General features: G+C 40.8%; 5 protein-coding genes and 1 long non-coding RNA gene across 23 annotated transcripts in view; 3 read left to right on the top strand and 3 right to left on the bottom strand.

Moving 5' to 3' along the window:
* EXTL3 (exostosin like glycosyltransferase 3) overlaps positions 1–77,875 on the top strand; it is a 154,020-nt gene extending 76,145 nt beyond the window's left edge. Inside the window, exons 1-6 of one of the 2 annotated variants that reach the window (XM_081943779.1) lie at positions 2,858–2,977; positions 37,668–40,230; positions 68,225–68,352; positions 70,757–70,901; positions 74,237–74,365; positions 74,455–77,875. In XM_081943779.1, the coding sequence (XP_081799905.1) occupies positions 38,083–40,230; positions 68,225–68,352; positions 70,757–70,901; positions 74,237–74,365; positions 74,455–74,664 (2,760 nt within the window). In that variant the 5' untranslated portion in view covers positions 2,858–2,977; positions 37,668–38,082 and the 3' untranslated portion in view covers positions 74,665–77,875. Of the gene's footprint in view, positions 1–2,857; positions 2,978–37,667; positions 40,231–68,224; positions 68,353–70,756; positions 70,902–74,236; positions 74,366–74,454 lie in introns of those variants that run through there. The other variant, XM_081943778.1, reaches the window with a different exon arrangement.
* A 15,707-nt stretch (positions 77,876–93,582) lies between these two features.
* INTS9 (integrator complex subunit 9) lies at positions 93,583–183,732 on the bottom strand. Its single transcript, XM_081943781.1, has 17 exons — positions 183,610–183,732; positions 178,628–178,755; positions 165,464–165,524; positions 163,411–163,473; positions 155,720–155,859; positions 152,962–153,048; positions 144,318–144,438; positions 142,365–142,499; positions 132,447–132,558; positions 120,258–120,438; positions 118,990–119,050; positions 114,534–114,705; positions 109,910–110,034; positions 107,247–107,414; positions 97,402–97,500; positions 95,294–95,431; positions 93,583–94,281 (listed from the first exon to the last, which is right to left on the bottom strand). Exons 1-17 carry the CDS (start codon positions 183,616–183,618, stop codon positions 94,105–94,107), a joined length of 1,977 nt encoding a protein of 658 aa, XP_081799907.1. The 5' UTR covers positions 183,619–183,732; the 3' UTR covers positions 93,583–94,104.
* Positions 183,733–183,803: 71 nt separating this feature from the next.
* On the top strand, positions 183,804–321,596 carry HMBOX1 (homeobox containing 1). Of its 13 annotated transcripts, none has more exons than XM_081943796.1 (13): positions 183,804–183,962; positions 184,159–184,264; positions 238,334–238,378; positions 250,727–250,811; positions 264,390–264,869; positions 267,840–267,925; positions 277,722–277,832; positions 288,755–288,908; positions 296,741–296,823; positions 298,467–298,562; positions 301,723–301,817; positions 302,057–302,158; positions 311,162–321,596. In XM_081943796.1, exons 4-13 carry the CDS (start codon positions 250,789–250,791, stop codon positions 311,297–311,299), a joined length of 1,368 nt encoding a protein of 455 aa, XP_081799922.1. In that variant the 5' UTR covers positions 183,804–183,962; positions 184,159–184,264; positions 238,334–238,378; positions 250,727–250,788; the 3' UTR covers positions 311,300–321,596. The 13 variants fall into 13 exon arrangements, with proteins under 13 accessions (XP_081799922.1, XP_081799921.1, XP_081799917.1 ...); XM_081943795.1 differs by lacking the exon at positions 238,334–238,378 and adding an exon at positions 202,009–202,072; XM_081943793.1 differs by lacking the exon at positions 183,804–183,962 and adding an exon at positions 232,768–232,860 and having other exon boundaries at positions 183,971–184,264.
* A 6,505-nt stretch (positions 321,597–328,101) lies between these two features.
* KIF13B (kinesin family member 13B) lies at positions 328,102–492,716 on the bottom strand. 5 transcript variants are annotated; one of them, XM_081943777.1, is made up of 41 exons: positions 492,612–492,716; positions 479,085–479,178; positions 445,324–445,336; positions 444,571–444,631; positions 443,331–443,423; positions 439,880–440,060; positions 438,240–438,327; positions 434,676–434,810; positions 432,698–432,810; positions 431,712–431,823; positions 418,702–418,914; positions 416,949–417,059; positions 411,803–411,937; positions 404,939–405,069; positions 403,350–403,436; positions 399,489–399,679; positions 395,698–395,908; positions 393,772–393,934; positions 391,612–391,758; positions 387,541–387,690; positions 385,502–385,627; positions 383,591–383,761; positions 379,653–379,810; positions 378,890–379,022; positions 377,082–377,228; positions 375,193–375,222; positions 373,472–373,571; positions 372,288–372,414; positions 367,663–367,718; positions 365,659–365,783; positions 363,464–363,640; positions 359,437–359,529; positions 357,807–357,959; positions 355,865–355,942; positions 355,554–355,607; positions 354,050–354,070; positions 349,967–350,069; positions 349,121–349,254; positions 338,555–338,617; positions 333,240–334,275; positions 328,102–331,293 (listed from the first exon to the last, which is right to left on the bottom strand). In XM_081943777.1, the coding sequence occupies exons 1-41, from the start codon at positions 492,664–492,666 to the stop codon at positions 330,995–330,997; spliced, it is 5,868 nt and encodes a 1,955-aa protein (XP_081799903.1). In that variant the 5' UTR covers positions 492,667–492,716; the 3' UTR covers positions 328,102–330,994. The 5 variants fall into 5 exon arrangements, with proteins under 5 accessions (XP_081799903.1, XP_081799899.1, XP_081799902.1 ...); XM_081943773.1 differs by lacking the exons at positions 445,324–445,336; positions 479,085–479,178; positions 492,612–492,716 and having other exon boundaries at positions 399,480–399,679; positions 444,571–444,627; XM_081943776.1 differs by lacking the exons at positions 445,324–445,336; positions 479,085–479,178; positions 492,612–492,716 and having other exon boundaries at positions 333,348–334,275; positions 399,480–399,679; positions 444,571–444,627.
* Positions 492,717–521,016: 28,300 nt separating this feature from the next.
* Positions 521,017–525,936, bottom strand: LOC309386888. Its single transcript, XR_014174513.1, has 3 exons — positions 525,781–525,936; positions 523,875–524,061; positions 521,017–523,446 (listed from the first exon to the last, which is right to left on the bottom strand). It is a non-coding gene; the product is annotated as an uncharacterized lncRNA (long non-coding RNA).
* Positions 525,937–567,271: 41,335 nt separating this feature from the next.
* MSRA (methionine sulfoxide reductase A) overlaps positions 567,272–576,716 on the top strand; it is a 224,203-nt gene continuing 214,758 nt past the window's right edge. Inside the window, exon 1 of the mRNA XM_081943808.1 lies at positions 567,272–567,833. Coding sequence (XP_081799934.1) covers positions 567,698–567,833 — 136 coding nt within the window. The 5' untranslated portion in view covers positions 567,272–567,697. The remainder of the gene's footprint in view (positions 567,834–576,716) is intronic.

The following is a 576,716-nucleotide window of genomic DNA, read 5'->3' as shown; positions in this document are numbered from 1 at the left end:
CGAAGCGTTCCGAGGGAGGAAGGGCCAGTTGGGAAAGGGGCTTTGCTCCTGCTCTGGGCTGTAATTGCGCCTATGTTTTCCACGGCGTGGAGCAGCGGCGCAATTACAGAGGCTAGCTGCAGAGTCCTGACTTTTGGGGCGGCTGCTCGAGAGGAGGGAGGGGAGCAGGCGCCCGGCACACAGAAGAGCCGCATTAAAGTGTGTAAAGAGCCGCATGAGGCTCGCGAGCCGTGGCTTGCCGACCACTGAGGTAGACCATAACCTACTACTAGATAAAGTAGAAGAATGTGGGTTAGACAGCATCACCACCAGATGGATTCGTAACTGGCCGACCAACCGCACTCAACGTGTAGTCCTCAATGGAACTGCATCTACATGGAGGGAAGTATGCAGTGGAGTACCCCAAGGGTCTGTTCTAGGCCCACCACTCTTCAACATCTTCATCAATGATTTGGATGAGGGAATAAATGGGGAACTCATCAAATTTGCAGATGACACCAAGCTGGCAGGAATAGCCAACACTCCAGAAGATAGGCTTAAGATACAGAAGGATCTTGACAAACTTGAACATTGGGCACTATCTAATAAAATGAAATTCAATGGTGAAAAGAGTAAGGTTCTACATTTAGGCAACAAAAATGGAATGCACAGATACAGTATAGGTGGTACCTTGCTCAGTAGTAGTAACTGTGAAAGGGATCTTGGAGTCCTAGTGGACAACCATTTAAATATGAGCCAGCAGTGTGCAGCAGCTGCCAAAAAAGCCAACACAGTTCTAGGCTGCATCAACAGAGGGATAGAATCAAGATCACATGAAGTGTTAATACCACTTTATAATGCCTTGGTAAGGCCACACTTGGAATACTGCATTCATTTCTGGTCGCCATGATGTAAAAAAGATGTGGAGACTCTAGAAAGAGTGCAGAGAAGAGCAACAAAGATGATTAGGGGACTGGAGACTAAAACATATGAAGAACGGTTGCAGGAACTGGGTATGTTTAGCTTAAGAGAAAGAAGGACTAGGGGAGACATGATAGCATTGTTCCAATATCTCAGGGGTTGCCACAAAGAAGAGGGAGTCAAACTATTCTCCAAGGCACCCAAGGGTAGAACAAGAAGCAATGGGTGGAAACTAATATATATATATATATATATATATATATATATATATATATATATATATATATTTATATATGTATGTATGTATGTATGTATGTATGTATGTATGTATGTATGTATGTATTTGTGTTACAACCCCTGGTATGCCCAAATATGGGAGGGGGCTCACTCCTCCCTCTTTCTGTCCTTCGGCTCATCACAGAAAACCATCCAGGCAGAAACCCATATTTTTATTTTTAATGTTGCCTTTTTATATTTGTGTTGTATTTGTGCTGATAAATAAATAAAGGGAGATTAGTATGGATCCATTTCAAGCTATTTAGCTCTCATCAGCTAGCCATACCCTTACTGGGATTTGAACCTGGGATGTGTTACATATTAGGCAGATTTGTTAGCCACTACACTACAGGCTCTCCTCCTTTTATCAGCTAAGCCAGGGAAATAGGTATGTATTTGTGTTACAACCCCTGGTATGCCCAAATATGGGAGGGAGCGCACTACTCCCCCTTTCTGGATTGTCCTCTGTAATGAGCCGAAGGACATAATGTGTGTATGTGTATATGTATATGTGTATATATGCAAATGCATATATGCTGGTCTTGTTGTATTCGTGTCTTTTCCCGTGTAAGATTGAGGTTGTCTTGGCAATGTTTCAGCGAGGTCTCACTCATCATCTTCAGGCTGGGTTTTGGGCTTAACGTTTAATATATATATATATATGAATTAGAAAAGGTACAAACAGAACATAGGGAAATGGCTTTAAGGAGTAGAGAGCCTCATAAAGGTAATTTAATTAGCAGACCACCTGATATATGTAAACATATTGAGAGGTAACTTGAAACTTGACTTTTGGTCCATCTGTCTCCAGCCAGCTAGTCACTAGCAGGGTCATTTATCACAGGTCATATTTCAAGGTTTGTACAATAGATGGTTCCATGTCAGGGATTGGAATCACTTTTCAGCTGTCCGACTGATTATTATTTGTCAGGCCCCCAAATGAAGAAATTTGCATTTGGAATTTAATTAGGCACTGTGTTTCCCTGAAAATAAGATAGTGTCTTATTTTCTTTTGACCCCCGAAATAAGCACTTGGCCTTATTTTCAGGGAAGTCTTATTATTTTTGAGGTGCAGGAGGTGGTGAGCGTGGTCACTTTATGACTGCTGCTCTGTTGCAATATTTTCGGGGAGGGCTTATTTTTGGGGGGAGGTTTATTTTAGTGCATGCGCTCAAAAGCCTGATTGGGCTTATTATCCAGGGAGATCTTATTTTCGGGGAAACAGGGTATTCATGTACTGTGCTGTACAGAAAGTAGTGTAGGTACATTATGACAGTTTAAAGAGAGTAAAGGGGAATGTTACAAAGCTGCTGTCCTTTGAGCAGCCTGTGAGTTTTTGTGGAATAGAGTAATTTTACTTGGGATGAAACACTAAACCTTGGCATTAGGACAGCATGAGAGATAGGCCTAAAAGAGGGAAAAGATAAAAATGCAGATGAAGTAAAATGTATTCATGAACAGGATGAATTGGAGGAAAGGGAAGCCTCTTTGTTTCTTTTTGTAATTCTCTCCAGAGTCTTGTACAATTTATTTGTTTATTTCCCCAGGATATCCCGTACTTTATCTCATAGGATTAATTTTTGATGACTTCAGAATAATGAGATTCATTTCAGATGGCTCAGGTTTTTGGAGGCCTTCCCACGCTTTTAAATCAACACTGGAATAGAGTTCTCGGTATATAGCACAACCTCTTCGTCAAAATGTTTGAATACTTTGTCCCCAGTTGAGAGTAGTTCTTGTATCATCTCTAGGCAGCGTACGGAACATGTAATACTGTATAACTGGAACGTTGATTTCAAAGGTAAGCTTTGAATCCCTTGGGGTCCATTTTGCTTAGTGATTTTTAAGATTTGCCTATTGTAACACGAACTGCATGTATTTGCTTTTGAATAGTATTCAGAATCTTCCAAGTAGTTGAAAATGTTGCTGCAAAAGTTTTGCTAGGAGTAGAAGGCTTCTCTTATGCTTGCACTATCAGTGCTAGCTCCCTTTCACCGGGAGCTGTGGTGGTGCAGTGGTTCGAATGCAGTATTGCAGTCTAACTCTGACCAGTGCCAGGAGTTTGATCCCAACCAGCTCAAGGTTGACTCAGTCTTCCATCCTTCCGAGGTCGGTAAAAATCAGGACCTAGATTGTTGAGGGCAATATGTTGACTCTGTAAACCGCTTAGAAAAAGCTGTAAAACACTATGAAGCAGTATATAAGTCTAAGTTAGTGGTTCCCAACATGGGGCCCACACACCACAGGGAGACAATGTAATTTTTAATGGGGGCAATTTGAACCTTGTTTAAACCAAGTTAATGTCCTTTTAGGCTTCTTCCCCGTGAGTAGAGTTCACTTTTTGAGTAAAGTAAGAATTATATGTCATGGGGGGGAAGGGCATCAGGATTTCAGAGATGCTCAGGTGGGGCATGGCCAAAAAAAGGTTGGAAACCACTGGTCTAAGTGCTATTGCTGTTACTGTGTCAAGGCAGGACTATCCCAGCTCAGTCTAAAGTGATGAGTTACCTGAGATGTGGGAACTTCTGTCTTTTCCACAATATCTGAGGGTTAATGCAAACTGATTTCAGTTTCCTAAAACTTACATTAGGACAGTGATATAATAAGAATGGATACTCAAAAGGATTCCATGAATTGTTTTCTTGGCCGATTAGTGAGAATGTTTCTTCCCTAATTTATACACTGAAGAGAGTGCTACTTTTGTTCCTACTTTTAATACGAAGGAGTTTGGGTCTTGTGAGCCTATAATCCCAGTCCCAAGTTGCAAAGATTCCACTAGCACACTTCGTTGTACCACTCCTGAAACCTATTTAACAAATTTTGAAGGTCTTAAACTACCAATTTTTATAACTGAATTTTTGTATGAAGGTTAAGAGAAAAAGTTAAGGCAGACATTTGGAATTGAGCATCAGAAGACAGAATTTGAAGTATGTGTAAATGATGAACAGGTTTAGCAATATACATTATCAAAATGTATAAATTTTCCTGTAGATACGACGGGAGGGGCTACAGCTGGGTTTAGTCACAGCCTGATTGGTCCAGAGACTGAGGGAATTTTCTTAAAGTAACCTTCCTTCCCTATTGGCTCCCAGTTTCCTCTCAGTCTCTTGGTCCAAGCACTAGCTTTGGCTCCTTTGAGGTATGCAATCCTCTCCTTTCCTCTGTGTGCCACGAGGCGCGGTGGCCGTTTCGGTGCGACCTCGTGGCGGTGGCCATTTTCTGGGGCTGAGGCCTATATCGCAGCCACAAATTGAGGCAGGTAGGAGGCAATCCAAGGACGCAAGGCCTACATCGCAGCCAGATATCGAGGCCGGTGGGCTCCAGTGCACTTATCGGCGAGACACGTGAGTGAGGCATGGCCTCTACAAATCCTGGGTCAGCGCAGGCCTCTGAGGGGACCCATGATGTGGTGGCAGAGGAAGGCCAGGGCAGGATGTGTACCAGGGCAGTGGCCCCCAGGCCATCTGCTGATCAGCGCCCTTCTAGAGGGGCTGTGAGAGATGAATTGAGAAGACAGAAGGCTCTGGAGAAGCAAGTGGAATGGAATATTTGGCCATGTGAGGTTAGACACACAAGGAATTTGTCTCTGATGCAAAAACTCTCAGTGTTCATGCAAAGCAACAGAGTAATCATGATCATAATCATCATCATATCAATAAATGGAAGTTATAAGGAAGACAAGAAGGATAATAATAATATTACAACCATACAACATGGGTAATGGGTACAACATAGACATTAGACAGTATTGTGAGAATTAGATATTCAGCAGAGTAATGGCATGAGGGAATTGTTTCTCACATGCAATACCCTATAGGGCATCCTGAGTGGAGGAGTTGAAACAGTTTATGTCCAGGATATGAGGGGTCTATAGATATTTTCTGAGCCTTCCTTCTAACCTGCATCATATGCAGGTCTTCTGTAGAAGGCAGGCTGGTTGAAATTGTTCTTTCTGCAGTCCTTACTATCCGGAGTCTGTACCTGTCCTGTTTAGTTGCTGTACCATACCAGACAGTTATAGAAGTACAAATCCAAGGAAGGCAAATAAAGCAAATAGGATTACCTCATTGACATTACTAAATCATTGCTGGATAATTATGTAAAATATACATAAAACATATGTATGCATGCATGCATGCATGTGGTATTGATAAAACATAGCATATCATCACCATACATTGACAGCTTATGATCATTTCCAACCATAGTTATAATTTAAAATAGGTCAGTGATTCCAATATCAATTAAGTTAAAACTAAAAGATGAGGGACACTCAGATATCATTATTTTAACAGGGGATATCTTAAGGGGAGATTCCATTTGTAATAAAGGTAGCACAAGGAATAGATTACCAATTTACTTCAGTTGATAAAAGCAGGAGGAAATCCGTATTTAGGAAAATGTGAAAATTCATTATAGCAAGAGAATGCGATAGTTCTTTTTTCCTTGAACGTTCTCTTCCAGGCAGTTTCTGCATTTATTATTGAATACTGAGATTTCTAGTTCTTATTAACTTTACATCAAAAACGCTGTCTTGGAGCTGTGGAGTTCAGTGTTGCTGTTCCAGATGGTGACTGCCAAGAGATCTAAGGGCTCTTGAAATCAGATATTGATGCTCAGAGCAGACTGGCTTTTCAAAATTAAAGAAACAACACTTTTTTAAAACCACCTGTTTTAGACTGTTTTATTCAAATGCTAACATTTTAAATACTTACATCATAGTAATATTAAAATCCTCAAAGGTAGTGGTGAGAATAGTAATAGTGCAAGGCAATTTTGGCTTATTCAATTTTAAGATTTTCCTTTTGGAGGTGTGGGTATGTGCTGGTGCTACTTTCCTAAATTGCTGTAGAATTTTGCTTTTATTATTATTTTTGTAAGCATGGAAAGTGAAAGAGAACAAAATTACATTAAGAATGTTGCTTGGCAGATGGGCAACGTATACATTTAATTAATAAACAAAAATATTTGTTTTTGCACTGTGCAGTGGTTTGCAAAGGGGTGTTTTGGAATGCCCTGTTGCATGAATGGAGCATCTTTTTTAAAATAGCCTCATCTTTTTCCAGACTTGCATGGCTGTTGCAGAAACTTCTCCCTAGGAATCCTATGTTCCGTGATATAGAGGTTCCTGCTTTAATGAGTCCCAGAGGTGCTGTGTTTCTGTTTTTTTCATGTATTATGGAATGCCTCTTTTTAATGCGCTCTGAACTGCAGCACAATCTTATGTATGGTTATAAGTCTGCTTCCAATAATTCTCATGCTGCATCAACCTTTAAATCTACCAAGATGGCCAGTTTAGATATTTTTTTTGCAAGCCTTTGGGCTTTTATTGTTGACATAATGAACAATAGCATCTTTCATATTTTTTAAAAAAATGTCTCTATGTATACACCCTTCATTTCAAATGTGCAGACTCATCATCCTCTGTTCACTTGGAAACCTGCCACATGGCTGAATTTGCCAAGAGATAAAATATGCAGGATCAAGTTAGAGAAAGTGTATGTTATTTGAATGAAAACTTGAAGGAACAATAAAGATAGCTCTTTTAAAAAAGAGCAATGTCTAAGAGCAGGGCTATATTTCCCCAGTATTGGGTTATCTATATCTGCATTTATTTCACTGCTAAACATACCTATGTAGAGCCTAATACTATAGGATGCTAACACTGCAGTTGTGTTAACCTAGTAAGAGAATATCAATAGCAATCACTTAGACTTATATACCGCTTCACAGTGCTTTACAGCCCCCTCTAAGCGGTTTACAGAGTCAGCTTATTGCCCCCAACAATCTGGATCCTCATTTTACCAACCTCAGAAGGGTGGAAGGTTTGAGCCTGGTGAGATTCAATCTGCCAAATTGCTGGCAGCCGGTGATCAGCCTGTAGTACTGCACTCTTAACCACTGCACCACCGTGGCTCAGAAGCAAGGATGAAGGACATAATAACAGCTTAAAAAGTAATACTTTGTGGAATGGAATTGGGTAGGATAATTTACATAAATACAAATGTGAGTTTCATTTCATTTTTTTCCCCTAGGTTAAACTTTTATTACAATTTCTAAGTAGAAAAGCAATGGCAGGAAGGCCTTCTGAACAATGAAAGAGATTCCTTTTGTTTTTCCAGTAGGAGGCAGAGGAGGATGACCCAGGAAAGGCAATTGTTAGCCATCAATAACTGGCAAAGAATTTACCCTTTCCTGGGACCTTAGAAAAACAATGCTAGGCACAAAGAGTGATATAACTGATGAGTGGTGGTTTGAAAAGTTGAGATCAATACAGAAGGAACAAGGACCAACAAGTGAGGAAACTCTTGGGGTAATAATGGTTGGGCCCCATGGCATCATGTTGTGATTAATACAGTTGTGGGAGCAGAGCAGTGTCAGGGGTGAAGAAATAAACTTATTACAACATGGTTTAAAGTCCTGTAGTAACAGTGAAAGAACAAAAAAACAGCCAAGCCCTTAGGAATGGATATTGAGAAAGCCATTACAAGTGTTATATGTGAATAACTGCTTTCTGTGTACACACAGGCATATGTTAAACATGGAATTCTGATGCCCACTCTCAAAAGAAAAAATAGATTCACTATAGACACATACATAACACACACACACACACACATATGCATAAATGGAAAAAAAGAGTCTTGAGAGACTTCTATTACTACTACTTGAGAGTTGAATTGAGCAACATTTTTCCTACTATGAATATTATCACAGTGAGGTGTATTCAGCAACACTTTCAGATTAGTTCTCTTCCTGAAGAGGCAATAGATTTGATTTCTTATGTACTTGGATAGGTGTAATTATAGAAGCTAGCAAGGAGAAATAGCAGTGCTCATGTCAGGGATGACTTGGCTACAACAGTCTTCTCTCTGGTAACCTCCTGGCAGGGGTGGGTTTCAGCTGGTACGTACTAGTACACATGTACCACTTCGGGAAATTTAGTGTGCCTTCCCGTACCTGAGCTTCCGGAGGCCCCGTACTGGAACACTCCCTCCCCTGGCCTGCCCCTCTCCCGCTCGCTCACTCTCCCTATCCACCCGCCAAGTGGCCGCTCATTCTCTTGCCCCGCCCACCCACTTCTTTTGCTGGAGTGGAGGATTGGGAAAGCCCACATGGCATGTACTCCCTTCTCTTTGACAGCTGCCAGGTTTCCAATGGGGGTGGGGAAGAAATCCATGCATTTTCCTCCCTCTGCATGGATTCCCCCCCCCATTGGAAACTAGATGGCTGTCAAAGAGAAGGGAGTAGTATGTACCACATGGGCTAGTCCAACAGCCGAAGAAGGAACAGGAGGTGAGGATTCGGCTGTTGTGAGAAGCCCACATGGCACACGCTCCCTTCTCTTTGACAGCCGCTAGGTTTCCAATGGGAATGGGGAAGAAATCCATGCATATTTTCTCCCTCTGCATGGATTCCCCCCCATTGGAAATGGGGTGGCTGTCAAAGAGAAGGGAGCAGTGTGAGCCCTGTAGTCTTGTCCAACAGCCAAGAAAAAGAAAGTGGGAGAGAGAGACGAAAGAAAGAAAGGAAGAAAGAAAGAAAAAGGGAGAGGGATGGAAGGAAGGAAAGAAGGAAAGAAAGAAAACGTATGACCACAATTGAGCCCAAAATTTTGGTTGCTAAGCAAGAGTGTTGTTAAGTGAGTTTCACCACATTTTCCAAGTTGGCCATGCCCACCCGGTCACACGACCACCAAGCCACACCCACCCGGTCACATGACCACCGAGCCACTCCCACAAAACAGGCCACACCTACAGAATAGGTTCTAAAATATTTTGAAACCCACCACTGCTTCCTAGGTAGAGTGTTGCACTGCTGTTTATCTTGGTCTGCCTTTAAGAATGACTTAGTGACTGCAGCTGTGCAGAATGCAGTAGCCAGCCTGCTGTCTGAAACATCCTTTATTGACCATGTCATACTGAGCCTATAGGCTACCAGTCTCACTTCAGCATTAATCAATACATGAGTTGTGCCTACATGCATTCAAGTCAATACTGAGTTGCTTACCAACCTGATTTTCACAGGTAAGATTAAAAAAAACACAGCAATGTACAATGTATGTGACAATGCCATCTGGCAACCTATTTTCTTTATAGATTTGCATTCCAACATGGGATGCAAATACATAAGTAGCAGCATTTACTTGATAATGTTACATCACTTGCTCTTCCACGTGCCCCTCTCATGGATGGCCCACCTTTTCTGGCATGGAGTTTCAGCTTTGGAAAGAGAAACGTACAGGCTCTTTCATGCAGTGGATTGAAGACCTGATTGCACTGGTCACCTATGAATACATTGCCGATACATGTAGATTTTGTACGGACAAGTAGAGTGAAAGATGGATCCCATTTGTAAAAAATAGAGTATGTTAAAAAATGATAGCTTGTATAAGTTATTCAAAATGTATACATACTTGAATTATATTTTCATTTTTCAAAAGCATTTTCTATACGCGTATTTCTCTCATAAGTATTTTTGTGGGTTTTTTTATTTTTGTTGTTTGTTATTATTTCAAAAACAATTAACAACATTTTTGGAATGCCTTTTCCTGGGGCCAAACTGACATCCATAACACCTTACTTTTTGGGAGAAGTATTAATTTGCATTTCAATTGAATGTTAAAAACTTTGTCCCACTAGCCTTTCCAAACATTTGTGCCTATCTAGTATTAAATCATAGTTTTTAACTATGTTAGAATTATGGAGTACTGTGTGTTCACCTCTTATTTTACAGTATATATATTTTACAAGCATACTCTGTCATGAGGTGCTGTTTAGTTTCACAAGAATTTTAAAATCTCAAGCTTTATGTGCTTGTTAAAAGCAGGGTGTGGCATTGGTGTTTTTCATTCTTTTATATGCCCTGCAGCAAACCAGGGGAGATGGTGTGTAATATAAAATGTACAGCTTGGATTAGTTTGACGGGTTTAAAGTGTTTGGTGAGTTTAACTTTGTTGCACTCAGGAGGATGGGAATAAATAGGGGAATGTCTCAAGGCCCTGGCATTTTCAGCTGTTGATAAGGACGAAGGAGATTGTTATCTGAAGCTACAAAGCTCTGAATTGCCTTCTTGCTAATTCAGGAGGTCTCCCTTTGGAGGAGGATATTTGGGCAACCCAAGTGAGGTGTCTGCTGATCGCTTGAAGTTTGTCTCCCGAACTTGGCAATTTGATGCAAGGATTTCTTTTTCTTCAGGCTTTTGATCCTTTTTGCTCAGTGATGTCTATTCTTTCTGGTAGCAATGACTCTTCCCCCCTCCCCTCCCTTAGGCAGGCCCTAAAATGGGAATTAATGTGGTTAAAAACTGATGTCCTCTACATTAAAAATAAGGACAGCAGCCCCCAAACTGTGAATCCTCCTCAGATGCTGGACGATCAAGAATGTGGAAAAATAGGTTGGAATAAGCTCTGTAGTGGAAATGTAGTAGGGTTGCCTACTATTGCCAGATAGGCAAAAGATACTACATTCATTCAGTAGTGATTAGCTATATATTTCTGGACCGAATTGAAGTGCTTGCTTTGGCCTTTAAATCTGATTCAGGGCCAGATTATCTGAAGAAGTCCTTATACAAGAAATGCTTGTATTTATCTGCATTTTTATTTTATTTATTTAATCAGATTCATATATCTGCCCATCCCACACATGTGACTCTGGCCAGGATACAATAAACAACCAGTTAAAATAATGAAAACAATAGTTGAAAATAATTAAAGACAAATATAGTAACATAAAAACAAAACCATGGGAGAACAAATCACCATCTTAATACTGGGGAGCCATCTCGTGCTGCCCATTTGGGTTTTTTTTTCAAAAATTTCCTAAATGCCAGTAAAATCAGGTCTAGACAATAGATTTCACTTCAGCAGTGATAGTAAAATCTACCGTTAGAAGACTTGAAGGAGTTAAAAGATTAATAGAAATATATTCTTGTTTGAATGCTGTCTATTGTTTCAGTCATGCTAACTGCCAATTAAAGATGTCTCTGAAAACAATACTGAGATTAACAGCAGTCTCCTTACTTATCTGCTTGCATTTGAGATTAGTTAGATTGGCAGAAACAAGGAACAGAATTTCAAGTATTGGCTATCTTGTCTTGTGGAATAGGTAATTAGTTTCCTCAGTTGCAATAGTCAGAAGTACAACCTTCTTCGTTTAAAATTCTTCTGAAGCTGCTTCCTGCAAATTCTGACAGTAGAAAGCTATAAAACCACATATCAGGTTATACATATTGTTTTTTCTATATTAAAGGTTTGTTAATATTATATGACACTGTTTTCAGTGCTTATGATGGAATTAGCTATCTAGGGGGTCCCAAATTGCAGCATTTAAATATGTGATCTACCAGTCCAGATGTTGGATCGGCAGTGGGGACCCCTATTCAACATTATCCTTAGCCTTGAACTCACAGGGTGAGTTTTGAGCAGTAATTCTCTTAACCCAGTCTATCTCACAGGGTTTTGCTATTGTGGGAGGGAAATTGGAGCCCTGTGTAGGCTGCCTTTTGTTCCTGGTAAAATGTGGGACATAAATTTTACGTTTTATATACATATACATGTATATGTATATGTGTGTGTGTGTATATATACATGTATGTATATATATATATGTATGTATGTATGTATTGTGTCCTGGTGTGCCCAAATATGTCGATTCCCAGTAAGGGTATGGCTAGCTGATGAGAGCTAAATAGCTTGAAATAGATCTATACTAGTCTCCCTTTATTTATTTATCAGCACAAATGCAACTTATATATATATATATTCGTAGGTTTTCACAGGTACAGGTATGCTGGTCTTGGTGTATTCGGGTCTTTTCCTGTGTAAGATTGTGAGTATCTTGGCGACCTTTCGACGAGATCTCACTCGTCATCCTCAGGCTGGTGCCTTCGGCTTCGTGCTTGAACTCTCAATCTTACACGGGGAAAGATCTGAATACACCAAAACCTGCATATATATGTATGTATGTATGTATGTATGTATGTATGTATGTGTGCGTGTGTGCGTGTATATATATATATATATATATGTGTGTGTGTGTGTGTGTGTTGTATTTGTGCTGATAAATAAATAAAGGGAGACTTTATACAACACAAATATAAAAAGGCAACATTAAAAATAAAAATATGGTTTTCTGCCTGGATGGTCCTCTGTAATGAGCCGAAGGACAGAAAGGGGGAGTAGTGAGCTCCCTCCCATATTTGGGCATACCAGGGGTTGTAACACAAATACATATATACATATATAGATATATACATATATGCTGGTTTTGTTGTATTTGGGTCTTTTCCCTTGTAAGATTGAGATTGTCTTTGCAACGTTTCGGCAAGATCTCACCTGCCGAAATATATATATTTATTCAGGGGTGTAGGTATGCTGGTCTTGTTGTATTCGGGTCTTTTCCCGTGTAAGATTGAGATTGTCTTGGCAACGTTTCAGTCAAAACATTATTATTGGCATGAATTGTATATTCTTATCTGGAGTTCTTTTTTCTAGAAGGTGATCTAACATCTCAGTATTGCCTAGTTTAATATGATGCTGCCTTTGAAACCGTCTTTGCTTTTTATAGGGACTTTATAGGACCCCAGTTAAGGCTACCAATATCTACACTTCCCAAATGCACAATTTCAACGGTGAATAAAGTGATATAAGAACTGGGAATAATGGATTCATCAGATATGTGTGTCATGTATCTGTGGGGAATTAGAAAGGAGGTGGGAGGAGGATGGCATGTCTACAATTCAGTTAAGTGACATGAGGTGTTACATTTTTATGGCCTTGCTGAACCAATGCATGAAAAGTAATAAAAGAGGGGAAGCAGCCGACATGCTTTGAATGCGGAAGGTTCTAGATTCAGTTCTTGGCACTTTAATTGATATTTGTTTGTTTAAAGTTACATTCTTTCCTTCTTGCCTGGAAGTGACTCTAGGCAGCCTGCAACCATAAAAACAAGACAGAACATTCAACCTTAAATCAATAAATATTAACACTAAAAGAAAGTTAAAATTGAGAAGATAGGAAGGAAGAGAGCAAAATGGACACAGGGAAGAAGTGGGGACTTATCTTAGTCCATTAATTATGAAGATTCTTAATCATCAAGGTCATAGTTGTCCCAAAGATACTTTCCAGAAGGCAACTGAATAAAATAAATACATTTTTATGAAAAAACCTACTTTTAAGAAATAAAAATAAGAGCGTTGTTTAACTTTTTGCAAGTATTTTCAGGGGTCTGCAAAAATAATTTTGATTTTTGCAGACCCCTGGTGGAGGGTCTTGATTCTCATTTTACCCTACTTGTTGCCCGGCACTCAAGTCGTTGCCTGTTTGTCTTCCTGGTTTCTGGCACGCATGCATGCGCGAAGATCAGCTGTCTTTTGCATGCGGCAGTGTCAAAAACCGGTTTGTGCATGCGCGCCAGCCAGCTGATTGTCGGGCACGCATGCGCTTTAAAACCTGGAGCGCAGTGCGACATTTCCGTGCAAACATTTTGGCACTCGGTGCCGAAAAGGTTCTCCATCACTGCTCTAGGACATGAATATCATAAAACTTCCTCCTGCCTGTTTCCCCTAGCCACCAGTCATCAGGAATATGCAGGACAGCATATAGACACAATTATTTTATCAATCAGTTCTTTCTAATGAATAGTATTCTGTGCTAGCTTTCTGTGTACAATTTTATATTGCAAGAGGATACATTTGGACATACCAATTCACAGACTGGCCATTTAAATTGGGTCAGACCGTGCAGCTGTGCTTTTAGATAATTGCAAAACTCCAAATATGGTTTGGAAAGATGTTCTTTTGCAGTGATGGATTCTGTCTGTGAGGTTTAGCCAATCTCTGTGCACTGAAATAAGTTCTCTGTGTCTCAGTCTGCTCAGTTTTTCCTCTAACCTCTTTCCTTGACAGAATGAATGTCAGGCTTGATTCCAACCAGCATGCTGAGACACAATCTTTCTCCAGTTGATATCTAAATAAGTATTACTTTGCTTGGCATTTCCTGCTGTGAATACATATCCCTGATGAAGTTGAAAAGATGCTATGGGATATACTGAGGTTTTGAGCCTCTTGTACTCTTTACCAGGGGTCCCCAATTCCCAGTCCATGGACCAGTACTGGTCCGAGGCATGCTAGAAATCCAGCCACGTAAACAAGCAAAGTCCCATCCGCAGGATGCAGGCAGCACATGAAACCACGTCTCCTCTGGTCCATGGAAAAACCTCTCTCTCCATGAAGCTGGTCCTTGGTACTCAAAAGGTTGTGGGCCGCTGCTCTATACAGCAATAGCCAATATTTCTGAGCACAGAGATAGAGATTAACATGGGAGTACAAATTACCCTGCATAGTGTTGCAAAGGATCCTTTGATCCCCTTATCTGCTGCATGGATAGGTAATGGATCACTGGTGATTGTTCAGACGGCTTTTGGTTTTGAAGGTTCTCACCCACAGGTAGGAACTTGAATCGGATAATACTTGTTTTATCCTGTGAAGCAAACATAGCAGCATAGCAACATTTCTGTTTGCATTGCCATATGCAGATCGCTTAACAGAATGATTCATCAGATCTTGGAGCTATATTTTTTGCAAGCCAGAGGAAAATAAACCTTTGGTCTGATTCACGCAACTATGTTCCTTTCCCGGAAGTTCCTGGTGCCGTTTCTATTCAAAAGATTTTGTAGCTTTGAGCCAGGTTGTAGTAGGCTCCAAAAGAACATAGTAAACTACTAAAGGTAAAGGTAAAGGTTCCCCTTGCATATACACTATATTGCCAAAAGTATTCGCTCACAACTGAGTCTGATTATGTGGATGGGTGAGCGAATACGTTTGGCAATATAGTGTACGTGTTAGTCATTCCTGACTCTAGAGGACGGTGCTTATCTCCGTTTCAAAGCCAAAGAGCCAGTGCTGTCCAACGACGTCTCCGTGGTCATGTGGCCGGCCTGACTAAACGCTGAAGGCGCACGGAACGCTGTTACCTTCCCACCAAAGGTGGTCGCTATTTTTCTACTTGCATTTTATACATGCTTTCGAACTGCTAGGTTGGCAGAAGCTGGGACAAGTAACGGGAGCTCACTCCATTATCTGGTGCTAGGGATTTGAACTGCTGAACTGCCGACCTTTCTGATCAACAAACTCAGGGTCTTAGTCACTGAGTCATCTCGTCCCTTATTAAACTACTAGAACACTGTAAAAAATTTAAAAAGAGAAAAAGACACCTCCTGGTGTCGATCTGGGCCCATAGGGCCTTGCCGCCACCGCAGAAGGGATGGCCACCCCAGGAAGGCAGGGATGAAAACGAGGCTCCATAGTAGCCTCTGCCCCAGCCCATGCGGCCCGCAGGAAATTGAGGCCCCAAAATGGCTGCCGTAATGGCGTCCTGCCTCTATAGCCCTAAGAAGCAACTTTTAAAGCCCTTACCGGCGGCCAGGAGCAAGCCATACCAAGGGGAGGCTTCTAGGTGTCAGATGGAGGCAAGGGGAAGAAGGCAGGGAGGAGGAAATTGCAGGATGGCACTGGATTGTTTTTGGAAGAATCAGGAACCAAAAGCAATTCGTCTTTCTTCGGCCAGACAGAGTTGAAACTGGGAACCAGAAGCAAGGAGCACAGAGGCGTGGCTTCAAATTTAACTCTGTCTCGAGGCCAATTGGACATCACAATACCCAATCCTGGCTAATCCTGCAAAATTCCTCCGGAAAAGAGGTGTGTTCAAAATTCTGGATCTGCTGCTGCACTCACTAGGTTTTATATTTAAATACTTGCTGTGTTTCTCTGGGAGGTGCAACATGGAGATAAATAAAGGCTGCTTCTCGCCTTTGAGCCTACATAGTCAGTTGGCTGGTTTCTGGCAGCTGATATGTCCTGAAGTAAACGTTTTATAATTTGTTTACATTGGGAAGAACAGGCATGCCATGGAAGAGGCATAGAGCAAAAATCGAGAGCATGCAGGATTTCTGCTGGATTTGCAACTTTGGGCCAGTCCTTTTCTATGCCTTTGAAATTTATCCTAACTACTCATAATGTGTACTTGCTGAAGAGTGAGAACTTTCTGAGGCTCTCTAAATAGTACTGAATCTGATCTACCTGCATTTTTCACTTCTCACTATGCTTGCTGGAGCTGTTTGGAGTTTTTCACCACATTCCTTGCGAATTGCCCATGAAGGAAAAAACAAAGAATGACTAAATCTCCAAATTGTCTAGAATTATTTTAAATCTGGAATATTTTCCACATGCTTCTCACAGTCAACATATACAATGGCATTCGTTATATCCTGCACATGTGTTATATAGTATGGAGCCTGGATTGACTGCATGTTCTCCAGGATAAGCTTTGCTACGGCTTTAAGTAAACACATAAGTGCAATTATTGTATTCAGCAGCTTGGATGGTCAGCTATTGGAGGGGCATCCCTGACTATAAATTATAGGAATCATGAATTCATTGAGGCAGAAGGAAAAGCAAGTCAAAGTCCACTTCAGAGGTGAGAGAGGATGCTAGGGAGAACACCACTAAATTGAACATTTTTGTTTTACGGCTTGTGGCAATTGTAGAAATATTTTTCAAAGTCTGAAGCCTGTTATTTTTCTACAGAAGGAATTTGTTTTCTAATTGCTGCCACATCTTGATCGTTAAAATAAGTGCATATACCTAGTGAGGTCAATGGCCACTGAAATTTGTATATTTCTGCTCTGTGCCTGGCCTTGCAGTACAGAATCCATACACTGTCTTACAATAAGCCTCATTTATTTGGATTGAAAATGCCTAATAATGAGTCTGGGTGATGCTGCATTGTCTGCTTTGAATGATAGTAGCTTCCAAGAATGTCAGGCAGATTCCCCCCTCCTACCCTGCTGCTCCTTCAGCTTCACTCTGATTAGAGAAAATCAAACCCGGGTCCTTTATGTGTGTATCAGAGATGGGTTGCTCCCAGTTTTACTACCGGTTTGCTTTACGCGCTGCGCATGTGCACAATTCATTGTAAATTGTTCTTCATGCATGCGCAGAACAATTTACAGTGAACTGTGCCCACGCGCTCACTATTAACAACATAACAGCAGCAGCAACAGGGAACTGGTTCGGGGGTGTGGCCAGCCTGCCTTGTTGCCGGTTCTATGACCCGGGCCAAAATACCACTACCAGTTTTGTCAAACTGGGAGCAATCCACCTCTGTTGTGTATGTGTATATGTATATCCTTGCTATACAAGTCTAGATACCCATGTAATTAAATGAGAGAAATGAAAAAAAAATGGAAGAAACATGGTTTAAATCTTTGGTCACTACAGATCCTTATGAAACCCTAGACTGTTAATTGCTGGGATTCTCAAACCAATGTATCTCATAGGTGTTGTATGTGAATTTGTCTCAAGTTCAGTCCCCAATATTTTCACTTCTGCATGCCAGAATAAAAATCATGGAGAACAATAGATGGATCAGTCATTTTAATACAAGGCAGGTTTATATACTTTGTGCAGTACGGTATATATTTGGAGGATAATTCACTGTAAGCAGCTCTATCTCAGTCTGGTAAACAGGACTGCAGGAAAGCTATGTTGAAATGCCAAGGACTTCAACAACGATAGCTCAAAACAAGAAGAAAGATTTCCAAAAATTCCTCTGAATCAGATCAATTCATAGGTTTAATTATTAACTTTCATATTTAGAGATACTCTTACAGGAGAAAGAGAGCCAGGCCTGTATATATATAAAAAAGAGGTAATCATGAATTATAACCATAGGGTTCTCTCACCATTCACTTAAACTGCTGCTTCTGTTTAATCCTCATCTCTAAGATTCTCGGAGTTTCGTAACTAGAGATTTGAGAAAGAAATTATTCAGGGAAAATTGGTGGTGAAAAGAGCTGGACCATATCCATGACCAGGTTTCTCTACAAGGACATAGAAGTAAAGGCCTGCCAAGAAATGCTCTATTCCCTGCGTCTGCTTAGATGCGCTATATGATGAGGCCTTTCAAAAACCCACTTTGAGTTCAAGGATAAAAAACCTTTCCAACAGCACTTGGCAGTGGCTTCAATGCATAATTTAATCCCTGCTCTCATGCAGTAGCACATTTGATAGCTCCCAGAGGGGCAAGAAACCTAGGTGTGCTGGCTGCTTTTTTTCTGCTGCATTTATATGTTACTTTAGCACTCTTTGGGGAAACTATTCTTATGGAACAGGTAGAGTAGGCTGTCTCTGAAGCTTCCAAGTAGTTTGTCTTAAAGAAGTGGGATTTAATGGCTTGGATGAGCTGTGAAATGGCGAGAGTTTGGGAGTAGGCAGGGCAACATAATAGTTCTACTATTAGAATCCACTATTCTACATAAGAGAAACATAAAATGATATGTTTCCTCTGTTGCCTGCTGATCACTTTGAGTCCTGGATATGCCTATTCTCCAAGAACCTATCCAATTCCCTTTTAAAGCCACACAGGATAGTGACTATCACCCCATCTTGGGGTAACTGCATGTCTGCCATTACATGCAGTGACCCCAAGATGGAAAAATAGTGAAGAGTTGAAAATCAAAATTCAAAGAATGATAATTGAAAACTGTTTAGGTTGTACTAGAAATGCCTGACAAATTGAAAATGGGCATTTTTTTGATGTCCCATAGCATTCAGCACAAGTCATAGAGATTCCATTGAACTGGTAGTAGCTAATAGTTTGACAGTGTTGAGGGAATTATTTATTCAGCAGAGTGATGGCGTTTCGGGGAAAAACTGTTCTTGTGTCTAGTTGTTCTGGTGTGCAGTGCTCTATAGTGTCATTTTGAGATGTGTGTTTTTTGAAAGAGATATAGGAGAGCTGTAATCAGCCAAATTTCATATTTCTGGCCTATATGAATCAGGGGTGGGTTCCTGTCAGTTCTAACCTCTTCTATAGAAGAGGTTCCACAAATCTACAGTGCCGTTTAGAACCGGTTCCAGCTCCCCCCCCCCTCCACACATCATCAAGATGAAGAGCGAGAGGAGGAATTCTGGGAGTTGAAGTCCACAAGTCTTAAAACTGTCAAGTTTGAACATCCCTGGTTTTTTTTTTTAAAGGGTTAGGGGTGTGAGGGCTTGTAACTTGACAGCTTTAAGACTTGCGTGCTTCAAATGCCAGAGTTTCTGAGCCAACATTTTGGTTGCTAAGCAAGAGCGTTGTTAAGTGGGTTTCACCACATTTTACAAGTTGGCCACGCCTACCCAGTCACATGGCTGGCAAGCCAATCTCATCCGGTCACATGGCCGGCAAGCCACTCCCACCCAATCACATGGCCGGCAAGCCACTCCCACAAAGCAGGCCACACCTACAGAAGAGGTTCTAAAAATGTTTGAAACCCACCACTGATATGAATGTATATTCGCATTTGGAATAGGCTTCAGATATCCTTTCCCTCTTTCTGCTGGAAGTACTTTAGTGGATTTCTTCTGCCTTTGAGCAACAGTTGTGGATTACATTTCACAAAAAAAAAGTTACTAGTTCTCATTCCCTCGCTTCTCCCTCCACTCACTTTCACCTTTTTCCCAAACCCACTCCTATTTGTATCTGCCACAAAAGACAAGCAGCTGAAAGATGGAAGTATATTTTATTCCACAGCTAAACTAAGCAATGTTACAGCAATGAAATAGATTCTTCAAGTAATTTTGTTCTGCCATATGCCAAGAATGAGGCTGAATATATGCCTTGTAAATTTTGGACACAAGCATTTGATGCTGAAAATAAAAAAAGGGCAATGCAGCTGTTTTGAGCCATTGTCAGCAGCTCAAAAGCTTAGCCAGAGTTTTTAATAATGATTTTTATTGTCCAGATCTGTACTCAATAGTCCCCATTTAAAGCTCTTCCCCACTTCTGTGTTTTTTTGGGGAAGGAAGAGTTTTAAGCAAGAATAATAGTAAAACATTGTTTTGGGAATAGGGAAGGTAAAAGAAAGAAAGAAAGTACTGGGAATGGTACTGGGTGAGATGGGGGAAATAAGTTTTATTAATTATATTTGGCTGAAGAAGGTTGAAATGAAAAGCTTTGTGAAGGAGAGTGAATTATTTTTGTCACTGAGGAACAATGTGACTTAAAACACAGGTGGATAGTGCTCTTTATTTTTCTATTTGGATTGGGAGTAATTTTGGCCTTCACCTTAAAGCTATCTTGCAGCCAAACAGAAGAAGGCATGCTGGAGAAAAAGCCAAGTACCTGCTGACTTGTTGAAATGTACACTTAGGAATCTGTGTGTAAAAAGCTGGTGCCAAAACCACCAATTTTCACCTTCCCTGGACACTAGAGCAAACAGCAAAGACTCCAGGAAGTAAACAGGTTGTGTAATGGGGCAATATACAAATTTTGTTCTATTTTTATCCTATTTGGTTTTCTTCCTGTTTTGTCTATAATGTGGTTACTTCCCTGATAATTGCCTCTCTTATCTTTTTTATCTTTTAGGATAGCCTCTGTCTTTCAATCATCCATCTCCCTATATTTTCCTTTTTAAGTCATTCAAAATGAAGTCAGCTTCTAGTTGCCTTTTCTTTATATTCCACAATCTTTTGTCATCTTTGATCTCCTTTTGTGGTTCCATTGCTCATCTGCCCTTATTTTTACTCTAAATATGTCTGCTACTTTCTCCAGATCTCTTCCATTAACTCTTATTCCACATACTGTCCAGCATATTGCAGGAGATCCATAGTTCAAAAAGACTCTGACATTGGGCCTCAATAATTCTATCTTGGATTGAGTCTACTCCAGTTGGCAAATCAATGAATTGCAAGGCATTTTTATGCTGGGGTTCCATAAAAGTTAATGTCTGAGGTCTGTGGCAAGAAGAACCATTTACTTGTTATTGGGCAGTAAAATATCCTAAAAATAACCACATTTTTCAATTTGCCTCCTTTAGGCTATGGGAGGCTGACATATGTTTTGCCTTATTAGAAGACTTTTTTGTCATTCAATTGTATCACAGGGAATTCTTCAACTGTGAAAGTCTTTTCATAAGGTAAAGTCTTAAAAGAAAACATTTGCATCTCAGGGTTAAATTGTGGGGGGTTTAGTGCTGTCTAAGCGTTGTGGTTTTTCCTGCTGATGTCTCATTACCAAACTAGGTAACATCAATACTAGAAGGGAGTGAGGTCTGTTCTTATTTTGATATACTGACTAGTGGCTTGCCCTGTCAGTCTTGGTGAAAGTGACTCACAAGAAGTGCCTGGGAATCAAGAAGCTTTTGTATTGAGGTTAGTGTCCATGTTTCACTGGCATATGTTACAGAAAGGAGTGCACACTGATTGAAAAAGATTTTTCTTCAGGCATAGGGAGAGGCGGCTCTTGAAAATTACACTTAACTTGCCGAATGGTTGCCAACCACATTTAACATGCCTTTCAATTTCCTTTATTGCAGGGGTGTCCAAACTTGGCAACTTTAAGACTTGTGGACTTCAACTCCCAGAATTCCCCAGCCAGCTCTGCTGGCTGGGGAATTCTGGGAGTTGAAGTCCACAAGTCTTAAAGTTGCCAAGTTTGGACACCCCTGCTTTATTGTATCCCTTTCCATTGAGATCCGTTGGCCAAGTTATATGTCTAATAAATTCATCAAAGAAAGAAAAAAAAATATCTGGAGAAGAACTAAACGTAATAGACCATACTACGTTTAGTTCTTCTCCAGATATATATTTTTTTTCTTTCCTTGATGAATTTATTGAACATAAACCTGGTTCTTTTTCAGGTTTATTTTTATCCAAATGGTTCTCCTGCTTTGTGCAGCTCTTGTAGGTGTGTTTGTAGTTCTTCTGGCTCTTGTGAGCAAATCTTAAGTTTATATATTTGAATAAACAGTCCCACCTTTGGCATGAAAACTAGCTGGGTGATTTTGGGCCTGTTACTTTCTCTCAGCCCAACCCACCTCACAGGATTGTTGTTGTGGGGAAAAGAGGAGGAGAACGGAGTATTAGATATGTTTGCTGCCTTGAATTATTCATCAAAATAATGAAAGTGGATAAAACTTAAAAAGAAGCATCAATAAAATAGCTTCCTTGACAGTGTTTTTCGGGTCACCGAGGTTCACTTCATTCTGCGGTCAGCATTGTCTGTTGACACTTAACCCATCATGGTTTGGCACAATTGCAGAGGTCACAGCAAGCTTTGTTAATGCGATATCTCACCTTCAGGGAAAGATTTTACAAAATATGTCACGATATTAGCAAAGTGAGGTGGTTTTAAACTCTACTTTTACTGGCCTTCATAATTGGAGTCTATTGATTTTTGTCCCCCTCCCCCCCCATCTGTGTTTCCCAGTATGCTGCAGTTGTTCAGGTGACTGCTCATTTGGAACAACTAAATTGCCTGTTGCAAGAACATTATGTGATTTAGATTGTTGTGCTGCGTAGCTTGTATAAAGTTAATAACCCACAATACTTCTCAGACACTGGAATATAGTAGTTATGTGAGCGTCACTGCCCTCTGCTGGGTGTAAGTTGCTTTGTGATTGATCATACTTACAAGAGATCACCTTTTGCCAAGGGCTTGGATATAGCTGCCATCTTTGTAAATGCATTGTGCTAAAGCAGAGTTCAGCAAGCTTTTAGCTTCCAGACTTACGTAAATAAAGGTCAATGTTACTAGTAATCATCTGTCACTACAGAAAATTATATCCAGTAGTCCTTCTATTTCCCTGGTGTGATTCTATTTCCTTTCTTGGCATATGATGGCACCTGGAATTCATAATGGGTTGGGTGAAGAATAACTGATTAAAACTCAGGCTACACAGAAAAGAGATGGCTGTTGTTGAATGATTTATCAGTCAACTGAAGTGGCATTTAATATTTCCTAGAGGCAGGGCAGACAGAAAGTAATATGTCCCTGGGTTCCCATTCCAGGAGGACTCACTGCTGACTACAAAAGAAGAGCAGGTATAATTGCTTTTGGATGCTACACGGAGCTTATCCTTTGGAGAACCAAGCCTGTGTCTGATGGATCTGGCACTTTACTTAGCATTCCATTGCAGCCTGTGACAGTGAAAGCAACTTTTCTCACTCCTCTAGGCCAGCCTGTATGATAGGGCTACTTAACAATCTAATCATTGCCGTTTCAGGCTATTGCCAATAGTCCAGTCAGGTAGCAAGTATAAATATAAGGCAATCAAGAATATCTTAGCGTTCACTATTGCTCTGTTGTCTGAATAGACAAATGTGGTTTGGGGATTGATGGAATCTCTGCTGCTGCTCCTTGCTCTGCTGTGTAGGCGCTGGTTAATAGTTTCCTTCATTAACTGCAGATTGAAAGTGGAGTGGTTGCTGCTGCTCTGTATTATCTAGCCAATGAGACAAGAAAGAAGCTAGGAACAGTGACTGTTTAGGAGAACAAGAGGAGCAGCTATAGAAAGGATCCTCTTTTCGCTCATCAAAGCTTGCCTTCTATTGCTGATCATTCAGCATGGGCAATTGCACAACTGCACAATGGGCAATCTAGCAAGCAATCTTACAGATTAACTGCTTGGGAAACTAAGGGAAGTGAGAGTGAACTGCTAGGTAGATAAAAGGGAGTGGGAGGAATAGCTTCAGCCTATAAAAAGGAAATCAAGCAGTTGGAAGTCACCTGTTTGTGTAACCAAGGCCATACATATCATGGGTGCCAAACTTGCAGTGTCACACTACCGCCATGTGGACGTATCACAATGTTTTTTTCCCCCTTCGTGGAGCTGAGGTGGGCGTAGCCTACTCATGACGCATCTGGCCAGTGGATCACCAGTTTGATATATACAGTAGAACTTGTCATTAATGAGGATAAGCTACAACAATTTAGCTGTTCCGTTCGCTCTTAGATAAGGAGAAGTGGTATGGAGACAACATCTGGTTGTGGTGTTCCTTTGAAATGTTTGTTTAGGTTCTTCCAAGTCTGGATCTGGTCCAGACTTTTAGCAAAGCCAGATGTTTTCCCATCCCATGTGCATCAGATTTTTGTTTAATAAATGAAAAAGTTTTCATTGGCCTTTTGGCACTTTTAGCCTATTTCACCCTTCTGTCAAGAACAGGTTGAATTTTCATTTCTGTCCTTTTGAGGTACTAGCTGTCTTATTATGTGCAGATTTGATGAACATTCTATCAACTCTTCATCCACATCATTAATGAACATATTGAAGAGTTGATAGAAACTTGTTATTTTTCTCTGCAGTTTGATAAGGAGCCATTGATGAAGACTCAGTGAATGCAATTCTTGTCAACTATATATCAATGTTTTTGTCATGTCATTTAGTACTTTATAAACTAGTTTCCTAATCAACATCTCATGGGTACTTCATTAGATGCTTTGATGAGGCTAATGTGTATTATTATTTGTACAACGTTCCCACGGTATATTAAGGAAGTTACTTTTTTTTTTAAAAAAGGAAGGATGACTGCAAGATCTGCTTCTGACTAACTTATTCTGTCTCTTAGTAATTACCACAAAAATAAATAATAAGCAAAACAAATTAAATGTATGAAATAAAAGGAAAGGAAGTATACCTACATTTGATTTATAACAGCAGCATTCAGTGTATTTTTCTATCATTGCAAACCATCATAGCTTCCTAAGATCTAATCAGCTCCTCAAATCCCAATGGCTGGGCTGCCCTGCTCACGCACACTTGCTCACAACGGAGTGTCTAGAGGTTTTTATTCAAAACACCCCCCCACCTACACATACCCACACCCCAATTGGTTCAATTACAAACCAAACAAGCTGGTCCAGTTCCCAAGTTAGACAAGACTTAATCTAAGACAGGGGTGTCCAAACTTGGGAACTTTAAGACTTGTGGACTTCAACTCCCAGAATTCCCCAGCCGGCTGGCTGGGGAATTCTGGGAGTTGAAGTCCACAAGTCTTAAAGTTCCCAAGTTTGGACACCCCTGATCTAAGAAGTGCAAACATAGCCCAAATACATTGTTCCAACAATGCCCCTTCCTTTGGATGGGATTAAATAGGCAACACCGGTACTGTTTCCTCAAGAGTAACCTGGCGACCGGTGTTGCACCTGTCTCCTCTCTGCTCTCCACATCCTTGGATCAGGAGGAGATGTGAACTTCACCTGCTGATCTTTGCTGAATGCTGGCAGACGCCTCTATCTTCCAGGCTAACTGTCCCAGCTGAGGCTGCTCTGTTTGGCTAGAGTGCCCCGCTCCCTTATCCACAGCTCTATGCACCTCCATGCTCTCTTCCCCCAAGATTCCAGGACCCAGCTCATCCTCCTCTTCCTCCTCTGAACTCGCTTCTGGAGAGAGGTTCAGAGGTGGGTCCATGACAATGGCTTTCAGCCTTCATTTTCTTCTCAGCCCATTTGTTCTTCATATATTTGTTTTGAGATTCATTCCTCTATATAACTAAACTACCACAAGTACTCATTTCATACTAGTAACTGAGTTTTGCATTCAATCCATGTTTATTCAGCACCAAATCATTCTTGGCCCTCTCTTTTCTTGTTTTACCACGCTCACTTCTTAAATAACCTATTCTCACACTATTCAACTTCTTTTTTTAACTCTCACTTTCATGTAATCTAGTGGGACAAGGGATACCCTTTTGCACAAGAACCCATGCTACTTTCAACAAACATTATCTCATAACAAATCATATACAAATCAACCGTGTTTCTGGCAGCATTTGCATGTCTTAAAGTTTCTCCATCCATTTTCCCATCTATGGTAAGACATTCTATTAAAGTACAAAAATCCATCTGCTTACTGCAGTTTCCCCCTCTATTATTTGTAGCCATTCACTTCATTTTCCCTGTCAAACAAAGCTACCTTGATTCTTAATTTATAAATTTTCAAATCCATATTCCCCATTCCTTATCATCTGGCCTAATACGGGATGCAATCATTTGTGTTCTCAGCCCAACAACTGGGAATTGTCTGAATGTATAATTATACAGATCTTCATACACACCCCAGTCAAACCTATTGTAATGTCACACAAATATTCCTTTTACATCTGAGGAAACATTACACACACACACACATGCACACACAAACACACACGCGCACGTGCGTGCACACACGCACACCCTGCTCATTGTTGGATGATTTATTAATCATTCCAGTTATTTTCACAGAGAAGCCATTAAGGATGATAGAAATCAGAATTAACCCAGTTCAGCTGCATGGCTATAATGGCCCACTGCGATTTGTATCGACTGCAGTTCATTGCAGCACCTTATAAAGCATACTGCAGGATCTATCCTGAAGGTGATAGTGGCATGACTTACTGTTGCCGGGGAGACATGATAGCAGTGTTCCAATATCTCAGGGGTTGCCACAAAGAAGAGGGAGTCAAACTATTTTCCAAGGCACCTGAGGGTAGAACAAGAAGCAATGGGTGGAAACTAATCAAGGAAAGAAGCAACTTAGAACTGAGGAGAAATTTCCTGACAGAACAATTAATCAGTGGAACAGCTTGCCTCCAGAAGTTGTGAATGCCCCAACACTGGAAGTCTTTAAGAAGATGTTGGATAGCCATTTGCCTGAAACGATATAGGGTTTCCTGCCTAGGCAGGGGGTTGGACTAGAAGGCCTCCAAGGTCCCTTCCAACTCTACTATTGTATTGTATTGTATTGCCAAAATATTGTAGAAGGCAAAGAGACTCATTTAGATCTGGATTCCTTCTAGAATGTTGCAAATTTCTCAGTTTGACCTTCCTGCAGTTCCCCAATAAAGAGCTATAGATTCATGATCTCTTTATATATCATTTATAGTGCTCATGCATAAAAAATGGTCATTCTTCTCTCTCAGATTCATGGATAGATCTAGAACAGGGGGAAGCAACTCACAGCTCTGGAGCAGCATGTGGGCTCTTTCATTCCTCCGCTGCGGGTCCCTGTCACTCAAAATATGTGTCACAACCCCCAATGTGTGACACCCGCCAGCACATGATTTATTGAGCTTTTCGACCCCCAGTAGGATAAATCCATGGATAAATACAAGAAAAGAAAAGTTTCAGAAGAAAACAGAACCTTTAATTCAAGTACATATGCTAGTTTTGTGGGTGCTCAGGAATTAGTCAGACTCCCATTTTTTTCTTTTCTGTGGGAAACGGGTCCAAATGACTCTTTGAGGGTTCAAAGTTGCCGACCCCTAGTCTAGAATTTCAGAATTTTAAAGCCTGAACACAACCCAGTGGTTTATATCTGTGTGCTTGAGTCATCTGACACATATCTTCTCCCCACACCCACTGTTGCTGTAAATGGAGAATATGTTGGTCTAATTTTTAAAGGCAAGAACATTTTTCTTAGCATTTATTGCATGCCTTTTGTGACTGGTTCTGAAGGCCATTATATAAAATTAGCTTGCTATTTAGAGGCAGCAAAGAGGACTGGTATGGAATTAGTGTTCTATTACAAGAGCTTTGTGAAAAACCCTTTAATAATTTGCTGATGGGCTTTTACTGAAATAATCTGAGGAACAAGGCAGAAAATGAAAGGGTAAAAGGCTGAGATCGCGTCTAGATGGAAATGGCAGAGTTTCCCATCCTTTTAGCAACTTTTGAGCTCTTCTGGCTTTCAAAGGAGAGTTTAAAAATCTCTCCTGATATTCAGTGGCGGGATTCAATTTTTTTTACTACCGGTTCTGTGGGCGCGGCTTGATAAGCATGGTGTGGCTTTGTGGACGTGGCAGGGCAATGATACTGTAAAATCTCCATTCCCTCTCCCACTCCAGGGGAAGGTTATTGCAAAATCCCTAATCCCTCCTGATCAGCTGGGACTCGGGAGGCAGAGAATAGATGGGGGCAGGGCCAGTCAGAGGTGGTATTTACCGGTTCTCCGAACTACTCAAAATGTCCGCTAACAGTTCTCCAGAACTGGTCAGAACCTGCTGAATACCATCTCTGCTGATATTTATTCTATAGTACTGCAGTTATGTACAACCTCCGCTCCCCCTGTTATGTTCTGAGAGCGTCCACCAGCAGGTGGCGCTCGGTAGCTCGACCAGCGGCTCACCCCTGATTGGCCCAACCAAGCAATCTCCGTGGCGGGACAATCCTAGAGTTCCTATTGGTTACCGGTCTGACAGCTGTGGGTATAAATAGCTGTCAGCCCGGTATGTTTAGCTCCCCCTGTCCTGGCCCAATACAACGAGGGTCTGCCATTGCTCCTAGCGTGTGACGCCTCCCCCTTCGGTGTTGGCGCTGTGCTAAGCCACGTTTACCCCGACGGCTCCGAAGCCCCCATAGCCTTCTACTCCCGCACCTTGTCCAAGCCTGAGCGAAATTACAGCCAGCTGGACAAGGAGGCGCTAGCCGCCGTCGCGGGAGTAAAACGCTTCCACCATTACCTTTATGGGCGCCCATTCACCCTCCTGACAGACCACAAACAACTATTAGGCATCCTCTCAGGAGACCGCCCCACCCCGCCCATCCTATCGCCCCGCATGTCATGTTGGGCAGAATTTCTCTCTGCTTACTCCTACACATTAACTCACAAGCCAGGCATCCACATGGGGAATGCAGATACCCTAAGCCGCTGCCCCTTGCCACTCCCTGTGTCTGACCCTGCTCCCACTGAAACAATTTGCCTCCTGGACGATCTCCACCTTCCTGTGTCCGCTTCGGACATAGCCCTGTCCTCCCGCTCCGACCCTACCTTGTCTAAGGTCATCGCTTTTGTTCGCAGCGCTGGCCAATTACCCCCATAGACCAACAAGTCCTTCCTTTTTATCACCGCCGCACCGAACTGTCCACAATCCAAGGCTGCTTACTATGGGGCCCTAGGGTGGTCATCCCTGCATCCTTGCGCCTTGCAGTGCTGACCCGCCTCCATGAGGGCCACCCAGGCATTGTCCGTATGAAATGCCTGGGTCGCAGTTACGTCTGGTGGCCCTCCATGGATGCGGACATCACTGCCTGGGTGCAGCGTTGTTCCCCTTGCCAACAAGTCCGCGCGGCGCCTCCCGCCGCTCCTTCCCGAGAGTGGGAACAACCAAGGGCTCCCTGGAGTCGCCTCCATGTGGATTTTTAGGCCCCATAGATGGCACCTCCTTTTTCCTCGTCATAGACGCTTGGTCAAAGTGGGTGGAACTTTTCCCCATGCACTCTACCACCTCCGCAGCCACCATTCGCATTTTGGACAACCTATTCACGACCCATGGCCTGCCCGACATCATAGTGTCGGACAATGGGCCCCAATTCACCTCCCAAGAATTCCAACATTACCTGCAACGTTTAGGCATCCGCCACGCCCCCGTAGCTCCCTTCCACCCAGCGGGAAATGGCATGGCAGAACGTGCTGTGCGTTCCGCTAAGGAATCCCTCTCCCGCATGTCAACCATGCCCCTGCATCTCCGCGTGGCGACCTTTCTACGTTACCAACACACCACCCCATGCCCGATTACGGGAAAAGCCCCCTCCGAACTCCTTATGGGTCGGAAACTCCGCACTACCCTAGACCGCTTGCACCCGTTCTATTCTGTCCCCTCTTTTCCTTCGTCCCCACCCCCTAGGACTTTTCTTGTGGGGGAGGGGGTGTTTGCGAGAAATTTCGCAGGTGACCCGAAGTGGGTACCCGGAGTCATTTCGGAGTTAACAGGGCCCTGTTCCTACAGGGTCCTCCTTGGCGATGGACGAGAATGGAGGCGGCATTTAGACCAGCTGCGGCGGCGCATCAATGGAAGAAACGGATCGTTCCCGTTCAGAATACACCAGGCCCTGACAACGCCGCCTGCCGGCCCGACCATCACAACCCAACTAGCTCCGGCTCCGTTCCAACCGCCCCGCTCACGCCGGACTCCTTACCTGCAAGTTTAAGTGGGACTCTAGGACTTAGGCCTACCAGGTCACTCCCCGGGAACACTCCTCCTGCAACAGCGGCCACACCTCCATTGAGAAGATCTCAGCGCGTGCGCAGACGCCCCATATATTTAAGCGACTACGCTTGCGCGAACAAGGGGGAAGGGGTGTTATGTTCTGAGAGCGTCCACCAGCAGGTGGCGCTCGGTAGCTCGACCAGCGGCTCACCCCTGATTGGCCCAACCAAGCAATCTCCGTGGCGGGACAATCCTAGAGTTCCTATTGGTTACCGGTCTGACAGCTGTGGGTATAAATAGCTGTCAGCCCGGTATGTTCTTGTTCTGTTGTACTGGAGTTAATAAACAGTTAACCGTTGCAGTTGCCGTTTCGTCATTTACCTCAGAACCTAACCCCCCCCCCCCCACCTTTCAAAGGGTGTACAGAAATGCAGACTTTAAGTTCTACTCTTAAATGCTTATTTTGTAACTTCAGTTATATGAAATAGATATATTAAACCACAGACTTAGAAGAAGAAAAAACAATATTAAAAACATAAAATAAATCCATCTTAAAAGCATGAATTTTCTGATGATGACCTCATCTAATTTTGCTAAAGTCAAAAGTTTTTTTGTTTTTTTTGTTTTTGCAGATAAACCGATCCATAGGCCATAGTTATAACAGTGGTACATTATTATCAGTGCTAAAATCAGTACCTTCTCGATACTGGCTGCTACGATTCATAAATGGGAGGATATCATGTTTTAGAAATAGAACTTTCACATCTAGGAAATTTTGCCATTTTTGTGCCTTGCAGATACTTAACCATCAGTTTGTTTCTTATGGGTGATGCTTACAGACAGACCCAGTTTGGTATAGTGGTTAAGCTACTGACCTAGAAAGCAGGAGACAGTGAGTTCTATGTCTGCCCTAGGTACCAGCTGGGTGACTTCGGGCCAGTCACTCTCTCTCATTCCAACCTACCTTCCGGGTTAATTGTTGTATGGAAATGAGGAAGCAGCAATACTAAGTACCGTATTTTTCGGAGTATAAGACACACCGGAGTATAAGAAGCACCAAGAGGCAATTTTTTTTAAAAAGTAGGTAGATAGATAGAGGGATAGACAAGGAGAGAAAGAGAGAGAAATACAGTAGGTAGGTAGGGAGAGAGAGAGAATGTGTAGGTAGGTTGGTAGGTAGAGGGATAGAGAGAGAGAAATAGAAAGAGAGAGAGAAATACAATAGATAGATAGGGAGAGAGAGAGACTGAGTGAGTAGGTAGGTTGGTAGGTAGGTAGAGAGATAGAGAGAGAAATAGAGAGAAATATAGTAGATAGGTAGGGAGAGAGAGTAGTTAGGTAGGTAGGTAGATAAAGGGGGAGAGAGAGAGAGAGAGAGATAAATAAAGCAGGTAGGTAGGTAGGGAGAGAGTGTGTGTGTAGGTAGATAGGGAGAGAAAGAGAGAGAGAGAGAGAGAGAGAGAGAGGGAGGGAGGGAGGGAGGGAGAGAAAAATACAGTAGATAGGTAGTTGTTTCAGCTGGCATAGCACTTGATCAATGTAATTCTCTTCAATCAGTTAAAGAGCTTTCCAAAAGGAAAAAAAAAGGTTTTGCACTATGCAAACCTCCCAAAAATTGCTCGTTTTTCACAAAAATGGGCCTGTTTTTTTTTAAAGGCATGAATAGCCTTGAGGGGGCTTGCAGAGTGCTTCTGTGGGGCCGGTGTGTGTGTGCAAAAACGAACAAAAAGTTTTTTGTCAAAAAAATTGCATGCATAGCCTTATGGAGGCTTATAGAGTGCTGCTGGGGGCTGGGGAGGCAAACAACGACCCATTCTCGCTCATTTCTGCCCTCCCCAGCCCCCAGGAGCCCTCTGAAAGCCTCCATAAGGCTATGCACAGCCATTTTTGGGAAGGGGCGGGGCTTCGGGAGGCAAAAAATGCTGTATTCAGTGTATAAGACGCACCCAGATTTTCGGCCTCTTTTTTGAGGAAAAAAGGTGCGTCTTATACTCCGGAAAATACGTTATGTTCTTCACCTTGAGTTGACCATAATATGTTCAGAAAGTGGAATGAAAGTATAATAATAATTTGATATACCTGTAGTTGGCTATGCCATTACAAATGCAACACATTTGTTTGAGTGGCAGAACAATCTCAAAATCTCATGTTTTAGTTCCTCTCTATAGGAGCAGCTTTGGAAGATCCCTCAGTCTGTGACATCCCCTGTTAAAAAGAAACTTGGTAGGAAATTTCCCTCTTTGCCTGAAATATTAGGGAATCACTGTGGCTTTCATTCAATAGTACTATGCTGAATATGGTAACTGATACTAGTTTCCCGAGTCCCATGTTACACAAAATTACGGTATATCTCTTTTTAAAAAATGGTTTATTTTGGTAGATCAGTTTTCCAAACCAGGTTCTTGAGTTAAGAAGTAAAAACTAATGTTGACAGATGAACATAATTTGGTCAGTTGAAGTATTTACAGGTCTTAGATCCAGTAAATTAATAGAGAAATTCATGGTCTGGCTACTTCCTGGTTAGATTATTTCAACATACACCATGCGGAGCTGCCTTTGAAGATCGCGTAGAAATTATAACTAGTCCAGCATACAGTGGCACACACAGTTTTGGGTATACCATCTTTTAAGCAAATGCACAAATTCAGGCAAAGATATCAAGGTGGAATTGTTCACAAAACCTTCGGATGATGAATTGATTGTGAGCAAATATATGACAGTTTTGTGTTACATATTGGATCCTCAGATTTTCATACCATTATATATTTTAGACAGAAAGATAATAGTGTGGACTCTATTTTTGGATGAAGCACTTAGTTCAATTTATTATTATTTGAATGCTGAGACAAGATAGCAGGGTGCGAAGTCCCCATATGAATGACAGCTAAACATTTTCAGTCATAATGATTACTGTAGAATCTGTAGTGTATTAACAGACACATGCTAGATAAATCCATGCAATAAATAAAATGTATTTTTGCTGAAACTCGGCATTTATAGATGTTGTTCATTTAAGGTGATATTAAAAGTAGAAATCTAAGCCGTTTTTCTTTCTTGATCATCATTATCCTTTTGTAGCTTCAAGAAAGCTTTTATAGCTGGCTAAGAATGAACCTCTTGAAAAGCAAGCAGTCACTTTTTTGGACTGTTGCTTCAAAGCCAGGTTGCATACAATATCTTGGCTCGTCTTTGTAACCCAAAACATGTGTCAGCATTATGAAATCTGGCATCTCACAATTGGAAAATTCTCCAAGGGTTCCTTTTAAATTTTTGCTTTGTGATTTTCTGCTCAAGATTAGTCACATAAAGCATTCTAAAATCCAAAAGCTGTTTTTGCCCACAGTAATGCAAGCAAAAAAATAGATCTTCTTTTAACTCAGTCTGGGATGTGGTAACAGCATAAAAAATAGAGATTTGATTGAGCAAAATATTCTAGCAGGAGTAGGGAAACATTGGAGCCCTTATTTCAAATACTTTTGTTCCACCTTTCAAATATAGGCTTTCCGGGTTGATTAATTGCTTTAAATTACAGTAGTACCTTGGTATTCAACTGCTTTGAAATTCATTGAATTTGGCACTGAAATTATTTTGTCCCTGTACTCATTGTTTGCTTGGTACTCAACGCACAAGCTAGAATTTAATCAGTGTTGATTTCATTGTGACTCACTATATTATCCCATATGGGAAAAAATTGTTTGGTACTCATCATTTTTGGTGCTCATTGTACTTCCAAGAACCAATTAATGATGAGTACTGAGGTACCACTGTATTATAGTTTTGAATTCGATTTTGGAATCTTCGAAGGCCAAATAACCGGGAGCTGCTAAGAATAAATCATAAATCCTTGAAAACCATTAGTTTCATTCTTGATGGTAGCTTTCCATGGTCCTCAAGTTAGTTACTACAAGAATGACAAAATAGTGGAGTACAGAAATTTTATGTCTTTATCTTAGAATAGGCATTCCCCTTATTGTAAGGAAGAAGGGCGGGAGGGAAATGTGTCATCCAAAAAGGTAGTTCCACCTGCAACTTTTAACAGCTGTAAAAGTTGTGCAGTAAGACAATACAAAATGAGGCACAAATCTAGGAAGTCTTATAAAGGCTGTTACTGACAACACTTCAGTGGTTGTGTCTTAATGCTGATATTCAGCATTATAATAGGTAGGTATAAAATAGGCAGGTATAAAAGTGCCTGCCTCCCAACTTTATGCCTAAATAAAAGTTGATGTAGTTTCCCAGGTTTTCTCCCATTGTTGTCTTCAAATTGATATTATAACATCCTTCATATTGAAAACAATATATCATCTTGTCCTCTGTGATTTTATCTAATTCCTTCTTGACCATTCACACTGATAGCTGTCACTAAATCTTATGATAATTAAGATGATAGAATTTGCTATCTGCTCTTGGATGTGCTCTCTTTTTCTTGTCTGGCCTGAATCACCCATGTTTAATATAACTGGATGTTCCATATTGTAGTATTATTCTTATACCTACCACAAAGCACATGAATTTTATTTCAATCACATTACCTCACTTTCTGGTCATGTAAATAATTTAAAACTGCCAGGTATGCTGCATAAAAATGCAAAAATAGAAACAAGATTATGATGCAATAGAGAAGATACATTAGATGTCTTCTTGAGACATGTTGACTTCAACTCCCAGAATTTTGAGCCAGCTGGAATGGAAAAACTCTACAGTATTAGGAAAAAAGAGAAAAAAGAGCAGTCCAACAAGGATAGTCAGGAGGACTTAGCAGCGTTTAAGTCCAGAGACAGAAATAGTAGAGAACAGGGAGAGGTATGTAAGAGAGTGAAGGCTGTCAGTGAAAAAGATTTGGACATAACCTTTTCTCCTGGAATCTCTTCCTTTCCATGCAGGAGCTCAGATGGTATAAAGTGTATACATTTTTACAAAGCATATTCTGTAATCTTTATTTTAGTTTAAGTGGCTAGTCCCTGCATACATTCTGCACCCAATAAACCCCATCTGTTTCATACAGCCTAGGGTTGACAGTAGGATCTAGGGGGCACAACAGTAACATGTTACTTTGAAGATTTAACAGTTGGACAGCATAATACCACCATGGTAGTACCTACTAATGCTTATATCGGTACAACAACACAGATCCATAAACAATGTAGCTTTTCAACACAGGTTTTTGTTTTCTTAAGAGCCAGTTTGGTGTAGTGGTTTGAGGCACCAAGCTTCAAACCAAAGAGACAGTGTCATTTCTAACGTTACCTTAGGCCCAAAGCCAGTTAATTTTATTTATTTATGTATTTGATATATATTTTTGCTACCTATCTCATTATGGGACTACACTAGGCGGCTTATAATAATAAAAAGGGAAAAATTAGAAGAGTGTAAACAGCACAGTAGTAAAATAATAGAACAATAAAATAAACACTTCTGAAAAATTGTGTCAAGAAAACTGCATGGATTTGTCCAGATTGTGACTAGGAGTCGAGACTGACTTGGAGACACTCCCCCCTTTCCCCCAATACCTGCATGCCTCTATTCCTATAATGTGCAATGTTAAAAATCCAGAGTTATTTCTTGTTGTTTTTGCAGGACTGTCTCACTTTTTCCTTGTGAAATGTGTGTGGATGCCCTTTATTGGCAGCATTGTGAATGAATGGGGGCAGTGTGTTTGCAAATGACTTCACTGGTATTTAATCCAATTCAGCTGAGCGTATTTTTATCTTGTTTTCACATTCTTGTATTATCCAAAGCAACAAGGCATTTTCTTTTGACTAAGAAGAATTGTAACTTTGGCACATGACCGTTTTTGTGATTTAAAAGCCAATCCCAAATAAAGATGTTATTATAATACTTCTGGCGGGTGTTCAGGCCTGAATGTTAGCGAACTACTATGGCGACCTTGCATCTCTCTGCATTTATTTAACTGCAGGTAGTCCTCGACTTACAACCACAATTGAACCCAAGATTACTGTTGTTAAGGGAGACATTCCTTAAGTGAGTTTTGCCCCACATTATGACTTTTCTTGCCACAATTGTTAAGTGAAGCACGATAAGTTAGTAACTCGATTGTTAAGTGAATTTGGCTTCCCCATTGACTTGGCTTGTCAGAAGGTCGCAAAAGGGATCACATGACCTTCGGACACAACAACGGTCATAAATATGAACCTGTTTCCAAGCATCTGAATTTTGAAAACATGATCATGGAGATTCCAGAAAGGTCGTAACTGAAAAACAGTCATAAGTCACTTTTTTCGGTGCCCTTGTAACTTTGAATGGTCACTGAATGAACTGTTGTAAGTCGAGGACTATAGGTACATTTAATAATTGGAAATACTGGCTGGGAATCCTAGAAGTTGTAGCCTGATTTATTTGGAGTGCTCTAAGGTGGGAGATTTCTAGCACTGAAGGGGGACCATCAAGAATAGATCACTTAATTATTCTTTCTGTTTAAATGTGAGTATATCATCAAACAGACATTTCATCGTCCCTTAGTCTATTCCTTTCTTTTAAAAAACTGTTTTATTTCATCGTGTCTTGCAGTAAATTCTGTAAGCCAATTATGAGATGTGAGGAAAATCCTCTTAAATCTGCTCCTTTCATTAGCTCAGTTGATTTTTTCCCCCCTCAAGTATTATTAATTCCTATCCTCATCCAGTTCCCTTTATGTCAATGATGGAAACCTGCATCAGAAAACCTAGAACCTTTCGCCTAGAAAGGTATAAGAACAGAGATACTTGGGAAAAAAGCTCTTTTTTAATTTGGTTCTTAAATTCTACTTCAAAAACTCAGAAACTTGTTCTTGCTCAATCATTGTCATAAAGTTTCTAATATTTTGCCAAAGATAACTGAAGTTGAGTAATTATCAAGGGCCACCTTGGTTTTATATTTCACTATAAAAAGCACATCTTTCTAGGTCAGGGGTGTCAAACTCAAGACCCGCAGGCTGGATCCTGACTGTGGGGTGCTTAGATCTGGCCTGCAGGGCTGTCCTGGAAACAGTGAAGGACTGGCCCATGGTGCCTCTGCCAGCAAAAACGGAGCTAGTGAGGGCTGTGCGCGGTCCTCCCAAGCTCTGTTTTCGCTGGCAGTGGGTTGCAGGAGGCCATCCCAGCCAAAAACGGAGCTTGCAAGGGCCGCAAGCGGCCCTCCTGAGATCTGTTTTCACTGGCAGAGGGTTGCAGGAGGCTGTCCCAGGCAAAAACTGAAACCAGGAGCCTGTTTTTGCTGGCAGAGCTGGCCATGCCCACCTTAGCCACGCCTACACCCCCACCCCCACCCCTGAGGTCAAACACAACCCTGATGCAGCCCTCAATGAATCAAGTTTGACACCCTGTTCTAGCTAGATCTAAGAATGGACAGATACCGTATTTATACTATTTGTAAGTTTTATATTGGAATGACAATCTCTGGTTTGCATCAAAGACACTAACATCAGATATACTTCTCAAATAATGTCTGATCAGCATAATTTTTGTAAAGGTAGTAGGTAGAGCAGCATGCTGTTATTTCTCCTTTATCTTTCAAATACATGTTCCCATAAAAGGTTATGCCATCGTTGAGGAATTGCTATTAAGTAAATTATGTTTTCTATCTCATTTTGATAAGAGGCAATATGCTTGCTATACTTAACCAATCAGAAATTCTAGACAATATGTGTATGTGTAAGAGGAAGATGGTTTTGGCAGGAAGCTCTGTATTGTATCAATTGTATTTTAAACTATTAGGCTAATGAAAACTTCACTATTTATATGATCTGATATATCATTGTTGTTTTTTAGGCTAGTGGACTACCGGCAGCTTGATGACAGCGAGGGATACTGATAGCATGGGATTCTTCATGGTTGCCTTGCTTACTGGATGCTAATTCAGAATGCCGACCACAACAGTAAATTTGAAGTGCTCCTTTTGTTTGTATTTGGCCCAGAGAAGACTTCTGATTGCCATGCCAATCCTCTTCTTTCTTGCCTTGCGACACCCAGTTAATTGAAGCTTGAGAGAAGTGTTACTGATTGTTGGTTCCCGTCAAATCAAAAGTTGTATCCTTCATCGCAAGAAGATGAAATTTCCATTCTATTGGCTTTTTGTCAAACAGACACAATAATATTTCTTTCTGGAAATCCTGGGATACAAACTGTTTTGGGTATGGCTACTGATCCCACGTGATAGAGGTGTGTGGCACCAACCTTGGGACTCATGACTGGGTATACAATGTTGCGGAATGGGGGAGTAGGGAATGGAGGCCAACCTTGGATGCTACGATGGTCCAGTCGGATTCGACTCACTTGGCTTAGCTTCACATTATTCATTATCCTGGTCTTCTTTCCACTCATTGCCCATTACTACTTAACCACCATAGATGATGTAGATGATGCTGGCAAGCGCATCTTTGGTCCCCGCATAGGTAACGAACTTTGTGAGGTGAAGCATGTTGAGGATTTATGTCGAATTCGAGAGTCAGTGAGTGAAGAGCTGCTCCAGTTGGAAGCTAAGCGGCAGGAGTTAAATAGTGAGATTGCCAAGCTGAATCTCAAGATTGAAGCCTGCAAGAAAAGCATTGAGAATGCGAAGCAGGATCTTCTGCAACTAAAGAATGTTATCAGTCAAACAGAGCATTCATATAAAGAGTTGATGGCTCAGAACCAGCCCAAGCTTTCACTGCCGATTCGGCTGCTACCAGACAAAGATGACTCTAGTTTTCCCATGCCAAAATCCAACAGAAACTGCCGGCTGCATAATTGCTTTGACTATTCACGTTGTCCACTAACCTCTGGTTTTCCAGTATACGTCTACAACAGTGACCAGTTTAGTTTTGGGAGCTCATTGGATCCTTTAATTAAGCAAGCCTTTGAATCCACTGTCAGAACTAACATATATGTTACTGAAAATGCAAACATTGCCTGTCTCTACATTGTCCTAGTAGGGGAAATGCAGGAACCTGTAATGTCTAAACCTACTGAATTAGAACAACAGTTGCACGCTCTGCCATATTGGAGGACAGATGGACGTAACCATCTCATTATTAATTTATCCAGGAAGTCAGAAACTCAAAACTTCCTTTATAATGTCAGTACTGGGAGGGCCATGATTGCCCAATCCACCTTTTATGATGTACAGTATCGTCCAGGTTTTGACATTGTAGTATCTCCTCTGGTCCATGCCATGTCTGAACCCAACTTCCTAGAGATCCCACCCCAGGTGCCAGTAAAGAGAAAATACTTATTCAGTTTCCAAGGGGAGAAGGTTGAATCTCTCCGATCCAGCTTACAAGAAGTACGATCATTTGAGGAAGAAATCGAAGGAAATGCACCAGCAGATTATGATGATAGGATCATTACCACATTAAAGGCTGTTCAAGACAGCAAATTGGACTTTGTCTTGGTGGAATTTACGTGTAAGAATCAGCCAAAGGCAAGTTTGCCCACTGAGTGGGCTCTTTGTGGAGAAAGGGAAGACAGACTACAGCTACTGAAATTATCTACTTTTGCACTGATAATCACCCCGGGTGATACCCATCTTATGATCTCTGCTGGCTGTGCAATGAGACTGTTTGAGGCTCTAGAAGTTGGGGCTATTCCAGTCATCCTTGGAGAGCAAGTCCAACTGCCTTATCATGATGTAATTCGGTGGAATGAGGCAGCCTTAATTATACCAAAGCCACGTATTACAGAAGTGCACTTCCTTCTGAGGAGCATTTCCGACAATGACCTCTTGGCCATGAGGAGGCAGGGCCGTTTCTTATGGGAAACCTACTTTTCCACTTCAGACACTGTTTTTAGCACGGTCTTGGCTGTCATAAGGACACGAATCCAAATTCCAGCTGTTCCCATTCGAGAGGAAATGGCGGTGGAGATCCCTCACCGTTCTGGCAAAGCTGCTGGCACAGATCCCAATATGGCGGACAATGGGGATTTAGATTTGGGGCCAGTAGAAACTGAACCACCTTACTCATCTCCTAAATATTTACGCAATTTTACTCTCACAGCAATGGATATTTACAGAAATTGGAACTCAGCTCCTGGTCCCTTCCACCTCTTTCCTCATACACCTTTTGATCCTGTGCTACCATCAGAAGCCAAGTTTTTAGGGTCAGGCACTGGATTTCGACCTATTGGTGGTGGAGCTGGTGGCTCTGGGAAGGAATTCCAAGCTTCATTGGGTGGCAATGTTCCCAGGGAGCAGTTTACAGTAGTCATGTTAACCTATGAGCGAGAGGAAGTCTTAATGAACTCCTTAGAGAGACTCAATGGTCTCCCTTACTTAAATAAAGTTGTAGTGGTCTGGAATTCCCCCAAACTTCCATCAGAAGATCTCCTTTGGCCAGACATTGGTGTTCCAATTGTGGTAAGTCAAATTCAGATATTTCCTTTTTTTATTCCTACGAGAAAACTCAAGTTACTATTTAAATAAAATGTTAGTCTTCAGTTGTGCCATAAGATGTTCTCAGTTTGCATGTATTTTTTTCCAGATTTTAGAGCAAAGAAAAACATGAGATCCAGAAATTGTCCAGGACATTCAGTAAAAAATATGAGATTTGTGTTTTATATATATATATGTAAATGTGGCATATATATATAAAATTGTATATGCTAAAATACAAAAAAGGAAAAAAAAAAAGGAAAACTCTAAAAACAACCCAAAATAAAAGCATCCCAATGTTTGCATAAAACACATAATATTATGAAGTGATACACCTTTTGAATAACCAAATGGTCATATAGCTCCTTGAGTTTCCCATTACATCTTTATCAGGCCTTATTATTAAAATTAAAATTAAAATTATCATACATCTGACATTTTTAAGAATAATGTATTTAAAGTTTGGTAAAATATTTCAACACTAGATTATAATTTCTTGTGCAGTATCACTGAGGTATTCATGATGTAAGTATGTTTTATGGATTCTTGGTTCAAGAAATCGAGACTGTAGATGAATCCAAGGTGCAAGGAATGGGAAAGAGCAGTAGCCGGTTTGCAGGAAAAAAATGAAGTCATGACCATATGCCCACAGGGCTTTGATTGGTCCTGAGCAGAGATTACTTGCTCTGTTCCTTTTAGCATGAGTTCACTCATTGGTTAGCTTTTTACCTTCGCCAAGTTCAAGATTGTTTCTCTTGGAATATCACAATCAAGGACGACAGTTTTCAATGCTGTACAACAATTGTGTTCCTATTATCCACTATAAAAATTAAAGATTGCAATAATATTAGAAGCAGTTTTCCCTAGTATGTTGCTTGCAGTAAGGCAATGCAAAAACAAATGGTTTTTTTTTTCCAATTACCAAACAGAAATATATGTTATTATATGGGTCTGCCAATTTAAGAGAATATATGTAGTTCAAGGTTGAAAGGAGGGGTCTTTGGTGCTCTCTGAGTTCCCCAAGCTCAGAGACCACCAGGAAACCCCCCCCCCCTCAGGTATGGGTATGTTTAACATTTCCAAAGGTGCAAAAGATGTAGAATCTAAACTCCCAGCATTTGAGATGTATTTTGGGTGTAGATCCAAGATGATCTGCTGCAGCAGTTAGAGCTGAATTGGGAATTCATACCATTAATGCACTATCCAAAATTAGAGCATACAACTACTGGTGCAAAGTCAATGAAATGGAGACTGATAAGACTCCCCAAGTTACGTCTACTAGAGCAAATAAAATTACGATCACAAGTCTCCTGGATCATCAAACCAACAAATTTTATAGGAAGCTATGGCCTTCCTGTCTCTTGCATAACAGGAGAACAATTCAAAGAAAGAGATGCCCTAAAGAATTAAGGATATAGAAGCACAAAATGATATAGCTATCCTTAGTAAGGTGGGTAACCTGAAATGGCTGAGCAAATATAAATGTACTTTTCAAGTAGACAGATATTTGAAGTTACAACTGCCAAAACTTCTTAGGGAGATATTTACGCGAGCGAGATTCGAACAGCTTGACACAATGATCAGAAATGGGGGATTCCATTCTGTACCCTACAATGAGAATCTCTGCATTTATGGAGCGGCAGAGGTAGAAGACTTGGCTCACATCCTATTTGATTGTTCCTTGTATAAGGGGGTGAGAGACCGGTACCTTGGCCCATATACCAAACAAATGTCCTATTGGGATCCCCATATAAAAACAACTTATTTTATGTGAGGCCAGAATCTGAAAATAACATTTAACACAGCACAGTACTTAAAATGGTTTGGTTGAGATCTGCATATGTTGGACTGATTGGGGTAGATTGTAAGGGTGACACCAAAATATAATTTTATGTCATTTTATTCTATTTTATATCTTTGTGTATTAAATTAGATTGTATACTATCCTATAACTATTGTATTTTACCTTACTCTTATTTTAAATTGCTTGTATAAGATGTTATTGGTGATATGTGTTTAAATCTTGTGCTTTGATATGGTGTATAGGCTAATCAATAAAGCTATCATATCTTAGAATCTAAACAAATAGGGGAAAAGATGTGTCAAAGTAAAAGTTGCAAACTTAATGGTAGATAGCCAATTTGAATTTTAGAGTTTACATTAAAGCAATGCTGCTTTTAAAGGCCTAGAATATTATTTTAAAATACAATTTTACGCGTGCTAGTGGGGAATGCTATTAGGCATTGCAAAACTAGGATATTCTGATTGTTTTTCCATCCATTGGAGCAGGATGGCCCCCTTTAAACTTCTCTGATATTGTGCTGAGGCCTGCAAATGTATTTCGCTCCATAATCTGAGCTTCCCTGTAGATGATGGGTCTTGTATTATGCTTGCTATTTCCTAACTAGCATCATTGTAGCATTGCATCTACTTGAATTGTGATAGAAATCATCAATTTTGGGTGTGAAGGAATGAATAGACTTTATGGAAGAGGCTCAGTAGAAGAAAGTTAATAATATTCTGTCTTTCTGGGATGATGGTATGTTTGTTGCTTTGAATTCAAACACACGCACAGTGTGTATGTGTGTGTGCATGAAAGAGAGAGTGTGTAAAAACCCAATGATAGAATAGCAATTTATTATGTTGTCATCTAGGACCTTGACATTGGGTTAAATGAAATTAATATTCCATCTTGCAGTTTCTAGCGAATGAATCATGCTGTTCAATTGTGACAGCAGTGAATGAAACACTTTTTTTCTGAGAGCAATAATATAAAACACTTATATCTCACTGCAAATGGGCATTTATATTAGGGTTGGCGAATATTTCCAGCAACACTAATATACAGTAAATGGTGACCATTAATTGGCTACTTAGTCAGAAGTGGACAATCTGTTGCCCGCATGCATAGCCGTTTCCCTCCCCCAGGCAAGCCTCAAGTATTTGATGACAAACTGATAATAATGCCTTGCTTTTTATGTGCTGCAAATGGCAATGTGTTACTGTATTAGCAGACCTATTTTGCAATTAACCCCAATAAAACCAAAAGGGTTAAGAAAAAGGGCTTAAAGGCTTTTCAGTGAAATCAACACATCATCAAAACTGCCTCCCAGTGGAATGTGGGTACAAAAAGAAGTGTAACCCCAGGCTAAAAAAAAAAGTTGTCTGAAGATCTATAATCTTCACTGATAGCAGCGCTGGTTAATCTAATAAAGGAAATGAGGCAGGTGCAAAAATTATTTGTATCTTGGACACTTACAGAATACATAAAGCCTTTTCCTTGCTTAATCTATGGCTGAATTCACCATTGCATCTTTAGATTAGAAGACACTTTTAAGGTGCTTTGTTTGTTGACCTGGAATCATGTACTTTGTATTTAGGGCTGTGAGTACATTGCAATCTAATGCTGTTTAGAATATAGTACTGGCTATAGGCTGGACGCGGTGGCTCAGTGGCTAAGACGCTAAACTTGTTGATCAGAAGGTGGGCAGTTCAAATCTCTAGCCTAACAGAGTGAGCTCCCGTTACTTGTCCCAGCTTCTGCCAACCTAGCAGTTCGAAACCATGTAAAAATGCAAGTAGAAAAATAGGGACCACCATTGGTGGGAAGGTAACAGCAGTCCTTGCGCCTTTGGCGTTTAATCATGCTGGCGATATAACCACGGAGACATCTTCGGATAGCGCTGGCTCTTCGGCTTTGAAACGGAGATGAGCACCGTCCCCTAGAGTCGGGAACGACTAGCACATATGTGCGAGGGGAGCCTTTACCTTTACCTATAGACTATATCCTGGAAACACATAAATGTGTGATAGAGATTAGTGAGACCTTGGCAATCAAACTTGTGTAATTGTGTTTGCAGGAGTTCTGATGATAAACTGCTTCATAGCCCAAGCTCACTTCATAGTTCAGTGCTCCCATAGTGTTGATCTACCTTATAAAAACATTTCTAAAATATACAATAATACAATACAATAGTAGAGTTGGAAGGGACCTTGGAGGTCTTCTAGTCCAACCCCCTGCCTAGGCAGGAAACCCTATACTGTTTCAGATAAATGGCTATCCAACATATTTCCAACAACAGAGTAGTTTTATTTGCATGACAAAATGAGAGAAAAATTAGCAAACCATGTTAATTTAGTGGGTAGTGGGTAGTCTGAACTCAGCCAGCGTGATTATTACATGGTTTGTTGTATCTGAAAATTGGATTGAAGAAATCATGCAACAGCGTGTTCTGCAAATACAGACCTGAAGTGGATCAGAAACTTTATTTGAAATGTAGCAAAATAAACCTGCATTCTTTAATATTCATCTCCCACCATTTTTCTTGGTTTCCTGGACCTTTTCCCAGCCAAATACTTTCCAATTAAAGCTTGTGGTGCCCCTCTGATACATCCATACTGTCCTTCAGTCAGGTAGGGAATTCTTGAGAGTTTAAATCCACACTTCTTAAAGTTGTCAAGGCTGAAAACACAGCTCTAGGCAGAATAGGAAATCTTTTGTATTCTTTTTTCTGAGTAGGGACTGTATTGGTAAATCTGAAATGGTTAGTGGTTGGGGTTTTTTGGAGGGTGGTATCCAAGAAGTTAACCCTAAATTAGCAATTTCGCAGTCAAAATAAATATTTGTTTGAATGCCCTCCATAGAGCCTATGTGACATAGTAGTTAAAGCATTGCATTAGGATTAAGCAGAGCCAGTTTCATATCTTCCTTAACCATGGGAGCTCACTGGGTGATTTTATTCCCATCCCTCTGTCTCAACCCAAATTACCGCCCCCTAGAGTCGGGAACGACTACCACATACATGCGAGGGGAACCTTTACCTTTACCTTACAATTTTAAAGGAGTGAAAGATAAGTTAACTTATAACAAGACATAAACCAATCAATCAATCCATCACATAAATAACAGAAATAAAAGATAATACATGCCAATATACATGAAAACAAACCAAATGCACTTTAAATAGAATAAATTATCTCGATATATCCGCCTTTCCTCACTGGGAACTGATGCCTTTTCTTTTATAAACCCTCTAGAAAAGAACTGATCTGCTATACTTTTGCCCCCCATCTATTTCCCACCCACTCCAAACTTTACACAAATTCCATCCACTCCCCCAAATTAATGGCATCTTTCTAAGGTGGGGAAAACAATTGTACCATATTATGGGTGAGTTTGCCGAGTGGATAGTGGTGAACTGAGGACCATCCATTGATTTCATTTAAAAGCTGAAATTTTGAGAATATACTGATTCACAACCCCAGCCTTTCTTAGGCAGCACAGTACAGATTACAAATTCTATATATGCTACAAGTGAATATAAACCACAGATTTGGCACAGATTTTCATTTTCAATTGTTTGAAACAGTTTATTTGTACTTGCAGCTCTGTTTATACTTGCAGTCATTGACTCCGAATGCTTTAGCAGGAAAGCATTCCAGGTGTCTGAATCCCCATGGGGTTTTAAAACCTGATAGCTGAAAGAAACCAAGGAATGGAACATTCCCCTTTCTCTAATAGGGGTTGTGATGTGTTTTTGTTTCTTTATTTGGCATGACTTTGTTGCAAGCTATTTAGCAAAAGGTGTGAGTTAAGAAAGCAAAGTTTTTCTCTAATTAAAAATGGAAGGGGTGGGGTGAACTGGCATCATTTAAAAATTGTTTTCCTATTAACGCTAAAATCATTTCAAGCATCATGAGCCTGCCAGGTGCAGAACAGTGATAATGCCACCATGACAAAGTGATTACCGATCAAAGCACCTAAAGCAAGTGGCTAATGAACTCCAACAAATTACAGGGTAGTGATATGGAATGCCTTCTGCATTTTGAAGTAGGAGCAACTGCTAAAGTCATAGCAACCAGTAGGCTGAAGCCACCAATTGGAGGAGAGCCAGTAGTAATGGAATGAATTGAATGCTAAGTTTGCATGCAGGAAATTCAGGATGGATTGAAATCCTTCCTATAATGCCTGAAGAGACAGGGGTGGAAAGTCTGGTTAATCAGCATAGCAAGTAGAATTTCGCTCTTTTGAACTTCTTCCAGTTGAATAAAAACAATTTTCTCCCTTGTTAGAGGAAGCCTGGATTAGTTTAGGATAATATAAATTGGGGAGAAAATTATTTTAGGAGATGGGCGGGACAGAATAGAATAGAATAGAATAACAGAGTTGGAAGGGGCCTTGGAGGTCTTCTAGTCCAACCCCCTGCTTAGGCAGGAAATCCTACACCACTTCAGACAAATGGTTATCCAACATCATCTTAAAAACTTCCATTGTTGGAGCAGTCACAACTTCTGGAGGCAAGTTGTTCCACTGATTTAATTGCTCTGTCTGGGAATTTCTCCTTAGTTCTAAGTTGCTTCTCTCCTTGATTCGTTTCCACCCGTTGCTTCTTGAAATGAAGAGTACCATGATGAAAAATGATTGAAGATTGGGAAAGGAGAAGAAGATGAGAGAAGTAAAGGCTATAGTTGAGATGGGAATCTGATTACAGTAGTCAAAAGAGTAGATGAATGGTTATGGAAGAAGGACTTGGTGGGAGTTGGCAATCTACATATTAAATCCTGTGAGGAATATAGCATCATTCATCATGTAGCATCACTCATCATGTAGCAACATTCATCATGATTATAGGCAAAAATGAGTGAGCATGACTGAGTTCAACATAATTTTGTTACAGGCTGCATAAAGAAGCTCATCTTTAGACAATCCTGCCTTGTACCCTACACAGTTTGAGGATGTAAAGGGGCATATTTCCTATTTTATTAACGTTCCCACCTGACCATGATACTGCTTTTTCTTTGCTCCAGTTTGATTCCAGTTATGAAAGCTTGGAAGAAATTTGCACATTGGACTTGTTAGATGAGAAGACCATATTTTCTGAAAAAATGTCTTCTTTTAAAAAGGAAAAAATAAAGAGCTACCTTATTCCCATTCTTGAAGTACATCTCCATGTAGAAAAACATACAGTACTTATTTTGGAAATAGCAGTGATGACACAGCTTTGAAGCAGATGATGAGAAATAGCTGCACAATCGTCATATTAGCAGTTAAATATTTCCTATGTGTATCAGGAAATCAGGGATAAATCTTCAGATATAATAAAATCTCCTTTGACAAATAGCTTTCCCTTGTTACAAAAATAAGAGTACATTGGATAAGGAGAATACCATCTTTCCACTATCAGTTCAGTCAATGGAAATTTAAGAAAGAGTTACCAAATTTTGTTTGATTGCAATCACTGTAAGTGGCTTTAACCTGTGAATGTATTTGCTAACGGGCGTTAGAATAATTTCTCTCTCTCTCTTTTTAGAATATATCATATTGCTTAATTTTGTTCTTTATTTCTGTTGGCTAGCCTGTAGCCTGGGAATTCATTTTTGATTTCCCATCCAAATATTAACTAGTTCTGACCATACTTACCGCATTGTTTGGAGTATAAGACGCACCAGAATATGAGATGCACCAAGATTTTGAAGAGGCAAATTAAAAAAAAACATTACACTCTGCAGACCTCCCAAAACCGGCTCATTTTTCATGAAAACGGGCCCATTTTTTTGTCAAAAAAAGGGCATGCGTAGCCTTTAGGAGGCTTAGAGTGCTCCTGGGGGCTGGGGGTGCCAAAATGAGCAACAAATGGCCTATTTTCTGCTCATTTCTGCCATCCCCAGTTCCCAGGAGCACTCTGGAAACTTTCTAAAGGCTATGCATGGCTATTTTGGTGAAGGGGCGGGTTTTCAGGAGGCCAAAAATGCTGTATTCAGTGTATAAGACGCACCCAGATTTTCACCATCTTTTTTGAGGGAAAAAGGTGTGTCTTATACCCTGAAAAATACGGTAGGTTTTTTTAAAAGATCCTGCAAGATGAGCTAGCTACTGCTACCTGATGTGTCTGTCTGTCTGTCTGTCTGTTTGTCTATCTAATCTATCTATCTATCTATCATCTACAATATGAAAGTAGTATTTGAGCTCTTGATGGCACATATATCAAAGTGTTCTGCCCAATTTTACCCTCACTAAAAAGGCTACCCATGATCTCAGTGGATGAGTCAGGAATTGGATATATGTCTCCCTGTTCCAAATTGATATTTTATCTACTGTGTGATACTGGTTTTGATATTAAATGCATTTCCCAACATTTCCAACTGGACAGATAAATTGGTCCAGCCAATAATACAAATTGAGGCTATACATAATCCAGTAGCCCTGGATTCTCTTTTTCTCTTGTTTTCTTCTCTATATGTCTAGTTATATGCATTGATGTATGTGTATTGAATGGTAGCAGCAATATGAAAGGCTGGTGAGTTGGGTCTGGTGGTAACAGCTTCACTGATAAGAATAAGCTGCTGAAAGCGAGTTTTAAAGAAAGGTGAGTGCTACTTATATACAATACAATACAATAGCAGAGTTGGAAGGGACCTTGGAGATCTTCTAGTCCAATCCCCTGCCTAGACAGGAAACTCTATACCATTCCAGACAAATGGCTATCCAACATCTTCTTAAAGACTTCTAGTGTTTGGGCATTCACAACTTCTGGAGGCAAGCTGTTTCACTGATTAATTGTTCTAATGGTCAGGAAGTTTCTCCTCAGTTCTAAGTTGCTTCTCTCCTTGATTAGTATTTTGATAATCTGAGTGAGAATTTTAAATGTATGGAAGTAGCAGAGGAGCATGGTCTGTCATTTAAAGCAAGGATTTAAAAAATGCATGTTACAAATTGCCTTTTGTTTTCAAAACATCCTTCTGCCAGTTAATGGGGTTTCCTTTCATTTAGTTCATTTAACTGAGCAGTAATGTAAAAAAATGCAAAAAGGAGTAATGTAAAAATGTTTTAAAAGTAAACAGTTGTTTTAATCTTGTTAAAAACGTTAAAAATAAAATATGTATTTATAATAATATTTTAATAATAAAAATAAAAGGTCAGTTAGTCATGCTTCATAAGTCCTCTTTAGAGTACTGCTTTGCAGTCCCACATAAAGTATTGACCCTGTGCTGTACCTGTAGGGAGCTCTAATAAGCACATGGTTCTGATATTTTCCACACTCCTCTCAGGGTTAAGGGTTAACGGTCATGAGGATCCAGGGCTATCTTTTTTGCCAAGAAATAGGGTTTTGTATTTAAGAAAACTTAGGACAGACTGGGATCAGAAATCATCTAGTACCCTGTTTCCCCAAAAATAAGACCTCCCCAGATAATAAGCCCAATTTGGTTTTTGAGCTCATGCGCTAAAATAAGCCCTCCCCCCAAAATAAGCCCCCCCCTAAAATATTTAATACACAGCCGGTCCCTGCCATTTCCTGGGGAGAGGGGGAACATGCCCCACATGGGCATGGACCTGCCATTCACGCAGAATGGCCTTGCAGAGGCTATTCCCGCAAACCCTAGCTACCGTGCCCCTTCTCTTAGTGGCAGCTGCAAAAAAAGCCTGACAAGAGTGTGCCAGAAACAGAGACAGAACTTCCAGCCCTCTCTGGATCAGATGATCCGTGGGCTGCGGGCCTCCTGCACTTCAAAAATAATAAGACCTCGAAAATAAGGCCAAGCGCTTATTTCGGGGGTCAAAAGAAAGTAAGATCCTGTCTTGTTTTCAGGGAAATACGGTAGTCACCTTTTCATTTGTTTTATTACATCATTCCTTCAAGTACCACATAGTTATTGAACAGTCTTGACCAATACTTTGAAGAGCATAGCCACGTCACGTGCACCTTCTTTAGAAAAGTTGCATGGATCTGCTATTATTATTATTATTATTATTATTATTATTATTATTATTATTATTATTATTATTATTATTATTTATTCACATTTCTAAACCGCCCCCTCTCCCAAAAAGGGACTCGGGGCTAGTAAAGCATATGGTTAAAGGTTTACCCCCACACTCATTAATAATACTTTGTGTGGGAAGTTAATAAAAATAATTTGCCCTTCACATTTTTGTGTAAAACTCAGCAAATGTTTGCAGTGAATTTATACATAAATACCTGCTTTATAGATATAACCTCCATTATTCCTTACCCAAGTTCCCACGGAAAAAGGACTTGTGCTTTTTAAAGACATAACTTTGAGGGTAGATGTTGCCCTTCCTAAAGGTTAACTCAGCCTTCCAAGGTCAGTAAAATGAGGACCCAGATTGTTGGGGGCAATATGCTGACTCTGCAAACTTTTTAGGGAATGCTGTAAAGCACTATGAAGTGGTATATAAGACTATTACTATTGCTATTCCCACTAGAGTTTTACCAAGTGCTACTTTTTATGTTGTAATTAATGGAGACTGTTAATTTCAGGAGAAAATTAGTATGTGTACACTACTAAGATGGAGCTAACATTGTCCCTGGAGGCATTAGGTTCTTGGTAGAAGCAGATTTTGTATTCTTGCAAACTAAAGCAGCTTACCAATACTACATAAACTGAGCGCATGAGTGCATCTCAGCCAGCAGTATCTAAGCTTGGATACTAAGCTGCATTGGATAGTATGTCTATGGAGATTAAGGTTTAAGGTTTATTAAATTTATAGACCGCCCCCTCTCCCCGTAGGGACACGGGGCGGTGTACAGACCGTTCATGTTCAGGACAACAAAACATAACATAAGACATCAAACAAAACAACGCATACATACCGTCTGTGTATAAAACCCAAAACCAATTTAAATAATTAAAAACAATTCTAAAACCAGTTTAAAACCCCAATTTAAAATTTAAAAAGCCATCCAGGAAGAGATGTTCCCTGTAAATACAATTACAATTTCAATTAGGCCAGGCCGGCTAATCGAAACAGGTGGGTCTTGAGTTTCTTGCGGAAGGAGCGGAGATCCGAGGTGGTTCTAATATCGGGGGGGAGGTCGTTCCAGAGGGTTGGGCCCATCACAGAGAAGGCCCTATTCCTAGGCACCGCCCGCCGGCACTGTTTAGCGGAAGGTACCCGGAGGAGACCCTCTCTGTGAGAGCGGATTGGTCGCAGGGATGTATGGGGTAGAATGCGATCCCGCAGGTAACTAGGTCCCGAGCCATGGAGCGCTTTGAAGATGACAATCAACACCTTGAAACGCACCCGAAAAGCCACAGGCAGCCAGTGCAGCTCACGCAGGAAAGGTGTTACATGGGAGTACCTAGTACTCCCCATAATAACCTGCGCGGCTGCATTCTGAACCAGCTGGAGCTTTCGGGTGCATCTCAAGGGGAGCCCCATGTAGAGAGCGTTACAGTAATCAAGATGGGAAGTCACCAGGGCATGAGTGACTGTGCAAAGGGCGTCCCGCTCTAGTAAGGGGCGCAATTGGCGCACCAGGCGAGCCTGGTGGAACGCCCCCCTAGCCACGGCCGTCACATGATCATCTAGCGACAGCCGGGAATCTAGGAGGATGCCCAAATTGCGTGCCCTATCCACCGGGGGCAGTTGTTCCCCCCCCGATGGCCAGAGATGGAACACATTGGCTAAAGCGAGGCGCCGGCAGCCACAGCCACTCCATCTTGGAAGGGTTGAGCTTGAGTCTGTTGTCACCCATCCAGACCCGCACGGCTTCCAGACACCGGGACCTCGACGCCTTCGTTGGGGTGGTTCGGGGTAGAGATGTACAACTGACTGTCATCTGCATACAGATGGCACTCAACCCCGAATCTTCGAATGATCTCGCCCAGCGGTTTCATGTATGTGTTGAACAGGAGAGGTGAGAGGACCGACCCCTGTGGCACTCCACACGTGAGCAGCCTCAGGGTGGACCTCTGCTCCCCCGCCAACACACATTGCGTCCGACCGGAGAGGAAGGAGGAGAACCACCGCAAAACGGTGCCCCTCACCCCCATCCCCTCCAGTCGACGGAATAGGATACCATGGTCGATGGTATCGAAAGCCACTGAGAGATCTAACAGGACTAGGATGGAGGAACAACCCCCATCCTTCGCCCTCCAGAGATCATCCACCAACGCGACCAAAGCTGTCTCCGTGCTGTGACCGGGTCGGAAACCGGACTGGCGCGGGTCTAGATAAGTAATTTCCTCCAGGTGTCGATGGAACTGCTGCGCCACCACACTCTCAACAACCTTCGCTAAAAAGGGAAGGTTGGAGACAGGACGATAATTGGCTAGCTCTACTGGGTCCAGGGAAGGCCTCTTAAGTAGGGGCCTCACCACCACCTCTTTCAAGGCGGTTGGTAGGAACCCCTCCCCCAGCGAGGCGTTCACCAGCCCCAGGAGCCAGTCTCGTGTAACCTCCCAGGCTGCCAGTACAAGCCAGGAGGGACACGGGTCCAATAAACATGTGGTGGCCCGCAGTCGCCCGCGTAGCCTGTCCATATCCTCGGCGGCAACAGAGTCAAACTCCTCCCAGAGTGGTACCTCAAGACTCGCCTCCGGTGTCTCCCCACGATCACTGAGGGGGACCCATTCGCTCCGGATCTGAGCGATTTTGTCCTGCAGATATTCCCCAAATTCCTCTGCCCTCCCCTGCAAAGGGGCTTCCCGCGACCTCTGTGAAAGGAGGGAGCGGGTCACCCGAAACAGGGCGGCAGGGCGGTTTTCTGCGGACGCAATAAGGGTGGCATAGTATCGACGTTTAGACACCCTTAGTGCCACAAGGTAGGTCCGTAAATGGGCTCTTACCTGTGTTCGGTCAGATTCGGCACAAGAGAATCTCCATCTGCTCTCTAGGCGTCTCTTGTGGCGCTTCATCACCCTCAGCTCCTCGGTCAACCAAGGGGCCAGGGTGGTTCGCTGCCACCGGAGAGGCCGCAAGGGCGCCACCCGGTCCAAGGCCCCGGCCACCGCACTGTTCCAGTTGGATGATTGTCAGTCATCCAAGTCATGGTGATCCCAAAGGGGCTTTTTTTCAAGAGGCAACTGGACTTCATTGTTTTTCTTTGAAGATGTTTCGCTTCTCATCCAAGAAGCTTCTTCAGCTCTGACTGGATGGTGGGGAATAGAAGGATTTACCATGTTTCCCTTATATTCTTATTTTCTTTTGATCCCTGAAATAAGCGCTTGGCCTTATTTTCGGGGAGGTCTTATTATTTTTGAGGTGCAGGAGGCGGCGAGCATGGTCACCTCATGGCTGCTGCCCTGTTGCAATATTTTTGGGGAGGGCTTATTTTTTTGGGGGGGGGACTTATTTTAGCGCATGTGCTCAAAAACCGGATTGGGTTTATTATCCGGGAAGGTCTTATTTTCAGGGTAACAGAGTATATTCCTTAAAAGACAGCTGGTCATTTGCATTCTTTTAGAGAGTCATAGAGGCCTCTTGGAAGTTTATCTGTGTCCTCAGGATCACTGGAGTAGCGCAAATGGATTGGAGCCTTCTTGGAACTGCTGAAAGGACTGTATTGTAGACTGGAGATAGATGATATTGTATCCCTCCCCCTCTGAACAGCCCTCTCTCAACACAGGGGAAGGGATACGACACCGTCTATCTCCAGTCTACAATACAGTCCTTTGAGCAGTTCCAAGAAGGCTCCACATCGGGGGTAAAATTCAGAAGGTTCAGCAGAACTTTGAGTAGTTCAGAGAACCAGCAAATGCCACCTCTGGCTGGGCTCATAGTGGGATGGGAATTGAGATTTTGCAGTATCCTTCCCCTGCCACGCCCACCAATCCACCCCCACAGAACCGGTAGTAAAAAAAATTTGAATTTCACCACTGCTCCACATCCATTTGCACTACTCAGGTCTTCAAAGGAAAACAAGAAAGCCCAGTTGCCTCTTGACAAAAGCATCAGATAGTATATCAATGGGAGACCATCAAAGAATGCAAGGGCTGCAAATGGTTTGAATATATGCCATGAAATAATTTTCAATTTCTAGTGACCACACATTTTTCTCCATGATGATGTCTTTAACCTGGTCTTTCAGCATCTCCAATCATGCACCCATCAACATCGTAACTCAGCCCATCCACTTTACTGCTGTACTCACCAGCTGCTTGCACGGCCCAGTTCCAAATAGACTGTGGCCCAGTACCAAGCCATGATCCTTGGGGTTGGGCACCCCTGAACTACAGTACTCCCATCTTCTCAACGTTTTGTTTTTGCTCTATAGAACTGGATGAGAGCTATTAAAAATAGAGTCACCTCCTGTATGCAAAGCAGACGTGCAGTTTATGAAATATCTAGATATTAGATATTTCATTGATATCACAGTACAATAAATTTGGGGGTTTTATGCAAAAATTGAATATATACAGATGAATGCATAAAATAATAAGTGTTCCTCTTGAATTGTTGTACGTGAAATTCAGATTAATTTTTTCTTTCTATGGAGACCTGCAGCTTGAACTCAAATAAAAATGTTGTCCCTATAAAAGAAAGTCAGTCTACCAGTTCTTATTAATCCCTGTGGCCATGAATATTCAATTTTCTTGCTGTGAGTCATGCATTTTAAAACATTTTAGAGTTTTGGATAGTCTGGTGCGAGTGCTCCAGGGCAATATGGAGCACAGCATTTCTTTCATTGTTGTGCTATAAATTACTTTTGTCATCTACCACTGGAATATATTATTGCTTTCCTTGTAGATCTCAGGGGCATACTTGTTTGTGTGGTGTGAATGCCTGTATGCAAATCTGCATCCTATTATGCAAATACTCTGAAGGTGGTGAGATGCCTTGTGGATATTAAGTAGTGAGATCTACAATTTATATGTGTTCAACCTTGCAGGTAAGTAGAAATATTCCTGAGTTGCTAAGAAACACCATTGAAAATATCATCAGTTATTTATCACAAGAGCAGTGGAGTGATGAAGTTACATCATCATTTTTTGTACTGGTGGAATTCATTGCCATATGAAGTTTTGGTAACCATAAACTGACACAAATGCGTTTTGTTTTATATTTATTGCTATTTTAATTTGTTATTCACTGCTCGGAGTTGATTTCTGATTGGGCAACCATTTAAAATGAGTTACGCAACAAATTAACAAAAGCTGTCTGATTTCTTGGTGCAGCTTTGAAACTTATCCTTCTCCCTGTTTGCCAGATAATGTCTATTATTTACAGTCCTCCTGTGCCCAAGGTGCTTTGCAAACACACTCTCTTCATGTCTGTTAGAAGTAAAGTACCTGGTCTGGAATGGCACAGTTGAGCATTTGGTTTAGGACAATTCTGGCATAAATAAAAATTCCTATTTATACAGCATATTTTTTGCTTGCTGAAGGACAAATGACCTATTACTCTGAAGCTTATATGTGCATATTTGTACGTGTGAAGTTGTACTTATAGCATACACAAACGTGGTCCCTAAAACTGTGGTTTGCTTCCACCACAGTTCTTTCCTAAATATACTACAAAGCTTTGGTGCCAAAACACTCAAAATAAATGGCTTAATTTTTTTTGCTGTTGTTCAGATTAATGTGATCAGCCTAAAACTGGATTCAAATTATCAAGGTAATGCTACTCTCTCCACAAATATAAAAACTGGGGGAAACCTTGAAAATTATGTCTTAGTAAAGTGCGTGTAAGTGTGTGGGTATGTGTGTGCAGTGTGTGAGAGGAGGAAATGTTCCCAGGTTGAAAGGTGGTCTGCTTATTTCATTATTGATCACTTTAGCTTTGAGAAAATGTTGAAAACAAAATTATTTTGAGCTTGTAATCTCAGTTGTTGGATGCAATTTTTGTGACATGTGGATGGGAACAGTCCACACTCCATTTACTCCTCTTGATCAGACATGATGCTCAAGACAGAGAGGAAAATAAAATTATTTACATGTTTTTTTCTGTTTTAAAATGCTCCATAATGGTGGCAAGATACAGTGCCTTTTTTACATAGGCTGTTTGTTAGGAGTGAAAATGGATGACTGGAGAAATTATCTGCCTTGTTTCTTTGAAGATGATGTTCAGCATAGCTTCATCTCTCATCCACCTATGTTATTTGAGGCAAAAGGAAATAGCTTCCTACACTTTCTTTTTCTTTTATGCCTCCCAAAAACACATATTAAACACTGATTTAAAGTATCTTGGTAAATACTGCTGCGTTTGCGTCATTTGAAATTTTTACTCTGCAGCTAACTCCATAATTTTTTCTGGGAAGATTGGAGTGCTGACAGAAGCTTTCTTCATCTTTTATTTTTTCAGGTCCATTTCAAAGAAATTTCTTTTATGGATGTGAAGTTTGTAGCATTTTAAATAGGAACAGATTCTGAAAGAGCTTTTCTGTTTGAGCAAGCTGGTTCCTCCTGTTGTTTGAAGGCTTTTAAACTGTTTGTTGCATTTACTGTAGGTGTTAACTATACTCAATCTGGGAATTCAGCAAACCTGAATTATTAACACTGTTGCTGAAATTTCTTAGACAAATAGCATAGCCTATCTGAAAGAAACACACTTTTTTTTCCTTCTTCAGTCTTCAGAATTTTTCATAGTATTTCCATTTGCAGAGAAGGAAGATTATGCTTTTACATAGTGTTCTATTAAAAATACAGAACAGGTGCAACTACACTTTCTTCATTGTGGTCTCTATAATTCACACATACAAGTTTTGCACCTGTGTAGATCCCATTTGAAATCTTGTAGCATTTGCAGAGTTCTTGGCAGGAGGCCTTCCACCACCAGCATTCAAAACTGCGGGGATGAACCGTTAGGAATTGGAGCATCAAGTTCACCACCAGTTGACAATGCAATTCCTGAGATGGCCCATGATATTATGATATTCACATACTACCTTTCCACTCCATGCTTCTTGCCTTCAACCACTTAACCACCATGGTTTCTCAACTAATTATGATCATCATTTTCAGTAATGATTCTCTAACAGATGGTTTTACATTTCATTGCTTTCATACTTCTAGGACATGTCTGTTCTTCAGGATGTCTCTCCAGGGCAGTCCTATTTGACCTTCCCCACTACTAGGAATTAAATAGGCATCTAAACATCTTTGAAATGCCCTAAATTCTGGAGAATCTCCATCATTTCCACTATCATAAGTTTTAGAATAATTTGTAAGAAAGGAATTACTGTGTCATTGATTCTGCCTTGGTTCTTTCAGCTTTTCTATTCTGTTGCCAAAGCTTGTTGACTAGGCACCTGGCTACCTCAAAAATGACTATTAGTTTAGTAAATAAATTTGCTAAATGGCACAATCAATGTGTTGGCCTAAAAGTTCAGCAGCCATCCCAATCCTTGGAGTAAAGAACTTTCATCTACCACCATGATGGCGAACCTATGGCATGTGTGCCACAGGTGGCATGCGAAGCCATTTTTCAGAGCACTTGAATCGTTGCCCTGTCAGCTCCAGCGTGCATGTGCATGCTGGCCAGCTGATATTCGACCGTTTTTCACCCTCTGGAGCAGTGGTGGGTTCCGGATCCCATGGCAACCAGTACGCTGCAACGGGGCAGGGTGTACACCACGTGCACGTGTGCAGCATGCACATACGTACTTACCACCTGTGACGCTCCAGTTGCTCGGCGGAGTGTTGCGCAGGTGCCATACGCTCCGTGCGCATGCGCGAAAACCTCGATCGGCTCAAATACAGGTAAGGAGGGCGGGCGGGCCCTCTGGAGCACCATACCAGAACGGTACCTGGTGCTCCCAGCAGGCACCGGTATGCCTGTACCCGGGCGTACCGGTCGTATCCCACCACTGCTCCGAAGGTTTCCCTGAAGCCTCCGGAGGAAGAAAACAGCCCAACTGGCAACCCGGAAGTCGGAAAACAGGCCATTTCTGGTCTCTGGAGGGCCTCCAGGGGGCCAGGGGAGGCCGTATTTGCCCTCCCTGGGCTCCAAGAAAGCCATGCGCAAGGGGCATGGCATGGGGGGCATTAACCTATGGGGTGGGCATCCAAGGCGAAAAAGATTCACCATCACTGATCTACTGGTTATGGCAGACATACCACTGTGGTCCAACTCTTGCAGAAGAAGAAAAGAGGGATGAAATCAGCTATTATATGGCAGTCTATTGCTACAAAGAGAATAGTTTTAGAGTAAAAAAGAAAGAGTGCCAAATCTTAGAAAAATATTCTGTCCCTAATTCTCTTTCAGTGGGGAAGGATGTCCGATCCTAACAAAAAGCAAGATTCTCAGGGGTGGATGGGTAAGGAGGTTGCACAGTGAGTGACAGCTTCTTCTGGGGCTCTTTTCCATAAAGCCCCTAATCAGGCATGCATGGTAAAATTCCCCATTCATTCAAAAAACATTTCAAATAATCACATTTGGGTTGGTTTTTTTAATCTTATAATTGGAATTTTATTTCTTTACTCATGGCTGTATATATATATACATGAATTCACATTGTGTATATGTACCTTTTGTTTGTTTTTACCACTTACCGTATTTTTCGGAATATAAGACGCAACTTTTTCTCTCAAAACAGAGGGTGAAAATCTGGGTGCGTCTTAATTGAATACAGCATTTTTAGCCTCCCAAAACCCCGCCCCTTCACCAAAATGCCGTGCATAGCCTTTAGGAAGCTTCCAGAGTGCTCCTGGGGGCTGGGGAGGGCAAAAATGAGTAAAAAACGGGCCGGTTTTTGCTCGTTTTTGCCCTCTCCCAGCCCCCAGGAGCACTGTATAAGCCTCCTAAAGGCTGTGCATTCCTTTTGTTTTGACAAAAACAGGCCCATTTTTGGAAGGTCTGCAGAGTGCAAAAACTTTTTTAAAAAATTTGCCTCTTCAAAATCTTGGTGCGTCTTATACTCCGGTGCATCTTATACTCCAAAAATATGGTAGTTTTAATCTTAAATCCTCAGCATTCAATCAGTATTGCCCTTTTATAGTATATACCTTAATGGTCTTGTTTTATTTTGGTGAGCTCTCTGAATTAGGTTACTCAGAACTATACATTTCCACCCAGATGCAAAAGGTTTTGGGCACAAAAGCTTAATATTCTAGTCCAAAACTACATGACATTTTTTGATTTGGAAGTGAAAAAAATATGGGGTTCCCAATTTTGCTATTTCTTAGAGCAAGTTTGAATTTTCTTTCTTTTGGCGCTGTTGAGCTATTGCACTAGATATATTTAAATCTGCTGGAAGTGGTACCTGTTTAATATGCCCAGCTGTAGTTTAACAAGATACACACATGCCAAAAGTTTTCTGTGAGAATTGTGTTTCATTAGCTATCCAGTAGAAATCCTGTTTGAAGTTGAATTATCAAAAGAGTGTAGATAATCATATATTCAATTGTACCCTCCAACCTGTCATATTATTCCCTTTTGGGATAGGCAAACATGATGATGATGATTTATTGATTATCCAAGAGTTCATATCAGGATACAAAACAGGTAGATAAAATTGGGCAAAGCATATTAAAAGAAAAAAATTAGTAAACCAATGCAATTAAAAAGGCAAGTGATAAAAAGAGGAAGAAATATAGCTAAAACCAGTTTCACCATAAATAGTGACTTTTGCAGTCCATTCTGTCTTGAGCTAATCGAAGCTTTCACGTGATACATGTTAATAGAACAGAGAAAGTATAGACTAATCTTAGTTACTTCTATGCTACATGCACATTCCCTACTAATAATAAATATTCTACTGGTTATTTTAGGCATATTTGGGCGAATAAGTCACAAGTATAACCAAAGCCCAGATTAACTCCAAGCATACTCATGATATTCTATGCAAAGTGAGATCTGTAATCTAGAGATTGTCCTGCAAGTTACTCTTGCCTGCTTCCCACTAATTAGGAGGTGTGTTCTTTGTAGCATCTTCTGTATCTTAGAACAGCTGAGTTTGAACAACTTTGAACATTGAAGTGTTGTGGAGTATAAGGATCAAACTGCTACGGTATTTTCATGAACAAATCTCAACCCAGTCTCCTTTCAAGAACCATTACATTACTATTACAGCTCTATTCTATTTCTAATGGACATTTTTAATTTAGGAGTTTTATTTTTAATATATAATGCTTCTTATGTGTTGCTACAATTTTGGAGTCGCTGGCATTGGCCAGAATCAGCTCATTGAAAGAAACTTGGCAGTGAGCAACAACAGATGGAGTTGCTGAATTGAAAATACTGTGTATAATTGATAAGATGCAACCAAATGAAATCGTCCTGAATTCTTTAAGTCATTTAATGAGAGGACTTTACTTTTTCAATGGGGCCTTAATAAGGAGGTGAAGAGGTGATAAGACACTTGAGCACAGATACCAGTTTTGACCTGATCCTGTTTTAACGATCTGTAAATGGTTATAAATATATAGCCACATATTTTCTGCCACCTTGCATCAAGAAGATTGAGGGAAGTGAGGGAAGAGTGATAAGAATGAGCTAGGTTCATTGATGATAAATACATATATTCAGAAGATTGGTTTCATTAAATGGAAGTAAGTGATGCACAGTGGGGTATGAGATTGAGAATATGACAGGTTTTTGAAATTGAAACCTCTTGACCTTGGAAGAACTATTTGATCTGTCCAAGTGACCAGAAGTGGGTCTGACCTTTAAAAAGGCCATTTTGAGGATAAAATGTTTTGATTTTGAAGCATGTTGCCTACTTTTATGAGAACTAAATTGATAAGTAAGTTGATGAATGTGAAAAGAATTAACCCATTTGACCCAGGGATAAAAAAAACCCCACTATATGACAAAATGAAGGAGTTAAAACAACTTTTACATGGAATTATATCTTATCTTCATGTGTGATGATTTATGATAGCCATGGATGGCCAACTAAGGCTCTTAAGTTATAGCCTGGCATGAATAAGACGTAACATGGTAGGGTCATTTTGTGTAAGAGAGGAGTTACAGGTGGTTATCACAGCAAATGATTGCATACTGAAGAAGGCATGAGGAAAGACAATGAGAAATAGCCATTGTTCTTTCTTCTTTGTTTTTCCATTTTGTTCCTGCCATAAGTGTTGTTGGTTATCTTGGCCTTGCTGCTTCCCTAAGCCATCACCTCTCCCATTTTTCCTCTTCCTGCTCTCCTCAGGAAAGTGTTCTAACCATCACACCATAAAGTAGAGTCCTATAGTACATCTATGAGCCCTTGTGCCCACTTTTCAGTTTCTTTTTAGTTGTCCATATGCCTTCAACAAAAGTGTGCATAATCAAAGCTATGGTTTTCCTAGTTGCAATGTATGGCTGTGAAAGTTGGACCATAAGAAAGGCTGACTGCCAAAGAATTGAGGCCTTTCAACTATGGTGCTGGAGAAGACTCCTGAGAGTCCTTGGACTGCAAGGCAATCCAACCGGTCAGTCCTAGAGGAGATCAATCCTGACTGCTCTTTAGAAGGCCAAATCCTGAAGATGAAACTCAAATACTTTGGCCACCTAAATGAGAAAGAAGGACTCACTGGAGAAGAGCTTAATACTGGGAAAGATTGAGGGCAAAAGAAGAGGATGACAGAGAATGAGGTGGCTGGCTGCAGTCACCAAAGCAGTAGGTGTGAGCTTAAACAGACTCCAGAGGATGGTAGAGGACAGGAAGGCCCGGAGGAATGTTGCCCATGGGGTCGCGATGGATCAGACATGACTTCGCAACTAACAACAACAACAACAACATGTGCCTTCAACAAGAGTATTGTCTTCTCTCCTTTCCCAGCCTCTGCTCCACGTAAGAGCCTCTAGAATCAATACTGTATGCAAAACTAGATAATAAGAAAAGTATGGAGTTGTGCTTGTCCTTGACCTTTCTGGACTTAAAACTCTTGTTAATGCAGACAACTTCCACCTTGTCACCCCATGTCTGTATATGAGAGTAGTGGGTGGGGGGTGGGGGTCCCAGAGCCTCTTCAGTAAAGCAGTTAAGTGATGAGCTGTAATGAGTGATTGTACGATTAACCTTGCTTTAAGTAACTGTCAAAACACCGTCCCAATATACTCTTTTCCATCTCTGCTGTAAACGCCCACAGAGGTGTTAACAAAAGCTTTCCTAATTTGGTAGAGCCTTTTACTCAAAGTTACTATGTTTGAATCTTTTGGCAACTCCTCTTTTCTTGTGAAATATTTAGAAGCTCTGCCAAGGGAAGCTTTTATTTGGCACATTTGCCCCTTGAACTTCGAATTTAAGAAGTGCTTCTCAAAATTTTGCAGAGACAGCTTTCCTTTAAAAATAAATATAAAGAAGCTCCTGAGTGGTAGCCACCTGTTATCACGGTCTGAATGATCATTTAGTTCCTCTCAGTACCCTCACTCAGTACCCTCAAGCTTCAAGGGGGCCTTTTAGCTGTTGGCAGCAGCACCTCAGTCCCCTGGCATCTTGTCCTTGCCAGTTGGTTGGTCCATCCTACGAGAAGACAGTGATGTGACTCCTACCATGCCTCTGAGTAATGAACTAGAGATGTTTCCTGCTTCAAAGAGGCCTAACGTGTGGATCTTGTTTTCGTAGCAGGCATTGTGGGAACTTACGTTTCTCTTCATTCTTTTGCTATTTTCTTAAAAGCAATTCTGGTATTGCAATGGCTATTGTGGAGCTACCGAGCGATCCACGTCAGCAGTTTGTTCTGATACAAAGAGGGGAGAAGGAAACTAAGGAGGCGCGCAGCCTGCTTTGATTTGTTAACAAGGACATTTTTCAGGTGCCTGTCATTTTCTGTGGAAGAGGGAGAGGCCTCCGTATCCCTTCCCATTTTTGGGGCAGTAGGGAGATGCTGAGTCAACGTGTCAGAACTCCTCCAAGGGAGCAGACATTTTCCTTGTTTTGGCAGGAAATTGTATTTGACATTTAATGTGAAACATAAGCACAAAAATCTCCCAGTGATAATATGATAATGGGACCAAGTGAAGCAGAGTTTTGAATTGGCAGGATTAAGTGCTGTTTTAATACTACCTTTGAATTTTCTTTTCGGGCTGACTGCCGGGCTACCCAGAATCTGGTACTGATTAATAGCAATAGCATTTAGGCGTATATACCACCCCTTGGTGTTTATAGCACTCTCTGGGCAGTTTAAAATGTCAGCATCATTTGCGTCTTGCCTCCAACAACCTGGGTCTTCATTTGACCAACCTTGGAAGGATGAAAGGCTGAGTCAAACTCCAGCTCTGTCAGGATCAAATTCCAGGCTGTGGGCAGAGTCCTTCGGGAGAGGGTGCGGCTAAGAAATAAATATTTATTATTATTATTATTATTATTATTATTATTATTATTATTATTATTATTATTATTATTATTATTATTATTATTTGCCTGTAATACTGCACTTTAACCACTGCGTCACCTGGGCTCTTAATAGACAAGGCTGGTTTGCTTAGTTTCTTAATTGAATAAAAATAGGGGGGGGGGAGTGCATTGATCAGCCATGTAAGCACACTGAATACTATTTTAGCTGGTAATATTAGTTTGTTAGAATTAGAATTAGAATTCTTTATTGGCAGGAAGGAAGGAGGGAAGGAAGAAAGAGGAGGCTGGAAGGGAGAGAAAGAGATGGAGAGAGGTAGGAAGAGGAAGAGTAGGAGTAGGGAAGAGGTAAGAGAAGAAGGAAAGGAAAGGAGAGGAGGAAGGAAGGAAGTAGAGAAGGGAGGGAGGGAGAAAAGAAAGGGAAAATAAGGTGGTGATAAAACAGGCGGATGGAATGGTAAATAAAGCAACCCAAACTTTATATTATAACCTTTTAAAAGGAATAACAAATGCATAAGAATGACAAATGCAAAGAAGAAGAATAACTATGTGAATATAAACCTATAATATGCAAGAGAATAAAAAAATAAAAAAAAACTTTAAAAGAAGAATTCTTTGTTGGCCAAGTGTGATTAGCCACACAAAAAAGTTGACTCCAGTGCATAAGCTCTCAGTGAACATACAACAATAGTGATACATCATTATCATAGTCATTGCAAAAATACATTTGGAAGTGATATTATTGAAAGTGATATTATTGTAACTCTGTCCAATTCATGCCTTCAAATTATTTTGAGGTTAGAAACTTGCTTTTCAAGAAAGAAGGTACTTGCCTACATCTTTCTAGCCTTGCTGTTTCTTTTAGACCAGGGGTGTCCAAACTTGGGAACTTTAAGACTTGTGGACTTCAACTCCCAGAATTCCCCAGCCAGCCATGCTGGCTGGGGAATTCTGGGAGTTGAAGTCCACAAGTCTTAAAGTTCCCAAGTTTGGACACCCCTGATTTAGACTGTTGGCTGCCATGGTTTTCTCAGTGTGCAACAGTTTGGATCCCATTATTACTCAAGCAGCCACATAGCAAATGTAATTATGTCACAGAACCCAACAAATTTGTTTCCATAATGGCACAGTATTGATAGTAATACCGCCTTTGCTCAGAGAGGAATTTAGATTTTAATGAGGGAATCGAAGCACAAATCGTCCTCTCTAAACTGGCAGGAACAGCCAACATTCCAGACGATGGACTCAAGGTCCCGATGGCTCTCAGTAGACTTGAACCCTGGGCCCTACCTAAGGAAATGAAATTCAGTTTAGCTTTCGCAATCTAGCTGACCTCCAGCAGTATAGACGACTTCCACAACCTACGACAATGGTCATATTGTCTTCAGAATTTGGGGAACTGTTTGCTTGTCTAGCACCAAATATGGATATTCATAAACACTTTTAACAAATTTGCTTATGAAATCCTGATTTCTGTAGACCGGATCTGATAAATTTCAATCATACACAACTTGATTTGGATATTCTTGCTTATAAAACAGAAGTGTACATCCTCATCTGCGTTTCTTTGAACTCTTTTATACATCGCTGTGACTGTAATTTCTAAAGTCACAGTGGGGGGAAATATTAAATGCAGTACCAAATAAATAAAATATTTAGTGTCACATCTGAATGAAATGAATTTAAGGTTAGGTGTGTTTTGATTCTGTCTTACTTTTTGGAGTTCGTCTATAGTACTCTACTCAAATATGGCCCTTCATCACTGATGAGTTTTGCTGATTCTTCTAATTAGCCTATATAATAGGTAATTGTTTTACTAGTGAAGAGAAGAAAGATCCTTATGCCACCTAGATATCAAGAGAAAAGATTTTCAGCTAACAAAATCCTCAGGTTTGGTTATGAACCAATTTTGTTGTATACATGATGTACAATGACAATAAAGGCTATATGTTGTTTTACTAATCTCTTACCGTACATTCACTGTATATTGTATGCAGTTTATATGGTATATTTGGCAGATTATTAAAGGTTGGCGGTTTGGCAGTTCAAATCCTTAGTGCCACATAATGGAGTGAGCTCCCATTACTTGTCCCAGCTTCTGCCAACCTAGCAGCTCGAAAGCACGTAAAAATGCAAGTAGAAAAATAGGAACCATCTTTGGTGGGAAGGTAACAGCGTTCCGTGCGCCTTCGGTGTTTAATCATGCCGGCCACATGACCACGGAGACGTCTTCGAACAGCGCAGGCTCTTCGGCTTTGAAACGGAGATGAGCACTGCCCCCTAGAGTCAGGAAAGACTAGCACATATGTGTGAGGGGAACCTTTACCTTTACCTTATTACTACAAAAAGTATCCAAATGAATATCTTAGATTTAAATCAAACTGTACTTTTAGTAAATGTATTCAGGATTACGAGTTCAATCTGTTTCCTAGTATCAAGCTGCTTATTTCAGATAGTCTTAAGAGGGGGAAATCATTTTCTTTTTTTCCTACGCAGTGTTTTCTGTATATGGTGCTCTTCACATGAAAGTAGCTGGAGAATTGATATAACTGGTTGAGATACTTTCCTAGAACATATTGATTCACAGGCTTTTTGCACCTTAAATATCTCCAAGTAAATATTCTTTCCTTCTCTAAAAATCAATATAGCTGTAAAGGTGCATGATTGTTAGTACAATAATGATTATTGATTGATACCCAAACTGCGTGGAACAAAAATATAAAATCTTTTTTTCTAATGTTTGGTCTCTTTTTATTGGTAGGTGATAGTTTAAGAAAAAGCCGTTTCAGCTAGCAATTCGCATCCTGCATTATGATTATTTGCTACGGCTTGGCTACACTCTTCCTATGGAGCTATTGATAGTTTTTTTTAATTTAATTAAAATATTTGTGTAAAATCTTTCTGAATGCATTCCATGGTGTAGACTATTTTATATTTAAGATCCAGGAAATATAAGGACTAATTTTGCTTTTTAATTATTTGTTTTCTCTTAGCCACCATAATTGTTGAGAAAAGAATTGCTGGATATTTTTATGCTTGTATGATATTACTAATTTCCTTATTTTTTAAAAAAATGATACATTCCATCAAGGCAAATATATGCATTGTGTATCTTTTGCACATAATCTAAAGCTTTGCAATCTTCATAGAGATGAGGCTGCAATGGATGTACGTAGAACTTTGAATAATGTCTTCTATTATTTTATCCATAATTTCCTGTGTTTGGAAGTATTTCGCTCTCATATCCTTCTTATTGAGAATAGATCATGTTATAACAGAAAAGACTTTTGGGAATACAGTGTAACATGTCTTTTATTTTTTTTAATGTCCAGAGGTCAGAAGAACCCAGAGTGGGAAGTTCTGTGCATTAAGGCATAATAATTGATTAACCATTCTGTTTTTACTGTGCTTTTCCTTCTAATTAATTACGTTTTAGCTTTGAATTAATATTTTCTAAAATGCTGCTTGCCTTCTCCCTTCTGTTAGCTGTTGACAGGGGAAAAGGCTAATGTTGACTTAATGTAGGATCTTAATCATATCAACTGTCACCCGGTTCTTTTTAACAAATATTTTCCACTGTTAACAGTTTCAGGGTAGGATTTCTTTTTATGACAAGGATCCAAGGGTACTCTTATTTAATGGCCTTTTATTGCCACAGTGCTCTATCTTTCTTCGTAAGCATTGCTCGCTTTAAAAAAAACTATACTCTGGTGATTGTGGGAAAGAGTTATTTATGTTTGTAGCAGTGGGAACAGGATATTTTAGAACAGCAGTTTATACTATGATTTTCCAAGGAGGCAAACAGTTGCTCTACAATGAACGTATTCCCATGCACAATGAACTCACAAAGAATACACTGAGTAGAGATCCGAGATTTTGCTTCTAGCCAAACCCTGGCTTTCCGTTCAGCCCTACTTGCTTCTTTGATTGTTTGTTTGCTTGTTGAACTATTTTTTCATTTTCTGATCTGCCCATCTCCCTGGGGGGGTGGGGTGTTCCTACCGGTATTGCTACCGGTTCGCTTCCCACACGCACACCAGTGCGCAGTTCACTATAAATTGTTCTGCGCATGCGCTAAGAATATGAAAAAATACTAAACAATATGCCGGCAATGGAAGTGGTGACTGTGGAACCGGTTCGGGGGCGTGGCCAGCCTGGGTTGCTGCCGGTTCTGTGACCAAGGCCAAATTACCACTACCAGTTCGGCCGAACTGGTGAGAACCAGTAAATACCCACCTTGCATCTCCCTCAAAGATGGAGTCTTATCCTAAAGAGACAGAAACAGGCAACAAAATCTTTGGCAACTTAGTGCCAAAATCTTTCTTTGAATAAGATATACCAATTCAAACCATGCACTGTCTGTTTGATACTTTCCCCATGAAAAGGTTTTATACAAATAAACACACACACACATACACACAAAAAACCCTAGCATAGTTAACCTGTCACAATAATCAGTAGACAACATGGGGGAAAGGCAGCATCCAAATGGGAATCTTTTCTCATAGTCTGTTGCAGAAAGTCCAAAAAGAGCACAAAGATAGACGATTGAGTGATCTTAAGCACTAAAATTTACAGAGGGAGCAGGGCCAGCAGACAAGAGAAGACTGCCCTAAGTTAAGGAGCAAACTGAAGTCAAGCACCTTCATAACTTCCCACCATTTTTCCAAAACTCTACCTTCTCCCCTAAGAGAAATGTAGTTTACTATTCTTCTGCTATGCTTATATACTGTGTTTCCCTGAAAATAAGGCCCAGCCCAGAAATAAGCCCTATCCTAACTTTTTTGGGTGGGCCTAATATAAGGCCTACCCCAAAAATAAGCCCGGGGGAAGGGTGTGGCCAGCACAAGAGGCGGCAAACTCTGATATATCGGATTTATATTTCTGATGTACTTTACGTCATATATCTGCTTATACAAATTCTGCTGTGATTATATCCATTATGGCCATTATTAGATATTACACCCTAAAGAAAAGACAAAAAACAAGTCTAAAGGTGTATATATTTTTAGGTTGTACGGACTGAGAAGAATAGTTTGAATAATCGGTTTCTGCCCTGGGATGAGATTGAAACAGAAGCCATTTTGTCCATTGATGATGATGCCCACCTTCGCCATGATGAGATCATGTTTGGATTCCGGTGAGTGAAATCTAATTTTTAATCATCAGCCATTAGGTCTGAATTAATTATCTGTTTCCATCAATATTTGCAGATACGGAGGATTACAATTCCTGTTATCCTTACTTGCTTTGGCCATTTCTGTGCTGACTGGGAATGATAGAATTTTGAAGCCAATGTACAACTTTCTTCATGTTTGCCATTATAACATTGTTCTTCATGCATTATTATTATTTCCTTTTCTCAATAATAAAAGGGATGTGCATATGTTCTGTTTATAATATTTTTGAAGCAGAAGAAGGAAAACAATTATCTTACGGCCTTGACTATCTTCTCTTCCCTCCCTTCCCTCCTTACAAGTGAAAATAATATGTTCTATTTATAATATTTTTAAAGCAGAAGAAGGAAAACAATTATCTTATGGCCTTGACTATCTTCTCTTCCCCCCCTTCCCTCCTTATAAGTGAAAATAATATTTCCCATCCTTATGGGATATTTTCTGAAAGATCAGTTATGTAATACAACAACAATAATAATACAATAATAATACAATAGTAGAGTTGGAAGGGACCTTGGAGGTCTTCTAGTCCAACCCCCTGCCTAGGCAGGAAACCCTATACCGTTTCAGACAGATGGTGATTCCATTTCTCTCTGTTCATAACTCCCACCATATGGAGACACTCATTTTTAGCATACTTCATTATTAGTAACAAATTGCTATTTATACCACTATTAAAAGAGCCTGTTGTTTGCTGGCATGCCATAAACAGCCATGGGAATATCACAGACAGGGACGTAAGCCAATATTGGAAGATAGAGAGCAGCAAGAAGAAGGCGGGATTTTTGGATAAAATTTCCTGTGCGAGAAAAGCAACTCTTTTCAAATTGTTAAAAGCAACCAAATTGGTTCCAAAGCTTTGACAACTGCTTCAGAAAGATAGAAAAATGTCATTGAAAATGATGCGGCTGCTTTAATGGTTTGAAAAGAGGTGCTTTATATTCATTCCTGCCATTAAGCTCTCTTAGTCTCAGAACATCTGAATATAGCCCTAATAGGAGATGGTCTCAGGTTTCACTGCCAAAATAAATAGAATTTTTATTGTTATTTGTGCTCAAGATCATACTGTCAGGTTTCCAAGTGATGAAGCTCATTCAAAAAAGAAATGTGCAAAGTCCATCTTCAAAAAGAAATTTCTTTTATTTAGGTAGGCATCAAATTGGCAAAGTCTGTTGTAATTCTGGATCTGACACTAACTGGAATTATACCACATAATATTGTAAGTTAGAAACATTCCCGGTGTCTTCAAACTCCACCTTCCGCTCTCAGGAGGAGGAGCCTCTGTTCCCATGGGAAAGGTCACTTAGCCAAAACAATCCTCACTATCTATTTGCTCCTCCCCCCACCTTAAGAATGTGGCGAAGCCAAAAAAAAAACCTTACATAATAAAGAGAAAGAAAGGGGAATAAATCAGTATAATAGAGAGCTAAATAAAATGGCTACGCATGTTTCAAATTTGGGCTCGACATAAGCAATGAAAAAGAGAGTCAAAGAATCAAGATCACGTGAAGTGTTGATGCCGCTTTATAATGCCTTGGTGAGGCCACACTTGGAATACTGCATTCAGTTTTGGTCACCACGATGTAGAAAAGATGTGGAGACTCTAGAAAGAGTGCAGAGAAGAGCAACAAAGATGATTAGGGGACTGGAGACTAAAACATATGAAGAACGGTTGCAGGAACTGGGTATGTTTAGCTTAAGAGAAAGAAGGACTAGGGGAGACATGATAGCAGTGTTCCAATATCTCAGGGATTGCCACAAAGAAGAGGGAGTCAAACTATTCTCCAAGGCACCTGAGGGTAGAACAAGAAGCAATGGGTGGAAACTAATCAAGGAGAGAAGCAACTTAGAACTGAGGAGAAATTTCCTGACAGTTAGAACAATTAATCAATGGAACAGCTTGCCTCCAGAAGTTGTGAATGCCCCAACACTGGAAGTCTTTAAGATGTTGGATAGCTATTTGTCTGAAACGGTATAGGGTTTCCTGCCTAGGCAGGGTTTGGACTAGAAGACCTCCAAGGTCCCTTCCAACTCTACTATTGTATTGTATTGTATTGTATTGTAATGTAATGTATTGTATTGTATTGTATTGTTATATCACTTCATCACTTTCTCTCACACAAAAAGGTTGAGAGCATTATTTTAGTAATATTTAATACATCTGAAATGGAGGGCCATTCATCCCAATTCTAGAAAGTGGGGGTGGAAGAACCCTTTAAATTAAAGTTTAAAATGTAAATGTATAATGTAGATAACTCAATAATAGCAATCATTGTGATCTGGGGGGATTTCTCTCTCTCCCTTTTCTCTCTGGCATGTTCCACCTCCTCTCTGCCTGCTTTAAGTTATTTTTTTTTGTATTTGTAGGGTCTGGAGAGAAGCTCGGGATCGCATTGTAGGATTCCCTGGAAGGTACCATGCATGGGACATCCCTCACCAGTCCTGGCTCTACAACTCCAATTACTCCTGCGAACTGTCCATGGTGCTGACGGGTGCTGCTTTTTTTCACAAAGTAAGAGACAAATCCTTAGAGAGAACATTATTTCTTATGATGACTTAGGCCAAACACTTGTTCTAATGAGGAAAACTGCAAGATTACTCATTGTGGAGAATGTAGGCGTTTCCTCAGTTTTCCAAAGCATGTGTAGTCGGGAAATAGTGATATCAATCTGTGACCAGGAGCAATTCTATGTGCTATGTGTTGCTGTGCAAGTATGTTTGCCTTTGTTGTACTATGTGTTGGAAGTAAAAGAGGACAGCTACTAATAATCTCTGTGTTGCTGCTCCCTATCAAGGGCCACATTTTATTGTATGGTCAAAATCCTGGGTTTGGACTGAATAGGGTTATTGAATTTGAGTCACAAATTACCTATTGAATCTCTGAAGCAACTTCTCTTGGGAGCATTACGTTCTTTTTTGAAACTTGATCTTAATCTCTCTCTCTCCCTCCCCTCTCTTTATAATTATTTGTCACCTTTAAAGCCCTACAGGGCCTGGGATGTGAATATTTGCAGAACTGTCTATCTCTAAAAATGTCTGTCTGTCCTACTAGATCAGATAGAGGAGGGGTGTCAAACTGGCGGCCCATGGGCCAGATGCGTCACACACAGGCCACGCCTACCCCAGCTCGGTAAAGGGGAAAAATATCATGAAACATCATGTGACAGCAACATGACACCACAAGTTTGGCACCCATGAAAAAGAGACACTCTAGGTCCTCTTTCTGAAATCTTGCCATCTAGTGGGACCTTAGAAGTGGAGAAATGGGACTTTCGTGTGGCTGCCCCTACCTTGTGCAACACCCTCCTGTTGGTGATTTGACGGGTTCCTTTCTCCCTTCTAGCTTTTGGGATGGTCATCAAAGCCTGACTTTTCAAGAAGATGCTGGGATTTTATGGGTGGAAGGCATAGAAGGAGGGCAGCTGTGCCTGCTGTCGGGCATTCCAAGGGCATTATAGCACAGAGTTTTTGTTTATTGTTTTTATGATTGTTTTATTTATTGATTGTAAAGCGACATGCAAATGTTTTAAATCAACAAATACCATATTTTTGGAGTAAAAGCTTTTTCCCTAAAAAATGAGGTTGAAAACCTGGGTGCGTCTTATACACTGAATACATTTTTTGCCTCCCTAAACTCCACCCCTTCACCAAAATGGCGATGCATACCCTTATGGAGGCTTTCAGAGAGCTCCTGGGGGCTGGGGAGGGCAGAAATGAGCGAACAACGGCCTGTTTTTTGCCCCCCATAAGCCCCCAACAGCACTCTATAAGCCTCCATAAGGCTATGCATGCAATTCTTTTGACAAAAAACGGCTCGTTTTTTTGCTCAATTTTGGGGGGGCCACCCCTCAGGAGCACTCTGCAAGCCCCCCCACCAAGGCTATTCATGCCTTTAAAAAAAAACAGGCCCTTTTCGTGAAAAACGGGCCATTTTTGGGAGGTTTGCAAAGTACAAAAACTCCCCCCCTCCTTTGGAAAGCTCTTTAACTGATTGATGAGAATTACATTGATCAAGTGCTGTGCCAGCAGAAACAAAGTCTTAGGTGCTGAGGATTGTTCCTTCTTCAGCACATGGATAAATACACCTGGGAACATCTACCTACCTAACTACTCTCTCTTCCTACCTACCTACTGTATCTCTCTCTCCCCCTTTATCTACCTATCTACTCTCTCTCTCTCCCTACCTATTGTATTTCTTTCTCTCCCCCCCTCTATCTACCTATGTACCTACCTACTCTCTCTCTCTCTCCCCCTACCTATCTACTGTATTTCTCTCTATCTCTTCCAATTTCACTCTATCCCTCTACCTACCAACCTACCTACTCTCTCTCTCGCTCTCTCTCCCTACCTATCTGCTATATTTCTCTCTCTATCCCTTTCTATTTCTCTCTCTATCCCTCTACCTACCTACTATATTTCTCTCTCTCTATATATATATATTATCTCTCTATCCCTTTATTTACCTACCTAACTACCTAACTACTCTCTCTCTCTCCCTACCTACCTACTGTATTTCTCTTTCTCTCCCTCTCTATCCCTCTATCTACCTACCTACTTTTTAAAAAAATTGCCTCTTCAAAACCTTGGTGCGTCTTATACGCCGGTGCATCTTATACTCTGAAAAATACGGTTCATAAAATACAGCCGTTCCTCTTCTGCTGCTCATGTGTCCCAGAGCTGAGAAATTTAAATAAAATTCAGCCCTATACAATTTCACAGTGTTTCAGTTTTAGCTTTGGTGTTCTGATCCTCCAACAGTAGAGTCTGTTACCTTACATCAGGTTGATTTTTTTGTCTATTAGGTGTGTACATCAGGGGGAATGGGCTTCTTCTACCCATCTACAATTGGCTGATGATGGAAAATCAAACAGGAGTCTCTCCTTTATTTCTGGATTGCCTTTTCCAACTTGTTTCTTGATAGAGTGGCATATAGTTTGAAATGATTAAGGATGCTCGGCCGTAAGCAGCTTTCACAAGTCTCATGAGACTGGGAAATGATGCAGTTGCTTTAATAACATTCAGAGAAGTGGTTTTTATCTACACTTCTGTGTACTGAAGCACTTCTTTTCAATGGACAGAGAAAAACAGTGAGATTTTCACAGGCCATTACCACATAGAAAACATCAAGTATGGACCGCCCCCCCCCTTCGGAACTCTTGATTACTCTAACATCCTTGGACTCTGTTTGTAAACTATAGTATGATATGATTATCTAATTTTTTAATCTGATAAAAGATTTCATATTTTATCTAGACAATGGTGGGTTGTTTAGAATGGTATCATCTTTCTTTGTCAAAAATCATTAATTTGAACTGTATTCTCTAATACTTAAAAGCAGTTCTCTTTTGTGAAAATAATTCATATGACAAGAAATAAGCTTATATGGGAGTGCAGGTGGGACTAGAACTCATCTTGTTTTTCCTGTTTAAAAATAACTTAAAGGAGGGCTAAGGAAGCAGTTGCCTTTCTGGCGATTTTGAACTGCAGTATTTATGATCCCTTGATATTAACCATGTTGCCTGGAGCTTATGGGTATTGAATTGCAGGACATCTGGAGGACACAAGTTGCCTATTTCTGCCTTATATCCAGATTCATTCAAGTTCTGTTGTTCCAGTGAGAAAATGTCTCTAGAGATAATAAATTCATATTTCCACTTTTGGTGATGTCACTTTGATTCTTACAGAGCACATATGTTAGCCGTCATGAAACTTTATTTATACGTGTGTATCTTGATTAAAGGGTAAAGCTAGCATGCTTATCTAACATCATCTGATAAAAGATTTTGCTTCTTCAGCAACATTTTCGTCCTTTTTTAAACGTGTGCTCATTTTCCCTTCTGCTTGTAGTACTACGCCTACCTGTATTCTTATGTGATGCCACAGGCCATCCGTGATATGGTAGATGAATATATCAACTGTGAGGATATTGCCATGAACTTCCTGGTTTCTCATATTACTAGGAAACCACCAATCAAGGTCAGTGCTTGCTGAAATATTGAGAAAGGCAGTTTCCCCCCAAGAACATGAGTAAAATGTGATCATGTTTCTTGCTCTCTTGTGCCCAGGTGACTTCCCGGTGGACTTTCCGTTGCCCTGGCTGTCCTCAGGCACTCTCTCATGATGACTCCCATTTTCACGAGCGGCACAAATGCATCAACTTCTTCGTCAAAGTCTATGGCTACATGCCCTTGCTGTATACACAGTTCCGTGTTGACTCAGTCCTCTTCAAGACCAGGTTACCACATGACAAGACTAAATGTTTCAAATTCATCTAAGCAGAAGACACGGCTGTGGATGTCTGGAACTGGCCTATGGACAAGGCAGAAAGGTCAATGAACTGGGGGACGGTTGCCCCTTTTTGTTTATACTGGGACACAAGCTCTGCCAGAACTATATGGCACAGGACTCCATTGAACGAGACAGCTTTGACTCACTTATTCAGAAAAAAAATAAAAGACTTTCTTTAGATCCCCAGTAAGTTGTTTCACCAAGGCTATAACTGGGGTTTTAAAAATATTAATTATTATTTAAAATGAAAGTGTTTTAGATATGCTTTTAAAGACCTTCTGGGAGGAGGGAGGAAGGGGGGGAGCATTACTTAATTTTCTTCCCAGCCCTAATGATGCTTGGAGGGAAGCAGAGACCTAAGAAATTCCTGTATTCCTCAGTGAGCAAGTTATGCAGTTGGGAAAGTTGGATTTGGTCACCAGAGGCTCATAACTGCTTGCTCTTTGGTCTAATGTGCTTCAGATCTGCTCGGGATTTCACAGAGGAGAGTACATTCTCTTCATCCGGAATCCCAGATCTCATCTGTTTCCCTTAGTAGTGCCAAGAAGCTCATTGCTATGGTCAAGCTTTTTCCTTCTTTTCTCTCTCACTGACCTCATTGTAAAGGAAGGTCCTCCCAGAACGCTGCCTGTCCTGTGTGCCTGCTGATGGATTATCTCAGAACACCACGGTGGCTTCCTGTCTGTGCTCCCAATGATTCACAGCTGCTGCTGTTGCCTCAGAAGAAAGATAGCTGGAACCCCCTTTCTACTTTTCCTTCCCAGATCCTAGATGCTGCTTTTTCTGCCATTAACAAAGCTCTGTTCCACTGTCTCCCTGGCCTTGGAAGATTTGGTTCAGCTCAGAGGTCTTGATTGACAGATTATTTATTAATTCTGTTTTCATGCCAAGTTTCCTTACGGTTAACTGGACCACGGTTTTATCCAATTGACCCAATTTTCTGGGTTTGCATGACATACTGAAAGACAGACTAACTGCGCAGGCTGAGTTTGGGCAGCATGGGAATCTAAACCTGGTGGATTGCTAGTTTGCATTTCGATGTGTCATGTGAATACAGCCATAAAATATGGACAACTATGTTACTTATGAGCATAGTGCCAACAGAACAGCAGTCTAAAAGAAGCAGAGGCTGATCTGGAGTGTAGAAGAGAGTGAGATCTTTGTTAAAACCCTTTGGATGAGGACTTGTAGTGAATCTGCCATAATTCTACATCTCCAGCACGTGCAGATATTTTCTGTCCCCTTCCTTCCTTTTATGTGCCGTGGGCCTGTTGCGTTCAAGACAGAGAGATAGTTCTGGCTTGCTAATGGAATTTATATCGATTCCGACCTCTGGGATCAATTCTGCAGACAAAGGCATGAATTCAACAGGCTTCTGTGGTCTGGTTTTTTAGCCCTTTTCCTCCTGGTATCCCCTTTTCACTTTAACTACATTCATAGCCGTTGTTAAAACATTCTGGAAATTTCTTGTTGGCGATGTATGTGTAGGTGAGTCTCAACTTATGTATAAGCTCCATTTCTTTCTACCTTTGTTTTTTTGTGCCTAGATTGCTAGGCACAATACCCAAAATTGCTAATTTTCAAAGAGGTCCATTCCAGTACACACTCTTTCCCAAAGTAGGCCACCAGTAAACAGTTTTGGAGCAACTGAGAAATGGGTGTAATAACTGCTGTCATTTCTAAACCCCTAACCTTAATTGAGTCTTCACTTCAGCTGTTTCTTTTCATTTGTGGACAGATAAATTCCCCAAATTCCTATAGCATCTATAAAACATTGGCACTCCTGTAACAAATGTTTCTGAGGGAATATAATTTCTATGTGCCTCTCCCCCACGGACCATTTGGTAATGCCAAAACCTCTGTAGAGTTGCACTGCTTATTTGTAGCTTAGCTGTATTGAATGTTACCATATTTGGGCAGTATTAACTACCCATTTCCTTATTTTCCCTTTTAACACTTGCTCTAAATTACAAATGCTCAGAGTTATCAGTCCTATCACAGTCTTAAGGAATGGCCAATCCTACCTAAATATATAGTCTCTCATTTGCATGAGAACAGCACAGATCTGTCCTTGATAAAGTAACAGAACACCTCTTTGTGCTGCTGATCATTCCTCACTGAAGTGGGTTCTTGTCCCACATTTAGACTGCAGTTATTTAGTGATGCTGCTGAACTCATAGGTGGTTGAATGTCCCCCAAAGAAAAGGCAAAAGGAAGGGCAAGTTGGAAGTATTTCATCAATCATGCTTGGTTTAAGTTGAGTTTGGCCTGTTGTGACCTCTCTTTTACACATTTAGGTTTGCATGCTCATGCAGACCTAAATGTATTCAGGACATTGTTCATTATACTCAATTTAAACTAAGTTTTTTGGGGGCAAATGTGTTGATGGTATTTTGTCTTATTCTGACTCTTGCTACTTGCTCAGAAAATTACTTCCTGATAAATATGTGAGTCATCCCATTTTTCAGGCTGAGCAATGCATTTGTTTACCCAGTTCTTTCAGGCATCAATTTTGAGTTGAAGTTGTATTTTTTTCTTAAGCTTGAAGTGTTTACATTGCAACGGGAGTCTTTTCATCTTTGTGCTAGAGCTTGCAATTAATCTAAGTTGTTCCCCTCAATAGGCAGGGCTGTCCTGATCGTCCGTAGTAAGTTGTGATGCTTCCAGACCTCTATCATATGTGAGGTCCTAATATGCTTCAATGACATCTGTTCATTTATAAACACACACATACCCTCTCTTGGGTTTTAAGAATCTACTGGTGATGGATAATCACTTTAAATACCACCCCAAGTATGAATTTGGCAATGCATAGAATGTGAAGAAGCTTAGATCGAATCGTACTCTACTGGATTTCATGCTTGATTTGTTGGGAGAATGAACTTGTTGTTTTAATGTATCATTCTTCCGGTGAAAATAAGAAGAAAACAAGCAATCATATGAATTGTCCTTTTATCAGGCCTTCAAATTAATCAGCAGATCTCACCATACCTTGCCCACGCATGATAAAAAATTTCCAACCGATAACTCTGCTGTAGTCGATATGCTTTTCTGTCAAAATGGTGGATTTCCTTTCCTTTGAGAAGATGAGCCAATAGGATGGTAAAACAGAGGGGAAACTTCCTGTTTAGTGGCATTCTGGAATGCCAACCACTGTAAATGGCCCTTCCTTTTTCCCTACTCTGCTACAGGGGATTTCTTTAAAAAAAAAAAGCTCAGTGAGCATCACATTTTAAATAATGGTTTAAAGGGGAAAAAAGTGAGTCTAAAGCCTTGGGGCTCTAAAACCTTGAGCACAATACTCATATGCTGAATTTTGTAAAAGAATAAAATAAACACCGAGTTTACCTTGAATGTGTCTAATTATCAGCCATTCAACAATGAAAGAAAGTTGATAATAGAAAACATGTGAGCCATGCAGATTGAAAAGCAATGGCCCCAAGTGCTTCATTGTCAACCACTGACCTTCCTGGCACAGAACTGGCCATGGTGCTGAATTGAAAATTAATGAAAAACATCCCTGAGCCATTGAACGTCTTAATTACATTTGCTTTGGTTTGTGCAACTCTTTTATTATTACTATTACAGTGGTTATGTTGGCTGTGGTGTTAGTGATAATGCTATTTGTGGAAATGCACAGATGTGAAAAATAAAATGTTAATTTTATACTTTAGGCAGAAGGATGAGAACTTGTATTGGATTTGGACTATTAAGGATTTGATCCTTAACTCACAGTTGTACGTATGTTGGCAGTCATAAATCCACATGTAAAAAGCCTTTATACTTTCAAATGGGAGGAGGGAAAACAGGGTTCAACATCTTCTTTGATCTTTACTTGTTTCCTACATGTTTCCACTGTTCACAGAAGTGGCAGCAGTATTCCTAAGAGGACAGGGCCTTCTGTTTTACCCATATCACAGCTGTTGGTTATTGGCAGGAACAGAGCTAGTAGAAGTGGTAAAAAAAAAAGTAACCCTGTGCAGATGATAAAAGAGTTTGGTGCTTTTCGAAAAACATCTGTATTGAGTAGATCAAATGCAAATGAGACTGTAAAGCAGGGGTGTCAAACTCAAGGCCCGGAGGCTGGATCTGGCCCGCAGGATGCTTAGATCTGGCTCGTGGGGCTGCCCCAGAAACAGCAAAGGACTGGCCTGTGTTGCCTCTGCCAGTGAAAACGGAGCTTGCGTGGGCTGCATGCGGTCCTCCCAAGCTCCGTTTTTGCTGGCCCAGGATTGTAGGACGCCGTCACAGCCAAAAACAGAGCTCAGGAGCCTGCTTTCACTGGTAGAGCACTCAGGTCACCACAGGCCCCTAACACAAGTGACATCAAGCCGGCCACGCCCACCCTGGTTACATCCACCCCAGCCCTCCAAGGTCAAGCACAGCCCTGATGTGGCCCTCAATAAAATTGAGTTTGACACCCATGCTGTAAAAGCACATATTCTATAGAAAGAATTGAGAAAAAATGCCTTGATTCAGGTTTTAAGGAAATACCCAAGGGAGCAACTAAAAAGATGTGCTTCGGCCAGTGGCTTTAATGATTTAGAAACAACACGATTGCTGTGTTCCACCTGGAACAGCCATCTTTAGACCTAGAGCTTACTACAAGCTGTAATTTCATCCTGGGAACTGTGATGAAGCTGAGGGGACAGGAGGAACAAGTAGTCCCTTAAGAGAACTCATCCCAGACTTTTGCTGCCTTGATATCAAGGGGCTCTCCATGGGATGGCTATGTCTAAAAGAGGGTGCAAAGCATTAGCCCTGGCTAGGAAAAAGCAGTGTGCACTCAAGATTAAAAAAAAATCTATCGTGACTACCAATTTGTGATTTTTTTAAAAAACCTCAACATTAACATGAAGCTGAACTGTGAAGATGGTTGGGTCTTGGAAAACTAATTTTAGAAGCCTTCATTTTTAATGTTATAGCTTTTTTACTGCATGTTACTTTTGTTTTTAGACAAAGTTTGTATCTTAAAATGACTCACATCAGTATTAAAAAATACATCTTGCCCTCTGGCTTAGAATCTAAAAAGGAAAAACAGACAAGGGAGTGGGAGTGGAAGGAAATGAGAAAGTTCCTCCAGGCTAGAAACAGGTGTTAAAAAAGATATACAAGCGTACCAGTGTTGTTCCTGCTGAATTGAGCTTCCCTTCCACCTCACTTGAATAGTGACTGTTTCAGATACGAATAATGCTTCCTTCCTTCCTTCCTTGTTATGGCTGAAGCTTGTGGTTATAACAGGGCTCTCTAACTTCTTTGAATCCTGAACACATTTAGAATGTTAAATGCATCTTCTCCTCCTCTTTCCAACTGGCTGGTGTGAAGGGAGGATGTGTCCATTCACAAAAACAACTACAATAGGTCAAACTAGTCACAAAGCATCAATGAACAATAATATTCACAATCATTTTTTTTTCCCTGCTGGGAAAGTTAATTAACTTCCAAACAAAGCACTGGATTGCCGTCACTTGCCCATTCTATTTTTTAAAAAAAATAAAACATTTGGATTCTGTTTGTACGCCAGATGCATTCATGGATATATTTTTTAATCGTCTTGAATTACCTTGGGACTTTTCAGATTCCAGCTTCTACTTTTTACAATGCTTATTTATATATGAATATTAACTTATGTGGCAAAGAGCTTGGGAGGTGCCAAGAGAGCCTGGTCCTGTTGACTTTCATAAGGATTATTGGAGATTATCAGTGTTCATATTATTTATTACACTTAAAGACATAGGGCTGAGTGTAAAGGCACTTACTCTGATTTTCAGTGAATCTTGTCCAGATGATTGGTCCTGTAGGTGGGTGAAAGAAATCCTGTAAACATATCTTCATATCTGGATCAGGGAGATAGCAGTTCTAGACTGCAACATAGCTAGTCTGGATTTCCATATAGATAACATGATCTTGTGACCTTAATCAGAGCTTATTCTGATAATGGAACTAGGTTTTGGTTTGAATCATTGTGTTGATTGCTGTTTTGACCGAGGCTTCCCAGGAGCATGAAGCTTACTCCTTGTCCCAACAAAAAACCCTTTTATTAATGTACTGTGAATCTTTCAGGATTTACAGTCACAGACCTTATCTGATTTGGAGAGCTGACAAGCCAATATCTGCAAAACTTGGCAAGGAGTCTCGGAGAGTCACGAACCAATTAAGCAAACTAATTGTCTCCTGCAAACTCCACTCCCTTTTCGCTGCTCCTTTATTTCCTCTGGGAAGGCCATTCATCATCCACCTGTGGCCTTACTTCCAAGTTGACTCCTGTCCCTTAGCTGTTCCCTTTGTCTGGCAACTCTGCGCATGTGCACACTGGGAACAGGCTCCAGTTGTTTGTCTGCCTCACTGATGTCTGACCCTGAAGGCAGCTGATAACTGTTGGACGGCTGTGGCCCCCTCTCTGCCTCTGATGCAGAGCCCTCATCAGAGCCTTCCCCAGACTCCAGGACTGGCTCATGTTCCTCCCCAACCTCCTCACTGTCCGAATCTGCAACCAGCTCTGCTGGCCACTGGCAGGCCACAACAATTGCATCTGTTAACTATAAAGGCATTTGCCAATCAAATTTGACTCCTGGTGATTAGTTTTGTATCAACAATTTTCCACTGGTGCTTTTGGGAAATTCTTAAAAATTCTCTGCCCTAGCCTACAACATTGGGCTTTCCAAGTATTAACTAGCTCTGGTTGATCTTGTTTTGTTTTTTAATTACTTTTTTAAATATTTTTTTATTTTATTCAGAGAGTTAAGGTAAAATACAAACTCCCACCCACCCAAAAAAGTCTTTTTTTACAAATATATTATCCTCCCTCAGTTGAATATTAAATGTATTGCAATAATATTGGTTCCCCCCCCACCGTCTTGCAAAGCAGGCCCAAAATGTATAAACTACTATATCTACTTGCTATCAGTTTGACCTGCAATCCCTCTCCTATAAAAATACAAAGTAGTTAACAGGTGAACCAACAACAAAGCTAAACTTCAAAGCCCTCAATACAATACAATACAATACAATACAATACAATACAATACAATAGTAGAGTTGGAAGGGACCTTGGAGGTCTTCTAGTCCAACCCCCTGCCTAGGCAGGAAACCCTATACCGTTCCAGACAAATGGCTATCCAACATCTTCTTAAAGACTTCCAGTGTTGGGGCATTCACAACTTCTGGATGCAAGCTGTTCCACTGATTAATTGTTTTAACTGTCAGGAAGTTAACAATCTGTTAACAATCTTTTATTGTATTGAACTTGAAGAAAGATTACAATAGCTTCTTATCTACCATAAATCACCACGATAATTATCTCTGATCAGTCCAGGATAAAATATTCTTGTTTGATTCTTAATAGAATAACTAGGATTTTGGTTGAGAATTTTCCTAACAATTGTATCTCATACCCCAGAATTGTAAATCTCTTTGTTGATCCATATCCCCCAAAAAGTCCAGTCCAAATTGTTTACTAGTTATAATAAGACTATTTTCCAGTCATCATTGCCTTTAAGTTGGTGCATTGTAGACATAAGCAGTTCCTTTCAAAGACAGGGGACTAGCCGCAGAAAATATTTCTCACAATAAAGATTAAAGAAAAAAAGGAAATTTCCATCAAAAAATGTAAAAAATTAATATGTGTATATGTGTTATGTTTTTTATGCACGTTTTAAAATGTCTTGTTTGTTTTGTACTTTTTTCTTTCTTTGTTTTTAAATTGGCCTTAACTTTTTTAGAATAAAAGAAAAATAGATTTAAAAAAATTAAGACCAGAGCTTTTTAAAAGTTAAGAAAATGAGAAATCCCTGCAGTGAAATTCCAATGTGAATGACCGTTGTCTTACCTGAACGGTCGTTCTCATGGCGCTGCGGAGAGTCCAAGGATGGGTTAACACAGCCTGTTTGCCCATGGACTGAGTAGATTTTTCCCCTCTGGCCACGCCTCCTTTGCCTCTTCTGGCTCAGTTTTAAAAACGAGGTCTTGTCCGACGACGACGTCCTCAGCTCACACCTGTGTAAAGATACAAACTCGGAGCTAAACCATTACCCTGGGTGGGTCTTGGACTCTCCGCAGCGCCATGAGAACGACCGTTCAGGTAAGACAACGGTCATTCTCCATAGCGCTGCTTGGAGAGTCCAAGGATGGGACATGCCCAAGCTATGGTGTCCCAGGGCGGGAAGAAGTGACATTGTCCGGAGCCTCAATAACCTTCTGTAATACTCTACGGCCAAAGGAGGCTTCGGCAGAGGCAAAGGAATCGATCTTGTAGTTTCTAATGAAAGCCGTGGGAGACGCCCACGTGGCCGCTCTGCAAATGTCCAGAATAGATGCTTGAGTCGCCCAGGCCGCAGTCGTAGCCGCACTTCTGGTGGAGTGTGCCGTTACACGAGGTGGAACCGGCTTGTCCTGAAGGTCATATGTCATCTTAATGCAAGCCCGCAGCCACCGACCTATGGTTGAGGATGACACCTTGCGACCCAGCGAGCCTGGTTGAAAGGACACAAAGAAGGCCTCGGAGTGCCTGATGTCTTTAGTTCGTTTTGGTAGAGAAGATTAAACCTTCGCACGTCCAATTTGTGCCACCTGCGCTCCTTGGAGTGTTGAGGGCTGGGACAGAAATTCGGGAGGATAATCTCCTGAGACCTGTGAAAATGAGAATTCACCTTCGGCATGAAGGCGGGGTCTAACCGCAGGATGACCCTGTCTGGGTGAATGATGCATAGTTCTTCCTTGGCCGAGAAGGCCGCAATCTCAGATACCCTTCTGGCTGAAGTAATGGCTATGAGGAAGGCAGTCTTAAGAGTCAGATGTCGAAGGGAGACCTTCCTCAAAGGTTCGAAGGGAGCCGCTGTCAATGCCTGCAGGACAAGGGGTAGGTTCCAGGTCGGGTACCTGTGCACCACCTGGGGTCGAATGTTGTAGGCCCCCTTCAAGAAGCTCTTGACCTGAGGATGGTGACTCAGGGATTGAAGTTGGTGTCTGGCTAAGATGGTGGATAATGCAGCAACCTGGCGCCTGAGTGTGGCTGGCGCCAGTCCTTTGTCCAAGCCCTCTTGTAGGAAGTCCAATAACTGAGGGATGGACGCTTCCACACTGTCAATGTCCCATTGACTGCACCAGGAAGAAAAGGCGGCCCAAGTCGCGTCATAAATGCGAGTAGTGGCCGGACGTCTAGAAGCTTGGATAGTTTTAATGACGTTGTCTGAGAGGCTCTGGTCTTTCAGAAGCTGCCCCTCAAGTGCCAGACGGCTAACTGCAACCATTGGGGCTCTGGATGGTTGATGGCCCCCTGACGCAAGGATACCTGGTCTGGAGGAATCTTCCACGGTTGTTCCACAGACAGATCGACCAAATCCGCGAACCAGGATCTCCTGGGCCAATGTGGAGCCACCAGAATGAGCTCCGCCCCCTCCTTCAGCAACTTGTAGATCACCTGCGGGATCAGAGGGAGGGGCGGAAACGCGTAAAGAAGACCTGGAGGCCAGCTGGACCTCAGGGCATCCGTCCCCTCCGCTTGTGCTGACTTGTAGCGGGAGAAGAACCGCTGGAGCTGTGTGTTTGCCGCCGTGGCAAACAGGTCGACCTGTGGGAGACCAAACCTCCTTACCACCTGTGCGAACAGGTCCGGATGAAGTTGCCACTCCGAGTTGTCGATGGTCTGACGGCTCAGCCAATCCACACTCACGTTGCTGGTTCCGGAGATGTGATCCGCCCTCAGCGACGCTAAGTGGATCTCTGCCCATCGTCCTATGGCCTCCGCCTCTGACATGAGTCTTTTGGAGTGGGTCCCTCCTTGCCGGTTCACGTGAGCCTTTGTGGCCACATTGTCGGTCAGTAGCAGAACGTGGTGACCCTTCAGCTGTTCTGCAAATCTCCTCAGCGCAAGCCGGGCTGCCCTGAGCTCTAGCCAATTGATGCTCCGGGCTGCCTCCGCGCTGGACCACCTGCCTTGCGCCAACTGACCTTGGCAATGCGCCCCCCAACCATAGAGACTGGCGTCGGTCGTTACCACGATCCTGTCGGGTTCTCTGAATAGGCAGCCCTTCTCCACTGCTCGAGACTGCCACCAACCCAGAGACCGTGTCACTCTTGGTGGGATGCGAACTTTCCTGGTGGAGTTGCTGATCTTTGCTCTTTGCATTGGAAGCAAGAACCATTGCAGCTCCCTTGCATGAAGACGTGCCCAGGGAACTATGTTGAGGCAAGAAATCATGATCCCTAACAGTTGGGATAGTTGCACTACCTGCCAGGACCTGTTCCTGCGACACAACCGGATTCTGCTCCTGAGGTTGCGGATTCTTTCCGGAGACAGGGACACCTGGCAAGATACAGAGTCTATTATGGCGCCCAGGTGTTGTATGCGTGTGGCAGGAGTCAAGTTGCTTTTTTCCATGTTTACGGAAAAACCGTGGTCCTGTAAGGTGTGAACTGTGATGTTTACATCTCTCACCGCTTGTTGATGAGTCCTTGAGTGGATGATGATGTCGTCCAGATAGCACTCCAGGCGGACTGGAAGCTTGCGCAGGTGGGCCGCCACGGCTGCAAGAAGCTTCGTGAACGTTCTGGGTGCAGAAGAAAGTCCGAACGGAAGCGCCCTGTATTGGAAGTGCTTTCCGTTGAAACACAAGCGCAGGAACTTCCTGTGTGCGGGATGGATGGGTACATGCAGATACGCCTCCTTGAGATCGATGGAGGTGAGCAGATCCCCTTGTCGCATGCAGCTTAGGATTGACTGAAGAGACTGCATTTTGAAGCGCTTGTAGGCCAGATGTCTGTTCAGGCGCTTCAGATCTAAAATGGCCCTCCACCCCCCTGAATTCTTGGGGACCAGGAAGAGAATGGAATAGAACCCCCTCCCTTCCTGTTCTGGGGGAACTGACCCTATTGCGTTGATCTGCAGAAGATGCTCTATTTCTGCCTGCATGAGGGCCCTCTTTATAGGATTCTTGGATAGTGGGCAGCGAACAAAGGTCCGCGGAGGGGAGGATAGGAACTCCAAGGTTAGACCCCTCCTGATGGTATTTAAGACCCACTTGTCCGAGGTTGTTTCCTCCCAACGGTCTGCATAGAATTGCAGGCGGCCCCCGATGGGAGGAGACCCCAGACGGTCACTTCCCACGTCTAAACTGACGGTTGTGGGAACCCCCACGAAAGGGCTTCCGAAAGGACCCTTGATTGGGTTGTCTGCCCCTGGAAGAAAAGTTGTTTCGTTCCTGGGACCTGTCAGAGGACTGGTTAAACTGTCTTTGGGAGGAATAGGAAGAGGAGGAGGCCTGGGCACCTTCCTGTGCCCGAAAGGCCTGTTTCCTGAACGAGCCCTGACCTTTCCTGTCATGCTTCCTGAAGGTGGAAGGAAGAACCTTCCTCTTATCCTTTGTCTCAATTAGGAATTTCTCTAGGGAATCCCCAAAGAGGTTGTCCCCTTTGAATGGAGCTGAAGCCAGCTTCCACTTCGCCTTCATGTCCGCCTGCCAGTGCCGGAGCCAAAGCAGGCGGCGAGAAGTGATGTTAGACGCTAGTGCCCTGGAGGCGAATTTCGCTGCATGCAGGGATGCATCAGAGGCATATTCCACAGCCGTAATGATCTTGTTAAGATCATGGCGCCAACGAGATGCTTCAGATGGGGGCTGAGATCTGAGTTGGCGCAGCCATAATAGGGATGCCCTCGTAAAGAACGAGGCAGAAGTGGAGGTTTTGATCGCCCAGGCAGCCGCCTGGTGCGTTTTGAGACAAGCCTTTTCTGCCCTCTTATCTTCTGCCTTTAACCCTTCTAATAACTCGGCCGGGAGATTAGAATTAGAGGTCAGAGAGACCACAGGGGCATCCACTTCTGGAGGTTTCAATACATCCTCCAGCCTAGGTTCTAAGGGATACAGTTATTTGTCTGCGCCACTGGGGTTGGCCAGGGTACCTGGCTGAGCCCATTGGCGCTGGATAACTTCCATGAACATGTCAGGGACTGGTATCAGTTCTGGGTCAGGGGTTGTTTCGCTGAACAGCCCTGCCATGAGGTCTTGGGAAGTAGAGGGGACTTCCTTGTCCTTAGGTTTGGCACCAAGCTCAGTAGAGGCTCTGGCCTTGTGTAAAATGGCCTTGAATAAGGATGGCTTAAAGAGACCAGTGAAGGAGGGCTTGTCTGGAGGCATATCCTCATCCTCCGAGAGAGCAAAATCCTCAGCAGTCTCCTCCTCCCACGTAGACACCTCTGTGGTGATAGAAGTGCCCGGGGAATCGAGGACTCTGGTCCTCTTTTCCCCCAGGGGGTGAGCAGGCCTGGAGGCCTTGCCACCCCTGCCTTCCTGTAGTCTCATGGCTTCTACCACACCCTGGGAAATAGCCTGCGTGATGAGATCCCTCATTTCTGCTGACATAGTTGAGCCCTTGTCCTCTACAGGCCTAGATTGGTCATAGGCCTGTCCCCTGGCACCCCTAGGAGGATCTCTCTGATCCTCTGCATGAAAACAACATTGAAAGAGGGGATATCCTCCCTGACTGAAGAGCTAGGAGAACCTGGGTAACCCAGAGAGGCTGCAGGGGATCCTGACATGGAATCCCTATCACAGAAGGATGGAGATCTATCCCCCATTTCCTCCCCCTGCTCTATCTCCCTCTGAATGGGTGGGGAAGGAACTGGCCCAGCCTCACTTGGTAAGGGTGCAGAGGGAACCTGGGGCCTAGCAGACTTGTCCTTTAGGGAGTCCTGCCCCTTGTCCCCTTGAATTTTGGGGGCCTTGCTCCCAGCTGAAGAGTGGGAAGCTTTCCCCCCAGCGCCCTTGTTTCCCTTTCTCCCTTGGCCTGAGGGATCTGGCCTACTGCGCTTTGCAGATGGCCCTGCCAGCTCCTCCCTTCGCTCCAAACCTTCATCAGCCATCCTTGGTTGATCTTGAGTCGAAGAGGTCGCTGCTGAGGGAAGGGCAGTGGACGCTGGCCCGAGGGCTCCAGAAGCGTCTGCAGACTCAGATGGGAGGCTGGATCAGGCACCAGGACACTCCTTGCCGCTTCCCCTTAGGTGGCTGGGGAACTTCAGGCTTGCTGGAGACCCAGGCAAGCCCTCGCAATCCTCCGCGGCTGTCTGTTTGAGGCGGAGAGGCTCTGCTGCTTGCTGCTGCTTTCCGGTGGGTAGAATGCTCCAAAAAAATGGCCGCCGGCTCTTCTGCGCGCCAAAAGCCTCACTTAAGGTCCAGGCGCTTCCTATTGGCTGCAGCCGAAAAGCGCGCCAAAGCAGCGCTTTTCAAAATGGCCGCCGCTCTCCCGATCGGCAAAAGACGCCGCTTGGAGAAGCAAGGGCTTTTTTAAAAGCCTCCTCTCCAAAGCGACCGGGGAAACACGGGGATTGCCGTCCTTCCCTGCGCTCGCCAGCAGACGCCGGACAAGCGGCCTTGCTTGTTCCCCCAGCTGCGACTAAGCAGCTGTGGAACCGATCGCTGCCTCAGCCTTACTTTTGGAAATCTTCTTCTTGGTAAAAAATAGAAAAAAGGAAAATAAAAAGTCAAAATAATAAAATCTGGGGAAAAATCCTAATAACAACTTAATATTAACACATAAAATACTCTAAAAATACTATTGGAGAGCCCAGTCTATTTGCTCAAAGCTGAGAGTTCCCCAAAACTCGTCCTATCGGGCGGACTGAGTTTTTAAAACTGAGCCAGAAGAGGCAAAGGAGGCGTGGCCAGAGGGGAAAAATCTACTCAGTCCATGGGCAAACAGGCTGTGTTAACCCATCCTTGGACTCTCCAAGCAGCGCTATGGAGAATGTACCATATTTTTCAGAGTATAAGACACACCAAGATTTTGACAAGGCTAATTAAAAAAAAGTTTTTGCACTCTGCAGACCTCCCGAAAACGGCCCTGTTTTTTGTCAACAAAATGGCATGCATAGCCTTTAAGAGGCTTATAGAGTGCTTCTGGGGGCTGGGGCTTGGCGCAAAACAAGCAAAAATGGCCCATTTTAGCTCATTTTTGCCCTCCCAGCCCCCAGGAGCACCCTGGAAGCCTCCTAAAGGCTATGCATCACCATTTTTGCAAAGGGGTGGGGTTTCAGGAGGCTAAAAATGCTGTATTCGGTGTATAAGACGCACCCAGATTTTCACCCTCTTTTTGTGGGGGAAAAGGTGTGTCTTATACTCCAAAAATATGGTAAATCCAAACAAGTCACTTTCACTACCCAGAAAATGCCCATCAACTTCCATACAGAGAAAGCTGAAGTCAATCACAATGGCAGAATAAGAGAGTTAAAAAACGGCAAGGGATTGGACTAAATCAGCATTCAGCCAGTCTGTTAACTTTTAAAAGAAAGCTTGAGATAAAAAATTCAAAATGTGCAGTTAAAACAAAGGCATGCTTAAAAAAAAAAAAACCCCAAACGGCTGAAAGGAAAGATGGAGATCCGATTTTCCAATGGCTCCTTCTGGGAATTGCTCAAGATTCCTCTTCCCAGGTGACTCTGCAGTCATCCATGTGTCGGTTAGTTCCTAACTGTTCCCATTCAGATCTAGGGAGCAGGCTACCAAAGAACCAATATTGGCAGCAAATTCAGCTGTTTGTTGGCAAGAGAAACAAATCTCTCTACCGCTCAGCATGCCAACTTGGGAGAAGTTTTATTTAGCTTTTTCAAAACATGCAAGGTTGTCTTAAGTGTTGCTACTTGGTATATTACTCAAATTAACTGTACGCTATTAAATCAGGTTTAAGGCCTCTTGCATTCAAAAGCATTGGGTAAATCCAGAAAATGAATTAATTCAGTAACCAGGTTAATTGCATTGGTCCATTAATAAAGAATATATGTAGCTCAAGACTAAGCAGTTGAGTTCTTGATTTTCTCTGAGCTTAGTCGGGGTAGGCTTGATTAGGCTGTTGATGTTACTGCAGGACAACAGCCCAATAAGAGAACACCAAGAACCCAATAATTGTATTGTCTCAACGCAGCCAAATAATGGCGTTATGGAAGACCCGGGTGCTCGGATGCAGTCTTAAGACCCTGTCTCTTAGGGGACATGCAGAAAGTGACTCGTTCAAAGCAGGTTTAAGCTTCTCTACCAAGCATGATAAGGAGTGCAGTGCTTTACATTTCCATTCAGAATGAAATGTCATCATTTGCCTGTTTGATAAAAAACAATAAGAGGTACACTCTGTCAAGGAAAACAAAAGGAGTCTTAAAAGCTACAAAAACTCAGCCCATCCTACTTCACAGGCCAATTAAGAGGGAACACTGGATGCCGTCTCGACCCTCTGCACAAAAGGGTGAGATATAAATCCAATACCAAATAAATTCCTTTTCTGGCTCAGGCACTAAAGATCTGCCTTGTCCTACCACATCATTGCTAAAAGTCAAGCCATCCCGGAGACTTCATGATGTGCTCCTGCCAGGTTTTCCCACTAAAACACTTTTAAGTCCACACTTCGGGCATATCTTGGTGGTCCCAAATCCAGAAAAAAAAAACCAACTTCAACGCTGTTGACTGCTGTGACATTTAAGTATAAAGGTAGTAGATGAAACGGCAAGAACAAGATAATGAAGAGGCTTCACAGCTAATGATTCAGAAACAGTCGTGCTACGTGAGGGATGCACTCTGGCACTTTCAGATGTTCAAAGCACTTTAATGACTGCTAGGCAGGTATTAGAGCATCTAATGCTCTAATCAAAGCTCTCACTGACTGCAGGGAACTGTTTCGAAGACGCAGAGCCTTAAAATCCTGTAATGGAAAGCGGCATCCTATAAATGTTGATCAGCAAGGGTTCCCAATTTTGAATTGAATCCTGTATCTTACTTTTTAAAATAGGTTGGTTGGTTGTTACTTTTTGAAGCTGGATATCCAACCTGATGTCTGGCTGTGGCAGAAATCTTATGTTCTGTATCCGTGATGGTGAACCTAGGATACCCGCACCACAGGTGGCACGCGGAGCCATATCTGCTGGCACACGAACCATCAGCTCTAGCGCGCATGCCCGCACCGGCCAGCTGGTTTTCGGCCTTCCCCAGGCTTCAGAAAAGCCCCCGGCGCCTGAGGAGGGCGCAAAACAGGCCCAATGGGCCTACTGGAAGTTTGTTTCCTTGTGCGCCCTTGCATTTTTGGCACCCAACAACAAAAAAATTAGCCATCAATTCTATATTATACTATAGGAGTAATTTTTTATTTTAAAAAATTCTCTCCTTTCCCCCCTCCCTTTCTCTCTGTCTCTCTCCCCCTCCCTCCCTCTCTGTTTGTAATTTTTTATTTATCACCTTTAAAGCTCTACAGAGCCTGGGATGTGAATATTTGCAGAACTGTCTGTCCCTAAGAATGTATGTCCTACTAGATCAGATAGAAAAAATTCTCTCTCTCTCTCTCTGCTGTATGCACATGCAGACATGCACCCATTTATACTTTTATCTAGTGCTTTATTAGAAATGGGAGAAGAGCAACCAATTTCATGTCCAAACATTACGTGCCTTATACAGAATCTTCCACCATGTTCTCCCCATCTGCGTTCACATAAGGGTGAGGTGGTTTTTTTTTTTAAAAAAGTTTATTCAGAAAACAATGATTGTCTGCCATACAGATGTTGTATATTTTCCGTTTTCTGTTTTCCCTTTTCTAGCCACTGAGTAAAATCCTGGGATCCTCATACTGCTGCCCATTGAATTTTCCTTTCATCTTTTTTTTTATTAACACAACTAAAAGCTAAAACCAGGTCTGCTTTCCCAAGATGAGAAAACAATTACCATTTAATGGAGAAAAAAAGAAAGAAGAAGAAAAGACCTCACCCCAATTTCGGGGAAGGCTGACATGCATCTGGCAAACTTGAAGGAATTTCCCACTGATGGAACGTAGTTTTTAAAGACAGAACACAATTTGGGAGGAAAATTGCAAAACCCAGCAAGATACAGTAAGAGGACAGGTGGGGTGGGCAACGGGGCTGGCGCTGTAGCCTTTTTATTTCATGCCTCTTGTTTATTCCATCTCCACTGTGTTTACTAAGTAATTGCAGACTTGCTGCGGTCCCCAGTGGGAAATACGCTCCTGATTTCAGACATCGGCTTTTGTGCATTGCTTCTCGGTAGGGGAGGCCTCTGGACCCTTGCTGTTCCAATTTGTTTGCATCTGTGTTATTTCAATTTAACATAAATGTGATGGGCACGTAACCTGCGTCACCAACTGTTATAAGCGATAATAGCTTTTCTTTCTCATGCTCTGTAAAGCAGTTGTCATGTCTCAGCCACAGGCAGTCAAACCTCTCTCTGTGGGCTTTACAGTACTTTGACATAAAGTGTGCCGAGGCTGCATTATAGCCTGGGGAGGGAGGGGGATAATGATGGGAAAAAAATCCCTCAAGCCTCTTTCATTTGAGGTCAATCGTAAAACTAGTGCTTGTTTTAGTAGTGTTAAGCCAAAATTTTCCCTTTCAAGAACCAAAGGAAGGAGAGGGGAAAAAAATATATTATGCAGGGTCTGTTCAGGAATGGAAAAGGAGAAGATTAGCAGGTTTTAAATAGCTATCCTGGGGCCAAATTGTGACAATGGGACCTCCACAAGCAGCAACTGCTCTATCCTTTGATCATTTAACTAAGCTTTTCAGTGTAGCTGACCAGATATTCATTTTCTGCATGGTTGGACCAGGAATAGAGGAAGTAATGCAGTTCACAACTCCTTCCCCAAGTGAATGTTAGAGGATTTCTTTCTCTTTTTCTCCAAAAGACAAAAAAAAAGCAATAGGAGAAAGTTGTGCATTACGACGACTAGTCTTGTATGATAGTAATATTTCTGCCTGACCAGCTGTGCCAGAAAAGGAAAGGATACTTAGAAGCACATGCTATTGTAAGCGGGGCACTACTTAAGGGTAAGACCGCTAACGTGTAAGTTCCAATGTAGTTTTCAATAGAAATCATGTTTATGTTCATGATTCATGAGCCAGGAGAGCTTGATGTGAGATTATTTTCATGGCTGTGGTGGCACAGTGGTTAGGATGCAGTATTGAAGGCTAATTCTGCCAACAGCCAGCAGTTTGATTCTCACTGGCTCAAGGTTGACTCAACCTTCCATTCCTTCCGAGGTGGGTAAAATGATGACTCGGATTGTTGGGGGCAAGAGGCTGACTTTGTAAACCGCTTAGAGAGAGAGCTGCTAAGCCCTGTGAAGCGGTATATAAGTCTCAGTGCTATTGCTTGATCTCTGAATCTAAAGAAGACAAAAGGGTTCCATAATCTGAACTGGTCAAAAAAGCTTCATGAGTTTATGGAAGCAATTACATGAGCGACATCAGTTTTGTAGAATACCAGGTAGAAAACTTCCCTCACAACTCTAATCCCCTGGGGAGGGGTGAACTCATACAAAATTCCATTGCTTCCAGATCTGATAGATCAGTGATGGCTAACCTTTTTGTTATCATGTGCCACAAGCACACAAGCAGCAGCATGACAGCACGCCCATGTGCCCGCACCCATAATGCAATGCCTGGAAAGCCTCCTGCACCAACCTGAAGCCAAAACGGGGTTCGGAGACACTGTGCGAGGCTCCAAAATGAAATGCGAATGTCCCCGCATGCATGCGTGTTTGTGTCCCACGCATGCGCTCCACCCCTGTGCATGTACGGAAGAGACCAGAAAAACAGCGGGCTGGCGGAAAGCACGTGTGCATGCGGGGTGGAGCTGGGGTGGGGCGACCACTGGCATGCCCGCAGAGAGAGCTCTGCATGCCATAGGTTTGCCATCACGGTGATAAGATGATTACCTTCTCTTCTCTTGTTTTAGTTCTTACAAACATTAGACAAATTAAGAGTAAGCTTTCCAATCTGAGGTGAGGTTAGGGGAAATTGGATATCTGTTCTATCGTTGATGCTACTTCCATATTTGTGAAAGCCCAATGCAGCTTCTGCATAACCTCCAGCTAAGAAATAATTTCTTAGCATTATGTTTATCATGTATTTAAAAATGAGCCATCAGTTAAAACAAAGCAGGTCTGTATTTTATTAGGGCCTGTATCAGGTCTGTATAAAGAAGTTCAGTATTACAAACTTTAAAAAATAAAATTAAGCTTGAAACTAAACACATCTGTAACATTTATTTCTCCTCCACATTTAGTAAAAAGAAAGAAAGAAAAGGACAGATGGCAGGAAAGGCTGCTCCATCAACTGTTCTGGATTCCGTCCCAGTTGTAATATCAGCTAAATCCCATTTTTTACACGGCAGTTAATAAACAGAAGGGCATTTTTATAGCAAGGTGCCTAGGTAGAATTAATCAGGTGTCCTTAACTTTGGCTCGTATAAACAGTGGTTCTTATCATCTTCCTTCCAGGAGAGAGACTAGCACGCCTACCTGTTGAGTCTCTCACAAATCAAAGGTGCGCAACTGCAGATGTGGTTTTCAAGCTCCCCCCCCCCCAATCTTGTAACCCCAAAGCCTTGGTTTAGGCTTCTCCCACTTCAGAAGGCTCAGGAGAGCAGGGCGTGTGAACAGGATAAAGTCTAGAATTTCTGCAGGAATTTGAGGACCAGGTCCTGCAGCTTCACCCTAAGCGACTCGTCATTCTCACACATGATGTGGGTTGAATCTTCTTCAATGCGGATTAGAGTTTCCACATCCTGGAATAGCACCAGATGTCCTTTTGGAGTATCTTCCACTTTGATGTCGCTGAAGCCGTGCTGTAGCCACCGTGGACAAGAAAAAAATAATAATCCTCCCTAAATAGGAGCTATTTAAAACCCTCCATCTGATGAGCATCTGGTTAATATTTGTCCGTGCCATATGTTGTTTAGGAATATGAATTATACCTTTACACATGTATTAAAAATAGACACATCACCACATTTCTTCTTCTTTTTCTAAATCCTACTGGCTGTAGTCCAACATTCAGTAGGCTCAATCCCAGCCATATCAATTTTGCATCCTTCAAGTGCGCTAGCAAAGAACTTCTATGTTTTTTTTTCCTGGTTGGCACATGGCTGGCTAGAGAATTTGGCACTTGCGGTCCAAATATCTGGAAGATGATATGGGTGGCACCAGGCTTGGGAAGGCTGCTCTTATTTCTTTTTAAAAGGAGCAGAACCCTGGGTAATGCTATGTCAACTGATGTAGTTTGATACTCAAGGGCTCCTGCTGAATTATGTGGGACAAGGTAAGCAACGAACAAGTTAAAACTGCCTCTTTCTTTTAGAAATGAGGCTCGGAAAAGATACGGTTAATAAACCATGACCTTCGTGGCACTGATGGAATTCTTAGGAGAACAGGGAAATAAATGCTTTAGAAATAAACACTGATCAACAGGACCAGCTTCTTAGCATTAGATGCTTAGCCAATCTACCAGTTTTTTTGTATTAAAGATAAAGGTTTCCCTTGCACATATGTGCTAGTCGTTTCCGACTCTAGGGGGCGGTGTTCATCTCCGTTTCAAAGCCGAAGAGCCAGTGCTGTCCAAAGACGTCGCCATGGTCATGTGGCTGGCATGACTAAACACTGAAGGTGTTACCTTCCCTCTTTTTCTACTTGCATTTTTACATGCTTTCGAACTGCTAGGTTGGCAGAAGCTGGGACAAGTAATGGGAGCTCACTCCATTATGTAGCGCTAGGGATTCGAACTGCCTAACTTTCTGATTGACAAGCTCAGCGTCTTAGCCACTGAATCCCTGTCGTTTCTGTATTCGTATTCCCTTTTACCTTTTCCAGAGTCTGTACCAGTTGGTCTACTGGGATAGAGCCACTTAGGAGAGGTTTGGTAGGCTTGAGTTCCGGCACGTCATCCGTTACTCTCTTCCTCTTTTTGCCAGGCTGAGGCTGGGGGAGTTTTGGTGGGAGCTACCAATAAAAGAAGAGTGGAGATGAAAAAGATAAAGAGCATGTACCTAGCTAAAGCTCTACCTGGAAGCCTTCTACTATTCTCCAATCTCAAGTGGCCAGGAAACGGATACCCTCAACTCTTCAGTCAATGTGGCTAACCAAGCATTGGGGAATCAACCTCTGTTGGATGATCAAGCCATGTCATCAAGATGATAGTGCCCATCATATAACATATAGACTTCTTAAGGCATAAATATTTGTGGGCCATATAAAAACAAGCAGTGGGCAAGATTTGGCCCATAGGCCATAGTTTGCCAACCCCTGATCTAGGATATAAAATCTGTCTAGAGCAGTGGTGTAAAACTTGATTTCCTTGAGGGCCGCATCAAGGTTGTGTTTGATCTCTGGGGGCCAGGAGTGGGCATGGCCAGGATGGGCATGGACAACTCAACGTCACTCATGTTGGGGGTGCCTGTGGCAGCCTGAGTGCTCTGCCAGCGAAATGGGCTCCCGAGCTCCATTTTCAGCTGCCACTCCCTCGTGCAGCCCTCTGCCAGTGAAAAGGGAGCTCAGGAGCCCGTTTTTGCTGGCAGAAGCACCGTGGGGCGGTCCTTCACAGTTTCCAGGGTGGCTCCATGGGCCAGATCTAAGTACCCCACAGGCTGGATCTGGCCTCCGGGCCTTGAATTTGACATCCCTGGTCTAGAGGTACATCAACAAAACTTCTGAATAGTCATTTGCAGAAGGGGGCTAGTGTTTTTTTTCTCTCTCCTTTTTCTTTCATACATTTAATTGTTTCCTTCTCCTTGCCTTCCTTTTTGTTTTTCCTTCTGTCCCGCTGCCTATTCTTTCTCTTAATCCTCCCCACACCTTTCTGTCCAATCTCTGTTATCTTTCTTTGAAAGAAGCATCCGGTTAATTATTGACTTTTTAAATTGAATATGAGCAAGCCACTGCTTCATTATACACTACCATTGTTTTTAAGTATTGTCTTATCTGTTTTGCCCAGACTTTTCCCCCCTTTTTCACCCAATAGCATTATAAGGCTTATATACATATCTAAAAGCCAGTATGTTTATCATATAATACAATACAATAGCAGAGTTGGAAGGGATCTTGGAGGTCTTCTAGTCCAACCCCCTGCCTAGGCAGGAAACCCTATACCGTTTCAGACAGATGGCTATCCAGCATCTTCTTAAAGACTTCCACTGTTGGGGCATTCACAACTTCTGGAGGCAAGCTGTTTCACTGATTCATTGTTCTAACTCTCAGGAAGTTTCTCCTCAGTTCTAAGTTGCTTCTCTCCTTGATTAGTTTCCACCCATTGCTTCTTGTTCTAGCCTCAGGTACCTTGGAGAATAGTTTGACTCCCTCTTCTTTGTGGCAACCCGTGAGATATTGGAACAATGCTATCATGTCTCCCCTAGTCCTATAAGCTGGAGACAGAGTTCCACAGCAAAAGAGTAGCTAAATAAATGGTTTGGATGATCAAAAATAAAAAAAGGAAAAGGGATCAGTCCTGCTTATGTTTCACTGGGAGACTTCCAAAAAGAATCCCAGGTGTTGGCTAGACTGGGAAACCAACGCATTTTCATGGGGAAAACGCCATCTTTTCTAGAAAAATGAGATGATGATCAATAAAAAAGGCTAACCCCCCCCAAAAAAGCTTTCCCTGTCCAGTCATGTCCGACTCTAGGGCTTGGTGCTCATCTCCATTTCTTGGTCAAGGGAGCCAGCACTGTCTGAAGACAATTTCCATGGACATTTGGCCAGCATGGCTGTAATGCCAAGACTGCAAGGAACATTGTTACCTTCCCACCAAAATGTTACCTATTAATCTACCTCCAGTGACAGTGGTCTTTATAACCACTGGGCCATCACGCCCTATGAACAAGGTCTACATCACTGGCAAATCTTTGGAATCCGCCACTTCCCCCCCAGCTTTCATGCATGCCCCCCCTCCCCCCCCAGCATTAGCCATATCATACCTGGAGTACATGCTTGTTGTCTTTAGTGTGCAAAACAGCACTAACAGTTGCCAAGGAAATACCTGGTTTCATCTCGGTGGGTACCAGTGAATCTGCAAGCTGAAGCAAAAGATGAGTTAAAAATAAGTTGGAACATTTTCCTTGATGGAGAAAAACTTTAGCACAGCTGCCCTGGTAGTTTAGAAAGAAAAATACTGAACATGAATACAATACAACCGTCTTTCCCAACACAATATCATTCAAATGTTTGACGTTACAATTCTCAACGTTCCTCCAGCTAGCACGGCCAATTGCATCAGGTTTCTAAAAATCACGCGTTGCATGGTGAAAGTGGTCAGAAGGAGTTTCTCTTTTCTTCCTCATTGCTTAGGAGTTGGACAATGGGTCAGTAGAACTACCGTATTTTTCGGAGCATAAGACGCATCAAGGTTTTGAAGAGGCAAATTTTTAAAAAAGTTTTTGCACTCTGCAGACCTCCCCAAAACAGCCTGTTTTTTGTGAAAACGGGCCCGTTTTTTTGTCAAAAAAAGGGCATGAATAGCCTTTAGGAGACTTGTAGAGTGCTCCTGGGGGCTGGGGGACAAAAAGCCCATTTTTTTCAGGACTCTGAAAGCCTCCTAAACGCTATGCACCGCCATTTTGCAAAGGAAGCGAGGTTTTGGGAGGCCAAAAATACTGTATTCAGTGTATAAGACGCACCCAGATTTTCACCCTCTTTTTTGAGGGGAAAAAAATATGTCTTATACTCCGAAAAATACGGTAATTAGCAGTTCTACGGTTCTATATAATCAATATAAGCAGCTGAAGAGAAAGAGACTCTCATATCTTTGAAACTAGTTAAAAGTACAGTGATGACCACTGGTTCAGTTGGCCTTAAATATAGACTTTAATAGACTATAGAGCTTCCTAATTGGGAATTTAGGCATCTCTGATGTAATAGAAGATCTTCAAGGTTGCAATAAATGGATATTACAGAATATATTAAATATATTTGCTATACTAAATTTAATTAATGTATTAAACCTCCATGGTCAGAAGCAATATATCTGAGAATATTCCAGTGGGGTACCTGTCTTCAGTCCAATGCGCTTCAACACTTTTATAAATACTTAGAGAAGTTAAATGAGATGCTCAGCAAATGTACAAATTACACAACGCTGTGTGTGTGGGGGTGGGGGTGGTGTATGATTGTTATACTTTCAAAGAGATACTTAAGATTCAAAAGGTGAACTTGAATGTTGGGCCATATCCCCAAAATTGCTCCAATGTAAGAAATGTTAGATTCTGTACTTTGGTAAGAAAAACTAGATCCACGAGTATGAAATACGTGAAGTTGGCTTGGTAGTAGTACTTGTGGAAAGGAACTGGCTATTCTGGCAGATCACAGATGAAGCATGATCCAGTCGTGTGCTGCAAACTGCTAAAGAGCCAAATATGGATTGCATCGAATGACTTATAATGTAGAGATCTAATCTATGATGTGTTGGTCAGGCTGTTGCTAGACTATTGTGTCTAGTTTTTGTTTGCACAATACAAGAAGGATGTTGAGGATCTGGAAAGATTCAGAGAAGGTCAACAAAAAACAGTGAAGGTCTTCAGAGCTAAATCTTATGAACTGGGTTAAAAGAACTGGGCATGTTTAGTGTGAAGAAGAGAAGGCTAAAGGGACACTTGATCGTTGTCTTCTAATATTTGAAGGGCTGCCATAGGGGAGAAGGTGTGAATTTATTTTTGGTAGTGTCCAAAGGTAGGAAAAAACCCCCAACGGTGGAAACTTTATAGGAAGAGATCCCTATCTACAATAAAGAAGAAAGTCTTAACTATCAGAGCTATGAAGCAGTGAAATAGTCTTTCCCCTGAGTTGTGGGTACTTCATTACTAGAGTCCCAAATGTGCTTTCTCAAGAGGCAACTGGACTTTCCTGTTTTTCTTTGGAGATGTTTCTCATCCAGTTGGCTCTTGAAAAAGCACCTTTGGGACAACCATGACCCAGATGACTGAGAATCTCATGTTCATTACTAGAGGTTTTTAAACAAAGTCTGGATAACATTTGGGGACTATTTGAGTATTCCTTCTCTGGGAAGGGAGTTAGATTGGAAGACTTTCCAATCTTTCCAACCCATGATTCTATGAAAAAACCTTCGCTAGGGAGATGTTGTTGGTTTCCTGCTCCATTTGTGGATTTCCCAAGAGAAGATGGTTGGCCAAAGTGGGCACAAAGACGTTGAATTGAGACAGCCCTTTTCGGACCAAATTACTGCAACAAGTACATTGTCGGAACACTTGAATGACTAGGTTGGGGACAGAGCTTTCTGGAGAAAATCTATATGGTCATTAAGAGGCAATTTCAACTTCATAGTACATCAATCAAGCAATTCAGCTTACTTTTCTAACCTTTTCGCTGAATCTATCTGAGTCTCCACTATTTAGAGATTCCTGCAGCTACGCCATGCATTACAAACCATATTAGTATTCAAACTATGTATCAGAAAAAATAAAAACACTTTCTTGACAGTATCATAAAAAAGGTGAAGATCCTAAACAGCTGCTGTGATGACTGTCTTCAATAAAAATGTGATGTGCCTCAGGGCCTCCAACGCACTTATACCCCAATAAATAAATCTATTAACAGCCAGGAAAAGTCCTCCCTAGAGCAAAAAGAGTAAAAGACAGTTAGCTTCTTGCTTTATTTTATTTATATGGGCTGAGTTTTATTTATATATTAGATCAACAAATAGAAATTTACCTTTGCTGCATGACTTTCTACTAATCTTCACTTTCGCCATTCCTACTACCTATCCAACATGATACAGGGAGAAAGAGAACATAGAGCAGTAAAATATGGAGCTTGACAATACTGACCTAGGGCAGTGATGGCAAACTTTTTCTTATGGCGTGCCAAAATTGTTCCCACACCAATTCAATCCTTCCCATCCACGACCCCTCTCCAGGTTCTTTCTTAAAGCCCGGGGAGGGCAAAAATGCCCCCCCAGCCCGCCGGAAACTTATCGTTTCCGAACTCCTGGTTCATCCATTGGGGCCATTTTTCGCTGGGGAGGGCAAAAAACGGCTCCAACGGGCCAACCGGAAGTTAGTTCCTGAACTTCCGGTTGGGCCGTTAGGCCTGCTTTTCTCCCTTTCAAGCCTCCTGAGGCTTTCGTGAAGCCTGGGGTGGGTGAAAACGGCCTTCCCCAGCCCTCCGTAAGGCCGAAAATCAACTGGCTGGTGCACGCATGCATGGTGGAGCTGACGGCTGGTGTGCCACCTTTGGCATTCATGCCATAGGTTCGCCATCATGGACCTAGGAGATTAGCGGCTTCAAGGCACTGCTTCCTTTTGTATGCCGCTATGGCAGGGGTGTCCAAACTTGGGAACTTTAAGACTTGTGGACTTCAACTCCCAGAATTCCCCAGCCAGCATGGCTGGCTGGGGAATTCTGGGAGTTGAAGTTCACAAGTCTTAAAGTTCCCAAGTTTGGACACCCCTGCACTATGGAGTATGTTCAAGGAGCTGGACTACAGGAAGGCCTAGGAGTTTTTCCTTGGCCACTGAAACTCACTGTGTGACTTTGGGCTGATAACTCTCTCCTGGTCCAGCTTACCTTTCACTGGTTGTTCTGGAGAAAACTGGGAAGATGAAGAATTATATATGTTGCCTTGAGTTCCTGAATATATATATCCAATCATAAATAAAAAATAAGTAAGTAACCAACATTATACGTGAGAATATGTCTAGCTCAAGGTTGAAATGAGGGGTCCTTGGGACGCTCTGACCTTGGTTGTTGCCTTGCAGATATTTCATTACCCATTCATCAGTTGTTACCTACTTTGGGTAATGAAACATCTGCAAGAAAACAACCAAGCTCAGAGAGCATCAAGGTTCCCCTCAATAACCAACTTTCGTCTGCCGGTAGCATTAGAAAGAAAGTTCCCATTTCCTCTTTTTAAGAATGAAAACAAAAACCCAAGTTGATTAGAGCTCTCACCAATCATCTACCAGGCCAATTAAGACCTGGGGCTACAAAATAACTGTTCTGACCTAGGCTTCCCAAGAGCATGCAACAAACTTCTTGTCCCAACAACAACAAAAAAACCTTTTATTAATTTATTGTGAATTCTGCTCATTCACATCCAGCAAAGTCTTTCAAGGGAGGATTTACAGTCACAGACCTTATCTGGCTTGGAGAGCTGCCAGGCTGAATTCTGCAAAACTTGTCAAGGAGTCTCGGAGAGTCACGAATCAATTAAGCAAGCTAATTGTCTCCTGCAAAGTCCACTCCCCTTTCGCTCCTCTTTTATTTCCTCTGGGAGGGGCCATTCATCATCCATCTGTGGCCTTACTCCCAAGTTGACCCTTGTTCTTTAGCTGTTCCCTTTGACTGGCAACTCTGTGCATGCACACACTGGGAACAGGCTCCAGCTGTTTGTCTGCCTTACTGATGTCTGCCTCTGAAGGCAACTGATAACTGGCATACGGCTCTGGCCTCTGACACAGAGCCCTCATTAGAGCCTTCCCCAACCTCCAGGACTGGCCCATGTTTCTCCCCAACCTCCTCACTGTCCGAATCTGCTGCCAGCTCTGCTGGCTGCTGGCAGACCACAACAATAACCTCTCCCCAGGTGCCAAGAGAATCGTCTTGAGATGACCCATTCTGCACCTTGGAAAAGCTTAGTGAACATGCCTCATTCCATGTTCCAGAGACTCAAAGTGAACTCTGGGTCTCCGGAGAGCAGTGGTGGGTGCCTGCCGGATCGCACCGGATCGCGCGCTCCCGTTCGGCGATGAACCCGGAAGTACGTTCTTGCCCCGCCCCTGGCGACGGGACGATGCTTGCCTGCACTCCACCAGCTCGGCTGGGACCGGAGACGTTTCTCTGCTCAGAAATGTCTTCAGTGGTGGCAGCCTGGCAGGCTGAGCCTGCGTCCCTTTCAGGAGCTCCGCTCCGCTGAGGAAACGTCTCCGGAGAGTTACGATTTCTTTTCCCAGGAGAGGACATGCTGTGTTGGTAGTGAATGTTAAAGAGAAATTTAGGGGGAGATGAGGAATGAAGAGGTCTTTCATTAAGGCAAATTGGCACCATTCAGTCCAATGGATTCAGTCAGAAACAGCTGGATCCAGTCTCAGGAAGTTTAGCAGGCATGATTAGGCGCTTTGCTTTTATTACTGAAGCAGGAAGTGTGGTGGTAAACCAAGTTTTTCATTTAACAGCTTTTCACCCTGGATGTCATTAAAGCCATTTTGGTCCTAGAGGTGCTGAAACGAACCTCGGTGGGTTTCTTAAAACATTGAAGTTGGGAGCCATCTTCACCTATCCATAGAATTCTCATAAACCCATAGAAGTTAATCTCCCAAGGACACACTTTAAAGGACTGATGTCAAAGAAGGCAGATCCAGAACTACCGACTGGGTTAGAAGGCAAAGTGATCACAACCTGCCTTTAAAGGACGGCCCACTCACCGGGGTTCTTCTTGGCGTAGTGCAGGGTTCAATGCTGCCGCACTGCCATGTGTGGCAAATCCGGCATTACAGCCGTAGCCAGAAGCCTTTATACTTGTTGTGAGCCATACTGCTTTTAATGCAAAGTGAGGGGGCATTATAGCCTCCAGAAATGAAAGTTATACTCCCTGGCCAGCTTTATTGGAAGACTGCATTAGGTCAACGGGAGCAAAGAGGCAAATAAAGAACTCCATGTCCTCCAGCCAGCACAGCCGATGGCTGGGACTGCAAAAGGAACATCGGGTGGTGATAACTCTAGAGAAGTAAGGCTGGCAATCCCAGCTGCTGATTGCTTTGATGTTTTGGGGTATTTTTTTAAGAAAAAGACCTACCATAGATGTATTAACAAATCATATGTCAGGGTTCCAAGTAACACCCCTAACGAAAGAAGACTCCGAGGCTTGAGTTTCCTCAAAGTTCCATTTTGTTAGAGATGTCATATTGGCACATCTGGGAAAACCAGGTTTTCCCCATCCAAAAGAAAGTTCAAGTCCCTGCCCAGCACCCACATGTCCACCACATGGTCCAATCAGGCACCATCGAAAACAGGAGATGCCTCCCAGTCACCTCAACACAGCTGCAGGGCCAGATGACCTTGACTTTCTCAGAAAGAATGTTATTATGGCTCTATATCACCCACACTCTGTATAATCCCCCCTCCCATTTTCCCACAGTAGAAAATGTGGCAGGCCTGAAGTCCCAAAGGTAAAAGATGGCTTCCAGGTCTGACATCAGGTACATTCAGCTTCTTTTTGGGGAGGGGGAGGGGGAATGCAAGGTTAGGGGGCATTATATCCTCCAGAAATGAGAGTTGTGCCCTCTGGTCAGCTCACAGGTCTGTGTAGTCCTACTGCTGAATATTTTGTCATCAGCACATATTTGGCTAGGTGGGAGAAGCTCCAGGGATCACAGAAATCACAAACAACGTAGTACCTGAGGAGAGATTTTAAGAAAGCTTGAGTAGAAAAAGGACAACATTTGTTGGGTAGTATTTGCTGTGCTTAAGATCTAAACCAGGGGTGTTCAACTCGCGGCCTGTGGGCCGGATATGTAACATGCTGGCCACGCCCACACCCGGTTAAACGAAGGGGGGGATAGGTTGTGATATGTCACATGACGACGTGAGTTTGACTCCCCTGATCTAAACAAATGAGAAATCATTCTTGGATTTAACGCCAGAGATATTAGTATCTTTCAAGCAACTTGAAATCAAGAGATTGAGAATTAAGTGCATGAACACTATGGGGCAACTTTATTCAACCCGTTGCTGCCGACAGCAATCCCAATGCCATAGCTTAGCAGAATAAATATTCCCACTTTTAAGAGCTCACTGAGATGCTGCAACTGGAGCAATCTTGTTGCCACTTAAAAGACACTCCTGGACTCCAGCTGCTGTTCAGGCTAATGGGCTCTTGGCATGCAAATCAGAGCTCCCTCTTCAATTGAATGGGGGTGTCGGGGGGGGGGGGGCAGAAGAAATGGGGAAAGTTAGTATTTGTTCGGGAAGCAGCTTAATTGTACACACCGGGGAGGCTTGTGGCTTTGTGCTGAGTTTTACATTCTGTACTAAATGGCGATGCTTTGAGCTGCACTAAACAGGGAGGTTCTTTATCACCTTAGGTGGTTTCTTTCTAAAATAAATAAAATAAACCTTTATCTTGCAATAAAGGTTTCCCGTATTTCAGAATAGAACGCATCCTTTTCTTTCAGGGGCACCTGTTGTATTTGAGGCTTTTCAACAAGGCTGGATGCATGACTTGACCCATCCACCCACCCCCTATCATCAATGCACACCCCCAATGTATTATTGTGCCCTGTGGCTTTGAAAAACAAATTATGGTAGAGGAAGAGCTCCCTCTTCAGGCTTTGATGCGCTCAACTGATGGGAAGAAATGGACGCTATTTGCCAGGCACCTGGGATACAAGGATGGGGACTAAAACTGGGTGTGACTGGCAGAAATGGGTACCAGAGGAATCAAAATTAGCACTTTGGGCTTTGGATCACAGTGAAACCACCTATGTTATAGCAAGTTTTATATTCTACCCTTGAAAAAAAAAACACACACAACCCAATAAATAGTAATCAAGTCTTTGCAATCCAGAACAAGGTATCAATTCCACAGCATACTAGTGTTGAAAATTTTCTTGCATGCTCTTCCATTATTCCTGCTCAACTGATAGTTGAAGAAAAGACCACAGGCTCATGGTTTCAGTCCTATATCGAACAAAAATGTACAAGGAAAATCCGATGGCCTGGACACAAAATCTAGGAAGGGCTTTATTGCATCAGACAAAAGCCACTTGAGTCCAGTAGCACCTTCTTTCCAGCAGCACAGACAGAAGTTGGTTAGGAGGATAATAACTCTCCTTTGTTTTGCCTCCCCAGTATCCAATATCTTGAAATGTAAGTTTCTAGGAGACTGACCGATTTAACCACGATGGAAAATGGGACCATTTCTGAGAAACAAGGCTAGCCCCAAAGACGTAAGAGTAGAAACATCCAATTTTCAATACTTGAATATATATCCCACAATATAGAAGTCCCACAATGTAGAAGTCTTGGTCGCTTTTTGCAAAACAAAACTGGATCAAATGAAAAAAAACACCCCTATGTATCTCAGATAGGGTAGTCAGATGCCAATTCAGAATGAAATATAAAAGCCCCCCCCCCCTTGTCTATCCTGCTTGTTATTTTTCATGGACTATTGTTTTTAGAATACACTGCCAAATGTTATGCCCATCACAGAATTTCAATTTTTCCAAAATACACGTCCTCTATTTATACCATTTAAGCATCAGTTTTCATTTATAAACTCCTATCTAATTCAAGTATCATTTGATAAAAGACATTGATCAATGTGGAACACTATATTATAGGACAAGTACAATTTCCCCCCAAAAATAAGGCCCACCCCAAAAATAAGCCCTAGCCTGATTTTTTTTAGCATGCTCCTAATATAAGCCTCCCCAATAAGCCCGTCAAAGTGGTCATCAGCTTGTGTGTGTGTTTGTGTGTGTTTAACACCAGAACTCTGATCACTGGAAGGGGGTGTAAATGGAAGAATGGAATAGCACAATTAGCACATCATCAAGCAAGACTTCAGTCATGGCAATCAACTAACAAAGAAATACAAGACGGATTCAAAAGAGCTTCAAACCAATTACTAGGAAAGGGAATAATTTATTTACCCCAATTAGTTCTCCAAAATAGAGTTCTCATGCACAATAGCAATAGGAACCTTAATCACAAAAACTGGAAGAAATTAAACAAAATATTGGTATTTTCTTCCGCCTCAATTAAAACTGGACAATGCGTTAAGTATTTCTGTATATAACCTGTAAGCACTAGCAATAGCAATAGCACTTAGATTTATATACCGCTTCATAGTGCTTTTACAGCCATCTCTAAGCGGTTTACGGAGTGAGCCTATTGCCCCCCAACAATCTGGGTCCTCATTTTACCCACCTCGGAAGGATGGAAGGCTAAGTCAACCTTGAGCCCAGTGGGATTTGAACTGCCAAATTGCAGGCAGCCAGCAATCCGCAGAAGTAGCCTGCAATACTGCACTCTAACCACTGTACCACTGAGGTCCATAGTTTTGTTTTATTTTTTGGCTAGTCGCTATGCTTGGAATGTTGACGTTGTGCCTAGGATATGTAGCTGCCATAAAAAATGGGCTAGGCCATTGGTGGAATAGCTAGCCACGATCATTTAGTTAGTCTCCAAACAAACCATCCAGGTGGGACTGGTCATTGCAAGGAGGAACATTGGTGCATGTAGCCAACACAATGGTAATCTCAAAGTGGAATTTGTTACAAAACTAAATCGGAGCAGTGATACAAGTAACCCAGAGGTGGTTTGCTAATTCTTTTACTACCGGTTCAGGCAAGCTCCCGTGCTTACTCCTGCATGGGTGAGACGCTTCCTTGCATGTGCAGATGTGTCCGGGTGGGTGGGTGGAGCCTCCCGCCGCCACTACTACCAGTTTGGCTGATCTGAACCGAACCGGCAGCAACACACCTCTGAAGTAACACAATTTTGCTTAATAGAATTGAAAGATTCTAGAAAGTTTGCTACAACAGACTTTTTCCCCTGAAAAATTTGACCTCATTTCAGCAACATCAATGGCAATAGCTATTGGTCTTTGTTCTCAAGAAAAACTGAACAAAACTTATATCTGTATCTTGCTGACACCACTTACAGTATGTCAATCAACAACATCTAGGTGCTTTATTCATGCACTTCACCCATTGGTTCAAGGCCTTTCACTCCCCCTCCCCAAACAATCCTGAAGCGATCTCTTATCAGTCCTCCTTCCTTCACGAGCCCCCCCCCTTTCATTCCTCACCTCTGGAGTGATTTCAATCTTCTCATAGCGGCGTTTGAATGGAAGAGTTAGCACCTCTGCTCTACGGTAGGACATGGGTGGAGGCAAGCAGTCAACCATCAAATCTGTGCGATGGGATTGGGTTGGAGGAGGCTGAGTATATTGCTCAGGACAAACCACATGGAGAGGCTGTTAAGAAAACAAGGAAAGCACTCGTGAGATTTTCAGTAAGTTACAGTGCAGTTTCAAATGTGGGGGAAAAAAGATTTTCACACACTTTTTTCAGGATAAATTAATTAAGAGTATATGCCAATGATGGCGAACCTTTTCGGCATCAGTGCCAAAAAGGTCACGCAGAAACGTCACACGCGCATGCGTGTGCTCATCAGGGCTGTGCTCTGGAAAAGCCAAACTTCTGAGTTCTAGTGCGCATGCGCATGCAACGATCAGCTGGCCGGCGTGCATGCGCAGGCTGGTTTTCAGCACTGCTACGGGTGTGACAAGATCGTGCTCTGGAAAAGCCAAACCTTCAGGTTCTGGCACGCCTGTGCACCCGACTATCAGCTGGCTGGCGCACATGCGCACACCAGTTTTCAGCGCTGCCTCACGCACGAAGGACAGCTGATCTGCTTGGAAAGGAATGAAATGAAATGAAATAATAAAATAGGACATATTTCCACCCTGCCCAGAGAACCCCAGTCTACAAATTCAAGGTACGTTCAACCATTACAGGACCATAAGATCATAAGAGCTCTGCTTTCACTGGCAGAGGCACTGCGGGCCAGTCCTTTGCTCTTTCCAGGGCAGATCTAAGCACCCCGCAGTCTGGATCTGGCCCCGGACCTTGAGTTAGACACCCCTGTTGTAAATTGTATCACTTATATTATGACAGTATTACACAAATGATACCAAAATTACATCATTTAGATAATGAAGTCATTACACAAATAACATGAATGGGCACCAATTATACCATTATGCAACTTCCAATTGAATTTTGTCTGTTGTATGCGGCCCCCTTTCAGTTGAGATGTGGAAAACTGAGGTTTTATTGTACTATTACAGCTTTGGTAAGACACTATGCTTCAAGGAATATAATATTTGAAAGGTGCAGCTGCCTCACAGTGACCTGCCTAAATTCCAGGGTGGGGCCTGAGGACTATACTTAAACAGGATGATGCAAAGTGGGTGAGAATAAGTCACAAAGACTTTCCTTTATGGTTGGGTTTTTTTTTCCTCAACTGCTGTTAAAATTATTTTAGAACTTAACCGTATTTTTCAGAGTATAAGACACATCTTTCCCCCCCCCCCCCCAAATAGAGGGTGAAAATCTGGGTGCATCTTATACACTGAATACAGCATTTTTGGCCTAGTGAAACCCCGCCCCCTTTGTAAAAATGGACGTGCAGAGGGTTTGGGAGGCTTGCAAAGGGCTCCTGGGGATTGGGGGGGACAAAAATGAGCAAAAAAGGGGCTGTTTTTGCTCGGTTTTGCCTTCTCTCCAGTCCCCAGGAACACTCTACAAGCCTCCCAAAGCCTCTGCATGCCCGCCCTTCTTTGTGCAAAAAACGGCCCGTTTTTACAAAAAATGAGCAATTTTTTCCTTGCTTTCGCCCCCCGTCCAGCCCCCAGGAGCACTCTACAAACCTCCCAAAGCTCTGCATGCCTTTTTTTTTTTTTTTTGCAAAAAATGAGGTGTACACAGGGTTTGGGAGGCTTGCAGAGTGCAAATTTGTTTTTTTTTAAATTAGCTCTTCAAAATCATGATGCGTCTTATACTCTGGTGCGTCTTATAGTCTGAAAAATACAGTACCATGTCCCATATGTTCCTCATCTCAAAATGGCAATCAGCCACATGGATGATTTTGGACAATTGCACTGACAAACATAAATGAAAAGGAGCCCCAGAGGGCTGGAAAAATGGGGTCAGGGCAACCTGGGTTGGAGGATGGAGTGTTTTCTGCTTTTGTAATACAAGTCTGTATTATAGGACAAATGTCAGTTACATGCTCAACAAAACTTCACACAATGCAGTCTGGCAACAATCCAGTTTCTAATCAGATGTTAGCCTCTTTGGAAGTCTTCAAATATAGTCAATGATAATATTCTGGATTTTCTTCACGGAGCAATACATTGGCATAAAGAATATTTCTAGGCACATCTGCAAAAGCAGAGGTTTTCATTAAAATGATGAAAGCAACACTGGATCATTGCAACACAAACTCTACCACAAGAACACATTTATAAAAGGGATGGAATTTGTGTCTTGGTGGTGTGGCACTGCTTTCATCATTTCTCCATGCTTGATTTCCCCCCCCCCCTTGCCCCCCACAGGTGCCTCCGTTTTATCATATATAGCAGAATATATTTTGGAGGCACCCATACTTGGGTAAAGTATAATTTGGACTTGCAGTAAGCAAATTAAGTGAGCCATCCAATGAGAAGGAAAGACTCACTGGAGAAGAGCCTAATGCTGGGAAAGACTGAGGGCAAAAGAAGAATGGGACGACAGAGAATGAGGGGGCTGGATGGAGTCACCGAAGCAGTAGGTGTGAGCTTGAAGGGTGGCAGAGGACAGGAAGGCCTGGAGGAACGTTGTCCATGGGGTCGCGATGAGTCGGACACGACTTCGCAACTAACAACAACAAAAAACAAAACAAATTAAGACAAGTAAAATTGATTACCTGTACTTCTTTGAGTAGTTTGGACACCTGGATAAAATTCAGCCTGGTGTCTATTGGACAATAGATGCACTTCATGGCCAGTGGCTGGTAGGGGGCCAGTGCATCCAGGTAAGAGAAATCAGGCTCTGTAAACAAGAAAGGGAAGAGGGGGAAAGGAAGAAACCCAATATTATGCCAAAACTTTGTCAAACCACACACTCCTCTACAGGATGAGGGACTTTGGTGTAAACCAGAAAGCAGGGACTATACAGCTTGGGGACATGTAATGATTTCAAGCCCTGGGACAAAGAGGATGCATAGAATTTTTAAAAAGGCAAGACAAATAAAGAGGAGTACAGGTGGTCCTTGATGTACGACCACAACTGAGCCCAAAATTTATTTTGCTAAGCGAGAAATTTGTGAAGTGAGTTTTGCCCCACTTCATGACTTTTCTTGCCACATTTATTAAGTGAATCATTGCAGTGACTGCTTGTTAGAGGATTTCAAAAGGGGATCATATGCAACTGTCACAAATGTGAACCAGGTGTCAAGCATCCAAATGTAAATCACATGACCATGGGGATGTTGTAATGGTCATAAGTATGAAAAGGTGGTCATAGGTCACTTTTTTCAGTGGCGTTGTAACTCTGAACGGTCACTAAATGAAGTGTTGCAAGTCAAAGACTATCTACATAAGAATCAGTTTTGCATAGTAGCTACGGGCACCGAGCTAGAGGCCAGGAGATAGTGAGTTTTAATTCCACTTTATGCCTGAAGCTAGTTGGGTGATTTAGGGCAAGTCAACCTGATTCAGCATGGGAAAAAGACAAGGGCAACCCTCTCCTGAAAATGTTGTTAAGAAAACTCAGTGTGCGTCACCAGGAATCAAGTTTGACTCAGAGATACCCAAAAGAAAAAGAGGGCTGGCGACCGGGTTTATGTGTTCATGGGAAGGGAGAAAGCGTTGGCTTATTACTCAACGCCTTTGTTCAGCTAAACAGTCCAAATTCTGACATTTGAATACGAATGCAAGAGTCCATTCTCTTTCTGGACTGGATGGTTGTGTCAGCTAGCATCAGCTTTTCTTTCCCACAATGTCTCAAAGCAATGCTATAACAGGATCGTTGAAGAAATTTATATTTAGAGATTCCTGCATATTTGCTCAAGGATCTTACTACCCTCTTCTTTATTATGAATCTATTGACTCTCCAATATATTATGTTAAGTAACCTAATTTTCCCTTCTTGCCCTACCCACCCATCACAGGCTCCTGATTTGAATGAAATCACTTTGACAGAGAAGTCAACAGGGGAAAGCTTTAGCCAATACACTTCTACTGTGTTTTCCCAAAAATAAGACCCAATTGGAATATAAGCTCTCGCATGATTTTTCAGGATGCTCATAATATAAACCCTACCCCAAAATAAGCCTGGGTTAAGATTGTTAGCCAGCCAGATGCATTTAGTACCGTCTTTCCCCGAAAATAAGACCTAACTGGAAAATCAGCTCTAATTTGGAGCAACAATTAATATATATATAAAGACCCGGTCTTATTTTCAGGGAAACATGGGTACCTCCCAACATTTTCAAAGACAGTCCATGAACCATTCCCATTAAGAATTAAAGAAGAAGAAAAATGTATAAATAAGCAATTAAAAAAAAAGAATTAAAGTTTCATGTCATCTGGCTTTTACAACAGCTTGCTTAATTGAAGTTGCCATCTGATCCATCATTCTTTTCCAACACGGTGCCTTCCATATACTTTGAATTACATTTCCCAACATCCATATGGGAAGGTGGGGAAAGTTATTGAATGCTCTGATTCTCAGGCAATTCTTACCAAATTTTATGGGACCTAATTCTGAGTAACCACAAATAGGATTGTCCCATAATAGTTGGGCCTGAAAACTGGATTATCATCAGATTTATATATTAGATTTTTTTAGACAAGATCACAGTGCTTGTCTAAAAAGTAACGAGCTGTATAACACTATAAAAAGGGCTTCTAATTTATCTTCAAATTTAACATAAATAAATAAAAATGTGCTCATATTCAAGGATTTCAAGGGAAGAGATACCATATTTTTTGGAGTATAAGATGCACTGGAGTATAAGAGGCACCAAGGTTTTGAAGAGGCAATTTTTTTTAAAAAAGTAGGTAGGTAGATAGAGAGAAAGAGAGAGAGAGAGAGAGAGAGAGAGAGAGAGAGAGAGAGAGAGAGAGAGAGAAATACAGTAGGTAGGTAGGTAGGGGGAGAGAGAGAGAGAGAGAGTAGGTAGGTAGAGGGATAGAGGGAGAGAAATAGAGATAGAGAGAGAGATAGAAATATAGGGGAGAGAGAGAGAAATACAGTAGATAGAGAGAGAGTCGGTAGGTACGTAGGTTGATAGATAGAGAGAAATACAGTAGGTAGTAAGGAGAGAGAGAGGGTAGGTAGGTAGGTAGAGGGCTAGAGAGAGAGAAAGAGAGAGAGAGAGAGAGAGAGAGAGAGAGAGAGAGAGAGAGAAATACAGTAGATAGGTAGGGAGAGAGAGAGTAGGTGGGTAGGTACATAGGTAGATAGAGGGAGAGAGAGAGAGAAATACAGTAGGTATGTAGGGAGAGAGAGAAAGTAGGTAGGTAAGTAGAGGGATACTGTGTGTGTGTGTGTGTGTGTGTGTGTGTGTGTGTGTGTGTATGAAAACAGCCCCATTTTTTAAAACAAAAGGTATGAATAGCCTTTAGGGGGCTTGCAGAGTGCTCCTGGGGAGTGGGGGCGAAAAATGAGCAAAAAATGGCTTGTTTTTCACGAAAACGGGCCCGTTTTTTGTCAAAATAATTGCATGCATAGCCTTTAGGAAGCTCATAGTGTGCTGCTGGGGGCTGGGGGGGGCAAAAAATGGGCCATTGTTTGCTCATTTCTGCCCTCCCCAGCCCCCAGAAGTTCTCTAAAAGGCTTCATAAGGCTAGGCACGGCCATTTTGGTGAAGGGGGCAGGGCTTCAGGAGGGAAAAATGCTGTATTCAGTGTATAAGACGCCCCCAGATTTTCAGCCTCTTTTTTGAGGCAAAAAACATGTGTCTTATACTCCAAAAAATACAGTATCTAGTTCAACTTATCCCTATCTGTTGACATCCTTCAACATGACATAATGAATCACAATTCCCATTACCAACACATCATAAGAAAGATACCACAGTGGGGAAGGCTAGTCAAGTTATTTTCAGATAATCAATAGAAAATTATATCAATTAGTCTCATGTAGAACGACAGTAGCAATTAATCTAGAATAATTATCACTTCTTTCCTATTGGAAATTCAATCAAGAGGCAATGGCAAGAGGTCGGTAGGGGGGATGAGGAAACTATGTCTTGCATTTAATTACATTTTCTATTAAACCAGAGTCAGGTTTGAAATAGTTCATTCTGCAACAAGGAAACTGAATTTAAAAGGAAGTACTCCTTAAACAGTTCCCAATCTTTGAAAGAAAATGTTGATATAATAGCAATATTTCTTCATAGCTTTCCAACATATAAATAGAAAGTTGTGGGCTTCAGCCCAAAATGTTTTTCTAAAGTTACTTGAGCAGCCCTGTTTCAATTTCTGTATTCAGTTACTTGAACTGAAGTAGCACATCTTTTCTCTGAGTTATAGCAAAAACCTAAAGTCCTGTGGGAAAATCCAGAATGGCCAGGCTGTCTGGGACAGTTCCTACATATCTAGACATACCATATTTTTCGGAGTATAAGACACACTGGAGTATAAGATGCACCAAGATTTTGAAGAGCCAATTTTTTTAAAAAAAGTGTTTGAACTCTGCAGACCTCCCAGAAATGGCCTGTTTTTTGTGAAAATGGGCCTGTTTTTTGTAAAAAAAAAAAAAAAAGGCATACATAGCCTCTAGGAGGCTAATAGAGTGCTCCTGGCGGCTGGGGAGGGGGGGGCAAAAACTAGCCAAAAATGGCTCGTTTGCATTCATTTTTGCCCTTCCCAGTCCCCAGGAGCACTTTGGAAGCCTCCTAAAGGCTATGCACGGCCATTTTGGTGAAGGGGATGGGGTTTTGGGAGGCCAAAAATGCTGTATTCAATGTATAAGATGCACCCAGATTTTCACCCTCTTTTTTGAGGGAAAAAGGTGCGTCTTATACTCCAAAAAATACGGTAACTACAGACAAGATGTTTTAAGTAAAGCAGAAAAAAAATTTCTGAGAACCTACATAGGGCGTTTAACTGGCTAATGTTGAGCTCCAAATACTGGAATGTTTTATTTCTGGTCTCATCCAACAAACCAGCGTTTTCTTGAATACGCTGTCACAAAACATGATTTGTGGGTCTGCCCTTGGAGATGGTTCTAAAGTGTCGCTTTTAACCAGCAGGATGCCAACCTTTTAATTAGTTATTCAAACTTGATCAATTTCAGAAGAACTTTATTAACTACTCCTTTCCCTTTCAGGCCCAATTAAAACTGCTGCTCTTTATTTTTAAGGCCCCTTTTACTTTCCAGAATGATAAAATGTCTGCGGAAAACCATATTGGCTTTTATTGGAAGTGAAATCTCTGTGGGCTTGGTAAAAAGATGATGCATACAGCCTGTCAATTACTTACCCAAGTCCACACGTTAGAAACGCAGCTCTATTTTGCTATTAATTACATTAGAAATCATACCTGTAAATATAATGGTGTTGAGACTGGATTTCCCCCACAGTTCCATGAAATGCACAACATCGCCAAACCGGAGCGAGGGATGACCAGTGAACACCACACAAGGCTGCTTGAAGTCGTTACTAAAATCTCCATGGATGCTGGGGTAATGCTTCAGTTTGTTGGACTGGATGAGCTGGTATTCAGAAGGAGGAAGGCGGTTATTTGTCTTTTTCTTTCATAATTATTTTGAAGACACATTTCAGTGACCGTTAAACTGGCCCTCCAGCCTCTGTTCCCAGAGGATTAAAAATGGAATTTGGTCTTGCTTCTCAGTTTTCTAGCTAAGATCATGTGGTTGTAATGTCTGTTCTTACAAGATTTAGTTTATAAATAAAGTAACACAGCAATATTGTAGGCCCATGATGGCAAACCTTTGGCACGCATGCTACAGGTGGCACGCAGAGCCCTCTCTGTAGGCACACCAGCCATCGGCCCAGACCAGCTCCACCATGCATGCGCGCGTGCCTCCCACCAGCCAGCAGGTCTTTGGGTCTCTGCTGTGCATGCGCAGGCTTCCCTGATCTCCACAGGTTCCCCCACCCCCAGCGCGCCCTACCTTTCTCCTCCATTTATGCCACCCGTGCCTTCCCCTATCTCCTCAGGTTCTTCCCTAGCACATCCCACCTTTCTACTCCATTTCTGCTGCCCGTGCCTTCCCCGTTCTCCAAGTTCCCCCCCCCCAGTGCACCCTACCTTTCTACTCCATTTCTGCCACCCGTGCCTTCCCTGTTCTCCACAGGTTCCCCCCCAGCGCACCCTACCTTTCTACTCCCATTTGTGTACCAACCTAGAAGCCGAAAAGGGGCATGGGGGCACCGCGCAAGGCCCCCCGCCCGTTTTGTGCCTGGAAAGCCTCCTGCATCAACCTAGAAGCCAAAATGGGGCATGGGGGTCTGAGGAGCATGCAGGCCGGGCTGCATGTAGGGGGGATGAGTGCACATGCGCAGGGGGGGTACTCGCATTGCATTTTGAGGGTTGGGGCACGTGCACATGCATTCTCTTTCTCATGCGCCCACGCTTTGGGCACTCGGCACCAAAAAGGTTAACTATCACTGTTGTAGGCTATACACTCCATGGCTCCCATATAGAGAAAGAAAGTACAGCTCCCAAGTCAAATACGGTTTTTGTCTTCGGAATATTTCTTCCAGCAATGAAACCTGGAAGGTCAGCAGGCAATTGTAGGGGATGAATTCCTTTGTAAGAATTTCCTCTCCAGAGAGCAGAGATAAAGGGCTCTGTAAGCAAGTCTTGCCACAGACGAAAAACGAGGGGCTTCGCCTTGGTGTTGCTAATGGATATTTTCCTTGACAAGAACGACTAATAAGAATCCATTAAATAAATGTGGGCAGACTTTTGAAAACATATTCAATGTCTTCTTGTTTCCCATTGATGGAAGGAAAAGAAGCTGCTTCAAGGATACCTTTTACACTATATTGACCAAAATCTCCAGGGAATGGAGATGGAAAAGCAAAAACTCAACACAAAAACCAAATACATTTTCTAAGCTTAAATTGCAGCATTCAAAACAAGGGCATCCTCCAACAGCTGGCTTTTTCTTTCATATGAAGCGGATGCAATTTGGAAGGTCAACAAGCACAGGTGTAAACTGCAGAAATCTATGAGGCCAATCTTTTATATACAGGTGAAACTCGAAAAATTAGAATACCGTGCAAAAGTTCATTTATTTCAGTAATGCAACTTAAAAGGTGAAACTAATATATGGGATAGACTCATTACATGCAAAGCAAGCTAGTTCAAGCCGTGATTTGTCATAATTGTGATGATTACAGCATACAGCTCATGAAAACCCCAAATCCACAATCTCAGAAAATTAGAATATTACATGCAATCAATAAAACAAGGATTGTACATAGAACAATATTGGACCTCTGAAAAGTATAAGCATGCATATATACTCAGTACTTGGTTTGGGCCCCTTTTGCAGCAATTACTGCCTCAATGTGGCATGGCATGGAAGCTATCAGCCTGTGGCACTGCTGAGGTGTTATGGAAGACCAGGATGCTTCAATAGCGGCCTTCAGCTCTTCTGCATTGTTCGGTCTCATGTCTCTCATCTTTCTCTTCACAATGCCCCATAGATTCTCTATGGGGTTCAGGTCAGGCAAGCTTGCTGGCCAATCAAGCACAGTAATCCCAGGGTCACTGAACCAGGTTTTGGTGCTTTTGGCAGTGTGGGCAGGTGCCAAGTCCTGCTGGAAAATGAAGTCAGCATCCCCATAAAGCTCATCTGCGGAAGGAAGCATGAAGTGCTCCAAAATCTCCTGGTAGATGGCTGCGTTGTCCCTGGACTTAATGAAGCACAGTGGATCAACACCAGCAGATGACATGGCTCCCCAAATCAACACAGACTGTGGAAACTTCACACTGGATTTCAAGCATCTTGCATTCTTCCTCCATACTCTGGATCTTTGGTTTCCAAATGAGATGCAAAAGTTGCTCTCATCAGAAAAGAGGACTTTGGACCACTGAGCAACAGACCAGGTCTGTTTTCCTTTAGCCCAGGTAAGATGCTTCTAACGTTGTTTGTTGTTCAGGAGCGGCTTGACAAGAGGAATACGACATTTGAAGCTCATGTCCAGGATCCGTCTGTGTGTGGTGGCTCTTGATGCGCTGACTCCAGCCTCAGTCCAATCCTTGTGAAAGTCCTCAACACTTTTGAATGGCCTTTTCCTGACAATCCTCTCCAGGCTGCGATCATCCCTGCTGCTTGTGCACCTTTTTCTTCCACACTTTTCCCTTCCACATAACTTTCTATTAATGTGCTTTGATACAGCACTTTGGAACATCTAACTTCTTTTGCAATTACCTTTTGACGCTTTCCCTCCTTATGGAGGGTGTCAATGGTGGTTTTCTGCACAACTGTCAGGTCAGCAGTCTTTCCCATGATTGTGATTCCTACTGAACCAGACTGAGAGGCCATTTAAAGGCTCGGGAACCCTTTGCAGGTGTTATGGCTTAATTAGCTGATTAGAGTGGGACACTTTGAGCCTAGAATACTGCAACTTTTCACACTATTCTAATTTTCTGAGATTGTGGATTTGGGGTTTTCATGAGCTGTAAGCCGTGATCATCACAATTATGACAAATCACGGCTTGAACTAGCTTGCTTTGCATGTAATGAGTCTATTTCATATGTTAGTTTCACCTTTTAAGTTGCATTACTGAAATAAATGAACTTTTGCATAATATTCTAATTTTTTGAGTTTCACCTGTATATTTATATACAATACAATACAATACAATACAATACAATACAATACAATAGCAGAGTTGGAAGGGACCTTGGAGGTCTTCTAGTCCAACCCCCTGCCTAGGCAGGAAACCAGCCAAATGGCTATCCAACATCTTCTTAAAGACTTCCAGTGTTGGGGCATTCACAACTTCTGGAGGCAAGCTGTTCCACTGATTAATTGTTCTAACTGTCAGGAAATTTCTCCTTAGTTCTAAGTTGCTTCTCTCCTTGATTAGTTTCCACCCATTGCTTTTTGTTCTACCCTCAGGTGCCTTGGAGAATAGTTTGACTCCCTCTTCTTTGTGGCAACCCCTGAGATATTGGAACACTGCAATCATCTTTGTTGCTCTTCTCTGCACTCTTTCTAGAGTCTCAACATCTTTTTTACATCGTGGCAACCAAAACTGAATGCAGTATTCCAAGTGTGGCCTTAACAAGGCATTATAAAGTGGTATTAACACTTCATGTGATCTTGATTCTATCCCTCTGTTGATGCAGCCTAGAACTGTGTTGGCTTTTTTGGCAGCTGCTGCACACTGCTGGCTCATATTTAAATGGTTGTCCACTAGGACTCCAAGATCCCTTTCACAGTTACTACTGTTGAGCAAGGTACCACCTATACTGTACCTACTGTATATAATAAAATAAGATAAAGTAAAGTAAATAAAATAAGAAAGATAAAAGCCACAGAATAGAAAAGGACCGGTCATCAAATCTCCTCTTCAGTGCAGAAATCCAAGCCCACAACACCTGGGCGGCTGCCTGAACTCATCCATAATTCCCAGAAAAAGTAGCCTCAGGAATTATTTGGGTCTGCAGACCATGAAGGATTACAGTCAGCCAATGGAAGCAAGACTAAGCTATATCTGGACTGCACTTGGTCTTTGAATGATATGCTAGGGATGCAGTCTAAGAAATAGGGGTGGCCAGGACAAAAATGAAACTTAATTAAAATTAAATTAAAACTAAATAGCTTAGCAAGCTTATGTATGCACTCCCTGTCTGTCATTCTAAGATCACAGCTAATCAATAATTTTGCAGTTGGTGGGGCGGATCACAGCCCTAGGATCCAATAGTCTTATTCAGCTAAAGAGAATATCTCCATCCTTTCTCGTTTTAAATGATTGAAATGGAAGCTTTGCACATTTAGGGAAACCAACTTACCTCTGCATGAGGAAAGGGAGGTTCTGGTAGGTATACTTTTGTCTGCTTGTTGTGACACAACCTAAAGTTGAAAGGAGAGAGCAAAACAATCCGGAATTATAAGCCTGTCTGGTCACACATAGCAAGTAACTGCTGCCACCTACTGCCCAGCTCTTCAGTCAAAGTTTGGTGGCAGCAACAGCAAAATGGTTAAATAAATCTGGAACCTTCTCTAGGATCCCACTGGAATAGAGGAACAACAAGACACCTGGGGGTGCTTTAAAAACTAACAATGTAATCACTGTATTTCCCTTCATGGGTATCAGTCCTGGACATTTATGTCACAATAAATCTCTATGTTTTGAAGGGATTAAAATGACTCTTAGGGTGTTTTTCCTGTAGCAGACTCAGATGCTTCCCCTTTTGTTGATTATTTACAGAGGGAGAGCATAATAAGAGGCATCAGCCACTACGGTTTGGGGAAATAATTTCTGGGAGCTATTTGGTGGGCTACCAGTTCACTATCCGCCTTTCTTTCAGGAATGTTCATGGATCAAAAATCAAGAGCATGATTGTTGAAATAGAATTGACATTGTCTGAATCCACCACATGGATTATATGTGAATCTATATGTATATATAAAACTGGCTCTGTGTGTGTGCATGTATGTTCCAACATAACTCTGGAACGCCTCGAGCAATTTCAACCAAACTTGGTACACAGATGACTTACTCTCTAGAAACAAATACTGTGGGCGTAAGACACCCCTAACACCCCTTGGGGGGGGGTGTCCCTGTGTGTGCGTGTGTTCCAACATAACTCTGGAACACCTGAAATGAAAAGGACTGAATTATATCTATAGTGTCAAGTCACAATAATTTTGACAGTGACAGTGTGCATTTTGGATTCAAGTTCTGTTAAGATGCAGCCTGTTGTGCCTTAAAATGGCTTCTACTGTACAGCACAGTGGAGTTGCCATGGTAACGGCTTCGCAGTACTCCACAAGGGGGCTCCCTCTAATACAGGATTAGGATAAATACATAGCCGAGCTACGCTGGGTTATCAGCTAGTAATAAATAAGACGCACAGCATTTTTCTACAACCAGTGGCTCAGAAAAATATGAAATACTTCTGAATATAACTCCATTTCACACACCAACCCCTCAAAAGAGCCCCGAATACCTTCTCCCCAGGCCAGAGTGATTTTCCCCATTTCTCAGAAACAAATGAAGTGACCAGCCAAAGTCTTGAATCTCTTGGGCTGATAAAGAGAAGCCGCTGTCACCTACCATTCAGCGAAGATCTGGGAAAACTCGAGAGAGCTGTTTGCCACAGGTGAAATGAAGTAGAAGAGGATGTTGGAGAGTCCGGCAGAGTCAATGTACTGGTAGAGACACTCCAAAAGATCATAGATCACTCCAGAGGGGTAGCAAGGGACCAGCACGTTCCCTCCATTTCGAACTGTAAGAGCTTAAGAAAGGCACAATTAAAAAAAAAAAAAGATCTACGGTTCCAATAGTGTCCAATTAAGGAAACTCACAAACATGGCATAATGGAGGCAGCTGCCCCTGTGGCTTCTCCCCAACATGAAGATACGGAAGTGTATTGTCTCTGAACACAGAGGTCTCATTAATTGGCAATAAAGCAAAGACGCCTTGGCAGACTGCTCTGAATTTAGAAAAAGGCAGTTATGTCCACAATTATTGAGTCCATACATTTTCCATGTCTTGGGCAGAAGTTCTCTCTTTTCTGAGAACAGAACCAGTGCTTCATGCTGGTCCATTTCATGAACAATACTAGAATTCCGTATTTATTCATTTTTTGGCTTTATGTATTAGTAATCCTGAAAAGTGGATTTTTTCTCAATTTTTTTCAGATGTTTTCAGAAGCCTTTCATACCTACACCCCACTTCTATATTCTATGCATGCAGACTCCTGAGATCTCAAGTCTGCATAAACTAAGCTTATCTCTTTGTTTATTAATTAATTAAAGCATCTAATTTTTCTCTTCGAAACAAGGATTTCTCTTGGAGAAGTCACAATAAAAACTGAGAATCTAACAATAAAAGTGACAAATTAAAAAAAAAACCTTTTTTTCCCCTGTAAAAGGTGCAGAAAATGGTCTAACTAATACAGCTGGTTAATAAAAACAAAGTTATAACTCAGAGGTTTCTGACTTTTAGGGCCATTGGGAACATAAAAGGATTTTGAGAGTATGTTATGGACATATTATTGCTGTCATGGGAAGCAGGATCAGACGTATACCCCCATGGCGGGTATATTTCCAGAGAAAGCAATAGGCAATTATTTCCCATTTTTCAGGATGGCTCCAATATAAATAAAAATTGTGCTTGACTTTGAGGGTCTTGCTTTGCAGCTTGCTAGTTTCTCATTTACTTTTTTTCTAACTAAAAAGATTTTTAAAAATAGAATCAATTGGGTTCATGGAGCCCAACATATGCCTATGGAAAGGCCTTTGATTATGGCAGCTCTTGTGGGCATAGGGGAGACATGATAGCAATGTTCCAATATCTCAGGGGTTGCCACAAAGAAGAGGGAGTCAAACTATTCTCCAAGGCACCTGAGGGTAGAACAAGAAGCAATGGGTGGAAACTAATCAAGGAGAGAAGCAATTTAGAACTGAGGAGGAATTTGTGATAGTTAGAACAATTAATTAGTGGAACAGCTTGCCTCCAGAAGTTGTGAATGCCCCAACACTGGAAGTCTTCAAGAAGATGTTGGATAGCTATTTGTCTGAAACGGTATAGGGTTTCCTGCCTAGGCAGGGGGTTGGACTAGACCTCCAAGGTCCCTTCCAACTCTACTATTGTATTGTATTGTATTGTATTGTATTGTATTATTGTATTCTACAGGTGTACTCAGGATTGTAAGTCAAAATATATAAAAGATCTGGGGAAAAATAGGGTTTTTTCCCAATGTTTTATTTGTTTCATTTATATTACTTTCCATTTCCATCAAACAGTGTGTGATCTGGGTACAATTATTATAACAGTCAGAATCCACATATTTGTTGTTATATTCATCACAATGATATTAATAACTATACAATAGTATAATAACAAGAACACAAGACATAATCATCTTTAAATTATCTCCACATTAACATTTCCTCTTTTTTATATCTCCTCCTTTCTAGCTTCTGTTTCCATTATCTAACCATTGGTAAAATATATCCCATGTCAAAAAATATTCAGTTTCTTCTTTATTCTTACTAGTAAGCGTTAGCCTGTCCATTTCTGCACATTCTAGTATTTTCTTAATTACATTCTCATCTGACGGAATCTCATCATTTTCCCATTGTTGTGCAAGTACAATTCTGGCTGCAGTTAGTATATGTCAAACCAGATATATAGTCTTTTTATCATATTTTTTCGGGTAGGGCACCCAATAAAAATGTCTCTGGTTTCAAGTCTATATGTTGCTTTATCATTTTTTGGGGAAAATAGTTTTTAACATGGGGCTATCTCTTTGCTTAGGGGATGCGGTGGCTCAGTGGTTAAGACACTGAGCTTGTCGATCAGAAAGGCCGGCGGTTTGGCAGTTTGAATCCCTGGTGCCGTGTAATGGAGTGAGCTCTCGTTACTTGTCCCAGCTTCTGCCAACCTAGCAGTTCGAAAGCACGGAAAAAATGCAAGTAGGAAAAGAGGGACCACCTTTGGTGGGAAGGTAACAGCACTCTGTGCGCCTTTGGGGTTTCGTCATGCCGGCCACATGACCACGGAGAAGTTTTTGAACACCACTGGCTCTTCGGCTTTGAAACAGAGATGAGCACCGACCCCTAGAGCCAGAAACGACTAGCACATATGTGCGAGGGGAACCTTTACCTTTATCTCTTTGCTTAGTGAAATTCTGAATTATAGGCAGCAGCCTTCTAAGTAAAGCATTTTTTGGCTTCAGTGACAGTGAAGCTATCCAAGATTCTCCAGGACAAGATAGGCATATAAGGGGACTTCCTATTCCAATTTAGACTTGCTGCAGTAATAATCCCTTTCTAAGTGTTGGTGCATTTTTGCTTCCACATTCGCTTGAACTTTTGGCTTCATCCTTGTCTGTCTCTGGTTTATATCTTAGATAAGACTTATTGTTTTGCCCTTTGATTTCTAGTTCCAACCTCCAGATTGACTGCAGGTTATTGCCATGTCCCACCCTGACATAGTTCACTATGAGGCATTTTTGCATACAACTTGATTTTTGGCAAAAATGACGTAAATCATGGCAATGTGACTGCAGGATGCTGCAAATGATAAATGTGGGCTGGTTACCGAGCACTTGAAATGTGGTTACATGACTGGGAGGGGGCTGCCTGGGCTTTGGAATGTTTTCTGGGGGGGAGAAGCATTGTAACTTCAAGCAGTTGCTAAGCAACTGGTTGTAAATTAAGGACTACTTGTATGTAGCATCATGTGTGACCATTCAATTAGCAATTCAAATCAGAGTTTTACGAATTACTGTATTTTTCAGAATATAAGACCCACCGGAGTATAAGACGCACCAAGGTTTTGAAGAGGCAAATTAAAAAAAAATAGGTAGGTAGATAAGAGGGGGAGAGAGGGAGAGAAAGAGAGAGAAATACAGTAGGTAGGTAGGGAAGGAGAGAGTAGTTAGGTAGGTAGGTAGATAAAGGGATAGAGAGAGAGAGAGAGAGAGAGAGAGAGAAAGAGAGAGCGATACAGAGATAGAGAAATACAGTAGGTAGGTAGGGGGAGAGAGTGTAGGTAGGTAGGTAGAGGGATATATAGAGAGAAATAGAAAGAGAGAGAGAGAGAAATACAGTAGATAGGTAGAGAGAGTAGGTAGGTAGGTAGAGATAGAGAGAAATAGAGAGAGAGAGAGAAATACAGTAGATAGTTAGGAAGAGAGAGAGAGTAGGTGGGTAGATAGAGGGATAGAGAGAAAGAGAGAAATACAGTAGGTAGGTGGGAGAGAGAGAGAGTAGGTAGGTAGGTAAATGTTTCCAGGTGTATTTATCCATGTGCTGGAGAAGGAAATCGCTGACAATCTGCAGCACCTAAGACTTTGTTTCTGCTGGCACAGCACTTGATCAATCTAATTCTCATCAATCAGTTAAGGAGCTTTCCAAAAGGAAAAAAAAAGGTTTTGCACTCTGCAAACCTCCCCAAAACAACCTGTTTTTCGCGAAAACGGGCCTTTTTTTTTCTTCAAAAAAAGGCATGAATAGCCTTGGGAGGGCTTGCAGAGTGCTCTTGGGGGGCGGGGAAAACGAGCAAATAACGGCGCTATTTTTCATCAAAAAATTGCATGCATAGCCTTATGGAGGCTTACAGAGTGCTGCTGGGGGCTGAGGGGGCAAAAAATGGGCGGTTTTTTGCTCATTTCTGCCCTCCCGAGCCCCCAGGAGCTCTCTGAAAGCCTCCATAAGGGTATGCACGGCCATTTTGGTGAAGGGCAGGGCTTCGGGAGGCAAAAAATGCTGTATTCGATGTCTAAGACGCATCCAGATTTTCAGCCTCTTTTTTGAGGAAAAAAGTGCGTCTTATACTCCGAAAAATACGGTACATGCCTGGGCTGCAAAAATCTAAATGACACTAGGTGGCAAATACATTATTTGGAGATGTTTGCTGTCTAGTTGTAAGTAAAGCAATTGTGTATGTGTATATGTGTACCAGCAATGCCATCACATAACTTAATGCAGGGATCTCAAATTTTTGGTTGGTGCACTGCACATTTGGAGGCCTCTAAATCTATTTCTATGGCTTCAAAAACACTTTGTAGGAACTAAGGAAATGTCCAACAACAGCAGGTGCAAAGCACTACATAGACAGAGGTTAAGCCATGAGAAGCACTCCAGGAGCTAGAATGAAATGTGATGGTGCCTCAACTCAACTCAATCCAACCCTAGAGATCTCCCGGTCAGCTGGGCCACATAGTCAGGGTCTAAAACCTCTTAAATTTAAAAATCCTTGCTTGATCCTGTGCTCCATGTCACAGGTCTTCAGATGGCCCTGGACTCTCTGGCCAATGGGAGTGAGGAATAATGTTGACCTTGGAAGACTTTTCGTCCAACCCTCTGCTCAAGCAGGAGATCCTATAACAGGAGTATCAAACTTGATTTCATTGAGGGCTGCATCAGGGTTGTGTTTGATCTGAGGGGGGCAGCGGCAGGAGGACATGGCCAGCTTCACGTCACTCGTGTTGGGAGCACCTGTGGTGGTCTGATACTCTGCCGGTGAAAATGTGCTCCTGAGCTCCGTTTTCAGCTGCGATGGTGTCCTGCAATCCTTTGCCAGCAAAATCGGAGCTGGGGAGGGGCTCTGTTTTCACTGGCAGAGGCACTATGGGCTAGTCCGTTGCTGTTTCCGGTGTGGCCCTGCAGGCCAGATCTAAGCACCCCGCGGGCTGAATCCAGCCCCCAGGCCTTGAGTTTGACACCCCTGCCCTATAGCATTCCAGACAAATGGTTGTCCAATCTGTTCTTGAAGGCCTCCATTGATGGAACAGCAACAACTTCTGGAGGTAAACAGTTTCAATGATTAATTGTTCTCACTATCAGGAAAGTTCTCCTTAGTTTTAGATTGGATCTCTTTTAGGTTGGATCTCTCTTTCCCCTTTACTTCTTGTCCTGCGCTCAGGTACTTTGGAGAATAGGTTGACCTCCCCTCTTCTCTGTGACAGGCCTCAAGTACTGGAAGACTGCTATCATATCACACTTAGTCCTTCTTTTCAATAGACTACACCAGTGATGGCTAACCTTTTTCTAAAGGGGTGCAAACATTGTGGGTGCACGCACTATCATGTATGCGCGCATGACCACCCACCTGCGCATGCATGCACAACCTCCCCTGTGCATGCACGTTCCCCCCCATGGAGGGGTGGAGAGTTTTCCTAGATGTTTTCCTAGAAGTTTGTTCCCAAACTTCCGGTTTGTCCATTGGGGTGTTTTCTGCCTCCCCAGGCTTCAGGAAAGCCTCCGGAGTCTGAGGAGGGCGAAAAATGGTCCAACCAGAAGTACGGGAATGGTGAAAACGGCCTCTCCCGGCCCACCGGAAGGCCAAAAATCAGCTGAGGGCTGCCATGCTGATAAATATGACTCTGCGTGCCACCTGTGGCACGTGTGCCATAGGTTTGTCACGGGACTAGACATACCTAAAGCTTGGACAGGGAAAATGAGACAAGATCCTGGGACAGCTTGAGAGATAAACAGGAAATAACTTAAAGAGTTGCTCTCTACTGGGAAAGACAGCAAGCGAGCAAAATCTCTATGCTAGGAAACAGGAGAGAGGGAAGGAATCAGCCAGGGAGAAAAGAGGAGGAAGCAAATAAGAATAAGACCGAAGCAAAGAAAGCTCCCGGCTCAGCAAAGAGAGAGAAGCCGAAGAAAAGCAGGGTTAGGACTGATCTTGCTGACATATTTTCTTAGATTCTATCATTCGACACATAATTTTTCAAGCTTATTGCATATTTGGTGTTTTCAAAAACTGCCAGTTAAGTGGCCAAAGCGAAATGTTTCCTTTGCACCTCTGTTTAACAGTCTAGCTTTTTTGAAAAGTACTAAGTGTTTAATGGCACTCTATTTTCTTCATTTGTGACTTGCTTGGTATGAAAAGACTTTAGCGTTGCATCCCTTTTAGGCTAATAAACTCATCCTTATGTAGCACTTGTGACAAGTCCCTGCCTTAAAACCCATAATAACACCTATCGCCAGGAGAGGGCAGCAGAGTTCCAGAAAGCTATTTTGATTTAAAAGAAACAAGTCAGGAAACAGGTGTTGGTACTGGAACAGATACATGAGTAGCAGTGGTGGGTTGCAGGTGGTACGCCCCAGTAGGGCGTACAGGATCCTGCCCGGAGCACCGGGTACCGTTCCGCTACAGTGCTCCGGAGGGCCCACCTGCCTGCCCGTGTTCCTCACCTGTGTTTTAAGCCTTTGGAGCTTCTGCGCACATGCATGGAGCATACGGTGCCTGCGCAATGCTCGACTGAGCAGCTGGAGCGTTGTGGAGGCTTGCGGAAGCGTTGCAGGCAAGTACGGCACATATGCGCGCCGCGTGCATCCATGTGGGTGACGCTGGGGCCATTCCAACCGTACCGGTTGGAACGGAATCCAGAACTCACCACTGATGAGTAGGCACATGTACACACACACGCATACATACATATCTTTCAAAGGACAACAACTGTAGGACAGATTAAACTTCGCAAGTATCATCACGCTGGCTTTCCAGCAACTGCAGCCCAAACATATAAAATAATTAATAACTCGTACAAGGGAAGGTTTGTGAGTTCCTGGAATGAAATAATTCTCATAGCTAGCAAGAAGGTAGAGCTAAGGGCTCCTTGGGACTGTCATCACCATTGCCCATGAGCTCAACTGAGAATATTGTTGGGTTTGATAGTGTAAAAGATCAGAAAGGGCTACGTTGGGACAAGTTGCTCCAAAAAATATAACTGTAAAGTAGTTGATAGATGATGTCAACATTCTATAGAAGACGGATAATAATAACAATTACAATTAATATAAAGGTCAACAGGCAAAGCTTAGCCAGATGAAAAGTGAACAGAATCACACCAGAACTAAGTAGGATTGGCAGCCTAAACAAAACCATTATTTTACAACTCTTCCCACTTAGACGATCTAATTATATTTGTTATTATTTTAGTAACTTTATATTCTTGCAAGTTGCTGTGACACCATTTGATAAAACAGGCTATAAAACTGGGCAATAAAATGCTTCTCCCCCCCCAATCACAGGGACTATTTCAGGCAAGCTGGGAAATTATACTGTTTGCACCCGTGACATTGTACAGCTCAACAATTATCAGTTTTGCCGACAGTGAAAATTAATTTGCTACCAATTTCTAAATTTGGAATCACAGCTGTGGTGATACCTATCTATAAACCAAAAGAGAGTGGGGGGGAAGGAAAGAAATGAAGTCAATACCAATTTTATAAATGGAAATTATAGGGATTTGTTGACAAGTTTGGTTGTCCTTGCCAAGGGTTGCTAACAATCAACAGAGAATACAATTACTTTATGTAAATGGAGACAAGGGTCCATAATAAAAACAATTACTCAAAAGCCATTGCTTAAATAAAAAATAAAATAAAAAAGGCAGACTGGACTATGTATGTGGTGCATAATAATTAATACCATTATGAGAAATATGGTATTAAATTTAATTATAATTAAAAAGGCATACCTTCATATGCACATACATATAATATCAGTCCCTTAAATAAAAATCCAAGGACAAACTCTAAAATAGTCTTAAGAAAGTTTTAATAGAATTGAAATGATGAGATTCACATATTTTCAATTCTGTTTCAATTCCCCACTGGAGAAGAACAGATTACTTTCTTTCACCAAAGCATTTTATCCTGGAGAGTCTCCTCTAGTGTACCCTGCCGCTTCCACCCAAATTTTACAGCTACTATCTATTTTTATCTCCTAAATCAGGAGTCTTCAAACTTGGCAGCTTTAAGACTTGTGGACTTCAACTCCCAGAATTCCCAGGGAATTCTGGGAGTTGAAGTCCACAAGTCTTAAAACTGCCAAGTTTGAAGACCACTGTCCTAAATCATAATGGGAGAGGGTGAGAATAATACCGTGTTTCCCCGAAAATAAGACAGGATCTTATTTTCTTTTGACCCCCGAAATAAGCACTTGGCCTTATTTTCGGGTTAGGGGAATTCTGGGAGTTGAAGTCCACAAGTCTTAAAGCTGCCAAGTTTGAAGACCCCTGTCCTAAGTCATAATGGGAGAGGGTGAGAATAATACCATGTTTTCCCGACAGGGTCGGGGACAGGGTCTTATTTTCTTTTGACCCCTGAAATAAGCGCTTGGCCTTATTTTCGGGGAGGTCTTATTATTTTTGAGGGGCAGGAGGCGCTGAGCGTGGTCACCTCACGGCTGCTGCTGTATTGTGTGTTGCTGGCCTGCCGCTTTCTGCCGTGGCCATTAGTGTGACAGAAGGGGAGCGGTGGCTAGGGTTGTAAGAGCGGCCATTAGGTAAGGGCGTGTGGGGTGCATTGGGCATGGTCCCTCTCCCTTCCCCCCCTCCGGCCTTGTCTCCTCACCTCATGTTGTTTGCGCGGCAAGCAACCAGAGGAAATGGCGGGGACCGGCTTCACGTGCATTTGCTAATGCATCCTGCCCCATACATCCCTACGACCAATCCGCTCTCACAGAGAGGGACTTCTCCGGGTGCCGTCCACTAAACAATGCCAGAGGGCGACACCCAGGAGTAGGGCCTTCTCTGTGATGGGCCCAGCCCTTTGGAACGACCTCCCCCTCGACATTAGGATTACCTCCGATCTCCGCTCCTTCCGTTCAAAACTCAAGACCCACCTTTTTCAATTATCTGGCCTGGCTCAACCATAGTTTCATCTTATTCCTCCTGACAGTCTCTTTTTTAAATCAGTAATTTTAAACTGGGGTATTTTAATTTCTAATTCCATTATTATTATCTTATGTATTGTAATGGTTGTTACCTCCTCCGTGTAATATATATATGTGCTTTTATTTATTGTACGCCGCCCCGAGTCCCTTGTGGAGAGGGAGTGGCTAACAAATCAAATAAAATAAATAAATAAATAAATTTAAATATTTTCAGGGAGGGCTTATTTTCGGGGGTAGCAGAAATAAAAACCAAATCCTATCTTGAAAAAGCTTCCTCCCTAAGGCTACTGAAGTCCCTCCGTTGTTGCCTGCTGAGGGTTCATAAAGAAATAAACAAGTGCAGCTATCAGATCTCTACCCATCAACAACCCTTCTCCTTCCTCTTCACCCCCTGCCCCTTCCCTTCCCCTCTCCCTTCCCTTCTCCTTCCTCTTCCCTGTGTAACACCCCTAATGAAAGAAGACTCCGAGGCTTCAGTTTCCTCAAAGTTCCATTTTATTAGAGATGTCATATTGGCACAAAACCCAAATCTGAAAGTTTCCAGGTTTTCCCCAACAAAAGGAAGTCCAAGTCCCTGCCCAGCACTCACATGTCCATCACATGGTCCAATCAGGCATCATCCAAAACTGGAGATGCCTCCCAGTCACCTCATCGAAGCTGCAGGGAAAGACAGCCTTGACTTTCTGAGAAGAATGTTATTTTGACTATATATCACCCATACTCCATATAATCCCCCCCTTCCCATTTTCCCACAGTGTAAAATGTGGCAGGCCTGAAGGCCCAAATGTAAAAATGGCTTCCAGGTATTACACCCTGTAGGTATCAAACGTAATGAGCTCCTCTGGAAAGTTTCTGGCAAGTGAAATTCCATCTCCTTCCCCAAAGCTTGAACTTTTCAAAAAGTTCAAGGATGGGAAATGACTTGGCTGAAGTGCTTTGGAAGCATTCTGAAGCGTAAAGTGCTGTCCTCAGCATATTCCTGGGAATAATAATAGTATAGTAGATTTGGAGCAACTGTGCCTTCTTGTGGTCACTCATGCCTTGTCCCCAGATTACCGTAATGTCCTCTACCTGGGGTTGCCCTTGAAGACCACTCAGAACATCCAACTGACCCAGAACAGCACCAGCGTGGGCAGTTAGAGTTGTGCCTTGGTACTGCTCTTTGAGTTTCTGGCTACAACTTTAGGTCCCCCAAAAACGTTTCATGGCACAAGGTCTGGATAGCTGAGAACTTGCCTTCTATCATTGTTTTTGACTCTCCCATAAGATCTGATAAAGTGGATTCACTTTGCGTTCCCTCAATCTAACAATGCCATCTGATGGAGCCTAAGTAGACCTTTTTCATGACATCTGCCCTCTGCAATAGCATCCACCTAGAACAGTGCTTTTCAATCTTCGCAACTGTAAGAAGGGTGGACTTCAACTCCCAGAATTCCTTAACCAGTAGGCTAGCAAAAAGATGGCAGGAGACCTGTGCTTTTGAATCAAAGACACCAAAATAGAGGATGATACTGTATTATCCTGCTTATCAGTTTCCCAGAGACATCTGTCTGGTTACTGCAGAAATATGAACTGCTCTGATTTTGCAGAGAGGATTTTTTAAAAAAAGGAGCACAGAATAATCAAAAACCACTAACCCTTCCTCCATCTTTTCCTACCCTACAGCAGAGAGACAAAAGACCGTGTAGCAATTAAAACCAGAAGATAAATCCACATGCAGGCTTACAAATCAAGATGCTGAATTTTTATAAAGCCAAATCCTTGATCCATCTAGCTTAGCACTCTCAACACTGGCGGTTTTCCCAATACAGTTTTAGATCATTGTCCTCAGTCTTAACTGAATCTGGGACATTTTCCATGCAAACTGTGAAGTCCACTATTAAATTACAACTCTCCCACATTTCTCGCTTTTAAGCCTGAAGCTGGAGAAGGGAACAGGAATTGATCCCATATCATGCAGAGCTGCTGCATGAAGTCCAGCCCCTAGAACTGTGGACACATGGCCAATGTTAATCAAAAGCATTTTGTTCTGACCTAGGCTTCCCAAGAGCATGAAGCAATCTGCTTGTCCCGACAAAAAAGCTTTTTATTAATTTACTGTGAATTCTGCTCATCCACATCCAGCAAAGTCTTTCAAGGGAGGAATTACAGTCACAGACCTTATCTGGCTTGGAGAGCTGACAGGCTGATATCTGCAAAACTTGGCAAGGAGTCTTGGAGAGACACAAACCAATTAAGCGAACGCATTGTCTCCTGCAAACTCCACTCCCCTTTCGCTCCTCTTTTATTTCCTCTGGGAGGGGCCATTCATCGTCCACCTGTGGCCTTACTCCCAAGTCGACCCCTGTTCTTTAGCTGTTCCCTTCGTCTGGCAACTCTGCGCATGTGCACACTGGCAACAGGCTCCAGCTGTTCGTCTGCCTCACTGATTTCTGACTCTGAAGGCAGCTGATAACTGGCATACAGCTCTGCCCCCCACTCTGCCTCCAACACAGAGCCCTCATCAGAGCCTCCCCCAGACTCCAGGACTGGCCCATGTTCCTCCCCAACCTCCTCACTGTCTGAATCTGCTGCCTGCTCTGCTGGTGGGCCACAACACATTTCTGAATTTTGGGTCATGTCCCCTTTTGCTCCTGCAGAGCATTCAGTGATCAAGTATAGGAAAGGGGATAAATCGCAAAGGGAAATGATGCTTCCAAAGAATGCAAATGGGTTCTAAGTTAGCCAAACAGAAGGAGGCGTAAGATTGGGAGATTCTCCTCGGAGCTCCATCAAAACGGAACTTATTTGGCAGCAATGTTGCTACTATTTAGCAGAGAGCAAACTGGAGCAAATAACTTAATCTCATTATGCCAGATCTGTTCCAAAATAGTTCTCCCCCCACCTAAAAGTACAATTTGCATTTCTCGCTAATTATATTTGTGTGTGAGAGAGAGAGAGACAAAGGCACCATCTGAACTGCTGATGTTATGCCGTAGAAGGAGAGAAGAAGCAGTTGCCTGGATTGATTAAATGAGCCTTAGCGTTACTTCCCATCTACTGCGTATATTTCCCAAGTCAGATTACGAAAAGCAGCAAAACCACTGCCTAGCCACCTACCAAGGTTACTGCAGAATTCGCCCACCATTCCATCCGGATTGGCGGTGGGAATCTGGGTGAGTCCAGTCAGGATGAGAACATCGCTGTTCTTAAGAGACGTCTGGTCCATGGGCTGAAAGGGAAATTTGAGAAAAATCATTTGTTTAATAAATGGATAGTGTTGTCCATCTTAAGCAGTGGAACTCTGGAAGGCAAAGAAATAAATAGAAACAGAATAAACAAATAGAAGTCATTAAAGAAAACTTAGCAAGGGCTCTTAAAATTGCTCGAATAACATATACATGCTATATACATACACCAGCTATACTAGCAAATAGGCCCCAATGATTGGGGTAAAGAGCTAGGTGTTCATAGCCTTTCAGAACGCTAATGGGGTCAAGATCATCCAAATCTCGGGGTGGGGGGGGGAGGGAGAGCACCATGACAGAGAAGGCATGTTTCTAGGTCTTATCAGGTTGTTTCAACAAAGTGATCCAAAGCATGCCCAACTTGCTATTGTCAAGATTCCAAGTAATACCCCCATAGCAAACAAAACTCCGAGGCAGGTGGGTACCTCAAAGAATAGTTTTATTGGACATATCATATTGACCCAGGCTGGTGAAAACCAGCTCTAAATGTTCCCGCCATTTTCACCTTAATTAAAAGAAGTTTTTTTCCCTTTCACAATCAGTCACATGGTCCAATCAAGGTGCCTGGTAACATCACTCCACCTGTGGGAATGTCCTTGGTTCTCAGGAGAAAGTATTTTGTTTTGGCTACAAGACTCCAGTTATTTCTATTCCCCCCTCCCTATCCCTCAGCTCCAGTGCAGCAACACTGAAGCTTAAAATGGCTCCGGTCAGGCCAGCTTCAGGGTTGACAGCCACATCTGTAGAACAAACAGAAACTATTGGGGATAGGCAATCCTACAAATATTTCATGAGGAAAATATATTTAGGTAAGTTCCTTTAAAATATGTGCCTTATTTGAGATGGCTTCAGGGAGTTTAAAAAAGATCACCCTTTAGTATAGTTTTACAACTTCATTAAGCAGGTTTGCACGCAGCCCCAGAGTTCCTCCAAAAGTATTGCTGAATTATATAGTGATTGAATTATAGAAAAAGGGAAATTATTAAAGGCAGCAAAGCAACCATATTCACTTTTCATTACATTTACATTGACAAATTGCCTGGCTCTATCCCCATTTTAGAGGACAGTTCCGCACTTGCTATTCAAATGCCAAGTACACCTTATAGTTATCCTAACAATGTTATAGACTCTGGATTTGCTAATTTTGAAGTTGACAATGAATTTCTGTCTTGCAAATATGTTGAGCTAGTTGACTACACACATGCAAAAACGTATTTCCAAATCCAAATAAAAAGCACATGAATAAGGAACCAGAGTCCAAGAAATACGTATGTGTCATACAGATGTGATGTTTAGTTACAATTCTTCTCACTCAAGAGTATATCTTAGGAGCTAAGATGTTTTTGGATTTTCTTGAATATACCTCTACCTTGTCTTAGCTTTCAGGAACAAACTGGAAGTAAGATACTGTTCTGATTGAGGCTTTCCAAGAGCATGAAACAAATTCCTTGTCCCAGCAAAAAACCCTTTTATTAATTTACTGTGAATTCTGCTCATTCACAGCCAGTAAAGTATTTCAAAGGAGGATTTATGGTCACACACCTTATCTGGCTTGGAGAGCTGCCAGGTCGATATCTGCAGAACTTGGCAAGGAGTCTCGGAGAGTCACTAACCAGTTAGCGAACTAATTGTCTCCTGCAAACTCCACTCCCCTTTCGCTCCTCTTTTTATTTCCTCTGGGAGGGGCCATTCATCATTTGGCCTTACTCCCAAATTGACCCCTGCTCTTTAGTTGTTCTCTTCATTGGGCAATTCTGTACATGCACACACTGGGAACAGGCTCCAGCTGTTTGTCTGCCTCACTGCTGTCTGACTCTGACAACAACTGATAATTGGCATACGGCTCTGGTCCTCTCTCTGCCTCCGACACAGAGCCTTCATCAGAGCCTTCCCTAGACTCCAGGACTGGCTGATGTTCCGACCCAACCTCCTCATGTCTGAATATGCTGCCAGCTCTGCTGGCAGGCCACAACAGATACCAGTTGTATATTGCAGCTGCCAGCAACAACTAGCCTCCTGCCTTTGTACAACTTTCCAGTATATGTGGTTCTTAAACGCTGACAAATGTCTCCTGGACAATTTTGTCTATACTGTTTCAAAAGGTATCTCTGTCCTAGTGATGGAAGGTTGGGCAAAGCCAACAAACAGTGTGACATAGTGGATGGACAAAAAAGTACTTAAGAACCACTTTCTAAAAACCAACACACAACAAAATGCAGTAGCCATGAGATGCTTGTCAAATAAAAATGCCAATAAACCAGTAAAAGTATCATTGAATTGGCTGTGGGAAATGCACATAATGGTCATGAAGGATTCAATAGTCATAATTTCATCTTCTATTGACCCAAGGTGCTACTATTGATTCCCCGAGTCAACCTTCAAAATAATATACTTTAAAAGACTTTTGACAAATCTTCTGGGCTGCCCTATCTCCTTCCCCTGCCATTATCAACTCCAATTTTGCTTTCTAAGTCAAGAGTCAATTTTCGTAAGTTATTGTTGCTGGGAGTTGTATTGAGGCAAAGTGTCCTTGTAGAAACTGTTCGTTTCAAATTTCAACCAGAAAACATCTTATGAGTTTCAGTCATTCGGAAACAAGATAAAACTTTCTGATAGGGAAGGCTCAAAATTAATCAGCCTATCAAAAAGTGCACATCTTGACTCTCCCAGAAAGATGAAGTCAACAGTCTTCTCAGGAATATATTTCCTTTGAAAATGGAAGTCCCATTTAGCTATAATTCCTGAGAAATTCAAGCTGTAAATGCCATTGTTTAGGGCACAGATGTCAAACTCGCAGTGTCACATGGCCATCATGTGATGTTTTGTGACATTTTTCCCATTTGCAGAGCTGAGGTGGGGTGTGGCCTATGTGTGACACATCTGACCAGCAGGCTGCCAGTTTGACACCCCTGGCTTAAAGGTAAAGGTTCCCCTCGCACATATGTGCTAGTCGTTCCTGACTCTAGGGAGCAGTGCTCATCTCTGTTTCAAAGCCGAAGAGCCAGCGCTGTCTGAAGACGTCTCTGTCGTCATGTGGCTGGCCTGACTAAACACTGAAGGCACACATTACGCTCTTACCTTCCCACCAAAGGTGGTCCCTATTTTTCTACCTGCATTTTTTACATGCTTTTGAACTGCTAGGTTGGCAGAAGCTGGGACAAGTAACCGGAGCTCACCCTGTTACATGGCACTAGGGATTCGAACCGCCGACCTTTCGATCGACAAGCTCAGCGTCTTAGCCACTGAGCCACCGCGACCCTTTAACTTAGGGTAACCTAGTTCCTTTGGATTAGGGTAGCCCAAAAAAATCCCCTCTCCTTTCAGCCCCATGTACAAGAGGTATGAGCACATTTCCAGAAACTCCAGAGTCCCATGACTGTGAGACGGGCCACATACAAATTTAAATAAAGAGTCTTGCGTTCAGAAGTTGTGGGTGCTCCATCACTGGAGGCTTTTAAGAAGAGACTGGAAAACCATTTGTCTGAAACGGTATAGGGTTTCCTGCTTGAGCAGAGGGTTGGACTAGAAGACCTCCAAGGTCTCCTCCGATTCTGTTATTCTGTTAAATTCCATATTTGGAGGATGTAGCAAGTTTCAGAAGGAAATCCTAGAACGCTAAACAGCCCAATGAGATCACGGGGTGCTGATAGGGTGCTTGGAGGGGGGGGAGGACCCCAATGGGAAGGAGTACTACTTTGCACTTTGTATTCTGCCACAATTTGACAGTTTGTCATAAGTTTGCTTTCTCGAAGGCAGTATAAGGTTAGAATCTTCTAACATTGCTTTGTTTCTCTTGAAAGTCACATAAGACAATGGCCATGGAGACAAATTATGGATCTTGTGAGAGTTAATGTACTAGAAACAGCATCTATAGCACAATGAAGACCTTAGATGAGGAGGGTGGGCAAACTTGGCTATCACTTTTTTAAAAAAAAGATATTTCCAAACAGTGATATCAAGGAAGCCTGGCCTTAGTCTGGTTGGAAAATACGTTGCATTCAATCCCTTTCTTCCTTTTATATTCGAGAAGAGGGAAATCTTTAACATTTAAACAGGGAAGAAAACAAGTACTGTAAGGAGGGGGCTTACAGTAAACTATGTTAGATTGTTACTGTATGGCTTATATATATATATAGCATCTAGCAATAAGCCTAAATACACATTGAAATTTTTAGCCTGCAGCAAGCATGGACAATCTGATGCCTGGAGGCATTTGGGTCTACAACTCCAGGTCAACCCTTGTCAGCACAGCTAGTGGTTTAAGAATATGGCAACTGTAATCCAAAACATCCAAAAGCAGCAGGCTTCTGAGTTTTGCTTTATTTCTTAGTCATTTGGGGTTGCTCTTTTCTGCATCTTTCCCACCTCTAAATATCCTTTCTCAAATGCAGTGATTAGAACTGTGAAAACTATTCTGTGATCACATACAGGGAAGTTGGCAGTAGCAGTTTTAGTTTTGATTCTGTTCCTAATCGTTCCCAACACAGATGCTTTTTTTTGCAGCAGATGTTTTATTGTTTTTTTCCTTCCACATCTTACAAACATTACATCAACATTGTTATGTCATCACACCTGTACATCTCAACCTTATTTTGCTTCTATATTTATATGCATTTATCTACAGTTCTATACATTTCTCTATTGTTTCTCGGCTGAATTAATTTTATTCCTGTTTTGCAACCATTTGTACCAATTATCCCACATTTCATAATATTCAGACTCTTCTTTGTCCTTTAATTTTAGTGTCAACTTGTCCATTTCTGCACAATCCAAAATTTTCTGAATCACAAATTCATAGATGCTTTTTTTGACGCAACAGGCACCAGACATGGGGTCAATTTGGTCACCGCAACCTTAAGAAATCCTCCAGTACAGTCGCTACCAGCTCATAAAACTTCCACAGCATGTAAAGTTGGGATATTTTCTTGTTTCAACCTCAAAGTGATGTTTATTTTAATACAGGTAGTCCTCAACTTACAACAGTTCATTTAGTGACCATTCAATATTACAACATCACTGAAACAAGTAGCATCTCCATGATCATGTGATTTATATTCGGATGCTTGACAACTGACTCACATTCATGACAGCTGCAATGCCCTGGAAACATGTGCTCTCCTTTTGCAATCTTCTGACAAGCAAAGTCAATGAGGAAATCAGATTAGTAACACCCATGTTACTAATTTAACAACTGCAGTGATTCACTTAATAAATGTGGCAAGAAAAGTCATAAAATGGGGCAAAACTCGCTTAACAAATTCCTCACTTAGCAACATAAATTTTGGGCTCCATTGCAGTCGTAAGTTGAGAACTACCTGTATATGCATTTGTTTCAATTCATGTCTCTGAATTCTTTTCATTTTACAAGTTGCCTTGAATGCTCAAACTGAACAGCACGGTCAGATATAACAAAGCTGCTTACATTACCAGCATTTCCCAATTGTAAGGTAAAGCTCAACCAATTCTCTGCTCAATGCAAGGCTCAAGAACAGAATTCCTGACAGACCACTACTTACCCTCTCTGTCCTTGCCTCCAAATGAAAGAAATCCTCTGCATATATTGGCTCTGGCCTAGGCTTCCCAAGAGCATGAAGCAACCTCCTGGTCCCAACAAAAACCCATTTTATTAATTTACTGTGAATTCTGCTCATTCACATCCAGCAAAGTCTTTCAAGGAACAATTTAGTCATAGACCTTATCTGGCGTAGAGAGCTGCCAGGCCGATATCTGCAAAACTTGGCAAGGAGTCTCAGAGAGTCACAAACCAATTAAGCAAACTAATTGTGTCCTGCAAACTCCACTCCCCTTTCGCTGCTCCTTTATTTCCTCTGGGAGGGCCATTCATCGTCCACCTGTGGCCTTACTTCCAATTTGACTCCTGTTCTTTAGCTGTTCCCTTTGTCTGGCAACTCTGTGCATGCACACACTGGCAACAGGCTCCAGCTGTTGGTCTGCCTCACTGATGTCTGACTCTGAAGGCAACTGATAACTGGCATACAGCTCTGGCCCCCACTCTGCCTCCGACACAGAGCCCTCATCAGAGCCTTCCCCCGATTCCAGGACTGGCCCATGTTCCTCCCCAATCTGTCCGAATCTGCTGCCAGCTCCACTGGCGGTCCACAACAATATTTTTCAAATGGTCTCTTCTGCTGCCAGACATATTTTTAGAGTTTTTCTAAAACGTTGAGTGAAAATTTGCCTGCCTGCAATTTATTTAGAATTGATAAGCTAACCTTGTAATTGCTTTGAGTTTAAAAAGACTTTAAAATCATTTCCCAAGGTTTCTTATTCAGATGCTAATATCAGGAAAATGTCATGTGTTCTTGTTGTAAAAGATCAGCCACTGTACATTTGAACTCTTGGATGGATGCTATTTTAGTTTGGTATGGCCTAGACCAGTGTTTTCAAACAAGGCAACTGTCAGGCCTGCAGTGGTTCCTTTCAGAATCTTTGGCCTGCCACACTCTCTCCTTCTTTTTATTTATTATGCTGTTTCATTAGTGGGAATTGGTAAAGGGAATAATAAACAGAATTGTAGAATGTGCTGTTGTCAAAATAGAACATTCCTTTCTAGAAGCCCAAGGTCATCTTTTGCCTCAGCACCTCAGCGGAACTAGATGGGTGGAGATGCCAGCGTGGCAGAGGAAGATTGGACCATGTGATGAACTTGTGGGTGTGGGGGCAAGATCTTGAACTTTCAACTGGGTGGAAACCCCAGGAAGTTCAGATTTGGGTTTGCAACAGATGTACCAACATGTCTCTATTAATAAATTGGAACTTTTTGAAGAGATTTGCCTTGAACTCTGATTTAGTTTTGGATGATATTTGGAATGCTGACAGCAACTTTAAGATGTATGGATTTCAGCTCCCAGAATTCTCCAATCAGATAGTGGGGAATTCTGGGAGTTGAAGTCTACACATCTTAAAGTTGTCAAGTTCGAAAAACACTGGTTTAGAATTTTATATACCTTATTCCTAAGTATTTGCTTTGCTTCTTCAGACACTCCTCCTAAGAATATTAGTTAAGACAGGTATATTTACTTTATATTTTTATTCTACAATGAAGACAGAAGCAAAGAATTAATTCACATTCTTTGCTAGCCTATTTTTCTTTTAAATACTACATCTTGCCAACTGCTTATTTGTGACATTCTGAAATAAATGTTTGCCAGTTGGTCTTAACATTATTAATATCACACTTCTCAACACCACACACCTGCCTCATTGTCTCACAGCATGTTTACATTCCTTTTAGTACTTCTTGTCTGGGAATAATTCTGTTTTCTGAACATTTTTTTCCCCCAAAAAACTTTCCTGAAACTACCTGTTAACTATACTTAATGTCTTTTCTGGCCTGCAGAACATTTTAAATTGAATTTATAGTGTCACAATTTTAAACAATTCTTAAGTAATCTAGGAGGACATGGTGGCTCAGTGGCTAAAACGCTAAGCTTGTCAATCAGAAAGGGCGGCAGTTTGGTGGTTCAAATCCCTAGTGCCATGTAATGGAGTGAGCTCCGGTTACTTGTCCCAGCTTCTGCCAACCTAGCAGTTCGAAAGCATGTAAAAATGCAAGTAGAACGATAGGAACCACCTTTGGTGGGAAGGTAACAGCGTTCCATGCGCCTTCGTCGTTTAGTCATGCCGGCCACATGACCAAGGAGATTACTTCCTAGTAATCTAGGAAGACTTTGCTTTCTTTTTCTTTCCCCGTTTTAGCAATCCATCTTTGCAGAAGTTCCTCTTTTGAAATAAAACAAGGCTATGTTGGACAGATTTTCTTTTTCATAACTTTAAATAAGGAGCATTCTCCATTAGAATGTGAAAGGAGAGTACTTATAATTGGATTTTCTTGATGTAAATGCATAAGGAGCAAATACATCTTATTGATGATTCCTTAAGTGGAATTTAGTGTATAGGTCATATTTGGCACATCCTGGCAAGGCATTCATTCTCCTTTGCCACAACTCTTGTTAAGCCTACTAGAGGGGTTATGATTTTAACATTTGATCCATCTGATATTTGAATGAGGTGTTTATATACAAAAAGAGAGGGGGCTCTCAATTTCTAGGAAAAAGCAAAGGCTTTATATATTGTATATATCAAAGCAGGTGCACCTGCTATATTGTACAGTACATAAAAACTTTCACACCTTATTCAGGCCATATGGCCCTTTCATAATCAATGGATTAGAAGGATACTTAAAATGATAGCAAGGAGTTGCTCCTTTCATTCTTTGTTCAACCAAAGAGCTTCCTTTGCTGAATAGATACATAACTTCACGATATGTGTGCAGGCTCGGATTGCAATTGGAGTTCCCTTTGTAGAGTAGGACTTCCTTGTCTTCCTTTTTTCCCCCTTCCTACTTCAGATCTCTACACTTCATTAGAAACTCATGCAGGTGATTGTGGATTCTTGGGAATTATGTGTTCAGGGTGCTGATGGCTGTAGTCCAAGAAAGAGGCAGCATAAATTCTGCATAAATCCATGCAGAAATAAAAATGGCTTAGGCTTCTGTAAAGTTTGGCACCCAAATGTACATATTCTCTCTCTCTCTCCCCCTCCCTCCTCCCATCTCTCTCTTTCTCTCTCTCTCTCTCTCTCTCTCACACACACACACACCTCCATCAACTGAACCCTGATTTAGGATGTTCAAAGGGTATCATGTGTGATAACCCTTATATAACAATCAAATAAGATAGGAGGGTGACATGATCCAAGGACAGCCAACAGGATTGGGTCAGTCTGGATCCAGGGTCCTCATATCTAACTCTTGCAACCACTTGTGTAGGCTCTTAGCCTGATTGAACAAAACAAGGGGCTACAGTGAGGGTTAAAAATGAAACTGATGGAATCCAGGGCTGAACCCATGAAAATAAGGATATGGAACCCACCACTCTCCTTTATAACAGCTTTCTCTGTAAAATAAAATAAAATACAGTAATTTTAAAAATACAATTATAAAAATCAGGTGGGGCAGGAAGGTGTCCATGAGCATGATGGAGCCTTGGCTGCTAAGCTGGGTTGGTGCCAAAAGTAAGTTTAGGTGATGACAGAACCAGGTATGTTTACAGACAGTAGAACTGTATTCAGGTAAGAACTCTGGAACACATGACTTATCTTCCTCCAATCTCCAGATAGGTATCCCCAATAATCAATGGTGAAATGGAAGGAATCAAAGAATGGGGTTAGATCCTTGCAGCAATGTCAACCCCAAGCATGATGAGCTTTTTCAATCCATGTAGACCAGGGGTGTCCAAACTTGGGAACTTTAAGACTTGTGGACTTCAACTCCCAGAATTCCCCAGCCAGCATGGCTGGCTGGGGAATTGGACACCCCTGATGTAGACTATTGCCCCATGGGTAGGAAAATAGGGAAACAATCAATACAACAAACAATGCAAACTCAAGATAAATCGCTCCAAACACGGTTGCAGAAAATACGACTTCAGCAACAGAGTGGTCAACGCCTGGAATGCTCTATCTGACTTCATTGTTACAGCCTCAAACCCCTACAGCTTCAACCTCAAACTGTCTACTGTGGACCTCCCTCCATTCCTAAGAGATCCCTAATGGGGGTGTGAGTAAGTGCACCAGCATGCCTACCATCCCAGTCCTAACAACCCCATATATTTGTATTCATTTCCTTTGTTCATGTCCATGTTCATACTTATACCCGTTATCTTTTACTTGTTTGACAAACTAATAAATAAATAAATATGCCTACTATTTAAATCCAATCAATGAAAAAGGGGGAATGTCACCACCAAACCCTGCAAAGATGTGCTACCTGTGGATGTGTTGTAAGGAGTGAGGATCCTGAGACATAGGAAACCTTCTCATAATGTGACTGGATGATCCAATTGGAGCTGCCCAGGGCATATCCAGAACTGAGAGGGGAGACTTGTACTGCACCAAAAAGCTCCTGTAGGAGGAAAGGACAAGAAAACAATTCAATTCTGAATGAAAGTATCCCAGAAAATAAATCTCCACACGTGCTGTTCTTATGGGGAGTTGTAGTCTTAGCTCATTGAGCTGATCTCCATGTTTGAAGGCAATACATCCACGGTAAACAAATGGTGAATAACCAAGAATTGGAGAATGCTTAGGAACTATGATCTGCTTCTGGTTTTCCCAGATAGTTTTGTTGGGGTGTAGTGAGAACAGGATTTTGGACTTAAATCTCCTTGCATCTATAATTGACTGTATTTAAAGCTGTTTTCTCCTTCTTTCTACAATTAATTCAATGTTCTGGTTTTTCTTTGAAAACATTTCTCTTCTCACCCAAGAAGCTTCTTCAGCTCAGAGAATGGAAGGATTTATACCCCTTGCAGACAGCTGGCCATTTGCATTCTTTTAGCGAGTCGCTGAGGCCACCTTGTCAGAATATTCATGACTAGCAGAGATAGGGTAACAAGGTCAGCCAATGAATAGGCATAGCAACCGATCAGCCAATGGGAGCTGAAACAAATTGGAGCCTGGGCGTGCTTTAGCCCTGCAGCTCTGTGTGCTGTGCTGAGAATTGAAACTGAAACTAGTCTGTGCTAAGAACGAAACTGGTCTGCTGCTCTGATCTGAAACTGAAGAACCACTCGTTGGTATTCTATATTTTTCATCTGTTATTATGCATATAAAGAAGTTAATGAATCCAGCTGAATCAGTTATCTCTGTGTGCTTTCTGGATTTGATTTTTCTGCAACAAACTCTGACACACCTGGAGTCCTTAAGAGTCACCCAAGTAGTGCAAATGGGTGTGGAGCCTTCTTGGAACTGTTAAAAGGACTGTGTTGTAGACTTCCATTCCCCACCATCCAGTCAGAGCTGAAGAAGCTTCTTGGAGGAGAAGTGAAATGTCTTCAAAGAAAAACCAGAAAGTCCAGTTGCCTCTTGAAAAAAGCATCTGTCAGGCCTGCAGAGGTTCCTTTAAGAATCTTTGGCCTGCCACACTTTCTTATAATTTCCTATGTGTTTTATTAGTGTAGTAGTTGGGAGGGGGGAATAACAAAGAGTAGGATTATGGAATGTATTGTTGTGATTTTTCCTAGAAGCTCAAGGTCATCTTTTGTCTCCGCACCTCAACACCTGACCGGAAGCAGAGGGATGTAGATGCCAGCATGGAAGATGATGATTGGAACATGTGATGAATTATGGGGTGTGGGGATAGATATGAACTTTCAACTGGGTGAACCCACAGGATGTACATTAGAATTGAAATTTCATAGCACAATGCCAACATGCCTGTATTATTAAATTGGAACTTGTTCTGGACTCTGATTAACTTTTGCATGGTATTTGGAACGCTGACAGCATCTTTGGGACAACCATGACCTGGATGACTGAGAATCTCCATAGACAATTCAATGTTCAGATTTAAGACAGTGACATGGCAATTATTTTTTTTGAAAGGAACACAGAAAAACAAACACAAACGTGAAAAGCATCAGCAAAAAATTATAACCAAAGTTCTTTTAAAAGACTATACAAATAGAACATCTATGGCTGGCATCCACAGGGACACACGAGAATGGATACACATACGCATAGCTGATGTGGAATTGCTTCCCAGATAAACCTGGAAGCTTTGGACAGGAAGAAGGAATCTATGGACGTGGCAGATTTTTATTTCATTCAGATTTTAATACAGACAATAGATAACTACCCTATGATAAAATGGATACAGAAGGAAAGAAGACAGCTACAGATTTCCTCCCCAAATCCTTTTTTTTTAAAAAGAGAAACTCACAATTTTCTGGGAATATCCCACCAGCTGGATCTTACTGAGTGCAGAGTTAACTTCCTGCATGTTGTAGCATCTTCTCCATGTTGCAACTTCGACAGCATCTTTCAGTGGTGCAGGAAGCATCCTGGAAGAGAGGCACATTTAGAGGACAAAGACCTACCAAATTCTGGACTCGTCTTCCAGAAAACGATATCACAAGGGGGGAAAAAGAACAGGATGAAGAAGAGCCCTTTAACAAGCCGCTTGTGCCATTTTACATCTAATGAAAGGAGGTGAGAGTCCAGCCCGGAGATGGTTAATCTTGTTGTCGTCACGTGCCGACAACATGTACCTGCGCGTGCAACCATAAGGCAATGCCTGTGCGCCCCACCTCCACGCATGCGTGCATGCCCATGTGTGCCCCACCCCCTGCATGTGTAGGTGCGACCCCATGCACTCACCCATCCCTTGCGCATGCTTGTGCCACCCCCCCATGCATGCACCCCACGCATGCAGATGTAATTCCCCCATGCGCCCTGCCCCCATGCAGAGGCCCAAAAACCAGCTGGCTGGCAGGTGGTGCACACGCATGTGCAGCTGAGCTGGGGCGAGGGCTCGTGTGCCTGCAGACAGGGCTCTGAGTGCCACCTGGGGCATGCGTGCCATAGGTTCGCCATCACGGGTCCAGCCTCTATTATCTCTCTAGCATGCTCTTATCTTTGAGGCATTCAAAGTTTAGCCAATGTTTTCGTCTCAATGCCCTGCAAGATGCAATTTCTTTATCACAGAGAGAAAGATTAGGGTTGATCCATGGTCCACAGCTGAAGTGGACTGGCACTGCCAAACCCCATCCTCCCCATACTATAAACCTCAAGTGATCATACTGAAACCAATCCAGTTTCTGTATCCTTCGTAACGTAGAGGACCCTCAATCTTGATTAGCCTACAGGTAATTTTTGTAATAAAATGGTTGGCTGCTGAGCTCTGTTCTTATGGCTATGTTTTTATTCTTTAAGCTTCCTGTCTGGCCTTTTGGAAATGGGGGTTCATGACTGGCCACGTGAATAGATAGATCGATCTGCTCTCTTTGACAGCTGCTCCACTCTCCAAAATCCTAATGGGCCCACCAGGAAGATTGGTGATTTCAGCGCTAACTGGCAGAAAAAACGTCAGTCACACCTAGTAGACATTTTACACAAAGAAACATGCCCCTGTTGGAGGTCTCGGTGCTTTCAACTGAGAATCTTTGAAACCTTTTACAGTAATTTTCTAGACAGACTAACTGGAATAGGATTTGGTGCGTTGCTTCCAGCCTTTCTCAAACCACGGCAGAAAATAGTGCTGGGAGACGTACAGTTCATTGCCTTGATCACTGGCTTGTTCTAAACTGTCCCCTTTGCTATGCCACATCTACCTGCCAGATGGTTTCTTTTTAGAGCATGGGTGTCAAACTCGATTTCATTGACGGCCGCATTAGGATTGTGTTTGACCATGGGGGGGGGAGCATGGCCAGCTCGACGTCACTTGTCTCGGGGGCACCTGTGGTAGCCAAGTGCTAAGGCAGGACTTCCCTCAGACACCCCTTCACTCTCATTATAATCTCCTTCCTTCTCTTCTTTTTCCTTCCCTCTTCCTTCTCCTTTCTTCTTCCTTCCCCTCTTTCCTTATTTTTCCTTCCTTGCTCTCTTCCCATCTTTTTCTTTTGTCTTTCCTCATTCTCTTTCTCCTTTCCCGTCCCTTGCTCAACTGCAAAAGGGGAAACATTTCTCCTTTTGTTTTGTTTTTAGTTTATTTTGCTAACCCTCTGCCAACGAAAACCAAGCCCTGGAGCGGCATGTGTGGTACCGCCGAGCTCAGTTTTCACTGGCAGAGGCACTGTGGGCCGGCCTTTTGCGGTTTCCACGGTGGCTCCACGGGCCAGATCAAAGAGCCCTGCGGGCCGGATTTGCGCCACGGGCCTTGAGTTTGACACCCCTGCTTTAGAGAAATAGAAAAGAGAGAATAGAGTAGTAGCATGCCCTTCTGTAACTGGGAGCCCTCCAACTTATCTGAGCCTGTAAACCCTCCAATTCCTGCCATTAGGAATTGTGGTCAAACTTATCTAGAAGGCAATGACATCCAGAAGACACCTGGAGGGGAACCATAGTTCTGTGAATTTTGTTATTATTATGACTATTTTGCTCCCTGGAAAAGCCAGTGCTTAAAAATACTGAGAAAGTGAGAGAGAAACATGCAAGAAACAGCAAATGACAGCATTTGTAGCCCATAAAAAGAATGGTTATCTCCTGGGACATAAATCTCTTGCCGTACTAGGAAACCAGGCAGGAATGCAGTGAAAGCTGCCAAAGAGTGGAAGAAGAATAGGGTCCTTATTTTGTATATTAAACAGATACTAAATCAAAAGCTCATTCCAGCTCATTTCCGGTGATTTATGGAAATTGGTCAAGTTTTGCCGATTTGCTTATTTAAAAGAACTTAATTTATTGGGTAAGCTGTTGGGTCAATGACCTTCTTCCTATAATTTAAGATACCAAAGGAAGCATTAATGATGGCTTATGCCTAGATTGCCTGTGCACATAGTATGCAAACTGCCATTCCTATATATCTCAACAGAAAGCAAGGAACATTTTGCTTTCTTCTGTTATTACCCTAATAACAGAAACTTAAGGAATAGAAAAACTTTTTCCAACACACAAAAAACATTATATCTAGCATTTTAAGTATAGCATTACAGATGGTTAGTGAAACACAGTAGCTCCTAAAGTCATCTGCTATTTACCGAGAAATCTGGATTATTTGTCATCTGGAGATTTGAATGAAGCTGTTTGCTGGTGGTGGGGTTATATAATTATAAATGCTGTGCTGATATCAACAGACTTAGCCACTTAATTCTTTCTTTCCTAATTCCAAAGGATTTATGAACAAGTTAAAAATGGAAGTCGCTGGGGGGATTCCAATGTTTATTTCCATCCACTGTGAAAATTGCTTCATGGACCTTATACTCCACTTTATGACTTTTGAATAACATTGATCCATAAGAGGCCGGTCATCTGGTTTGATGAAGGAGAGAACTGCTTTTGAAGTGACTTTCTAAGTTACTTCTTTGCCAGAGCACTGAGGGGATTTTAGTTTTAGTTTCATCTCAAGAAATAAGTGACATTGGATAATTGCATATGATTAAGTATTTTCACTGTACCCATTTTTAATGCCAATTTCAGTCATCTTTCAGGCAAGGATTTAAGATAGCGGCAGCTTTGGCCATGCTTTTAGTTGACCTGTGACAGAGTTGGGATGGTGGTAGGTATCAATCCTTGTGCTCCTTGAACTCTTGGCAGCTTTCGATACTGTCACTCACAGTATTGTTTTGAGCTGATTCTGTGGTTTGGGGGCATCGTTTTACAGTGGCGCTTTTCCTTTCTTTAGGGCTGACTCCAGTTAGTGTCGCTTGGAGAAAGAGATTTATTCTTTTCTTTGCCAGAAATACAGGATCTGAGAGCTCCATTTCTCTCTACACACTAGAGCAGTGATGGCTAACCTTTTCCAGACCGAGTGCTCAAAGCGTGCACCTGAACCCCCAAAATGCAATGCACGTTCCCTCCGTGCATGCGCTCCCTTGTGCATGCCTCTCCTGCCCATGCGCACCAGGGCCCCTGCCCCCGCCACATGCGCTTACGCCCCTCCCATACAGATAGCCTCCTGCATGTGTGACAGAGACCCAAAGACCAGCTGGCCATCAGGAGGCACGCGCGCATGCGTGGCAGAGCTAAACTGGGATGACAGCTCGCATGCCATTAGAGACGGCACACGTGCCATAGGTTCACCATCATCACGGCACTAGAGTAAAGTGAGAGAACTCCAAATGAGATGGTCCCTTCAAGATAGGTGGTGGCAATGAGATTTCTGCGCACCATAGGCAGATATTTGCTAGGGGATTAAGCAAGATCCAATGACTCAGTAAAAGATGCAGGGTAATCTGTGCCAAGATTCATGTCATAGACATTCAATAGCTTTGAAACTGAGAAGTATCTGCTCACTTTTGATATAAAAGTTTGTTCTTGCCTGGGAATTGCTGAGTCTTGCCTCACCAAGTACTCTGCTCTAATTTCGTCACCTCAACAGTATTCTTGGCTGAAATCTCACTGGAACTAGACTCCGGCATAGATTTGATGTGTTCTATTTGGTAAAATTAAGTCATATCCGGTTAAATGGAGGTTACACAGATCAAGACCTCGGACACCACATTGAAGGCTGCAGGATCTTTTCCTGAAGAGAGCTGGTGTTTCACCAAAGGATGATAACATCACAGAATAATATAATAAGGATTAATTATTTCTACTGACTCGGGTATTCTAATTTCTCAATTCCTGTTGGATATTGATTAGAATCTCCATGGTAATTTCTCAATTTTAGAATTATCTGAGGATAGAAACACATTGATGGGAGATCAACATCTTCAGTCCAGAAGGCACAGAAGATTATACTAAGAATTCTGTCTGAGTTATGGAAAGTCATTACTTGTTGTCATTCAGCTTTCTTTTTGTTGCTCTAGTTCAGATCCTAAGGAAATCTCTTTGGACACATCCAGTGTCCAGTATCCATTCCTTACTTTCCCTTTACTTGCCTTTCAAATGATCTAGGTGTCCCTTGCATGGAGGTAACAACAGCAATAGCACTTAGACTTATATACCACTCCATAGTGCACTCCACTGTTTACAGAGTCAGCATATTGCCCCCAGCAATCTGAGTCCTCGTTTTACCGACCTCGGAAGGATGGAAGGCTCAGTCAACTTTGAGCTGATAGGATTGAACTCCAGGCCATGGGCAAATTAGCCCGCAATACCGCATTCTAACCAGCGTGCCACCCGGGGTCTTCTTCCTGATGAACCTCTTTTTCCACTGATATAATTCCCCGTGTGAAGCTAGTCAAGTGGCCAATCCTGCACTTAGGTAAGATCCCAATGTGTCCCCTTTGGCTTTCCAACAAATCTCTCCAACATTTATAGAGAATGTGCCATTATTGAAGAAGGGGAATGGAAAGCATTACCTTTATTATAATCCATTATGACACCATTTGATTTACAAAGCCTCAGTGGGGTTTGATGTTGTCAGCAGTTGGCTCACGTTGCACAGAGTAATGGGGTGGAAACATAAACTATTCCGGTGCACTTAGTATATTTTTCTGCAAAGCATTTTCCCCCAAGAACTCCAAAGCTTATAGCTGTACCCAATAAAGATAGCAACTCAATTGTATGCAGCTTATTTAGGACTGAAGCAGCTAAACTGCACACCATCTTGCAATAATAAAGCAACACTCTTGACAGTTATGAGAGTCAGAGAGTGTGGCAGCCCAGCACAGTCACTACAGCTAACTGGGGGAAAAAAACAGTCATGTTAACGTTGTATTTTATAGACATCATTGCCCTCGGGAAAGAGGTTCTAGAATAGTCACAGACAGTAACACACTATAAGACTAAGCCTATTCATGGTTACCAGTGACGAAAACAGTTCTGAGAACAAGACTGCAGCGAAATTCCTATTGATTTATGGGCATTGCCATTGTTAAGTTTCTGAAGTCACTGGTGATATGTACAAGGTGCCATGTTCTCAGCAAAATGTTGAAGTCAATGTATACCAAGGGTACCAAACTCAAGGCCTGGGGGCTGAATCTGGCCATTGGGGTTCTTAGATCTGGCCCGCAAAGCCGCCCTGGAAATAGCAAACGACTGGCCCGCGGTGCCTCTGCCAGCGAAAATAGAGCCGGGGAGGGCTGCATGCGACCCTCCTGAGCTCTGTTTTCACTGGAAGAGGGTTGCAGGAGGCTGTCATAGCTGAAAACAAAGTTTGGGAGGGCTGCGGGCAGCTCCGTTTTTGCTGGCAGAGGGTTGCAGGAGGCCATAACAGCAGAAAACGGAGCTCCCACAGGCGCCCCGACACGAGTGACATTGAGCTGGCCACACCCACCCTGGCCACAACTATTCCAGCCCCCTGTGGTCAAATGCAAACCTGATGCGGCCCTCAATGAAATCAAGGTTGATATCCTTAATGTACGCCTAGTTCCACATGGCACCATTAAGCAGCACAGAACCAACACAAGGCATGCAAGAAAAGCTAAATGTGCCAATCAATCCTAATTCAAGGAATAACAATCTGATTCTGAGACGTTACACCAGTAGAAATCACACAAACAAAGGAATGTAGCTAGCAAGGCAGATTAGGCAGATTCAATTGATCTACCTGGCTGAAGAAGTGGAAAGGGTTGTTATAAGGTATATGAAGGGGGAGCTTCTGGTTTCAAACCCTCAATTTTTTCAGGGAGAAGGAAAGGGGAGGAGAGACATTTTAAAGACAGAATGCTGCTAATTCATATATATGTAAGCTACCGTTTAAACCATTTTTGGCCAAGCGTACACAGGATAAGTACACTTTTTGACGGAAAGCATTTTTTAAAAAAATTCAGAAAACAGCTTTTCTGAATAAGTGCTTGAGGAGGCGTCTAAAGAAAGTTATCTTTCAGCAGCCCAATCCCCAGCTGCACAGGGCTTTAGTTATCATTAGCTTTTTGAACAGCACTGAACTGGAATCTCATTAGGAATCAGTGGAACTGTTTTAACAAGGAACTTTCGTGCTACTTATAAAGAACCCTAATTAAGGTAGCTTGTAACATCCTTGACCGGATTAAAGTTTCTGAAGATAACCATACACAGTAATCCAAACATGAAGAAACTCAGTCACTAAGGCAGGGCAAAAATGACATGGCCAAGTACAGGTTGTCCTCAACCTTAGCCACGATTGAGCCCAAACTTTCTGTTGCTAAGTGAGAAATGTTTTGAGTGAACTTGGCCCCATTTTTACGACTTTTCAATACAATACAATACAATAATACAATACAATAGTAGAGTTGGAAGGGACCTTGGAGGTCTTCTAGTCCAACCCCCTGCCTAGGCAGGAAACCCTATACCGTTTCAGACAAATGGCTATCCAACATCTTCTTAAAGACTTCCAGTGTTGGGGCATTCACAACTTCTGGAGGCAAGCTCTTCCACTGATTAATTGTTCTAACTGTCAGGAAATTTCTCCTCAGTTCTAAGTTGCTTCTCTCCTTGATTAGTTTCCACCCATTGCTTCTTGTTCTACACTCAGGTGCCCTGGAGAATAGTTTGAGTCCCTCTTCTTTGTGGCAACCCCTGAGATATTGGATCACTGCTATCATGTCTCCCCTAGTCCTTCTTTCTCTTAAGCTAAACATACCCAGTTCCTGCAACCGTTCTTCATATGTTTTAGTCTCCAGTCCCCTAATCATCTTTGTTGCTCTTCTCTGCACTCTTTCTAGAGTCTCCACATCTTTTCTACATCGTGGTAACCAAAACTGGATGCAGTATTCCAAGTGTGGCCTTACCAAGACATTATAAAGTGGTATTAACTTTTCACGTGATCTTGATTCTATCCCTCTGTTGATGCAGCCTAGGACTGTGTTGGCTTTTTTGGCAGCTGCTGCACACTGCTGGCTCATATTTAAATGGTTGACCACTAGGACTCCAAGATCCCTTTCACAGTTACTACTGTTGAGCAAGATACCACCTATACTGTACCTGTGCATTCCGTTTTTGTTGCCTAAATTTTGTTGCCTTCCTACCACATTTGTTAAGCGAATCATTGCAATTGTTAAATGAGTAACACCAGTCAAGTGGAATCTGGCTTCGCCATTGACTTCGCTTGCCAGATGTTCGCAAAAGGGATCACATGACCCTGGGACACTGCAATGGTTATAAATGTGAGCCGGTTGCCAAGCATCCGAATGCAAATCATGTGACCCAAAGATTCCACCCTGAAAGGAACTCTAGAGACAATGGCGCTGAAGCTGACTGACAGCATATGAGGCATATGAGGGTCTTCTAACTAACCACATGACCCGAAACCCTTATTTTCTTGGCCCCAGCATATTGTTTTTTCGCTGAGGCAACATTTGAGGTAGCTTTCTTCAGCCCTTGCCTTTGCTGACCCTTCAGGCAACGGAGCAACGCCTTGTTTTATTCTAGATCTGCAGGGTAGCTGCTGATGTTCTGCACTTGTCAACTGCACTGGTAGAATCCGATCCCTTGCCTCAGTCACCTCAAACTGAAACACTCTCCCATAGCCTAATGGGACGCCGATGGCTCAGTGGCTAAGACGCTGAGCTTGTCGATCAGAAAGGTCAGCAGTCCAGCGTTTCGAATCCCTAGCGCCGCATAACGGAGTGAGCTCCCGTTACTTGTCCCAGCTTCTGCCAAAGTAGCAGTTCGAAAAAAATGCAAGTAGAAGAATAGGGACCATTTTGGTGGGAAGGTAACAGTGCTCCGTGCGCCTTTGGCGTTGAGTCATGCCAGTCACATGACAACCAAGACGTCTTTGGACACGCTGGCCCTTCGGCTTTGAAACAGAGATGAGCACCGCCCCCTAGAGCCAGAAACGACTAGCACACATGTGGGGGGAACCTTTACCTATAGCCTGGCAGAATTTCTTTGCTGTCTTGAGAAATCCTTTTTCAAATAAGCTTGCCTGATGATGGCCAAACCCACGAGGGCTGAGGATAGAATAAGGAAACGAACTATACATGAATTAATGAGCTCTCAGAGACACCTTTTTAAAAGATGAGGAAGAGGAAGATGTGAAAATGGCAGAGTGAACTTACCGTTGCACCTCCTTATTCTTCCACAAGGAGGCAGACTGAGCCTTTGGCACTCGCTCTATAAAGTTGACCAATTCCTCCATAAGAAGCCTGAAAACAGAAAAGGGAAGCTGAAGACCTCAAAATGAAAACACAGCCAGTTGAACTGACACACTAGAATAAGTTTCTGAGCATTTTTCCAAACAGCTGAATCGTACATGGTTTGATTTCTCAAATTGCACCAATTCTTCTTTGGAGAATGCTTCAAAGTGGATGAATATTTACCCTAATTCAAGGGTGTCCAAGCATGGCTGGCTGGGGAATTCTGGGAGTTGAAGTCCACAAGTCTTAAAGTTGCCAAGTTTGGACACCCCTGCCCTAATTGATGACCAAACACAAGACCAGCTGGGTGGTACTGCCGCAACAGAGGCAAATATGATTTCATGCTGCATGGCAATATTAATTCATTTAAAATAATTACGTTATCTCCCCCGGGTAAACTTTATCAGGTATTCCATTTCAGGTTTTCATAGCAGCTACACTGTGGCTTGTTTCATTAAACTTTGCTGCCATCACCCTGGCAGATTGGTTACAGAATTCGCGTCTTCTAGAAAAGGGAGCAGAGGCTGCCAGGAATAAGAGATCTCAGATGACCATTGAAGGGTCAGAGTCTAATTCTTTTACCTGTTTCCTCCATTGATTAAATTAAGTGGAATTACTCCCATGGAACCATTGATGGATGCCAAAGTTGATCTGACTGTCAAATCACTACCCAACCATCAACATTGTGACAGTACCAGTAAATTGCCCACTACAAAGCCCAGCTGTGAAAAATGATCCATCCTGAAACACTCTCTTAGAAGAGATGAACTGGTCAGAGTACCGTCAGAATACTAGCCATCAGCATTACTTATTATTGTTTTAATGTCGATTGGTTTTGTGCGTTGCAGCATGCTTGTTGCGCTATCCATTCAACTTTAATGCTTTAAAGTTAGCTCTTTGTTTTGCCATATCCCCAAATTCAAGTTTAGAATCAATAAGTTGTTGGTCTCTTTTTCTGAAGTGACTAGAAGTGACAGAGAACACAGGAAGCACCTGTTATTTTCTTCTCTTGAATCAACTAATTGCTGCATTTGCTCAATGATCAGATACGCATCTGGCTTGCACATATTCACTTTGTTACATGCAAAATTCTCTAACAGTAACAATACTAAAAGTTTGTAATTTACTATTGAAAGCAATTATCTCAGCTACAGTTCTTTGAGCTAAGAGAAGCAGTTACCCACTGAATCATGTGCCAGAGAGTATAGAATCATATACATCATTCTATGTATATACTATGTAAATATTGTGGTACTTAAAAAGTTCTATTCTTTATATTTTAATTTATTCCCATATATACAATTTGGCAGCAAATTTTGAAGAAGCTCGGGGTCACCCACAATTCTGATTGCCACATCTGCACTTCTTATAAAACATAATGTCTCTGATAATGTCCTAACTCAATTAGAACCGAAAGTAAAGAAGAAAGCATTTAGTAACCGCTTTAAAGCCCTTAATGATGGGTCCATTCTTGCAAAATCACAAGGCGTAACATTTCTACATCATTCTGTTTATGCCTGGCTTCATTTAGTGTCCTTTCTCTTGTACTAGATGTAGAGCTAAAAGGTGGGTGGTTTCAGAAGATGCCAAAGGTGGTGAACCACTTTGAAAATAAATCCTATGAAGAATGGCTGAAAGACTCTAGAATACTTAATATGCAGAAGTAAAATATCAGATTGGAAATACGACACAGATCCAATATCTAGAAGGCAGACTTCACAGGGCAAAACTAGCTTGAACAGTTAGATTAGAAGATACCAAAAGGTAGATTCTGGTTAAACATTACCAAAAAGGTGGGGGGGGGGGGAACCTGGTAAATATTCCCCCACTCTACTAGAGTTATTTGAGCATGGGGAAACTGAGCCTATGGATTTCGTATAAAGAATGGGACTCTAAGGCTTACAAGCCCATCTAAAGTTGTAAGATTTTATGATTCAAGCTCAGTGAGTGCTAGGCAGCCCTCCCTCTTGGACCCTTAAAGGTAAAGGTAAAGGTTCCTCTCACACATATGTGCTAGTCGTTCTCGAGTCTAGGGGAGGTGCTCATCTCTGTTTCAAAGCCGAAGACTTCTCGGTGGTCATGTGGTCAGCATGACTAAACGCCAAAGGCGCACGGAGCGCTGTTACCTTCCCACCAAAGGTGGTTCCTATTTTTCTAATTGCATTTTTACATGCTTTCAAACTGCTAGGTTAGCAGAAGCTGGGACAAGTAATGGGAGCTCACTCTGTTAAACAGCGCTAGGGATTCGAACCGCCGACTTTTCTGATCGACAAGCTCAGCATCTTAGCCACTGAGCCATCGCATCCCTAAATAATCCTTAGCGACTTGCAAAATTTTGGGACTGTCAAGTGATTTTTTATTCCTTCACAGTGGTAGGACCATAATCTTCATGGCTACCTTTCTTCAGTACTGCAACACTGATAGCACTCATAAAACTTTGCCAAATGTTCAAGTCCGGATTGATTTTCAACATTTGGGAAACAATGAGTTAAACACGTGCATATGCTTAAAAGTTTCAAAGACTTCTTTGGCTTATTTTCAACCCTGTTAAAAGTTCCTTAAGTTCATGAGAAGCAATCTTTCTCTGCTGTCCGTTAGCTTTTCTCTTCCCCTTTGCCACTTCTTTCAACCGTGGAAAAAAAGCAATTAGAGAACAAAGCATTGAGTGGAATTTTTTTACCTGCCAATCTGCACCGTTGGCTCAGTGGCATACACAGTTCCAGTGAACCCAGTGTGTTCTGTGATGTAAGGCAAGGCCATCATGCAGTGGTAATTGGAGATCAGGATCACATCCACTGTAGACAAGTCAATCAATTCCATCTGAAAATGTGACCCAGAAATCATTTGGAAAAATTGATTTTTAAACTTAGCCCTCTCCATGTTCCTTTCATGTATGTATATATTTATGTATGTTGTATTTGTACTGATAAATAAATAAAGGGAGACTAGTATAGATCTATTTCGAGCTAATTAGCTCTCATCAGCTAGCTATACCCTTACTGGGATTAGAACCCGGGCTGTATATATCTTAGGCAGGAGTCTTAGCCACTAAGCCACGGGTTCTCTTCCTTATCAGTTGAGCCAGGGAAATAGGTATGTATTTGTGTTACAACCCCTGGTATGACTAAATATGGGAGGATGGTCACACACACACACACAAAAAACAACAACAACACCTTGGATTAAAGAAATGTTGCCCACCATTCATCTGAGAATTCTAATACGGACAGAACATGTCTTCAGATTATTGTTAATTCCTGTTTATGTAACACACTTTTCTATATAAACAGTGACGAATTATCTGGTTCTTCACCTTAATTTTATTTATATATAGCTAAGATCTCCAATATGGTGTTTGAGGAGCCAGGGGGCCTCCATACTACCTCCCTTGTTGTCCAATGGGTTCTTGGCCCCACCTGACATTTTCATTAAAAAATATTAAAAACAGGAACTTGTCATTTTAGGAAGAAAACTGCTAATCTGCGTATCCTCTTTATTTCTACGAATGTCTCATAGCCACCAAAGAAAACAAAAGAAAAAAGGGATTTCTCTTATAGCAACTGAATAGCCACAAACGAAACATTGCCTTACTGAAGTCCATAGAACTAAAAAGCCTACATGTACAAATGTGTACAAAAGTAAAGACCTTGTAGTGCCATTTGGAAGATAAAGAAGGCATCAATTAGTGTCTCTTCAATGTCAAATTTCTAACTGAGGTAGCATAGGGACAGTGTTGAAAATGATTTTTTTTCCAGGGTGGTTATTAATTCCAACTTACCGGATGGTGGCGCTGATTGAAATACTCAGAAGAAATTACAACTTCTGTGTATCCTATTTTCCCTAAAATAAGACTCATAAAAAATAAGCCCTAGCATGATTTTTCAGGAGGCTCATAATATAAGCCCTACCCCAAAAATAAGACCCAGTTAAGATCTTCAACCAGACGGTTGCATTTAGTACTGTATGCCCTAGAAAACAAGACTTAACCAGAAAATAAGCCCCTTTTGGAACAAAAATTAGTACAAGACCCAGTCTTATTTTTGGGGAAACACGGTATTACCAGTGAAATTATTGGCTTTCTGAATAAGAATATGCTGAATAAAAGATATCCAGCCTACCTATCAATTGTTTAATTTTGTTAGCAGAAATTCTAATAGCATGGATAATCCATTTTCTGTAAAGTTTCAAAGTTGAATACTTTGAGTTTCCTTTGAGACCTTTGAAGGACATGCATGAATGGCCAAGGCAGAACAACCCAGGGCAAAAAGTAATTTTAATTTTAAAATTAGGTGGTAATTTACTTAAACATGGCACATGTTCATTTAATTAAGTACAGCAAATATGATAACTTCACGTACTTAGTAATTTCCACATTTATACGTGTATATATGTGTGTAAACATATATACCAGTCATTGTACACACGTTGTGCACTGGCAATAAAGGTTGAATTGAATTGAACAGTCACACACTTTTCTGAAGAGCACTGGAAATTTAGAGTCCATTCAGGTTTTATCTCAAAGTCTTAGAATTACCAAACATTAAAGCAGGGGTGTCCAAACTTGGGAACTTTAAGACTTGTGGACTTCAACTCCCAGAATTCCCCAGCCAGCCATGCTGGCTGGGGAATTCTGGGAGTTGAAGTCCACAAGTCTTAAAGTTCCCAAGTTTGGACACCCCTGCATTAGAGGTTTCACTCACATTAGAACTGGCCAGTGCTTTGGGATTCAAGGGGAAAAGGTGTTCTGGAGCAAGCTGGCTGGGGAATTCTGGGAGTTGAAGTCCGCCAGGCTTAAAGTTGCCATGGTTGGAGACCCCTGTTCTGGAGGGTATGGGGGTGGGTGGGAATGTAAGATCTCTCAGCAACTGCTTAAATCGAACACCCCTAAGATGAGTCTATTCAAGGAGTTCCTAACAGGTATAATAAGAATCCCCAAGCCACGTGTTCGGAAGAACCTTTTTGCCTAGAAATCTGAAATATTGTACCATCTTGGTATGCAGCAGACTTCCCCAAGCAGTGGCCTTCTACTTTGCCAGATTATAATTATTTTTTAAAAAAATATTCCACACTAAAGGAAAAGCAGGTCTACAGAAAATCCTCAGAAAACGAAGATGCAGCTGAAAGGCTGAACTTTCAGGCTCTAGTTATGTTCTATTCTCTGCAGCATCTGAAATTAATTCCTCTGTCTTCTTGTTGCTAGCTCTAAAACCTGTCCAATTTCAGCGTTGGAAATGAGCTTAATCGTTTTCAGACTATTCTGCAAGTACAGGAATAGAATCAGATAAAATGGATTTGCAAGGCTGAAGAAAAAGATTTTGCTTCCTGTAATAAGAAATATTTACAGGTATGGCTGGGACATTGGTGGACTCAATCTGGAGAATTTACCAGAAGCTTAACCTCTAACTCAGTTATTATGGAGCAACTAACAACATTCAATAGTCATCAAGCAGAAAAAAATCATCCGTACACAAATCTAAACTTATTGATTTGAAGTTAATGGTGGAGAAATCAATCAAATTGGCTGTTTAAAAACCAAATGTCTCCTAATAACTAATTACTGACCTGGGGGAGGGGGGGTTCCTTTTTGTGTTGAGATTAAAATTGCATCCATGGATGATTGTTAAAATTAATACAGTGCAGAATCATGAACTAGAATTGGAAAGATGTGCTAAAACAGGTATTAGAAAAGTTTCTCATAGAAAACAGTTGTTTGGTTCCCTTTAACTTAATGAGCTTGTGAAATCTGACACTATAATAAAACAATGGGCAGCAGTTTTAGCCTTGGGAAAAAATATTTAAGGTAAAGGTAAAGGTTCCCCTCGCACATATGTGCTAGTCATGCCCAACTCTAGGGAGTGGTGCTCATCTCCCTTTCAAAGCCGAAGAGCCAGTGCTGTCCGAAGACGTCTCCGTAGTCATGTGGCCGGCATGATTAAACGCCAAAGGTGAATGGAAAGCTGTTACCTTCCCACCAAAGGTGGCTCCTATTTTTTCTACCTGCATTTTTACATGCTTTCAAACTGCTAGGTTGGCAGAACTGGGATAAGTAACGGGAGCTCACTCTGGTACGCGGTGCTAGAGATTCGAACCGCCAAACTGCCGATCTTTCTGATCGACATGCTCAGCATCTTAGCCACTGAGCTACCATGTCTCTAGAAAAAATTTTTTAGATGCCATGATATGTCAATACTTACAAAGATTAGAACTGTGCAAGCTATAATATTCCCATGACATTCTATGCAAGCAAAAGTATGCAAGCAGGATAGGAAAACGCCTTTGAACTTTGATGTTGGAGAAGATTTCTGAGAATACCATGGCGTAACCAAGAAAACAAACTAATGGACCATCGGGAAAAAACCCCAATCTTTCTCACTTGAGGCACAAATAACCAGGTTCAAACTGTTCCGTTTCAGATACTTCATGTAAAGACTCAACTTTCTAGAAAAAGTTCTAATGCTTGGAAAGGTGAAAGAAAAGAGAAGAACAGAACCAGCAGCAAGAAGGGTGGACTCACTTATACTGGCAGTGAGTGCACAATTGGGGGGACTTGAAATAAAGCTTAGGGATAGATCGTCACAGAGAAAATCAATCTATCTGGTCACTAGGATTTGAAGAGGACTTGACGGCAAAATAATCAATCAAGCAATCAATCAAAAGGAAGGTCAAACAAGTTCATGAGCGAATAGCTTATTCCAATGGTTTTAGCTTATTACTTCAAAGGAATCTCCATACGCAGAATCACTATTTTAGAAGTGGGATAAACAGTAACAATAACAGTAATAATAATTTATTAAATCTATATACCTCCAGGTGACTCAGGGCAGCTTACAGTTATTAAATACCCATCTCTTTTCCTGCTTATGAATTTATGAAACACCCAGCAAGTTTCTAGGTGAAGATAAACCTGATCTTAACCTGATCCATCAAAGCAATTTCAACACTATTAATCACTGGGGTGCAGAGATATCTTCAGCTTGGAGGCAAAATATCTGCCAGGTGTCCCACTCTAAAAAATAACGGGGGAGGCTGGGACTATCATTAACTTTGTTTTTATTTCATTTACATTTTGATGTAATTAAAATAAATCTTTCTTACTAAATAAAGTTAACAAAAATAAACCAGATTGCTCTCCAGATATCTTCTATTAATTTAAAATTGTTAAAAACTACAGGTTTGGTAATAGCTTCCAGAGGTTTCTGATGGCTATACTCAAATCTTTTAACAGCTTCAATTTGCCACTGGGCTTTCTGATTGTGTAATCCTGCCATAAAAGGGATTGACAAATGGAATAGACTGAAACAAATTTATATTTAAGGGGGGTGGAGGGGGAAGAGTTGAAAAAGTTCATTAGAACAAAATCAATTTATTTTTTACTTCAAAACTTCCATCTGACATAGAGAGATTTCTTCCATTTGGTAATCTCACCCAAAACGACACGCATATCCTTAATCAGAGTCCCACTGAGTGCTCACTATCTTGCAGATTTTAACTCCTCCTTTCCTGGATACCCTGGTCATCCTTGATGCCCAGAAGAAGACATTAGCCAGAAATAAACAGAGGTCCATGAATTGCCCTATATCACTTAGGGGATATAGGGCAATTCATGGATACATATTGTAACTCATCAGACTTTGAAAGAAAATAATGTGGAAGAACAATCAAAAAGCAATTTCTATATCTATATGTATATAGCCCAAGTTTGAATCCCAGCAAGGGTATGGTTAGCTGATGAGAGCTAAATACCGTATTTTTCGCCCTATAAGACGCTCCGGAATATAAGACGCACCCAATTTTAAAGGAGGAAAATCTAGAAAAAAAAGATTCTGAACCAAATACTATAGTAAAATATTTTATATCAACTGTATAAAGTTAACAGCAGTTTAAGAACAATTTTATGTCAACCATGTAACACAGGGGTGTCCAAACTTTTTTCAAAGAGGGCCAGATTGGATGAAGTGAACATGCTGGAGGGCCGAACATTCTTTGAACAATAACAATTAAATGCAAATGAATTATTTTATGCCAAGTTAATTGCAAATGGCATACTTTTCATTTCATAACATTAAGATCAACTGACAGCTGAGTTTTCACAATGTATCCATCTTTTCCCTGAAGACTCGTGTTTAGTACATTCAGATGCTTTCTTTCCTCTTTCCCTCTTACTTGTCTATCCTTCCTTCCACCCTCCCTTCCAGTTCCCTCCTTCCTCTTTCCTCCTGCCTGCCTGCCTTCTTTCCCTCCTGCTTATCTATGCTTCCTTCCTTCCTTGCACCTCCCTCCCTTCTGCCTGCCTGCCTTCTTTCCCCTTTCCCTATCCTCCTATCTTTCCTTTCTCCCTCCCTCCTTCCCTGCATCCCTTCCAGTTCCATCCTTCCCTCCTTCCTTCTGCCTCCTTCCTGCCTGCTTGCCTTCTTTCCTCTTTCCCTCCAGCGTGTCTGCTTTTCTTTCCTTCCTTCCACCTCCCTTCTGCCCTCCTGCTTTCTTTCCTCTTTCCCTCTTACTTGTCTATCCTCACTCCCTCCTCCCCTCCTTCCCTGCCTTGCATGGCCCCAGCCCTTCAGCCGGTGGCTCATCTAAAACTTTTAACTTCCCAATCTAGCGTTCTCCACCCACCCACCCCCAATCCGCCCGGATCTGTCATGCAGCAAAGAGATACAGTATCTGGGCGCAATAGCAGCAATAGCAATAAGCAGATCCGGAGAGATTTGGGGTTGGGGGTGGAGAACGCTAGATGGGACACAATCAAACTTGATTCAAAGGCTTTGGCTCCTGAGATTGGTGCGCTGCCATCCAAAATGCTGGTACCACGATCGCTGCAGCGCCCGCTTTACCTGCCGCTTCTCGGGCGGTTCCAGGCAGCAGAGATCGTAGTAATAGCATTTTGGATGGCAGCGCACCGATCTCAGGAGCCAAAGCCTTGAGGCACCTTTCGTTTGCAGGAGGAGGGCAGCTTAAAGCAGCGCCCCAGCAATGTGAGGAGCCGCTGCCACCGCCACCACCGCCTAAGCCCTCTCGGGAGCCCAGCCGAGCAGGAGCTCTGAAAGCGAAACCTCTCTCCTTTCCAGCCATCACGATCTCTGCAGCCCCCTCTTTGCCTGCCCCATTTTCAGATGACCCAGTGGCTACATTCGGCTTACAAGACGCACTCAGATTTTTACCCTCTTTTTTGGAGTAAAAAAGTGCGTCTTATAAGGCGAAAAATACGGTAGCTTGAAATAGATCTATACTAGTCTCCCTTCATTTCTTTATCAGCAAAAATGAAACACATATACATCTATATACACATACATACCCAGTATATTACTACTTTTGGAGGCAAGCAACATTATACAAAGTGTGATACAAATGTTAATTAAGGAAAGGGTATTAACAATTCAATTAGGTGCATCTACCGTACTAGAGTATTACTAATTTCAGTGGGACTCACTCATAACTAATGAAGTTATAATTACAGCCTAGGCATATGAATTTACTCTATACTAAAGGAACCACTGGGGTGTTAAATAATGGCAGGAGTTCTCTAGGGTCTTAGAATGGAAAAAATATTTCCCTTAAAAAAATAACATGATAAAAAGGTAAACCTTTTTTATCAGGTAATACAAGAATTGAAACAGGGAGCTTTTGCAGAAAAAAGCAGGCATTTCTTTCTTTGAACTCTAACTCTTTGCTACTAGTTGAGTAGATAAAAACAACCATATGAACCTGAATTCCACAACTGAACTTTATAATACAGATTCTAATAAGTTCTAATAAGAATAATGAATTGGTCTGTCTCATAGGGCTGCTGAAAGACTTTGAGCTCTTTTGAAAATTAGGATATAAACATATTGGGACTAATTATTTTATTATATTAGAAACTGTATGGGCAGATCCATAAGCCGACTTCAAATGGGGAAAGAAGCAGAGTTAATATTTGGGATTCTGTTTTCCTTAAACTGAAACAGGAGTCACAAGTAATTTGACAAAAAGCCCTAAGTTAGGGTTTTTCAATCTTGGCAACATTAAGACACGTGGATTTCCCAGAATTCCTCAGCTAACCATGCTGGCGGAGGAATTCTGGGAGCTGAGGTCCACATGTCTTGAACGTTGCCCAACTTGGGAAATCCTGCCCTAAATGTTTGAAAGAAAAAAGGTAGCATTTCAGTAAGAGCTTATGATGTATTCTTCTAGAAATATTTTCTCTCATGCAAAGTGAATGTCCTGGGCTGCCCCTAACTCACAGGTGCCATTTTGACATGAATACAGAACTAGTAAGCGATCAGATTTCTCTGGAATTATACTACCGTTCTGGCTAGAACACCAATGCTTCCACTACTAACTACCAAAGCACTAAGAAAAATATTTTGAATTGTGTTCAATAAGGAGACCCACCTCTGGCAAACAAAATTCAGGAACAGAGTCCACAAAGACACGTCCAGAACAGTCTTTCAGCTCCTAGGGAATGGGGTAGGGAAAAAAATAGAAATTTAACTATAAGCAAACAGACCACAATGACATTCAACACTGTGTTAATGGATAGTTATAACATTTTAGAAGAAAATTGCAAAATAATTCACTAGTTAGTTAGATGAGGTAAATATATCCTAGGAGTTGCAGTTCCGCTGGGTGAATACCAATCCAATCTTCTTCCATGACCTGGCATTAGAGCTGAACAACACTGGACCTCAGCAAAGGCTTAAAATTCAACGTATGGTCCATTTTTAACTAATAAATCTGTCTGGGCACAGTTGGAAATTACCTCAGTATTCTTTTCGGTTTGTTTTATTTTTATTCCTTGCCTCTAGATTCTTTGGTTTCTCTACTAACTAAAGCCCCATTTTTCATTCACTTGGCTTTCAGGACTGAAGTTGTGCTTTTAATTCCTTAGCAAAGTATGACCACATAAATATTTGAGATTGTTTGCTTCAAGGCCAATTCAAGCAGTTTTGTGCCCCTTTCCTTAACATCTGGGTCACTGATTGAGGTATATGCAAATAGGTTTGAGATGAAATGGCTACAAATGGAAATGGCTGTAGTAATTTTATCCCTGTGGAAGTAGAGAAAAGTTGTGCTAAGCTTCTGTATAATTCTAAAGAGAAGGGGATATTTTGGAGGAGGGAATTTTCCATCTATAAAATCACAAATTTCCCAAACACAATATACTATCCTGCTTTCAAATATCCAGCATTAGGCTTTGGATTCAGTTCTTAAAAAATTCTCAACACCTTTGCCAAGTTATACACATCAGCATTTATATCTGACAGAAAGCCCTTAACCTTATCAAGAGAATTTAGAAGGTGAATAATGGGTAAGCAAGGGGAATTTCAATGCCCCAACACTGGATTTAAAACAACTGCATCCAAAATGCAGCAAAGACTAACATTCTACTTACAAAATAAAGTGTTCACCTTTAACCCCAACTCCATTCTCAGCAGAACTAGTAATTTGTCATTCTAAGCAAATTAGATCCCTAGAATGGACCCTATCTGGCCTAAATCAAATTGTTCTGAAAGTCTTAATGTTAAACTTGTTACTATGTGCCCTTTTGGATTCTCTCAAGGATCAAAGTCACTGGAGAGTCAGTCAGGTGTTGTGGTTAAGGTGATGAACTAGTGCTGGGAAGACCCAAGTTGAAGGTGAATTTCAGCCATGATAATTAAGGGGGTGACTTCCAGATCTTTAAGGGGCGTATCTGTAAAGCCCTTAGCAGTTACTGTACATTAAAAAGGTAGGAAAACAGGGGTTTGTATTACAGAAATCTTGCCTACTGGTTATGTTTACTTTAACAACCCTTGCATCTCTTAAGTTAATTAGGGCAAAGATTCCTTGACCCTTTTGTCTCTTCTTGATGCAACAGGAAATTAATTACCCATTATCCTGATAAAGGAGGAATATCCAAAGTGAAAATATTCTACAAAGCAACATCTTTCTCAAACTCTTGAAAGGTTCATTGCATGACAGAGGAGTCTTAAAAAGTGCCTTCAAAAGTTTCCAAAGACTATAAGGAATTTGCAGGGAAAAGTGGCTTGAAACAAATCTTCCAATACATGAGGTCTGGCCATAGAGGGAAGCTTGAGATGACTTCACTAGATCTTTCAAGGGCCATTTATGATCAGGTTTGAGCACTCCCTCTTAATGCAGGTACAATTTAAGCAATATCTTGGAAATAGACAAGGAACTCTAATTATTCCAATTGTCCTCGTTATAAGACCAGGGAATATTAATCAAACAAGGTACAATTTCCAAGAGAGGTAACTGAAAAAAGTAAAGGGAGGGATGATATTTTGTAACATTTGATTTCCTAGCTCAAAATTGGACTTTAAAATGATGCTCATTTTGATGACAGCTTTGTTTTCTTCACTGGGTAAATGGATTTTGCTTGGGCATGGTTTAATTGTCTAATTAGTTAAATTCACTGAGACTCCTAATCCCATTGGTACATTACCTTGTCCAAGAAAATGCTTCCATCTTTTAAGATCCATCCTGGGAGCTTGGATAGCCTTGGACTGTAGGAAAGTAAAAAACATTGTTTTAATCAGCACCCATTTTCCAAGATCTGCATATAAAACATTGATACTGTACACACTTCAAAATAATATTAAGTAAGCATTTAAGAAAGAAAATGCTGTAACAGCAGCTTGACTAAAAGCTAAAGATTTATTTCAATGTTTTTCAAACTTGGCAAGTTTAAGATATGTGGACTTCAACTTCTAGTATTCTGTTTTAAGAGGACAAAACTTCAGAAGAAAGTAAGGTCATAAGTTAACTTAGAACTCTAAATTATGATCATGAACTGTTCCAAGCCTATTAACAATATTCTTCCAGTGTGGATACAAGAAATAAATAAAATGACCCCACATTATCCTGGCATTTCACGCATGCTAAAAAAATGGGGAGAAAAGTGACAACAGAAACATAGTTCATGACAAAGGTGATTATCACTCTATTTATTACTAAACAACCCATGGTCCATTGGGTCATCCTTCCCGAAAGAGAGAAACAGAATGACCATGGGTGGATTGCTGTCTTATTTTTCTCATCATTTCATTGATGGGAACTTAGAGTTCTTTGAGAACAGTTTTGTTGTGTAGATGAAATCTATACATTCTTCCATAGTTCTTGCTGGCAAAACCATACCTTTAGGTAATTCTATTTTATCATTATGATTTTTTTCCTGAATGTTATCTACTTCCGCATTTAATAAAAACTCAGAATGTCTTCCTTCTCCCTCACTCAATTGCATGTTTTTCTTCCATTGAAACTCTATAGATAGAATATGTTGATGCATAACTTATCCACATCAGTATCATTTCCTCTTTTTATAGCTGGTAGAAGTTGACAGATACCGCCATAGCAAAAGGTTAAAATTCCTCACCTACCCCCAATGACTTCAAAGTTCTGCATCCTAATCATGGGGATTCTCATCCGAGACAATAAGCCTCACTTGTCAAAGCAAATGTGCAGCATTGGAGACTTTGTCAATGTTACAAAAAGCATTTTCATTCACTTCGAGGGATAGGAATCTTGAATGTACTATCCTACCACCAGGCATCGTTGTTGCCGCAATGTTGAGGGTACTATAGCAATAACAACATCTCCATCTCTCCTGAATTTAGTGAGGATCAAGTTAGTAACAAATGTCTTTCCTGTTCCTCCTGGTGCATCAATGAAAATGATTGAAGAAAGATTGATTTGCAAGCACTCGCGCACTGCCATATACTGCTCTTTGCTCGTTATTCAACAGAGGCTCGCTGTGTAGTATAAATTCCTGCTGTTTGTCTCTGTTGCATTGCAATTCATGCAATAATTCCTGATTGACACCATTTTGATTAATTGTACTATTTGTCGGTTTGGGCAAGTTACATTCTTCAAAGGTTCTTCTCAATTTCCTAAGTTTTTCTTGGAAATACAGAAGAATTTTTTCATGATGCTTCTTATTGATCATGATAGTAGTATCATTAATATTTCTCCTCTCAATTTGGAGGAAATCTTCAGACACTGCACTCTTGAACTGATTCCACATTGCTGCAAATTGTTGATTTTATTTTTTGATTGCAAGATGACAAACAAATCTCTCCTAGCTCTGTGGATTCTTGTTTTTTCAACCTCTTGCATAGTTTGTTGCCAATGACCATCAGCTTGCAACAATCCTCTCTGTCTGCAGACAACTCTGAATAATGGAAGGATATGTCCATTATGAATCTTCCATGATTTGAGAAATAGTAGACCCTTTATGTGATGAAGAAGCAACCTCAAGCAGTGGTCACCACTTGGTGGAGAAACAGTATACACTCAACCGAGAACATTGGTTACAAAAATTCCAGAGAACTTCACCAGTCTTTACCCCATCTTTCTTATTTCCCATCTTTAATTAAAAAGAATATCCATTTAGTTCAGCATTTTTGCAAATGGATCATGTTTGCAAAGATCCATGAATTCTGTTAATGTGGTTCTTGTCGAATCCCTATTAAGTGCACAGTGGTATTACCACGAAAGAATAGTCAATGTTTTTATGGAAGGTGCACTTGAAGGCAAACAATGGCCAGTTCCTGTGTATGAATCTGAAATCCAAATATTGATACAACAGCTTCAGAGGACCTAATGCATCTGCCTGTCAAGTGCTGTGTGATTTTTGTCTTCTCTGTTCAATGCGAAAACTGCCTGATTACTCCCCTTCCTGGTATACTTGATGTTGGATTAGATGGATTTGACAGATGAGCATATGAGCATAATGAAATGTCAATTGGACACCCGCAATAGTTGTGCATTCTGGAATACCACCCATTGAGGAGTTTTAGGTCAACTCTGTCGTCCTGCTTGATGTACTTCAAATCCTCTTGTAGACAGGATATGAATCATCACTACACCTTGGACGCCGATTGAATGGCTTTTGGTACTGCTTACTGAATGTATCATTTCCCCAACATCCTGAATAACTGCTGCAAAATGGACTATGGATCATGTGCTTTAATAGCAATTTATGCAGCTCTGGATGTTCATTTAGGTCTGGTATTTTGGCTTGCACAAAAGTATCATAGCTGTCTTGACTTGGATGCTTCATAAAGCTACAGCAAAGAGTGCAAATGAGAGAAATCCTGCTTTTGGTATCCATACTTAGCGCATAACCTATCTATCAAAAAGACCATGTGCTCCAGTGTGGTACTTCAGGAACAACTTTGTCTTCAAGCTGAATCCTCACAATTAAATCCAGCTAATCATTTGGCTGCTGATTTTAAAAAAATGCTGTGCATTTCTGGCCAGTTTGTACTGCATGTCACTGTAATGAAAAATGAAGTATTCCATACTTCCGTATAAACATCATGGCATCTTGACATCATTTCATCATCTATCTTGGTCCTCCCAACAAATGTTGCAGAGAGGATGATGCATCTTCTGATGTTTCATCATCATCATTCAATCATTCAATCAGATTGCTGTACATTGCTTGATTCATTTGGATGTAAGTCAGCCTCATGCTTTCAATCTCAGCAGTCATGTCAACCATGTCTTGTTGTAATAGACATCCTACTCTTAGGAGGTTATTAAACTCATTCTCATGGTTCATTATTCAATATGCATAGTAATGCACCACCGTTAGTTTCTTATTGTTTATCGTTTGAAGTTGATGATGCCAGCCATCCTCTCCAAGAGGAAACAAAAATATGTATTGAAAGCTGTCATGGGAGAGATGGGACTCTGACATTATTTACAAGCCACCTCCTTGTTCTTTCAACATAAATGTACAGGGCGGGATATGTCTCCCCAGAGGGCTATGGCAGGAGTAGTCTACAGTCTAACCGATCTCCAGGAGCTAATGGCAGGACTGGTCTCCCCAACAATTGTGGAGGGCTAGGATAGGATCACTCTACTGAAGCTCCAGGCAGGCAGCTTGGCAGTGCTGAAGTACCGAAGCAGCTACAAACCTGCCAAATTTCAATCCCATGGGAGTCATAATGCTAATGCTTCCTGACATATAGTCATTATTTTATTCATTTTAACTTTGTTGCATTTATTTTTGTACTACAGGCAAAATTCCATAGGGTAGGCAAAAATGTCATGGAAAATATAATAGGAATAGCAGCAAAGCTCTTTATTTTTGAAAAGCAGGCTATACATTTGGGATGAAAACGTGTGCTTCACATCATGAGTAAATGGATTACCCTGAGTTTAATGGTAAGAAGCGGTTGAAAAATGCAAGAAGATGGGCAGGGACTAAGGTGGCTGATGTCAACTTCAAACCAAACCTGGCAGAAGCCATTTTGTTGGTTCTTAGTTGCCACACATATTGGGGGGGGGGGAGACTGGAATGCACTGCCAGGCAAAACACTGCTCTATCTCCTGGGAACCAAGGTCATTTCCACAGGTGTCAGATGGAATGGAGAGGAGTGCCTAGGGAGCCTGCCAATGAACCTAATTGCACAATGTGACCTGTGATACTTGTAGAGGGGATCATTTACTATTTTAACTATACTGAAACCATGAGAAATATTCCGAGTTCGTTTTACATTTAATCATGCCGATATGATGTCCCCAATAAAGAAGTTCTTTGAGAGAGATTGGAGTCTCGAAGTTCGGATTTGCTTGGCTCGTTAGTCGGAACCCTGACACTTGACTGACACCAGAGAGACCCAGTTTCTACTCCATCTGCACCCACAGCAGCTCACTCGGTGATTTTTCAGTTCAACCTACATCACAGGGTAGTTGTGAAGAAATATAGCAAGATCCAGCATGATGTACCGTATTTTTCGGAGTATAAGACGCACCGGAGTATAAGACGCAGCAAGGTTTTGAAGAGGCAAATAAAAAAAAGTTTTTGCACTCTGCAAACCTCCCCAAAACGGATCCGTTTTTCATGAAAACGGGCCCGGTTTTTTTTTCAAAAAAAGGGAATGAATAGCCGTTAGGAGGCTTGTAGAGTGCTCCGGGAGTGCAAAACCGAGCAAAAAACGGCCCATTTTTAGTGAAAATGGGCTCATTTTTTGTCAAAAAGAGGGCATGGATAGCCTTTAGGAAGCTTATAGAGTGCTGCTGGGGGTTGGGGGGGGCAAAATGGGTCGTTTTTCACTCATTTCTGCTCTCTACAGACCCCAGGAACTCTCTGAAAGCCTTCTAAAAGCTATGCACGGCCATTTTGGTGAAGAGGCGCAGTTTCGGGAGGCAAAAATGCTATATTCAGTGTATAAGACGCACCCAGATTTTCAGCCTCTTTTTTGATGGAAAAAGGTCCGTCTTATAATCCAAAAAATACGGTATGTGCTTTGAGTTCCTCAACAAACATAGGACATAGATACATGCTAATGTTTGTGTGCCAGAAATGGAGCATACAAATGTCGCAATAAACATATCCAGCCCTTCCTTCCTTCCATCCTCTTTATCTTTATCTCTCTTTCTTTCAATATTTATATGTTTTCCTTAACATACATTAATATTTTATGTATAGCATATTGTCTGGGTGTATTTGTTTACCATACTAGTATATAATATAATAATATATTAAACAAACCGTACATAATAGTATTTTTCCAATTTCTAATTTATACTTCTATTATCCAACCATTGATAAAATAAATCCCATGTTTAAAAGTATTCTGTATCTTCTTTATCTTTTATCTTCAATGTTAACCTATCTATTTCTGCACAAATCTGTCTTCAGATTTAAGAGCTGTACGAAAAAGTGCCTGCCTGAATAGGCAGGAGGATGTCATACAAATTACTGGAGTGGGCTATTCTAAAATGATCAAGCCAAAACAAGCCCCACTACCACAACAAATACTGTATAATATGCATTGTTTCCTGACCCCTCCCCAATCTTACATGGGAAGGAGACCCTCAACATTCCTATTCAGGACATGTAGCCTGGATGGATAAGTTTTACGTGAAGGAGACAGTTCTAGATTTACAGCATTTGAATGTTGAGCCATGCAGATTTCATAGGTTAAAACCAGAGGTGGTATTCAGCATCTATTCTCTGCCTCCCGACTCCCAGCTGATTGGGAGGAAATGGAGATTTTACAGTATCCTTCCCCTGCCACGCCCACCAAGCCACACCGACAGAACCGGTAGCAAAAATGTTTGAATCCCACACTGGTTAAAACTGCACTTTTAAATGATATTCGGAAGCCTACACTGGTAGCCAGTGTAGAGCTATCAATCATGGAATGTAACATTAATATAATAAGATAATGGTAGATCTCATCCACCAATATGCGGGCTGCTACGTTTTGTATCAACTGCAGTTGTTGGGTAGCCTGCAGAAGGCACAGTAAATTAAAAAAAAGCCAATTGCAGTCCTGCATTGTGTTCTAGAGGTGATGGGGGAAGGATTCACTGCCACCGGGGCCTCTCCTTCCAGGAAGGGCCATAGCTAGCACATCAATCAAAGCTGGGTAACACTCCACTAGCCATGCCCTCCACCTCATCGTTTCTGTGAGTCTGGGAGAAAACCAATGTGCAGACCTGCTGTTTCAAGGGAGCACAACTTTTAACACGGCATAAAATAAGCCAGATGATTTCCGGAAAACAATGGCAAGTCTGCCTTAACAGGGTTCAACTACACCCAATTTCTTCCCATCCATCTCCTCGCAGCTTCCAAGAACCAGGTCAAGACTCCAACTGCATATTCAGCTCAGACCAGGTTGGATCTGGATACGACCTGTGTAACAAGATACCTCAGCACCTAATGACAGATGACTCTCCCCGTAGCTTCAGATATATGTTAAAGAAGAGAGGAGAGAGAATTGAACTCCATTATGCAACACAAGTAAGCAATAGAATCATTTCTCTTCTGCCACTATAAACCAGTAACCCTCCCGCTCCAAAGCAACGTAGAATGATATCACAACTGACGGTATTAAAAAAGGTCCAAAAGAAGCTGGAAGAGTTGAATCGATGGGGTTAATGCACTAAAAGATCTGAACGGAGCCTCTCTGTTGCTTGATCCTACTACAAAAAAGGCCTAGTCATAAAGCCCCCTGGACAACCCCCCCCTTCAGCCAGGCAGAGCACCACTAACCAACCTAGCGATATCCCAAAGGCGCAAAACCGCAGGAGCCGGGGGGATGGGGGACAAAGGCACTTGCATTGCTTGAGACGCCTTTGGGATACTGCTAGGTTGGTGGGTTGCGCTGTGCCCAGCTGGAGCGGGGGGTTGCCGGGCAGCTGCTTTCATGAGCAGCCGCCCGGCAACGCCGACCTAGTAATATCCCAAAGGCGCTAAGCTGTGTAGTGCTCTGCCCGGCTGGAAAGAGAGGTTGCGCGAGCACTTGTTCTGCCTCCAGCTCATGTGGCTCCCAGCCTCAACATGCCCAGCTCTCCCTGTAGGGCCGGGCCAGGGTGCTGCTGCCACTGTGGCCCCACCGCCGCCATGCTCTGAGCATAACAGGCTTCCAAACTCCGGAGATCCGCTGCCAACTCTTCCAGCAGCGGCCGCTCTGGGACTACGCTCTATGGTTGTGGGCTGGCTGTTGGAAGACTCTGGTGGGACAGAGAGTCTTCCCGCAGCCAGCCCACAACCATAGAGCGTAGTCCCAGAGCAGCCGCTGCCAGAAGACTCAGCAGCGGATCTCCGGAGTTTGGAAGTCGGTTATGCTTGGAGCATGGCAGCGGCAGTAGGGCTACGGCGGCGGCAGCGGAGCTGTGGCGGCAGCACCCTGGCCCAGCCTTGCAGGGAGAGCTGGGCATGGTGAGGCTGGGAGGCACGCGAGCTGGAGGCAGAACAAGTGTTTGCACAACCTCTCTTTCCAGCCAGGCAGAGCACCACGTGGCTTAGCGCCTTTGGGATATTACTGGGTCAGTGAGTGGAGCTCTGCCTGGCTAGAAAGGGGCATTGCCGGGTGGCTGCTCATGAGCGTGGTCACCTCATGGCGGCTTTGTTGCACTGCTGCGACAGCGCAACACAGCTCTTTGCCCCTGAGGCTGTGCCCGGCTCTTCGGGCACCCGCTCGCAAGAGAGCAGCCACCCGGCAACCCCAAACCAATAAGCCCCCCCCCCGATAATAAAGCCAAGCAAAAAAATTTTGGGGGGAGGATCAAAATAAAATAAGACCCTGTCTTATTTTCGGGGAAACACGGTATACCATATTTTTACAAAGAGGATATTTTTTTAAAGACAGAAGTATGTTTAAAGGCTTGGTTCAAGAATTTCATGTTCCATATTTATAAGTACAAGGTGTTCCCAACTGATATGGGTATGTAAATGAGCAGTGGAAAAGAGCCACATTTGCTATGATATTGAGGCTCTTTACCAGAAGCTATCAAAATAAAACAATTCTCACTGATGGACTGCTGACATTATAATGGAATGATTAATTCCAAATAGTTCAAAATATATCATAAATAAAACAAGTGGCTGTGTGATTGATTGACTGATTTTGTGCCATCAAGTCAATGTTGACTCTTAGTTACTAGCAGCTAAATTTTCTCCATGACGTTCTGTGCTTCAGGTCTTCTAAGTTGCTATGCAGCTTCTCTCAATCAAGAAAGGTTAACAGTCTCCCTGGAAAAACTGGGCTTCCACTTATTTGTATTTCAAGTAAGCTTGTGGGCCTAATTCAAAGTGGTCATTATCTTTAAAGTCCTTTAAACTGCAGCATTGGGATACATTAGAATTAAATCTTCCCATCTGGACCAGTTATTTAGGGAAGGCCTATTGAGAATACTACCCCTCATTAGAACCAAGGGAAGAGGTATTATGTCTTCTCCATGGCAACCTTTGGAATATTCTCCCCACAAAGATATGGGGAGCTCCTACCATTCTTGCATTTTATAAAAACTATGGTATATTCAGCTCTAGGTGAACTGAATTAAAAATATCTATTTTGATCATCGGAATGACATATATATATATATTTTGCTTTGCTTCTGTAATTACTGTAATCTCTGATTTTATTGGTGCTGTGTGCCATCAAGAGTTCTTCGGGAGTAAGAATGGGTACAAATATTGTTTGATTGACAAATAAATACAGTACATAAGAAAAATAAATCAAACACACAAGTCTAGGATGGGGATAGCTGGCATGATAATACCACAAAATATTGTGAAAGAGGTATTGTAGAAGAACACAAACTTCCTATGAGTTACCAGTGTATTTTGGCTGCAGAAACATAATGCTCTTTTAGAAAGCAGAAATAAAATTATAGTTTCCAAATCATGGGAAGTAACTGTTTCACCATATTCTACATATGTCAAACCCAGCCTTGAGTGTTGTGTCAAGCTTCAGGCACCACATTTTAAAGAACATATAGAAAACTGGAAGTGACATGGATAAGGGCAATGAGGATGATTTAGAGCAGTGTTTCTCAACCTTGGCAATTTGAAGATGTCTGGACTTCAACTCCCAGAATTCCCCAGCCAGCATTCCCTGGCTGGGGAATTCTGGGAGTTGAAGTCCAGACATCTTCAAGTTGCTAAGGTTGAGAAACACTGATTTAGAGAACTCAAAGTCTTACGTGGAGTGATTGATGACTAGGGAAAGATATGAGAACCAGTGTGAGACAAGGGTTAAGGGGTTGGACCAGATCTGAAGAAACCCAAGCTCATGTCCGTCTTCAGCCAAGGAAGCTCATTAGATGACTTTGTGGGGAATCAAATTGGAATAGGGAGTGCTGTGTAGGTGATCTTGGGGGAAAGTCAGAATTTAAATCCAACAGTAATAAAAATAAGAAATAAACATGACAGCCCTTTCTTAAATCCCTGAAAGAGTGTTACATAGAAGGTCAAGATGAAAGCTCGTACCAGAAGGCGGAACACCAGTGCTGAATGTTATTACATCCAGCTCAATATAAAAGCGCATAACTGCCAACGGTAAATTTTAATGTCTCGAGAATAAAAGCTATTTGACAGTGGAACCAGCAATGTACTCCTGCATACAGAGTGAGTCCTGAGGAACAGATGATGGTGACAGAGGAGCAAAGGAGCAGTTTCAAATGCTTTAAGTTTTAGACCTCAGAAAAAATTTGGGGACAAACCGGTAACATTCATAAGATAAGATATGGTAACTTTTTGATCAAGCTTCGTAAGCCTTTCAGCATAGTGCTGCATTCCTTTTTTTTTTGATAGGTAGCCAAGGAATTCAGTAATAGAGGCTATGATTCAAGGAGGTCAAATGGAATCTGGTGTATCTATTGGCTTGAGCTGGAAAGTATATTTGGAATTACAGATCACAAGCATTTTCATAAGAAGGCTGCCATGAAGGGATTCTACTCTTATAACCCTTATATGAGCAGACAATCAAGCGTTTTGCCTGTATTGTCTCCTCCAATCCTCTCTCCAGGCCACGATCCATTACTCCTGGCAGATGGGTGCATTTCCAAGCAAAGCACTGAACTGCAGTCACTCACCATGTTTATTTTTTTTACAATATCTGGTGAGCCCCGGAGGCATCCTTTAAAGAGCATCAGATAAAAAATTGGGTTGCATCCTTTAAAATAAAGAGGATGCTAGAAGTTTGAGTCTCAGCAATAAAAGAATATTTTCTTTAAAAAGTCAGAGGGGGAAAGACGGCTAGCTGAAGGCTGTAGATATTTGGGTGTCGATGGATAGTATAGCACGTTGCCTATTTATAAAAAAATGTATCTTGCTTCTTCTCTATTAGAGGCCACTTGTTGTGGTCCGCTGGCAGTCTGTGGGGCGGGCAGCAGAGTCGGACAGTGAGGAGGTTGGGGAGGAACATGGGCCAGTCCTGGAGCCTGGGGAAGGCTCTGATGAGGGCTCTGTGTCTGAGACGGAAGTAGGCAGAGAGGGGGCCAGGGCCATCTGTAAGTTATGTGCTGCCTCCGGAGCCTCTGACATCAGCAAGGCAGAGGAACAGGGGGCGCCTGTTCCCAGTGCGCACATACGCAGAGCTGCCAGGAGGCAAGAACAGTTAAGACAAAAGGAGTAACTCGGGAGTAAGGCTTGGTGATGATTGGCCCCTCCCATAAGATGAAAAAGAGGAGCAAATGGACTGGAGCCTTTGCAGGAAGCAACTTTTGTTCATCCTGGTTGGTTTAAACCAGGGGTTTCCAAACTTTTTGCGAGGAGGGCCAGATTTGGTGAGGTGAAAATGTGTGGAGCCAATCATTCAGCCTGACATTCTTTGAACCCTTAACATTAAATGCGAATTAACTACCGTATTTTTTGGAGTATAAGACGCACCAAGATTTTATAGAGGCAAATTTAAAAAAAAGTTTTTGCACTCTCCCACGGAAATGGGCCTTTTTTAAAAAGGGCATGAATAGCCTTTAAGAGGCTTCTAGAGTGCTCCTCGGGGCTAGGGGGGGCAAAGTTGAGCAAAAAATGGCCCGTTTTTTGCTCATTTATGCCCTCCACAGCCCCCAGGAGCACCCTGAAAACCTCCTAAAGGCTATGGACAGCCATTTTGGTGAAGGGGGCAGAGTTTTGGGAGGCAAAAAATGTTGTATTCAGTGTATAAGATGCACCCAGATTTTTAGCCTCTTTTTTGAGGGGAAAAAGATGCATCTTTATACTTCGAAAAATACGGTATTTTATGAAAGACTAAACAAATAACTTCAGTGGGGAGAAGATGCTGCGGGCCGCTTGAAATTTGAAAAAGGGCCACATTTGGCCCCCGGGCCGCACTTTGGACATGCCTGGTTTAAACCCTGAAGCTCTGTTTGGCCTTGCAAAACTAATTGGCAAGTAGGTCTTTGGTAGTGTTTCAAGGGAGATAAAGGTGGGTGCTTAAAACCCTTACCCTGAAAGACTGAGGGAGACTTCTTTTGGATTACAATACAATACAATAGCAGAGTTGGAAGGGACCTTGGAGGTCTTCTAGTCCAACCCCCTGCCTAGGCAGGAAACCCTATACCGTTTCAGACAAATGGCTATCCAACATCTTCTTAAAAACTTCCAGTGTTGGGGCATTCACAACTTCTGGAGGCAAGCTGTTCCACTGATTAATTGTTCTAACTGTCAGGAAATTTCTCCTCAGTTCTAAGTTGCTTCTCTCCTTGATTAGTTTCTACCCATTGCTTCTTGTTCTACCCTCAGGTGCTTTGGAGAATAGTTTGACTCCCCCTTCTTTGTGGCAACCCCTGAGATACTGGAACACTGCTATCATGTCTCCCCTAGTCCTTAATTTCATTAAACTAAACATACCCAGTTCCTGCAACCGTTCTTCATATGTTTTAATCTCCAGTCCCCTAATCATCTTTGTTGCTCTTCTCTGCACTCTTTCTAGAGTCTCCACATCTTTTTTACGTCGTGGTGACCAGAACTGAATGCAGTATTCCAAGTGTGGCCTTACCAAGGCATTATAAAGTGGTATTAACACTTCACGTGATCTTGATTCTATCCCTCTGTTGATGCAGCCTAGAACTGTGTTGGCTTTTTTGGCAGCTGCTGCACACTGCTGGCTCATATTTAAATGGTTGTCCATTAGGACTCCAAGATCCCTTTCACAGTTACTACTACTGAGCAAGGTACCACCTATACTGTACCTGTGCATTTCGTTTTTCTTGCCTAAATGTAGAACCTTACTCTTTACAAACTGTTTGTGACTCATTACTGGCTGTGAATGAACATAATTCACAGCCATTTAAATAAAAAAGGGGGGTTTTGGGACTAAGTGTGTGATTTTTACTGTCTCAGGAAGCCTAGGTCAGAACAATACTAGAGACTGGACAGCCATTTCTCCAGAATGTTATAGGGTTTCCGATTTGACCAAAGGGATGGATTAGAAGACCTCCAAGTTCCCTTCCTTACTCCGTTATTCTGTATTCTGTTAAGACAAAGATCCATTTAGATGATGTCTCCTTAATGAAAAAGTCTTCTAAGGCTGGGCAAAACTTTAGATTTAAAAGGAACACAAGGGGGCGCAAATATAACATCTGTCTGCAACTCCTGAAGCAGCTGCATCTCTTCCTGGAATCACGCCTTGCATAGATGCTGAGCTACTCCACCAGAAGATGTGTTGGCAGATAGATGCTGTATATGCCTCCACCCACTATTAAGCATGTTTTCGCCTTTAAATCCATAATTCTGCATAGATCTAGTGCCTTCTACCTGGCCTCTAGGACCAGAGTGACATGCATTTTTCTTGCTTTTTGTAATACATAGCAGCAAAAGATCCCCAGACTCGGAATTGTTGAGAAACTTTCCTTCTCCCACAACAAACAGCCAGCAACACAGCTGGTTAATGCCAGATGTATCTTTCTCCCTGGTTAACCAGGGAGAAATATACTTCTGGTATAAGTATATGCTTATACTTTACATTTACCTCTCTCATTTGTCTCCCCTTGCATGAAGAAACCAGAGAGAGGACAATTCTGTGACCTCACTTGTGCTGAGCTGCTGCTGCAATATTTTAGCGAAGCTTAGAATAAATTATCTGGAAACCAAATCAATAAAATCCATAAAATGCTTTCCATCTACTGAGCCAAATGATGTTATTTTGATAAAGGGAATGTTTAAGTGGACAAACTCTTTATGCCATCAGATGATACTGCATGTTCATTTCAAACTCCTTTCCTATAACACACCCCAGGCCTTCTGCAACAATGCTTCACTCCTGCATTAAATTAATCCCTTCTCCCCCTAAAAGTGTATCAAGTACAGAGTAAAACTGGAGTGTGGGAAAACACAAGAGCGACACATAAGAGCGCAGTGTACCTCTGGGCCAAAGGCAGCGGGAGAAAGTTGAGAGCTGAGGTCATATCGAGCCCACAGTCCAACATGATGGTGGTAGATTTGAACTTGAGTATGTTGCATGGTAAAGTCGGATGCCCAGACAGGCAGTACTAAAAAAAAAAAAATCAGATTAAATATCTAGCTTTAGGAAAAGATAACAGCACGCTCAGAAGACAGGAAGGAGACTTGATACTATCTAAGAATCCTTACCATGTTTAAATACCATTTGAATATTTTAATACTATTTAAAGATTACTAGTTGATAATAATTCTTAACCCATTCCTTTGGATACATACAAAAATAATTTTAATATTGTGCAGTATTTATCAGTATCTACTGACTTTGGTTCACTCCTGTTTGAGATGAGAGAAGCAACTTAGAACTAAGAAGAAATTTCCTGACAGTTAGAACAATTAATCAGTGGAACAACTTGCCTCTAGAAGTTGTGAAAACTCCAATACTGGAAGTTTTTAAGAAGATGTTGTATAACCATTTGTCTGAAGTGGTGTAGGGTTTCCTGCCTAAGCAGGGGGTTGGACTAAAACAGTGATGGCGAACCTATGGCACGCCTGCCACAGGTGGCACGCGAAGCCATTTGTCAGGGCACGCAAGGCGCTGCCCTGTCAGCTGACCAGCGTGCATGTGTGCGCTGGCCAGCTGAGTTCACCTGTTTTTAAAGCCAGGCTCCAGAGGCTTTATAGGAGCCTCGGGAGGGCGAAAACAGCCTCCCTGCCCCTCCGGAAGCCCTCCGGACAGTCCCTGAATCCTTCGGAGGGAGCCTCCGGACAGTCCCTGAATCCTTCGGAGCACTCAAAACGATACTCCGAGCAAACCGGAAGTGACGGAGGTGACTTCCGGTTTGCTCGGAGGGTCGTTTTGAGCGCTCCGAAGGCGTCAGGGAAGCCTCCGGACGGTCCCTGAAGCCTTCGTAGTGCTAAAAATGACCCTCCGATCAAACTGGAAGTCACTTCCGGTTTGCTCGGAGGATCGTTTTGAGCGCTCCGAAGGCTTCAGGGACCGTCCGGAGGCTTCGCTGACGCTTCCGGAGGGCGTCCGGGGGGGCGGGGGAGGATGTTTTCGCCCTCCCCAGGCTCCTATAAAGCCTCTGGAGCCTGGGGAGGGTGAAAAAAGCATGTAAAAATGGGAGGGGGAGCGCTTGTAGTGCGCGCATGTGCACTGGGGGTCACACATTACATTATGGGTGCGGCACACCCGCACACGACCCCCCTGCGCTCCCCCCACTTATGGCACGCGAGCCAAAAAAGGTTCGCCATCGCTGGACTAGAAGACCTCAAAGGTCCCTTTCAATTCTGTTATTCCTGTTCTGTTATTTCTCTTGGTTTATGGCTATTTATGCCTACCAGAGTATAAGTAAGATTTCCTCAATTAATATTCATCAAGCTGTGCTTTCACTGAACAGCAACAGAGGCCACTGAAATGTAGAATGCACTCTAACTACAATTGTATTTGTGGCAGCAAAATGCTGTGATAGTTTGAAATGAACATTTTACCATCCAGTTTCTGAATAGGAATGGAACTGAGTCCATTTTTATGGGATTACATGTTAAAATAGAGAAAGATCATTCGAAAAGATCCAGGGATATAGAGAAGCAGATTTGCCAGCTGCTATTAGCAGAAGCAGTGAAATCTGAGATATGTCGCCCCCAAAATTGAGCAGCTCCTATTGCTTAAACTTTCAGCTGGAGAAAAAGGTCAGGAAACAAGATCAAGAATCTTGATCTTTCATTGAATGTTTCCAATATCTGTGTGCGCTTGTACTTGGAGACATGGACAAGAAAGAGAAAAGGGCACAGAGCCATTAAGAGCTATTGATAAGTGTATACATGGTACATTGACATTAAGGAGAAAGCATTATCCAACTTCTGAGAAGAGGATGAGGAGGAAGAATGCTCAAGTCTTTCAGACTTTCAGACAAGTCTCAGGGATTCCCATATCAGCAACATATTCAATGGGCAGCAAATGTATGTATACTGGTATGTATGTGTGTGTGTGTGTGTGTGTGTGTATGTATGTATGTACGTACTGTGTGTATGTATGTATGCATGTGTGTGCGTGTGTGCAGGTGAGAAAACAGCCCAATTATAAAACCGAATGAAGTTAAAGTGGAACTGTATATGTTAAATCAATTTCACTGTATACATGATGTACAATGACAATAAAGGCTATACTATTGTTAAGAACTAAGCCAGTTTATAGGTTAAATCAGTTTCAGGTAGAAGGTAGTACCCAAACAATGAACAAGTTAATGAAAACAAAAACAAAACAAAACCTTTCACCCTTTTCTGATTTGTTATGGCTTGTGGAATTTTTGAACAATAAAAAAACAATAATACTATTTATTATCCCCATATTAAACAGATAGATAAACTAGTTACCATTTGATTTCTGGATAGGACTGATGGTGTGAAATATGATGTGTCTAGACTCATATGGCTTAAAGCCAATTACCTACAGATTTACATTATTATGGTATAGGTTACAGATACAATTAACATCTATTCTGTAGCTAACTCTGCTTTTTCTTTAGAAAAAAAACAACTCATTGTGGAGTTTAGACTGCTGCACTTAGAGGTCGGCTTCTAGCATCTTTCTACCAAGGTCTTTTAGTTTAGATATTGTTATGCTGGCAATATTTCAATGGTTTTAATCACTATATTGAATTTTAAATTGGATTTTAGATATTCATAAGCCACTAAGAACCACAAAATGGGAGCAGTCATATATTACATTTCAAATAAGTAACACATGGAAAGGCATAATATGTTTCCCCTCACAGGCTTAAAATGCAGCCACTAAAAGTGATGCAACATTTAGGCTGCAATCCTGGGCATATTCAGGATTGGGAGCAAGTGAGAAATAAATCAGAATGAACGAACAGTATACATTTCATGAACCAGTGCCTCCTTCTTCATTTTTTACCTTCCTCCTTCCTCTATCCTTTACTTGGTGCCTATAAGCTTCCCAAGAAGCTTTTCAACAAAAGAATTACAATAAATAAATACTATAAGACTATCAGGGGTGTCAAACTGGCAGCCCATGGGCCGGATGCGTCACTCGCAGGCCGTGCCCATCCCAGCTCCGTAAAGGGGAAAAACATTGTGAAACATCTGGTGACAGCAACGTGATGTGGCGAGTTTGACACCTGTGTCATAAGTGAACAGCCTATTCTTGAGGAAAAGTGTAATATGCTAGTTTCTTTATGTGTTGGTCTCAATTTTCCTAAAAGGTTTTAATTCCCTAAAAAGGAATAAAAATTATGCAATCAAGAAATATTTTTGTTAAAAATGTTTAAAAGTACTAAATTTTCCAAATAAGTAAACTGGAAATGTTAACTTCTTTATCATCTGATTTGACATTTCAAAACGTCTATTAAAGGAAAATAAAATAAATGAAAAAATAAAATAAAAGCAAAGCAAAACAAATACAGCACGAGATGCCAGTAACTGGCTAAAATTTTCTCCTCTTACTCCAGAAACCTTATATAACCAATTTACCTCACACTGATATCTTCAAATGTGGTACATCACTGCATCCTTGAGATAACACATATTGGATATTAATATTTCTAATCCAAGACATTTGCAGGGTACAAATTAGAGAAGGCTGTTTATACTGTAAGGATGTGCTTTTGTCTAGCTTTAAACAACATCATTTTACTATTACTAAAATGATAACTGTTTGATGCTGTTTAATTTCAAATGAAAAATCAAGGGCATGTTATGCCATGAGTTTTCACATAAGGCTTCCAGGGATTTGTAATCTTATTTGCATATTAGGTCTTTGCATTGTTTATACACTGCAGGCAACAAAGGAGATGTCCACAATGACCTCAGCATCAGGTTTTGTTTAAAGTAAGAAAGTATACTTGATTTCAAAATAATTCTAATATGCAATTAATAAAAAAGCTGTGACATCAAAACCAGAAAGTCAAGAGCCTTTGCAATCTTGCTGGCAAGGAAGCCAGTACAATATAGAACAGGGGTGTCCAAACTTGGGAACTTTAAGACCTGTGGACTTTAACTCCCAGAATTCCCCAGCCAGCTGGGGGATTCTGGGAGTTGAAGTCCACAAGTCTTAAAGTTCTCAAGTTTGGACACCCCTGGTATAGAAGCTAAGTGTAGACTTGAACCAGGCGCACCAAATTTCAAATCTCCATTCAACCACAGATCTCACTAGCTGATTTTGGATTATCACTCTCTTAGTGACTTTTTTTCCTCTTGAAAGCTCCAATTACGTAAGTTTCTCCAGCAAGAGAGAACACTACATAAACAACTCAGTGAAATGGGTTGGACTAAGACTTAGTTGTTTATGTAGTGTTCTCTCTTGCTGGAGAAACTTACGTAATTGGAGCTTTCAAGAGGAAAAAAATGTTATATAAATGCAACAATAAAGAATGACATTGGACATCCAACAGGTGAGAGCCAATGTATCTGGTATTTAAAAGTGCACTTTTATTTTGTGTGGCAGTTTATTTTAAAGTGTAGACAGCAATTCTTGCAGGGGAGATAAGAAGAGGCAGATACTCATGCAACTGCTGAATGCTGCACAACCTCTTTAAATCTTAGTATTTAATTCAATATGTCATAACATAAGGAAGAGTAATCAAAGAAAGATTTTTGCCTATCAGGCATCTGCCATTTATTTTTATTTCTATATCATTGTTTCTTCCAGAAATATCCAAAGCGGGATTCCATAGTGGGTGGGGGCAGAAGCTGCAAATAAAACTAACCAAACTAACAATACTTAAAAACAATACATTATAGTTGGCTGAAAAACAAACAACTGAAACTCATCAAATTAAAGCTTCCCCAACAAAATGGATCGTGAGAAACTGCAAAGCCTCCTCTCAAAGTTGCACTGCAAGAAGGAGAAATTAGGTGGCCTCTCGTCTCCGTCTTTATATCTCCTTCATCAAAACCCACCAATAGTACATCCAACTCACCAGCTTCATGCTTTACCCGGCTCTATATACGGCGGACCATGCTTCTCTTTCCTGGTCTAAACCTCTTGCACTGCATCCTGGGCAATGTAGTCCATTACTGGAGCACGCCCCTCTTATTCACTCCGCCCACCGCAAAATGATGTCACGAGCAGCCATATCTTCGCCGACCTGGAGAGCACGACGGGAATCGTAGTTTTTTCTCGCCCTGATCATCACTCTCCCGTTTACTGTTAGCCATTGGTGTGGCAGTTCTAGCGCAGGTCTCTGGGAGTCGTAGTCCTAGACGGCCCACTTTATCTTCTTCCCCTTGGGAAGAAGGAACTACAAGTCCCAGGGTCTCACAGCGGCAGCAGGTGGGAGCTTGGATGTTGATATCAACATGGCGCTTGTCAGACAGACAAAGGCAGTCAGTCTGGTCTGATTGAGCCCAAAAGGGAGCAGGAAGAAGTGGGAGGGGTTTTTTCCTTTCCTTGGGGGGTTCAAAGCAAGCAGAGCTTGGGAGTCTGAAGCAATCCCCCCCCTGGAGCTCCTCTCCATTTTATTTTGCAGGATCCCCTAAAAAAAAAGAAATCTCTTCGCTTTTCCTATTTGGGAGCCACCCCCAACTTCTGCCTCTAAATGGTCAAGTGGAGAAAAAAGTAGCCAGAACCAAAACGTGAGTATCCTTTTGACGGCGAAGGGCACGGTCAGGGCTGTTGGGGAGCCGAAGGGCGATCGTGGCAAAGGAAGAGGAGGAGGAGATGGTCTGCTTGTTCTTTTCCTTTTGTTTTGATCGGGCTAGTGGTCTTTTCTTTCTTTTTTTCCTCTTGTCCGTTTGGGACTGGAGGGATGAGTACAAGTGTTTCTTTTCGGAACGCATCCCGTGTGACTTTGTGAGAGCATTTTAGAGTGGAGAGAGAGGACGAGGGGGAGAAAAATGTAGGGGTTTTTTTCCATCTTCTTTTCTCTTCGCAGCTGGAGGAGGAGAGCCTGTTAAACAAGCTCTTTAAATAATTTTTATTTAGACGATCAGAAGTTTTGAAGGTACAGCAGCCAGTTCTTTCCCCCTGTTTGATCAGCAGCGTTATCATCACGGATTACTTATCTTTACCCCACTTTAGCCACTCTTTATGAACAGGCAGAGAGAGAGGATGGAGGCGTTTGCAATCTTTTTTTAAGTAATGGTGGTTTTGATCTGTGCTCCAGAGGGGATGTTTTTTTTTTTTGTTGGGAGTGGGGGAAGGAGACCTTTGCAAACAGCAATAATAGTTCTTCTGGTAGTTTTTATTTGGGGGGGGGAGTAGGGAGGGATAGTATCTCTGTGTTGTTTTATTTTGTTCCTCAAGCTTCTGGAAATCTTGGGCTACTGTTACAGCACCCAGATAACCTTGCAATACATTTATCTGGGCAGGGTTACTCTCACCTGATACAATATTTTTTCCCCAACAAATCTGTTTTTCAGTAGGTCAGGGTGAGGATTTTCCAAGGCATGTAAAAAGGTCAAAGAGGGATCCGCTAGATTTGTGAGTCTCCACATTCCATGCAAGTGATATGGACAAGAAATCATGGATTGTATGATATGTGGGATGATGGTGGTGAGGTTTGCTTCCTACTTTGCTATTCAGATTATATTAAAATCATATAAGAAATTATTGTCTGGGGATTAACAGGGGAAGGACAATGATTTTTAAAATGATCTTGGAGAGGAGTGTTTCTTTTTCTTTGGCTGGTTAAGTGGAATAGATATTAACAAAAGTGAAATAATTCTGAGCTAAATGAGAAACGTTTGGCTCCATTGTTAAGTTTTTCTGGAGAGTTGATTCTACTATGGTATGAAACGGGGCACTTGATGTTCAGATTATTTTAGACATCTGTAGTCCTAGCTTCATTAAGATTAAGTGCTTGCTTTTAATTAAACTTTAATAACATTGTTGACTCCAGGACACTAAAATTAGTTGAAGACTTCAGGTGTAGATTATGTGCGTAAAACACTATTTTTTGTACACCTTGCTTAGCCAAAGAAGCATTTGTTCATGGGTTTCTTGACAGGGTTTTAAATGAGAAAATATTGACAGTTTTAGTGTGCAAAATATGCACAGGTTGGAAAAGGAGACCTCTGTCTTCACTAAATGAGAGGCTAGTGTAGAGGGAGTAGTCGCTGGAGACACTGGGGTGTGCCAGCTATTGCAGGATGAGGAAGGGATGATCTTCTTGCAAACAGAAAAGCATGACAAGTCAAATGTTGTCAGCTGTTGCTGCATTCAGCTCTTTGCAGGTGTGGAATATGATGTGGGAATATTGATTCAAACTGGAGAGGTTAACATTTAAGTTACTTCGGTTCCCCCATGGTTTAAGTTAATACGTGCTGATTCAAATCCATTATGAGCATCACCAAAGGCTGTGTTTTATATACTTTCTCATTCTATGTTTGGAGGCAGTTTTAATAGCTTAAGTTTCCTCCCCCCCAAAAAAGTTTATGCAATTATTTGAGGCCTTCGGGAATCTTTTTCCCCCAACACCAATTCTTAGAAAATTAATAGTTATGAGCTATATTTTGAACCTTCTTTAAAGCATTATTCAAGAGTTCTATGCTATGCTCTAAGTACTGTGTTTGGACTTCAGATGTTTGATTTTAAACCTCAGATGCTGTGAATTCATTGTGCAAGTTAATGTGAGCTGATGCAGCATGGTGCTTAAGAAATTATACTGTGAAGTGAGAAGTCCTCTAGTTTCCATTCTATCTTAGCTGTGAAATCATTAACAGCACAGTCCTATTCAGCTGTATTCAAGTAATTCATATAGGATTACAGCATAAGTGGCTTCATGCAAACTACCTTTTCTCAGTCTCAGCGTTTGGCATATGAAATATAGTGATAAATTGATATTGCTCTTTTTCAAGGTTATTCATAAAGCTTTATGCATGTGGAATGCTATAAATATTCAGAAGCTCTGTATGAGTACTAATTTATCATATTGTTTTTTAGACTTTATGTGTAAGATGAAATTGATAGCGGAGTCTTGCTACTGGTTCTCATCTCTAATGGTAATCTAAATAAATAATATTTGTGAATCCTCTATCTGCCTGAAGAAATTTAAAAGTATAGAAGAATGCAAGACTATCTTGCAAGAATGATAGATGCAAGATGCAAGAACTTTCCTTCCTTCCTTCCTTCCTTCCTTCCTTCCTTCCTTCCTTCCTTCCTTCCTTCTTTTCTTCCTTCCTTCCTTCCTTCCTTCCTTCCTTCCTTCCTTCCTTCCTCATAATTAAAGAAGCATTTTGCAAAAGTGAAATAGACCTCTATGTAAGAAAACCAAAGATTAATTAAGAGGGATGTACAATAACTGAGTTGACATAATAGCGTAAGCGATATTGTGATTATATTGACTTAATAATGCATTTATCCAAATAACTGACTTATTCGGTAAACCACAATAAAGTAAAGCATGACAGTACAATTTACAAGTTTAGCCAGAGAATGTTATGAGCAAAGATTGTGCTTTAAATTGTCACAGAACAAGTAAGAAACTAGAGGGGTATCATTTTTGGTGGTGCCTGTGTGAAGCTGATTTGACATAATTTTGCTACATCAATATGCAGACTGGCTGATGCAAAGTTAGCCTGATGCTGTAGCGCCTGCTGATTAACAGATCAGGAATTGTGTTGATTGATTGCTGTCTGAGGTCTTTTAACTAGTGATTTGAGATATTGAACAGGTTACATCTGCAGGGAGACCCTTTACTCAGTCATAGGGAACATCATATAATGCTGTCTTCCTTGATCATTCATCCCTCTGTGGGGGGGAAATGTTAATATCTGTTATTTTTGTTGAGCATGGAGTGGTACTTAAAACACAGGTCTTCTGAACTGACCTGAAATGTTTTGCTAATGTTTTTGGAGAAAACATGGAATATTTTTGAAATGAATATCCAACCTCCAATGATTAAAGTTGATATTTCCAAATGGTCATAGTACAAATCTCTTTGCGTCTTCTGTTTTCTCCACTGCCACTCCTGGAATAAAAGCCTACTTTCGTTGAAAGTTGTACATTTTGTCATAGTGAAGTGTGCTTCATTTTTCACAAAGCCAAAGCATGGTGTTCAGCCAACAGTCTTTAGACCAAAGTAAAAATCTACAAATCAGACATAGTTAAGAATAAGTCGTGGGGAATGCTTCCATTCCTTTGAAACCTTTTGGGATTTTAAACACATGTTTACTACTGACAATGAATTAGCTTTACGTTTTATAAGATGAAATAGAGGTATACGTTTCTATCTCCTATATTTTGGATTGTAGCATTTATTTCTTTACTATTTTCTTGGAAGATCTTTTTTTAATACTTTCCTGTCTGATCCTTATCCCTTTGAAATGATGGGGCAAGATACTGTATTTAATTCTCTGTTTTTCTTCCCCTTTCTGTCTCATTTTTCTTGTATTCTATTGCTGTGTGATCATTTGGGGCCAAAGGTCTCGTCATTCTTGTTTCTTCAAAATTCCATGTATTTATACCCTGTATGAATAAATATGCACTAGTTAGAATACCGTGACTCTTTGTTGAAAAATGTACAAAGAATGCTGCTGGATCTGATGAAGCACCTTTTTTATTTCCAGTTTTCAGGTTACTTTTCAAGGTAATTAACTACTAGAGAAACAAAAAGTATAAACGTTCCTTCTGAAATGCAAGTCATAAATGCAAGGCTCGCTAGTGCAGTGTGCATTTTTCCGTAGAGCAACAAACATCCGTTTTCCTCAACATACTGATAGCTATTAAAAATTAGAGTAAGGAAGGATTAAAACCAGCTGTTTAGGAAGACTATGGAACATGCAATGTGGTGGGTTTTCAAGAAACAATGCAGAGCGAGAGTGCATTGATCAAACTTGTATTAGATATGAATTATCTTGTGCATCTGTACAGATGTCTTGAAGTCACTCTATTGGAATTAATATATTATGGAAAATATATTAATAATCTCCTAATATTCTTATGTAGAATTGAATTGAACAAACACAAATGAATTGAATTGAACAAATACAAATGCAAAGGAATTACATTGACTCTGTGTGTGCTTTATTTTGCTATAAGGTCCACTACAGAGAATGGTACTTGTTCCATAGTAAGTATCTCTAGGATTGTGACCATACAACACCATGACCTTTGGCAAGCTATAAAAATCACTCAGCTGCAGATTAGTTACTCTTTTAACACCCTTTATACCTTGTTTGTTTTGCACTTTCTAGCAGAAAGGTGGACTACCCCCGTCCACTACCTTTGCTTGCTTGTGGGGGATTTTAATCCATGTTTTATGACGGTGCGTATTGAACTAGATGATATCATCACTTCAGGTTAATTAGCACAGAATGTAAGGTTATGCTTTTTGTGGATGCAGCATTGGATCATGTGTTTCTGGACAATTTTTTAAATAGCTGCATTGCAAAAGAGGCTATTTAAAAAGTGGTGCATCCTCCACAAATTGGAAGAAGGAAGGAAGGGAATTTATTTTATTTTTTAAAACGTCCCACTTCTCTTTGAAAAGAAGTCTGTAAGAAAGGTTCCGGAGGATGTTTCACTGTGCATGAAAGATGTGGCATAAAATTAAACTTGCTTTTTTAAAAAAATCAGCACTTGTGAAAAAAAAAGAGGGAGAGAAAGTGCTGGCTCATAGGCTCTTATCACTGCGGAGGGCTTGGCTCAGTGTTCTGAATGCTGTTTCTTTCCTATGATGGTGGAGCCATCAGATGCTTTTCTCCATGCTATAAAGGCTGAGAGTGAGCAGTTTTATTTGAGGGGGGGGGCTGTTATAGTCAAGGAGTTTCATTCATTTAGCCATGGAATCTATTCAGTGTTCATATAGTAATATTAAACTGGTGAACGGAAGAGGCAGGATGCTGTGCTACAGATGAGGCTAGCTGATATGCATATGGAGTTGACATCTGTATATGTCATCCCTGAAGGGCCATCCAGGAGATGAAACTTGTTATACCCCACCCATTAACTATAGCACCTAGACTTATATACTGCTTCACAGTGCTTTACAGCCCTCTCTAAGCGGTTTACAGAGTCAGCATATTGCCCCCAACAATCTGGGTCCTCATTTTACCCACCTCGGAAGGATGGAAGGCTGAGTCAACTTTGAACCAGTCAGGATCAAACTCCTGGCTGTGGGCAGAGTCTGTCTGCAATTCATCATTTTAAACCACTGCACCATCATGGCTCCTCATTACTTATTCAACCTTTTATTTTGAAAAAAATCTTACTGACCTATTTCATAGCTTTCATAATTTGCAATCCTCATAACAGAAAAGGAGCTGAACTTAACATCCCCCCTGCCTCCCACACCTTTCTCTATCCCTTTTTGACACATTTTTATGGGATGGAGTGGGGACCAACAATGTGTGTGTTGTAGGTGCTTGTTTACATCCCACTTTGCAAACTCAAGGCAGTTACCAGCAATCCCCATGTTGGTGGAATTTAACTCCACCGGGTTGCTAATCATTGGTTTCTTTTAATCAAGAACTTCTGCGTAAGGAAAACAGGAATGTAGTCCCACACATTTGAAAGATGTGATTTAAATTGTTGCCTGCTTTAAATGTCTTTATATTTTACAGGGTGGATTGTTTTGTTGAATTAACAAACTTGTTAGTTACTTTGTGAAGTCCTAGCCTTTGAAATACAGGGTATAAATATCCTAATAACAAAGATCAATCCTTCATCAGCGTGAGTGATAGGTAAATGTTTCTTGTAAGGTTTCCTTTTCTACTGTATCTCTTTTTCTAGTTTTTACTTATTTTTATAAAGTATTAAATGATCAGTTAAAATAAGATAAGTAAACAACAGTATGATAAGACTTTAAAAGAACAAACTAATTATGGCTGATATTTGGGGCATAAAGTAACCCTTGGCTAGTGCAAAAAGCCATGAATATTTGCCAGGGTGCTACATTCTACAGATGGGCTTCATAATAAAAAGTTCTAGAAATTTTTATTTTCCTTAGGGACACTTAGATATGGCATCTGATACGTGTAGGACATAATTTTTAAAGTATGTGGTCCTCAAAATAGTTGTGTCAGCGCTCCAAATATCGTGCAGAATTAAATCAGAGTCCAAGGCAGAGCTATCCTTAAAGTTCCAATTTAATAAGACAGACATGTTGGCAACGAACTGTGGAATCCCAAATCTGAAAACTTCCTGGGATTCCACCCAGTTTAAAGTTCATGATCTTTTCCCCACACCCATCACAGGGTCCAATCTTCTTCGGCCACGCTGGCATCTCCACCCAGCCGGTTCCTGTCAGGTGCAGAGGTGCAGAGACAAAAGATGACCTTGGGCTTCTAGAAAAGAATAACAACAACACATTCCACAATTCTACTCCTTTCTATTCCCTCCTCCCAACTACTACACTAATAAAACAGCACAATGAAATAATATGGCAGGCCAAAGATTCTAAAAGGAACATAACTACAGGCCTGGCAAGTTGTCTCAAGGCAGCTGCCAGCACTCTAAAATTACAATTTAATTTTCTTAATCAAAACTATTATTAAAATATCCAGCGTATAACAATGAAAACATAAACAGCACACACAAACCAGCTGAAAGGCTCAGAATTTTAAGAATTCAAACACTAGGAATACAACAAGTTACTTTTATTTGGGTCAGGAAAGATTAAAAAATGGGTATGCTTGGGGGGAAGGCATTCTACAGCTTAGAAGACTGTTAGTACTGAGAACGTTGTTCCCTAGAAGCTACTTATTACACTTCCGTATGGGAGGGTGCCTGGAGCAGTGCTTCTAACGATGACCATATACGGGTGAGGACATGTGGGAAGAGACAATCCTTCAAATGCTGTGATCGAAGACACCTATAAAGCCCATTAAAAAGCACTAGAACTTTGCATCGTCCTCAGACATGGGTTGGCAGTTGGTAAAGTTATTACTGAACAGGCATGAGTTATTCATAAAGTTGTCTAAAAAACAGAATTTTCCAAAAAGTCTTCCAAGACAGCTGAATGTCTACACATTAAGTAATATAGTATAAGGACTACTGGAGATTAATTTGTTTGGATAGATTTTCAGGCATATAGATGAAACTGGCTGTATCCGTATGAGATATTGTCCTCTTCAGCAAAATGCTGTTACTCTGACTAGCAGAGCTCTCCAGAATGTCATGTGAAGGTCATTTCCATACCTGATAACTGAGATCTCTTAACTTGAGTGCCAGAGAGTCTTTTGTATGCAAAGTATATGCTGTACTGCCAAGCTGTTGTCTTAAAATACAGACGTGATGAGGTCCCTTTTGGAGGATTATTCATATGAGAGACAATTACAAACAACAGAATGCCTTTCTAGGGCCTGAAGGGAAGAATTCTGCAACCTACGGTAACCTATGTGAATATATAAATGTAGCTGTTCTATGGTGCTGTTCTATGGTGCTGTTCTTGGGTGCCTCCTGCTCCCAGGGCCACTCCGAAAGCTATTTGATATTCAAGCTGGACCATTAGAACTTCTCAACCACCCTCTTTCTCTAAACATTCATTAGGACATCGCCCATCCATCTTTGTAGCTTTGCAGTCCAGAAATGTAGCTTTCTTGAAATAAAAGCTGAAATTCTCAAAACAGTTGGGACTTACTTTCAGCTTTCATTGAAGAGAAGAGCAGCATAAAAATAAAATAAGCTGGATTCAATATCTGCCTAATTTAGTTCCATTGTACTGATGGCTGTTGTTTTATAATTAAAGTCATTCTGGTTTTTCAATTCTCTCCTGGAAATTTTAAATGGTAAGACATGTTTAAGGACTGAACATACGTTGACGTTCAGCTGACACTCTTGGGCAAAAAACCATCCTCAACCCCCCTCCCCCCCAAAGGAGCTCCCTGTAAATCAAAGGTAAAGGTTCTCCTCGCACATATGTGCTAGTTGTTCTCGACTCTAGGGGGCGGTGCTCATCTCCATTTCAAAGCCGAAGAGCCAGTGCTGTCCGAAGGCCTCTCCGTGGTCATGTGGCCAGCATGACTAAACACCGAAGGCGCACGGAACACTGTTACCTTCCCACCAAAGGTGGTCACTATTTTTCTAATTGCATTTTTACATGCTTTCGAACTGCTAGGTGGGCAGAAGCTGGCAAAAGTAACAGGAGCTCACTCCATTACACAGCCATAGGGATTCAATCCATCGAACTGCCGACTTTTCTGATTGACAAGCTCAGCGTCTTAGCCACTGAGCCACCGCATCTCTATGTACTGGTAGTACTGGTAGTATTTCTTTAAATTAGCTGGCATCGAATAGTTCTTTTGTGAGTCAGGTAATAATCTGCAAACATCAACAGCATCAACTAATCAAGATGTCACAACACAACCAACCAATCTGCTTGCAGCAACAGAGCCAGCACTCCACCCATCCCCACCAGTATATAGAGAGGGACGGCCACTCCGATCACGCTTTGCTCGCACAGGCACGAGGCCGAAGACACCAGCCTGAAGATGACAAGAGGGATCTCGTTGAAACATCGCCAAGATACTCTCAATCTTACACGGGAAAAGACCTGAATAAACCAAAACATGCATGCATGCACACACACACACACACACACACACACACACATATACATACATACATACATACATACATACATACACACACATATACATACATACATACATACATATATTTATACACACACACATATATACATACATATATACATACATACATACATACATACATACATACATACATATACATATATCTATAAATATACATATATAATATATATATAATTTCTACATATTTTAATTTATCTTGCATAGAAGTTCTCACACTTCGAAATACAATACTATCCACTGTGAGTTTGGACAGCAAATAAGGAACAAAGCCCAGAGTGAATTATGGCAGTTGTCCTATTTAATCTGTGCAAATCTGATCAATTTTTTTAAAAAAATTGTAATCCCCTAATCCACGTTATGAACTACTCCACCTTCTGCAATTATAGCAATTCTGCTTGTAGATGATATCTATCATTTTGGGGGTTTAAGGTTTGAGGGTAAACCTTACCATATTCTTTAAAATGCTGGGCTAGCATTAGCATTGTCCGCCATCAGAAATTATTTCCTGTCTTAAGGTATTAAATCAGGCATGGAGAATAAGACATCAACCTTTGCCACGGGGAAGTTTGATTCACAGTATTATACTATAGAACTCCCACTAGAACCTTGCCACCACTCCCAGCTAATGTATAAGGTACATCCACTAGTAAAATGATTACTAGACTTGGAGTTCCCAGCAAATATCAGCAGGGATATAACACTGTGTGATGAGGTCTCTTTATTCATTTATAAAGCTTACCTACCTGCAGTGCAATGAGTCCAAACTTAAATATATTTTTTGCATATTAGACTTTTTCTTCTGAAGCTCTGCAAAAATGTAGAGGGCAAATACTCAAGTAGATGCCGTTCTCACTGCAGTAGGTAAATTCTGGCAGTTTTAGAATAGGTAACAAATTACAAATACTTTTGTGGAAAAAGTAAATAACAAATCCAAAGGTCAATTCTTTGGGAAATTTGTCTTCCTCTTTCTTCCTTCCTCATTTCCTTATGTGTCATGTTAATCCTATTATCCTGAGCCAAAGGTCTTGGAAATGTGCTAAACCCCATGACACAAAATTGAATACTACTTCCCCTTTAAGAAACAGCCTTAACATATAAAGCTGCTTTTCACCATATCATCTAAGATTGGGTTACAGATCTTCTGGCTCAGACATCTTAATTTTCAAAGTTGCATATGATGATTCACGATACCTTTCTACACTGCAGAAGTCTGTAATCTTATAATTTTTTCAGACAAAAGGACATAAATCACCAATAAATGCATTCATTGGTAAATGTAGAAACATCTGATAACAATGGCAATATTTCCCGATTCTGCTGAGCCTGATTCTCATATACATGCAGTATGCACATCTCCTTCATTTACCTGCGGTGCAAAAGGATACCTGCAACTTATCCCCCTTCCACTGGCTCACTCACATTTAGCTTTCTCTTCTCGCTACCTACAGATTACTGGGATAGAGCACATCATTCAGAAGTAACCATCAAAATGTTCAAATGCTTCTTAGAAAATGATCATTCTGTTAGGCGCTACGACACAGCAGCAGAATAAGCTGGTGTTTCTTTATTTTTTATGTTATTTATTTATTATTTATTTATTTATTTTATTGAACTTATTAGTCGCCCCCTCTCCCCACAGGGACTCGGGGCGACGTACAGAGCAATAATCAAGATAGCACCATAAAATCGTGCAGAGGAGGTAAAAATAAGTCCATAAATAAGCATACTTACAAAGTTTAAAACCCCAAAAATATTAAAAACAAAATTTCCCATTGTAAAATGACCTGGGGTGGCAAGATAGTAACGTTATGCCAGGCCGGCTTGACAAAACAGGTAGGTCTTCAGCTTCATACGGAAGGAGCGAAGATCGGTTGTTGTCCGGATGTCTGGGGGGAGGTCATTCCAAAGGGTAGGGCCCACCACAGAGAAGGCCCTACTCCTGGGCACCATCCCCAGGCACTCTCTAGAGGACGGCACCCGGAGTAGCCCCTCCCTGTGTGAGCGAGTGGGTCGCAGGGATGTATGGGGCAGGACGCGATCCCGCAGGTAACTAGGCCCTGTGCCATGGAGCGCTTTGAAGATGGTAACCAGTACCTTGAAGCGCACCCGGTAGGCCACAGGAAGCCAGTGCAGCTCGCGCAGGATAGGTGTTATATGGGAGAATCTCGATCTCCCCATAATAACCCGCGCGGCTGCATTCTGGACCAACTGCAGTCTCCGGGCGCACCTCAAGGGGAGCCCCATGTAGAGAGCGTTACAGTAGTCCAGGCGGGACGTCACCAGCGCGTGAGTGACTGTGCGCAAGGCCTCCCGGTCCAAAAGGGGCCGCAACTGGCGCACGAGGCGAACCTGGAGGAACGCCCCCCTTGCCACGGTCGCCACGTGATCTTCTAAGGTCAGCCGATCGTCAAGGAGGACGCCCAAGTTGCGCGCCCCTTCCACCGGGGCTAATTGCTCATCCCCGATGGTCAGCGATGGAATATGCTGATTGAATCGGGAAGCCGGGAACCACAGCCACTCTGTCTTGGAGGGGTTGAGCCTGAGCCTGCTGTCATCCATCCAGACCCGTACGGCTTCCAGACATCGGGTCATCACTTCGACAGCCTCGTTGGGGTGGTTTGGGGTGGAAATGTACAACTGAGTATCATCAGCGTACAGATGGTAACTCACCCCAAAACCACGGATGATCTCGCCCAGCGGCTTCATATATATGTTGAACAAGAGAGGCGAGAGAATCGACCCCTGTGGGACCCCACAAATGAGGGGCCTTGCGGTCGACCTCTGCTCCCCCGTCAACACACATTGCGTCCGGCCAGAGAGGTAGGAGTGGAACCACCGTAGCACGGTGCCTCCAATCCCCAACCCCTCCAGCCGGCGCAATAGGATACCATGGTCGATGGTATCGAAGGCCGCCGAGAGATCTAATAGAACAAGGATGGAGGAACAACCCTCATCCTTTGCCCTCCAGAGATCATCCACCAACGCGACCAAGGCCGTCTCCGTGCTGTGACCGAGTCGGAAGCCGGACTGGCGCGGGTCTAGATAATCATCTTCCTCCAGGTGACGCGGAAACTGCTGAGCCACCACACTCTCAACAACCTTTGCTAAAAAAGGAAGGTTGGAGACAGGACGATAATTTGCTAGTTCCTTTGGGTCCAGAGAAGGCTTCTTGAGCAGGGGCCTGACCACCGCCTCTTTCAGGGCGGCCGGCATCCGGCCCTCCCCCAACGAAGCGTTCACTAGCCCCAGTAGCCAGCCTCGTGAGCCCTCCCAGGAGGCCAGCACCAACCAGGAGGGACACGGGTCCAGTAAACATGTGGTGGCCCGCAGTCGCCCGCGCAACCTGTCCAAATCTTTGATGACAACAGGGTCAAACTCCTCCCAGCATGGTCTCTCAAGACTAGTCTCGGACGTCCCCACTGGAGCACTGGAGTGGGTCCAACCTCTCCGGATATGATCGATTTTATCCTGCAGGAACTCTCCAAATTCCTCTGCCCTGCCCTGCAATGGGGGGTCCCGCTGCTCCTGTGACAGAAGGGAGCGGGTCACCCGAAACAGGGCAGCAGGGCGGTTCTCTGCGGACGCTATAAGAGTGGCACAATACTGACGTTTGGCCACTCTTATTGCCACAAGGTAGGTCCTTATGTAGGCTCTTACCTGTGTTCGGTCAGCTTCGGAGCGGGAGGATCTCCACTTACTCTCCAGGCGTCTCCTAAGGCGTTTCATCGCCCTTAGCTCCCCGTTAAACCAGGGGGCCCGGGTCGATTGTGGCCGTCGGAGAGGCCGCAAAGGCGCCACCCGGTCCAAGGCACCGGCAGCCGCACTATTCCATGCGGCTACCAGGTCCTCAGCCCGGGAGCGGGACAGGTCAGCAGGAAATGGCCCAAGCTCAGCCTGGAACCTATCCGGTTCCATCAGGCGCTTGGGGCGGAACCATCTGGGATAATCTGGTTCCGCCTCCCCGCGGTGGGGAGTAGCGCCAGGGAAGTCAAGCTGGAGAAGTGAGTGATCTGACCATGACAGGGGCGTGATGACTAAATGCCCTCTTCCCAGATCACTCGTCCACTGGTCGGAGACAAACACAAGATCCAGAATGTGGCCTCGCTCATGAGTGGGGTCCTGAATTACTTGAGTCAGACCCATGGCTGTCATGGAAGCCATGAATTCCCGGGCTACCTCGGATGCCTTTCCCGTTGACGGCAGGTTGAAATCCCCCATCACTAGTAGTTTGGGGGTCTCAACCGCCATCTCCGCGATCCGCTCGAGGAGCTCGGGCAGGGCCGTTGATGTATGGCGGGGAGCCAGGTATACTATCAACAGGCCCAACTGACTCCCTGGACCCCACTTTACGCCCAGAGACTCACAACCAGATGTCTGCGACACAGTGAATTCTCTCGGTGCCAGATCGTCCCGGATGATAATTGCTACCCCCCCACCCCTACCTTGGGCCCGTGGCTGGTGGAATACACGGTAACCTGGAGGGCACATTTCCCTGAGGGGCAACCCCCCCTCCGGGCCCAACCAGGTTTCCGCTATTCCTGTGAGGTCCGGCTCCCCCTCTGTGATCAAGTCACTGATGAGGGGGGCCTTGTTAACCACGGACCTCGCGTTACATAACATCAGCCTAAGGCCCAGGCTCTGCTGATCCTGTCCACCTAGTCTGCGGGGGTTGGTGCAAGCGACCGGGCGTATCCAGTGGCCCCGGTCTGCCAACCGACTATACGTTCTTCTGGTGTCCTCGCGCCTGCCCCTCCCTACGACCGTCGTGATTGGAATTCCCCTTATAGGGATGTTATTTCCTCCCACCCGCTCCGCTTCGCTACCTTCCGTCTTGACCCTCCCTTCCGTCTTGACCCTACATGTTGGCCTGGTTGTATCCATACCCCAGGGCCAAACCAACCCTCCCCGCTCCCTGGAACCCCTTAAAAGCTTTACAAAACATTTTACTAAAAAACCCCTAATCCCCCGCTTCCTCCACCTCTCTGGGTTAATAAACCCCTCATTGAGGTGGGCCTTCGTCAGGGCAGGGGGGCACGCCTGCGAGAGGGGGGAACCTCGCAGTCGAAGGATGTCAGACCTTGAATAAGTTGGGATGATGACCAATCTATGATTATGGCTATGGCAGGGTCTCTCTTTGTAGCAGGTCTAGGATGTAAGATTAACAAAGAATGAAGTAGAGAGATATTTAAAAGGCAAATAATAAGATGGGAGGGGACAGACCTCACAGTCCACAATAATCTACGTTCCACCAGTGAGGCCCAGGGCAGTTCTTTAGGCCCAGAGGCCTAGGGCAGTTCTTTAGGCAGTTCTTTAGGCCCAGAGGCCCGAAAGCAGTTCTTGGAGTATGAAGGAATCGCACCTCAGCGGGGGGGGGGGGGGGTAGACGAGGTGCCAAGGCCAGCTGCTCGACCTATTGCTCTTCAGGGGTCGCCCCGAGCCTCCGGCGACCCCCCCGGCTTCCCTCTTCGATCCCTGCAGCTTCTTTCCCGACCTCCAGCCCCCAATGGCCTCTCCACCTGGCAGTTGGAAAGAAATATGGCGCCCGATATTCCAGCGCCGTCTCAGCCGCTCCGTCGCCATCGCCGGTAAGATGAGGTCTCCCTGTACGTTGTTCTCTCTTTCTGGCTCGCTCCTTAGCTGTCGCGCTGTTCCGCCGCCTGGCAGCCGCCCAAAACGTCCAAAACGTCTCCTTTCTGCTCTGTCAGTTCTTTTATTCATTTTGCTGCCGCAGCTGCCGTAGCTGCCGCAGCTCGGCCTCTGTGTTCCTGTCCCTAAGCTGTCCTCCGTCTCCCGTTCTCCTGGTTAGCGGGTCCATCCGGATCCCAGCTGTACATCAAACAAACCAGGGTTGCCACTACATAATTCTAGGCCCCCAGGATGACCAACGGGGGCCAATAATGCCTGCTATCCCCGCCAGAGCGCCCCATCGTTTACGGAGCTCTGGGAAGGTCCGCCATTTCCCCCGGAAGCTCCTCCCCTAGTCCTATTGAATTGATTCATTTTTTAGAATCATATCCTGATTGATTCACTTTTTAGAATCATATCCTGTCTTTTCTCCAGGTCCTCAAGGAAAATTCACTGATGAGTTTGCTTGGAATTGCTAACAGTTTCTGTTCCTTCTGTTGTTGATATTTCATGCTGGGACAAAGTTTTGCAACAGCAAGTAGAAAGCCAATTGGTGACTCTTTTTGCCTTGGTCAAATATCTAAGTGTTGAAATCTGTCAAGGATATACTCAAGGAAGCTTAATCTAAAGTATATTTATACAGTGGGTTGATCAATTTCTGAATATTAAGATGTTTGTTTTTAATTTCTTGAGTACTTATTTGAGACTGAATATAAGGACAGATAAAGGAACATGGTGGCTCAGTGGCTAAGACACTGAGCTTGTCGATCAGAAAGGTTGGCAGTTCAAATCCCTAGTGCCGCGTAAGGGAGTGAGCTCCCGTTACTTGTCCCAGCTTCTGCCAACCTAGCAGTTTGAAAGCATGTAAAAATGCAATTAGAAAAATAGGGACCACCTTGGTGGTAAGGTAATGAGATTCTGTGCATTTTCGGTGTTTAGTCATGCCGGCCATATGACAATGGAGACGTCTTTGGGCAGCGCTGGCTCTTCGGCTTTGAAACGGAGATGAGCACCGCCCCCTAGAGTCGGGAACGACTAGCATATATGTGCGAGGGGAACCTTTACCTTTACTTTATAAGGACAGATATGATGAATTTGATGAATACAGTACCAAACGATAGACATCAAATGGTGATGCGAACTAGTTTTGATTTTTTAAAGCCCTTTTATAATGGGTGGCTTGGCAGAGAAACTAGTAAGAACTCTATGAGAAAGACATTGTAACAAATACATTATGACTAGCAGTTATTGGTAATCTAATCATCCATTAATTTCTCTAAGCTGTCTTTAACAGTAACTAAATGGCAGCTAATGCCATGGAAACAAACAGATATGGTTCAAAAGTGCAGTTCTATGGATCTAGTTTGAAGTTATTGATGGAAAAACTTTTTAAGTGATTCAATATCTTGTTGCCTTTCTGGAAGCTATAACCTGTGGGAACTGGAGGAGACAATACCATTTTCATCATCAAATAAGAAGTGTTGTAGATGAAAAGTCCTAGCTTAGCAATGTTGCTAGTAATAGCTAGGCAGATGTTCATGAAAAATAGACAGTGAGGACAGGAAGGTGACAGCTTTTTTTATTACATCTATTGACTGAGATGTTGAACTCTGAAGGTTTCCCAGAAAAATGAGAGGAACCATAGTTCAACCTATAGCAGTGTTCTCCAAAACTCTCAAATGCAATTTCAGGCAGTTCCAGTATAAAAGAGTTTATAGTAGCTCTGAGAATGTTTCAAGAATGGTTTGAAAGAAATGTTATGGAATGCATTAGAGCAGGGGTGTCAAACTCGATTTCAGTGAGGGTTGTTCTTTACCTTGGGGGAGGGCGGAGGCATGGCCAACTTGACATCACTCCTGTCAGGGGCGCCTGTGGGGGCCCGAGCGCTCTGCCAGTGAAAACAGGCTTCCAAGCTCTGTTTTCGGCTGCCACGGCCTCCTGTAACCCTCTGCCAGTGAAAACAGGCGCGGCCCTTGAGTATATCCTTGCCAAAACGAAGCACAGGAGCCTGTTTTCGCTGGCAGAAGCATCACAGGCCGGTCCTTCGCTGTTTCCAGGACGGCCCCACGGGCCTTGAGTTTGACACCCTTGCATTAGCATAAGCACCTCTTTAAAGCAGCTGTCTTTTTTTTTTTCAGAATAATCATTGGAAGCCTAACAAAAGAAACAACAACTAGAAATAGATGCTATGCTTGCACTATCATGTATTCAGAAACATTGGGATCATTTAGAAACATGCACAATCCTGATTGAGAGGAGCAAACGTTCTGTTCCTGAAATCCTAGATAATACCTGGACATGATACAGAAGCAGCTTAATATATTTCATAACGAACGTCTATTGTCAGTAGGTTTATCTAACCATTAAAAAGAAAGAGAAATTTAAGTTACATATAACCATTGCCTGCCATATTTTGTGATGTGTTCCCTCCTCCCTCAGTGATACAAGTCCTTGATTGGGTGCTGTTTCCCCCCCCCCCCCCTATTCCTTTCTCAGTTTTCTGTTATTCTACTGGATAAAGAGATGCTCTTCACTGACTGAAGCTTATTTGTATTTCTGGCAGCCTACTGTGATGTGAAATGGGCCCATGTGGAATGGATTTCATCATTGGTTCAAATACCATTCCATGGTGTGACTTAATTGGATTTGTCTTAGCATCTTTTGTGAATATAATCATTGTGATTTATAAATTGTACTTTCTGGCTTAAAATTCAGGGTCGGAAGCCAACTACTTTGGCTTATTCACAAAAATGATTATATAAAATTCGGCTTTGTGCGATATGTACAAATCTAGTTGCTATATATGATGTGAAGCTGTTTCCCTCTCTTTTCGTCTTTGGAAATACTGTCAGTAGCCTAGAGCTTATGGTAACGTTGTAATATATGAGCTGCAAAAATCCAGACAACCTCTAGATGGCCACAAAGAGACGTAGAACATTCTACTACTTCGCAGTCCTCTTCTGGTCATTTAGATCTTTGTAGCCCAAATATGAAGGCTCCACCTTGTAGGAATGCTTGAATATTGCTTGGTGTTCTTATATGCTGACATTTTTGTAATCATACACTTTGGGAGAGCTATCATCTGGCATTGTTTCAGTACTTATGATGCTAGGCGAACATGAAGGATATGTGCTTAAATATTTGAAACAATCTTTTGTGGATTTTAGTCCATGTAGCACGGTGCTGTTTTTCTCTCTCAGATCTCAACTGAAAATGGCAGATTGACGTGTCAGTGAGAAATGGCTGTACTCGTTCACACTGCAGGTAGGTGAGACATTTTAATGGGAAAAAAACCCCATTGCCTTATATGAACTCATTTCAATTAGAAAATAAGCATAGCAAAGAGCGAGGACATAGACCAGTTATGGCTAACTTTTTCGGCACCACATGCTGAAAGCGTGCGTACACACCCATAATACAATGCGTGCGTGACCTCCCCACACATGCATGCACAACCCTCTGTGCTCCCCTTGCCCCGGTGCATACACGCTTGTCCCCCACATACGCCCCCTGTGCATACACGCTTAATCCCCCACATGTCTGCCCCCATGCATATACGCGTGTCTCTTGCATACGCCCCTGCCTTACTACGCATACACGGCAGAGATCCGAAAACCAGCTGGCCAGCGTGAGGCATACGCACATGCACGTTGAGCTGGGCTGACGGCTCGCATGCCCACAGAGAGACCTCGGCCTGCCACAGGTTCGCCATCACGGACATAGTTTCTTCCTGATGTACTGCCTCTTTAGTTACAAAAAATGCTTCATTCCAAAGTAGTGTTTTAAAAATGACAATAGAATACCTGAAACGTTAGGAGCAGTTCTCTCCTACCACTTTCAGACTGGATCACCTTGTTCTATTTGATGGCACGATTAGGTCTTCGTGTACTACAAAATAAAATAATACCAGACCAGCAGAGTTTAGGCATATGCATATATCTGATCCACAAAACCTTTTAACTGTGATGTAGTGAGGAAAAAGAATCAGTCTCTATCTGATATAGCTTACACCACTTTCTTTGGACACTACCACTTTCTTATCACCTTTTAGCCAAGGGATAGTTACATTTATGGCTGGAACAATTAAGAAGTAGCCTTGCAAAAGAAGCTGACCATTTTCCCTCCTGGTGATATCTCAGCTTGTTTTTATGCCATCTTCTTTTGTTTGGAGCATGACTTCCTAAATTAATGCATCCCTAAATAGTTTCCTTGTGAGCAAGATGTTTTTTCTTTCTTTCTTTCTTTAGTAGTGTGAGAAGTTCTTTTGATTAAACACTGAAGGAAAGATTCGAGCATGTTCGCAAATAGATGCAATTTAAGTATAAGATTAGCACATACAAACATCAAATCGCTTTCTCACTGTAAAACAGCCTTCCAGCTTCAAGAGTGGGAAATCATTCTTCAAATAGTGGGTTGGCTGAAATTCTCACAGTGTAACTGTGAAATGCACACTTTATTTTTATCTTCTGTCTGCCTTTTTTAAACGCTCATGTGAAGTTCTGATATTTATATAAAATCTGTTTTCTGTCAGAATAGTTCTGTTCTACCTAGGCCCTACATAACACAAGCTGCAGAAGAATGTGGCATCCTGAAAATCTTTGAAAATAAAAACAGCAACAAAATAAAGGAAGTTGCCAATTTTTTATGGTGTGAAGAACAGCTTGGTTGCATGTGGGCAGACAATGGGTGAATACAAGGAATTGACTGTGTGATCAACTGTGGGCAGGTGGGAAATAATACTGGTATTTGGGAAGCATCTGGATCATCTAGCTTTTTACTAGGTGAGTACAGGGTCTAAAAAGATGCAAGTAAATCTGGAGAAATCATAGCACCTGTTCTGCAATACTGAAAGCTTAATACTTGGAAGTTAAATGGCATTCACCAGAAAAACAGAAGATTCACGTATTAATTCATATATTAATAATATTTTAAGAGTTAACATTTTAGGAAAACAGAGGCCAAAGTTCACATCGTTAAAAACAAAGAAATAGTCAACTGTTTTGTTGCCTATATAAATTTTTCAGAGCCTTGGAATCAGGGAAATATTTCTGCCCTCATTGCCCAAACAGACAGCTAAGGCAAGAGAGCAAGGCTCACAGGTAATTCGGTGAAGCAATAAGCCAACTTGAGGCGCAAGTGATGGCTTCATTCTCACAGTTAGATGGTGCCATGACCCAAGCTTTCCAAGATCCTAATTTTCAAGCTAACCCTTTGTATGGTTTGTTTTTGTTGTTCTTAGTTGCAAAGTTGTGTCTGACCCATCGCGACCCCATGGACAACGTTCTTTCAGGCCTTCCTTTTTTTTTTTTTGAAAAAAAGTTTTTTATTGGTTTTATAAAATTTTAAGGGAAGGGGTAATAGGTATGGGTACAAATTTTGACAGCTACATCGTGCAGGAAATGGTATTCCCCCCAAGTCTCATAACCTTTACAAAATGATAAACGATATTATTGCTTAACTAAATCTTGACAGCTTATTTTTACATTGTATCTTTCATTAATTTCAATCATTTACTTTGTATCTAACAAAAAGATTCATTGTATCAACAATTGCAATGTTTTTCTAGCTTACTTTTGTGATCTGAGTTTTCTCATTGTTGCCTCCTCCCCCCCCACCTGCCAGCAAAGCCTCGGCCCCTCCCTCCTTCATATCTTGTGTATTGTCTTCCACTTTGTCTAGGAGTGCTTTGTTTTTTTCCATGAAGGCCTCTGCCTCCATAATTGTATTAATTCTAACTCTGCTGCCCTCCCAGAAAATCAACATACCTTCTGGCAATAGCCACCGGAACCAGAATCCCTTATCAAATAATTTTTTTGCTAATGGTGAATATTTTTCCCTCTTATCTCTTACTTTCTTTGGGATCTGTTTCAGGATGGCTATCTCTTTGTCCTTGTATTTTAATGTTTGCCCCCTTTGTGCCCCCAGAATCTCATCTCTTGTAGCCTTTCTGAGAAATTTAATATGAACCTCTCTTGGAACATTGTGTGTTCTAGCATAAGCTGAATCAACTCTATAAACCAAGTCAATATCCCATCCTAACTGCTGTTTTTTTTTTAAAATATATTCAGCTAACATTGTTGTCATGATCTCCTTCAAGTCTTCATTCTCAGTCTCAATTACGTTTTGAAATCTAAGGAAAAAAGACATCCTTTCAAATTCCATTTTTATCATGTGGTTCTCAAGTTCTAAATTTCCTCTCTGGACCACCCTCACCTCCCCCCTCATCTCAGTTGCCCCCTCCTCCAGAACGTCTATTCTTTGTTTGTTTTGTGCAGTTTGATTTTGATTTTCTCTGAGTTGTTCATTCATTTCTCTCAATTGTTTTTTCAGTTCATCCTGCCCTTTTCAAATCTTTTGAAGCAGCTGATGAGTTACTGATTCCTCTTCAGAGGCTTTAGGTTGTAGAAACGAAGTTAGTGACTGTTGTACAATTGGGCTGGATGTTGACGATGTTGGAGCAGATCCTGGCTTCCCAGGTGGTGGTTTCTTCGGGGCCATCATAAAAAAAAACCTCAGAGATATCTATGTCCACACAAAGAAATGGCGACTGTGGTAAAGCACAACCAAGAGAGACCACGAGGCAGACAGTCCAGACAGGAATAAATACCTTCTATATAGTTCAAATCCAGTCAATTAAATCAGTTATTCCAGATCCATGATACTATGTGGCAAGAGATGTTTCTGAGAGTCACGGAGGCAAAAGTACAATGTCAGCAATTTTCATAGGAGGAGTCTAGTTTCAAGGAGCATAAAGATGGAGGAAGTGTGCCATCTTGCTTTGCCAGCACCGGAGATCAGAAAACAACAAGTCAAAAGTTTTCAAAGTTTTTAAAGGAGTCAGATCATCACTTTTCTTTCACAATTGCATTAAGAAAGTCATTTTGCCATTGCTTATAAAGAGTGTGATTCCTTTTAAAACTCTCTCTCTCTCTCCTCCGAGAGAGAGGAGATAAATCCAAAGCCGCTTTTCCAAGGGGGGGGGAATCCCCCTCCCTCCAATCACACTTCCCAGGAGAAGATTGAAAGTCTTTTAGAAAGCTGATGTTCTTTCATTTAAATATCAAAAGGAGCATTGGGGAGGATTCCCATCTCACCGCATTTCAGCTGTAGCCTTCAAATTGCTGATCATCCAGCTGCCTTGTAGCGAAAGCGCGCGGGAGCGTAAAAGCTCCGTCGCGCACCCCCTCTCGCCTCTCGGCTCCTGGAGCAATGCTGGAGCCCCCCCCCGCAGCTGTCGCCGATCCAGGGGACCCCCAGCCAGCAGCCCCTACGGCAGGGTGCCCCTTCAAGGCACCCTGTACCCCCCCGAAGCCAAGGGGAGCCCACCAAGAGAGCGCAGGGCGGACGAACACGTCCGTCGCTCTCAACAACCGGAAGCAGAATCGTTCTTCCAGGCCTTCCTGTCCTCTACCATCCTCTGGAGTCCATTTAAATTCACGCCTACTGCTTCAGTGACTCCATCCAGCCACCTCCTTCTCTGTTGTCCCCTTCTTCTTTTGCCCTCACTCTTTCCCAGCATTAGGCTCTTCTCCAGTGAGTGCTTCCTTCTCATTAGGTGACCAAAGTATTTGAGTTTCAGGATCTGGCCTTCTAAAGAGCACTTAGGGTTGATCTCCCCTAGGATTGACTTGGTTTGTTTAGATTTCTCTTAATATAACATCTGAATCTTTGTGGTTTTATAAACCATACTATGTAGTTTAGTGTGCTGTCCAAACTTGTACTTTATTCAATGAATCATTGCTAAATAAACCATAGCATAGCACAATGCATGAATCTATTCCCACTTTAAAATAATCTGATGTAAAGCAGTCGATAAGTGCATAATTTTGCTTTTGAGTGTATTGGGGGGGGGTGCAGAGGGAGAATAGATGTTTGCTCTGAACTTCAGCTTCCTCCCTGTCTTGTGATTATAGACCAGTTCCCCCTATCTTGGTGCTCTCTAGATGAACTGGGCTACAATTGAAAGGATTTCCCAGAGGCATAGAAGGAATAAAAACCTGGTAGATCTCCAATGCAGAACAATTTCAGAAGCTTGTTATTTAAAAATTAGCATTAAAAAAGTAACATAAATGAAAAGAGAAATCCGCAACTCCGAAGGGGTTATTTAGTAATTTTTGGTTGAACAAGGACTAAGAAGCTAATGAAAAGCTTAATTATCTGCAAGCTGAAAAATTATTTCAGAGGTAGTCAAATTCTTCTGGAATCCTACCTTAGCTGAACTGTTTTGCTATTTACCTTTTTATTTAAAACATTTGCCTCTGGTTATCAGATTTACAAGCTTTGTGGAACTTCTAGCTGTTGATTGCCATCTAGTTCCAGAACTAATTGGCTTCTTGAATTCATCCAATATGCCAACTATTATGCTCAATTAACTGAGAAGATGCCTGTGTCCACCCGAGCTTTGTCTATATCCCAGAGACGGAAGCTGTGCTCCTTTGTCTATTGAATAAGTCCAAGAATCTCAAATTTACAGAGCTATTGAGAGATAATTTAGTAACATCTGGATAGCCATACATTCCATGCCTCTGTAGAGAAAGGTAAAATGAGGAGTTGCATTATTTGAAATCAGACATTATGAACGTATTTATTTATTTATTGGCTATATACCATGCATTTCTGCCAATGAATGGCACTCAGTGTTTCTAAGAATAAGAATAAAAACAACTTTGAATAATTCAAGGACCATTAAGAACACAATAATAAACAAGTGTACCACCAACTCAACTCCGCAGCCAAAACCCACTTACACACCAAAGCACTACATAAGTAAAAACTTACTGTGTGCCAGTAGAAAGGTGATTGAAAGGCAAACAGTCTGATCTTTTTGGCAGAGAATTTAAATCCTGGGAGCAGCCATCAAGAGGGTCCCCTCTTGTGTTCATCAGACATCCCCGAGAACTCTTCCTTTGCATGTACCCTGTTTCCCTGAAAATAAGACCTCCCGGATAATAAGCCCAATCAGGCTTTTGAGCGCATGCGCTAAAATAAGCCCTCTCCCCAAAATAAGCCCTCCTCAAAAATATTGCAACATAGCCGCCATGAAGTGACCATGCTCTCTGCCTCCTGCACCTCAAAACTAATAAGACCTCCCCAAAAATAAGGCCAAGCGCTTATTTTGGGGGTCAAAAGAAAATAAGATCCTGTCTTATTTTTTAGGGAAACACGGTATGTACAGAGACAAGTGTAATTGTACTAGAAAAGTGCATATTTTTTTTCTCTGACTTGGAGTTTTGGAAGGAATTCAAGCTTCTGAAAGGAACAAGTCCTTCCCAAGAAGTAAGATTTTGCAATCATTCCAACAGAAACAAAAATCTCTATATGTACTTGGCCTACTTATCAAAGGATAGCTGATAAATGGCAAGGATAGCTGATAAAAAGCAGAAGGACTCCAGGAAGCCCAAATTGTTGATGGCTGATACCTGAGTGGCTGATGCTATTGGAGAATGGAGTGTATGGAAGAAAGAGGTGGCAAATTTGATCCTAGCAGACATCAATTTGTCTGAAGAAGACCAAAAAGAAAAGTCCCGGAAGAGAATGATGTGGGACAGCCAGGGAAAAAGCTGAATCATTGTAGGGCTAATACTGTAGAGAAAAAAAATCAGTCAACTGAGATCTGTGCACAAACAAAGGAGAAACAGTCTGCAGTCTGACATTAGTGTTGAAGTTCACTTATTCATCTGGAATCTCCAGGAGTGAGCGAGGCATGGATCTAAAATATGAGTGAATAGACTAAGAAAACACTGCATAAAGAGAAAATGAATGAAGTTCAGAGAGAAGGAAAAGAAACAGCCCTTGAGGAATATGCACGGTATTATTTGAACTCAAGCCTTTAAGAGGCAGCACATTAGAAACATTAAAGGGTTTGTTTTAAAATATAAGGTGAAAATAAATCAGGCATAAGTTTTGACTTACGTTGGAAAAAATCTAAGTGCTGTCTATGTATCCCTAAAGCAGTAGAATTCTTTAAGGGTGAGTCTTTTCCTACTTTCCTGAATCATTCAAAATGGACCAGGACAGTGGGATCATGGAAAAGTTGTTCCGCAAGATCAGAAAACTGATCTTTAGGCTGGAAGAATGCCCCCCAAAATGTCCAAAAATGTAATAAAATTCTTTCCCTCTTCTATCTCATTTTGCCATCTTCCCATGTAAACGAAGCTTTCTCCAAACCAAATATTGTTCCTGTTGTCACAGCTGTACATCTTGGTTAGATGAAGTATTCTGTTTACAGCAATGGGTCATCAGGTCCTTCAGAAAATCCACAAGGGAGCATGGAAAGAGTGGTCCCTTTGCAGTCGGTATCCTGGGGATGAGCATAGTTCTATGTTTTTGTTTTTAGGGGATGACAGAGAATACAACGGATTAAGCTGCAACTTATTGGCCATCGCCACATCTTGCAATATTGAATTCTGTTAATAATTTCTGTGTTTTGTGAAGAGATTCTTCTCTGGTCTCTGTCTCAAAGAATCATTTCATCCCTGTCCATCCATCCCCCGTTGCCAGAAATGGGTTGTTCATCCATCATGTTCGAAGAGGACCTTGACATCTAATAGGTTGTGGGCTGTTCACGATGTGTCCGCAGGTGGCTGGTGAGGCTTATATGGCCGCGAAATGTTCTGCCACATGTCGGGCAGACATGTGTGGGCACCATTGTTGCAGCATTTGCAGCTCTGGCTTTGTGGAGTGCTCGCTTCTCTTGTGCTTCAGTTGTTCTTCTGTCCTCAGATGTCTGGCAGCCTTGGTGCATCAGTGTGCGCCATGTCAACTGATCTTGGGTCAGGGTTTCCCAGGAGATGGTGTCGATATCCAGGGACTTGAAGGAGACTTTCAACGTATCTTTGTATCGCTTCATTTGTCCCCCATGCAATCGCTTTCCTTGAGACAGCTCACCATAGAGGAGCTGTTTGGGGATGTGATGGTCTGGCATCCTTGCAGCATGCCCCGCCCAATGTGTCTGGGCTTTTATCAGCAGGGTGTGAACTGATGGCAGGCTTGCACTGGAGTAGACTTCTGTCTCTGGCACAGGATCCTCAGAATTCAACGGAGGCAGGTCATGTGGAAGTGGTCCAATCAAGTGGTCCATCCATTCCCCCGTTACCAGAAATAGTGGAAAAAAGGAAGTATTTTTTTTACTGGTCGATTTCTAAAGACTTAGCATACTTGCTTCCCTCACTCTTGCTTTTTAGAAAGTGAAACCCTTCACTGAACTCTTATCAGTGATTACATCAGTTGTTGTTCTTGAAGTGCAGTGAGAAAGTCCCAACTTCATGCCTCTGAAGTTAGTGTAGAAGTCCTGCGAGCTTGAACAGTTTCAAGAAGAATTCTAGGAAGTAGCCAGATTTTTCCAAGGATCCTGAACAAAAATAATGTTGTACTAATGGTGCTGCTAACCATGGTTTGTTTCTTTAAAGGGATAAGCTTGTGAATGACCCATATAAGAGATAACACTTGTAAAAAACAAACAAAAATGAGCTGTGAAATTTTGCATAATGTAGACAAGGAGGAGGATGAAAGCATCCTTTTCCCAATGTTTTAAAATGACTAGAATAATATTTTACTTTAGTTCATACGTAACACAAAGTCATAATATGGTTTGGGGTTGGTTTTTTTTTTTTTTTATGGCAGTGCTGGACAGCTTTTGCACAATCAGTGGCTTCTTTGAAATTTGGAGGGAGTTTACAGCCTTAACAAGCTACTTATAGGATGAATAAATGCATGTCATGAATGTGGGAATAACTAAGTCCCGTCCCCGTCCCCCCAATTTTTCAAGGGGGTTTTAAAAAAAATCTGTTAAGCCTATTTTGGAGCTTATAGAATAGTTTTTGTGTGTTTTCTACATCAAGCTAGTGAGAAAGTGTGCTGTGAAATAGACCCACACGTAGTCCTGGAGCCACAAGTTTGTCAGTATCTCATTTAATGTGATAGGTAACCTACATTTTGGATTACCTTTATATTTGAACCATGCCATAATATCAGTACAATGATTAATATAAATTCTGATTAGGGATGAGTTCTTATAGCAACTATCTATTACAGGGGGTCCCCATCCCCTGGTTTGCAGCCTGGTACCAAGGTGTGACCCATTGGGAACTGGGCTGCGCAAACAGCGAAGCTCCATTTGTGCAAGTGGCAAGCACACACACAAAATCGTGCTCTGTTTGCCCTGCCACCACCAGTGCCAGTCCATAGAGCCAGAAAGGTTGGGGACTGCTTATCTATTAGATGTAGGCACCATCTTACTCCAAAACAACTTTCAGCAGCTTGTGAGAGATCTCACACAACAAAATAAAACCACACTGCTATGTCATATAAATAAATGGAATGGAATCAGACCACTCATCCAAAGACTCATCACAAAGACTCATCCAAAAGTGTGTGACCTCCATCTTAACTTTAACCTTAACTTTAACATCTTAACTTTAGCTAAGCTAAAATCTGGATCCCTATTTATAATATACTATCCTAGCCAGTATAGTTTATTAGTCATTGTTTTGGGTTATGTATGTTGTATGAAGCTAATCACTGGTAACTTATGCAACAAGCCATGATTAAGCAAACCAAGCTTACTTTTTGTGTAAATTCAGCCTCTGTTTGAATGAGGGACTGCTCTAATTAGGCTTTCTGAAGCAGTTGTCTTTGAATGTTGTAGGTCTTTAGCTTCCAAAATTCCTTACCAGCAGGAATCATTAGGGTCATTTGAAATGTAATCAAAGCTCTCTCCAGGACCTATTTCCTTAGTGCAATCAGTATTCAGCTCACAAATAGATTGGCACATCTGGCAGCTAATACATATACAAAATTCTGTGCATGTAGGATATTTTTGGTAATATGAGAGAATTATAATGACTCCAAGCATCAGCTCGGTATTGACTCTGTCTGAGAAGAGTCTAGCAGGAGACATTGTAATGGTGGCACAGAAAAATCTTTACAGATAGCTGCTGAGTTTGCTCATGAATTACCCTTCCTGAGTTCATTTCCTGGAGATAATTCTGACAAATTTCAGTGTCACTGTGGTCACACTTGACTATACTCAGTTTTATCCATAGCCATCCACCTTCTTAATTTCATCACACAATGAAGCTCCTGGAGGTTACTTGTTGTTGGCAGTTGTGGTGCAGCAGTGACCTGAAACAAAAGGAGAAGGGAAAAAAAAACTTTTCTTGCCTGGTTTATGTATTCTTCCCTTACATGGAAGAAATTGTTCTTTTGCTACGGGTGGCCAGACAGTGGGCCATTTAAGGGTATATGTAAAATCAAGCGGAGCATCAATTGAATATTCTGTGCAATATAATACCTCAGGTGGACTAAGTCTTGTTTACTGTTGATGACACAGCTGCTTTTTACGCAGTTAGGAAAAGCATCCTGGGACAAAGGATGGTACTCACACAGCACACTTTTTACCCACTCCAGTTTTACCCTTGTCCCCATATCACACACAATATTTCAAGCTGACCTTCAGTTTTCTTCCATTCAGCTCAACATGTAGGGATAGATAGCATTTTTCACAATCGCATTAACAATGTTGGTTGGTAGATTTGAAGATATATGTGTGGAAAAAATAAGTTGGTTCCTTAAGCTTGAGGCTGGGAATTAAGATGTGATGAGGATGTATACTGCTTAAATAATGAAAGAAAAATGAAACTTTTTTTTATAAGACTTGTGAAATAGACTGCAACGCATACGATCAGTTCTTTACACAGTTGCCTACATTATTCCTCAGCATAGGTAGGTTGCAGCAGATGTTGGGCAAGGATTTGCTTAGTCTCAGACCTTTAATGCAGGGTAAAGCAAGAGCCAAGCTTGTACAAAAACAAATTCTGTCCAAGTTAAGCAATGCCAACAAAAGAAAAGGGCATTGGTACTTACCTGATATGCCTCTTCTCATAGTGGGGGAGGAGTATCCAGGATGGGTTGACCTTGTCCTCTCATTGATTGGGCTGAGTCAGATAAGCTCTTTGGGCCACGCCCTGGTCACCAGGTACCACCCAGTTATCCGACTCGCTGTGTCATCCACTCCAGACTTCATCTTAGTTTTAACCTTTATTTATTTCTTCCACAGAACAGCTTAACCATCAAACATAACACTTATGTTATATAACCATATCAGGGAGGGGCTGGATACTTCTCCCCCACTATGAGAAGGGGCGTATCAGGTAAGTACCAATGCCCTTTCTCCATAGTGAGGGGAGGAGTATCCAGGATGGGACGTACCAAAGCTTACACGTCCCTAGGGAGGGTTACCCATGTTAAGAGCTCACACAAACCTTATGCCTGATGAGGCGTCACCTCCGCCCTGTGCACAGCCTGCAACACCCTACGCCCGAATGAAGCCTCTGCAGAGGCAAAGGAGTCCAGTTTGTAGTTCCTCACGAATGGTGAGGGGGAAGACCACGTAGCTGCCCTACAGATCTCAGTCAATGAGGCCTGGGTGGCCCAGGCCGTTGTGGCCGCGCTTCGTGTGGAATGCACTGTAATAGAGCTCGGTGTTTGCAGACCCCGTGCTTGGTAGGTGGTAACAATACAGCCTCGTAACCACCTGCCTATGGTGGTGGATGTCACCTTATTCCCCAGGGATCTAGGCTGGAAAGAGACAAACAGGGCTTCAGACTTCCTGGTCGGCCGGGTTCTTCTGAGGTAAATCCTCAGAGCCCTCCTTACATTTAGGGTGTGCCACTTCCTCTCTAACGGGTGAGAGGACCCCGGGCAGAAATTGGGCAATATCAATTCCTGCGGGTGATGGAAGCAGGAGCACACCTTAGGAATGAAGGAGGGGTCCAACTTTAATACCACCCTGTCCTGGTGGAACACGCAGAGATCCTCCCTGGCCGACAGAGCCTGTAGTTTGGATATCCGCCTGGCTGAGGTGATGGCCACCAGAAAGGCCACTTTAAGAGTCAAAAACTTAAGAGACACAGTTCGCAAGGGTTCGAAAGGAGGGCCTGTCAGAGCATCCAACACCTTATGCAAGTCCCAGGAGGGGTACCTGTGTACTGTAGGTGGCTTAAGATTGGATGCCCCCTTGAGGAATCACCTGACCATAGGGTGGTGACTCAAGGTCTGAGACCTACCGCATAGAAGTACTGATGAAATGGCCGAGATCTGTCTCCTAATCGTGTTGGGAGCTAACCCTCTGTCCAGGCCCGCCTGAAGGAAGTCTAGAACCTGCGGGATTGTGGCTCGAACAGGATTGTGCCTCCTGGAACTGCACCATGTTGAAAAGGCATGCCATGTAGCATTGTAAATGCGATCCGTGGAAGGTCTGCGAGCCGCCTGAATAGTCTGTATCACCCTGGGGGAGAAATGGCCTTCCCTCAGGAAGCTCCACTCAAGCGCCAAGCCGTCAACTGAAGACACTGAGGGTCCGGATACTCCAGCGATCCCTGGCTGAGGGACCTGCTTTCTCTTTGCCTTTGCCTTGCCTCCTCCTCTTTCCTTAGCAGCCTCTGTAGCAGTCTCTAACCTGGTTAGCTGCTCCTCTGCTCCTCCGGTGGGGCTGCTGGGCTGAAGGCGTGAGTCCTGCCGGCATCCTCTGTGCTGCTGAGCACTGCCATCTTGGATCACATGGTTCCAAAATGGCCCCCGGTTCCAAATTCAAAAAGTTCCTTTCCCTGAGAACATGTGGAAGTGGCTTGTGCCTTTGGGGCTGCCACGCGGCTTCCGCTGCTGCTGAAGAGCTCTCTCTCTCTCTCTTCCTCCACTCTCTTCCGAGCTTTGCGAGCTCCTGCGGGCCGCTATCTCTCTCTGGCACTCGCAGGCAGCGCGGGAACTCCGCTGCGTTTAAAAACGCCACGGTTCACCACTCGACCCCCTGGAGGGGAGCGGCGGAACGCTCCGGCGCCGGCTGAGCCTCTCCAACATGACTGCCTTCCCGGGGCTTCCAGGGCAGCGTCCCCTCGCCCGCAGTCTCGATTAGTGCCCTACGTCTCTCTTTATGACCTGGGCTGCGTGTTGCCCTGAAGGGCTTGCTGCGCATGCTCTCTCTCTCTCTTCCTGGCCATGGACTCGGCCAAGAGCCAGTTACTCACTCAGGCAGGGAGGCAGCGAATGCAGTCAAGTAAACAGTGAGTTCAATCCTTTCTTTAAAATTTTCCAGGAGTTTGGGATGATCACAGCCGCCCGTTGAAGGGCTGAGTCGATAACTGGGTGGTACCTGGTGACCAGGGCATGGCCCAAAGGGCTTATCTGACTCAGCCCAATCAATGAGAGGACAAAGTTAACCCCTTCCATCCTGGATACTCCTCCCCTCACTATGGAAAAAGAAATGCTACTTTGCTCCAAATTGAGCCAGAAGAACTCTAACGGAGTCCCTCAATTGAGCCAACTTAATGAAATGGGTGGATCCAGAGATGATGTGAGAGTGTTTATACAGTAAAGGGGCACAAAGAGTTTTAAAAAAATGACAGCATGGGTCCATCACCCAGGGCAGAGCACTTATTTTGCACGATAATGCTCCTGGTGCAACCCCAATCATCTCGTAATGAATATGGGGAAGTCACAGATCTCATTATGCCTTGCTAATTCTAGAGTGATTGTAAAGGGTAGAATATTAGTATTAGAAAATACATACATACATACATGCCTGAAATTCTCAAGGGCCAATTCCAGTCAGTGTGGATGCTACTGAGATAGCTGAACCAGTGATTTGATTTAGAGTAAAGCACTGTAGCTTCCTGTGTTTCCATACTTTTCGGTTTTGCTGACACCTGATAACCATGCATTATGTGGTTGCATTTTTCTCTGTTGCTGAACTTATTGTGCTGTGACCTTGGGATTCTGCTACTGCAGTGTAATGCCACAACTCACATCTTTACTCTGATGTAATGACCCTCTCAACCAGTCCTATTCATTGCTCATGTTACATTGTTACCAATGGGCTGTGAATAATAAATGTCATTGATTATCTATTTTCCTAAATAATGTAAGAGTCCTTCTAGCACACCCAGTGGTTGCCAGCCGGCTATCTCTGGGAAGGTCAACAGAGGATAAAGGCAGTATCCTTCAATGGCATCTGGTATGTTGAGCTGTGATGTCCTTAAAGATGGAGGTTCTATTTAGCTATTGTAAATCCTTTTTTCCCCCATAGGACAGTTGGCTTTTCTGTAACATTTGCAAAACTAGCATACATCCAAGAGTGTGTGGTAGTGATTTCTGTATCTTACTGGTGTATTGTACAAAAATATACCTTATTTCAGTCTCTGTATTGAGTAATTCATAACTCTGCCCTTTTGCCAGTGTGTCTTTTGATTAATCCTTAATCCTGACTTGTTTAAGTCAAGTTAATAAAATTCAGTCTCTCACCTCACTTTGCTGATTTGCTGTCATTGCCTCAGCAACCCAAGCAACCCAAGCTACCAAAATATCTTTCTGAGCAACTCTGAAAGGAGGTTGGCCAATTACTCTATAGCTGTTGGTTTGATACAGCTTGGCTTCCTGATTTTATCTCTCCTTTTTGGGCAAGACAATGCTATGTTTGTAGCATTGTATCTCCCTAGTTCAGTTTAGCTGCATGTGTTTCTTGCCAGCCCTTTTCTCTTTTGATTTGCTTCTTCTCATTTCCTTAAATCGCCTCAGACTTCGTGGCTTCCCAGTCATAAGGTCTAATCCCAGCAAAATGGAAAATTCTCGCGCACATAGGTACTGGGTCTGAAACATTCCAACAGCAGTCTGACTCCTGGGAACGATGGGTACATCAATGCAGTTTTCTTGGTAATTGCAGAAGTGGCTTGATACTGCCTTTTTGCAAGTTTTTATTTCCCAGGCTAGCTGCTTCTCTAAAATTCAGTAGCACTGATTGTGTCTGCTTTCCTCATGTGATTGCAATTGTGGATACTGTATGTGAATCGGATTTTCCATCATTTCAAGCACTGGCATTATTATTCCACATGACTGTTATAGGTTTAAAGAGTCTTAGGAAAAAGGTGATTTGCTGGGTAGAAAAGTGAACTCTGACCTCTTCTCGTAATATGGACTGTTAACTGCAGTCTGCTTGAACTGGTTAATCTCTGAAGTTCATGTTCAGATCTTTTATCAAAGTAATAACTTCTATACACAATACTGTACTGTTTTCCTGGTAGCAGTTTAAACTTTTTTTTTTGCAAATGTTCCCAGATATTTTTAACTTAATGTATAACTACAAATGCTTAGGTCGTAAAAGTTGACCTGTGAGATTTTGAACAGTTACTATATTTTTTACACATACTTTTGATTGAAGTCTGTTGTACTGCTACGGTCGTGTTCTCTAATATGTCTCCTTCAGTTTAATACTTTAGCCCTGTCTCTTCCAGATAGGGCAGATTACAACTTCCAAAATTCCCTACCAGCATGGTTAGAGAACTTGCATGTTCTTTTTGTGTGTGATAGGACTCACTTCCAGGATAGTAAAGAAGCAAGACATAAATTGTTTCAATTATAATTTGTCGGAAGATGCAGCGCTTTGGATTTAGTTTGGAGACAAACGGAGGATCCGGAACAGTGGTGGGATTCAGCCAGTTTGCACCTATTCGGGAAAACCGGTTGTTAACTTTCTAAGCAGTTCGGAGAACCAGTTGTTGGGTGAAATCTTATTTTGTTTTTTTCCACTTTACAGGGCTAATCCTGTAAGGAAGGCAGGAAGGAAACATTCTGGTGTTGTTTCTAGCCTAATCTTTATTTCCCTGCTTACAGAAACTGCCTCTCTGGTTAACCCTTATTACATTGTAACAGCTAAGGCGAAATGCCCATTGACCTGAGTGATGTTTAGTTGGACAGGCCCACATGGTCACATGACCATCGAGCCACGCCCACCCAGCTGGTCATCAGGGCAGAGAAATTATTTGTTAAATGAATCCCACCACTGGATCTGCTTCATCAAAGCAGGCATGTCTTGATTTCAGGATATTTCTTGTGCCTTCTAAATTCCCTTTCCAAGTCAATTCTGAAGGATTGAACAGCCTTAAAAATCTACATGAGAACTCAGCATAATCAATGATCATGCGGACATCTCACTCTCTACAGGATGTGATCCTTGGGCTATAATTTTTCTTAAGGATCAGCTTTGAAGTATTTTGAGGTGGTGAGCAGTGAGGAAGGAAGGAAGGCGATTTGTTATGAGAGCTATGGTTTTACTTCCATTTATCTGAAGGCAACCTTCATTAAATTCAGCAGGATTTCCAGATAGAAATGGGTGGGATTATACTGTCTGCATCACAATTACATACCTTAGTTGTTTTTCCAATTCCTTTTATGAGGGAGTTAACAAAAAGACCAAACTTAGAACTGGATGCAGAATATTGGATTCGGCTCCAAATATTTACAGTGTAAAGTGATCTTTCTCTCTTTCAGTCTCCAAAGAGCTATTGCCAGTCAAAAAAGTCAGTGTTGGGCATACATGAATCTGGTGTAAGCTGGCCTTTTTTTCCTGACAATAGGCCCCGTGTCCCAGCGGAAGTGTTCTTGGAAATGATTACCAATAGAGCTGGTAGTGACATCTGATTAAGCATGGAAATGTTTAACCTTTGTTGGTAACAATTCAGATATCACAGACAGTTCATTTCCAGCCTCTGTTTGCATTGTCCTGGTCTTTGCTGCAGAATTTTGTTTTCCTCCCAAAGGTTTTCTTTCTGACTACCAGTAAATCAGTTTCCATGTACTTGCCATATCAGTTTCCATGTACAGTTTCCATGTACTTGATTAATTAAAAGGGTACCCCTTTCCCTGTATGACTTCTCTAAAAAGGAAAAAAAAATGGTGCTCCTTGAACCATATCTGGCGCCCTTCACAAAATGTCCTCTATCTTTAGAAAATACTTTTAAGGATGGACAATACACAATACTTTCATTAGGTCTTTGGATCCTTGGTAACTAATATTTATTTATTAAATTTATTTTTATGCTGCTGTAATCTAATTGACCCTTGGTCATTCACATAGCAAAAATACAATATAAACCAAACGCATATTTTTAAGAAAAAACAATCAGAATAGAGCTGGAAGGTCTAAAACCATGATGGCGAACCTATAGCCCGCGTGCCCAAAGTGGCATGCAGAGCCATGTCGCCTGGCACATGTGGCGTCACCCGTTCCTCTACCTGATTTCTGGCGCGTATGCGCACACAATGATCATCCTGACCTTCGTGTGTGAGGCAGTGTCGGAAACTGGAAGAGCTGGTCTTCTGTTTTTCCAGTGTGAGCAGGCACGCCAGCCAGCTGATCATCGCGGGTGCATGTGTGCCAGTAATCGGAAGGGTAGCTGGCCGGCACGTATGCTTGCCAGAAACCAGAAGTTCATTTTCCGGTGCCCCCTGGGCAGCTCCTCTTCCGGGTTGTGGCCCAGATGAACACATGCGTGTGAAATGAGCGCCCATGCTCCCAAGAGCTTTAGAAAAATCAGGAAAGAGAGTCTTTTAAATATCAGTTCACCATTTAAAGAATTTGAATGTTTTCCTTTATGTGTGAAAAATATTTTTCTCAGTGTGAAAACACAGATCTATAATAGCAAGAATGTGTTTTCCATCTCTTTTGATAGGTTGCATTTTCCTAGACAAGTATGTACGTTTGAAAAAAACAGAGCTGGAAAAAAATGAAGAAGAAATAACCAAATTCAGTGTTTGCTCAAATATCTTCCCTCTAACAAAAAGTTAGACCAGGCCAAATGCTGGCACTCTGACAAATCAGCCATCAATAGACACGTAGACATTAACAACATCTATAGGCAATGCAAAAGAAATAAACAACCATCCCAAAAGAGAACAAAGAGACTCCAGTACTTCTCCACCAGTAATAAGCAACCACATCAACGTAGATTAACTCCAGGGTTAACTTCAGACCTACAATTAAGTAAACAATACCCCAATCAAGAAACTCCCAAAGAGCCGTCAGTGAACAGCCCAATGAAAGATTGTCTAAGTCGAAGACCATCACCCCATCCACAAAGACAAGCAAGACACCAGAATATAAACTGCCAGCAGACAGCATTCCTTACTAACACTGATGATGTTACCTAGTTAGGTTAATCAATGAAACGTCTGTAAGAAAACAAGCAAGCTCAGAGAGCAGCAAGGACCCTTCATTTCAACTCTGAGCTACAAATATTCTCCTTTAAAGGTGTGTAAAATCATGTGTGGCACGGAGAAGATGGGCAATGAGAAGTTTTTTCCCCTCTCAGACAAAACAGCAGGATCAGGATTCATCTAATTAAATTGATTGGAAGGGGGTTTAGAAGTCAGAGGAAAGTATTTTTGCATATAGTACATAATTAACCTGTAGAATACATTACACAAGATGAGGTGATTAAACCATCAACTTGGATGGTCTAAAAGGGAATTGGAGCACATATCTGTGGAAGGCTATTCGTCTTGAAGACTTATTGTTTCCCTTAGATTGAGGGCTTCTTCCAAATACCCATTGCAGAAAGAACTGATGGGAGAGGATCTGCCTCTTGCTTGAGAGCACTCTGGAAACATCTAGTGGTTGGCCAGTGGGAAAAACAATTTCTAGATTAAGATAGACCTTGACTTGATTTATCAACAATATTCTAATGTTCTTGCATTGTTAAAAGTAAATGAGTTGGATTGGTGTCTTCTCTTTATGTACCCTGCCACCCCCACCGCATGCATTCTGTCAATAGTATGAATGAACACTTCTCTGTCACACCTGCCACCTGGAACAGTATATCACCTGAGATTAAATTTCCACTCCCTTTTGGCTTTCCATAATGCCTGGAAAACCTGGCTTTTCCCCTGGACATTGGCCAGGGTGCTTAATGAGTCAGCTGCAATAGTTGGGAACTGATTATGGACTAGCTTCAAGTATTTTACTTTTTCATTTTTTTTTAAATTTTATCAATTTATGTTTTTTAATAGCATCCTGTGTGAGCCTTGCAGTTTGGGCAACCATACAAATTAATTAAATAAACAAATAAGGCATGGATTAGATTTCAGCACACACATATGTCAAGGTATATAGATTATTTATTTCCACTTCAGAAATATTTGTCTTTCTATGAAATTCCAACTTATAAATGATACATTCTTATGCAGAGGCAGTTCATAAGGTTCATAATATGATGTTTATATTGTGTTTAAAATGTCAGGAATTGGTGTAAGATTTGTGTATGTATGATTATATTATCTGAGGTTATTCTTTGGATTTCACAGGTTGAAGAATTTTTTGTTTCATCGTGCATGATTGCTTATGTGTTACTTGAACTGCCTTTATTATTTACATTGGCTCTAAAATTGTTTTCCTGGCATAGGCATAGGCTATACCATTGCCACTGTCCTTACATATTGCTTCTCAGAAATTTTAGAAGTCTAATGACTTGAAAAGCTTAACATCAAAAGGCAGTTTATGATGTTTGCTGTTGCTCAACTTGCCATTAATAAATTTCAGATATTAATAATATCAGATTTCAAGTTGAAGAAGTCCCAAGTATTAGCATGTTTAATTTCCATTCCCTTTTGTTGTTGTTTATTGATTATAATCTGTTATCTGCTACCTCAAACTGAAATTATTGTTTAAAAAAAGAAATACACAAACTCTATGTATGTTTTCCCACAGTCTTTCCAAACGTTATTAGCAGATTGCAATTCTCAATGTGCTAGAAAAGGAAAAATGGATAAATTTGGTAACAGTGTTGGTCTAAAATTAAATCAGATTAATTTCCCCCCTGGTTCTGCCTACTTCCTTTTGCTTAGTTTTTGATCCATGAACCTCAGATTTCTAAATGCATTCTGTGGTCTTAAACATTTAGGTAGCAATAACACTTAGACTTATATACCGCTTTACAGTGCTTTACAGTCCTTTCCAAGCAACAGAGCCTAACAGAGCCAGCATATTGCCCCCAACAATCTTGGTCCTCATTTTACCACCTCGGAAGGATGGAAGGCTGAGTCAACCTTGAGCTTAGTGAGATTTGAATTGCCTAATTGCAGGCAGGCAGCGGTCAGCAGAATAGCCTGCAGTACTGCACTCTAACCACTGCGTCACCATGGCTCATACGGTGTATCATAGATACTCCTAAATTTAGTTTAGTGTGATATGGTTAAGACACCAGGCTAGAAAGTGAGTGACTGTGAATTTTAGCCCTTAGTCATAAAAACCAGCTGGGTGACCTTGGGCCAGTCACTCGCTCTCAGCTCAACCCACCTCACGGAATTGAGGGCAAAATAGGAAGGTGTGTTGGATATGTTCACCGCCTTGAGTTATTTTATAAAAATAATAAAGAGAGAACATACATACATGCATGCATGCATACATACATACATACAATACTAAATGGCAAGTTTCTAGAATAAATTCCTATTTAGGAATATTTAGGTACCTCTTGCATTTCTTGGTTGCGCAGTTTTGTGCAAAAGAGAAAGTGTATTTTTTGCTAAAAGTTGGTAGAACTATTTGTGAAACACTGCAGTTGTTCATGATAAAGTGGAGGACTTTGCCCTGCATGTAGGCACAGTACCCCAATTCAGTCCTTAGCATCTTCAAGGGGAAAAATGAACACAATACTAGTGAGAAGGAGGGAGAATTTGACTATCATATTCCCAAAGGACAGTTAAAATGGAGCAAAAGTTCCTCACAAAACGATTTATACTAGTTGACCTTTGAAGGTTCCAGCAGAGAACTGTACAGTGTCCTTGTGGAAGAATGAAAAAGCTTCATATCTCTGTGTTTTTGTCTTTACAGCTCCTAGAACTTTGACCAACTGGGCAGATATTCAAGTTACTCATCTGTTAAATTGTTCTAATAACTGAGCCTCTCTTGAGGCCGAAAGGCTAAATCTTGCAGACAGTCCTTCACTTCTGGCTTCAGATTGAAAGCCACAATCTGGATGTGGAACAGGGAGTCAGAGGGTCCACCTGCATTTCAGTAGCATATATCTCCCTGAAATGTCTCTGTGTCCAGCTAACTGCCCACAATGTTTGTCTTTGATGAGTGCCTTTTGCCAGTTCTGTTGAGAATTGCAGACAAATGTGTTCAGATGCTACAGTATTTCCCCAGGATTGGAAAAGTTTGCCTCTTTGAGCAAAAACGGGAAGGGGAGATGACTGAGAACAAGCTTCTTAACTCAATATTCGTAGTGTTGTCAGAAAGCTTTCTTCTGAGTTGGCTCTATCATATATCATTGTGTAACACAGCCAAGAGTAGCCAGTGTGCTGCTTTCATATCCCTCAGTTAGTGGGATTTTCTAAATTGGTAGACCATAATTGGTTCCTTTTTTAGTGGTAATAAAACTGCAACGGGGAAAAATATTAATAGGAAAAAAGGTGGAAAAATAGGCGGGCATAAAAAGGTTTAAAATATCGTAACTTTTTCTCAAACTTCCTCTGCCAATTCAAACCACTGCAAGTCCCTCATAACAATTCGACTGAACTCAAACTTGGTTCAGAATTTTATCTTCTCTATATATAAATGCCAAATCCACTCACTCATCATGAAATCTCCAGAACTGTAAAGCCTAAAAACTTAAAGTTTGGCACGTATGTTCCTCTTGGCTTCTAGGTGCTCGCTAAGAAAGGATTTTTTGAAATGACCATCAGATCATTAGTATTTCTTATACAGCATTTATATATATAGATTAACATGGTCTGATGCTAAGGAGTTAGACGATCTACTCCCGCTCCCCATCTGAAAATAATTCTGTTCCAACTGCCATTGGGCAAGGGTGTGACCAGCGTGTGACTCATCCAGCCTGTGGGCTGGAAGTTTAGACAATGGGGCCAGCCTGAGGGAGAGAAGGGGATAGGAGAGGATCTATGGGGCCAGCCTGCGGGAGAGAAGGGGATAGGAGAGGATCTATGGGGCCAGCCTGAGGGAGAGAAGGGAATTGGAGAGGCCTCTGTGGGGCAAGCCTGAAGGAGAGAAGGGGATAGGAGAGGATCAATGGGGCCAGCCGGAGGGAGAGAAGGGGGATAGGAGAGGAGAGGCTTCTGTGGGGCAAACTGAGGGAGAGAAGGGGAGAGGAGAGGACGGTCATTAATTTTCAAGCTGTAAGTGTCAATTTATCAAGCCCAATCACATAGTTTCATAGCGGAGCACCGGTGCCCAGCTAGTTAAACTATAAAGCTTTCTTGATAACTTAGACTGAAATGAGGTACATAGCATGCAAGGCAATCTGTATATTTAGAAGAAATAATAAAGTAATTACTTTACTTTAAAAGAAGTAATAAAGATGTTGAAATTTTTTTTTAAAGACTTAGCTTTTAGGGCTGTAACAATAGGCTGCAGTCTTACCAGTGACTCTCAATTGCCAGGTGTAGAAATGGGTTATTTTGGGGGGTCCTTGTGCTACATCTTGCTATGCCCCATGATTACTAGAGGCTGAATGAATCATGTTAAATGAGTCAATATGCTCAATTTTGCTTGCTTTGCATGATTTCCACACAGGGTGCTGAATTCAGCTTTCCTTGGGAAATAGTTCAAGTGACCTTGATGTAGCAAGGATGTATTTATTTTATTTTTGAGAAGAGAATGCTCAGCTTTGCTGTCTCATCATAACCTTCTGCTGGATTAAGACGTCGGGTCTTCTAAAATGCTTGCTTCTCTCTGTAATCTGCTCCTCTGTGGCAGCAAAGGGAGAGTCTCCGTTTGCAGCGCACTGTATGTTCTCTTCGATACCAAGGAGCCCATTTTTGCAAAGTCCATATTGACATTGGCATTTTTCCCAGGGTACTTAAGATGTTTTTGAAAACAGGGCATGAAGCGATCTTAGGTTGCTTCTCAATTCTGTGTTTATCGCTTTTCAGAGCATCTTGCTTTTCACTATCTCCTGAGAGAAAAAGCAACACAAGTCCAGCTACTACTAATTACGCTGGACTTTCTGGGTCTTATCTCAAAATGCTCTTCAAGTTCCTGGAAAGGATCGTGTTAGTTTCTCAGTTCTGCTCGAGAGTGTAGAGAAGGGAAGCAGGAAGTGTTTGCTTGTTTTCCCTTTAAATGTGGCTCTGATACCCTTGTTGCCAGTGTTTATGCTGGCAAGGAGCTTAAAGGAAAGAAGGCAAGAGATGTGGTAGCTGCTTTATTATATACACATAGAATAACCAAGTGACTGCTGAGTATAACTATGAAGACATATATCCAATGGTATTTGGTTGGCTAGCTTAAACACAGAACAGCAGGTGAAGCTTAATCCCGGTTCAGACTTCCTAATAAATTGCAGCAGGGCAGATTTTGGTTTTGGTGAGCTGCAGCGACGCAGTGGTTAGAGTACAGTACTGCAGACTATTTCTGCTGCCTGCCAACTGCCTGCAATTTGACAGATCAAATCTCACCAGGCTCAAGGTTGACTCAGCCTTCCATCCTTCTGAGGTCAGTAAAATGAGGACCCAGATTGTTGGGGGCAATATGCTGACTCTGCAAACCGCTTAGAGAGGGCTGTAAAGCACCGCGAAGCGGTATATAAGTCTAAGTGCTATTGTTATTGCTATTAACTTTAGGAGAAATAATAAAAAAAAATGCTTTAAAAAGTAGAAAAAAAAGTTCCGATCAGCTGTGCAACAATCAGAACTTGTCAGAACTTTTTTTCTATTTTTCTAAAGCATTTTTTTTTACTACTGGTTCGAATGAACCAGTAGCATTTTTACCGCTGGTTTGGGCAAACCTGCCCAAACCGGTAGCATTTCACCCCTAGTCCTCACCAAATTGAACTTCTCACTGACTGCTTCCCTCCTGATATCTGACTCATCATCTTTCAGCTCATTACTGTGTCTAGGACCTATTTAAAGTTTTTTTTTCTTGATCCTGTTCTTCAGAATTCTACGACGCCTTTTTTCTGCTTTGTAGATAACATTTCCCTAAATATTTCTTTCCTTCCCATTCTTTCCTCCCCAGTGGGGGGGAAATAAATGATGTAAAATAAAGTGGATCCTGTACCTATAGATAATTTATGTAGGCCAGAGAATTTGATTGTACAATCTGACAAATAATTGTTAACCTGATATGGAAAATAAATTCTCTTTCTTTTTTAGTATGTTCAGCCTGTGTTATTTGGAGAGCCTAGCTGCCTAAGGTGCAAACTATTAAAATTGATTCAGTTTTTATATACCATTTCTAATGAGATGGATTGTAAAACGGGTGCAAAGAATGGACAAGCGACAAAAAGAAACATCTTAAAGATGAATCATAATTAACTGATGAATTATGCTGCTGCTGGCCCTTCTCCTGGCCGCTGAGTTTGCATTAAAAGCTAAAAGTAAGGCCGGCTCTGTTGCCCATTTGCAAATGGCTAGCAGGATAAGCACACCCAGTCGTAAAAGTCTCTTTTACCAGAATACAAAATTAGTGAGATTGTCCCTACTCTGTTTCTTTTAAATATCCACCTCACAATGGCATAGTATGTACCGAATTTTTCAGACTATAAGAGGCACCAGAATATAAAACGCACCAGAATATAAGACGCACCAGAATATAAGACACACCAAGATTTTGAGGACGTACATTTAAAAAAACATTTTTGCACACTGCAGGCCTCCCAAACCCACTGCATGCCTCGTTTTTTGTGAAAAACGGGACATGCAGAGAGTTTGAGAGGCCTGCAAAGTGCTCCTGGAGGCTGGGGAGGGCAGAAAAAAAAAGCTCGTTTTTGCAAAAACGGGCCCATTTGTTTACAAAAAACAGGACATGCATAGACTTTGGAGGCTTGTAGAGTGCTCCTGGGCACTGCGGGGGGCAACAACTTACAAAAAAATGGCCCGTTTTTCACTTGTTTTTGTCCTCCCCCAGCCCCCCAGGAACACTCTATAAGCTTCCCAAAGCCTATGCACGTCAATTTTTGCAAAGGGGGTGGGGTTTCAGGCCGAAAATCCTGTAGTCAGTGCATAAGACACACCCGGATTTTCACCCTCTTTTTTTGGGGAAAAAGGTGTATCTTATATTCTGAAAAATATGGTATATTTCCAAGCAAAGCAGTGAACTGTAGCCATCTACCATTTTTGTAGGATCCACGGCTGTTCTTGCAAGTAAAGATAGAGCCTTACATTATGCTTTACAATGTGCTTCCCCCCCCCCCAGCTTTTAAACATTAAACCCAGTCAATGGTGCAGAGGGTCAAGGAAAAGATCTCGACTCCCTCCTACCTTTGCTGTGCTATATTTAGTATTATTACTGTTGTGAAAAATATTTCAAGCCACAGTTCATACATTCAAATACTAGAATGATATACAATGAGTATAAAAATAATCATGCCAGAAGAAAATATGCGATAGAAATGATACAGCAGATAATTTTAACGGAATCCTTGGAATGTAAGGAAGATTGGTTCATTCCCCCCCTTTTATTTTTTTCTTTTGAGTTAATGCTGATCCTGCTTTTGATTTGTTATATTATTAAATGTGATTGTATTATTTTATTGCAACACTGAAGTTGACGTTATCCTGTTGTCCTATGTTTGTTCACGAATCGTATGTTATTAAATTACAATGTTCTGCAAGGTTTATGACATTGTTACTATGAGCTGCTTGGACCAGGGTAGAAAAATAGCATATAATCAAACTAAAAGGAATTTGATTTGTGGAAGAGAGGCTCATAAAGGGTTATGACAGTGATGGCTAACCTTTTTGTTGTCATGTGCCGAAAGCACATGCACCTGCGCCCATAATGCAATACGTGCACACACCCCGTGTGTCCCGCCTTCCCATGCATGCAAATGCAACGCCCCCATGTGTGCCCTGCACATGCACACATGACCCACGTGCATGTGTGTGTGAGACCACCCCCCAAATGTTCCCCCCCGCTCATGCACTCCACCCCCCGCTGCCCATTTTTGGCTTCCAGGTTGGTGCAGGAGGCTTTCCAGGCCCAAAATGGCATGCAGCAGGGTCTCGTGCGGCATCCCCGCATTCCATTTTGGCTCCCAGGTTGGTGCAGGATGCCTTCCAGGTACAAAACAGGGCGCAGTGGAGTGGGCTGGGGCAACGGCTGATATGCCCGCAGAGAGGGCTCTGCGTGTCACCTGTGGCACCCCGTGCCATAGGTTCGCCATCACGGGTTTATGAGCATCATATCAGGTAGATATTTTTTATATCTAAATAAAATAGAGAAAAGGGTGGGCTATTGGCTCCAGGGTCTCCTTGTAGACTTACAGCCAGTTGACTAGTTGTGAAGAATTATTTTTCTAAATGGCTTATTGAATTGTGTGGATTCAGCTTCACTAGAAATAAGAATTACACTTAAAGAATTGTGCACATATTTACTGTGCAGAAGAACACAGGATATATTTGTTTCAAACAGGTGCAGATGTCTAGGACCAGCTACTGGCAGCTTTTCATCTGGGGTTTTTTTTTTTTTTTTGCACCATTATGTAGCTGAGTTGGAATAAACTGGAGCAAATTGGGCCTGGTAATCAGGGCAAATAAAAATTGATTGAGTTTTTAATTTCAAATTGGGCCTTGATTTTTAATACCCAGCAGTTCCCCAAATTAAGGGTTAAATATAGCTGTTAAATCACCATTTTAAATGTAAAAATATACTGACTCAATTAGGAATCATCAGGCGTTAATGAGAGAGAAAGTCAGTTGGCTGCAACCTTTTAACATTTTATTTTAAATGAAACAGTAGCTTGTGGGAGGAAGGAAATGCATAGTTGGTCATTCTGCATCAAGTCTCAACTCTGAATCCATCTTGAGCTATCCTTCTGAAATGAAACCAAAACAGCTACTCTCTTATGGAGCAGATGTTCTTCAGAGAAACTCTTAAGGCTGGGAGGGCAGCCTCTAAATTCACCCATAATACTGCAATGTGCTTCGCCTTTAATTACAGGCGAGAACAGGTGGACATAGAATAAAGAAGCTTGATTACTGAGAATGCTTAAACAATATTTCTTTCAATCGTGGATTAAGATGCATTCAGCTTATCAATACCTGTATCAATATCTAAATGAAAACAAACAGCAGCTCTTTGTGGCATGGATCCCAGGGTATTTGAGGGGATCTGAGGAGTTGTCTCACCCCAATGGGACCAGCCTGCCCCACTGATTTGAGAGGAAAGAACCTACTTCATATTCCATTGGCCGAAGCATTTTGACTGGCAGGGTCCAGGAGAAGAATCTTTTCTACTGTGGACCCCTCCACCCTCTGGAATATTCTCCCACCAGAGGGTAAGGTCCTCCCCCAGACTCCTAGCCTTCCAGAAGAGCCTAAAAACTTAGCTCTGCCCCTAGATAGTAGAGAAGAGCTGTACCCTCAGAAGGCCCATCGACTCGCTTTTTAGCTTTCAAGTCATTTTTTTTTCTAATTTAACTAGTTTTGTAGTATTGTTTATCTTTTATTTTATTGTAGGTTGCCCAGAGTTGCTGTATCAACAAGACCGGCGGCATGGAAATTTAATAAATAAATATCTTTCATATTTTTTTTTAATTAACCAAGCCCCAAACAGTTATTTGACAAACTTGTTTGTTTGTTTGTTTGTTTATTTGGGTTTATATGCTGCCCTTCTCCAAAAGGACTCAGGGCGGCGTACAACATTAAAACATTCGGGGTGTACTTTTCCACCCCGAACCACCCCAACGAGGCCGTCAAAGTGATGTCCCAGTGTGTGGAAGCCGTACGGGTCTGGATGGATGACAACCGACTCAAGCTCAACCCCTCCAAGACGGAGTGGCTGTGGGTCCCGGCCCCCCGGTTTAGCCAGTTAATCCCATCCCTGGCCATCGGGGGCGTACAACTTGCTCCCGTGGAGCGGACGCGCAATTTGGGCGTCCTCCTAGATGCCCGGCTGTCCATGGATGACCATGTGACAGCCGTGGCAAGGGGGGCGTTCCACCAGGTTCGCCTGGTGCGCCAATTGCGCCCCCTACTGGACCGGGACGCCTTACGCACAGTCACTCATGCGCTGGTGACGTCTCGCCTGGACTACTGTAACGCTCTCTACATGGGGCTTCCCTTGAAATGCACTCGGAGACTACAGTTGGTCCAGAATGCGGCCGCGCGGGTAATTATGGGGAGTACAAGGTACTCCCATGTGACACCTTTCCTGCGCGAGCTGCACTGGCTTCCTGTGGTCTATCGGGTGCGTTTCAAGGTTTTGATAACGATCTTTAAAGCGCTCCATGGCTCAGGACCTAGCTACTTGCGGGATCGTATCCTGCCCCATACATCCCTGCGACCAATTCGCTCGCACAGAGAGGGACTTCTCCAGGTGCCGTCCACCAGACAGTGCCGAGGGGCGGCGCCTAGGAGCAGAGCCTTCTCTGTGGCGGGCCCAGCCCTGTGGAATGACCTCCCCCCGGATATTAGGATTACCTCTGACCTCCGCTCCTTCCGTGTAAAGCTCAAGACCCACCTATTCCAAGTAGCTGGCCTGGCTCAACCATAGTTTAATCATATCACTCCTGACGGGTTTTAATTTTGTAATTTATTTAAGGGATTTTAAATTGTGATTTTAATTGTTTATATTCATTTGTCTACCTCCTCTACGTGTACGTCTACATTTTTGTGTATGTATTGTCCATTTTGTACTTATGTGTTTTTATTGTACGCCGCCCCGAGTCCTTCGGGAGAGGGTGCGGCTAACAAATAAAATTTTATTATTATTATTATTTATTATTATTATAAAAAAACACATCACAAAAGTTAAAAAAAAATTAAATACATATCCAAAAAACCAAACCGAATTTAAAAGACAATACATTTAAAATAAGTTAAAATTAACAGGCCAGGCCGGCTTGCTGGAAAAGCCAACTTTTTAGGGCGCGTCGGAAAGACCGGAGGTCAGGGATTATGCGAAGCTCCGGGTGCAGCTCATTCCAGAGGGAAGGCGGTCCCAAAGAGAAGGCTCTCCCCCTGGGGGTCACTAGCCAACACTGTCTGGCCGACGGCACCCCGAGGAGACCAACTCTGTGGCCAAACTGGTGTTCAGTGTGTCTCCTTTGAATTTGTCATCAGAGTTTTCATCTCCTGAGGGGTGTTGCCAGTGATGGTGAACCTTTCGGCACCGAGTGCCAAAAAGGGAGTGCGTTCATGCGTGCTCGTCTGGGATGCAATCCGGAAGAGGAGCTGCCCAGGGGGTATGCGCATGCTCACACTGGAATACAGAGGACCAGCTCTTCCAGTTTCTCACACTGCTGCACGCACAAAGGCCAGCTGACCATTGCACATGCATGCTCACCAGAAATCCGGAAGAGGAATGGGCAATGCCATGCGCGTGCCAGGCAACATGGCTTCGCGTGCTACTTCGGGCACACGTGCCATAGGTTTCCCATCACAGGGTGTTGTCATTAAGGTTTGAGGCTGAAGTTCCCTTCCCATAAAGCTCAGTGATTTTGGGAGAGTTTGTGACTATCACACAGGCATGTTATGATAATAAAATGAAAAAAAAAAAAAACAACTCCACAAAGGTATGTGTATTCTCTTAACATTATGGAAATGTAAAGTACTAGGCTAGGGAATAGAACTCAGTGGGAACCGTCCCAATGATTTATACATTAACATAAATAATCCAAAGTGAAAATTGGGAAATTGTAAACACTTGACAATTTTTTTGTGTGATTTACAGTTCCAGCATAACTTCTCAGATGTTAAAATATTAAGAGTTTTGAATGCCGGTCCTAGTTTGTAAAGTTTAATGAGTGGCTATGAATTCAATTTTTCTTGGAAGATTTGTTGTAAAGAAAACAAATTAAAGAAAGAGAGGGTGAAAACAGACTACTTATAGCAGTGTTTTTCAACCTTGGTGACTTTAAGTCCTGTGGACTTCAACTCTAGAAGTCCACAGGACTTAAAGTCGCCAAGGTTGAGAAATACTGACTTATAGCTTTGGGATAATCAGTTGCTTCTCAGATACTACTTGAAATTACTAATGTAATAGGCAAATTAAACACAGGTTATGCATATGCAATTCAGGGTACAATGGTAATGGTTATGTGGTTAGAGTCTTGGCTGAGGACTAGGATATCTACATTTAAGAAGAATATTTGTACCTTAGGGTTGAAATGAAGGGACCTTGGTACTCTTTGAGCTTGGTTGTTTTTTTGCCGATGTTTCATTACCCAAACTAGATAATATCATCGGTGCTACTAAGGAGTGGGGTTTGCTCTCAGTTTATATTCTAATGGTTTACCCTCTCAGTGTAGGTACAGCTGCCTTGGAGGTTCTTTGGTTGGGCTGTTTATTGCTATCTTGTTTGGCAGCTTCTTGATTGGAGTATTGTTTACTTCTTGATTGTTGGTCTGATGTCAATCTTGGAGTTAATCTATGCTCATCTGGGTGCTGATTGCTGGTGAGTCTTTTTATTCCCTTTTTGGCTTGTTGATTGTCTCTTTTGCATAGTATGGAGATATTGTTTACGTCTATTGATGGACCTATTGATTTCCTAGTTTTTTTTATAGTTGGCTTGGATTAGGATGGTCACAGTTTCCCAGTTGAAACTATGGTTAGGTCTGTCCATATATTGTCAAATTAAAGAGTTTTCATCATGTTTTCTGACTGCAAGTTGGTATTTATGGTTGCTCTCTGCTGGTCCTCTTCCTGTTAGTACTGCTATAAAAATATTCTGATGAGGTTATTAACATTGTTATTGAAGTCCATTATATACATACATTTAATTACGCATAGTTCATTCCTCTTAAAATTAAAACACCATGTTAGAATGTTTATGGAGATTCTCAGTCATCCAAGTCATGGTTGCCCCAAAAGTGCTTTTTCAAAAGGCAACTGGACTTTGTTTTTCTTGAGGAAGTTTTGCTTCTCATCTGGAAAGCTCTTGGATAAAGAAGCTTCTTGGATAAGAAGTGAAATGTCCTTAAGCAAAAACAAAGTCCAGTTGCCATTTGAAAAAGCACTTTTGGGACCTCCATGTTACAATGTTCCCTTCCATAACTGTTTTTTCTACTTCCACTTTTTTGACTAAGTCTTTCTAGTTGGTTACGTTCTTGTTCTTTCCTCCAGCTTCTGAAGGGGAGAACTCTGAGCAACACAGATCAAGATTTTCCTGGAGGGATACAGCATGGCAGAGTTTATCTTCCATAGTAAATAATACACCTTTATTATTTCTTTAGACACAACTTTGTGGTTCCTCACTAGTCCAGATACAAAATGTGTGCATGAAGAAGATGAGTGAATGAATGACTATTGAAGATGAATATTGTGAAGTACAGTATATTTTGATTAACTTTTAATTTAAAAATCCAGATGAGACTGAATTATATTGCTTAGTGACAGGCTAATTTTCATTCTTCACAACAGTATAAAAGAATATCCTTTTTTAGATTATGTATTTATTTATTAGATTTTTACCCTGCCTTCATTACATTATAAATAATTGAAGATGGTGAACATACCTAATACTCTTTCTTCCTCCAATTTTCCCCAGAACAATCCTGGGATGTGGGTTAAGCTAAGAGAGAGTGACTGGCCCAGAGTCACCCAGCTGGCTTTCATGCCTAAGGCAGGACTAGAACTCTCATTCTCTAAGGTTTTCTTAGCCAGTACCTTAACCACTACAACGAATAGATTATGGCATCTTTTGGGAAACTATCTTTTAAAGCAAAATGAAATGCATACCTTTAAAAGATTTTTGCTTGGATTAAGGAGGGTGAAGGTATGTCAATATATGTTAATTTCATGTCATTGAAGTAGCTACTGTCAGCTAAGTTGATGTTGGACGAAACAAATCTGTACCAAAAGAATACATAGCAGGTTAGGTAAAAACATCAGAATACAAGTTTTAGGAAATAGTCTGTTGACATTTACTGTGATTTAGGCAGATGTAGTGAGAAACCTGACTCAGTTAAAAACATAATAAAACTTTGCTTAGCAGCAAAAGATAACCAGAAAAGATTAGATGGGCTTTCCTAGTTCCTCAGCTTGAAAAAAACTCCTGAACTCTCTTGAATTCTACCAAAATTATTTCAAACAATGACTGGCGGAAGGAAAATCTTCCTAAAGTATTTTAAAGTTGAGATAGGGAGTCTTTCCTTCACAGTACTCTCTGCTGTATTAAACAAAGGATGTGTATATCTACATACCACTGATATATATGTGTGTTTACATACACAGACATCTGTCATTTACATACAATCTCTTTGAACCCTCTGAGCAGTCTTTCCTAGTACAAAATTATACTTGTTATATACCTACACTCTTCTAGCTTTCACCAACAACACAGCACCAAATCTTTCATCTATAGCAAAGCTCCCGCTATCTCAATTTTTCCGGATCATTGACAGTGATACTCAATTGATGGAATTAAACCAGGCATTCAGTAAACTGAACTAGCTACCCAATGAGCTGAATAGACAAATCAATAGAGCCTAATTGATTCCCAAAGAGGATCTATTAAAATGAAGACCATCACCAAAAAAACCTCAATTGATTGTCATCTGCAGCTCAAGCCACTCAAACACCTTATTAATAAGTACAAACCATAGTGGACACAGATACCCCACTTTCTCAAGCACTGAGGGGCAGACCCATTCTTGAGTATAGACAGCTACCCAGCCTAAAACGGAGTCTCATAAGCAACAAGAAACTACAGTACAATGCTGCTAACTTTGGAATCAGATCTTGCAAGAAATCCAGAAGTATACTTTGCGCCCACATGTGTATCAACAGCACCATCATAGGCCCTTAAAATTTCATACACAAATAAGAGGGACCTTCAGATTCTCTTACCCCAATGTAATATATAGGCCATCATCTGCCAACAGTGTCCCTTTGGATTCTACATTAGACATACAGGCCAGACTTCATACAAAATAATTGCTGGACACAAATTGGACCTCAGAACTCAAAACAAGGACAAAATGAATATTTTTTAACATCCCAGTTTATTTAATTGTAGATCTCAAGTTAACTTTTTTGGACCAATGAAACCTCACCAGTACTATAGAGCACAAGACTGTGAAACTCATATCAAAAAGGTTCATGCTATGTCAGGAGGTCTTCATAAATTCAATAAGCTTTTAACATATTACAGCTGTTAATTGATGAGGAACTTGCAATCTGTTGTACATGTAACCTACATCTGCATAACTATTCTGTCTTCCTCTGCCCCTTCCCGTGTCTCATCCCAGTTAAATCTTATATCGGTTTTAACTATTTTTTTTGCAACTGATGAAATGAGATACAATTCACAGAAGCGTATATGTTAGCCTTAAAATATACTATCACTCTTCACCTGATTTTGGCTCCCATAGACTAACATGGCTTTTCTCCTGCAGTAGGTGTAATTGTGATAAGTGAAATGCACTGGGAGTAGCTCTTGTCTTTCAACCTTGCAGTTAGAACAGGAGATTTTCCTAGCTATAATTTACTAAACTTTATTATGTAAGCTTATCAGAAACCTTATTCGTTCATTAACCTTAGGGAGGGTGGGGTTTCCGGAACTTCACAGTAGAATCTGGCCTTTAGTCTCCACTAGTCTTAACAAATCAGATTTGTTCAGTTTCATTCATTCAGATCACTAGGTTGTTGGGCATCATGACAGAAAAGATTCTTTTCCTGGGTCCCACCAGATGACATTCCTTAGAACTCTGATGGCATCAGGGTTTCTCAAAATTAATGTGATGTTTTCTAGATCTGAATATGACTTCTACCATCATTCATATTTCCACCCTCACCCTTGTTTTTGTACAGTACCAGTATGTATAGCCCTTTTACAAAGCATTAGAAGTTAGGCGCATGCCCTGGGGAGATTCCAATCTAAATATCAAGTGATATATATATCTTAAAGATATTTTGGATGGCAGGGTTCACATTCAACCTGGTCTGCTCATAGCTCTAAACAAGGGGGAATGATTAGAGCCTCCTTGGTGATCTGTCCTTCAAATTAATCCAAAACTTCCTTTGGAATGAATAACAGCTAGTTATCAGTCCATCTCCCTGAGGCCATGCCCCCTAGGGAATTGGAGAGGAAGGATATGCCCAGGGTGAGCAGAATGGCAAGGGAAATTCTACCCAAGCATAAGAGCTCTGGATCCTAATGGAGTACTTAGTGCTAATTTATTACTATATCAGTAGCACTGACTGGAAATTGTGTTTATTTTTTTGCAGTAGAAAGCAACACTTAGAGCTGCCTCCTATTTATTTTCATTGCTAATCATACTTTTTTTTTAACATGATGTTAAAATCTTATGCTTTAAAAAAAACACCAGGAAATGCCCCTTTTCCCACTTACATAACAATAGACAAAATGGCTTCTGTGTGTCCCACTCCTATCACAGTGCAAGCTACGCATTTTGTAGAACAAGGAGAACAAAAGTGAATCTTCTATTAGTCTCATCAGATTGTAAGCAGGATAGTTGAGTGTCTTCCCTAGATCATGTCTCAAGAGAGACTTACCAATAATTAGGGTTCTCTGAAACTGTTCATGAGAGTATCTGGTGCTCCTCCCCTTTTTCTCCTTTGGCAGGGTGTCGCCACCCCATTAAGGACAGGGATCAATCCTTTTTTCAAAAAAAAATATACATGTAATAATACTAAGGTCTTCCTTGAAGTGAGATAATGGACATTTTTAAGGGCAAGTCTTTTTTACAACCTTATTTAATTTCACGGTGCTGAGATAGCATTTCAGGATATTGTGGGTACCATGTTATTGACTCTGGTATTACTTACACATAACTTTTTTATTTATTTATTCAGTTTATAGAGTCTGGGCAGCTCACAGGTTACAATAACCAAAAATAAAACTCATATAAACAATAATGATTTAAAAACAAGTGAAAAAATTTACAAAAACCATAACATGCAGGAGAGTGCTATCTAACAGCTTTGAAACAATGAACATATTGAGGCTCCATATCTCCACAGGATCCCCAGGCCCAAATGGCAGATGTTTATAGGGACTCCCAAAAGGCCCATCTGGCCTTAGGAGGGACGATGTTCCAAAGGGCAGAGGCCATGACAGAAGAGGCCCTCTTGAATCCCATCAGATGAAACTTCTGCTGCAACTGATGGGATAGGTAGATGTAACATGGGAGAGGTGAACCCTCAAATATCCCAAACCTCATGCCACATACGGCTTCATTGGTCAGAACCAGCACCTCGAATTGAATTCAGAAGCAAACTAGCACAGAAGCAACTAGCGCAGCTTACGGTGCTTTGATCTTGGAGTTCATATAGCTGCTCACACTGCTGCTTTTTGTACCAGCTGTAGCTGGTGCAGGAATTATGAATCCCAAAGGACCTTCAGATTGCTTCACCCCAATGGTAAATTTCTGGATCTTGAAGGCCCCCAAACTCAAAGCCACTCAGTCTTGCCAGGATTGAGTAAAAAGCCTGTGGTTGTCCATTCAAACTCCCACAGCCTCCAAACACCGAGACAGACAGGACATCAACAGCATTGTGTAATTTGCCAGGGGCAGAGATATGTAGCTGGGTATCATCAGCATACTGATGGTACCACACCACATAGCGACAGATGATTTCACCCAATGGCTTCTTATGGTGGTTATAAACATGGTTGAGAAAAATTACACAACATGATTTAAATGTATGGAAAAACAGATTGCTGCATTTTCAGACAGACAACTGAGCTGGATATTTTTACCTCCTCTTCCCTGCTGATTAGTTCCTAAGGTATTCCTTTTGAATACTCATATTTATATATTAGTTGCTTACATAATTTACATTTTCTTGTTAGAATGCATGTTAGTCCTAGTTCCTTTAATTGAGAAATGACTCATATGGAATAGGTAAATATTGGGTTTCTCCAAAATACTGCCAGTGCCTTTGTCTTTTCAGTTTGAATACATTCCCATTGGAATAATGGAACAATAATGTCTTCTCCCAAAGCATCTTGGCAATAATGTTGATTATTTACTTGTTAAGAATACATGAAACTTTTAATTGAAAATGCATTTTACTAAATTGCTAGTAGTAAGCTATTTGACAATTCCGTTTTTCTCCCCAAAATCCTTTTAATTATAAATTTACTCCTCACTGCAGAACTAAACTTACAAAATGATGCAGGTAGGCAGATAAATTTAATATGCACTTAATCATCTTCAAAGTTTTATTTTAATATAACTCACATATTTCAATAAATAAAACAATTTTAATATTCCCTAGCTAAGGATGTAAATAGCTTTCTATTCACAGGCACTTCTCAAAAGATCCATCAAATTCTTCAGAGGAGTAAAGTTGTTGCTAATTACTTTTGATCAAGGGCACAACAATATTACTATATCAATCTGTTGAAAGTCATCTGAGTAACCTTAGTTTCTCTCTCTCAGCCCAACCCATCTCACAGGGTCGTTGTTGTAGGGAAAATAGAAGGAGCAAGGAGGATTAAATGTGTTCACTGCCTTGAATTATTTGTAAAAATAATAAAGGTGGAATATAAATAAATAATGAGCTGTGGTGACGCAGTGGTTAGAATGCAGTATTGCAGGCTAATTCTGCTGACTGCCAATTGTTTGGCAGTTAGAGACACAACGGCTCAAGGTTGACTCAGCCTTCCAGCCTTCCGAGATGGATAAAATGAGGACCCAAATTGTTGGGGGTAATTTGCTGTTTCTGTAAACCGCTTAGAGAGGACTACAAAGCACTGTGAAGTGGTATATAAGTTTAAGTACCATAGCTACTACTTTTCTTTTCTTTTTTATGGCAATGCTACAATTGTAGCCAAAGTTCCTGTTCCCATGCAAAAATCTGCTGCTTCTATTATGGGTAAGTTTTTAATCTAAGCATTCTGATTAGGTATTTAGGTGTTAAACTATAGGTCTGTATTGTAGCCCTGTACACATTTATTTAAATATGTCCAGCAATAAGCAGTGGAGCTAACGTTATGAAAAATATTCTCAGATCTCAGTTGAACAAATTGGTAGACCAGGAAGAAGCACTGATGATGTTACCTAGTTTGGTAAACAAATTCAGAGGGTACCAAGAAGCTCACAAATTTGCAAGGATAGTAATTGTGAGGATTGGTTGCCAAGTTTTATTTATTTTAATTTATGACTCTGGGCGGCTAACAAACATAAACATTAAAAGATAATAATAAGAAGTTACCATCATCAGCGTCATACCTGCCGAATGGTCACTGTACAAGGCAGTCACTAAACGAGGATTGCCTGTAGCTCCTATCAATTTTGCCTTTCACAGGTAGGCAGATTATTTTAGATGCTACATCTTTTTTCTGAGTAAATGTCTGCCTTCTGTATATAGTTTTTTTATTCCTTCCCATTTATTTTTTTCCTACAGCAAAGCAAGAAGACAAACTGTGACTATCACCAGGAAAGTTAATGGGGAAAAAAACAACTAAAATTAAAAGTTAGCAGCCTTTAAAATTAACGTGAGCTCAATTGAATATTAAATATTACCACTTGCAACTGGTGAAAAAGGAAGGCAATCACCTTAACTTAATTTATGTTTTGAAGAAAAGCATGAAACATAGTGAAGAAATTACCTATTATAATTCTTTTTCCATATTCATCAGACAGTTTTTAAAATGACAATTGACTAGTAAAGTATTAACAAAAGTCAGTATATCATTGCTGCTCCAAAACAGCCAGATATAACCAACATAACCAGATATTCATAGCCAAGTGACAAATAAAAACCGTTTTTACAAAAAAAACCTCCCTATTGGTCAAATGGCAACAAAGGGGCATGATATATATTAAATATATGAATTCAGAATAATTAAAGTGCTTGAAAATCAGTGAATTGCAGGCCTTTGCAGGATGTCTATATGGCAGCTTGGAGTGGGTGCTTTGTTGATCGGGCTGCATAGAGAAGATGCATGATATTTGTAAAAAAATGTAATATGTTTTTGTCCAGGAGGACAGGAAGATTAACTCAGCTGTGCATTTTTATCATAGCGAAGAAAATGATTTAAGATACATTTCTTGAAACTGCATTTGTTTCAACAAAATGGCGTGACATGAGTGATGTAATGTGAAAAGATTATTGTTATTTCAGGAGACTTAGTGCTGCTTTCAACATGTCCAGAATTTTGAAGTTATTTTTAGCACAAATTCCTACTAGCATAAATTTATGGTAGGCTTATTAACATGCAAATTAAGAATAGCTCATTTACTGCTACATCTTTGGGGGCCTATACATTTAGCAGCAGAAATGGCTTCTGTTTGTCCTGGGATTAGTCTTTTCTCTCACTTGCTGGCGTTTTTCCCCCTGTACCAATGGGATGCCTTGTTGATTCCTGCAAGTGCACAAAAGAGGCTGACATCAACTAAAAATACCCTTTTTAAATGGAAATGTAATATACTAAAACATGCATTGCAAAACAGTGTGCTTGATACCAATGTGAAGAAAACAAACAATGTAGAAAAAATGTTATATCATTTTGTAATTCAGTATACTATATCTTTAATGCATGGTATATTAGAAATATGTTTCTACCTTAAGTTATTTATAAAAGTAATAAAGACAGAATATAAATATATAAATAAAGTAATCTAATTACACTATTTAAAGTAAAGGACTTTTAAATGACCTTATTTCACAGGAAGGCAAACTACCGGGTAGTCCTTGACTTACAACAGTTCATTTAGTGACTGTTCAAAGTTACAACTGCACTGAAAAAAGTGGCTTATGACTGTATTTCACAGTTATGACCTTTCTAGCATCCCCATGGTCATGTGATCAGAATTCAGATGCTTGGCTGCTAGTTCATATTTATGACCGTTGCTATGCCCCAGGGTCATGTGATCTCCTTTTGCGACCTTCTGACAAGCAAAGTCAATGGGGAAGCCAGATTCACTTAACAACTGGGTTACTGACTTATCAACTGTATTGATTTACTTAACAATTGAAGCAGGAAAGGTTGTAAAAGGGGATAAAACTCACTTAACAACAGAAATTTTTGTCTCAATTGTGGTCATACGTCAAGGACTACCTGCACAAGTCCATTTTGATAAAAACATGTTATCCTGTGTAGAAATCTAAAGTGGCTTTGTAAGGGAAAAAAAAGCTCTTGAGAAAGCTCGGTTTCCAGTTTGCTACTCTGGTTACACTGTAAACAGTTTTAAAATATTGATTTTTTTTTAAGGTAAAAAGTGAGCTATTTCATTAAGTAATTTAGCTATTTTCCAATATTGAACTCTAGTTATCTTTTCTCTGAATTCACTTTTCACAGCTTATTTTAAAAAGGCTTTACCATGTTTATATTTTGATTTGCTCATGAGAATGGAGGTAAACTTTTATTGTGTGGGAGATATCTCTTTTCTTTCTGCAGTCACCTCTACTGGCACTTGGCAAAACCTTTGTTTACCAGGCCCAAGTGTATGCATTCAATAACAATATTCGTACTGCCCCTATTAGCATTGACTTTTATAATCTTGGATCTGCTTAGTGTATTGGATTTCAGGTCTCATAATCCATTATGGACATGTTCTTGGAAGTTAACATCTGGAGGGCTTCTGATAGGGAAGACTGTCCATATGGATGTCCATTTCCACTAAAGTTTTAGAAAGGGGCAAAGAACATAAAAGCATATATAAGAATCAGAGTACGTTCTACATATAGATACTTGTAACTGATCCAAGGAAGTGTTTTAAAACAAAAAGCTACTATAGACATTTCTCCAACGTTTTTGAAAAGGACTTGGACAAACTAGGACAAGCCCAAAGATGATCAGGGAACTGCTGTAGGAAAAAAATGAATATAGTAAAATATCTCAACAGTGGAATCAATTATTAAGAGAGGTTCCATGCCTTAGTGTACTGCCAGTTTGTAAGGAACTCCATTCCACCGATTCATATAATGCCCCTTGTAGTATAAACAAGAAATAGGGCAGTAGAATTTCAGGTTACCTGTCCACTGCTGGTTCACAACTTGTACCCATTGACTTTGTTGCCACCATCTATAAAATTCCCACATCAGTATGCCAGAGGCTGCTTAAAGAAAGCTAGCTGCATTATTTTATTCTTTAAATAGGATTGCAACTTTTTATTCTGGCTAGTAGCAATTAAGCTATTAATATTAACCAGGCAGTTAAGAGCATATGCATTTAGTACAATTGATTATTCTTGATCCTTTTATGCTGAACACAGTGGTAAAGATTACTTGATATGAACATTCCAATTATAATGACCCTGTTTTTTTGTCCTCTCAACAATTCTGTAAATCTGTAAATATTTCCTGATCTATGAAAGGGGAAATGATGAAGACAGACTTTTTTTTACATTTTTTTTCATTGACTTTATTGGCTGTATTGGCATTTAACAATAAGCCAGAATTTTGACACCCTCCAAGTTACTGTGAAAAAGTGCTTTCTGCAAGCTGTCTTTTAATACCATTGGTCAAACAAACCAATATATTAGTGGATTACTGCAACAAAAGAGTTTGGCTTGCTGCTCTGAAATAAAACTAAATAAAATATAGGTATTGGCAACCCAAAGTAATTATCAGAAAACCATAACCTGTTTTAGTATACCAAGGCTGCATGTGCAATACCCATAATTTGAAAAGAGGCATTCAAGAGTGATTCAGCTGTTTGTTACTTAAACTGAAAAAATGAAGCTTAGCTTTGAGAATAAAATGTGCGATGGGAATAATGCAGTGTTCTCACATGAGGCTACATTTATCGTGTGTGTATTTGTGTGTGTGTGTGTGTGTGTGTGTGTGTGTGTAGTGCATTAAAGTTCATGTCAGAGGAGGATTTCAACCAATGTCTTCAAGATTTTTGGCTTCATCACTGAGCATCTTTTTGATCAGGCACTGAGAACCATTAATGTGTGGACATTTTGTGGTTCTCAGGTCCTCAGCCTTTTCCTAGACCCCATCCCTTCTTTTTAGGACAGGTATGGAAGCAACTCCCCCCCCCCCCCAGTCAGTAATAAGCTCTGCCGTTCTTTGCTTTAACAGAACAGTGGGACTCACTTTAAAGTCTAATGGTGAATTTTCTGGGGGGTGGGGGAAACATCTAGGAAGAGACGGTGCATGTCTCTTCCTAAGGTACATGACTTTCCAGCCTGTTTTGGACATGGTAGTTAATCTATCTAGGTTTATCCGCTTATATTCACTACACAGAGTATTTTTTAATTCTACATTCAGGCCCTTCCTGGTTTACAGGAAATCAACATTGTTTCTACGTTTACAACCGTCTTTCCTTTACACAGTTTCCTTCCTGTACCTGATATGAAGTCCCAAGCCCTTGCTGCCTTTGTACAGCCAACAGCCAACAGATATTTTTATTCTCTTTGGAGTCCTTTATAATGCAACAAGGTAAACAAAATGGCAAGCTGACCTTTTTCCTCCTCCCTTCACATTCCAAACTGTTTCCGCTCCCTGACATCACCTCCTTCCTCCTTGGCCAGTATCATTTAATCCATCTATTCCTATCCACCCACCCATCCACCCCCAATTCCATGATGGGTTTTTTTAATGACTTTGTAAATCAGCCTAAGGTACCAAAACAAATGCTTTCTTTCCAAAGACCCCAATAATGTATGTCTGCCATTTCATTCTCGTCTAATCTAATTATTTGGTCGTATAATAAAACCAGATTTCAAGCAGATTTGTCAGCCATGACCTTCGCTTTTTATGAATCCAGGCAGGCTGTCCTCTTGTTAAATTATGCATTTCGAAGTACTGCCATATTTGTGCTTTTATTAGCCTGCCCCTGTTGAAATGCTTTCTGCAGCTCCCTTCCAAAATAATCCAATGTTAAATTTTAGTTAGGATAAAGGACCCAGTTATGTAAAGGTTAGGAAGGAATTGTCTGTGCCTTAACTGTTTTTTTTTTTTTTGCATCTGGTTCTTTTTACAATAGGTCTGTGTGTTGTTTTTAGGGGACAGAGATATATGTTGGGTGACCCTTATGTAGCCTGCATTAGGAGTTGTTAAATGATTGCTCACAGACCAGACTGACTCCCAAAGCAATTTTCTATTGCTGCTGCTGGACTTGCCACATTTTAATTAAATTGCAAGAAAAAGATTTTCTTGTAAACACATAAGATAGGTTAACCTTTGTACTGTAGATTGGCCTGTTTGTAAATATGAGTACAGATAGTCCTCGTTTAGCAACGGCCAATTGGAACCAGCAACTCGTTCGTTAAGCAAAATAAGTCACTAAAATAAAATCATGTGGTCGTGTCTATGCTTATATTTTTCTTTTGTTTCTTGCTACTTTCTTTTGCTTTGGTTCTTTCTCTTTGAGGACATTCTTGATATGGGCTAAATAAGCAAGGAAAATAAGAAGAAGGAGATGCTGCAAAGGTCATAAATTCAATTATTGGTCAGCTGTTAGGTTTTTGTTTTAAAGTGCTATTACTTCAAACAGTTACCTTTAAGCAGTTGCTAAGTGAGGATTACCTGTACACTTATTTTCTTCCCTGGTCTCAGCAACTAAGAGCTTGCTACTTTACAAACAGTGCAGCATCTAGTATCTTTATGCAGCTGTCAGGCATCCCAGCAAAACCCACAATTTCTGCTGTTCCTCCTTTTTGGTCTGCCCACTTGATTTGGATTTACGGTGCCTGCCCTATTGATTTTCCCACCAAGCTCCAAAGAACTTGATTTAATGTTGCTATGAAGCACTGCAGGAGAATAAAGTGGTAGGTGATTTTCTAGAGTCAACTCTGGTAAGCCCTGCATTGGACAGCAAATGGATAACAAAACAGTACTGTTATTAGAAGGCCCCATCCAAAATGCTTTCTAAGCTGGAACATGATTAACTTGCTCTGCCTAAAAGTGAACCAGGGTTGAAGCCTGGGCTCTTAAGTTGTTAGATCTTGGTACCTTCAACCATAGGTGTCCCAAAGGTGCTTTTTCAGGAGGCAACTGGACTTTCTTGTTTTTTCTTTTGAAGATGTTTTGCTTCTCATCCAAGAAGTTTCTTCAGCTCTGGCAGGAAAATGGCGAATGGAAGGATTTATATTCCTTGCACATAATACTTCCATTCCCCACTATCCTATCAGAGCTGAAGAAGCTTCTTGGATGAGAAATGAAACATCTTCAAAAGAAAAAACTAGAAAGTCCAGTTGCCTCCTGAAAAAGCACCTTTGGGACAACCATGACCTGGATGGTTGAGAATCTCTACAGACCTTCAACCACAAGCTCTGTCCTGATTGTGTTAATCAATTATTTAAAAACAAAAGAAAGGATTCCAGTTGAGTTTGGTTATAATTTATGTATTTTATTGAATTTATATTACCCCCTGTTTGCCCATGGCGAATTATAATTATAATTATCTTAATTCTGAGCTGGCTTTGTCCATATCCATTTTATCTAGGAATAAATAAGAATGGTTGTAGGGGTTTTTCCTACAACATTACCTATCTTTCCAATAACCTCATATGCCAGGAATTGGCAATATTTTTCAGGAAGTAAGCACCCAAGAGGATTTTTTTTTTTAAAAAGAGCATTATTCAAATCTGATGTGGATATGGATCTTGCATGAGTTACATGGGATTCTGGCATGCTTGAAAATCTCATGTAATCTTTCATGAAAACACTGAGAACTTACATATTTTTTAAGAATTTTATTTTTTGACTAACATACATAGAACATGAATCATAGGGCTGGAAGGGACCTCAGAGGTTTTGTAGCTCAGTCTTCTGCTCAAGGCAGGACACATTATGCCATCCTGTACAAATGTTTGTCCAGCCTATTTTTGGAAACCTCCAGTGATGGAGCACCCATGATTCCAGGAGGCATGTTATTCCATTGATTAATTATTAATACATGTTGATTGATACATGCCACTGTAAAGGCAGCTGCCCTAGAAAAGGAGAGAGAGAGAAATTGGCCAAGAATTTCCTAAATAAACCATAACAGAGTCAAGGTTTAAACAGTTCATTTATTTCACTTTGGCGTATCAAAGCACTTCAGTGATCCTTGATGACTGTTAATTGCCTGATGGCCTTATTTCTTAACAATATTTGAGTTTTGAGGTGGTACCAGTTAACATTTGGCTCAGTTGAAGGGCAAACAGGGGTGAAATCCAGCAGGTTCTGACAGGTTCTGTAGAACCGGTAGCGGAAATTTTGAGTAGTTCAGAGAACCAGCAAATGCCACCTCTGGCTGGCCCCAGAATGGTGTGGGAATGGAGATTTTGTAGTATCATTCCCCTGTAGTAGTGTGAGAATGGAGATTTTGCCATATCCTTCCCCTGACACGCCCACCAAGCCACGCCCACCAAGCCACACCACACCCACCAAGCCACGCCCACAGAAACGGTAGTAAAAAAAAATGAATTTCATCACTGGGGGCAAACAGTTCCTAACAGGTAATAATCAACAAGTAGAAGAACTGGAAACTTATGCTGCAATGAAGCTTTCGATATTTTGTTACCTCACTTGAAAATGTGCCAGTGCTGTATCTAAACAGAGGAGGGAAAAGTCATGCATATGTCTTCTAAGTCCAAAACTAAGCAGAGAACCTGAAGGAGGAAGCCAAAGGAGATCAGTGCCTTCCAGCACTTAGTATAGCCATTTAGAGGCCCTATTAGTATCTTAGATTTCCTGCTGCCTCGCAGAGCAAGCATCAATAGCCACTTAAGGGATTGTTTTTCCTTGGCTGAGAAGCTTTTGCTCTACTGCTTTGGAAGGTAGTTCTTGCCCTGGGAGGGGCCACAGTTCAATGCCAGAGCATTGTCTGGTGAAGCTCTTAAGTATATTTCCAGCATCTTTAGTTATCAAAGACAATGGGAAGCTAAGTTGAAAAAGTAATGGTACTTCAACTGTATGATCCAGTAGTCTAAAGTGGCATAAGGCAGCATTTGTCGTCCTATATCTAACAAGATTGTAGCCTTTTTATGGTGCAACCAGTGTGGTCATATGGATAGAAAAGCTGATGCAGGAAATGTGGGAAATTAAATGTATAGAATCCCTGGATGTTCATCTCAATAGATTAAGTTCTGATTTTGCTAACCACCATCGAGTGGCTGCTGAAGTCACAAAGACAAGCAACCAACGCAAGAAAGCAGCAGTTGGAGATGGACTCCCCTGTGTCAAAATATAAATTTGATATATTTCACCAAAGGAAACATACCGTGTGCAGTTTCCACTATATTTTTAAAAACCCAAGCCAACATAAACTCAAGAAGCCCATTTAGCTCAACATGCACACACAAATAGCAAAGAGTGACATCTGCCAAGACCCCTGGGAGTATTCTCTCCAAAGCCAAAATATTAATTTTATCTTTTTACAGCTTCTGTTTTATGTTGTTACTATTATTATAGTAATAACAGCGGTGTTCACTGGGTGTGGTCAAAAAGTCAAGTTGGCAGCCCAATGGTGCCATTGAAGCTCCACCCAATTTTAATGTGCATATCGTGGACAGAACTTTGATCCCTCCATCCTGTCCACCCTCTTGACTTTTCAACCAACCCCCCTGATTAATAAATAATAACAACGTCGTTTGCTGGAGGCAATGGATAGCCGTTCCAACTGCCCTGCCACTTTGATTTGCTTTCCTAGTTATATCGTTTGGCCCAAAGGCCTTCTAGAAAGAAACGAGGCTGGTAGTTGGGAACTGGAGCTTTCGTTCAAAGTTTTAAAAATTGAAAAGAGAAATCGAAGAAAGGGGTTTGCATGTAGAACCAGCATGCTTATATTTTGATTTCATCTTTGTCTTTAGACTCTTTGGTATTTAAGAGCCGGAGGTATTTGCCCATGAAGATATAAATTTAAAATTATGACTGGTACTAATACAGTAGATGAAATATGAACAATTTCCTTTTCTTTTTAAAAACATAATTCTGCACCAGGCGTTCTGGATCCTGTTGATTCCTTCTGCTCTGGAAATGCTGTTCGGTCTCTCTCTGCCATTTCCAAATTCTTCTGTGTAGATGAAGGACTAGAAACTTGTATTCTTTTATGTAAAAAAAAAAAAACCTCTGCATATTGTGTTCTAAATAAATGTGGGCATTTGTAGTATTTGTCTTTGAATTAATTGGCATACTCATGAAAGTGGAACTAAAATAGTAGGAAAAAAAGTAGGATGATTGCTGGGTGAAATCTTTGGTGGGAGGATGTTCTGTCTATTTATTGTTATGTGACGGTTTGAGTAGTAATGTGATTGCAAAATTTTAGACACTCATTCCCCAAAAGCTGCTCATTTGAAATCTGGGATCCTGAGCTGGAGGATATGTATTAATATCTGATAAGTGATTTCAGGGTCATGGTCTGGCTATCATAAAAGATGGAAATACTGTTAACTTCTTTAGAACAAGAAATAACTTTTGGTGTCTTCGTCGTGAAACTGCCTTTTGCATCTTAATGAATATGAGCTGATTCTTCGATACATACTGCATTCCTCCATTATGGTTTAAAGTGAATTAATTTTTTTGGCCGGTGAATCTTCCTGGGAACTGCACGTTTTTTGGTCTTCTAACTGCCCAGAAACTGGTTAAATAATAAAAAATAGAACCCCATTCTGAGAGGAAGTGTAGAAGGTGGAGGCAAAGGTGGAGACGCGGTACTCCAATATCTTAATTGCAGTCAAAGAGAAATGAACAAAACTGAAGTGGCTCCCAAGGAGATATTAGAAAATGCAAGTTGAAAATGAGAATGATTTAATGTCAAATGAGACAAATGCTGAGTTGATACTCCAGTGCCTCACGCTTCCACTTGTCCTTGGCATTGAGAAAATGAGATTTTTAATATCGGAAAAACAGATTGCCACGAAGGCTCATCCATTGTAAATTTGAGCTGCCTTTTAGAGCAGCTTTTAAACCGAGGATTGGATTGTTCATTCCATCCTACAGTTGCAGCTACGGTTGATTTTCATACTAATACAGAATTCCTCCCTCTTTTCTCCTCCACTCCTTTGCATACTATTTATGCACCAGAGAGGGAAGGAAGGCTGACTTCCTCTTTCAATCTCTGTTTCTCCCTTTCCTCCTCTTCCCCCCCTCCCCCCCTTTAACAAGTTAATTTCATTAATGAATAATGCAGACAGGACAAAGGTTTGTCAGGTTTAACCTCCGCATTAGTCATACAGATTAATGATACTTGCTGTTCTGCCTGGTTAATGCTAGGAAGACAAACTTAGATTCTGTTTGTCGGACTGAAAGGTTGAGGCCTTATGGTTTTGAAATGCCATGATAGGTAGGGGATATCCAAAAAACATACTGCCTGTTCTTCAGCTACTGGATTCCTTTGAAAACAAATGATACGGTGAAAAAGTGACTCTTTTTCATCATTAAGTTTGTAAGTCACTATGAATGTTTGGACTCTGTTTTTGTCTTTAGACTGCTGGCAGGGAAGAGGGCCCTGTCTACATTCTTAAGTCTTACATGTTTTCGCCAACTGATATTTAATTTTCACATTTTAAAGGTGCTGTACTATTTTTAAACCTGAGTTTGCAACTTCTTTTTCACTTATTAGAATGTTTGCAATCACTGCATGACATGCAGCAAGCTCAGCTACTCCGCAAGGGAATTTACATGGTAAATATGGCAGACAATGTAGGAAACAACCTTTACAAATGTGGCTATTGAGTCTGGTCAATATAATGGATATGTTACGGTGAAAGACCGAAATCTGGTGAATGTCGACATTCACCGGTGAAAGACCGAATATTTCATTACATTGTTTTACATTCGGACCTTTTAAGCGTCTTCTTAAGGATCGCAGGTTAAAAAAAAAAAAACTCCGCGAATAGAAGACGCTTAAAAGGAAGCGAGGAGCCGAGGTATTAGGGTAAGGGGATTAGGGTAAGGGTGTCGAGAGGATAAGGGTAATCCTCTCGACACCCTTACCCTAATCCCCTTACCCTAATACCTCGGCTCCTCGCTTCCTTTTAAGCGTCTTCTTAAGGATCGCAGGTTTAAAAAAAAAAACTCCGCGAATAGAAGACGCTTAAAAGGAAGCGAGGAGCCGAGGTATTAGGGTAAGGGGATTAGGGTAAGGGTGTCGAGAGGATAAGGGTATTTTCGGACATACACCAAGCGACTATGTGAATGTCGACATTCACCGGTGAAGGTCCGAATGTAAAACAATGTAAGGAAATATTCGGTCTTTCACCGGTGAATGTCGACATTCACCAGATTTCGGTCTTTCACCGTAACAGATACATATCTTCCGATTTCCTAAATGGACGGGTTACCGAGGATGTCAGGAATGGGTTGCTACTGGCATTATTGCCGCTCAATTTTTTTTGATAACGTCATCAACACTGAACTAGTTGGCCTTTGGCCTGATCTAACAGAGATGTTTGCATTCTATAGCTTGATCAAGCTGAGGGACTTTTTCTGATGTTTGTGGATTCTTTTTTTAAACAAAACAAACTATTGAGCCTAGGCAGGGGGTTGGACTAGAAGACCTCCAAGGTCCCTTCCAACTCTACTATTGTATTGTATTGTATTATAATCATGTTAAAGTTCTTGGCAATTGTGAGATCCATAATGTTGCTCTAGAAATAAAAAGAAATTCCAGGCATGAACTGCTCCTCTTTTAGTGGCCCCTTGAAAAAAATATTTCAGTCTAGTCAAAATCAAGGTAAAAAGCTGTTGTGTCTGCTTAATATCCCTTTTAAATTTAGATATCTTTGCAAGATGTTTATTTCAAATCTTATTCATGTTTCTTATTAACTTCTTAGGTGATCTGAAAAAAGGCTCCCTCTTTTTTGCCATTTTTCTGCAAATATTGGAGAATTGTTAAAATGTACCACCATTATTTTTCCCCTCTAGACTTGATATGCCCAATCTTCCCATTCTTTACTTGTGATATGTTATTCCTGCCTTATTTAATCACTCTTGTGGATTTCTCTGGATCTTATGTTGATTTGTTATTCTAAAGCTATACATCGTTCTGAGCAACTGGCATTTTAGTTCTGTATTTTATTCAATAATTATAGCTTTGCAACCCATCAAGTCCAAATGCATTTATGTTGTGAGACACTGTAAAAATATTTCAAAAAGACCCTCCTATCCATCAGAGTCCTGTCTATTTTAAGACAGATTCTGACTTTAGTTTCTCAGTTTGGTAGAAAATGAAATAATCATTGCTTGTTTGTGAGGTGTTTGTTTAGATCTGTGCAATAATATGAAAAATAACTTCTGAGAAATTATGTAAAAATTAAATGTTCTCCTACTTATTTCTTTCAGAATGATAACAAATACTGAAGACCTCCAAGAGGCTTTCTGACCTTCCTCTCCCCATGTAAATTATGCTGAGAACCTTTCCAGTGGTGTAAGTACAACTATTTTTTCCTCTGTCTGTGGCCAAAGGCTTGAGAGCCCATAATTCTGTTAAGTTTGCAGACTACTGCTGAATTAAGGATTTCCTGTTGGCTGGCAATAATCGAAGTTCTAGTCTAATACATCAAAGGGCATCAGGTTAGGAAAGGCTGACCTAGGAAGCCACAAGAAGAATATGGATTTTATTTTTTGTGCTCTTTCATGCTGATGGTGTGGTTTGTATTTTACTTCATGAAAATTCCTCCCAAGCTTACAGAAATGTGGTCGTGTGACAATGATTTTCATTAGCTTTATAAAGAGTATCCCTATAACATGGATGCATCCCAGCCACTGGGCCAGTAATTAAAGGTTATAAGAAAGATTTTCCAGATAGTCTAGACTCCCTAGAGCAGGAGTGTCAAACTCAAGGCCCAAGATCCAAATTTGGCCTGCGGGGGGCTTAGATCTGGCCCGCCTGGAAACAGTAAAGGACCGGCCCACAATGCCTCTGCCAGTGAAAACAGAGCTCAGGGAGGCCACGCGTAGTCCTCACAAGCTCCATTTTAGCTGGCAGAGGGATGCAGGAGGCTGTCATGGAGCCACGATGAGTGACATCGAGCTGACTACGCCCACCCTGGCCACGTCCACCCCCCCCAAGGTTAAACACAACCCTGATGCCCCCCTCAATGAAATCGATTTTGACATCCCTGCCCTAGATAGTAGTAGCTCACTTATATTTGTTGTTACATTTATACAATTTTTCAATATGAAATTTTGGAAGAGTGCTTGTTTTATGAATGACCTACATTTGTTAGTCATAGATATTTCCATTTTACAGATTGCTTAAAAGGATTTGAACTTCAACTTGAGCATTTCTACATATGCAGCATGCAATAATTGTTTTTGTGATTGGTAAACATACAGATATAAAGAATTATGATTGGATGGCTCTAAGTAATAAACATTTCATTTGTTTATAGTGCAAGGAGATGAAAAACAAAGGGTTTTATTTGGCTCTACAGTGCTGTATTTTCAAATATCAGCTAGGTTATAGACTGAGAAAGTAGCCATTGATCACTCTGAAAAGTTCAGTTCTTTCTTAGCCAAACTAAGTTACAAATTGAAGCATACCATAGAAATATAGTACAGTCTAGAATGTGAATTTGTTAGTCATTTTTTCCCTTGCTGTGATGAGGGGAATCTAGGAAGGATTATAATGTTTCTTGCAGAGCAAAAGCTGAGGTTGCAACTAAATTGAATAGTAAGGATAGACCATTTGGTTTTAACTGGTCAGACTTTGCCTATGAAGGTTTCATAGTGCCTGCCAGTTGCAAGAACGAGTGCAGCATGCTGCAAGTTGCTTCTATGCTGAAAGAAGGCTGTGAAATTCAAATCTAGATGATTATAAATCCAGTTCCACAGTAGGATTCTAACCTGTTTGCTTGAAAATGCAATACACACCTGTGCAAACAAGAAAAACTGTTTTCTTATGCTGATTATTTCTCCTGGCAGATCATTAAGAAATGGATAAAGCAATCAGAAACAGGAATTATTAATTTTGCCTGATTTTATCGCCTTCTTCTTTATTCTTAGAAAGTTACTCCAGGACAGATCATTTGATCAACTTGCCTAAACTGTCTGCCTTCCTCTACTTATTGCCCTGCTGATGTACTAGACCAGGGGTGTCAGACTCACATTATCACAGTGGCATCATGTGACATATCGGGACTTTCCCCTCCCCTTTTCTAAACTGGGTGGGGGCAGGGGCAGCACGTGTTGCATCCAACCCATGGCCTGCGAATTTGACACCCCTGTACTAGATAATTATTTCCCATGTCCCCAGTTATTATTTATGATAGGGTATTAGAATGGCAAAGGTAGTATATTTTTGGCAGCAATTACTAGCCAGAGAATGAGTTTCTCCCCTGATCTTTTTAAAAGGAGGTGCCAGAGGTTATTTCTGGCAATTTCATTACATAACTCTAATTTCACCTGTGGCGATAGTGAAACTTGATGGTTGGTTGTTTCTCCATGTGAATCCAGAATATCTTGGGGACATATTGAAGATTCTTCTTCAGTGGAGTTTTGTGGCACAGAGGATCCTCATCTAGTCAAACTAAGGAAAAAGGGTTCCTGGGACATAAAATGTTTTTTATGCAAATTACTATTTATAATCTGTCCCATTTATACACCATTCACTGCTTTGAAAAGGCATTGTGTGTGCTGTTTTAGATTTAAGACAGTTTTATCCTAGGTTTCAAGTGAGTTCTCATGATTCATAGGAAGAAGAAGCAATAGATAAGCGAACCTTAAAAAAATATACTCCATGAAACCATTAATAATCTGCTTACCTATATTGATGCACTGTCCCTATGTCTTTCTCTCTTTCATGGATATGCATGCCATTCAAATCTCTGGGCATTTCATGACTCTACTATGAATAACAAGAATGCATGAAGTTGAAAACTAAGAGCAGGACTTAGTATTTTGGTTGAAGCATTACATTTCCCAATAGATCTAAACTGTTGTGGGATTGACCATAGAGGTGAAGCCCTCATTCATGAGAATCAACTGGCATGTCACAACTTGGCAGAGATTTCGAAGTTCATTTTGTCATGAAATGAGGCTTTGGGAGATGGTTAGCTACCGCCTCGGCTCTTGAAAGGCACAGGCAGATGGTTATATATGTATCAAACTAGTATTTATGAAGCATTGGAAAAAATTTTGTTTCTTTTCAGATGATGTAAGCATTTTGTTTTTAGAAACCTCAGCATGAAGATTTTTTTTTTGTCTGTTAAGGGGGAAAAATCCTATTTTGCCATTATCAGCTTTTATAGATAAATATGATCAATGAGTGGAAGAAATACATTTTAACCAGAGGTTTGGTTTTATTTAAACAGTTAAGTATTTTGTATTGATATTTTTTTTAAAAAAAATAATGTGGCAGTGTCCTTCTCAGATGTTTTTCTCTGTTCCACTCATTCCCAGACTGTTGTCATTGGGAATTCTGGATTCCCAACATATCCGAAAGGACTAGCTTTTTGGGGTGGGGGATGGAGGAGAAGGCTGTAGCAACACTAAGCATTTTATATTCATGTCATATTTGATGTGGAATTACATAATTGAAGAATGTCTGCATTGGACACATTCAGTGGCTGTGCATTGCTTAAAGTGAGGTACCCCATTGCATTGTAGTTAAGGCCATGATTTTGCATGATGTCTGAAGGAATTATCAAGACCCAAAACTATGAAGTTGCTTCCTGCAGCTTTGTGACTTAATCAACTATAGTTATAGCCTGAGTTTCACTTCCAGAGGAGAGATGCCATATTATAAACACTGCTAGTGTAGAAAGTTAGCGCCCACCTCCTAGAAGAATGGAATATTTTGAGAAATATTAAAGGCAGAATATTATATTTCCCTAAAGCAGGGCTGTCCAAACTTTTTGCAAGGAGGTGAGGTGAGGTGAAAATGTGTGGGGCCGATCATTCAGCCTGACATTCTTTGAACCCTTAACATTAAATGCGAATTAACTACCGTATTTTTCGGAGTATAAGACGCACCAAGATTTTGAAAAGGCAAATTAAAAAAAAGTTTTTGCACTCTCCCCAAAATGGCCCATTTTTCACGAAAATGGGCCTTTTTTTAAAAAGAGCATGAATAGCCTTTAAGAGGCTTCTAGAGTGCTCCTGGGGGCTAGGGGGGGGGGCAAAGTTGAGCAAAAAATGGCCCATTTTTTGCTCATTTATGCCCTCCACAGCCCCCAGGAGCACTCTGAAAACCTCCTAAAGGCTATGCACAGCCATTTTGGTGAAGGGGGCAGAGTTTTGGGAGGCACAAAATGCTGTATTCAGTGTATAAGATGCACCCAGATTTTTAGCCTCTTTTTTGAGGGGAAAAAGATGCATCTTTATACTTCGAAAAATACGGTATTTTATGAAAGACTAAACAATTAACTCCAGTGGGGAGAAGAGGCTGCGGGCCGCTTGAAATTTGAAAAAGGGCCACATTTGGTCCCCGGGCCTCACTTTGGACATGCCTGCCCTAAAGGAGAAACATGTTTTTAAAGACAGAAAGCAGCTCCCTAGCCCCAGCAGATATTTGGTGCCCATTAAGAAAGACAGGGCCAGCCTATCTACAAGACAGAAGACTCCAGCTCTGGGATGATGGGATTAAGACATAACCTTCCAGGACCTAATAGGATTAACCCATCTAGCAGCAGAGCTCACCATATGGCACAATCTCCTAAAGACATTGCATCACCCAGCAAACTTCAATCAAGCATGGGAGCTCAGACAAACATGGCCCCAAGGAATCTGACAACAGCCAATGCTCTTGTCTGTGCAACATGTTCTTGCACAGGAACAGAAAGCTCAAATGCAAAGCCCAAGGAAAGGTATAAAAACCCTTCTCTCTCAACTCCATGTGTTCAGCTGCACGAGGACCATTGGTGCTTGGTGGTTCTGTCCACCATTAATCCCTCTTTCCAATCAGCCTCCAGTCTCTTTCTTGGAACTGAACCAGATGGATATTTCTTCCAATGCTATTATATCCCAAAAGTGCTTTTCAAAAGGCAACTGGATTTCCTTGGGTTTTTTCCTTCAAAACGACTCACCTCTGATCCAAGAAGTTTCTTCAGTTCATTGAAGAACTGAAGCAGTTTCTCGGATGAAAAGTGAAACATCTTCAAGGGAAAAACCCCCAAGAAAGTCCAATTGCCTTTTGAAAAAAGCACCTTTGGGACAACTGTGGACTCAACTGTTGACTATCTCCATAGATATTGCTAGTATGGAAAACCAATGTAGACAAATGTACTAAATTAAGATTTGTTTATTGAGTTAAGAATAAAAGCCTCTTCCACATACTGGCGCAATCCAAACTCAATGCTTATACCCCAATTCTCCATTATTTCTTGGATCTTAACTACCCTTTCAGCTCCTTCTCTGAAAACAAAACTCTGAAGGTAATGAGAGAGAGAATTTTTATTACAGTCACAGATCAGAATTATAGATAAAAGCACATTAAGATAAAATTAAGTAAAAAAAAAACAGGATAAAATATAATTAGTGGTGGTTTATCAATGAGCAATCAAAATCTGTCTAAATATATAAAATTTGGCTATGTTCAAGGAGACTGAATCATGTTGATCTGATAACATCCGTACATACAAAGGATCAGAATTTCCTAGGTATTTTATCAGGTAAGGAGTTTTAAGGTAGGTCCTAGCGTCCTTAGAGTGTACAATATAACAGGACAGGAGCAGTAGTTTCAATGGTCCTTTGAACACAGGATACATAGGGCACTTTCTTGTAACGGCCTTCCAAAATTGCTGACTATGAAGTTAGTTTTCCAACATTTCCTTGAACTGCAAGCCTTCTACTTCCTATTTGATGGATATCCCAGTCTTGTCCTGGCTTCTGGGATTTTTCTCCTCCTTCTATAGCCAATCTTTATGATACCCCCCCTCCATTGCATAGTTTCTCTGAGAGGTACATCTTTCCACTCCCACTCTGCACAATCTCTGATTGGGTTCTCTGTATCCACCCCCCCCCCCAAAAAAAAAGCAAATGTCCAGAGAAGAACAAGATTTCAGACTGGTTGGCCTTTTTTTGTGCCCTCCCACTGGCAAGCTTCGGTAGGTGCTGGTCAGCTCAGTGAGAAGGCTGGAAATGAGCAGTAAGACCACTCTAGTGGCAATTCACCCCTACTGTAAGAGGGTGAGGCCAGTACCCATGTAGAAGCGCCATGAAGAATACAAACAACTCTAAGAAATGGGGTGCCAATGATAGATTTTGAAAGCCCAAACAAAGTGGATTTTAAATCATTATTATTGCAGGACAGCTTGGTGTGAAGTGTGAAATCAACTTCTGCCTGGCAAAATAGTATCATGCAACCTAAAGCCCCAATTCCACTTAGTAGCTCAGGACTTCAAGGACTTCAAGACAAAAGAAAGCCTCTTTCATTCTATTATTCTGTTGCTATTCCATTCTTGCCTTGAGTTGTACAAGTTGTGTTGGCAAGCATTTGATTATGCTGGATTTATTTTCAGATGTCTCAGGCTGTTCTTATTAACTGTCATCACTTTGATCGAAAGTGCACAACAGATTTCTGCATTTGTAGCATCCTGCTTTGCATGCCTAAACAGAACATTTTGGAGAGGCAGCTGGGCAGACCCGGTCTGCTTTACAGTTTTAGTCTGAGTGTTGCTGGGGCTGAGCAGTTGTGAGAAGAGTCTGATGTCTAAACATCAAAGTGGGCTGAAGGGAGAAAAGTTAACAAGAGAGGATGTAAATATTTCCTTCAAAAAAACCCCACTCCTATGGCTATTTCAAGTTTACCTCTTCTCTGAATTACAATAATACAATACAATACAATAGTAGAGTTGGAAGGGACCTTGGAGGTCTTCTAGTCCAACCCCCTGCCTAGGCAGGAAACCCTATACCGTTTCAGACAAATAGCTATCCAACATCTTCTTAAAGACTTCCAGTGTTGGGGCATTCACAACTTCTGGAGGCAAGCTGTTCCACTGATTAATTGTTCTCACTGTCAGGAAATTCCTCCTCAGTTCTAAATTGCTTCTCTCCTTGATTAGTTTCCACCCATTGCTTCTTGTTCTACCCTCAGGTGCTTTGGAGAATAGTTTGACTCCCTCTTCTTTGTGGCAACCTCTGAGATATTGGAATAATGCTATCATGTCTCCCCTAGTCCTTCTTTCTCTTAAGCTAAACATACCCAGTTCCTGCAACCGTTCTTCATATGTTTTAGTCTCCAGTCCCCTAATCATCTTTGTTGCTCTTCTCTGCACTCTTTCTAGAGTCTCCACATCTTTTTTACATCGTGGCGACCAGAACTGAATGCAGTATTCCAAGTGTGGCCTTACCAAGGCATTATAAAGTGGTATTAACACTTCACGTGATCTTGATTCTATCCCTCTGTTGATGCAGCCTAGAATTCCTCTGATTGAGGCTGTTGCAATGAGCCTCTGACATAAAAATCTTCTCAGAAGGGTTAATCACCTTTGAATAAATCAAGATTAAGAAGAAACTCAACCACTTTGTTGAAATTAAGACAGCTTCTCATAGTAGCTAAGGTGACATTTCCAGGAAGCCAACACACAGGACAGAAGAGCACTGGCAACCTCTTGCTATTGTTCTGCTATATTTTGTCTACAACAACATGTACTGTACTGGCTCAAATCAGTATTAAATCCTAGTGGCCACATAGATAGATTTTGTCCATGACAATTTGTCCCTAACCTCATCCTTCATGTCTTCCAAAGTTGCATCAGTCATTGCTGTAACTGAGTCTATCCACCTTTCTTTTCTCTTCCTTCCACTTCCCCAACATTAAAGCCTTTTCCAGAGAGTGAGATCTTCACATAATGTGTCCAAAGTGGGATAATTTGAGCCTGGCTACTTGTGCCTTGAGTGAGAACTCTGGATTGATGTCTTCAACAATTTATTTGTTGGCTGTCCGTGGTATTCTTGCAAGTCCTCCAACGCCAAAGTTGAGAAGTATTAATACTCTTTCTATCCTGCTTACATAGACTGTTACTTGAAATTGTCTTGGGATTTCTTTTTAACAATGAAGAATGGACTAAATGCTTCCACCACCACCACTGTCATCAAAGATCAGTAAACATCATTAAAACAGTGGGATTTAATATAGTAATCCCTGAGTCTAAGATACTGTTACCACAATACAGTAAAAAAAAACACCCAATTCATCAAAAGCAAAAAAAAATCAAAACCAGAGGAAAACTTATCAATATATTATTCTCGTAATATTTCTTTGCCGTTGTTTATTTTATTCTATTATTTTATTTCTGTTCTGTTTGTACTCCTTTCCGTTTGTTTGTTTTTATTGTTGTAAGCTGCCTAGAATAGCCACACATCGAAGGTGAGATAAGCAGCAAATAAATTTAACAAATAAATCATGTAACCAATATACGGAACATCTTAAAAGTTTTAGTATTTTAATGGTAATTCGCTGATCCGAATGAGGACTGTCTCAGCTAGAGGGGAGAACCAGCTAGAAATACATTTTCAGCACATTTAATGAGTAGTTCTCACTTCTTCTGCGGCAAATAGATGGAGCAGAACTATAATAATTGCAGTTTAAGAAACAAGTCCACCAAAATTTCTTGATAGATGAATTTTGAAAGTCCCCAATCTCCATCACTGCTTTTAAAAATACGTATCTGCTCTGATTTAAGACAGACAAAAAACTTTAATGCAGAAATGTGAAAAGAAATTAAGAATCCTGGTTGGTTTCTAATTGTGAGAAAAACTTTTTTTTCCAGAGATGGTTAAATTTGACATGTTCCTGCTCTTCTAGTTTCATAAGTGGAATGACATTTTGCAAATCTGTACTGGTCTGCTTTTCGTTTATTGAATCAAAAAACAAATGACCAGATCCTGTTTTTTCTTTTTCTTTTTTAATGGGCTAATTCCTGCAAAGAAAAAAAACAGTTCACCCTTCTCCCATAAGAAACAAATTAAAGTAATACAATTAAAGTAGTTGTAGCAAATTAGAAGGGCTTCAAACACTATGTAGTGATAAACTGCTAATGGGGATGCATGTCCCTTAATTAACAAGAGCATCACATTATTCTTAAATGTCTGGTTGCAGAATTGCCTCCTAAATTGGCTTGTTAAACACAGGACACCTTTACATTAGGGATTTGCATGCAGTTTACAAGTAGAATTGCTGTGAGTTTAACTCTTCCATTAAAAAGGTAAGACATTGCTGGGAAGAGTGTGGTGGGTGTTGTCTTCTATCTCCACCATGCAATTTTCTTCTTGAATTTCTGAGTGCTTCAAAAGAGTAGGGCATCATTAAAAACTGGGATTCCTCTGTGGCTTGAAAAATGCTATTGTTGTGACAGCCTTGTTAAAAACAGTTGCACAGAATGCAGAATAGGTTCATGTCAGCACAGGTGGAAGAAGCAGCTAATTCTGTATCTGTAACACAGATACATAGTATTTATACACATTGTCCAAAATTGTGTCTTTGGAAATGGTAATGGGTTTCTCTCCTCCTAAAATAGTCATTTAAGAGTCAGCGATGTGTGTATACGTGTGCAAAATGATAGTGTTCAGAATTTAGATGACATTTTCTGATGAGTCTTTAACGTTCTAAGAGGAAACATGTCAAGCCACTATTAAAATTGCCAGTAACTCCAGCATCTTCATGTACTGTGTAATCCTATGCATGCTTTTGAAAAGAAGTTATTTTGGGGGGTGAGAGTAGGGGACTTAGAGTAAGTTTATTAAGGACAGCAGTCTATTATATGTTCATTTCTTTGATTTTCTACAATGGAACATTTTAGGGCTATGCAAGCACATTGGCTTCAAAGATCAAAAAGTGCTTCAGGAATGCCTGCTATTTCTTAAAGCAGTTGTGTATTTTTGGAAAATATGTACTTGTTCCTTGGAGAAACAGCAGCACCATAATCTCAAGATAGGATAGATTTTGTTTAAGTTATTGCAAACAAATGTCCTCCTAAGTCTTACATAGCTCTAGGACATTTTTTCCCTAACAGATATTGAGTCTGCTTATCCAAATTTTGTGGCCGAGCTTTGCTGCTAGTCATTGTCAAAATTCACAAAGTTGTTTTATTTTTACAAATTACAAAAGTAAAAGATAGCAGAATATATTAAAAATCTGTGTTTGTTTATCAAATGTAATTATCACAGCGATGGCAAACCTTTTTCGCCTCGGGTGCCAAAAGCATGCGCACATGCGCTATCGTGCTCGCTCATGTGCCCACCCCCATAATTTTATGCCTCCCCCCACACTGTGCCCCTTGTGCATGTGTGCATGACACCCCCTGCTGCTCCACGCATGCCACATGGTTTTCTTGGAGCCTGGGAAGGATGAAAACTGCCTCCCCTGCCCCCTCCCCCCCCGAGGCCCTTTGGAGGCCGGAAACGGACTGTTTTCTGACTTCTGATGGGCCCGGTTGGTCTGTTTTTTGCCCTCACCAGGCTCCAGAGGCTTTCTAGGAGCCTGGGGAGGGCAAAAAACAGGCCAACATGCAAACCGGAAGTCCGTTCCCGAAAATATCCGAAAATCAAGGCCAAAAATCAGCTTGCCAGTGTGCACATGGCTCCACGAAATGGCTCGGCGTGCCAACTGTGGCCTGCATGCCATAGGTTCGCCATCACGGAATTATCATAATACTTAATTGAGCAGATCACTTTCGTAAACATGATTTATATGTGTGTTTTTTCCTGCTTCTGCAATATAAGCAATATAACCTGCTTTTTTTTAACTAGTGCTACACCAGTTCAGATTCTGTCAAGCTTCAAATTTCCATTTCACTTACTTGCACTTAATGGCAATTGCCAATAAAGGATCAATCCATTCCATACTTTCACATTTAATGTTCCATTTTCAAAATGAATGAATTAAGTCCACAACTTCAACATGATACCTGGGAAAAGCAAAGTGCCTGCCTGTCAACTAATTTCTTTGGTTGCTGACAAAAGTTCCTATCTGTAAAGATTGTATTTGGTGAAGTGGGATTTTTTTAAAAAAATCTGTCCACAAGGATAAATTTTTACTTCTAGAAGATATATTTTTGAATCATGTTTAAAATAAAGAAAAAAAATGTGAAAGATCTGAATTCTGGCATTTTCATACTTTCTTTTGCCCTTTGCTAGTCTTTGTTATTTTAATTAAGTATGAAGTCATCACTTGTTTCTTCCATTACCCATTATTAGTTTTTGTTATTTTGTTATTAGTATATTGAAATAAATCACAAATTATATAGAATCCAGTTGATATGATATTATTTAAAGTGGCGTTCACAAAAATTCTGCAGTTTAATATCAGAACATACAAATGGGATATCATTTTTATGGATTTACATAGTGGGAAATTTTGGAAAGGCTTATCATGTTTTCTTAGAGTGGCTTTTTGCTTTTTGCTTTGCAAGAAGGGAGACGACACTCCTTGGTTGATTAATAAACTTTGTGTAAAAATCAGATTTTTGAAGGATTGAGAAATAGATCATTTTAAAAATGTTTCATCTTTTCCTATAAGAAAATTATTTGTTCCAATTTAAAAGTCCTCCAGAATTTATCACACACACACACACACACACACACACACACACAAACGCACACACATCATTGGAAAGAATGAAACAGTTGTGTTTCTCCAATAAATTACAGGGAATTATTTCCACTTATGAGTACTGTAATGTATTTGTGAGGGAGTTGTGACACCTTTGGTAGAGCACTTGCCATGTTGTCTTAGACTCAGCCTCACAGTGGAAGACTCCTTTTTAAGCTATATTGGCCATTAGTTATGTCCAGAAAAATGGTGTAAGATAACAAGCATCTTTGTATGAAACTACGAGTCCTCGCTACTGTTGTAGTCATTAGGATGGATATAGATTGTCCTTTTAGAACAACACATCTTTGGAATTTTGAGAATCGTTGAATGTTCAAAAACTGGCTGCCATTATGTCTTTATTCACAAAATGGCTGCCTAATTACCAAACCCATTATCACAACTGTGAAGTCTTGTTCCTTCCTCCTTTTCTTCTTGCTAATTCAGTGAGAATTTCTTTCCCATCCCAATTTCTTTTTTTCTTTTTTTTTCTGGACAGGGAAAACATATTCTCTCCAGCAACATGAGGTTGTAATCCAGCATTTTCTTTTTTTTTTTAAGAATAACTGAGAGGGTTGATTGAACCTAGAAATGTTTTAAAATAAAAGGACAAATTAGTGTTTATTTTATATTGTATTTTTAAGTCAGGAGGAGCTGGAAGATACCAGTTGCCTATCTCTGCATTAAAAAGTCTTCTCCAATCACTGCTTAGAATAAAATCACTTTCCGGCCATATCTGGAGATGGATGTAGAATTTCCAGAAACATTGTATATGAGAATATCCCCCCCCCTCCCACTTTTCCCCTTTGGTAGGGAAAATGAAATGTGTGGAAAAATGGAATTGTATGCAATAATTAATGTTGACTTAGCTTAGAGACTTAGCTTAGAAACTGTTTTGTGTGTAACAATTGCCTTATGAAAGTATATTCAGTATATATAACATTGGGTATAATAATATGTGTCTATTGAATGAATTGGTTTTTAATCTACAAATGGAGATACAAATTGCTGAGTTCTAAGAAATGTAGTACTTAAATTTTTCCTCTTTAGGAGAGACAGACAGGTAGCAACAACAGAATTTTGGCCATAAGAAGCTATCAGGATAGTGGTATAACAAATACAACAATGTATTTGGGATGGTTTCCACCACTGTAGTAAACCAATATGGAAAACATAACATAATTTCACGAGAAAGAGAGAGAGGGAGGGAGGGAGGGAGAGATCCAATGTTCAAAAATACATTTTGTCTTATTATCTTTGGATATTTTGGAGACTTTCAGAGTTATTTACTTTTTCACATTTTCATTTATTTCTTGTCTTAATGTCAGTGTTTCCAAATATAGTATGATATGATTTATATGCTATCTAAAATTAAACTATTTTTTTAATCTTAAAAAATAATACACAAAAAAAGGCCTTAAGATTTAAAAACAGAGGAAAACTGTTTTCTGGTGTTGTTCCCCCCGCACCTGTTTTTTAGGGATAGAAGAGATAGAATTTAGGGATAGATCTAGAGATTGAATTCTATGTTTGTGTCCATAGCTTTTGCAAGATATGCTTCTTTACAATTCTCTTTCTATTACCATCTCATCTTCTGTTCCATGTAATGTCAAAGTTTGAATGATTTTCCTCAGTATATTGGATTATTGCTTTACTTATAATTTCATGATATTCTTCTGCTGCTGGGCACACGTCTTTCTTTTTAAAAATGTATATTTTATTGATTAATTCTAATATTTATTTTGAAGGACTTTGGATGGAAAATTGACTTAAAATGTTAATACAAATAAAACAACATTGCCTCTGAAATTGTGGGATGTTGCAAAATCAGGTTACCGTATTGATGTGGGAACTTGCTTTCAAAAAAAGGAGGTCAGTCCTCTATTGATAATTATTGATTTCAAGAAGCTAAACTAAAATATAATGTACAGTATGAAATGTACAATTAACAATGACAAATGTCTACCTGCAGGCTTATAATTCTAAATAAACAGACATACAAATAAAAAGAATAGGAACAGAATAATGCAGTCAAATCTCTGATCCGGCTTGCTCAACATTGCCTAATCTGTCAACAGCTCCCTGGGATTTCAGATGCAAGATTTTATGTATTTATTTTATATATTTGTTCATTTTCTATATTTCCTAGGCTTATCAGGGTGATTGAACAGATTAACACTAAGGCATCCTATATACAAGAGAGTTGTACTATCATGGGGATATGGGCTTTCTGGAGTGGAAAAACAGGAATAGGAAAATATGGTAGAGGAAGAGAAACTCTTAGTTTAAAAACAATCAATCATTGAATAATAAATATGCCTGACATGTGGCTCATTCTGATGAGTGGGTAGAATATCTTTGTGCTTTATCAGAGTATAGTGGCTGATAGTATTGTATGCTGAGGAGAGAAACTGCATCTACATTTAGTGGAACTGCTTAAATGAAATATGTTTTTCATCTTTTCCTCCCTAGTCTGCTGGAAACCATGTTTCACTACACAGATGAACCCAGATTCACCATAGAGCAAATAGATCTACTTCAACGCCTGAGGCGTACTGGTATGACACGCCACGAAATCCTCCATGCTTTGGAAACCTTTGACCGTCTTGACCAGGAACATAGTGACAAGTTTGGGCGGCGGTCTGCCTATGGGAGTGGATCCTGTAGTAACAGCACCAACAATGTTCCAGCGTCTTCCTCTACAGCCACAGCTTCCACGCAGACCCAGCACTCTGGGATGTCCCCATCTCCAAGCAACAGTTATGATACCTCCCCACAACCTTGCACTACCAATCAAAATGGGAGGGAGAGTAACGAGAGGTTGTCTGCCTTCAATGGGAAGATGTCGCCTACACGTTACCCTCTGGCAAATAGCATGGCTCAAAGGTCATATAGCTTTGAAGCCTCTGAGGAGGACTTGGATGTAGATGATAAAGTAGAAGAATTGATGAGGTAGGCAAAGTTGTATATTATGGATGAAGAATTAGCCATTCCCAACTTCTTTCTCTTCCCGTTCCCTGCAAAGGCACTTCATGGGGTTGGATAGTTCTGAATTACTTTGTTTACTTTTCCAGATCAAAGCTTAGTTGTCTTAGGCCAGTTGGATTGAAGGGAGAACTTAGCTCTTTGTTCATCTGGTGCATTCTCCACAGCCTTAGTTTGGATTTGGATGATTATCTAATGCAAAAACTGACATGGGGAAACTACCAATGAGTGACACTTCTGACATGGCAACTAATCATTTGAACCCTTGAATGCATTGCTTAGGTGCAGAAAGGTTCAAGCATAACAGTTTCCCCAACCTAGTGGCTTTCAATCATCCTCTATTAGAATAGGTCAAGAAAAGCTGTTGTGGGGATCTTTTTTGGTTTAATGAAGAAAATAGATACTCCAAAATAGAATTCTGATTCCAAGCACTGGGCTTGGAAGACAGTTGCTTTGTGTAGTTTAGCAGAATATAGGCCAGGAGTGAATATGGGTTTTTAAAAGACCCAATGTGTCTACATTATTATATAAGCAAATAATCAGACATACTTAAGAAAAAAACCCCCACAGTTGTTTGGATTAATATATGAGTCAGCAATAAAGTAATATGTATTGGCTATAATTATGCAAACTCTAAAATTGAACTCAGCATATGTATGTATGTATGTATGTATGTATGTATGTATGTATTGTGTCACAACTCCTGGTATGCCCAAATATGGGAGGGAACACACTGCTTTCCCTTTCTGTCCTTCGGCTCACTCCAGGAGACCATCCAGGCAGAAAACCATATTTTTAATGTTGCCTTTGTTATATCTGTGTTGTATTTGTGCTGATAAATAAATAAAGGGAGACTAGTATAGATCTATTTCAAGCTATTTAGCTCTCATTAGCTAGCCATACCCTTACTGGGATTCGAACCTGGGCTGTATTACATATTAGGCAGATGTGTTAGCCACTAAGCCACAGGCTCTCCTCCTTTATCAACTAAGCCAGGGAAATAGGTATGTACCAGGGGTTGTGGCACATACCTATTTCCCTGGCTTAGCTGAGGAGAGCCTGTGGCTTAGTGGCTAACACATCTGCCTAATATGTAATACAATCAGTTTCAAATCCCAGTAAGGGTATGGCTAGCTGATGAGAGCTAAATAGCTTGAAATAGATCTATACTAGTCTCCCTTTATTTATCAGCACAAATACAACACAAATATAACAAAGACAACATTAAAAATATGGTTTTCTGCCTGGATGGTCTCCTGGAGTGAGCCGAAAGACAGAAAGGGAAAGCAATGTGTTCCCTCTCATATTTGGGCATACCAGGGGTTGTGACACAATACATACCTATTTCCCTGGCTTAGCTGATAAAGGAGGAGAGCCTGTGGCTTAGTGGCTAACACACACACACACACACACACACACACACACACACACACACATATTACCCACACCAGAGTATCATATTTATGCACATTAAATTGTATTTTACATGGTTTATCTGATTTTGCCAGAATAAAAAGAAACAAAGAATCGAGGAAGATAATGCTTAAATTTAGAATTACTTTTAAGACTGAAGGTACTACTGAAGTATGGTTTTCACTCAGTTATAAAAGAATGAAAATGTAAAGAATTTTGATGTGCTATGGATGTGACTTTTACTTTTTGGCCATGCAATGTTGGAAAAGCAGATTTATATATCTATTGACTGCTTCACCACACCAGTTACTAAAATTGGGGTCTATTACTTCTGTTTATTACTCAGCAAAGCATGTTTTCTACCCAGTGTCCATTCTCACAAATCCATTCTAATTAGTTTCATAGTGAATATTGCTTCTTTTCCTAGCATTGAGAAAATGAACAGTGATAATTAGGATAGATTTAATAGTCTAGAGCAGATAGATTTATGAGAAGTAATTATGAAATAGCCAATTCTGTCTTCCTGACTTGTTTGTGGAATTTCTTGCTCCATTTTGCTTCTCACTCCCACAGACTCCCATTCATACAGACCAGCTTTATGTTCTGCTTTGCACTGATGTGTGCAACACATGAGCCACAGTGGTGCAGTAGTTAGAATGCAGTCCTGCAGGCTACTTCTGCTGATCACTGGCTGCCAGCAGTTTGGCAGTTCGGTTCTCACCAGGTCAAGGTTGACTCAACCCTCCATCCTTCTGAGGTCGGTAAAATGAGGAGCCAGAATGTTGGGGGCAATGTACTGACTCTGTAAACCGCTTAGAGGGGGCTGTAAAGCACCGTGAAGCGGTATATAAGTCTAAGTGCTGTTGCTATATTCTTTAGTTCCCCTTAATGAATTTCAGAGTAGCTGTTCATTGAGTGACGCGCGTGTGTTGGTTGTAGGAAGATACTAATTGCAGTACCACAGATCTCCACAAAATAAAGAAGATGGGGTAGAATCATTCTATGTGTAACACCAGACACATTTAAATTGTCCCTGCTTCTAATAAATTTAATAAATAAACAAAATAACCTTTGCTTTAATAATTGAAGCAATAATTTAATAATTTGCTTCAGGTACAATCTGGTTCTTAAATCTAGGTGTCAATGTGGTTTGCTGTGATTTCTCTCCTTTCAGCAATATTTCCTTTGTGGGAGCCTCATTTAATGATAGAAACTGTTACTGCTGCCGTTTCCCCTCCTCCCACCCCCAAGATGTTAGTTGCAGAGATTTATTCATCCCCTGTAATGAAACTTTGTATATTCCATATGGCTTGCATGAATTTATACAGACCGCGGCTCATCCATTTTCCTTGTATGCTTTGATCCACCAGTGACACTGATTAAAAGAAATGTCTGCTGGCAAGGGCAATATATCAACCCCCTCCCCATCATCCACCACAAATGCATCTTCAAATTCCACTTTGGTCCTCTCTCTCTGTCTCTCTCTCTCTCTTTTTATTTTTCTAACTCCACACATTTTGATAGGAGGGACAGCAGCGTGATAAAAGAGGAAATCAAAGCCTTCCTGGCCAACCGGAGGATTTCTCAAGCAGTTGTTGCACAGGTTACAGGTAAGAGCTTGAAAATGTCACCTTTTCTATTCTGAAGTGTTGCTACATCATCTTGCTCATTTGCTGGTTAGTGCAGGTGTTGGCATATTGCGAGGCATTCTGCATTGCAGTACATATCTGTCAGGGTAGTTATAATATATGCCTTTGATTTAATATCCATTGTCATACATGTCATGAAACTTCCTCAGTGAATCAGTGCTTTTATTCCCCTTCTCTAATACTGCCTGATTTTTTCCTCAGCCCCCCTCCATTCAATGGTTCATACTAGCAGGATTTTCCCCCTATAATATTGTAATAAGTATCAAGTGCTTTTGAAATGGCTTTTTAAAAAATTCTAAAAGTCACATGTGGTGATCTTGTTTCAGTGTAGAAAAGTGCATCCTTTCGACTAGCTGATTTAAGGAAGACATAAGCTCAGTTCACAAGACATTTACCTGGAAAAGTTTTTAATTATACTTGGTATATTACATCCATAATTTGACCTTTCTACTTAAGCTATGTGGGTAATACTACTCCCGCACACACTTGGTTTCTCAGTGCTTACCTTTTACAGATAGTCCCCTGGTTAAGAATGAGTTCTGTTCCAAGGTCTGTCCTTAAGTTGAATTTGTATTTCAGCCGGAACTATATTATTGTATAATACTGTGTAAGTGAATATTGTGCAATGACCTTGAAATATTTTATATTTAATTTGAATCATTGTCTATTTAATTTAAATTTTGCTATAATAGGTTGTATCTTTAAACAATGTGTTCTTACCTGATGACTTGCTTGATTTGCAATATTCATATATAATAAAGATGTTGTACAAATACAATGTGCAGACATATGTAGTATATGTAGAAGTCTTTAAGAAGATGTTGGATAGCCATTTGTCTGGAACGGTATAGGGTTTCCTGCCTAGGCAGGGGGTTGGACTAGAAGACTTCCAAGGTCCCTTCCAACTCTGCTATTGTATTGTATTGTATAGTAATTTTACCTTTGTATTCCACCTTTTACTCTAGGATTTTAAGCTAGCATACACAGTTTCATCCCATGTTTTCCCCATAATTTCTAGTGTAGTGATGATCCAAAATGAACTCAGTAAGCTTCCTAACTTTGGAGGAATTTGGATATTCTCAGTATTAATACAACATTTTAACTATATGAAACTTGGTCCTCCAAGTGGAGACTCTTTAAATAAACTGATCCCCATTTATAAAAACACATTGTTGAAATAGTTATTTCCAATCAGTTCAAAACTTCAGGAAGAAGAGAGAAAATTCTCTGTATAAGGGGACTTACTCAGATGAGTACATGTTTTAAATTCAGATTTAATGTCCAGTTCAATTTCCTGTGCATCTAATTTAAAAGTAGCAGTGCTAAAAAAAATCCCTCTCCCAATTAATGTAGGTAATACTGGTCTACATGGATCAGTAATCTGACTTAATAAATCCATTGCTTACTTTGCTACTGACAGCGCTTATGTTTTGAGGCATCTCAAAAGAAGGTGTAATCTAAGAATTATCTGTAGTTGCCTTTGTTTGATTTTGTTGCATGGTTAATTCAAAAGTTGACATTCTGTAAAACAAGTTAGAGAGCTTTGGTGACTAGTAATTGGAGTGATTGGAATGAGATTGTTGCTGCCTTCTGAGCTTAGAATTTGTTCAGGTAGTCCTCAGCTGATGACCGTTCTTTAATAATAGTTCAAAGTTACAATGGCCTTGGAAAAAGTGACCTACAACCTATCTTGACCATCATATCACCCCCGCAGTCACATGCAATTCAGGTTCTTGGCAACTGGCTTGCAATTATGACAGTTGCAGTGTTTTGTGATTATATTATCGCAATTCACAGCCTTCCCAACTGGCTTCTGACAAGCAAAATCAATTGGGGATGTCAGATTCGTTTTAACAACTACATGAGTCACTTAATAACCATGTGATTCATTTAACAACTTTGGTAAAAAAGGGTCACAAAATCATGTCTGGCCACCTGACGACTTGTTAATGACCACATCACTTAGCGATCAAAATTCCATCCCAATTGTGTAAGTCAGGGACTCTTTGCTACTTTATCAGAATGACTCCTCAAATATCAGCGGTTAACATGGCTAAGCTTATATTGACTATGGCCTACCAGCATTCCTTTTATGGCCCCCTGAATGGGTGAGGCCAAAAAAATTGTCCCAGTCGTTCATTTTTGGAGGAACTGAGGAAGATTTTAAGGACAAATTGCATGCTTTAAACCTTACAGAACTAAGGATTAGTATCTGTAGGCCACAGAAATAATTTCTCAAGTATGCATCAGGTATCTATATGTATAATGTATATGATGCATATTTTTATATGCAGTTGATATAGAGAGAATTACTTATGAACAGTTGTGAATTTCAAATTTCCATTTTCAAAGTAGGTAGAGGGATTTTCCTTTACTCTAATCTCTTCACTTTTATTTCTTCCAAATCTCTCATTAACATATAAAATGTTGCAGAAAACAATAGCTGATATTGTAGTAACTTAAAAAGCTGGCTGGTGTTCTTCTCCAACAGCTTCCAGGATAATTTAGAAATGAAGCAATATCACCACAGTTAGGGGAATAAACACATGACTTACAACAGTTCATTTAGTGACTGTTCAAAGTTACAATGGCACTTCAAAAAGTGACTTATGACCAGTTTTCATACGCTTGCAGCCTCCCCATGGCCACATGATCAAAATTCAGATGCTTGACAGATGGTTCATGTTTATGATGATTGCCGTGTCCCAGAGTCATGTGATCAGCTTTTGCGACCTTCGGACAAGCCAAGTCAATGGAGAAGCCAGATTCACTTAACAACTGTGTTAATAACAACTGCCGTGATTCACTTAACAACTGTGGCAAGAAAGCAAAACTCACTTAACAAATGTCTCACTTAGACTTACCAACATAAATGTTGGCCTCAACTTTTGGCCTCAACTATGGTTGTAACTTGAGACTACCTGTTCAAAGTTACAATGGCACTGGAAAAAGTGACTGATGCACATTTTTCACAGTTACAACTTTTGTAGCATTGATCATATGATCAAAATTCAAGTGCTTGGCATCTGGTTCATACTTATGACCATTGCTGTGTCCCAAGGTCATGTGATCATGTCAGATCACTCTGACAAGCAGAGTCAATGGGGAAGCCAGATTCACTTAACAACTGGGTTAATAACTTTATCAGTGGCAGTGATTCACTTAACAACTGTGGAAAGAAAGGTCATAAAATGGGACAAAACTCACTTAACAAATATCTTACTTAACAACCAAAATGTTGGGGTCAATTATGGTCATAAGTCGAGAACTACCTGTACAGCATATACAGAGAGGATAGGGAATCTATAATCCCCCAGACTTTAGTCAATTGCCTCTCCTATCCAGTGACGTGCGGTGAGGTTTATGGCTGGTGAGGGTGGTGACGTCATCAGGAAGGCGGGGAATGGGACCATGTGTGCTGGAGGCTGAGGCTGCCTCAGCCTCCAGCACACATGATCCCATTCCCCGCCTTCCTGAGCGCGCTCCTACGGCTCGCGCTCCGCGATCCCCAACAGCAGCTGCTTTTCAGTGCTTTTCTGTGCGTCTGGCGTTTAGGACATCCAGCTATCTACCTAAACGCCAGACGCACAGAAAAGCACTGAAAAGCACTTCGCCTCCAAGCCACTTCGTCTTGATGACATCGCCGACATCGCTGCTGGGCACAGCTGGCCGGAGGTAACCAGAGTGGCGCCGAGGGGGCCGGGCGGACGAAAGAGCGAGCGAGCGAGCGATGGAGGATCAGGTAGCCTGATCCTCGGTCGCTCGTCCGCCGGACTGCCTCGGCGCCACTCTGGCTACCTCCGTCCATCTGCGCATGGCAGCTGCGGTAACGTCATCAAGCCCCTGCCACTTCTGGACGTCTATTGCAGTCGCGAGGAGCGACAAAGTACAGCGGAGGCAGGAAGGTTATTGGCGCTTCCGAGAATCCTCCTGCCTCCGCCGGTTGCCCAGCTGGCACCGCCCCACACGCGCTCCTCCTCCTCCCTCCTCTTCCTCTTATATATATGAAACTCCTTCGTGGATATTATTATTATTATGTATTATTATTTCATGATGAGAGGTGAGGCTCTGCCTCCCCTGCCTCCCCTGACCGCACGGCCCTGCTCCTATCATCTTTCATAATAATCCCTGCTGCAGCTGTATAATAGGCCTAACAATATTTCTCTGCCTGGAAATGCCAACTAGTATTATATCTCCAGAGTGATTTCTGCAAAAATGCAGAGTACTGAGATGGTCTTTGAAATTCCCACTTTGGAAGCCTTGCAGCTTATTTTGGTTATACGTTGCTCTTTGAATTTGTGATATAAGTGTGTAGAATATTTTTAGTTCGTGTTCCTTGCCGTTCAGAAGAAGATAATGTTCAGTTAGGCCATAATTAGTGCCTTTGTTTCCTATGTGCCAATCATGTAAGTAAATAATAAGCAGAGTGTTTTCAGAAGTGAAGGATTTACTGTTAACATTCAAATTATTCAACACTTGAAGGCAGACTTTTAGGCATTCCTGGTCAAATTTAATATTTCAGTGAATACCCAGGTGAACAGAAGCTGACACATCCTGTACATGGGGCATAGTTAAACACAACATCTTTCTGCAGATTTAAATGCATATTTATTATTTATGCTCAGTTGCTGCAGATTCATAATAAGAAAGTTATGTGTAAGGCTGTGCAGAAGCTTGGACCTCATTTAGTCAATGCTTTGTAATGCCTCTTTTGGCAAAACAAGTTTCAAACTACTGTATTACCTTTAGTCATTAAGATCCTTTCTATTCTTGCTTTTGGAATTTTTGTCCCTCTTCTTTGGATACTCTTCTAACTCAGAAATATTCTTAAATCTTCCCCCTTTTTCAATAACAATCAACTGTGGGGACTGCAAAGACCACTTCAAAACCCTGGTGAAAAATATCCACCCTCTTTTTGTCTTCAGTTTTCTTCACTGACTTAAATGCTTCATTTCTTTTTCTCCAAGTGTTATCTCACATGGTTGTGGTTGAACAGTTCAATCTTTGTTTTATCAGTCCAAAGCACTTTGTTCCAAAATGTTTCCAACTTATCAAGGTTTCCTTTTGCATATTTTAAAATACAATTTCTGTGATGAGGTCAGAGAAAAGATTTCCTTCGGTCAACTCTCTTGATACAATTCTTTGCTCTGTAGGCAACAGTGTACTGGGGACAGTTAAACTCTTCAGCAAATCGTGATCCTTGGGATCTCTTTTGCAAATCTTGACAGGTTCCGGGTAGCTCCCACAATTTTTCTTGATCTTCCAGTTCTGCCTTGACTTCGTTAATTCCATGGAACTTCCTTCCCCTCCTTCTCTACGTTACCAACCAATTGTTCTCCTGAATGTGAAGGAGTGATTGTTATGAATCAGAACTGATAATGACAAGTTCTGAAGAAGATGACAAGCTGAATTTTTTAAAAAGGAACATTCCATGATTTTTCAGCCTCGCCATGCCAGTCATGCAGTATTTTCCATTCTACTTTTCTGTACTCTTTTGCAAATTGCTGAAATATGCTTATTCTTAATTACCTTGGAGAGGCTTTAGAAATCTCTTTGCTGCAATTACCTTGCAGAAAGTCAGCAAGGGTGAAGCCTGGATTCTCTCTTTGCTCAAAATCCAATCCTCCACATCCAAACCTGATGTGAGTCTGGTCAATTTCACTGTCCTCCCCTCACCATTGAGGAGTGAGGAAGAGAGTGTGGAATGACCACGAAACCTAGAGCACTTTCTGCTACATAGAAGAACTCTGAGAAAAGGGAAAGTCTGCTTTAGCTTCAGATTTATAGGGGGCAGAAAAGGTTCATTCATCCAATTGCCCTGCATGAACATGATTACCAGCAAGGTGTCCTCAGACACTGCTGAGGCCATCCTGCCACTGCTCATGAATGCCATGATAAAGAATAGTTCTGTCTTCTAGCTGAGACTCAATATCAGGAAGAAAGGATGCCTGCCAGGCTACCACTGGGCCATCTGAACTCTTTCAGTAGAGGAAGGGAAAAGAACTTACTTGTCCTCTATTGTCTCTCCTTGACTACAGTTGTTTAATGCTGCATATTGTCACTGCCTGCTAGTCAAAACTAGCATAGGTTATAGAGAAGCTGTTACTAAAAGTTTGCTGTAATTCTTATTTTCTCCTTTGCAATGGAAATACTAGCCTCCACAAGATTACTCTTTTCCCTAACCAAAACTGCAAGAAATGGAAGAAAATAGCTCCCTAAAAGAAGTGTCCGGTCTGTCTAGCAGCCAATATACAAATGGCCATGAAGGTGAGGAATTCAGCAGCCACATCTAAGGAGTCAGTTCTGCAAAAGGCCAATTGGAGCTCAAGATATTGTTGACTTACATATTATTGTTGACACAAAGCTTCTCTTCCATGGATCATGAATTACCCAGAAGGAGGGGCTGGAGCTAACATAAAAGGGGAAACGACCTTGGGCCGCTCTAACATCAGACGTGGCAATATGGAATTTCTGAGTGAGGACACATCCTCAGCAAATAGTCTCTGCTGACATCTTCATTCTCTGCTTTCTTTTTCTATGACTCTTCTACTCTTTTCTCTCTTCTTTGCACCCTTTTAGTGTCTCTCCTCTGCCAGAATCCTATCCAACTGTTTCCCTTTCTCACCATTTGCTTTCCAGATAGTTTCCCTATCTCCATCCTGACTTCCAGCACTGGATCCCATCTTCTTTTTCCCTATTCCTGATCCTATTCTCCCCAAGTTCAGCAAAATATAAGAGCTATAAGGGTTTCAAAGGAAGTTTGAGGAGTAACCTCTGTCTTGGGAGGAGGGAGGATGCTGAGGGTTAGTAGACGTCTAAGGATGCCGGATGCAAAGCATGTCAGCAAACTAGACCATTCTGGATGAATCTTACCTACCAGTTTATTAGGACTCTCATTCAAAATATAAAGAGACATTCTTGTTCTTATTGATGACTTTCCTGGAAGGATTAAAAGTAGGAGATGGATAGAGAAAAAAGCCCCCAAAGCTATCAAATAAAAATGCATCTAAAATAAAAAGGGACAAAGTTGGTATTTTTGTCACATTAAAAATAATTGTATGATTATTGTATAAAGGGGTCCTATGTAGAAGAAATCCTGCGTAGAACTGCTAATATGGAAGCTTTGTTTGCCTGTTTGTTATTCTTTTTAGAAACTATATTTTTGGGTTTGGGTAATGAGATAAACAAGACTGGGCTGGGCACGGTGTTATTAATATACAGATAAGGCAAATGACAATATGAACAGCTAAGAATAGCTTGCACAGAACACTCAGTCATGGTTCAGCTCTTTCTTTAGTGCTTGCTCCCTCTAAAGGTCAGATTGGAGAATAACACATGTTGGGAGCAGAAAGTGGGAGATAGAATTATAGGCTCCTTTACAGGAATTCAGTATAATCAGTGCCAAAAAGAATTGTGTGCAGAAGGGAACTTTTAAATTACTATTTTAAAATTGATGGGAAAGTAAAATTTAAAATGAACATTGAAATATGCTTTAAAGGAAAGCGTCTCCTCAAATGTGAATTTTATAAAACATTTAACCCTGTTCATTATCAAAAGCGCTCTCCCTGTTCAGTCTCAAGAGGGAGGGGGCTGAGTGACTAAAAGAACTTCCCCTCCAGATGTGTGGTCTATTTATTATGGGAAATGTAGTCCTGAAAGATAGTACATTGTGGTAGAGTTCTGTTACACTGACTATGCTCTCTTTATTTGAAAATATGCTGAGATGTGGTCACATGTGCCAACACCTTATGTGTTTCTCAGTTCCCTCTTTTCCCCCCACTACAAAATGCATAAATTCGGCGTCTAGGAAAATATCACCACCTTCTTTGTGTGTGAGGGGAAAGGGGTTGTTTGACTGTTTCTCTCCCTGCATTTTGGACCAAGCCAGCGCTAAATAATGGCTGACTGCCCTTCACTCTCTGGTGTTCCATGCGCCTGCTTTGCTCATTCTGACCAGTGCAAAATGAACAGCTGAGTGAGTCATTCCATTTCCTGGTGGACGTGTTCATAATGTCCTCTAAGCTGATATCTTGAACTCCCTCTTCCTCCTCCTCTCACTCCACTGTTCCCTATCTTTGCAAGCAGTCGGAGCAATTAATCACAATAATGTCATTTGAAAATTAGGTCTCTTCAACTTAAGAGCTCAAAGCTTTTTATATTAAAAAAAAAGGCTGGTGTTTTTGTAATGTACAGTGTGTGTGTGTGTTCTTCCCCATAGACAGCAGAACCGTGAGATTACTGATTGAAGGGGGAGAGTGCAATTTAACCCCCATAACTGAGAAGTGTAATCATTTCTATCTGCAGTTTCAGGTTGCTTTTTAAAAGCCCGTTATGCACTAGAATAGGTTGAGAGGTGTGTGTAAGCATGTCCGTAGACTTCAGCATGGAAGTGTTATAACCATAGGAAGAAATAAGGGTTGCCTTATTTCAGATCAAGCAAATGCAATCTTTTATTTACATGAACATTCCTTTAAACATTTTAATTCTGCTTTTCTAGTTAGAATTTCCTCAGTATTTTTTAAAGTCCGGTAATGATAACCGGTAACGGTAAGCAGGACCTCTGACAGAAGTAGAGGGCATTTTTTGCTATATGAACTAGAGAATCAAAGGAATGATGCTTGGATGCAAAGCTTATACTTTTTCTGCATTAAAATTCCAAAGTATAGGAATTAAGATGTATGGCCTTTGCAACATCAATAACACTAAACCAAGGACAGACATGGTGGTTGTGATGTCCAAAAGTTTTTTGAAAGCAGCGTGATCAGCAAGTGGCATTAAGAAAAAGAGGCAGGGGCAAAGGAAGATTTGAAACCACAAGGAGGCAGATGTGATAGAATTCTTTTGAGCAGTTCTTTCACAAGTATGCAATAAACAAGATTTACACTTTGCATTTGCATCATGCTAAACCTAGTGGTAAAGTTGTGAGTAAGGCTATGTAGAATTGCAATGCATATTTTTAGTTCCTAGTTGCAACAAATGCATCTTCCATAAAAATTTGAGAAGATATATTGGATAAAAATTGCAGGCCATACCCGCTTGAAACCACCCTGTACAGGAAATGCTTTAAATAACTTATAAGAAATGAACAACTGTGTGTTTTAACAAGACCTTGAGAGAAGGGCTCCAAAGATATGGGATCAGCTTCAGAAAATAAGGCCTTATTCCATTATTGTTTTTAACTCATGCTAGATAGTGTTTTGTCAGCAGATCTTAAAAATGCCAATTGATACAAAGGAGTCGAGCTTTCAAGCACAATAATTTTAGGGAGATGGGATTGAAAAACATTAACATAAAAAAGCAAAGAAGTGCATTGTTCAATTGGTGGCATATGGGAGACAAAAACATGATAAAGAATTTGGTGGCTTACCAATTGCTTAGCTTGTTCTGTAAATTCCTGATGGATGGGGGGACAACTCTACTTTCTCAATGAGGGCTAGCTGCTCGGAAACCATATTTCTTGACAGCGTTCAAAGTTTGCTCTCCATTTTCTAAGACGTCTTTAGATTTTACTTTCTTCCCTTTTTATGTTGGAAACTTGTGATTTTCTTTCATCAAAACAAACAGGTATTTTCAGAAAATCATATTACAGGCCAAATGACAGATAGATTCACTGAGCCTTGTTCAGATTCTTTGTAAGCAGCTTAAAGCTTCTGTCCATAGATAGTGCTTTGCTATTCAAAGAACAAAATTGGCTATGTAGAGTGGAGGAGATATTTGATGGATGTTTCTCCCATGTTTCTCTTTGTCTCCCATGCAGGCATCAGTCAGAGTCGGATCTCCCACTGGCTGTTGCAACAGGGATCAGACCTGAGTGAACAAAAGAAAAGGGCCTTTTACCGATGGTACCAGCTTGAGAAATCAAATCCAGGTAAACAAAAACAAGTTAAGATACTCTGGCTGTTTCTTCTAAACTATGCCTTTTATCACAGGGCTGTGAGTGTTGTTAACCAGCAGAGAACACAATCTCCCTGCACTCTTTCCCCAATCACAGCCTGTCAAAGATCATTCTTTGAAAGTGGCAGCTGAGAGAAATAGGCTTGACTATAATTGGGGTTATTATTTTAATTAGACTAAAACATTTTCCCAACTTTGTGCAGGTAGGTTGGGCTCCAAGTCCCACAATGGCAAGACCAAAAGTCATGTTGGCTGGAAATTTGTAGAATTACCTGTAAATTGCCACACATGTAGAGATCACCAGGTTACAGTTGTGAATTTTCTCACCACTTTCTGTTTCAGCTCACAACCTTGATTAGCGGTGGCTGAGTGGCCTGCTGACTAGACTAAATAACCTTCTTCTGCAAGAACCTAGCCTTTTTTAAGGATGGAGGGAGAATAGCCAGGAACATTCATTTATTCAAAACATTTGTATATCTGCCCATCTTAAAACTAATCTCTGGACAGCTTACAGTGCAACCATTCAAACAAAATATATAGCTAAAACAAAAACTAGGAAAAACCTGGCAGTACAATCACATATTCCTGATGCAACCCATCAGTTCTTCCATTATTGTTTCACCTTATCTGAGCACCTAAGAGAAAACCTTTGTTTTGAGTGCTGCCCAGAAGGTTAAAAGGGTGGCATCCTGTCAGATCCCCAGTGGGAGGGTGTTTATAGAGCAGGGGCAATGGAAAACTACCTATCCGAGGACCCACAAGGTGACAATGTTTAAGGGAAAGGACATGGAGTACTAGAATCTACACCGGTGAGATGGGCATATATACTCAGGAAGTGGCGGTCCCGCGGATAACCTAAAAATATTTATAAAACTATCATGTCTTGTCCAGAGTATAGATTATTATATAGTTTAAATTAAGATTTCTTTCATAGCTCTTTTGGAAGGACCACATGCATGTAAACTTCTCAGGTTGTAATTTTTCTTCTTGGTGTAGAGCAAGGAGAGAGATGAATGTCCTAAAATATATATAACTCAGAATTGAAATGAAATTTGGAAAGAATCTCAATGGTCATATAGTTAGTTCAACCTTCAATGCAAGCTATCTATTATTGAGATATCCTGCCAGGTGGCCATGCAGCTTCTATTTAAACCTAGGGGAGACCTGATAGGGGAGACATAATAGCAGTGTTCCAATATCTCAGGGGTTGCCACAAAGAAGAGGGAGTCACTATTTTCCAAGGCACCTTAGGGTAGAACAAGAAGCAATGGGTGGAAACTAATCAAGGAGAGAAGCAACTTAGAACTGAGGAGAAATTTCCTGACAGTTAGAACAATTAATCAGTGGAACAGCTTGCCTCCAGAAGTTGTGAATGCCCCAACACTGGAAGTCTTTAAGAAGATGTTGGATAGCCATTTGTCTGAAACGGTATAGGGTTTCCTGCCTAGGCAGAGGGTTGGACTAGAAGACCTCCAAGGTCCCTTCCAACTCTGCTATTGTATTATTGTAACCTTCTAACAAATAAAACAACCTCTGACAACATGAACTATTCAGTGATAGAAAGAGAGCTTCAGAAGATAGCACCCCATTCTTCATCAGAGGTGTCAGAAGAAGATGCTGGACAAAAACCTGTGAAGGTACAAAGCAGTATGGCTCATTGGATGACTTTTATTCTTGGCTCTCAAACTTCAAAAAGCAGAGCCAAACAAAGCTTTGGGGATGGGATTGTAATTTAATGCCGTCGTTTCTGTGTGCATTCCTGAATAAGATTTATTGGCGATTTTTCTGCAGTTGCATGATTTTCTTCCAATAAAGGTGAATATTTGTAGCTCAGGGTTGAAATAATGGTCCTTGGTGCTCTCTGAGCTTGCTTGTTTTCTTGCAGACTAGGTGACATCATCAGTGCTAGTAAGGAGTGCTGTTTGCTGTTAACTTATATTCTGGCAACTTGCCTGTCTGTGTGACTAGGGGATGGTCTTAGAGATTCTTTGGTTGGACTGTTTACTGATGGCTCTTTCACAGTTCCTTGAATGGGGTATTGTTTACTTGATTGTTGGTCTGAGGCAGGGATGTCAAACTTGTGGGCCAAATGCATCACGCGTTGGCCACACCTAACCCCCGGTTTAGTGAAGGGGGGGAAAGTCACAATACATCATGTAACAATGATGTGAGGATGCGAGTTTGACATCCCTGGTTGGAGGCTAACCTTGGAGTTAATCTATGCTGATCTGGTTGCTGACTACTGGTGGAGAGGTGCTTATTCTCTTTTGGGCTGGTTGATTTGTCTCTTTTGCATTGTCTATAGATGTTGTTAATCTCTATGTGTCTGTGATTTTCTTCTCTCAGCTAGTGTTCTTGCAATAGAAAAGTAGGATGCATTGTATCTCCTCATAAGGTAGGTGCAAAGTGAAAGTAGGAATCTCTGTTGGTAATATTTACATAGTATAGGACCGTGATGGTGAACCTATGGCACGTATGCAGAGCCCTCTCTGCGGGCATGCCAGCCATCGCCCCATCCCAGCTCCACCGCGCATACGCACCTGCCTCCTGCCTCCTGCTGACCAGCTGGTCTTTGGGTCCCTGCTGTGCATGCATAGGGGGACACTCACATTGTATTTTGGAGACTCGCACAGCGCCCCTGTGCCCCGATTTGACTTCCAGGTTGATGCAGGAGGCCTTCCAGGCCCAAAACAGGGTATGGGGGCCCCAGCACCCCTCCCCCCATGCCCCGTGTTGGACCTGGAAGGCCTCCTGCACCAACCTGGAAGCCAAAAAGAGCACCGGGGTGGTGCTGCTGCACGAGCCCCCCCCCCCCCTTACTCCCTGTTTTGGACCTGGAAATCCTCCTGCACCAACCTGGAAGCCAAAAATGGGCGAGGGAAGGGGCAAGGGTGCATGCACAGGGGAGTGCGGGGTGTCATGTGTGCATGCGTGGAGTTTACATGTGCATATGCGGACTTTTCTTGGTATTTCTTGATAAAGTATTTATGAAAGATGGGAAATGAATGGAGATTCCAAGGAATGAAAATCCTTGCAGAAAAATAGTGAGTAGCATGTATTTTATTGAGTGAAATGAATGTTGAAAAAAGTGAACATTTGCTGTGTATGAGAGTTTGCTTCTGCTTATTTTGTTACGTGGGAGTAAGAGTTGGATATATCAGAAGAAACATAAAAGCAAATCAAATGTAATGGGAATGGTTACTTAAAAACATGTGTGGTAAAACAAGAGGATAAGGTCAAGAACGCATACAGTAAGTGCCGAATGAATATGGATTGAATATGAAAGTGAGTCATCAGAGTGAAAAGAAATAGATTGAAATATGAAATGAATCAGGATCAAATCACAAAACAAATACCTCGCAGAAGAGTAAATAGGTTAAGAGGAACGGACAAACTTAGAAAGTCATGATGAGATGGAATCGATAAGAGAAGTGAAAAGTTTCAAGACAAAAAGCAATGTTTGAAGCAGTTTCACGATGTGAAAATAAGAATGATTTTTCAGGAAATACCTGAAAGAACTAAAGAAGCTTCTTTGGATGAGAAGCGAAACATCTTCAAGGTAAAACAAAGTCCAGTTGCCTTTTGAAAAAGCACCTTTGGGACAATTTTCAAGAAACAGGAATATAGTGAAAGGCTTTGATACTAAGTAGATTAATCTGTATTTTCTTATTTCATGCCTTTATTTCTTTGACATGCCATTCCTTATTTATTTTCTGCACTTTGTATAATGCTACTTATACCTGAAAATATCAGGATAAGTATGAATATGGAGAGCTTGCCAAATAATTGCTCTATTCTCAAAACTTCAAGAATTAAATTGTTCCAGCTTGGATCTGTTGTTGCTTTGTTTGAAGCCTGTCTCTTACTTCCTGTCTGTATGCATTTGAGGTAACCTTGCTAGATTAAATCTTGGTTAAGTTGTTGCAAATTGTCTTTCCTTTCTCCCTTGGTAGGCATCTCATGAAGATTATGGACTTTTTCGTGTGGCATATCATTTTTGTTCAAAGATACAGTGTACAATTTCTGGACATTTGAGTTTCACTTACAGATTAGATAAGTAACCACAAATGACAGCCATCTATCAAACAGGCATAATTAAGAAAAACCTAGCGCTCATGTTTACAACTTTAAAAAAGTATGCAAAAAGAAGAAGAATTGGTAGAGATGAGGGAGAAAAAGCATCCCAAAATTGGTTGCAAAATTACATACATGGGTAATCCTCAACTTATGACCCCAATTGAGCCCAAAATTTATATTGTTAAGGGAGACATTTGTTGACTGAATTTTGCCCCATTTTAGGACCTTTCTTGCCTCAGTTGTTAAGTGAATCTGCAGTTGTTAATTTAGTAACCCGGTCGTTAAGTGAGTCTGGCTTCTGCAATGACTTTGCTTGTCAGAAAATCACAAAAGGGGATCAAGTGATCTTGGGGGACACAGGAACTATCATAAATATGAACCAGTTTGCAAGCATCTGAATTTTGATCACATGATTATGAGGAAAGGTCGTAAGTGTTCGATGCTGTTGTAACTTTGAACAGCTACTAAACGAACTGTTGTAAGTCGAGGACTTCCTGTATAAGACCCTTCTTTGACCAATGTATAGGACCAGGTTCATAATTGTTTTATCATTATAAGCTTTAGGAGAGCAAAAGGAATCTATAGGCAGCTGAATAATAGTAAACTCCTTTATGTATCTTTCCATTTGAAAAATGCGTACATTTTTTGAGAAGTTTTGGATTCAGACCTGAGAACCGTTACAAAGGTAGACTTTTAAGCCACTCTGACAGATATTGCAGTACCCTTGTTTTGACATCCAGAATGTTAATTCATTTGGTCTGGCTTGATTAGTCTTATTGGCAAATAGGTAGCCGGGCAGCCTCTATGAAGTCGATGAGTGCATAACCTTGGCAGCACTTTCCGTCTCTTTCTCCAGGTCGTCACCAATTTAAGCAGACATAGAGATGTGATGGCTTTGGCTTGCAGTCCAGGCATAGCTGTCTGCATTTTTAAAACAAAAATGCTAGAGCTTTCTCCTTGGGCTTTATCCCACATTCTCCTTGCTTGAACATGTATGGCTTTGTTCTCGGCAAGGGGAGGAGAAGACATTCCTCTTCCATAAGAAATAAATTTGCTCAGCTTGTTAATGCTTTAGCAAGGCTCGCGAGCGATTGACCCTGTCTGGCCTACTATTTCTAAGGGGCAGGCTAACAGTGAAAATAAAAAGATTCCCTCCCACTCCCACTGTCCCACCAAAGCCATCTAAGCGAATGTTTTAAAAGTCCCCATCCCTGTGATTCAAATTTTGTGGATCATTTTTTTCCTCCCCTGGGGAATGGGTTCCAATAAGCTAGCTTCAACCTTCCTTCTAGTCCCCATGGAAATGCAGTGAGTTTCTAAAAGAGGAAAAGAGTGAAATTAGGGAATAGGGTGTTAACGGAAGGACAGTGAGCCAACAAAGAGATTCTGTGTGTCTCTTTTAATTTATATTTATATTTGGTCTATCCTGAGAATACTACCAATCAGCCTAAAAACTGGCCAGGGTTACATTGCAGAATGAGATGGGTAGTATATAAATTTAATAAGTAAATAAATGGGGGACCACAGTTTGAAATGCATGTTTCCCCTAGATATAGTTGTTTCTTAGTGTGTTGGACTATAACTTCCACAGTTCCTGTTCAGCATTATTTTTCTGGGAAATGTTGATAGGGAGGATACAAAGGGAGGATACAAAGACTTGGGTTTGATGTGGACCATCATTATTGTGGATGCAACTCTTTCTCATCCTTTAGACTGCCAGATTTCTGTTGGACTGCCAAGGAACTTCCAGAAGCACCAATTAAGAGTACACGGGCATTGGTTTTTAGAAGAATTTCAGGATATGCCAGAGAAAATGTATGCTTAAGGTCCAAGGCATGCTGTAATAAAAGGTTCTAAACAGAGCTTCTGTTTTTCATTCTCCCACAATCAATATGGAGAAGCACCAAATAGCACTAGTATTTTAGGGAGGAATGAGATACAATTCACAAATGGTAGAAGAGAATGCAGAAGGAAGGGAGGGAACAACGTATATACTTTGCAGAAGAATCTTCTTGGCACCATCACCATCTGAAGTCTGGCTTGAAAGAGTGAATGAGATAACATAATCAACTGCACTCTCTTTATAGAAATAGAAAGGAGCAAACCTATTCGGAATAGAAAAGTTACTAAAGAAATTAGTGAGCACACGAAGAACCCATAGAATTCTTAGAAAGCTTTGGGCTATTCCATATCAGTTCACATTTATAACAGGTATAGTTATACATTCTTTTCTAAGAAATGGATTCGCGATTGAAACACAGCTGCAAGTCTTATAATTTCATATTTGACTTGACATTTTGCCAGGGACTTCACTTGTTCTCTTTTAATTCCAAACTTTGAAACCACCACTGTTTCAAAGAAGCCTCAACTCTAAGTTTATACTACTAGCAAACCCAAAGGAGCATGACAATTGTAGCAATGCAAAAAAGTATATGAGGCAGTGTACTTCAGTAGACATTACTATGAAAATAGTAATTTTAGGGTTTATTTAATATCCACGGGACAATAGATAGATTTGGGAGGGGGGAGAGAAATTGGGAAAGTGAGTTTGGAAAATAGTGGATTCGCTGGAATCCATATTAGAATATTTTGTTGCAAATCCACCTTGTAATTTTTGTTCATTTCTCTAATAAACCCCAGTTTTGTCTGCTTTCTAAACTAAAGTGCCACAATTCTATTACGTATTTGCTTATTTGTTGCCAATATTTTAGCCACACACACAAAAAAAGAATCCTAACAGTTTTCACAAAATTCAAACTATCAAAACAAAGTATACAAATACCAACGAATGCTTATACAATCAGCAATCCAACTCAGCTCCTTAAAGTCAAATTCAAAAGACAAATTCAACTAACTTCCAGTTGAAGACACTAGTGCATATTTGGAAGCAGCTAGTTCCATAATAAGGTCTTAATAGAAAACACCACTTTCTAGTCATCATTCTCAATGAGCTGTGGTGGCACAGGGGTTAGAATGCAGTAGTGCAGGCTACTTCTGCTGTCCTCCAGCTGCCTGCACTTCGGCAGTTCGATTCTCGCCGGCTCAAGGTTGATTCCCCCTTCCATCCTTCCGAGGTGGATAAAATGAGGATCCAGACTGTTGGGGGCAATATATTGACTTGTAAACCGCTGAGAGAGGGCTGTAAAGCACTATGAAGCAGCATATATGTCTAAGTGCTATTGCTATTTGTGAGATGAGTTCACTTGTTTTCAGGAAAAGGATCTTAAGTTTCTCCTCCTACGTGGATACATAGAGCAGACAGGTTTCATCTGGGGGGAAATGAATGGTAGAACCCCTTTACAGCAGTTTAAAGGTTAAAAAACAGAACCGGATTAGAAACCAGTTGGCAACCAAAGCAGCAATTAAAAAATAAGTATAAATCTTACATTGCAGCTCTCAATAACTTGGCTACTGCATTTTTATCCACTCTATTGTTTGAATCATTTTCAACAGCCGCTCCATGAAGTGTGTTACAACAATCTCACCAAGGGGCTCAAAGAGATATGAAACTGGACATCAATCTCAGCTAAGCAAAGGTTCTCCTTACTTTTGCCGTTCTTCTTTTTCTAGCAAGGGCTAAGAGTCCAAGAGTAGTTCCAAGTTGCAGGCCAGTCCTCTCATGGGAAGAGTGACCCATGAAAATTGTTGGTGGAAGAAGCCAAGGAGAATAGAGGAAGAAGATAAAATAAAACTAGAACAATGTCGAAATAGAAGTTGGAAGACGAAGTTGGTGATGCACCCAGATATGACTGGGTCTTTTTTTCCTAGAAAATGGTGCAGGCCAGTGGTGGGATTCACATTTTTTTACCACCGGTTCTGTGGACGTGGTTTGGTGGGCGTGGCAGGGGAAGGATACTTGTAAAATCTCCATTCCCTCCCCACTCCAGGGGAAGGTTACTGCAAAATGCCCATTTCCTCCCAATCAGCTGGGACTCAGGAGGCAGAGAATAGATGGGGACGGGGCCAGTCAGAGGTGGTATTTACCGGTTCTCTGAACTACTCAAAATTTCTGCGGTTCTCCAGAACTGGTCAGAACCTGCTGAATGCCACCTCTGGTGCAGGCGAAGGGAAGTGAAATGTGAATGTGTGTTCCAGCAGAGTTGCAGCAACTAGCTGTATGCAAGCAGTGTGGTGGCTGCCAAATACCCCTAACTCTTTTCTTGTAAAATGGGTTTTAGTTCTACCAGGTAGACATGTTTTTCCTTTTAAGGGAGTGGGATGACAGAATCATCACGTCCTGAATTAAAAGTAGGCTTTGAAGCAGCAAAGCTCTCAGGGTTGTAGCCAAGTGATCTAATCTCTTGGCTGTGCTGCTCTTTTGCATGGCCATATCTAATACTTAAGAAGAGGAACTGCAGAGCAGGGAAAACATGTTGTGTGTTCAGAAAGCAGGCCTGTCAATAATAAGTGATTTACATGGAAGCAGAAATATTGCCGAAGAAAATTTATAGATTTTTTTTGTCTTCTTTTTTAACTAAGAAGCATCTTTGAAATGCTTGTCTCATAGAATTATTTGTGTCTGTTATCTAGAAGCTAAATGCTACAGAAATGTGCTCTCTTTCCCATTCTGCTCGGATGTTCACCAAAAAAGGATTTCCAGAGAGAAGTTTTGCTTTTCAGAGGCTCTTCTCCTATATGAATGTATATGCCTCGAGATGGTTGCCATATAAATTTAATAAATAAACATTTTTGAATATTTTTTTCAACTATTCAAAACCTGTGAAGATACTTTTGCTCTCATTTTGCCCTAAATATTCATTTTGTGAATATCTGTATCCTAATTTGCAATGTTTTGGAAATGCAGACTGAATAAATCCATTTAAAAGTTGAGATTCTATTTCAGTACATACCATACACAGTTATGTGGAGATTTCTCTGATGTCGTTGACACAGCAACATTTCTGAACTTTTATATCAAAAACATATATTCTTCTGGGTTTGTTGTGCTGCTGTTAAGCATGAAGTATACCAAACAGGAGAAATAAGCAATCTGTAGTAAATATAAATTCACTTGTAAATCATTATTAATCTGAAGGAGCTTGAGTGTGTCTGGCTTTTTTAATTAGCTTGAATATCTGTGCTTTCATATGCTTAAATATGCTGTTGTCTAAACTGCTAAGGTGTTATTGAATGTTAATGAACATTCCAGCTGTTCAGATACAAAACCCCAAATGCTCTGTACATTAGAGGGAGTACTTAATGAGAGGAGGTGCAGACAAGAAAGGAGGCAGTGCTGCCATAATGTTAGTTAATAATTAGTCTTGTGTTTGGGTGTGCATAAGAGAAGAAGGAAAGCATGAAGGGGACTTATAGGAATAGTCTCTAAATGTGAGGGGGGGGGGGGGGAACAAGTATCTCTTATACTTACCAGGCTACTTACAATATGTTATAAGCCATCACACTAAATTATAGTGGTACCGCGTGATCTGATGTATTAGAAATCCTGCATTGGTAAGGCATATTGGATGGAGCCGTGATGGCAAACGTATGGCAGGCGTGCCTGAGGTGGCGCACAGAGCCATGTTGCCTGGCATACGCGGCGTTGCCCGTTTCTCTTCTGGGTTTCTGCCATGCATGCACATGCGACAATCAGGTGGCCTTTGTGCATTCAGCAGTGCTTGAAACTGGAAGGGCTGGTCTTCCAATTTCTGATGTGAGCATGCATATGCTGGCCAGCTGATCATTGCATGCGCTTGCACGCCAGTAGCTGGATGACTAGCTTGCTGGTGCGTATGTGCACCCCAGAAACTGGAAGTTCATTTTACAGCGTGCACATGCCCCTTGGGTAGCTCCTCTTCCTGGTTGCACGTCAGATGAGTGTGCACTCCCTTTTCGGCACTCATACCGAAAAGATTCACCATCACTGGGATAGAGAAACACCATGCCAAGAACGGTTTATTGTAGCCACGGGATCAAGTGTGCTAACTTTGTTAACTGCTTTCTAGGAAAGCTAGGGTAAGTTAAAGTGCCTAGAATCTGTCCTTCACTTATGTACTGACAGCCCCAGAATGCTAAGAATTTCCTTCCCACTACCCATAATATTTATAGGCAATCAGTCAAAAAAGGCATGATTGTATATGTATACAATACAATACAATACAATAGCAGAGTTGGAAGGAACCTTGGAGGTCTTCTAGTCCGATCCCCTGCCTAGGCAGGAAACCCTATACCATTTCAGACAAATGACTATCCAACATCTTCTTAAAGACTACCAGTGTTGAGGCATTCACAACTTCTGGAGGCAAGCTGTTCCACTGATTAATTGTTCTAACTGTCAGGAAGTTTCTCCTCAGTTCTAAGTTGCTTCTCTCCTTGATTAGTTTCCACCCATTGTTTCTTGTTCTACCCTCAGGTGCTTTGGAGAATAGTTTGACTCCCTCTTCTTTGTGGCAACCCCTGAGATACTGGAATACTGCTATCATGTCTTTCCTAGTCCTTCTTTTCATTAAACTAGACATACCCAGTTCCTGCAACCGTATGTGCCATTCACAATCTCTAAATGGTAATGGGACCTTCTATTTTGGAATTCTGCACTGTAATATTAGCTGTTGCTTGAATGTGAGGTATCAGGAGACTTGATGTGACAACTTGCAGGCGGTTGCGCTGTTCTTTGACTTAATTTCTTTATCAGGAGCTCTTCTGTTATACACACAGGGCTCTGTTTCTCTTTATTGCTAGTTATCTTAATTTTAATTTCAGGGAAACAAAGTCTCATCCCACTGGGAGTTGTTCCCTGTCATCAGCCAGACTGGGAAGAGAAGTGGGTGTTATTTTTAGTTCCTTAGGAAACATTTTGCTTTCTGTTTTGCTTTTTTCCAGGGGCTACATTAAGCATGAGACCAGCCCCTCTTCCAGTTGAAGAGCCAGAATGGAGACAGACACCTCCGCCAGTCACAGCTACCTCTGGGACTTTCCGCTTGCGACGTGGCAGTCGGTTTACCTGGAGAAAGGAATGTTTGGCTGTCATGGAAAGGTAATATATGACCTTGATGAACTACACACACAGTATGTGGTGAGAGTTAGATTAGACAAGGGTGTCAAACTCAATTTAATGGATGACTGCATCAGGTTGTGTTTGACCTCCGGTGGCCAGGGTCACTGTCGCCAGGATGGGCATGGCCAGCTCAACATCACTCATGTCGGGGACATCTGTGGTGGCCTGAGTGCTGGATTAGACCATTTCACCGAGCCCAAAATATTTTTTTTTATTTTGTGTGTGCGCGCGCGTGTGTGTGTGATGTTATTCAATCAGTGATTACTCAGTGAAAACTATGCAAAAGATCAAACCAAAGAATAACCAAGTGAACAAGCCATATTATGTAATATTGCTGTGCCCTATAGCAATGTTGCCCTGGGAATGTTTTAGATGGGGATTGTAGATAACAGTAATTTGCTTGCTAGCTTTGTCCTGTGACAGATCACTCCCTCTAATATCACTAATTTGTACGATGAAGACCAAAGGAGGATTACATTTTTAAAACTCTGTAGCCATTTCAATTTTCCATCTTTTGATGTTTTTTGTAGTACCACCAAAAAAAAAAAAATCACCTATTACCAATCATTTATGTTTTTTGTTTTGTTTTGTTTTTCTTCAGTATGTTCAGAACCTGTCTTTTTCCTCTGTTCTGCACTTTAAAAAACTTGTCCTAGACTATTTACAATCTGAAAGCCAAAGAAAAAAGCAGCTCCAGTAAACGTATACTTATTTTTAAACTTAAGGCTGAATAACCACAATATATGACTGACTTTTCTCTGTTGAGATGGAGCTAAAGTTGCTCCAGATAAATGCTTTGGATATAAATGGGAAGTCAGTTTGATTATATGATTATTCATTCACATTTCTAGTCTGCCTTAGAGACTTAGAGTAAGTAAAATCGGTTATGAATAAACACAAACAATATTAATATAGGATATGAATAAACACAAAATTCCTAACATCGAATACTTCACATAATGTTATCCAGACTCAGGACACTCTCTTATAATGGCTTAAGGCACATAATATAATATATAGAACATACATTAATAGAGTTGGGTGGAACCTTGGAGGTCTTCTAGTCCAACCCCGAGCTCAATCAGGAAAACCCTACACCATTTCAGGCAAATGGTTGTCCAACCTCTTTCTGAAATCCTTCAGTGATGGAGCACTCACAATTTCTGAAGGCAAACTGTTCCAATGGTTTATTACTCTAACCTTTAGGAATTTTCTTCTTAGTTCTACTATATTTCTTTCCTTGGTTAGTTTCTGTCCACTGTTACCTTAGGCTTAGTATTATATGATAGTATTATAGTATGTGTTGCAGATTAGAATTAGAGCCTCTTAACTCTAGGATACAATTCTTGGAGTAATGAGGTTGAATGAGAAGGATAGCAATTTTCACAGTTTATATTTTACAAAGGTATCATCAAATAGCAAAAAGTAGCAATTCCTATTTATCAGTACCAAATACTGTAAAGCTCGAATTCTCCAACTAAATGAGGATTGTAAATCATTTGGGTTTGTAATCCTTTATCATCATTCATTAAATTAGATCAATAATATTTTCTCAATATTACAATGCAAGAGGAAGGAACCAGAGAGTAGCTTACTTAAGGGCACCCAGGAAAATCATAAAACAAGGAGTTTCCAGTTCTGACTATAGCTCAGTCTGTTAATCACTGCATTTGCACTTGAACCTGGAAGCTTTTCTTGCCTTCAGGGAGTGTTGTGCACATATAATGCCTGGATATTATTATTATTTTTTTATCTGAAAAGATGTGAGATTTTTTTACTACTTTATTTTATGGTAAAAAACTTGTCTCTTGGAGTCTTGGCAGGTATCATGCATGCTTGGTTTATGTAATTGAGGCTCTTTTCTTGATATAATATTAGTTCTGTATTTCAATTGTTGCATAATAGGTTTATACATTTATTTGCAACCATATGTTTTAGTAAAATTCACATAAAATTACAACAATCCATATCAATTCAATACTTCCCCTCTAATATTAACAGCACTATTTTTCAACATGTGCTTTCGTATCTTTCTTGTGGCCATTGGAAACAATGAAACTTTTTTTTGTTACCTATTTATCAAAAAAATCATTTGATTTTTTCCCCTTATAAACTAGACTGTTTCAGTTGGATTAACAAAGGTATGATGAATCTAGCTGTAGATACCTGATATTAGCAAGTAATGGCTCAGATTTTTCTATGGAAAATCTTACAAATGCATAAAAAGTGTGTATCCTTTATATCTTCCATCAAAATAGGCTATTGGCATTGTTTAAAAGTGAAGTTATGGAAAAACTGTGAATGAAATATAAGACATTGCAAATAATGTAACATTCCTTGTCTATCTTTAAAAAATTGATGGCATTTTGCCTCTTTAAATCCTTAAAATATAATAGTGTATGATAATTACTGTCATTTAGCAGTTCCTGATAATTATCAGTCCCTGATAATTGTGAAAATAGCTTTAAATACAAATTCATCCATTTATTGTTACGTTGCATAGCCGTTCTTGCATAGCAGGCAGGCAGGCAGGAAGGAAGGAAGGATGGATTGATCCGGGAAAGGTTTATGGCCTGCTTACTGAGAAGACTTCTGGAGGAAAGAATATAGAAATGGAGAAAGCAGTAGTGATGTAAAATGCTGATTGAATGTGGAGGATGGAAGGATTTATATTTCTTGCAGTCATTTGGTTGTTAGCATTCTTTTGCAGAGCCATTGAGACCACTTGGAGGTTTATCATTGCCCTCAGGATCACCTGTACAGTGCAAATAGGTGTAGAACCTTCTTGGAATTGCTAAAGGGACTGTGTTGTAAACAGGATATAGGTGGTTGTATCAGTCAGAACTGAGGAAGCTTTTTGGATGAGAAGCAAAACATCTTCAAGGAAAAACAGTCCAGTTGCCTTTTGAAAAAGCACCTTTGGGACAGCCAGGATCTGGATCCCTGAGAATCTCCATAGACTTTTAGGGAAAACAATGGTTTAATGTTGCAAATGTGCAGTTCCCTGGCAGAATTTGGTATATGCAGGATGCATGGCAACACTTCACACAATGTAGGATACATTAATGCAGAAGCAAAAATTATTTTGCCTAACCAATAATCAGAGTTGCATTTTCTCATTGCTCTGCCTTTACTATCTCTGATGGTACAGATTTCTACAAGTTGGCAGTATTTCTACGTCCCACATAAATCATAGAAATGAACTGCTTCTAGGATATTTCGGTCTTTTCACCATCACTTCACATTCTAGTCCAGCTCACCCATTTTGGCCACTTTTCATTTTCATCCTTTACTGTCACCCTACACAAAAGAGATCATTTGATTCTCTCTGCAATCAGCCATCGCCATCCTGACGGGCGCCTTTTGTCTAGAAAGCACAATTGCATTTGTTGAAGGTTTATCCCCAGGCTTTTGTAATCATTCATTCTACACATCTTGCTGCTTCCTTCCCCCCACCCCATCTATTTACCCATAAGCTACACTTTTTTTTTTGCTTCACTGCTTCAATACATTCTGAACCTAGTATAGTCTAATAATTTTTGATAGACATTTGGGAGTGGAGACCACTTTAATAGGGTGTCAACACTCATATATCTTTAGCCTTTATATCTCACAATCTCTCTTCCGGACATTCAGAAAATGTTTTTATTGTATTGGGTTCCTAGTGATATTGGCACTATTCAAATGTTGATAAACCATATACTTTCAGTGTGTGGTGTGAAAGGGCAGTTGGAGAAAATCTTCCTAGTGGTAGGAATGGTAAAACATGATAGGCCCTTGATGGCGAACTTATGGCACACGTGCCCGAAATGACACATGGAGCCATGTCACCTATCATGTGCAGCACCGCCTGGTCCTCTTCTGAGTTTCCGGTGTGCATGCACACACGATGATCAGCTGGCCTTTGTGCATGTGGCAATGCCAGAAACTGGAAGAGCTGGTCTTCCGTTTTCCGGCATGAGCATGCACGCCGGGCAACTGATCAGCATGTGCGCATGCATGGCAGTAACCGGAAGACTTGCTTGTCAGTGCATGGTGTGCACATGCTCCCTGGGCAGCTCCTTTTCCTGGTTGCAGCCCAGGTGAGCATGCGCATGTGCGCAAAGCATGAGTGTGCAAAGCACGCGCATACAAAGTGCTCCCTTTTTGGCAGTCAGTGCCGAAAAGGTTTGCCATCACTATGATAGGCATTTAACAGAAGGAGAGGTAAACAGATTGTATCAGTCACATTCCAGACTTCGGTATTTGGATGTCTTGATGTTCATTTGTCTGTTTGTTCATGCATTCGTTCAATTCAATTCATTTATTTGTTTATTCATTCTCCATAGGCTTCATATCTAAGGTGGGGCTAGAACTCACAGTCTCCCACTTTCTAGCCTTATACCTTAACCATTTCGCCAAACTGGCTCTTCTATTTTTATGCACGTGTGTAATATTTTGAGCTAAATACTGTAGTGCAACTTTAGTAGAAGTGGGAAAGATTTTGTTCTGAATGACAATCTGAAGGTATCCTTAATATCACTGCATAAGAATAACTAACCAGGAATGGGGGAGAGAGGGATGTGAAACCATTAGGTGGCCAAAGGAAGGGAATAGGCAGGCACCCAAGAGAAGACAGAGGAACACAAAAGGAGAGTTCTCAAACATCTACCTCACAAATCATGAAAGAAACATGGAAACAAGAGTCAATCTCAAAACTGGGTTATAGTGGTTTTCTTTTCTTCTTTCCATCCTGAGTTCTTTGTTTTTTAAAAAAATGATTCTCCATTCTCTCAGGTAATAATAATAGAAAAAAAAATCTACTTTCCGTAGCCATTAATTAACTGACTTTCCTTAACATCCCATGTCTTTTATTTGTAGTAGGAGCTGTAGGACTCCTGTGCACCTATGTTAATATTTGGCTTCTATTTTTAAGCATCCATAATGAGAAACATATGCTTTATGAACTAGACGTTCTGGCTGCCTTTATCTGTTGCCTATTTCACTTCTGTCAGAATATTCATGACTGGTAGAGACATGGCAACAAGGTCAACCAATGAATAGGGCTTAGCAACAAGGTCAGCCAATGAGGGCTATTTGGAAACGTAAAGAGTTTTGGAGCCAGGGCATGGCTTAACTGCAGCTCTATGCGCTGTACAAAAGGAAACTGAAACTAGCCTGGGCTTGTCTGTTCTAAACTCTGAAATGAAACTAACTGTCCTGCTGCCGGTGTTTACTTGTAACTACTACTACGTTGGAGAAAATCTATTTTGGTAGTGTACATTTATTGTCATGTGTTAATATGTACCGTATTTTTCGGAGTATAAGATGCACCCAGGTTTTGAAGAGGCAAATTTTTTAAAAAAAGGTTTTGCACTCCACAAACCTCCCCAAAACGACCTGTTTTTTTGCAAAAAAATGGGCCCGTTTTTTTTTTTTTTAAAAGGGCATGAATAGCCTTTAGGAGGCTTGTAGAGTGCTCCTGGGGGAGGGCAAAAATGAGCAAAAAGGGCCCATTTTTTTGCTCATTTCTGGCCTTCCCAGCCCCCAGGAGCACTCTGAAAGCCTCCTAAAAGCCATGCACAGCCATTTTGGTGAAGGGGCGGGGTTTCGGGAGGCAAAAAATGTTCTATTCAATGTATAAGATGCACCCAGATTTTCAGCCTCTTTTTTGAGGAAAAAAGGTGTGTCTTATACTCCAATAATATGGTATATAAAGAAGTGAATGAATCCACCTGAATCAGTTATCTGTGTGTGCTTTCTGGATTTTATTTTTCTGCAACAAACTCTGATACCTTCATTGTACGGCACTAGTTAACGAGGTGTTGGAAGAAGTCCTTCTGGGTTCAATTCCAAGTGGGGAAAAAGACACTGGAAACATGGAGGCTGCTTGGAAAGATGGTTTAATGGTGGACAGGATCATATGACTTGAGCTCCTGAGAGGAAAAGGTGATCACATGTTTCAAGATGTTGGGTGAAGAAGAAAAAGAGAGCGAGATGCTGAAAGTCCCTGGTTTTATGCCCTGTCTGGCCTTTGATCTTGATCTTGTATGCTGATTGGTTGTCAGACTCCCATGGGGCTATGCAGGGGCAACTCTCTAGGCTGTGTTTTGAGTCCAGGTTTGGTTGAGCATTGCTTCTTCCCATGTGCCCTGTGGTGAGATGGGTAAGGGGCTAATACTTTCATGCCTTAATCTCATCACCCTGGAGCTGAAGGGGAGATATCTTTGTTATGTAGAATAGACTGATTCAGGCCTTTTAATGGCCCATTGACAAAGGTGGGGGCTATTAAGAGTGAGTCTGTTTCCTGCCTAAAACATGTTTTTCCATTTCTTATCCAGGGAAATATAATATTCTGCCTTTTCAATATTTCCCTCAATATTTCATTTTTCTAGGAGAGGGGTGGGTTTTAACTTCCTACAGTGGGCGACTAAAAAGACACCCAGTGGATAATCCAAAATAGCTGAGGAGGCTGGAGAGCTCTGGGCCAAGAGGATGGAGAGATTGAAAAAGCAACATCCGGATGGGACTGAATTTTGCTCTGACATGTCCTTCTGATCCAAACTTCTAGCCAGAATTCTTGGATTAGATAACAAAATATGCCCATTTAAAAAAAATATTAATAGTGATCTAATGCTTATTAGTTATGCCAGACCCTTAGAAGACACTGAAAGTCCTGAACTTGCACTGTTTAAAAAATTATAAACTGCTCAGTGTCACTTGGATTGCGAGATGGATGATATCAAAATTTGATAAATAAATATTTCTCAGTGAGGAATGGAATAGAACTCTGCCTGTTTTTCCTTAAATCTCCCCCCCCCCCCCAAAAAAGGAGGGATCATTTAAACAAACAAAAGCTTTCCTGCCAGGATAATTCGGACAAGCAATTATTCTTCCACTAGCAGGTCAAAATGATTTTATTGGGACAAGTTTTTGATGGGTCAGCTAGAATGCCTCCTTAGTGGGCTTTAAATGGGTGGGGAAGGGTTGATTTTATCGATAGGTTTCTAATGGTGCATTATCAGTGTAACATATGGGTTGAAATATCCTAGAAAGTAGAAGGCAGACTATGCCCCTAACTTGGTCTTGAAACTGGACAGATCTATGTTCTGATCATACAATTTAGAAGTTTATTTAATAAATCTTACCAGCCTACCTATTAAGTGGTCAGTTATATGTTCGCACATATTTTAGCTGCTGGAAACACATTTCTATCTTCTTTCTCACATGGATATTTATGCATTTGTCTATGATGAATGTGATGGCTGTTATCACATTTTGCTAGTAACATTTTCAAGTAATGCTAATTCATAATTTGTAAATCTCTTTATAAGCCTGGATATAAATCATGTTTAATGGCGACAGTTTTCTTAATCCTGTTACATACCTTTCACCAGGAGGATAACCTTTTGAAGAAGAACATGAAGGACTTCTGGTTGCCTACCTCTGACTTAAACTCTGACCGTTGACTCATATGCGCTATGGTTTTTGCAGCTGTTTTGATTCAAAAGAGAAAAAGCATTGGCAACTCTTTAAGACAAAGATCTCTCTTCTTGCAGGGATTATCCTGCAAGATTCCAGAAAAACAGGCAGCTGCTTTAAGGAGTTGCTGACAGGTGTTATTATGGGCATTGTCACCTGCTTCAAATGCAAAGCACTGAAGAACATTATTCTTTACAGCCTACAAGTCTCTTTCATACATTCAAAATTGGTGATGCTTTTTCCTCTGTATGGGGTTTTAAAGTTTTGTGGCTTGAGCTTTGTTGTCTTTATGTTGTGTGTGTACAAGAAATAGGATTTCTAAGATGAATACACTCTCTTTGTTTCTGTAGCTATTTCAATGAGAATCAATATCCTGATGAGGCCAAGAGAGAAGAAATTGCAAATGCCTGTAATGCAGTTATTCAAAAGCCAGGTACACAAGGAAGCCAAGAGGCGATATGTGGCTTCTCCTCTCCTCTCCTCTCCTCTCCTCTCCTCTCCTCTCCTCTCCTCTCCTCTCCTCTCCTCTCCTCCCTTCCCTTCCCTTCCCTTCCCCTCCCCTCCCCTCTCCTCCCTTCCCCTCTCCTCTCCTCTCCTCCCTTCCCTTTCCTTCCCTTCTCCTCCCCTCCCCTCCCCTCCCCTCCCCTCTCCTCTCCTCTTCTTCCTTCCCTTCCCTTCCCCTCTCCTCTCCTCTCCTCTCCTCTCCTCTTCTCTCTTAATATATATTTTGCCTTGTTTACTTAAACATATATTTTCCTTATTGGTCCTAACTCAATCATCAATGCATGAGGTATCACAGAAACTGTGTGAATCCTAGACAAAATGAAAAAGTAATACAGTATCCAGATATGCCATCATTATTTTTTAAAATGACCCAATGCATTTTTAGTTTCAGTAGTAATCCACCATCCCAGGAATCCTTTCTGTTTGGGCAAAATTTTAAAACGGAAAGAAGAAAAGAGATTTGCAATGTGGGTGGGAAGGGGGACATCATCAGATTTTGGGGAGTTTCAAAACAGAAAAGCCTTTTTGAAAGAGAACTGTGAAGCTCAAAGTATGTCAAGCCATTTTTTAATTTAAAAAAAACCAAAAAAGTGCTGAATTAATTGTGTTAACTTTCTTGTACTTATGCTATAGTGTTCATCTGTTTCTACCTTCAAGGTAGATATATTTTTGGCAGGATATATTTTTGGCAGTTGCACTGAGTAATACCCAACAGTATAGTCAAAGGGTGCTTCAGAAGGACAAAAAGTAGAGTGGGATATAAATGCTGCATGTGGTTGTGAAAATAAGGTAGGGGGAGCACATGGGTGAGCTTCCAAAATTTTAGCAAGGGGTTCTCTGCCCAGTTGCTGGGTGTTGCCTACTCAGCCTCCTGAACCATGGCGGGGAGGGGGCGTTTATGTCCTCCTCGGGCTCCGGAGGCTTTTCTCGAGCCTCCAGGAAGGTGAAAACGGCCTCCCCAGGCTCTGAAGGCCCTTTGGAGGCTGGAAACTTCTGGTAGGCCCATTTTTCGTCCTCCCCAAGCCTCTGTGCATGCCCTGCACTTACCTGCATCCAAAACGGGCCTTGTGGGGACTCCTGGGAGGGGCAGGGAGGGGTGGGAGGGGCCAGCCAGGAGTGGGATTTGGGGGTTCTCTGAACTGCATAGAATCTTAGCTAGAGGTTCTCCCGAACCCCTGAGAACCCCCAGCAGCCCACCACTGGGTGATCACTCTGCAGTGCTAAGTTCCTTTTTGGAGGAAGTCGGAGCTGCTGCTGTTTATTGAATTTGGTGGGAAACACAAGAAGACTAAGCCCTAAAATCCCTGTCCTTCTCTCCTTGATCCTAGATATTCTTCCATGTGTGATGTGATTATACTCCCTTTGTGGCCCTTGGGTCCAAAAACGATTAAAAGGGTTTTTAGGTTTGGGTTTTATTTTTTTATTTTATTTTTATTTAGAAAATAACCTCTCATATGGCTTGGGAAAACCACCTCCATGGACTTTTCCAGCTCTGATATTCTATTCTAAATTCTGTCCTGGAGTTTCTAAAAGCAAGTATAACCAACATGGTTTCTTTTTTATTTTGCACAGGAAAAAAGCTGTCAGATCTGGAGCGAGTTACCTCCCTCAAAGTGTACAATTGGTTTGCCAATAGAAGGAAGGAAATCAAGAGGCGAGCCAATATTGGTAATGTATCAGACAGCCTTGAAGAACTTCTGAAGAAAGATGGAACATGATTGACTTTTCTTAACAGGAAAGCAGAGCCTTGATAATATTTTCAAAGTAAAAGCTTGACAACATGGTCAAAATAAATCTTCTCTCTTCCTTTGTTGTTACTGAACAGTTCATCAATGTTAACATGTTGTCAAAAAAAGCATTGGTATATGTGTATAATAGCATCTGTAAGTTTCCTTAGGTCAGGGAATTTCATCATGCCTTTCAAGAAAACCTAGAGAATTCCAGTTTTGGTGGAAACTTCTCTGCATTTGCTCTGATGAAAAGATCAATGGATGAAATATATTTAGTCCACTACTGTGATTACCTGGGAATATTAGGCCATACAGTAATGAATTTTAATATACTTAAGGTTGCAATAAGGCCCAATAGAATCGTAAGTGCTACATATGAACCCTAAAACATACCTCAAAATGTTCTACAATGTACCACATTGCTTGGGACCAACAATTTGCTGTGAAGAGCTTTCCTTGCAGTCGGATTATTTTGAAAAACCTGCCTTATCTCTCCCAGTGTCCTCAAAGTGAAGCAGAGGCTGTTCAAATTATTGAACAAGTTTGTACGACACATACATCTTTATAAAGCTTGTCTTAAGCCTGCTGTCCAAATCTATTATAGGCCAGGAGTAACTAAAATGTTCAACATAACTATGATCTGAAATTGTGGTTTGCGTTTTGATGCCTTGGCTGTAGCTTCATGTTCCTTGCAAAGGTAGCAGAAGCAGGTGAGCAATGGATGCTCCCCATTATACAGTATATCTCTAGACATAGAGTTGGCTGGCAGGAGTAGCAGCATTTTTGTTCCTCCCACCTTAACTGTTATTCTCTGCAGATATTTAGTGAATTGGTAAAAATTGGACTGAGGAAGGATTAGTAATAACCATGTGCCCGGTGAAGCAGCCATGTGCCTATTTTGGATTGCTGTCGCTGGTTAAAAAAAAAAGTTTAAACTAGGGAGTGATAACTATAACAACAACTGGGCAGGAAAAAAGCTTTGCATAATTGTTTGCTGAGTTCCCCCTTGGGTATGTCTCTGACAGCTGATCACTTTCGACCACAGACGAATGTGTCTTCTGATTAAGCCCTTCTGATGCCATGAACAGGGGCATGTTCCCATCTCTGTCCCCCAATTTAGTTTTCCTTCGCATCTTTCTCCCTCTTTATCATCTCACCACAGTCACAAATATAATACCATGTAGCACCTAACATTCTGCTAGAGAAAATAAATATTTAAAGAAACATCCTCACTTTAATTAGCATTTCTTGTATACTGATAAATAATACAGGTACCCGGTACTTTCCAGAGTTTGAAATGCTTTGGATATAGACTAGTAAATAACACATTACAATTTTCTAACATATTATGCAGAAAAGGAGCTTTAAATTGTGCCTATCTATCATCTAAAATATTTAACATATAAATGTGCAATTAATTACATAAATTAATTTCTTTTGCTTTGAATTTTTAATTTGTGTATCCTTTCGGAGAAAAACCTCAAGTATAAATCTTCCCCCAGATTTCTGAACTTTTTAAATAATTTAAGAGTTCAGGTTCTTCCAGTGAAGTTGATTGATAGCAGATTCAAGAGTGAACAAACAAGAAAAAGCAAACTTTTGACAGTTTTACACAATACGGTGGTTGCCCCACAATTAAATGATTTTTCATAGGGCACGAAACCAAATGATGGAGCAGAAGAGTTTTTATTGGCTGTTAGCTGGGATGGTGATTTGCAATCTGCAGTTTTAGATGCAATGTATTTCGAAATGCCAGTTGCTGAAGGTTACAACCACCAGAGAAAAGCTGTGCCCTTCAAGTCCTGCTTGTGGACTTCCTGGAGGCATCTCTCTGGCCATTGTTGGAACTAGAATGCTGAACTAGATGGACCTTTGAGCTGATCCATGCCGGGAACTTCTTATGTTCTTATACTTCCTTAGGATAAGATAGCAAGATGGTGCCTGGGGGGAAAAAAAACAACAACACCAAAAGAAAGCTGACAGATTTTGTCCATTAGAAAGCCAAACACCAAACAGTAGTGCGATGGATAGCAGACAGATAAAGTAGCATGAATCTGAGATGCTTTGCAATCTCACAAGAAACAATTGTTACGTTCGTATAACTTGTGAGTTGCAACCTGGAATATTTATATTTGAAGAGACAGGCATTGCAAGCTCTGCAGCCAAGGGGTTGGTGCCAGCTAGAAATCCAGTTGGGGTTTTAAAATATTTTCAAAGGCAGATGACCCTGGATATAAACTGATTTTTTTTCTTTTAAATTGGCATCTATACTCCTCCGACCAAATTAATTTTCATTTTTTTAACAGTGCAACACCATGCACAAAAGGGGCTTGCACCATATTGAAATGAAGATGAAAAGGGGACTTCACTTAGGGTGTGGGTTTATTGTAAGAACCATCAAGCCAGAATTAAAATTGTAGAAAAGGGATAGTCACAATCACTACATAGAAAATAAGAGCAAGAGAGAGAGAGAGATGTTGCTTTATTCCTTTGATTATGGTTTCATTCATCAAATGTGCATTTAGTCCCTTTTCTTAAGGGCCTCCTAAATGCAAGCTTATTTGGTAGAACGAGTTCTGTGTGTGACCTGATTCGACAGGAGTGTTGGAAGATAATCCAAACCATGATGCCAGTTGCAGAATGCAGCTGTTGAGAATTGCTGTTTTGATTTAGAAGGAAGTTTGATTTAGAAGTTTCCAGTCCTTATGAATCCATAAATAACATTTGCTAAATTCTCTAAATTTAAAGAGGCAGTCATGAAAGATACTTTAGTATCCTGTTAAAAAGACAGTTGCCTCTTTCCCCAGTACTAGTAAGACCACAGGAAATTGTATAAAATCAGAATTTATCCAAGCCTGCATCAGAAATTCTGCAAATGGAGTAAACCTTTGTAGCCTTTGGCAGAATTTGGCTTGCAGAATTAATTTTTTTCTTAGAGCTGAATTTAAACTAAAAAAAAAGGAAGGAGTGCTGAGTATTTCTTTGAGGTTCTTACAAGAAACAAGATGCCCCACTTGTGAAGCTTCTGGTTTTTCATCTTCATCCTTATTGGTAACCCTGCAGCAGATAATTCAGGGATCAATTTGCTTTTTTCGAAGAAGCAGCAATCCTGGAGAGTCATGGGATAGATGTACAAAGCCCCGGAGGCCACTCCAACAGTGACGACGTAGACGGAAATGACTATTCAGAGCAGGTAAGTATGTGAGCTAAGTCAGGGGGCTCCAATATGGAGAGTCCCCCTGTAGGCTGCTCTTCCTCCTCTGGGTTTGGGGGCGGAGTGTGGAGTGGTGGGGTCTTTCATCCTTCAGCCTCTTAAGATTATGGGGCCTTTTATCCTGCTGTGCAATGGGGGAAGGCAGAAAAACACAGCATTCCTCTCCCCCCCTCCCATGGACCAGCTTTCACCCACATGGATTTATTGTCATACAACAGGAGTCTTGGCAAGTACGCAATGGGGAGGAGGAGGGAAGATGTACAGAGGGAGGCAGAGAAGCAGAGAAGTTAGAAGAAGACAGGAGGATCTGCTCAAAACAAGCAAGTTGACGCTCTGTTCACACATATTTGCCAAATGCAGGGGCATGATGAATTCCCCCAATTTGCACCACCATGCATAGTAAACACCGTGTCTGTTTCTCTCCTGTGCCCCTGTAACCAGAGCTGTGTGCATCCCCAGAAATCCTTTTTGAAACTGTTTTAAGCATGCACCTTTTTTGTCCTTACCATTCTGGACGGAGGGCATATGCGCAATTGCGCAGGGTCAATTTAGTAATACTGTTCCCCGATCAGCCCATGAAGGAACAGCAGGATGAGGCAAGCATCTCTCATCCAATTTGACGAATCCTCTTTCCTTTTCTAACAACTATTATCTTCTGCCTTCTGATGTCATTGTTTATGTAACCTTGATGTCCATGTCATACCCACTGTGTACTCCTTGCAAAAAAAAAAAATTACAATTCAATTTTGGAAAGAAAATAGTTAACGATTCCTGCCAAATAAAAGCATATCCACTTGCTTAAGTTTCAGTGTAAATTTGCTGAATTACACATTTGATGTGGAACACACAGCCCTGCTTATACCGTAATGATCTACGAGTTTTACTCTCTCCTTACCCACCCCTCTCCCCACAGTGCAATGAATGCGTAGCTGCATGCTCCTCTTCCCAAAATTGAATGCATTGATGTAAATTGATAATACGGCAACTCAATTCCAAATAAGAATATTCCATCTAACCTCCTGATGCCACCGTGTTTACCTTTTTAAGGCAGGGTAAAGCTTTCTTCATAATTTGTCCCTGCTCTTGAGATACTATTATTTTTGAAATTGCTTTTATTCTTAGGAACATAGGAAGTGCCTTTCACCACTGGTCCATCTAGCACAGTGTTGTTGAAGTACTGGTTTACAATGATTTTCTAGATCTCACTTATTGGAGTTTCCCCTAACCATTTCAGGCGATGCTAAGGCATGCATCTTTGGCATGGAAAGCAGATGTTCTGTCTCTGAGCTATAGGGCCTGTGCATTCTTGATAGGCCACAGCTATCATCTAGTCCTCATATTTTATTATGTTTCTTTCCCCCCACCTCTTTCCCCCATACTTTCTGTTAGTTTATGTCGTATTTTTAAAACTACCCGTAGGTACATTTTGATAATATAAAGCTAAGAAATGAAATTAAAAATACTTTTCTTTTTAATTTCAAAAGGAAACTGATTGCTAAAGAGGAAAATAAGAGGATATTAATAGAAAAAGAAGAGACGTTTCGGCTACATTTTATGTTTGAGTTAGACACATGTAGATCTTGGACTGATCATTAAGACAAATAGAACTGTTGGACGATGGGGCCAATTATTTAGAATTGTGATAATCCCACTGGTCTTCCATTGTTGAGAATCTTCCAGCTTTGTGGTTCCTGCATTAATTAGGTTGGATCAGATGGCATTATTGTGATCAGTGTGTTTTTAATGGAAATGATATATTTTGTACATGAATCATACTTTTTTGAAAGTTTTTAGTGGGAATATGGAAAATAAAAACAGATAAAATGTAAGCCTTTAACCTGAATGTCTAATGAAGGCAGCTAGGAACAAATTAGTCACCTATGGTAATCCAGCTTCTTTGTCTGTAATTTTTCTGTAGTCAAGCTCTCAGCTAATCAGATTGACAGAACTTTAATCTTGTTAACTGGGCCAAATATTGGACAGCCATTGGCCGAGAATGTTCCAGTTCTGGATTTATTGTTTGTAGCGGGGTATTAGTTCAATAGGTTGGTAAGGCCATATCCAACTCTCTGTTTCTGTACCCTTTGTGTAAATCTAATTAAGACTACAAGCAGAAATCAATTGTTTCGTTGAGCTTCCAGTTTTTTATTGTTCCTGCAGGAGCTCATGTTAAACAGCCTAGTAATTTATTCTGGTTCTAGTAACCTGATGACCACATTTCTTTTCTTAGTTAGTCTTGATCATGATGAGGAAGCATTATTTTTCCTCCTCATTTAACCAGACACATGCAGATTAAAATTACAAATCCTGCTGGTAAATGGATTGCTGGATAGAACAAACAATTGTCTCCGATGTCCTCTCATAGGATTGAACAAGAGGGGCAGAGCCCACACGAAAAAGGGAAATATCAGTGGTTAAATTCTATCAAATATTTGCTTGTAGCATTTTAACCGAAAAAAAATACGAAACGGGTGGGAGGATAGATGGATGAATTAGGGTTGATTTTTTCACCTAAAATCATGTTCTTTTCTTGAGGGTTTTGGAATAGCGTGATGGGAGATAATATTCTATAAATCTCAATAGAGGTAATGACTACTTCTTTAAACTTTTGATTGACATCAGTCTGTATTGGAGAGAGCACATATAAACCTTTTAAAACTATCGCACCTTCTTCCCAAACTATCCCGGTTTTTAAATCAACATGTTTAAGCACTGGTCTGTTTAGATTTCTCAAACTTCAGCTTTCTTAGGTTCAAAATAGAGAAGACAATAATGATCACAGAATCTAATTATGCTCATTTAGAAATTTCAGCTGATACAGTATATTATTTGAGGGAAAATGACCAAAACACGTAACATCTCTTCTATACCAGTTGAATTTCTGCCTCCAGTTCAACATATTTTAAAGCATAGGTGAGTCAACATTTCAACCGTGGTATTAGCACACTTATTCAGAGTCAGAGTAGCAGTCTGTGGAGGAAAGGCTTTACATGTATTTCCCTCCCCATACAAGTAAATCCAGGATTTCTGGTAAAAGTTGCAGCTATCTAATATATTTATCTCCATCCATTACAACTTTATTGCTGATAATAAGGTTCTTTTAAGAGTTGGTTTGGCAGCAGCTATGAAAAAAAGCCCTATGATTTGTCATTTAGGCATGAGTTAACTCTGTGAGTCATCATATGTTGAGAAGCCAGGTGGATGTATTTTAATGCAATGAATATGACATTGGGAAAGAATGACAGTGGAGATAAAACCATGGGCACTTCAGGCCTTTGAAAGCTGCCTGCCCATAAACTGCAGGTGGACCATCCACTTCCTTCTTCCTTCTTACACTAAGCCAACCTAACCTGTTCAGAAGGAAAACACTCCTTAGAGGGTGATATTATAACCCACAAGCTATAGAAAGTCTTTCATCGTGATGTGGAAAATTAACTTTACTCTCATGCTGTGTTTTAAAGAGAATTAAGACATGAGCGCAGCTGCCTTATACATTTTTCTTAATTTATTTGAGATGACACCTGGGTTTTAGATTACATGCATGTTTTATTTTAACCAAAAATGCTCTTCAATAATTTCTTTTGAATAAGTAGTGTGGAATATGGTTTGAGAGGTTGTTTTATAATCATTTGAATGTGTCTATTGTCTTTACAGGCTCATTAGCCTTTAAGACTATATATACGGTACATTCTTAAAATATATTAATTAATCCAAGCCATTTGCTGCTGAACATATGCTGGACTCTTCAATTTTTCTGTCCAGATTTTATTCTCTATGGTTTTTTAAGAAAAAAATTACAAATGAATACAGGATAGCGTATTGTGCAGTTGCTATAATTAATGTAAGGTAGATTAATAGCTGTAACATTTTAATTCTATTATGTGAATTACAATATTCAAAAACACAGAACTAGGCCATTGATCCCTCTAGCTCGGTATTATCAACACCTGCTTACAGCAGTTAATTTTCAGAGTTTCAGACAGTTTTTTTTTAAAATAAAAAATGTTACATGTGTTATGCCACTGGGTTCTTATGCCTTCATATATACTTAGCTACTACAAATGTGAGGAGCGAAACATAGATTTTTAAACTAGAAGATGCTTCCTCAAATATTTATTAAAATATTATTTATACGTTAATTAGAATTTTTATAATAGTAGAATCGTGCTTGGAAAAGTGTCTGTGTAAAATTAACATTGTTTGACAGGCGACTTTGTGAGGGCTAAGAAACACGTTTTACTTTGTGTGGAAGCTGTCTCTAAGAAAATGTGTGGAGCTGAGAGAAAACTGAATTGCTTAAAAAACTTTTTAAAACACACCTTTTAAAGATAGTAAATATAAACTCCTAAGTTTGTACTAGTGTTAACATTTGCTACCCAGTTGTGCAGTAAAATCTACAATCAAATTTCAGTGGCAAACTATTCAATAGATTTGGAAACCATTTGAAAAATCAAAAAGCCTGCATGCGGTTGGAGGATATTCAGTATATTGCCCTCCTATTTTCAAAGAATTGGCACTCCAAGGAATTTCATATTTCATATTGCATAGGGAATTCCAGAACATTTAAGTAGGAAATTGGAGGTGCAGGTGTTATACGATGGGCATCTGGAACCATGCTGATCAAGTGGCATAATTGGTTTTAATGGATGAATACCACATGGGTCAGCTTAAAGATTATCCTTTTTTTTTCTCTTTCTACACCTTGTATTATCTAAGGAAAACGTTGCTGCCAAAATGAAGATGAGAGAAAACTAGTGTACCGTGTGTGTGTAGAGGAAAACAGATAGCTGCAAAGAATGCAATCAACGAGAGGAAGAAACGGTTTAGATTAAAAAGGCAGAGAAGATGTTATTTTGATGGAAGTAAAGAATTGTTTTGGCAGAGACCCAAGAGGGCCACAAAAAGAGTTTCCAGTAGAATGAATGGAATTAAAAATAAAGTGTTGAATCAGTTTAGGATGAAACTAAAGTGTGGGAACGCTAGAAAGAGTAATCTAAAGATTTGTGTGAAAATGGTTATAATACAATACATCAAAGAATTGAGGGGGGGGCAGGTATTCCTGGAAAGAAAAGGCAAAGAACAGTGGGCCAGTTTGGTCTAGTGCAGGGGTGTCCAAACTTGGGAACTTTAAGACTTGTGGACTTCAACTCCCAGAATTCCCCAGCCAGCTGGCTGGGGAATTCTGGGAGTTGAAGTCCACAAGTCTTAAAGTTCCCAAGTTTGGACACCCCTGGTCTAGTGGTTAAGGTAGCAGGCTAGAAACCTGGAGACTGTGAGTTCAAGTCCTGCTTTAGCCATGAAAACCAGCTGGGTGACTTTGGGCCAGTCATTCTCTCTGTGCCCAACCCACCTCATAGGGTTTTTGTTGTTGGGGGAAATAGGAGGAGGAAGGAGTTTTGGATCCCTTATTTGTAAAAATAATAGATGCAGGATACAAATAAATAAATAAAATGGGAGTGGATGACAAGAGTATAAACTCCCAGTAGAGTCACCCAAGGTGTGAAAATAATCTCAGCTGTCCAGCTATAGCAAACAGGCACCTACATCATGTAGCCGTGATAGAGGAATTTCATACTGCATGGGAAAAGACAGTGATCAATGGCCCCCTAAACCACATGGGTAGACCAGATAAAGGGATTGCTGATATTGATATACCGCACTATTGGATGATGAACATTCAGGTGTTACTCAATATGTAGCTGGACAGATGTGATTTGGGTGCAATTTGTTGGATATGAGTGCAAGTGGAAGAATGCAGTTATTATTTCTATATGAAGAAAAATATAGCAACTATAGAGAGATGGGAAGGTACAATATATCACACACGTCTGACAGAAAAGGCAGGAGGTGGGATGGTAAGCGAAGTGCTTTTGCTTCACCCCAGGCAAGGGCCAGGCTGACCAAATGTTTTTCCTTGTGTTCTCAACTGGTCATTGAGAAATATGAGAAAGAAAGAAAAATATCTTCATAAACTTAGAGGAGGCCTATGGTAATGTAAAAAAGCTTAAATGTAATAAAATTATGACAGGTTCATCCATTCCTAGGAGACACTGCTCATAATCACTCATGCCATAGACACTTCCTGGTTGGACTATGAGATTGTGCTCTGTCCTTGAAAAGTATTTGGAAGCTTGAGCTGGTTCAGGAGGTAGCGACACACATCATGTTGAGTGCAATGAGGTAACAAGGTAGACAGACTAAGAAAGGAATGCCATGTAGGTCAATACTTCTTTCACTGTAGTAGCTGTTGTAACAGAATTTTGCAAGACTGAATGTGCTTCTCCCTCTCTTTCTTTATCTCTGTGCATTACAGGCTTGCCTGAGATGTTTTCTCAAATTGTTTTCATGACCCAGACTCAGTCCCCTGTTATCTGACTGCTCCTTCATAGTGGCTTTTCCTCTTGATCTTCTAGAGCAGGGGTATCAAACCCAATAGCATCGTGGGGCGTATTGTGACATATCGGGATGTTTTTTGTCTTTGCGGAGCTGGGCCTGCGTGGGCCATATCTGGTCTGCGGGCCGTCAGTTTGACAGGCCTATTCAAGACCCTTTTATCTTATAGGACTCAGAGGTCTTTCCTTTTCAGTTGCAGTGCCTGCCCTATGGCACCACCAGCACACCATAGGGTGCCCAAAACTCTGTGCCTTGCCACATTCTGGGCCAGATACAATTTCCAAATGGTCTTCAAAGGCAGCCCTATGAAAACCATGTTGTAGTAATTCAACAGGGAAGTGACCAGGGCATAAATGACTTTGTGCAAGACTTCTTGGTCCCAGAATGGGCATCACTGGTACAAAAGATGGGTCTGTGCAAAGATTCCCCCCAGCCACAAGTGTCATCTGCTTCTCAACATACATTCAAACCCCTCTGCTTCCAGCAGGAAACCTTTCAACAGGGTTGGGCTACCAGTCCCATAACTTTCCTCTGATGAATGTTAGTCTACAGCAGGGCTGTCAAACTCCTGGCCCTTGGGCCAAATGCGTCATATGCTGGCCACACCCCCACCCGGTTTAGGGAAGGGGGGAAAGTCCTGATACGTCATGTGATGCCGCCAGGACGACATGAGTTTGACACCCTTGGTCTACAGCATTCATTCCTAGCTAAATATATCTGGAGTTGGAAAAAGAAGTTATTTAAATCTATAAGAAAATAACTTTTGTATCTTCTTTTTACTTGGGCTTATGTATTACAAAACAGGTCATCACTTGAGCCCATGCTTGGTAACAAAATTAGGGTTTGATTCTTCAGTAAAAAAGTTTTTAGAGGGATTCACTATAGCCTCCAAGGTATACAGGAATAACAAGGTACATAGCTTGTTCTCATTTTCCTCTTGAGAAACAATAAAAGATAATTCCCTGTATCTTCTTAGTTTTATTTTGTTTTGATTTGTAAACATCCTAGTTGAGTAGCATCCTAGGGTTAGGTAGCAATAAATAAATATATCTTAATAATGTAAACTAAAAAGAACATCTAGAAATTCTTCTCAGAATTCTAATTAGTTTTTCTTCTTTTCTCTTGTAACATTTGTTGCAGGTGAACAAAGGGCAGGAGAAATGGGGAGTGGGGTGAAATAGAAGGGATTGCAAGTGGAAGTTGTTTTCTGGACCTTCATAAAACCCATTGAAAGTGTTTGGACTCTTAAGTACCATATTTTTCAGAATATAAGATGCACCAGAATTTTGAAGAGGCAAATTAAAAAAAAAGTTTTTGCGCTCTGCAAACCTCCCCAAAACGGCCAGTTTTTTGTGAAAACGGGCCCGTTCTCCCCCCCAAAAAGGCATGAATAGCCTTTAGGGGGCTTGCAGAGTGTTCCTGGGGGTGCCCCCCCCAAACAAGCAAAAAATGGTCCGTTTTTCGTCAAAAACAGGCCCATTTTTTGTCAAAGAAATTGCATGCATAGCCTTTAGGAGGCTTACTCCGGCCCCTTTTTCACTCATTTCTGCCTTCCCTAGCCCCCAGGAGCTCTCTGAAAGCCTTCTAAAGGCTCCGCACGGCCATTTTGGTGAAGGGGGTGGGGTTTTGGGAGGCAAAACATGTTGTATTCAATGTATAAGACGCACCAAGATTTTCAGCCTCTTTTTTGAGGGGAAAAGGTGCGTCTTATACTTCAAAAATACAGTAATAAAAATGGTGTAGAAGCAGCCAAAGGAACATACACAAGTTTGTTAGATCCTTTCACTCACCCCATTTTTTCCCCTCTCTTCTCATATACAAAAAAATAAATAGATATGTCTATGGAGATTCTCAGTCATCCAAGTCGTGGTTGTCCCAAATATGCTTTTTCAAAAGGCAACTGGACTTTCTGGTTTTTCTTTGAAGACATTTCGCTTCTCATCCAAGAAACTTCTTCAGCTCTGACTGGATGATGGGGAATGGAAGGATATATACAGCTGCAAGGAGTATAAATCCTTCCATTCCCCACCATCCAGTCAGAGCTGAAGAAGCTTCTTGGATGAGAAGCGAAACGTCTTCAAAGAAAAACCAGAAAGTCCAGTTGCCTTTTGAAAAAGCACCTTTAGGACATAAACAGATAATGTCTGCTGCTAAGACACTGTTTTCTCTAATTGAAAAAGCCCCCACTAGTCAATGAATTTCTACAAATACACAGTCGTATTCACTTGTCTCATAGACACTTATCTAAACTCACTTGCATCTCTACTTTTTATTTGGTACAATAGGTTAGTAGTGGGATAGGGTTGTGGTTCTACATTTACACAGATTTGGAGTTCTTGCAGAATCTGTTTCCAGGTGCCCACTTCAAATCATCTCTCTTGCTCCCTGACTCTTCTTTCACTTTTCAACTTTAACAGTCAAACAAACAAAAAATGTTATTGTAAGGTCAGCTAGCATTGATGGCCCTCCCTGTTATTTGAATTGTGGAAATGGCACAGTTAATATTAGTTTTCATACCATTGCCCCATTTCCAAGTTTAGGTTTCTGTTTGCAGTTGTAGGACAAGGGCAGACTTTCCAAAGGTTTTCTCCCGGTGGTTAGTAGGTTGGTTTATGCCTCAGAATAATAACTTGAGGCTTGGAAGCTGCCTTGGGCGCCTTTCCTTTTTTTCATTTTCATCCGTCCAGTAGGAGGTTTTCTCCAAATACCCTCTTTCCTCCTTCCCATTTTCCCTTCAGCCAATGCCTGTTCAGCATGTGATACGTTCTTTTAAAATTTATTTATCCCCATTTCTCCAGCCCATTGAATGAAAACATTGGACTGTTTATAAGACATATTTTAAAACTGGATGAAATTATTGTTGGAAGATGCTAATGACACTTGTTCCTCCCCTTCCCTCTTCATTCCTTTCTCCTTCTCCGCTCATGTAGGATGACAACACTAGCCATAGCGACCACCAAGACCCTATCTCACTAGCCGTGGAGATGGCAGCGGTAAATCACACCATTCTGGCGTTGGCCCGGCAAGGAACCAGCGAGATCAAAACAGAGGCCCTGGATGATGACTGATGACGCGATGGAGGGGGAGGGCTCCCAGATGAGAAAGTAACTTAGTTTTAGACGTAGCACCTTAGCAGCCTTTTTCCTGGTCCCTAATATGTGTCCTTCTTTACAATATAACTTTGCAGTCTCTTGTACGTCAAGTTTGCCGTTTAGGGTCTTGTCCTGTGAAGATGGCATGGTGCCCTCTGACTCTGCATATAAACTCTCAGTATTAACTCCCAGTCAGATAATTAACCAAGCCGACTGACCTCCCTCTCCCAGTGCTCCCATCCCTCAGCTAGATGAAAACCTTTGCTGCTCTGTCTTTAGCATTCCATGAACGTGCTTCCAGGTGTCGTAGGCAGCCCTCGATTCCAAGCCTTAGGCTAAATCTGTAGAAAAACAACCGTACAAACTTCAGACTTCCTGGTGTTAACACTTTTTTTATTTCCTCTTGTTATTGTTACAAAATCAAAAGGAGACAATGGAGATTCAATGGTTTGGAGGAAAATGAGTTGAGAGTTTGGACAGAGAACAGGGTAATGTTGAAGCTCAGATCTGTTGTGAACGTCTTGTTATCAGGTGCCAATAAGGTGGGCCTCCCTTGGCAGTGCAGCAATATCCTCTTTACTGCTTTTCCATAGGATTAGTACCCTGGCTGGTTGGAAAGGAGAAGGGGAAAGTCCACCAGCTTCTTTTGATTGATGTTTGCTGCTGACGTGGTCAACATAACCATCCTCTTTTCTTTGCAAATTGTGTTATGGAAGGAATGAAGCATTTCCCCCCTCCCCTCAATTCTTAAGTATCCCCAGTTAGGCCAAAGTTTCCATCTATAGAAGAAGCTGTGTCTCTGAATGAGACCCACTGTGGCTGTGTTCCTTCCAATAAGTGGTCACTAAGGCTGAGGGTGGCTAAGGAATGATGATTGGATCATTCACAGTTCTTTTATCAGTTTAGTCATAAGTGAGCCCCAACAAGTTCATTAACATTTAAACTCACATAATGCAGTTATATTCTCAGACTGCCCCATGAAGAATTCCTACTCTTGGAAAAGACACGATTTATATATGAAGATGGGATTAGCATTGGTGGAAGTGAATAAGTTATTTTTACACACACACACACACACACACACACACACACACACACACACACTGATGAAACATGTGACGTAGCTCTCCAGTTCAGCCTATAATCAGAAGTTGCTGATAACTTGGGTGGAAAAGTTGGTAATCGCTCACTTCCTTACTCCAAATTATGGTGCACTCTAGGGAAGGATTAAAAAGTAACTCCTACTTATCCCTCCTCACTAGTTACAGAAAATATGCATACATGTAAATTTTCATTATTTGCATAATAGAGAGTGCAGTGATCCCTATCTATGGTGTTGTCTCTTCAAGATAGCACATCATGATGCTTCTTACTTCTCTAAACTAGCCACACATTCTTCGTCTCTCTTTGTTCTGTTCTTCTTCAGCGGCTGGAAAGCTGTACCTGTCTGAGCAGGTTAACTAATTCTTGGAAGCCATATTTCAGCAGGAACTAGATGTTGCCACGAGCCAAGGATTTAGTGGCTCTCGTGCTCCTGGGAAACAGGATTATTTTTTTACTTTCCTATCGTTAGGGAATCTGAGATTGGATTCAGATATTGGCTATCTGGGAAATTAGAATTAGGGATTAAATACTGATGGAATGTGAGATGTATTTACTTCTATATAGCAAAAAAAATTAATCAAATTTGAGGGGGATTTTTTTGGTTCGTTTATCTTGATCATATGTAGCACTTTGGTATTTTTTTCCTTAACTAAATATATATATATTTGTATTTTGAGCATTTCTTAAAAGAATAAATATTATTGGATAAATCAACAATAACATGCTATAAGCTCATGTTACAGTCATCCAATAATAAACCTTGAACATACTCCATGAGGAACATCTCTGATGAAATGGACCTGGCCGAACACCAGGTGATTCTCCTGAGCAAGTTGTTTTGAAATGAAGGAAGCGGGGAGGTGATTGAAAAGCATCCCTGTAACCCAAGACGTATCTTTCACAGCTTGATCATAGCATGTGGTTTTCCTCTTTTTTTGTGTTCTTTTCACCTTCACCTTATTTCAATATTCACAGAAATTCTTCTCCATTCATTGTGTCCTTTGAGTTGCCTGTGCATTGGTGAACAACTAGTATACTTCAGAATGAAACTGACACACGGACAGTCCCATGATATAGTTCCTGCTGGGGTCATGGTTCCTAATGTTTGGAAATGTGCTTTGTCTGTGGCCTTGTTCCCACCTGTGCTTTGCCAAGGCAGTTGATAGAAATTTATAGAGGAATGGTCAAAGGCTTAAAGTCTTCAGAATGTTGGAATACGTCATGCTGTTCCTGAAATTGACAGGCCCTTTGCTCATTTTGGTATGGGCAATTGGGTGGGCAGTTGTGCCATTCTTTAGTCTAGTACTTTATTTGTAGTCATGGTTTCTCTCTTTCTTTGCGTATATCTTGAATTCTCTCAGAAGTCATTAAAGAAGTCACAAAGAGGGAGTATCTACCAAGATGCTGTTGTTTCATGTAGTATGGTACCTACTAGCTCCAGTAACTGCATAGATAGGACTTAGCTATATAATTACTAGGCAGAAATTTTGAAAATAGATTGATATGAATACATTTTGAAAAAGTGTTTGGCCATAAGGAAAAATATAATGCCATCTTTTCAAGGGGCTGGAGCAGCTCTCTACTGTTTACTTCTGCTTAAGAATACTGGATGTTTCCTTATGCTGGCCAGACTATCTAGGTAGTGTGACTTACTCATCGGCTCTGAAGTCGTTTCCAAGTGATCTTTCTGATCATAATCACTAAGGGCTGAACTGGAACCCTTCTACATATGTCCTCTATTTCCCCCAGTGGATTGAGGGCAGGGGCTAGTTACTACCATGTTTCCCTGAAAATAAGACTGGGTCTTATATTAATTTTTGCTCCAAAAAACTTATCAGGGCTTATTTTCTAGTTAAGTCTCATTTGGGGGGAAATACGGTACTACCGTGTTTCTCAGAAAATAAGACCAAGTCTTATATTCTTTAAACTTGAAAATAAGACTTGGGGTTATTTTTGAGGCGGTCTGACTTTTTTTGAGCTACAGCAGGCCAGACTCGGTGAGCTGGACGCGCCATGGATGTACTGTCGCCTCCATTCCAAACCTTCAGCATTCAGAATGGAGGCATTTTGGTGAATGAGAGGAAAATGGGGAGGGGGGTATTCCTGCCTGTCATCCTTCCCTGAAGTCTCTGCAGAGTTTGAGGAATGGATGACAGGCAGGAAAATCTCTCTCCCCATTTTCTTCCCGTTGTCCAAAACACCTCCTCCGAGCCTCCCAAAAAGAGGGAAAAAGCAAAGCAGCTGGCCACAAAAGCTGCTGGCTTCAGGGAAGCGGTGCAACAAGCAGAAGCGCCGTGCCAAGAAAGAGAAAGGCAAAAGCTGCCCCAAGGGGCCAGCGGGCTGCAGTTGCAGCTGGACAGTCATCCCCCCACCACCGTCACTCGTGTTGACCACGCCCATCCCCAGGGCTTATTTTCAGGGTAGGGGTAATATTAGGTCCACCAACAACAAATTAGGGTTGGGCTTATTATTGGGGTTAGTTTTCAGAGGAACATGGTAAATTGATCCGTCTGGCTGACTATCTTAACTGGGGCTTATTTGGGGGGGGGGTAGGGCTTATATTACAAGCATCCTGAAAAATCATACTAGGGCTTAATTTCCAATTGGGTCTTATTTTCGGGGAAACATGGTATCTCCATCACACACTTTCTCCATCAGTATCCTTTATGATGACTTCTCATCACAGCCATTTGATTCCAGTTAAAATGTTGGGCCGCTTTGCTGGTATTTTGCTATTCCAGCTTGCATATTTCATTGGCTATACTATATGTAGTTTTTTTAAAAAAAAATTAACTGTTGATCACTAAAGCAGAAGCAAATTGTTGTCGTCTGTCTTGTTTGTCTATTGAGAGCAAGTAAACTCCATGAGGAGTTTTGACCTTAGACTCAGGGAAAAATGTAAGAGTTGTTTGGTAGATGCAGAGAGAATTTCTTCTTGCGACATTTACAAGCAAATGTGTCTCTCCGTGGCAAGTAACAAAGAAGTGAAGGAACTTTGTTTTCTGGGCTAAATGACCTGGTAAAATATAGCTACTGCAACATAATTTTATCTTCTCATTGCTATAATGGTAACATCCTAAACTGAGAAGCATTGATGAAATGAAGCCATCATGGTTTTTTGCCACTGAGCTTCCTGGTACTGTTTTGGCACTGCTGTTCACTGAGTTTTTATCCTTTCTTTGTATGTAGTTTTAGCAGGACACTATCAGCCAGTTCAGTATGAACAGAAATAGCAGGATTCTTGAATATTAAGCCATCCATTGCAAATTACATCATTCATTTTTAGTCAGTCTCTCCTATTAACATGTAGCCTTTCCCTGCTTGTCTGGTAGTACAGTACTCTGAAAGGGCCATAATTCTTCTTAGCTTGGCCTGAAGCACTTTTCAAGTATGGTAAACAGTTATTGGATTCAGCCCCTTTTATATATATATCGCACATACAAAATAAGTAACAGGAAGCAATGAACAAGCTTTCAGTATGCTGGCCGGACTTGTTAAAACATTAGGACAATAGGTAGCCTACAATTATCTTAATTCAAGAAGAATTGTGCACATGTTAAGAGATCTTGAATCTTTAAAAAGAGGATCTCAGCAAGAAATGTATCATGAAAGACCCATTTTGATAAGATAAAAGCTTTGTTCAAAGGACAAAAACATTTGGATCCAAGTTTGTCACATTACAAGTTCTTAGCATGCTTTAATGTTCTTTCATCTTATCTGAATTCAGGGGCTAAGTTTCTTGTTACTAACAATTAAACTGGGATTGGCTTTTCTTCTTCTCCTCTGTTGGGATCTTCTGTTGCTTTGGATGTTCAGAACCCCCAAATTGATTTTTTTACCCCTTGCCTTTCCAAAATGCCTTTCCAAGATGAGGTCTCTGACAAAAGCTTTTATCTGTGCTTTGTATATAGCATTCTGATATTTCAACACAATCCATTAGGTGTCTGACCTACATTATGAATAGTTGAGGAATTGGGGATACTAATAGAATAGAATAACTTACTTGCTCCATGAGCAAGTGTGGTCTGTGAATCACCTTAAGCAGTTTGATCTATAAACAACCCTTAATTGTGTCTGAATTCTCAGTTTGCTGCCTGCCTACAATCTGAATTATATTTTCTGAATAACTGATGAATGGTGTAGCCTTGGGATGTTTTCAATACTACAGAATTGCCTGGTTCTCTGAAATCACTATAATAGTACTGCTACTGGAGGACGAGTTCTCAATCCTTGAGCATCCATGATACCCAGTTCTACCTTCTATAGTCTTAGATTTAGAGACAGTGCTTTGAGATTGGCTTCAGACTCGAATGATGTAATGTTTGAGATGTGATTTTGATAGACTAGCTGCCTACAATATGATGCTGCCCCCAAATATGAGGACTACAATCCCATGATTTCCAGTCAGAATCCTAACTGTGAACCTTGGAATTTGTGAGTCAAGACACACGAAGAGAGCTCTAATTGAGCAACAACATTCTACATCACCTGTCCCCCCTCCCCATTTCATATTGTGCATCCTGCGCCTGTTTATATTATAAATGTTGCTTTGCCTTCCATTCTTTCATTCTTCTTAGTCATAGACATGGTATTGGAGAAATCGAAACTTGTTGGGAAATTATTAGTACAAGTAAGTGAGAGATTTCTTACTAGAAGCAAATGTTTTTTTTTAAAAGGGCTTCCTAATAAAATAGTGTTGCTGATTTTTAACACTCTGTACTATTTACTCTTCTTTTCAGTGTCCTGGACTGGAAAGACTTTAAGGCAATAAGTGGATTTCCTTGTGCTTATAGTTGACATCATCCCTCCTGAAAAGATTCCCTTGATAAAACTTTAGTTGCAGCTTCTATGAGTAACATCAGATTTCTTCCAGTGGAACAGCTTCCTCCCACACTTGTATTAACTGAAATGGTAAACAAACTAATTTTTCTGTTCCTACTATGTTGTGAGTCCCTTAGCAACCGACATTCAGTAGTATATTGCCTCTGAACGTGGAGTATTCATAACGATTATGAGTTTCAGTCTTTGATCACTGAGCAAAATATATTGAACTGTGCAAGCAATTTAAGCTAGCCAGCCAGCTAGAGAAAACATAGTGCAAAATGCTGGTAGCATCTGTTGCCCAGGAAAAATACTTCTTCTAGTGATTTGTTACTTGCTCTGTGTGAGACTAACAATAGCCATTTTTCTAGATACATAGGAAGCTTGTGATCAAAAGGTGATTTAGTTGATAAGTTGATTTTTTGATAGGAAACACTAACCTTTTGGTATGATAGTGTTCTAATATAGGGAAGCCCAATTCTTTGGTTCATTGTCAATTCCATAACTTCTTGCAACTTTTGTTGAGGGTAATCATACCCAATTGTCTTCCTAAGATCAACGTGTTCTGTAATTGAGATAATTCTGAGAAGACCTCTGATGTTCTATGTGGATCTCAAGAGGATATTTAAGCAACTTCCTATTTTGATCGAAGAGCCAGGCCCCTTAACTTTATCATAATTCCAGTTGTGTTGGATGTCAATTTCTATAATTTCCAGCTAGCACAACAGAGCCCCGTAATAGTTCAAATGCAATTTATCTAGGGCAGGGGTGTCAATCTCAAAGGCCACGGGCTGCATCCGGCCTGCGGGCTACTTAGGGTCCGCAGGATTGCCCTGGAAACAGTGAAGTACCAGCCCGTGGTGCTTCTGTCAGCAAAAAACGGAGTTCTGTTTTCGCCCACGATGAAAATGGTCCCTATGGTCAAACACAATCCTGATGCCGCTCTCAAACGATTTTGACACCCCTGATCTAGAGGCATCAAGCTGAGGAAGTCTGCCTTAACTTTGTGATGATGTTGAAGGGGAACAATAGCTTTATCCCCTAGAAGTTCATGTCTCAATGGGCAAGACCATTTTCCACCCTCCCATGTTCAAGACAAGACTAGCTTTGGAAACCAACTTTCAGCCGTGAGCTCTGTGGTCCATTTGCTGTGAATGAAAGAGCCAACTTCCATAGCAGGTGGCACCGAGCACTTTCCCTGGTTTTTCAGGATGCTCAGAATCTCTTTGCTTGATTGTTTCCCATGTTTAGTATCCAATTCTAAAAGTGCCTAATGTGATAAGTGAACCTGGTTTTACGTAGGAGACACTGGTCTTGCCTGTCTTTGCCCTTTTGATATGGGAGGACATGGCAGCCTAGAATGTGAATTATCCTCTGGAACAAACTGGACAGCAACCATAGTTGCTTTTCTCTCCCTCTCTCTCTCCCCCTCACCCCCCATTTGACTCTGCCCTTGTGGGCTGGGAATCATTGGAATTGTAATCCAACACAACTATTGACCCCTTGCCTGACCGTTTTATAATCTTGGAACGGCCATGATGAGAGAGCCTAACAAAAGAATTGCTTTAGGAAAGTGCTGCTTCAAGTCCACGTCCACCTCTTCCCTCTTTTTCTTCTTCTCCTCTGCGTAAAAAGTGCTGCCTTGTTGGAAAGGTTGCATTTTGAACTTCTCATCTGCATTTCCTGTTACGTGCAGAAGAGAAGTTATGAACGATCCTTCCCAGCAATCTTTTATGAATGTGAAAAAAGGTCTGAGCGACTCCTCCCTTCCTTTCCCCCCAATTAGTACATTTCATTTCTACCTTGGCTGAATTCCTGCACTGAAAGGAACCAGCAGTGTAGGAAGAACTCTGTTATCTTTCATTCCAGAACATTGTTTTAAGATAATGGGGAGAGAAGGCATTAAAACATTATACTAGGGAATTGGAAGCGAAGACGAGGGTAAGAGGGGACCAGATTTATTCCTCCTTCCATTCTGAGCTTGTAGACGAGCTGAAGTACATCCCAGCTTAATCCATTGCAGGTTGCTGTAGCTTGTGGGCAAGCCACGTTTGTGCATTTTCTAACTTCCATTCCAGGACTGCCTGTCTCTTTTCTCCTCGTGGTCCTTTCTGATCCACTACTGTGGTGGCACTCCGACACTTTGCCTGGTGTTGTTTTTAGCCGGCCATAACTGAGTTCAGCCTACCTCAAGAGGTAATTCTGTGTCTCCCTGTCTTGCAGCCACAATCCCTTTTTATTTCAGCGTCCTTTTTTGACATATGCATAGATGACACACACAAACCACACTGGACTGTCTATCGCCCCTATTCTCCCAACTCCCTTGCTGTTGCCACCAGTTCTTATTGCAGATTGGATGCTGCTTTAAATGTGAAAATAAATAAATAAATAAAACAATTGTTTTAAAAAGCTATATAAAGAAGAAAAAATAAAAATAAAAAACCTGAATGAAAAGCTAAAGCTGAATTTATAAGCCTTGTTGCATATGAGCCAAAAGTGCAAAAAGCTCCATATAATAAATTAACCTGCCACTCATATAAATATAAATATATATAAATATATTAAAATCAGACTGTTCTACAAAATTGTGTATTTGTATTTTTGTGTACGTACAATTTTCTGCTAAGCAGAAGGAGGATGTAGTATAGGATGTGAGAGAATTTTTTTTAATCAAATTTCTTTTGCTACTTATTTTTCTTAACATTCATCTCTCTGTCTCTGTCTTCTCTATGTATGACACGGTTTTTGAAAAAGCTGCAGTCTCTCTCTTCTTCCCCCTGTCCCTCTTAACCTCCCCTCTCAAAAATGGTCCATTGCCAGGGTATACACTGCCACTAGTTTTGCAAAGATATAGAAACTCTCAAAAGTTTGGTAACTCACTGCTTTTAGCAATGTCAACATGTGCTTTGTTGGGACTTGGCATAGATGCTTCCAAAGTTGCTGAATCTTATCAGTGAATTTCTATTTCCCTGAAGCAACCTGGCACTTAGCTAAAGTTGGTCAAGACTTTTAGCGGTCTTTGATTTGAGATCCCAAATATCTTTGTGAAGGCATTCCTGCAAGGAAAAAAATATTAATCGTCAATCAAACAGGCTTTAAATTCCTAAGCACGAGCCCAGGAATTGAGGCCAAAGGTGTTTAACCATGTTGGGATTATTACTCAATTGAAAAAATTGAAAGGCCAGACTAGTGTAGCCATGATTTGAACAAAAGTAGGATGGTCTTAAGTGCCCAAAGTATCTTGTGCATATTTTTTTTTTGCAATCCTATAACCATTCTATTTTAAAAAAGCAAGTAATCTAAATAGGAAGATATTTTGTTAAAAAAATACTGTAGAGTGATGAGAGAGAAAAAAAAATTAGGATTATCTCATATCTGATAAATGTTTCTCAGTTTTCATGTTTCTTCCCTCTGTGGAAGAATATTAGTGGAACTGCCACTTGTCTATCAGTTAATTTAATCTTTCAAGGGATTTATTTCTTCTTTGAAAAGTGCAAGCCAAGTTCCCACAAACTCCATCTGTCCTCTTTGCCTCTAAAGTATATTTGAATTTCAGAATAGTTAATAACCTCACAGTCTTGTTGATATAAATACAGCTTGGTCAGGCTGGAGACCCAGGCTGATGTTCCTCTGAAATCTCCAAAACAGGCTACGATGAAATACAAAATAGAAAATGCAAAGAGGCTGCTTCCTACTCTTTAGGAAAACCATGTGGGAGTATTGAGAACTATCCTGTTCTTAGCTCATTGCAGGATGCAGGAGGTTAAACTTAAATTCCAAAACATTTTTCCAGTGTACCGTTGGTTGAGAATTTTTTCCTCAGCTGAAGAAAAAAAGTATAAGCTCTTATTCAAAGATATGAGAGCCTTTTGTACATTGGGATTTCCTTAACTGATAAAATCTACTTTCCCATTTAGTTTCCCATGGTTCTTCGTTTGCAGGTGGAAACGTTTTCTCTCCTTTTAAAGCGACATGCCTCATACTGTTGACCATTTCCTTACCATTTCTTCCAGGGGTGAGAGAGACACTACATCTTTCTTAAGTAGGGCTCATATTTATACCAGTGTGTACTGACTGTGGAAGAAGTCCTTGTTTCTGTATGTGAATGGGGAAAGAAACAAGTGCTCTATTGTATTGATTAAAAACTAGCTTAAAAACAAATGAGTCCTGTATCATTGTATCTCCTATTCTGGATTATTAGTGCCTTTTTGGACAGTAGACTGTTCTGTAATTAAATTGTAGTATAACTGCTTTTTTGTACAGTTTTGTTTTAATAAACTTTTTTTAATTTGTGTTTATTTTAGTATTGTACCTACTAGAAAATTAAAATGTATAACTGAAAAAAAAACCCTGTTTTGATGTCTTTTTTCCCCAAGATGCTCTGCTTTTATACAAGGTAAAACACAAAGTCACACCAAGAAGGAGATTTTCTTCTAGCTAGAGCCTGGTTGGCCATCTCTTTGGCAGAATTACATGGGACTACAGTATTCATTTAGTTGTTTGTTTATTATAAGGTTTTAGAAATCAATCATTTCTATGGGAAACCAGATCAAAAAAAAGATAAGATTGCCATATGATGGGGAGCCCAAACATGGGGTAGACAGGATTTCAGCAATTTGCAGATGAAGAGGTAGCTGTAAGCTTTAGTTGCTTTAAGAACATCTATAGTCAGCCTTCTCTATTCTAGTCCCATAGTCAGAAGTCACAGCTAGCCCTGATATTCTGCTTGCGGGTTGTTAGAAGCTGCCCTAGATTTATCATACAAAAAGAAGTATGGTACAAACATGTAAGAAACCTACTTTATATTGTATGAGACAGTTGCTCCATCTAGTCAGCATCAAAGTATTTATAGAGAACTTCAGAACTCAGCATTAGATCCCCTGTGTTGTGAGATATCACAATGATGTGTATTATATACTGTTACTCTTAGCAAATGCAACTGGTTTATAAACTTTAAGGAGATATGTTCAGTAGTTTGATAAAACATAGGACCAAGTAGAGGGGGAAACTCTAGATGTTACCTCCTGAAAGAGATTTTTTAAAAATAATTTTCAATATGGAATTGATGCTATTTTAACATAAAGATGAAATTGGTCCCTAAGACTTGCCTCTGTAGCTAGGATGGGGGGAATAATGATTGCAATAATATTTTTTTATATAAAGAAGAGGGACGGGGAGATATAGTGTAGAAATCCTGGAAATGTCAGACTATACATACATACACACATACATACAATCATGCTTGGATGAACAATTAGGCATAATGAAAGAAGCAACTCACTAAAGAATTAATTTGAGTCCTGCAGATACAGGTTCTTGCAAATTATTTCAATATTAACTAGCTTAGAAGTGGAGATGCAAACTTCCTAGATTTTTGACAATGTTCAGGTCACTAATTAAACTAATTTAGGACTGATTGGATAAGAGAGGAGACCCTCTAAACATTGAGCATCTGTTTCTCCTCTGGGCTTCCTGGACATAGCTCTCAAAACTAAGCGAAGCAAACTGACATTTCATTCAAATAAGAAGAAAACATATGAAGGATGAATAGCATGGTGACTTCTTTTGTGAAAGTACAATACCCGTTGCACATATTTTTAGTATACAAGTTAGTGAAGAGGTTAGAAGTTTTCTTGTCAGATTAATGGAATGACACATGAGCTTTAAAGAAATTATTACGTATTGAAAGTTGGAGAGAAATCCTGATTTTGGACAGAACACACAATAGGGCATGAGCAGCCACTGATTTACCAAGATATCATTAGTATTTCTGGTGGTCATCTCCCTAATTTTTTATATATCTCTGGCAATTACCAGGCAAAAAAAACCTATGTTGACTTTAAACTGCTAATGCCAGGCTTACATTATTTGTTATATGTATTCCACTTTTATTATTTTTATAAGGTGGCAAATATGCTTAATATTCTTGTTTTCCCTAAAACACGCCTCTGAGGTGAACTGGGCTGAGAGCGACTGTTCAAAATCACTCCACCAGCTGTCATCCTGAACAGGGACTAAATCTTCTGGTTTCTAGACTTAGTGCCTTAACCAGGCTAGAAACCACTTTACAAAGCCTTAGTAAGACCACTCTTGGAATACTGCATCTAATTCTAATCACCATAATTATAAAAAAAGAAAAGACTCTGGAAAGAGTGCAGAGGCCAACGAGGGTGAACAGGGGGACTAGAGGCTAAAACTTAACAGTTGGTCAACCCAGAAAGTAAAGACAAGAAATGATGGGTGGAAGCTAATCAAGAAGAGACTAGAACTAAGAAATTTCCTAACAGGGAGAACAATTAAACCAGTGGAACATTTTGCATTCAGAAGTTGTGGGTGCCCCATCACTGGAGGCTTTTAAGAAGAGACTGGACAGTCACTTAACTGAAATGGTAGACGGTCTCCTGCTCAAGCAGGAGGGTTAGACTAGATGAGCTTCAAGGTACCTTCCAACATTTCTATTCTATTCTCTCTTAACAGCAAAGCCCTCCGTGATGAGCAGCTTCATTAAGAAAATCATATTTGCAAGGAATGGAGGGTTAGCTTACAAAAAAAGCAAGGGGAAGTTGTAAGTGGAAAAAGTTTGTAATGTGATGCCCACCTTTGTATGTATAGCTATAGATATACATGCATGTTTTGCTGTGAGTTATTTAACCCAAGCTATGTTCAGTCCAGTAGAACATGTATTGTTTTTAGAACTAGTTATGCAGTTTGTATACCATTAGAAGATGGCTGGGGGTCCGATCAGTAGAACCTACAAATTCATTTGAGGAAAAATAATACAGGAAAACCACCATTCCACAGCACCACAGAATGAGCACCACAGCTCAATCTGGCATGGCGAAGGAATTTAGTTTCATCTACATGGCTTTTATCTTGAAAAATATAATAAATAATAATTTATATCTACCTTGTGCTGTGGGGTAGATTTTTAATCTCTCATAGGAAAGAGAAACGTAAGCAGTTCTTGTTGAGAACTCTCAAGAAAGCATAGGGGTATATGTGTGTGTGTGAATAGGACCTTGAGGTAAATTTTGCGAAGAAAGAAAAATAGTGCAAAATCTGTTCACTTTGTAGAACATGTGCAGGAGAATGTAATTGCATTTCTCTTTTAAGCAAACAGAGACCTGGGCTCTGTGTATTGTATGAATCTTTCATTCCAATCTGCTTAAACCAACAATTCTGCCGTTGGTCAACTAAGAAAAGAAAGAGTGGGGGAGGAGTAGAGGAACGAGGCTTGACAGAAGGAAAGCATTTTATTTAGGTAACATTTGTCACAGATATGGTACAATATTACAAGTTTAGTATATAATACAAGAGAGAGCATTACAAACTTTACACTTCATTACAAGAATCTTTGGATTTTAGCATCTTTTAAAAAGGTACAACCAACAATACTTCTGAAAACCAGTCTCAACATTTGTTCTTTATATACAGGCTCCCAACATTTACAAAACGACAAATCAACAGCTCCAAGAAACAGCTTCTCAAAAACAGGAAGTTAGTGTCCAGGCAATGAAATGCTTTGGGTAGCCTAGTGGGTAGAGTTGCTTGGAAGGTGAACTTGCTGTCTAGATACAAGCTCATCTTCTGTTCGTACAGTAGGTCTTTCAGGATACCTTAAACTGTGAACATTATATTATGTTAGATCAGGGGTGTCCAAACTTGGGAACTTTTAAGACTTGTGGACTTCAACTCCCAGAATTCCCCAGCCAGCATGGCTGGCTGGGGAATTCTGGGAGTTGAAGTCCACAAGTCTTAAAGTTCCCAAGTTTGGACACCCCTGTGTTAGATGTAGAGTGATGAGAATCTCTGCAAATACTGTCATGCTGAATAGAGTTCCGTGTGGCTTTTGGCCTCATCTCAGTAAAAATGACTTTAAAATGACAATACAAAATATTAGTTTATCCCACTTTTCTGCCCAAAAGAAAGGTACTTTGACACTGAAAATGAACTGTAAGAAGTGTAAAGAGGTGTTGCATCTGCCATAAAGAATCTCTCAATGTTCAAGCAGAACCTACAGGCAGGACGAGGCCTTAGATTAGAATCACGCAGGCTCCTATATTCCACTGAGTGCCAATTGTCATTATTAAACATTGCCTCGCATGTAACGGTGCCAAATCAATGGACGCAGCACATTAGTCTGCACCAATCAAGAGTAGAAAGAGTGTGTGCTGATATAAAAGGAAGACTTAGGTAGAAGAGACTGATATAATTTTTCTATTGATTAATTTAAACTCCTTTTAAATTACTTCAATTACTTGAAATAGGGGACAAGCAGCCTTGTTAGATAACGATCTGATAAAGGTTTCCATTGGCACCCAAGGAACTTTGGGGTTAAATGGGAGTTTGACTTAGATCCTAAGAACTTTTAAGTGACAATTCCATACTATCTCAACATAAGAGTTTTGTATATTGTCAGGGCAATTTACAAACGGAGCTATTACCCTATTTTCACTAGAAGGAACTGTTCCAACTACATGGCTGACCTACTAATGTTGCTCACCACACGATACGGTCAATCTCCAGTTCTGACATATAGCAGACAAGGCTGAAATAACGCAGCCTCTTTATGAAGGTGGACGTGGTCATCAGGCACATTTCCCATCAATTTCTAGCCTTCACATTTTTTCCACGAAGGTATGAACTTTGACAAAGGAAGGTGATGGCAACCAAAACTTTCTAAATGGGATATTGAACCATACATTTTGGGGGGAAAATGAGCTTGCTGTATGAAACCTTGCGAAGTGAGGGAAGCAGTAGATATGTGGGAGAGATCATGGTCAACCAGCTTTTGAACTAAGGCACCATGGTGTGGCCTGGTCAAAATGAAACAGCTGTAGCTATTGGAATTACACGTGACTTCTTGCAAAGCAGTGTCACAGGGGCCTACCTCACAACCATCACAACATTGTTTTGCTTAAAATTGTTGGATGCAAAGCATGTGCAAAAGGAATGCAGTAGTAAATCAATTAGGTAACATTTTAGAAATATTTTAATGTTTAAGACAGACATCTTTGTTGCAGAGAAGTCTGGGGTGGTGGTTTTAGCAGAGCACTTCAGAAAGCTTTTGCTTGAGAAGTTAATGGACGGAAACAAGAGGAATATTCTTTTCTAAGCAGCACTAGCAGAACCTCAACAATATTTCAAAAACCCATTTGAAGAAGGGAATTGCCCTTGTTAACACAGCTTCCTGATTACTCAAGCTGGGGAAACTTCTTCGGCTTATTCCACCAGAGCCATTCCTGCTCTATTTGCTTTAAGAACAGAAATAGAGCTTCATTGGGAGAAGGGACGGAGAAGGATTTCATTATTGGAAGAGGAGGCTCTGTCTCGTAAAGTTCACTTTTCCAGTCCAGAAAAACCAGTGGGAATCTCTTTACCTCCTCAGTATGCTTTTAAATGAACACTTTCTTGTTTCCTCTTTCTTCACTATTTTTTCAAATAATTCTTGAAAGTTATTCTGCATTATGGGTAGTGTACCTTGGTTGCTGAATAAAATACAGATTGCATTGTTGGGAGAAGAAGTGGACTCGGCATTAGAGATGGAGAGGTAGAGAGATTATGGTGGACCCAACCTACCCTGTTTCCCGAAAATAAGACCTCCCGGATAATAAGCCCAATCGGGCTTTTAAGCACATGCACTAAAATAAGCCCTCCCCAGAAAATAAACCCTCTAAAATATTTAAATGCATGCATAGCCGGTAGAAGGGGGGAAACATGCCCCACATACACCTGCCATCCAAGCAAAACAGCCTTGCGGAGGCCCTTCCAGCAAACCCTAGCTTCTGCGCCCCTTCTCTTAGTGGTGGCCTCAAAAAGAGTGGCAGGCCCAGCGATGCTAGGGCTGGCAAGAGTGTGTCAGAAACAGAGACAGAACTTCCAGCCCCCTCTGGATCAGCTGATCTGCGGGCCGTGGGCTGAGGTTAAGGAACCTCCTACACCTCAAAAATAATAAGACCTCCCAGAAAATAAGGCCAAGCGCTTATTTTGGGAGTCAAAAGAAAATAAGGCCCTGCCTTATTTTCGGGGAAACATGGTACAAGTATCTAAATCTGCATCCCATGGAAGCTTAGAGTTTCATGAAAACTTGATAAGAGTTATTTGAAAGTCTAAGGGCAAAAATAAAAAGGTTCACTCACATTTTTTTAAAAAACCAATAAAATCTGTAATGTGGACTGAAAATATCTGAAAATCACTGCTCTAAAGAAACTCTAAATTGTCCACAGCCTGTCAACATTTCTTGTGGGGCTACCTCTCCTTTTCCTTTAGGATAAAGTGCATGTAAAAGACTTGGAAAAGGCCTGTGCATTAAAAAACAACAACACCAACCTTCTTTTTCTTCTTCCTTTCTGCACTTGTCTTTTTTCTTTCTTTTTCTTGTCTACCTTTTCTGCTTTTTATTTTTATTAGTTGATGTTAATTTTTATGTCCTTTGTAAAGCTTTTAATAAAAAAATTATTTAAAAAATCAAAATACAGTAGCCAGTTAAACAGAAAGTTGCCATCCAAGTTGTAGTTGTAAGCAGGACAGAGCTCGGCCATTCGTCCAGTGCAGGGGTGTCCAAACTTGGCAACTTTAAGACTTGTGGACTTCAATTCCCAGAATTCCCCAGCCAGCCATGCTGGCTGGGGAATTCTGGGAGTTGAAGTCCACAAGTCTTAAAGTTGCCAAGTTTGGACACCCCTGGTCTAGTGTTTGTCACCCACCCAATAAAAGAGACCTGAAGGAGGGCAGAAATCTTAGAACATTATTAGTGCATTGATTTTAACGAGACTTCAATGTAATTTCATCCTGCCTGGAATAGGCAGGAAGGTCTTTAAGATTTTCATGTTTTTAAAATATATATATATATATTGTTTTGTTGGAAAGAAAGACCACTTGAAATCAAGTAAATGTTCTACAACCATAAAAATATTCCAATTCCGTATACACAAAGCCAGCAAGAAAAGTAAGGCTCCCTGGAAACCGCTAAGCGCTGCTGCCGGATTCCTCATTCTCCTTAGTTGCAGCTTTAATTGTAAAAAAAAAACAGTTTTATTGAGTTAGAAAATCAAATTAGTACAGAAGGAAGTCATTTAAGATGTAATAGTTAGATCAATTTCCTTAAGCTCACCAGTACAAAGAGAGTCTATTAGCAGCGTATGGAAGGAGGATGTAAAAATATAGGTCATGAGAATTTATATGCTGCTAAGCAAGCCCTCAGACCAGGAGCGTCAAACTCGATTTCATTGAGGGCCGCGTTGGGGTTGTTTTTGACCTTGGGGAGGGGGCGTGACTAACTTGACATCACTTGTGTCGGGGGCGTCTCTGGTGGCCCGAGTACTCTGCCAGCCAAAATGGGCTCCCGAGCTCTGTTTTTGCTGACAGAGGCACCACGGGCCAGTCCTTTGCTGTTTCCAGGGCCTATCTAAGCACCGCTCGGGCCCTGAGTTTGACATCCCTGCCTTAGACATTCCAGCAGTTCTCCTTCTCAGTCTCTGATATCTTTTGGTAGCTAGCTAGATCCACGCAGCCGGAAGATTTTCTCTCTCATTGGCATCATTTAGGGGCGTCTGCCGTTGCCTAACGCTCTCCGTAAAATCCCTCTGCTCAATTCCCAACTGTTTTACTTTGGACGTTCCTGCAGCCTTTCACAGGAGCATCAGAAGCAGGGTTGGGTTGCTCCCGGCATTACTGCCGGTTCAGTGCGCGCAAAGATTTTGGGCGCTATCTCTCGCTTTAGACCGAACTGGTCCGAACTGGTAGGAACCCACCTCTGATCAGAAGCCAGATTATGCGAGGCCAAACCCTTGGCCCATGTAACAAGGCTTCCTGGCAATTCTTCTCCCAAGTGTTTGTTGAGCAAGGACCTTTCTCAGCACTCTCTAGCTGGGTTCAACCTGGAACCTGCTGCAGGCAAAGCATCTGCTTCACCCCTGAGCTATTTGCCCTCATTTTAAAAATAGCTTAAACCTCATTCTCTCTGGGCAACAAAGCTAATTTTAACTCCCTGTTGGGACTTTTCCTAAAGAGATTTGTAAGCCAGGGAGAAGCCATGGCTGGCTGAAAGTTCAGATCCAATTGCACCCGTGGAAATTTTGCACAGCATTCAAGTTGTGACCTCAAAAATCCTGCAGGCATATATAACGTATATTTGTTTTGAATTCACCCCTTCTTCTTCCATAGGAGGAAGACAGGGTGAATATATGGAATGAAGCTGATTACCCTGAACCGTGTGTTTCTACGCAACGGTAGGCAGTAGGGTTGATTGTAAGTCGCAAGGGATTCCCTACACTTCTTTTTAAAAAGAAAACAATAAATAACAAATAAATAATATATGCTCTAGCAACATGGACAAGCATAGTTCAGCCAGGTTTATCACTGGTGAAAAATCCAGATCATAAGGAAGGCCCATCCTACCTCTAGGGCAGTGTTTCTCAACCTAGGCAACTTGAAAATGTCCGGACTTCAACTCCCAGAATTCCCCAGAATTCCTCGCTGGCTGGGGAATTTCTGGGAGTTGAAGTCCAGATATCTTCAAGTTGCCAAGGTTGAGAAACACTGCTCTAGGGCTTAGGATTCCCTCTTGGCATTACATTACTTACAACAAAGGCAAAGAACGGCAAACGCTGAGGTTGACTTTATAAATACAACAGCACTGAAGGGAATGCTGGAAATAATAATGGTAATAATACCTTTAACAACAGGAAACAACAACATCTGCCGGTAGAAGGTCCTTAGGAAGGACATGATAGGTTGATTTTTAAAAAGCCAAATCCAATCGAAACATCTGGCTGACTGTGCAATCAACCATAATAATAATAAACCACTGGAAGAGAAAAAAATAAAATAAAGCCTTCTCCTATTTACTCTCCCATTTAAATGGAAAAGGTCAGATATGTTAGACCAGGAGTCTCCAACCTTGGCAACTTTAAGATTTATGGACTTCAATTCACAGAGTTCTTCAGCCAGCAAAACTGGCTGAGGAACTCTGGGAGTTGAAGTCCACAAGCAAAGCTGGCCGAGGAACTCTGGGAGTTGAAGTCCACAAGCAAAGCTGGCCGAGGAACTCTGGGAGTTGAAGTCCACAAGTCTTAAAAGTTGCCAAGGTTGGAGACCCCTGTGTTAGACTGCAATCACAGATTGGATTGGGAATTTTAAAACGTCCCCAATCGTCATTCCAGTAGAATGAGGGACAATATTTTCCCACTGATATCAAGAAGAACAGTTTAAAGATCATAAAAGAAGTCTTAAAAGATAGGCACTTTTTTCCGATAGGCTGTGATCTGCCAAATTCTAGGATTCTCAATGGTTGGCTGTGGTTTAATGGGGAGCCTTGGAAGGACAAACGTTTGGATAGTAAGCAGCGTTTGGCAGACTTTCTAGAAAAAAAGCCCTGCCAACATCTCTTATAGAAGACTTCCTTTGAATGGCTGGGGGAATGAAAGGAGAGATTTGGAAAAACACACTGGGAAAGGTCACCCTTTGCATCAAGAGTCAAGCATGTTACTCCATCATGCCAAAGGTCAACACATTTCAGTAAAAGAAATCGAGAATACGCATAGACTCTGACACACATCAACCTCCTCCTCCAAACTGGCTTAGTAGTGCAAAGAAAGGCCATTCAGGAAGGAAGGCCATTCAGGAAGGAAGGAAGGAAGGAAGGAAGGAAGGAAGGAAGGAAGGAAGGAAGGAAGGAAGGAAGGAAGGAAGGGTCAGCTTCAGTAGTGTTGCGATCCAGGCAGACATGCCCATTGGGAAACGCTCTCAAGTAGCCCACGATTTCCTGTTTTCTGTATTCTTTTTACTTTTCTCGGTTTGTGGAACTGATGCTCCTTCCGTCTTGGCTAAAGCAGTCAAAGAAGCCAAACTGGAGGCGGAGCCTGAGAACGTGCCGCTCCGCCGGTGCTCAGTCGCGGTCCCAGTTGTGCCCTGTAGTTTCATGCCAGCACTCCGGCGCCTCGCAGAGCCAGTAGCTTTTTTAACTCGACTTGGCTTCACCAGGAGCCCATAGCCTGGATTGCATTTGAAGTACTGCCGGCCTCCAATTGAGCCATCGTTCTTACCTTTGAGATAAAAGAGATTTTCTTTGAAAAGGGTTGTTTCATTACATCGTGAAATAAATCCATCTGGCTAAGCATACTGCCCAGTGGATGCTGGGTAACGGATAGTTCAATAAAACGTGTTGCCCGATGACGTGGCACCCCATGGCGGCATTTGGCTACACATCAGCACACAGGAGGCTTTCCTAGTGGATCCATGGATTATTTCCTCTGCCACCAATAACATTTCCTGGGTTCCATAAAAACTACATAGGAAAGTAAGCCTCTCCTTCCTGCTAACTGAGGTGGTAGTTGCACAAATTAATTCGGAGCAATGATACAGTCTTATAATAAACATTTGATTTTCTATGGCATATTTTCAACATATATTATCAAGGCTTTCATCTTTATGTGGAAGCTCAGAAATAGAGGTAGAAGTCCCCATCCTTTGGAATATCCTTCCCTAAGAGATGAGGCAGCCCCCCCTCCACTCTCCTGGTCTTTGGGGGGACTGAAGACTCATGTGGGGCTTGCAGAGAACCAAGGGATCTTGGATTTACTTCCTCACTCCCCTCTTTTAACTTTACTTATTCTATCCTTGACTGCTTCCATTTGTTGATATAATATTTTATATGGCTTCTTTGTTTTTTAACTGTACATCATCTAGAGTTATTTTATTTACCTAAAATCCAATAGATAGATAGATAGATAGATAGATAGATAGATAGATAGATAGATAGATAGATAGATAGATAGATAGATGAATTCAAATATAGTATCATGTTTTCAAGCTTTCCTTGCCTATTCAAAATACAAAGTTAAGCCTGATGGAATTGCATTTTCACAATCAGAACTTCTGGTCATATGAAGCCGCCCACTATTGGCCTCTTCTGGCTACTATCACTAATTCACCAGGCACTTTCCACAACCGCAATATTTTAAATGGAAGATGTTGTAAACTGAACCAGGCAAAGTGAACCCATCCATAAATCTTGTGGATGCAAAATATGGGTTCTGCCACTCAGAAAAGAAACCCTTTACCATCAGCCAGATTTCCATCTGTGCTCTGGATGGGTCGCCCTATTTCCAATCACTCTGGTTGAAGGAACTGTATCTGAATGAAGGCGGATTCCTCACCAGAGATCAATCCAAGTGGAAGGGGGCAGAATTTCAAACAATGCTGCACATTAAGGAGAAAGGCTCACCATACTGGTGACTTTTTCCACCTGCAGTGCTCTAGATTGGCTTAAGAAAAATTTCTATGTGCAGCTGACTTACACCGGGGAACAGTGAAAGAAACGAGACAGATTTCAATAAGAGATAAAGGTCTGAGGGAATTGTCCGTGGATTGAGAGAAACAAAAACAACTATCAAAGCCACCCACAACCATTTCCTGTACATCAGGGCTGTCAAACTGGCGGTCTGCGGATGCATCATGCGCAGGTCATGCGCAGGAAAAAAATGCTGTGATACATCACATGACGCGAGTGTCAGGCCTGTAGTTATGTTCTTTTTAGGATCTTTGGCCTGCCACACTTTCTTATAATTTCCTATGTGTTTTAGTAGTGTAGTAGTTGGGAGGGGGGAATAGAAAGGAGTAGGATTGTAGAATGGATTGTTGACATTCTTTTATAGAAGCCAAGGTCATCTTTTGTCTCCGCACCTCGACACCTGACCGGAACCAGAGGGGTGTAGATGCCAGCGTGGAAGATGATGATTGGAACATGTGATGGATTTGTGGGTGTGGGGATAGATCATGAACTTTCAACTGGGTGGAATTCCAGGATGTAAATCAGAGTTGGAATTTTTCCATAGAGGTGCTAACATGCCTGTAGAATAAATTGGACCTTTAAGGATGTTTTGCCTTGGACAATGATTTATTTCTGCATGGTATTTAGAACCCTAACAGCGAGATTGGCCACCCATGCTGTACACCTAACTGCGCCCCAACAACATTTCTCAACACTTACCTGATGGAAAATCCAACTCGACTCCAACCCAGGTTCCCTCCTGGAAGTCTGTTGGACCAACATATCTCACGGTGCCCATTTTATTTGTGCCAACAGTTACATATTCACCTTCTTTCAGCCAATCTGGGATTTCATTGGGTTCCTCTGAGTCAGATGCTGCTGCATCCAATTTCTCTTCAGAACCAGCATCTATGCTGTTGTTCTGGTCTGAATCTTCTGAATTCTGTCTGCTCTTTTCTTCCTCTGAACCCAAAGAAGCTCCTGGATCCCCACTCAACATGCTGGAGAAGGACTTGAGTTCTGATGTTCGTACTCTTTGGATTTTGAAGGGAGAGATTGTACTGCTGGACTGAGAAGGCAGGTCAACCATAGCCTGAGACTTTGAAGGTCCTGTTTTAGAAATGGGAGCCTCCTTTGGGACAGGAGGAGGGTTCTCTGATGGCAATAAGACGGTTGTCTGTGTCAATTGCATTTGTTTCTTATTAGGAGAGCTAGAACAGCAGTGTGTGTCCTCAGTAACTAGGGAGGGAGAAACCTGATTGTCATTTAGAGCAATGGCAGAATCAACCGATCTTGATTTGAAGTTGCCATTATGGCTCCCTTTTACATTGCCCTTGTCAATTTGATCGTCCTTAAGGCAAGGGAGAACGGGATCTCTCTTTGGATGAGAATGGCAACTTTGAGAAGCTAAATCAGAACACGGTTTTATAGGACCATCTGTTGAAGACACCACCTTAGGGGTTGTTGAAATTGGGGGGGCATCATTTGTGGTGGAGGTCTGACTACTGGGCTGAAGATGGGGGTCGTTTCCTGCTGCAAGTGCTTCAGAAAGGGTCGCTGTAGAAACACTGTGAGAGAAATATCCACTGGAGGCTTCACTCAAGGGGCTTGGTGGACCCTCTTGAGAATCTTGTGCTTGGATGTCCACTGTGGGCTGTTGCAAAGGCACTTTGGTTGATTTTTCAAGGTTCTTCCCCGACTCTGTCAACTGCAAAGCCACCTCAGACGGTCCTTTGCTTCCTTGCCCTTGGGTAACCTAAAGCAGAAAAGGGTCAAAGATTGTCAAAGTTACATTTTGGAAAACATAAAACAACACAATAAAGAGAAACTAGACATTTGCTTCTTTCTAGTTCATCTCCTGTTGCCACATCGAAAGAGCCTTGCAACATTTTAATTTACATTTTGAAGGAAGTTGAAGATGAAAGATGGATTTGGGTAAGGGCAAACAAGAGCAGCCTTCCTGCATCATCCAAGACCCATCTGTTTTTTTATCCCATTTGCAACAATGCTTAGTCAGAGGTGAAGGGAAGGTCCTGTGTCCTTTGATCCCCAGCATCTAGGGTTCTGAGATACAGTTTCTGTAATTTAAAGAAGCAGAGGGGGCATATTCCTCTCCCTGTACTCATTGTTCCCTCTAAGCTGCGCGCCTGCGCGGCCGCGCAGATAACAAGGAAACGGCGCGCACAAGTTTTAAACTGCGCGCAGTGTTTTTTAATGTCTTAAAATGTGAGTGAAAATATCCCCCCCTCCCTCCCTTCTCTCTGTCTGCACCGAACTCTCTCTTCCATGATTGGTGAAATCAAGGAAGATTCTGCCCAGAGACCGATGACGTTGCAGAATGGAGAATTCCCATTGGTCCTGTGGGGCTTCATTGGTTCCTGGGAAAACGTGATTCGCTGGTTGTAGCCTGCTTTTCTCCGCATATCCGGGGTTTCTAAGGCATTGCATCGTCTGAAGCCCCGTTCTGGATTGGGCAATCTTTCTGCGATCCCTTCGCTTTGGGGAGACAGGGAACCAGCGTGGAATTGGACTGTCTGAGCCAAAGGGGTCCACGGGATCTTGAGACTGGACTTTTGAGCAGTACCATTCCACTCTTTCTTTTCCCTTTCTGTCCTTCTATCTTCCTTTGCTTTTCATTTTTTTCCTTTCATTTCTCCTTTCCTTTCCTTTTTCCTTTCCTTCTTTTCCATTTCCTTTCCTTCTTTTCCATTTTCTTCCTTTCTCCTTTCCTTTCTCTTTTCCTTTCCTTTCTCCTTTCCTTTCTCTTTTCCTTTCCTTTCCTTTTTCCTTTCCTTCTTTGCCATTTCCTTTCCTTTTTCCTTTCTCTTTTACTTTCCTTTCTTCTTTCCCATTTCCTTTCCTTTTTCCTTTCCTTTCCTTTTCCTTCTTTGCCATTTCCTTTCCTTTCTCCTTTCCTTTCTCTTTTCCTTTTGTTTCTCTTTTCCCTTCTTTTTTCTTTTCCCTTCCCTTTCCCTCCCTTCTTCATCCTTTCCTTTCTACTTTCCCATTTCCTTTCCTTTTTCCTTTCCTTCTTTTCCATTTCCTTTCCTTTTTCCTTTTCTTCTTTTCCATTCCTTTCCCTTTCCTTATTTCCTTTTCCCTTTTTTCTTTTCCCTTCCCTTTCCCTCCCTTCTTCATCCTTTCCTTTCTTCTTTCCCATTTCCTTTCCTTTTTCCTTTCCTTTCTCTTTTCCTTTCCTTTTTCCTTTCCTTCTTTTCCATTTCCTTTCCTTTTTCCTTTCCTTTTCTTCTTTCCCATTTCCTTTCCTTTCCCTCCCCCTCCCTTCCCTTCCTTCCTTCCTGGGGGTCTGAGGGAGAGGGAGGGGACCCTTTACCTCCTTGCCCCCCTCCCCAACATCTGCTCTGATGGCAATTATGGCTAAAAAAAAATCAGGTGCTCAGGGATGAAAATGTGCTGCTCAAACACTATATTTTTCCGCACACACTGAAAAAAAATTAGAGGGAACATTGCAGGCTGTACTTCCATGGGCTGTTGTTGTTCTTTTCCCTTCCAGGAAGCATATATGCCCCCCACTATGTAATGGTATGTGGGAAAAACTGGGAAACTGGGCAAAGTGACACTGGCAAGGGTATGGCCAAGTAAGAAACAACGTACTGAGGCTGGATAGTGGGCCCACAACTGGAGAGTTTCTCAGGCTGTTAAGGAACTTGGGTGGGAGAGGGGAGAATTGTATTTTCATTTTAATGCAGCTTTACAATAAAATGAAATTGGCTGATCTGGTCATGTTTCCTATCTAGTCTACTTCATAAGGCTGACATATTGTCTGCAATTGCTACTGGATATACAGTACAGTAAATGGACAGAGAGAAGGAAGTCCCAGTATATCACGCAGGAATTCTTGAGAGTATACCAACCACTCAGAGGCCTTGCATTCATTAATACCAAGTGCCCATAAGCTCCTTTCCCCATCCCTGTGAAGAAAGCTTCACCCATTATTCAAAATGTGGAAATGCTCATTGTCTGAAAAGAGCACGATTTGGAATAGAGACATTCCAAATTAACAATTTAGAATACACTGATACCCAAAATGGACAAATATATTAGCTTGTGGAATTGCATATTTTTATCTGGCTCAGTCATTGTTTTATCTTATGCATTTTATAGCTTGTAATCAACTTTGAGATCCTAGGGTGATGGGAAAACTAAAAATACATTAATAAATAAGAATGTAAAATAAATAGTATGAATAACATACTAATGCGTGTGTGGCTTATTTCTATGCTAGAGCATTAACAGGCTCAAAGGAGGCAGTCTGGCTAATAGGATGAAGGTCTACTAGGATTAATATATAAATGCATATAGCACATGAAATATGACTCCTATTATTTACTAAAAGATCATTTATATTACAGAAAGATATGTTTGCTGTTTGAGAGAGGCAATTTATGTGAAGTGGGGAAACAAGCCAGATTTATAAGTCTCTCCCAGTTATTTGGCTTAACTCACAGAAGACATAAATCATCATTTCCAAGTCAAGTATCACCTTGTGTAAGTCCATATGCCAAGGATGGCTTCCTTCCCAAATGTGTTAACCGCAACACTACAAATCCACAACTTTCAGAATTAATGACTCTTTCTATGCTTCATAATATGCATCTGATATATATACCCACACATACATACATATGCACACAATATAATAAATATGAAGTAGCACTGGCCAACTTTGAAAAAACATGGGCTTTTGCGAGCCCCTGCCCTCAGCAAACTCTTGATCATGAGATTTTCTTTTTCAATGTCTCCTGATAAGCTTTGCTGTCTATTCCCTATTCCAGTCATCAGCTTTAGATCTTTGATCTAAGGCCACATGGAAAGGAATGTTTCTGCAGACGAAGGTGCAGTGTGTCAGGCCTGGAAGCCAACTTTTGCATTGGGCCTTCAGGCCTGCCACATTCAATGCTGTGGGGAAAATGGGAGTGGGGGATTATATGGAGTATGGAAGATATATAGTCATAATAACATTCCTTTCTCAGAGAGTCAAGGACCTCTTGCCCTACACCTGGAGTGGTATTTCTGGAAGGCATCTCCAGTTAGGACGGTGCCTGATTGGACCATGTGATGGATATGTGGGTGCTGGATAGGGGCTTGGACTTTCTTTTGGGTGGGGAAAACCTGGAAGCTTTCAGATTCAGGTTTTCCCAGATGTGCCAATATGACATCTCTAATAAACTGGAACTTTGAGTAACTTCAAGCCTCGGAGTCTTCTTTCATTGCGGGTGTTACTTGGAACCCTGACAGTCCTTACAAGAGGACCTTGGAGGATAAAAAAAATAGAATTAACTATAGTGTGGTAGATGCAACTGAAGCAAGGAAATAGACTCCAAGATTATATTTGCAAGGGAAGAATCATAAGAAAAATTGTGGATCACCTGATATTATGAAGACTAAAATGGGCTATTATCTGAGATAAGGAGATATAGCCCCCAAACCTGGCTTCCTGTTTCTTATTCCGTTGAATACCTACAACATGGAATACTGCTTATTTGGCATAGTAGTGTGGTTGCATACCTGCTGACCTCTGGACACACTAGTGATGACATTACAGGAGGATACTTAGAATTCAACAAGACTTAGATCTTTATCTGTGAAAACTGAGCAATTAGAATGGCTGGCTCATGAAGGATAAATTGGGATTTCCCTTTCTGACACCAAAAGCTTAATATGCATTGGGGCTTAGTCAGAATAATTCATAGACAAATGTCTCCAATTGCAACATGAGTATATAAATAACTATAACAGCTTTCTGCAGGTTTTGGAGAATTCAGTTCTTTACTGATTCTAGTAGTAGGTTTGGTACAGTGGTGGGATTCAAATAATTTAACAACCGGTTCTCTGTCCTAATGATTTCTTCCAACAACCAGTTCACCAAACTGCTCAGAAAGTTACCAACCAGTTCTCCCGAAGTGGGGCGAACTGGCTGAATCCCACCACTGGTTTGGTATTACTGTTGTCTCCCATCTCCATGTAACAATAAAGTAGTTATTCAGCACCACGGACAGTTCAGAAGGACCCACCTGTTGGGTTTTTGCAGGACTGGCATCAATCCTGGCAGGCTGAACCATAATTCGTGGGATTGGCTGCAATAAGAAAATATGTTCCTTTTGTATTAATCTCTGAATGACTGAAAAAAATTCTCAACAACAGTAGAAAGTTGCTTGCTTCACAGACATCATAGTTTAGCCATAATGAGTCCTAATAGCCCAGTTCCCTTATAATACTAAACAGATTTTTTGTGTGTGCAAATAAGGGGCTTCATTCTTTTATTACTTTATGTGCAAATTAAACTGTTATAATTTGCTCAACATCACAGTTAAAAACCTGAGCTCAATGAAAACACAGTATTTCCCAATTACGGTATTTCACACTGTAGTTATTGTGCCTACTGCCAATAAGTATAATCTTTATTGTCATTGTACTTAAATACAACGAAATTGGTTTTAACCTCACTGGTGCAAAATTATAACAGAAACGAAAAAAAGAAAGAAAAAGGAAAAAAAAAACCTAGCATGTGCATGAAGTGATTGTGGTTGTATTTAAAAGTCTCACAGCCCAAGGATAGAAACTATCTTTAAACCTGCATATAACAATATGCTGAAGAGTAATACTCCCCTAGCATCCATTGTGCCTGCTTCCCCCATAAGCATCTTTCCAAGTCTTCTCAGTCTCTGTTTCTTTGCTTGAGTTGAAAAGACTGGACGTTCAGTGTATTACCATTTCTTGAACTGAGCATTCTTGTTACTAACTTCCTTCGGCATGCTTTCCTAAGCATGCTCTATGGTGCTTTTTTTTTTTTTTTAAAAAAACATTCAGATAAATTTATATCTCCACCCAACCCAAGAATATTTGATGAACCATTTGTAATACTTTTCTTTGAAGACAATATATTTCCAGTGCTGATATTTGCATTTTTCAATTCATCTTTTATTAAACTGTAAAAAGTATTCCAACAATAAAGTACTTTTGTAAAATAGTCTCTTAAAAAGGATTATTTAAACCTCCCCTTACTAAAAGCTAGCAAAATTTTATTTTCTTAAGATGGTAAACCTCTTAAAAACAGGACAAATTAGCAATTAGCAAGAAAGAGTGCAGAGAAGAGCAACAAAGATGATTAGGGGAGGCTAAAACATATGAAGAACGGTTGCAGGAACTGGGTATGTCTAGTTTAATGAAAAGAAGGACTATGGGAGACATGACAGCAGTGTTCCAATATCTCAGGGTTGCCACAAAGAAGAGGGAGTCAAGCTATTCTCCAAAGCACCTGAGGGTAGAACAAGAAGCAATGGGTGGAAACTAATCAAGGAGAGAAGCAACTTAGAACTGAGGAGAAATTTCCTGACAGTTAGAACAATTAATCAGTGGAACAATTTACATCTAGAAGTTGTGAATGCTTCAACGCTGGAAGTTTTCAAGAAGTGTTGGATAACCATTTGTCTGAAGTGGTGTAGGGTTTCCTACCTAAGCAAGGGGTTGGACTAGAAGACCTCCAAGGTCCCTTCCAACTCTGTTAATCTATTCTATTCTATATGAACAATTATAAACAAAAAAGTGCATATTTACTTTGGAGCTGGTGATTTGCTTGTTTGCAACTTTCTGCCTACTTCCAGCAAAAAATGAACCCATGTCATTGGAGAAACTGGATTCACATAATGACCATGTGATTTGCTTAACAGCACAGCGATCTGCTTAAAGACCACTGTAAAAATTGTTGAAAAATTGGTCAAACCCAACTTATGACTGCAACACATTACAATAGAAACTCTGGTCCCAATTGTTGTAGTAGAAAGTTGAGTACCTGCACTTGACCAGCTCTTCTTAAAAGACAAGAAATTTCCCTGCCATTCCCAATTTTTTTTCCTTTGGTTCATCCGAACGTGGACTGAAAACCCACAGCGAAGGTCAAACAAAACCTCCCCTCTTGTTTCCTTTGAAGTGAACTCATTTCTTTTAACCGCTGCTGTAACAAAAGCAGTTCCTTAATTTCCCTGTCTGTTTGTCCTTGGTCTCTTTTTCTTGCAGTTTCCACGAATGCAGAAATGTCCATCCCACATTTGCCCTCAGAAAATGTTACATCTCTTTAATTTTTTAAAATCTTCCCTTAAAAAAAAATAATCAGCTGCCAAAGTCAGTTTTCACTTTCCAGCTAGATCTCTTCTATCACATTAATTGCTTTCTAATAAATAATCTTCCATTTCTGTAACGCCCAAGAGTATCTACTCTGTGGCACAATCACCAACTACAGTAAGCCTTCAGCACTGTAAAGCCATAATTTCCATTTGCAGTAATAAAATTTTTTGGCAAGCACAACAGGAAGATTGTTTGGTCTCTCTTAAGATTCCTCTGAACACTTGACCCTCCATTTGGGTGATTGCTAGTGCATTTTTTCTACTATCCAATGCACATTACTTCCCATTGTATTCCCACGCCACATTTAACTGTGGGCGCCTTTTTTTTCTATTAGCTTTTCAGTTACTGTGCAGTTTGCAGTTGCAAACTAGCAAATCACAAACTCCAAAGTAAATGTGCACTTTTTTGTTTATAATTGTTCATATAGAATAGAATACAATACAATAACAGAGTTGGAAGGGACCTTGGAGGTCTTCTAGTCCAACCCCCTGCTTAGGCAGGAAATCCTATACCTTCAGACAAATGGTTATCCAACATCTTCTTAAAGACTTCCAGTGTTGGGGCATTCACAACTCCTGGAGGCAACTTCTGTTCCACTGATTAATTGTTCTAACTGTCAGGAAATTTCTCCTCAGTTCTAAGTTGCTTCTCTCCTTGATTAGTTTCCACCCATTGTTTCTTGTTCTACCCTAAAGGTGCTTGGGAGAATAGTTTGACTCCCTCTTCTTTGTGGCAACCCCTGAGATATTGGAACACTGCTATCATGTCTCCCCTAGTCCTTCTTTTCATTAAACTAGACATACCCAGTTCCTGCAACCGTTCTTCATATGTTTTAGTCTCCAGTCCTCTAATCATCTTTCTTGCTCTTCTCTGCACTCTTTCTAGAGTCTCAACATCTTTTTTACATCGTGGCGACCAAAACTGAATGCAGTATTCCAAGTGTGGCCTTATAAAGGCATTATAAAGTGGTATTAACACTTCACAGGATCTTGAATCTATCCCTCTATTGATGCAGCCTAGAACTGTGTTGGCTTTTTTGGCAGCTGCTGCACACTGCTGGTTCATATTTAAATGGTTGTCCACTAGGACGCCAAGATCTAGGGTTTCTTCAAAGATTTTGATCTCCCAAAATGAAGATTGTTATCCATCACTTCTTCAGAACATAAAGAATCCAAACATTTTAAAGAAATAAACTGTAGAATGCACTCACGTGATCTAATGACTATTGTCAGATTTGAACATGGGATGGAAGAATTGCCAGCTGAGTATAGGTCAGCATATGGCAAATAGAGAGTATACATTTGATCTCATTGCTGAGCACTGTGCACAGTGGGATAGTGCTATAATCTGGTTTATACTCAGATCACCACAACACAAGCATGCCATATCTTTACAAGAAAGTATCCTGGAAACCATGGTCGTTTATTTTTTTAATTCTATGCCATCCTTCCAAACAAAAGTCTATTTCAAATGTCAAATGGGGTGAGGAATTAAAACAGAGTTGTGAAAGAAATAAAAATAAAACTTCAAATAATGGGGTATAAATAGCATATGAAAACAGAGATGACTGAATAGAATAAAAATCACTTGGATTTCAGGCTAGGACTTTATATGGAGACAGCCATTGTTGCACTTGTTGTTGATCTGAGATGGAGCCAGGGTGGAAGCGCTGAATTAATCCTTATGCTCATTGGTATCTCACTGGGTTTTGATGCCATTGATCTCAATATCCTTCTGGATCAACTCTGGGGGATTGGAAATAGGGAACACTGTTTTATTGTGGTTCTCTTACTTCTTCCAGGGCAGGTTCCAGTTGGTATTGGCGTGGGGGGGGGGGGGCGTTTACTTCCTAGACCTCTCCTCTGTTCGTGCCACAGGATCTGATTCTTTCTCTCTTTCTCCTCCTATTCAATTTCTACATGGAATTACTGAATGAGATTATTCACTGGATTGGGGTATGATATCATCATTTGGCTGGTGATATCCAATTATATATTTTATTCCAAGCCAGCCAGGTGAATTGCTCAGATTCTATTCCAGTGTTACGAAAGTTATGTAGGTTTGGATGGGGAGGAACCTTCTCCAACTCAATCCTTCTAAGTGGCTGGCATGTTAGGACCACCTAGACCCAGAGAATTCCATCTTTAACATTGCATGGGTAGAAATCTTCTTTCTTCCTCAACCTTTCTCTTAAATAAGCAGATGGCAGGTATGTCTAGGAAGGCCTTTGCAGAACTTCATCGGGTGGGCCGGTTGTGCTTATCTGAGATCAGGATGCTCTTTCCCTGGTCACTAACACCCTTGGCGCATCACCGTTCAGTTACTACAATGCGCTTCACAGGGGGCCGCCCTTGAAGACCACTTGAAACCACAACTAATCAGAATGCAGTGACACCGGCAGTGATAGCCATACTGGCAGACCAAAGATCCTAAGTATGTCATGCTTCATGAGTTGCACTGGTTATGGGTTAGCTTCTAGGTATGATTCACTGGTCATAACTTATAAAGCCTACGTGGCATTATTCCCGGTTACTTGAGGTATTGTTGACCTGGCCAGTTCAATCTGACAGGATTGATAATCCTTCGATTAAGTAGCATTATTTATCAGGGGCTATCAAGTATTTTCTCTATGTAATATTGACAAGCAAAATGAGGTTTCCTCTGAGATCTAGGTGGCTCTCACCGGAAGGTTCTCCCAAGCCCTGGACTATGATGGTCATATAATATGTCTGTGACTGGATTTGCCCCTCCTGATTATTCCTATGTTCTCTATTTAGATTACATATTGCTTGTGCTCTTTCTATGCTGTGAACTGTCAGATAACATGTAAGTTAAATAAAGTAAATAAATAAATGAGTAATTAAATTAGATAAAAAGTTCCACTGCAGTATAAAAGTTTGTTTTTTATTGTAACATAAAAATTCAGTAATATACTAGGAAAGTTTTAGAAAAGATTTTATTGAACAGCGGGCTGAAAAGATAAAGCAAACACCCCTCTGAAAATCTCTCCAAGACTGCAGTGCTTTTGTGTCAAATCCAATTTTTCTCCTGTGAGGGAGAGTGAGACCCCACACACTTCTTCAACCTTGCCATCTTTTATCTTTATTTTTTTATGTTTTAGTGGTTTTCTTGTAATATCTTTGATTGTTATGAGCCATCCAGAGTCATTGAGAGTTTGGTGACATACAGGTTTACTACCTCATCTTCATCATCACCCCTCCCCTCACTCCAATTAAGGGTGAAGGTGGACTGGGAAGATTGATGGAGGCAAACTATTTTAATCCCTTCACTTAAAACTATGTTACAATCCTGAAAAGATTTGAGCCATTTCACAGATATGGGGATGTTTTTAAAAGGATAGGGACCAGGTTATCTGCAGGATTGTCTCTTGCTGGTCACACCTACCCGACCCATCAGAGTGGGGAGGCAGGGAATGTTGCGGGTCCCATCCCCAAGGGAGATACACCTGGTGGGACCCAGAAGAAGGGTCTTCTCAATGGTGGCTACCTCTCTCTGAAACATCATTCCCCCAGAGATTAGAATGGCCCTCACTCTAATACTCTTCCAGAAGGTGCTGAAGACCAGATTCTGCCAGTGGGCCTGGGGAATCCAGAACGGTATGGAACCCCTTAAATGGCTTGTGTGATCTGCTGTCGCCAGGGCGGGGGTGAGTGGGAGGTGGTGGCTGATTTTGTTATATTGTACTATATTAGTTTATTTGATTCTTTTTGTAAATTTTTATTGCTTTAAATGTGTTTTTATATTCTGTAAGCCGCCTTGAGTCGCCATGGGCAAATAGGGGGCAATATAAATAATAGAAGTTTAGTTTCCCAAGGCCTCCTGTTCCATTTTTACCCATAACATCTGCCAAAGGCAGAAGTCCCAACTTCTTGTAACATTCCAAAAGGCCCAAATGCAAATTGGCACCCATGAGCTCTTTAAATGCTGCCTGCTTCTACACCAGGGGATTCATAACTGCAATAATCCAATTGCCCTGCCTTCAGATTTTGTGCTTCTTTTGCTGAAGACTTTCTAATACATGCTGCAGTAGATTCTCAAGAATGGGCAGCTGCTGGTTGATTATGACAAATCTGAAAATTTTGTTGTTACAATCAGGGTTGGGTAGGATCCTCAACTCTTTTAATTTTAGGACTTGAACTGTTTCCCTGATGGCCAGTTTATGTATTCAGCACATATGATGACTTTCCTTCTCTACCAGTCTTATCATCTAAAATATTCTTAGCATGTAGACAACGAGCAAGTCAAGGAAAGTATACAGTCTAACATAACTTCCTGATAGCTATTATCCCACATGCAGAGAATATTTTTTTCCCACCACCACCATTACCCAGGACAATTTTTATATATAACTTTTTGGCATTGGGGCTGATGCTAGAGACCAGATCAGAGAACGGGATTCCACAGGAAATGCTGCTATCCTCATGATCATCTTCATTTTATGGTGACTGAGTATAACGGTCCTCTATTATAGGCCCAAGTAAAGCCAACAGAATACCCTCCATTCCACCAGCAGCACTATTTAAACTTATTGATAACACTTAAGCACCCAGCACTTTCATCTAATGTGATTTATGGAAACATCAGTTCCAGCAACAATAGTAAAATTTATGATGAGCACTTAGTGCATTTGTGTATTGCCAAGTAGAAAATGCACTTCTATTTTTAAGCCATGATTCTATTCCTCATCCCTCAGCTTCACTCCGATAATCCTCACAATATAAGGTAGTAAAGGAAATGCTACTGATCATGGTAGAAATGGGAATATGCAACTATGAGGTAAGGAGAGTATTTATATCTGGATGCTTAGGAATCTTTGGTGGGTACACATTAGGAAGCCTTATACTCAACTCGGTTTGGATAATGAATAAAACCATGAATTATTAAGAAGCAAACTAGCACCTGAGAATGAACTTCAAGTCCAGAATTTTATTTCTGAGGAAATTATCTTACATTTTATTGCTTTCTCATCTAAAGCTAACCTTCTACAATCCCACACTGACTTGAAATTGGGAATTATATTTTCAACAAGTCTGGTTGACACCTGCTCAGAATAAGCTGAGTTACAGTCAAATGCACAGTTGGAGGGATTGGTAATGGAGAATCATTAATGGTTTTACACCACCCTCCAAATTTGTGTGTCCTCTTCTTGCCAGCAGAGGTGGATTGCTGCCAGTTCGGCCTGGATCAGCCGAACCAGTAGTAGTGGTGGCGGGAGGCTCCGCCCGCCCACCCAGATGCTTCTGCGTATGCACAGAAGTGTTGCGGGAGTGCGCCAGAACCGGTAGTGAAAAAACTAGCAACCCACCTCTGCTTGCCCGATGCCCCCCCACCAAAAAAGATTTGCTGTTTGATTGTTTAAGGTGCCTAGTTCAGATGCAAATGAAAGGAACATGAAATACTCAACATAAGATCTAAGTGGTTTTAAAGTAGATGTACTTTATAGTTACTATGCATGAACTGTCCCTTATGGGTGTTGCACATGCTGCTTATCATTTGGTTTTATGGATCTGAAACCTTAAAATGTAGATACTGAAAGGCCCGATCTGATAAATATATATCAGTATTAGCCCCACACTAGGTAGATCAGACTAGAAACTCTACAGGAAGACCAGAACTACATTTTACTGAAATTGTCAATAATAATTGAATCTTGTCAGTCTGATGGTGTCCTACTTCCTCTCCTTCTTATACTACAGTGAATCAGGAATGCATTTGCATTGTCTCCCAGGACTTAAACAAAAGCGCAACTTCAAACTAACAGGAGGGGAGTTCGAAAGTAATATTAGAAAGTATTACTTCACAGAAAAAGTGGTGGAAACCTGGAACCAAATTCCAGCAGAGATAGTGGCTCAATCATCACTAACTGAATTTAAGCATCTGTGGGATAAACATGTGTTCATTGTTCAACAAAAAATATAAATAAATAAAACATAAAAATAATAATTTAAAATAATAAATACACAAATTGACACAGCAGCAAAAAGAACCCTCAAAGGGCAGACCCTTTTTCTGCTGTAAGTTTTCTATGTTTCTATGTTTGACTAGATAATGGTTTTTGTATATTTCTGTCAAGATCACCTCTCACTCTCTTTATTTAGCAAATTTTCTAAAAAATTAATTGCAAGTTATTGCAACTCCATGAAGAATCAAGATAAGCTGAAATGTGTTACACTTTAAACAGACTTTTTCTTTCTTTCCAAAAGAGTTTTAAGGAATGAATATTGCCTATGAACGCTTCAATTTTGTGAAGCAACGAATCTTAAAAACAGAAGTAGATAATTTTTTTGTTAGTCAAGAGCCACATTTAATGCCACTTTACAGAAGATGAGCTCACAAAGAGGATGGGACCACATCATAGGCTGATAGAAGAAGAAATCTGGGGGCTGCTTTATATGTTAACTGTGATCTGCTTGCTTTACAGATTGTGTTTCTGTTTTCACAACTTCCACATTCAAATGGCAAGCAATGGTGCTTCTAATTTTCAGGAATCATGTTTTAAGGTGGCTTCAAGAATTGCAAACAGATGAGCTGAAGCTACATGTTCCTTACTACTTCTGTAAATGAAGTATTAATACTAAAGCACTTATGGACCAAGCTGTGAAGAGATGACATAACTTTTAATATGCTTATCATTTTCCCCCAATTTTCTATAAAACAGTGTGAACCTTTTTCTTGGGAAATGAAGACCATTTTTGTGATCCTCTTCTGAATTACTACTGTACTTCCTGAAAGTCAGGAAAGAACTCTTGCTTAACTGCTACTAATTTGAAATCCATACTGGAAAGCTGGGGCTCTGAGCTTTCCTAATGAGGACTGTCTCAGCTTTCTAAAATAGCCATTGTATCTACTGGTTTGGCAAGTCAAATAGCTATTTTTAAAGCCATATATATGCAAGTGTAATACAATTAAAGATTATACTGAAATGCCACTGCTTCGAACTTATCCTTCTTTCTCTTACAAAGGCACGGCACAAAGGGAATAAACATATATATTTATGTTTAAGCTCACTGCAATTTCAGGTTTGTCTTTTTATTATACTGCAGCTTAGGAGCAAACCCAGCATGAAAAATGAGCCCATGCAGAACATTCGCGCAAACAAAAGCAAACAAAATGTGCATAGTGGAAATGACAGCTAAGTCACTTGAATACCTCAGGAGCTTGCTGGGGATATTCAAAAGACCAGTGATTGCACTAAAAGAAAACTCGATGTAAACAGGGAAGATCAATTTGACCCTCAGTGTTATGTTTTAGACATTAACCTATCACCTTTAATCACACTGATAATGCAATACAAGGATGGCTTCTAAACCAATCTCTTCTAAGGATGACTTCTAAAATAATCATATTATCTCCCTCTTAAAAGGCCCAGCTACTCTTTCTGTGGCTTGTTTTGTAGCTTGTCGGTAATTTTTTATGGATGGCTCTACTCCAAGTTATTATGCACAAACTAAGATGTTTGTTATTCCAAAGTTGCTGATAATATTTCAGCAGCTTTTAAATCTTCATTAATTGATGGAACCATATCTTAGGTTTCTTCCGATGACTTCTTTCACTTACACTTCCCCCATTGGTAGACATCCAAAGAGATCTTTACATATTTGGATCCATGGGTGGAATCAGCCTGAAACAATGCAATGCATAGTTTGTGATTCTGAACTAAATTTTCTAAAATGATACTTTTCAGATGTGTTCAGATTACAATTCTCAAAACACAACAGTAGGGTTATAAGGTCCAGAAGGGCACAGGTGGAAAAGCCAAAAAAAACCTCACGAAACTGTAGTACCAACTACAATCTATTGAGTCATTATCATATTTTTCGGAGTATAAGGCGCACCAAGATTTTGAAGAGGGAAATTAAAAAAAAAGTTTTTGCACTCTACAGACCTCCCAAAAATGGTCCTTTTTTTGCTAAAACAGGCCCATCTTTTGTCCAAAAAAGGGGCACGCATAGCCTTTAGGAGGCTTGTAGAATGCTCCTGGGGGCCAAAAATGAGCAAAAAAAATGGCCTGTTTTTCTCTCATTTTTGACCTCCCGAGCCCCCAGGAGCACTCTGGAAGCCTCCTAAAGGCTATGCACAGCCATTTTTGCAAAGGGGGCAGGGTTTCGGGAGGCAAAAAAATGCTGTATTCAGTGTATAAGACACACCCAGATTTTCACCCTTTCTTTTTTGAGGGAAAAAGGTGCATCTTATATGCCGAAAAATACGGTAGTAACCAATCTTGGTGAATTACACTGTGTTTTGCTTCCCAAATTGTACACTGTACTGAAATGTACACAGGGAATATAACATGGTAAGTTTTGTTTTTGTTTTTTAAAAAAACACCATTGTGGTTGAACAATCGTTTCCTAGCCTCAGGAATCCACTCTAAACTCCATTCACTGGTGAACAGCTTTATTCTTGCCTGCAACCCTCTAAATAGGATGCTCTTGTACCTGCTGTGCAAGGAGGGAGGCCTGCCTGCCTTTTTTTTCATCTCTAACAGGAAACAGAGATTTGAGCAGCTTTGGCATCTGAGGCACGAGGGACTTCACAGGATTCAAGTAAGAGGCAGCCAGGCTACCGAGTCCTGAACAAGACAAATAAACAAACGAATTCACATTGCTGCTACCTGTCTCTCTATCCGCCACAATATCACTGAAGTCTACTTTGAACCATTTGTAAATGTATGGGCTGGCTTTGCTTAATGTTGAATTTGCCTGCCAAGAAACAACCAAGCAATTCCCTTTGATTGTTTTGGTGGGAAAAATCAAATACATTCTGTGCGAGTCTTTCTGTCAAAGGGAACCCTGGCCTTGCTCATAACGTTAAATCAAGACCGTCTATCCAATGGGGTGCTCATTCACCAGAGAAATTAGAAACTGCTTCAAAGGTATAGCTCTTATTTGCCGAAAAGGATCTTATACTCAGTTGTGGGTTCCTGCCGGTTTGGATCGGTTTGGACGAACTGGTAATTACGGCTAACAGGTGGGCCTGCCCACCCGCCTGGGCACTATCCCATCGTATATAATTGCCATGTTCTCGACGCAAAGCGCATGTGCGCAAGGCATGCACAAAACTATCCCGTCCTATGCAATTGCCCTGTTTTCGAGTGCAGCGCACAGGTGTGCAAGGAGCGTGCGCGAACGAAGCACACTCACATTTTTTATTCTGGGCGAACCAGCTGTTAAACTATGTGATGCTTACCTCTGCTTACACTCCTATATAAAACCAGGGGAGGGAGGAAGAATCTACAGCTACAGTGGCTTGCTCATATCACTGATTTGCTCTAAAGTTTTTACCTTGGTCTGTCGAACCATTTTGCTGAGTTGAACCATGGAGACTTGCACTGGATCTGGACTCTATTGAAATCTGAGAAATATCTTGCTGGCTTTCCCATCGACTCTGGAATTATTAACATACATATATATTTGTACAATGATCACATTGAAAGTAGCAACCACTCAAACAATTTGAAAAATGTTGAAACGTACAATAAAACAAGAACAGAAACCTATTACTATCCCATGCTGCAGAGGAAAGGCAGAGGCCCCACTTCATGCTTTTCTGAGCCATAGGTTTAAGATCTAAAAAGCCCTGTGGTAAACTGTAGCCAAATCTAAGCAGATGTAAGTCTGATTAGGGCCTGAATGGAAAACATCTGACAATATTATCCATGGAACATTGAATTTACCTACATAAGTGCAATAATTAAGTATGTCTGTTTGTTTTCCCCATTTGGCACCCTTCAATGGACCTTGCATGGACCTGACTCACAGAACTCTGAGCTATCAACATGTTGGCTAGAGAATTCTGGGCATTGATATTTAAACATCCGGAGGAATCATTGCTTCAGAAAGGTTAGCAAACTTAATTGTGCTATATACTTCTTCCTGCGTTGTGTTTCCCTAAGAGAATAGACCCATACCAGAAGTTCTTAGAACTTTATGTCCTGAGAAAAGTATAATTTCTTGTCATTTAATATTCTGATGGAGCTGCACGATTCAGATTGAGGATACAAAGTGCAATGAGGATGAACATCTAGTACTCTCTTGAGCCGTGTGTCAGAACTAAGATTCAGGGCATGTTTAACAGAGGGACTGAACTTACATACTAGCCACTAATAGAACCTCTTGCCCTTCATTATTAATTTATAGTTGTTGGCATAAAATGGGCACTCCAAAGAAGCATTTAATAAGAAAGCCTCTGTCTGCACAATTGCAATCAATGGAAAAAGCGTCTGTAACAGTTGGTACACCTGCACTAGAATGCTAAAGGAGTTACTGAGTTGGCAAGCATTCATTCTGAAAAAGGGACAGAGTTATCTTTTTTCACTGTAATCTTATAGGCTATCTCAAAGTCTATGAAAAGCCTATGGGATGTAATTTAACAACCACTAGGTAATGAACCCTAGGCAACTGTTGTGGCTTTGGCAAGTGAATCACCCAAAAGAAAGAGGAAAAGTACAATGCAAGAAATGTCTGACTACTGCACAGTGGCAACCAACTGAAATTATTTTATTGCAATGCAGCAACAACATTCTACTACGAATGAAGTTGTTTGTTCAAGAAGTGGTGGGTACCAAGACCAACACTTGATAATATCTGAACAACTCACTTTCAGTTCTTACAAAAGTTGATGCTCTTTATGATTTAACCTGACTAGGTTTTCCCCATATTCTCTCTTCGTCTTTCTTACAAAAAGTCTGTAACAAGGAAAGAACTTATTCATAACTTGTCTGGAGAAATGTTTGCCAAATGACTGGGCACCAAGGTCAGACTTCATTAAACTAATTCTCATCAGTCCATTTAAGAACATCATGCTCTCAAGTCTCACATTGGGACAAAGTCATTACAGAGATACCTTGGCATCTTCCAAATAAGCTTTATAATTCTCTGCCTTCTTCCTACAGAACCCCACCATCTGTTATTCATGCCTTTGATAGAACTGCTCCCCTCCCTCATTATGCAGCTCAGAGAAGATTTCCTACACGGTCCACCCACCACTCTCGGAAACAGGATCTTTAACTGGATCTTGGTCTGCTCCAGCAAATCAACTTACTAGAGGGATTCCTAACCTGGGGGGGAAAATGAAGCAACAACCAAGGTTGCTCAAACTGAATTGTGGGAAAAACAAAATATCCATTTAAATGGAGGTCCACTGAATCCACTCATCTGAAAACCTTTTTGCATTATTCTGCCATAAAAATTGAATTTTATCAATTACATTTAAAAAATGGCAAATCCAGTACTATAAATTCCATTTTTTAGAAACATTCAGTAAATTATTACTACTTATTTTCACACTGCTGCCCATCTCACAAATGAATGGCAAACAAGACCTAAAGACAATAAAAACAGCAACAAACAGTAAAACCTACAGTGGTTGTTGACGGTATGCTATATTTGTTAAATTCTGGCAGTCGCAGAAACTTCCCCTTACCATAAGCAGGAGTGTTAAACTGGTAGCCTGTGGGCCGGATGCATCACACACAGGCCACGCCCATCCCAGCTCCACGAAGGGGAAAACGTTGCAATATATCATGTGACGGCAACGTGACGCAGTGAGTTTGACACATGGGCCATAAAGTATCCTTAGCTTTCTTTTTGGTCTTCAGTAGTAACAAAAAATAAATCAGGATTTTATTTGATCTGTGCAACTCTCCTTTCTACTTTCACTGTCTTGAATTCTGCATGGCTAACCAGTTCATTTTGCTGACATAACTGCTTCCAGCTGGTGATCAACAAAACAAAGGCCACCCTTTACTCATTCAAAGTAGGCAATGGAAACACAGTAAAAATCCTGGGAATCCATGCCAGTCTGGATTCCCAGGGAAAGAGGATATGTTCCATTATTCCCAGGGAAAGAGGGTATGTTCCATTTTTTGATAATTCAACGGCTTGAAGAAGTTTGTAAGTTATATCACTATAACATGGCTAAACCAGATAGCTTCTGCTGTAAAGTGGTACTAACCTTGAATTAAGCTTTTACTTGAAACACACTGGAAGGAGTTAGCAAACAGATGCATGTGCTACTGCACTGTATAATCTGAAACATCATAGACTTATGATGTATGATTGTACGACTGAAGGACTGGATGAATAAAAATCACCTCCTTGTGGATTACGTTTCAAGCTAGTCATCCACTAAACTCTGCAATGTGTGCTGAATGTCATCTATAGGAATGCATAAATCCTAACTGGATTTATGGACAGGACAGTTCAGGAGCAGCCAACTTGGCCCAGCAAACTAATCTCACGTTGCATAACCTCCCTAAGGTAGGTTCTACTTACTAGACCAACTGGAATAGATCGGCTGTAAATTCAATAGAAGTTTAAAAAAGGTACACTACTTCATTCTACAGTGATGTAATTTCTGAAATTCACTGACATAAGACATGGGAATGATTATAAGCTTAAATGGCTTCTCTTTCTTTTGCACGCTGTCTTGAGCATATGAAATTATTTGAATAAGTAAACATTTTAAGCAAATGTATGGAGAATCGCTATATAACCCAGAAACACCAAGTCTTGTGCCATCTTAAAGATTTACAAATGTATTATTGGACAGAACACAGTCCATGAACATTCTATTGAATGCCTGTTATATAGTCCTATGATAGACTATTCAGAAAAGAATACATCAAATTACACTCCATACATGTAATAAAATGGACTGTCATCCACAAAGGGCTTTGCTAATAAAATTTGCTAGTTTTTCTGTTGTTTGTGCTGCAAAATACTAATATAATCACCACCCTGGTTTCCATTCTTAGTTGTTCTATTGCATTGGCTATCGGGGCAATTCATGGGAGAAATATTTCCTTTCAGACCCTGCTTGCGCTGTTTCTACATATAGAAATCTGTCTGGCCACTATTAGAACCAGAATGCCATGCCTCTGGTCTGATCCAGCAGTCCTCATGTACATTACAAGTTGCATGCAATTGAATGAGTTCGTGTTAATTCTCCATTCTCTATTTATTCCATCCTCCTGTCAGTAAAGTTTAGATTGTAAACTCCTTGAGCTGAACAGCTAACTTTGGGCATTTAAATAACTTTTATGTTTCTCCTACATTGATGATTCTATACCAGTGCATGCTATTAATGGACACATTTCAGACTCTCCAACTGTTCAGCTAAAGCAGGCAAACTCTCTGTTTCAGAAGCAAGGCCACTTCCAGACCCAGATTGCATACCACCACATTCAGAAATATTACCTTTATGCTAGGTTAATGAAGCAAAGAGGAAAAAAGGAAGCACAGTGGCAGCAAATCCAAAGCAGAGTGTTAGGATTAGAGTTAGGTCACAGAAGACCGTGGAAAAGCACTCCAGAAAGGGATACTGTGTTTATCCTGTTCATTAGATGAATCTAATGAATTTGTTACCTCTGCCACGACCTTGGGACACTGACACAACACATGCAATGAGGGATGGATATCGTTGAAGGGTTAAGAAACAAACAGACACATAAAAAAAGGAAAGAGAAACAATGAATTTTCAGATTATGAATTATTCTTCCTGCTGAAAATGCTGTTGTTCAAGGACTCTTGAACTATTTGTGTGTTCTCTGGAATTCAGCAGCCAACTATGAACAGTAGGAAACAGGAAAGTATCTAAACATGAACAAAAGTATAAATACTCCTACTTGGCCCTGACTTCCCCTCCAAAAGATTTACCTCCTTTTTTCAAACCGGGAACCCTCATTCATACAACAAGGTTACATTATGAAATCTCAGCATCTTCCACATGGGCCTTGGCTCCAAACAGAACCACGCCCCTGCCCTGATCTTAAGGGGATCACACATTAACTCTGGACCAACAATGGACTTGATCACGTGTCTCATTAGAAGACTGATCCAAAATTTATGCCCAAAGATATAGCTGAAAATTGGGAAAGTTATAATTCCCTTCGTCTTTACAATAGACATACTTTTAAAAAAAACAAAAAACCTACCCTTTAAAAAAAGAAAAAAAAAGAGAAAGAGTGGGGGGGGAGAAATTAAAAGCAGAAATGAAACAAGGTTCTGGAGGCCTGGAGTGCTGGCAGTTGGCTGAGGCTGCTGAAGGCCTCAGGCCTCTACTTCAAGCTCAGTTTTGGTGCTGCTGTTGAGTGCTGCTGCACCGGGTAGCCTAGATTAGGGAGGACACAAGCAGATGTGGGAAGCTGGGCAGCCTTCCTCAGTTATCATAGTGGTGCCAGGGCTGAAGTTGAGGCTTGGGGCAGTGACAGCTGGCTGAGAGTGCTGAGAGCCTCAGGTCTCTACTTTAGGCCCTGACACAGGCCTGGTGCTGCTGCCAACGAGTGCCACATTGCAAGGCTAGTAAGCTGAGGTTGCTACAGCTTTGCACCACACACACACATAAACACCCAGCTTGTTCATGGCTTGTGTGCGTGGCCTACAATGGACTCCCATTCCCTGAAACACATCCTTACATTCCTCTTAACTGCCTGTGTGATCACTTAATGACTGCAACAGGAAATACCGGGATTGCAGTTGTTGAACAAAGCATTTCATTTAAAGATCAACTTTGCTCAACGGTCAAGATTCTGGACTCAATTGTGGTCCTAAATTGAGATTATACTACCTATAAAATCTAAATTAATACCACATAGCACAATTAACTGATATATTATAGTTTTGATTGTTAGAGTGGTTTGGGTATAAAACCATAGACAGAAAATAAAGTATGTCTTTTAACAACCACATCCCATATTGGGTCATATATCTTAGTTAAAACAAACACCTCAGTTTAGAAGTCCTAATCGTTAAAAAATAGGTAAACCAGTTTTCAAAATCAATTTTCCCAAATAGTTAAATTCATATTTTTCTGAAAAAGTGCAACCTCTTAAACACAATAAAGAAATTCACTAACAAACTGAATGCTTACTTTGTAAGAAGCAAGGCTGTATGGTGGATTTAGATCTTGGCGGCTACTCGATAGCTGAAAGAGTAACAATAAAATTGTGACTTTCAAACGGAGCCTTCAGTCTGCAAGACTTACAGCAAACATAGAGGCCAACAGCACACCAGAAGGTGAAGATACTTCCTATGCCTTCAGTAGGACCCCAATAGGACGTTACCAGATGAAGAAATGCTCCTTATCTTCCTACAAACTCATGGTGGAGCCCCTCTTTTCTTCTCTCCACCCGCTCCCAACTATGTCTTGGGAGGATTTCAGCTCTAGCATTATAGACTCACTCGATTGACATTTGGTGAACTGAGACTCTTCCGATAAAGTTTTCCCTTGCCTGTTAATTGTTCCTTCACAGCAACCTCCTGCAAGGAAGAAAACAGATCATTCTTTCTCTAATATCCATTTACAAACAGAAGCAAATTTGAACTGAATCAAGGGCAAGGAATGTTAGGCACTTCTGTAGGGACCATTGAGAACATTTATGCAAGTGACTGTTACTGGCTTGGAATGATGGAAAATGTAGCCCAATATATCTCACTGGAGACAGCTAAGACATGCACGTAATCAGAGACTGGAACAAACTGTCATATAAATGCAGTGTAATACTGCATGCAGACCTCCTTGGATAACAACATGAATCCAACTTTGGCATAAGATAACATTGAACCCACCCAAAAAACAATACACCATTTCCCCCCCAAATTAATGATCTAGTCATTATGTTATAATGATAATATGATGATATAGTAAGAGATGATTGCTTCCCCTTCCCTACAAATACTGAAAAGGCCCCTCTGCTAGTGGTTAACCCACTTCTGGGTTGAAAGTATTAGAACACAGTGGGGCTGATCCCTGTCTCCCATGGAAGGGGAGAATGCTCCTGTTTCAAAGCTATTACTCTAAAAATTTACAAACAGGAAAAAAAATAACAACGTGAAAGAGCCATTTACTAGTATAATTGTTATTTATTATTGATTAGACTAATGAAAATATTACTTATAAACAGTCTTTTTAAAAAAGATTACCCTTTGCTTGAATACAGTGAAGCTTTATGTATAAACATGATCGCTGCCCCCTATTCTATTTTCTTTGGAAATTGCTCTATTGTTCTGTTTTCTTGCTGTTGTTCTATTTTCTTTGTAAGTGAGATAAATAAATAAAATAATAAAATAGTTTGGTTCATCAACATAGGGGACCACTTTAGTTTTTAGGCCTTTAACAAAAAAGTTAGAGTAGATGTTGCAGTTCCACATCTTAAAGCTGGTGTATGGCTCCAGAAGCCTTCAGGATCATACATTTGAAATTCAGCACAATGTATTACTACTTTTTAAAAATAACATAAGTCCTAGAATCACAGGGTTATAGCTAGAGTTGGAACATAGAGAGCCAACACCTTCTTTTTAGGGCTCTTAGGCAGTAGTGGGTTGCTACCGGTTCAGACCAGTTTGCCCAAACTGGTAGTAGCTTGGTGGTCTGGGTCGCTGGAACCGGCAGCAACCCAGGCCTGCCACGCCCCCGAACTGGTTCTCCCGGTGGCGGCACCATCTTGTTTTTTTGCTTCTGTGCATGCACGGAGCAATTTTAGTTGTACTGCGTGTGTACAAGCAGCGCACCCCTGAGCCAACCGGCAATAATCTCTGCCAGAACCCACCCTGCCCTTGGGGCTAATCTTCAATGACTGCCAGTATCTGACAAGTTTCCTGGGATTTTTAAATGGGAAACAGATGAAACCTTCAGGAAAAGCCTTAGAATAGGCCAGTGATGGCTAACCTTTTTGTCGTCACATGCTGAAAGTGTGTGCGTGTGCACATGCTCACACCCATAATGCAATGTGTGCACCACACCCACCCACCCGCGTGTCCTGCCACCCTGTGCATGCGTGTTCCCCTTTCACCCTGCGCATGCAGGCACGAACCCCCCCACGCCCCATTTTGGGCCCGCCCCCCACGCTTGTGTGGTAGAGACCTGAAAATCAGTGGGAGGCACACGTGCATACGCGGTGGAGCTAAGCTGGGGTGACGGCTCACGTGCCTACAGAGAGGGCTCCACGTGCCACCTGTGGTGTGTTCACCATCACGGGAATAGGCAATGCCCTATCAGCCTTCCTCATTTATGATGTGGTTTCATGCACTTTGCTACTGAAGTGTACCCCAAAAATGACACTGTATCCTATAGCCTAAGAAAGTTTTCCACACTTTGTAGAACTTTCCCTTACAATTAACTAACCTGGCGCAACCGATCAAGGGTAAGGATGTTTTCTACCGCCAACACACTTCGAAGGTATTTTTCTATATGGACTTCTGAAGCAGCAGAAGCTGTGTCTTCAACATTGGCCGCCATTCTTGCTAATGCCTCACGTTCCTCTGCCCCCTGAGCATCCTGAAAGAGAAAGCCTCTCAAGTTAGCAAGCCCATCGGCACATGAAAAGTAAAAGAAACATAGGTCACAGGACATTTAACATGCTAAGCTATATTTGTGATGGCAAGCTTAGAACTAGTGGGGAGCAGAAATCCCTTCAAAAGTATCTCTGTATAGCTCAGGGGTCAGCAACCTTAAACACACAAAGAGCCACAAAGGTCCTAACCGGAAGCCCCTTGTTCAATAATGGAGCTGACCAGAAGTCCAGTTCCCCCACCATAGAGTATCCTCCTAGTGTGGCATCCTTTTTCCTCTGCTGACCGGAAGTCCGGTTCCCCTACCATAGAGTCTCTTTCTAGTGTGGAATATTGTTTTCTCTGCCAACCAGAAGTCTGGTTCCCCCACCATAGAGTCTCCTCCTAGTGTGGAATATTGTTTTCTCTGCCAACCAGAAGTCTGGTTCCCCCACCATAGAGTCTCCTCCTAGTGTGGAATATTGTTTTCTCTGCCAACCAGAAGTCTGGTTCCCCCACCATAGAGTCTCCTCCTAGTGTGGAATATTGTTTTCTCTGCCAACCAGAAATCTGGTTCCCTCACCATAGAGTCTCCTCCTAGTGTGACATCCTTTTTCCTCTACCTGTCCTAACTGAAAGCCCTATCAATTGTGGAGCTGACCGGCGACAGGGAGCTGCAGCAGAAGGATGAAAGAGCCACATGCGGCTCCAGAGTGGCAGGTTGCCAATCCCTGGTATAGCTGAAGAAATATTATCTCATTCTCTCTATATATCTTCTCTCATACACAGACATACTCCGAAATACACAAAATTGGCACATCTCAGGTAGACTAAAGACTGAATTTAAATAAGGTACTGAGAGTTCTTCAGGTTTTTTTATGTTAAGCGTTTTAAATACAAATGCCTTTGTGCGCTTCTTAAAAACTTTTTAAAAGCCTAGGTGCAGAAATGGGACAGAGCAGACTTCATAGGTATTTGAAAAGTAGTCATGACATAGAAAGAAACTGATCTGATCATTTTTACCTCCAAGTAACTGAAAGCATGTGTAGATAGATAGCATTAAGCACTAAGAAACAGGGTCTCTAACATGGCCCATGTTGAACTAGGATTTTGGAAGAGGTTTCTTCTTAGTTTTTCCTCCCCTTTGAAACCTCTATGGGAAATTGTCCCAATCGGTTGTAACTATATGTTAAAAACCCAACATGTGGATTCTCTTAGGATGTGATTTGGGAAACATATGGTTGTATACCCTATAACAGGGATTTCCAGCTTGGCAACTTTAAGCCTGGAGGACTTCAACTCCCACAATTCCCCAGCCAGCAAAGCTAACCCTAACCCTAGGGAATTCTGGGAGTTGAAGTCCACCAGGCTTAAAGTTGCCAAGGTTAGAGACCCCTGCCCTATAAGACTAGCAAAGGAAATTGGCTTGTATTTTCATGGGCATATTTAGAAGCAACATTACTTGATTTCCCCATAATATTCACCTCTGGGATATTTGAAACAATTTCAAAGGTGATGCCACAGCCAGGTACAGAACTCCGGGAAGACATTCTTCTCAGGAAACTCTGAGCAAAACCCTAGAGATGAAAAAGAGATCTTGTAGTTTCATATAAATCAATACGAATAACAGGCATCTCTCTTTCAGTAAGGTTAAACCAATACTCATATCAGCAGCAGATTATTTAGCATGAAAGGAAAGCAAACAACAAAAGATTAGCCAAAGGAAAGACAAAACAGAGCTATTTAATTTTTGGAAACCCCGTTTGTGTGGTGGACAATACTCCCTTGGCCATCTGCATGCCATAAATCAGTGATGGCGAGTGCCCAAACCGTAATGCACATGCACGCCGAACCCCTGGAAACCTGAAGACCAGGTGGCTGGTGCGTGCATGCGCATCGGCTAGCTGGTCTTTGGGTTTCCGGGGCTCTGGCGCAAGTGACGATCAGCTGGCTGGTGTGCATGCGCATACCGGAAACCAGAAGAGCAGCTGGCGACAGTGTGCATGCCCACAGAGAAGGCTCTGCATGCCACCTCTGGCACATGTGCCATAGGTTCACCATCACGGCCATATATGTTACAAATGAATGACCGGCTCATTCACTTTTAATAAAGCAACTTCCTTTGTATCCAGTTAAACATATTACTTTCCCGATCCTACTATCAAAATCCCCTTATGGGGGTTATATTCATACATTGTGAAATGACTCCAGTTTTGGAACCCTTTAATATTTCCCTCCCACAATGTGGAAAGGTGTGGGGATCTGGGTGGGTTCAAGCAGGCTTGTGTCCCATTAAAGAAAGGTAGAGAGGGGTCAAACATTGCTCAGGTTCCCAGGAAGTAAATACGTGGATTGATCCCAAATTCTTTATGCTTGATACTTGGATCATTATAGAATGCTGACAAGGTGACCGCTTAATTGTCATGCTGAGTATTTTTCCCCCCCTATGTATGTGCATATTTACTTGTGAGCTTGGAATTACTGGTGCTTTGAATTGCCAACAAGCCTGATTTCTGAATCCCAGGCCACAGGGATCATTACAAACAATGATTTAAGAGGATCAGTGACATTGTTTATTCTGACAGGAAGGTTCATGAGGTTAAAATCTTGACTCCTGAATTAATGCAGAGATGAGTCATCCGAAGTTGCTAGGTACTTGGGAAGGTTATTGATACTGTTTTGTAACACATGTTTGGATTGAGTATTGACAACAGACAGAATAGCTAAATAGCCCAAAGAGTTTAGCAAGCTGCATAGAAAAGACATTTAGAGAGAATTTATGGATGTAATGAACTACACCAACTGAGCATCTTTGGCATTGGTTATCCATGGTCAATGGCAGAGAGCATGCTTTGAAACTTTGATCTCCAACATCTCCAATAAAATGACCCATAGAAGCTGTCCCCCATTTGAAATTTTGGGAAACTGCTGCCAGCCAGAGGAAAGATAAGCCAAAAATCTGAAACAATATATGACTCCTCTTTCTATTATGGAAGGGCTATATGCCTGTGTGTACAAATGCATGTGAGACTCTTTTCTGGATTCTTTTCTAGATTAATCTCAGATAGTTTACCACATGAATACCTTGCTGTAAGGCCAAACAAATAGAAATTATCTCAAGCTTCTAAGAAATTTGTTGGGTATCCAATTTTAGTAGCCCAAGGAGAATATCACTGAGTATCCTAGAGTTATTACCCAGTTTCATCTCCTTTTCTGAAAAGACCTTCTCCCACTTGGGTACTCACCAGATGTGGGACTCAATCCCCAGTTGGCATGGCTATTGCTGAGAATACTGGAAGATGAGATCCACACATCTGGAGTTTGGAAACGGCTATCTTATGCCGTTATAATTTATGTGCTGCAATAAACCAGCAAGAATAGGTCTCCGGAAATGTTTACACAATCTGTGTCTCTTGTTTTGTTTAAGCATCTTCTTTCTATTGTCTCACCCCCCCTCAGAACTGAGCTGTTGGAGAGCAAGGCAGAAATAAACGAGGCAGATAAAGCACAAACCAAGAACCCAACAACAACATCAGTAACATTTCAACACACAGCAAAAACAAAGTTTCTATTACAAATGTCACCAAACAATATTGACTATGTGGGTTGATGAGAGATGGGACAATCTGCTGGCAGCATAGATTTGCTGAAGCGTGTTTTGCTAACATGCAGAAAAGCTCATTAAGGTACAACCTATCAAATACTGCCTATAAAAGTCACTGTGAGATGAACTATCTATTTCAGCAGTAAACAAGGCTGACAACATGAATGATCCTCAATACTTCAGCTTCTTGCACACACAGAAGCCATACAGAAAAAGATACTGGTTGCAAAAGTGATAATATTACTACCCTTGTGGAACCTCTATGCAGCATTCTAGCAACTGCCATGGAATCAGGAGCAAGGAACAATGAAAGAAAGGGAAAAAACAGTCAATTAGATAAGGAAATCTGGCTACAGAGAATACACCAGACTAAAGTCTAAAACCACTCAATAGATGGAAAAATACTATGAATTCCAATCATACTGAATGTAGCACTTCTTCCACCAAGGTTTGAGTACAAACAACTGGAGCCTAACTGATAAATCCCAAAATCTATTTAAGCTGTCACTGAAGACCTTCTGATAAAAGGAAGCTGGTTTTTTTTTAACTGAATACACTTTACACATTTAATAATAATTATACTTTTGCCATAGTACTTTCAGTCTCTATCATGTTGAGATATTTGATGGAATAGCACCCTTCAGAATCCTAAAAGTTACAGCCATGAATAATAATCTTAGATCACCTCTTCACTGCAACAATATGCACACTATTGATAGTATACTCTGCTCCCTACTGCCCAAAACCACAAAAACAAACTGAAAGCCTTTGCACATGAAGACATTGTGAAAGTACATCTGAACTCCAGCATAACCATAGTCAAGGATGCAATAAAGGATCCTAACCACTCAATCATAACAAAAACACTCTCATTTAAGAGAGATAAAAGTTCCTGCCCAAAATATTTAAGAAGCTTTGATATCAGTTAATATCAGCAGCAAAAAGATAGCAAAATGTAAGAGAATATAGAGTTTCACCAATCGTTTATCCCTTGATGAACATGCCTGGATCCTAAAAGGATGTGAAAATGACTATGAATTTAAATAGCTTTCTCAAAGAAAAAAGAAAATCTGAACCAATATATGGAACATAGCATCCATTAAAGTCTATTAAACAATTTCCCCCAGTCTGATGTCTTTTAGATGTATTTACAATTTCTAGAATTCTGGCAGGCTGGCCAAAGAAGGGGAAACATGATAGAGTAGAGTAGAGTAGAGTAGAGTAGAGTAGAGTAGAGTAGAGTAGAGTAGAGTAGAGTAGAGTAGAGTAGAGTAGAATAGAAAAACAGAGTTGGAGGGGACCTTGGAAGTCTTCTAGTCCAACCCTCTCCTTAGGCAGGAAACCTTATACCATTTCAGACAAATCCAATCTTTTCTTTAAAACTTCCAGTATTGGAGCATTTACAACTTCTGGAGGCAAGTTGTTCCACTGATTAATTATTCTCACTGTCAGGAAATTTCTCCTTAGTTCTAAGTTGTTTCTTTCCTTGATTAGTTTCCATCCATTGCTTCTTGTCCTCTCCTCAGGTGCTTTGGAGAATAGCTTGACTCTTAGCTAGATGCCCCTGAGATATTGGAACAGTGCTATCGTGTCACCCCTAGTCCTTCTTTTCATCAAACTAGACGTACCCAGTTTGTAGGCTAAGTGTCTGAATATTTATCACGTGACCATGGGGATTCTACAAAGGTCATAATTGTGAAAAATGGTCATAAGTCCCTTTTTTCAGGAATGCTGTAACTTCAAATGGTCACTAAATGAACTGTTGTAAGTCAAGGACTACAGGGAGAAGTCATTCCATTCTATATATTTTAACTTGGGATTTAAATGATCTATTTGGCTAGTAGCTATTGGAAGAAGCTACATGGATTTTGGCTTCATCCAGAAAGGTAATGGTTTTAATAGTGTACCTGCTTGCCATAAACATTGACGCAGATCCGCTTACGAAGAACAAGCTGCATTTCTGCTGGATGGCTGAGCTGTACTGCAACTCTCACGATCAGGAAGACTCTCTGTTCAGCCATTGTTCCTCTGCTAAGCTGTGCACAGTTGTGAACTGTGGAATCCCAGGAAGCTTCAGCTTTCACCTGCAAAATCATCCAGGAAAATAAAAGGCAGACTATAACCAGGCTGAAGTTATGGTATTACAAAACTTTGCACTCTGCCACTCTTAGTACCAATTCAAACCCAGTGGGCAACTCACGTAATAACTTTGTGCTTTATTTTGTTTTCCAAAAAAAGAGGACATCCCACATGTCTAAAAACAATTCATTGTGTTTACTCATGGAACGTACTATGAAGGGAGATGTGATAGACTACAATAACCCAATGGGTACCCAGGAAGGAGGGAACACATTCCAAGGAGTGGAGTGACACAAGAGATAGCATAGTCCAGAGATGGACCGTGGGAAGAGGAAGAGATTTATGATAGCCACTCCCTAGAATCTCACAGGGCACCTCCATTAATTTAGGGTAGAAAAGCTTTAATCTGGCAAGAGTCTGTCTATATCAGTGGTAGTCAACCTGGTCCCTACCGCCCACTAGTGGGCGTTCCAGCTTTCATGGTGGGCGGTAGGGGTTTGCTGTAACTCTGCCTTATAAATTTTATAAAGTAAAGATGCTTCCCTACTTTATAAATCACTATTACTGTGGAACCAGTGGGCGGTTAGAAAATTTTACTACTAATAGAGATACAAAAGTGGGCGGTAGGTATAAAAAGGTTGACTATCCCTGGTCTATATGGTGCAGTCAAATAAAGAACTGAAAGTCTGCATCATTGTGTTATGTCATTCTTGGACTAGGCCTGACACCCAAATGTAGTAGTGACAGGGAGTATACTAAGTTTTAGTTTGTTCAAATAAACGGAATAAACTAAATCACAAATGGTTAAGTTTCTGTTAAAAGCTTAAGTCAAGGATACCAAAAAGTGCATCCAGAAGGATACTGTATGTGTGTATACACATAAACACACGCACAAACACTATTCCCTACAATTCTTCAGGAGTATCTGGGCAGGGATGTCCAAGGGGTGGGGAGGGGGCATGTTTCAATCCAGACATTGAGAAGGTATAGTCAACAGCAGGCTATGTCTAGGAGAGAGATCAAAGGCAAGAATTCAATCTTCATAAAGAGGAGGGTTCTGCTGATGTGTCCTCAGCCATACGTTCACCAGAGTTTGGTCTGAAAGTGCTCTGAAGTTATGCTTGAACTATTCCCTAATATACCAACAATAGATCTACTATTCAGATGGTAAGGAATTCAAGAACATATAATTCTCTAAGTCAAAAATTCATATTTTTTTCCAATGAGATAATAAACCTCCACTGTATGTCTGAGCTCACATGATGGAATGGTCCTTCACAGAGCAACAATACAACCCTATGCCCAGAAAACCTACGTGTTGACCTACATTGCTAGGCTCTAACCTTTCTCTTTCACACTCTAGCTTTGGTATGCACTGACTCTTTTTGCTTGGAGAGCAACCCTTTTCTTCTCCACCTGCATTTATTTAAAGAAGAGTTCCCCAATCATTCTGGCTTTATGGACCAGCCCAGGGGAGGGGGGGGAAGGAATGATTCTGTACAAGTGGTAAGCAAGCACACCCTTGCGTGCACAGCTCCATTTGCATGAGTGGCCTGCCTCTTGTGTAAATGGAGTGGCCACACACCCGTGCTTACCTGCTGCTTGCGCAGCTCCATTTGCGCAAGCAGCAGGCACATGTGCCCATTGGTTGTGCAAATGGAGCACACTTGCTCACACTTGCCTGCAAGTGTGCAAATGGGGAATCCATCTGTGCGCTCACCAGTCACTTCCGTAGCCCAGTTCCAAAGGCTGGGCCATAGTCTGGGGGTTGGGGACCCCTAATTTAAAGCATAACTAGGAACCAGTTGACCATTTCAGTAAGAAATAACAACACACAATATTTGCCCCTTTCCTTTTAACTTTCAGATGATAAATTAAAATTTCAAACACACTCCAAAATACATTAGTAGAGTGGGAGCCATTAAGAACCAAAGGATCATGCCACGATTTCCCAGGGCTGTTGTAACATCTCCCATTAGCAGCAAGAGAGCCTTCCAGCTCCACCGCTTGGGTATTGCCTTACCTCACTCTCGTGGTGCTTTACAATCTGTAACTCAAAGAATTCATCTTCATCCTCAGCAATAAGGGTAGCATCCCAGCCACCAGCTTCTGGCTCATCAAGATTATCCTGAGAGCTGAAGTCATCTACTGTGAAAGTGGGAAGAAAAACAGAGCTTCCATAAGCAACTGCTGTGCACAATATAATATTTTTAGGAAGGTTTGAAGACCATGGCTGTGCAAGTGGTTTGGGTTCAGTTTCCAAAAGTTGCGTCAAAGCACATAGAAGCTCAAGTGTACTACAGGTAGTCCTTGACATATAACCATAATGGAGCCTGTCCACTACGGTTATGTATCTCGACAAACTGATTTTATATTTTGTGTGTGGATGTTAAGCTAACATTGAAGACCTCAAGTGAACCAATGGCTCACTATAGGAATGATTTGGCTAAAAACCAGAAGTGCTGTCCCAAAGGTGCTTTTTTCAAGAGGCAACGGGACTTTCTGATTTTTCTTTGAAGACGTTTCGCTTCTCACCCAAGAAGCTTCTTCAGCTCTGACTGCATGGTGGGGAATGGAAGGACCATCCAGTCAGAGCTGAAGAAGCTTCTCGGATGAGAAGCGAAATGTCTTCAAAGAAAAACCAGCAAGTCCCGTTGCCTCTTGAAAAAAAGCACCTTTGGGACAACCACGACCTGGAGGACTGAGAATCTCCATAGATAACCGGAAGTGCTGATTTTCAGCAAAACCCATTGTAATATGTGCTCTGATGACCATGAGACTGTTGCTGAGTGCCCAAAGTTTAACTGCGGAGGGAGACTGACCGTCAGCACTTCAAATCCTGTTTGTAAGTCTGCTTTATCTAGTCAGTTGTAACTTCAAATGGTCACTTAGAGATGTGTTGTAACTTGAGGTCTACCTGTTTTTGTCTAAAGTTGCGTTTTTCAACTTTGGCAGTTTTTCAGATTGCTGGCTGGGAAATTCTGGGAGTTGAGGTCCACACATCTGAAAGCTGCCAAGGCTGAGAAACACTAGTCTAAAGCAACTTCATCTTAACCCACAATTGCCCAACTGTGATTATAAAACTCTTAGGTTGTACCATAACTAACCCTTAGTTCCCGTGATGAGGATATTTTGTTAGATTAAATCATGTAAGCATCCTACTTGAATTACCAAATTTATTTGTTTCAAAGAAATACCAGAACACCATAAATGATTGAGATATCATTTAAACAATTACTTCAAACAGGATGAGTAGGCAATAGTAAACCACATTGGCCATAGGAGTTTCAACCTGGCCTCCATTAGTTTGTAGGCTGGCTAACAATCTGACTAACAAAAATGGAATATTTTTATTTTTTCCCTTATCCAATCCTCATAAGGAGATATATGGAGAGTTTCCACTGTTAAGTAAGAAATCTGTATCAGAGGTGGTATTCAGCCAGTTCGGACCGGTTCACAAGAATCGGTAGCGGTGAATTGCTGGTGGGCCCTTCCACCTGTCCCAGCTCCAAAATGTCTTCTGTAGCCTTGTTTTTGATGCCGTGTGCATGCGTGCACACCGCACGAGCAAAGTGCATGCCCGGAAGGCAGGTGCGTGCACACAGTTGCAAACCAGTGGTAAACCTAAGTGAATCCCACTGCTGATCTATATGGCTGCTCCAACAAGATGTTCTTGATCAAAAGATGCATATTTTTATGGTTAGCGAAGTTAAATGGAGGGCCGCGGTCCCAAAGTGTAAACACGGGGCATTACTTAAGACTACATGCCCAGCATCTCTTGAAGCCTCCAAGAACTTTTCAAGGAGAAAAAGGGTAAGGTTGCAAAGCACAAAGCAAATGCTCTTGTTTTGGGGGAGGGAAATAAAGGAAAAGAAAATGAGGAACATATGGTTGACAGGACCTCTTACAGGGCTGTTTTTCCACCCACCCAGATCTCCTCAATATACCCCTTTTGTATCCCCTTTCTTGAAATTCATCTCCCTTCATAAGATTCTCATCTCACTTTGTTTGCCATGGTGAAACTTACCATTTAAATCAAGGAAAATGACTGGAATGTGTGTCTCCATACCAGGCATAGGCGTCCTAAAAGAAAACAAAAGCCACGGACAACACTGGCATATCAATGCAGGAGAATGTTAATGCAGGACATGTTCCTGGTGATGTACGGCCATTGCATATTACATTCAGTACCCACGCAACTCTAGGACAGGGCAATGATAACCTTGGTGAGCGTAGCTCTAGCTTTATTTTTTTTTCTTTGCAGAAGTAAAGGACAATCAGTAATTTTCAGTGCCGGTGTTGTGTCATGGCAGATTTCTCAATAGTAAGCGGACAAATACATGTGTCTATCTCAAGGAACTAGATTTTCTTATGTGCTTTAATTTACGAAGTTAACTAAGTGCTAAGATGCATGTCTGCCAGGGAAGGGAGATCGAATAACTAGGTCTTCTAGTTTTCATGGATCGGCAGAGAAAAGAACGTTGACCAAGTGATTGACTGAAGCCTTCTGTAGATCGAACCAGAAGTAATGGTAAGATGTGCCACCTTTTGACAATCGTTTCTCCAAGATCCAAAGCATAGCTCTAACCAATTGTGTCAAGCATACACAATGTGGGGATATAGAATCATTTCTGGGTCAAGGATGACACCAAAGCTTTGATTGATGTGCCAGTATCACACTCAAATTAGCAGATAGCAGGAACATCTGCAGATGGATTGGGGAATAAAAGTCCTGCCCCCTTTTTATCTCCATGCAACATTAAAAAAAGGGAAAAGCAGGGTTTCTATTGGGCAACTGTAGCCACCATTTTGACCGAAAAGGCTGGAAACTGGAAAAAAACATTGAAAATCAGTCATGGGATCATGGAACGGTGCAAATAGCCATGTGAATGGGTGCTTCCATGTGTGTAGTTGTGAGAACTGGATCATATCTAGCTTTGGGGAAGGGGTCCATTGACATTAAGCAACCTATTGTTAAGCAAGAAATATCTCTATGTGTAACATGTGAAATGATCCTAATGTCAACTCATAAAGCATTTGCATGTCTGCTATAAGTTGGCATGGTGAGGAAAGGGGGGGAGTGCATTCCACGCATACCTTTGGCTAGATTCGGATCTCAGATTACTACAGCAGGCTTGTGAGGCATGCACCTCGTTGGAGAATGTGATTTATGACACAGACTGGGGGGGGAAGAAACAGGGGCAAAGTTCAGCCATAATTTAAATGAGGTCAGATCTAACTGCAATGGGGTATTGCCGAAATGGTGTTCCTAATAAATGACTGGATTTCTTTTGAAACTTGGCTCGAGGCCCATGAATTAATTAGGGCATCTTTCGGAAACCTGACCCCTATGTGATACACAGTATGTGATATCTGAAATTGCATCCAAATCAGGGGTCCCCAACCTGTGGGCCATGGCCCACTACTGGACCATGGACTATTGGCCACTAGGCCATGGGAGTAGCTGGCCGGTGCATGCGCATGTAGACCCTCCCTTGCGAGAATGTCGCTGCAAGCAATGCAGCCCCACTCATGCAGGCACTCGCAGCCCCACCCATGTGGGCAATGGGTATTTGCATGCACACATGCTTGCCCCTCCCACAAAACTATCCCCTCTTTCTCCACTCCCCCCACTCTGGACCGCCAACCTGGAAAGGTTGGGATTATTTTATTATATTATTTTATTAATTCATTATATGATTCTCTCTTTTATTAGTTTTATTGTTTTTTATATGAGGTTTTTATATTCTTGTAAGACATCTTGAGTCGCCATGTGTGAATAGGCAGCAATATAAATTTCTTAAATAAATAAATAAACTCTGATCTCGGTCATTTTTTCCACATATCTTTCTGTACGCATAAGGAAGACTGACTCTTCCCAGAGTTTCATCTCTAATTTTGACAAATGACATTTCTTATACATTTGAAGGGGTCTCTTTCAAACCATAAGGACTGGAAGCTTTATTTTATTTTTAAGAATACCAAGATTCTCAGGTACCGAAATTCTACATTCAGTAAAGCCTTCCTGTGCATCCTGGGGATGGCAAAGATTGCAGACGTATTTGATGTACATTCAATATTCTGAAAAGACGATTTTGCAGAATATCTCTGTCTACTCAGGACTTATGAAATGCTGAATCCAGGTTAATCTTACATGCAATACCACAAGGAAGGGGAAGGCTTTTAAGTGAATGAGCCAGGCAATTGCTATTCATTTTTTTTCTTTTAAATCAGCTAAAGTGCAGTAGCAATAAATATTGATTCACCTCCTACAGAAGATTGTAATTAAACTTTGTTTAAAAATTCTGCTACTTTAAAGAAAGTGCACAGAGACTAAGGATTTTTCTCAAACATCCTCAGGATTACTTGCTTTTACATCTCCTATCCCCCTTCAACTCACATAGGGACCATTCCAAAGGCTGTTTAGCTGTCCTAGGGCAGCTTCCAAAATGGATTAGATTTTCTTGTGGCATTGCAATCAAACCTGGTTAACTGTGCAAACAGCAAGGGCATACATATTTTGTAGGATATTATACAAACCATTTCTTTACAACTGCATTATACTGCCGTCAGATGTGATGGCGGTCCAGTGGTGGGTTCCGGATCCCGTTGAAACCGGTACAGTGCAATGGGGCCGGGCGTCCACCATATGAACACGCGCAGCACAATGCTTCGTGACACCTCTGCGACGCTCCAGCTGCTCAGCGGAGCATCGCGCAGGTGCCGTACGCTGCGTGCGCGTACGCAGAAGCCCCGAAAACCTCAAATGCCGGTAAGGAGCACGGGTGGGTGGGCGAGCCCTCCAGAGCACCGTACCAGAATGGTACCTGGGGCGTACCGGTCATAACCCACCACTGTGATGGTCCCATATTTGGATGATTTTCAAAGAGAACTGGACAAATTCAAGGGGGGGGGAGTCTCTCAGTTACTATTATTGTATGTCTACCTACTCATTACTCACAGCCAGTAGATTTTAAACATCAGCTGCAAGGAAGTAACAACTCTGTCATGTTTGTGAGTTTCCTGTGCACAGCTGGTTGGCCACCATGTGACAATGAATGCTGGACTAGATGGCCTAACAGGGCTCTTCCTGTGATAAATAGACATACATTCCTATTCGTAATCCTGCTCTCTTTCAGTATAAATTACATTATGCAGAGCACAAAAGAGGAATAAATAGAAAAAAGGCTTGAGAAAAAAGAAAAGGAAACAGCTCAATGTAGTTCAGGCTTGTCAAACTGGCAGCCCATGGGCCAGATGTGTCACCTGCAGGCCACACCCACCCAGGCTCCGCAAAATGTCGCGATATGTCACGATATGTCAAGTGAACGGGGTTGACACCTATGATCTAGTTCATTATACCTCTCCAGAGCTTTCTAGCTACATCCAAGCACAACTTTCTTAGTTTTCCCCTTTCTCTTGACTCACTTTTCCTTCATAGATTTGTCCTCATTCTTTCTCTCTCTATATGATCAAATAAACTCACTGTATTTCTTTTGCATTGGTCACTCTCGTCTATATTCAGTCCACATTGAGTTGGCACCTGTTACATTTTTGATCCTATCTCTTGTTATATCACATATACGTCTTCAGTGTCCCATTCCTGTTATATTCATACTTTGCTTTTCCTGACACAACTCTCGCTTTTGAACTACAAAATGGAGAAAAGCTACCCTCTTTCTCTGAAAATAAGACCTCCCCGAAAATAAGGCCAAGTGCTTATTTGGGGGTCAAAAGAAAATAAGGCCCTGTCATATTTTCGGGGAAACATGGTAGTTCTTATATGCAGACATTTCCCCGTCTTTCAACAAGCAATAATTCCTTGCAACAGGCCACATGTTACTCACTAGTTGTCTACCAGCACTGATACCAGCATAGTATTATTTACATACATAGTACAAACACATGTAGGTCTCCAACCCCCTAACTTTAACATCATGACTAGCATTCCTTATATATTAAAACCATTAAACAATTAAGAAAATGTCATTCTTTCTCACTTTTACTTCCTGCCCAACTTAAAACATTTACTAGGTATTTCATTCATTCTCACGCACATTTTACTTCTGCAATATCCTACTTTTACCACGTTCAAAAACCAATCTCCTCTTTACTTTTCTACCACCTTCCAGGAGGGTAACTGAACTTCTTTGCTTCTCATCCCATTGGCACAAAGCCTATACTTTCTCCATGGTGACAAGCAAGATAATAACATAAAGGTAAAGGTTCCCCTCGCATATATATGCTAGTCATTCCTAACTCTAGGGGTTGCAAAGCCGAAGAGCCAGTGCTGTCCAAAGACATCTCCGTGGTCATGTCGCCAAAGGCGCACGTAACGCTGTTACCTTCCCACCAAAGGTGGTCCCCATTTTTCTACTTGCAGTTTTACATGCTTTCGAACTGCTAGGTTGGCAGAAGCTGGGACAAGTAACGGGAGCTCACTCCGTTACGTGGTGCTAAAGATTTGAACCGCCAAACAGTCGACCTTTCTGATCAACAAACTCAGCATCTTAGCCACTGAGCCATCACCTCCCTTAAGTAAGATAATTGCACCCTTCTATTTCTTCACCACAGTTCACCACAAGCAAATAATAGGAACCCAAGCAATCTGTGAAGCTAGTAATGTACAGCTTTTTAAATTGCAGGCCTTACCACTCAGCAGGTGCTCCAGGGATCCCACTGCCAGCAGATGGCACCATTACAGCATTCCTCTCTTCTGTAAGGGTCAACCTCATCTCTAACAGCTGAGCTTCTCGATCAACATCATCTTCTGATTTGTCTGGAAGAGGTTAAGGAAGTTTCACTATGCACTCAACAACACCTCCAAGGAAGACCTCTATGAAAATTGGAAGGGACCTCAGGAAACCATATCAGAAGACAACAGCACCTGACTGGCTTTGTTTCTATAGGTTTAGCAGGTTAATACTTAAATGGGAGACCATCAAAAATACCAGGGTTGTAGCCTAGATTGGGAAGTCAATAAATATCCACAAACTACTTATCTATTATTGCCAAGAAAACTACTTAATTGTGTCCTTGTAATCAACCGAATCAGATCTGACTTGAGGACTATTGACTTTTACTGGAGATCATAAAGCCCTAATCTTTCACTCTTACCACAAATTGAAAAGAGAAATACATGCTGTTAAGGTGTCAACCTGCAAAATGACTTCAGCTGAAGCCATACTTACTTCTGCTTCGTTTCTTGGTTGCCATTCAAGGGGGGAGCAAGGGGGAGGGACTCAGGAATGTGGTGCCTCAGCTGGCTAGCCACAACATCTATCAGCTGGCGTGAGAACCAAGGCCATGTCAATGGACACCTGTTGAAGTTGAGTGGGAACCTACATCTGGACTGATTGGCCCATGTGACCTGAGAGACAAAGGGGGCTGGGGAGGTCTCATTCTTTTTAACTATCCCTAAGCGGCGGACTAATTTAGAGCTAACCTGAACAAAGTCTCAGAGTCCTGATTTCCCTGAATTCATTACTTGAAATGATGACATAAGGATTCTTGGGAGGATATTTTTAAATCCTCTTCAACAGTTGTATTAATACTGATTTGTATGTTCTTCTAAAGAACATATGGGTACAGACAGGAGATGCCATGTATGGTAGTTCCATTGTGGCCTCTTCTAACCTTACATGCATGTATGCTGCTCTTTCAGTCCTATTATCACCTTGTGTTGAGCAGATAGGCCTGGAGCTGTTCTATGTGCTTATAGTCGCCTGAGTGCAAGGATGACTTCCGTGCAGCTGAGGATGCCCTGAACATGTTTCTCAGCTTCCCAACAACTTTGGCAGAAGTTGCAATGGAAAAAACAAACTGCTTATGCTTACCAGGCTTCCCCACAAGTTTCTGCAGTTGTTGATCCAGATACTCTTGGCGTTTTGTAAGAGCGTTTAACCATTTCCTGCGCAGCCTTTCCAGATCTCTATCCTGTGAAGAAATAACATTTAAAAAACAAAAACAAAACAAAACATCCAGAAGTAAGTAGTTTGCTTCTGAATGTGGCTGCCTGAATCCGTGCACGCAAAATGTTTTGAAACTCAGGTCTCAGGACAGAGAAATAGCCACTGAAAATAAAGCCAAAAAGAAAAAAGAAAGCAATGTACTAAAGTTACCCTTAGTTGCACTTGTAAGGCCATAGGTAACCAATGCAGCTTGTGCAATAGTAGTGGAACAGGAGTGTAATGCCATATGCCTACAACTACTTCTACTGCCTCATTCTGGTCTAGTCACAGCTTCCAAATGTTCTTCCAAGGAATTTCAACATGATTGTGTAATAACAGTCCAAGCAACAGCTAACTAGGTTGCAAATGACTGTGGAGGGTCTCCCAATCCAAGAATGAGTATAAGAGGGATACACAAGAGGGATTACGATAATGCAAAGATCTTCCTCCATGGTTGACATCCGCTCTTCCAGTATGAACCAGGAATCTAGAACTCCCAACTTGCTCTTCAGTTCCACTAGGGATACTGCAACCTAGGGATACGCTCATGTTCTACTATTATTGCACAAGTTGGATTGGTTACCTATGGCCTTGCAAGTGCAACTAAGGGTACCTTTAGCACAGGGGTCTCCAACCTTGGCAACTTTAAGACTTGTGGATTTCAACTCCCAGAATTCTGGAAGTTGCAGTCCACAAGTCTTAAAGTTGCCAAAGTTAGAGACCCCTGCTTTAGCACACAGCTTTTTTTTTTTTGCTTAACTTTCAGTAACTATTTCTTTGTCCTGAGACCTGAGTGTCAAAATGTTTTAAGTGCATAGGTTCAGTCAGCCACATTCAGAAGCAAACTATGACTTCTCAGTTGTTACTAATGCTAACAACTGAAGTCCTCCAAATCCACACATCCACTTGTTTTGTATAGTTGAGATTACATTTGGTCATCTACCAACATTGAGACAATGCTTGATTGGCCCAGAATTAAGATATACATCAGGGTATCATCAATGGACTGGGGATATGCAATTGTATGTCACTTAATGTCTCTGTCCAGCAGCTTCATGTTTAACATTAATTATTGTTTAACATTAACAGTAATGAAGAAAATTTAGAGCCCTGCCACAGGGGTCTAGGGCCAGACTGCGCACGCACACACACAAAAAAAAATCTGGAACTGGCCAGTGAAAGGAATCTTTTTCTTGTGCCATCCATTCCCAATCCTCTGAGCCAGTCTAGAAGGATACATAATGACTGATGGTTTGAAAACCATCGAGAATCCAACTGACAATATTAAATTTATAATTATTTATTAAATTGATATGCTATCTATCTCACTATCCAAAGCTCTATCCCCATCACAAGTCTTCCAAAGCAGTCCACAAGCATAGCCAATGCAGTCTCGGTACTATGCCAAGACTTCTTTTATTCTTACCACATGTTCTTAAAGAAAATGACCTTACTTGACTAATGACCATGATAACACTAATAACGTTTGTTCAGAAAATACAATATTGAACCGAGAGATAGAATATAATGTTGATTAGACACTGTTATTTTTTCTAATGAAAAAAGGCTAACTAATTCAAAGAAGTCATTAATCACAACATATTTACCTGATAACTGTCCATGTCATCATCTTCTTCCTATGTAAAAACCATGCAGAGTCACGTAAATTCCAAAATTTTTGAAGCCAAATTTATATCAAATATGCATATATTATGTAAAAGGAAAGGCTCTCAGTTAATGGGTCCACATGATAGAGAAACACTCTCATTTATAGTTTATTTTTGAATCAATTGTTCTTGGAAAAAAAGGATAGGAGATAGGAGAGTGCTAAAATTCTGGGATAAAAATGCTCCACCAGCTCTCTAAAACAGCTATTAGAATATGTAAAAAAATTAGCACAAGTTGTTTCTCTTAAACATGATATAGGAATGTATGTTAAATGATGTAATTTTGTGCAAGTTCTGAATGCTGGTAGGCCTCAAAAACTGTGGATGGCTGCAGCCTGATGCTTTGTTAAGAAATCTGCCTTGTTGCTCAGAAAAAAAGGCTAACTTGGGTTATGGAGAGCATCCTATGCACCAATAAACCATAAGCACTGATGAAGTTATCTAGTTTGGCTAATGAAAGGTCTGCAAGAAAAGAACCCAAGGAAGCACCAAGGATTGCTACATCCTCTACAGCCAAGGAGATGGATGGAGGGGGGGGGGGGGAATCTCATCTATTTGCCTTCTAGTAAGTGGATACTTTGAGTTAGTTTGATTGATGTAGTGCTTAAGACACCAGGAAAACTCTAGAAACCAGAAGGTTCTGAATTCTAGTCCTGCCTTAAGAAAAAAGCCAGAGCGATGACCTTGAGCCAGACACTCTCTCTAAGCTCTAGGAAGGAGGCGATGTCAAATCACTTTTAAAATCTTGCCAAGAAAACCACAGGGACTTGTGCAATGCTGACTCAAAGGCACGCACACATATACAAAAAGGATGCTTCACGGCCATAGTAATTGCTTGATCAATGGGAAGTCCTCTGCTATAGTCAATTCGTAAACACCCAAAACATGTTCTCTACATTCAAAATACATACACACATGTAAATTATTGTCCTTCTGAAAGCAGAGGTAGAGAACACCATTCACTGATAGGTGTGAATATTCAACCTCCAGCTTTCAAACAGGACAGCTCCCTGTCTCACACAGATGCGTGTGACTCAGCACATATCAAAACTCTGATGAGATCAAGAAAGTGGGTTCTAATTCACCTTTCCATTCTGCATGACAGTTCTGTAAGTGGAATCATAAAGGAAATACAGAAAATAAGCAGTAAGCTTGCCGTGTTTCCCCGAAAATACGACCTGTCCTGAAACTAAAGCCTTGCCACATATTGCCGCAAAAATATTAGCCCCCCCCCCCGCAAATAAGCCCCCTGGACAATCCCCCCCCCCCGACCAGGCAGAGCACCGCTCGCCGACCTAGCGGTATCCCAAAGACTCCAAGCTGCGGGAATGAGGTGGGGGCAAAGGCGCTTGCGTTGCTTGGTGCTTTTGGGGTACCATTAGGTCGGTCAGCGGCGCTGTGCACAGATGAAGAGGGGGGGTTGCCAGGCAGCTGTTCTCTTGCGAGCGGGCTCCTGAAGAGCCGGGCACAGCCTCAGGGTCGAATGGCTGTGTTGCGCCATTGCAGCAGCAACACAGCAGCCATGAGGTGACCACACTCACGAGCAGCCGCCCGGCAACCCCTTTCCAACCCAAAGACAATAAGCCCTCCCCTTTAATAAGCCCAAGGCCATATTTCGTGGGTCAAAAAAATATAAGACCCTGTCGTATTTTCAGAGAAACAAGGTATTTGTCCAAGTAATTAAGAATGACCCACTCATTCCAGAAATTGAAGCAGAGAAAGTTCCCTGCCAATGATTTACAGATAGATGTTTCTGTGAGTGGATTTGACATATATGCATGAACACATTTAATTAACTGCTTTGGTATGCAACAATAAGAATCTTCTACCTGATAATTCTCATGATTTTTGGGTGACTTGATATTTCTGATCTGCACACAGCCCACTGCTACAGATAAGATGGATTCTTCCATGAGAGGCAATGTTCCTGATTCTTGCACAGATTTCACTTCCACTTGGATTCGGTGTGACTGTCCCTGCACATCCAGAGAAAATATTGTAAAAAGCAATATAGGAAGACCAAGGAGTAAGGGCGACCTCTGCTGGCAAAAAGAGGTCTCTGCATCTTGATCATTCAAACTGATTAATCAAAACATTTGCCCACTCATTCCGAATTGCTCAGGGGGAGAGAGAACAGCAAATTGAAAACACTGCATTAAAACTACATCATAAAATACCAAGACCATAAAATTATAAAACTGCTTTACCGTGATAGTCAGACAATTAGTTTACCAGTCTAGCATTCCTTAATTCTGACTAGCATCACTTTCCAAGATCTTCACCAAAGGTCTTTCCCAACCCAGCTATCTGAATTTGTTTGGGGCACATTGCAACTTAGGCCTCTACTCTAGGTAAACTTGGTAGTAAACTATTGAGCTATATCCTCTACTAAGAGCCGATCCTAAGCCTGCAAAATAAAACACTCAAACACTATTCCTGAAAGCTGAGCATGAAAAACATTCCATTTACTAGATGAGTGTATTGGGACTGCAACTTGCAGAATTGGAATGGGCAGGGACTGCTGTAAGTAGCAAATGCCAAACAACTGGAAGCTTCCAGGATGGGATAAGCTACACTAGAACTACTCCTTAACTAATGATGTAGGCTTTAGAAAGTACAGCTAGAGCAATAGCAACATGGTATGGAGCAACTTGTCTTCTTCGCTCACATATGCTTATTCATTCATATGCATGTGATTAATGGCAACTGGTCAAAGGAGTGGATCCTAAGATAAAGTTCTCATTGGCTCTTTCACATCATATGCATAATCTGAATTAATTCACCTTCTGTACATATATTGAAGCACGAATTTCCAATGGGTCTTAACTTGCCCAATGCTAATCTTAATGAAGGTTGATGTTAAGATTTCTATTTTGTGTACATGCATCTAAAAGCTTAGCTGGTCAGATTCACCTAGAGTAGGAGTGGCAAACTTACATTGTCACGGTGGAGTCATGTGACATATTGGGACTTCCCCCCCCCTTTGCTAAACTGGTTGTGGGCGTGGCCAGTACTTGAAGCATGCGGCCCATTGGCCGGGAGTTTGACGGCCCTGACTTAGAGGGAAGGCTACTCCCTTTTCAAAAGAAGAGCCTTTTCTATAGAAAACTAACTAAAACCTCAGATGGTAGAAGGGATAGTCATTAATTTAAGATATCTGTTAAATTACTTCATTTGCATCCATTACACAAATTAATTGAAGAGATGTAGAACATTAATGCTGTAATCATGCAAATGATATATAATACGTACAGTAGATTTTCTAGTCTTGGAAATAACATACTTTGTTGCTTGGGGTGAGAAGTCCAAATTAAAATGTCCACAATACAGTTAATGGATGTCCAAGGAATTTGTGATTTTTCTATAGTATATCAAGGGGAAGAATTCTGTGATGTGAATAAGCTTAGCCTACCCCTCCCTCAGAGGTGTTTAGAACAACAGAGCAAACAATGGGAAGGAAAAATGTGATGCTAAGCAGCCTATGTTTGTTCATGTTACTACAGGAAGAACTGAGTAGCCTCAACATCATTTGACAAAAGCCAAATTCATTGAGTTTATGTAGTCTAATCAACCACATCTCTAAAAAGAGAGGCAATGTAATAACTATTGACATTATTGATGGTCTTTACCATCTTACCTGCTTGAGTTGAAAAATGCCACCTGTATGTATATCCTTTGCTGGAGTTACTTCTACTGGACAGTATTCTCCATTCTCATTGAGTTCCAGAATCTGAACCCATAGCTCCACTTTGCGGGTGACCTCACTCCACCTACCAAAACACAATTTTTGAGACAAATGAAACACTATGCCTTTCGCAAAAGTGCTGAAAGATTTTACTTTGCTTTGGAAACTATACACCAGGAGAAGAGATGTTTGCAAGTATAAGGATGTATGTGTGACAGAGAGGAAGAGGAAGTATATATGCTTGCAAGAAAGCAAGCAAGAAGGGAACATATGTGTACTTGCGTGGGAAAGGAACATTAAAAAGAGAAATAGTTTCAGTGCAGCTTCACTTCAGTTGGGAAAACACATTTAAGTTTGCCTTGCGGTTACGCCTAAGCTACTTAAGAGTATCAAATTTTGCCAACATTGGCATTTACAGTACATTTTGAAAAGAGCTACATATTGAATTGAATTGAAAACTACTCCGTTCCTAATATAGTTATCATAGAATCTTTAGAAAGGCAGTGATTAAAGAGTAGGGGGAAGAGTTGTGGCAGAATGCAAACAAGAAGGAGAGAAGGTAGTAATGCTCCCCTCCACCTTTGGGAATAGATTGGAAGATCGGAAGAAAGTGCACAATAACTCATATTTTGCTTATAAAACTTCTCTTCTGACTTCTACACAGTTTTGCCTCACAGGTTTTAAATGTATTCGTCAGCTAAGCCATCTCTTTTACCTGTCTCGGAGGCTTCGTGTTTTGGCTTGAATTATTCCTAAATCCCACAGCGCCGGGTTTTTGCGAGAATCACACTGCTTGTGCCCGTATACTTCAATAGCTAGAGCACCATCCGAAAGATATTCCATAAAATCTTCAGTGATATTGACAGATAATTCCTAGTCAGAAGAGGATTAAAATGATAATGCATCGTTCACTTCCTTCCCTACCATTACAACATATAGATGCTGAAATATGGGAGCAAACAGGTTAGCATACATTAGTCCCAACAGGATACCTGAACTGGAACAGTCAACAGCTGAGATCTGCAATCTTAACAGAAAGCTTAAATCACTGTGATAAATGGAGTACCAGAAGGATCTAGAGAGCAATTTAGAAAGCTTTATGCTTGGAATCCTGAAGCAAACCACAGGGGGAAACATAGCAAAATTAATGGATGGAATTTGCTGTCCTACTTTTGGAGATTTATTATTGCTTTTCATTATGATGAATTCATTTCTCTCTTCCATGTGATGTTGCCTGATTGTACAGCGTCGACAGGCAATTAACCAGCAGTCTTTTGGAAAGATTATATATGCATACTGAAAGCTCCAATTTGCTAGAGAATATATTATCAAGAATAATATACTATTTTATATATATACATATGTATGTATATATATATATATATTCATAATATATTCTCTTACAACTTGAATCTTTCAATATGCATAGATAACTGTTTTTAATCAGTTTCAACTGGTTTATTAATATTTCCCATTTGCAATACAAAGCCAATAATAATGTACGGCTGCTATGCTGGGTTCTGGTTATGATTAGAATAGTGTTAGATATGAGAAGCTCTTTAAAAACATTTCCATCTACTAAATTAACTTTCCTGAACCTGCTGTTTTCAAGATGGTGTGGTAGAGAATGCAAAGTTACACATGGAAAGGTACCAGCCTAAATCACACCAAGAATGACTTTCAACGATCTAGGTTTTATGATCAGTGCCAGAAGGAGCTGAGATATACACAAGATATACAAAAGTATTCGCTCACCCATCCACATAATCAGATTCAGTTGTGAGCGAATACTTTTGGCAATATAGTGTAGCTGGTCAGCATTAAAACAGGGCTACTTGGGTGCTGACATTAATTTAAACTGTTTTTAAAGGGATATGAACAGCATTTTAAAAGTGCTGGAAAAAAGGAAGAGAGAGATAGCTCATATTGTTCAACAATATATGCTCTTCTATTTTTTTTTAGTAAGGGTTTTTTAAAAATAAACAAATCAGAATATTTCAATTTTATAAGTCATCATAAGAATTGATTTCAGTTTTAATGGCATGGCATGCATGCTTTAGATCAGGGGTGTCAAACTCAAGGCCCACGAGCCACATCAGGCCCCTGGGATGCTTAGATATGGCCCGCAGAACCGCCCTGGGAACAGCGAAGGACCCGCCCGCGGTGCCTCTGCCAAAGAAAACAGAGCTCAGGACAGCTGCACACACCCCTCAGCTCTGTTTTTGGCTGTGACGGCCTCCTGCAGCACTCTAGCAGCAAAAACGGAGCTCAGGAGGGCCCCACACCGCCCTCTCAAGCTCCGTTTTCACTGGCAGAGCACTGGAAGAGGCCATCCCAGCCAAAAATGGAGACTGGGAAAGGTGCCCCCAACATGAGTAACATCGAGGTAGCCATGTCCATCCTGGCCTTGCCCACCCAGCCCCCCAGGGTCAAACACAACCCTGATACGGCACTCAATGAGATTGAGTTTGACACCCCTGCTTTAGACCGTCTAAAAGAGGCTTGAAGAACTTGCTTACATTAGGAAACTGTTGTGGAAAAAAGGGAGGGATCTGAGTGTTTGAGACAGGCTTTTCCAGAATAGCCTTTTGTACTTTTAACAGTCCCCAAAAGAAAAATGATCCATGGAAAACACTGTAGCTCAGCAAATAAGAGACAGTCAACTGATTCACATATAGCACATATGTTTTTCAGGGCTAGACATTTGTTAACTGGGACAATCATATTACCTTACTGTGCTGTCTTTCCTATTGTTTCTAGTTTGTTCCAAGATGCAATACAAAATCCTGGTTTTGGTTTCTAAACCTCTAAACCAGTGGGTCTCAACTTTCCTAATGCCGCAACCGTTTAATACAGTTCCTCATGTTGTGGTGACCCCCCAACCATAAAATTATTTTATGTTTTCCGTATTTTTTTGAAAATATTTGTTTTCCGATGGTCTTAGGCAACCCCTGTGAAAGAGTCGTTCGACCCCCAAAGGGGTCCCGACCCACAGGTTGAGAACCGCTGCTCTAAACGGTTGGGACTTTCTTATCTGAAGAATCACACCCTCTCTTGTTTTCTACCTGGACTTTGGTCCTTTGTAGAATCCTAAAATGAAATTCAGAGGGTGTCCACTAAGGAAAAAAGTGTTTCTTCCAATGCTGACATCTTGGTTATTAAAAGCTTTTTCCTATAGAGGTCCAGCCTACTTTATATATTTTTCAGTGAACAATTATTTCCCCCTTTATTTCAGGCTTATTAAGATTTTTGACATAGTAGTTTTTAAAGAATTTTCAAAGCTCTTCAAGATCCTGGTGACTTTGAATTTCTAGAGTTTAAAAGTTTGATGTACAGTACATGATAAAAAAAAACTAAGGATATTTCCCAATTTCTGACTTTTAAAAATTTCTGCTCCTAGTTATAAGTAGTTTTTGATTTTTTAAAATTATTTTAACTCCTAATGGAAGTGATCCAGAGAATCCCAATTACGTGACATCCTAGAAATATTCCTGATATTCAGTCATTAGCTACATGCTTATTGAGACCATATTTTCAATCCTGGTTACAGGTAAATATAAACAGTACCAACAAAAGAATGTGACATGCAGGATTATAATTCATTATGATTATATAGGACAAGATACATAATTTAACCATCAGTTTAGAGCTGGCTTATGAATATAATAAATTATTTAGGTGCAAAAAACCAGTATCTTTCATCTGGATGTTATGCTAAGCTATCTCTAATCTGGTTTGTATGCTTCAATGGACTGCCAAACATTCCGATTTCATTACTACTAGCAGAATTTCAAGATTAACATGAGACGCATACATATGCACCCCCTAGATGTAAATACCCAGTCAGGATTTTTAAAATCATGATTCTTTGAACAGTCAGCAATGACCTGGATCAGCCATAATCTAAATCAGTGTTTCTCAAACTTGGCGACTTTAAGTCCTGTGGACTTCAACTCCCAGAATCCCCCAGCCAGCATAGCTGGCTGGGGAATTCTGGGAGTTGAAGTCCACAGGACTTAAAGTCGCCAAGTTTGAGAAACACTGATCTAAATCATAATATGTGTGTTAACATCATATGTCGTTCTGATTCTCCCCCTCCCCTCCCCCGCATACATATAAACCAGGGTGAAATGCTCTGAAGTCTGCTACCGGTTCGCTTCGCACACCCATGCGCGCTTCATGCGCACCGCAGGCGCTAAGAAGCCTTTTCTGAGTCTGCAAAGGTAAGTAGAACAGCGGGGGGGGAGGGGGAATAGCTGTGCCGCGTGATTTAGATTTGCTAGAAAGCAGGATTTCCTGCTTTCTAGCACAGCACAGCTGATAGAACTTTTAAAAAACTTTTTTAAAGCATTATTTATTATCAGTTTGAGTGAACCGGTAGTAAAAAAAAAAAAAAAAAGCTAAAAAAAGTTTTTAAAAAGTTCCGACAATCAGTTGTGCAACAATCGGCTGTGCCGCACGATCACTGGAACTTTTTTTAAGCATTTTTTTTACTATTGGTTCGGGCGAACCGGCCCGAACTGGTTAGCATTTCACCCCTGATGTAAACGTTATAGCTTAGCATCATATCAGAATTAGACTAGTAAAAAAAAACATTTTGCCCACCCATCCTAGGAAGCACTTTAATCATGAGATAGCAATAAAGACAATTACATTGCAGTAGTCAAAGACAACCATGCCCCGTAGCTCCTTGCTGATGGGAGACAAAGAAGGATCCATTTCAGGGGCAACCATCACAGGTTCCAGCTGGTCCCAGAAAGAATACTTGCAGAACACAAAATTGGAGAGATGCTGAGGTAAACCGGTCGCCTGAAGGATTTTAATCTAGGGGATTAAAAGGGGCACATAAAACGCATACAGAGGTCACTACAATAAATAAGGAATAGGGTGCATTCAAGAACAGTTCAATATATCTTCATAGAAATGGCTTGCTCATTGTTATGAATGTTATGAAAACGCCAAAAGTTGTGATTAGATGTTAATGCCTTATTTCAGGGGTGCCCAAACTTGGGAACTTTTAAGACTTGTGGACTTCAACTCCCAGAATTCCCCAGCCAGCCATTTTACTGCAGGGCTATTTTACTGCAGGGCTATCAAACTGCCGGCCCATGGGCTGGATGCGTCACGCACTGGCCACATCCACACCCAGTTTAGTGAAGGGGGGAGAGAAGTCCCAACACGTCACGTGACACTGCCGTGACGGTGTGAGTTTGACAGCCCTGTTTTACTGTAACAGAGAGCGTCGGAAGTCAACGCTTCTTTTTCTTATCTTTCCTCACTTCTCCTCTCCACCCCCCCCCACTTTCCTATTTACTTTGTATTTTACAATGTTTTCTAATTCAATTAAAAATGTTGACGACAAAGTAACAGTTCAATATCAAATGTAGCCTAGCTAGTTTGTTCAGACTAATGTCTACCTCATAAAATCAGAAGCTTCCACAATAGACAGTATTTAACTAAAATCTGTCTTAAATTATGTCTTGAAATAAACATCGCCGCCAGGGGTCAGCCTAGGAACAGAACTGCGTATCTCAAAGGTTGCTTCACTATTAAACAGAAACTAAACCAGAAGATAGATTTAAAGATACAACTTTGTTCCAATACAAACACATTGTATCGCTCCAATACAACTCACATATTTGTCTTTGTGACAGTTGGGGGGGGACGGGACCCAGTAAAAGTTATGTACCTTGAGCTACCAAACTCTCTGCTTAAACAAAACTTCCACAATAAAATGAATACATGAGAACATTCAAATGAATATAGTTAGGCAAACACAATAGTGATCAACCCTGGCAGATTGCTTTGGCCTCACAACTCTAGCAGTTATGCATAAAACTAACTTAGGCCACTCTTCCTCCAGTTGCTGCCCTTCAAACATATTACACAATAGGCATCACCCCTAGCCAACACACACAATAGCTTTTTTAAAGTCAGAGTGGACTACAGTCGACTATAGTTTTCTTAGTAAGATTTCAGAGTGTCTTGCCACTGCCTGCTTCCTAGGACTGAGAGGGGGTCACCCAACTGACTTCAGGCTTAAGACTAGACTAGAAATCAGGGCCTTAATTTGGTTTGTTGCCTAATGCCTTAACTATTACACCAGGGGTGTCAAACTTCAAACCGGAAGGTGCTTAGACCTGGCCCCCCTGGAAACAGCAAAGAACCAGACCCTAGTGCCTCTGCCAGCTAAAACGGAGATCTGTTTTCACTGGCAAAGCTTGCAGGAGGCTGTCACAACCGAAAACAGAGCTCAGGAGCCTGTTTTTTCGCTGGCAGAGTGCTCAGGCCACCCCGGGCATCCCCGACACATGTGACATTGAGCTAGCCATGCCCCCCCCGGCCACGACCCCCCAGGCCTCCCCCTCCCCAAGGTCAAACACAACCCTGATGCAACCCTCAATGAAATCGAGTTTAACACCCCTGCATTACACCAAACCGACTCTCCGCAATAACTATAATTAAAATTATAATCCAAAGAGCAGTTCAGGACAGGCAGGCTTTTCTCTGTCAAACTGTTTTGTTTTGTAAAAGCAAAATTAGGAAAGCTTTCAGAGAGCTCACCATGCACACTAACTTGTGTTCCTGCTCATTCTCAAGGCAACCCTCCGAGCTGTCATCGCCTCCTGCAATTCTCTCCCCGATGGCTCCACTCACACGTACCACTTCAATATGCAGTCGACCTGCTATCTGATAAGGCACAAATCCCACAGAGAGGAGGGGTAAAGTTCTTGGAAGCAAATAAAACTACATTATTGGAAATAAAATATTCATTAGCAAAACTCTCATCAAACCCTGCTGCCCCAAACAGCAGTACAGATTTTTTCAGAGGGATTCAAAAGTTTTCCACTGTTCTGCCTCGGGAAAAACTGGCCTTCAATTTTCATTTTTCTCTTGGGCTTTTTAAGATCTATAATTTAATGTCTACTTTATAATCTACTTTAAATTCTGGGGCTGCAAGCTCTTTTTATCCCTGATAAATTTTGTTGCTATGTATTTATCTGAGCTGTTGCCCTGCACAAGGTTTGAAATGATTTATTGGGATGTCTACTGCAGTATTATGTTTTGAAGTGATTGTTTAGTACTGGGGGGGAAATCACTCTATCATGTATTTATCTTACCCAAGAAATTAAAAGTAAAAGTTGGGCATGCCGTTCTGCATGTACCGTATTTTTCGGAGTATAAGACGTTCCGAAGTTTAAGACGCATCTAGCTTTTGGGGAGGAAAACAAGGGGAAAAAATCTGCTTCCTCCTCCCAGCAATTTGCCTCTTTGCAATGAACAGCAAACAGTACAGACAATATGCACTGTTTGTAGTGTTACATTTCAGACTATACTTGTACAGATGCTGTTAAAATCGATGTGCTTTCTGGAAGTATAGTTATTCAATGCTGCAATCCAGGATAATGTGAAGGCTTGGAATGGGGCATTTTTGCAAACAGCTTGGAAATGGGGAGGGGGGATTTTGTCTCTTATCCTGTTCTCAGTCTGTGCTGACCTTCACATTTTCAAGCCATTTGGAAAAACGCCCCATTTCGAGCCTTCAAGGTGAATATGTAGGTGAGAAGCGACCTCCTGTAGTCATGGAAATCCATACACTTGGGACATCGGAAGAAGCTTTGTGAGGAGACGCTGCTGCCGAAGTGCAGGAAATCTCCCCCCCCCACCTGCAGATCGTTCTTTCAAAGAGGAGTTTCACCAGGACGAAGAGGTGGATGAAGGCGCCGTTTGTGTCGCCTTCATCCTGGTGAAACTCCTCTTTGAAAGGACGATCTGCAGGTGGGGGGGGGGATTTCCTGCACATTAGCAGCGACGTCTCCTCGCAGGGTTTCTTCTGATGTCCCAGGTGTATTGATTTCCATGCCTTCCTTTCCTGTTCCATGGACGGAATTGCCTGCTGTGACTGTCACCATTAGGTAAGGAGGGCATGAGGCATTTGGGTTGTGTTGCTTGGCCTCTGGCTTCTTTTGCAGCCACAATTGGCTGCAAAAGAGACTGGCGTTTGCTGGAGGCAGAGGCCTGAGCTGCACCCACAAATCAGCTGTTTTGTGAATGGAGTGGCTCAGCTGATCCGATTAAGGGGCCGAGAGGCCCTGAGGTGACCAGAAAAGGGAAAGGCTGCCCCCTGTTCTGGCTAAACCCACCCTTTTGCTAGGGCTTATTTTCAGGGGAGGGCTGATATTTTTGTCCACTCCGAAAATCTGGCATGGTCTTATTTTCAGGACATGTCTTATTTTCGGGGAAACACAGTAGTCGTGTCTAGTTTTGGTTTTCTTGAACACTGGTCAATGTGGGTCCAATAGGAGATCCGTGTAGAGGAGGAGAAGGGCTTATCCCAGATTCAAAAATCAGCTTTGTCATGCCTGTTTATATAGTTCACATGATTATCAAATCAATTCCTTCCAAGACAAACTCAGGGGCAAACTGGGAAGAAAATTAGGAAGAATTAAAAAGCAATTAAATGCAACTGCCTATATTCGAGGCATCTATGTCCAAAGATAGAGAATCAATAGTAATTGTGCACAGAGCTGTGATTCTTAAATAAGCAATTGAGTAATTATGAGACTGGATAATGATTAATAATGGATCGTGCAGAAAGATACCTCTCCTTTCTGATTGATGATAGGCACGGCATACTGCAGCTTCACATCATGAAAGAGACACTCCAGGAAGACATTGGCGACTCCAATGAGGCTGTGGTTCTTGTGCTCATCGTAAAAAGGATCTGCTCGCCGAAAATAAGACCTCATAACCTTGAGTTGAATAGAAGGGAAAAAAGAATGAACAACCAATGTCTACAATGATTAGATCCTCTTACGACCTAAGTTCAATTTGGCAGGGGGAATCATATTCTCCCTTGTAACAGACATCTCAATAAGTGAGAAAGACCCATTCTCCTTCTTACCAGTTCATTTTCAGTCACCTTAACATGGTGCTTCTAATATGGTTTAATCCAGTTTTCCACAATGATAGGCCTTCCGGAGTAAAATTCATGCTAGAGGGGAATTCTGGGAGGGCAGCATGTTGAGAAGGCTGATCTAATCACCTGTGAGCGTTGCACAGGAAGACCTACCGAAGGCCTATGTACCATTAGGTCATGTAATTTGTTTGTGTCTTAGCCCAATCACAACCCTGATTCTATTTATAATCACAACCCAGACGCTATTTACAACCCAGAAGTAGTCCACTGTCGCTATTTTAGGAAACCGGGTTATGAACCCATTCAGAGAGGACTATAGATGTGTATATTTGACCAAGAGTGATTAGACACACAAGGAACTTGTCTCTGGTGAAGAAGCTCTGAGTATACATGCAAAGCAACAGAGTAATCATCATCATCACCATAACACCAGTAAATGGGGGTACTAAGGAAGATAAGGAGGATAATAATACTACAGCCATACAACATGGGTAAATATACATAGACAATAGATAGCACTGTGAGAATTGGGTGTTCAGCGGAGTGGTGGCATGAAGAAAATACTTCCCTATGTCCGAGTTGTTTTGGCTGGTGATGCCCTGTAGCAGCATCCTGAGGGGAGGAGTTGAAACAGTTTATTTCCAGGATGTGAGGGATCTGTATTTTCTCAGCCCTCTTTCTGACCTGTGCAAAATACGGGTGCCTTGCTTTCTCTTATTCAACAATCAGGCAATGAGTAAACGGGGAAAAAAAAATTCTACCTGAGAGCTTGAAAGGTTGCCAGGCCAGGAAAAAGATATTCACCCCACCCCCTTCCACTTTGCTCAGTAGACTATGCAAAGAAGAGGGAAAATAGAGGAAGACAAGCAGGGTTCGGGGTTATTTCCCTTAAGGCTTATTTTTTTGTATTACTGTGCTGTTATAACTGAAATTTATTTAAAGACAAGAGTTCACGGGAGCACCACAGAATTACCTAGTTAAAAGAAAAATGTTCAAACTTCTAATGGCCCTACTTAAAAGCCACAGATAATGTTATTTTGGTTCAGTCTATGTAATTATTTTTGGGACTTCAAAGATGCAGCAATTAATTATGGAAAAGCACACACTCTCATAAAACAAAATCACGGTATGATTTAGGATAGTCCTCTTTGTACAACAGAGATAAGGAACTGCCTCATACGGCTTTGGGGCAAGATAATCCACAGATAAATATTTCCTTTGCAAACTGAACATGTCACATGAAAGATAAGTACAAATGCTGTGGTGAAGCTGATCCTTCTCCCCTCAACTTCATGTTTGTTGTCTCACTGGTTGAGTTGACCATGTTTGCATGCATGTATGGGGTGGCTGGGTGGGTAAGTGGATGGCCACCTTTAAAGGATGGAGTGAAGTTGAAGCCTATGGGATCCACCTTTGGCATTTTCTCACCTTCAAAGAAACCTAATGCCAAGATGCAGCATCATTCTCAGAGGATAACTTGATTTAAGCATTGTGGCTAACAACACAGGAGAACCCCCCCCCCCCCAAAAAAAAAAACAATCTAAGCTTCCCCAGTTTTCAAGTCTGCTTCTTCCCAGCAATACAAAAGCAAAAGGATGCTTTTATTTACAGTGGGGCAAAAAAGTATTTAGTCAACCACCAATTGTGCAAGTTCTCCCACTTAAAAAGATGAGAGAGGCCTGTAATTGGCATCATAGGTAGACCTCAACTGTGAGAGACAAAATGTAAAAAAAAAAGACCAAACAATCACATTGGCTGATTTGGAAATAATTTATTTGCAAATTATGGTGGAAAATAAGTATTTGGTCAGTATCAAAAGTTCATCTCAATATTTCGTTATATATCCTTTGTTGGCAATGACAGAGGTCAAACGTTTTCTGTAAGTCTTCACAAGGTTGGCACACACTGTTGCTGGTATGTTGGCCCATTCTTCCATGCAGATCTCCTCTAAAGCAGTGATGTTTTGGGGCTGTCGCTGGGCAACACGGACTTTCAACTCCCTCCAAAGGTTTTCTATGGGGTTGAGATCTGGAGACTGGCTAGGCCACTCCAGGACCTTCTTACGAAGCCACTCCTTCATTGCCCGGGCAGTATGTTTGGAATCATTGTCATGTTAAAAGACCCAGCCACGTTTCATCTTCAATGCCCTTGCTGATGGAAGGAGGTTTGCACTCAAAATCTCACAATACATGGCCCCATTCATTCTGTCCTGTACACGGATCAGTCGTCCTAGTCCCTTTGCAGAAAAACAGCCCCAAAGCATGATGTTGCCACCCCCGTGCTTCACAGTAGGTATGGTGTTCTTTGGATGCAACTTAGCATTCTCTCTCCTCCAAACACGACGAGTTGTGTTTCTACCAAACAGTTCTATTTTGGTTTCATCTGACCATATGACATTCTCCCAATCCTCTTCTGGATCATTCAAATGCTCTCTAGCAAACTTCAGATGGGCCCGGACATGGACTGACTTAAGCAGGGGGACACGTCTGGCACTGCAGGATCTGAGTCCCTGGCGGCGTAGTGTGTTACTGATGGTAGCCTTTGTTACGCTGGTCCCAGCTCTCTGCAGGTCATTCACTAGGTCCCCCCGTGTGATCCTGGGATTTTTGCTCACCGTTCTTGGGATCATTTTGAGCCCATGGGGTGAGATCTTGCGTGGAGCCCCAGATCGAGGGAGATTATCAGTGGTCTTGTATGTCTTCCATTTTCTAATTATTGCTCCCACAATTGATTTGTTCACACCAAGTTGCTTGCCTATTGCAGGTTCAGTCTTCCCAGCCTGGTGCAGGTCTACAATTTTGTTTCTGGTGTCCTTTGACAGCTCTTTGGTCTTCACCATAGTGGAGTTTGGAGTGTGACTGTTTGAGGTTGTGGACAGGTGTCTTTTATACTGATGACAAGTTCGAACGGGTGCCATTCATACAGGTAATGAGTGCAGGACAGAGGAGCCTCCTAAAGAAGAAGGTACAGGTCTGTGAGAGCAGAAATCTTGCTTGTTTGTAGGTGACCAAATACTTATTTTCCAGCATAATTTGCAAATAAATTATTTCCAAATCAGCCAATGTGATTGTTTGGTCTTTTTTTTTACATTTTGTCTCTCACAGTTGAGGTCTACCTATGATGCCAATTACAGGCCTCTCTCATCTTTTTAAGTGGGAGAACTTGCACAATTGGTGGTTGACTAAATACTTTTTTGCCCCACTGTATTTATTTCTCTGAATACCATCATCCTGCCCCTTTGGGGCAAAAAAAAATCTCTTTTAAGGAGTTTCAGCCTATACTTAATTTAAAAATAGCAGGAAAAAAAGAATCTTCTCTAAGGATCACATATATGGATACATGTTCCTTTACCTCCTGGTCTCAACATGTAGCTTCCATGAGTATTGAATTTAATTTAATGCTATCCAAGGCTGTTGGGATCCAGTTTGGTGTAGTGGTTAGAGAATCAGGCTAGAAACTGGGAGACTGTGAATTCTAGTGCCACCTGAGGGACAAAGATAGCTGGGTGACTTGGGGACAGACACTCTCTCTCAGTCCTAGGAAACAGGCAATGGCAAACCACTCCTGAAATCTTGCCAAGAAAACTTGTGCAGGAAGTCTCCAAGAGCCAAAACTGACTCCAGCTTCCAAGACGGTTAAGTCAGGTTATTTGAGGAAAATAAGATAGCAATACAACACATATAGAGAAAACTAAGCTGATAAATCATGTTTTACCAATGAAGGAAAGGTTTGTCCCCACATCTCCTCCACATACCAGGTTGTCTTCCTCGCAGTCTTTCCATTCTTGATAGAGGTCTCGCATATCTACCAACCGGTTCTCCAGTTTCTCCAGGGACCAAATTTGTTTGCCTTTCCCTTTCCGTCTCACCTGAATGGCTGGCTCACTAAGCACTGCACCCCGCTACAAAACACCCAGAAGGAATAAGAAATGCAAGGAGAGAGAGAGAGAGACACAGAGAGAGAGAGAAGGAAGGAAGGAAAGAAAGAGAGAGAGAAAGAAAGAAAAAAGAAAGAAAAGAAAGAGGGAGGGAGGGAAGGAAAGAAGGAAAGAGAAAGAAAGAAAGAACAATCAGTGCAAATAATGAAAAATATTTTTGCTACCTACCTATCTTGAGACCTTGAGTAAGCTCAAGATTGGCAGGATTTTTCTTGGCTTGATTGTATTATTGTATTATCTTCTGACATCTTCCAGGGAAGATACCAAAAATATTTTTCTGAATATTTTTACGTTGGAGCTCATCAAAGAATGATTCCCGCACCATTAACTTCATTAACTGACAGGTCTGCCAAATTTTATATTAAATGATTGTTGATTAACCACATTCCAAGGATGTTATTAAAGTGGGCATGTTTTGTCAGTGGCCCTAAGGTAGAGATTATACTGTAATGAAGGTTATATTAAATTTTTGCACTTGGCAGACTTTATGTAATATGATCCTTTTTTCCTTATGACCAAGCTTCAGCATCTTGTTTGGACTTATTCCTATTCTATTGGCCACAATAAATTTTCAGTTCAAAATCAAGACAAATTCATCTGAGGGTATATTTGAATTCTCTCCCCTCACACCAGAGGTGGTATTCAGTAGGTTCTGACCAGTCCTGGAGAACCAGTAGTGGAAATTTTGAGTAGTTCGGAGAACCGGTAAATACCACCTCTGACTTGTCTATTCTCTGCCTCCCGAGTCCCAGCTGATCGGGAGGAAATAGGGATTTTGCAGTAACCTTCCCCTGGCACGCCCACCAAGCCACGCCCACACAACTGGTAATAAAAAAAAATTGAATCCCACCACTGCCTCACACCCAGTGTTTTTTAAAAATATATAATCTCAGGAACACTTGTTGAGATGAGAGGTTTTAAAATAAAATAAAATATGAATAAATAAACAGAATATGACAAAAAGATCACCATCTTATTTGGAATAGTGTATTTGTGAATTATATAACCTTTCTCTGGAGGAGAAATTTAATCCACTTGGTTCAGAGTTGCTAAATTTATATTTCAAATGGCATTTGTCAATCTTTTAAGAAAATTGTGATGACAGACTGAACATAAACATTTAACTTGAACTGATGCATGGATCAGCAGTTCATCATTATAAGATTTATGTGTGGTGTTTTTTTTTTTTTTGATAACTGATAGGAACATTAAATTGGAAAATGATCACATGCACTGTGAAATTAAACATTCTCTCCATTTGAAATAATACCATGCAATTTCTTTCATCAATTTCTTCTCTCTAGCTGAATTTCAGTAGAGTCTGTTTTGAGGACGCAGAACTTGATATATTTCCCACATTCTTTTCTTGAAATCTGAGCTTCCCCTCCCTTTTTTAAACAGTGGCGAGTCTGCAGCCTTTTTACTTATATCAGTAAAAAGGAATGTTGTGCAGGTTACATAGTCACATAGCAATTCACAGAACTTGCCTAACCAGATCAGTTTAAAATCCCAGCAGTTGGTTTGCAAAAAATTCTCCAACTTTGGTTCAAGATTTTAGGTAGTTTAGTGGTTTCTTGGTTAATTTATCATTCAGTATAATAGGTGAACCCAGAAAAGTATTTTAATAAGTCCTGACATTAACGAGTTCCATTAACCTGGCCTGTGAGTAGTAAAACTGCACATCAATAAATATAGAGCCAGTGCAGATACAGGCATGTTTTTAATAACCATAAGTAAATAAATCATTTAACTGCTCAGGCTGCGCTAGTTTAAACTGGGCTGTGACTTGCCCTTTGTCCTGCTCTAGCAAGTGCCTACTCCCATTTCATACACATTGCATGAGATCAACAGAAACAAAATTTCTATATCCTCCTTACTGTAAATATCATCTTTGGAACAGGAGTAAATATTTGTCTGGACTGCCTTATCTTGGCAGATAACATACTGTATGTGTCTGAATAGACTTGAGTCGCTTACCTTTTTGTTTGCATTAAGGCTTGAGGCTGGGATCTGGAGGGTGACCTTGTATTCAGTCCTTTTGTCCATCTCTTCTGCAATGAAGCTGGCTTCTCGAACGTACAAGTTGGCCTTCATAATCTGCTCCCTCAATTTCCTCAGGCTGTGGTTGAGCATCTCTTCTCTATTGCAAAACAAGGGAAAGAGAGAAAGGAGGATGGAATTTATAAGAAAACATCTATTTAGAAACACACTGCAATAATCACACTGATAAGGATGTTTTGCTCTGGTGCAAATCAGTTAATTAGGTAGTTTTTGCATCAGTGAAAAGAAGGACCAGGGGTGACATGATAGCAGTGTTCCAGTATCTCAGGAGCTGCCACAAGGAAGAAGGGGTCAAGCTATTCTCCAAAGCACCTGAGGGCAGGATAAGAACCAATGGATGGAAACTAATCAACGAGAGAAGCAACTTAGAACTAAAGATAACTTTTCTGACAATTAGAACAATTAATCAGTAGAAGGATTTCTATTCAGAAGTTGTGGGTGTTCCAACACTGAAGGTTTTTAAGAAGAGACTGGACTACCATTTGTCTGAATGGTTAGACTAGAAGATCTTCAAGGTCCCTTCCAATTCTGTTAATCTATTATTCTGAGCTAGGGGCTCTCTGTGTTTTTGGCTAGACTGCAACAAGGTGCATGTGAACCAGAGGTGGGTTTGGCCCGGTTTGGCCAAGCAGGTAGTAACTCAGCCTCCAGGGGGACAGGGGAGGCTCTTTTCGCCCTCCCCAGGCTCCTATAAAGCCTCTGGAACCTGGGGAGGGCGAAAAAGCATGTAAAAATGGGAGGGGAGCGCCTGTTGCGCGTGCATGCGCACTGGGGGATCGCGCATTGCATTATGGGTCGGTACGCCCACACACGACCCCCCTGCGCTCCCCCCACTTGTGGCACGCGAGCCAAAAATGGTTCGCCATCACTGTGATAGAGATTTATATAATATTTATATATTTATATGTATATAAATATTCACAAAATACAATACAATACAATAGTAGAGTTGGAAGGGACCTTGGAGGTCTTCTAGTCCAACCCCCTGCCTAGGCAGGAAACCCTATACCATTTCAGACAAATAGCAATCCAACATCTTAAAGACTTCCAGTGTTGGGGCATTCACAACTTCTGGAGGCAAGCTGTTCCACTGATTAATTGTTCTAACTGTCAGGAAGTTTCTCCTCAGTTCTAAGTTGCTTCTCTCCTTGATTAGTTTCCACCCATTGCTTCTTGTTCTACCCTCAGGAGCCTTGGAGAATAGTTTAATACCCTCTTCTTTATGGCAACCCCTGAGATATTGGAAGACTGCTATCATGTCTCCCCTAGTCCTTCTTTCTATTAAACTAGACCTACCCAGTTCCTACAACCGTTTTTAGTCTCCAGTCCCCTAATCATCTTTGTTGCTCTTCTCTGCACTCTTTCTAGAGTCTCCACATCTTTTTTACATCGTGGCGACCAAAACTGAATGCAGTATTCCAAGTGTGGCCTTACCATGAACATTGTCATCTTTGCATGAATGAATCAAAAGCATGTGTATGGAGGCCTTCCCATTATTAGTTAGCATTCTTAGGCCACCTAGGAGTCTCCATTTGATGTGTGGAATTCTTTTCTATCAATCTCATAGCCCTTTTCTGCAATGATTGCAATACACCCAATATCCCATCCTTAGGCCCAAATCCTGTGTTTGTAGAATTCTGTGCAAATAGCCTCAGTGCCTCTTTTCAGGGACAACATGCAATTCAGTAGCATGCCACAATTTCCTTTTTTGCTAAAATAAAAGTTATTTTATTCATCGAGGTATAAAATGTATCTATTGTCTTAATCCAAACATATGCCAAGATGAGTATTCTCCAAAGAAGAGAACAGGGAAAATTACCAGACCCCATTCCCTTCACCCACCTCTCTTCTGCCCATTGGCGTAAACGTTGCTGTGCATTGGGAGAATGGAGGGAAAACCTTTCCATGGTGCGGAACTGCTGCTTCTCTGGAGACAGACGTCTCCGGAGCTGTTCTAGTTCATGCTCGTACATAAGTCGTTGCCGCTCCAGTGCTGACCGCTTCTCCTCTTCATGCTGTTGCTCTAGACTTTGCAAAATGGACTGCATTGGATCTAAGCAGAGAGGAAGAAAGATGTCACGAGGTAAAAGCCTAGAACAGGGGTATCCAAGCTTGGCTTTGAAACCTATGGACTTCAACTCCCAGAATTCACCAGCCAGTCAAATCCACAAGTCTTAAAGTTGCCAAGCTTGGACACTCCTGTCATTCAACAAGTAGTTCTACAATAAATGTAAGTATGGAGCCGCAATCTGTGTTTCTTACACAGGCAGCTTGGTTTTTAAAGGAGGACAGTCAAACAGTGTAGAGTAGAGTAGAATAGAATAGAATTCTTTATTGTCACTTTGAATGTATACTAATCGGCATACATTAACATGAAATTATATTGCAATACAGCTCTCAAAGGGTCTCTATCTCTAATATAAACATAAACATGACAAGATAAATAAATAAATAAATGAAATCAGAATTATGCATGTGCCCACATATATTATATGACACAGAGAAACAACACAGTCTAGTTCGGATATGTACGTATACATGGCAAGAGAAACAAATCTTGCAAGTTTACCAGATGGATGGCAAAGGAGGAGTACAAATGGATCTTTGCCTCAGTTTCCCAAAGATTGCTCAGATAAACAGTTACCTAAATTAGTTTACTTCAGCTTCATTGCACTGGAGCTAATATCGCAGAAACTCAAATCTTGGTGTTAGGATTTTTCTTAATCTGGTGCAGCTAGCAAACCCAAGGACTGCGTTTGTTTTTCTCCACAAAAATCATTTCATTATACAAAATTAAACTCTTATTCCTTAACATCTAATCTTAATCCTAATTCTGTGTTTGTTTCTATTTCCCTATTTTATTCTACAGCATTACTTTTAGGTTTATGACTATTTCTATCTTATTTAATTGATAACATTCTATTTTTATCTCTATATTCCATATCTGTCTTCCCATCTCCATATTTGTAGCATTATGTTTTCCTAAATTAACTACTTCTTAGCTCTTTAAATGTTTTCTTTACCTCTAGGTCTTCAGTTTCTCTACCAGTACCCAGAACATTTGTATGTGAAAACCCTTTTCATTGCTTTATACCAGGGATGATATCCAGCCTTGGGGTGTTTAAGACACGTGGACTTCAACCCCCAGAATTCCCCAGCCAGCCTTAAGTCTACAGGTCTTAAACTTGCCAAGGTTGGACCTCCTGCTCTATAGACTTTGCTCTCCCCAAAGCACTCACAGTCCTTTGTTTCTGGAGCTGGTTTGTGGAGCTCTGCACCTGGGTCCCTGCAGGCCATGGGCCTGCTTTGCTTTTCAGATTCTGGTTGGTCTCTTCTCCCCTGCATTTCTCAGTTCTGCTTCTTATGTCCTGCAATTCCAAAAGTGGCAGCTTTCTTTCACTCCCTGAAAACTGCTGCCTTTGCGTTGAAGGTTTCTCTTTCCTGCTTCTTTGCTCTCTTTTTGGCTTGACTTTTTTTGGGGTTTTGACTCACACATGCTGGCTTTCTGTTTTGTTTTATGAGATAAACTTTCCAATTAAGGAGAGGGTGGGGCTGCTGCTTTAACCCTCTTTCCCAGGCAGCGCCAAAACTCTGCATCTCATGAGGGGGAAAAGAAGCGCCTGCTTCAATCTGGGTGGTAAATTTACTCTTCCATACTTGGTCAAATCACAATTAGGCTGAACTGCGTAAAGTTGACCTTTAAGAGTTTCCAGAAGTTTCCTTTGGCACAAAATGAAGCTGCTAGCTGTTAACTCTTGGCATAATGTGAAGGCCATTTTATGTCCATTTAAATGGTTTGCACTAGTTCTGGTTATTTTCCATGCGGGATTCAAGTTGTTGCTTTTCATCTTTAAAGCTCTAAACCAGAGGTCTTCAAACTTGGCAACTTTAAGACTTATGGACTTCAACTCCCAGAATTCATAGCTGGCTGGAGAATTCTGGGAGTTGAAGTCCACAAGTCTTAATGTTGCCAAGTTTGGGAACCCCTACTCTAAACAGTTTACTTTGGCTACTCAAAAGCTCTCCTTTTTCAGCGTGAATCTTTTCTAGGAGAAAGATGAGTAGGTTAGGCCTTTTAAAAGCTTGGTTCCAATTTCAGAGGTCAGCTTTTTAGATTATGAAATGGAATACACAGTCTCAGGAGTAGCTTCTACTCTCTTAGTTTAGGAAAATAATAGTTTTTTTCAATAACCTTTTTTTTAATAAAGATTTTTTTTATTTTTGAATAAACACAAACAGACAAAACACACACAAAAAACCCACAAAACCATCTTCCATTACAAATTGTAGAAAGTGTGTCGATTGGTTACAAAAACTTCCATTCATCCCTTCCACAGTCATCACCTACAATTCATATCAAATCATATATTTTAAATCAAATATATTTATATATATATTACTATCATCATACCTCAACCTTCATTTGACTGTAATTGTTTTTACATCCTTTTATATAAAATATTCCAGATTTAAAGCAAAACCACATAATGGCATTCCATTAGCTCTTCCCAATTGCTCTTCTCGTTTTTTGTTTCCAATAACTTTTTGAGCCTATTATTATTATTTTGGCTGCCTTGTCTCAGTGAAGAGCATCTCTTAATTGAACAGATAGAAACAGATAGAAAAGATTATATGTAATTTAATACTGTATATTCCTCTCTTGTATGATAGAACTCAGTTCAATATTTGATTCTTGTTTAACATCTTGGGCTTGATGATGCATTGTTTTTTGTGGCATGAACAGACATATTTTGACCCATGGATACTAGGCTTATATGGAGACTGAGTTGTAGCATCTAGGCCAGGGATATCAAACTCGCAGCGCATAGGCCGGATGCATCACATGCTGGCCACGCTCACACCCAGTTTAGCGAAGGGGGGGAAAGTGATGACATGAGCTTGACACCCCTGATCTAGATTATGGAATTGGCTGTACTAGGAGGATCAATGGGAATCAGTAGAGAAAACTGCATGTTATCATTCCTTCTTTCAGACAATCTTTTGGGATATTTTCAAATGTAACCAACTGTAAGCTACTATCTGTGGGATTACGTTTTTAACTTCTTCATCAACAGTCTTGTTATATTATCTTCCTTGATAATATAAACAAAGTTATTATTATTATACATTTGTAGGGTTTCAAGTCTTATAAAACAAACCAAAGCTACACTCATATATATAACATCTTACTATTTTATACATCCATGATATAGTCCCTAGAAACTGTATCCTGCAATCACAAATGACACAAATTCAACCAGTTCTGACCGGTTCCAACGAACCCGTAGTGGAAATTTTGAGTAGTTCGGAGAACCTGCAAATACCACCTCTGACTGGCCCCGCCCCCACCTATTCACTGCCTCCAGAATCCCAGCTAATCAGTGGGTCTTTTTATGTTGCCCTGCACAGGAGAATGGAGATGGAAAGCAGGTTAGTGGGGTGGGGAGGGAATGGGGATTTTGCAGTATCCTTCCGCTGCCACGTCCACCAAGCCAAGCCACACTCACCAAGCCACGCCCACAGAACCGGCAGTAAAAAAATTTGAATCCCACCACTCATAACATAACCTTGGATTGCAACCACGTGCAAAATGGCATACCATAAAATGGAAACAATGCATCTACATTCCTTACCATTTCCTCCAAGTGCTTTCATGGTCACTTCCATCTGGGCATATTCATAGTTGAAGCTGATTTCACTGGATACCTCGCTGGAGCTGTCTCCATCTAAATCCAGCTGTTCAGAGCTGTTGCTTCCTTTCATTGCACTATCTTTGTCTTCATCCTCTGTTTCTACTTTCTTTTTCTTTTTGGGCAAATTCAGCCTTAAACATGAAAAAAAAAATTGCTAATACCCGCCCTTTGAAAAATGGTTTCATTTGATTTTGAAAATCTAGATGCCTTGTCAGTTCCCACAAGGAAAGTCAATTTAGAATCCAGCAGGAAGTTGGAAGTCTCAGATCGGCAGTGATTGCTTCCAGGTGGGGGAGAGATGGAGAGAGTTGCGGGGACACAGGGGAGGCTCAGGGTAGGTGAGGGACAGTGCATAGGATCTGCAAGGCGTGCCATGTGGGTTTGGGAAGTGTGTGAGGGGGACTACACAAGAGGGGCATGAGAGGCCTGAGTTGGGGAAGGTGTATAGGGGTTTGCAAAAGGCACCACAGGGTGTTGTGGCCTGCCAGCAGAGTTGGCAACAGATTCAGACAGTGAGGATGTTGGAGAGGAACATGGGCTAGTCCTGGAGTCTGGGGAAGGCTCTGATGTTGTGAGTGAAACGGGGCAGTTGGGGGTGAATGGAGAATGGAGAGCATTTTTCTGCTGCCGGTGTGGGTGTGGTCGGCGGCGGGCCTCCCTGCCTGGGATTTTTGCCACCGTCGCTGCCACTGCCCATGCCGTGGCATTATCCAGGTAGCTCCCCCCTGCTTATGGACCTGATAGACTGGATTAGCGGAGGAGTGGATGAGGCAGCTGGCATGGGTATTGATGCCAGCAGAAGATAGCGTTGGCAGTTGGCGTGAGTGTGGTTGGAGTGGGGAGGTTGCTCCTGTGTTGTGGCCCCCACTGGTATCACTGCCATTGCCTGAGCCACTGTACTGTGACATTTGGCCCCTCCCCTTGTGACACTATGGACTGAGTTAATGGAGTACAGCCCCGGCGACAGATATGAGGGCAGCTTGCATGGACGGAGCTCAGTTGTTGGAGTTGTTGGAGCAGCCGCCGCTGCCGCCGCTCTCCTCACCACCACCATCATTGGCCGCTTCACCAACCCACAATTTATCATCTGCTGCGATTTTGATATCTGACCATTACCCTTACATATTGTCTTCAACATCGACCATGGCGATGATGGACATAAGCCTCCCGCTACCCTCTTGAACAGTCGGCTGCCCCCCCATGGATATGTCATCTCCCCGTTCTATCTCCCTGTGATGTCACTCCTATTTGGTTGATGCCACACTCTCCTCTATATTATACTGCGACAGAACTTTACTCCCTTCGGGAACTCCCCCTTTCCCGGGGATGGCCTTCTTGCTTATCAGAACGCTTCCTTAATGACGGATCTTGGGATCCCAAAAGGTGGCATGCGATGAAGAGGCTTCTTAGGAGTTTTTTACAGGGTTTTTAAAATCAAATTTTAAGGGGTGGGTAGGTGGGGTTGATTCGGATGGTCAGACAGACTTGGGGGGGGGGAGTCTGCCAGGACAGAGGCCAGAGCGTGGGCGAGGGTCGGGAGTGTTGGAAAGGGTTGGGATTCTGGGGGAGACATTAAACCATTGCATAGGGGGGTTTGCCATCTCTACTATATGTGGGAGGGGCACATACGATGGGGGCTTAGGGCCAAATTATGTCCAGGGGAAGCGGGTTTGCTGTTTAAGAGCGATCGCACGCTCTGACCTCATTGCCCCTCTTGAACCCCTGGGTGCTCGGGATTACAGGAACCGGGTCTTTGGATGGTATCGCTTAATGCTAGGTCCGTGGTACATAAGGCTCCCCTCATTTACAACCTCATACAAGAGGGGAGAGCGGACCTGGTTCACCTGGTACGTCAGTCGCGTCCCTTCCTGGATCGGGATGCCCTGTGCACAGTCACTCACGGCCTGGGGCTGCCCTTGAAGAGCACCCTGAGGCTTTAGCTGGTCCAGAATGCGGCCACACAGGTTGTCATGGGGGTACATAGGTGCTCCCATGTTACACCCCTTTTAGGCGGCCTGCACTGGTTGCCGGCTGTTTTCCGGGTGCGATTCAAGGTGTTAAAGCGCTCCATGGCTTAGGCCCAGGGTACTTACAAGACCACCTACTGCCACCAGTAGCCTCCCACTGTCCAGTATGATCCCACAGAGTTGGGCTCCTCAGGGTGCCGTCGGCCAGACAGTGTCGGCTGGCGACCCCCAGGGGGAGAGCCTTCTCTGTGGGAGCACCTTCCCTTTGGAATGAGCTGCCCCTGGAGCTTCGTATAATTCCCGACCTCCGGTCCTTCCAACGTGCTCTAAAAAGTTGGCTTTTCTAGCAAGCCGGCCTAGCCTGATTAAAAAAAATTATTAATTTTAATTGTTAATTTTAATTTAATTTCTAAATCTCATTGTAAATGTCTATTGGGTTTTTTTTGATATTATATTTAATCTTCTTTTAACTTTTGTAATATGTGTTTTTATGTTGTACGCCGCCCTGAGTCCTTTGGGAGAAGGGCGGCATATAAATCCAATAAACCTAAACCTAAACCTGACGAGTGCTCTATGTCAGAGGCAGAGAGGGAATCAGGGCTGTCTGACAGCTATCAGCTGCCTTCAGAGTCAGACATCAGTGAGGCAGACAAACATCTGGAGCCTGTTCCCAGTGTGCACATGCACAGAGTTGCCAGACGAAATGAACAGCTAAGGAACAAGGATCGACTTGGAAGTAAAGCCACAGGTGGATGGTAAATGGCCCCTCCCATGGGGAATAAAAGAGGAGCGAAAGGGGAAGGCTGTTTGCAGGAGACAATTAGTTCATTCCTGCATTCTTGCCAACTATTGCGCTGCCTGGAAGATATCGGCCTGGCCATTCTCCAAGACTGATAAAGGTCAGTAATTGTGAACTATCTTGAAAGACTGTGGGCCTGGACTTTGCTGGAGAGGAATTCACTGTAAATTAAATAAAAGGGGTTTATCAGGACGAGGACTTGGCTTCATGCTGCTGGGGACTTCTAGGTCAGAACCAGGGGTAGATTCTGGCTGCTGCTACTGCCGGTTCGCTCAGGGACGTGCGCACTTTATGCACACTACACGCGCATGCACAGTACTATAAAAATGCTTCTGTGCATGCGCAGAAGTAAAAAGATGGCACCACCGAAAGAACTGGTTCAGGGGTGTGGCAGGCGAAGTTACTACCTACTCGGCTGAACTGGTAGGAACCCACCTCTGGACAGAACACAGAGATCAGGGAAGTGTGTGAGAGGTGCTTTGTGGGTGAGGAAGGTTGTGCAGCTCGGTGGGTTATGCAGGACAATGAAGGAGTATGCAAGGGTGCAAGGGAGGCACAGTGAGGGTCAGGGAGGGTATGCAGGGGGCATTTGTGTGGAAGTTAAGGAAATATCTATGAAACAAAGACCCAAATAATCCCAGGTTGTATAGCAACACTACAGCAATTTTTTAAATTGTCCAGCCATTGTACAAGAGTTAACATTTTGCTGTAAAATTATGACCATAACATCAAAGAAACAAAGATCCCAAAAAACTGGGTTTACAATTCCTGAAATTGCCAGCTAGAGTAGCCACTGATCCTGCTGGTTGGAGGGATTTGGGAAGTTGTACTTCCAAATAGCTGACAGTTGCCCAGTTGAAGAAGGCTAAACTATCTTGACTTTTAGCAGAGAACAAGACCAGCAGATCCATTCTGCAGAGTCAAGCCTCTGCAGCCAGTTTTTCAGATATTAAATGGTGCCAAGGGCATTCCAAACTCCTCTCTCTCAAAGCTGTACCATTTAACAGAAGAAAATAAAAGGAATCAGCAGCTTACCGGAAAAAGTGATTGTTTCCCCACAAAATTCTGTCACCGTGGTGTAGCTGCGTGGGACCTACAACCGCTGTACCATTCACAAATGTCCTGTGTTGGAGAAGGGGGGAAAAGTAAATATAGTCATTCCCACATTGAGGATTTAATGCTTGGCCTTAATGCCACATGGCAATGATTAAGAAAAAGATAATGTGAAGAACTTGTGTTGATCCCCCTCCTTTGAGCCACAGCAGCAAAACAGAGACATTGCATGGCAAAATAAACGGAAGACAACCCAACACATCTGAATACTTCCTTTTCCCCTTTTACAAGGAAGATACATCAGTGCTCCTACAACTGGAGAAGGAAAGTCTTTGGATAGAATCTTCTTTCCTGCTTGAAAGAGGTCGTCGTTTTTTCCACTTCTCTTTGTAACAACTGTCCCATCTGCTGTTTAAAAACCATCCCAAACAAACCTCTTTTGTACCCACCAGAGATACATGCCACCAGGGAACAGAGCACGAAAATTTAGAAGAGGGAGCAACAACTGGTTCGAGCAACTTCCTTTGCCACTTTGCTTTCCATAGTCGAAAACTGCAGCTCGGTCCTAGGCATGTTGCTTGTTTCAGGGCTTCTGGTCAATGCAGCAGGGGGCAGGGATGTTCATGGAGTTCTCCCTCCCCCTTTACTGAACACATAGACATTCTGAGCCAAGAAAGCCCACAGTTTTGGCACTATTATTTATTCCAATTATGTGCATGTATTTACTCTACTAGAAAAGTATTGGAATAAAAAAAAAAGCAAGCAATAAGGGGAAATGTGAGTCCTTTCATTTAGCAATAGAAATACCATTTAGACTTACTGTATTTTTCGGACTATAAGACACACCGGAGTATAAGACGCACTGGAGTATAAGACGCATCATGATTTTGAAGAGGTAAATTTTTAAAAAAGGTTTTTGCACTCTGCAGGCCTCCCAAACCCTCTGCACTCCTCGATTTTTGCAAAAAAATAACAGGGGAGATGCTGAGCTTTGGGAGGCTCTTACGGTGCTCCTGAAGGCTGAGGGAGGGCAAAAATGACCAAAAAATGGCCTGTTTTTTGCTCGTTTTTGCCTTCCACAACCCTCAGGAGCACTTTGCAAGTCTCCCAAACCCTCTGCACGTCCATTTTTGCAAAGGGGGCGGGGTTTGGGTAGGCCAAAAATGCTGTATTCAGTGTATAAGACACACCCAGATTTTCACCCTCTTTTTCGAGGGAAAAAGATGTGTCTTATACTCCGTAAAATATGGTATATACTGCTTTACAGCCCTTTCTAAGCAGTTTAGAGTCAGCACATTGCCTTCAATAATCTCGGTCCTCATTTTACCCACCTCAGAAGGATGGAAGGCTGAGTCAACCTTGAGCCTGGTGAGATTTGAACTGCCAAATTGCAGTCAGCAGTCAGTCAGAAGAAGTAGCCTGCAGTACTGCACTCTAACCACTGCACCACCACAGCTCATTTAGCTACAATGGTTCCAAAATCCAACAGTGGAACTTCTTCCATGCTTCATTTAATCCTGAAATAAGAGCAAAATCCTTGCCTCTATAGACAGAACCCAGTACTCGGTTACCTAGTATTCTTCTGAGGCGTCAACATGACTTGTCCATCCCCAGTGATATCTATTATACAGTGTTCAGGAAGAATCCCCAATCCACAGAGCTGTATGTCTTGGGAATTATCGGATCCAATGAGTGTGTGCTCCTGCAAAAGACTCAAGATCAGGTCCACTGAAATCCAACAGAAATTCATATTACTTACCACACATGAAACTGACCATTCTCAATTCATCTAGTCCGGCTTTCTCAAAGTGCCCCAGCAAACTGTAATCTGTAAAATGATGGCTGGTTTCCCATCACAATAAAGCAAAACTAAACAGATTGTGGCACGACTTAGCATCAAGTGTGCACTCGGCCATTACCTTCCCTTATACTTACTGTATAAAATGCCAATGAACTATGAGGAGGAAGTAGAGGGAAAGAGCAGTTTCTAGTCCTCAGAATTACAGATATTATCCCACCAGCTGAAATTGAAAAAATCAGGCTCGCACTATGTTTGCATTTGCTATAATGCAGTGCATCCATGTCTGTCTGTCTGTCTGTCTGTCTGTCTGTCTGTCTGTCTATCATCTATCTGTCTGTCTGTCTGCCCGCCCGCCCGCCGCCTGACCACCCACCCACCCACCCACCCACCCACCCACCCACCCACTTATCTATCTATCTATCTATCTATCTATCTATCTATCTATCTATCTATCATCTATCTATCTATCTATCTATCATCTATCTAAACAACAGCAAAAAAAGGGAAAGTATGATGGCAAGAAATAAATGGGGGAAACAATGAAAGGATAAGAGAAAAAGAGAGAGGAAGCAAATTTCTTATTGAATTAACTTTGCTTTCTTCTCCCCTGTACTATTTTTTTAATTTGAAGCACAGTTCTGATGAAGAATAATGTATCCAGCTAGTCAATCATCTGAGAAGATGCTGACTGTACTGTAATAGAAATTATCCTCTCCTTGACATTAAGTCTACTAATGTAGCTCATCTTTACCTGTCTTTCTAGCACAGTAGCCTACATGCAACCTGCTGAATGTCAAAAGGAAAAAGAAGAATACTTCATTTGCTTCTTAAAATTCTGTGATTTTTTTTCCCAATTCCTCAAAGCAGCCTTGCACAGTGGCGTAGCGTGGGGGGTGCAGGGGGGGCCGGCCGCACCGGGCGCAACATCTGAGAGGGGCGCGCTCGCGCTCGCCTGCCTACACCTGCGGCTCGTAGCTCTCACGGTACTGCCCGCTCCTCCGCCGCCGGTTCGGCAGGAGGAAGGCGGGGTGTCCAGCAGTCTGAAAACGGGGCGGGGACAGCGCCTTAAAGACACCGCCAGCGCCTCCCTACGCCAGACATTTGCCCCTTGTCGGTCCTTCGTGGCCGCTCTTGGCCTTCCCCCCTCTCCCCCCCCCCAACGGACCTCCTGCGCCTTTAAGGCGATTGCAGAGCTGCTACTTTTGGGGCCAACTTAGATCTGCTGGGGGGGGCTGAAATCCGCTCGGTAGAGCTTTGCCCTCCCGTTCACGCAGCTCTTCGAAGAATAGAAGTCGTGCCAGGGTGAAACATGTCTGTCCCAGCTGACCTTTTTCTCTGATACTAACATAATTTGGGTTCCGCTAAATGTTTGTGTGGGACATCAAAAGTCTCTTGCATCCCTCAAGTAATCTGGAAGAAACCAAAGCGGGCGAACATATTTATGCAGCTGTGTAAAACAGGTGGTGGTTTGCTTACTTGTGGCTTGTAAATCAAGATGTGCATTTAAGTCACACATTATGTGTGAGCGGAGACAGGTCGGGCTTAGCGAAATAATTAGGAGTAAGCAAACTATGGATTTACCGGGGGGGGGGGGTGTTGAAATCTGTTTCCATGAAAAGCCATAGTTGGCTTAGCTGTGGTTTGTTGACTAAATTGCATTCATACAAATTCATGCCTAATTAAAGAATAAGATGTGTGCAATCTGTGGATTCAGGAGTAAAGCAGTATGATTCTAATAAAAGAGAAATATTTGTACCTCAGGGTTGATATGAGGGGTCCTTGGTGCTCCCTGAAGTTGCTTGCGTTTCATTACCCAAGCTAGGTAACATCAGTGCTAGTGACGCCACACTCCTTACTAGCACTGATGATGTTACCTAGTTTGGGTAATGAAACCTCTGCAAGAAAACAAGCAAGCTCAAAGAGCACCAAAGACCCCTCATAATATGATTCTTCTGCAAGCAGGCATGTTTGACCAATCTTGGCAATCCAGTTTCTGTTCTTGGGAATTTAAATCAATAGTAAGCAAAATAAAGTGTTTGGACATTAGGATGGTCTTGTGAAAGTCTCTGTGTTTGGGAGTACATAAAACACAGCTGCCATTGAGTAATATAATCCTAAAGTTGCAGACACAATAACTGGAGCATATTAAATTCCCTTGCATTTATTTCTGCTGTTATTTTCTGAATCTGTCTAAATCCTTCTTAGTGTGATGCTCTAAATTGTACACAATAATTCAGCATGCGATTTGGCCAACACAGAATGAAAGGGAACACTTCCTTCCTGTGATTTGAAAAGTATACAAATTGTGCTTGCCTTTTTTGCAGCCACATTGCAACATTCACTCATATATTGTATGCAATTATTTTATCTTTTCAAAATACTTGCATAAGTTCTATTACCAAGACATCACCATGTCCTCCATCCTATACCTGTAGATTTGATTTATGATTTCTAAGGGAAGAAATGTGCATTTGATTCTGTTAAATATCATTACGTTATTTTCAGGAAGAAAGTATTCAAGCAAGGAATATAATTATGTAATTATACAAAATACTAGATAATTGCAATAGAAAATACCTAACTTTGATGACTAAAAAGCAGAGGCTGACATCTTAATTAGATGCAATACTCTTAAATAATAAATTCTTCCTAGCCAAGTGCAAGGTAGAATGTAGGAAATGACTAAAGAGATTCAAATTAAGCACTCTCTGTTAATTGTGACTGTATACAGAACTCCCTCAAAGGTCATTATGAAAATATTAACAAATATCTATACCTAGTGAGACAGACTGAAGTCCTTGACTTACAACAGTTCATTTAGTGACTGTTTGACGTTACAACATCACTTTAAAAAGTGACTTATGACCATTTTTCACACTTATGACTGTTGCAATATCCTCACGGTCACATGATCAAAATTCAGATGCTTGGCAACTGACTCGTGTTTATGACTTGCAGTATTGTGGGATCATGTGATCCCCTTTTACGACCTTCTGACAAGCAAAGTCAATGTGGAATCCAGATTCACTTAACAACCGTGCTGCTACAGTGATTCACTTAACAATTGTGGCAAGAAACTGGCCGCAATTTCTTAACATAGGACAAAACTCACTTAACAAATGTCTCACTTAGCAACATAAATTTTGGGCTCAATTGTGGTTGTAAGTCAAGGACTATCTGTAATACTTATAAAAGGTAAAGGTTATGTCTGATTCTAGGGGCCAGTGCTCATTTCCCTTTCTTAGCCGAGCGAGCCATCATTGTCCAAAGATGCTTCTGTGGCAGTGGCGTAGCGTGGGGGGTGCAGGGGGCCCCGGCCGCATTGAAAGGAGGCACGCTGGTCATTCTGCATTGAAAGGGGGCACGCTGGTCTCTCTGCATTGAAAGGGGGCACGCTGGTCTCTCTCTGCATTGAAAGGGGGCATGCTGGTCATTCCGCATTGAAAGGGGGCACGCTGGTCATTCCGCATTGAAAGGGGGCACGCTGGACACTTAGCAGGGCATAGGCAGGATCACTAAACTCAATAAAGTGTTTGAAAATAAACTTGTATTTAGATGCATTTTACTTTAATTACATCAGTATTTTCATAACAAACAATACATGTGCTTAGGGGTAAGGGTTTCTTTAACTAATCTAGTGGAAGAGACTCGAGTGCTAAAATCCACGGGTTAGGGGGCGCAAATTACTTGCCTTGCCCCGGGTGCTGATAACCCACGCTACGCCACTGGCCTTGCATTAAAACAAATAAAAAATCATAGTAAAAACTCAATTACATTCATCATAAATCCTCAGAATAAGAAAGCTATAGGCAAATAAGCCTGGAAACCTGGATACTTTAGAATTGCTAAGCTACAGTTTACATCAGAGGTTTCCAACGTTAGCAACTTTAGGACCTGTAGACTTCAGTTCCCAGAATTCCCCAGCCAAACTGTGACGGCTGGGTAATTCTGGGAGTTGCGAGTCCGTAAGTCTTAAAATTGCCAAGGTTGGACTCTCCTGGTTTACAGCATCCCTTACCTCTGGGCTTGATCAACAACCACCTTTCTACTTCTGAATTAGAGCATCTGTCTGAAGGTGACTGAATTGGAAATGCTTTCTTCAGATCAGAAATTGCTGCCTGGTTGCCTGAATGCTTAGCACCAAGATATCAAGCGGATTTTTGTTTTGTTTTGAGGCTGCAGGGAGGCATCATTCTGAGTAATCAAAGCATCCTTTTTGGACGCTACCTGCCTCATTTCTGAACGCTGGGAACACAACAATGGCCCCATTGAAGACCATAATAAAAAGACCGGAATTGTAAGAAGGGAAATCAGAGTGGGGGCAGGGAACTTGAGGCCCTCCAGATGCAGCCTCCCTGTTGAATGGTGAATAACAATGCTCGCTGGAGCTGTTGTAATAATAACTGTTTATGGATTTGGGCTTTATTGTCATTTTTATTTCTTTGTAGTTTGGCACTTGGAACAGATTCCTCCCACAGACAATCTGGCATGTGGATCATTATCAACTTGAACTACATAACTGAATTGAAAGAAGGAGGGGAAGTGCATACTATTTGAGGATGAGTCTATCAGGGGTTATGAACCACGATAACCATGCTAAAAGGCAGAAGGAATGGGTGTCGGGAAGCTATTCACTCAAATGTCTCTCTGGAAATGTAAGAACTAAAAGTTTGATTAAAGGATATATTTCACTATAAACTAAGAAGATACTGAGTTCTATGATGAATTAAATAATGCACAGAACTATTTCTCTAAATCCATTTAAACAAGGCTTATTCAGACAGTAAGATCGCTACTATTTTTTTTTTCAAAAAAAGAGGCAAAGGTTGAACAAAATGCAAATTGTAGAGGATAAAATGTAAAGGTATGTGAGAATGACCTTGAGGGAGTAGGTGAAAAGATATTGCAGTTGCTTAAGGGTCACAGAAAGAAATGTAGAAAGGGTCCAACCTAACTGATCAAGCTATAAAGAGATGGTGGGTTGTTTGTACTTTCAGACTTGTGAAATTGTGTTAATGTAGCCTTATAATATAGTAGAATTAGCTGTTGGAGAAAGAGACTTAGGAAGTCTCTAATTGATCACGGTTGTAAAGAGAGAGTGTGGGAAATTTGTGCTTTCAGGCTTCCAAAATTATGTTCATGTAGACTACAATAAAGGAGAATTAGCTCAGCAAGTCATGTTTCCTGTCTGCTTTATCCAGGAGAGTTGATACCAGGAGACCCTTCATATTGTAGTACATCTGGGGGTAATATCCTATTATAAATTTTATCAGCACTGTTAACCCTAGCATATCATAATAAAGAAGTCGCCATTTTAGATTCCTAAAGAAGGAGTCTAAACTTACTACAAAAGGAGCTGAAATGGTTATGCTAATTTCCTCCCTCTTCTTTCTTTCTTTCTCTTTCTGAATTCTAAGATACCAGTATTAGGGTGCTAAGATGAAATCTTAACATTTTGCAAATAGACAAGGTCACCTCCTGCATGTAGTTTGTTGTCAAGACATTCTTTGAAGGCCTTCATGCTGAGTAGCAAAGAAACAGATATGGCATCAGGAACTAGTTGGGAGGGGGGGAGTGCCAGCTGACAAAGCTAGACACCTACACTGCCTTGAAATTCTCTGAAGCTATTCAGTCAGCTCTTTTGTTGCTTCAAGGGAACAGTAATGACTAAAGATTTCCCCACCTCCCACCCTGTACATTCTTCAGGGTGCTAGCCCACTATAAATAGGATTACTGATTTTCCTTAAAGAGGCAGCATTTAAAATAATGTCACAGGTCTGAATAAGTTTATAAGCAGCTTTGACATATCTAAAAAAGAGCATTGCATAACTCCCAGAAAAGTCTGCGATAAATATACTTGTATTATTGGCTTAGTTTAAATGGCAGCCTATCCACTTAGGAGCTGGCTTCATGAAGTTGCATTCCCTGCCTGATGCTTCTGCTTTTGCATTATGACTTGGCATTACATATGCAGTAATGCAAGCCCTGATTCTGCAAATGTAGTTCCCTCATAATCATGGCTTGCAATTAGATGAAAAGCAAGAACTGGGAAATCTGTTTCAATTCCATAGTAGCCAAGATAGGACTTTTCCAGCTTCAAGGGGAACAATAATGATGACTTATTGTACAAAGCTGCTGAGACATATTGTACTGTATTGTGTAGTGCTAAGTATTGAAGTATATATTTTCTCCAAGGAGGCTATATTCGCAGGATGACAGCATTGAAAATATATTTATGGGGGAATCTGATTTGCAACTGCACACATCAAATCATGATTGATACAAATCTGCTTTTCATAACATAAAAAAGAATGATTTATATCCTAGTGTCTGTTGAAAAAAGTTCACAATTAACAATAAAATCTTGGGTTTGAGTACAAGGACACTGAATAAATAGCTTTGTATCCTGAAGAGCCCAGCCTGACAGAAATGAAATGTCACAAAATCTGCTTTTGCCCAACCAATCTGTCTTGATCCAATAAAAAAAAATCAAATCCAGAGTGGATTTTGAAATATTTTCCATATTTTCAAAAGAAAATGGGTCTTAGAGGAGAATTCAACAACGAGATGTGTAGGAGCTCCTTACATTTACAACAATTTTAAAACAACCCCGTACATCTTTCTAGTATCTCACCTTTAGATAGTAGACTAAAAGTTCATTGAGGGCAGGGTCAGCATTCAAATTCACCAGAAAGCACTTGTTATCACCCACTTTAATCCCAGATGACTGAAGAGAGATGCCAAGGCTTTCAAGTTGTTTCTGCCGTTCCTATTTGAGAGGAAAACAACTATCATTAGAAAAAAACAACTAGAACCATATATTCTCCCACAATGTTATTCTTCCCCCTGGACATAACAGAGAAAGAAAACTAAAGGAGAGCCATAGTCAATGATTGGCTAAAAGGTAAAAGGTAAAGGGTCACCTCGCACATACGTGCTAGTCGTTCCTGACTCTTAGGGCCTGGTGTTCATCTCTGTTTCAAAGCCAAAGAGCCAGCACTGTCCGAAGATGTCTCCGTGGTTATGTGGCCGGCATGACTAAATGTCAAAGGTGCATGGAACGCTGTTACCTTCCCACCAAAGGTGGTTCCTAGTCCTATCTTTCTCTTTCAGCTGCTACAACCACAGCTGCTCTCCTAATCTCCAAATTTCATTTTGGATGAACAAGCTGCAACCCTAAGCCCATGTTTGGCCCCAATTGCTTTTCACAGATCCAGAATCCCAGAAATAATACTACCAAACCATTGAATAGTAATAATAATAATTTTATTTGATTAGCCGCAACCCTCTCCCGAAGGACTCGGGGCGGCGTACAATCAAAGCAAATAAAATACAGATAAAGACAACATACATACATAAAAAACAAAGACATATACATGTGTATGGAGGAGGTAGACTAATAAGTGAAGACAATTAAAAAACACAATTTAAAATCCCATTAAATAAAATTACCAAATTAAAAAACCCGTCAGGAGCGTTATGAAGTTATGGTTGAGCCAGGCCAGCTATTTGGAATAGGTGGGTCTTGAAAAAGGAATGAATACCAACATTTAGGCTTAACTCATCAAATAATTAAGACAACATCTGCCATGTAAAAAAGAAATGATTCTGAATTCACTGATCTGCCCAATTCAAAGACATGATGACCTTATTGTCCTGCAATGACAGCCTTTAGCTGTGCTCATTTAGCACAACCACCCACTCACCCTCGGGGGAGGAAAATATTGCTGATATGATTTGGAATTTAGCCATAGGAAACACCATTTCCCAGGATAACTGAGACAAAAGTAGCCACGGTCAAAAAAACAACAACACCAGGAAATATGTATGCAATGCAGGGAAGAGGAAGAGAAAAGAGGCTTAAGCTTCTTGTAGAATTTAGTCTCAAGGGCCATTAATTGAGAAACCAGGGTCTTGGGTGTATAAGCTAAAAAGGTATGTATGAAGATTAAACTCCAAAGTTTTTTTTCTCATCCAATTTATTCCGACATGAACCCTTATTTTGAAAAATGGTTCCCAGCAGGGATCACCTGTGGTAATAAGGTGTGGCTTTGAACATACATAATGTCAAGAGTTTTGTAGAATTGTGGTGCAACAGGCAAATGTTAAATGGCCCAATTTTCAGGTGAGTCCTCAATTTCACAAGTGTTTGGCTTTCTCAACAAATCTGTAAAAGGTTTTAAGAGGGAATACCAACATTTCCTAAGATCTTATTAAGTATTTTTCATTCCTCTGGTCCCTTATTTTTTTTAAAAAATGATTTTTGGATCCCATGGAGGCCCTGTAACGGAGTACTTAAAACAGGGTTGGCAATGGCACCCTTAAATGCTTGTTTCACACCTGCCCCAGAACCATTTCCACAGGATCAATAGAATAAAATTAGCTTAAAGCACCACATCATTTCCCTCCCACATCATCACAGCACCTACTACATCTCTCAACCTTCAGAAAAAAAAAATAGGTGCTCACCTTTTCTTTAAACTATCAGTAAATCCATCACTGCTTTTGAAAGTTTTATGACAAGAACAAATATTCCTCAGGGTACGAATTAAAAGATGGAGGCCGGAGACCATTGAGTAAGGAATAACATTGAAGGAAGATATGGCTGAAGGATCTGACCTCCCTTATGATGTTTTTAGGACCTTGAATAGGTTGAGGGTTGGCGCACCTAAGTGTAAAACCAATATGTTCCAATGGAGGCTCTTAGCCGATGTTCTGACCTAGGCTTCACAAAATCATGCAGCAGACTCCTTGTCCCGACAAAACCCCTTTTTATTAAGCTAATGTGAATTCCTCTCATTCACATCCAGCGAAGTCCCGGCAACAATCTTTCAAGGGTGAATTTGCAACCACAGACTTTATCAGGCTTGGAGAGCTGCCAGGCCGCTATCCTCCTTTTTTTTTTTTATAATAAAATTTTATTGGGTTTTCAACATTTATAGGGAAAAGGGTAAATGGACAGGTCTACAAATTTTGGCAGTTGCAAAATGTGAAAGGCGCCCCTCCCTCCATACCCATAGTATACATTTATATATAATGCATTGGTATATAATTGATTACAATCAGCATATTAGTTCTATTACTAAATTCAATCAGATTAAACATTACAGTATAAAATCCAAGTATAATTCCATTATCACTTTCGGTCAATTTATAATAATATGATTTTCTTGTTTATTTTTGTGATCTGAGTCTTCTTGCTATTGCCCCATCTCCCTCCACCGGTAGAGCTCTGGCCCCTCCCGTGTCCTGCGTGTCCGTTGTAATGTCTGGTGTTTTCTCTAGGAGTGTTTTATTTTTTTCCATAAAGGCCTGTGCCTCTATGGGTGCATTGATTCTGATTCTTGTCTCCTCCCAGAATATCAGCATACCTTCAGGCATCAACCATCTAAACCACACCCCTTTCTGGTATAATTTATTCGCTAATTGCGAATAATTCTTCCTTTTTTCTCTAATCTTCTTAGGGATCTGCTTCAGAATGGTTATCTCCATATCATGATATGTCAATGCTTGCCCCCTTTGTACACCCAGAATTTCATCTCTTGTGCTTTTTCTAAGAAATTTAATGTGAACCTCCCTGGGTACATTGTGTGTTCTAGCATAAGCTGAGTTCACTCTATAAACCAGGTCTATATCCCACCCCATCTGTTGTTTTTCTTTGTGTGTGTAGTCAGCCAGGATGTTTGTCATGATGTCCCTTATGTTTTCCCCATCTTCTTCTATAACATTTTGAAATCTAAGATAATAGGACATTCTCTCAAATTCTAATTTCATCTGTTGGATGTCAAGATCTTTGTTCCCTTTCTGCACAGCTTCTACCACCCCCTTCACCTCCTCCACCCCCCCTTCCACAAGGTTCAGTCTTTGTGAGTTCTTATAAATTTGGGCTTGATTTTCTTTAATTTCATCTTTCATTTCCCTTAGCTGTTTCTTGATTTCCTCCTGGCCCTGTAAAATTTGTTGAAGCATTTGTTGAAAGTCCATCTCTGTAGTCTTGGGTTGCATCAGTTCTGTTATCTTTGACTGTGTGGCTGGACTGGATGTTGCAGATGTTGGAGCAGACGTGGCAAAGCCAGCTTTTCCAGGAGGTGGTCTTTTGGATGCCATCCTTTATAACGTTAAAAGTTCAGTCCATATATAAGATAAACAGTTAGAAAAGAAGGGTAGCCAGGTGAATTCCGGGAGCAGGAGAACCAGGCAGAAGAGAATCTCTCTAATAAGTCTGGCAATAGATGAAAAGTTTCCCCTAGAAAGTTCAAAAAATACCAATCCACAAGAGTTTCCTCTGGGAGACACGGAGACAAAGACCGGAAGCCTGAATTTTAAAGGTGGAGTCAGGTTTCACAGTTCATAAAGACAACGGAAGTGTGCCATCTTGCCCTGCCAGTTTTGGGCACAGAGGCATAACAAAGTTTTTTTTAAAAAAAGTTCCAGAAGTCCTCAAATCACAGTAATATATAAAATTAAATTGAAAAGAAAATCATCTCAACCTGGGTGAGGCTTCATTCGTTGGCTCTCCCCCCTCCTCCTCCCCCGGGGGCTGAGAGCAAAATTGTTCCTCACCGCTTGTCCAAGGGGGGGGGGAAAACCCCCCTCCCTCCAGCCGCGCCTCCAACTTGCTCCGAAAGTTGTTTTAAAGAAAGCTGAATAATCCTTCGTGCAGAATAGGGAGTGAAGAGAGAAGCCACCTCACCGCACCGCAGCTGCGTCCTTCTATTGTTGCATTCTCCGGTCGGCTTTAGCGAGGCGCGAGGCGCAGAAACGCGAAGCGCCCTCCGATCTTGCTCCCCGGTGCCTTGGGCGCGCGAGAGACCTCCCGCCGGCCGCCGCCGCTGCAGGAGACCCCCGCGATGCCGCCCCTCCAGCAGGACCCCTCTGCGGGGTGTCCTGTGCCCCCCAAGGAGTGGGGAAGCCCACCGGGGAGCCGGAGCGGGCAAAGAGCTGCCCGTCGCCGCCGCCGCCGGAACCGGAACTCCCAGGCCGCTATCTTCCAAACGCAATGCTGTACAAGAAAATACTTGGCAAGGGGTCTCTGAAAGTCATGAACAAATCTTCACACTAATTAAGTGAACTAATTGTCTCCTGCAAACTCCACTCCCCTTTCACTACTCTTTATTCTCTTTGGGAGGGGCCATTCACTGTCCACGTGTGGCTTTACACCGGAGCCGGCCCGTGTTCCTTAATTGTTCCCTTCTCCTGGCAGCTCTGTGCATGCGCACATCTGGAACAGGCTCCAGCTGTTCTTCTGCCCCACTGATCTCTGACTCTGAAGGCAGCTGATAACTGTTGGATGGCCCTGGCCCCATAACTGCCTCTGATGCAGAGCACTCATCAGAGCCTTCCCAGACTCCTGGAGTGATGGCCCATGTTCCTCCCCAACCTCCTCATTGTCTGAGTCTGCCACTAGCTCCACTGGCTGCTGGCGGGCCACAGCAGCCGATAACAACACACTGTGTGAATGTAGAGAGACACAAAACCTAGTCCATCTGCAATCTACAACAAGAAATATGTACCAACATTGATTTATTTTTGGCCAAGAACAAAGGCACAAAGGTGGCTTCATTTTGGCAGTCCAAAATTTGATCTGGACACAGAAGATCACTACTTTTGAAACGATAATCTCTCTTTGAATTGACCATCCTAGAACTTAAGAAATAACTCATTCATAGGATCATAAATTATCCAGAGGTATCATGAGCTTTCATGGTATTTCACCATTGTTTAAATGGTGACAGTAATTGTCATTATGTGCCAGCAAAACTCAATACAAAAATGCAGACCTGTGCAATTTCCTCTGTCTTCCTGAGCTTCTCTTCCCAGGTTACTGTCATCTCCTGGATAAGTTTTTCAGACTCTTCCAAACGATCTTTTAATTCTGGAGATTTCATAGCCTAAAAGATTAAGGGGGGAGGGGGGCAGTGGAGGTGTGAAAGAAAAAAGCAAATTATGGAATTCTCCTTAGAAGGGCCATCAAATTAAGGTTTCATGCATTCTTCATGATCTTATCATTGTGATCTATGAGACTGAAAAGTAGCCACCATGAATAATACATGCAGGAAACCTCTGTTCTTATTGAGTGTAATACTGGGAGAGGATACCTGCATATGGGTAGAAAAAGTCTGACCTTCCAACTCAGCATTTTACTACAATGCTGATAAGAGGAAATCCTAGTGTAACAATTGTGTATTATTATTAAATTTATTACAGTTACTGACCAGTATTTTGTGCAATTATTGTAAGAGATTATATGGCTTAAATTAAAAGCACAGATATTTTCTAAAACCAATCAAAGTAAATGAAATATTTCAATTATAATGCTATAAATGCAGGTTATAAAATACTAAGGATTCTAAGTATTAAAATTAATGGGATTATAAAACTGTTTTGTTAAAAACCTGTTAAAACCTAAAATGCTTACTTTACACTAAATATTAAACAGCTAAAAGTATCGGGCATGTAGGTATGTGTAAGTAGATGCACAGCTATGTGCATATATATATATATATATATATATATATATATATATATATATATATATATATATATATATATATATATATATATATATATATATATATATATATATATATATATATATATATATATATATATATATATATATATATATATATATATATATATATATATATATATATATATATATATATATATATATATATATATCCTGCATGTATAAGCAAGCATGTATGTGCAAGTATAACAAAATTTATGTACATTTATACTTGCACATACATGCTTGCTTATACATGCAGGATTTATATATATATATGCACATAGCTGATGATGGATTCAGAGGTGTAGCTGACAGAGACTCACACAAAAATAAACAATCTGAGCCTGTTTCATAATGCCAGGCATTTGTTTCTGGGAAGTCTATCTGCAAAGTTTATATGCCTCAATATGCTATGCTTCTGAATTTTGGAGATACTATTTAATATTTGCAGAATGTATGACCTATCTGTGCCAGTAGATCTGCTTCCAGAAAACTTGGAGGGAAGAAGGAGAAAATCTCTTGCACACAGATTCAGAATTGGCTGCTTACTGAACCTTGATCTGTGTGATGCGAGAAGTTTCTGTCATTCTATTGGTGAATAGGCACAGCATGATCAGAAAAGTGGCTAGAGAGAAGTTCCATGAAGATGGGCTCCAGCATGAGTCCAAAAGCTTAAAAGATAAAACCTCTGGTCCCAGTCACCGACCCAGATTGAATCCTGCAACATTATCCCAGGACATGTTTATTTGCCTTCATTTGTGATCAGAGGAGTATTTGAGCGATCAACCTATAACCTTGTCCCAGCAGCAAGCACATTATTGGGCCTTCTCGTTGCAATCTGCAAATCTAAAAAAACTACTAAACATATTCAGTACACAGGAAACCTCATTATTCAAAGTCAGGTTATATTATTTGCAAATTGTATTAGAATGTGCTTTGAAGTTGGAGGAGAAGGACATCATTTACAGACTAATTAAATGAATTACTCTTTCTATTGCCCTTGGTGCAAGAAGACTTACCTCTGCTTTGGTAAGCTGTTCCCTGAGTTTTTCTACTTCCTCCCTCAGTTCTCGGATGATCCGGGCATTGGGATCTTCATTGACCACAGCATGGTTCACAATGTTCTTGGCTCGGTCTGCATACCTCAAGGTAGAAAGTATCTCATCATAATTATCTGCTGCTGGACTGACGGTAGCAACCATCGCAGTCTTACTGTTGCCACCAAGGCTGTCCTGGGAATGTGAAATCAGAGAATAGGAATTTGAGTAGTTTTGATTGCTTGATTTTAAGAATTTATAAGGACACCCAACTCCAAGATCAACAAGGAGAAATCTATCCATGAAAAAGGACTGATTATACTTGGAGCAAAACCATACCACCTACCTCTAATCCCTCTGACAAGAAAATATCTACTGGTGTGGAGATGAGATCCAGATGTTGTGACGACACAATGTGCGGTCTCAAAAGTCCGAGACCGCCGTTGATTCTTTTACCTTCTGCACGGTCCGTATGGACCTAAACCGTTCCGAAGAGACGGTGACAGGGAGACAAATCCTTGCTGGTATCGGGGACACCGCAAAGTCCCTGATCGACCCAAGGGAAGTTCTCCAAGCTGGCGGTAAACAGACAGCCCCCAGGCTGACAAAGTCGGACACGGCTCCAGAAGAAGGCAGTGAAAGTGAGTCCAGCTGGTGAGATTTTTTCTTTGAGTATGATTGCCCAAAGATTTTTTTTTAAAGATAAATTAGTCCTTTAAGCAAAAGAATAAAGTGGCGAAATTTATCTTTATTGGACTGCCTTAGAAAGTTTTTTTTCTCTTTTTCTATGTAACAACATTTTGTGGATTGAAGTGATTGGAACGCTTTCCGTTTCTCCTCTTAAGTGAATGAATTGATTTTTTCTACTATTCTTTGCTACTTTATTTTTTGGTTGATTTTAAACTTTTTTTACTTTAATAATCCTTCCTCTTACTGTTTATTAAATTTTATTAAAGGCACTTAGAGATTTTTGTTTTCCTTAAGTCTGATACGAATAAGAGAAAGTTGAATCTGCCATTCGGAAGCCAGAACTTGGTTTTTTTTTTTAAACAATGTATCCTTTGCTCTATTTTCTTGGATTCTGTTGACGTTGTAACTAGAGGGTTTGCAGCTTATCTGTAGAGACTGATAATGACTCAAGGACACGGACTGTTCCCTTGCAGGTGTCTTTGTGGAATATTTTGGACAAGGGAAGGGAAAGAAAAGAAAAGACAGAACCCTCACCTTTTTGAAAAAATTAAAAGAATCTTATGTTTAAGCAAATCTAAAACAAAAATATTTTATACATAAAAGAGACATTGAAGGCGAGAGTGGCAGTGGATTTAAACTTTTTCTTCTCTTCTGGGAAATATATATTTATATACAGATGAAGAAACCCTAAGTTACCAGGATTTTTTGGATGGAATTTTAAATATATTGGAAGAATTTGAGAGAGTTGATAAGAAGTTGGATAAACTATTGTTTGGCACAATAAAAGATGAAGGGACTGGAGCCTCAAAAATTAAAGAAGAGAGTGAAGACATAGAAGACAAAAGATAAGATAACAGATGAACCTAATAATGGAGCACCTATGAGTGAAAGTGGAAAGAAGGGAACATGGAAAAATGAACCTGATTATTATTATATACTTGATGATTTGGAGCTCTACCCCTCCTGTCAAGATATGGATTTGATGATGGAATTAAGAAGAGAAACAGTTTTAGAAAGACATTTGATAATCAAAGATATGTTAATTTTAATACCAGTTCAAGGGCAACGAGACTATATGAGAGATCTTTCAAGCAAAAAAGTCCGGAGAGAAGTTTTTAAAAACTTTATAAAGAAGTTCATAAGAGAATTGACGCAACAACTGGCCAAAGATTGTTTTCTTACTGGAAAGACAGGTTGATAATGAAGGTTGATAATCCAAAATTTAGTTAACCTTTGGTGATTAATAATTAGGATTTTGTAGACACTTTTAGAATGTTTTCTTTAAAATGTTTATTCATTAATTAATAACTCATTATGATAATAATAATGAAATAATAATCTTAATTAGTAAAAAACAACTTGGATATAAATTGTAAATCGAGACCTGGGAAAAAGATTTATCAATTTTACTAATACATTTTTGCTTAGATTTTGTTATAAAGATGTAATTTCTCTTGGGCACTAATAAACTTTACTAACAAACTTTTGTTTAGATTTTATTATAAAGATGTAATTTTTCTTGGGTCGGAGGAGAGGAGATGTGATATAAATGGTTAATTTTTTTTCTTTTTTCTTTAGATAACTACAATAATAATAAGGAAATGTTAATGGATAATGTTTAATGATATTTATGCTATAAAAGGGTAATTATTGGAGGTAAATAGGAATAGCTAAAGAATGCCAGTAGGTGGTTGTGTCTTTAAATACAAATGATTCCAGCACGTTTAAATAATTATAGCTAAATGAGAATGATGGTACATTGATGGCAAAATACATAAAAAATTTTGATTTAAAATGTAAATCAAAAATATGAAGGATGTATAAAGAATGATTGTGGTAGTAACGCATGAAATTTATTTGTAACCAATCAACATGCTTTCTACAAGATGTAATGAAGAATGGTTTTTTTGTGTGTTTTTGTTTAATTAAAATAATAAAAATATGTTTTTTTTAAAAAAAGAAAATATCTACTGGTGATATTTCTGGGAGATGGAAGGTACTGTAATCCTTACAAAATGCAGACAATAAATGATATGAGCCACAGTGGCGCAGTGGTTAGAATGCAGTACTGTAGGCTACTTCTGCTGACTGCCGGCTGCCTGCAATTTGGCAGTTCAAATCTCACCAGGATCAAGGTTAACTCAGCTTTCCATCCTTCCGAGGTCAGTAAAATGAGGACCCAGATTGTTGGGGGTGATATGCTACTCTGTAAACTACTTAGAGAGGGCTGTAAAGCACTGTAAAGTGGTATATAATGTGAAGGAGGGGAAGTGCTATATGTACTGTACATACTTTATGTTGGCCTCACACAACCAGGCACTACACAACCTGTCTCTGTTGGATTACATTTCCATTAAGACCCCAGCTAGCATTCCTAGTGGTTAGGGAAGATGAGAGATACCATCTCAAACATCTAGAAGTCATTAGGTTGTATAAGGCTGATTTAAGTCGCCTACAAAATGTAGGCGTGCACAGCTGCTGGGCATCATTTATAAATCTTTTTGAGACATTCCTAATTATTGTGGTGAATTTAAGCTTTCATAACTACCCTAGTTAAATTCAGTATAACTTCCTGCACATTTGCTTTAGATGTGGGAAACTAAGATTTAAATCTGTGCTAAAGTAACCATCACCTTTGTCTGCCTGAGGATGGAGATAAATGAAAATTATTATAATGCATAACTTTCTAAATTGTAAGACAAAAGGCTAGATAGCAAGAGCAATACCACTTAGACTTAAATAAGGCTTTACAGTGATTTACAGCCCTCTCTAAGCAGTTTACAGTGTCAGCATATTGCCCCCAACAATCTGGGTCCTCATTTTACTGACCTCAGAAGAATGGAGGCTGAATCAACCTTGAGCAAAGTGACACTTGAACTGCTGAACAGCCGGCAGCTGGCAGCCAGCAGAAGTAGCCTGCAGTACTGCATTTTAACCACTGAGCCATGGCAGGTCTAGATACTGATCAAAACACAATATGAGTAGCAATAATATATAGCAGTGATGACGAACCTTTTTGGCACTGAGTGCCAAAACCAGAACGCGCATCCATGCACGTGCATATGTGCGCACTGGAGCGCCAGAAACCCAAAGACCCTGTGGCCGGTGCATGCATGCCTGTTTTTTGGCCATTTTTGGCTGTTTTCATGCTGTTTTTCAGGTCCAAAAATGGCTTCAAAACAGCCCAGACAATGCTCGGAAAAATGCCTGAAAAAATGCCCTGTTTTTGGCCATTTTTCAGGCCGTTTATGGTGCTCCAGTGCCCACAAAGACCAGCTGTCTGGTGCCAGAAACCAGAAGACCAGCTGGCGATGGCGCGCATGCCTACCTCTAGCACGTGTGGCACAGGTTCACCATCATTGATATATAGCATACTCCAAATGTATAAAGCCCTTCAAGGGCATTGTCTAAACCACCCAAATACATGAAGGATGTTTTAGTTTTCAACAGCAGATTATGGGGAAAGAGAAGTGCTAAGCCAGAGAATGCAGTGATTCCATCAAGCAACAATAAAATTCTCTTTGCTACACCAGCTACAAGAAATATTACACTAGGCGCAAAAGAGAACTATTTCTCTTAAGTAAATGGCATTGAGACAGCTGCTGCTAAACAAATTTTAAAAAGGACAAACAACCTTCACACATTTCTAAATGAGTAACAAATGCTTTGACCATGAGTGCTTAAAATGGCCTGGACCCAGAATATACAAAGACAGCTCTTAAAAGCCTGGTATCCTCCAGATGCATTGGAATTATTGCTCTTTGAATTCTGAGCTAGAATCAGTCATCCATATGTCTACTTCTCCTTTGGATAAAGTTAGTCTGAGCAAAATGGTGCTGCTTTGGTTTGGAGCAATTCCTCAGCATAAAAAAGGTACCTTTGATGGTACCTTCCTTGATGTTATAAATGAAAAAGGCTGAGATGGGTCACTGATTAAAAGCTATGCTTGTTATTATGTTTTAGTATTTAATATTTAGCATTTAATGGTCAATGTTAATTGAGCTTAAAGTATAGAAATCTATATGTATAAAAATTGGTGTGTGTGTGTGTGTGTGTGTGTGTGTGTGTTCCAGCATAACTCTGCAATGCCTTGACCAATTTCAACCAAATTTGGTACCCAGATATCTTACTCTGTGGAAACAAATACTGTGGGGGGTAAGACACTCCTCCTAAAAACCCAAAGGGTGTGTGTGTTCTGTTAAGATAAGCCTGTTATGCCTTAAAATGTCTTCTACCGTACTGCCGTAAAATGGATTCTACTGTTTAGTGCAGTGGAGTTGCCATGGTAACGGCTTCACAGTACTCCACAAGGCGGCTCCCTCCTGTAAGGGGGGAAATCCAACATTAGAAATTACATTTAGTCTGGACATTTTCAACAAGGCTTTGACTATTTTTGAGGACAAATGTATGGCTTCTGGGGGCAAAGGGAAAACATTTGCAACTAATTTAATTGTCGCTGAAATCAGGGCTTTTCCTGTCTAATACAGGTTTAGGCTTAATAAATACTCGGGCAACGCCGGGTTTTATCAGCTAGTTATATATAAAAGTGTAGTAGGGTATTCAAGCCTTTTCATAAGCTATTCGCCCATCTTCCTTATGTGGGAATAAAATACCTTCATACTATTTTCTACGGCTGAGCTTGTGATAATAGAGACTTCTCCATAATAAGGCTTAGCCGATGATTACTTTTATTGTAGATAGACGCTTCCTTGAAGATACGTTGTGGGCACCAATTCTAAATGAAAATTCAAAGAAAGAACGAAGGAAGGTGCTATAGAATCAGGAGAGAAATGTAACATCTAGGCTCCACCACCAAAAGTTGCATTCAATGTCTCTTTTAAAATCAACACAAATTAGATTTTTAAAGCAGATGCAGAAGTGAGTAACTATACAAGATGATTAACTCAAAGCAGCCATGCACTGGCACAAAAATCCTGGCACAAAAGCAAAAGAAATGATAATCCCCCCCCCCACCCTTTCTTGCTCTATAATTGCTAGAAATATCGTATTTGTTTAGATTTCAAATGTTATGCCAGATGCCGTCAGCTTCAAGCCCAGCTTCGGTACTTTCACTGTTCCATCACGGTGCTTTTTTTAGCCAAGCCCAGGAACTCCATATTCCCAGCCTTCTATTCAGCATAGGGACAACACAGTTGCTGAAACCTCCAGGCGTTTGAGCACAGAATTCAATGCTCCTTTTCTCTGAAACCATTGCACACTCCATAACAACTTGGAAGGTTGTGATGCTGAACAGAGGAAAGAGAAAAGCAAAAAAGGGCAATGGAATTTAACCATCCCTTTTTCTCACCTCAATATCGCTCTCTTTACAGAAGCTGCTTTTTCTATATAGACAAAAATGGCGCTGTGTGTGTGTGTTCCAGCATAACTCTGGAACACCTCGAGGAATTTCAACCAAACTTGGTACACAGATGACTTACTCTGTAGGGAAAAAACCACTGTGGGGATAAGACACCACTAACACAAGAATGGGTTGCTGCTGGCATTACTGACGGTTTGGTGCATATGTGATTTTGCGCATGCGCAGTTGCCCATCAATAGGTCTGTGCATGCATATAACATTAAAAAATGGAAAAAAAAAACCATGCCATGCTGACCGGGGAACCGGCTCGGAGGCATGGTAGGACTGGGTTGCTGCCACTTCTGATGACCCAGGCCAGTAAACCACTACCGGTTTGACTGAACTGGCCCGAACCGGTAGGAACCCACCTCTGCCCTAACACCCCTCGGGGTGTGTGTTCCATTAAGATACAGCCTGTTGTGCCTTAAAATGGCTTCTACTATACTGCCGTAAAATGACTTCTACTGTAAAGTGCAGTAGAGTCACCATGTTAACGGTTTCACAGTACTCCACAAGGGGGCTCCCTCTGGTAAGGGGGAAAATCCAACATTAGAAATTACGTTTGGTCCAGACATTTCCTCCCTATAAATAAATACCTGGGCAATGTTGGTTTATGAGCTAGTTTATTATAAGGGAAAAATATTGAGTGTCTATATTCCACTTCCCCCAACAGAGAAAAGCTTATGGAATATGATTTTTACCTGTAAAAAAAAATTAGACGAGAAAGAACATAGAATGACACAACAGGAACCGTCTTAAGCTAGAAAATACTACTATAATGCAAGCATTTACTGTCTGCCTCTCAAGGCCATCAAGAGACTGGTTAAGGATTTATTAATTTGGAAAGGTGGTGTCAAACTTCAGTTATTTGGAGAAGTTCAAGGAAGCAAGAACTGCAGACCAAAGCTGTTTTAATGCTAGTCTGAGGGAAATGCAGAATTCTGGAAGTAAAGAGTAAAGCCCTGCTAATAATGAGTTTGTGTTAGTGGGGAGGAGAGTATCTCTTTGACTGAAGCTTCTTCACAAGTTTCTTGCCTTTTAGACCGAGACATTTGTAAGGTAAGTGGTCATTGGGTTTGCCTTCTGTCTCTTGACTGCTGATTATCTACTGCCCTTTCCATTCATTTCTCAGCCTCCCTAAAATCTCGCGGGTCAGAAGAAAAAAAGCCTAGTTTAAATTCTAGTGCACAAACTGACATAAAGACTCTGACTTCATTGCACTGTGGTGGATCAATTATTCTTCTTTTCAATAAAGCTTCTATTATAACTGACTTCTTTCTGCAAGTCTCTTGCCAAAACCAGACTTTTAGGATCGATTATCCACAATAAAAGGAACTGCAGACTAGCATTTGGTACAGCTGCTGTGAAGGCCCTGGAAAAGTTATTCAGACGCTGTCATGTATTTGGACTTGCAAAGATCAAAACAGTCTTTGCTGTTCTGTGCACCCTGTGACACTCCATGGAAGAGAAAGCTGGATTCTCAAAAGGCAAGATAGGAAAAGTATTGAACTCTGGTGTTTGGAGAATACTCACAGTCAGTCAAAAACAAACAAAAGGATCATCAAACAAATCAACCCAGAAGCAGAAATGACAGGGCTCAAATTATATGTCAGAGAATTCATGACTGGTAGAGACATGGTAACAAGGTCCGCCAATGAATAAGCATAGCAACAGATCAGCCAATGGGAGCTGAAACAGATGGAGCCTGGGCGTGGTTTAGCCCTGCAGCTCTGTGTGCTGTGCTGAGAATTGAAACTGAGTCTTGTCTGTATTAAGCTCTGAACTCTGAACTGAAACCAATCTCTCCTCTCTACCATGTTGGAAGAATCTGCTGTAGGTATTGTATATTTATTCATGTGTTATTATGTATATAATACATAATGAATCCTGCTGAATCAGTTATCTGTGTGTGCTTTCTGGATGTGATTTCTGCAACAAACTCTGATAAACTCTGACATTATCCTTGATTTGCAACAGTTCATTTAGTGACCATTCAAAGTTGCAATAGCACTGAAAAAAGTGACTTATGATCATTTTTCACAGTTATGACCTTTGAAGCATTCCCGTGATCATATGATCAAAATTCAGATGCTTGGCAACTGGTTCATACTTATGGCTGTGTCCCAAGATCATGTAATCATATTTTGCAACCTCCTGACAAGCAAAGTCAATGGGGAAGCCAGATTCACTTAACAACTGGGTTACTAACTTACCAAGTACAGTGATTCACTTAACAATGGTGGCAAGCAAGGTCGAAAAATGGGGCAAAACTCACTTAACAAATGTCTCACTTAGCAACAGAAATGTTGGGCTCAATTGTGGTCATAAGTTGAGGACTTCCTGGGCTTTGGACACATGCAAAGACTCTCTTGGAGAAGGCTCTAATGCTGAGAAAGGTGGAAGGAATAAGAGGAAACTGACTAGCAGCAAAATGGATAGATTCATATCTGCAATGGTTGCACTACTGGAAGAACTGAAAGACCAACTTATGGATACATCATCCTGGAGAAATTTTGTGTAGTCAGTTACAGTCAATGTCAATTTGATGACATGTAACCATTAAATTACAGAATAAGACATAAAATTTCTGGAAAACTGAGATTTTCTGCTAAGACTGATACTGTACACCAGTCTGATCTATTCTTCCTTCATTTAGCGTAGAGTCTTAAATGGATTAGACCTGGTGTAGTGGTTAGAGTGCAGTATTGGAGGCTACTTCTGCTGGCTGCCTGCAATTTGGCAGTTCAAATCTCACCAGGCTCAAGGTTGACTCAGCCTTCCATCCTTCCGAGGTGGACTCAGATTGTTGGGGGCAATATGCTGACTCTGAAAACCGCTTAGAGAGAGCTGTAAAGCAACATGAAGCGGTATATAAGTTCTATTGCTATTGCTATTCTCAGGCTATGCCAATTCTCCTGCAAAAAGATGATTGGGATATCTCCCCTCCCCATTTGCATATCTACAAAAGCCTTGCATTTCCTTAGAAAATTAAATTCTTATGCATTTGACTTTTAAGGCCAAACTTCAGGTACAGGGTAGAATGAGTGAAAATGCCATTTAAAGGTGGGCAGGGAGCCATTTTCACCACCTAGAGCTTGGAACAAGCAAAAAGAAAAGGGAGAGAAAAGGCAGGTCACTGTGAATGAATGCCTGAAGCAATTATCTCTGCTTTTCCCAACTCTGTCTGAATGACACAAAGGCATGTAATGCAGCAATCTCACTTAAGCAAAACCAGTTTGTCTTAATGTCTTTATACAAGACCTCTCATAATATTGTTAGCTGCCTTCAATGAAGTAATATCCACACCTTACTGAAACTAAAACCGAGTTTCATTTATCTCACGCAGTGTGTGCTGGCACTTTATTGAACTCTGACAGTTATTTGGATCTTTTCTCTTTGTAATGCTGTTATTGCTCTTGAAATTCATATTTGTAACCAAGGAAAAATTAATTGTGGCTCCTAAAGAAGTCATTCATATATATTTTTTAAGTGGAAGAAAGTTGATGAATTTGAAGTTAGTTATTTATAGAGCTTTGGAATAATAAGATTGAATATCCTGAATATCAGCAGTGAAGTTCCTTTAAAAAAAATGAAAGGAGTTTTTCTCGATCTTAAAATAAGTTAATATTTCGGTTTGTGTATACTTGACAATTAAAGTAAGAACTCTTTGCAGTTGCCTTGGTATTACAAATGTAACATAGAACATTAACCTATAGCCGTGATGGTGAACCTATGGCACGCGTGCCGGAAGTGGCACGCAGTCATCTCTCCAGACATGTGAGCCGCCGCCCGTTGCTCTTCCGGGTTCCGGCGTGCCAGCCAGCTGATTTTCACGCGCACAGGACTGCCAGAAACCGGAAGAGCAGCCGCCCCATGCACACCAGCCACCGGGGCTTCCTGTTTCTGGTGCGCATGCGCGTACGAAGATTAGCTGGCCAATGTGCATGCACGCACTGGAAACCGGAATATTATCTTCCCGGCACACACATGCACACCGGGCGGCTGTTCTTCTGGTCTCTGGCACATGCACACGCGTGCACTTCCCTTTCGGCACTCAGTGCCGAAAAGGTTCGCCAACATTAACCTATAGGTTTGTTTTCTACTACCTCGTTTGGGGCTGAAATCCACAAGTTTTTCAACCTTTTGCTGCTTGTCCAGGAGATAAAAAATACTCTCGGCTATCTGTCCCTATTTGGAATGTATTACCATATTAAGAACTATAGAATCCTCCTGCACATTTTTCTACTTATTTTCCCTTTATATGTTTTTTGCTAAAGTTTGACTTAGGAGGAGTGGGTTTGTTTTTTTTCCAACAGAAGGATAAGGAATTTTTTTTGGATGAATTGTTTTGTAACTACTTTATCATATAAATTTTGCCTTTTAAAAAGATGTTTAATTTTTATACATATTTTCATTATTTATTAATGAGAATCCTCATTTATAATTTACGCTGCTCTTGAGTTTCCTTTCCCCAGTGGATGAAATGTACACGATATGGTATCTCCACCCCTATCCAAGATATTTAACAGAAGAACCGAGTCTCTCCATATCCAGTTATGGATTTGGTTAGTAGTGCTAATGAGGAAGAAAGAGAATATTTTCTCCTTTTACCGTAGTGATATAAATATATTAAACGAGAAATAGATTATTTTCTATGCTTACTGTATAGAATTGTCTTGGCAGGAAGGGAAGTCAACCCACTTCACATCCTGCTTATTCCCTAATGTAAAATATCTGAATATCACTTCACCCTATAAAATTGGAAAAAAAAGCTATGTACGTATGTATCTATGTATGTAGGAAAGGGGACAAAGGGATTTTAAAACACGGTTTCTGGATTTCAAGTGTTAAAGAGCTGGCACAACCTCTTGGCTTCACAAAAGTTGTCACTCGAAATGTTGCCACCAAATTGCAATGTTTAATGTAATGGAGGTAGCAATTATTAAATACATGAGAAATAATATTAACATAATTCATGTACATAATTACAGATACGAGATAACTGCAATATAATCCAAATTTAATTGGGTTTAAATTTATTCTCTCCCCACTTACTCCTTTGTCAATTGGAACTGTCAATTTTAGGGTGCATGATCCCTGGCCCCTCCACCCCTCCCCACAAAAAAAATGAGCATTCTGATGTTAAGCGACAGATGGTACAGAAAAGAGCAATTAAAATAATGCATAATATTAATAAAGATTAAAATTCTGAAGGAAGGCTAAATAATTGCAGATTGCAAGAACTCTCGAAAGCCTTTTTATTTCGTCACATTTGTATAGGCTGCCCATCTCTCAATTGTCACACAGTGACAATTAATTCAGGTCCCGGCCCAGTGCAAGAAATAAAGACTTAAAACTTCCACCCTTTGCTAATTGGGATTTTTTTTTAAAGGAACAAAAACAACAGCTTGTCTTGCAAAATTTGAATGTAGCAATGAGAGAACGCTTTCCCATATTTCTAGCATACACCAAATGAAATGAGTGACAAATTCAGGGTGCAGAAGAACAAACATATAGTACAGAGTCCTCGACTTACAACAGTTCATTTACTGGCTGTTCAAAGTTACAACGGTACTGAAAAAAAGTGACTTATGGCCATTTTTCGCACTTACAACCATTGCAGCATCCCCATGGTCACATGATCAAAATTTGGACCCTTGGCAACTCATATTTATAACAGTTGCAGTGTCCTGGGGTCATGCGATCACCCTTTCCAACCTTCTTACAAGCAAAGTCATGGGGAAAGCCAGTTTCACTTAACAACCATATTACTAACGTAACAACTGCAGTGATTCACTTAACAACTGTGGCAAGAAAGGTCATTAAATGGGACAAAATCCACTTAACACATGTTACACTGAGCAACAGAAAGTTTGGGCTTAATTGCAGTCACAAGTCGAGGACTATCTGTACTGCAGTTATTATTGAAAGAGGAATTTACGGAGTTCATTGCCAGCAAATATAGACACAGGCTTTTTCAGAGGCAAGATAAACATTACAGAAGAGGGGAAGGACTAGCGACAGGATTTAGCCATAATACCCAAAAGGAACTGTTAACTGTATACTCAAAGGCTTTACAGGTTGGAATACCAATTGAGAAATTGCTTATAAGAAGTCACCAGCAAGGGATTCATTCAGTTTATTAGTGTAATATCCATGAAGACTGGCAACGGTCTTCAAGAAGAGCAAGTGTTTGCTTGTTTTTTTCCTCCCAGCTCTGGAGAACCAGATATTGCTGTAAAAAGTTAAATTAAAAATCCCCATTGGCATTGACAAATTTGGATATATACAGTATAATGTCTCTGAATATTTGCATGAATATATTTTATTAGCCCACAGGTAGCAGTAAAATTTAGCAATCAGATTGTGTCACTGAACTCCTGCCAGCATTTTGTTCCTGTTTGAAGTTCTTCCAAACTAGCTGCGTTCTTCTGTAAACATCAAGCCAGCGGTTTTTTTTTAAACAGTGCACAGCCAATTCTGTGCCTCTTTCAATTTGCAGGAGATTGAGCTCCCTCAACCTTTTCTCTTGAGCTACAACTGATACGTCTATTGCAATCCACGCTCATATTCAATGGACATCAAATGGCTAAATTGAAAACAATGTCTCTGAGGTTAGTCAGTGGGCTAACGATGGTAAAGCTTTTATGGTAGAAAAGCTGTGGATGCAACTGCCCGTAAATTGACTAAGAGAGTGAACTATTGATTAGGAACAAGCCTGAGTAGGAAGCCACCTAAGGGGATCCAACTCTCTCAGAAAGCTAGGAAATTCTACTCCTGGACAAAGAAAAGAGCTTCCTGAGGAGAATTATTCACAGAGCTACTGTGGTTTTCTACTGAAATCAGCAGCTGCAATCTTTTATATTCAGCAGGTGTCCCTGCCAAATAGACCCGAAACAGAGAATGTTGTCTTGCTTGACCTCCTTAATAACGACTCACTTACTTTGAGTAGCCAGGTGAGCACTGAGTCACGATAAGGAACGAACTTGTTCTTATTTTTTCCAGCAGCTTGATCTGCCAGGGCTGAAATGACCAACCCAAGAGTTGTGAGAGACCTGCATTGGGGAGAAAAAGGTTCTTTTTAATTTTATGGCAATCCGAATCAGATATACATTTGAATAGCTGGTCCCTCTATTAATTTGCATTTTGCTTTGAGGGGTAAAATTGCCTAAACATTTACTAACATATAAATAGAACCCAGAAAAATAGTTCTTAATTTTTTTCTTGTCTCTAATCTAACAATTTCTGAGGTCTCAGAGAAGATGTTGAGGCTCTAGAAAGAGTGCAGAAAAGAGCAACAAAGATGATTAGGGGACTGGAGACTAAAACATATGAAGAACGGTTGCAGGAACTGGGTATGTTTAGCTTAAGAGAAAGAAGGACTAGGGGAGACATGATAGCATTGTTCCAATATCTCAGGGGCTGCCACAAAGAAGAGGGAGTCAAACTATTCTCCAAAGCATCTGAGGGTAGAACAAGAAACAATGGGTGTAAACTAATCAAGGAGAGAAGCAATTTAGAACTAAGGAGAAATTTCCTGATAGAACAATTAATCAGTGGAATAACTTGCCTCCAGAAGTTGTGAATGCTCCAATACTGCATGTTTTTAAGAAAATGTTGGTCTGAAGTGGTGTAGGGTTTCCTGTCTAAGCAGGGGGTTGGACTAGAAGACCTCCAAGGTCCCTTCCAACTCTGTTATTCTATTCTATTCTATTCTATTCTATTCTATTCTATTCTATTCTATTCTAAAGAGAAGAAGGAAGTCCTATTTCTTTTAAAGAAAAGTTGGAGGGAAAAGTCAAAGGAGAACTCTGCTTCTTTCTTTCCTCTTGTTATCATTCTGAATAAGTAAAGAACATTAGGACATACTCACTTTTGCCTTCACCCTCCCTTTAAAAACATGTAATTCCTTAAAAAGGTAAACTTTACTTGTTGATGTTGCTTCCTTCCTTCAATCTATCGCCTGCAGCTCCCGTCTTGGTGGCTCTTTCACTGCCTGCTAGATCAACCAGGCTCAACTTTCCTACTTTCTCACCAGAGGTCTGTGGAAAGAAAATAGCATTAGCCCAATGACATATCGCTTCTTCAGTACCCCAAAATACCCTTCAAACTTTTTCTCTGTTTGAGTGAAAAGAAAGGAAGAAGGAAAATGACAACCAGGGAAAAGATCTTGATGCTAAAGAGGTAGTTAAGTATGGACTGTGTAATGCTATCATAAATGATTTATTGTATAACAAATGTGCCTATTTAAAAGAGTTTACAGAGAAGTCCCTCATGCCTTCTACATAAGTTGTGCATCTTCCCTAATCACCAGGCCAGAATTTAACATCTAGCACAAATGAATGTGACCAAAGCTGATCTAAATTTTACTGGGGGGTGGAGTGGGGTGTGTGTATAAGAGAGATTAAAAGCAAAGGTAACAAAAGATAATAAAGCTTATTTTATTTCAGAATGAGGACTAGAGGACTGAATATTTTAAGTCAATCTGCATGTTGGTGAGTTTTAATTTTCAAGCATCAAAAAAATTAAGAGAAAAGGCAAAGGATTTCACTAGGATGTATCCAGACAATAAGGTCGGCAGGCTTTTGCTTATACCAGGGGTCTCCAAGCCCTGGGCTGTGGCCCATAACTGGGCCTTGAGTTATTTAGAACAGGGCTGTGGAAGTGGTGGGTGAGCGTGCCTGCGCACATATCCACTTGCACGAGCAACGGACGAGCGTGTGCATTAGCAGCAAGTCAGTGGTGTGCAAATGCTTCATTTGGGTGGAACCATTCCCTTTCCCCCTCCCCACCAGTCTGCAAAGCTGGAACGGTTGGGAACCTCAGCTTATATGGAATCATTCCATTACTCAGGGATACAAGCCAATACAGTGAGAGCAGAAGGCCTCTATACATCCTCAGTTTCACAAGGGATTTTCAGGCTGCATAGAAATTGGTTTATGTATAATTCATGCATTATATTTTAGCCTGCTTAGACAAAGATAAAAGAAGCTTGAAAAATATAAGAAATTTCTCAAATTCAATCCAGGTGCTCCCAAAATATGTGGAGAAGTATGGTGCCACCTACCCCCCCCCCCCCCCCAAGGTGCTCTTCCTTTAATCGGGTTTTTGGATGTAAGGGAATATAGGAGAGTGCTTTTGAAAATGGAAATGACAGTCCTTAGTAGTGTGGCTAAAATGAGGGATATATTATCTATGATCTGTAAGCACCCCAAAACCAAAGGTTATTAGGGAATGTTTGGATAGCACTGAAACCTCCAGAAGAATCACTTTTCATATATAAATAATGTTCTTCTGGTTCAGATCCCGAACACATTGTAGAGAACAGCAACTCCCCTTAACGTTATAAAATCTGAGATTGCAACCTAAAAACATACCCCACACTATTTTTAAAAGTCATGGTTTTAAGTAAACAGCACAGTTGTTCTTAGAAAGGCTATGCTACCTCTTATGAGGAGGCTGGGGATCCAGGGGTGAAATTCAGCAGGAAATTTTGAGTAGTTCGGAGAACTGGCAAATACCACCTCTGGCTGGCCCCAGAGTGGGGTGGGAATGAGGATTTTGCAGTATCCTTCCCCTGCCATGCCCACCGAGCCACACCACAGAACCGGTAGTAAAAAAATATATGAATTTCACCACTGTGGGGATCTGTGATCTTCAGGAATCCCATCATCTCTGACCTTAGACCAAAATGCTAGAGCTAATAAGAATATGAGGTAAAGAATACCTGGGAACCGCAGATTCCCCAATCTCACCTGGAGTAACAACGTCTATTCTAAAAGCATGTAAAACAGGAGTAAAATTCTGGCAAAAATATTTATTTTGATATGGCATCAATGAAACTCCTTTTTTCCATTGTTTTTATAGATCTCTGTTATTTATCTGCCCTGCAAATTGCAGAACTCACCCCTGACTTTACATCATACAATATGTGCGTGAGGATAATTTTGAAAACAGCGTGGGATCGACTGCTCTCTTCATTCATGTTGGTTGCAGCAACTGTACGAGATTTATTGCCTTCAGACATCAAAGACTCTATATCCTAAATAAAAGAATCACAAAACATATGGGGATTTTAGTGAAGTTCATGCATAACTTGAGATCTGAACTAAGCCATGTCGCTCATTCAACAAATCATAATTAAAACAAACCACAGCATAATGTGATGTCTTGTCCCAGTCACTGAAGTCTTGGTTTTGTCAAGAAGTTGGAGAATTCTATGTTCAGTGAGCATAACAAGATCTTATTGTTCCACATAAATCATGGTCTTGTAATGCATTTTCCCTGGTTTACCCTAAATGCTATCTGCCCAGATCAGAGAAATAACACACTGCTTCTGTTTTGTCAAAATGTCTGGTTAATTAAAGTATTACTTGACAGCAAATAACCTTGTTTGTTTTTCCTTGAAGACATTTCACTTCTCAGCCAAGAAGCTTTCTCAGTTCTGACTGAAAGGGAATAGAAGGATTTATAATCCTTGCAGCCATCTGGTCATTAGCACTCTTTCTGAGCGTTGTTGAGGCCATTTAGAGGTTCATCTGTGCCTATTCACAGATGACAGCAAGGGAATACAAATCCTTCCATTCCCCACCATTCGATCAGAACTGAAGAAGCTTCTTGGATGAGAAGCGACACATCTTCAAGGCAAAACAAAGGAAGTCGAATTGCCTCTTGAAAAAGCACCTTTGGGACAACCATGACCTGGATGACTGAGAATCTCCATAGACATTTAGTCAAAGACATCTTCTCCTCTCATTGAGCATTTCAATATATTCCAAAACCATTTTTAGACACCTCTAGAAGTTAGGTTCGATGATCCCCAGTTACAATTTTGCTTAGTATTTTCATTAAGACATATTAAAATTTTCAGCTAAAATGTAAGTATTGCATCTGAACTTATTACATTCAGTACATTTAATGTCCTTATTTGAATAAGAGAAATTATCCTACTGAAACTGGGGAAGTGTAACGAAGGTAAGACACGATGTATGCATGTGCATAGATGCATGCTTAAGAGATAGATATTAAATCTTACAACAGCTTTATATAGTAGATTAGCATTATTATTATTATTACTCTGTTGCAGGATGAGTTGAGAGAAACCAAGACGGATGGCTTTAGAAAGTGGTGGACTCTCCTGTATTGGAGGTTTTTAAGCAGAGGTCTCTGGAGCACACTGTACCAAAGGCACCCATTAAACGACCTTAGAGGTCATATTCAACTGGATGATTTTATGAGATGGCTGCATTATGCTAGAATACCCAGTAAGTTTGCTGCAAAAGTCAACCAATAAAACTTACATTTTATGTGCGGTAGCAAAACAAACCAGTATTCAAATTCTAAGTTACAAAGAGAACAATTTAATCAAAATACCATGTACAAATTTGCCTTAAACGTACACTGAAGTTGGGGGGAAGGGCTTTTGGTCTTTTGGTGAGTCCCAAGTTAGACTGTTGAAGTGCAAACTTTCTCGAACACTTAAGGCTACAGCTAAAGTTCTGCAAACAAGCCTACCATAATTACTTGCTAAACCAGTTTTGCAAGATCTTTCTCTTCTTTCTTTAAAGGCAAAGGTAAAATCTCCTGATGACTTCATGAAAACATCCAAACGTTTAAAGGTAAACGTTTCCCCTGTCCAGTCATTTCCAGCTCTAGGGGATGGTGCTCATTTCCGTCCCGAGGGAGCCAGTGTTGTTCAGTGTCAATGTTCAAAGACATTTCCATGGTCACGTGGCCTGCATGACTATACACCGAGGTGCACAGAACGCTGTTAGCTTCTCCCTGAAGTGATACCTATTTATTTACTTACATTTGAATGCTTTCATACAGCTAGATGAGCAGGAGTTTGGGCATGTAATGGGAGCTCACTCCGTCACCCAGCACTTGGGTCTCAAACCTTAAAGCAGGGGTGTCCAAACTTGGGAACTTTAAGACTTGTGGACTTCAACTCCCAGCATGGCTGGCTGGGGAATTCTGGGAGTTGAAGTCCACAAGTCTTAAAGTTCCCAAGTTTGGACACCCCTGCCTTAAAGGGTCTTTAACCCACCTGGGTCTTAAATCTTAAAGGGTCTTTAACCACTGAGCCATTGCACCACCTCCGTAGTTTATTTGCCAATAATATGGAAGTGGTTTTATCACTGCCTCCTTCTCAGGTGTTTTTTCAGCTAACATTTCCCGTTCAAATGGTCTTCCATTCAAATGTTAACCAACTCCAACCTTTCTTAACCAGCCAAGTCAACTAGGAGCTGGGTTATGAAATCAGAGCTGATCCTCCAAGATTATAGATGTCTTCCTCACTCTGATTTCCACTAGAATGCAACAGACTAAAATATCCTCCACTATCAACTAACGTAGCAATGCTGGTTGCACCCAACAGGAGTTGTAATTCAGCAGATTTCTGCAGCATTACAGGGACTTAACACCTACAGGGTTTATATGGCAGAAGATGAGGGCAAACCCATAACGTTAGTATGCCTCATTAGCTTCAGAGTTATAAACATTCCAAGGATGAGAGCTTCCTAAAGGGCAGTTCATAAGTGCAAGGACGCTGCGGGTGGAAACATATTGGTTGTGCAGGTACAGCAAAGATATTAAAAACAAGATAATGATATTTCAAATAACATTTTATCTTTGCTTCTGGTGGTGTTGGACCTCAATCGTTAAAGCTTTTCCTTTAAGGAATCTGAAACTTAATCTTAGAATACAACACTGGAGAAGTATCTTCTGTTATAAAAAAAACCTGCAGGTTACTTCTACCTTTAATCTTGGAAAGCCATTGCTAACCAAGCACAGTAGGCCAGACAGATCAATCTGTCCAAGATCTATTTAAGTGTACTGAAACCGTGATACTTCCTCTCATCAATCCTGAACAAACCATGGAGAAGATGGGGAAAGCATGAGGTTTTCTTTTCCCTCCCACTAACTACATTCCTGCAGTTCCCTTCCAGAGACCTTATGCAAAAATCACTAGTGATTTTGCTTGCTGAGAAATCCCAGGTTAACAGATTAGAATTTCACTAATTTCGTTGCATACATGATGTACAATAACAATAAAGGCTATACTACTAGCCTACTACTAGAATGGGTCCTGCCCGGCTTTACTGCCAGTTCGCTTGCGGACATTTGTTGGATGCGCGCTGCGCACACATGCACAGTTCAATTAAAATTGTTCTGCGCATGTGCAGAACTAAAAAACAAGATGGTGGCGGCAGCAACAAGGAAACCAGTTAGGGGGCGTGGCAGGCCTGGGCCACTGCCAGTTCCAGCGACCCAGGCCGCCATACCACTAACGGTTCGGCCACCATTGACTACTAGAGTTGCTACATCTTAACTGATTCACTATTATTTTCTGATGTATTGTAAGTGGTTTTGGACACATGTTGTTGTAGAAAAGAGGTATATAAATAATTGGAGGATGATAACCACTCCACTGAACATTATTAGGTAAGCCTATTATCATGGATTTCTTTACCTTGTAACTGGCAACAGCTAGTTTTGAAAGACCATCTACATAAGGTCCATACACACTGTGCTCTCTGACTTTTAAAGATTGACGGCTCCTGTTTGAAAGCAAACATAGAACAAGATGTTACATTTGCAGAATGTAAATGGGCAATAGTGTCCATGCATTATTGTCAGTGAGGCACTTCTGAGTCAGGCTGATTCACACTTGCTTAGAAACCTTTCCTCTTAACCTCAAATGAGGTTTCAATTTTGATTGGATTGTGTCCAGCATTTAAAGATGCTTTTGGCTAAGATGCAATTTCACTGTCCAGCTTGGGGGGAACTAATTCACTCTTCTCAAGGTGAAATTCTCAGCAACAAAAAATGCTATCACACAAAGAATAAGAAACAAAAACAGAGGCCTTTGAATATTATCAAGATAACAGTCAACATATTGCTCCAGGGACTATTTAAAACACGTAACAGATTTTTGACCTTAAACTTCCCTGAGATAATTTTGAGAAATAAAAGCCTACTCAAATAGTTAAGATAACTTATGTTCCCCACCCACCCCAATCCTGGGTATAGTTAACAGAAAAGAGGCAGGATGACAGATCCAATTCACCCCTCCTCCGTCTGGGCTCCATCTACCAATAACTTTTTAAAAAAAAGCATGGGAGAACCTTATCATTGACCTCCCAGTTGGACCGTGAATTCTATGAAATACAAAAAATCCTTTACACCTAGGATGAGCAGCAAAAAGTTGTCAACACTATTTTTTGAAAAAACTCAGGAGACCCTTACAAGTAAATTAAAATTTATTTTTAAAAAAGTAAATGAGTAAAGAAAAAGTGTTAAGTAAACTTTGTCTGAGAATGCTAGAATCCTGCCTATTTCAGTATTGAGAACTTCAGCAAGACTTTAAGAATTTTTTGGGGGAGGGGGGCAGAGAGCTACTTGAAGATTTGCACTCCAGCCATATAGAGATTCACCTAGTTGAGTTCTTATGGCAGGGGTGTCCAAACTTGGGAACTTTAAGACTTGTGGACTTCAACTCCCAGAATTCCCCAGCCAGCATGGCTGGCTGGGGAATTCTGGGAGTTGAAGTCCACAAGTCTTAAAGTTCCCAAGTTTGTTTGGACACCCCTGTCTTATGGTGAAGCAAAAGAGAGTGGTTCTGTTAAATTCTAATGAAGACTCTTTCAAGAACGGTGGTGGCGCAGTGGTTAGAATGCAGTACTGCAGGCTACTTCTGCTGACTGCTGACTGACTGCAATTTGGCAGTTCAAACCTCACCAGGCTCAAGGTTGACTCAGCCTTCCATCCTTCTGAGGTCAGTAAAATGAGGACCCAGATTGTTGGGGACAATAGGCTGATCCTGTAAACTGCCTAGAGAGGGCTGTAAATAACAAGCAGTATATAAGTCTAAATGCTATTGCTATTGCTTTCCCAGCCTATATAGGGAGGCTTAAATCTAGCTCTTTCTGCATTGAAAGCATATAGTTAATTAGTGAGAGAAGGCCCATACCCAGAAACAAAAATTACTGGTTTTGTTCTGGAGGAATGCATGTTGACCTTGTGAGGAATGCAGAAGAAGGAGACTTCCACTCCCATCAAATGATTACTGGGTTGCCTGCAATCTCGGTGTTCCCAAAAAACCTTCCTTACCCCTTTGGGTCCAGGAGATCTCTGACTTTCTCATTATAAATCTCCATGTAGGATACTTCCACCTTAAAACTCTGCTCTTCACTCTCCTCTTGCTGGGCTCTTTCAAAAAGACTGCTACAGAGCCGAGGTATTAATCCAGGTTCATCACCTGTGCCCATCATTGTGTAGGATTTTCCAGATCCTGCATAAAAAAGAAAGAAAATATTTTTAAGAGATGAAAAATGAGTGGAAAGCCCGTGAGGTCTTACTGAGAACCTTTAAAAATAACTCTACAAGCGGATTTAGGTACCGTATTTTTTGTAGTATAAGATGCGCCTTTCCCCCCCTCCCCAAAAGAGTGTGGAAATGTTGGTGCGTCTTATACACTGAATACAGCCATTTTTGACCTCTTGAAGCCCCGCTCCCACATTCCATTTTGCAAAAAATGGGCTGTTTTTCACAAAAATTGAGGCTTTTTTTTTGCCTTCCCTCAGCCCCCAACAGCCCTCTGCAGGCTTTAGCAGGGCTGGGGCAAGGCAAAAAAGCCCCCGTTTTTGCCTTGCCCCAGTCCTGCTGAAGCCTACAGAGGGCTGCTGGGGGCAGAGGGAAGGCAAAAAAAAAATTTTCTTACTTATCTCTTCGAAATTTTGGTGCGTCTTATACACCGGTGTGTCTTATAGTCCAAAAAATACAGTAACTCTTCCATTATTAGTGATGAAATGTTGAAGCAAGATTATTGTTCTGAATTCATGGGAAACAGTTCCTTTATAGCATTACAGGCAGACATTTCATACCCTACAGAGGATAAATAAATGTTTATAGTTCTATAAACTAAGTTAAGTCTAATTGAATTTATGGACTGAGCTGGATAAATAAATGACTATAACTATCTTGTTTTCTCTGATCACATGGAAAAAATGTGTAAATATACAAAACTGGTTTGTCAAATTGCATAGGTAAATTGGAGCACTGTAACTGTCTCCTTGTGCTGTTACATCAAGGTCAGTCATACCACTGTCAGGAGATGCTTATCTGGTTAATGTGGAAAAGAATCAAGCTGTAGATAAATAAGGGTTATATCTGGTTGCATCCTTACACAGCCAACATTATCCCGGATCTCCAGCTCTTTCGTTTGCTATATAAGTTAAACACAATATATCAAGGAAAGTCAAGAATAGGAAACTGCTGTCCATGGCTACCATAAATATTCTCTTGCTATTTATCATTCTGTGCCAAATAGTAGCCAGTATCTTCAGTGGCTAATGGGAAAGCAAAAATACAAGCTGTTTTTCCTCCATCACCTCTACCCTTCTCTCCCTTCTCTCCCACCCTCTCATTCTCTTAACCTTACTGTCTTTCATATTATCTTTACGAAGCTGGAGCCCTGAGGAGTATAGTTGACATTAATATTTTGCTTAAAAATGTCAAAAAACCCCATCTGGCTCCTAATTATAAGCCCCCTCCCCCCAGTCGGTTTCATTCATTTAGCATTTTAAGGAGGAGTGAACAATGTTTCTGCAGCTGGTCTCTAAAAATTGCAGTGGTTGTGGCTGTTAATAACATCAAAATAGATAAGATCAAATTTTCAGCTTTCTTCTGGTAAATGGGGTTAAACAGCAAAACTGATGCCTGGAGCCTTGTAGAGACTCATGGAAATAGTTTTCCTCCTTAACTTCCCCCTCATAGAATTAGATCAATTTGATCCAGAAAGATGTTTTGGTTTGGTTTGGTTTATTTGGATTTATATGCCGCCCTTCTCCAAAAGGACTCAGGGCGGCGTACAACATTAAAAAACACACATCCCAAAAGTTAAAAAATATTAAATCCATATCCAAAAAACCAAACCGAATTAAAAAAACAAAACAAAAACAATACATTTAAAATAAGTTAAAATTAACAGGCCAGGCCGGCTTGCTGGAAAAGCCAACTTTTTAGGGCGCATCGGAAGGACCGGAGGTCGGGGATTATGCAAAGCTCCGGGGGCAGATGTGGGTTTTATTAATGAGAATTCTATTTCAGTTCTTAAAATCCTTCCCAAACTCTTAACATTTTGGTCTTGCTAATTTCTGGAATGCACTAAGGGCTGGGGAAAAATCCATGGGGGTCTGTAGGTTGACTGTATTTGCTTTAAATTATATCAAAATGGCAGAATGTTGGTGGATAACTTTAGGAAATATAACTACTTGGTTCTTCAATATGTCTAAAAAGCTAAATTCTGAACCAGTCTCTCTAAAGCAGTGATGGGGAATGACAGCCCCCACCCCTGATCTAAAGGCTAGTCTAGCCTTCATATAATCTGCTTGTTTCGATTGTTAACTGCTCTGTGGTTGACTCAAGTTTGGTAGGTGAATATGCTGGACTAGGACTTCTTGCCTGCAATTCCCAAACTCCTCTTTTCACTCCAACCCAATCATGCCCAAACCTTCCCATTAACTGTAAACGTTCTAATATTAAGCCACTATGTGTAGTTTGTGCAGCTACTGTTAAATAGCTGCATAACTAAATAAATATTTTTTCCCAATTGGCTTTCAGTGTTGCATACTTTCCTCTAATGAGAGCCAATTTGGTGTAATGTTTAAAGGCAGCAGACTAGAAATGAGTTCTAGAATCTGAGTTCTAGTCCAGTCATGGGTTGCTAGCCAGTTTATGGTTTGCTCATAAGAAGCAGAAGCATCTGGGTAGGTGGGCGGACACCCCCCCCCCCCCGTTGCCGCCACTACCGGCTCGGCCGATCTGGGAGCAACCCACCTCTGTTCTAGTCCTCCCATAGCATAAAAATGTCAGGTGCAAGAAGCAGGGAACCAGGGCAGAGTTCAAAAGTACTACAAGTTTATTTCATACTATCTATACACAAGAATCTGAACGGTCAAGGCAAATTGGCACCAGATAAGAGTCAATGCACTTCAAGGATGGTGGCTAGATATAGGTCTCTTATTGGGGCATAGAGACTCCAAAGTGATGATGCATTTGACCCTGCCCTTGGGCTCAACCTAGTCATCTCTTACAAAAACTAGCTGAATGATTTTGAATGCTAGGCTACTTCCAAAATAGTTGACAAGAAAAAACCACCAGGAATCAGGGTTGACTCCAGGAGCCACTGCAACAGTTTCATCTATCAATATTACACCAGGTCTGTTCTTCTGTTTCTGTTTTTATTGTAGTTTAGATGTGCATTACATTACTTAAGGTTATCAATTTGTTTTTTTAAAAATGGGCTAAATTGACAGCCTGCAATGAAGGCAATGTGAATATGAACCATTCAAGACAGATAAGGGAGGCAATAGGATAATCTTTCTATTGTAGTGAAAAAGGCATAAGAAATCAAAACCAGCATTTGAAATTGAGGGAAGTATGAATAATTAAATTATGACTTATTTCTTTTGCCTTGATGTGTTGTTTGATACTCTTCCTAATTTGTTCAAAACTAACACATTTCCTCCTGTCCTTCAATGTCCACCTTGCTAATGCTTACCAGTCTGTCCATAGGCAAAAATGCACGCATTGTAACCTTCAAAGGCATTCTGGAGAATGTTCTCACCAAGGCACTTGAAAACAACATCTTGACCTAAAATTAGAACAAAAAGAATCAAATTAGGGAGGGGTGGGAAATAAAAAATACCTTTGTTAAAACTCTCAAAAGCTTCAAACACTTCTAATGTTTGAAAACATCTAATGCTTTTCATGTGTGTCCAAAATCAATGGAGCCACCCACAATGGAAAGCACAGAGAAGATACTCATTTTAACTAGACCAAGGTAACCAGTACCTTCCTTTGGAGTTGCTCTGTGTTTAACCAGCACCGGATGAATCATATTGAAGCATACCTTATGGGGGAAAAACCCTCTGACCTCAAGAAAACCAGAGCCATTACTTTTGTTGCTATTGTCAAGGTTCCAAATAGCATCCTCAATAAAATAAGAACACCCCCCCCCCCCCAAAGAACCTTATGTATAGGGGTTATTTGGTTTTATATTCACAACCATTTTGTGCAATTCATTTGGGTAAGAAATTGATGACTTCCATTACTAAACAGGAATCTGAACTTATCTTATCCTTGCTTTTAAGTCTTTATGGTTAATTGATTCAATCTCAGGCCACAGGATTAGGCTAAAATGAGACTGAATAATTTGGAATTCAGAATACTATGGGAATCCAGATCATGGTATTAAATCATGATATATATTTTTAGGCATAAGATATTACGAACATGCAACAACTGTGCTTTGTTAACTTGAATTTAGGGTTTAACATGCTGTCTAAATCTAACAATAACATCTGATCCCAATCTGTCCTTTGTAAGGTCCAGGATGTGGAAATATAAAGACTACATCTTCTTCTTCTGTTTTGTTTGGATTGTTCCTTGCTTTTGTTCTCCTTTGTATGATAATAATACAAAAAAACCTTTTGTTCTCTTTTGTATGATAAGAATGCAAAAGTAACTTGGTGTCTTCTTAACTGCTGTGCTTTATAATAGAGGGAAATCACAATTGACAGCTCTTTAGAAATAGGAGTGAGAGTCTTTTGGGAAAGGGAGGGAGACCTGATGCTGGTCCTAAAAATTATTTATTTTCTTCTTTTAGAAATGTGTTGGCAATGAGGAAGCTCTCGTAAGTTCTGGAGACGACCTTCAAATCTTTAAAACCCTTTGACAAATGATTGCGAGAGCCATGCCAATTTTCCTCCCACCAGAGTTGTTCATCGTTACAGTGATACCTGCATATTTTTCTTTGTTAGTTTCATCCATAGACCAGAAGCAGTGATCATAGGCAAACACCTGCAGAGATATAAACAAGAAATGTATTATATACATAAATGTTTATATTTATGGCGCGGTGGTTAGAGTGTGGTACTGCAGGTTACTTCTGCTAACTGCCGGCTGACTGCAATTTGGCAGTTCGAAGCTCACCAGGCTCAAGGTTGACCATCCTTCCGAGGTGGGTTAAATGAGGATCCAGATTGTTGGGGGCAATATGCTGACTCTGTAAACCGTTTAGAGGTGGCTGTAAAAGCACTGTGAAGCGGTATATAAGTCTAAGTGCTACTGCTATTCTTCAAATGCAGAATTAAAATAAACTATTGGGAAATAACAATTGCAAACTGAGTCTGTGCAAGGATGAGAAAATGACTCTAAAACCAAAATACCAAAAAAAAAAAAAACAATCCCCCAACGCTAGCATTCTTTTACCAATAACCAACAATCCTCAGTATGTGCTACTGTTTTCCAACTTGTTCTTCTGACTCATTACTTGGCTGCCAATGTAATATGTGGCTTGTTTTAAAGAGAGAGAGAGAGAAAGAAAGAAAGAAGGAAGGAAGGAAGGAAGGAAGGAAAAGCAGTTTCAAATGTTTTCCCCTTCCTCTTACAACAGTACTGAATACATCTGGAAAGAAAGTAGAAAATATTTTGGCAAAGAATGGAACACAATTTACCACCCAATGCTGCACAGTATTATAACATTTTTTTACCTTTGGTTGGCCCCTTCAGTTCCAGGAGGAAACACAACAGGACATAAGAGGAGAAGAGAGGGGGAAGAAAAGAAACTGATTAACATGTACGTATTTTAAATTCAAAGAAAATAGCAAGTTTAAAATACAACATTAATCAACATTAGCTCAGGAAAACCCACATTTGCAATGTATTCTCTTTGAGGTTTGGAGAACTGTGAAAAGAAACTTGACTGGCTTTGAATAGAACTTTCTTTGGAAGTGATACAAGCATAACAACAAGGTCAACAAACAAATACATTTTGAAAAAAGGAATCCAAAATTTCCCACAAGATCAACACAGTGCTTTCATTATTATCATTACATTTTAAACAATAACAGTTAAGGTGTTTTCTCCGATTTAATGCCCTTCAGATATATTGGAACTTAACTCCAACAATTCTGCTATATCTACAAAGGACTGTTAAATGCCATCTGCTTTCGGCTCATAGTTGCTTTCGGCAACTATGTTCTCGTAAGCTCTCCCTTACACCCCAAATTTGAGAGGCAGATACTCTAACATATTTTAGATACCCGCTGAAGACTCCATTCTTCACTCGTGCCTTTCCGGTATTTATTTTCAAAGAATAATTCTCAATTTTCAATAATAATTGGAATAAAGTTTTATTATTCAATATCATTTTAAAGACTGTTTTTATTTCTGCTTACAGCTTCAAGAGGGATAATATTAATATACTGCATTAAATAAATAATAATCCCAACTACTGCTAGCCATATTCCCAACATATTTAGTGGATGAAGATAGGAGAAAACTGCATTCATAGATTGAATGAGATAGCATCTCTGGGTGATTTAAAATTGTGGTTTATAAGTGTAATATTGATAACATGAATGCTTTAGAGCTTACTTTGGGCTGTAGTTTAAGGAGGGTGACTTAAAGACTCTTGTCTGAATCACATGACACATAGTTTGAAGTAACAAAACTGATCCATAGGAAGTCCTGATTTCATATACTCATCTTAAGTGGGGGAAGAATCTGGAAGCTCCACATGACATGAAGTTTGCTAATGGTAATCCTTCCAACTATCAACAATGTGCAAACCAGATTATTTTATAATAACACAAATACACACACACACACACACACACACACATACATACACACACACTGTATGTATGTATGTATGTATGTATGTATGTATGTATGTATGTATATGTATATGTATATGTATATATATATATATATATATATAAATATGTTGTATTTGTACTGATAAATAAATAAAGGGAGACTAGTATAGATCTATTTCGAGCTAATTAGCTCTCATCAGCTAGCCATACCCTTACTGGGATTTGAACCCCGGGCTGTATATATCTTAGGCAGGAGTGTTAGCCACTAAGCCATGGGCTCACTTCCTTATCAGTTGAGCCAGGGAAATAGGTATGTATTAGTGTTACAACCCCTGGTATGCCTAAATATGGGAGGAAGGTCACTACTCCCTCTTTCTGTCCTTCGGCTTCATCACAGAAGACCATGCAGGCAGAAAACCATATTTTTAATTAGCTCGAAATAGATCTATACTAGTCTCCCTTTATTTATTTATCAGTACAAATACAACACAAATATATAAAAAAAGGCAACATTAAAAATAAAAATATGGTTTTCTGCCTGCATGGTCTTCTGTGATGAAGCCGAAGGACAGAAAGAGGGAGTAGTGACCTTCCTCCCATATTTAGGCATACCAGGGGTTGTAACACTAATATATACATACATACATACATACATACATACATACATACATACATACATACATACATATATATACATATTCGCAGATTTTCACGGGTGTAGGTATGCTGGTCTTGTTGTATTCGGGTCTTGACAATCTCAATCTTACATGGGAAAAGACCCGAATACAACAAGACCAGCATATATATGACACAATACACACACACACACACACACACACACAGAGAGTATCATAGATTGTCATTGCTCCAATATTTACCTCCCCCCGCCTTCCGCCCTTTGATACATCATAATTGCTGGCTATCCTTATCTGTGACACAACTCACAGAAATTCAAATGCAATACTCAGTTAATATTGGCTATAAAAGCTGGGAAATCTGGACAGGCAAGAGAGAGAATCCAGCAATGAAATGAACTACCTAGTGTAAGAGAGTGCCTCTTATATTTTACTCTTCCTTCCCCCACTATGAGGAGGAAAACTGATTCTTCATTTCTGGTCATTTTTACTTCAGTAGAAAAGGGACATTTGCCTCTTACTGGATAACACTAATTCTATCTCATCATCTAAAGTTATCCTTAACCACTCCTGATCCTTTCATATTGTCCATCACATCAAGCACCTTTCTCCGCCACAAAAAGCAATCAGCTTTCTATGTTTACTGAGCGTTGGAATACTTGGAATATTCTTCCTAGCCTCAATTCATGTAAGAATTTATTTTTTGTACTTTGACAAACTGGGATTCTATGACCATACTCATACATCCCTTATTTAGGTGGAAAAGCTATCTGAGAAAGGATTTTCCATTAGTTTACAGGATGGCTTAATTTAAGACACATTGTTAAATGCTACACCTCCAAATCAATATATACGTCTAAACGGTACGCAAGTCACTCAAAAGTCCAGGCTCCAGGGATGGGCTTCAAACATTTTAGCAAGGGATTCTCTGCCCGGTTGCTGGATCGGCGTGGCCATGGTAGGAGTGCCTAGTTGGCCTCCTGACCAGCGGGGGGATGCTTTTGCCCTCCCTGGGCTCCAGAGGCTTTCCTCGAGCCTCCAGGAGGGCGAAAACAGCCTCTCTGGGCTCCGGAGACTCTCTGGAGGCCAGAGACAGGCCCATTTCCAGCCTTCCCGAACTTCCCCCTCCCCAGCCTCCACACGCGCCCTGCACTTACCTGTATCCAAAACAGGCTGCATGTGCATGTGGGAGGGGCAGGTAGGGGTGGGCAGGGCCAGCCAGGAGTGGGATTTGGGGGTTCTCTGAACTGCACAGAATCTTAGTTAGAGGTTCTCCCGAACCCCTGCGAAACCCCAGCAAACAAACCCAAACAAATTTCAATTTCTTATCAGATGTCTGCCAAAAGATTTATAGCAATTACCTTTTTGCCATTCCATCAAAACCACATCTGCTTAAAGCTCTACCCAACCGAATTAGCCCTAGCAAAATGGAAGTAACGTAGAAGGGTGAGATGAACCTGGCAGTGTTTATAAAACCTGGACCTACAAGTGGAAAAATGTCAAATGACTGTTCAATTAATGGATTGAATGAGGTTTTCTGATATGATCTAGCCACATATAGTGTAGAACCTGAAGTGGTGCACAAATTGATCCGCTGAACATTATGTTTATCCCAGAAGTACAAGGAAAGAATAAATCTCAGTTATTATACCTAAGTGTTTAAAAAGAGCAAGGTAAAGGCTCCCTTTGCACATATGTGCTAGTCGTTCCCGACTCTGGGGGGGCGGTGCTCATCTCTGTTTCAAAGCCGAAGAGGCAGCGCTGTCCGAAGATGTCACCGTGGTCATGTGGCCAGCATGACTATACGTCGAAGGCTCACGAAGCGCTGTTACCTTCCCACCCAAGGTGGTTCCTATTTTTCTACTTGCATTTTTATATGCTTTCGAACTGCTAGGTTGGCAGAAGCTGAGACTAGTAATAGGAGCTCACTCCATTACGCAGTGCTAGGGATTCGAACCATTGAACTGTCAACTTTTCTGATTGGCAAGCTCAATGTCTTAGCCACTGAGCCACTACGTCCATTTAAAAAAAAGTATACAAAGCCATAATCACATTTAAACCCACCTACATTCCAAAAAAAGATGGATGTTATTACTTTGTTCTTACATTGGTGATGCCCCTCCCATGTTCTCCCTGGATTACAAACAGCAGTAAAATATAACTCCAGTAAAAATATTATTTCTTCTACAAGGTTATTTCAAATAAGGGGTTATATTTTATACATAAGCAGTTCAAAAGGCTAATGTCAACTAACCATTGTATTCTTTCTACATCAATGAGAACGCAGTTTTTATTAATTTTATTTTTAGAACAAGAAACAAAAGACTTCCACTGAAAGGACAATTCTCACCCCGCTAAGAGAAATAGTGGATACAGCCTTGTAATACCAACCATAACATGGGCATACATGTACAGAATATAAGTTCACATTTTTTCATACATTTTTTTAAAGAACATACTAAATAAAATATCTACAAAGCAGATTTAGGTATTCTGGGTTTTTATTTTCTCGGACAACACATAATTATCTTCAAAATGCCCTGTAGAATTTAAAATTACAAAATCCAATTGGTACAGCAAGTGATACTCAAATAATTTTGCGTCAAAAAACCAAACAGATTTCCTCAAGGGTGTCACGAAACCTTAAAATCACAGACTCAGCCTAAATTGAAAGCATGATAGAAAACACAATGAAATTTACAGCCCAAAACAGTATATCCTTGCCGTAAACAAAGCCCCAAATCACGAAGAATTGAAAAGCAGCAGTGTTTCAGGCCTTCCAGATAAAAAGAAAAAAGAAAAGCACCCCTCATATACAGACATCAAAGCTAGCCAATATATGGTTCTTCCTTTAATGGTAACAGCTGGCGAAAGAGGATGCTAAATAGATCCCTCCTGTTGGGAATTAGTTTCATATGAATTAGAATGGAGAAATATATAGTTGTGGGACATCAGGATAATAACTTTTTCTGCTTCTGTTGACCTAATTCCCCCCCCCCCCCAGTGTGTCTGGCTAAGAGACTAAAATTTAAAATATTTTACATTCTGATATATAATAATATTAATCTTAAATAATAAAACGTAGTATTTCTATTTTTAAAAATGCCCTTGGAGACCTCAGAATTAGTTGTTTTTATTTGATGTTCATTCATTTCATCCGTCTAAAATATGCAAACTTAAATTTTTGCTTCTCATTCTATTAGTTAATCTTGGGCAGTTATAAGAAACCAATATACTTGGCTTCTTAAAAATGCTTTAAAAACCATAACAGATTGCAGTGGCAATAACAATCAGTGAGCCAGTATGGGCAAGTGTCTGAGCTGAATAAAAACAAAGGATCAAACAGAAGGGAGAAGCAGTCGAAATTATAACTAACACCTATTTTTTCTCATTTATTCATTAGCTCTCCATCAGAATTTTCAATATTTTTAGCTGTCCAATTGAATCCTTAGATTAGGTAAGGTTTCTTATTCTATTATATTAGTGGACTCCCATCTGGCCAATATCTCTTGGCTGGAGCAATTCAGGTCATTTGATTTGAATCCCCAAGAAAGGGACCCAGCAGGAACTATTTGAAAGTACCGTATTTATTAGCTTTGTCAGTGATAAAGTCTGACTTCATGTGACTTGGATAGTAAATATTGAACATCTGCAAAAGATGTCCACCTAATGAAATAGACCAGACCGGAAACAAGACCAAATGAGCTGATTCTACTTTATTATAAGTTACATTAACAGAATCTTGCAACTTGAAAATACTTTTATAGTCCTCAAATTAGGGAGAGTCTCTTTTGAGCCTCTTGTCCTACCCACATTTCTGCTGCAGGATGTATTTATATGATGGTCACCTTGGTTGTGTCTTGTCGCCCAAAGTCATGCCCTCCTACTAGAAAGCTGAATAATTTCTAGATATTGCAATTTCTTTAGGAATGGCAGCGCTTTGTCAAAACTGAAGGAAGCTATTGAGAAATCCAGGATGACATGAGGGGCTGACTTGCAATTATGACTAAAATAATCATCCCAGTTATGGCTAAGACAACAGTCCTAATAACTGGCAGCCATTTGACCTAGTCCCATATGCAAATGCCTATACCCGTGATGGCGAACTTATGGCACACATGTCAGAAGTGGCACCCGGAGCCATTTGTTAGGGTAGATGAGGTGTAGCCCTGTCAGCTGCAGCGCGTATGCGTGTGCTGAAGCCTCCGGAGGGCAAAAAATAACCAAACGCACAAAGCAGAAGTTCGGGAAGAGAAGCCTCCTGAAGGCCTCTGGGGGCGCCGGGGGAGGCTGTTTTCACCCTCCCCAGGTTCCTAGAAAGCCTCTGGAGCCTGAGGAGGGCAAAAATGGGTCCATTGCATGCAAAAAAAGGGAGAGGGTGGGTGTCGTGCGCATATCATTATGGGTGTAGGCACGCCAGTGCACGACCCCTTTGCGCTCCCCCGGCTTTTGGCACACAATGGGAAAAAGGTTAGCCATCACTGGCCTATATTCTAGCTTCCAATTCTTGTGTGTTAACATTAGCACAGATTTCTTGGCTTTTAAAAAATGATAAACATCATAATGGTTAATAAGTTCTACTTAGCACCTATGCAATATGTGTGTAGGGTTTTCTTTAGTGCTGAAAATCTTTTATATAGTGTAGATTTTATTCAAGGTTAACTCAGCTTTCCATCCTTCCAAGGTGAGTAAATGAGGACCCAGATTGTTGGGGGCAATATGCACAAATTTCTAACCGTTACCTTCTGTATTCCACAGAAACAAAGGGAACCTTAAGTTAGGCTAAAGAAAAGCCAGGAGGCAAGAAAAGGAAACTTATAATCAGACAAACACTTTCTAATATTCTTTTACTCCATGATAAGGAAGATGATGTAGGGATCAAGGGATCACACAACAATAACATAAGAAGGAGATTTCCTTGTTCCTTTCTCACAAGTATATTGGGATGGAAACAGAAATAAAATATACAATCTAATTTTTGATCTCAGCATTTTTGAAATCACCTTGTTGCCTCCTATAAATTTGCAAGATTCCATTCTGAGTTGGGAAGAATGGGACTATCTGCTTAAATACATCTAATGCAGAAAATTAGAAAAATAACTTGGTATAATTAACATTTCCCCACCTCAGATGTATATAGTATATTATAAAATTTGTGGGTATTGCATTTTTCTATGTCCTCTCTGCAATGCAGCCCAATCTTCCCTATTTCTGTTATTCTGTGTTAATCAGCTTTTCACTGGTGGGAGGAAAAAGAACTGTGGGAGATGAGCTAATTTAGGGCACATGCATGCACACACACACACACACACACACACACACACACAAACAAGCAACAATTTTCCTATGTGTGAAAGAAACTGCTAATGAATCCTTACATGCAGTTATACTCCTGATTCCTCCTGCTAAATTTCTGGAGTTATGTTGTCATTTTTGTTTTGCATTTCCAAAGAAGGGTCATTTCAGAAAATTCTGGAAATCTACATACATGAGACTTAAAAAAAAAGATATGAAATGCTTCAAGATTTGTCAGAAAGGGATGGATAGAAACAGAGAATGGGAAAGGGAAACAAGTCCAGATTTTAGTAACAGGGAAAGAAGATAGCAAAGCATGAAAAGTATTTTAGTCCCTAAGGAGTATTTAAGCATTTCCATTTTCTTTTTCCTGCAAGTCCAACTTTTGAAGAAGTCAACATTTTTACTTAGCATACATTCCATCCATCCATCTGTTCTTCAAAAGCTTCTCTTACTTTTTTATTCTTTGAATTGGTTTTCAACATCTGGTATATTATTCTCCTACCCACCCAGAATAATCGTATTTATGAAGGACTGGCAGGTGTGAATGCCTCTTGTCCTCTCAAATATATGGAAAGGCAGATAAAAATACTAAAACAATTATTCTATTCCTTTTTTCTTAATGCTGGATTTTTATGTCTTACCTTTACTTGTTCTTTCTTTCTCTCCTCCCAAGATTTTCTCTTTTCAAATTTTCTGTCACTGATTTTGTATATTACATCTCATTTCAACTGCAGAACTATGCAGTGAAAGCCTATCTCACTTTAATTTGGGTTCCTGGACCACCGAGTAAGTCTCTTCCTCTTGTTCCTTCCCCTTTGCCAAACAATCAAAATGCAATGAGATTCTTACAATCAACAAACTGAACCATAGTCTCCTTGGATATAGCGTTCTGATATAGCAAATGTTCTGATATAGTTTTACTATTAAAAGAGGGAGGAACTTTTCCCTATCCCTTTTCTCCATAGAAACCATAGTTTTATGGTCTCCTATTATATTACTTCCTTCCTATGTTGGTATAGAGGGATGCGGTGGCTCAGTGGCTAAGATGCAGAACTTGTCGATTAGAAAAGTTAGTAGTTTGCAGTTCGAATCCCTAACGCCGCGTAACGGGGTGAGCTCCTGTTACTTGTCCCAACTTCTGCCAACCTAGCAGTTCGAAAGCATGTAAAAATGCAAGTAGAAAAATAAGGACCACCTTTGGTGGGAAGGTAACAGCATTCTGTGTACCTTTGGTGTTTAGTCATGCTGGCCACATAAACTATGGAGACGTCTTTGGACAGTGCTGCCTCTTCGGCTTTGAAACGGAGATGAGCACCGCCCCCTAGAGTCGGGAACGACTAGCACATATGTGCGAGGGGATCCTTTACCTTTACCTTATATTGGTGTATCACTGTTGCAAAAAGATGCAAAAAGGCTTTGGCATGAATATATAATTTTTTTTATCTGAAAGAGAGAATGATTTGACCTGGGAGATATTAACTATTCTAAGCAACTATGTATGTAGAAGCACTTTCATTCAGGGAAGTAATATTAGCAAGTAGTGCTGTTGAGTCTATTGGATGAAAAGACAAAGGATGCTGGTTGATAGCACTTGTCTTCAATTATGTCTTAAGCAGCTGCATCTTTTCCAAGGATCTTACTCCTGTCCCCAGCGTTCATATCTGCATGTATGCAGCAACAACATCTAGTAGCAGAATTACCAATAAAGGAGAATATTTGTAGCTCAGGGTTCTTTGATGCTGTCTGAGCTTGCTTGTTTTCTTGAAGATATTTCATTACCTAAACTAGGTAACATCACCAGTGTTAGTGATTTCTACCGATGATGTTACGCAGTTTGAGTAATGAAATGTCTGGAAGAAAACAAGCCAGCTCAGGGAGCACCAAGCAGCCCTCAGTAGCATAACTGAAACAAAGCCCTCTTTCTCCATATAAACAATTCTATTTCTTCATTCAAAAAGAGTATTGCAGAAAATGCCAAAGTAAGTGCTTTGCTTCGCTTGAAATACTTATATGCCCCTTTTTCAGACTAAAAGCCTTTCCAATACTCCAAAAGCCTCTCTGCTGACAGATTTTAAAGAAACCGTGTGTGTGTGTGTGATACACACCAGGGGTGGGTTGGGCAGGCAGTACTGCTGGTTTGCTTGTGTGCATGTATGCACAGCGCAATTAAAATTGTTCTGCGCATGCACAGAACTGAAAAACAAGATGGTGCCGCCTATGACGCCACATGGAGAGACAGAGAGACAGAGAGAGACAGAGACAGAGACAGAGACAGAGAGAGAGAGAGAGAGAGAGAGAGAGAGAGAGAGAGAGAGAGAGAGAGAGAGAGAGAACATTTATTTTTTAAAACATTTCAGCAAGTAAAAGGGTTCTAAAAATTAGAAACAGGCATACAAAATTATATTCTATGTTTATTTGCAAACCTGGCTAACTACGATGACAGGTGGCAAACATTCTGGGAATCAAGTGGGAATCATTGGTTTTAACAGATGTTTCCCAGGAAATCTTTCCTATCAAAGCCCTGCTAGGAAGCACAGCCAATTTTCTCATCCTCTTCCGCCATCTTTAAAAAGCAACATATTAGGCTTTGATTAAACGACCCTCGGCAGATGTAGAGTATTAATATCATGCTTTCAACTTCTCAACAGTAAGTTAGTACATAAGCTACATCTTGCTGAGAGAAATCCCAGTGGCTAAAATGTGTGTCAGAGTAAGAAAAAGGAAGGAAATAGATGGGACGCAAAGTATCAGTCACAGCAGGACTGGCTGAATTCAGGGAGCGAAAGTGGGAGAGGCTGTCAGCCGCACACTCTCTCACAAGTCCTCTAGGTTTTACACAACTTGGCCTTCCCACCTTGGCACAACAGCTCCACAAGTGCCACCATCTAGCTTTAGAGGACAGCAATGCCCTGACCTTGGCTTCCTCTCCTTCACTCTGGCTGATGAGAAAGACAGGGAATCCCACAACTTGAGCACTTCCTTGCCAGAAAACAGGTCATAAAAATGGTGATGATAATTATAATGATTTCAAGGGAAAATTACATATAATAACATCATCTCTTGGACCTTGTAGCTTGAGGCACATTGCCAGAGAAACACGTCTTCCCCTCCTTTTTCCAGGAGTTGCAAATAGAACAAGAAAGTGGAATTGAAGAAAATACATTTATTTTAAAAATGAGGAATAATATAAGCTTTCATTTTAACTATACATAGCCAAATCACCAAAAGACAAATAAGTAAAAGAAATAAAAAGTACTGATAAAACCCCAACAGAACCACACTTAAAATTTGTCATAACATTTTAAATTAATTTTTATACTGCTCTTGGGTTTTAAATGTTTATATGAATACATGTGTTTCCCACATATTTTAAATTTTTAAATAAAGTAGCTGAGGGACAGTTCAATATAATTCTTTTACCTTCTGGCTCCAATCTCTAAGCTCTACTCTCCAGAGAAACAGCTTAGCTATGTTTACTATAAATCCCAAAGGTTTTATCTCTTCAAAGTCTTGAGGAACCATCCCAATCCAAGGGTTCCTCCCTCTTCTCTCTTCTCCACTTTTTCAGTTACATTTTCCAACAATCCCTACTCCAATTAGTTTTTCTTACATACATCACTCAACAAGGCTAGGTGGCTCAGTGGCTAAGATGCTGAGTTTGTCAATCAGAAAGGTTGGCAGTTCTGCGGTTTGAATCCCTAGTATAGATCTCCTATGTGAGCAGGGGTTGGACTAGATCACCTCCAAGGTCCCTCCCAACTCTGTTACTGTTAAAAACAAGGCTTTGTAAATAGAAAATGTTGAACTGTGGGGGAAAACGGCTCTGTGGCTTGCCAGACAAAACAACCCATCCCTCCTTCTCAAGGCCAGGATTCCAAAACAACTAATTTTTTACTCTTTATAGCTAAAAGAGTAGATTGTAGCTCATCCCACAGTGTTATCAGGCATGTTCCACTTTAGGAAGAAAAATGTCGATTCCCTTATCTGATACATTTGTGTTTAGACCATCTCAGGCGAATGTGGGAGCACCTTGTCTCCTTCGTCTATGTCAGGCAGGTCCTTGACTGATAGGGGACCTGCATATTCACTACATAAGTGATCGTTAGTTCTTTCAACTTATTTTATTTCACCTTTGTAACACTATGGAAGGGGGATGAATTTTATTCATAGGTTCATGAATAAAACCTATTCATGATTAGGTTTCCAACTGATTCAGAAAGCCACACACATTTCATTTAGAGATAGATCCTCCTATTTAACTTGATTTCCATGGCTTGTTTTAAAGGGGGGAAAAAACCCTTGTTAATAATTCCCATTGGCTCTTTTTCCAGAGGGGAAGATAATCAACAATGAAACAGAATGAATGGATGTTTTAGGAAGTTCACAAAACTGGTTTGTGAAACAGGCAGTCCTCAAGTCTACACAGAACATCCGAGCCAAGTTGTTGTTTTGCAAATGCTTGAAGCCCTTATAATTTTTGCAAGTCAAGAACAGAAGCAATGGCTTCAGGCAAGCAGTTGGGCACCTGCATTTCCACCCAGTCCCTAACTATTATTAGGGACAACTATTACTATTATTATATATAAAGCCTCCAACCAGCCTGGCAATTCTAGACAACAAATATTGTGCTCCATTCTACTCCTGAAGGAGGATATCAAACCGATAGAACTTGAATATTTTTCCATGAGGATAAATCCAGGGCTCCTAATATTTTGAAATAATTTTACATAGAATAAAACTGTGGAAACTATTAGTCAGCTATTTGTCTTCCAACTTACTTATGAGATTCCAGGATACATTGCGTTGGACACAGGATGCTTGACTAGTTGAATGTTTAATCCCATCCAAGAAGAATCAGGTTACATTCTGATTCAACCTCTAAATGGCCAATATGCTATTCCTTACCTATATTCAAGTCTCCACAGCTAAGCAAACTTAGAAAAATATCCTACAATAGTTTCTCAGATTAGTATTCCAAGAAGAAATAATTCCACAATTGATCACACACAGTACCTTTCACTAGGATTACAAAATAAGGACTACACAACAATTTAATCTAGCTAAAAGGAAAAGGTTGTCAGGAAGGAGAAACTTCTTGGTGCTCTCTGAGTGTGTTTGTTTTCTCGCAGATGTTTAATTATCCAACTAAGTAACATCATCCGTGTTAAAAGAAAGTGGTGTATGCTCTCTTTTTATATACCAGTGGCTTGCCCTGTCAGGGTTGGTGTGTGTGTTCTTGACAGTTCCTTCATGCTGTGTGCAGTTTACTAGAGATTTGTGTCTGATACTGGTGGGCGGGGCATAATGTGAAGGGCAGAAAAAATAGTTGTTTCTTGGTAACAACTATTCCAGAGAAGTTCCAAAGAAACTCTGGAAAGGTTCCCACCTGTTTTGGATTAGAAACTATTCTTGATTAAGTCAGGGAATATTTCTGTTGTTTTTTGCACTTGGATACCCAACCTTGGGCTAGGGCTAACAAGATCCTTGCTTAGCTTAGCTTGGCACACACTCTGAATTTCTGAAGCAGTCTGACTGAAAAAGAAGGCTTTCTAAAACATCAACAGGGAGAAAAAGAAATTTCAGAGTTTCTTGAAAACAACTATGAATCAGAGTATCATGCAACAACTGCTTGCCCAAGGGAACAGCAGGGAACAAAGGAAGCAAAATACAATTTAAAGTTGTTAAAGAGCAAAAATCACATCTTTTTTGACTCTCCCATGACATGTGGGATTCTTGAAATATGAATAGAGATAATGAATGGATAGAAGGAACAAGCAAGGACAACAAACAAAAAGGAAGAAACAGTTGGCTCCTAAGAGAATCCCATCTCAAAATACCTCTAACAATTATAACGTCAGATTAGATGTCCAAAGTTTTATGACTGAATAATTTTGCAAATGAGTAATGTTTTTGCAATTGATTCGAGTGTCTAAATTTGGTGCAGAGACTGTGATCCTTCATCTCAAGCTTTGTTCTATGTAGCTTTGCTGCACACACTTAAAACAAGAATTGGGCACTCAACTCTAAAAGCTTCAAGGGGTCCAAAATGCTTTGGGGATCATTTGGAACAGATGTACATTAAATATCGATGATGTAGCTGTCGTGTGGCTTTATAGATATATTTTTTAATTTGCAATTACTGCTTTAGCTGCATTTCTACCAACTTTGTTCACTGGTAATTGTGAAGTTTCTAATTAAGTGTATTGTTTTAAAATGTTGGAAGCCCATCTTATTCTGAATTCCCTTGAGAGAAAAATTCAGCTTGGAAAGGCAATGCACTGTTATTTTCTCCTCAGCATGGCAACTGAAGCAATCTCTCTTCTCACCCTGTAATTATTTCCCTTCTCCATGTCTCAGTATCGGCACTCTAATGACTTAATAGCAAAATATTCCCAGCGGAAGAATCAGACTGCAAATCTAACCCACAGGCTTCCATTAATTGTTCCAGGGGGCAGAAGGGAAACACTGATTCTTTAAAATAAAATGTTAAAAAAATAGACATTCCAAAGCTACACTGCAACCTTAGCATATCCAACTACTTCCTCCAACAAGCAGAACATGATGTTTGAATACCATCATATCAGATAAAATTCAGGACATCTCATGATGGTGGAGGGGGGTATGTTAAAATAAGAGAGAACTTTAATTGAGGACAGAATCTTGGCCTGACTCTTTCTAAAAAACTGTGTAAGTAGTAGTTTAAGTAGTGCCAACATATTTCCCTCAACTCTTGGGGAGGCTGAAGAAGTCCACGACCTTCAGTGCCAAAAATGGTCTTAGTCTCCTACACACAGCCTCTATTTAGATCAGGGTCCCCAAACTCTTCAATTCATTAACCCCTTCATAAAGTTTTAGATTGTTCATCAACCCTCAAATGCTTATTATATGAAAATAATTCAATTTTATGTGTGACAGTTATTGGCTGATCATGTAACCCCTGTAAAATAACAGCAATTAAAAAATTGCCACCCCAGTTGATTCTAAAACAAGAACCACCTTTTGTCTGCCATTTCAACTCCACAATTTATTTTTATAATCTCCAGTTTTAGGATGGATTTCAGCACCACCCAACCTCACATACACCTAACCTCCTCAGATTTGGATAAGAGAACCAACTGACTGTCAAACGTGACATGGAAAAATTGTGCTATTAAAACACATATCAAATGACAGTTTGCCCTTGCCAGTAAGAATACACATCTCATTTTACAATTTTCCTGGCTTCTTTGAAAAGAAGTTCAAATAGTAAGCTAAGGTTCAGAGGAACCCGACTTTGCAAAATTGCTTTTCGAGGCAGAACTTAGAGATGGATGTCCAATGGTGTCAGTTTGCCAATAACACAGATGCCATCAGTAGTATAGATCCTTCATTACTATCTCACATTTCCCATATGCCTGCTAAATCTGCTCCAGCATGCTGGCAAATATTGGAAAGCAGAAAGGAAAAATGAAGGGAAATTTTCTTCATATGATGCTTGGTGTAATGTAAGTGGTCCAATTGTAAAAAAGTATTTTTAAACATTTTCACAGCTACTTTAATGTGGCAACATTAAAGCGGCTCCCTGTCACTCAAAATATGCATTACAACTGCCAATATGCGACACCTGCCGGCACGTGATTTGTTGAGCTTTTCGACCCATCTTTTTTAAAAAATGTTTTTGTTGCATGCAGAAATAAAAATGTATTTTCTTTGTAGCAGTTCATTGATTTCATACAGGCAACACACTACAGTTTTTTTATACATAGCATAAAGGTAAAAAATGATATATGCAGTGTTATCTTCATTTTAGATGTCAAAAGGGTTTTTTTGGCTCCCAGTGATTTCTTTTCTATGAGAAACGGGTCCAAATGGCTCTTTGATTGTTTAAGGTTGCCAACCCTGTTCTATCCCTACCCAGATATTCGTTATCTCTCTTCCATGGTCTGATGTTGTTATACTGCTTTATTTATTTGTCTATACAGGAAAGGGAAAAAAATAACAACATAATAGTAATAATGCATATATATGGCATAATGAAGATGTAATAATACTTGAGTGTGCAAATAATAAGTCATCTAGCACATAATATATTTGTGTTATTAACTTTGGATTGACAGAAATGTATCTTATTCCACACTGCATTTCCAATATGTCCGATAGTAACCAACTAGGTATTTATAGGAAACCCATTTTGCTGCTAGTATTTTATTGTAAAAGTTCTAATGTGAAGTCCTACTTAGCCAACATTACTAACAGCCATTGGTTGACCTTCTTAGAGCCTCGTTCCTTTTTGAAACCATCCAGTCCAATATCCCTTGATCAAGTAGAAGTAGGTTCCATACATTTATTAGAAGTTGTTGGAGATGTACTTTCCTTCAGCTGCTCCTGAATTTCCTGCTGATTCATGCCACTGGATGACCTCAAGTTTGCACACAATGGGAAGAGGAAAAGGCTGCTCTGTTTTCACTTTTCCCATACCGCGCATAATTTTATTAGCCATAATAACATCCTTTCTGCTAAGTAATCTTTTTTCCTCAGCAGCTTTCTCCAACTTTAGACCCTCCAGTTCTGCTCTTCGGTTCTCTAATTCTTACCGTGTCTCTCATGGCAGGAGGGATTACAGGAATTGATCCAATGCATTCAGAGAGTGCCAGATTGGGAAATATCAAACAGGCTATCAGTATTGTCCACCTACTCAGACCCCAAACAGTAGAGGGCAACAGAACTGTCACAAGTTTGCATGGCAGCCAGGAACCACATTTGATCCAAGGCGACACCATGGCAACGGGTCAGCCTCACTCCAGGATTAGTTTTTAAGACTCCTCTGAGCTCTCTTTTATTTCTGCCACTTGTAAACATAAATCAAATTGGGCAATTTGCCACTACCAATTAAAAACAAACTAATAAAACCCTCAGAAAGGGACAGTACTGCCGTTGTTTTATTGCAAAGTTTAGCATACAGCACTGCAACAAAGCCCCAAAGTATCTTTTAGCCACAGGAATCAAAAACATACATACACAATCCCTTGTCCTTTTTTCACAAGTCTCCCTAAGAAAGAGTGAAAGAGGTCTGTCTAATATACTTGGCTTCATGTCTTTTGAGTATACAGGTCCAAATAGTGCAAAAGAAAGTTCAATAGATAATCTGGAGCTAAAAGGGGTGAAACAGAAACAACTAGATTGCACAAAACAGCTGGATTATAGGATAGCAACAATATATTCAAGAAGAAAACACCAGCGGACTCATCATCGGGTTAGATTGTAAAATTAGTTGCAACAAATATCACAGTGCATGCAGTTGCCCAATGAACTTCTGCACAATTATACTAAAAGAATCACTGCAAAAGGGGATGGACAGAAATGGGCATTTTTCAATGATACTTCCAATACACACACTTAAGACAATTCAACACTTGGTCACATTTCAGCAATGTATATGCCTTACATTGCTGTATTTGCAATGTAAGGAAGTTAAGTTTCTAGCGAGTCAAAAAGGTACTATGTTTCCTTTGTCTGAGTGCTCTGGAGGACAAAGAAGAAGATATCCTACCATCTGATAGAGACGGCACAGTTATGAGTTGAACTGAGGTCAAAATGATTCTATGCACACAACACAAAGTAATACATTCAGCTTGCTAGAAACTACTTCTGGCAGCTGTGAGCTCTTAACTTGCAATGGAAAAGAACACAGAAGGCTGCTTGCTGCTTTGCTTCTGTGGGCAGCTTCTAATGGAGAAAGGAGGTAAGAAATTTTGCTGTGGAAGATATGTATCATCAAGTCCTGCTTCCACTTCTGAGACAAGGATCTTAAAAGCCATTTAGAAATATTCCCCCAGCTGTGTGAACTTCAACATCCAGAATTATTTATCCTACATTGTCACAGTCAACAAGTTTGCTTTGAAGACTCAAAGAAGGGAAAAGTAGTTTTAATCAAGCTTTCTCCAAACCCCTGCCATGCAAAAGGGTATATACCGTATCTATATAGAAGGGTAATAGCATGGCTTGGAAGTCAGGCTGGTGAGATTAAAATTAACAAAGTCTTCTACTCACAAAGTATATGATCTGTACATAATCCTCAATTTACAACCGCAGTTGAGCCGAAAATTTCCATTGTTAAGCAGTGGAACAGTTGTTAAGTGAGTTTTGGCCCATTTTACAACCTTTTTTGCCAGATTTGTTAAGTGAACCACTGCTGTTGTTAGGTGAATCATGTGGTCATTAAGCAAATCTGATTTCCTCTATTGACTCTGTTGGAAGACAGCTGGGAAGGGTACAAATGGTGATCATATGACCCCAGGACAGGGGAAATGTTAGAAATACAATACAATACAATACAATAGTAGAGTTGGAAGGGACCTTGGAGGTCTTCTAGTCCAACCCCCTGCCTAGGCAGGAAACCCTATACCGTTTCAGACAAATAGCTATCCAACATCTTCTTAAAGACTACCAATGTTGGGGCATTCACAACTACTGGAGGCAAGCTGTTCCACTGATTAATTCTTCTCACTGTCAGGAAATTTCTCCTCAGTTCTAAGTTGCTTCTCTCCTTGATTAGTTTCCTCCCATTGCTTCTTGTTCTACCCTCAGGTGCTTTGGAGAATAGTTTGACTCCCTCTTCTTTGTGGCAACCTCTGAGATATTGGAACAATGCTATCATGTCTCCCCTAGTCCTTCTTTCTCTTAAGCTAAACATACCCAGTTCCTGCAACCGTTCTTCATATGTTTTAGTCTCCAGTCCCCTAATCATCTTTGTTGCTCTTCTCTGCACTCTTTCTAGAGTCTCCACATCTTTTTTACATCGTGGCGACCAGAACTGAATGCAGTATTCCAAGTGTGGCCTTACCAAGGCATTATAAAGTGGTATTAACACTTCACGTGATCTTGATTCTATCCCTCTGTTGATGCAGCCTAGGACTGCGTTGGCTTTTTTGGCAGCTGCTGCACACTGCTGGCTCATATTTAAATGGTTGTCCACTAGGACTCTTAGATCCCTTTCACAGTTACTACTACTGAGCAAGGTATCACCTATACGGTACCTGTGCATTCCATTTTTGTTGCCTAAATGTAGAACCTTACTCTTTTCACCATTGAATTTCATTTTATTAGATAGTGCCCAATGTTCAAGTTTGTCAAGATCCTTCTGTATCTTAAGCCTATCTTCTGGAGTGTTGGCTATTCCTGCCAGCTTGGTGTCATCTGCAAATTTGATGAGTTCCCCATTTATTCCCTCATCCAAATCATTGATGAAGATGTTGAAGAGTACTGGGCCTAAAACAGAGCCTTGGGGTACTCCACTGCATACTTCCCTCCATGTAGATACATACCAGTTGCCAAGCATCTGGTTTGATCACATGACCATGGGAATGCTGCAAACCAGTCATAAGTCACTCTTTTTCAGTGCTGTTGTAATTGGAATGGTCACTAAATGAATAGGTACCCTGTTTCCTCAAAAATAAGCCCTCCCTTGATAATAAACCCAATCGGGCTTTTGAGTGCATGCGCTAAAATAATCCCTCCCCCCAAAATAAGCCTTCCCCGAAAATATTGCAACATAGCAGCAGCCATGAGGTGACCACGCTTGCCGCCTCCTGCACCTCAAAAATAATAAGACCTCCCTGAAAAAAAGACCCTGTCTTTGGGGGAACACGGTATACCTATAGTTGAAATTCTGGGAGTTGAAGTGTCTGAGTATCTAGAAGGCAACGAAAATGTGGAAAGCTGACCAATATTCAACTCTCAGAAACACTGAACAAGGCAAATTCAATAGGACTAGGGGAGGACTAGGGGAGACATGATAGCAGTCTTCCAATATCTCAGGGGTTGCCACAAAGAAGAGGGCGTCAAACTATTTTCCAAGGCACCTGAGGGTAGAACAAGAAGCAATGGGTGGAAACTAATCAAGGAGAGAAGCAACTTAGAATTGAGGAGGAATTTCCTGACAGTTAGAACAATTAATCAGTGGAACAGCTTGCCTCCAAAAGTTGTGAAAGCCCCAACACTGGAAGTCTTTAAGAAGATGTTGGATAGCCATTTCTCTGAAACGGTATAGGGTTTCCTGCCTAGGCAGGGGGTTGGACTAGAAGACCTCCAAGGTCCCTTCCAACTCTGCTATTGTATTGTATTATATAATAATGTCCCAAATTCCAGGACCCTGTGTTAAGTATAACATTTTCCTTCTCTCCCCCACCATTTTTTTTAAAAAAGATAGAAAATCAAAAGAAAATGGCATTTTTAACCTGGAATAACTTTCAACTACCCTTGCATTTTAATGAAAGTAAGAAGGGAAAGTATTCAAGATGCCCAGTGTATCCTGTATCGGTATAAAGGACTTAAATGTTTTGCTCCTGTCTTCCCTAGAAAGTGGCACCAAAGTATGTGTGTGTGTGAGAGTGTGTGTTGTGTAGGCACATTCATCTTATTTGCAGGAACGATCTGAAATTAGAGGAAGCCAAATCTATCACAACAATACAAGCCAACACATGAACTATTTGTCCTGATTCCAAAAACCTCAGGCTAATACGAAAGAATCTGAAATATTTTTCAAGTTCCTTTTCTTAGGATTATAAACAGTCTTCTAACAATTTGAAACTGCAGTTGTGTGGGGAGGGGAGGTGGAAACCGGATTTTAAGTTTAACAATCAACTTTTATAACAAAGAAGAACCAAGTGACAGGTTGCTTTTGCCAATCAAAGGCTTCCAAGTGCGAATGTCTTGTTCTCTGAGAATGTCAAAGCAGAAACAAATAAGCTGTTGGTGAAAAGTATAAAGAAATGCTTACAAGTAGAAGACAGAGTGAATGCTGGCACACTTGTCTGGATTTTCTGTCAAAAAGGCAAATACTACTGCCCAAAAGGAAGGCTACTTTCTGGTCAGCCAAAAGCAGATGTTACCTTTCTGTTAAAACACACTTATAAAGAAGATACTGCAATTAAAAAAATATTCTATAAAATGTGGATTATACGGAGAAAGAAAATGACCTTCTTTGCCTTTGTCTCTGGCACTACAGAGATGTCAAGGAAGACAAAGAGAAAAAGTATCTTATGCTGTCCCCAAGGATCTCATTAATTAAAAATCTTCCTTTCAGCAGAAGCCCTGAGTGTATCGGGGATGGAAATGAAGTCCCTTAAAAAAAACTGAATCTGTTCCATAACCATGTAGTTTTCATGAATTCAGAGGAATTCCTTTCACAAGTATTGGCAAAAATCATAGCTGAGTCATATAGAATGATACAAAGGCATTATTTCCAGACTATCTAAGCAATTGCTACTGAAGCTGAGACACCAATTTTCATTAATGTAGCTAAGAGCTATGGAATAATGAGTTAGATAAAGGGAAGATTCTTGAAATTTTTAACAGAAAACTTTACTTTCCAGCTCTGTTGATGGCAAAAAGACCCTAAAATGCAGGATGCTAGCAAAATAATAATAACCCCTCCATTGTTGAAATGTACTAAGTGGAGTTTTCTGACACAAAGATATGCATTTAAGGAATAATATGCCACACTTCCTGAAAAGTGGGTGTGTGTGTGTCAGGAATGGTCATGTGGAGCCAAAAACATCTGAGTCAAATTATTCAGGCCAGAATTCAGTTCTATTTATTTATTTAATATCTGAAATGACTCCAAAACCAGTCTTTTCCAAATTAATACCCTCCCTCCCGATGTGTTGCAATATGGTATCCCAGTTTATCCAAATGCTGTACTCCAACACACCTGATGAATGAAGGGTCCTTGGCGCTCTAGGTGACATCATCAGTGCAAATTCCCTTTATTGGTACTACATATGGGCTTCATTGGTACTACAAATGCTTCAGAAAGCATGCAAATGGAAAAAAAGTAACTATAGGTACAGTTCCACCAAGGAACAACTACTTTCCCTGCATAAATGCCCTGCCTACCAGTGTCACATATGAACCTCCAATTAATTGCACAGACGGATGGAAAATAGCCCCCCAAAATGATCAGAAAATACTAGCATTGATGATGTTATCTAGTTTAGATAATGAACTGTCTACAAGAAAACAAGCAAGTTCAAAGAGCACCAAGGACCCCTCATATCAACCCTGAGTTACAAATATTATCTTTATTGACACCTGATGAATATCAGATCAGGAAAAGCATTTTGTTTTCTTTGGATACTATTGGGTTGTCTGAAGAATAAAACACCACATTACGCCAAGCAAGTGTTAAGGACCTGGACCTGGGATGAAGAGATGCAGTTGGAAATTCCCACTTGCTTATAGAACTGAATGTTTTACAGGTACACATTTTAGGCCAATCTAACTCCATAAGATTGTTATCATAGAGGGCGGAGGGAATCTTCTTACATTCCTCTTTAACTGTGCAAATTATAAACACAATGAATACAGGAATAACTAAACATTAACCGCAGAAAGGGGCCATTATAAAATGTTCGTCAATTTAGTTGGTTCGCTATTTTGTTAATAGAGTAATTGTATGTATGTATGTATGTATGTATGTATGTATGTATGTATGTATGCATGTAATCTATGAACACCAAAGATTTCTTTTGAAAGATGCACAGAATTTTACTGAATGCTGTCACATCTGTTTCTTTTTAAATGACACGGTGGCACTAATGCTATGCCCTTTCCAATGCAGTAGCTTCCATCAACCGTTGCCCTCAGGATTGATGCAATAATTACCAGCTCAATGTTTACACAATATTTTGTAATATTTACAATAAGTGCAATCATGTTTACAGCAGACTTATTTAGGTAAATTGTTATTATTCAACATAATTATAGATTAAAAGTAGGGGGGGAAGTGTCTTGAGTCTAAAGAACCTGTGACTCAGGAAAGGTTTTGAAGAAACAGCTTCCTGACTTTCAGCACATGCTTGTTCAAAAAGCTATGGTCCCCTCCCCATAATATAAGGTTCTCTTTTCCCTTCTTCTTTTTTCTGCCACAGAATAGCAGTCTCACAGCCAGAAGCCACTATACTGGAGGCTGTGCTCTGCAAAAGGACCAGATGTTTTATGGAGGAGAAAGTAAAAGATGACCATCTGTCATGAAGACAACCCCTTCCATATTTAGACCATGCTCCAATTATCCATGGGATCCATCCATGCTGCCTGTGTGAAAACGTTAGTGTTGCCTATCACCATATCATGTGGCCTCAAATCTCTGTCTTGTGGGATTCTGAGGTTCAGTTGCAAATTTCTAACTTTGGCCTGCAAAGGGCTTCCCAGTTATAGAAGAAAATGAGTGGCAGTAAGCATTCAGCTTGCTGACTAAAAATTGCCTGTTGAGAACATTCTTTTCATATGTGGTTCCTCCAAAAGAATTTGTGTCTTTACAGGGATTTTATTTTTAGGGTAGCCACACCTTTGAGGTTTTTTTCCCCCCCTTAAGGTTACTTTAATTGCAGAAGCCTTTATTGTGTGAAGGGCTCAATTGGGTTAATGTATAATAGAAAGCCTTCCGCACTAATGCAATAATAGAAGGCATGATATTTGCTCAAAGCAAACAATTCCTTGAAAAGAATGAAATAATTAAAAACCATTTCAGGAGCAAATTATACAAAGTATAAATTCTGAGGTGTTGGCATATTGAGTTCTTTTTAAATCACAGAGAGTATTTTTTTCCTCAACCTCAAGGGCTTACATCACACACAGGCACACATGCACACACACAAACCCAAAATACACAAGCAAAGAACGAGCACATTTCTCCTCCAGGCAGCTTGCTGGCAAAACACTAATGTGATCATGTTTGGATGACTAAATCTGATATTCAGAGTCCAACAATAGATTATCAGTAGCAACTCAAGAGGAAAATAAAGGGCCATGCTGCTCAGTTATTTAGTAACATACAGGCAGTGAAAAACATCCTGAATTTTAGGGACTTCATTGGAACCTGAAGCATCACATCAGTGCTCTCATTTATTCTGGGGGGATGGCATTCAACCCAAGCATCCATCTTCCTGAAGTTTGAGATTGACTAAGGAGACCTCATCCAGATTCCATAGTTATAGTCTGTACCCACTGCAAGCAGATGTTTCCTGTTATGGGGGTGGTGTGATGAGGGTTGTTTTTATTGTTATTACCGGGGAATAATTATTCTTGGAAGTTCATCTGCTCTCTTTTCTTGTTTTCATTAGGAAAAAGTAAAAGGTATCCCTATTCTGCCAACCTTGAAAGGTATATAGTTCACCACCCCAATGAGGCCGTTGAAATGATGTCCCGGTGTTTGGAGGCCGTACGGGTCTGGATGGATGGCAACCGACTAAAACTCAACCCTTCCAAGACGGAGTGGCTGTGGCTTCCGGCCTCCCGGTTCAACCAGTTGCTTCCATCTCTGGCCATTGGGGGCGTGCAACTGGCCCCTATGGAACAGGTGCGCAATTTGGGCGTCCTCCTGGATGCCCGGCTGTCCATGGATGACCATGTAACAGCCGTGGCAAGGGGGGCGTTCCATCAGGTTCGCCTGATGCGCCAATTGCGCCCCTTATTGGACCGGGATGCCCTACGCACAGTCACCCATGCGCTAGTGACGTCTCGCCTGGACTACTGCAATGCTCTCTACATGGGGCTTCCCTTGAGATGCACTCGGAGACTGCAGTTGGTCCAGAATGCGGCCGCGCGGGTGATTATGGGGAGGACTAGATACTCCCCTGTAACACCTCTCTTGCGCGAGCTGCACTGGCTTCCTGTAGTCTACCGAGTGCGTTTCAAGGTTTTGATTATGATCTTTAAAGCGCTTCATGGCACAGGACCTAGTTACATGCAGGATCGCATCCTGCCCCATGCATCCCTACGACCAATCCGCTCACACAGAGAGGGACTTCTCCGGGTGCCGTCCACTAAACAGTGTCGGGGGGCGACACCCAGGAGCAGAGCCTTCTCTGTGATGGGCCCAGCCCTGTGGAATGACCTCCCCCGTGACATCAGGATTATTTCCGATCTCCGCTCCTTCCGTGTACAGCTGAAGACCCACCTCTTTCAATTATCTGGCCTGGCTCAACCGTAAAATTTTTCTTATTCCTCCTGACAGTCCTTTTAAATTTTTTAAATTTTAAATTTTAAATTGTGTTATTATAATTGGGGTATTTTAACGGTGATTTTTAACTGTCTAATGTGATGTAACTTGTTACCTCCTCCGTGTATGTATGTCCTTGTATATATGTATGTTTATGTGTTTGTATATATGTTTTATGTTTTATATGTTCTATTGTACGCCGCCCCGAGTCCTATCTGGAAAGGGAGCGGCTAATAAATTCAAATTTATTATTATTATTAAAACTGCACAAATACTTCTTTTTTGCCTTGCGTGTACAGTACTATTTACACAGGGTTGTCTGGAGATTATTCAGACCTTGTTGCTTTAGATAACTTAAATCTTTCAAGATGAAGAAAAAAGAAAGTTTATATCAATATTAACTATGATTTCTAAAATGTTAATGTTGAGAAGCATAAGGTTGCTTAAATTTTACACATCTGAAGCAGAATGCAGCATTAATAAACCACAAAATACATTACATTATTTGCCATATAATATAGGGTTTCATTTTAACCTTAATATAAAATACTACGGCCTCCACTGTATTGTTACTTATTGTTGTTTAGGCATATTAATAAAAACAAAAAACACATTTAAAAAGCTATTTGTTTTCTAACCTTCTTATGTACACACACAGAGAGAGAGAGACATACACACACACACTTACATATACACATATATACACACATACTGTTAGCATCTGGGTATATATTTACTTCATTTAAATTGTTTTATGAGATAAGGCAATATATAAAGGACACAAATCATTTTGTTGCATTATCCCACAAGGTACAGGGTCGCCCTTCCTCCCGCAACTCTACTGCTCAAACATTTTCTCTTCTTTTATACAACTCTATGGTTTCGTTGACTCTCAGATTTAGAATTTCATTCCCGAACATCTGTGTAGTGATACCCCAATTCCAGACATATATCACTAAAACTAGCCCCATGAGTAGACTGTCAAACAGTCTTGGTGGACCGGATGGTAAGGGGATGTAGGGAGCTGACAAAGAATTCAGGAAGGGGAAATTCTACCCAGCCATTCTTTCAGTCTTTCCTCTGCTCAGATGAGAATGGCGGCATTATTCCTCCTTCTGAGTGCAAGTTGGCAGGCTCTACTCTACTCTTATAAGCTCTCCTCAAAAGGCACCTTTTACGACTCTAATCTTTTAAACTGCAGTAACACTGGAAAAAGCATTGCAAAAATCTGTGCAAGCAAACAACAGAGCCTCTCATGTTCTCTTAGAAATTAAGAAATGTATTGTTATGCAAACGTTCATAAGCAAATGTTTACTTTGTTGAATACACGTTCTAAGAAAGAAGAGTTACGTTTCACATCTACTAGAACAAAATGATAAGTATTATATTACAAGGAATAGTTCTATACTACTGAGGCTACAACTCCATCCATAACAAGCCATGATTTCTATAAGCATTCTGGATTTTATATGAGACTAGGGGATGGGGAAAAATCCATAATTACTATGTATCATCTGTTCTTATCATAGGAAAATCAATAACTTCATTTTTTACATTATTAATACTTTCATTCACTCATTCATTTACACGTCTGTCCTCTCAAAAAATGTCTCAGGGCAGCGTACAGTTGAAACAAAGAGCACCAAATGTAAATATTCATAAAATAATAAGATTTACATAAAAAATAGGTTGCAAGCAAATGAACAATAAGGCAGTTGCACAGGACAAGGTTACTAGTCTTCTTTGCCCAATGCCTGGAGGAGAAATCCAGGTTTTCAAGGCAGGATTGGAACCACCCAGATGTTGACAGCCTTCAGACACTGAATCAGAACCATGAAGTTATCATTTGAGAAACTAAAGGCTGAGGTGTATAAATGAGGAGTATAAATGATACTGGGTGTCCTCACCCAGCAATCTCATGTTATTGTTAAACAGGAGTGGGCGGACAATTGAATCCCGAAGAACCGTCAAAAAAAGAGGTCAAATCTGAACCTCTCCGCCCTATTGATTCTGAGGGAAACGGCCTGTGGAGGAAAATCACTGAAAAACGATGCCCCATACTCCCAAATATGTTTGCAACTGGGACAGTAATCAGAGACTAAGTATCAAGGGAAAAAACACAAGAAAAAAATACATTCAACAATACAGTATATTGTGCTGCCTTTAATCAATCTTGTTCTTGGCCCAAGCAATTATCCAGAATTTACAAAAAAAAAAAAAACCTAGAAAGAACACCTGATTCAGGGGTAAGTCTTCAATCCATTTGGGAACATGTTCTTTGTTTGTGTAAGTTTAAATATAAGGTAAAAGGTAAAGCTTCCCCTTGCACATATCGTTCTCAACTCTAGGGGGCAGTGCTCATCTCCCTTTCAAAGCCAAAGAGCCAGTGCTGTCAAAAGACGTATCCGTGGTCATGTGGCCGGCATGACTAAATGCCAAAGGTGCACAGATTGAAGTTCCTATTTTTTCTACTTGTATTTGTATGTGTTTTCGAACTGCTAGGTTGGCAGAAGCTGGGACAAGTAACGGGAGCTCACTCCGTTACGCAGTGCTAGGGATTTGAACCGCCGAACTGCCAACCTTTCTGATCGACAAGCTCAGCATCTTAGCTACTGAGCCCTTAGTTTAAGTATAGAAAAATACGTATCCAATTTTTAAAAATCACAAATAGCAGCATTGAAGTTCTCTCTAAAATCCAGAGAAGTCACTGTTTTTTACTGATTATACCAGAGACAGGCATCATGTTACCCAGAGGCACCAATATAACCTCAGATTATAATCATATATGTGCAAAGACAACTCCGGAATGCCTTCAAAGCAGTTGGGCTGAGTATTCCAGAGGATAGTTTCATAATGCTAATGGACTTTGTGAAGTTCTCTTTGAAAGGTTTGCAAAGTCATCAGGGAGATAGGTGGCATATAAATGTAATAAAGCAAGCAAGCAAGCAAAAAGGCAAGGAAGCAAGTCCTCGTAAGTGCAAAGATACCGTATTTTTTGGAGTATAAGACACACCTTTTTCACCAAAAAAGAGGGTGAAAATCTGGGTGCATCTTATACATTGAATACAGCATTTTTGCCCTACCAAAACTCTGCCCCCTTTCCCAAAATGGACGTGCAGAGCAGTAGTGTGTTCTGGTATGGTTGCAACGGGGCCCGGCATCCTCCACATGAACGTACGTAGCGCATGCATGCATCTTACTGTCGAACAACGCCTCCGCGACACTCCAGCTGCTCGGCGGAGCGTCACGCAGGTGCTGTATGAGCCATGCACGTGTGCGGAAGAGTTTAAAGACAGGCAAGGAGCGTGGGCGGGGGGGTGGGCGTACCACCTGCAACCCACCACTGGTGCAGAGTGTTTTGGAGGCTTGCAAAGTGCTCCTGGGGGCTGGGGAGAGCAAAAATGAGCAAAACACGGGTTGTTTTTTGCCTGTTTTGGGCCCCCACCCCACCCCCAGGAGCACTCTACAAGCCTTCCTTTTTTTTCCCTTCAAAAAATGAGGCATGCAGACTGTTTGGGAGGCTTGCAGAGTGCAAAAACTTTTAAAAAAATGTTACTTCTTCAAAATCGTAGTGCGTCTTATACTCCGGTGCGTCTTATAGTCCGAAAAATACGGTATACATATGAAGATTACAAATTCTAGATTCAGCTATGGGAACAGGGATAGCAAGAGCAAATCTGACTTATCATGATCTACACAACTATGCATAATTGAACAATGTTCCAAGGGCATATATTGTACTACTGCAGCGATGGCGAACCTTTTTTGGCTCGCATGCCACAAGTGGGGGGAGCGCAGGGGGGTTGTGTGCAGGTGTGCTGCACCCATAATGCAATGCACGACCCCCCCCAGTGCGCATGCACTCACAACAGGCACTCCCCCCCATTTGTACATGCTTTTTTCGCCCTCCCCAGGCTCCAGAGGCTTTATAGGAGCCTGGGGAGGGCAAAAAGAGCCTCCCCCGCCCCCCCGGAGGCCCTCCGGAGGCTTCAGGGATCGTCCGGAGGCTTCCCTGAAGCCTTCGGAATGCTTAAAACGACCCTCCAAGCAAACCGGAAGTCACTTCCGGTTTGCTCGGAGGGTCGTTTTGAGAGCTCTGAAGGCTTCAGGGACCGTCCAGAGGCTTCCCTGATGCCTTCGGAGGGCTGAAAACGACCCTCCGAGCAAACCGGAAGTAACTTCCGGTTTGCTCGGAGGGTCGTTTTAAGCGCTCCGAAGGCGTCAGGGAAGCCTCCAGACGGTCCCTGAAGCCTCCGGAGGGCCTCCGGGGGGGCGTGGGGGGCTCTTTTTGCCCTCCCCAGGCTCCTATAAAGCCTCTGGAGCCTGGGGAGGGCGAAAAATGGCTTTTAAAAACGGTGAACTCAGCTGGCCAGCGCGTGCATGAGCGCTGGCCAGCTGACAGGGCAGCGCCTCGCGTGCCCTGACAAATGGCTCCGCGTGCCACCTGTAGCACGCGTACCATAGGTTCGCCATCACTGCACTACGGCAAAAGGGGCCTATTTACTGGGTTGATGCAACCAACCTCTTAAATGTTGTTCTGCAAATGTTGTTCTCCTTCCTCGTACATAGTTATTTTTAAAAAGCCCTGAATAAGTTTTATATTATGAAATGGCCCCAAAGCAAAAAAAAAATTTTTTTAAATTACAACTTAGTTGGGAAGTGCATTATTTCTTTTTTAGCATCTGGTGCTACAGACGCAGGGTCTTTACATTTTTCATTTGTGTGGCTGCAACTGTTTATATTTTGGAGGGTGTTTAAACCGATCACCTAAAAAGCATTGCCCAACATGTAGGATTCATTTATGACTGATGTAGGTACGGTCCAGGACTTCCCAAGAGCTGTGGAGAGGAAAATGCACAATCCAAGACTTATTGCCATAATTTCAACATCTGAGGTAGAAACACAACTCAAGAATAATGTACAGGTAATTCTTGATTTACAACAGTTTGCTTAGTGACAGTTCCAACGGCATTGAAAAAAGTGACATGATCACTTTTCACAATCATGGTAGCACTCCCAGACACTTGGCAACTGACTCATATTTATGACGGTTGCAGTGCCCTGGCGTCAGGTGATCACCTTTTGCGACCTTCTGATAGGCAAAGTCAATGGGGAAGCCAGATCCACTTAACAACCGTGTTCCTGACTTAACACGTACAGGGATTCAAGTGTCTCATTTAGACACAGAAATTTGGGGTTGAATTGTGGTGATAAGTTGAGGATTACCTGTACTGTAATGGGAAGACATTCCTGCTCTCCTGCATTTCAAGCAATATGGTTGATCTCTTTCTCAATAATAGCAATGTTCCCTGTGGCTTTGCAAATCCACACGGGAGCATTCAAGCTATTTATTTAAAAAGTGGGTTGGCTGTTGAAGTTCCAGGCACACAACCAACCTTGTGATCTTGATCTAGATGCCTGAACTTTGCTCAGTGCTTAAGTAAGCAGCTGACAGAAGTGAAAGTTCAGTGCAAACACGGCATTACTCAGCTGGACACCCAGCTCTCTCCCTGAGCCATGAATTCTAATTACATGTTTTGCCACTGCTGCCAATGATTCTCATACTTGCATTTCTGCTTAAACATCCTCAGGAACAGTCATTTTTGTTGTTATGGCTTTATAATAATTGGACAAGAAGTAAATAGTGTTTAGACTGTCTTGTCTGCCAGAATCTCCCCTTTATTATTTTGGGTAGTAATACAGACTCATGAAACAGTGATTTACCAGCAAGATCAGGATTATCTAATCTAAAAACTACCAATAAGGAAGTGGAATCTAAGCAGCTCCAAAAAACAGAAGAGAAAGTTTGTGGTACTGTTGCCACCTGCCAATAACTTGTGGAAATCATGTGAACTACTGGCAGTTGTTCCCAAATTTGCCTCCTTCCTCAGTTTTCCTGGACACCTCACCAGAAACAGAAGGAATCTTTGCTAGGTATCATACAATACAATAACTAGGAAGAATATAACACATTGGCAGTTCCAAAGTAGAAATATTCTTCAGGTGGATTGAAATTTTCTCCATATAAGAGGGCTTCTTGGACATTTGGATAGACATCTGTTACCAAAATGGGCGACCCAAACTACAAGATCTTCCTAAGAATTCAGACATGGAAAACAAGGTCTTCAAGAGTTCTCTACAATTAAATTGGATTCAATTCTGCTTGGATTTCATGACTCTCAGATTCTGCCTATTTTTCCTCCACATTGACACCAATAGTGCCATCACAGATCCCGGAAACTTCACATACAGGATTAGAGGTGCCTTAATTTGATAAATGCTATCACCTGCCAGCAATGCTCTTCCAAACTCTATGAAGGATAAATGAGCCAGGCTTCGCATAAGTTTGATTCAAAACAAGGACAAAGTAATATCAGATCATTTTAATATCCTAGGACATTTCATTACCATTATGGTACAAAGAAATTTCACCAGCATAATAAATTCAGGAAGAAATTTGCCAGCATTAAAAGGTTTCAGGCCATCTTAGAAGGTCTCAACACATCTAAGAGGTTTTTTATCGTATTACAATTGCTATCCCTCTCTGGCTACCTATAGCCCCTTTTTGAGGAAGATGGGCAGTTCAGAAGTTTGATAAATCAATCAATCAATCAATAAATGATGAGTCACATTTAAACGTTTCACATGCAACCGGAATCTGCACAGCCACCCTGTCTTCTCCCACCATTTCCCCCTCCCCATATCACTTCCAGTTTAAATCCAACATCAATTTCCCTATGTATCAATTAAAAAAGATGTGGAAAGATGTATTCCGTAGCTTTCAGAATTATTTATAAACATCTTCTATTTGATCCACAAGAAGTCATTGTACTACTGAATTTAGGTAATAGTACCCCAAAAAAGTGATGTAGTGGTTAAAGCACCAGGCTATAAACCAGGAGACTGTGAGTTCCAATCCCACCTTAGGTATGAAACCAGTGTGTGTCCTTGGGCCAGTCACTCTCTCTCAGCCTTTGAAAGCAGGCAATGGTAACTCACTTCCAAAATCTTGCCAAGAACATGATAAACACTTGTCCAGATAGTTGCCAGCTACTGACTTGAAGGGACCAAAAATAACAACAAAAAATAGTACCCTTAACAGCTGCAAGAATCATACAAATGAAGTATGTTTATATCATCTTTTACTTGTGCTGTATGATTATAAATATTTTATCAGATTCTAGAGTAAGACAAGAGTCACATGGGCTTAAAATCCTGATTTAATTTGAAAAGACTGATATATTTATTTCAGCAAATGTCATACAATTTCAGTTCTACATAATGTACACCTGTTTGATTGTATGTTTGTATTACTGCCAGTACATAACGGTCTTCAGTTTTCAAAACATCTACTTAGGAAGAAGCTGAAACACCATTAATGTACAACTCAGACATTACCACAGTAAAATTGGACAGCCTGCTTTATGAAAGGGCCCCTAGGAAGTAGTTTTCCTTGTATTTTACAATTTATTTTAGAGATGCTTTTGTGAGAGACAGCCCTAGCCAAAATTCAGTGGAGCTGTCGTACAGAAAGTTTTTCTCCTCATGTTCTAATTTATGGAACAGCTGTCAGAGATCCAGATAGTGGTTTTTTAAAGATATAATGAAAAGGGGGTCTGCTTTTCTGCTTTTAATTTGTGAAGTATTTATTATTTTTTGAACTGAGCATGGTTGTATTTTATGAATAACATGGGTATTTGTTTATTTGAACTGTTTTTAATGGTCTTATTCCAGTTTTATAACTGTTGGGAATCTTTCTGAAGTAATCAATCAATCAATCAATCAATCAAAGTGTAGGTTTAAATATCAATGAAATGTAAATTTAATTGTGAACGAAAGGGATAAAATGTATGCCAGAAGTATGATCCATTGGTTAGTGATAGTTACCAGTTGTGCTTAAGTGAATGGTAAAACACGAGAGAAAAAAGCATATAAGATTATGATGGCCATAGAAGGATGGAAGATACTATCGTAAGAAATGAAAATAGACATTTAAAAGCATATGTGCTATTAATTTTCCAATATTAAATAAGAGTTGTAAAGTCAAGAAAATAATGATAGTAAGCTGAATGTAGTGAGAATGGTTTTGCTTAACTAGTATAAGAGAAAAGGGAAAAGAACAGATAGAATCACGTGAATCATGAATGGGTGCTGAATGAATGTGAACACAAAGTAAGAGACCCATATGAATGAAATATATAGTATTGTTAGCCTGATCGCACAGAGAAAATGGTGGTCAAATCACACAAAAAAGGTAATATGAAGGGTGAGTAAATGTATTGAGAGAAAGAGGAAAACTAAGAAAAGTATATTTGGAAAGTGTTGATGAGAACCTTGAGAGAGAGAACAGAAAACAGGGAAATTATGGATATGTTATCCAGGGGTTTGTAAAGACAGAAAGAAATGGAGAAGTATAATAAATGAGTTGATATAAAACACATTCAGCAGCCTTCCCCCCTTCCCCCGTTATTTATGACTTCAATTTCTTTGGCTCATCATTTCTTTCTTTCTGCATTTTTCATAAATTGATTAGTCCCAAAGGGAATAGCGTGAAATGTGTATTTGGGTGTACATGTAGGTATATATATTTTATAAACCTAAATGGGAGATTAACATGCTGTAAAATAAAGTACAACCTAGTGTGTCCTATTCATTTCCTAATATGGTTCAGCATCTCATATAAACCCTTTAAGGAGCATTTCTTTCTTTGGAAGCCAGCCCATCTGCCCAGAAAATAATATAAGTTGATGTGGTGAGGAACAACTTCCCAATTTCTCCCAATGTAAATGGATATTTTGTTACTGGCCATGTTCAGTATGGCAGGCATTTACAAGGCTGTATCAACTGGCCCCAAAATATTAGAGATCTCTGCTTTATATGTTCTCACTGAACATCAACAGAAAGACATTTAAAATGAGTAAGAATAATATTATGTCTTATATGGTAGGATAATGGTCGTTTTCAAAGCAGAACCTTCTACATGTTTTGGATTACAACCTTCAGGTGTAACCCAAAACAGCTCAAGTAGAATTTTGTTACTATCTAGAATGATATGTATTAACATTAATGTGTGCTAAAGCAAAATATAAAGTATATATCACTTTCTTCTCCATTCTTTATCCAGAGTTTACATTACTTCATTCATGATTCTTAGCGCATCTTCTCGGCTACCTCTAACCTGCCTTTTTCCATTCTTCCTTTTCTTCCCTACATTTTAGGATCACAGAGCAGACATGAAATGCTTGTAACCTGCAAAGCACTACAGCAATCAAACCACTGCAGAAATCAGTTAGGGATTCAATGTAATAAGGTTTTGCTATAAACTGGAATTAGTTAAATCACCCAGAATCCCATTAACAAGGAAATGAATGAATGAACCAATCAATCAATCAATCAAGAGGACACAGAATATGACCAGGAAATTAGCAACAGACCTAATCAGGTGCATTTCACCGGTGCCAGACATATTACTTTACACTAAACCAAGGAAATAGAAGTAAACTCATCACACAATCTTCTAATTATTCTCCAGAACTCATAACATTTATGTATGTCAGAATCCATAAAAACAACACATTATCCATTGCCTTCCTAAACCTATACCTTCTCCAGCCTGTTGCATTCAGCCATTCACCATTCAGAGGAACTAGTCTGCTTTCATTTTCAACAGTTGTTTTCAAATAAAATATTTGAGCCAAGCTGTCCCAAATGTGTTTTTTTCAAAAGACAACTGGACTTACCTAGTATCTCCTTTTGAAAGGTTAGTGTTCACAGGATGAAGAATAACTTTGTTTGTCTCCACATCTACCACACATTTTGTATGCAGATCTATTTCTATTATGAGAAAAAAGAAGAGGATAAACATGTCAAATGCCATTTTAGAACCATAGAGTTTTTTTAGTATTACAACCGGTTCATTTCTATTTTGCTAACCGATTTGTCCCCCGATTATCTATAACTGCCTACCAGGATATTCAGCTTTATACTTTTCTTAAAAAAGAGTTACAGCAGCCTTCCCAAATCTGGCATCACCCACATCTGTTGGATTACAACTGTCCACTAATATGTCTGGAGCTCCAATAGATGAAAATGATGGGAACTTTTATCTAACAGATGGAGAGAAGGGACCAATTTTGGGGAAACTACTGCAGACTTCTTTCTGTAGCTCCTCCCATCTCCAAAGAGCTGGTTGTACAGAATCGGCAGAGACATTCTGAAGGACTGGGAAGGAACTGTAAAGTTCAGAACTAGAGAGGAAGGAAGACAAAAGCTGTCACACAATTATTTAGATTAGGTAAGTGAGAGAAGAACATTTCCTCTCTAGTTTCAATATATTTTGTCATTGTTACATCCAGAACAGAAAACTTCCTTAGTGTAAAGAACCAGTCTTACATGAAGATTTTATCAAACAATGTAGGAAAACACAGAGCAAATATCCTCATAGAGCTACCACTAATAGTAGACCAAAACAAATAAATCATACTAGATTAGACAGACCAATTGTGAAAGACTGGTACAAGTTTACCTAATAAAAATGGTGCCGATATGGGATAAATGGTATCGGTGGATGGAGGAAAGAAACAAGAATCAATGAAGGAATATAACAAAACTCAAAAATAATAGTTATGAGTAAAATAAGAGAGTTAAGAATGGTGAAATCCAAATGAAATACAATAGAAGGGGAAATAATATAAGGTGGGCGGTATCGATTGATAATTGGTATTAGAAAGAACAGGAAGCTCCTGTTTGTATTGCATTGTGTAAATGTGGTGTACGTCTAAGTTTTGTGTGTGTGTATTTTACATGTTTGTTAATAAAATTGAAATTTTTTTTTAAAAAATGGTGCCATGTTCCCTCTCCTATTCTGATTGGTCCAAATCAGGGTACAAGCTAGTGATAAAGAATCCAAAATTATTATAGGATTATACTTCTCTATCCCCATTTTCCATTTTTATCCATACAATCATACATATTATCTTATCATTATCTGCAGATTTGAAGAATGTTCTCCGCAAGTTCTACTGAATGAGGACGATAGTCCCATTCTTTGCTGCTCAACACTTCTTAAACCTTGTGTAAGCTAAACCTCCATGCAGAAAGGCCATCGAAGATGAGGACACTGTACACATCTACAGTATCCTATGTTGACTGCAGCTTTCAAATTTTCACATTTGCGGCTGAGGAAAGCTTTGAATTGCTAGATATCAAGAAACATATAGCTTTGTTTCATTACAGACAAGTTGAGAACAAAGCACTTCTTCTTCCTGGAATCACAGGAAATTATCAATAATATTGAATCTATATTGCAGGTTCAAGTGTGTATCATTTACATTTCCACAACTGGAAGTGGTAAGCCCAATTAATTGAAAATTCACCTTTTAAAACATTCTTCCACAAACTAGTTTTATTGGCAAAAAGGAAGACAAGAAATTTTGTTGCCATTTAACATGTTAAATGGCATTTACCATGTTAAATGGCATTTACCATGTTAAATGGCATTTAACGTGTTTATCTCCTTCTTTTTTCTCATAATAGTCTTCTAGAAAAATGAAGTATAACCAGGTATTTGAATCATTGAAAAGGTAAATTAAGGCAGCATGTAAATTCTTTTCAATAAACATAAAATAGGGCATGTGGGAAGCACTTCAGAAATAAAAATAGCTTTTCAAAATATCCACCCTGGAAAATTGTGGGCAGATTTCTTATAATATAATTTTAGGTTCCCTGAACTAAACAGGATGACCACAATTATATCTTTTAGGCAGATATGTATTAATATTAAAACATAATTCTGAAGATACAAGCAACTTCAAATCATAGACATGATGCAAAATGATTTACAATCTATCCAAGGCCTGAGGATCAAACTTTAAAAAGGACTCCATCAAACTGGCAAGGATAAAAAAAGAAAACAAGAAGATCAGAAGATTGGCAATTGGAGTCCATGAGAATGAGACTTGATTATGATGGTAAGTGATAATATACAGGTGAAACTTGAAAAATTAGAATATCATGCAAAAGTTCATTTATTTTAGTAATGCAACTTAAAAGGTGAAACTTATATATGAGATAGACTCATTACATGCAAAGCAAGATAGTTCAAGCCGTGATTTGTCATAATTGTGATGATTATGGCTTACAGCTCATGAAAACCCCAAATCCACAATCTCAAAAAATTAGAATATTACATGCAATCAATAAAACAAAGATTGTACATAGAACAATATCGGACCTCTGAAAAGTATAAGCATGCATATGTACTCAGTAATTGATTTGGGTCCCTTTTGCAGCAATTACTGCCTCAATGCGGCATGGCATGGAAGCTATCAGCCTGTGGCACTGCTGAGGTGTTATGGAAGACCAGGATGCTTCAATAGCGGCCTTCAGCTCTTCTGCATTGTTCAGTCTCATGTCTCTCATCTTTCTCTTGGCAATGCCCCATAGATGCTCTATGGGGTTCAGGTCAGGTGAGTTTGCTGGCCAATCAAGCACAGTAATCCCACGGTCATTGAACCAGGTTTTGGTGCTTTTGGCAGTGTGGGCAGGTGCCAAGTCCTGCTGGAAAATGAAGTCAGCATCCCCATACAGCTCGTCTGCAGAAGGAAGCATGAAGTGCTCCAAAATCTCCTGGTAGACGGCTGCATTGACCCTGGACTTAATGAAGCACAGTAGACCAACACCAGCAGATGACATGGCTCCCCAAATCAACACAGACTGTGGAAACTTCACACTGGATTTCAAGCATCTTGCAGTGTGTGCCTCTTCATTCTTCCTCCATACTCTGGGTCCAAATGAGATTGGTTTCCAAATGAGATGCAAAAGTTGCTCTCATCAGAAAAAAGGACTTTGGACCACTGAGCAACTGACCAGGTCTGTTTTTCTTTAGCCCAGGTAAGACGCTTCTGACCTTGTTTGTTGTTCAGGAGCGGCTTGTCAAGAGAAATACGACATTTGAAGCCCATGTCCAGGATCCGTCTGTGTGTGGTGGCTCTTGATGCACTGACTCCAGCCTCAGTCCACTCCTTGTGAAAGTCCCCAACACTTTTGAATGGCCTTTTCCTGACAATCCTTTCCAGGCTGCGGTCATCCCTGCTGCTTGTGCACCTTTTTCTTCTACACTTTTCCCTTCCACATAACTTTCTATTAATGTGCTTTGATACAGCACTTTGGGAACATCCAACTTCTTTTGCAATTACCTTTTGAGGCTTTCCCTCCTTATGGAGGGTGTCAATGGTGGTTTTCTGCACAACTGTCAGGTCAGCAGTCTCTCCCATGATTGTGATTCCTACTGAACCAGACTGAGAGACCATTTAAAGGCTCAGGAACCCTTTGCAGGTGTTATGGCTTAATTAGCTGATTAGAGTGGGACACTTTGAGCCTAGAATATTGCACCTTTTCACACTATTCTAATTTTCTGAGATTGTGGATTTGGGGTTTTCATGAGCTGTATGCCATAATCATCACAATTATGACAAATCACGGCTTGAACTATCTTGCTTTGCATGTAATGAGTCTATCTCATATATTAGTTTCACCTTTTAAGTTGCATTACTGAAATAAATGAACTTTTGCACGATATTCTAATTTTTCGAGTTTCACCTGTACTTGAATCCCATACAAGTATCTGAAAGAAGGATTTTACACACTAATCGGTGTCATCCAGAAATGTAGAATGTGATGGTTTTAAATTATAGGAATGAAGATTCCTCTGAGTTTTAGCAAAATGCTTTAGCAATAACAGCAATTTAACAGAGGAATCAGTTATCTGATGAAGTACTGGCTCTACATTGATTGTCTGGAGAATTCTGGGAGTTGAAGTCACACATCTTCAAACTGCCAAAGTTGAGAAACACTGAATTAGAGGCTAGATTATCATCTGTCAGGGCCAGGGGTGTTTTGATTTAAGCACCTGCACTGACAAGAACTGGACGTGGTGATCCAAATATCCCTTTCCAATTTCATCAATGGATTCACAGTTTGTTCTAAGCCTGTTTGCTTAATTATGCTTTACATAACAAGCAACAGTTGAATTGACACCACTAAGCCATAAAGTATGGTTTATAAACCACATATGCCCTTGGCTAGAATCTAGGAAATTGTGAGTTTTAGTCCCACTTTAGGCATGAAAACCAGCTGGGTGACTTTGGGCTAGTCACTGTCTCTCAGTCCAATTCAACTCACAGGACAGTTGTGGGGAAAATAGAAGGAAGGTATTAGATCTGTCCACTGCCTTGTTAGTTATAAAAATAATAAAAGTAGGACAAACAAATCTAAATCTATATACTACAGTAAGTCAAACTAGACATATCATGTTAGTGCTCATATATATTTAAGGAACTGAGCATGAAGAAGAATGATGTTTCCAAAGGTAATTCTAGTAATAGGGGTTGTTTTCGTTACAAAAACAAGGAAACATTGTGTAATTGGAGTAGTTGGTTTTAAACTTTCTAATATTATGGAACTTTTACACTGAACCACTTGTTGAAGACTCTGCATACAATTACAAAGCTCATGCTTGTTATGGAACATACCTGCATCAGTTATCAGGTGAATATAACTACCACTAGTTAAGCTTAACTGCAGTCCCAAATGTAATATATATATATATATATATATATATATATATATATATATATATATATATATATATATATATATATATATATATATATATATATATATATATATATATATATATATATATATATATATATATATATATATATATATATATATATATATATATATATATATATATATAAAATATGTGTGTGTGTGTGTGTGTGTGCGTGTTGTATTTGTGCTGATAACATTAAAAATAAAAATATGGTTTTCTGCCTGGATGGTTTTCTGTGATGAGCCGAAGGACAGAAAGAGGGAGTAGTGAGCTTCCTCCCATATTTGGGCATACCAAGGGTTGTAACACACATACATACATACATACATACATACATACATACATACATACACATGAAACACTCTTCTGCAGCTGTCAATTACAGCAAAGCTAACAGTTAATGTCCCAGGATTATCAATCTTCTCACAAATGAGATCTCACATTCTTTTTAATCACTTTCCAAAGAACTTCAAAATCCTTATAATAGAATGTTCCAGTGATTCTGGAAATAAATCCTACAGGTTCAATAGATACCAGTTGGCGTTCCAAAAGGGAAGAAAAACAAGAGAGATCTAAATAACTTTACCGATTAGAGAAACAAGGTATGAAGGATAACCATATCTCTACTTAATTTCCTCGGTGACCGCATGCTATTCTTGAGATATTTTTCCTAAACACGTCACTGATTGAAAAGTAAAATTTGCAATGACTCAACAGCAATTAATTAGAAAGAAATTCAGAAAAACCACAGTTTTATGAAATATGTTGCCAAGAATGCTAGCTAAAGGCATTATTCTTCTGCAGATGAGGAAGGAAGGAAGGAAGGAAGGAAGGAAGGAAGGAAGGAAGGAAGGAAGGAAGGAAGGAAGGAAGGGATGGAGATTCAGAAAATGTTTTAGGTAGATTCAGTGATTAATTCTACAATACAATGCATACCTTCTTGAGGGTCTCTTATTAAAAATAAATGGACCTACTTCTGAATACTATGTGAAGTTGTCTGCTGCCTGTGACACTGATTTTATCTGAACGTACAGTTAAAAGTAAAGTTGGGGAAAAGCAGCAGAATTTATAAAAATCTTAAAACAGGATTTACAATCATTATTTCTTTAATCACCTTACAAAGGATGTCCCTGTTACAATTCATTAAAATTTCAAACTACAGTAGTTCATTTATTATGTAGGAGTACAGCAGCTAGAAAACACACAATATTGTCTTCAGATTTCCAGTGCTAGGTAAGATAGAAATCCAAAAAGTAGCCCTGCTCCTACCAACTTGCGGAAGAAGAATATACTTAGAAACATTATTTTAAGCTCTAAGTGTCTTCAGCAGTGTAAAATAAAACCCAAATGAGTCTTTTCTTCTCACAAATCTATCCTTCAGCTAAGAAAAATTAATAGGTTTAAAGTGTACTTTAAATGAAAATCATCGGTCACTTGAGAACTAGCTATGTTATGAATATGTTCTTAAATTTTATATTCCTGTAATCTTTACATTAATGTTTTAGGTCACTACGGTAATAAACACATGGGTTAAAGAAGGACAAAAACCTTTTAATTGTGCTGATAACTTGAGATGCATTGGGAGCCAATTTCAAGTGTTTAATATAAAATAACCTAACTGCTTCCTTTCAAAACAGACATATTTAATCCACTACAGTACCATAAGAGAGCATTGAAACTTTCATAAAAGAATGTGGCAATTGAGTGCTTTTATCACTGTTCTATTTTGAGCATCCTGAAACTATATAGCCACGTGCTTCATTTCTGTGACAGTTTCCCCAGATTTTATTAGCTCTGTCATGCAACTTATGAGCACGTTCAGAATCAATTAGCACTATGTGCAAAATATTCTAGGTTTGGAAAAGAATAATTGAGAACAGAATCCATAGGATTCCCTTACAACAGTGTTTCCCAACCTTGGCAACTTGAAGATGTCCGGACTTCAATTCCCAGAATTCCCCAGCCAGCTGGCTGGGGAATTCTGGCAGTTGAAGTCCGGACATCTTCAAGTTGCCAAGGTTGAGAAACACTGCCTTACAATATCTTGCTAGCAAACTTGAATGTGCCATTTTGACAAAAGGATAATCCCTCTCATAAGTTTTGTCTCCTGTAATTAAACATTTCAGGTTATATCCACACATTTGCCATGTCTTATTTCAAAGATGTACAGCCCAATAGAAGTTTAAAAAGTTTGCAAGCGTTTGCAATACACACGCCAGGAACATGAGTTGTGCAGGAAAGGGTGCTGGTATTTGTGTAAAGAGGTTCAAAGGGAAATTCAATACGGACTGCATAATTAAGGGAGAGAAAAGCATGGTCCCTTAATCTAGAAACTGCAAATTCTGCAACTCAGAACCTCTAGTCCAGTGATGGCTAACCTGGAGCGTGCACATGCACGATGGAGAGCTGGAACCCGGAAGAGAGCAGCTGGCCGGTGCACATGCGCGTGGCAGCCAGCTGCTCTTTCGGGTTCCATTGTGCTCATGCGTGCCAGACAGCTGGTCCGGCATGATCTGCACCGGCCCGGTGCTCTTTATTGGGTTCCGGTGCGTGCATGCACACCAGCCAGTTAGTCTTTGCATGAAGACCAGCTGGCCAGCAGGCATGTGACAACGGTGCGTGTGCCAACAGAGAAGGCTCTGCATGCCACCTCTGGCACAGGTACCATAGGTTTGCCATCATGGCTCTAGTCCAAGCTTTGTTACCAGTCTTATCTAAGTTTTGTATAGCTTAGCCTTTTTCTGTCTTGCCTCCATAATCTTGTTGGGATAGCTTCCGCATTAAGCAGTACATCAAATAGTGATGATATAGTTGCAGGGATGTCCAAAATACATTGACAAGGAACGGACTAGTTTGTAGAACTGCAAAATATTCCATGTTCCTCCAGACAATCTGTTCCGGGGGGGGGGGGGGGAGTTCAGCAATTTATGTAAGAAGATCCTTTAAACTGACCCTCCAAACAAGAACACTTTTGAAAAGTGACCGAACTCCCAAACAGCCCTGCTTCATCCAGAACATTATATCCAGAATACAAGAAAGCATGTCGAATCAGAGGATTTCTTTTGGCTTTAATTTTCAATGACATGTGAATTTGTTAGGGAATTGCACAGCCGGTGCACGTGATTATGATATAGGTTCTTGGCACCGTTCTTGGGTTCTTCTGCTCACACTTACAACTGATTATCAAGCGCCTCACAATCGCATGATCGCCATTTGCAGTCATCTCTGCCTGCCTCCTCAGGATGTCAATGGGGAAACTGGCAGTTGCTGCTGCCTGCCAAGAGGCTCCCTCTTTTCCCTTGGGGGCTGGCTGAAAAAGCACCCTGCTGATCTTTGCCTGCATGAAATGCGAGCAGACATCCTTCTCTCCACAACTCCATGGAGATCTCTGCAGAGGCAGGGAGTCAAGGACCCCCATATCCATTAATTCCTGGACCTTAGCAGTCAAAATTCAAGCAGGCACAGAGCTCAAATCCCAATCCCTGTGTTGTGGCCCGTCAGAGCTGGTAGCAGATTTGGACAGTGAGGAGGTTGGGGAGGAACATGGGGCAGTCCTGGAGTCTGGGTAAGGTTCTGATGAGGACTCTGTGTTGGAGGCAGAGAGGGGCCCAGAGTCATATGCCAATTATCAATCAGATGTCAGTGGGGCAGACTAACAGCTGGAGCAGAGGTGGGTTGCTCCCGATTTGGGTAAACCAGTAGTAGCGGTGGCAGGAGGCTCCGCCCACCCGCACAGATGTTTCTGTGCATGGGCAGAAGTGGCGTGCGTGAGCGCGCCCGAACCAGTAGTATAAAAATTGGCAACCCACCTCTGAGCTGGAGCCTGTTCCCAGTGTGTGCATGCGCAGAGTTGCCAGACGAAGGGAACACCTAAATAACAGGGGTCGACTTGGGAGTAAGGCCACAGGTGGACGATGAATGCCCACCCCAGAGGAAATAAAAGAGGAGCAAAAGGGGAGTGGAGTTTGCAGGAGACAATTAGTTCACTTAACTGGTTCATGACTCTCCGAGACTCCTTGCCAAGTTTTGCAGATATCGGCCTGGCAGCTCCCCAGGCCAGATAAGGTCTGTGACTGTAAATCCTCCCTTGAAAGACTTTGCTGGATGTGAATGAGCAGAATTCACAGTAAATTAATAAAAGGGGGTTTTGTCAGGAGTTTGCTACGTGCTCTTGGGGAGCCTCGGTCAGGACACCCTGTCCCTGTGGAGTTCTACACAGAAGCAGGAGATAAGGATCTCCATGACTGCCCCAAATCCTTCCCTCCTCACCTGCACAGAGCTCTCTGCAGAGACGGGGAAAGAAGGACCCTAAGCTCTGTGCCTGCTTGAACCTTGCCAGTCAAAATCCAAGCATACAGGGAGCCGAAAATCCCCCCCCCCCTTGCTACCTCCTTCCCTTTCCTTTCTCTGCCTCCCTGCTCTTTCACTCAAAGGGCTGTTCTCTGGCAGGAAATCTCAGCTCTCAGCAGAGAAGTCTCAGCTCTCAAAGGGCTGCCTGACAGAGCATTGTGGGGGTGGGGGGTGGGATCTCAGCTGTACATGGTGCTGAGATGTCCTCCCAGCAGGCAGCCTTTTCACTCCATCCCTTTAATGACCCAGAAGATCATTTAAGGACCACAATTGGTGTATGAAAAAAACATCTGGTTCAGGTGGCTAGTTCCAGAAGGCTTGTTGATTTTCTGGGAGGGGGGTAGAGTGAGAATTAATACAGTGGTGGAGGCAGAAGGCTTCATGGAAAAACACAAGAACCTCCTAGACGAAACAAGAGACAGTGCACAAGACATGAAGGGGGGAGGAGCCATGGCTCAGCCAATAGACAGGGGAGAGAAGGCAGCAATGAGACTTAGGTCACAGAAATGAATTAAAAGTACATTGCAATTGTTAACATAATGAAATGGTTAGAAGTGATATAAAGTATGATTGAAGATGTTAAAGAATTTGAAGCAAATCTGAACTGCTAATATGTATGTAATAATGATATTCTGATATATATAAAATAAGAGAGAGATGTAAGACCCCGGGGAAGTACCACCTTCCGTATGATGTAGCTGTCAAAAATTTTCTCCACACTTATGTACCCTTTTCCCCAAAATATTTGAAAAAAGCAATAAAACTTTTTTTTTTAAAAAAGGACCACAATTGGGAGTGCCATGTTTGTGGTCATTGAGCAAAGTAGTCATGTGGGCATCTCACTTAATGATTCCTTTGCTCAACATCCAAGGTTTCCCAATTGTGATCATAATTCGGGTAACTCCATATAATTGAACATGGGAACATGTATTTTCTTTAAAAATACATCAGTGGAAAGGATTCATTTATGATAAACTAAGCTAGTGTTCCATTTTTCAAATGGCAGAACTGTGATTTAACATTGGTTTGAAGGAATAAAGTTTTTAAGCTATTCTTCCTATATGTTTGTGAGATGAATATGGAGAGATTTCAACATATGGCTCCAGGAAACTGAAGCATTTGTAATTGAAAACAAAGGTCATTTAAACCATTTTTCTCTAGATAAGGCTATTGTTAGGGCAGACAATGGCATGCATAAGGCATCTTTACTCCAAAGTGAGAGAGAGCTTTGATATTTGCCACACTCCAACACAAAAGCACAATTGTTACTGGAATGTCAACCCAGCCGCTCCTGGGTTGTCAATTTCTCTTTTCAAAATTCAGCTGTCAAACAAATTTTCAAGTTCCATTGAATACTATGCACGCACGCACACGCACACACACACACACACGTTTCAAATGTAAAATATGTCTGTTTTGATACCATGCATAGTTATGAGGCGTTTGAAGAGTTTAGCTTTTTTAAAAATAGCTACATAATAAATGCTTATCCATTTACCCTTTTACTTTCACAAGTTTAAATATAAAAAAGTCCATGATTTTCTGCAATACTATGCCTTTATGATATCTGCAAAAATGTCAACAATTCATCTTAGAAAGATTGGAGAAGTTTCTGTCCGGGATATCAGTGTGTAGAAGAGTCACTGATACATATTTTAGAGTACCAATTTAATAAGGAAATATGCAAGTGTAGCTGAAACAGACATTGTCCAGAGTAATGGAGAAGAGGAGGAGTAAGTCAGCCTCTTCCTGCCACTAAAAATTCCCTGACCCCCACCCCCTCCCTTCTTTTCACTTCCCAAGATGTTAGCTGGCAGATTTTTAGCCAAGCATCAATTCAACACTAGCAATTTTACGCTTGGGAACAAAGAGGAGAGTTGAGCATCTGGTTGGATGGAGAGAATATTCTTAGATCAAACCAGAATGACAATATTCTCCATCTCCAAACCAAAAATGAATTGTGAATGATATGGTTCTGGTCTAATGGATCTCAACTACACATCAAGCAATTAATAAGAGTGACCTTTTTTTTAACTTTTTCTGAACAAAAGCCACATACAGGGAAAAGCAGCAGCTGAAATTCTAAATGGTATTATGGCCTTGGGGGGTGGGGACCAAAGAGAATGATAAATCCGTTTTGTTTAGTGCTTCATCTAATAATTACTTGACTGATAATTCTGTAAGCTTATGTAAAATGCAAACTATTCAGGATAGTTGCCCTCAAGCACAAATGTAAAAAGCAGAGTATTGGTAAATACTATCTGTTGATAAGAACTAGATATGCGTTGCTTTAGACTTGAAAAAGATTTCAGACCTTACTATTTTGCTATAATCACACAATTACAACCCCATAGTAACAAAAATGGCATTGGGAAGACATTTAAAAAGTGTTGTTTCCATCAGAATTATTCCTGTTGTTGGGAGGGGGGGGATTAGTGAAACATTATGAAGAAACATCCATGAAACACTGTAAATTCTAAACTCATGAATAAAACATAATGGCTATATTCATTTAGCGTGTTATGCCAATGAAGCATATTATTTGCTTGGGCATAACATACAATATCGTATTGCCATTCGCACAACCTATTAGAATAACTGTTGGGTTCTCACAATGAACCCTAATCCAACCTCATTTTAGCCTAAAGTAGTGAATGGATTGGAGAAATTAGTTTTCATTGCACTTTGGAGTAGTTAATTCATATGAATATAATTCTATATTCATTGTCTTGTGATAGCATCAGTTTCTGCTTGATGCAGAAGATGACCTAAGTAGTTTGATATGGATGAAAATTCATAGCACAGGACAGGTTTCCCAGTGCAGTCTCTGCCTCTCCAACTTAACAGACAAGAAAGTTTAGACTACTTGGCATTTGATCATCCTGTAAAATGCAAAGCTTAGCAACTAGATTTTTGAAATATAAATTCACATAGGAGGGGAGGAGAAAAGTTGAAATACTACCTGGGGGAGGGGGAGTTCATACATGGGTAGGGGGAAAGAGGGTATGATAGATAAAAATAAAATGACCTATTTTAAAAAAACCTTAGGTTTTTGTTTCGTCTGGTGGCCATCTGGTTAATGTGTAGTGGTCATGTCTTTGTGCAAAGCCAGAAAAGTTAACAACCAGGTGACACATATTGTATAAAGGCAGTCAATCTCTCATTCTCATCTGGCCTCCAAATTGCTCAAGATCTACTTGGTTTTTTTTCTGACCTTGAAGGAAGAGATTTCACTTTAATCTGCACACACATACAGAGAGTGTTTGCTTATTAACTCCTTCTTAAAGTCCCAAAACTTCAGTTGCTTCCCCTGTCCCAGGTGAAGGAAGGACTTCCTACCTTATGAGCACAGATTATTCTGTTCCAGCTCCTGTCCCAGGGGAGGCGGGGTGGACAGGACACTGGCCAGTTTCATTCTGGTCCACCTAGTTTCTCTGCTATTTGGGCAGCAATGCTTATCAAGCAGGGAACTTCCCTCTAATTCCTAACACAGGCTGGCAGCGCTCTTTCCTATCTTCTGTGTTTAAGATTCCTGGGCACACTTTCACCTTGGCAAGGGATTCCCTCACCTCAGCAAGAAGGCGTTTCCAGCTGCTGCTCCTTCTGACTCTCCCGTTTTTGTCTCTGCCTTCTGCCCCAGGGCAAAATATTTTTACATACAGTGGCGGAAATATTTTTCCATACAGCGGAGGGGGGAAGTGGCCCTTCTCTCCCGGACTTTCTAACAGAGGATTCCCCAGAATTTCTCAAAACAGAATGTGACTGAGGCTTTCATCCCACGTCTGCAGCTTTTCAGTTCTGGGGAAAGCCACCCTTCCCCTCTACTCCTATATTGAAGGGGGGTGGGCATTATTAACTCCTTAAATAGACGTTTCAGCACTAAGGCAGTGGTTTTTCGGGGGGGGGGGTTGTTCTGCTTTTTAGATGCTTTTCACCCACTCAGCTGGAAAGGGGGGGGTGATATTCCTCCTTCCTTCTCTTTTTGGTCCTGGGAAGCGGGGAGGGGGGTGTCTCTCCAGCAAGCATTCCGAAGCGTCCTTCGTTCCCTCCGCTTTTAATCCTCTGCGGGAGGGGCACCTCTTTGCCAACACGAGGGGCGAAAGACCTGCCCAGCCACCAACCCCTTAAGGAAGGATCGTTCTCGGTCCCTCGGTCGCGACGTTTGATTCCTTCACAAATGTTATTTGCGTGGAATGGGGGTGAGTCTTTTCTTTGGGCGCTGCTTGTGGGGAAGTCTCCTCTCTTCTTCCATTCACACTTACTGGAAGGCGCCCGGTCCGCTCATCGCCCCGCAACTCACCTCTCTTATTCATGGGTCGGATCCGCACCGCCACCTTCACCTTGGAGCCCCCCATCTCGTCAACTCCGCTGTTCTTCACTTTTCCGCGGCTTCCGTCTTCGGGGAGGAGGAGGAGGGAGGAGGAGGAGGAGGAGCATGGTTACGGGGAAAACCCTCCCACGAGGACTACAACATCCAGCAGTCTCTGCGCCACACGCGAGCATTTTTTTTCCGCTCGCTTCTTGTTGCCTATTGGGAAATGTGGTCTTCTCTGTACAGTCTTTTAAGCCTTTTCTGATGTTGGGAATTGTAGCTCGAGGAGTAGAGACGAGAGGAGTAGGGAAGTGTTTGGACGTGATTTGGGGCGTGATTTGGATATATATATATATATATATATATATATATATATATATATATATATATATATATATATATATATATATATATATATATATATATATATATATATATATATATATATATATATATATATATACACATACATACATACATACATACATACATACATACATACATACATACATATATACATATACATATATACATATACGTGTGTGTGTGTGTGTGTGTGTGACTGTATCAGACCCAGTTTGATTTTAGAAAGGTCTCAAATTAAATCAGAGGGAGGATGAAATGTAATTAGGAACAATCAACTCATATGATAAGAATAGAATCATAGAATGCAAAGATTGAAAGGGATTTTGGAGATCAAGAAGAGTCAAGCTATTCTCCAAGGCACCTGAGGACAGAACAAGAAGCAATGGGTGGAAACTAACCAAGGAGAGAAGCAACTTAGAACTGAGGAGAAACTTCCTGACAGTTAGAACAATTAATCAGTGGAACAGCTTGCCTCCAGAAGTTGTGAACGCCCCAACACTGGAAGTCTTTAAGAAGATGTTGGATAGCCATTTGTCTGGAACGGTATAGGGTTTCCTGCCTAGGCAGGGGGTTGGACTAGAAGACCTCCAAGGTCCCTTCCAACTCTACTATTGTATTGTATTGTATTGTATTGTATCATCTAATCCTATTTGCTGCAACTTTGTAAAGAACTGGCCATCCGAATTCTGTTGACATATCACCACTAAAGGACAGTCCTCCTGAGGAAGTGTGCTCCATTGTTGAATTGCTATTACTGTTAAGAATTTTTTTTCTGATATCCAACTGAAATTTACTTCTGTGTAATTTAAATCCACTGTTTCTTACCCTGTCTTCTTGAACAACTCAGAACCATTCTGCCCCTTTTCCCATAGGAGACTGAAGGCTGATACTTGAAAACAGCATCTGTCTCCTTTTCACCATGCTAAATATACTCAGTGACTTCAACTGTTCCTCCTAAGTGCTTCCTTTCAAACCTTTTATCATCTCGGTTCCGGTCCTCTGGACACATTTTAGCCTGTCAATAAATTCCTAAAATGTAGTGCCTGAAATATTCTTGATGTGGTCTCACCCGTACGGCATAGAGAAGAATGATGATGTAATATTGACATATGCATCTAGCAATGCATTTACTTTAGTTGTAGTTGCATCACCCTTTAGGATTATGTTCAGCTTGTGATCCAGCTAGATTCTGAGACCCTTTTGGAATGCGGAATGTACTATTGTCCATTGGGATTAATTCAATTATGTACGTTACTTACATCAAATTAAATTAATTCAATTTAATTAATTACATTTAAATGCAATAATTAATTTTTACTCTGGCCCCATCCATTCAATTATCCCATTCTTTGGAACACATCCCCCATATACAAAAAAAGAAGGACATCCCTTGAAATTACCCATAGTATGATTTTAATTAAAAAAACAGTGCCATCATGTGTTGTGTGAAGCCAGCCATTGTAGTTTATACACTTTGATTTATGTCTCAGTGCAGTGTGTAAATCTAGCCATGCACCTTTTGCAATCAGATGATCTTTGATTCAATTATTATTATTTCCAGTTAAAGAGATCTAAGGATTCAGCCAAGAAAGATTGCAGTTTATGACTTTGATGAACAGCCATCGTTCAATGGAAATTGTTCTGAGGAAGACTGGCTAATAGTTGAGTCAGCATAAATATGCTTTAAGTATTCACATATCAGGCTCTGTGTTTTATTAGCTTTATCAGGAGTGCCGTTGGCTTACTTTGTGCATGCAAACACACAGATGTACACACCTCTTCTCTTATTACTCAAGGCACTCAAGTTCCCTCCACCCAGCAGGTTACTGGAAATCCTGCTTCAGAATCAACTTGGTCTGGTTCCACCCTCTGCTTTTCATACAACACCAGTCATTGTCTCCACACCCGGCCTGGTTGAATCAGGCACTGCCCACAATTACCTTTTCATTCTTACAGACTAGGAACATTTAAAAATAATAAGAAAGAGGTGAGATTGCCAAATGTTCCTGCTATGTGACACATCATCAGTAGCTGATGTGTTCGTGCCCACCAATGCCTATTTCAAACAAAATTGCATGTTATTGTTTGTTTGTTTGTTTGTTTGTTTGTCAAAGAACCAAAGAATAGATACTGGACAGATGGGTTGCATCTAGGACTTAATTTAAGGCTTGGCTCATTTGGGTTTGGCCTCAGAACCAGTTTCATTGCCAAGGTGCAAGATGATTCAAATACATGGCAGAGAATGCCTTCGGTACTGTGTCAGTCAAAGTTGTGCCACCTCTGCAAAGAATGAGAGGAAAGAAACTGAGGTCAGAAGGATGATTATAGCCTTCACTAACAGCCTTCTCGCTCTCCTTTTAATTCTGTTCTTCCATAGTTTTCCTTTTTTTGAACTTTTGAGGACAATAATTCCTGAAATGGCAACATTTTTCCCTTGATTTTTTTTTCAGTCTTCTGCTGTCTGTTTGGTGACTTTGGGGCACATTTGATCACCTGAGTTAGGGAAAGAATTCATGTTCATCTGATTGTCCAACATAGCTGCATTTTTTAAAGGCAGGCTGCTTTCAGACAATACCCTGGTCTAGCACAACGATAAACTATCTAGTGGCCCCTTAAGGCTGAAAACAATCCCCCACTGTTTCCCAAGAGGCAACTTTTGAGCTCAGTCACTGGATATATAAACAGAAGAGTTATATGATTAAGAAATTCTGTTTCTATGAATTGTTTGGGGTAAACAATGAAGTTTAAAGGAAGCAATGAAGTTATGCCCTTCTGGTTCATACAGTGAAAGGAGAAAGGGTTCAGATAGCTTTTCCTCATTTCATAGAATCATTGTTACTTTTCTTTTAAGCCTGTGCAGATCACACTGTAAGAGGATTCTGAACTTAAAACAGCTGAAGCCCCACACAGAACATTGCGGTTCCAAGCCCCAAGATTACCAAGGCATGTGTCACTGGGACCAAACTATTTTGGTACTGTATAGAAACAACCAGCCAGAACCTTTCCAAACCTACTGTATCTGCCAGGAGCTTCAAGGAGTAGATGACTCAAGAAGTGTCCACCTGCTCTTTTTCCAGAAGTGGCTATTGAGCAACCACACTATCTCCATGCATCTGATTAAATAAGTGCAGAGAAGCAAAATCAACTTCTGGAATCAAAAGGCAGAAAGATTCTTGTTTTGTTAGTTCAGAGGAAAGGAATTTACATTCAGCTAATGTTTAGGGACAAAATAGCTTGGAGGTCATCTCTGAAAAATAGCTGACTTTACGTGTAAGACAGACTGACACCTGGTGGTGTGATTACACTTCGCTCTAAATAAATATTTCACACAAGTGTTTTTTTTCTGTTACTAGTAACTTTTGTTTTGAGAAGAATCCATATAACGCATATAAGAGATAATTACAAACAGACATTTTGCAACTACTAGAAAAAAGTGGTAACCCTTTCCAATGAGTTGTATTGAACTGAAAGCTGACACTTTTCTTGTTTCTCCTTACTACACAAGTACTTTTCAAATCAAAATTTCCTCAGTGAAAGGATAGCTGCCTCTTTGAGAAAAAACAACAACAAGCAATCAATGGGATGACACATCACGTGATGTATCGCAACTTTTTAGCCCTTCGCTAAACTGGGGGGGGGGTTTAGGGTGTGATGCATCTGGCCCATGGGCCACGAGTTTGACACCCCATGCACTATAGAATTTAGCACATTCTTTGCAAAATAATGTCTTTGCAACTTTAATTCAGAATCAGTTGCTAACATAAACTAAATTAAATATTCAAAAGTATGGAAAAAGGAAGCAAATAAAAGCAACAACATGCAACAGAAAGAGAATTTGTCTTCTCCACACCCCTTAACTTTCATTTCTTTTATAGTTTTCTCCTATCAGTTCTGCACACAGAGGTGATTAAGTAAGTAAGTAAGTAAGTAAGTAAGTAAGTAAGTAAGTAAGTAAGTAACCCTTGTCCTAACTCAAAAACAAGAAAGAAAGAGATACTCAATGGTGACATGCAACATGATTCTCCTGAAAATCTCAGATTATTGACAACTGAAAATTCAGGGACCCCTGTTTTAGGCAACCTGGGAGATGTAACTCAAGATTAGAAAAAAACGAAGGTTCCAAAAGAAATGCATCTTGTAGTGTGACACTACAATATTGTTACAAGAACATGGCAGTCTTTACTCACCCCTCTCAATATGTAAATCTGTTCTAGAATCAGGCAATGCCAAAGTGAAATCCGATAAATCAGTAAATAATCAAAATAGTAGAAATCTTTTATTATCAAATCTCATTAAATTTCAGCATTCTCTCTACAAAATGTTGTGAGATTTTGGCAGCTCATTTGCCAGTTATGGCCCTATCAGGTGGATCGTTCCAGAATAATTGATGTTATCACAATTACTTCGCTGAATTACTGCAAAGCATTTTTCATGGGTCTGGAAATCATCTCAAGAGCTGTAATTTGTATAACTGCAGTGCCCTGTTTGCTAACCAGAGACTGTAGCTAAGAGCTCATTGTATTATATGGACTACTGTTGGTGGACAATAAATTTCTGAGTACAATTCAAAGTGCCAGTTTTAACCTATGACGTCTATATAGTTTGGTACATACTTACTTGTATAGCTTGGTATTTAAGTGTGATACATACTTACTTGTATGCTTGCATTCTCTAACTAGAATCAAAGTTATCCACTCAGTTGTCAATGGAGAGGCTGCTTGTAGTATCCCTTGAAGTAAGAGGACACTGAGAAGAAAAGGGTTGATTTAGAGCATCTGCTCTATTGAGTAGCCTCTTGGTTGAAGTTAGAATTTCCTCCCACCTTGATTTCAATTTGGAAGATGCTTAAATCTGAGATCTTCCTTAGAGCATTTATTCATTGACCAAAGGCATCTAAGTTAGAATATACCTGTTTTCTTTTGCTAATGATTGCAAATTATTTTTATTTATTAATTTATTCGTCCTGCGAATGGTTTATAGTTTTTTAATCTAGCTTCTTTGGGGGTATTACTTGGAACCCTGACACCTAGGAGACTTTATTGATTCATAAGCTATAGGTGTTTATATTATGTACATTGTTAATGGCTAGGAGTTCTGTGGAACCTGACAATGTACAAGTTGAATGAATGAATAAAATAAATATTTTTGACCTGTTTTCAATTTTTAAAATGTTATTTTGTTTTTAAAAAGTAGGTGTGCTAAATCTTTTCCCCTTATTTATTTTAATGAGCAGTAACATAGTTTTCAATATTTACAGTTATTTCAAATCTATTTACTAGTTTTTTTTAATTAACAAAGGAAAAATCATTAAAGGATCATTGGATTTCCATGGGCACGTCTAGGATGTAAAGGGACTTTAAGGACTGCAAAACAAGATCTGTGAGCTACAGTACACAGGCTTCAATTTATCTACCTTTGTAAAGCCCAGCACACACACACACACACACAGAGAGAGAGAGAGAGAGAGAGAGAGAGAGAGAGAGAGAGAGAGAGGGAGAGAGACAAACAAAGAGGTTGGGGAGGAAGTATTATTCAAGAGAAAATAAATAATCAGACATTTAGAAAATGGGCCTTGCTGAAAAAAGCCAACATAACCTACAAGGAAGATTCTTGTCTCACTAACTTATAAGAATTTTGAGAGGGTCAATAAGTACTGAGACAGAAAACATCCATCAGAGACTGTATTCTTTGACTTTCAAAAGCTTTTGGCTAAATCCCCAGCAAGGGAGTAGCTGCTATCATGGATTGATTAAAGGAAACAATGAATAAAATTACACATACATTTTTTTTCATTTGGAGAGATGTGAATGGTGAAGCCTCCTGGGAAATAATGTTGGGGAAATAGTTTAGTGTTGCTGCCAAAGAAACTACAGGAATCGTAAGACATCAAGATGATCTTGAGCAAGTCTTTCTCTTTGCTTCTTTGGGCAGGGATACAGAATCATAACAATACCAAAATATTCAAGATGGAAAAATCAAAAAGAGATTGCAGAGATTTTCATAGGATATCTTCTACAAGTATTCATGAGGAAGTCCAAAGCACTTCTGAACAATTTTTGAATTGTACATTGCTCTAGTTGGTAGGGCTATACACTACTTCAATATTTGAAGGCAAAAACGTTCTCTAGAATACCTCAAAACAACACTATAGAGCATTGCACACCAAGACAACTAGATACAAGAACAGTTTTTTCCTGAACACCTTCACTCTGCTGAACAAGTAATTTCCTCACCACTGTCAAACCATTCACTAAGGCTGCATTACTATTACTATTAGTCCTCTCATTGTTCCTATCACCCATCTCCTCCCACTTATGACTGCATGACTGTAACTTTGTTGCTTGTATCCTTATGATTTATATTTATATTGATTGTTTCCTGATTGCTTATTGTACCCTATGAATATCATTAAGTGCTGTACCTTATGATTCTTGACGAATGTATCTTTTCATGTCTTTTTATGTATACTGAGAGCATATGCACCAAAGACAAATTCCTTGGGTGTCCAATCACGCTTGGCCAATAAAGAATTCTATTCTATTCTATTCTATTCTATTCTATTCTATTCTATTCTATTCTATTCTATTCTATTCTATTCTATTCTATTCATGGGCAAGCATGTAGTATCTGTCTACAATTCCTTACATTAAAAGCTCTTTTGATTGGCTTGTTCTCCATCTGTAGAAGACAACTGTGGCACATTGGAAAAATATGCAGCTGCTTTAAAGCGTGTAGTACGGACATGTTGTACATCAGTGGTGGGATTCACTTACCTTCCCTTCTGAACCTACCGGTTTAGAAATGTGAGCACAACTGCACATGCGTACCACCTTCTGTGCATGCGCAGTGCTCGCACATTATGTTGGGGGCGGGTAGTTGAGCCTCCTGCAGCCGCCGCTACCGGTTTGCTCGAACCAGAGAGAACCTGCTGAATACCACCTCTGGTGTACCTAAGCATTTCATCACTTTGAACTATATTTTATCTTCTAAAATGAATCAGAACATGGTCCATTAGTATTCAGTGAAAATGTTAACACAGTCCACAACTTTTTCTCTTTTCTTTTCAAGGCACACCACATAATTTGGAATGGAACTGTAAATAAATTCAGCTAATCTTATCACTGTGATGTAGCTTGGAGGAAATGTGTGTTGTGTACCGGCGGGCCTGGCCAGCAGAGGGCAGGCAAGTGGAGAAGCCCTCTGATTGGCTCAGGCGCGCCGGCCAGCCGGCGGGAGAATTCCTTTGTTCCTATTGGTTCGACGTCTGACAGCTCGTTGTATAAATAGCTGTCAGACGGCTAGTTTTTGGTTCCAGTCAGTTCGTTGTTAATAAATTCGTTGCACCCTATTCTGACTCCGTCTCCTCAGTGACCAACCACAACACTGGCGACGAGGACGGGCGACGTGGAACCCTACACCGTGCCACCGATGGCTTCTAACGCCGCTTTTTCGCCGTTCCGGCCAGAGGCTGAGGCTTGGGAAGCGTTTCTCGAAAGATTCGAGTGCTTCCTCATAGCCCATGATCTCGTCAGCCTCTCACAAGAGAGGAAGCGCGGCATCTTCCTCAATTACTGCGGGGCAGAGATGTTCGCCACTGCACGAGCTCTTGCCGCTCCAGAACCTGCCCACTCGCTGCCCTGGGATGAACTTATGGCTCGCCTCAAGCACCATTACGAGCCCGCGCCATCTCGCTTCACCCGGCGGCAGTATTTCCGTCGGTGTATACAAAAAGAGGGCCAAACAATCGCCCAATACGTCGCTGCTCTCCGCGCTGAGGCGAGCCTGTGTGAATTCAGGGACCTGGAAGAGGCGCTGCTGGAGCAGTTCATTTATGGACTTTGCGACGTCAAGCTACATCGTCGCATCCTAGCTAGACCCGAACTGACGTTAAAAATTGCAGTCGATGATGCCAGAGCCTACGAGATGGCTGACCAATCCACCCCGGATTTCAGCCATCTCAGCCAGCACCCTCACGCTGCCTACGTGCCGCCTTCTCCCTACGCGGCACCCACCGCCTCCTACGCTCCTTCGACTGCCTCCTCGTTTCGCACTGAGGTCGACCAGACCACCGACCGCCTCCAGGCACTTTCCACCAGAGATGGACGTCAGTGCCTCAGCTGTGGCGGCCGCCACCAACACTCCCAATGCAGATTCCGGCAAGCTCTCTGCCACCAATGCGGCAGGAAGGGCCATCTAGCTGCTGTCTGCCGTTCCGCACCGCAAGATCGCCGAAATCCACTCCCTCAGCCACCTCCTACCCGCCATCCGGCGTCCTTGCCTTCACGCCGCCAGCATTCGCTCTCTGTAGGGGACCCGGCTGAGGCCTTTCCGGAGTGGCTTGTTGACTCGGCCTCCTCAACTTTGGAGGGCTGGGGTAAGCTGCACCTCCAAATCTATATCAAGGGTGTTCCCTGCCCTATGGAGGTGGACACCGGGTCGGCCCGATCTGTAATGTCCTGGGCCACCCTTCGCTCCCTCTTGCCCTGGGTCCGGCCCCACCATCTAAAGGCCCCTGACTGCCGGCTGCGTGATTACCAGGGCAATGTAATTGACCTCCTGGGTTGCAGACTTTTTCACATTTCTTTCGGCTCCCGGCAAGCGAAACTGCCCCTCCTCATTGTAAAGAACTCCCTTGCCTCTCTCCTCGGCCTAGACTGGTTTAACGCCCTGGGTCTGTCTATTGCAGGAGTTCACTCTCTCTCTCCTCTCCCTCCTGACCCCCTCCCTTCTCTCTCCTCCCTCCTTTCTGAATTTTCCGATGTTTTCGCTCCCTCCCTGGGTTGCTATACCGGCTCGCCCATTTCCCTGAACCTCGACCCCTCCGTCCCGCCCATCCGCCTTAAAGCCCGCCGGCTTCCATTTGCTTTAAAAGCTAAAGTCGACGCGGAGCTGGATAAGCTCATCAGCCAAGGCGTATTGGAACCCGTCGATTTCTCCCCCTGGGAGACACCAATAGTGGTTCCTTTGAAGTCCGACGGATCCATTAGGATCTGCGCGGACTTCAAATCCACTCTCAATAAGGCCCTCCAATCGCATCCGTACCCTGTGCCCGTGGTGCAGCATGTCCTGCACACTTTGGGCCAGGGTCGAATTTTCGTCAAGCTGGACCTCGCACAGGCGTACCAGCAACTGCCTGTCGATGACGCCACTGCGCTTGCGCAGACGATAGTCACTCACCGCGGCGCATTCAAATGCCGCCGCCTCCAGTTTGGCGTCAGCGTGGCCCCGGGCATTTTCCAAGGGCTCATGGAGCGTTTGCTCCATGGCATCCCCGGGGTCACCCCCTATTTTGACGATGTTCTAATCGCCGCCGCCGACCGATTAGAACTCATCAACAAATTATGCCTGGTCCTGCAGCAGTTCCGTGCTGCCAGCCTACACCTCAAACCTTCCAAGTGCCAACTCGGCGTGCCCTCTGTCACTTTCCTTGGCTTCCTGATCGATGCCAACGGCATTCACCCCGACCCGTCAAAGGTCGAAGCCATCCTCTCGGCCCTCACCCCTTCCAACAAAGTGGAGCTCCAAGCCTTCCTTGGACTCCTAAATTTCTATTCTTCCTTTATTCCCCACAAGGCTTCCCTGGCTGAACCCCTTCACCGCCTCCTGGACTCCTCCTCTCCCTGGATTTGGACCAGCCGCGAGGCGCATGCGCTCACGGCTGTCAAACGCTCACTCACTGCCCCTCCAGTCCTCGCCCAGTATGACGAGCGTTTTCCCCTGACCTTGGCTTGCGACGCCTCCCCCTTCGGCGTGGGGGCTGTTCTCAGCCACGCCTACTCCGATGGCTCTGAGGCGCCCATAGCCTTTTACTCCCGCACCTTATCCAGGACTGAGCGCAATTACAGCCAGCTGGATAAGGAGGCCCTTGCTGCCGTTGCGGGAGTAAAACGCTTCCATTACTACCTCTACGGCCGCCCCTTCTCCCTGGTCACCGACCACAAGCCCCTTCTGGGCATTATTGCGGGAGACCGTCCCACTCCTCCCATCCTCTCCCCCCGAATGTCCCGTTGGGCTGAATTCCTGTCCTCTTACACTTACACCCTCTCCTACAAGCCTGGTGGCCACATCGCCCACGCTGACACGTTGAGCCGCTGCCCCCTGCCAATGCCTGTCGCAGACCCAGCCCCAATGCACTCTATCTGCCTCCTAGCCGACCTCAGCCTTCCGGTGTCCGTCTCGGACATCGCTCAGGCCTCCCGTGCTGACCCTATCCTTGTCCGCGCCATGGCTGCTGTCACTCGGGGTTGGTCCACAGCCTCATCTGACCCCCAGCTGTCTCCCTTCTACCGGCGCCGCCTGGAACTTTCCGTTCTCCAGGATTGCCTCCTTTGGGGCAACCGTGTGGTTGTCCCTTCTTCCCTGCGGCCCGCTGTTCTGTCTCGCCTCCATGACGGCCACCCAGGCATTGTCCGCATGAAGAGCCTCAGCCACGGCTATGTCTGGTGGCCGTCCATGGACACGGACATTGCCGCCTTCGTGCAACGCTGCACTCCGTGCCAGCAGGTGCGCGCTGCTCCCCCGACTTCTCCTCCACGGGAGTGGGAAGTCCCAATGGGCCCATGGAGCCGGCTGCACATCGACTTCATGGGCCCCATTGACGGCCGGGTTTTCTTCCTCCTTGTGGATGCGTGGTCGAAATGGGTTGAGCTGTTTCCCATGCCCAGCTCAACCTCCTCGGCCACCATCCGAGTCCTGGATGCCTTATTCAACACTCATGGCCTCCCTGACGTTATCGTTTCCGATAACGGGCCACAATTTTCGTCCGCAGAATTCCAGGCCTACCTTGCGTCCCTGGGCATCCGCCATGCCCCCGTTGCTCCCTACCACCCTGCGGGCAACGGCCTTGCTGAACGCGCCGTTCGTTCGGCTAAAGAAGCTCTTGCCCGCATGGCTGCCCTTCCCTGGCCTTCCCGCATCTCCACCTATCTCCGTTCCCAACACTCCACCCCTTGCCCCACTACGGGCAAAAGCCCCGCGGAACTGTTGATGGGCAGACGCCTCCGCTCCCTTCTCGACCGCCTTCACCCCCTCTACCACCCTTCCTCCCCTGCTTCTCCTCTCCCCCCAGGTCTTTTCTGGTGGGTGAGGGGGTGTTTGCTCGCAATTACACCGGCGAGCCCAAGTGGCTACCTGGACGGGTAACTGACATCACGGGGCCCTGTTCTTACAGGGTCCTCCTCGATGATGGGAGACATTGGTGGCGGCACATAAGTCAGATGCGTCGGTGGCAAGAGGGGCCTGAACACAGACCAACAGCAGAAAATCAACCAGGCCCTGATGACGACGCCTGCCGGCTCGACCGACCACAGGCCGCTAGCTCCGATCTCGCGACCGCCATTCCCGGTGCGCTGCCAGGCTTACCGTCACCCGTTGGTGCATTGCCTGGGATGAGACCCGTCCAGGACTCGTCGCGGCCTGTTCGCCACAAGAGCGGAACTGACACTCCTTCCTCCTCTGGCGGGGCGCCATCTTTGCTGAGGCGCTCCCAACGCCTGCGCAGACGTCCATTGTACTTAGATGATTACGCCTGTGCAATCCAGGGGAAAGGGGTGTTGTGTACCGGCGGGCCTGGCCAGCAGAGGGCAGGTGAGTGGAGAAGCCCTCTGATTGGCTCAGGCGCGCCAGCCAGCCGGCGGGAGAATTCCTTTGTTCCTATTGGTTCGCCGTCTGACAGCTCGTTGTATAAATAGCTGTCAGACGGCTAGTTTTTGGTTCCAGTCAGTTCGTTGTTAATAAATTCGTTGCACCCTATTCTGACTCCATCTCCTCAGTGACCAACCACAACAATGTGGGTAAAGGGAGGTATGGCAGAGTTGTAAGAAACTATTTAAATATAGAAAATCTGAATAAGGTTCGTACCCCTTTCACTGTTTAAACTCATCCTTTAAATACAACATTGCTTTAATAGTAGGATTTTTGAATATCGGTTTTATAATTGGCCTCCTAACATTGGCTACTAGGTCTGAGGATATTACTTATCTCTGGATATATTAAATACCTGGAGAATAACAATAGAAGAGGACCATAACCTTATTTTTGAGTCATTCTATGATATAGTAGGCCTGCCCTAGTGGAACCAATTCTTCTGTCAATGCCTGAAAGGGTTCAGGTGATTCTACCACCTTGTTCTGATGTGGCAGATCAAGTATAATGTTTCAGCTACAAACCGTTGCATTGGGAAGATTTGGAAGTTAAAGGCTTTTATTAATTAACTGTGTAGGTATAAAACAGTCAGATCTACCTCCCCTTGCCTCCAGTGTACATACCTGATATTAAAGGCTTCGTATAAGAGAGAGAAGGACTGGATTTAAAATTGGAGGCATTCTGTTTATCTCTGTTATTTTGATGCTGGGCACAAGAGGGTGCTCATCACCTTTACCTCAAAATATAATTGCCTGCAAGCAGTGGACATCCCAGAAAGAGGTTTTTGCAATAGTAATTGTTATATAATATTTTAGGGAAAACTAATATACGAGTGAAGGGGAATTTACATGTCCCAGGATAATGTTGCAACATTCAATCTGGTTCAGATTGAATGGACCAGCTCAGGGACCAGAGTTTTCTGAGCTTTTGGACCCATGCTGGACTCCATCCTCAGGGAATTTCTTTCTACTGCACATTCTGCTAGAGAGAAATTTCCTGAGGATGGGCTCAAGTACAAGCCCAAAAGCTTAGAAGACTAAACCTCTGGTCCGAGGGACTGACCCAGATTGGATCCTGCAAATATAATATAGGACACAATTGCTTCCAGAATACTAGAATGTCTTGAAACAAGGAAACAACCTATATGAAGAGGAGGGTCTTATGTAGCCATAGATCCAGCAGAACTACACAGTATTCTCTTATTTGGCCCCTGAAAAGTCTGGTGCATGCTTGCAAGAAAAGATTCTCTGAGCATACACCTGCACTTGGAATAGTGCTAAATCAGGCCCCTCCTGGAATTCTTCATCAATACATTTACATACATTTCTTCTCAAAAATAACATTCTCTTCATCAAAGTATTTCATCAAAATACTGCATTCAGTTCTGGTCGCCACGATGTAGAAAAGATGTGGAGACTATAGAAAGAGTGCAGAGAAGAGCAACAAAGATGATTAGGGGACTGGAGACTAAAACATATGAAGAACGGTTGCAGGAACTAGGTATGTCTAGCTTAAGAGAAAGAAGGACTAGGGGAGACATGATAGCAGTGTTCCAATATCTCAGGGGTTGCCACAAAGAAGAGGGAGTCAAGCTATTCTCCAAGGCACCTGAGGACAGAACAAGAAGCAATGGGTGGAAACTAATCAAGGAGAGAAGCAACTTAGAACTGAGGAGAAACTTCCTGACAGTTAGAACAATTAATCAGTGGAACAGCTTGCCTCCAGAAGTTGTGAATGCCCCAACACTGGAAGTCTTTAAGAAGATGTTGGATAGCCGTTTGTCTGGAACCGTATAGGGTTTCCTGCCTAGGCAGGGGGTTGGACTAGAAGACCTCCAAGGTCCCTTCCAACTCTACTATTGTATTATTGTATAAAGGAGGGGAAAGCCAGAGTGGTTTCCATGGTAGGCAATGGAAAGGACTCAGAGGTCTTCTAGTCCCAACTTCCTGCTCAAGGCAGGACAACTTTGCCACCCTGATCAAATGGTTGTTCAGTCTATTTTTGAAAACCTCCAGTGCAACTCTGTGAGGCAAGCTATTCCATTGATTAATTGTTCTCACTGTCAGAAAATTTCTCCTGAAATTTTCTCTCCAAGATATTTATTGCTGATGCAACAATTATAACAAAGATCAGCTTCTCTGCTCCCCCTTTTCTGTGCAAGTCCTAAGGTAGTGATGGTGAACCTTTTCAGCACTGAGTGCCGAAAAAGTTTGTGTGGAAACATCGTGCACACCAGGGGTGGGTTCCTGCCAGTTCTAACCTCTTCTATAGAAGAGGTTCCACAAATCTACAGTGTCATTTAGAACCAGTTCCAGCTCCCTCCCCCCGCCCGTCTGCACATCATCAAGATGAAGAGCGAGAGGAAGAATTCTGGGAGTTGAAGTCCACAAATCTTAAAGCTGTCAAGTTTGAACACCCCTGGGGTTTTTTTCTAAAGGGTTAGGGGTGCAAGGGTCTTGCAACTTGACAGCTTTAAGACTTGCACACTTCAATGCCAGAGTTCCTGACCCAACATGACTGGAGGAGGAATTCTGGGAATTGAAGTTCACATGTCTTAAAGCTGTCAAGTTTGAACACCCCCAGAGTTTTTTTAATCTAAAGGTTAGGGGTGCAAGGGTCTTGTAATTGACAGCTTTAAGACTTGCATGCTTCAAATGCCAGAGTTTCTGAGCCAACATTTTGGTTGCTAAGCAAGAGCGTTGTTAAGTGAGTTTCACCACATTTTACAAGTTGGCCATGCCCACCCAGTCACATGACTGCCAAGCCACTCTCACCTGGTCACATGGCCAGCAAACCACTCCCACAAAGCAGGCCACACCTACAGAAGAGGTTCTAAAAATTTTTGAAGCCCACCACTGGTGCACACGCACGTTCATCAGGGCGACACTCTAAAAAACTGAACTTCCAGGTTCTAGTGTGCATGTGTGCTCGACAATCAGCTGGCCGGCATGCATGGACACACCGGTTTTTGGCACTGCCACACCAGTGGTGGGTTTCAAAATTTTTTGGAACCTCTTCTGTAGGTGTGGCCTGCTTTGTGGGAGTGGCTTGCTGCCCATGTGACTGGGTGGGAGTGGCTTGCCGCCCATGTGACTGGGTGGGAGTGGCTTGCCACCCATGTGACTGGGTGGGAGTGGCTTGCCACCCATGTGACCAGGTGGGAGTAGCTTGCCGCCCATGTGACCGGGTGGAGTGGCCAAGACGATGTCACTGAATTCTTTGCCCCAATGGATAAACTACAATAGGATTAAAATAAGTACACAAAACAATAAAAGAGCTACTTTCAGAAGGAAGATGACTGTCCTTGCCAGTCTTCAGTATCACTGACTCCAATGAATGGCCTGCACAAAGAAGAGACACAGAAATGAACTCTTCCATTGCATGTACTGCATTAGGATGAAACAAGCACAAAACAATAAAGACAGCTACTTACAGAGGGAAGATTACTGCCTTGCTGGTCTTCTGCACACCACCACCTTGCTCCAATAACCTGCACAAAGAGAGACACAGAAGGAAGACTTTAATCGCATGCACTGCATATGGATGAAACAAGCACACAAAATAATAGAAAAGGGAGGTGACTATCCTTTTGTGTGTTGAAGTCACCCACTGACCACCTTGTTCCAATGAATGGCCTGCACAAAGAGATACAGAAAGGAAGACTTTAATTGCTTGCACTACTATATTAAGGATGAAACAAGCACACAAAGCAATAAAACAGCTACTTACATAGGAAAGATGACTGTCCTAGTGGTCATACTCTCTTGTCTCTTCATCCTGTTAAATAATACTAACTGCAGAAGAAATAGAACAATATTGGACTCAATTGTGGTTGTAAGCTGAGGACTACACTACAGGTAACAGAAGGGACCTCTGTTTTCACCCAAGAATGTACAGTCTTTTCAGGAAGGATGTCCCCCAACAAACAGGAAAGATATAATCTTTCATCCAAGAAGTTAGATCAAGAATGAATGTCATAGGTAGATTCACAGAGCAATACAGATTTCTTTTTCTGAAATTTAGTTCTCAGTTCAAAAAAACAGGAATATATGAATTAGGTTCAGTACTTAGATCGGTTCAAGTAGCTATTCAAGAGTTAGTGGTTAGAAGCAATGGTAGAGCAAGATATGGATTTAAAACCAGAAATATTTTGTTGGCTATTTGAAAGGGTATACAATACATATTTAATTTTACACATGTTAGCAGCTGCTGGAATTGTGTTTGCACAACAGTGGAAAAACAGAGATATGAAAATGAATAAATATTACAATGTGCAGGAATAAATAAATTTACAATTAAAATCAAGAAGGCTTTGAATACTTTTTCACGTGGGATTTGTTTTAGCCATTGCTAACAGAAACAGAAATTAGAAATCTAAAAGTATAAAAGAAAACACCAATTATGTAAGGAAATGTCACTAAAATGTATAAGGAAATATTATTAGTACTTGATCATTATTAATGTGTAGATAACTGCGGGACATTACATACCCACAAACTATGACAGTGCCAGGAAAACACCAAAAAACAACAATTTCCCCCCAAATGACTGCAGATGAAACCAGTTTTTTTCCCTAACCGTAAGGACAGGAAAGACAAAGCCACTGGAGTAAAAACCATCAGGGGCATTTTGGGAAATTATAAAGGACAGTGCCAGGAAGCTCACAGAACCAGCAACCACCTCAATTACCTAAACAACCAGGTATCACACAGAAACACACAAAATCTGGCAAAGCTGCCTTGCACCAATCTGGCCTGCCCATAGAAAAGCAGCCACTTTGAGACACATAAACCATGCACCAACCTGCACACTTAAAAGCAACATATTGCATCACAAATAAACCATTTGCAAAAAGGAATAACATTTCTTGTAATAAACATATTCTATAAACAATAAATAAATAAAAATTCCCTAAAATAATTGTAAAAAATATATTCTATAAATATTAAACAATTAAAAATATTCTATACACAATAAATTACAATAAAACCATTAAAATATTATATCCACAATACTTTTAAATGTATTGAGTATGGAATATTTTTTAAAAAATTCTATACTCAATACTTTTAAATAAAATGATTTTAAAAAAATCTATACACAATAAATAAAATATTCTTTAAAAAGAATTTCAGCCATTTAGTGCCATGGAATCTTCTCGAGCTTTGCATCTACAGGTAGTCCTCCACTTATGACCACAATTGAGCCAAAAAATTCTGTTGCTAAGTGAGGCATTTGTTAAGTGAGTTTTGCCCCATTTGATGACTTTTCTTGCCACAGTTGTTGAGGAATCCCAGCAGTTTATAAATGAGTAACCTGGTTATTAAGTAAATCCAGCTTCTCCATTGAGTTTGCTTGTCAGAAGTTTGCAGGATGGTGGGAATCATACTAAAATGCATATGAAGAACATCTTGAAACCATGTAAGTCAAGTTTGGACACCCCTGATGTAAGTCCTTGACTTACAACAGTTTGTTTAGTGACCGTTCAAAGTTACAACGGCCATGAAAAATGTGACTCACAACAATTTTTCACAATTATGACCTTTGCAGCATCCCCATGTGATCAAAATTCACATGCTTGGCAACTGGTTCATATTTATGACCATTGCTGGGTCTCGGGGTCATGTGATCCCCCTTTTGCGAACTTCTGACAAGCAAAGTCATAAGTTGAGGACTACCTGTAGATGTGAAGCTCGAGAAGATTCCATGGCACTAAATGGCTGAAATTCTTAAAATCTCAAGTGTTTGAAATATTTGACTATTGATTAGCAAATATCTAATGGATGAAGTGCCAATGGAAAGCAGATTATGTGTGTTATAGGATCATCTTAATAACTGAAAGAGTTTCTGAAAGAGTAGTGGCCATGTAGAGGAAGGAATTCTTTAGGTATGAGTATGGTACGATTAATGTATCAGATAAGATTTATTTTATTTTTAAAAATACCTTTTCTTGCTAGATAATATGCGGGAGAAATGGGACAAGAAAAAGACAAAGGACAAAACTCTACGTGTGTTGCAATTTCCTGCGGAAAGGAAAATTGTCTTCTTTAAGAGCTTACAGATTCTGCAGAGATGACAAGCAAGTGATAAGGAAGGGAGTAGTATACCAAAAGTAGTAATAACGCAGATTCAAAGCTATTCAGAGTATGTTTTTCTCTTTCTTCTGGCTTGAAGCTTAGTTTTCTGGGGATCAGCCAAGGTTAGCTAGATGCAGCCACCTGCTATGCCACCCAAGCAGGCAGGACAACCGCTTAACAGAATTGAACATAACATGTTATTCTCGTTTGAAAATTTTAATCTCCACCTTAAAAATAACTCAGCAAGAGGAATTAGAACTGCCTTGCTGCTGTCCGAACATTTATTAGCCAGTAGGGATGGCTGTTTGCTATTTTACGTACTGCCTTGGCCTGAAGAATCGCCATTTCGCTGGAAAGTTGTATAAAATGCAGGCGTAATCATCTCGGAAAAGTAGGTCACTGTGTACACTTGCTTTCCTCTGACGGTAGGAATAGGTGCAGCTTGCACTCTCCATTCCGTATGCTGGGGATTTTCGGGATGTGTAAATAACTCATTCCCTTCTTATTGCAGAATGCAACTGAGTCTCATGGTGCAACCTAATTAATGGATTAATTTAACACTTCAGAGAGCAGAAGGGTCTCGAAGAAAGCATTGCCTTATCACTGGTATCATAGGCACCCAGCTATTTCCTAACAACCTCCAGAATCCGGAGTCTTGATCCAAAGCATGCATCTGAGACCATTCTTGAACACTATATACCTTTACCTTTACCACCCACGATAGAAGGAAAGTAAGAATTCTGTCACTGGGTTAAACTGGGTTTTGATAGGTTACAGCCATCTGAAATAACTCAAAGAACAAGCTGCATCATACCGGGCAGAAATGAGGAGAGTGGTTACTATTAGAAAGTACATCCTTCTTTTTTTAAGGTTATTCACCTTCCCTTGCTGTTGGTTGTTGATGTTAGTTATTACATTTCAAAGTTGTGTTATTAAGTTTTGGGAGCAGGGAGGGGGGCAAGTTACATCACATACCCCATGACATCGTTGCCCTTCCGATGGCTGTTTATGTTTCATAAATTAATGATGTCCTTTTTATTTGTTTATAATCTAGAAATGTTTTTCACCTGCTAATGGGACTAACAATGTAAAGTTCTAGCATACATCTCATTTCTATAAAGTTTAAGTCATGAATTCAATTTTTCTAATAACATCTATAATAAAAATAATATTTAGTTATTATCCTGTTCTGTCACTTCCATTTGAACAAAGTTACTATTAACTGTCTAACTGTTCTCTTGTCTCCATATGGCAGCATTAGCATTGTCTTTACTTACCTTTGGCAGGCTGCTCCTTCTTTCCTAAATTCTTCCTTTTCTGTACCTTTTAATAGATTTAATCAAATAACTGTTGAGCTAATTTGAATTCCCCCTATGTTTCCATTGTGTGTGGTTGTAATGAACTAATCTAATCTAAAGATTAGATTAGTTCATAATTCTGGTTAGTTGTCTAATTCCACATCTTAGAAATTCCAGTGTTTTTCGTGACTTTATTAAAATATCTGACATCTCTATCTCTATCATCTCTATCTCTATCTTTTCTCTATCTCTATCTTTCTATCTATCTCTATCTCTGTCTATACCCATCAATCCATCCATCTTTATCCACATATTGATGTGGTAAATTCTTGGTGTGTGGACATATTTTTCTTTGTGTTTGTGTGTATATGTGTGTCTCCAGAGATTCTGCATGTTCTGTCTATAATCTGAAGTGACATAGTTTGAGAAAAACTGATACCTTCTTCTGCCAAATTGAAAAGTGCTGTCTCTTTTGCAAAAATAAAAGGTAGTTTTTATTTCATCTTTAATTAATTATCATTATTCATAAGAAAAATTTCTTCTGGAGCCGTTGTGCTACAGTGGTTAAAATGCAGTATTGCAGGATAACTCTGCCCACTGGCAGGAGTTCATTCCTGACCGGCTCAAGGTTGACTCAGCCTTCCATCCTTCTGAGGTGGATAAAATGAGGGCCCAGATTGTTGGGGGCAATATGCTGACTCTATAAACTGCTTAGGGAGGGATGTAAAGCACTATGAAATGGCATATAAATCTAAGTGCTATTGCTATACTTCTCTGTCCTCAAAATGGCACTTCTGCTGAAAATTTACCTAATTTTTTTGGTTCAGTTTTCTAAAATAAGATGATAATCAACATTACTTATTTCTCTAATATTTTATTATTTGAAGCCAATTTTAAGAATCTTCCCAGAAAGAACAAGAAAAAAATATAATGGAGCTACCTAATTTTAAATATCCTGACTTGTCTCAGAAGGGGTCAAGGTTGAATTACATAAATTCTTCCAGCTACTTTGCCCTGACAACAGTTCTATGAAATGGATTAGGCTGAAAGTCTAAATGGTCCAAATTTCCTCTATGTATTTTTAACTGGGTCCAGGTTTTAACAAATCGTTCTCAAGTCTTAGTGCTGATACTCAAGACTCAGGGATGGCCTCAAACCAGAAGCTATCTTGGAACACCTTCTTTTCTGAACAATAACAGTTATTGAAATATGCGTTGCTCTCAAAATGTTATGCCTTTTAATACAATACAATATGATACAATAGCAGAGTTGGAAGAAACCTTGGAGGTCTTCTAGTCCAACCCCCTGCCTAGGCAGGAAACCCTATACCGTTTCAGACAAATGACTATCCAACATCTTCTTAAAGACTTCCAGTGTTGGGGCATTCACAACTTCTGGAGGCAAGCTGTTCCACTGATTAATTGTTCTAACTGTCAGGAAGTTTCTCCTCAGTTCTAAGTTGCTTCTCTCCTTGATTAGTTTCCACCCATTGCTTCTTGTTCTACACTCAGGTGCCTTGGAAAATAGTTTGACTCCCTCTTCTTTGTGGCAACCCCTGAGATATTGGAAGACTGCTATGTCTCCCCTAGTCCTTCTTTCTATTAAACTAGACATACCCAGTTCCTGCAACCGTTCTTCATATGTTTGAGTCTCCAGTCCCCTAATCATCTTTGTTGCTCTTCTCTGCACTCTTTCTATAGTCTCCACATCTTTTCTACATCGTGGTGACCAAAACTGAATGCAGTATTCCAAGTGTGGCCTTACCAAGGCATTATAAAGTGGTATTAACACTTCACGTGATCTTGATTCTATCCCTCTCTTGATGCAGCCTAGAACTGTGTTGACTTTTTTGGCAGCTGCTGCACACTGCTGGCTCATATTTAAATGGTTGTCCACTAGGACTCCAAGATCCCTTACACAGTTACTACTGTTGAGTAAGGTACCACCACCTTTTGTTGCCTAAATGTAGAACCTTACTCTTTTCACCACTGAATTTCATTTTATTAGATAGTGCCCAATGTTCAAGTTTGTCAAGATAACACATAATAAAATGTGTTAGTTGAAAAAAGGTGCTACCAGAGAACTTTTGCTTTTGAATTTCCATGGACTCACATGGCTCTCTTCCTACACATTCAGGGATTTTTTTCTCTTTGGAACTGCATCCTCTCTGAGATAAGAGTTGGAATCCTCATATTGGCTAGGTCTAATTTAACACTAGGAAGTTTTGAACAGAGCTGAAAATAGGGTTGTATGATTTATCTTCTTTAGATGTTCTTTTTGCATAGAAGGTATAAGTTAGAAGGAACCTGCAAGAAATGAATGGAACACTCTTTTTTTTAACTATTCACTGCCTAACAGGTATGGGTTTAAAAAAATTGTTTCAGGATATAGTTATGAGCACTATCAATCTGTTCCATAAAACACAAAGATGACAATATAGATTGTTTTATTAAGACTATACTGATTGAGATGCCTTTGGCAGGATGGGCAGCATATGAACTTGATAAATAATTATATAAATAGGCAATAAAACTTAAGGTTATGGTCTTATGGTCTGTGCAATGTAATACATTTTCTTCCTATGGGTAGTCAAAACCAGAAGGCATATAGACAATACATATTTGGACATCTACTCCAGTAAAAAGTCATCAGATCAAAAGAGATGAAAACTCCCAAGATGCAAACCAAGATTCAAATCCTTTGTCTTGAATAATATTTTGACTACATCCCAGAAGATAAGAAGAACCATGCTGAATTAGGTCAAAAGCCTATCAAGTTCAGTAATCTTTTTTCAATGGTCAGTATGGGTTACTAAATGCAGAACAAAGGGCACTAATACAGGAGATGCGAACATATACTGGAAGAAGAGTAGGACAGATTGATGAAAGTAGCATTGTAACATCACCATAGAGCCTTGGTGAATTGCAATGTTATGCCCATGCCCAAAGAAGTGATGCTCATAGCATGTTAATGGACATTCTATGGGTATTCAGACATTCAGAAAGACTGAGAATTGTCCCTTTAGCCAAAGAGTATAATCTTTGAATTGAAAGAGGTGAGCCTTGCCCTCATTTGAAGAGGATGCTTAAACTACCTTAAGAAATTGATGTTTTAATTCTTCCACTCCTGATATTTCAAACCACATTTCTATGTTCAGTAATCATTGCCCATTAACTTTTGACATGTGTAGTGTCATTGCCATGTTGTATCCTTTCTTGGGATCACTTGAAAAATAAAAATATCGACCTTAATCAAAATTTGTGTTTTCAAACAAAGGTAATAGTCCATTTTCCTGTAAGTTCTTGGCCAAAGGGAAAGAATAGAGAGCATTAAACTGGGTTTAGATTCTGAGTTAACAGATGCAAAAAATCACCACAGCAAATATCTAATATGAATTAATATTTTTTAAATAATAAAATCAGTTGCAATTGTAACTAGCTACCACTTGATATGAGTATATACTGTATCTTTAAGGAATGGAAATACTGAATCTACTGAATCTAATTTAAGGTCAATCAATATTGACCTTAAATGGGTTATAGACCATGGCAAAATGGTCAACGGTGATTAAATACCTGTGAGTATCTATAGCTAGAATGCAAACAATAATCATAAAGGCATTGGAAAAAAGGAAAGTCTTATATACAGTACTTACAATTGAGTAAACTCAAAGAAAGGAAATATGCTTAAAGGTAAGTAAGGCTAATCAATTGAAGACTAAAAATATACTAGGAAGACAAGCAAACATTAAGTCAGCAAAGCAACATCTAAAATGGATTCACACCCCTAAGCATGAACTAAAATGACTATCAACAAAGAATCCTTCAGAAATCAGATCAATTGGTATGGAATTCTCCAAATACATTGACTATGATCAAACTGATCATCCTATAGTCACATAAGCTACCGGTAAGTCAATAAAAAATACAAAGAGCAACTTATTCAGAAAAGGCAACTAAATCTAAGAGATTGTGTCAGTCATCTAATCCAACATCCTATTTGTTGTGGGAATTCAGCCCAGATAGGTGGACATACAGTATCCAGAAATGAGCCTAACACAAGTTTAGATAGACTGTTTCACTGCTTAATTTTCCATGTCATCAGGAAATTCTTTCTAAAGTTCAACTTGATTCTGTTTTCTTTTAATTTCAACACATTGGCATTTGCTCTGCTCGTAGTCTCAAAAAAGATCAGGCCTCCCAACAAACTTTTAATATATATGGGCTCATCAAATGGGTTCATATATACTTTTGAAGAATCTGATTGAAAGACGCAGTGCCATGTAGTATTCCAATTTTTCTCTTATTTATTTGTCCTCAAAGACAGTGAAAAGCAAATGATTTATAATCCAGTAATTGCTATTTATTCTATAGTGAACTCTTCTCCCCACTCCCAGCTCAGCAGTCTGTTGTAAAAGTACAGAAGACAAGCAGATTTCCCTGTTAAATTCTATTAGCAAGCCTGGATATTTTAGCAAGTTGATATGAGCTTAAGATATGTGCATTCCCTGGTTGCATCCACTCTTTTACATTGCCAATACCAGAGCCATTCATATCTGAAATTAAGAAATGGATTTACAGAACTTACTGGCCATTTTCCTCTGTCGGTCAGAAGAACCGATAGCTAACTGGATTTAATGGGTGTATTACCTGATTTTACCTGAGAGGTAACATCTTTGATTTTCATCTTTTCTCTACTTTTTGATCATCCACTGTGTCCTTTGCACTGGTATGGTAAGTCCTACAGTGCTTTTCCTCCTTTTCTGGGTCTCACACTCATATGCCTTCTTGAATTGTGACCACTAAAGAATGAATCAATTTTGAGCAGTATAAACAATCTAATTTAGGATTACTACCCACCCTTTCTCTGTATTAAAGTTAATAGGTGACTATTTTCAATAAAAGCTACTACTCTTTGTCTGTTTCTGCTGCTCCTCTCCTCCATTTTTTACACTCATAAAAATATGTCTATACATATAAAAATAAAACATAAATTATAAAAGTCAAACATTAAAACCTAAGGACACCTTGGAAGGGTGACACACAAACATAAAAACAATTTGAAAGTTGATAACTTTCAAAAGTTATCAAAGAAGATTTAAAAGAAGAAATCCCTGAAACTCTTTTTCAGATACCTGATTCTTATGTTTTTGTTATGCAAACTTTCTTTAAAATGCTTCATGCCTGTCTTTTGATGGATGGAATTTAAAAGGCTTTTAATAGGTTTTAGTGGGGAGGGGATCAAGATTTAATTAGTAGTAGTAATAGTGGCATTTATAAATCCATTAGGGCCTCCATAATGATATATTCCTCCAATCCCCATCTGCCAAAAGAAACCAGTGCCTACAAAAAAAGTCATTTTATTTGAAAAGCACTTAATGGGGTGAGTTTTCTTTCAAGAATATGCTTGCCAGACTATAAAATTCTATTTTTTCTTCTTCAGGCTAATGCTGCAGTTACTAGTCTGCAGCTTAACTGCATGATTGCTGTCCATGGTCCTGAATGGATTTTTTTTTGCCTGGTAAAGTTATTTGCAGCACAGATTCCACAGATTCCACAGTCTTTTTTATTTTGGCTCTGCTCCAGTTGGCAGATTTTTGCTGGGCACGGAGAATGGAATCTCTAATGATCTAGAACTGCTCTGTGTCCAGAATGAGGTTGTTTAGGAGTGGTGTGAGTATGAAGATGTTTGTTGCACTGATAACACACATGCACATGATTGAAATAAAAAAAATATGTTACCAAATTTTGTGGTCGTCACATGAGAGTCAATGAGATGCTAGTATTCTTGTAAGTGAGGCCCTGAGATAACAGCTGTCTTAGATGAGATCTTGAGTGTTCTAAGAATGAGATTGTTACAACCTTGGGAGATTTCTGCCTGCATTTTTAAATTTAGGTTTTGGGAGGCATCTGTTCTGCAAAGGTTCATAGAAACCTAACCTTAATGCCCAATGCAAGATAATAGTTGGTTTCACACAACATGCTAATCCCTATCCTAGTTAATAAACACAATTGCTGTGTTCTGTCCAAACAAATATATTACAATTTATTGTGATGGTCTGGTTCAGGGTTGGGTTCCGGCAGGCACTACTGCCGGTTTGCTTGTGGGTGCACTGTGTATGCACTTGATGCGCTGTGTATGTGCTTGGTGCATGCTTGACACACACTGTGTGCGTGCTTGACATGTGCTGTGGCCACATGCGCAGTGCAATAAAAAATGTTCTGCGCACAGAAACGAAAAACAAGATGGTGGTGCTTGGAAAACTGGTTTGGGGGTGTGGCAGGCCTGGGTCGCTGCTGGTTCCAGTGACCCAGGCCACCAAACCACTACCGTTTCAAACTGGTAGGATCCCACCACTGGTTTGGTTACTAAAACCAATTCTCACAATACATTGAATCATAACCTTTCTAAACCTTGTCATAGGATGTTGTGTGAATCCAAACTAATAGCTTGATCCCATAACATGGTCAACTGTCAACTGTAATTTCATTGCTAGTAGTTATGAGCCACAGTGGCACAGTGGTTAGAGTCCAGTACTGCAGGCTACTTCTGCTGACTGTCTGCTGCCTGTAACTTGGCAGTTCAAATCTCACCAGGCTCAAGGTTGACTCAGCCTTCCGTCCTTCACAGGTGGGTAAAATGAGGACCCAGATTATTTGGGGCAATATGTTGACTCTGTAAACTGCTTAGAGAGAGCCGTAAAGCACTGTAAAGTGATATGCAAGTCTAAGTGCTCTTGCTATTGCTATGCCAAAACACAATTATACTGGGTATATAAAAAGTCTTTAGTGTTTGTAATTCTGAATCTCTATCCTGTTTTTTCAGAATGTGCCAAATTTTCCAACAGTATTTGCCCCAGGAAAAAACTAGCAAGGCTTCATTGCATTACTAATCCCAACTCCAGATAAGTAGCAGTAGTTTGCCAAGCACTGTAAATCAAGGTTTAGAATTTATTGCAGGATCCAATCTGGGTCGGTCACTGGGAGCAGAGGTTTCGTCTTCCAAGCTTTCGGAGTCATGCTGGAGCCCAACTTCAGGGAACTACTCTCTAGCCTAGATCAACCCAGATCTGGATCCTGCGACATCATCCTGGGGCATGTATATTTGCCTTCATTCATTTAGAACTTGTGTTCTGTGCTGTCAGGCTTGGGCAATGAGAGGCATAATTTTTCAATCACTCTTAATTCTATTTTTTTTTGAGGGCTAGATGTCTAAGTTAAATTAACCAACAACTGCTTTTAATTTTTCCCAGAACACAACTAACAGAAAGGAGTTAGTTTAATTTTGGATTTGTTTAGGGATACATCTAGCCTTATAGAGTCATTCAACATGGTCAACATGTATCATATTAATATGCCCATCTAGTCAGTTTTTGAATCAGGGTCCAAGAGTCTCAAATTAACAATTAATCTAGCATTAAACAAAATCATTTGACCAAATCATTTTTGGTTGGATATTAAACTACGAAAAATAGCCATCAGATGTTTATTTTCCTCTACTATGCTACCCTATACTGTCTTAGCTATTCTTGCTAATTACAACTGAAATATTGGTTTTTATTGTTTTCTGTCTTTTATTCAAAAATGAATATCAACCTACACTAAGACATGTCACTCTTAGTACTAGAAAGTTCCGCAGACATTAATGATAATGCTATGGTACAGCAGAAGGGTCAGTCGTAACAGCCAAGCTGACCCTTCTCTTTTCTTTTCATAGTCCCTTCCTTATTTCAGTTGGGACACTAATCAGATAATTATATAGGTTTTCAGTAAGCTTCTCTTTATCAGCCCCAGCCAACTCCCCCTGCCCCCAATTCATGGCTTTCCCTTTTGCCAGTGATCTTCTGGAAGCCTTAGAGAATTCACCTCTTTTATCTTCACCACCTTGGAAACAGGTACTCAAGCAGCAGCCTGTTGTCCAAGCAAGTAGGTGGAACGTCTTCCCAAGAACTATGTGATTAAAGAGAAGGAAAGTTGGTGGATAAGAAACTTTGCAGAAAGGTTGGGTTTTGTAAATATTTGATAGCCATATCCAATGCATTTTATAAACCAGCCTTTTTCATCTTTCCTGGGCTACAGTTGCCAGAATTAAACCTCTAACCGCATTTGGCTAATAATTCTATGGGTTTTAGGCTAATATAATTGGAGGGCACAAGAATGGAGATAGAAAAAAGTTTACATTTAAAAAATTCATAGACTACTATTTCATGAAACCAGAGTGCATTTGTTTAAAGGAATTTTGATGGTCAGTGAGTTTTGTTATCTTCTTAATTATTCACCTTTGTTTCTAACAGTTTCAAAATGGGAAATTGATCCCATATCCAAATATCTGAAGTGGGATCTCCTGAGCACAGATCAAAAAAGTAGATCTGTATAAGTGTGATTAAGAGCCATGGTGCCACAGTGGTTAAAATGCAGTGCTGCAGGCTAATTCTGCTGACTGCTGATTGCCAGAAGTTCGATAGTTCACCAGTTCAAGATTGACTCAGCCTTCCATCCTTCCCAGGATTTTACCCCATTTGGTAAAATGAGGACCCAGATTGTTGGGGGCAATATGTTGACCCTGTAAACCGCTTAGAGAGAACGGTAAAGCATGGTGAGGTGGTATATAAGTCTAAGCACCATTGCTATTAAGTTCACAAGAGTTCCATTGTTTTGCTTTGCTCTGCTCTGCTTCTGAGAAAGCCTTCAAAACAAATGTTTTTGCGGAAATCTGCAACAGCAATAAAAGAGGAAAACAAATATAATAAAGAATAAAGAAGGCTGGTTAATAATAGGTTAGGCACTGGGTAAAATCTCAACAGATGCTCTGATTCCCAAGCCCAGTGGGTTGTCAGCTTCCTTTTCATATCTCTTCTTGTGAACAGATTTTTAGGACAATCTGCCAAGCCATTTTCAGATGTAGATCTTCAGATTTTATTTTTAAAAGGTTAAAATTCAGCAGTGAAGAGAACGTGTAGGCAGTGGAAAAAAGGACAGACACTGTTTTTTTAAAAAAAACCTATTTATTTATGATCATTAGAAACAGATGAATAATAAACATTTGACACCGAGTTTAGCATTCCAAGAAAACACATAAACTCTACTTGATTAAATATGAGCTGGACGTGAATGGATAGCACTGTACTAAACCAAGGCTCACCCTGAGAATTTTTCAGCCATGGCCTTAGACTAATAGGGAACTGCTGATCCTCTCTTCATCTTCCAGGAATATGTCTAATGCTTTGTGAAAGCCATGTAGGGGAGCAGCTCAGGCCTGGGAAGCCCAATCAAATAAAAACAGATGGCAGAACCCATGCAAGTTACTCCTGATTAGTCACAAAGGGTCCTCTTCACCTTAGGAATTAGCCAAGACAGTTCAGGCCATTGTGGAAAATGTTAACTGGGCAGGTGAATCCTAGATCCAGCTGCCACTTCAAAGATCCTGGCCAGTGTAAGTCAGGCCTGGAAAGGTCCCTGCTGGAATACTTAGATCCCGGAAGCTGCTCATCAAGATTAGACTTTAATGCTTGCCTTAATAGAGGATGCTTTCATATCAGAACCTTTTGCTGTAAAATGGGTTGACTATCATAATACTGCCATAGAATTTGGTTCTATACACATCTCAAAAAGCAACTCTCAACTGTATAGCATATGCAAGGGACAAAAATGAGAAAATTTCTCTTAAAAGTCATCCGTCTGGAAACTAAACATGACCTCAGTCAACCAAGATAGTAGAGCTTTGACTATCAGATATTGGAGAACAAAGCAGAAGACGACCCCTATTTTGTGCCCAGGGATATCTGGCTTGTTAATGTAGGAAGGCGGGATCATGGAGGAATGTTGTTTGGTGGCAATATATCAAAATTAAAGTTCTTTTCTCAAACCTGCGAAATAAACCATTTTCTGATCCAACCCAAGCTTATATTTTGATGCAGGAAAAAAGAGGTAATACTTATGATAATGGAGGGTAAAATTGCTAAAAACGGAGGCCTCTTTCATCTGTAATGATAACTGAGAAAATACATTCACGACAATCCAGTTTTAAAGGACAGATACTTTTCAAGACATTATGTTGATGTCCCATCTGCTTAGTTTGCTTTAGCGCCCCACTGCAAATGTCAAAATTTGAGTACAAGAAGCCAGTATTAACAATGCCTACCCAGCTCTTGAATCAAGCTATTAAGATTAGTTTGCAGTTCATTGCTGCATTCACACATGACATGAAACTTAGATTTCTTTTTATTTAAAAAAACACTGTATTGAACAAGCACAGGAAATGGTTTTATACCCTCTGCTGATATTGGGGTTTCATGTATAAATCAAGGAAGTCTTCCAAATGAACTAAAATTAAGGAAGAGTTGAACCTTCAGCCAGAACCTGATTTACTGAGTGAAATTTACTTTAACCAAAAAGTTATTTTTTCCATGGAATTTAGGAAATGCTGTGAAACTTTTGTTTTTATGTTCTTTGTTTAAATATCACATGGCTGTTGATGATTTGTGGGTAACAAATTTTAATCTGATGTTATTTTATTGTATCTTTTTACTTCATGCTCATCGATGAAAACTTTCATGTTTTGAGTTTGAAAAATTATAAATCTCAATTGCTTCTTTCTAGCCAGGTCAGACTCTTCAGGATGTTGAAGGTAGAAATAAGTGAAATGTAAATAGTAAATAGAATCAGGCAAAATTCTGCCATTTGGGTCACTTTTTGACTACCAAACCCTAAATATGTATATATTCAATGTATATATTGAACACAGATATTGAACACAGATATTCAGAATTAAATGTCTTTGCATTTAATAAAATTTACTCGGCAGATGAACCTGTAATCCTTAATGTACTTACCTGGAAGTGAAGCTTACTGAATTCAATATGGATTTAGTTCTGAATATGGATGTATATCATCTAGCTATGACTGTGCTACAGCCTTGCTCTGAAACACGGTAGTCTCCATTCTATCAGATTATATTAGGCTGAATTGTTGGTTCCCTCCGCCCCCTGCTTTCAAAGGATATCTATGATGTGGATGCAAGAGTGCCATCATGCAACGTTAAATGATCTGATCTGAAGTTGAATCTAAATATATATTTTATTGGATACAAACCCATTTGATCCCCAGTGCAAGGCAGGCTGCATAGACACGTTTACTGAGTTATTGCACTGTGGTTAAACTGCAGCAAATGAGGGGGACTAAGAATTCAATGATAATTCTATGTTCCATGCAGATGGCCCCAAATTCAAACCCAGCATTTCCAGTTAAAACACTCAGTGGAGGTTGATGGGGGAAAAAAAACCCTTTCTCCGCATGAGTCTCTGAAGAGTCATTCCCAGGCAGAACAGACAGGCCTGAGTCAAAGGGATAAACGGTGTAATCTGGGATAAAGTATCTTTCTGGCTGACACGAAGTCTAAAAAGGTATCTCAGTGGTGAAACGTTGAATGTTAAGGTCCTGTCTAAAGAAAGAAGAAGGAAAAATGGAATGGATGTGAAAAATGTGTCTCTTTCTATGGCATAGAAAGATGTAGCGATACAGTGACATATTTCCAATGATCCATCCATCCAAGCAGTATATAGTATATATCAGCCAGACATTGCACTGAAGCAAATACCTTTTTAATAGGAAATTCTAGAGTAAGAGTATAATCCACTAGTGCGTTCTCTTGGGAAGTAGAACCTTTAAATTAGTTGCTGCCTTAAACAGACCATAGTAAAATGAAATAAAAAAGGAAAAGTCTTGTAATGTTATCCAAACTTGATTCAATTATTTTTTTTCCTTGTGCTATAGGAGCCATAAAAAAGTAGGGAGGGAGTTTGCAAACCAGATCTTCTGTGGAATGCAACTTCCTTCCCCCCTCCCTTCCTCATCCAAGCATTGTCTTACCACATCTCTTTTGCTTCACGTCCCTGAGCGACGTTTCACCCCTTATTTACAAGGAGCCGGCTTATGCCTTTTCTTCATCTTCATCTTCCCCTCCTTTTTCATTCCTTTTGGCTCGATAGATTGTGTAGTTTATTGATACCCTCCCCTTCTTTCCTTGGCTGGCTGGTGGGGGAGGAAGGGGAGGGCTCTGTAACAAATTAAATAGGGGGTGGGGGTCATTTCTGGAGGGTAATTGGTCCCATTATTGGAAAGGCTGGGGCAGCTGCTGGGGGTGAGGAGATTGTGAGGAGGGATCTATATTACCATACAAAGGAAACAAATGACATCTCCCCCCCCCCCCCATGCATATATACATATATACATACATAGATGGAGCTACCCCTTTCCTTCCAATTTAATTTTTTCCCTCTTTTTAAAATCAGAGATGAGAAGAAACAAAGCCTATAGTGACCCGGTTAGAAATATATACGGTACGTATACATGCAGACTCCGTTTTGAGAACAAACTTGCGTTCTTAATGATAAATTTTATTTAGATCTGAAACAATTAAAATGCCGCTTTTCTCTTTTCATCTCTACCATACTCTGAATATTCTGATTGACCCCATTCCACTGAAAAACAAGTGCCAGTTAAAAGAAATGTATTTGTTTTTGCGGTAGAACCAGCTGTAGCAATACTCTGGATGTACAAGAGAGAGATCATTTGCTAGAAAAGCTCAGTTAATATTTCAAACATTTTTTTAACGTGATAGAAGCAATAGCATTATGTACTGTTTATGGCATCAGGGAGAACATATATATTAAATTTCTGCACTCGCAGACTGCATTTTTACAACTCACATCAGCATATAATTCTATCCCAGCACAGTACAGTGCTAAATCATATGTAAAGGTTATGAATGGCAGTCATGTAAGTATGTATAATTTGTTTTATTGTTATATTTGGAATGAATAAATGCTGTAATAATTCTCTCATCCTAGTATCTATGGAATTTGGCCGTTGGTTGCGATACAATGCAAATTTCATCTCCATCACCACCATCACTCAAATAGGCATGCATACGGTACATACAGGACATATATTCAATGTGTAATAATATAAATAATTTATCTCTTCATCCATCCAGCCATTACAGTAGCTGTTCTTGGTTACAAAGGATCTCTTTTTCCTCTTCCATTGTGTATATGCTACTGCATCATATCTAAAATATTAATTCTGGCTTCAAATTTAACCCTAAGTGGATTTACTCTTGTGTAGGATTTGCTGTCTTTTGCAAAATAACCTGGATTGTGGAGTGGGGGTAACCTGGAGGAGCTTCTAGCTAGGGCTTGCTTTAATTGTCATCCATTCCTGGCCCGTTGGAGTGGATATCACTAAGAATGGAGCGATATTCTGCATTAATAGGCATATCTGGGGATAGGGGCACATGAAATCCAATAGTTGTGGTTATTAAATGTCCAACAATATACCATCACAAGTGGTGTTTTTTTTAAAGCAATAAGCCTTAAGCTCTATCATAATGTTTCAGGCATATTAGATTTGCTCTCCCATCCTCCATCTCATTGCAGCAATTTTAAGTAGGGAGGCCATCATTCCAAATTGAAAATATCATGCAGGGGGAGAGAGACAGAAGGAGCCAGGGCATATCCTGCAGGCACACTTCTATCAGAGCAAGGTTCTCCAGCCCAGTTGGAGCTTGCATCTAAGGAAACACGTGCAGCAAACCTGTACCGCAGTTGCCAATGTAAAAAAAAAAAAAGGGGGGGAGTGTTAGTGCAGGAGAAGGGTGGGGGTGGGCTTTGGGCCCCAATGCATCCCCGATTTTTTTATTCCCTCCCCTAATTAAACCCAGTTTGTATCCTAAGAGGGGGGGGGGAGGAAAGGCCCTATGGTGCATCACACTTACCTGGGATTCAAGTAGGGATTCTTTCTGAGGACGCCGGTCTAGGCTGGGGCTATTGAAATCCAGGTCCCAACCTTTGGCCAAATCGCGCCCATTGTGCATCATCCACACACCACACTCCAGTTCCTATCCATCCTTCCCTGCAGTTCTCCACCAACCCCCAAACCTCTCCCCTCCCGGAATTCCCCCCCCCCCTTTCCTGGCCGGCCCGAAGTTTTTCCAGCCTCGTTCTTAGCATTCACCGCGTGCCTTAATTGTATGGACATTTAAATCAAGGTCCGCTGTGAACACGCAGAGAGGGGCCTTTGCCAGCAGCCGCTGGTCCTGATGCTGACCAGGGTGGTTGGTGGGAGAAAGCGAGAAGGACCCATTCCTTCCTGGCAAGGCGTGGGCGTGTAGAGAGGGGTGGGGTGGGGGATCAAAGAGGGGGAGTTGCGGCTGGCGGGCAGGTCAGCCGGAGCCTTCATCCTCGGATCCCCACCCGCGGAACAAAAGCGGGGAAGGAGAGGCGCGGAAGCTGCCTCTGCGAAAGGACGTCTTTGTTCTTATCAGCCTCCTCGCAGCGCCGCGGAGATCTCCCGCCACTGCAATAGGCGGTGGGGCCTGTTTCTCCGCCCTCCCCACCCCCACCCCACCCCCGTCCCACAAAAGCTGCTGCAGGTGCCCTAGTCACTCAGCCAGGACGAGAAGAGGGGAAGACGGGGGGGGGGGGGCGGGGGGGATGAGGGGGGGGGGAAAGAACATCCAGCTTGGGATGGGCGAGGCGATGGCTGGCGTGCCCTTACCTCCCCCTTAGACCATCTCTCTCTCTTCCTGTCTCCCTCCGTCTCCGTTTCTCTCTTTTATCCCTGCTGGTCCTGATGCTGCGGATGCCGCTGTTTGGTCTGCCTGCAAAGATGCTCAGCCAAGGCCAGGGTGGGAAGGAGGAAGGGAGGGGGAGAGAGAGAGAGATGAAGGGAGGAAAGGAAAGAAAGAAGGAGAGGGAGGGAGCTGGGGCTGCTGCATTCGTTCTCTTTAATGATAAGGTACCAAGCCGTCCTCCTTCCCCCAAGGATGAAAAAAAAAGAGAAAAAAAAGGAAAAGCAGGGGGAAGGACACGGGCGAAGCGGGGGCCCATCTGGCTTGCGCTCAGCTTTGTCAAGTCTTGCATACGCTAAAATGCTAATGACCTAGATAGCTCATGCAAAATGCAGCAGCAAAAACAGAAGGGGGAGGGGAGGGTGGGAGGGAGGGAGAGCGAGGGCGGGAGAGAGGGAAAGCACCAGATTCACCCCCACTCAAAAACCCATTCTTGCCCCACCCGAAGCCTTTCTAAGTAGATGTTCTTGACTACAGCCTGACCATGGTGGGGGTGGGGGAGAAGAGAGAGAGAGAGAGAGAGAGAGAGAGAGAGAGAGAGAGAGAGAGAGAGAGAGAGAGAGAGAGAGAGAGAGAGAGAGAGAGGGAAGAGAAGAGAACCTGATTTCAGGGATTACTTGACTGCATTGCGTGCATCCCTTCAAGCTACCCCCTCCCATCTTTATCAGAGAGGGAAAGGATTGCCTCGGTCTCCTTCCTCCCCCCCCGCTTTTTTTTAAATGCGGGAGGGTAACAACCACAACACCTTCCTCACTAAATCCAAAAAGCCAGCTCAATGCCTCCAACACTGTGGCTAAATTCTTCAAAATCTCTCTCTTGCACACCGTAAAGATATTGAGGCACACAACGGGACAACTCCTTTCCTCCTCCGTCTCTTTCATGACTTACCCCACGCCAAGGTCCCTCCCCACCCTCACCTCTCCTTCCCAAACCCAAAGGGAGAGAAAAAGACAGATGGAGAGAATGCCACATTCCCCAAATGTTAAGAGAACCTTGTCAAGTCTCAGAGCCCAAACATACAAACAGATCTTCTTGGGGCAGACCAAGAGGTCTACGATTCTGCTTGCAGCAGACGTCAGTCAGATGAATCCAGAAAACCCACCAACAGATTTCCCCCACCTACTAGAGGCAATCGCCCCCTCCCCCTGCGCTGTTTACCCATCTAGGAGTCAATACTCAGAGATAGATTACCTCTGAATGGAGAGACTCCACTTAACCGTTGATAGAGCTCTCATCTATGTCATTCTTAAGAGGTCGCTTCTGACCCCCCACCCCCACCCCAGCTTCATGCCTCCCAATAAAACCGACCACTCGAGAGCAGAAAGCTGAGCATCCTCTGTCTCTTCTCCGGATTGTCTTCTGGGTGGTAGGCGGGCTGCGCCCCCTGCAATCTCTTCCTTTGGGGCTGGCGGGGCAAGCTGGAATGGGGTGGAAGCTGTGAGGGATGAAGATGGGGAGGAATGGTAAGAAAGAAGGTTGACCTCGGAGCTGTTTTGAAAAGAATAAAATTGAAAATCCGCTGGGTAGGGCTGGACTCCTCCGTGGCTTGGACAGGCAAAAGATGGTCCGTGGGGTAGCCCCCCCCCGGAGGGCAAGCGAGGTCGGCCATCTCCAGTGAAGATCCAAGATGCGATGCGCCACTCAGAGGAAGAGAGGATGGCAGGGAGGCACGCAGCGTTTTTGCTGGTTGCCAGGCACTGCGGGCTGTGCCTCAAGTTGGAGACCAAGCAGGCTTCAGCAGAGGGATGGGTGGGCTGAGGGGATGGGGATGGACGGGGTGGGGGAGGAGGCTGTGGATCACCTGAAGAGGGAGGAAGCAGAGGAACTCTTACTGAAGCCCTTCCCAGGCCAAGCCCCTGCTCTGAGCTCACCCACTATTCTGGAAGTCTTGCCAGCAGCTTTCTTCCCCCCACCCTCCACAATTTTTTGGATTCTTGGAGGGATTTATCAGCCATCCCCTAAAACCCACTATTCAAATCTTCTTCCCCACCCTCATTTCTACTGCCTTCATGCTTGCCCTGGAAACCGAAGGCTTAGGTGTGTCCCCATTCAGTAATCTGCCAATCGATTGCAATCATCAACTGAACTGTTTTATTTATTTCTTGATTGTTATTTTTACAAATAACTCAAGGCAGGGTGTTCCCTTTTCCCCACATCAACCCTGTGAGGTGGATTGGTTTGAGAGAGAGAGTGACTGGCCCAAGGTCACCCAAGAAACTTCCTTCCTTCCTTCCTTCCTTCCTTCCTTCCTTCCTTCCTTCCTTCCTTCCTTTCTTCCTTCCCTCCCTCCCTCCCTCCCTCTCCGTGGCCTACTGAAAAGAAGAAGGAAGAGGATTAAAAAACAGGAACATCTCCACCATTCCCACAACCTTTTGGAGCAATAATGATCAGCTGGTATATAACCCCCTCCCACCCCAAAAAATATTCTGAACATTTACCTAGAGAGAAGGATTGAATTTGTATTGGGAAATCCCAAGTGGCCCATGGTTTCTGGTTGTAATGGCGTTAATTTCACACCCCTCTCCCTCGTCAGATAATGCACAGCTTCCTCCTCACCCGCCTCCATCCATCCCCTTTTCTCTCTCCTTGCATGTAACAATGTGTGCATATAGGTGATACTGAATAACCCCCCGCTCCCGCCAATATGGCACACATGAGCAGCCATTCGTGAATGTGGACGAATACAGAATATGCTACATTGTATGCATATCTGAAATACATTCAAGGTTGTACTGTAATTTTTTTAAAAAAAATCTATATACTGCGTCCTTGGAATTATGCATTACAGGCAACATTTTTGGAACAGTGCATTACTATTTAACAGTCATGTTTTGGAGATTCTCAGCATGCATGAGTATTCCGAAAATTATGGAAATCATGTTTATATGTTGTTCACAGCCCTGTGTGGTTAGTCAAACCACAGATTTGGAGATTTTGTTGTCACATGTATGTCAGCATTTCTTTCTTTATTCTCAAATCCTGCCTCTTGTAAAAGCTTGTTAGCTCCAGTTTAAAGATGAAAATTATATGGCTAGAAGGACAGATGGATGGCATGGGTGCATGCATCTGTGTGTTCAGAGAGTGAGAAAAATGGACAGTATGTGTCTAATTCAAATGACATTTTAGAGCTTTAATCCTATCTCCTAAAACCCCTCTCAAGCAAAACACGCATAGATATAAATGCTATAGGGCTTGAGTAAGGAGGACGAGGGGAACTGCAGGGATAGGTAAGTTAGGGAGTAGATTTTTTTTGGGGCAGTAGTCAAATTGCCTCCAACCTCTTGTCACCCTTTTCACCCAATTTATCTCAATGAGTGTGCATCTCTCTCTCTCTCTCTCTCCCTCCCCCCTCTCTCCAAGGCAAGTAGAACTGTGCACATGGGGGGGGGGGAGAATGTTGCTAAGGAAGGGAAGGGTAGCCATGTTTTGCAGCTGACAGCACTGCAGTGAAAGCAGAATTGACAGTTGGCTACATGCAGGCTGTAGTGGTTAGGATTTTTTTTTATTATAACACCCTCTTCTTCCTTTCCCCAGCCTTTTTCCATCAGAGAAGAGAATTATTCCATTCCGCCCACCTCCCTCCAGCTGCCATTATACCCTTTTGCACTTCCACTCACCTCCCTGCATCCAAGGTGAATTAGAAGCTTTTATGGAGGAAGATGCAGTGAGACACAGAGGCAGGCCAAGAATGCAAAGACTGGAAGAAAATTGAGGGGGGGGGGGAAGAAGAGGCCTTAAAGGAAGAGGCACATTTCCCCAAAGAGAAAAGAAGATTAAAAGGGATGGGTGGGAAGGAGAGAAGGGCGATGTGCTGATAGTTGTGGAAAAAAGGAATTTTAGCACTGCCATATTTCTCTGCTCTTTGATAGAAAGGGCGGGGGGGTAGGGAGAAGAGATGTTTAAGCTTGGAGGGAATAGGGGAAATTTAATGTGCCTTTCTCAGCAAGATATCTTCAGATGTGTTGGAGTCTGATTCCCTTCATCTCCAACCAGAATAGTGCTGTGAGTTTTGGGCTGATGGCAGTTGGAACCCACGAAATTATTGGGCATCAAGTTAGAAAAGACTGGATTAAACAGTAGAAATAAATTTTTAAACTTAAATGAGCTCTTGAATTGGCTGAGGAGCTCTCTGTCTCTGAAAATAGAACTGGACAGAGGGTTGTCCGAAGACATTATATGTATGTTGTGCATGTTTTGAGATTGAAATTTAGGGAAAATAGGTAAGCTTTATGTTTACAATTTACATGTGTTTCTTCTAGAGGCTATTCAAATCTATCCATAAGTGGTATGCGCCTTGATCAAACTTCCCTGCTCAATATCCTTCATGTGGCTACTCCTTATGCATCCTTCCACATGGTAGCATTTAGCTAAGCATGCATAAACACACTGACTTAAAACATGATAATATTCAAGATAAAGGAGAGATCTTCTGGAACAAGTGAATATATTTTGCGAGCAAAACCATGTCCCAATTTTTTTTTAGTTAAGTGCAATAGGGACACATGGTCCTGCTTTTTTCCAAAACTGAAAAGAGGGACTTACTGAAGTAGATTTTCAGGACAAAGGACAGCACTTAAGCAGCTCAAATGCTTCTCCATTGGTGGAATTCCATTGCCACACCCTACTGGTTGTAACTATATTTCCATATTTGAATACAGAAGTAAATGACAAAACATCTAAATAAAGAGAGACATTTAATTTGAACTTACCAGAAAAAAATCAAAATTTAAAATGAGATATGAATGTCTCTTTACATATGATTATAAGAAAAAATAGAAGTGTTCATAAAGCAAACCAGGAAGATTAATACAATAAACCAAACAAAACTGATATTAATACGCTGATAGGTACATCAGAAATTCATAACAATTATGAACAGAATCAACAACATTAAATTTTCTGTCTAAATCCCACACTTACTTACTTTTGTTTTCATCTTCTTAATTTCTGGCCCAAGGAAAGAACTCTGAGAAGACCATTTGCATTACTTAAGATATTTTCTTTCTACCTATTGGCAAAAGACATCTTTTCTTGTCTTTGTTAATGGCTTTTGCAGAAAAGATTGCTTGGTGATTGTCTTGGTTCACAAAGACAAATGTTATTATTTGACCTACTTTAACCAGTCTCCGTTTATGAAATCAAAGGAATAGTTTAGTGCTTTCTGATGGTTACTTTTGTCTCTTTAACCTCGCAATAAGAATCTGTACCCAGCTTGGACAGTTGTCCTAGAGAACAACCAGAAGCAAACATAATCTGGCAGTTTGGGGGAGGGGTAAACTATAATATATAATTAACCTTCCTCCCTTCTTTCCTTCCATTGCTTTAATGTATCTTTAATATCTATTCTGCACCAGCAGATAGTTCAGATCTGGCTAGTGATATCACCTTCCATCATTGGAAGTCTAGGAACAGTAGTGAATTTGAAGTCCCTATGAGAACTGAATGACCAACAACATGACTTCTGATAGCCTTGTTTAATAAAAGCAAGGCTTCCATAATTGAGAGCTAGTGTAGGGTATTTCCTAAAATGAGGGGTCCTTTGTGCTCTCGGAACTTGATTGTTTTCTTGCAGAGGTTTCATTACCCAAACTAGGTAACGTCATCATCACTAGCACTGAAGATGTTACCTAGTTTGGGTAACAAAATGTCTGCAAGAAAACAGCCGATAGCACCAAGGACCCCTCAGTTTAACCCTGAGCTACAAATGTTCTCCTTTATTAGTTCTTAAGATGTCAGCCTTGGAACAAAGAGATCTGGGCTCTTTCCTATTCAGTGATGGAACTCACTTTGTGAGTTCATGCAGTTACACTGTCATAGATGAACTTCAGTCCACCATATCAACCCAAGTTATATCAAGACTTTCTGTAATGAATGAATGCAAGTTAAAGTTCAAGTCTACTTCAATTTTTATTACTACACAAACCTTGAACTCTTAATGCTAAGTCTTCCTTTTGAAAGCACAACCATATTTATTACTATTTCCTTCAGTTTTGCATTGTTAATTAATATGACTCTTGATCTATTGAATCAGGTTTTTTTACTGAATACTAACAATAAAAGTAAATGTAAATATAAATGTATCCAAATATTATATTATAAGAACATTCCCGTTGATTGCAGTGATTTTATATCACATGAAGTATTATTATTATTATTATTTATTATTATTTACTGAGCGCTTATAGACCGCCCCCTCTCCCAAAAGGGACTCGGGGCGGTGTACAGTCCATACAAGAAATACATCATATAAATAACTAAATAATTGAACAGTTAAAATTGTTAAATAGGTAGATAGAGATGGAGGAGGTTAAAAAGAAGGTTAAAAAGAACTGTACGGCTGAGTAAAGTATATAAATATAATTTTAAAAACCCCTAAAAATATCCCATAAAATTAAATTTTAAAAACAATTCCCCTAAAATACCAGTTAAGAAATATGTCTGCCAGGAGGTAACGGTTATGATTGTGCCAGGCCAGCCAATCGGAACAGGTGAGTCTTCAATTTTTGACGGAAGGAGCGGAAGTCGGTGGTGGTTCTAATGTCGGGGGGGAGGTCATTCCAGAGGGTTGGGCCCATCACAGAGAAGGCCCTGCTCCTTGGCGCCGCCCGTTGGCATTGCCTAGTGGACGGCACCAGGAGAAGTCCCTCCCTGTGAGAGCGAATTGGCCGCAGGGATGTGTGTGGCAGGATGCGATCCCGCAAGTAGCTAGGTCCTGTGCCATGGAGCGCTTTAAAGATGGTGATCAAAACCTTGAAACGCACCCGAAAAAGTGCAAAAAGAATGAGATTGTTCATAATCTCTCTGTCTCTCTGTCTCTCTCTCTCTATATATATGTGTGTGTGTGTGTATGTATATGTATATATCAATGCCAGTTGTTAGTTATACCAACCATTTTCCCTTGGGTAAGAGCTATAGGGGGAAAGAAAGGATTGGGTGTGTGTATATCTGTGTGGTGTATGGTTTGGAAGGTGACCCTGCCTAGCCAGTGAGAGCAGTTGGTGGGAGAGGGCGTTGGTGAAAAGAATTGGGTCCTTTTGAGTCCTCCATAGTACTAAGTATATGAACTGAAGTGCCTGGAGGACTCCATTTCCTCCTCTTTTTAGATCAGACCTGGTATTTTATAGCCTGCAGGTCACATTCAGTCTTTCGGCGAACCGTACCTGTCAGCAACTGGGAGGTGGCTGGAAAGCAACAGCAATCCTCCACAACAGTCCCAGTTTCTCATGTGATCCCTTGGAAAATTTAATTGCTTATCCCTGCTTTAGATGAATGAATGATCACAGGGAGGAAATGTGGGGATGTCCTGTTTTGAAAACCAGAGGACATGAGTTGGGGTATATGAGGATTTTGGGGGTGGGATTGGAGGGGGAATGGAATATCACAATGGTGACAGGTATGGGAATATATGGTCGGAGGTTAGAGGCAGGGCAATATTGGAGAACACAGGTCCAGTACTTTGTACTGATCTCATGTTCTGGCCTCTGAACCACAACCCAGTTCCTGATCAGCAGGCCTTCAGAGCAGAGGTGGGATTCAACCAGTTTGGACCGGTTCACGTGAACCGGAAGTTCTGATGATCAGTTGGCCCTGCCCACCCACCCCTGCACTAGTCTGTCCTCTATTTCCTTTGTTTGAAGCTCAGCTGATAGGCGTGGCAGAGCGGATTGCCATGCCTCAGCTGTTTTACTCATCAGGGCTGCAGTAGAGAATAAGTTTTAGAGCTGCTTTCAAATGCACTGCGCACACGTGGAGTGTGCATTTGGCACATGTGCGAGCGTGCGAAGCGTGAGTGCGCAAAGCACATGTTAGCGAACCGGTTGTTACACTGGTTGAATCCCACCACTTCTGTAGAGGCCATGGTTTTTGCTATTACTGGATGTCAGGCCAGCCTATAATAAAGCTTCCCTCATCTCTGATTCACAGATGAGTGACCTGGTGTATGTATTACCAAGACTTGACTAAGTCTGGCAGGTTCCCCTCTCTGAAATGTGTCCAGTTGGTTCCAAGGTATGGAATCAGTAAAGATTCCAGTCAGGGTAGGAATGTGGCAGTTGTAAATCTCTTATGGCTTTCATGGGTGCTGGTCTATCGGGTGTTGGGTGTGTGACTCGGTTCATTAAATTGGATTTTAGGGATCAGCTGTAGATTTTAGGGGTCAGCTGTAGCTGCTGCTACAGTGCCAGCTTCTCTACTGCACTGCAATCTGAAAACTGAAAGTCCAAATCCTCAGGCTCGTGGCTTTAGGAGATTTCATTTTACCTACCCTGGCAGCAGGGTCTGAGATGACTCAGAGTTCATGGCCACCCTGACAACCATGGGCCTGTACCAGGTACCCAGCATGGGGCAATGGTCACACACATGATCTGAGTATCTGTCAGAGTAGTGATAGAGTGATCTGGGATTAGAGAAACTCTCTGTGCCTTCTCTGTTATGATCAGATCATGCCCTGGTAACCACGCCGTAGGGAGGCTCAACCAATTGGATTGATCTGTCTTCATTGACTGATGGACCATAAGGGCTCCAGAAGGAACTGTGGGCTGTTTCTTATAGTTTGATGCAACTGTAGAGGCCATAGTTGCTAGTTGGAATAAGAGAGCCACTGTCACCTTGATCAGATGGTGTCAACGCAACACCTTCTTTCCATTGGTTCCTGTTGCTCTTTGTTTATGAAGGGAGATGAAATGGAAGAAGAGACATCTAGAGCACTGCTGGAGATCAACAAAGGATACACTTGAGTGAACACGGGTAAGAACTGCTATAAAAGTCACTTTGTGGTGGTAGGCTGGCAAAGCGACAATTGACTTTCTAAAATAGTGTTAACCTTAAGTCTTCCTGTGCTCCAATTTCCCATGTACTTTTATAAGTTATTTTGGCCGCATAATTTATTCTGCCACCTGTGCCATCTAAAAATAAGTGAGGGCCCTAGCCCCAAAGGGACAGAAATAATGAAGGAAAGACTTCGTTTTCTTTGAAAAATCAAAGGTTTTTCCTTAAGTATCAAGTAATCTTTGACAGATAGGCAAAGTATGCATAGAGCTATTTTATTCCCAAGAGTGTTTAACACCCAGTGTATTGGAAACATGAGAAAACCAGAGATGAGCCTCCGGAAAACAAATCTTACATTATTAGAAAGAGGGATTTGTTTTAGCTGGAGTGACTTTCAATTTGTTTGTTGTTGTGTGGTTCATCAATTAATTGTTTCAAAGGGTAAGTGATTTATTAGTCAGACATTCATGCAATTTTAAGGTTGTTTAAAGTCAATATGTCTGAATCCCTAGGCCAATTCAAATTAAGGTTCTTAACAATAGGCAAAACCTGTCTAAGGTCAAGCTGAGTCCAAGCACTGAATTTCATGTCAACATTTTTTTGATCTTTTTTCCTAGAATAAAAGTTTTATAATACATCCAGTGCAGATATAGTGAAAAAATGAGGAAGGAGATGCTTAATGAAATATATCAGTCCCGTTCAAATAGGGGTTGCTTGTTTGTATGTTTGTTTGTTTGTTTGTTTTGGAACCTTCAAGTCAGTATTGACTTCTGGTGATTGTCTGGCCAGTTTTTCAGAAGTGATTTGCCCTAGCCTTATTCCTAGGACTGACAGAGAATAAATCAGTCAGTCAATTAGGAGATTACCAGGCTGCTTTCTTGCCTAAGGTGGGATCAGTTCTTGGTCCTCTTAGCCACAACACCAAACTGCCTCACATTTAAGAGACAATTCACTTTTAGTCATCCCATGCCTTCTAATAATTATATTTAAACAGTAGCTAAGGAGGCCATCCCAGCTTGGTTATGGCACTTGAACATTTTTTGTGTAAAACAATAACTAAAAATATTCTAATTATGGAATGCACACTTTCAACAATTGTTTTATCTACCCCATTTGTTCAGCTTTCAAGGAAGAAATCACAACTTTCCTCTTCCAATACGTTTTTGGAGTTGGATGAATAATAATATTATGTATTGTTTTGTATTTGATGTGGTATTGTTACACACTTTAAATGTCCACAAATAGATATCCTGGAATAACAAGTGATAAACATTAAGTAAAATGATAAATGTTACAAGATTCCAGTGTGAATATATTTTAAGAAACGGTCTATCTAACCTGTATATCTGACCTAGACAATTAGAAAAATCCTAGCAATTGTCTTTTCAATTCCTTCTTATCTCTGTTAGAAATAGAGTTGATATATCACAGATATACTGTAAATATGCTCTAGAGCCTTATTAGTGAGCAAGGCTTTTACAATAAGTCAGTGTTGCTGGAGGCAATTTTCCCCATGTCAGTTTGCATTGTGTCCCTGAACTTATACAGCACGATAGAATGATGGATTTTCCCCTTCACTGCAAGAACAAAGCATTTCTTTGATTTTCTTCCTACATCAAAATTACAGTTAATTTAGTATGCCATATCTAATTAAGTATGGTTTGTATATGTTTAACTAAAACATCTTCAGCAAGTTTCTATGTCCTTACTTGTGAAATTTGCATATCAAAAAGGGGGCAAGTACTGAGAAGCATTTTATTTTCATGCTAAGACGAGGTGCTTTCAAAACTCTTTTAAGAAACAAACTCTCTTAAGAAGGGATCACACATGTGAAACAATTCCACATGTGTATATGTTGCTTTGACCAGCTAAGCTGATTGTGTTGACAGAAGCCGGTTGTCACAGAAACCCAAGAGAAGTTGCTAGTCATGTAGTCAGGACCATAGACAGCTCTCTGACAGGCTTTGATGCCGAAGTTAAACATGTAACACAATGCTTCCCAAATCTTTTCTTCACTATCCAAAAACCATGAACCAGAAAGTCTTTCTTATTTATTTATTTATTCATTCATTCATTCATTCATTCATTTGTATCCCGCCTTTATTATTTTTGCAAATAACTCAAGGCAGCAAGCATATCTATTACACCTTCCTCCTCCTCCTATTGTCCCCACAAAAACAACCCTGTAAGGTGAGGTGGATTGAGAGAGTCTGATTGGCCAAAGGTCACCCAGTGCAAGTAAAACACTGTAGGTCAATTTAAATGTCCTCATTGGGATTGGGTAATGGGTTCGTGATTCATATCCAAAGAAAATCCACTTTTGCCAAATTTAGAATAGAATAACAGAGCTGGAAAGGACCTTGGAGGTCTTCTAATCCAATCCCCTGCTTAGGCAGGAAACCCTACACCACTTCAGACCAACATTTTCTTTAAAACAGGCAGTGTGGGAGCATTCACAACTTCTGGAGGCAAGTTATTCCACTGATTAATTGTTCTGTCAGGAAGTTTCTCCTTAGTTCTAGGTTGCTTATCTCCTTGATTAGTTTCCACCCATTGCTTCTTGTTCTACCCTCAGGTGCCTTGGAGAATAGCTCGACTCCCTCTTCTTTGTGGCAACCCTTGAGATATTGGAACACTGCTGTCATGTCTCCCCTAGTCCTTCTTTTCCTTAAACTAGACATACTCAGTTCCTGCAACTGTTCTTCATTTGTTTTAGCCTCCAGTCCCCTAATCATCTTTGTTGCTCTTCTCTGCATTCTTTCTAGAGTCTCCACATCTTTTTTACATTGTGGCATCTCCCAAATTTGGGAGAATTTAGGTTTGGGAAGCACTGACATAACAGCTTTTCTTTAACATGCTACCCTTTATGGCTTGACATCTGAATACCGTGCATGACTGTTCACAGCTGGGTAGAGGTTGGAATAAGAGGCTCCGGAGGGACGGTCCCTAAGTTATTGGCCTGTAAAGGTGACTGTGGGAGAATTGTACTGTCAGACCTGCAAGACTGATGCCAGTTTTAGCAGTCAGATCAGACAAGAAACATGGTCAGATAAACAAATTCTATTTTATTGTAAACTACACGAACAGAAGCTTGCAGATATGAAAGGAAACAAAAGCAGGGTATAAACAAACAAATAAACCAAGTTATTCCAAAATGTATATAACTATAGGTCCAGAATAACGTATTTTGGTATAAATAATTCCAATTTCAATCAACATATATTATTTTAAGAAATTATAAGTATTTTAATTTGCAAAAGGACAGAAAACATTTTAAAATATCGATTTTTAATAATGCTGCTGAGGCATGCAGAATTGTCCAAAATTGTCCATGGAGGTGCCCAATACCTCTTTCATATATTATGTACAATATATGGTATATGGCATGATTCATATATCATACCAAATATGTGCCTGCCTGCCTGTCTGCTTGACTGTCCATCCATCCATCCATCCATCCATCCATCCAGCCATCCATCCATCCATCCATCCACCCAGTCTTTTGTAAGAACAAGAGCTGTGCTGGATTCAATAAAGAGCCCAACTATTTTATCCTGCACAATGGCTAACCAGATGTACCCAAGACGTGCATCTGTATGGACAGGAAGGAATAGTTCTCTCCCATTGTTTCCTCCATCAGCTGGTATTTAAGTTCTTCCACCTTTGTTTCAGAAAAAAAAGTATATGGTTATCAAGACCAATGGTCATCATTTGCTTATTACTCCATGGATTTGTCCAGGTGTCTTTTAAAATAATCTAAAGGGGCATGTATCACCACAATGAATAAAAACGAATTCTGCAATGCAAGTTGTTGTAGATAATAATGTTGCTGAGTGATGATATCTCTGCAGCAGGTTGACCGAGAATCTGCTTAGAAATTCCATTACAGTCGAGTACCATTGTTAAAAAGAGATTGCAATATTACCAGAGTGATAGTGTTCATGTGACTATTTAATCTATCTAGACATTTTTAAGGTCTTTGATATCCAGTGAAAACATTCTCAAAATATTTTGTAAATGTAAGGTCAAATGACAAAATCAACCTTTAAATACCTATGTAGTTCATTTTTGTAAAGAAAAGTCTCTTTCAAGTGGATTTCATTTTGATTTCACTAAACTCAAATCTGCCATGTGAGTGTAGTTTTATTGGCATGGGTCTCCCTTCCTAGTCCACAGCCCTTGTATTTTCTCATCCAAGTACTAATAAGAGCTAAACCAGCATAACTGTTGAGACAGCCATGTTTGACTAGTCTTCATGGAAATTTCAAGGATCATTATGTAATAGAAAAACATTTCCTCCCTCCCTCCCTCCCTCTCCTTCCCTCCCTCCCTCCCCTCCACCCTCTCTTTCTTTCTTATAGATATCCAACTCAACCAAGTGATTCTGGGTGGCTTACAATTCTAATTTTATGCTGATAAAAAGTTGTTTAAAAGTTATTGGAATGCACTTGGTTTTCAACCATTACCTGAATTCTTGATTCAAAAGAATTTTCTTTTGTTATAGATAGATGAGAACACCAGAGGTTCCAATTTAATTATACAATTGGCCATTCAACAGCTGGAAGAAAAAGAATAAACATTTTCACTTCACTATTATCGTTGCTTATTTGTGCTTCATTAATTTATTAAAAATACCATTGTGTATTTGAGAATCAGTTTGACTTGTGATATTGCACTTTTTAACACCAGTACCTTCCATTTTCGGATTACAGTTGCAAGTATCTCCATCCCTACCATATATAATGGAGATTTCTGGCTATGATAGCCCCAACAAATAGTGAATGAATGATTTGAGGATTTAAGTCAAATCTCAATGCCATTGGAACAATAAGTTTCTCCTGGCTTGCCCAGGAATCAGAAATCCCATCCCCCAGTTTGAAATGTTTGGTTGCTTCACATATAGGGATGAAGATTTAAGTAGCTCTTTACATCATGAAAGAAGATAGCACTTGCTAGCTTAATACTGCATTCTGTTTCTGCAAGATGCATACGAATGTCCACGTTTCCACAAAAGGGGACAACAGAACAGAAAGGAAGATAAAAAATAGAAGAATGGGAGGCAGAAATGGCAAAAATGCAGCCAGCTTTTCATTTCTATGGGGATTGAAGCTAAGAGTTATGCACACAATGCAGTGTGCAGCCTCTGCCCACCTCCCTCCCCTGTAATAACTGCATTTTGCTGCTGTATTCAATTCTTGAAATGAAGGTTTTAAGCCTTCCTAAATCAGCTCTAGGCTTTTCTTGTTTTTGTTTGAATAAGATGCTCCTCAGAAAATGGTGCAAGCCTGACTTCATCTCCTACCTCCATTCTGTTCCCCTCCACCCTGTCCCTTGATTCATTGCCCAAGGCTGCTGCAAGAAAAGTGGAAATGCTGACTGCAGCAAATTGCCATTTTTCTGCCTTTAAAGCAGGGAAAACACACCAAGGAACAGAGTGTACAATCTCATTCCCTGTCTGTCTCTTGATCCAAGTGATTTGTTGAATTTGCTGCAGAAATATATGGAGAGAAGTGATGGTGGGGATGGGTGAGTTGGTGTGATGAGAGAAGGAAGATCTATCTATCTATCTATCTATCTATCTATCTATCTATCTATCTATCTATCTATCTATCTATCATCTATCTATCTATCTATCTATCTATCTATCTATCTATCTATCATCTATCTATCTATCTATCATGTTTCCCCGAAAATAAGACAGGGTCTTTTTTTCTTTTGACCCCTGAAATAAGCACTTGGCCTTATTTCAGGGAGGTCTTATTATTTTTGAGGTGCAGGAGATGGCAAGCATGGTCACCTCATGGCTGGTGCTATGTTGCAATATTTTCAGGAAGGGCTTATTTTTTGGGAGGTTTTATTTTAGCGCATGAGCTCAAAAGCCCAACTGGGCTTATTATCTGGGGAGGTCTTATTTTCAGGGAAACAGCCTGTCTGTCTGTCTGTCCGTCCGTCCATCCATCCATCCATCCATCCATCCATCCAGCTAGCTAGCTAGCTAGCTAGCTAGCTATCCATCTATCCATCCATCTATCTGATATGATTTGACACATTGTGCAAACTCAGAACAAATGGGAAAATGCAAATGTAGATGCTTTTATGGAACCTTAAGTCATGATGGCTGAGATTTCTGAGAACCTTAAGTCATGATGGCTGAGATTTCTGAGAACTGAATGAATCCTACACATTTAGAAAGGTACAGACTGAGAAAGAGGGTATACATTTAAGGCTTTTCAGTGGCTGGAGGTTGCACTTAGTTTGGGGGAAGGAAGGGCAAGGCCTATGGGCATTAGGTAAAATGGCTTCACTACATATGGGCAAAGTCAGCATTTTGCATTATTTAACTGCAAAGGGGGTTGGATCTTTTTAAGAGATAGGGGAAAAGATTTAGCTGATCTTGAAAAATTAAGAAGCCAGAAGTACATGGATAGGAGATCAGAGGAAAGGACCAAAATTGTAGGCCAGAATGGGAGGGCAGACAGACATCCTAGAAGAAGACAAGGGCAAGTTTCTTCTATCATATTGGCAGAAAAACCATAATATGTCAATAAATTCACCCTGAATTGGGTTTGTCTTGATTGACCTTTTCCTTTTTCAGCCCAATTTATTTGTTTATTGACTAAATTTACTTACTGGCTTTCCAGTTAACAGCCTAAAATCACATCAATTGCCAGCTTCTCTTGATTTTTTCTCTATATAACCATACTGTTGGAATTTGGAGACCAGCATAAACCTATTCAATGAGCTTCCATCTCTGAGAGTAGATTTCATTGTGTGTCCCCCAGTCCACCTTAATCACTACAGTATATTGTGTTACAACTGCAGTTTTGTATGTCTTGTGCCTCAAAATGGCAGGGAAATACAATGCCACTTTTTAAGAATTAGTCTGCTGATTTTCAGTGAATATAGGATCCACCCAAAAAGAGTGTTGCCATAGGTTATCTGCCATAGGATCCCTTGAAATATTTCAAAAGGCATTTCTTTTCTTCTCATTTATGAATGTTCCCCTCAGAGAGTTAAATGGAGTCACATCAACATTATTTACTGGTACTGGCTATTACAACCTGAGATCCAGAGACTTCATTTTTAGGGTTCTGTCTCTTGAATAAAACTCTGGTATCATTTTAATAGTATTATAAGGTATGCTACACCATGCAGGATGGGACGAGGACTCTAAAAGATACCTTAGAATAATAACATTAGTTTGTTTAGCCCAACATTTTCTTCACTGACCAGAAGCAATTTCCTGAGTTTTGACAAAGCTTTCCAGTTTTATCAGGTCACATGTATGTATGTATTCATTTTCTATAGCTGCCCAACTCAGACATGTGACTCTGGGCAGTTTACAATTCTAATTTGAACTCAATGACCTTTTCATGCAAACAAGTGTTCTATTCTTCAAGCTTTAGTTTTATTTCATTGCAGGATCTTCTGCGTTGCTGTAGGATAACCTTTCCCATGTTTTCAAATACTCTGGACTAGCTGATCACCCAGCATTGCAGATATATTTATTTATTGGGGGAAAATGTCCAGACTGGATGGAATTTCTAATGGACTTTCCCCCTTACCAGAGGGAGCCCCCTTTGGAGTACTGTGAAGCCATTACCACGGCAACTTCACTGTGCTGTACAGTAGAAGACATTTTATGGCAGTACAGTAGAAGCCATTTTAAGGCACAACAGGCTGTATCTTAACAGAACACACACCCCAGGGGGTGTTAGGAGTGTCTTACCCCCACACTTTTTTCCATAGATATAACATATCCTCACTCCCAACTGTTGACTATATTGATTGGAGTGATGAGAATTGCAGTCCAGTAAACCTGCGGGTTCCAGCTTCAGTTAGTTGCCAATTCCTTGTACTTTATCCTTGGGCCTGTTTGTGGCAGAAGCTGATCTCCCAGAAAGACAACAGCTGTATAGAGAAGCTTGAAAAATGATTTAATAGGGTGATTCCATAAAGAGACTCAAAGCCAATCTGCATTTAGGAGAGCATATTTGGATTATATGGCTTGGCTTCAGGTATTTTTATTGGCATCCATCTCAGGAGGGTTATAAGGAGGAAATAAACCAACAATTACCACACAAAGGAGATCTGACAGACTTTTTGGAAGGCTGGGATGTTATCAAACATTTCCAGAAAGCAATCAATGGGTTGGGAAGTAGTTTTGATTTAACTTGGTCTTACAATACAATACAATGCAATAGTAGAGTTGGAAGGGACCTTGGACGTCTTCTAGTCCAACCCCCTGCCTAGGCAGGAAACCCTATACGGTTTCAGACAGATGGCTATCCAACATCTTCTTAAAGACTTCCAGTGTTGGGGCATTCACAACTTCTGGAGGCAAGCTGTTCCACTGATTAATTGGTCTGTCAGGAAATTTCTCCTCAGTTCTAAGTTGCTTCTCACCCATTGCTTCTTGTTCTACCCTCAGGTGCCTTGGAGAATAGTTTGACTCCCTCTTCTTTGTGGCAACCCCTGAGATATTGGAACACTGCTATTATGTCTCCCCTAGTCCTTCTTTCTCTTAAGCTAAACATACCCAGTTCCTGCAACCGTTCTTCATATGTTTGAGTCTCCAGTCCCCTAATCATCTTTGTTGCTCTTCTCTGCACTCTTTCTAGAGTCTTCTTTAGGCTTGTGGATTTACATCTGCCATTTAAAACCCAGGGAAAGCGTGAACACCTGCTCAAGGCCAATTGCCACCCATTAACAAATTCGCAACACATCATTTAAGCCCTTATGAAAGATAAAAAGGATGTCCAGTTCATGCACTGTTTATTGGCTGGTTTCAGAGGTCATGATACTGCCGGCAGCAGTAGATTAAACCTGTTCATTGAAGTGAAGGAAGAAGAATTTGCTTTTAGAAAATATTTCAGAGAAGAACAGCTTTTTCGTGAAATTCTCACAAATGGGTGTGATGCTATACTGCTGCACTTATTTATTTCTGGAATGCCACAAGATGTGCTTGAGAGGATGTCCTATTTTGGATAGTACCGCCATTTCTTCAGCAATCTGAATTCCATCCACAAGCTTTTTCAGTCTGGAAAAATGAGACAGGCAGGGATGCTTTCATGGGAGGGGAAAATGAGCGGTAGAAGAGCTATCTCCAGGGTTAAAATATGCTCAAAATACCAAAAGACAATGGAATGACATTCTTCAGCCTCCTGAGATTGAAGTAAAAAACAACAACACCATGATAAAAAGTGTTTTTCACATTATCCTTCTTTTCCTTTTTTTTAAAATGGGGGAAGAGAATGTTGGCAGATTACAGGACAGACTTTGGAGATTAAGCTCCTGATCTGATGGCTGAGAGGCAGGAAGTGCTCAGCTTCATGATCTCATTTCGGAGCACCGAAATTGACTCAGTGACACTGCTAAATTTGGCATGGTGTGGGTGGAGTACTTAGCACTAGAGGTTGCTGTTTCCTTGGCTGCCCTCCTTCTTAGCAAGAGGCACTCCAGGGGAAGACCACATATGATAGATAATGGGCCTTACCTGGAAAAATGAGAAGCATTTTAAACCCCTTTTTGTATAATTCAGAAAACTAAAGCAGGAATATATATTTTTTTAAAGCCAGGGGCTGCATTGGCTAAGGACCACTATGCATCAACTGGCAATGTTCCAAGTTTTATAATCACTTAATTTTTAGGGCTGCTGCTTCAAAAACGTGAGGTATATCCATCTCTCTAGTGCAGGGGTGTAAAACTCAAGGCCCAGGGGCTGGATCCGGCCCACGGATGCTTAGATCTGGCCCATGGGGCTGTCCTGAAGACAGTGAAGGAGCGGCCTCTGGTGCCTCTGCCAGTAAAAATGGAGCCCGGGAGGGCTGCGCAGCCCTCCCAAGCTTGTTTTTACTGGCAGAGGATTACAGGAGGCTGTCATGGCCAAAAATGGGGTCCTCGTGTTCCATTTTTGCTGGTAGAGGGTTAGCATAACAAACTAAAAACAAAACAAAAGGAGAAATGTTTCCCATTTGCATTTGAGCATCCAAGAAGGGACAGGAAAGGAGAAAGGGAAAGAAAAAGATGGGAAGATGGGAAGAGAGAAATGAAGGAAAAACAAGGAAAGAGGGGAAGGGAGAAGAAAGGAGAGTGAAGAGTGAAGGAAAAAGAAGAAAAGGAAGGAAGGAAGGAAGGATCGCCCCAGTCTCTCCTGCGCCACCACAGGTAGCCTTCACATGAGTGATGTCAAGCTGGCCTTGCCCACCTTGGCCATGCTGACCTGGACCCCCCGAGGTCAAACACAACCCTGATGCGGCCCTCAAAGAAATCAAGTTTGACACCCCTGCTCTAATGCATCAGATTGCTCACCTTTCTCTGAAATACTAATTCATTTCTGTAGGGTCTTGTCCAATATATGTACAAATCAGAATAATAGTATGCATATTATGAGATTAAAGAAGGAAGAGTGGAGGAAGACTCTCCCTTCCTATTTAATGCTGGAGACAGTTTGGGGACAAGGCCAATGGAAGAGGTATATGCTATTTTGTCTCTCTTTTGATGCAACAAAACAAAATGTTACTGGTAACAAATGGTTTTAGAAGGCAGAACCCCCAAGGAAACCTGCTGGGCCAGTTTGATGAAAGTGACTGTCAAGTGATGGGTTGCATTGGGGACCATTGTGCATCCCTTGCAATGCTTAATCTAGACATAGAAATGTGTGATTCCAGCGTACAAAATTGACTTTTCATGGACTGGGGGCAGTACATCAACTGCTAGTCCCTGAGTGACATCTGATTTTGATGCCTTCTAGAGCCAAACTGGTAAAAATCATGTAAATCGGCCTTTCCCCTTCTAACACTCTCCATATTTCCTGGGATTATCACTCTCACTGCAAGAAGAGATCTATAATCCATCACGCTGATTGTTAGTTGTAGTGTGGGGCTGATGCGGGGGCTTTGTAACAGTAAACAGAGATTTTCTACTGGATCCTGCCTGCAGTTTGTTTCATTAGAAGTAATCCCCAATATAGAGTGTGTTTCAACTTGCAGCTCTACTGAGACCAATTTTTTCCCCCCTGAAAAAGAAGGCTTGTGCACCAAGGCTTTAAATTCAGAAAGGAAGCATTTATGATTAGCCATTGCAAGAACGGCCTCTCCAAGAAAGAAGCTCATCTGTTTTGACTCATAGATGCCATTAATAGATGGACTGTTCTGGACTGTTCTGGCAGAATGAACTAGAACAGAATGGTCCTAATCATTCATTTCCAGTCTTGGACAGAAGGAGTTGCTTTATTGCAGGGGTGTCCAAACTTGGCAACTTTAAGACTTGTGGACTTCAACTCCCAGAATTCCCCAGCCAGCAGAGCTGGCTGGGGAATTCTGGGAGTTGAAGTCCACAAGTCTTAAAGTTGCCAAGTTTGGACACCCCTGCTTTATTGTATTAATACCTGCCTGGGCAACTCTGATCTTTATGACTTGTGTACCACCAGGACTTTTATACTTTCACCTGTCACTGGCTGTGAGGTTGTAAAGGAAAGGGTGATTTTACACACACACACACACACACACACAATCAGAAGTGGTATTCAGCCAGTTCTGACAGGTTCTGGAGAACTGGTAGTGGAAATTTTGAGTAGTTTGGAGAACCAGCAAATAGGCTGGCCCTGCCCCTGCTGCCTCCCAGCTGATCTCCTTTTATTGTCCTGAACAGGCGAAGGAAGCTAGAAAGCAGATTAGTGGGGTGACGAGGGAATGGGGATTTTGCAGTAACTTTCCCCCAGGAGTGGGGAGGGAATGGGGATTTTGCAGTATCCTTCCCCTGCCATGCCCACAAAGCCATGCCACGCCCACAACGCCATACCCACAGAACCGGTAGTAAAAAAAAATGAATTCCACCACTGGACACAATGTGTATAAAATAACACTGATGAAGAAAATGCATGTTAACATATAAAACTGGCTTTGAACGTTTTTTTTTATTCATACTGGACTTGCTGCGAACACAGCCAGTTTTCCCCAATACACTGAGAGATGATAAATTGGGACCATAACTTTTAAATTCCCGGTCAGCTAATTGCAAAGCTAGCTGGGAATTCCAGCAGTTGCTATTCTAAATATATCCAAAACCAGGGGCACTAGGGTGTGGATGTGGGCAGGATACAGTGAAAATTCAAAAACACAGTGGCTTTTTCATGGAATAAATGCCTAACTTTTTAAAGCATGCTGGAATTTTTTTGTGGTCCCTTCTCAACATGCCATTTCTTCTCTTTGCAAAAGCAATGTTCTTTCACTCGTTTTTGCAAAGCTTTAGCCTACTTTGAAGGTAAAAAAAAGAGCATATAGTGATAGTGGTCAATTTTTCCTCTTTTTCGCTCAAGCAGATGAACTGCCACCAGCCTTGATCTGGGATCCTTTGATAAGTAAAACCTTTGATCTTCTTTTCCATCACCTTCAACCTACCTACCTTATCAAAAAATATCCTTTTCTTCTTGAAGACTTTTCCTTTAGATTGTTTGGTCCCTCAAATTCTTCATGAACCTCAGGCTCATGAACTAAAAAGCCTTCAGCAGTGCAAAAACCCTGCATGATCCATTTAACGGTATCTCCATCCATCACTTTTCTCTGGGTAGAAACCAACAGGTTATTCCATCAGTATTATGATATATGTGCATGTTGGTGATTTTAGCTGCCAGCCATAATCCTCAAGTCCCAACTTTTCCTTCCCACCGTTCTCCTGTAAATTTTCCAATTTCCTTGTCCATTCCATCAGCTACCCCTTCTTCTCCTATTACAACTATTTTTTAAATCAGAACTTAAATTAATATTTATTCTTGTCTACCTATCAGCAAAGTGTATATAAACACTTTGTTTTATCTGGATGAATGGATATTGGAAAAGCCAATAAGAAGATATGGCTAAGAACAGCCCCATCCCATTGTCTTTTTTCCAACCTTTTGGGCTGACTTAATAGCACAAGCAAGACGCTGAGCTTGTTGATCAGAAAGGTCGATAGTTTGGCTGTTCGAATTCCTAGTGCTGCATAATGGAGTGAGCTCCCATTACTTGTCCCAGCTTCTGCCAACATAGCAGTTTGAAAGGATGTAAAAATGCAAGTAGAAAAATAGGAAACACCTTTGTTGGGAAGCATTCTGTGCGTGTTCCATGCGGCTTCAGTGTTTAGTCATGCTGGCCAGAGATGTCTTCAGATAGGGCTGGCTCTTTGGCTTTGAAATGGAGATGAGCGCCGCCCCCTAGAGTTGGGAATGACTAGCACCTATGTGCGAGGGGAACTTTTACCTTTACCTAATAGCACAAGCAATAGCACTTAGATTTATATACTGTTTCACAGTGTTTTTCAGCCCTGTTTAAGTGGTTTAACTGATTCAGCATATTGCCCCCAACAGTTTGGGTCCTCATTTTACTGACCTCAGAAGGAAGGAAGGCTGAGTCAACCTTGAGCCTGGTGAGATTTGAACTGCCAAATTGCAGTCAGCCGGCAGTCAGCAGAAGAAGCCTGCAGTACTGCATTCTGACCACTGCTGCCACATTTGTTTTTTTGCTCTTGTACTTTGACTCTGAAAGCATTTTAAGGAAAAATAAAGTGAACATTTTGCAGGTTACACATAAATAATGAAAACCACAGCCAGTAAATGAATTTGTCTTCCTTAATAGAACATTAACTCAAGGTGGAACAAGGAGCACAAATTGGAAGTATAGTGTAGCCTTTTGCAGGGCAGATAGTGTGCAGAATAGATTTTTGCTCCTGAATAGGCCTTATATTAAATAGAGTATAAGAAAGAAGGTTCATTGGAAGTTTGTTGATGATAAAAATATGATTAAATGAATAGGCATGAATTATGGAATACTTTCACAAAGATGGAACTGCTGAATATGATAAGATCGGTACTGAAGAAGGTAAGGTGTGTATGAGAGAGAACTGAGAAACTTAGCAAATGATTTAATATTGATTTAGGCAGTAAAATGTCCCCTTGGCTAGTTAGTGTAATGTAATAAAATCACACTGATGCATCTCTGATATACCTCTATATCATATATTATTGACACACACCGCTGCATGAAAGAGAAGTGTATTGGCTGGGATCATGAACTTATGTGGATGTCAAGCTGTTGACCAAAACTATATGATGCATATGGTTCTGAAAATAAATGTATTAAAGACTAACATGCTTAACAGGGGAAATGGAATGAACAATTCAAAGTTATATTTAAAAAGCACCAAACTAGAGCAAATAAATGGATTTGTATACCTCAGTAGAATATTTATTAAAAATGGGGAAATAGATAGAGATACGCACAAGTGCTGGCTTGATTAGTTTGTCCTGTTATTAGAAATGTCACCAGGATTGTCAGTACTAGTGAATGATGCCCATAATTTCTTTTATATGTGGAGGATTCATTCTTAGAGGACACAATTTAGATGAGAAAGCCCTGAACATAAAATTATGAAACAATGTGGTGTCAAAGATCTATTAGAAGACCTTCAGCATGTCATATTTGCCTCTAACGTAGGGGAGAAAGCTCTGGCAAGCCCCTGGAGGTGCTATATTTTAGGGTGCAGAACCAAAGAGCCAGCAGGCAAACTATTGATTATTTGCAAGAAATAACTTCTAATAAACAACAGTTTTTTTCTAGAAATAAGCTATTATTCTTGAATAATCTTTCTGGTTGCCTGAATACTAACACTTGAGTTGGATGGGTGTCTACAAAGAGGAATATAAAAGCTCTTCGTTTGCAACATATCAGTGTTGGAACAATGTCCTTAGATTATATACATCCATCCCGAGATGCATCTCTTAGACCAGGGCTGTGAAACTTGTGGGTCACAGGCTGGATGTATCACATGCTGGCCACGCCCATGCCCAGTTTAGCGAAGAGGGAAAAAGTCACGATACGTCACGTGATGCTGCCGTGACGACACAACTTTGACACCCCTGTCTTAGACTGACTGTTGCTGGACTGATTTTTGATTTGGATTTTTGCTTGATACTTTGTTTCGGCTTGAAATTTGGTTTTCTGCCCTTTATTTACCTTTGACTGTGACTGACCTATGCTTGTTGAATACCATAGTGACTTGTGTCTTCTGGATTACTGCATTAGGTACTATTGCTTAGGACCAAACTGGCCCAGAGCAGGACATATTCTGCATTTCAGCTTAAAACCTACATGATAATGTCACAAAAAATTGGATCTGGCAGACCTATAGAGGAAAAAGTTCCAAATTTTGGAGGAGATTCCTAGGATTAAAATCAGTGAAAAATTTAATCCATAGAAGGTCATTGAAGGAGCATAGAAAGTGTTTATTATGCACTAACAAAATTTAAACAACAGAAAAATCAATAAAATCTTTTTTTTAAGTGTAATGCTGGAACGCATGTAGTTTCTTAAGTGAATGTAGTAGAGACAAGATGGACCACTAATTTATTACCAAACCTCAAATCTTTAATTATATTAGAATAGTAATAGAAAACCAATATAAACCACAGAGTATTGGAGAACATAAACACAAACCTAATTAAGAAGAACAGAACAGAGAATAGAATAGAATAAAAAAAGAGAAAAAGTAAGAGGAGAGGCCACTTTCTCTTTTACCCCTCAGTGGTAGATTTATTTAGCTGGGGAAAATGAATTATATCAATATGAACAAGAGCAACCAATGAAGTATTTGTTATGCAAATCCTTTCATTACAGCAAAACCAGAGTGCTGATCACAGATAAAATTCTTTGTTGCTTCCACCCCCATCCTCCACCCCTGCAAGAAGCAACTACCTAGGCTGATTATCAGTGCAAGAAAGGAGAAGAGGCAGACCTTTGGGTGACACAGTCTCTTCTTAGCTCCTTTATTTTATTCCCAGAAGAATGAAAAGCTGGATGATAAATGAAAAAAAAAAACCTGCTGGGTTCATCAAAGTTTTCTCATTTTAATTTCTCCCTTTCTTTTTATGTCCCCAGCTGGGATGACATCTGCTCTTGAATGACCTCAAGTGCCTTCTGTCAGTGAATATTCCTTTGGGGATAGCTGGCCATTTTTCACATGCGCATATATTAAGGTGTTGGTTAGAGGCCCCCCTCCTGCTTTCTTGGATCTCTAGTCAAGTCCTGTCAATAGTCTAAAGTGGTAAGATAGATGAGGGATAGGTCATTCATGGCTTATGACAGACCTTAAACCATTTCTTGTAGCCCAAGTAACACATGGTCTGTTGGATGAAACTACAGGGGGGCATGCTGAACATCAGTACAGTTTCTTATGAAAAAGTGAGGCTTTCGAAGGCAAGAGTCAGATCTGATTTCTCCGGGAAGTGGGAAAGACAACTTGATCCCCGATCCCTTAACATCTGCATCTATGAGAATGTCTCGGGTTTTAGCGAGGAGATTATTTTACCGCCACATCTCATAGATTATTAGGTTTTATTGATCAGAGTGCTTTCCAGATGTGTGATATTTGAATTCCCAGAATTCCTCAATCAGAGGGTCCATTATTAGAAGTTTGGGAGTTGAGCTTTTCTTCTCCAGAGGCACTCAACTGGGAAAAATCTTCCCTGAATATAGTTTGATCTGTTTTCAGACTGAGACAGCCACAGAGGGTGAGACACTCCAGATTTCACCTATAGCTCATTTTGTTCTAACTAGAGCTGGAGGCAAAAGTCAAATAGGGCTAGATGGGTCACCCTAGAGCTTTGACAGGCTTTGGCTGCATTGCCAGCTGCTCTATTTAAGTCAGAAATGAAAATCTGAGGCCCAAAAGCTAGAAGGAGCCCCTAGAGCCCTTTTAAAAATTCCCACTGAATTGTAATTTTTTTCTCAGTAACAGCAGAGGAAAAAAAAGTTCCATGTGGGGAGAGTAATGTTAAAAGCATTTAATCAACAATTTAATGTTGAACACATATAAATGCCATCAATTTTATTCTCCCCACTCTTGGCTTTTTCATAAAAGATATGTAAGCTCACCTGGCATTGAAACATTACTATAAAAATCTTATCTTTCAATGTTTGTTCCATCTTCTCCAAACTCCAGGCTTTTCATTACAGACTTTTCTGGCTTCTTTTTACTGCTTTTGACATACCATATATTACATAATTGCTTATTCTCACCACATTTTCGCTGATTACTTAAGTCAGTCAGCAGTCCTAATTTCTTGGTTCACTTATCATTCAACTATTTGGATGAATTTGCACAATACATTAGTCTAAAATGTGGCTGGTTAGATTCTGGTGCTATGTGTTGTGCAAACATAATCATTACAGTACTTGTTGTCCTGAACCCTTGCTAATATTCGTGACTATAGTTTATATTAGGGATTGCTTCCTGGTTTCTGACAAGAAGCCAGCTCTAGCCCAACTTTCATAAGATAACAAAATGTATCCAATATTCTACATATAATATATATTAGCTTAAGAAGCTGATATAAATCATGTATAAATCAGGAAACTGGGTGCATGACTAGATCAAGGAATTTCCCCAAGCATTTACTTACAATACATTGGGCACTATCTAATAAAATGAAATTCAATGGTGAAAAGAGTAAGGTTCTACATTTAGGCAAGAAAAACGGAATGCACAGGTACAGTATAGATGATACCTTGCTCAGTAGTAGTAACTGTGAAAGGGATCTTGGAGTCCTAGTGGACAACCATTTAAATATGAGCCAGCAGTGTGCAGCAGCTGCCAAAAAAGCCAACACAGTTCTAGGCTGCATCAACAGAGGGATAGAATCAAGATCACGTGAAGTGTTAATACCACTTTATAATGCCTTGGTAAGGCCACACTTGGAATACTGCATTCAGTTCTGGTTGCCACGATGTAAAAAAGATGTGGAGACTCTAGAAAGAGTGCAGAGAAGAGCAACAAAGATTAGGGGACTGGAGACTAAAACATATGAAGAACGGTTGCAGGAACTGGGTATGTCTAGCTTAAGAAAAAGAAGGACTAGGGGAGACATGATAGCAGTGTTCCAATATCTCAGGGGTTGCCACAAAGAAGAGGGAGTCAAACTATTTTCCAAGGCACCTGAGGGTAGAACAAGAAGCAATGGGTGGAAACTAATCAAGGAGAGAAGCAATTTAGAACTGAGGAGAAATTTCCTGACAGTTAGAACAATTAATCAGTGGAACAGCTTGCCTCCAGAAGTTGTGAATGCCCCAACACTGGAAGTCTTTAAGAAGATTTGGATAGCTATTTGACTGAAACGGTATAGAGTTTCCTGCCTAGGCAGGGGGTTGGACTAGAAGACCTCCAAGGTCCCTTCCAACTCTACTATTGTATTGTATTGTATTGTATTGTAATAATATTGCACTCTGGGACATGCTGTGTTAATTATTTATATACCCCACTTTTTTCCACCAAATGTTTTTCAAGTAATTACTGTTCTCTAGTTCATGTGCTTTTGCTAATAACACAATCAGGAGAAAAAAAGATGTAAGAAGGATATATCTTGTGCTGCTTTCTCTATACCACTATCTTTTCTAAATTTTGTAAAATTAACCTTAATTTTTATCAAAAATTAGTAGCAAAAAAGGCTACTTTGCTGGAGGGCGATTCATACTACAACACCTTGCAGATAAATGGCTACCTCATGTATTTAGTTTCTTTTTCCTTTTTTCTAGCTACTGAGTCTGGCATGTTTTCTTATTTTGATTTGTAAATTCTTGAAAACTGCAGCAAAACTCCCTTTAAAAAAGGCTTAATGCAAATTTTTTAAATGGAAAAAAAATCTTCAAAAACAAAGGAAAAAACACCACCCAAGAAAATACCCATTTGGCATCATCACCCAACTCACTGTTGTCCTAGCTTTCCCATGCTCCCAGCTCCCAATATGTGGGGGTAAGACACCTCTAACACCCCTCGGGCAGTGTTCTGTTAAGATACAGCCTGTTGTGCCTTAAAATGGCTTCTACTATACTGCCGTAAATGGCTTCCACTGTACAGCGCAGTGGAGTTGCCATGGTAACAGCTTCACAGTACTCCACAAGTGGCTCCCTCTGATAAGGGGGGAAATCCAACAATAGAAATTATGTTTGGTCTGGACATTTCACCCCTATAAATAAATATCCGGGCAACGCTGGATTATCAACTAGTTTAGAATAATTTCCATTGACTTAAAACCTTTCACAGATTAGGCCAGGACTATTGTATAGTTGGTTGCTACAAATTACAATGTTGTTACAGATGTGATATAGTAAGATTGTGAGTGACGAAGAGGAATAGGCCTTGGTATATGAATGATTCTAACCTTATCATAATCCCGAGAAGAGGAATGGTAGGAGATGCTTTTCTGGATCCATATATGGCACGTAGGATATTCAAGGCATGTAAATATTTCTGAGCTAGGGAAGCTGCTTCAGCAATGCCTTGCTATTGCTATAATGCATCTTTTCCACATAGAACATTTCCGCATAATGTACACATTTCACATGGGACAGGGCTTCCTGGTTCCTCCAGGGCATGTACATGACGTTTCACACATGCTGTCACTGTGTGAGGTGGTTGTAGACAGAGTGAGCAATTTCTTTGAGGGATAATGGCATGCAGGGAACTGCAGTGATGCATCAGGCTTCCTCTCTATTAAAAAATAATCAGAACTTAATCTAGCTTCTTTTAAGTACCTAATGGGTTCTGTAATTTCTTGCTAATTATATAATTATTATAGTTTGTTGTCTATGGCTCCAATTAAACATAAAAAACCCATGCCTCTATGTATATGAATGATGGCCAGTTTATTATTTCCTTCTCAGTAATACTTCACATTTACTATTCAGATGTGTATTTCCTCTGCAACAGCTCCCACCCACTAGTCTGAATTCAAACAAAGGCCTGCTTCACACATTACACTAAGATCTAATATACTACTTCCTTTTTGGCTTTGTGTGATATGTGATCCTACATTTTGGCTTGAATGTGAGCCACAGCACTATGGTAATTTACCATTCAGCTTGTATGAATGTGTTCTGATTGGCCTTTTTGCTTATGCTTAAAGTATTGTCCATAATAATGTCAAATATAGAGTGTATAGCCACCCTCTTTATTTTTATGTAAAAATCAGAATCATGCAAGAATCATGGTGTTTCCGATGACGTTCTGTGGAAGTGAAAGTTGGACTTTGAAGAAACAAGTTAGGAAGAGTATAGATGCTTTTCAACTTTGATTTTGGAGACTTCTGAGAACACCATGGGCAACCAAGAAAACAAAGAAATGTATTATCAAACAGATCAACCCAGCATTCTCAATACAGGCACAAATGACCAGTCTCAAATTAGCCTACATTATGCAAAGACCTACCAGTACGTCTCTGGAAAAAGCCCCAATACTGGAAAAGATGGAAAGAAAGAAAAGTGAATCTCTTTGTGATTCTTCACTTCTGTAAGGTAAAACGTAAGATGGTGTGCAGACACATTTTCTGTGTGGGTGTGTGTACATTTTGAAATAACCTTCACCCAGAAATTCAGTCTGGCCCCATGTTTGTTCCATCAGACTGAGTAACACTGATAATTTACCACAGACTTTTTATTGCATTTATAGCAATGTATCTCAACTGCTGGGGTACCTTTTGATTACAATGGAATACAGTACATATTTTACAGATAAAGGCAGGCAGTAAAATTTACAACTCTTAAAGATGAAATACTTTCATTTATATTGCATTCCTTTTTAATAAAAAGAGAAAAAAGACCAAACCACAAGTGAGTTTTGCGATACTGATGGAAATACTTCTTCTTCTTGTGCCATATTCATCATTGGACATTGGCGATCATGTTGGCATTCCTATTTTTGTCAACAGCCGCATGAAAAAGTGCTGCTGAGTTTTCTCCAAACCAGTCCCATAGGTTTCGAAGCCATGATGTTCTTCTTCTGCCTGGACCTCGTTTGCCTTCGATCTTTCCCTGGAGGATTAAACGAAGGATGCTGTATTTTTCTGGGTGTCACATCACATGTCCAAAATATTCTAACTTTCGCTTTTTTATGGCTTTGATGATATGGAAATACATACATTGTCAAAAAGAAAAAAAAACATACACATAAAAATGCTCTAATAAAAAAGGGAAATACAAGAAAGGGATAAAATACTCCATGTCATTAGTAACAATAGTAACAATTCTATATATTGCAAATATTATTCAAATATGTATATGTTTCTGATAAATTATAAAACTACCTTTTTTACCTACTTTATTCTGCATAAATGAGCCCCACATTTCATTATGCTTGTCTATACAAAGTCTATATTTACAGGCAATCCTCTCATAAGTATTTATTTATTTATTTATTTCTTGGATTTCTAGACCGCCCCCTCTCCCAAGAAGGGACTCGGGGCGGTGTACAGTCAATGCAGATAAAAATACAATCATAAAACAATTAAATACATTTGGATGGAGGAGATAGGCTGTACAAGAAATAAATATATTCTAAAACCCTAAAAACATCCCCAATTAAAAACCCAAACCCAATTAAAATAAATCCCCGGGAGGTAAAACTAAGAAAGTACCAGGCCAGCTGATTGAAATAGGTGAGTCTTTAACTTTTGACGGAAGGAGCGGAGGTCGGTGGTGGTTCGAATGTCGGGGGGGAGGTCATTCCAGAGGGTTGGGCCCATCACAGAGAAGGACCTACTCCTAGGTGTCGCCCGCTGACACTGCCTAGCGGACGGCACCAGGAGGAGTCCCTCCCTGTGTGAGCGAATAGGTCGCAGGGACGTGTGTGGTAGGATGCGATCCTGCAGATATCTAGGTCCTATGCCATGGAGCGCTTTAAAGATGGTGATCAATACCTTGAAAGTAGCAAGCAGAATCAGATCTTCAATCCATTGAATATATATGGAGTCATACATTTATCTTCCCAATGCTGCAATATCAGTCTTTTAGTAATAGTAAAGGCAAGGTGAATCAACTTTAGTTCAATTTCCATGTATTAGTTACATAGCTCAAAAGAATACTATCATCTGGAAATTTTAGCTTTTGTCACACAATCGTACAATATTTATATAATTCATTACTTTCTCCCCAACTAATGATAACTTTATGGTTGAAATTATAGATTAAAAGCTCCGTGAAGCAGCTCTGACTTTATTGCTTTCCTAAATGCCACTAGGAAGAATAGAAAGATCTCCATGTATAGGCTACTCCAATGTGGTGTAGGAAAATCAGAAAATCACTTTCTTCTGCCCCTCTCCCATTGAACCTCACATAAGGGGAGGGAAAGACTTTCAACATCTCTACTCGAGATGAACAGATTGGGTAGGTTGATTCTGCCTAAAGGTTATAGCAATAGCAATAGCACTTAGATACCGCTTCATCGTGCTTTACAGCATTCTCTAGCTGTTTACAGAGTCAGCATATTGCTCCCAACTAACTGGTTCCTTATTTTACAAGCCTTGGAAGGATGGAAGGCTGAGCCCGTCAGGATCGAACTTTTGGCAATGGGCAGCATCAGCCTACAATACTGCATTCTAACCACTGTGCCATCATGGGTCTTGCGATAGCCTGGGTGTAACTCAATGCAGAACTATGAAAGATTTTATAGGCTAATATTAGCACCCTGAATTGTCGATGAAAGTCTATTGGTAACTCAGGCAGCACCCACAAAATTGGTATTATGTGACTGTAATGGCAAATTGGCTGCTGTTTTTTACACCAATAGCTTTTGGTTAGTCTTCAAATGCAGACTGTGCAATGTGTTGTGGTAATCTATCCTAGCCATGATTGAGGTATTACGCTAGCTGCAGCCTCTTACTCCTTACTCCATGGGTTACATTGGTTGAGAATACAAGAAAGGATACACTTTTTTTCTATCGGGAAAAATATATATCTTCAATTCAGAAACATCCTACTTTCTACTAAATATAAAACTTATCATTCATAGTTTATCATGATAGGGTTTTTGCCTTTTAAGACCTGGTTCCTCTGTTATTAACTTGTCTTAGTTAGGGATAAATAACCAAATAGCTTTTAGATTGATGGAATAGCTTCAGACTCTTGTTGTTGACCATGTTGGGTGGAGCATTTGCAGCATCCTTTTTAGGGAAGCATTCAGGCTTTTTTTTTTCTTTTGATATATCAGCAGATGGCAACACTTAACTGATCTTTGAAACATATTTGAATGGGCCCTAGTTAATATTGGTTGGGAATCACTAGGGCATTCCAGGGCTGTTGACTAGGCAGAAGTAAAACATATCTTGGAAGAAGACAATTGAAAACCATTTTCATTTCCCAAAGGTGCTTTTTTCAAGAGGCAACTAGACTTTCTGGTTTTTCTTTGAAGATGTTTCACTTCTCATCTAAGAAGCTCCTTCAGCTCTGCATGACCCGGTTGACTGAGAATCTCCATAGACATTTCCATTTTGTTACCAATAAAACTTCATGAACCTATCCATGAAGTCCCCAGGAATCAAATTCAACTCACAGAAAACTTTATTGTTTTAGTTTTGTCTTTGATAATTTGGTCAGTTTTTATCCCTTTTATTTCCATTGACACCTGGATCAGTTGATTATCTTTCCTCTTGACCGTGGTACTAAGGCAAAGTAGTACTCTAAAGCAGAAGAAAGGGTACCTTGGTGATATCTGCAGTTCATTATTGTGTACCCCTCTTTTAACTAGCCTCTGAAATGTAGTGTCTATTCATCTCTGCCATATTAGAGGACAACTGCTTGGAAATAAAGACCCCTTTTACACATACACACCTCTTAATTGTCCTTATGCATCATATGGCATTGTTATAGTTGTAACCTTGAGAGATATTGCTATATGAACTCTTTTATTCAAGCCTTCTCTGTCAGTCAGTACTACAAATAGTCAATGTCTAATATTTAACTTCTTAATAGAGGCCCCTTGAAGGTATTGTTCTGATAGCCATTTCTTCCTTCTCATACTTGATATTTAGCTGGATCCTTTTATTCATCACTAAGACAGATTCTGAGCCCTAGCGTCAAGGAGGAAAGGCAACTTGTCAAAGAAAGGTTGACCTTGTTCTTTTAATCACAATGCTCTTTTCTATTTCTTATACTGATCCCTCTTCATCTTGAAAATGGAGTACAAGCTCTTTAGTTCTGATCTCAAGTCTAGCTCTCTCCAACTTGAGATTTCTACCCTCAAGATTATCAGTCATTTGAAAGTGATGGTCAGTCTTTGTTATAACCTGAGTTTATTGAAACTGCAGGCCAAATATATACGTATGTAGGGGAGAGGGCTGGGGAAGACTGCTGTAGTGTTTTACTTTTTAATATTTTCAGGTGCCTATATATACAATACTATACTATATACCCTAGTGCTGCGTAACGAAGTGAGCTCCATTACTTATCCCAGCTTCTTCCAACATAACAGTTCAAAAGCACATAAAAAATGCAAGTAGAAAAATAGGAAACGTAACAGTGTTCCATGCGCCTTTGGCATTTAGTGATGCTGGCCACATGACCATGGAGACGTCTTCAGACAGTGCTGGCTCTTCGGCTTTGAAATGGAGATGAGCACTACTCCCTAGAGTCGGGAACCACTAGCACATGTGTGTGAGGGGAACCTTTACCTTTTATATATATTGTAGGTAGCTTATATGTTCTACAACCCTCTTCCCATTTGGAGGTATCTGAAGCTCAATTTTTCTCAATTTTTCATTTTAAAAATAAAATAATCCTATAAAGGAAGAGCAGGAACTTTTACTGATCAACAGTTTTTAAAGATTACATTAGCTACATTAATGGCCAGATTTGCATTTCAAAATTAACCAGGTGAAACAGAGATACCATTATATCTATGTAATATACTAGTACTTAGTTGGTATTTGTCATCTTGATTTGGGTCTTGCTTTTTGGATGTACTATGGATGTACTGTTATCTAACCAGTTGGTTTCTTTATAATTCAACATATGATGTAACCTCCATAAAGAGGTTAATTCAATAATCAAGGTAAACCTGCTGTTGGAACCTTAAACGCAAATCCCATGCCTTTCTATTTTTTAAATTCATTTTTAGTGATTATATAAGTGGGTATAAACACTGAAGAGTTTTCTCCGTGTCTTCTCATGGAGGCACTCTTATTTGGCCAAATTTACTGGATCTCTTTGCCACCTCATAAGGACAGAGAATATGCCCAGTATTCCTCTGTGCCTTGCTTGGGAAAGTTTATTTTTTACAATTTTTTTTTTACAATTTATGCATTGCTCAAGCTCAAAGTGGTCCACAATAACAACAAAGCTAAGCCCAGAGAGTACCAAGAACTCCACAAAACGATTCAGCAATAAAAAGTCTTTACCAAAAAGAGCAATGGCATCTTGAGGAAAATATACAATCCATAGGAAAAAGGAACTACTTTATCAATATCCATTCCAGGGCAGATTTTAATTGCTTTCCAATAAACTGGTAGGTTGGAAACCAACCTAATATTGAGATTGTTGTAAAACTCTTACTAGAGAAGGTCATCTGCATTTATTCATCTTTTTCTTGATCCACTCATAAATGGAAAGGAAGCTGAGGAGTTTCTGGAAAGTTCCGGAATATGTTTTTCTTAATATATCGAGCAGGTAGGCTCCAAAAATCTTAAGGAATTCCATATTGAAAACATTTTACAGAGATAAACTAAGCTGATAATTTCTCAGCGCTGTTGTAAAATTGTGTAGTTTAATCTACAGCTGAAAGTCTCAATTCTTTATTTGCTGTAGAACAGAAACCTGATTCCAAAACATCCAGAAATCTTGTGACTTCCCTAGTTTAAAGGATACAATGGGTGCCTTTCTATTTCTCTAGCATATGTGTAATTTCCCAACAATTATATGTACTTTGCCAACCTTTCAGTGAAAAATGTAACTTCATAGCACTCATAACTCCGGCGTTCACCTGATATCCTCCACCTGTGTTTGATCAACTATCATGCTTTCCAGTGGTGGGTTCCTACCGGTTCGGACCGGTTCAGCCAAACCAGTAGTAGTTTGGTGGCTTGGGTCGCTGGAACCAGCAGTGACCTTGGCCTGCCATGCCCCCGAACCAGTTCCCCGAGTGGTGCCGTTGGCACCATCATTTTGTTTTTCAGTTCTGCAAATGCGCAGAACAATTTTAATTGCACTGCGTATGCGTGTGCATCAAGTAAACTGGCAGTAGTGCCTGCTGGAACCCACCCCTGATGCTTTCCCAGATAGCACAGAATGACCATGGAAATTTGTCCAATACATTTGGAGGACAATATCTTGGAAAAGGCTAGCCTAAAAATCACAGCTTCAGGTCAGTAAATCTGATGCATGAGCTTCTCCAGTAGCAATAACCCTTATCTTACTTTCTTTCCATATAATCATACAATACTGCATATAAATAAAGGAAATTAAATTAGCAAACGTAAAGGAGAAATATTAGCATATGCCAAGGATGGCTGATTCAATTATTATAGGCCATGTATTACTTGGGATTCATTCAAAGATGGAATGGTGTTTTCATATTCTGAGCTGCCACCTTAGTAGCAATCTCCTGGATAATAATTATAAGTGGTTTTTAAAAAAATATACAGTCAAATACGGGGTGAACCATGAAAGACAATGGATATATACTTATTATAATAAGGATAACAGAGGGGATCAATCTCCACCTGTAGAGTTAATTACTTCAACTATGCTGAGTAATGTCCATTTGAACACTTAGTTGTTGTTGAATATTGTCAATATGGAATGATGGAAGGGAGATCCTTTCAGTATTTTCCATGGTAACATGTAATTTGCTGAAAAATAAGCTATATATACTTTATTATGTCAATAAAAGACCACAATCCCCCAACTAATCAATATGTTTATATTGCCTGAGGCAACAGAAGGTAAAATATCTAGGTCTACATGCTTGCAATGATGTCCTTATTTCTTTTCCATGATTGAGGCATAGACTTTATCAAAATAAATATATTCCATTAGAAGAATTGGAAATGCAGACTTCAATGTTACCTATATTTATTTAAATAATATATTCAGAATTAGTGTCCAAGAGTACATTGAGTTATTTATTTATTTATTGAACATATATAGCTGTCCAGATCACATACTGCCCAGCTTACAATAAATAAATATTGCTACTTATTTGCTTATATAGGGGGATGAGCATTGTAGTTTAATCAACACCAATCATCATTGCTCTTCTTGTCAGCTCATTTTGGCTAGTTATGAAACTATGCAGGTAAGACATTTCTATTCTCAAGAGAATAATGTGGATTGCTGCCACATTTTCAGCAACCTTGCCTAAAGTAACTGTGCTTTTAACTAGATGCCCTCCAGTGAAAGCATATTCTTTAGAGGCAATTCCTGCATATACTGTTGGTGACAAGCCAATTTGACTACCATGTAAACAGACAAGAGATATCCATTTTGATAACTCTTTAAATTTTTTGGAGACAAAATCAGAATTGTCATGGTGGATTTCCTATTCTGTGCGAAACCGACTTGTCATCAACAATCAAGTACACATTATCTGACACTTGTCCAGAACTATAAACATCTTAAATGAACGTATTAGTCAAGGGATCCATAAGCTAACTCTGGACTATGCCTCAGTATGCATTTGCTTCTTCTGTAGTGTAGCCACTATAAAAAGAGTTGTATCTCTGTCTTGATGTTCCATGCGAAAAACTGGTCTGACTAGAATGGCATATTTTTCATAATTTTAAATGCATCTTTTCTTTTGAAAAACACATGGCCAGAAAGCTTATAAAGTGGCTATTATATATCCTCTTGCACTTTTCTTCTTCCACTGGATGAGTCTGGTTTTAAGTTTTGAAATCCAAAAGAATTTCCTGATGTAAACCAGCATGAAGTGCTGCGCTTCCTCTAGAAATCCACCAGATGGCTTTGGAGTACTCATAACTAAAACTGAAAACTTCCTAGAAGATAAACCCCAAGGGGGTAGGGATAGTCCTTCTAATAACATCAGTGTTATCCTTTAGATATAGAATGGCAAGAAAATTCCTGTTTCATTCATGTTGCAAAAAACATTACATGAGTCGCAACCCCCTTCCCCCTTTTATCTTGTAACTTGTTGCATTGGTGACTAATGGTTCAGCTGCATCTCATGTAACATCTGTCAATTGAAGAAAGAGAGTCTGATATTTTATGGTATGAACTCTATTTGGTCCATGGAAGGTGTCACAAGACTTTGTTGAGCTAGCCTTTTAGATATTTATTTACAGCATTCCTAATTTTTGTTGCCAACAAAAGCACTTCTGAAAATTTCAGTGTGTGCAATTTTTGTATTTGAGGCATTACATAGAAAACATTTCTTCAATTTTTCTGGAATCAAATTGTATAGGCTTCAAAGGTGACCACATAACTATACACCTACACATGCATAAGTGCATACTAAAACACACACATATTCACATATATGTATGTGCATGCATTATATAGGCTTCAAAGGTGACCACATAACTATACACCTACACATGCATAAGTACATACTAAAACACACACATATTCACATATATGTATGTGCATGCATGTATGTACACAGACACATATATTTACATATAGTGTATTTATATCCATTTGATTTACATCTATTTGATCCAATTTAATATATGTCTATTTAAATACAGAGACATATTCAGATACAATATATTTACACATCCATGCACCAACATATGCATACAGAAACACACATATACTCATATACACCTATTGCAAACATACATTGTCCAGGGTAGTATGAATAAAGTTCTAGAAATGAATCAAGGCTAGGGGTGCTGTCTTTGGTAATCTGGCCAAAAGGCTGCTACTTTAATGCAATTGGCGCATGAGGATACGAGTCAAGAACTAAGCCATCTTACTAGTAATACTGATGGCACCAAATACATCTCCCATGAACAATTTTATGTATATGACAGAATGAAGTCCTAAGGACTATTATGTAAATATCTGCCAATTCAATTAATTCCAAGCAGAAAATGGCCTTGTGCAGGGTCACCATGCTAAAAGCTATGTAGTACTATTATGGGTTAGGCGCAGGCAGTTCTTGGGCCCCCAAGAATAGCCCATGTAACAACACTGCTCCACAGTGTTGAAAAAGCACAATTAGACTTTATGGTTTTTCTTTGAAGATGTTTTGCTTCTCATCCAAGAAGCTTCTTCAGCTCTGACTAGATGGTGGGGAATGGAAGGATAAATATATCCTTTGGGACAATAACCTGGATGACTGAGTATCTCCATAGACAATTCAAGCTGTTGGTAATCACCTTTAAATCCCTTCATAGCATAGGTCCAGGCTACTTCAGGAGCCATCTCTTCTCTCTGGAATTGACCCACCCGCTTGTGCTGGGAGAAGAGGCATTCTGCAGGCCCTCTGGGCCCAAGTATTCTGGGTGTAGGGTCCAGGAGAAGGGCCCCCTCTGACATTACTCCTGCCCTGTAGAACATTTTGGCCCCCAGAGTGAGGTTGGCGTCGACCCTCCTTACTTTCCGTAAGAGCCTAAAGACCTGGCTCTGCCAGTTGGTTTTGGGGTTCCAATGGGGGAGAAATACAGTGGAGGTGCTTATTCGATTAACAAGATTCCATCTCCCCCATCATCCGGCTCCCACACTTCCCATCTTTTAGTTGGTCTACTGTATTTGGCTGTGTGCATTTTTTTATGTTTGTATCCTTGTAGAGTTTTTATTTTTTATTATTGTAAACTGCCCAGAGTTACCTTGAGATAATATGGGTGTCCAATAAATTTTATTTCTTTATAAATAAATGAGAGTTTTGTGAAGAATATCATAGAAACTGAAACAAGTGATGAAATTCAACTGTACTATTTCAAAAATACATCTTAATAATTGGACTAGCATTTGGTAACATTTGGGCATTCCTTATTCATGAAGAAATTCCAATTTCTTTGGTCAGAAAAATCTTCTTGTGGGAAATTAAGGAATAGTATTATGGCACAATATGCTTTCCATGGGAGTACCAGACCATCTTATTTGTCTCTTGAGAAACCTATATGAGGGTCAAGAAGCAAGAGTGAGAACTGGACACGGAACCACTGACTGGTTCAAAATTGGGAAAGGAGTCTGGCAAGGCTGTACACTGTCATCCTGCCTATTTAACTTATATACAGAGCACATCATGAGAAAGGCAGGGCTAGATGAATCAAAAGTTTGAATTAAGATTGCCGGGAGAAATATCAACCACCTGATACGCAGATGATACCACTCTAATGGCAGAAAGTGAAGAGGAACTAAAGAGCCTCGATGCGGGTGAAGAAGGAGAGTGCAAAAGTTGGCTTGAAACTCAACATTAAGAAAACTAAGATCATGGCATCCAGCCCTCTCAATTTATGGCAAATAGAGGGAGAAGAAATGGAGGAAGTGACAGATTTTATTTTCCTGGGCTCCAAGATTATTGCAGATGGTGACTGCAGCCAAGAAATTAAAAGACACTTGCTCCTGGGGAGGAAAGCTATGGCAACTCTACACAGCATACTAAAAAGCAGAGACATCACCCAGCCAACAAAAGTGAGTATAGGCAAGGCTATGGTTTTCCCAGTTGCAATGTATAGCTGTGAAAGTTGGACCATAAGAAAGGCTGAACAACAAAGAATTGAGGCCTTTGAACTATGGTGCTGGAGAAGACTCCTGAGAGTCCCTTGGACTGCAAGCCAATCCTAGAGGAGATCAACCCTGACTGCTGTTTAGAAGGCCAGATCCTGAAGATGAAACTCAAATACTTTGGCCACCTAATGAGAAGGAAGGACTCACTGGAGAAGAGCCTAATGCTGGGAACAATTGAGGGCAAGAGAAGAAAGGGACAACAGAGAATGAGATGGCTGGATGGAGTCACCGAAGCAGCAGGCGTGAGCTTAAATGGACTCCAGAGGATGGTAGAGGACAGGAAGGCCTGGAGGAACGTTGTCCATGGGATCGCGATGGGTCGGAAACAACTTCATAACTAACAACAACAAATACTTTCTGTTAGATATTAACACAAGCTACCATGGTTTCCACTCCAGTCCTCTGTTCAGGCGGGAACAGAGGTTTAATCTGATTGGTTGAGAGGTCTGACAGCTCCCTGTAAAAGGAGAGCTGTCAGACCTAACTGCTGCTGGATTGTACATACTTGACTGTTGTAATAAAGAGCTGTTGTTGCGTTAAACCTGAGTCTGCCTTCTCATTGCCCTATCTAACACTTTCCTTAGTCATAACTTAATGTTGTACAAATTGAAATTGTGAATTATGGAATACAATAGAGTTTATGCTGGCACAAAACGCTGTATTAGGACACCAAATGTTAATATGCAGAAACTTAGTATATGCATTTTGAAGTTACACGTTCTAGGTGAACTTCCCAAATTAGTAAACTAACTATAATGCAGTATGTCCTTTAGTCATATTTATTGTATTGCGCAAAGCCAGTCACTTTTTTCATAAATTATACTTAAGTAAAACTTACTGGTAGATTATTATCTGACATAATCCACATTTTAGAGACGAAGCAAAACAATAACAAACTTTTATCCAACCGTGGTGTTAAGTAATAGCATCCTCATGACTAATTTAACAATGGCTTATTCCAGTAGTTTCCAAGCTTTTTCCTTCATTACCCAAAACCGCTGATCAGAAAGTCCTTTTTACCCAAAGCCAGGTAAAACACTTCAATTTGAACCTTCTTGTGACTGGCTAATGAATGGATTCATGTCTCGTTACCCAAAGAAAAAAGAACTTTTATTCAGTTTTGGGTAACTTATCCAGATTTGGGAAGTACTATTAACTCTATTTTCCGAGTACTCACAACACACTTAACTAAGGTGCTTGTTTTCCATGACCACCCCTGTCCCTTAGCCCCAGGAAGAATGGTAGAACAGATGTCTTCTGAAGATATAGGTGAACCTGCCCTGAAACTATAAAGTGGTTTCAACTAAATAGTTGTGGGTACTTAATTTTCTAACAGTGAGAACAATCAACCAATGGAACCGAAGTTACCTTCAGAAGTCATGGGAGCTTCATCACTGGAAGCTTTCAAGAAGAGACTGGACTGCCATCTGTCAGAAATAGTGTAGGGTCTGCTTGGGCAGGGGGTTGGACTAGATGACCTACAAGGTCCCTTTCGACTCTGTTAATCTGTATCACTATGCTAAACTCGTAGTTTAAGGCCCAACCTTTCCTATATCTTCCCATGGGCCAGAGATCTCGTTGTAAATACTGCCTAGGAGTCAAACGGAAGTTACACATAACCAGCAGCAAGATCAGAGGCAACGACCGGGCAGGGCCGGTGCGTGGACCGGGTCCCGTGTTTCTCTCTCCCGCGCGTGCTCCAAGTCCCGAGCGCGGCACCTACGCAAGCAGTCAGGCAGGTCATTACCGCCTCTTCCTCCTTTGTGCCCTTGGGGCTTAAAAGAAGGCGGCGGAGAGGGTGTGGAATGCTTTTTGCTGCTACTGCCTGCCGTCTCTTCCGTACTTTCGCCACCATGGGAGAAGCCACTTCGGTTTTCCTAAAAATTCCCAGCAAAGAAGGAGCTTTGCCTGGCAGAGACCAGAGCCTCGTCCGTATCCCGGGTAGGCAAAAGGAGAAGGAAAACACTATTTAATCTTAACTGTTGGTGTGAGGCAATTTCCTGCGCATGCGCTTGAGAAACGTTGAAGGGGAACGTCAACGAGCTTTCTGAAGTCTGGGGGGCGTATACTTTGTTTCTTGCGAGTAGGGATTTACGCATGCGCCTGCATACGCCTTCAAGTGTGAGGATGAATATGGCGCGGCTGCTCCGTAAGAGTAAAGCAAAGCCGTTCAGCCTATTGCGCATGCTTATTCGTGCGTATAGTCTTGTCTAGCTTGCCTATTGCCTTTGGTTTGTGCTTTTATTATGCTATTTTTGACTTTGCAATAAATGAATTATTCATTTGTTACCAGCTTTGGTTTAATATTATTGCTAACACCCCCCCCCCGTGAATGTTCTTAATTTTCTTGAAATTTCAAGTGTTTAGGCAAAAACAATGAGAAAAAAAGCACCTGGCCTGCGTTTAACACAGTAATAAGCTTCACCCGCAGAAATCAGCAGGTGGAGATTTTAGCAGTCAATTTCAGTTCAAGATTTTGCTATTAAAGACATAGGAAAATAAATTAGTATAAAGTCTATTAGGAGGGCATTTTATGTTCTCCAGTTGTATATCCAATACTGTAGGGTTCTTGAAATATTTTTATTATTCCTCTTATTTCTGTAACTATAGTGTTCTTTGATAATGTAACAAAATTAGTGGATCAGAGGAATGCCGTTGATATAGTTTACCTGAACTTCAGTAAGGCATTTGATAAGGTAGACCATAACCTACTACTAGATTAAGTAGAAGAATGTGGGTTAGACAGCATCACCACCAGATGGATTTGTAACTGGCTGACCAACCGCACTCAACATGTAGTCCTCAATGGAACTGCATCTTCATGGAGGGAGGTATGCAGTGGAGTACCCCAAGGCTCTGTTTTAGGCCCAGTACTCTTCAACATCTTCATCAATGATTTGGATGAGGGAATAAATGGGGAACTCATCAAATTTGCAGATGACACCAAGCTGGTAGGAATAGCCAACACTCCAGAAGATAGGCTTAAGGTACAGAAGGATCTTGACAAACTTGAACATTGGGCACTATCTAATAAAATGAAATTCAATGGTGAAAAGAGTAAGGTTCTACATTTAGGCAACAAAAACGAAATGTACCGGTACAGTATAGGTGGTACCTTGCTCAACAGTAGTAACTGTGAAAGGGATCTTGGAATCCTAGCGGAAAACCATTTAAATATGAGCCAGCAGTGTGCAGCAGCTGCCAAAAAAGCCAACACAGTTCTAGGCTGCATCAATAAGACGGCAGGGGTGGGGAACTGTGGCTCTTTTGCGACTTGTGGACTTCAACTCCCAGAATTCCAGAACCAACATAGCTGCCTCAGGAATTCTGGGAGTTGAAGTCCACAAGTCGCAAAAGAGCCACAGTTCCCCACCCCTGAATAAGAGGGATAGAATCAAGATCACGTGAAGTGTTAATACCACTTTATAATGCCTTGGTAAGGCCACACTTGGAATACTGCATTCAGTTTTGGTCACCACGATGTAGAAAAGATGTTGAGACTCTAGAAAGAGTGCAGAAAAGAGCAACAAAGATGATTAGGGGACTGGAGACTAAAACATATGAAGAACGGTTGCAGGAACTGGGTATGTCTAGTTTAATAGAAAGAAGGACTAGGGGAGACATGATAGCATTGTTCCAATATCTCAGGGGTTGCCACAAAGAAGAGGGAGTCAAGCTATTCTCCAAAGCACCTGAGGGTAGAACAAGAAGCAATGGGTGGAAACTAATCAAGGAGAGAAGCAATTTAGAACTGAGGAGAAATTTCCTGACAGTTAGAACAATTAATCAGTGGAACAGCTTGCCTCCAGAAGTTGTGAATGCCCCAACATTGGAAGTCTTTAAGAAGATGTTGAATAGCCATTTGTCTGAAACGGTATAGGGTTTCCTGCCTAGGCAGGGGTTGGACTAGAAGACCTCCAACTCTGCTACTGTATTGTATTGTATTGTATTGTATTGTATTGTTCTTAATTGCATTTTATATCTGCCTATTACCAGTAACAATAGAACCTGGCTATACCAATGACATGCTCCTGCTTCCTTAGCATTGTCAAAGCCCACATAGATAGACAATTCAATATAATATGCTTGACGAATGTTTAAAATACTGTTTAAGAATGAAGCTAGGCTAGGTTAAGGTTTCTTTTATTGCACATTTTCTGGTAGGGAGAAAATGCATACAGGTAGTCCTTTATTTACAACCATTTGTTTAATGACCATTCAAAGTTAGAACAGCACTGAAAAAAAGTGCTGACTCACCCCTTGACCGTTGCAGCATCTCCATGGTCACATGATCAAAGTTTGGATGCTTGGCAGCTGGCATGTATTTATGAAGGTTACAGAATCCTGGGGTATTGTGATCACCTTTTGACAAGCAAAAACAATGGGAAAGCTAGGTTCACTTAACTATGTTACTAACATAACTGCAGTGACTCACTTAACAACTATGGCAAGAAAGGTAGTAAAATGGGCAAAACTCATATAACTGTCTTGCTTAGTAACAGAAATTTTGGGCATATTCTCTAGGGCACATTTATTTTTTCCAGTGGTGAGTTTTCCTTTTTTTTACTACTGGTTCGCTTGTGATCACGTCCGTGCTTGTGCACGATGCATTCGAGTGAGTGGGCGGAGCCTCCCGTCACTACTACCAGTTTCCCCGATTTGGACCGAAGTGGGAGCAACCCACCTCTGATTTTATCCCCAGCAATCTTTTCAGTAAAAGTGGGAAATGGAAGTGAACGTGAAAAAAGTGAGGCCTTATGCAATGCATGTAATAAACACTACAATTCATTTGTAGTAACAAATGGAGATGGCCTGTCTTTTAGGATTTTTTTTTCTAAAGCTTTCTAAGCCATGTATTTATATCTGTACGTTTAGGACTAGATTGCCAATAATTTGGCTAGCTTCATACATTACACTAAGCTTGTTTTCTTAATGAAGTTTGTTCAAGAAACTTAATGAAGTTTGTTCAAGTCACAGTTGGCTGGATTCACACATGTGAAATCATGGTTTACAAATACAGTGGGTGGGTTCATATAATGCATTATGAATACAGTAAACCACATCATAGCTTAATACAATCCATGAATCAGTTCACTGTCTTCTAGCATTTATATTGTAGAAAACATAAATGGTTAAAAAAAGATCTTTAAAAGATTTCATTCATATGCACTCAATCTTTACAGTACATTCTTTTGTTGAAAATAAAATATGTTTTTATGGATTAATACTGTAAAGAGAACTTATGACTGGCACTTGGAATTTCTTAATATGAAAGCTTTAAAGAAAGCAACATGTCAGCACATACTTAAAAGCTACAATTTCTGAGGTAATGTTATCTGGATATCTAGCACATTCTTATTGTCTTGCAGTATTCCTTGGTAAGCTTTTCTCATTTAGAAGATTCTGTTCCAGTTTAATTCCCAGAGTTTTTGAAAAATTGCTTATTGGTCCTCCTACATTGCTGTTTGCATTATATTGAAATTCTGAAGCTGGAGTTTTTCTCTGAGATGGCTTTGTAATCAGAGTACAGTTTGCTGAATGAAAATACCACTTGTGGTTTTATTTGTTTTTTACAGTCTTTCTTCCTTAAGAGCAAGAAAGTTAATGTATGGTATATAGCACTTTGATTTTTCATTAAGTTTAGCAAAGATGGAGATGGATCTTCTTTTCCCTCTTTTGAGATCTAGGAAAAAAAACCCAGTCTTCTCAACTATGTTGGACTGAGAATTTATTCTATTTTTACAGAATATTTTTTTTAAATCCTGGAAAGTGGGTATTTAGATGTATTGGCTTGGAGATTCTGAAGTAGATACTATTTGGATTTCACTTTCTGACTGTTGGGCACTGTATTATGGATGTTAGCAACACTATGCTAAAATTTTCCTTTTTTTGTGGACTGATTAAATATACAACAGCTTGTTTTTGAATCAAAATATTTGTGGATTCATGAACTCAATGACAAATAATTTTAAACATTTTCTCTATATTTTCTTAGACAACGACATTGCACATTGAATAATTTTTACTAACATTCACATGGGAGTCCCTGTGGATTTTATTCCGTTAGTTGTTGCCGACTGTAGGGAGGCAACATTGATCTCCACTTCAACGTTCATATGGAGTAGATTCTGTATGAGCTTTGTCAGTACTTAGTGAGGAATCCTATGTAATGTTGGCTAGGTTCATATGGTAGGCTAATTTGCAGTTTGTTTAACTATAAGTTATTCAAGTAAATTAAGCCAGTAACTGCAACTGGCAGAGTAGATGCTAGGGAGCTGAGCAGATGACCCTAGGCTATGCTGCTATGGTCCTTTGTAAATAGGGAACAGCTTGTGAGTAAATGGCAAGGAGAAATGAACTCCACTGGGCTGAAGAAAGGAAGTGTGGATTGTGAAGATCCAGATTTCATTTCTTCCTCTTTGTCTGCTTAACAACTTGCTTATTGACTACTCCACTTAACAACCAAGATTCTGGTCCCAATTGTGTTGACGACTACTTGTATTGAATAAAACACTATGATTGTATTCATGCATTACATTATTTGGCTTACATTACTATAACATGGTATTACATATTACTTTATAAGAGCATAGGGGTTGGTTATTTGAGGGTGTACCTATCGCCAGTTATTTCTACCTGCCTGCTATCTTTGGGCAGAAGGGGGATGCTACAGGTTCCCTAATTCATGATATATTATAGGACTGTGAAATATGCTGTTTCTGTAGCATACCCTGTAGCATATCCTCACAGAGATACATAACTAGTTACCTGGTATTCTGGAAGACCCTTAAGACATAGCCTGCTCCTAAGCCTGGGTTAATGTGTCTGTAGCACACCTGTCATCTTTTTATTTTTATGATTTTTAAAAGTCTAGGCATAAAAGTCCTTTTATGTTTTTAACCGTTTGACTGTTTTAATTCTGTATTTTTGGAGTAGGTAGCCATGATGCATTTAGTTAGATCGGGTAGTGAGAAGGCAGACACTGGCTTAACGTAACAACAGCTCTTTATTGTAATGCAACAAGTCTGTACAATCCAGCGACTTCTTGGTCCTTTTTTAGGGAGCTGTCAGACCTCTTAACCAATAGGATTCAATCTCTGTTCCCTTCTGAGTAGAGGACCTGTTTGGAAACTATAGCAGACAGAGTTAATATCTAACACATTTAATAAACAATAATTCATAGTAACACATGAATAAACAGTTAAATATTTTGTGTTATGTTAGGTCATAATGTAAGGGTTTGAGTTTGGTTATAAAAACCTAACCAGACAGCTGATTTTGTAACTTGGCTTCATTTTGAAAAATGCTTGAATATATTTTGAATGTAAGATTGTTGTTAGTTTAAATTAAAATCTAAATTTTCATAGTTTGTGTGCTTTTCTAAAATGGCGGCATCTTGCTTGGCTGTAGCTGCTTCGACTCTTAAGAGTGTTGGGGTTTTGGAGATGAAAGTGCCATCCAGTTTGAGTGATTCTTTGGAATTGTGACCGTGGAATTGTATTACAAAATTGTTATGACTGTCAGTCTGTATTGGATTTGGTGATATTTAGTAAGAGAGGAACTATTGATAAAGCTATTCTGGAGAGTCTGCATTGCTTTGGACTGCTTCGGTTGAAGTTACAAGCAGCAAAAGTGTTGGTGGGTGTGAGATTGACTGCAATCCCTGAAAGTGCTTAGCAGAGCACTTTCAGAGTTTTAGGTGGTGGAGGCAGAGGAAGCAGCAGCCTTTGCAGCAGGAAAGTCTCCCTCTGGTGCTGAGCTGCTGCTTCTGAGGAGGGGGTATGATTGAACGAGGAAACGAGGCAAACATGGAGGGTTAACAACTAGGCTAAAGGCTAATCCATACAGAGTGTCATTGCCATCTATTTTGTTTGCTAATGTGCTCCTTAGAGCCTAAAATGAGGTACATCAAGCTAGAGTTACTAACAAACTGGCAGATGAGAAACTGCTGTGTCATCATTGCAACAGAAACTTGGATTAAACATTCTGTCCTGGATAGTACTGTTAGCTTGGTGGATTTTCAACATTTCAGTTTATTTTCTTTTGAGAGCGGGCACCAGAATTTCATGTTTTAATATACGCCAGTGTGTTCATAGAAAAAAAGTGATAATTAAGGTTGTCCCATCCCATCCTATCAGCCAGTGTCAAGAAAATCTTAATGCAATGTGTTGAGTTATTTATGCTATAGGAAGATCCTCCTATGTGAAAAGCTTCCCTGCTAACGTTTCTAGGAAAATTTCTTATTGCCAAGTGCTGCTTATAATTGTCTGGGCTTACCAAGTCAAGAAAAAAAAGTTACTATCCTACAATGTAAAATCCATGAAATCTGTACTGGAGTTTGGCAGGAGAATGGAAGTTGTTGCCAGGATATGGTTTTTGGCCACCAGTAGAGTTGGTCAGAAACCATATCCAGGTAGCAGCACCCATACATTCATCCAGGTTGTCTTACAGATACATGGTTGGTATACTGCACAATGATAATTGTGCACAATATATGCATAATATATTGATTTCCAAAGAACTTCTATTGGAAACAAGGACTTCTGATAGGTTAGCATATACTGGAGCTCTGCCAAGACTGCTTGGGAAGGTTGCCATGCTGGGAGCGATGAGTCCTGTAAGCTGAAGAAAAGAAGGGGGAAAAGGCAAGACTTGGCAAGGTTCAGTGAATCGGATTCTTTTGTCTATTTTCTTGGCTTGAGTTTCGGAAAAGAAAACCATCTTGGAATTGAGGAAAAAAACAGAAGTTCCTGGTATTCAGAATGATGTTAAAGTCGCTTGGGATTTTTAAAAAAAGATGATTTATTAAATTTGCTCATAAGTGACTTGGGAAACAACCTTTTTTAAAAAGAAGCCATGTAGGATAATACGTATGTCATCTGAATTTTGTATGTATAAGATTTCAAAACAGGAGGTGGGGCAAAATATTCTAAAAGTGAAAACATTCTATATAGAAAAGAACGGTATTAGTTTGTATGATAAAAGTTATTGATTTATTTGTTTTTAAAATTGAGTGGATGCTTTAAAATTTGGAATAATATAAATTTTCCTTTTGTGTTTTCATAACACTGCAGGTATTAACTTTTAAAGTCTAAAAGCTATGATATATAAATTGATTAAAAAGTCAAAGTGGAAACTAGGAATGATAGTTCCTTATTAATTATCATAAAAGGACAATTACAATAATAAAATAATATTATTAAAAAAAACTTTTCAAGGAGCCCCTTCAAAGATGCATCCTGAGATCTTCTGTGAAGCAAGAATACATCAGAATATTTTCTTTAAAAGAAAAGCATTTCTTTTTTATATTTTCTCCTCTCCTGGTTTACATTCTCCTTTCACTATTAACTGTCAGTGGGAAAAACCAGATCACGCAATTGGAAGTAACCACTGTGTGCTTGAAAAGGAACAAGCAGTGTTGAAGATGGGATTTTTACTATTGCTCACCAGAAGTTTGGGGATTTACCTTTTATAACACAGGTGTGAGATCAGTGTTCTTTTTATATTATTTCTGGATAAAACTTGTAGTGGAGAAAAAGTTACTTCTCTTGTGTTTGGATGGTGGCAGAATTAATCACTTGATGAAGAATGTTTTTACTGACTGTATCTGTAATTGCTATATCTAGAAGAAAAAGTGCCACAATAATTGTTGGTTTAAGGAACAATAGATAAAAATCAGATTCATTGTAATTTTAACTATGGATTTGAATATTTAAGGTGGAGTTTGTAACTATTTGTCAGGAAGTAAGTTTCAGAGAATTAAATAGATTTTAATTGTCAGTAAACATGTATATTTATAGACTGTTTTCAGGATATGAGAGAGGAATAATTTATAATTTTTCTGTAGTACATGTATGAAATATCTTGTCAATCAAGCCTTGAATTATTTTAATCTTGATTAATTTTTGAAACATGATAGATGTGTCCTTAAGTATTAAAATTAAGTTTCTTAAAACAGTTTTCATACAAATTTGTGAGTAGGTGAGATGAACATATTTATAAATATGTTTATTCCTATTCGTATATTATTGTTAATATCACAGCTGTAATTCTCAAGATATTTAGGCAGAAGTAAATCTATAAACAGTGAATATAATTTATAAGCAAAGCATTAAAATAGACAGTTTTCTAAATTTGTATGGTATGAAAAATGATGTGTTTTATTTGGATTAAAAAATGCTTAGCTTTAAAAAACTTGCTTACCTCTTTATTTCCAGAAATTATTACAGCATTATCCTTAAATGGTTCATTGAATAGATAAATTCCATATATGTTTTTTTGAAAAAGAAATATTTCATGTTCTACTTTATTTTGCAAAATTAACATTTTGTAAATGTAGTATTATTATATATATTATAACTGAAGATCCATTATAATTAATGGAGTTAAGATTTTGGTTAATCTTTCAATATATACATTTAACTCAATCCAGTCCATGTCTAAACTTTAAAATTCTATTGATTTGAATGTTTAAAATATGCTTAATATTTCCTCTGAAATGAAACGGATTGATAGTTCAGATCTCTGCTTTTGACATATCCTTATATCCAGGATACCCACTTTCTAATAATTACTAAGTTCCTGCTGTGCTTATAAACTATCTATCTGAGATTAAAATTTGGGAAGTACTACTTTCAAGATCTGTATTAGATTATCCTTACTTGACTCAATTGGGTTTTTTGGGTGTGTGTGATATTTTCTCTGTTTCCAAATCCCAAACAAAGGATGAAATGTTATTATTATTTAAAAAATTTAATCTACTTTTATTTAATAATTTACACCTAAGGAATGTATTTTAAATATACTTTATATAATTAATTTAAA

Source organism: Natrix helvetica (genome assembly GCF_964273705.1).
Source record: "Natrix helvetica genome assembly, chromosome: 2".
In the NCBI taxonomy this organism is placed as follows: Eukaryota; Metazoa; Chordata; class Lepidosauria; order Squamata; family Natricidae; genus Natrix; species Natrix helvetica.
This window is presented reverse-complemented; position numbering and strand designations above follow the sequence as displayed.

Bases quoted from the DNA above. Each gene is read 5' to 3' on its own strand.
- INTS9 (XM_081943781.1), bottom strand. The intron at 153,049-155,719 runs GTAAAAAAATTC...TTCTGTTTTCAG, and splicing joins CCAACGGTGCAGATTGGCAG to GCTTCTTATGGAGGAATTGG. The intron at 110,035-114,533 runs GTATGATTTCTA...TCTTGTTTACAG, and splicing joins CAACACCATTATATTTACAG to AGCCTGATTTCTCTTACCTG.
- HMBOX1 (XM_081943796.1), top strand. From the start codon at position 250,789: ATGCTGAGAACCTTTCCAGTGGT. The intron at 250,812-264,389 runs GTAAGTACAACT...TTTCCTCCCTAG, and splicing joins CTGAGAACCTTTCCAGTGGT to TCTGCTGGAAACCATGTTTC. The intron at 288,909-296,740 runs GTAATATATGAC...TTGTTTCTGTAG, and splicing joins TGTTTGGCTGTCATGGAAAG to CTATTTCAATGAGAATCAAT.
- KIF13B (XM_081943777.1), bottom strand. From the start codon at position 492,666: ATGGGGGGCTCCAAGGTGAAGGTGGCGGTGCGGATCCGACCCATGAAT. The intron at 479,179-492,611 runs GTGAGTTGCGGG...TTCTCATAATAG, and splicing joins CCGACCCATGAATAAGAGAG to AAATAGATCTGCATACAAAA. The intron at 350,070-354,049 runs GTAACAAATTCA...TAATAATTCCAG, and splicing joins GTCCCAAGGTCGTGGCAGAG to AGTCGATGGGAAAGCCAGCA.